At 45.5% G+C, this 576,716-nt stretch overlaps 1 protein-coding gene and 1 long non-coding RNA gene across 13 annotated transcripts; one reads left to right on the top strand and one right to left on the bottom strand.

Moving 5' to 3' along the window:
• Positions 1-25,889: 25,889 nt before the first annotated feature.
• On the bottom strand, positions 25,890-47,733 carry LOC119970169. Its single transcript, XR_005461551.1, has 3 exons — positions 47,704-47,733; positions 40,031-40,230; positions 25,890-26,140 (listed from the first exon to the last, which is right to left on the bottom strand). It is a non-coding gene; the product is annotated as an uncharacterized LOC119970169 (long non-coding RNA).
• Positions 47,734-124,683: 76,950 nt separating this feature from the next.
• LOC119970168 (multiple PDZ domain protein) lies at positions 124,684-541,237 on the top strand. Of its 12 annotated transcripts, none has more exons than XM_038804325.1 (51): positions 124,684-124,749; positions 147,239-147,301; positions 157,492-157,658; positions 186,486-186,710; positions 189,010-189,149; positions 193,430-193,643; positions 196,640-196,768; positions 210,395-210,601; positions 212,496-212,610; positions 230,379-230,467; positions 231,016-231,211; positions 231,600-231,713; positions 250,177-250,256; positions 255,351-255,497; positions 264,130-264,300; positions 270,389-270,472; positions 277,190-277,381; positions 277,589-277,798; positions 279,204-279,329; positions 292,268-292,429; positions 319,124-319,250; positions 340,382-340,580; positions 344,359-344,400; positions 350,609-350,713; positions 394,895-394,981; positions 403,668-403,845; positions 408,436-408,546; positions 425,440-425,529; positions 428,276-428,380; positions 431,603-431,689; positions 431,892-431,963; positions 444,323-444,500; positions 454,135-454,331; positions 456,630-456,721; positions 460,877-460,961; positions 463,351-463,431; positions 465,754-465,846; positions 470,594-470,668; positions 477,193-477,373; positions 486,989-487,134; positions 488,843-488,926; positions 493,164-493,357; positions 501,475-501,622; positions 507,879-507,965; positions 511,805-511,907; positions 524,634-524,674; positions 532,796-532,918; positions 534,035-534,139; positions 534,394-534,509; positions 537,416-537,539; positions 540,855-541,237. In XM_038804325.1, exons 2-51 carry the CDS (start codon positions 147,286-147,288, stop codon positions 540,999-541,001), a joined length of 6,387 nt encoding a protein of 2,128 aa, XP_038660253.1. In that variant the 5' UTR covers positions 124,684-124,749; positions 147,239-147,285; the 3' UTR covers positions 541,002-541,237. The 12 variants fall into 12 exon arrangements, with proteins under 12 accessions (XP_038660253.1, XP_038660252.1, XP_038660254.1 ...); XM_038804324.1 differs by having other exon boundaries at positions 279,201-279,329; XM_038804326.1 differs by lacking the exon at positions 344,359-344,400 and having other exon boundaries at positions 279,201-279,329.
• The last annotated feature ends 35,479 nt before the right edge of the window (positions 541,238-576,716 follow it).

Here is a 576,716-nt window from a genome sequence, read left to right as displayed (position 1 = left end):
ACTGCAGGGAAGACTGTAGTTTTAACTGGATTTAGGAGACCTGAGGTAAATACCGCTGTGGGAGCAGGTGTGAGGAATGAGGTAGATGAGAGACGTGCCAGGTTTTTGTCGAAGGGGAAGATCACTCCATTCTCATTAACTAATGTGTCCAAACCCATAACTATCTTAAGTGACTTAGATGCTACTCAAACTCTCTTACTGGAGAAGGATTTGGTTTTCCCTCCCAGAGAGCTCAATTAAAGCTGAGGTATTAGTGAATGGCATAGGTAGAGATTATATCCCAGATCCATTGGACAATTGAGGTGTGATTTAGTGTCAGATCCAGTAGTTGTCGGAGTGGTTAATAAATTCCCTATGGCTGGAGTATACCTACTTTTGGGGAATGATTTGCCAGTAGTGAAGGTGGTAGCTTCACCCATGATTACAGAGAGTCCAAGGGAAGTGCTGTGGATAGCACATGAGGTGCCAATGGCAAGACATGTGGGAATTCAGAAAACTCATTGGGCAGTAAATGATTCAAAGAAAGAACAAAATGTAGAAAGACATGAATCACATATCAAATGATAATGGTGGTGAATCTGATCCTGCTGATGCTGATAAAATTAGCTCGATGAGAATGATTCCTCACAGAAATTTGTAAAAGATAAAATCAAATAGAGAACCAGATTATGATGATTCCAAGACTGAAGGAAATCCTAAAAATTAGGGGTCTGAATCTAATTGTAATAACAGTGTTGATGATTCAGACAAGAGTACTGAATCCGATTTGGGTTCTGATTGTGAAAAAATTCTGAACAATTGCTACCGAATAGACCTGTCACTAACCGAGCCATTCACCTGAGGAAGGAGCTGCGCTCCGAAAGCTCGTGTTTGAATCAAACCTGTTGGACTTTAACCTGGTTTTGTAAGACTTCTTACTGTGCTCACCCCAGTCCAACGCCGGCATCTCCACATCATGGCAACCGATCTTGAACAGATGACAAGTAAATCTTCCAAAGCTAGGAAAAAGACAGCAAATCGGGAGAAGATAGTGAATTGGACTTTCCTGAAAGTAATTTGAGACAACCTCTTGCAGTAAACCCATTGCCATTCACTTCAGGTGCAAATATTTCCAAGAGCATAGCCGGTTGAGAATGAAAATATACATAATAGCATGGCATCAGTTATTCAACACAAGGCCAGCAATGACTGTGAAGTGACACCAAGCACACAGCTGGTTAGCCCACATCCTTGTAAAGGTCCACAGTGCTTCTTCAAGGTAAAGGAAGCAAATTGCAAGAGATGAAATAATCAGTAATCTATTCCTTTTGGAAATTAAGAGAAAGGTCAATGGAGAATCATGTAATGATTCTGCCACCGCATCTGTTAATAAAACCCCAAAAGTTCATAGAGCCAATTATGTGCCATCCTGTGAGTCTGAAAATAAAGACAAATTGTTGAAATCTGGAAAATACCAATTGTTTCATTCCGTGTTACTAAATGCAGATAAGGGCTGTTATTGCGAAGACTCCGATGAGGAGATTAAAAACTGTCAAACAAAGAATGGTGCTTATACAGTCAACCAACTCTGCGAAGATTGAACCCTCAGCTTTACTTGTCACTGAAAGTGATAATGTGAAGGAAAAGAGAGTATCCAAAACTGGAGGGATTGAAGAATGTTTATTGATTAAAAGTGAACAAAGTATTTCCCCCAGTTTGTGGTTTGTGGTTTGGCTGCAGAAGATCCTCGGAATTTGGATAAATATTCATTGGACAATCTGGAAATACTGGCTGCTTTATGCGGAGAGAGAAAGAGGCAGAAATGCAAAGGACACTCATTGAGGGGCTCTCTCTAATTTGGGCAGTCAGAAACCTGACAAAGGATTTGATTTTGAAGAGGAGAGTGAAAGCAAGGCACTGTTTGAAGATACCAGAGGACGTTCTAAAACCAAAGATGCAAACATTACAAACAAAGAACAGAGAGAAGATATGATAAATATACTGAAAGAGTGACAGAGTTGTAGGGAAACATTAGGTGGCACACCATTAGTTAATCATGATTTAGACTTAAGAATCTCTGAACCAATAAAGGCACATCTATCTTGGCTAAAACCAAAGAGACTGGCTCAGTTAGAGACTGAAATACAATGCATGTTGGACATGTTGCAGACACAAAGAAAAACACTGTGGTTCTTAGAACACCAAGAAGAATTTGAGAGATTGAAGGTCATCTTAATAAGCAAACCATTGCTGTCCGCCCCATTTCCAGGCCATTTAAAATGGCTACAAATGCCAGTGATCTCGAAATAAGGGTAGTGCAACTAGTCCTTCAACACTTTGAAGTATATGTCTGACATAACAGTATACACAGCTTAGTTTATACAGACCATAATCAATTTGCGGTTATAGAGAAGTTTAAAACCCGTAACACAATATTATTCTATGTGAGTTTATTATTACGAGTCAATGTCAAAATTGGACATATTTCCAAAAAGGATAATAGGATTGTGTTTGTTTTATCATGCGTTTAAGGGCCGAGTAGGGGGGGAAACGAATCCGCAGAGGGAACAAAATGGCAGCGGGCGTAAGGGATCCAGACTGGCTTCAGCAGGCCACACTCGGAAATGTGGAACAAGGTGGCACCGCAACTAGCCACTTTGGACAAAGGGAAACCCCGGAGTGCAGGGGAGCATCCACAAGGTAAGTATAGTTGATTTCACAGGAGGGGGGGGGGGGGGGGGGGGGGGGGGGTCAGAATAGTCACCTGGAACATCAGGGGACGTAATGGCCCAGTGAAAAGATCCAGAGTCTTCGCCCACCTGAAAAGTATGATAACCGATATAATCTTCCTCCAAGAGGCACACCTGAGGGAGAAGGATCAACTGCGTGTAAGAAAGGACTGGGTGGGACAGACCTACCACTCTTGCTACGGAGATGAGAGCCAGGGAAGTCACCATACTGATAAGTAAGAGGACGATATTCACTGCGACAAAGATGGTAACAAGGGGGACAGTACGTCATGGTCAACTGTGTCCTAGATGGGACACCAGTGGTCCTGGTGAACATGTACTCACCCAACTGGGACGATATGGAGTTTGTAAAGAAGACTATGGTGGAAATCCCCAACAGAGATACACACCGACTGATCACCGACTGTAACTGTATACAGGGCCCACTGACAGACAGGTCAAACCCCAGAACAGGAAAAACGGCAGGCATGGCGATTGAACTGGGAACATTTATGGAACTGTTGCTCGTTTTACTGGAGTGTGATTAACACGCCTCCGTTTAAAGGCCGTGTGCTTAACACTGCTATGGCTCTGTATATGTAATTATGCTCGGAGTCGCCAGGTGCCGTATTGAGACACCGTCACAAGTATATCAAGGTCAGGTTCAAAGTAATAAATCTGTACACCGATTAGTAAGTCCAAACGATTGGTGTTTATTATAACAAATATAATAAATACACATGCATACGCTAAAGAGACTAACTTACTCCTAATACTAAACAACTAAATGCTTATCTAGACAGGAACAGGCAAGGTCAGGGAACAAGGCCTTCGTCCCGTTGTTGGTCTGCAACTCTCTGAACCGTAAAGTTGTCAGGATCTAGCAAGGTCTGGATCACGTAGCGATCGTTGTATTGGCACTTACAGGTCGATGGCTGATGCTCAACGGCCGGTGATGAAACTGGAGTCAGGATGCGATGTAACAAGTCTGGGCCGGAGTCTGGAAGCAACAGTCCGAGTCATGTGCTTGACCTTCTCTTTATAGGTCCTAGAAGTCCGTGCCCCCTTGGGGCGGTTCTTTTACCTGCCCGGTATCGATTGGGCCTCTCCCAATCGATATCTTCCAAACCCCCCAATCTGAGGGTTGTTCCTCGATGGGTGGGGCGGTCCCTATGGTTCTTTGTGTTGGTTACTGTGGCGCCATTCTGTCTGGGCGTCTATGCAAAAGTATCCATTGATACTTAAATGTTTCTATTGTGCGGGGTCTGGATCTGGATCACCTCATTACTATGCAGATCTGTTTCCATTTGCACCTTTGGCTGAAACTCTGCACCTGGCCAAAAACTGGTTTCTGTACGTGCAGAATGCAAATTAGTCTTCTGCAAACTGCTTGTCCTCACTAAGACTGTTTTTCCCTGCAGCCTTAGCAGTTCTCCATTTTGTAGCCCAGTGTCCATCTTAGATGGCTACAGAACAGATGGGGGCTGTGGATCCCTGGCGGTTCATGCACCCAAATGAGAAGGAATTTTCTTTTTTCTCACAAGTACACAAGGTCGACACCCTTATCGACTTCTTTGTAGTGGGAAAATCAGTGCTTCCAGATATAGTAAGAGTACTTCGCGATTGTAATCTCCAACCACGTTCCACACTACATGGATGTGAGGTTGGAGACAGGCCATGCCCAACGCCCCACATGGAGGTTGGACACAACCTTTTGGCCGACAAGGTTTTCTGCCAGAAAATATCACAGGCCATAGAGAGTATATTACTAACAACCGGAATAGGGAAGTCTCCCCCTCCACGTTCTGGGAGGCTCTGAAGGCTGTGATTAGAGGAGAAATTATCGCCTATAAGGCACACAGAGACAGGGAAGTGAGGGTGGCTAGACAGCAACTGATCAATTCCATTCTGGAGGTTGACAGAAGATACTCTGAGGCCCCAACCACAGAGCTTCAAATGGAGAGGAAAAAGCTACAAATGGACTGTAATCTGCTATCCACCAGGAAGGCAGTGTACAAACTCCGACAGACATGGGGAACCTTCTACAAACACAGAGGCAATGCTAGCCACCAGCTGAGAAAGCAGGCAACCATGAGGTAAATAGCACAGGTGAAGGATAGCAGAGGCAGAGTGGTAGCCAAACCAAAAAAGGTCAACAAAGCGATCAAGATCTTCTACCGGGAACTGTACACCTTTGAGCCCTCCAATAAGGCCTCGGGGATGAAACAGTTCCTCGATGGACTGGACATGCCAGTTGTTAGGGATGAAAGGAGGAGGGGGTTGGAGGCATTGATAAGACTGGGAGAGGTCATGGAGAGCATCAGCTCCATGCAGGCAGGGGAGGCGCCGGGACACGACAGGTTCCCAGCAGACTTCTACAAAAGATTTGTCACGGCATTGGCCCCGTACTTGTGGGAGACGTTCACAGACTCCCTAGCGATGGGCACCCTGCCTCCAACGCTAACACAAGCCACCTATCGCTGACACCCAAAAAAAGGCAAAGACCCAATGGAATGCGGATCGTACAGACTCATTTCGCTGCTCAATGTGGATGTGAAAATATTCATAAAACTCCTGGCTAAGAAGCTGGAGAACTGCATACCAGAATTGGTCTCAGAGGACCAGGGCTTTGAGAAGGGTAGAGAGCTAACTGTGAACATCAGATGCCTTCTGAACGTGATAATGACCCCATCTGGGGAAAGAACACCAAAGGCGATCATCTCCTTGGATACAGAAAAGGCCTACGACAGAGTCGAATGGAAGTACCTTATTGAGGTACTAGAGCAGTGTGGGCTAGGGACAGGGCTGACCTCATGGGTGAAATTCCTGTATAACACCCCAAAGGCAAGCATATGGACCAGCACCACCAGTTCTGAATACTTCCAGCTGCACAGAGGAACAAGGCAAAGATGCCCACTGCCCCCGCTCCTATTCGTCCTGGCAATTGAACCATAGGTGATCACCCTAAGTACGGCGAGAAGCTGGAAGGGAATTCGAAGATGAAGACAGAGAGCACAGAGTCTTACTATATGCAAATGACCTTCTCCTCCACATCTCAGACCCTCAAAGCAGCATGGAAGGGATCATGAAGCTCCTGAGGGAGTTTGGAGCCTTCTCGGGTTACAAGCTCCAGCTGAGCAAGAGTGAAATCTTCCCTGTGAACCCGAGAGGGAGAGGGGCAGAGCTGGAGGGACTGCCATTCATCCCAGCCCAATGTAAATTCCGCTACCTGCCGATCCAGATTGCCCACAAGAGGAAGTAAAAAAGAATCTACAGGGATGGGATACATTCCCACTCTCCCAGGCATGGAGGGATCAAGATGAAACTTGGGAGGTCTGGCCCTCCCAAACTGGGTAGCCATGGCAGAAAGAGTGAGGGGATGGGTGAAATAACCAGACATGGAATGGCTAAGGATGAAGGAGAGCTCCTGTATAGGAATGCCATGGCAGCGCTCCCATCCCTGCCAGCAAAACATTCAGTAAACCCAGTGGCGGTAGCCACGCTCTGAACCTGGAACCAGATGAGATAGCACTTCAGCTTGACCAAAATGTCCACCATGGCCCTCATCTGCGGCAACCACAATTTCACACCAGCCATGCTAGACGCCACCTATAAGAGGTAGAGACAGGATGGGGAGACACTGTTCGGTATTTTCACACAGAGGACAGCCTAGCAACCATAGAGAAACTGACAGAGAGAGACTGCAGCTACCTAACGGGAATGAACTGTGACTCCTACAGGTTAAGAGCTCTCTCCACAAGGAGACAACAGCATACCCACAAGATACACTATGCTAGAGGAGCTACTGGATGCGGGTAATCTGAGAGAGGGAAACTGCGAGGACATGTATGGTGGAGAATTAGAAAGGACTCGCTCCCCACTGGATGAAACACGGGAAAAATGGGAGGAAGAGTTAGGGATGGAAATAGGGTGGGGAGTCTGGAGCGAAGCACTGAACAGGGCCTACTCCACTTCCTCAGGCTGAAAGTGCTGCACAGAGCGCACCTGACAGGAACCCAAATGATCAGGTTCTTTCCGGAGGTGGAGGACAACTGTGAATGGTGCCAGGGAGGTCCGGCCAACCACATCCACATGTTCTGGGCCTGCCCCAGACCTGTCGGGTTTTGGACAGCCTTCTTCAAGGCAATGTCCAAGGTTGTAGGGGTGAGGATGGACCCGTGCTCGAGAGTGGCAGTCTTCGGGGTATCGGACCAGCCAGAACTATTCATTGGGACAGGGGGCTGACGCCCTTGCCTTTGCTTCCCTAATCACCCGCCAGAGAATCCTGCTTGGCTGGCGATCAACAGCACCATCATAGCTGCAGATTGGCTGTCGGTAGATGTTCGAAGGAAACTGGACACCAAGTACGATTAAAAATCTTAGCTGAGAGCTGAGTTTGATCAGAGACAAGCAATCTTAAGATCCAATCCAGCCACCAGGCAGGGTGGGATGTTTGAAAACCTTTTTTTTAAACTGTCATGTGGAGAACGCTAGTCTTATCTCAGTGATGCTGATTGTTGGGGTATTATTTTACCCATTTCCCATCCTCTGCATGTGTATGTCTTGTGCTTGTTTGGTAGATAGTGGGACTGTAGCGGGGTGGTGTAATAGATTAGCTGGCCGATATTCTATTACAATTATTGCATGTCCTATCTCTATTGCGGTTATAAGTAAATGGATTTTATGTTTTACTTATAAATCTGGTGCCTGTAAGTCACTGGAACAGTCAAAGGTCAAAGATGACAGAAATTTGATACGGATTATTGGTTAATTCACTCGTGTTGGGACTCCAGGGCCTGTGGGACTGGAATTAACCGTGCACTTGTCCAGGGTTTCGGAACAAAAGCTATCTAGGAAAATATAAAAAACAGATAGAAAGAGTACATTAAAGGGAAAATAATAGCTAAAGTGAACATTGATCCCTTTGAGGGTGAGACAAGGGAATTAAAAATGGGAAACAAGGGAATGGCAGAAACGTTGAACAGGTATTTTGTGTCTGTCTTCACTGTAGAATAGACAAATAAACATCCCATGAATCCTTGAAAATTGATAAGTAAAAGAGAGAAGGAACCTAAAACGATCACAACCACAAAGGAAAATACACTCGGAAAACTGACAAGTTTGATGCCTCCGTCCTCATTTCGGAAAAGAGATGCAATGGTTGTGATCTTCCAAAATTTCCTAGATACTGGAAAGATTGCAGCAGACTGGAAAATTGCCAAAGTGTCATCTCTATTAAAGAAATGAGGGAAACAGAACAGGGCATTCGGAAAATCATAATACAATCTGCTTTGTGAAAGCAGAATTGTGTTTGACTATTTCATTCAAGTTTTTTGAGCAAATAACAAGCATGTTTGACAAAGGGGAACTTATAGATGTGGTGTAGTTGGGTTTCTAAAAGGCATTCAATAAGATGTTACATCAAGGGATACTGTACAAAATACGACATAATGGTGTTGGGGTAACATATTAGCATGGCCATAGGATTGGTTAGCTAACAGGAAGCAGAGAACTGTACAAACAGGTTATTTTTGTGTTGACATACTATTACTAGTGGAGTGGCACAGGGGTCAGTGCTGGAGTCTCAAATATTTACAATTGCTATCAATAAGTTGGATGAAGGGACGAATGTACGGTATCTCAATTTGTCGATGACACAAAGATAGGTAGGAAAGAAATTGTAAAGTGAACATTAGGAATCTGCAAAGAGAGAGAGATAGGTGAGTGGGGGAAAATTTGGCAGATGGAGCATAATTTGGGAAAATGTCAGCTTCTCCAATTTGGCAGGAAGGATTGGAACAAAGTAATATTATTTGAATGGAGAGTGATGGTAAAACTTCAAAATATGGAAAGACATGGGTGTTATGGTACATCAATCAAAACATTAGTTAGTAAACTGGTACAGCAAGTGATTAGGAAGGCAAATGGGAGGTTGGCCTTTTTTGCAAGGGGAATCGAGTATAGAAGTAGGGAAAAGATGCAACAGGTGTATAGGGCTCTAATTAGGTCTCATCTGGAGTACTATGCACAAATTTAGTCTCCTTATTTAAGAAAAGATATGGGGCGAAATTCTCCCCTACCCGGCGGGGCGGGGGGTCCCGGTGTCATGGAGTGGCGCCAACCACTCCGCACCTTTAGGGGCTAGGCCCGCACCGGAGTGGCTCCCGCTCCGCCAACTGGCGACAACGGTCTATGGCGCCCCGCCGACTGGCGTCAGGGCTGGTTGAAAGGCCTTCGCCGGTCGGCGTGAGTCCGCGCATGCGCCAGAGTGTCAGCGGCCGCTGACGTTACCACCGGCGCATGCGTGGTGGAGGGGTCTCTTCTGCCTCCGCCATGGTGGAGGCCATGGCGGCGGCGGAAGAAAAAGAGTGCCCCCACGGCACAGGCCCGCCCGCCGATCGGTGGGCCCCGATTGCGGGCCAGGCCACCGTGGGGGCACCCCCCGGGGTCCTATCGCCCCGCGCCACCCCCCAGGACCCCGGGGCCTGCTCCCGCCACCTGCTTCCGCCGGCACAGAAGTGGTTTAAACCACGTCGGCGAGAGACGCCTGACATCGACGGGGCTTCGGAGAATTTCGGCCACTACGGGGGTGGGATTTACGCCGGCCCCGGGCGATTCCCGACCCTGCGGGGGGTCGGAGAATTCCGCCCATGATTGTATTAGAAGGGATTCAGAGAAGGTTCAGTCAACTGACTCCTGTTATGAGGACAGGTTGGGCAGATTGGGCTAAACTCAATGGTGTCGCGAAGAATGAGAAGAAAATCAGCTCAGCAGATGGTTAAACTTTCCAGGAAATTTCAGTGCATGTACGCATGCCAGAATTTCCGCAGAGCCCGCGCGCTCAACACAGACAAATCCAGACTTTGCCTATCTGGGAAACAGAAAATTCAGGCCAAGGTTATTCTCTATTTCTTCTGTATGTTTGGAAATTAATACAAATGTTAAACCACCCCAAATTCTTATCTAACGGAGAAAGGAAATTAAAGTGCCCTGGGTTTTGGTAAATGTACAGAGAGAAAGTTAATTGATAACCCATTTCCATGACACTCCATTTTGACACTGCATTTGGTAAATATGGTGACACAGCACACAGTCATGGCAGGAAATGTGACTTAGCAGCATATCATAACAGTAAAAATTTGCCCTGTCGTACAATAAAAACATACCTCAGAGATATGTATATAAACGTTTATTCATTTACCAGTCTAACCTCTGAAACGAGTGAATTGATCTTAAAAGATTGCCATTTTTAAAAAAGAATTGTGACAGAGCTTGCAGGGAGAGGAGAGCGGCAATGAGTTCATTACACAGTGGGCAGAGGTCGCAGTAACTGCCAGGAAGATTTAGGAAGACACTTGGGTCTGTTTATTCAGCAATCAGCCTTGGAATATTTTGTTATTGGAAACTTGGGTTGGACAAAGTGGTTCCAGAAATCTTCAAGCTCCAAACACAATATTTGCATTACTTATTTTGATCAGTAAATGCACCTTAGGCATATTGGTTTTGTTCAAAAAAAGGTGCATTGTCTTGCTGCAAAGCATAAAGGTCTTTGCAAATCTGAGTGGTAATGATACCTTGTCCTCCTTCAAAATTACAAAGGGCTTCAATTAAGTTAAAAAGGTGCAACTGTTTCCACTGGCAGATGGGTCAGTGAGTAGACAAAGATTTAAGATTATCAAAAGAACTAGAGGGGAACTGAGCAGACCTTTTTTGAGGCAGCGTTCTGATTTGAGCAGGAACGAAAGGGTGATGGAACCAGATTCAATAGTAACCTTCAAAAGATTACGGGAAATATACTTGAAAAGGAAAATATTGGAAGGCTACAGGGTAGGAATAATTGAATAGGTCTTTGAAAAAGCAGGCACAGATTCAATTGGCCAAATGGTTCGAGGATTCTTTGCTTCGTGAAGCAGGCTAGAAATGAAAGGTCCAAGTTTCAGTTGCCGGAGGATCTGTCGAAAAAGACGAGAGACTGCAGCAGGATTAAAATATTTATGGGTACTGTACTCTTTTAGGTGTATTTGTGCCAGCACCAATCTAACAGGGATGGGTAATTCCTGAGTTTAGTGAAGTATGCACGGTAGAAATCTCTGAGTTGACTGTCTCATTCTCCAGCAGATGGAAGTAATCAAGATGCTGGAATTTCTGCCCCATGACATAGACGGTGAGCATGTGTAATTTATAGAGAAGACAAGAAGCACATTCACATTTAGAGTGCTCACTAATCCTAGTTGGTGAGTCATTCCACCTGTTCAGCTCAGCATTTATCCTGGATAATTGAGGAAGGAAGATTTCTTTCCAAAAAAGGGGGCATGAGTTTCAGCCTCTCTGCAGTGCCAAGATACTTAAAGCTTGCCTTTGTCAAGTAGAGGATCAGGCCTCTGGGCAGCTTAAGCAAAGGTCATTTCTTCTGTTTTGTAATGTTTCATCTGGCAGCCAGAAAGTGTGATGACATTTACGGCGATTAGGGCTATTAGTGGTGAGCAATAAATACCACCTACCAATATCAATAATACAAGAACGGAATGTACGAACAAAGTCAGATGGTCTGTAAGATACTGAGAGGTGAGCTAATGGAACTGGTTACAAAGAGCAGGCTCTGATTCCCATTGAGAAGTATTTTGGATTCTTCTCCGATTATTTGTACTCCTTGAGTACATTTTTATGGCTACACCAAGGAATCATTTGAAGAAAAAGAGGATTGAGAATTTGTCCCTGCTTTCTCGTTGGAGAGAAAATTGATGTGTAGCCATTTATTTGCAGTGAGGAAGAGGAGTGCCAGCATAGGTTTCAAAGCATTTTCAGAAGGAGGTCATTTGGCCCATTGAGTCTGCACCAACCCTCCGAAAGACCACCCTACCTAGCTCACTCCTCCACCCTATCCCTGTAACCCCACCTAACCTCCACATCTTTGGACACTACGGGGCAATTTAACACAGTCAATCCACCAACCTGCAGATCTTTGGACTGTGGGAGGAAACCGGAGCGCCCGGAGGAAACCCACGCAGACACTGGGAGAATGTGCAAACTCCACACCGACAGTCACCGAAGGCAGGAATTGAACCTGGCTTCCTGATGCTATGAGGCAGCTACTGTGCCACCATGCCACCCCTAGATGTCCTAAAATTGAGATGTTTGACCTCAAACCACTGATGTGTTGGGTGCTCTAGATCCGTGAAACACATACAGGCCACCAACACTTAAAATAGTACAACACTATTTGATCAAACTATAAACTGTTGAACATACTCTTACTGTGGGTTAACACAATGTTAGGTTAACTAAAGACCTGTGCCTGTCCTAACCAGTCTGATCACTCAGCACATGGTGAAGATCTGTGCTGTAAGCTGTAAGCTCTGTACTTCTGAAAGGCTGCATCCCGAATGAGCGGGAAAACTGATACCCTCTGTCTTTATAGTGAGTGTGCTCTAACTGGTGATTGGCTGCGGTGTTATGCATGTTGATTGGTCCTATTGTATGTCCATCAGTGTGTGTGTCTGCACCATGATATACTGGTGTATATTATTGATGTACCATCAATTGAATGCGAGACGAGTTGCTGAACAAAAGTATGGCTTTAATCTGCTAGATGTTAGCCCTGCGGTCGATTACAGTAGAAGGACGACACATGACTGGTCTCAACCAACCGGTCGAGAGGCACATGACCGACCAGGGTCAATGGTAAGCCAGTGTTCTGCACCAATGGCAGGCAGCTATGCTAATCATACCACCACAATTATGACAACCACCACAACCATCTTCCTCTGTGCCAGGTATGATTTCAACAAGTTGAGAGTTCCTACATCCACCCCACCCAACCCCTCCCCCAACCTTGATTTTAATTTACTTCAATTTTGTTAATTTTGTTAGTCCTCTGTTTGCCACATTCGGTCGAAAGCTGCCTTGATGTCAAGGACAAATACTCTCATCTCACCTCTTGAGTTGGTCCATGTATGGACCATGGCTGTAATGAAGTCAGGTGCCTTGGCAGGACCCCAACTTGGTATGAATGAGAACATTACTGGTGCTGTAGGCCTGAGCACGTTCCTGGTGCTGTAGGCCTGAGCACGTTACTAGTGCTGTAGGCCTGAGCACATTACTGGTGCTGTCAGCCTGAGCACATTACTGGTGCTGTCGGCCTGAGCACGTTACTGGTGCTGTAGGCCTGAGCACGTTACTGGTGCTGTAGGCCTGAGCACATTACTGGTGCTGTAGGCTGGAACACATTACTGGTGCTGTCGGCCTGAGCACGTTACTGGAGTTGTAGGCCTGAGCACATTACTGGTGCTGCCGGCCTGAGCACGTTACTGGAGTTGTAGGCCTGAGCACATTACTGGTGCTGTAAGGCCTGAGCACATTACTGATGCTGTAAGGCCTGAGCACATTACTGGTGCTGCCGGCCTGAGCACGTTACTGGAGTTGTAGGCCTGAGCACGTTACTAGTGCTGTAGGCCTGAGCACATTACTGGTGCTGTAGGCCTGAGCACATTACTGGAGTTGTAGGCCTGAGGCCTGTAGCCACTAATGCTTGCAATTTTATATTTTTGCATTTTATTTCTGCTTTGCTCTTGTTTTTGGGCCAAAGGCGAAAGAAACATAAAGGAGCATGCCTGGAAATAATAAACCGAGGGGGCGGTGAGACATGAGGAGTAAAAGCGATGGAAAGGGGTAGGAGCTACGGGCGCACAGCCAGGCAGTCCCACGAGGCGAGATGGACGTTCAGGCGAACTATGAAGGTAAAGTGCTGGTAAACCGAACAGCGGATCAGGAACAGTGTATGGCGAACACCCCCACCCCCACACAGGGCAAAGAATAGAGAAGCGTGCTGAAAAGGGAGCTAAACACCATGAAGGAGGCGATCAGGACGGAGCTCCACGCGATGATGAAGGCGGTGATGTCGGAGGCGACAAACAAAATGCAGCGAACCATTGAAGGCCTGGGAAGGAAGGTGGAGGCACAGGAGGAAACAATCCTGGAGGTGGAGAAAGCAGCCTAGGACCAGAGCGACAGGATTGTAGCGCTGGAAATCTAACTGAGAAGGTTGGTGATGACCCAGGGTAGCCTAAGAGGGAAAGTGGAGGACCAGGAAAACAGGTCCAAGCGGCAGAACGGCAGAATAGTGGATGAAAGCAAATTACTATGGATGCTGGAATCTGAAGCCAAAAAGAAAATGCTGGAAAATCTCAGCAGGTCTGGCAACATCTGTAGGATCAGAAAAGAGCTAACATTTTGAGTCCAATGACTCTTTGTCAAAGCTAGCAAACAGAGAAAGTGGGAAATATTTATACTGTGGACTGAGAATGAAAGATGAGTTGTAGCCACAGAAACCCAGGGAAACTGGGTGCTGATGGCCACAGAAACCAAGGGAAAAAAGTGCTAATGGCAGGCCCCAGAGGGAACAAAAGATGTGAAATGCCAAACAGCAGAGAAACTAAAATCAGAGTGTAAACTGTGACAGATGTAGAAGTGGGGGGAGGGGACAGGGGAAGCAAAGTGGAGAAACGGTAAGGAAAGGTCGATAAGATGAGGGGGGGGGTGTTAAATATATATTAAGAAAGACAAGAAAGAAAGAAATGCTAAAGACAATTAAAATGAAATGGGATGAAAACAAATGGGTCGAGGTGGACTGGAGCTAATCATTTGAAGTTGTTGAATTCGATGTTGAGACCGGAAGGTTGTAGCGTGCCTAACCAGAAGATAAGATGTTGTTCCTCCAGTTTGCATTGATAGGGTATAGGGTGGATACGTGGGTTTGAGTAGGGTGATCATTGCTCGGCACAACATCGAGGGCCGAAGGGCCTGTTCTGTGCTGTACTGTTGTATGTTCTAGATGGAGCAGAATTTGTAAGGAGCAGCCAGGAGGGTTTTCTAGAGCAGTATGTAAATAGTCCAACTCGGAAAGGGGCCATACTGGACCTGGTGTTTTTAGAATGAGGTTGAAGTTTCAGTTAGGGATTACTTTGGGAAAAGTGATCACAGTTCCGTAAATTTTAGAACACTCATGGACAAAGACGAGAGTGGTCCTAAAGGAAGAGTGCCCAATTGGGGGAAGGCCCCCAAACTATACCAAAATTCGGCAGGAGCTGGGGATTGTAGATTGGGAGCAGCTGTTTGAAGGTAAATCCACATATGATATGTGGGAGGCTTTTAAAGAGAGGTTGATTAGAGTGCAGGACAGACATGTCCCTGTGAAAATGAGGGATAGAAATGGCAAGATTTTGGAACCATGGATGACAGGTGAAATTGTGAGACTAGCTAAAAAGTAGCATACATAAGGTCTGGGCGACTGAAGGCAGACGAAGCTTTGGAAGAATATCGGGAATGTATGACCAATCTGAAATGAGGAAACAAGAGGGCTAAAAGGGATCATGAAATATCTTTAGCAAACAGGGTTAAGGAAAATCCAAAAGCTTTTTATCTATATTTAAGGAGCAAGAGGGTAACCAGAGAAAGGGTTGGCCCACGCAAGGACAAAGGAGGAAAGTTATGCATGGAGTCAGAAAAAATGGGCGAGATTCTTAACGAGTACTTTGCATTGTTATTCACTGAGGAGAGGGACATGACGGATGTTGAGGTTAGGGATAGATATTGATTACTCTAGGTCAAGTCGGCATAAGGAGGGATGAGGTGTTGGGTATTCTAAAAGGCATTAAGGTGGACAAGTCACCAGGTCCGGATGGAATCTATCCCAGGTTACTGAGGGAAGTGAGAGAGGAAATAGTTGGGGCCTTAACAGATGTCTTTGCAGCATCCTGGAACACGTGTGAGGTACCAGAGCACTGGAGGATTGCTAATATTGTCCCCTTGTTTAAGAAGGGGCAGCACGGTAGCAGCACAGTAGCATGGGGCAGCACGGTAGCATGGTGGTTAGCATAAATGCTTCACAGCTCCAGGGTCCCAGGTTCGATTCCCGGCTGGGTCACTGTCTGTGCGGAGTCTGCACGTCCTCCCCGTGTGTGCGTGGGTTTCCTCCGGGTGCTCCGGTTTCCTCCCACAGTCCAAAGATGTGCGGGTTAGGTGGATTGGCCATGCTAAATTGCCCTTAGTGTCCTAAAAAATAAGGTTAATGGGGGGGGTTGTTGGGTTACTGGTATAGGGTGGATACGTTGGCTTGAGTGGGGTGATCATTGCTCGGCACAACATCGAGGGCCGAAGGGTCTGTTCTGTGCTGTAGTGTTCTAAAAAAAAAAAAAGGGTAGCAGAGATAATTCAGATAATTATAGACCGGTGAGCCTGATGTCAGTGATAGGGAAGCTGCTGGAGAAGATACTGAGGGATAGGATCTATTCCCATTTGAAAGAAAATGGGCTTATAAGTGATAGGCAACATGGTTTTGTACAGGGAAGGTCATGTCTTACCAACTTCTTTGAGGAAGTGACCAAGTTGATTGATGAGGGAAGGGGTGTAGATGTCATATACATGGACTTCAGTAAGGCATTTGATATGGTTCCCCATGGTAGGCTGATGGAGAAAGTGAAGTCTTATGGGGTCCAGGGTGTACTAGCTAGATGGATAAAGAACTGGCTGGGCAACAGGAGACAGAGAGTAGTAGTGGAAGGGAGTTTCTCAAAATGGAGAACTGTGACCAGTGGTGTTCCACAGGGATGCGTGCTGGGACCACTGTTGTTTGTGATATACATAAATGATCTGGAGAAGGTATAGGTGGTCTGATTAGCAAGTTTGCAGATGACACTAAGATTGGTGGAGTAGCAGATAGTGAAGGGGACTGTCAGAGAATAGATAGATTGGAGAGTTGGGCGGAGAAATGGCAGATGGAGTTCAATCCGAGGTGATGCATTTTGGAAGATCCAATTCAAGAGCGAACTATACGGTAAATTGAAAAGCCCTGGGGAAAATTGATGTACAGAGAGATCTGGGTGTTCAGGTCCATTGTACCCTGAAGATGGTTGCGCAGGTCGATAGAGTGGTCAGGAAGGCATACAGCATGCTTTCCTTCATCGGAAGGGGTATTGAGTACAAGAGTTGGCAGGTCATGTTACAGTTGTATAAGACTTTGGTTCGGCCACATTTGGAATACTGCGTACAGTTCTGGCCGCCACATTCTCAAAAGGATGTGGATGCTTTGGAGAAGGTGCAGAGGAGGTTCACCAGGATGTTGCCTGGTATGGAGGGCACTAGCTATGAAGAGAAGTTGAGTAGATTAGGATTATTTTCATTAGAAAGACGGAGGTTGAGGGGGGAACCTCATTGAGGTCTACAAAATCATGAGAGGTATAGACAGGGTGGATAGCAAGAAGCTTTTTCCCAGAGTGGGGGACTTAATTACTAGGGGGTCACGAGTTCAAGGTGAGTGGGGAAAAGTTTAAGGGAGATATGCATAGAAAGTTTTTTACGCAGAGGGTGGTGGGTGCCTGGAATGCATTGCCGGCTGAGGTGGTTGAGGCGGGAACGATAGCGTCATTTAAGATGTATCTAAACAGATACATGAATGGGCAGGGAGCAGAGGGATACAGATCCTTAGAAAATAGGAGACAGTTTCAGATAGAGGATCTGGATCGACGCAGGCTTGGAAGGCCAAAGTGCCTGTTCCTGTGCTGTAATTTTTCTTTGTTCTTTGATCACCTCTGGTGTTCTCTACCAGGCGCAGAAAAGGCCTTCGCAGAGTCCAGAGGTACTGGAACGATTTGGGCTAGGAGCGGTGTTCACCGCCTTGGTGAGGCTCCTGTACATCGCTCCCAAAACGAGCATCCAAACCAACATCACCAGCTCTGAATACTTCCAGCTACAGAGAGGTACAAGACAGGGTTGCCTTCTGTCCCCATTCTTGTTCGCTCTAGCGATCGAACCCCTGCGGGATACAAAAGGCTGGAAGGGAATCCAGAGAGGAGACTGAGAGCACAAAGTTTCAGTCTATGCAGATGACCTGCTCCTCTATGTCTCAAAGCCACAGGAGGGACTACTGGAGGGACTGAACTGCAGATCCTGAAAGAACTTGGAAAATGTTTGGGCTACAAACTTAACCTGGGCAAAAGTGAGGCATTCCCAATGAACCCAATAGGGAAAGGCTCCCATTTAAAACAACCCAGAATTGATTCCTTTACCTGGGGATCCAAATAGCCAGAGACTGGACACAGATCCACAAATGGAAACCTGACCAGACTGATGGAGGAAGTAGAAAAGGAGCTACAAAGGCAAGGCTCACTCCCACGCTCCCTGGCGGGGAGAGTGCAGATGATCAAGATGAACGTACTGCCAAGGTTCCTCTTCCTGTTTAGATACATACCGATCTTCATCCCCAAGGCCTTTTCACAAAATGTAAACAGTCTAATCATTGCGTTTGTGTGTGTGTGTGTGTGTGGGGGGGGGGGGGGGGGGGGGGGGGGGGGGGGGGGGTTAGGAACCAGAGATTTCCCAAACCAGCACTGCAAAGAAGGAAAATCAAAGGTGGCTTGGCTTCACCAAACCTACAATACTACCACTGGGCAGCAACGGCAGAAAGAGTGAGGGATGGGTACAAGAACCCAGCACAGATTGGGTACAAATGGAGGATGCCTTCTGTAAAGAAATGACCCTCTGGGCCCTGGCTACAGAAGCACTCCAATCCCTCTCAACAAGATAGACAACGAGGCCAGTGGTAGCGGCCACGCTGATAACATGGACCCAGCTGAGACAATGTTTCGGGTGAACTAAAATGTCCCCTCTGGCCCCCGTCTGCGCCAATCTCAGCTTCCCCCCAGCCATGCTAGATACCACCTTCAAAAGATGGAGGTGGGACGGGGCACACTGACAGTCGGGGACTTTTATGTAGGGCACTGTTGCACGTTTTACTATGAGTGTAAAACGCGTTTATTGGGGTGTATTAACTTCCAAGTGCTTAACACCACTAGGCTCTGTCTTATGTATTTATTCAGCTTTAGGAGTCGCCAGTTGCCGTATAGACAACGTCACTAGTATTCCAAGGTCAAGTTCAAAGTAATAAAGACGATACACCGATTAGTAAGGTCCAAACGATAATATTTATTATACAGTAATAATAAATATTCATGCACACACTAAGAGACTAAGCTATGACTAAACTAAAGTAATCAGAATACTTATCTAACAGGAACAGGCAAGGTCAGGGAGCGAGGCCTTCGTCCTGGTCTTGGGCTGCAACCTTCAGCAAGCGTTCTGGTCACTGGGGGTTCTAGCGGGCTTAGTTCGCGTAGCGAGCGTCGTACTGGCACTTACGGTTCGGCGGCTGGTGCTCAACGGCTGGAGTCAGAGTGGATCTTCAAGGTCGTGGTCAGAGCCGGAGCACGGAAAAGCAGACCGGACAACACGAGGTCCCTATCTTTTATAGGGGTTCCATTGTCCTTCCCTCTTCTTGGGCGGGCTCTACCTATTGGGTCAATTCCTCATCGATACTGTTTTAATTCCCCAATGCGAGGGGGTCTCCGTGATGGGGGGGGGCGTTTCTTATGCCCTTTTGTTTGGAGGTTTCTGGTGCCTCGATGTCTGGGCCTTGATTAAAATGTGTCCATTCAGAATCAAATGTATCTATTGTGTGGGTGTTCAGGTCTGATTGCCTCATTAGCATGCAAAGCGTTTTGCCATTTGCACCTAGCTAAGGTCTTCTCACCTGAGCCCAAACTGGTTTCTGCTGCTGCAGAATGCAAAATGCTCTTTGCAGACTGCTGTTCTGGCTAAACTGTCTGTTTCCCAGCAGTCTTAGCGCTTGGCCTATTTTTGTAGCTCAGCATCCATTTTAGGTGGCTACAGCACAGACTGGCAAGACTGGACGAACTGACGAGGAAGTGGAAACCAGCAAAAGGACAGGAAATGAGACACCTCCAAATAAAATACTTCCTCCGCAAAGAGACAGTATTGTACCCCAGAGCCTCACAAAACACACTACTAGAGGCCTTGATAGGCACAGGCAGCAAGAGACGGGGCTTTGTGGGAAAATATACAGACAGTTACAGGACAGAGCTCGAACACCACTGGATGAGACCAGACAAAAATGGGAGGATGAACTGGGAACAGAGGTGGGCTGGGGACTCTGGAGCGAAGCACTGAGCAGCACTAACTCCACCTCCTCATGCGCAAGGCTCAGCCTAATGCAGCTCAAGATGGTGCACAGAGCGCACCTGACCAGAACCCAAATGAGCAGGTTCTTCCTGGAGGCGGAGGATAAATGTGAACGGTGCCAGAGGGGCCCGGCCAACCACACTCACATGTTCTGAGCTTGTCCCAAACTTGCTGGGTTCTGGACAGCCTTCTCCAAAGCAATGTCCAAGGTTGTGGGGGTGAGGGTGAAGCCATGTCCAATAGTGGCAATCTTCGGGGTATTGGAGCAACCAGAACTACACATAATATTCCAAATGAGGTCTGAACAACAATTTGTAGAGGTACAGAATCACATCCTTGCTTTCATACTCTATGCCTCTATTTATAAACCCAAACAAAATTTGGCGGGCCCCTACCACTCCTTACTGTATGCGGCCTCACGACCCTTAGGGTCGACCCGCCCCGGATTGCAAACCAGTCGCCACCAAGAGCAGATGGTACAGTGCCCAGGACAGGACCTTCATCAGGTCTGAGGTCCAGCGGCTGCTGAGGGAAGGTATTATCGAGGCCAGCAACAGCCACTGGAGAGCCCAAGTGGTAGTGGTGAAAATGGGGAGAAGAACAGGATGGTCGTTGACTACAGTCAGACCATCAATCGGTACACGCAGCTCAACGTGTACCCCCTCCCACGCATATTTGATATGGTCAATCAGATTGCACAGTACCGGGTCTTCTCGACAGTGGACCTGAAATCTGTCGACCACCAGCTCCCCATTCGCAAAGCGGACCGCCAGTACACCACGTTTGAGGCGAGCGGCCGCATTTACCACTTCCTTAGGGTTCCTTTCGGCATCACTAACGGGGGCTCGATCTTCCAATGGGAGATGGACCAAATGGTTGACCGGTACAGACTGCGGGCCACTTTCCAGTACCTGGATAACATCACCGTCTGCGGCCACGACCAGCAGGACCACGACGCTAACCTTTCCAAATTCCTCCACACCGCCAAACTCCTCAACCTAACCTACAACAAGGAGAAGTGCGTGTTCAGCACGGACCGATTGGCCATCCTCGGCTATGTGGTTCAGAACAAGGTTCTAGGGCTCGACCCCGATCATATGCGGCCCCTCATGGAACTCCCCCTCCCCCACTGCCCCAAGGCTCTTAAACGATGCCTGGGGTTCTTCTCGTACTACGCCAAGTGGTTCCCTAACTATGCGGACAAGGCCCGCCCACTCATCCACTCCACAGTTTTTACCCTGATGGCCGAGGCTCACCGGGCCTTCATCCGTAACAAGGCCGACATCGCCAAGGCAATGAGATGCTCCCCTTCCAAGTCGAGAGCGATGCATCAGACATCGCTCTTGCCGCCACCCTCAACCAGGCAGGCAGGCCCGTGGCATTCTTTTTCCCACATCATCCATGCCTCCGAAATTCGGCACTCCTCTGTCGAAAAGGAGGCCCAAGCTATCGTTGAAGCTGTGCGACATTGGAGGCATTACCAGGCCAGCAGGAGATTCACTCCCCTCACTGACCAATGGTCAGTTGCCTTCATGTTTAACAACACACAGCGGGGTAAGATCTTGAGGTGGAGGATCGAGCTCTCTACCTACAATTACGAGATTTTGTATCGCCCTGGGAAGCTCAACGAGCCCCCCCGATTCCCTATCCCGAGGTACATGTGCCAGCGCACAAGTGGACCGAATCCGCACCCTGCACGACGACCTGTCACCAAGGGGTCACCCGCTTTTGTCACTTCATAAAGGCCGGCAATCTGCCCTATTCCATCAAGGAAGTCAGGGCTATCGGCAGAGACTGCCAGGTCTGCGCAGAGTGTAAACCGCACTTTAACCGGCCAGATCGTGCGCGCCTGGTGAAGGCCTCCAGCCCCGTTAGAATGCCTCAGCGTGGACTTCAAAGGGCCCCTCCCCTGGACCGACCGCAACACGTACTTTCTTAATGTTTTCGACGAATGTTCAAGATTCCCCATTGCCATCCCATGCCCCGATATGACGTCTGCCACCATCATCAAAGCCCTCAACACCATCTTCGCTCTGTTCGGTTTCTCCGCCTATGTCCACAGCGACCGGGGATCCTCATTTATGAGCGATGAGCTGCACCAGTACCTGCTCAACAGGGGCATTGCCTCGAGCAGGACGACCAGCTACAACCCCCGGGGAAACGGGCAGGTGGAGCGGGAGAATGGGACAGTCTGAAAGGCCGTCCAGCTGGCCCTACGGTCCAGAAATCCCCCGGCCTCCCGCTGGCAGGAGGTCCTCCCCGACGCCCTTCACTCCATTCGGTCGCTCCTGTGCACTGCGACTAACGAAACTCCCCATGAACGTCTCTTTGCCTTCCCCAGGAAGTCCACCTCCGGGGTTTTGCTCCCAACATGGCTGGCAGCTCCGGGACCCATTCTCCTCCGCAAGCACGTGCAGCTCCACAAGGTGGATCCGTTGGTTGAGAGGATACAGCTACTCCATGTGAACCCGCAGTACACCTACATAGCATACCCCGACGGCTGCCAGGACATAGTCTCCCTCAGGAACATGGCACTAGCTGGGTCCCCACACCACCCCCCCCCCCCCCCCCCCCCCCCCCTGTCCGGGCGCCAACTCCCTCCCCCCAGCACACCCCACCACAGGACGATCCGCCCTCCCATTGGTCCCACCCGGGGATGAAGATGAGATTGATATGCTCCCAGAGTCACCGATGACCGAACTGACGCCTGAATCGCCACCAGAACTGCGGCGCACGTAAAGACGGATCAAGGCGCCCGATGGTCTAAATTTGTAATCTCTTTCTTAAATTTTAAACAACCTGTATATAAATACTTTCCACCACCCCCGCTGGACTCTTTTTTAACAGGGGGTGAATGTGGTAGCCACCACTGTTGTATTGTGTATACTGCATACGAGGGTATTACGGGAAGGCCCCTGTACTACAGGTTCGGGGTTAGATCCCTGCCTGCTGGCTCCGCCCAGTAGGCAGAGTATAAATGTGTGGGCTCTCCGAGCTGCAGCCATTTCGGCAGCAGCTGCGGGAGGCTCCACATCTCTGCGTAATAAAGCCTCGATTACTCTCTACTCTCGTCGCGTCGTAATTGATAGTGCATCACTCACGACAGAAAGTTTTCAAGTCAAAGTACCTTTTAATGATGTGATAAGTGTTAAACTGTTGGACAACTTTTTTTTTACAGAAAACTAACTATTGCAAGTGTGGAGTCACTTTCTTTCAAGTCATCAAGAATTTATTGGATAATATGCCTCCTTCTGCACCATTGAGGCCCAAGAACACACAAGAGGAAAATTCAAAATCCTTCACAGGCTGATCTCAGTTGCTGAGGTTAGCAGGCCTTAATTGTTGTTTGAGTTTAAAGAAACATTTTTAAAATCTTTTGCTTTTTGATCCCTTTTCCTTCAATTAATCCAATATTTATTTCCCTCTTTATTTCTTCATGTATTTGATTTGGCAGTGAATTCGCCATTCTTTTTAAAAATATATTTAGAGTATCCAATTATTTTTTCCAATTAAGGGGCAATTTAGCGTGGCCAATCCACCGACCCTGCACATCTTTGGGGTGTGGGGGTGAAACCCATGAACACACGAGGAGAATGTGCAAACTCCATATGGACAGTGACCCGGGCCCGGGATCGAATCTGGTACCTCGGTGCCGTGAGGCCACAGTGCTACCCAATGCGCCATCGTGATGCCCTGTGAATTCTCCATTCTAACTTATACTCCCTTCTTGGTCCTTGCGTTGTTGATTTCACAATGCTTCAATCTGATTGGTTAAGGAGACACATCACATCAGATACCTCGTTGCTCTGTAGAGGGCAGTGCCAATTTCATCAGCTATTGCCGCAACTTAATGTCAATATCCTTGACATTAAATAGGAACAGTTAGATCTAGCTAACAATAGTTGTCATTCATTGCCTAGCTAGAGGAGAATTTTGGACCTGACTGCCCTCTCAAGCGGATGTAAAAGCTAAAATCTGATTGATCTAAATGTGCCAGGTTGAATTTATGACATTAAAATGGACAACGGTCCAACTAAGCGGAATAATACTTCTGTATAATACAAGTTGCCAGAATTCCTGAGGAGCATAGGCTGCTCTTGCCTTTGAGAGAGAGAGAGAGCTGACTGGTGGTGATTGAACCTGAGGGGCAAGGTTGAGAAAAGGGGGCCTCCATGAATAACCTCAGCTGGTACAGGAATTGAACCCACACTGTTGGCACCACTCAACATCATTAAACCAGCCGTCCAGCCACCTGAGTTAACTGACCCAAAAGTATAACATCAGTCTGGTAAAAGCATGCCACACTCACAACTTTAAAAGATAAACTATACTCAGTGTGACATTGTCTGGAACTGGCCTTTCCTTTTAAAATGGACACTGATGGCAGCAGAGAGTCATGTAACTTGTTCTGTGGATTCAAAAACTGCCACACTATCTCAAAAGCGTGATCCCAGACTATCCCCTAACCATCCGCAAGAGGTCACCTATTCTAAAAGAGTCTTGCCAGAATGAAAGGCAGTGATTGTCTCAAACCCCCAGGGTGAATGACCATTCACAATAACCCACATTGTGGCTAATTAACTAAGCCCAACATGATATTTGGAAGGAACTATGAGAAACCACATGATAAGGCAGCCATAAGTCTCCCTGTTTAGAACTTCTTAAGTGCTGTCTGCACTTCAACGCCTGCAAAAAAAAAACAGCAGCCATAGGGCAACTTATGCCTTATGAGCTAGACCATCATAATATCTTCAAACCTGTACCTTGTCAAGTCCACCAATAACAGCAAATGCTCCTCCAAGGAACCAGGCTATAAGTAACTATCTCAATACTTGCAACAGTCCATCTCTTCGTAAGAATCCTGCACTGATTCTGACATACAGCTTTGGCTATTGAATTCACTCAACTACACTTGAGGAATGAAAAATCCTCTTCATCATCGGTATCGATTGTATTTTCCAAGTTGGGCCAATCACACGATTTACCAAGTATCTTTTGTTTATAACTTTTAAAAAAGCACTATTCTCTCAAATTGTATTTTCCTTATGTGAGCGTGTGAGTGGTAATTGACACAATCTGCCCCGTAACCTCCACCTAGTGGCAGGAAACTCCAGGCTACCGATTTTAAAAAGGGAAGAATGCACACTTACCTGCGCTTGGATTATACGATGAACCTTCCTCTCAGTCTGGCAGCCTGGGGCCTCTACCGTCCTGGTCTGTATGGGCGCCAGCACGACGCAGAAGTGCAGCCCTGCCACATTATGATGGGGCGAGCGTGGAAATGTCCATTGAGAGCAGGCATTTCAACAGAAGATTTATATTCAAGACAGCAGGCAACATATTTTAAAAGTGTTTTAAAGATATGTAGAAGTATTTTTTTAATAAATATTTTTAGGAGCATTTTCAAATTTTTTTTCCATAAGTTACATTACAGATATTTAACACATGGTAGCACAGTGGGTAGCACTGTTGCTTCACAACGTCAGGGTGCCAGATTCTATTCCCGGCTTGGCCCACTGTCTGTGTGGAGGCTGCACATTCTCCCCGTGTCTGCAAGGGTTTCCTCTAGGTGCTCAGGTTTCCTTCCACAGTCCAAAACGTGCAAGTTAGGTGGATGGGCCATGATCACTTGCCCCTTTGTGCCCAGGCATGTACATATTAGGTTCCAAGGTTAGGGTGGGGGGAGTGGGCCAAGGTAGGGTACTCTTTCAGAGGGTCAGTGCAGACTCAATGGGCCGAATGGCCTCCTTCTGCACTGTAGGAATTCTATGGTTCTATTTCATGGTTCTCTGAGACCCATGCAGACACGGGGAGAATGTGCAAACACCACACAGTCACCCAAGATCCAAATTTAACACGGGTCCCTGGTGCTGTGAGGCAGCACTGCTAACTAGTGCGCCATCATGTTCCCTGTGTTAAATATGTTTCTGCCTTGTTAACTTCAATTATCTTATTCATTTATAATTATCTAATAATTAAATGTTGCGTTTTGATGTTTCAGCAAGACATTTGTGGAAGCTTGTAAAGTTTAATGTAAAACATTTATTAACAAAAGTAGCTTATGAATACAAAACTTTGAAACCAGTTAAAATTTAACTGAACAATTAACTTTATCAGCTGAGAAATGACATTGAACTACCTCAACTTTTACAAATTTCGTGCAATAAAATAGATTTTCTCACTTAAACACAACAGTCAATAAAATATATTTCCCTGCATAAACACAACGGTTCTGTCTATTTATAAAGAGGGGGGAAGGGGAGGGTTTTGACATATCAATTCTTACTGTCACCAACTCAAAGTCCGAAAGCAGCAGCTGCTGAAGCGCAGTGTTCTGGCACACATCTCCTCCAACATTATTTTGGGATGTTCCTTACGGGTGGGTAACTGATTCGCTATACCTGTCAGAGAGATTGTTCACATTAGTTTACAGGAGGCATGCAAATGTCAACGAAGGCATTAAACTTTGGTAAAGCATTTGAAATAATCAGTGGGCATTGCAAGGATGAACATTATGCATCAGGGTGACTCTTAAACAACACATCTTAAAATACTTTGCAAAATCCAAATGTACTTTAGTTCTGAATCAGCTGGGAGGACAGGCTTGCTAACATTAGTTTTTTTTTTTTTTTTTTTTTTTTTTTTTAAATAATTTTTATTGAAAGAGTTTTTCCATACAGACATTTACCCCTACTAATTTTTAAATTATTTACAACACAATCCCTCTAGGCAAATGTCCCTCCTCGCCCGCCCTCTCGCGCGCACCATCCTCTCCCCCCCCCCCCCCCCCCCCCCCCAGGCAACCTTAACAACCAAGGCAGCCTACAGTTTCAGACATGAGCAGCGAGCAGGCTTGCCCGCGTTACAGTCGTGCGTGTCCCCCCACGACCCTTGCTGCCCCCCCCCTCCCCTCCCCCCCCCCCCCTCTCCCCCCCTCCCCCTCCCTCTCCCCCCCCCCCCCTCTCCCCCCCCCCCCCCCCCCCCCCCCCCGGGTTGCTGCTGCCACGACCCCGAACGTCTACCTCTGATCTAAAAAGTCAAGGAAAGGTTGCCACCGCCTGGCGAATCCCTGTACCGACCCTCTCAGGGCAAATTTGATCCTTTCTAGCTGAATATAGCTAGCCATATCGTTAATCCAAGTTTCAACGCTTGGAGGCCTCGCGTCCTTCCATTGAATTAATATCCTTCGTCGAGCCACTAGGGACGCAAAGGCCAGTATTCCGGCCTCCCTAGCCTCCTGTACCCCCGGTTCTACCCCGACCCCAAAGATCGCAAGCCCCCATCCTGGTTTGACCCTGGACCCCACCACCTTCGACACCGTCCTTGCCACCCCCTTCCAGAACCCTTCCAGCACCGGACATGCCCAGAACATATGCACATGGTTCGCTGGGCTTCCCAGACATCTGACACACCTGTCCTCACCCCCAAAGAACCGGCTCATCCTTGTCCCCGTCATGTGAGCTCTATGCAGCACCTTAAATTGAATGAGGCTCAGTCTCGCACACGAGGAGGAAGAGTTGACCTTCTCCAGTGCATCCGCCCACGTCCCGTCTTCTATCTGCTCTCCCAGCTCCCCTTCCCACTTGGCTTTCAGCTCCTCCCCCGATGCTGCTTCCGCCTCCTGCATTATCTTGTAGATGTCTGATATCTTCCCCCCTCCGACCCAGACCCCCGAGAGCACCCTATCACTCGCCCCCTTACTGGGGAGCAGGGGAAACCCCTCCACCTGCCGCCTAGCAAATGCCTTCACTTGTAAATATCTGAACATGTTTCCCGGGGGGAGCTCAAACTTCTCCTCCAGCCCTCCCAGGCTCGCAAACCTCCCCTCTATAAACAGGTCCTTCAGCTGCCGTATGCCCACCCTGTACCAGCTCTGAAATCCCCCGTCGATGTTCCCCGGGATGAATCTATGGTTCCCTCTTATTGGCGCCGCCAACAGACCTCCCATTTCACCCCTATGTCGCCTCCACTGCCCCCATATCTTGAGGGTGGCCGCCACCACCGGGCTCGTGGTGTACCTCGTGGGGGGGAGCGGCCATGGTGCCGTTACTAGGGCCCCCAGGCTTGTGTTGCCACAGGACGCCCTCTCCATTCGTTTCCAAGCTGCCCCCTCCCCTTCCATCATCCACTTGCGCACCATTGACACATTTGCCGCCCAGTAGTACCCCGAGAGATTGGGCAGTGCCAGCCCTCCACTGTCCCTACTCCGCTCCAAAAAGACCCTCCTCACCCTTGGGGTGCCATGCGCCCACACGTAGCTCATGATGCTACTCGTCACCTTTTTGAAGAAGGCCCTAGGGAGGAAGATGGGCAAGCACTGAAATAAAAACAAGAACCTTGGGAGGACCGTCATTTTGATTGACTGCACCCTCCCCGCCAGCGACAACGGTACCATGTCCCACCTCTTAAACTCCTCCTCCATCTGTTCCACCAGCCTGGAAAAGTTCAACTTGTGGAGGGTCCCCCAGTTCCTTGCCACCTGCACCCCTAAGTACCTAAAGCTCTTTCCTGCTCGCTTGAAGGGGAGTCTCCCAATACCCTCTCCCTGGTCCCCCGGGTGTATCACAAAAACCTCGCTTTTGCCCAAATTTAATTTGTACCCCGAAAAGTCCCCAAACTCTGCTAATAGTTCCATTATCTCCGGCATTCCCCCTTCTGGGTCTGCCACGTACAGCAGTAGATCATCCGCATACAGCGATACTCGATGTTCCTCCCCTCCCCTAGTCAGTCCTCTCCACCCCCCTGAACCCCTCAGTGCCATCGCCAACGGTTCAATCGCCAGTGCGAAAAGTAGGGGGGATAGGGGACATCCCTGCCTGGTCCCTCGGTGGAGCCCGAAATACTCCGACCTCCTCCCGTTTGTCACTACACTCGCCGTCGGGGCCGAGTAGAGCAACTTCACCCACTTAATAAACCCTTCCCCAAACCCAAACCGTTTCAACGTCTCCCACAGGTACTCCCACTCCACCCTATCGAATGCCTTCTCCGCGTCCAGCGCTACCACTATCTCAGCCTCCCCCTCCACTGCCGGCATCATAATTACATTCAGCAATCTCCGCACGTTCGTGTTGAGCTGCCGCCCCTTCACGAACCCCGTCTGGTCCTCATGGATTACCCCTGGCACACAATCCTCTATTCTAGCTGCCAGGATCTTTGCCAGCAACTTGGCATCCACGTTCAGAAGCGAGATAGGCCTGTAGGACCCGCACTGCACGGGGTCTTTATCCCGCTTCAATATCAGGGAGATCAGAGCCTGCGACATTGTCGGGGGCAGAACCCCCCCCTCTCGCGCCTCATTAAAGGCTCGTACCAGTACCGGTCCCACCAAGTCCACATTTTTCTTATAGAATTCCACCGGGAACCCATCTGGCCCCGGCGCCTTCCCCGCTTGCATCTGACCTATTCCCTTGACTAGCTCCTCTAGCCCTATTGGCGCCCCCAGCCCTTCTACCAGCCCCTCCTGGACCCTTGGGAACCTCAATTTGTTTAGGAAGTCCTCCATTCCCCCTCTCCTTGTCGGCGGCTCAGACCGATACAACTCCTTGTAAAAATCCCTGAAGACCCCGTTCACTTCTTGCCCCTTCTGCACTACCTTCCCGCCCCTCTCCTTCACTCCCCCAATCTCCCTAGCCGCATCTCGTTTGCGAAGCTGGTGTGCCAGCATCCTGCTCGCCTTTTCCCCATACTCATAGACCGCGCCCTGTGCCCTTCTCCACTGCGTCTCTGCCTTCCTGGTGGTCAGCAGGTCGAACTTGACCTGCAGGCTGCGCCGTTCTTCCAGCAGCCCCTCCTCTGGTGCCTCCGCATATCTCCTATCCACTTCCAATAGCTCCCCCACCAGCCTCTCCCTCTCCTGCCTCTCCTTTCTTTCTCTATGCGCCCTTATGGAGATCAGCTCTCCCCTGATCACTGCCTTCAGGGCCTCCCAGACCATCCCCACCTGCACCTCCCCCGTGTCATTCAAGTCCAGATAGCTCTCAATGCTCTTCCGGACCCTTTTACACACCTCGTCGTCCGCTAACAGCCCCACATCCAGCCGCCACAGCGGGCGCTGGTCCCGCGCCTCCCCCATTTCCACATCCACCCAATGCGGTGCATGATCAGAGATCGCAATGGCCGAGTACTCAGCTTCCCGTACCCTCGGGATCAGCCCCCTGCTCAACACGAAGAAATCGATTCTGGAGTACACTCTATGGACGTGGGAGAAAAAGGAATACTCCCTCGCCCTCGGCCTACCAAACCTCCATGGGTCTACTCCTCCCATCTGCTCCATGTACCCCCTCAGCACTTCTGCCGCTGCCGGCCTCCTATTGGTCCTTGCGCTCGATCTGTCTAGCCCGGGGTCCAGCACTGTGTTAAAGTCCCCCCCCATGATCAAGCCCCCTGCCTCCAGTCCCGGAATGAGGCCCAATAGGCGCCTCATAAAACCCGCGTCATCCCAGTTCGGGGCATATACGTTGACCATCACCACTTTCTCCCCCTGCAGCTTACCCTTCACCATCACATACCTACCCTCCTTATCCGCCACCACCTCCTCCGCCACGAACGACACCCTCTTTCCCACCAGAATCGCCACCCCCCGGTTCTTTGCGTCCAATCCAGAGTGGAACACCTGTCCCACCCACCCCCTTCTCAGGCGAACCTGGTCCACTACCTTCAAATGGGTCTCCTGTAACATTGCTACATCAGCCTTCAGTCCCTTCAGGTGTGAGAATACCCTTGATCTCTTGACCGGCCCATTCAACCCCCTCACGTTCCAAGTGATCAGCCGGGTCGCGGGACGACCCGCCCCCCTCCCCTGCCGATTAGCCATGTCCTGTTCCCTGCTCGCCCCGGGTCGACCCTCCCCTTCTGACCCGCTCCCCATGGCGATGTCCCCCCCCCCCCACCTCTCCAGTCCTCCACTTCCCGTTTCTGGTCTTTTCAGCAGCAACCCGGTGTCCCTCCCTAACCCCCCCTCCCCCCCCCCCCCAGGCTAGGACCCCTCCTAGCCGCGATGTACCCTCCATCGTACTCCCGTAAGTCAGCTGGTTCACGCTGACCCGGCTGCTCCTGCCCCACTCCGACTCCCCCCGGCTCGGGGAGGGGCCTCCCCCCCCCCCCTTGCCACTCCTCCCTGGCCCCGCTCCAGCGCGGGAAAGGTCGCCATTGCTAGCCACGCCCCGCACTCCTCCCCTCCCCCCTCCTCTGCCCCGCGCGCGGGAAAACAGAGGAAAGCCCGCGCTTTCGCCCTGCCACACCCCACCCCGCCATCTTCAGTTCCACCCCCGTCCCCGTCCATGCCTGTAAAAGAACCCCCCCCTAGGAGCCCATATCCCCGATCTGCTCTCCCCCCCGTCCCACCTCCCCAACTTAACATTATAAATAACAGATAAATAACAAATAACAATGTACTTAACAGTCGCCCTCTACCAAACAGCATAAATAACCATAAATAACCATGAATAACCACAATATCAATAACTAAGGGAAGTTGGCAAAGGGGGAAAAAACATCAGAAGAAAAACCACAGCAAGAGTTCAAAATCCAAACAAAGAATTCAGCTGAAAGTACCCGAGCGGCTACGGCCGCCAAGTATCCCCTGGGTCTAATTCGAGTCCAGTTTCTCTTCCTGTACAAAGGCCCACGCCTCCTCTGGGGACTCAAAATAGTGGTGTTGGTTCCTGTAGGTGACCCACAAGCGCGCTGGCTGCAGCATTCCGAACCTGATCCGTTTTGCATGTAGCACCGCCTTCGTCCGGTTGTACCGGGCCCGCCGCTTTGCCACCTCCGCACTCCAGTCCTGGTAGACCCTCACCGTCGAATTCTCCCACTTGCTGCTCCTTTCCCTCTTGGCCCACTCCAGCACTCTCTCACGGTCGCTGAGTCGCTGGAACCGCACCAGCACCGCCCTCGGGGGCTCATTTGCTCTTGGCCTCCTAGCCATGACCCTGTAGGCCTCTTCCAGCTCCAGGGGCGAAGGGACGGCCCCTGCCCCCATCAGGGAGCTCAGCATTTCTGCTACATATCCCGGGAGGTCTGACCCCTCCAGGCCTTCTGCCAGGCCCAAGATCCTCAGGTTCTTCCGCCTCATTCGGGTATCCAGCTCCTCAAAACGGCTCTGCCATTTCAGGTGGAGTGCCTCGTGCACCTCTACCTTTCCCACGAGGACCGTGGCCTCCTCCTCCCTCACAGTCATCTCCTGTTGCAGCTCCCGAATCGACGCCTCTTGGGTCGCCTGGGCTCCCATCAGCCTGGTGGTCGTCGCATTCATTGACTCCAAGAGCTCCATTTTCAGCTCCGTAAAGAAGCGCAGGAGAGCGGCCTGCTGCTCCTCCGCCCATTTCCTCCATTCCTCGGGTGCTCCACCGGCCGCCATTTTGGTCTTCTTCCCCCGCTTTTTTTTGGGAGCTGCTGTTGCTTTCTTTACCACCCCACTCCGGGTACCGACCATAAAGTTGGTCTGGTTCTCTTCAGGGAGCCTTCCCCCACCGGGATTTGTCCTTACAGCGCCGTTGGGGCCCTCCAATCGGCCCGAAAACACCTTTGTAGCAGGAGCAGCCAAACGTGCGACTTAGCTGGTCATAGCCGCAACCGGAAGTCCTTGCTAACATTAGTGTCCTTGAAGGCATAAATAGCACTAGGATCGAGCCCGTGATCATCCGAAACCAACTCCGCTGGGCCGCCCATATGCTTAGGATGTCAGAGTCCCGACTGCCAAAGCAAATCTTCTTAACTCAGCTCAAAGAAGGATCCCGAACAAGAAGAGGACAAAGGAAGCTCTTCAAAGAAACCTTGAAGGCTTACCTCAAGAAATGGAACATAGACATCAATGCCTGAGAGACCTCTGCTCAGAAGATACCTGCTAGGCGGAACACATTGATTGAAGGGTCACAATTCTTCGAGTCCACCGACAGCAAGAGCAGCCCTGGAAAAGGTGCCTGAGGAGGGAATACCCGTGACCAAGAGTCCACGAACTGATCCCGCCTATTAGAAACTCCTGCAAAATGAGTGATTGATGATGCAACTCTAGGATCGGGCTCATCAGCCATACAAGGACGCACCGAACCCGTGATCAGTAAGAGTATCTTAGGTGGACAATCATAGCCGTTAGAGAGTTATCACTGCATTATAGTTTTTTAATGGAGTTTACAACCTCACGACAAACCAAAGTTAAAAAATAATCTTCCGTTCACTTTATTTGTATTTTAAACATATTTAGAAATGCTAAACACTCATTAAATTACCACAAAAAATCCCGCGATGTCTACATGACCAAAAATAAAAGTGCAAGTAAAAAGTTGTTAAAAAATCACCTAATATCAGGGCAAGTGGGCCAAGTTAGCGCATTTGTCATTGAACAGCTCCAGCACAGCGCAGGGCTTCAAGCAGAGAAAGTAAAATGCCTGGGATGCCAAAACGTCTGCACTTTCGGGTTGTCACGCCACACATGGGCGGCGACCAGTGACTTTAGTCGATTACCGGAGAGGTAGTTACGGGCCATTGCCAGATTTTTGGGTTAAAGGTGTGAATAAATAATCCACTTTATTTAAATCCAGGAAAGGATCGCTGCTGGTTATTTGAATTGTCCACACACGCAGAGGTTAAGCCAAACACATCTTCCTTTTCAAAAACACATCAATTGTGGACTATAAGAGAAGGAGACATGATTTCAGTTCTCTCATCCCTGTCAGTAACAATCACGACATAAAATTTATGTCCTTATAAAGCAGCATATTATCAAACTATTAGATTGATGATCATTTCTCTATAGAGACAGGGATGGTGATTTCTATAAAGAGAAATAGAAGGTTATTCTGTATACCCTAACAGATTTATGTGGATTTATAATCGTTTATCCAGAATACTACCGTGATTAATGATCAAGAACATATTTTTTTCTTAAATAAAACAGATTAAAGAATGTGCCATTAAACATCGAAGCTATTAATCTGGCTGAGTGCAAAAGAGGAATTCAAGCTATCCCTTAAAGAAATCAAACAGTTATGTAAGCAAGGGAGAAGGGTGAAGTGCTCTTCACAGTTTGCAGTTGAATTCTTGATTTGCTCAGAAGTCACACGCCATTTCCATTTTCCGGCATGCAGATCAATGGGGGTTGGGATTGGTTTTGGGCTGAAGCGTTCCAGGTTGGGTTGAGGTGGTGGAAGGGTGAGGGGATTTTCAATCGTGAGGCCTTTGAGTCATCTTCAAATATTGTGGAGAGCCATAACAGGGGCATCTACAGCTGCTGCCTGTCGGTCCTACCAAACACTTCCAGAACAGAGCTCTCCTCTTGGTTATATGCTGAAGGTCACTTTAACTCCCTTTGACTGTGAGCAGCCTCCAGCTTCACAGCTGAAAGTCATTGCTAATAAGAAATTGGCCTTGTTATTGTGAGATCACTTCACAGCTGCAGTTTGTTTTCAGCTTGCTCCTTCTGGTGGCTGCAGATGCCTGGAGGCTGCTGTTGCTATTTCCTTTCTTTCCTGTAGCTGGAAAGAAGGACATTTTTTTCCAAGACACCTGAGTCCTGGAATATTGGGCTCAGGGGACTTATAAGTCCAGAAAATAATACGATTTAAAGCAAGAAGATTCCACAGGTCCTGGTGCTTGACGTTGATCCAACTGGGCCACCTGATGATGCTGTTGAAGAAATGCTTTTGCAGATTGCTGATGCTTTTGTTGCTGGTATGGTGAGAGCTGCATGTAACTGGCATGTTACCATGTGTTAAACACGCTGAAAATCAAGAATCTTCAACTGCACCATGGGCACTTGAGACAGGTCATCTGAGTGAGGGGGCAATGGATCCTCACCTCTACGGCACAGGCCAACCTCGCTCTCAGCGATTGCTCTCTCCTTGGACAAACCCACAATCTCCAGGGCCCGTTTCTTAGAGTGGGTGAGGATTTGGATCTCTGGTACTCCGCCCCAAGTCTTGGCCATTTCCCACTGATCATGGGCTATCTTCTCCTGCGGGGAGAGAGGACACTGAGAGCTTTTAAAAGCAATTCTCCCTCGTTAGTGGTGAGCTGTGAGTCTGGCGAATCAGATGGTGAGACAGCCATGGATGGCGAGACGCTTGTGGGGGCTCATTTTCGGCACTAAGTGCCATTAAATAAGGGCTGCAATCTCACCAATCCGGCCTTCGAGACTCACTCTGCCAATTGCACTCAAAACTTCACTTGAAATGTTTCCGTTAAATCGTGCCCTAAGTATCTCTTTCATTTTATTAAAAGAGGAAATTTGGCCCAAGTTTATTAAGAGCAATTGACAGCTCTGTTAATCTGTATCTGAAGTTTGTTTCACATTTCAGCTGATCTGTGCCTGCTGGTCACATCATTAAAGCAATGTCTGCAAAATGTAATGAAGCCCAGCCAGACAGTGTGAGGGTGCTCCATAAACATCAATTGGCACAAAAAGAACCCCAGGGTGCAGATGACCTCATCATTTTCACTGCAGAGTAACTTTAGTGGACTCACACTGTCTGGCCCAGAAACTTATCTCACCAATTTCCCACGATGGTGTCTGTGACACACAAACTTCAGCAAACCGTCAAGTCAAAGAATGTATAAAAAAACAAATGTCAAGAGATATTGAATTTACTTCCTAGTTAAATTTTTGGCAGATTATTTGTTACTGATACTTACAGTGTAGTTCCCCCTTGAAAGAGACTCCAGGCCAAACTGGTTTAAATATCTATCTATCTATATATATATATATATATATAAATAAATAAATGTCTGATGTGTGTACACTCTCACATCCACACACCTGCTGCATACAAAGCAGTCATTTATATAGTTGCCACAAAATATAAATGTTAGAACACACATGAGATACGTATTTCCCACACATGTTTGAAGATAAGAACCAGAGTTCTGTGTAATTTTCCTCCTATGAGTGAAAATTTACAGATAGCAGGTGGTGGCACGGTAGCACAGTGGTTAGCAATGTTGCTTCACAGCTCCAGGGTCCCAGGTTCGATTCCGGCTGGGTAACTGTCTGTGGAAACTCTGCACGTTTTCCCTGTGTCTACGTTCTGAATTCTCCCTGTGTATCCGAGTAGGCGCCGGAGTGTGGCAACTAGGGGCTTTTCACAGTAACTTCATTGCAGTGTTAATGTAAGTCTACTTGTGACAATAATAAAGATTATTATTATAATGCATGATTTGAAATAATGTATTGCAAATTTTGCCAAGCATGAAATAACACTGCTTGACAGAATTATCTTTGCAGCTTTCTGTTTATTTGCAATAGAAATAAGATGGATGGAAGGATGTCAAGGAATCCCCTCCAATATTTTGAATGCATGAATTGGTGGTACTCACAACAAGCTACTCGGATCAATTTTTAGTTTGCACTGCAACAATGACAGGTTGCTGGGATACCTGTTGGTCCTTAGGATTCAACTTTGCTGTGGGGCAGTGCAGGGGCTTCAGGTTTAAATTTTAAATGGAAAGTTAAAAGGGTTGACCGCAACAAATTGGCTGAGGCAAAGAGTTTTAAAATATGTGTATGTTTAACAAAGGTTAAACCTGTTTGAATAAGCTGTGGGCTGCTGAAGTCATATTTGCCCGCATTCTCTGGCAGGGGCTGCAGAGCCAACCAATATTATTCAAATCGGACTGGGGTCAAAAAAATTATCCAGTCCATTTTTGAACTGAGGTATTTCTTTCAGAAGATCCTTTTAGAGTCCCAGTATTCAAGTACTGTGAACATATTTTACAAAAGAGTGCTTCACTCTCTGTGGGTTTTGTGGTGCTCTTTGTGATTCTTATTATCAGGATGAATGTCGTAGTGTTCACAAAGACCACAGAAGCTAACTTCAATAACAAAGCTAACATTTATTACACTATTTATTAAAGCTCAACTACTTACTCCTATAGCAAGCAATAATCTAGTAATCTACAATCGACACTCTACTAACACTAGTCTTTACACTCTATAACTGTACTCTGCACTCTCTGGATCTTTCCTCTGCACTCTCTCCAGCTCTCTTCTAGAAGCCTGAGAGTCAGTGCTTTATGTCGGCCTGTTCCAAACTCCATCTGGTGGTCAGTTATGATATCACATTAACCCTTTATATATTAGACATTCTACATAATCATAGAATTTACAGTGCAGAAGGAGGCCATTTGGCCATTCGAGTCTGCACCGGTTCTTGGAAAGAGCACCCTACTTAAGTCCGCACCACAAGCCTATCCTCATAAACCGGTAACCCCACCTCACCTGTTTGGACACTAAGGGCAATTTATCATGGTCAATTCACCTAACCTGCATATCAGTGGACTGTGGGAGGAAACCGGAGCACCAGAGTGATGTGTTGGGTATGCTGGGTCTGCGAGCACTGCGTTTACCATAGCAGTGAGAGAGACAGGCTTCCAACACTTGAAGAAATGCAACTCTATTTTATTGAACTCTTAACTATTAAACATACTTTAACTGTGGGTTGACACTATGCTGAGTTGACTGGAGACCTGAGGGTAACCTGACCAGACTATCTTACTACCACATGGTGGATGTTCTAGTTGTTGCTCACAAGCTCTGACTGTCTCAGAGGCCGCATCCCAAGAGAGCGGGAAAACTAGTGCCCTCTGGCTTTATAGTGGCCATGTCCTGTCTGGTGATTGGCTGCTGTGTTCCGTGTGTTCATTGGTCATCCTGTGTGTCAATCAATGTCTGTCTGTGCACCATCGTATTCTTGTGTGTATATTATGACACGGAGGAAACCCACGCAGACATGGGTGAACGTGTAGACTCCGCACACACAGTGACCCAAACCGAAATCGAACCTGGGACCCTGGAGCTGTGAAGCAACTGTGCTAACCACTGTGCTATGATTGTGATCGATTTTATTTGAATCACTGATGGATCCTAAGTTTTGTTGACTTTTTTTTGGACTTAGAAGCCTTTAATCCTTCAGTATGTGTTTTGTTTTGTAATTTGTATCACAAATACTACATGTAGCTGTACGCGAATACATTTGTTTGTTTGAACCAAGCGGCAGTGGCACACACACTGTACATATGAGAAAGGTTTAGTCCTTGGTCCATGCCTTAATAATGTAGGTGAGCAGCTCACTGTTTCCAACTTGGGCCAGATGTCTCAATAGAACCAACCGGGTGACCAATCGTGGAGAAAAGGAGGGAAATGAAAAGGTTACTTGCAGTGGTGCTCTCCGTTTAAAGAAGTATAAACAAAATAGTTACCTTCTTGATGGTTGCGTCATGAGGTTCCTTTTAGGGATCACTGATTAGGCCGAAAGGAGACCAAGCAACCTCCTGTGGAGCAAAGTCTGCTCTTTTCAGCGTGCTTAATTCCTGGAATGAGATTGAAGCAGGTCTATTCCCTTCATGAACAGACACAAGAGGCCGAACGTTTACTTTAATATATGGGCTTGAACTTCTTCCAGGCTACTTCAGTGTAGGTAAATGTAAATGTCGCCACAGCTTCAGAGGACCATAGGCTGCTCTCCCCTTAGAGTGATTTAACCCAAAGGTCATTACAACTTAGGCAAGGGGCGAGGTTGAGAAGGTGGGGTCTTCATGGTAACCTCAGCCGGTACAGGATTTGAACTCACGCTGATGGTGTCACTCAGCATCACGAGCCAGGGGAAAGCTGGGAACAAGATTGAGTTTCTCCCCGATTGTCTTTAATTTCAGCATTCATGCTGGACAAATTCACTTTCCAGCCAATTTTCAATCTCAATGGATCAAATTCTCTTTTTTGCATCATATCTGCTCTCCTGGCGATGGGGAAAGACAACACCGAATCTTGGACTAAGATCTGTCATCTTGAACAGACGGTTCCTCTCAGAAACTAGTGCAATTGAATCTCAGGAGAAACATGCTTTGAACTTCAGTAACAGTTGATATTTGAGTGTTCCCGGAACAATTTTCTCACCATTGCTCAACTTGGGTTCTGCCAGGGTCACTTGGCACCAATCCATATTACAGCCTTGGTCCAAACATGAACAAAAGAGTTGAGATCCGGGATGAAGTAAGATTAACTACCTTTATCAACAAAGAAGCATTTGTTCATATTGATCATGGACCCCTCACAAAATTGAAGTCATTTAGAATTGGGGGAAACACGCCATTGATTGGAGTTATACCTAGAACATAGAACAGTACAGCACAGAACAGGCCCTTCGGCCCTCGATGTTGTGCCGAGCAATGATCACCCTACTTAAACCCACGTAACCCGAATACCCGTAACCCAACAATCCCCCCCATTAACCTTACACTACGGGCAATTTAGCATGGCCAATCCACCTAACCCGCACATCTTTGGACTGTGGGAGGAAACCGGAGCACCCGGAGGAAACCCACGCACACACGGGGAGGACGTGTAGACTCCACACAGACAGTGACCCAGCCGGGAATCGAACCTGGGACCCTGGAGCTGTGAAGCATTGATGCTAACCACCATGCTACCGTGAGGCCCCACCTAGCACAAAGGAAGATGGTTGTGGTTGTTGGAGGCCGATATCTAAGTGGCAGTACATTGATGCGGGAGCTCCTCAGAGCTGTTTCATCAATGATCTTCATCATGTGGGAATGGGAATGTTCGCTGATAGTTGTACAGTGTTCAGTATGATCTGAAACACCTCAGATATTAAAGTCCTGGACAACATTCATGCTTGGGCTGGTTAGTGCTAAGGAGCACTATTGATATTACACAACTGCCAAGTAATGACCATCTCCAACAAAAACCATCTCCCTTTGACATTCAGTGGCATTATCATCGCTGAATCCTGCACCACCAACATAATGGGGGTTACCATTGACCAGAAACTGAACTAGATTAGCCATATAAATACTGTGACTGCAAGGGCAGGCCTGGGAATTCTGTAATAAGTATCTGCTGACTCACCAAAGCCTGTTCACAGCTGTTAAACACAACCAGGAGTGTGTTGGAACAGTCTCCACTTGCCTGGATGGATACAGCTCCAAAATCTCTAAAGAAGCTCCACACCATCCAGTACAAAACACCCTGTTTGATCCACACCCCCTCCCCCACCTTAAACATTCATCCTCGCCGCCACTGGCATACAGTATTAGCAGTGTGTACTATCGACAAGATGCACTGCAGCAATTCTCTGCTTTCCAGTAGCATCTGCCACATCAGTGGCAGATGCTTCTTTAGCAGCGAATGGTCACTAAAGAGCAACATGTATCTGATTCTAGTTTTCTCTCATTGATCAGCATGATATTTGATCTTCATGATTCCATTTAAACAAAGGCGCACGACACTAATTAATACAATGTGAACATGAATAGAAGTTAAAATAAGTTCATAGAATGCTTACTGCACAGAAGGTGGCCATTTATCTTCTTGCATCCAATGTTGGCTCTCTGCAATTCAGCTAGTTCATCTCTGCTGCCCTTTCCCTGTAGCCCAGCATTTCCTTTCTTCTCAGATAATTATTCAACTCCTTTTTGAAAGACACAATTGCATCTGCCATCACCACACACGATGTGAGTGCAGTCCAGATCTGAACCATCCGCTCTGCAAAAAATGTTTTCATTAGATCTTCGATGTTTCTTATTCCAGTTACCTTCAATCACTATCCTCTGGTCCTCGAACCTCCAGCGCTTTGCCTCATTTCAGAGTCACTCAGCCGGCAGGCACGTGATTCCAGACATGGGTACAAAAGGCATTCAACTATTGAATCTGCCAAGTCCTTGGTATATGAAATGTCCAGCCAGAGTTGAATTTGTAAGGTATAATAATATTGATGCCAGCAGTCCCAGCGCCTCTTTGGGGTACATCCCCATTACAAAGCAGGGGAGCTAGGAGATTTTGGTTCATTGTTTCATTCAATTCTCAAACTTATTTTGAAGTTTTTAGATTGTTATAGTCATTTGTCATTTTTCAGGTAAAATGCTTAAATACATAACCGTTTCATCATAATTCCAGAAACAAGTACTGTAATATCAATGTTATCTCTGTTTTCTCCCTCCACAGATGCTGACCGACTGAGTGTTTCCAACTTCCTCGATTTTTATTTTAGATTTCCAGCGTTTGCAATACTTTGTTCTGCAATATTGGACAGGATTTTTCAGTCCCCCGACAGTGGGGAGCCAGACGGAGGGAGGAGAATTAAATGCCATGGGCATGATGCCCAACACCCACCTCAATTTTACCAACAGAGGGGGAGCTGTTGGGTGGTTGCTCAGCCATGGGTTAATTCAGGACCCAATCAATGGGATCAATCAGTGGTGGGAGAGGCTCATGCCACACATACAGTTTGGCAGCTTTTAAAACATGGGCTGATGGTGGGAAGGGGGGGGGGGGGGGGGAGTGCTTCAATTACTGACCCCCTGCTCGATCGGAGAGTCCCCTGGATCCCTCAGTGCGCAAAAGTCGTGGTGAATGTATAATATTAATTCACACTGTATATCGCTGTGTCCCTGCGGGCTCCATCTGTGACCCGTTGCACGGCTCTGCCCACAGGGGGAGATGAGGAGCATGTATAGGGCTCCGCCCCTGGCTCCACCCACATCCTGTGCTGAGGTCTTGCGACCCTGCCTTCAGTTCAGCTAGTCGCAGGCAGGCTCAGTTTTAAGTCAATTAAAGCCACAGTTTACTTCTACATGACCATTTCATCATAATTCCAGAAACAAGTACTGTAATATCAATGTTATCTCTGTTTTCTCCCTCCACAGATGCTGACCTACTGAGTGTTTCCAATTTCCTCGATTTTTATTTTAGATTTCCAGCATTTGCAATACTTTGTTCTGCAATATTGGACAGGATTTTTCAGTCCCCTGACAGTGGGGAGCCAGACGGAGGGAGGAGAATTAAATGCCATGGGCATGATGCCCATCACCCACCGTAATTTTACCAACAGAGGGGTGAGTGAATTGATGGTCGCATAAATTTAATCGACTTAAAAACTACCATGGAATCAGCCCTGAAACCTGATCGACTGGAACTCGATCCACAGGCCGCAGAAGTGAAGGAAATATTTCTGCATTGGCTTCGAGCTTCAAGGCCTACCTGGCTGCATCGACTACCTCTGCTGTTACTGAAGAACATGCACAGGTGAGCCATCGTATTTCAACTCAACTTGATAGTACCGACTCGTACACCGAGGCCCTCGCAATACTCGACCACCTGTACGTGTGGTCCGTAAATGAAGTTTACGTGCGGCATATTTTTACAACCCGCTGCCAGTGCCCTGCAGAGTTGCTAGAAGACTACCTGCGCGACCTGAAAGCCCTAGCACGAGAATGTAACTTCCAGGCTGTGACAGCCTCCCAGCACATGGAACTCGCCGTCTGAGACGTGTATGTTGCAGGGGTCCGGTTCAATTACGTGCGCCAGCGTCTCCTCGAAAAAGGGGCCCAGAACCTGGAGGACACGGTAACGCTAGTGACCGCGTTAGAGGTCGCTTTTCAAAGCTTAAACTAGTTCCCTGCCGACCACGCGACCCCATCGTGGACCCCCGACCAGAGACTACCCCAGGCCTGCGCCGTGCGACCACCCGCCTACCACGGAGGGCTACCGTGCCACATTTGCGGCCAGCCCCAGCAGCACGGCCCGGCCCGCAACACGACCTGCAGCAACTGCGGGCGGAAAGGACACTTTGCGAAGGTATGCCTGGCTAAAACTAAAAACTCCAACTCGAACGCTAACCAGAACACTTGCCCCTCCAACTCACAAGCCTGCAGACCCCGCAATGTAGCAGCGTGTCTGCCGACTCCGCCTCCGCACGACATGTACGACTCATGGGGGCCGCCATCTTGGCAATCCTCCCCCACGCGGCCGGCCATGTGCGATTCATGGGGGACGCCATCTTGGGCGCCATCTTCCTCGCCGCCCGCCACGTGCGATCAATGGGGCAGCCATCTTGGACTCCATCTTCTTCACCGCCCGCCACGTGCAATCCACCATCTTGGCCATCTCCCGAGAGGCCACTCGACGACTACGACCTCTGCGGACAGTCATCACGGGGCCGCTCCAGCACCGCTGACCACCCCACCGACTACCTCAGTGCAGTCACTTTGGACCAGTCGCGGCCAAAGCACCTCAGAAGCTCTATGATGTCCGTTCAAGTCAACGGATACAAGACACCGTGCCTCTTCGACTCCAGGAGCACCGAGAGCTTCGTTCACCCAGACCTGGTAAGACACTGCTCACTTCCGATATTTCCAACACAGCAAACTATCTCCCTCGCCTTGGGGTCACACTCTGTCCAGATACAAAGGCGGACTATTGCAACACTAACGATACAGGGCGCCAATTACTCCAACTTCCAATTGTATGTCCTCCCAGACATCTGCGCCCCTCTCCTACTCGGACTGGATTTCCAGTGTAACCTCAGGAGCCTAACACTCAGCTTTGGCGGACCCCTTCCCCCTCTCACTGTATGCAGTTTAGCAACACTAAAAATCGACCCCCCTCTACTCTTCGCTAATCTCACCACTAACTGCAAACCAGTGGCCACTCGCAGCAGGAGTTATAGCCTGCAGGACAGGGTATTCATTAGAGCTGATGTCCAGCGGCTCTTATGTGAGGCAGTCATAGAGGCCAGTAATAGCCCTTGGAGAGCTCAGATGGTGGTCGTCAAGACCGGGGAAAAGTTCCGGATGATGGTTGATAACAGTCAGACCATTAACCGGTTCACGCACCTCGATGCATAACCCCTCCCCCGGATTGCAGACATGGTAAATCAGATCGCCCAGTACCGCATCTTCTCCACGGTGGATCTGAAGTCTGCATACCACCAGCTCCCAATCCGCCCGGAGGACCACCACTACACGGCGTTCGAGGCAGACGGCCACCTCTTCCATTTCCTCCGGGTTCCCTTTAGCGTCACGAATGGGGTCTCGGTGTTCCAACGAGCAATGGACCGAATGGTGGACCAGTACGGGCTGCGGGCCATGTTTCCGTACTTGGATAACGTCACCATCTGCGGCCATGACCAGCAGGACCATGACGCTAACCTCCACCGATTTCTCCAAACCGCCCAAAAACTCAATCTCGCATACAATAAGGAGAAATGCGTTTTCCGCACAACCAGACTAGCCATCCTCGGCTACGTCGTGGAAAATGGGGTCCTAGGACCCGACGCTGACCATCTCCCTCTCCCTCACTGTTCCAGGGCCCTCAAGAGGTGCCTCGGACTCTTCTCCCACTACACCCAGTGGGTCCCCCAGTATGCGGACAAAGCCTGCCCACTATTTAAGACTATACTCTTCCCACTGTCAGCCAAGGCCCGCCAAGCCTTCAACTGCATTAAGGAGGACATCCCCAAAGCCGGCATGCAGGTGGTGGATGAATCCGTCCCATTTCAGGTGGAGAGCAACGCCTCAGAGGTCGCTCTTGCTGCCACTCTGAATCAGGCAGGTAGGCCAGTAGCGTTCTTTTCCTGAACCCTCTCCACTTCGGAACTTCGACATTCCTCAGTCGAAAAGGAAGCCCAAGCCATTGTGGAAGCCGTACGGCACTGGAGGCACTACCTCGCAGGTAGGAGGTTTACCCTCATCACCAACCAGAGATCGGTTGCCTTTATGTTTGATAACTCGCAGCGGGGCAAAATAAAAATGACAAAATCTTGAGGTGAAGGATCGAACTCTCCACCTAGAATTATGATATTGTATACCGTCCGGGGAAGCTCAATGAGACCTCAGATGCCCTGTCCTGCAGCACATGTGCCAGCGTGCAAAACATCGATTACAGGCTATCCACAATGACCTCTGCCACCCGGGGGTCACCCGGCTCGCCCACTATATCAAGGCCCGCAATCTGCCTTTCTCCACCAAGGAGGTTAAAGCTGTCACCAGGAATTGCCCGATCTGCGCGGAGTGTAAACCACACTTCTATAGACCAGACAAGGCCCACCTGGTAAAGGCATCCCGGCCCTTTGAATGACTGAGTATTGATTTCAAAGGGCCCCTCCCCTCGACCAACCATAATATTTATTTTCTTAACATCACAGATGAATTCTCTCACTTCCCGTTTACTGTCCCATGCCCCGATATGACCTCCCATACAATCATCAGAGCCCTGTACAGTGTCTTCACCCTGTTCGGTTTCCCCAGCTACGTCCACAGTGACAGGTGTTTGTCCTTCATGAGCGACGAGCTGCGTCAGAACCTGCTCGACAAGGGCATCACTTCGAGCAGGACTACCAGCTATAACCCCAGGGGGAACGGGCAGGTGGAGAGGGAGAACGCGACGGTCTGGAAGACCGTCCTACTGACCCTACGGTCCAGGAATCTCCCGACCTCCCACTGGCAGGAGGTCCTCTCTGACGCGCTCCATGCAATTAGGTCCCTCCTGTGTACGGCCACAAATCAGACTCCTCACGAGCGATTATTTGTTTTGCCGAGGGGCACTACCACAGGGGCCTCGCTTCCATCCTGGTTGAGGACACCTGGGCTTTGACAAAGGGTCATCGGACTCGAAACGTTAGCTCTTTTCTCTCCCTACAGATGCTGCCAGACTTCCTGAGATTTTCCAGCATTTTCCCTTTCGTCACCGGGTCCTGTCCACCTTCGGAAGCACACCGGACACATAAAACAGATCCGCTGGTAGAGAGGGTCCTACTCCTGCATTTAAACCCCCACTACGCATTTATCGAGCACCCCGACGGCCGACAGGACACCGTTTCCCTCAGGGACCTGGCACCTGCAGGATCTACCACTACTACTACCACTACCGCCGAGGTACCCCTCACACCACACCCCACCCGACCTCCCACGCCCAGCGGCCAGGCACCTACAGGTTTCCTGCGCCCCCTTTCACCCGTCACACCGGTCAGGAACGAAGCTCTGGAAGGACCACCCTGGAGTCCACCCTCAGATTCACACCGAGCATCTGCACACAGCCATCCGAAGCGGCTGCAACTCCGGTGCTCCGCCAGTCCCAGCGAACGATTCGAGCACCGGACCGACTAAACTTATAGACCCGTCACCCTACGCCGGACTTGATTTTTTAACAGGGGGTGAATGTGGTGAATGTATAATATTAATTCACACTGTATATCACTGTGTCCCTGTGGGCCCCATTTGTGAGCCGTTGCACGGCTCTGCCCATAGGGGGAGATGAGGAGCATGTACAGGGCTCCGCCCTTGGCTCCGCCCACATCCGGAAGTATAAAGTGCTGCGGCCTTGCGAGCCTGCCTTCAGTTCAGCTAGTCGCAGGCAGGCTCAGTTGTAAGTCGATTAAAGCCACAGTTTACTTCTACTCGTGTCTCTGAGTGAATTGATGGTCGCATCAAGGTTTCTGGGGCACAACCTGTGGAGCACCATACAGTTGCTGTTGCACATCAGGTGGAGGCAGGAAAGTCCAGGTGGCACAGCAGTCTGAGGTATGCTGGACCCCAGGAGCCAGCTGAATCCCAGTCAGACGTTGAGCCTTTGGACCAGAGCTGATGCAGATGCTAGGGTGCGGCCATGCGATTCAGAGGGGGACATCAGTTACATCCCAAAGCCTCCAAGCGCAGGAGATGGTGCAGGCAATGCGTGGTAGCGAGGGCAACACCGCTGGGTTGGTGACCACAGTGGAGAGCCTGGAGAACGACATCAGCACCATGAGTAGTGATGTCCATGGCATTGCTCAGTTAGCGACGACTACAGCTGAGGGCCTCGGCAGCAGCTCTTCCAGTCGCTGGGGGACGTGTTCCTGATGCAGATGGACCTTGCCAAGGCACTGTGGAGCATGATTCAATCTCAGGTGGGCATTGCTGAGGCGCTCCAAAGAATGTCCCAGTCATTCAGGACAATGTCACAGTCTCAGGTTGGCATTGCCGAGACGTTCTAATGGATGTCCCAATCACTGAGGACCATATCCCAGATGCAGGTGGACATTGATGAGGCACTGCAGAGCGTGGCTCAGTCACAGAGAGCCATCACTGAGGACATCGACACTACAGTGCGGAAAATGGGGAGCCGCCAGGGCTGGCAGAGCCACATGATGCAGGGGTCTCTGGAGCTCAATCCAGCTTCCCACTGTCCCATAGTGACTCCCAGGGCACCAACTGGAGGAGGGAGTGCTGGAGGCCAACCTGGAGCCTCCCGACAGGGGAGACAATGGTGGTCACCAGCTCCAGTGAGTCACCCCTCCTGACAAAGGAGCATCTTGGAGTTAGTGGGCAGAGCAGGTTGGCACAGTGAGATGTGTGCCACCAGCATGTCAGCCAGGGTCTTCCGGTACCAAGTTCACCAGAGGACGCCCGCCAGGGGCATCAAAGGCCAAATGGTAAGCAGAAGGCTGCCTCCACCTCTGATGTGCATCCTGGAGACACACCTGGACATGGCGGCAGAGTACGAAATGTTAAAGAGATTGAGGAACACTGGAGGGGCACTGTGGGAGAGGGAGGGGGCGGCACCATCTTTAGCTCGGGACAGTTAGGGTCACGATGGTACACCAATAAAACACTATACATGTGAGACATGTGAAGCCTCTGTTACATTATTCCACACTGTGGGCAGGCCTGCACGAACCTTCCCTGGCTTTCCTTCCACACTCCCCTGGCTCAAACCACCCGGGCACGATGGTCCTACTTTCATAATATACAGTCATTTATATCATGAGATGCTATGATGCTATCATTTATATCATGACAGGCTATGATTGACACACATGATAACCAATGAACACACACAACACAGAACAACCAATCACCAGACAGGACACCACAACTATAAAGCCCACAGGGCATTAAGGCTCTCTCTCTCTCACAGGACACAGCTTGGGAGATAGACACAGTGCACAGACCAATGAACATCATCACCATGTGGTAGAGAGCTAGTCTGGTCAAGCCAGTAGGAGGTTATCAGTTAGGTTAATAGAGTGTCAACCCACAGCAGATTATGTACAGCAAACAATAGGTTCAATAAAACAGTGTTGGACCATCTCCTGTGTCAGAAGCCTCTTTTTAGTTTTACTGCATTCAGTTGCAGTCGATGTTACAAAAGCACAGATAACACATCATGGTACCAGGGAGCTATTGACTCTAACGAACCTACCTCGAGTAAATCTGCAAAGACCAGCACGCAGCCATCCAGCGGCATGGAAAAGATCCAACCTCCTCCGCAACTCCGGATCTCCGGCAACCTCGGCGCCAACTGGAAAGTCTTCAAACAGAACTTCCTCCTGTATATCGAAGCCTCCGACCTCGAGGCAGCATTGGATGCTCGAAAGATCGCGCTGTTCCTGTCGACTGTGGGGGATCATGCCATCCACATCTGCAACTCGCTCACGTTTGCCGATGGCGAAGACAAGACGAAGTTCAAGACGGTTCTGCTGAAATTCAACAACCACTGTGACATTAGAACATAGAACATTACAGCGCAGTACAGGCCCTTCGGCCCTCGATGTTGCGCCGACCTGTGAAACCACTCTAAAGTCCCTCTACACTATTCCCTTATCATCCATATGTCTATCCAATGACCATTTGAATGCCCTTGGTGTTGGCGAGTCCACTACTGTTGCAGGCAGGGCATTCCACGCCCTTACTACTCTCTGAGTAAAGAACCACCTCTGACATCTGTCCTGTATCTATCTCCCCTCAATTTAAAGCTATGTCCCCTCGTGCTAGTCACCATCAGAGTAAAAAGGCTCTCACTGTCCACCCCATCTAATCCTCTGATCATCTTGTATGCCTCAATTAAGTCACCTCTTAACCTTCTTCTCTCTAACAAAAACAGCCTCAAGTCCCTCAGCCTTCCCTCCATACCAGGCAACATTCTGGTGAATCTCCTCTGCACCCTTTCCAATGCTTCCACATCCTACCTATAATGATGCAACCAGAATTGAACGCAATATTCCAAATGGGGCTGCACCAGAGCTTTTGTACAGCTGCAACATGACCTCATGGCTCCGAAACTCAATTCCTCTATCAATAAAAGCTAACACACCGTACGCCTTCTTAACAACCCTCTCAACCTGGGTGGCAACTTTCAGGGATCTATGTACATGGACACCAAGATCTCTCTGCTCATCCACACTACCAAGAATCTTACCATTAGCCCAGTACTCCGTCTTCCTGTTACTCCTTCCAAAATGAATCACCTCACACTTTTCTGCATTAAACTCCATTTGCCACCTCTCAGCCCAGCTCTGCAGCTTATCTATGTCCCTCTGTAACTTGTAACATCCTTCCGCATTATCCACAACTCCACCGACTTTAGTGGCATCTGCAAATTTACTCACCCATCCTTCTACGCCCTCCTCCAGATCATTAATAAAAATGACAAACAGCAGTGGCCCCAAAACTGATCCTTGTGGTATACCACTAGTAACTGGACATTGAGATGAATGAGAGCTTTGAATGGTATATCTTCCAATAGAGGCTTCAGGGTAAGGATGAACCTTTTCAGTCCTCCTTTTCAGTCCTTCTTGACCCATCTCCGCATCCTAGCGCAGTCATGTAATTATGACTCGACGGCTGATTCTATGATCCGGGATCAGATCATTTTCGGGGTCAAGTCCGACTCCCTGCGGGAGCAACTCCTCAAAATCAAACATTTGACCCTCTCCGTCGCCATCTAAACGTGTGTTGTCCATGAGCATGCCAGGAATCGATCCGTCACCAGGCTGTGTGAACAGGGCGACTTCATTTGCCACATTGAAGCACAGGTGCAGCTGTGTGCCAGCAACCTCCCAGCCACTGATGAACGAGTTATACAAATATGTGAAGAAACTGCCAAAGATCCCCTACTGCAGCGCGTGATGAAGCACCTCGCCCATGGCTGGCAAAAGGGTTACCTGAGGGTCGAGAAATGTCGACGCAGAGCTTGGCAGGCAGTTTACTGGCCTGGCATTAGCCAGGACATTGCCAACACAGTCCTCAACTGCACAACATGCCAGAAATTTCAACCAGCTCAGCGCAAGGAAACATTGCAATAGCACGTGATCGTGACCTCTCCGTGGTTCAAGGTGGGGACAGACCTCTTTCACACCAATGGGCATAATTACGTGCTCCTGGTCGACTACTTCTCCAGCTACCTGGAAGTGGTGGAACTGTCAGACCTCACGTCCAAGTCCGTCATGAAAGCCTGCAAAAAGATGTTTGCCAGGCATGGGATACCACTCACGGTAATGGGTGACAACGGTCCATGTTTCTACAGCCAAGAGTGGTCCGACTTTGCACGATCCTCCCTCTTTAGTCATGTTACATCCAGTCCCCATTATCCACAATCAAACGGGAAGGCCGAGAAAGGGTTCCATATTGTCAAGTGGTTGCTGTGCAAGGCTGCAGACTCAGCCTCGGATTTCAAACTGGCGCTATTGGCAAAGAGGGCAAGCCCTCTGTCGACTGGTTTGTCTCCGGCGCAGTTGCTCATGAACCGCAACCTGAGAACGACTGTTCCAGGCATCCATGTTCCCGACCTTGACCACCTCTGGTGCTGCAGAATGTGCAGCGTTCCAGGGACCAGCAAAAGATCACATATATATGATCATGCCACGGATCTGCCTGTGCTGGCTCCAGACGATGTTGTTCGCGTTCAGCTGCCTGAGGGAGGTTGGTCATCCCCAGCTGTTGTCGTCAGACAGGCTGCTCCCAGGTCTGTCGTTGCCCAAATGGCTGATGGCTCCATTTTACGGCGCAACAGGAGGGCGCTGCGTAAAGTTCCCTGCCCATCACCAGACCGCACCTTTCCGCATGTCATCAGCTTCCTCTGGACGTCTTGCACCACAAGGCCACCGATCTGGCAGCGATCCCACCTGTCCACAAGGCCACCGAGATGGCAGCCATCCCACCTGTCCAGGTGCCGGCGTTCCCCCCTCCACCTCTGCGGCGATCAACAAGAATTTGTCGCCCACCACAAAGACTGAATCTATAGACTTAAATCTTATAAATTTTGTTCAGTTTGCTCTGTATCTGCACGATAGACACCTTCCCATGTACATATGTTCATTCATTCCCCACTTGTACATAGTTATGCATGCATATACAGCCACGTCCCAAAATTTATTTTAAAAGGGGGAGATGTCATAACAACCAGTCATGCATATCATGAGATGCAGACAGGCAATGATTGACACACAGGATAACCAGTGAACACACACAACACAGAACAACCAATCACCAGACAGGACACCATAAAGCCCACAGGGCATTAAGGCTTTCTCTCTCTCACAGGACACAGCTAGGGAGATAGTCACAGTGCACAGGCCAATGAACATCATCACCATGTGGTAGAGAGCTCGTCTGGTCAAGCAAGTAGGAGGTTATCAGTTAGGTTTATAGAGTGTCAACCCACAGCAAATTATGTACAGCAATCAACAGGTTCAATAAAACAGTGTTGGACCATCTCCTGTGTCAGCAGCCTGTTTTTCATTTTACTGCATCCAGTTGCAGTCGATGTTAGACCAGCACAGATAACACATCACGGTACCAGAGAGAATTTAACTGTAACGAACCTACCTCGAGTGAATCTGCATACGACTTGCAGGTTATGGATGTGAGCACTGTGAGCCGACAGGAGACAGACTATAGCATAGATTGAGAGGCACCAGAGCGCAGCTCACAGAGGGTTATCATCACCCTCCTACCTTGTATAGTGACCCGCTGGCAGTGCCGACACAGGCCGATCACCCTGGAGGATGTAACACAGACCATTGGGGGTGGAACAGGGCGATTGGAAGGGCGGAGAGGTGGCGAGGAATGGCTGTGGGAATGGTGGGGGGAGGGCGGTCCGGGAGACAAGAAGGGAGTAACGGGTCGAGAGGGGCGGTGTATAGGAGGGGGGGAGGGGGGGGAGATGATGGATGAAGCCACATCCAATGAGAAGCAGGCAAGGATGAGGGCCTCCATGGCTCTCCAGGCATGCCGATTCCTCGTGGCCATTACCTGACCTCCATCCTCCCTGGCTTGTCCTCCAGCCACTCCTGATCTTGCTCCTCCTCATCCTCCTCTGACGTGGTTGCCCTGATGCTGTGTCAAGTTGTGGAAGGCACAACAGATCACCACAAATCCTCTGGGGGAGGGGAGGGGGGGGTGTACTGGAGTATACCACCAGAGTGGCCAAGGCATCGGAACCGTATTTTAGGCAGTCTGATACACCGCTCAATGACAACCTGGGTGACCACCTGGGCCTCATTATATCTGGTCTTCGCATTGGCCACCGGCCGCTGCACTGGGCTCATTAGCCAGGATCAAAGCCTTAACCCCCAAGAGCCAACCAGTCATTCTGGGGTGTCCGACTGCCCCGGGATGCAGCTGTCATGTACATTCCTGGGAAGCGTGCACACACGTGCATGATCTTGAGATGGTGGTCACAGAATAAAGGGGACTCCCAGACTTCCCAGTGCGCGCAAGAAGACATGCATGCCATCTGTTACCTCCTGGACCTGGGGCATCCCGGTGATGGCGGAGAATCCTGCTGGGCATCTTGTTGGGCTTGGTCAAGGTCAAAGTTTATACAGTCAGCTTCCCGGGCAAACAGGGCATTCCTAACTTCACAGATACACTTGTGGGCTGTTGACTGGTATACGCCCGGTACAACACGGATGTTATATAGAACATAGAACATAGAACATTACAGCGCAGTACAGGCCCTTCGGCCCACGATGTTGCACAGTCCTGTGAAACCCTTCTAAAGTCCCTCTACACTATTCCCTTATCGTCCATATGCCTATCCAATGACCATTTGAATGCGTTTAGTGTTGGCGAGTCCACTACTGTTGCAGGCAGGGCATTCCACGCCCTTACTACTCTCTGAGTAAAGAACCTACCTCTGACATCTGTCCTATATCTATCTCCCCTCAATTTAAAGCTATGTCCCCTCGTGTTGGACATCACCATCTGAGGGGAAAGGCTCTCGATGTCCACCCCCTCTAATCCTCTGATCATCTTGTATGCCTCAATTAAGTCCCCTCTTAACCTTCTTCTCTCTAACGAAAACAGCCCCAAGTCCTTCAGCCTTTCCCCATATGATCTTCCCTCCATACCAGGCAACATTCTTGTAAATCCCCTCTGTACCCTTTCCAATGCTTCCACATCCTACCTATAATGTGGCGACCAGAACTGCACACAATACTCCAAATGCGGCCGCACCAGAGTTTTGTACAACTGCAACATGACCTCATGGCTCCGAAACTCAATTCCTCTACCAATAAAAGCTAACACACCGTACGCCTTCTTAACAACCCTCTCAACCTGGGTGGCAACTTTCAGGGATCTATGGATATGGACACGGAGATCTCTCTGCTCGTCCACACTACCAAGAATCTTACCATTAGCCCAGTACTCTGCCTTCCTGTTATTCCTTCCAAAATGAATCACCTCACACTTTTCTGCATTAAATTCCATTTGCCACCTGTCAGCCCAGCTCTGCAGCTTATCTATGTCCCTCTGTAACTTGTAACATCCTTCTGCACTGTCCACAACTCCACCGACTTTAGTGTCATCTGCAAATTTACTCACCCATCCTTCTACGCCCTCCTCCAGGTCATTTATAAAAATGACAAACAGCAACGGCCCCAAAACAGATCCTTGTGGCACACCACTAGTAACTGGACACCAGTCAGAGCATTTCCCATCAACCACCACTCTTTGTCTTCTATCAGCTAGCCAATTTCTGATCCAAACCTCTAAATCACCCTGAATCCCATGCCTCTGTATTTTCTGCAATAGCCTACCGTGGGGAATCTTATCAAACGCTTTACTGAAATCCATATACACCACATCAACTGCTTTACCCTCATCCACCTGTTTGGTCACCTTCTTGAAGAACTCAATGAGGTTTGTGAGGCACGACCTACCCTTCACAAAACCATGTTGACTATATCATGCCCTGTATATAAAGACAACAGGAAAAAGAGAGTCCATCAAAACGTCAATTGGGTCCGGAGACCTCTGAGTTTACTGGATCTTCGTAGCCCGGGCGCTGGCTAATGTAGCACAGACCTAGAAGGTGGTGGCACAGTCACAGAGTGATGTGGCGCAATCTCAGAGAGAAGTGGTACACTCCCTGTGCTCCATGGTTGCGAGCATCAAAACCCTGGTGGGAATGGGAGCGGGCCTCCAGGCCTGCCATGCCAGCTGGTGGGTGGGGGGCCTCAGTGGTTAGCATTGCTCGCAGCCCATCCAATGGAGTAGCCCGGGCACCCCGAGGGAGGAGGAGGTGAAGGGACCCATGCGGGTGACTCCCGCAGGGGAGGTGTAGGAACTACCACTCAACCACACCCCTATTCGCTGTATGAGCATCATTGTAGCGATTCTCTGCGTCGGTTTGTGGCCTCTGGACCTGGGGTATCTCAGCGTTGATGGTGGACCCCAGGGCATCCTGGTTGGTTAGGTCCACATTGAAATAGATGTATTGTGCCAACTGGGCATATCGGGCCTCTGTGACGGAGTGGATGCACAAGTGCATCGAGCTCTGTTAGATCCCAGACAGGCCCCACTTGGCGCCTGGAAGGTCCTCGAGGCGTAAAGGTTTACGGCGCCCATCAACTTGAAAGTCACTGCGAGTGGATGTCTTCACCCCATATCCCCGCGGTGCCAGGTGTACCATGATCTGGCAGATATGTTGCACTGTCCCCCTGCTCAGTCGGAGTCTTCGACAGCATTTCCCATTTGACAGGTCCTTGAACGACAGACTCTACCGGTACACACAAGGCCTCATGCGGTGTGTCCTTAGCACCTCCTGCTCAGCCTGTTCCACAGCTGGCTCCCATCCTCACTGGCTGCCTCCTGTCCCTCTGGTGCAGGCCCTGCTGCTTCCGGGTCCTCCCTGAGCAGCTCCAGCGCGTACTGCCTCAGTGTATCCCTCAGGGCTGCGGCGATTAGGATGAAAGGCACCATTCTTGATTCAATTCTGAAGTTCATTGTCTGCAGGGGGTGAAAGTCAGTCATGTTATCATGGTGTGTACCCCTGTGCCCAACGACGTCTACACGGGCTACACGGTAGTGCAAGTCTGCACTGCAGCCCTTGCTCCTACATGTCTCCCTCTCCCCGCCCCTTCCTTCCCATCCCCACATCCATACCTGGCCGTTCTTCCTTGCACTGTGTGCTTCACGCCCCTGGCCCTGTCGGTGCAAGGCAATGTGGGGGCCTCTGGCACCCTTCTCTGCTGCCAGTGGTACCATTGGCTGTTGCTACCCATGCCAGAGTAACGCTCCACGGCCTCCATACAGTGTCCTCCTGCAGAGGCTACTGTGGCTGCTGCCCTTGGGTGGGCCGCATGCTGTCCCGCCATCGGGTGGCAACCGGTTGGGTGGGAAGAGTTGGTGGGGTGGAGGAGGAGGGTGAGGGCTGGGCATATACCGCAGGTGTCATTCTGCACAACCACAGGCCACAGTGGGCAGTGCGGTGAGCAGAAACCTGGCTGCCTTGCAGGCTGCGGTAATGGCAGTCCATGCCTGGGTGCCCCTGTCCCGTTTGGAGTCACCCCAACCCTCCAGCCCATATCCTGGTCACTCCCCACCAGTCTGTCACTCTCCGCTGCCCCCAGCCCCAGGGTCTGGCAGAAATTCCCCCCCCTCAGCCAGCCCTCTCAACGGCAGGACCAGCAGCCCACCGTCATGCCTGTGCATGTCCTACCTCCGCTCTCTCCCTCATCGGCCAAGGTTTCCTAATTTTTGAAAACACAGAGGAAACTCGCCATCAGTAATAATTCCCGGCCGAGGCTGAGCATTGCGGAAGCCCTGGAGAATACCAGGTCAGGCCGGTTAATGATATGCAGACAGTGTTTACTCTACTTGTGGGGTAGAACGCATTGACGCTGCTGTCGCGGCACCAGAGCATGGCATTCTGGCGTGCGCCAGCCACGATTTTGGCTTCACAACCGATTCTCCACCCAATTTCCCTTTCTTAACTTTGGTGTCGGCCGACAGAGAATCCCGCCCATGGAATACATTGGAAGACTGGTTCAGTATCAGGCTAAACTTCTGTATTCATCAACTATAGTTCATGTCATTTTGACAACAGCCTCTGGAATCCATAGACCACTTTGCAGATATAGAGAAAAGGTACAACCATCTTTTTCAAACACACAGTTCATCATCAGAATTGTTGACTTGATGATCGCAAAAGCTGAAAGATAAGCCCAATATATGGAGCGTCGAAGAAGTACTCAAGAATGGGTGCAAGTACAAAGTGATCCTTGCAGGTCGACAAAGCCTCCAGGTCCTAACTACCACACCTGATTGTTGATGTACTGACAAGAACACCCAAACTTAGCAAAAGTATTACCATTGCATACATCAAGTTAATACCCAGTTTTCCAGCAATTCGCAAGAGCAACGGCTGATGTAGCCACAAAAAGCTGTGCACTGATTCAAACATACAGTACACAATAGGTATTCTCAAACAATAGAAGCATGTACATAAGTGATTGACAAACACTTGAGAAATTGACCATATGCATGATGAGACGAAGAGTGGGGAACATATGTTTTACACCATCAATCTCATGAAATACATAGATGCCATCAAATCGTCTGAAGGGTTTGCCAAGATTTCGAATTATGTGCCCTAAGAAAGGTGCTAATTATTTGATATTAGCCAATATTGACACAGGTGCAAGTGCCAATATACTCTCTCTCTCTGCATTCTAAAATATATGTATCAGTTGATGTGAAAGCCCATGGCAAAACTTGCTGCTGGGCAAATTTCAACAGACAAAAATTCCATGTGCACGATCCATAGTTCAGCAGGGAAAATACAATAAATCCTCCTGGATGTCATAGATGTTCTACTAGTTGAAACTAAAGGCCCAGTGATTGTAGGTCTATTGACACATTCACAATAGTGACTATCTATAGAATCAGTCAGAGTTACATGGCAGATCATGTCAGTTCATGAACTAACAATGGAATATCCACAATATCTTGGCAGTTTAAAGTAAGCCACATCATTACAGGAGAATGCAAGTCCTTCAATTGATCCACCACGTAAGTGCAGCATTCATTTACAAAACATAATGAAACTCGAATTAGGCAAAATGGAGAAAGACTGAATCATTAGAAAAGTACAAGAACACACCACTTCGTGCTGTGCAATCACATGTCATAAAGAAAGATGGATCATTGAGAATATGCCTCAATCCACAACATTTAAGTGCAACTTTGAAATGTTGTCCTTGCAAAATACCCACATTAGAAGAGTTTAAAGGTGTAAAATTCTATTTGAAGCTCGATGCTAAGTATGACTGCTGGTCAGTATATCTCACAGTCAGTCCAAAGAGCTGACAAGAGCTTTTGTACCCCATTCGGATGATATTTTTTTCAATGAGTTTCTTCTGGGCTATTAGTCAAAATCTGTTTTCAGATCACATGGATCGCATTACATGCAATGTGTCTGAATGCATCTGTATTACTGAGGATATTGCTGTTGTGGGAAGAACAAACCAAGAACATGACCATGATCTGCATTTATTGATGCTGGTGGCGCATTAAGAAGGATTGGCGTTCAACAATCTGAAATGTGCCATCAATGTGCAACAGATCAATTTCTTTGGTTCCATTGATTCCCACACTAGCTTATGTTCCCATTAAATTAAAATAAAGAATATTGATGTCATGCCAATCCTCAAGATAGGGACAATTTTCAGAGATGTCTAGGGTCTTCAATTTCATGTTTCTATAGGTTGCACATTTTGCTCAAAAATTGTCATCACAAAGTTGAGAAAGAATGTGCTTTTCCAGTGGCACAAAGATGTCCAATACCTATTTGAAGCAATGAATTAGTGATCATCACAAGCATCAATATAGCAATTTTATGTTCCTTGGAGTTAGATGTCTCACTGAAAGATCTGGGAGCATGCAAACTGCAAAAGGGGAAACTGCATTTGTTTCAAAACTGCTGTCTGTACCGCAATCTAATGTCTCCAACATCGAATTGGAAACATAAATTTTTGGAATCATGTGTTTTCATACTTGTCTATTTGGCAAAGGATTTATGGCAGAGACCAACTATAATTCACTGGAGATGACTTGGTAAAAATCATTGACCAGTGCACCGCCAAGATTGTAATGTCTCTTGACAAAGATTCAGGGTTACAATTGTGAGAAGGTATATCCTTGAATCTATATGTTGAATGTATTGAAGATGTTCTACAAATTGATCTGGTACATTTTGTAGATCACAAATGCCCGCAGCTACAAGAAGAAACAGCGAAAGATTCAGCACTACAGGCAATGTTGAAAACTATTATCAAAGAATGGCCTGACTCAATTCAGCATGTGCACAAACAAGTGCTACCATTTTGGCCTTCATCGGACAAGCTAGCGATCCAACGGGAAGTCATTTTTAAAGTTAGGTGAGAGCACATACACAGAGCTCTGCAGCTGATGTCTTGAAGCTTTCTATCTATGTATATAGTCCAACTTGGGAACAGGCCATACTGGACCTGGTGTTGTGGACCAGGTGGTTGAAGTTTCAGTCGGGGATTACTTTGGGAATAGTGATCACAATTGCATACGTTTTAGAATACTCATGGACAAAGACGAGAGTGGTCGAAAGGAAGAGTGCTAAATTGGGGGAAGGCCAACTATACCAAAATTCGGCAGGAGCTGGGGAATGTGGATTGGAGCAGCTGTTTGCAGGTAAATCCACATTTGATATGTGGGAGGCTTTTAAAGAGAGGTTGATTAGAGTGCAGGGCAGACATGTCCCTGTGAAAATGAGGGATAGAAAACGGCAAGATTAGGGAACCATGGATGACAAGTGAAATTGTGAGACTAGCTCAGAGGAAAAAGGAAGCATACAGAAGGGGCGGAATTCTCCGCTCCCACGCAGGGTGGGAGAATCGTGGGAGGTCCGCTCTCGCACCTCCCGCGATTCTCCCCCCCCCCCCCCCCCCCGCAAAATGGTGTGTCGCGTTTTGCGGCACGCCGCTCGGAGAACCGGATGGGCCAAGCGGCCTGCCGTTCGCGACCGTTCCGTTTCATGACGCCGGCAACCACACCTGGTAGCTGCCGTCGTGAACACGGCGTGGAATGCCCGTTTGGGGCTTGTGGAGGGCATGGAGGGGACTGAGCACCACGACCGTGCTCGGGAGGGGACAGGCCCGCGATCGGTACCCACCGATCGTCGGGCCAGCGTCTCAATGGAACGCACTCTTTCCCCTCCGCTGCCCCGCAAGATCAAGCCGCCACGTCTTGCGGGGCGGCGGAGGGGAAGACGGCAACCGCACATGCGCGGGTTGGCGCTGGCCAACCCACGCATGTGCGGCTGACGTCATTAGGCGTGTCGGCCGCGTCATTCTCGGTGCGCCGGGCCTTGACGCCAGCGACAAGGTCCCGCGGCCGAGTTTCCCGACACTGCCCTCCTAGCCCCCTGGCGGTGCGAGAATAGGGGGCCAGGAGAGGCCTCCGGCGCCGTCGTGAACCTCTCCGGGTTTCACGACGGCGTTGGGCCTTTGGGAGAATTCCGCTCAAGGTCTAGGCGACTAAAGACAGACGAAGCTTTGGAAGAATATCAGGAATGTAGAACCAATCTGAAACGAGGAATCAAGTGGGTTAAAAGTGGTCATGAAATATCTTTAGCAAACAGGGTTAAGGAAAATACCAAAGCCGTTTATCCATATATAAGGAGCAAGAGGGTAACCAGAGAAAGGATTGGCCCACTCAAGGATGAAGGAGGAAATTTATGCGTGGAGTCATGCGTGGGCGAGATTCTTAACGAGTACTTTGCATCAGTGTTCACCGAGGAGAGGGACATAACGGATGTTGAGGTTAGGGATAGATGTTTAATTACTCTAGGTCAAGTCGACATAAGGAGGGAGGATGTGTTGGGTATTCTAAAAGGCATTGAGGTGGACAAGTCCCCAGGTCCGGATGGGATCTATCCCAGGTTACTGAGGGAAGTGAGAGAGGAAATAGCTGGGGCCTTAACAGATATCTTTGCAGCATCCTTGAACACGGGTGAGATACCGGAGGACTGGAGAATTGCTAATGTTGTCCCCTTGTTAAGAAGGGTAGCAAGGATAATTCAGATAATTATAGACCAGTGAGCCTGACATCAGTGGTAGGGAAGCTGTTGGAGAAGATACTGAGGGAGAGGATCTATTCACATTTGGACGAAAATGGGATTATCAGTGATAGGCAACATGGTTTTGTGCAGGGAAGGTCATGTCTTACTAACTTAATAGAATTCTTTGAGGAAGTGACAAAGTTGATTGATGAGGGAAGGGCTGTAGATGTCATATACATAGAACATAAAACATTACAGCGCAGTACGGGCCCTTCGGCCCTCGATGTTGCGCTGACCTGTGAAACCATCTGAAGCCTATCTGACCTACACTATTCCATTTTCATCCATATGTCTGTCCAGTGACCACTTAAATGCCCTTAAATTTGGCGAGTCTACTACTGTTGTAGGCAGGGCGTTCCACACCCCTACTACTCTCTGAGTAAAGAAATTGCCTCTGACATCTGTCCTATATCTACCACCCCTCAATTTAAAGCTATGTCCCCTCGAGTTGTTCATCACCATCCGAGGAAAGAGACTCTCACTGTCCACCCTATATAACCCTCTGACTATCTTATATGTCTCTATTAAGTCACCTCTCAGCCTTCTCCTCTCTAACGAAAAGAACCTCAAGTCCCTGAGCCTTTCCTCGTAAGACCTTCCCTCCATACCAGGCAACACCCTTGTAAATCTCCTCTGAACCCTTTCCAAAGCTTCCACATCCTTCCTATAATGTGGTGACCAGAACATGGACTTCAGTAAGGCATTCGATAAGGTTCCCCATGGTAGGCTGATGGAGAAAGTGAAGTCTCATGGGGTCCAGGGTGTACTAGCTAGATGGATAAAGAACTGGCTGGGCAACAGGAGACAGAGAGTAGTAGTGGAAGGGAGTTTCTCAAAATGGAGAACTGTGACCAGTGGTGTTCCACAGGGATCCGTGCTGCGACCACTGTTGTTTGTGATATACATAAATGATCTGGAGGAAGGTATACGTGGTCTGATTAGTCAGTTTGAAGATAACACTAAGATTGGTGGAGTAGCAGATAGTGAAGGGGACTGTCAGAGAATACAGCAGAATATAGATAGATTGGAGAGTTGGGTGGAGAAATGGCAGATGCAGTTCAGCCCGGGCAAATGCGAGGTGATGCATTTTGGAAGATCCAATTCAAGAGCGAACTATACGGTAAATGAAAAAGCCCAGGGGAAAATTGATGTACAGAGAGATCTGGGTGTTCATTTCCAGTGTACTCTGAAAGTGGCTGCGCAGGTCGATAGAGTGGTCAAAAAGGCATACGGCATGCTTTTCTTCATCGGAAGTGGTAGTGAGTACAAGAGTTGGCAGGTCATGTTACAGTTGTATAAGAGTATGGTTTGGCCACATTTGGAATACTGCGTACAGTTCTGGTCGCCACATTACCAAAAGGATGTGGATGCTTTGGAGAAAGTGCAGAGGAGGTTTACCAGGATGTTGCCTGGTATGGAGGGCGCTAGCTATGAAGAGAAGTTGAGTAGATTAGGATTATTTTCATTCGAAAGACGGAGGTTGAGGGGGCACCTCATTGAGGTCTACAAAACCATGAAAGGTATAGACAGGGTGGATAGCAAGAAGCTTTTTCCCAGAGTGGGGAACTCAATTACTGGGGGTCACGAGATCAAGGTGAGAGGAGAAACGTTTAAGCGAGATATGCATTGAAAGTTCTTTATGCAGAGGGTGGTGGGTGCCTGGAGCGCATTGCCGGCAGAGGTGGTAGAGGCGGGCACGATAGCGCATTTAAGATGTATCTAGACAGTTACATGAATGGGCTGGGAGCGGAGGGATACAGATCCTTAGAAAATAGGCGACAGTTTTTGATAGAGGATCTGGATCGGCGCAGGCTTGGAGGGCCGAAGGACCTGTTCCTGTGCTGTAATTTTTCTTTGTTCTTTATATCGGTTCTGATGTGCCTCGTCTCATAAATGAACCACCTCCATGTTTACCCAATCTCGTAGAATAATCGGTCCCTTTCCATCATTATAATGCCACAACATTCCTGACTCCCCAAAGCTTGTTCCATCATCTTTAAGGCACAAGTCAGGAGTGTGATGGAACACCCTCCACTTGCCTGGAAGAGTGCAACTCCAACAACACTGAAGAAGCTGTACATCATCGAGGACAAAGCAGCCTGCTTGACTGGCACCTCACCCACGTAATGGCAGCCGTGAGTACCACCTACAAGATGTACTGCAGCAACTTACCAAGGCTCCTTCAGCCACCCCTTCCAAACCCGCAACCTCTACCGCCAAGAACAGGACTGTCCAACCTTTTTTGCAGCAGTTCAGCCGAATTATGGAACCTTGAACAATGCAACGGTGCCTTAATTGTATTAAAGTGACAGCCATGAGTTTTGTGGGATTTGAATCTGGAACCTTGTAATTTAGAGGGAAGACAGCTACCAACTGAGCCATGGCTGACATATCTGATTTCCATGTGTGCATACTCGACACAATGAGTAGTACTAGAGGCAGAGGATCGTGGCTGCATGGATTCTGTATGGCAGCGGATAGAGATCAGACCCTGTTAACCTCCTAGCCCATTCTTCAGTTACTGAGTAGATTTCTTCCACTGACACAAACTTAAGATTTTTTTTTTTAACCTTATTTTATTGCAAGTGGACAGACATATGTGCGCCTTTTGAATGTCTTGCCTCTATCCAGGTCAAATTAACTTTTAAATACAATTCAGAGTATTAACGTTTGGATTTTCACATTCATTTCATTCAGCACCCTTTGTAAAACTGTTGGTTTTAATATTATAGTTTATTTCATGTTTACATTTTTAAATTTTCCAACGTGTTTACAATGTGATCCAAATGTAATCAGATCATATTTTATTGTTTGGTAATTATTGATTTATTTATTTTTAATTTAAAGTACCAAATTTTTTTTTTCCAATTAAGAGGCAATTTAGCGTGGCCAATCCACCTACGCTGCACATCTTTGAGTTGTGGGGATGAGACCACACATACACGGGGAGAATGTGCAAACTCCACACGGGCAGTGACCCGGGGCTGGGATCGAACCTGGGGCCTCAGTGCCGTGAGGCAACAGTGCTAACCACTGTGCTACCGTGCTGCCCCTGGTATTGTTTGGTAATTATTATAACCTCCCCCAAAGGATGGAGTCCACATCAGGTTGCAGGATAAACAGGAGGTTTATTTAAGTTTGTTACAGAGACTTCCATGCAAGCTACTCCTCCGAGCGGCACGGTAGCATTGTGGATAGCACAACCGCTTCACAGCTCCAGGGTCCCAGGTTCGATTCCGGCTTGGGTCACTGTCTGTGCGGAGTTTGCATGTTCTCCCCGTGTGTGCGTGGGTTTCCTCCGGGTGCTCCGGTTTCCTCCCACAGTCCAAAGACGTGCAGGTTAGGTGGATTGGCCATGCCAAATTGCCCTTAGGGTCCAAAAAGGTTAGGAGGGTTATTGGGTTACGGGGATAGGGTGGAAGTGAGGGCTTAAGCGGGTTGGTGCAGATTAGATGGGCTGAATGGCATCCTTCTGCACTGTATCTTCTATGAGTGTAGTTTATGTTAATAATTAATTGTGTATTATTGAGGAGTATGTGTCAAATCCAAATTAGTAGTGCTAATAAATTTATAGCTTTGTTCAAGTTCAAGCTATTTTTTGGTCTTGACACGACACAGATTTCATGGACATTTATGACATCAAAACAGGCAGCGCACCTGGACCACTTCTGATACTGTTAAGGCGCCACATGGAACACAATCGATTCTAATGAGAAATGATGCCAAATTCGCTGGTTTCGTGATTGACACTCAGGAGGCTGACAAGCTGCAGTCGCATATACACACTTCACTCCCCACACAAACCACCCCAGCCAACAAGATGTCAGCGGGGAGAGCGACACCGAGGTTTACCAATGCTGAACAGGAGATTCTCTTGGACGTGGTGGAGGAGAGGTGGATGTCCCTGTACCCAGGCCTGGGAAGGAGGCTGCCAGCCGCTGTCGTTCACTCTACCTGGGCAAAGGTGGCAGAGGCCATAGGCGCAATCGGCAACACCGTTGGACTGTAAAAATTGCCCTTAGTGTTGGGTGGGGTTACTGGGTTATGGGGATAGGGTGGAGTTGTTGACCTTGGGTAGGGTGCTCTTTCCAAGAGCCGGTGCAGACTCGATGGGCTGAATGGCCTCCTTCTGCACTGTAAATTCTATGAGTGAGTACCGGCCTGCTGTGGGCGAGCTGGCTTTATACAGGCAGTCCTCGGAGTCCACGCCCCATTTCAGCGAGGGAATGTGTATTCTCTGAGGGCTTCTGGGAAAACCAGATCCCCGACTCCAAAGGCATTTGTTGGGCCCACGATATATTCCTCCCTCCTCCAAAATCCAAAAACCCCTCCATGAACTGTTGACTAGAGGGTGGGGGAGAAGAGGGCCGAAAACCATCTTCGGTGCCAAAGGAATTTTTGAAAATCAGAGCAGTGGCACCCCTGGTGGAGTGTACCACGCTGGAGAACGTATCTTAAGATTGGAACATCATGGGAGGACAGAACGGGCAGAGCCTGATCCTTCGGTTTCCCCCTCCCTGGATGCCCCAGGGAGTTCGAACTTCTCCGCTGAATCCGAAGAGGAAACTAGCATCGGGAGGTCCAGGGGGTAAGTGGACGACATCACAAACTCGCGGGACCTTGGACCTGAATGCTCAGGAACATGACTTGCCATTGGTTGTGGACTCAAATGCAGTCAGCGCACCTGCAGGTAATCTAAATGCAGGTAATCAACATCTGGGCCTCTACCTGAACCCTAGAGGACACCAAACCAGTCTGTTGCAGCACAGTGTCAGATAGCAAATGATACCAAGGATGAAATGTTGGACAAAAAGCTTACCCGGGCCAAACTCTGACGGGACGAATGGAGTGGGACAGGGGCACAAACCTGCTGATCCTGGGCACATCGTACCTTCGCCCCATTGTCTGGCAGTAACAACCCTAAGTGGGTACAGAGGGGTCGGTCCATGAACAGTTCTGCTGGAGCTACCTCAGTCACGATATGTAGTGTGGTCCAGTACACGAACAAGAATTGGGCCAGACACGTGTCGAAGGATCTCGTCTGCTGTTTGCGGAGGCCCTGCTTAAAGGCCTGGATTACCCTCTCTGCCAACACGTTGGAGGCCGGATGATAGGGGTTGGCGTCACATGCCTGATGCCATTTGTCTGAAGAAAGTCCAGAAAGTCTGCACTTGTGTCTGCCCTGTTGTCCGTTACTAAGACCTCCGAGATGCATTGTGTGGAGAAAGAGAGGTGCATCTTCTCCATCGTTGCATGAGAGGTGATCACCACCATCTGATGGACCTCAAACCATTTAGAATGGGCGTCTACTAAGGAAGGAACATTGAGCCAATAAATGTCTGAGTAGACTTGGGTCCCTGGTGGAGGGCGCCACTGGTTTTCCTGGCAGATGGAGCATTGCTGTGGTAACCTCTCAATGTCAGTGTCAAGGCATCTTCACCCTGGTCACCCACAGGTGCCCATTCTGGAGGTCCCTTAAAACATGTGCCTGGCCCTTAGTCGGGATCACAAACCGTGTACCTCACAGTAGAATCTTGTCTTTGATATTTAGTTCTGATATCCGGGTAGAAAAAACCCGCAGCTCCCCATGAAATTGGTGATGCTGACCATGCCGAGGATTAGGTGTCACCCCGGGCAAGGATGGGATCAGTCCGGGTCCAGTCACGGATAAGAGATGCAGTAACCAGGAAGGAATCCATAAAGTTCAACATAGCCACTATCTCATCTTCCAGGGGCGAAAGGCGAGGCTGTGGTCGGCAGCGGCAGCTGGCTCAATGCATCAGCATGCACTACCTGAGTCCCCAGCCTATATCCCAGCGAATACTCATAAGCGGCGGGTAGCAGAGCCCACCGCTGGATGCACGCCAATGCTCTGGGCAGAATCGCCTTATCCTTATTAAGACCCAGGAGGAGTTTGTGGTCTGTAACTGGAGTAAAGCGGCAGCGATAGATGTCTTGGTGGAAACACTTAACTCCAAAGACCACCGCCAAACCCTCCTTCTCTATCTGTGCATATTGTGCTCGGCGGTGGTTAGTGTCCTGGATGCGAAGGCTATCAGTTGTTCACTATCGTCTGGCATCCGGTGGGCCATAACAGCCCCGATCCCATAGAGCGACGTATCATAAGTGATGTCTAGGGGTTTACCCTGGTCATAATGGGTTAACATGCCTGATGATATTTTGACCTGATGGAAAGCTGCCTCCTGGGCGGCGCCCCAGAGCCAGTCCTGGTGTTTTTTCAGCAGGAGGTGCAGAGGGGCCAGTATCATTGCCAGGTTCAGGGAAAACGTCCCGCAGTAATTCACCAGGCCGAGAAAGGAGCGAAGTCCCGTTGTGTCCAATAGTGCTGGGGCCAGCTGTATAGCGCGCACTTAATTCTCCATCGGGTGCAACCCAGCTTTGTCCATGTGATAGCCCAGGTAGACGTCCTCTTTAGAGTGAAATTCTGAAAACCACCGGAGAACGGCCTCCAGATTCCATAAATGTTCCTGGTCCGTTGTGCACGTGACCAGGACGTCATCCAGGTATACCATGACTCGCGGTAGGCCTCGCAAAATACCTTCCATCACACGTTGAAAATTCGTGTAAGCTGATGAAACCCCAAAAGGCAACCGCGTCTACTCATAGAAGCTGCGCTGCGTGGTGATGGTGACATATTTACGTGAGGATTGATCCAGCGGCAGCTGAGGTAGGCATTGCTCATATTAAGCTTGGTGAATGTACTATCTCCTACCAGTGTAGCATAGAGGATCTTGGCCATAGCCCTGTGGATTTTGTCCAAATCAGGTTGAAAAACCTTGGGGAATTTCCCAAGCACTTCACCCACTCCACCGGACTCAACCTGCAAAATGTGATGCCAGTCTAAGCGAAAGTGGTGTAGCCAATCGAGCTACAAGGGACTAGGGCCATCACCCCAAACCACAATATGGGAAACTGAACTACCTGCTGACCGTTGATGGTGGGGCTCTTCACGGTGCCTAGAATCAGCAACTATTACCCGGTATAATTCGTCAGATGAGTCGAGGTGGGAGCCATCATCAACGCCCTGACTCCTTGCTGGATATGGGTTGAAAGTCCTCTGGCTAATGACCGACACTGCCACCTGTGTCTAGATCTGTACACAGCCAATGTCCATTCACTTGCATGGGGATGCGGATGGGGGCTATGTGGGGCACTGTTATGCAATAGAGTTGCCCCACAGCCCCTTCTTGATCCCGAATATCCAAGCGATAATGCCAATCTCTGGGCTGGCACCGACCCCGACCTGGGCGACCGTTACTTGCTGTCCACGGACATGCAAACACCAGCAGCTGCAAGTTGCCCGCGGCGGACCAACAGATGTTTCTGGCTGTGGAGGGCAGAGCAATATCCACTGTCTGTGGCCCTACAGGCTGCTCAACCGGGTGAGAGGTCAACATCAAGTTGCAGGTTAAACAGGAGGTTGATTGATGTTTGTGACAGAGACTTTCGTGCAAGCTACTTCTCCCAGTGAGTACCGGCCGGCTGGCTTTATACCGCAAGTTCTCAGAGGCCCTTTCAGCGGGGGAGTGCGTATTTGCCTAGGCCTTCTGGGAAAACCAGATCCCCGACTCCATAGGCTTTTGTCGGGCCCATGATATTTTCAAGGGTTTTCACAGCTGCATTTTTTTGTTAGTTTCCACTATTATGTGGACCAACAAGAAAAACTATGCATATTAAGGGTAGTCTGTGGGAGCCAATAACGGAAGATCATACAGATCCATCAATATCCAGGGCCACTTACAACAATGGTTAGGAACCCAGGTCATAAGTAAACTAGGTTTTTAGCCCATGAGTTTGAATGAACTGAAGATGCAATGAACATCTAGATGCTTCAGCTAACTACAACCAGGTGTGACTCCTGCTCCCCAGCATGCAGTGGATGCCACAGGCCTTATAGCAAGAAGGGTGTGGGATCACACATAACATTGAGCTAATGAGATCTTTGGGGGGCAACACTGAATCCCAGAGTAGGGAAGAAGTTTATTCCCCCAAGCAATCAGCACCATAACACTACAGGAAGTAGTGAGAAAGAAGGGAGGCAGCAACAAAGCAAAGAACAAAGCAAAGACAGGCACTAAATAGAGATAGCTGTGGAATTAAAACCATGTGTAACATCTGCTGGCAGTGATGCTGTTAAAGGTGGCCACAGTTTCAACGAAATAATTAACTTTCTTAAATTTCTCTCATTATGTGTCACAGGTTAACATGGTGTTTGCTTCTAATTAATAGTTTCTCAATACATTTAAATTCATTGCACGAAGGAACTGGGTGCTATTGTAGGTCGGAATGTTATTCTTTCACCTCTGGATCCTTTGTTTGAAATGTAATCTAGAGAGAAGGGATAAAAGTATTTTTTTGCACACTGTGTGATACCTGTAAGGGGCCTCAGTCCATTTTCTAGTCAGTGGATATGCACAGCACAAACTAACTGATCCTAACTGAGCCTTGAAGTGCCAATCTCATTCCAAGGTTGATGCAGTATGTTGAAATATCATATTGGTGCAGTTTCTGAGGTTGGTGTGAAAGCACATTGAAAGCAGCGGGGAAAAAAACAATCTCTTGCTCAGCTTCTCTAGTTACATCCTTTGCTCTGAAGATGCTGTAGAAAGTGATTATTCATAAACTCGGAATTAAACATAATTTAATCAGATCTTATCATTAACTTCTCATGGGCAATTAGGGATGGCCAGCGACACCCAAATCCCATGAATGAATTTTTAAAAACCTGAAGTATGATTGCTGCATCTCTAAGCTTTTATATGTATAATAACTGTCCTGTAGCATGGCTGCTGGGTGAATCAGGGGTTGGATTCTTCATTATTGGGACTATGTCCACACGCCGGCGTCAAAACGGTGGTTTCACGCCAAAAGACCACTAATTCCAAGCCCTGCAGGGGGCTAGCAGGGACCCGGCGTGGATCTCGCAGCTTTTGGTGCAGATACGGGCCCCACACTTCCGGGTCGGAGGCCGCGCATGCGCACGGTAGCCACCTCCAGCGGCCGTGCCGTGCTCCATGGCAGACTCGGACCGCGGAGCCAGACCCAAAAAAGAGAAAAAAAGCGACCCCCCTCCCCCCCCGATCGGTCACGTGCCCGACCCTCAACCCCCTCACAGGCACTCCCCAGCCGCCTATAAGGCCTCCGATCAGCCTGCCCCCGATCAGAGCAGCCGTGGACTGAGTCCGCAGCCACCATACAAGTATCCCTTGGACCAGGTTAGATCCACGCCGTCGGGATTTCGGCCGGACGGGGAGTATGCCGCTTTTCGGGGCCCCGCAGAATCAGGGAACTGATGCCGGTCCAGGTTTCTTGTGGGAACATCGATTCTCCACCCCCGTGCTGGCCACGATTTCGGCGCGAGGATCCGGAGAATCCAGTTTCAGAGGTTTTATAAAATCAGGGATGCTCTGCAAAGTAGCATAATTCGGAACATTCATTCATTAACAGCGGGAAAACCTGGGTCTGTTAGTGCCAGGCTGGGATCTGACTTGACGAGTATTTTAAAAGAGAAAAGAAAGATTTGCATTCATCTATCATTTTTAATGATTGCAAGACATCTCAAAATGTTTTACAGCTAATTGAGGACTTTTGAGCACCGTTGCATTGTAGCTAATTTGTTGACAACATACTCCTGCATACAACAATATGATAATGATCAGAGAACTTTTTTGTGATGTTGACTGAGGGATAAATATTGACCAGGACACTGTGGATATCGCCCCTATTTTTAATAATAATAATAATCTTTATTAGTGTTGCTGTGATATGTATATTGACTGGGATGGAAAGGGTTAACAAGTTAATGATAATGATTCATACCACTAGAGGGAACCACAGAACAGTCATATATATCATGTGACTTTGGGGATTCTGGGATCAGATGATAAATAGATGAGATAGTCAAAGGATTAGATAGTGAGGTGTGAGAGAGAGCAGTTGTATACTTGAGAGTTCTGTAAGTTAGAGATAGCATAGTTTTAGATAATAACCTTCTACTTTAGGAATGTGAACAAATCTTAGTTAGTAGTGTAAATAAATTTATGGTTTTGTTTGTTAACAAAGCTTTGTGTTCTTTATTCAACAGTACACATCCAAGCCATCCAGGTAAAGCAGAATAAAGAACAGGACAATGGTCACAAGTAGACTTACATTAACACTACAATTAAGTTAGTGTGAAAATCGCCAAGTCACATCACTCCGGCGCCTGTTTAGGTACATTGAGGGAGAATTCAGAATGTCCAATTCATCTAACAAGCAGGTCTTTCTGGACTTGTGGGAGTAAACCAGAGAAGCTGGAGGAAACCCACGCAGACACGGGGAGAATGTGCAGGTGCCACACAGAGAGTGACCCAAGCCGGGAATCGAACCTGGGATCCTGGCGCTATTTCTTCAAAATAGCACAATGTGATGGATCTTTTATACCCTGTTGAGACGGGGGCTCAGTTTAACATCTCTGAAATGTGGCACCACCAACAGTACGATGCTGTACTGACACACTGGAAACCAGTTGTAATTTTTATTCTCAAGCACTGGAGTGGGGCTCCAGAGAGTTGAACCCAAAACATGGAGACTCAGAGGAAAGAATTCCACTTTTAAGAGGGATTGTGGAGCCTGAGAGTACAATAAATAGCCTTGTTGTCATAGTTTTAGGATAAGGGGTAGCAGATTTGAACAGAGATGAGGAGAAACTACGGGTGAAATTCTCCGTCCTGGTGCAGCGCACCCCATCAGTCGGCTAATGTGGTTTCCTATTGTGGGAAGCCCCAGGCCGTCGGGAAATCTACGGGCGTGGGGCCGCTGCCATTGTAATCGAGAATCGCGACAGCTGAGAATCCAGCCCTACTTCTCTCAAAGGGTCGTGAATCTGTGGAATTCACTATCCCAGAGCGGTAGATGCCGGGACATTGGGTACATTTAAGGAGGGTATAGACAGTTTTAATTAGTAATGATTTGAAGGGTTATGGAAAACATGCAGGAAAGTGGAGCTGAGGACTAGATGAGATCAGCCATGATTGTATAGAATGGTGAAGGCTCGAGAGGCTGAATTGCTGACTCCTGCTCCTAGTTCTTATGTTGTTAAATACTGTTAATTGGAGTTCTGGGAACACATGTGCAGGTTCCACATCCGGGATCAGTGGGGGAATTAGAGTGATCCTGCTATTTGGGAATATTATGTTGATTTTCCAAGAAAAGGGTGATCCTGTGGTTTGGAAGCATTGTGGGGTCAAGGGTCTAATGGACTTGTGGATAATGGTGGCCCAGACAAATGGGATCAAAGTGCTTTGAAACCTTTGGATCATCAAGTCCTCCTGCTCTCATCACCCCAATGCCCCCTTACCTGAAGTAAGCTGCCACCTGTCAGGATCCTTCCCAACCTACTGTTGTCTTCGGTGTTCGATGTCTAGCAAGGATTCCACAGAACTGCTTGTGACTTGTCCAAACCAAGATAATTATTAATGCATTAATGCACACGTAGTAAGGTGATGATCTGATACAGAGCAATTTATCAGAGTTTCTTTATACTCCCCTGGAACTACCCCTAGACACGACTGTCCTCTAAGATAGAGAAATACAGCACAGAACAGGCCCTTCGGCCCACGATGTTGCGCCGAACTTTTGTCCTAGGTTAATCATAGAATTTTGGATAATTTTTCAAGGCCAATCCAACCAACCTGCACATCTTTGGACTGTGGGAGGAAACCGGAGTACCCGGAGGAAACCCACGCAGTCACGGGGAGGATGTGCAGACTCCACACAGTGACCCAAGTCGAAATCGAACTTGGGACCCTGGAGCTGTGAAGCAATTGTGCTATCCACAATGCTACCGTGCTGCCCTTAAGAAGTTAAGCTACACTCCATTATTCTACCCTAATCCATGTACCTATCCAATAGCCGCTTGAAGGTCCCTAACGTTTCCGACTCAACTACTTCCACAGGCAGTGCATTCCATGCCCCCACTACTCTCTGGATAAAGAACCTACCTCTGACATCCCCTCTATATCTTCCACCATTTATCTTAAAATTATGTCCCCTTGTAATGGTGTGTTCCACCCGGGGAAAAAGTCTCTGACTGTCTACTCTATCTATTCCCCTAATCATCTTATAAACCTCTATCAAGTCGCCCCTCATCCTTCTCCGTTCTAATGAGAAAAGGACTAGCACCCTCAACCTTTCCTCGTATGACCTACTCTCCATTCCAGACAACATCCTGGTAAATCTCCTTTGCACCTTTTCCAAAGCTTCCACATCCTTCCTAAAATGAGGCGACCAGAACTGCACACAGTACTCCAAATGTGGCCTGACCAAGGTTTTGTACAGCTGCATCATCACCTCACGGCTCTTAAATTCAATCCCTCTGCTAATGAACGCTAGCACACCATAGGCCTTCTTCACAGCTCTATCCACTTGAGTGGCAACTTTCAAAGACCTATGAACATAGACCCCAAGATCTCTCTGCTCCTCCACATTGCCAAGAACCCTACCGTTAACCCTGTATTCCGCATTCATATTTGTCCTTCCAAAATGGATAACCTCACACTTGTCAGGGTTAAACTCCATCTGCCACTTCTCAGCCCAGCTCTGCATTCTATCTATGTCTCTTTGAAGCCGACAACAGCCCTCCTCACTATCCACAACTCCACCAATCTTCGTATCATCTGCAAATTTACTGACCCACCCTTCAACTCCCTCATCCAAGTCGTTAATGAAAATCACAAACAGCAGAGGACCCAGAACTGATCCCTGCGGTACGCCACTGATAACTGGGCTCCAGGCTGAATATTTGCCATCCACCACCACTCTCTGTCTTCTATCGGTTAGCCAGTTTGTTATCCAACTGGCCAAATTTCCCACTATCCCATGCCTCCTTACTTTCTGCACAAGCCTACAATGGGGAACCTTATCAAATGCCTTACTAAAATCCATGTACACTACATCCACTGCTTTACCTTCATCCACATGCTTGGTCACCTCCTCAAAGAAGTCAATAAGACTTGTAAGGCAAGACCTACCCCTCACAAATCCGTGCTGACTATCCCTAATCAAGCAGTGCCTTTCCAGATGCTCAGAAATCCTATCCCTCAGTACCCTTTCCATTACTTTGCCTACCACCGAAGTAAGACTAACTGGCCTGTAATTCCCAGGGTTATCCCTATTCCCTTTTTTGAACAGGGGCACGACATTTGCCACTCTCCAATCCTCTGGTACCACCCCTGTTGACAGCGAGGACGAAAAGATCATTGCCAACGGCTCTGCAATTTCATTTCTTGCTTCCCATAGAATCCTTGGATATATCCCGTCAGGCCCGGGGGACTTGTCTATCCTCAAGTTTTTCAAAACGCGCAACACATCTTCCTTCCTGACAAGTATCTCCTCGAGTTTACCAGTCTGCTTCACGCTGTCCTCTCCAACAATATGGCCCCTCTCATTTGTAAATACTGAAGAAAAATACTTGTTCAAGACCTCTCCTATCTCTTCAGACTCAATACACAATCTCCCGCTACTGTCCTTGATCGGACCTACCCTCGCTCTAGTCATTCTCATATTTCTCACATATGTTTAAAAGGCCTTGGGGTTTTCCTTGATCCTACCTGCCAAAGATTTTTCATGCCCTCTCTTAGCTCTCTTGTATGTCTTATAACCTTCTGAGGATCACCGGATCTGTTCTGGGTTATATCTGAGTGCCTTGTCACATGGCCACCGTCTCAAGACCGCATGGTGGGTCTGTACCGCCACCTGCTGGATGGAGGTTGCACCGCCAGCACATCACCACACCTACCTGTCTTGTATTCTCTGCCATATTCTTTATCATGAACCACCTCTTAAGTCATTTAGTGTATTTGTAGACTTATGCTGTCTTTGACAAACATAAATTTCCATAAACAAACAAAAGTTTCCAGATCATGAAGTTCCTCAAGTTTTGGACAACATGGCTGGTTTGTTTTGCTTTTCAGAACAAAAATATTTTAACTGAATGCTGGCAGTTTCAGCACTTGCTGTAATTCCAAAGCAAAATACCGTAGATGCTGGAGATCTGAAATAAAAATTGAAATCAGAACGTATAATCTGAAATTTCCAGCGTTTTCTGTTTTTATTTCAGGCGTTGCTGTGATTGACGTGACACAAAGAGCAGCTAAGCCAAATAAGGAAAATAACCTACAAAAGCAAACTAAATTGGTTTCCTAAATATCAATAGCTGGGAGGGGGGACCAAGAGTAAGTAAATCTGGCAATCAAAATAAGGGGAAGAACCCGTGCAAACTGCCAAACATTTTAAATCTGGAGCAGGTTGGCAAGATAGTTCATGTCTAAGGGGAGCCAGCTGAAGCAGCCGAGGGGCAGAAGTGGCAGAGTCGGCCAGTGGTATGATGGGGAGGACATGGGTCTTGCAGATATGCAGTTAAGAGTCTGGAGCTATTTTGCTGGAAAATGATGTGGGCTTGAGTCTGATGAAATTTTGGGATGCAGCAGGGTGTAAGATGAAATGAGCCTAACACAAATAGGCAAACTATTAAATGTGGGCCTCCTTACGAAGAAACCAAGTTACGTATAAGGGTAGCATATCTATTTTAATATGTAAAAAGGAGTAATGCATATAGAAAAGTGAGTTTGTTACAGTTTCTGGTGTCGTGATTTATGTGGCGTATACAGAAGAGCGAGAGAACCTAGATGTTACAGAGCGGAGCAATAGTGCCATCTAGTAGCTGCAGTAGAAGAAGACTTTTGAGCACATATTATCATGTTTTCATGTTAAAGAATACTGAACAAGGTTGACACCTTATCAATTCTGATTAAAAAAGCCACACTCACAAATTACAGGAAATAGTTGTCGAATCCAATGAAGAGATGCACGAACGCATGGTAGGATGTAAAACGAACACAGGTTTATTTGGTACACACAACTAACTCTCCTCACCCCGAAGAGTCACCCTCCTCAACCTGCACCCAGGTCAGCGTTTTTATACAATGAGGTTCCCTCTTGTTAAGGGAAGCCTGTCCAGTTTTATCAGGGGTTTTCGAACTCCCTGGTTGTCACGGAGGAAACGGGTCAAAACAACCCTTCCCCTGCTCCCCCCACCCCCAAAGTCCAGAGAGAGACGTCCAAATCCATCGGCAGGAGGTCCCTTCATCCGTTCGTAGAGGGGCAGCGTTCTGGTGTCGGCGGAGCAGAGCGGGAGGCAAGTATCACACTGGCAACCATCATTTGCAGTGGAGTGTCGAAGCTGGACTGGTAAAGTTGGCGCGGGCATCAGCGCGGTCGGCGGCACAACGTCTTCTGGCGGGCAAACATCCATGTCGAAATCTGAGTCTGAGTTCTCCACGTCGACGACAGTCATTTCAGCCTCCAGGACCTTGACAAATGGAGAAGGCGGCGTCCGGGATGACGATTGGGGCCACAGAGGGTCTGGGACTGGGGCGGCCTGCGCCAGATCCAGCAGTTCCAGAGTGCGGGTGCAGATGTGGTCCATGTGACAGCTAGCCTCCTTCCCCTGCACCCAGACAGCATAGGAGAGTGACTCTGTTGGCCGAATCGCATGCCTGGGATCAATGTGATGTCAACGCCAAAATTCCAGAAGTAGATGGCGACGCTGGGCTTGAAAAAGTGCAGCAGCGTGCATCGGCCAGCGCCGGTCTCCGAACTGTCCTGACTGCAGGAAACCCATTCTCTGATGTCCCGGATGTCAAGGCTGAGGCATGTCCTGAGGCACTGTCCCATTTGGAGTTCTGCTGACGCCACTCCTGTGGTGGTGTGAGACGTAGTCAGGTAGCCGAATAGAAACTGGCCCAACCGGGTGTGGATCTGGTGTAACTTCTTCATTCTGCGCTTGAAAGTTTGGACCGCCCGCTTGGCCAGAGGTTGGGTGGTACGGGGCACTCCGCATGTGGCAAATGCCGTTTGAAGCCATGAACTTCCCACTGGTGAAAGCAACACCATTGTTGAACACCATAAGTGTCATGAGTGAAATGAAATGAAATGAAAATCGCTTATTGTCACGAGTAGGCTTCAATGAAGTTACTGTGAAAAGCCCCTAGTCGCCACAATTCGGCGCCTGTCCGGGGAGGCTGGTACGGGAACCGTGCATCTGGGCTGCTTGGTCTGCTTTAAAAGCCAGCGATTTAGCCTGGTGAGCTAAACCAGCCCCTCTCAGTGCTGAAGGTGTTCCACAACCAGTCCACTGTCACCCACAGCACGGTAGCACAAGTGGATAGCACTGTGGTTCACAGCGCCAAGGTCCCAGGTTCGATTCACGGCTGGGTCACTGCCTGTGCGGAGTCTGTGTCTCCCTGTGTCGGCGTGGGTTTCCTCTGGGTGCTCCGGTTTCTTACCACAGTCCAAAGACGTGCAGGTTAGGTGAATTGGTCAGGCTAAATTGCCCTTCGTGTCCAAAAAAATATTAGGAGGGGTTATTGGGTTACGGGGATAGTGTGGAAGTGAGGGCTTAAGTGGGTCACTGCAGACTCGATGGGCCGAATGGCCTCCTTCTGCACTGTATGTTCTATGTTCATGGTTGTGGCCTGCATTTTGTTGACCTCGAGCTACTTGGAGTGGGTGTTCACGATTATCAGGAACATGGCCCCCCCGAAATGGGTTGGCAAAATGGCATGTATGCGAGACCACACTCACCCCAACCACTCCTGCGGGTGTATCGGAGCGGCCTTACGGCCTTCTGATGCTCCTGGCATGGGCCGCAGGGCTGGACCACCTTCTCAATGTCTGAGTTGATTCCGGGGTATCAGACGAACTCTGAGCGAGCATCTTCATCTTTAACACCCCTGGGGGTCCATTGTGGTGGTCCTGTAGTAGCGGCACGCGTCCATGATCCGGGACGGCTAACCACGTCCCCCACAATAAGATGCCATGCTCCAGGCTGAGCTCCAGGAGTTTTGTAGTATAGGTCGTCAGGTAAAGCCCCGTGTCGGGCTCCATATTGATCAATGTGGTGGACCCAGGATAAATGCGGGTCCGTTTGGGTCTACTCTTTAATTCGTGCTGCCTTGACCAGTAGAGAGTCCCTCAAATGGAGTGCGGCGATGACCTCCGCGACCAAGACGGGTGCTGGTGGCCTCGTGGAGAGAGGGAGCTGGCTTAATGCGTTGGCATATGCGATCCATGTGCCCGGGTTGGTGTTCTAGGGTGCATTCATACGCGGCTATTGGCAAAGCCGTCATCACTGGACCCAGGCCGATGCAATTGGGGGAATAACACAATCTTCCTTAAATAACCCAAGCAAGGGCTTGTGATTGGTGTAGACCATAAACACATAGACATAAACATACTGGTAGAATTTGTGAACCCCAAATACAACAGCCAGACGCACCTTCTCAATTTGAGCGTAATTGCGCTCTGCGTCGGCTAAAATGCAGGACGTGAACGTGCAGTTAGAACATAGAACAGTACAGCACAGAACAGGCCCTTCGGCCCTCAATGTTGTGCCGAGCCATGATCACCCCACTCAAACCCACATATCCACCCTATACCCAAACAAGCCCCCCCTTAACTTTACTTTTATTAGGACACTACGGGCAATTTAGCATGGCCAATCCACCTAACCCACACATCTTTGGACTGTGGGAGGAAACCAGAGCACCCGGAGGAAACCCACGCACACAGGGGGAGGACGTGCAGACTCCACACAGAGAGTGACCCAGCCGGGAATCGAACCTGGGACCCTGGAGCTGTGAAGCATTTATGCTAACCACCATGCTACCCTGCTGCCCTGTTGGCGTGTGAGAACAGCTTCCTCTCCAAAAAGAGAAACATCACATGTAAGTAGAAGCGGCTTGGCGGGGTCAAAATGGGTGAGAAGATTCTCAGGGGAGAATCTCTGTTTCACCTCCCACACGTGTCCCTTCTTCAATAGCTGGTGGAGTGGACTGAACAGTGTTGCCAAGTTGGGGATAAACTTCCCATAATCTCATACTTTTCAGGTTAAATTCCACCTGCCACTTTTCTGCCCATTTGACCATCTATAACTTCCTGTAACCCAAGACACTCAACCTCACTGTTAACCACCTGGCCAACCTTTGCGTCTTACTGATCCTACCCCCCACAGTCACCTATGTTGTTTATATTAATGACAAACAATAGGGACCCAGCATCCCTATGGTACGCAACTGGACGCTGGCACCCAGTCACTAAAGCAACCATCTGTCATCACCAAAAATGGTTATATACAATTGTACCTTATTTAGAACAAAAGGGAAATAAACAGTGAGGGGGAGGTGGGAAGAAAGCAAGAGAAGAGTGTGGCATTATCATAACTGTAAGAGCTGCAAGGGTTGATGCAATGTCTAGAGTAGCCACTAGCGGGAGCTCCAGCTACAAGTACATAAGGCATTATGCTGATCCTTGTGGGAGAGAGTAGTGCAGGAGTTAGCTAGAGACAGATAGTAGTAAAGAAAGTGTGAGTAAAGCAGATCGTAGTTTATAACAGTAGAAATATTAGTTGTAGATGACAACTGTAGAGAGCAGCACGGTAGCACAACTGGATAGCCCTGTGGCTTCACAGCGCAAGGGTCCCAGGTTCAATTCCTAGCTTAGGTCACTGTCTGTGCGGAGTTTGCATGTTCTCCCCGTGTCTGGTTGGGTTTCCTCCGGGTGCTCCGGTTTCCTCCCACAGTCCAAAGACGTGCAGGTTAGGTGGATTGGCCATGCCAAATTGCCCTTAGTGTCCAAAAAGGTTAGGAGGGTTATTGGGTTACAGGGATAGGGTGGAAGTGAGGGCTTAAGCGGGTTGGTGCAGACTCGATGGGCTGAATGGCCTCCTTCTGCACTGTATGTTCTATGAGTGTAGTTTATATGTTAATAATTAATTGTGTATTATTGAGGAGTATGTGTCGAATCCAAATTAGTAGTGCTAATAAATTTATAGCTTTGTTCAAGTTCAAGCGGGAGACCTCCGGACCTGCGGCTCATAACGTTGGCAGAGCAGAGGGCCCTAGACATGGTTGGCAGACCGCAGGAAATGGAGGTCGCGGAGGTGGAATTCAGGGGAGGGCGAGGAAGTGAGGCCCCGCTTAGAACATAGAACGATACAGCGCAGTACAGGCCCTTCGGCCCTCAATGTTGCACCGACATGGAAAAAAAACAAAAGGCCATCTAACCTACACTATGCCCTTATCATCCATATGCTTATCCAATAAACTTTTAAATGCCCTCAATGTTGGCGAGTTCACTACTGTTGCAGGTAGGGCATTCCACGGTCTCACCACTCTTTGCGTAAAAAACCCACCTCTGACCTCTGTCCTATATCTATTACCCCTCAGTTTAAGGCTATGTCCCCTCGTGCTAGTCACCTCCATCCGCGGGAGAAGGCTCTCGCTGTCCACCCTATCTAACCCTCTGATCATTTTGTATGCCTCTATTAGGTCACCTCTTAACCTTCTTCTCTCTAACGAAAACAACTTCAAGTCCATCAGCCTTTCCTCATAAGATTTTCCCTCCATACCAGGCAACATCCTGGTAAATCTCCTCTGTACCCGTTCCAAAGCATCCACGTCCTTCCTATAATGAGGCGACCAGAACTGTACGCAATACTCCAAATGCGGCCGTTCTAGAGTTTTGTACAACTGCAACATGACCTCATGGCTCCGGAACTCAATCCCTCTACCAATAAAGGCCATCACACCATAGGCCTTCTTCACAACCCTATCAACCTGGGTGGCAACTTTCAGGGATCTATGTACATGGACACCGAGATCCCTCTGCTCATCCACACTACCAAGAATTTTACCATTAGCCAAATATTCCGCATTCCTGTTATTCTTTCCAAAGTGAATCACCTCACACTTCTCCACATTAAACTCCATTTGCCACCTCTCAGCCCAGCTTTGCAGCTTATCTATGTCCCTCTGTAACCTGCAACATCCTTCCGCACTGTCTACAACTCCACCGACTTTAGTGTCGTCTGCAAATTTACTTACCCATCCTTCTGCGCCCTCCTCTAGGTCATTTATAAAAATGACAAACAGCAACGGCCCCAGAACAGATCCTTGTGGTACGCCACTCGTAACTGAACTCCATTCTGAACATTTCCCATCAACCACCACTCTCTGTCTTCTTTCAACTAGCCAATTTCTGATCCACATCTCTAAATCACCCTCAATCCCCAGCCTCCGTATTTTCTGCAATAGCCGACCGTGGGGAACCTTATCAAACGCTTTACTGAAATCCATATACACCACATCAACTGCTTTACCCTCGTCCACCTGTTCAGTCACCTTCTCAAAGAACTCGATAAGGTTTGTGAGGCATGACCTACCCTTCACAAAACCATGCTGACTATCCCTAATCATATTATTCCTATCTAGATGATTATAAATCGTATCTTTTATAATCCTCTCCAAGACTTTACCCACCACAGACGTTAGGCTCACCGGCCTATAGTTACCGGGGTTATCTCTACTCCCCTTCTTGAACAAAGGGACCACATTTGCTATCCTCCAGTCCTCTGGCACTATTCCTGTAGCCAATGATGACCTAAAAATCAAAGCCAAAGGCTCAGCAATCTCTTCCCTGGCTTCCCAGAGAATCCTAGGATAAATCCCATCAGGCCCCGGGGACTTATCTATTTTCACCTTGTCCAGAATTGCCAACACTTCTTCCCTACGCACCTCAATGCCATCTATTCTAATAGCCTGGGTCTCAGCATTCTCCTCCACAATATTATCTTTTTCCTGAGTGAATACTGACAAAAAGTATTCATTTAGTATCTTGCTTATCTCCTCAGCCTCCACACACAACTTCCCACCACTGTCCTTGACTGGCCCTACTCTTACCCTAGTCATTCTTTTATTCCTGACATACCTATAGAAAGCTTTTGGGTTTTCCTTGATCCTACCTGCCAAAGACTTCTCGTGTCCCCTCCTTGCTCGTCTTAGCTCTCTCTTTAGATCCTTCCTCGCTTCCCTGTAACTATTAAGCGCCCCAACTGAAACTTCACGCCTCATCTTCACATAGGCCTCCTTTTTCCTCTTAACAAGAGATTCCACTTCTTTGGTAAACCACGGTTCCCTCGCTCTACCCTTTCCTCCCTGTCTGACTGGTACGTACTGATCAAAAACACGCAATAGCTGTTCCTTGAACAAGCTCCACATATCCAGTGTGCCCAACCCTTGCAGCCTACTTCTCCAACCTACACATCCTAATTCATGTCTAATGGCATCATAATTGCCCTTCCCCCAGCTATAACTCTTGCCCTGCGGGGTATACTTATCCCTTTCCATCACTAATGTAAAGGTCACCGAATTGTGGTCACTGTCTCCAAAGTGTTCACCTACCTCCAGATCTAACACCTGGCCTGGTTCATTACCCAAAACCAAATCCAAAGTGGCCTCACCTCTTGTTGGCCTGTCAACATATTGTGTCAGAAAACCCTCCTGCACACATTGTACAAAGAACGACCCATCCAATGTACTCGAACTATATCTTTTCCAGTCAATATTAGGAAAGTTAAAGTCTCCCATAACAACTACCCTGTTACTTTCGCTCTTTTCCAGAATCATCTTCGCCATCCTTTCCTCTACATCTCTAGAACTATTAGGTGGCTTATAGAAAACTCCCAGCAGGGTGACCTCTCCTTTCCTGTTTCTAACCTCAGCCCATACTACCTCGGAAGAAGAGTCCCCATCTTGCATCCTTTCTGCCACCGTAATACTGTCCTTGACTAGCAGCGCCACACCTCCCCCTCTTTTGCCCCCTTCTCTGACTTTACTAAAACACCTAAACCCCGGAACCTGCAACAACCATTCCTGTCCCTGCTCTATCCATGTCTCTGAAATGGCCACAACATCGAAGTCCCAGGTACCAACCCATGCTGCCAATTCCCCTACCTTATTTCGTATACTCCTGGCATTGAAATAGACACACTTCAAACCACTGACCTGAACACTGGCACCCTCCTGCGAAGTCAAATCTGTGCTCCTGACCTCTCTACTCTCAATCTCTCGCACCCCAAAACTACAATCCAGGTTCCCATGCCCCTGCTGAATTAGTTTAAACCCCCCCAAAGAGTACTAACAAATCTCCCCCCCAGGATATTGGTGCCCCTTAGGTGCAGATGTAGACCATCCTGTCTATAGAGGTCCCACCTTCCCCAGAAAGAACCCCCGGATATCCAGAAATCTGAATCCCTCCCGCCTGCACCATCCCTGTAGCCACGTGTTTAATTGCTCTCTCTCCCTATTCCTTGTCTCACTATCACGTGGCACGGGCAACAACCCAGAGATAACAACTCTGTATGTTCTCGCTCTGAGCTTCCATCCTAGCTCCCTAAAGGCCTGCCTGACATCCTTGTCCCCTTTCCTACCTATGTCGTTAGTGCCAATGTGGACTACGACTTGGGGCTGCTCCCCCATGTTGCACGTTTTACTATGGGCGTAAAACGCGTTTATTGGAGTGTATTAACACGCCTCCGAGTTCGACGTGTGCTTAACACTGCTAGGCTCTGTCTTATGTAATTATTTAAGCTCTGGAGTCGCCAGCTGCCGTATAGGCAACGTCACAAGTATTCCAAGGTCAAATTCAAAGTAATAAAGACGATACACCGATTAGTCAAGTTCAAACGATCAATATTTATTATACAGTTAATAATAAATACTCATGCACACACACTAAGAGACTAAGCTACAACTAAACATAAGCAAACAGAATACTTATCTAACAGGAACAGGCAAGGTCAGAGAACGAGGCCTTCGTCCTGGTTTTGTCTGCAGCCTTCAGCAAGCGTTCTGGTACTTGGGAGTCTAGTGGGCTTGGATCGCGTAGCGAGCGTTGAACTTACGGTTTCGGCGGCTGGTGCTCAACGGCTGGAGTCAGGATACCAGGTGTCAGTCGGGGCCGGAGCACAGGTTTAACAGACCGGACAACACGAGGTCCCTATCTTTTATAGGGGTTCCGTTGTCCTTCCCTCTTCTCGGGCGGGCTCTACCTATTGGATCAATTTCTTATCGATACTGGATTAATTCCCCAATGCGAGGGGGTCTCCGTGATGGAGGGGGCGTTTCTTATGTCCTTTTGTTCGGAGGTTTCTGGTGCCTCGATGTCTGGGTCTTGATTGGAATGTGTCCATTCAGAACCAAATGTATCTATTGTGTGGGTGTTCAAGTCTGATGGCCTCATTAGCATGCAAAGCGTTTTGCCATTTGCACCTAGCTAAGGTCTCTTTACCTGAGCCCAAACTGGTTTCTGCTGCTGCAGAATGCAAACTGCTCTTTGCAGACTGCTGTTCTGGCTGAACTGTCTGTTTCCCAGCAGCCTTCCATTTTAGTTTGGCTCAGTGTCCATTTTGCGTGGCCAGCATGGCTACATTCCCTCCTTGTGATCCTCACAATCATACTATTGTGAAGGATCACCTATGTGCTTTGCCTCCTTGTGTTCTGACCTCTTGCCAGTTCCTGTTCTACTCTGTTCTAAACTATGGGAAGAAGAGAAAAAAATTTAACTAACATTTCTACTTGGCCCTATGTCAAAGGGACATGCATTACTACAATTGGGAACCTCTACCTATCACTATTAACCTTAACCTTAACTTAAACATTTAATCACTCTAAAATCTTAACCATTCACACCACAACATAACACTTCCCAACTCGGCAGTCGAGTATGGAACAATATAATACATGGCTGAATTTTATTTACAGAGTGTTGTAATCAGTGAGGGGTTGAGGGGTTTGGTGGAATCCGAAGATGGGGGATTGCACTCTATAGATGGGTGAGGTGCTGGAACGAGAGGCTCTCCTCTTCCATTTCCTCAACCTGAGGGTCTGCACTAGGATGGTGAGGATCGCAATCACCAACAGTGATTCGATTATGTAGGACATGGAGTACCACGTCATGAATTTAGTACACCAGGTCTGAACCTCGCTGATCAGAGCTGAGCACTGGGGGTTTGCTGTACTAACATTTACGATGGGGGTTGTGGGGGAAACGTGTCTTGTTTCCACACATATACATATGACATTAAATAGTAATAAGTGGGCTTCCATCATTTTGCTGTTCTTCCTCTTTCTCTTCCTTCTTCCTCCGGTATTGACAATCCTGGCTTCGACCTCTGTCTCGTCCTTTGAAACCTTTGGGATCAAGCACAGTATCTGTCAATACACAGTTTAAGACCTTTACTTGTTAGTGCATCTGTCTTTCAAAACCCAATTGACCCTTAAAAATGACTGGCTAAGTCACACCCTGTGACTCCCCTCATTTTTTTTTTCAAAAAGCGAATTTAAAGACCAGCATACACCTAACAATCCTTCCTTCTGCGAGCCGTCTCGCAGGCTTTGCTGATTTACCATCCGAATGTTTCCGGATGTAAATAGCATGTGGGATGGCGGCCGAAGGGCTACCTAACCTAAAATGAAAACAAATTTGGAAAGAAACATCCGAATGAGTTGCGTATGGGCCGCTACGGGTACGAGTTGGATGGGATCCCCGGGTAGGGCGTGCTGTGCCATACCCGAGCTTGGCTGACCAAGGGTTGGTTCTCAGACAGGGCGGGTCCTCAGTGCCGTTTGTCCACTGCCTGAGTAACCTGGAGAAAACGGGTACGAATGTGTTTACCGTGACTTGCAGCCTCTATTTCGCCGAATAGAGGGGCACCTAAAAACCAAGGGAGCCAAGATGCTCCAACTGAGGACATCCCTGAAGTTCTCAGAGATATCTGCGGACAAGCTATTTGGCGTGTGGCCTTACAACTTTGGAAAGGATCTCCAATCAAACCGAAGTTCTCAGAAGTATCTGCGGACAAACTAACGTGCATGTGAGGTGGTCACAATCTTTTCAGCTGAAAAGAAGATGTCCATCCTCCAACTGAAACATTGTACAATCCGGAGACAAACAAACATAAAACGAAGACAAACATACGTGCAGGTTCCATCAGAAAGGACATCGTTTCCCTCAAACGATTCCTATCTTACATCATCTGGACACCTCACTTTGATTCTGCCTCTGTGAACAGGGTCACAAAGGGGTTGCCGTGTCGGGAGTCAGACACCGTGTCGTCCTGCTCTCCCGGATCCCACACCCTTGTGTGGATCAGGCATGCTATTTTGGAGTTGTGTGACCGGGGGTCACTTTCGTCATTGCGGACAAGTCTGTAGGAATTGTCCCTGTGCCATTGTGTGGCGTCGAGTGTGTTGTCGGGGTAGTCGGGGTCGGGTGGTGGTTCGGGGTTTTTGAGGTAAGTGACTTCCATGGGGTCACTGGAGTCGGGGTCGTAGTTGGTGCAGTGTGGGCTGTATGGCTGTGTGCTGTCGCTGTCTTCAGAGTCAGTGTCTGTCCTACTGTCTCTGCTGTGGCAGCTTGTGGGCGTGTCGGGGCGTGGTCTGTAGTGGTCTGGGGGCGGAGTCGTGGGCGAGTCCGTGGATGAACTGGTCTGTGAGGGGGATGGTGGAAAAGTGTCTCTGGTGGGCGGGGTGAAGTGTTCTGCTGCATCCAGCAGGACATGGTGAGCATGGTTGGCCTGTGTTCCATATGCCTTTAACTGGTTTATATGGAACCACGCGGTCTTCCCATTAGGATACTTTATCCTGTAAACGGAGGGGCTAATTTTGTCCGAAATTGAGTAGGGGCCGGAATATTTTGGAGCCAAAAAACTGCTGGGGTTATAAACAGATAACATTACCTGTTGCCCAACCTGGAATTCTGTGGTGTGTACGGTCTTATTGAAACAGGCAGTCCGTTGCTGTCGGCGTTTCCCTAGCTGGACTGCGGCTGCGATCTGTGCAGACCTCACAGTCTCAACTAGATCTTTAACTGCCTTTTCATGTGTGAGGGCCGTCACTTCGGGGCTTGTCATGTCCAGTCCTAAAAGGAATTCTGTACCTTTCATAGGGCGTCCGGTCATGAGTGTGTGTGGTGTGTATCCTGTAGATGTGGAGACAGTGTTCCTTATGAACATGAGTGCAAATGGGAGCACTGAATCCCATGTGGAATTGTTCTCTTGAACCATTTTCCTGAGGGTAGTTTTTAGGGTCCGATTCATGCGCTCCACAATCCCGCTGGACTGTGGATGATACGCAATGTGGAAGTTCTGTTTGATTCCGAATATTGTCAGGACGTTCCTCATGACCCGTCCTGTAAAGTGAGATCCCTGGTCCGAATCGATACTTCGGGGTAAACCCCATCTCGTGAAGATGTGGTGGGTCAGGATCTTTGCAGCTGTCTTTGCTGTATTTGTTCGTGAGGGAAATGCCTCTACCCACTTGGTAAAGGTGTCTATCACCACCAGAACGTATTTATAGCCATTCCTACAAGGGGGCAATGGACCTATAAAATCGATCTGGAGGTTTGTCCAAGGGCCGTTAACTGGGCGAGTATGCCGAAGTTGTGCCTTCTTAGAATACCGCTCCGGGTTATTCTGAGCACAAATCAGGCAATTCTCTATGTAGTGCGTTGCATCATTCCTGAGATTAGGCCACCAACAGAGTTGCCTGAGGTGCCTCGTTGTTGCATCAATTCCCTGATGCCCGTGTCCGTCATGGAACAAGGCAATCATCTGATTCCTGTCTTGCTGTGGGACCACATAAAGTCGGTCCTTAATGATCACACCCTCATGTGTGGTCAGTGCGTGTTTAAAGTGCTCGTAAGCAGGCACAAAGTTTCCCTTGAAAACCTCCCTGAGGTCTCCGTCCTGTTTTTGTGCTGCCACGAGATCTTTAATATCAGTCTGTGAGACTTGGACTGCGCTCACAGGGGCGCTAGCTGGTGCGCTAGCTGGGGGGGTCCATAAGTGTCCTCTCCTGGAACCTGCCTTAGCCAACGCGTCGGCCTTTACATTCCCAGGGGGTGATGACCTATGGTGACTTCTTACTTTTATAATGCCGAAGGTCCTGTCCTTCGCTTTTGCTAAAATATGCTGGAGTAGAGGGGCTGATGGAAGGGGTTTTCCGTCTGCGGAGACAAAACCTCGTGTCCTCCACAGGGGCAGAAAATCGGTTAAACTGTTACAGACATATAAGCTGTCTGAATATATGTCTGCTGGGCTGGGGAAAGAATCGGGGTGGTCCACTATGTACGCTATGGCTGCTAGCTCTGCTGCCTGCGCGCCTAAGTGACCTGGTAACTTAAGAGCGATTTCTTCGAGAGCGCGCCCCTGCGCGTCCTCTACATAGATGCCGCATCCTGTGATACGCTCACCATTTAAAACTGTGGAGGAACCGTCTACATAAATCCTCAAGGGTCCACACGTGTCTGTGGGCTGGGGGCTTTGTTTCGGGTTCCCTATCTTCCTGGGGGGTGTTTTGGCTAAAAAGGGTCCTGTGTTATGCAGGGGAGCTACAATTTCACAGTCATGGGGCTGTCCGGGGTATTGGAGGTTGTCTGCTAAGTATGTGTGTGTGCGTGTCCGTTTCACTGTAATGTCCCGTCCTTGTAAAAGTAGGGTCCACCTAGCTGCCCTAATCTGGCTAACTGAACCGTCCTTCAGTCGACCGTCTAGTAGTAGCTGTGTGGGTGTGTGTTCGGTCAGAATAGTAATGGGGTTGAGTCCGGTGATGTATGAGAAATACTGCACTGCCCAGAAGACAGCAAGGAGGTGCCTCTCACAGGCCGAAAATCCTTGTTCTACTGGGTCTAACAGTCGGGAGGCATAAGCCACTGGTCTTAGCTGCTCGTGCCGTTCCTGAAGCAACACGGCCGAGAGGGTCAGATCTGTGCTCGCTACCTCTATTGCGTACGGTGAAAGTTGGTCGGGGACTAGCAGCGCGGGTGCTGCACTAAGGGCTCGTTTCAACTCTTCCACAGCGCCTGTATGCTGCGGAAGCCATTCCCAGGGGGCTCCTTTCTTAAGGAGGTCTGAAAGTGGGGCGGCTTTTGTCGCGAATCCGTCGATGTGGTTCCGACAATAGCCAACCAGTCCTAAAAACGACCGGAGGGCTGATACATTCTGGGGAAGGGGCAATTTGACGATCGAATCAATTCTTTTGAATTCGATCTCGCGTTTGCCGTGCGTGATGACTGATCCCAAATACATCACTTTACTTTCCAATATTTGGGCCTTTTTCGGGTTAACTTTACAGCCAATTTCAGTTAAGAGTTCTAGGAGTTCGGCCAGAAGCGAAATGTGCTCTGCCTTTGTGTCTGTCTGCAGTAGTAGGTCGTCTACATACTGTACCAGACAATCGGGTCGGGAAAATTTCTCTAATCCACTTGCCAGCTGTCGGTGGAAAATGGAGGGTGAATTGTGGAATCCCTGTGGGAGGCATGTCCACGTGTACTGCTGAGTTTTGAAAGTGAATGCGAATTTGTATTGGCACGCTTTTGCCAATGGTATTGACCAGAATCCATTACTGATGTCCAATACCGTGAAGTACTTGGCGTTGAGACCCTGCTTGAGCATGGTCTCGGGACTAGTAGCTACCGTTGGGGCTACTGCGGGGGTTACTTTGTTGAGTTCCCGATAATCGATGGTCAGACGCCATGATCCATCGGGCTTCCTCACTGGCCAAATAGGGGCATTGTTGGTGGAGGCTACCGTTCTCAGTACACCTTGGTCCAACAAGCTGCCTATAACCTTTTCTATTTCCACCTCTGCCTCGAGGGGAAATCTATACTGCTTTTGCGGTCGGGGGTCCTGTCCGGTAACATGAACTTGTCCAGTCATTCTGCCACAGTCATGACGGTGACTTGCAAATGCTGTCCTGTGTTTGTTTAGTAGGGCCTTAATTTGTCTGTCGGTGTGGAGTGTAGTCAGGTCGAATGAGTACTCTCCCACTGCGCTAATCCGATTAGCGTAGTCTCCTACTGTGAGGGTGGCTGGGGCTCTGTCTGATCTCGCCATTCGCCAGACACACTGGTTCACTGGGTCGAACGACAAGCTGTGTGTGTTCATAAAATCTATCCCCAGGATGTGTTCTGCTGTCCGGGGAAGATTTACTAAAACTACGGGGTGCCTTGTGCTAATGTTCCCTAGCTGGATCGCTACGGGTGCTGTGATATGTCCCTGCTGCGAGTGTCCGGTGAACCCGCTAAGTGTGATGGTGGAGGTGGTCGGCCACGTGTCTGAGTGTGCCGTGGTTGTGGAGTTAATGGTGGTGCGGGATCCTCCTGTGTCCCACAGTAACTCTATGGGCTTCCCTTTGACTTTTGCCGTGACTACGGGCCTCCCTGATGAGTCCCATAGTGTGTCACAGACCCAAGTGGGGGAGCCCGAACACCGTCAGTTCGTCTCGTCCACATTGGTGGGTCCTGACTGTACTGCTACATTGTGGATGGGTTTTGCCTTGTTGCGGTTCAGAGTGCCTGTCTGCTGGCCTCTCTGAGATCGCTGGGGTGCATTACACTCTTTTGCCCAATGCCCTAACTGTCCACAGTTATAGCATTCCTGGCCTTTCTGTTGAGGGCTGCTCTTGCCTTCATTTACCCATGCGGGCTTCTGGTGCTCTCTGACTGCTTGGATGTCTGCAGCAGCCTGAGCCTCTTCTGGGGATCTAACCTTTGCTTTTGCCTGAAGCGATTGCTCCCAAGCGCGGGACAATCTTTTCAGGACCCATTTTTCGTTATGGGCCTCTTCTGAGGGGTCGTAATTATTGCAAGCGCTCTGTCCTGCTTCTGTTGCGTGTGAGATAATTGTGCGCGTCCACTTAACCATGTTTTCGCGGGTTAAATGCGCTCTATCTAGCTGTCCGAAAACTGCGCTGAAGTGAATCCACAGCCTTCCGGCGAATGCTGTGGGGTGTTCGGACCTCTTCTGCCTGCACTTATTCAAGCCTTCTACGGGGTCACCTCTATTGTACCCGATGGCATCTAAAATAGCAGTGTGCATCTCCTCTAGGCTGCCTCCTGCCACGTTTTGTGGGTCGGGGAGGGCTGCCACTACACTCTGGTCTAAGCTCAACACGGTGAGCTTAACCTGCTCTCTCTCATCCAGGCCGTACATGGTAGCCTGCTGTTTAACTTTCGCGAAGAACTGGTGGGGGTCTGCGGTGGGGAGGAACGGAGTGATCTTTTCACAAGCGTCCCTTAGCTGGGTTACTGTTAAAGGGGTGGTGTAAGTTATGTCTGGGGCGCCTTCTGATTCGGCTTTCCTCTGTGTGGTTACGGGATTCATGGGTGCGGTTATGATCTGAGCTGTGGGGGGTTGGGGTGCCTGTCGTTTCTGCTGAGCTGCGGGCGCACATGTTCCCTGAACATAACGCTGCGCTGTCTCGCTTAATTCCTGCCAATCTGGGGCGTTTTCCCCATCTAACTGAGCTCCAAAGGTGCTTTGGAAGCCATTCTGCACCGAAAGCAGAGATTGCAGTTCCGCAATCTGTTTTCTGCATTTCGCGTGGTCAACTGTGCTTTGTCTGTGTTCGGTCGTTGCAGCATGGAGTGCTCTCAAAGCTGCTTTGAGATCGGAGCATTGCCTCTGCAATGCCTCCACCTGCTTCTCCGATTCCTGTCTTATCAGAACGGCACGTTGCACGTCCTGATAGGCTTTCTCATACTGGGTCTGGGAACTGTTCAGATGAGCTAGACAAGACTGGTGAGCCCTCTTGGCATCATCCACCTCTCTACCCTTCTCTGCCAACTTCCCTTTAAGATCCAGGTTTTCTTTCTCGATGTCCCTGACATCGACCTTACTCATTCGGTTCCTTTCCTCTAAATCTGCCCGGAGCGTCCTGATGACCTCCTCTGCGCCTCGCAACTGTGCCAAGCAGGACACAATCGCCATCGGCTTGCGTGCTTTACTTAAACTCTTTTTGTGTATCTGAGAGAGGTTCTCCCACCAAGTATGACCTATACTCCCGGGACCTGTCTCCTCATTTGCACAAAACTCTTTCCAAAGGGGCCATCCCTTTCCCTGCAGATATTTGCGGAGTTCCAGCTCCCACGTGGGACACTGGCCTACTCTGCTGCTGCTGCTGGTCGCTGCGACCACAAACTTTGCTGGATCCATCAGACGTTCCATTGCCTGCATGGCCATTTTCTCTGACTCTCTTTTTATAATTTGGAACAGGGGGTTGCTGGGGTGGTGTTTCGTGAAAAGGGTACGGCTTACGCTATTTTCCGATTACAAAACTACCGAAAGTTTGTCGCAACAAAAAGCTTTCAGTTTTACCTTACAGCCCTGTTAGTACGCATGCACTAAAACACACTTCCGAATTTCGCTTATTATTTTGAACACCTTGAATACTTGTGATCTCTTTCTTTCTCTGCAATTTGGAGTTCTAATTCAAATTTCAGGGTCCTGGACACTGTGGTGTTTCCACTTGCAACAGGGTCCCATCAGAGTCGCCACTAAATGTTGCACGTTTTACTATGGGCGTAAAACGCGTTTATTGGAGTGTATTAACACGCCTCCGAGTTCGACGTGTGCTTAACACTGCTAGGCTCTGTCTTATGTAATTATTTAAGCTCTGGAGTCGCCAGCTGCCGTATAGGCAACGTCACAAGTATTCCAAGGTCAAATTCAAAGTAATAAAGACGATACACCGATTAGTCAAGTTCAAACGATCAATATTTATTATACAGTTAATAATAAATACTCATGCACACACACTAAGAGACTAAGCTACAACTAAACATAAGCAAACAGAATACTTATCTAACAGGAACAGGCAAGGTCAGAGAACGAGGCCTTCGTCCTGGTTTTGTCTGCAGCCTTCAGCAAGCGTTCTGGTACTTGGGAGTCTAGTGGGCTTGGATCGCGTAGCGAGCGTTGAACTTACGGTTTCGGCGGCTGGTGCTCAACGGCTGGAGTCAGGATACCAGGTGTCAGTCGGGGCCGGAGCACAGGTTTAACAGACCGGACAACACGAGGTCCCTATCTTTTATAGGGGTTCCGTTGTCCTTCCCTCTTCTCGGGCGGGCTCTACCTATTGGATCAATTTCTTATCGATACTGGATTAATTCCCCAATGCGAGGGGGTCTCCGTGATGGAGGGGGCGTTTCTTATGTCCTTTTGTTCGGAGGTTTCTGGTGCCTCGATGTCTGGGTCTTGATTGGAATGTGTCCATTCAGAACCAAATGTATCTATTGTGTGGGTGTTCAAGTCTGATGGCCTCATTAGCATGCAAAGCGTTTTGCCATTTGCACCTAGCTAAGGTCTCTTTACCTGAGCCCAAACTGGTTTCTGCTGCTGCAGAATGCAAACTGCTCTTTGCAGACTGCTGTTCTGGCTGAACTGTCTGTTTCCCAGCAGCCTTCCATTTTAGTTTGGCTCAGTGTCCATTTTGCGTGGCCAGCATGGCTACACCCTCCTCCTTAAGGACCCGAAAAACACGATCCGAGACATCACTTACCCTTGCACCTGGGAGGCAACATACCAAACGTGAGTCTCTCTCGCTCCCACAAAATCTCCTATCTGTGCCCCTGACTATTGAGTCCCCAATTACTAATGCTCTGCTCCTCTCCCCCCTTCCCTTCTGAGCAACAGGGACAGACTCCGTGCTAGAGACCTGCACCCCATGGCTTACCCCTGGTAAGTCGTCCCCGCCACAAGTATCCAAAACGGTATACTTGTTACTCAGGGGAACGACCGCAGGGGGTCCCTGCACTGACTGCTTCTTCCCAGTCCCTCTTACAGTTACCCATCTATCTCCAGTCTTTGGTGTAACTACTTCCCTGAAGCTCCTATCTATGACCACCTCTGCCTCCCGAATGATCCGAAGTTCATCCAACTCCAGCTCCAGTACCATAACTCGGTCTTGTAGGAGCTGGAGCTGGCTGCACTTCCTGCAGGTAAAATCAGCAGGGACACTAACGGCATCCCTCACCTCAAACATCCTGCAGGAGGAACATTGCACTACCTTCCCTGCCATACCACTTAATTTCAACCAAGTTCTGGTAAACAAATATAAAACAAATTTAAAAAAAAATAAAAAAATAATATAATATAGCACTTACCTGCTCACACCAATGGGTCTTATTATTAGGTTAGAGGAGGAGGGCGGGTGGGAGACACTACACGTGTAGTGTCTCGGGTATCTTCTCCACCAGAATTTATTGGCTAGGAGAAAATCCTTCCCAGAAGTCCGCGGGTCGTACTTCCGGTTCCCGCCTTATATTATCTTTGCTCCCACTGGCACCCCGCCGCTCTTATCTTTTCAATGTCCCTGCTGTCTCTCCTCTCGCGCTCTTTTCAATGTCCCAGCTGTCTTACCTCTCTCGCTCTTTTCAATGTCCCTGCTGTCTCTCCTCTCGCACTCTTTTCAATGTCCCAGCTGTCTTACCTCTCGCGCTCTTTTCAATGTCTCTGCTGTCTCTCCTCTCGCGCTGTTTTCAATGTCCTGGCTGTCTTACCTCTCGCGCTCTTTTCAATGTCCCGACTGTCTTACCTCTCGCGCTGTTTTCAATGTCCCAGCTGTCTTACCTCTCGCGCTTAGTTGTGGTTCCCTGTGACACTTGTGTAAACACCCCCCAGACTACCCTCACCCCCACATCGCCCTCACCACCCCCACAACATCCCCTCACCCAACACCACTCCCACACCACCCTCACCTCCACACCACCCCCTCACCCAGCACTACTCCCACATCATCCTTACCCCTGTGCCACCCTCACCCCTACACCACCCTCACCCCTACAATACCCTCACCCTACACCACCCCAATCCCTCGATCCCTACCCACACACTCACCCCTACTCCCCTCCGGCCCTTGGTCTAATTATGCGCCTTGTCTTGTGTCTTACAGGACCTGCTGGTGATGGGGCGGGTCTATCTGGTGTTCCCTGCCCTCTGCCGGTGGCCTGGGTAGCAGGCGCAGACATGCATGATGCGTAGCTGATGGTCACAGATCAGCTGCACGTTCATCGAGTGGAACCCCTTTCGGTTGGTGTAGAGTGGCCTGTCATCTGCAGTTGTCCGTAGGGGAACATGCATCCCGGCGATCACCCCCTGGACCCGGGGCATCCCAGTGATGGCGGCAAAACCCGCCGCCCGGACAGACTGGTGGTCTTGGTCCATATTGAAGTGGATGTTTTGAGATGCCTGCGCATATAGAGTCTCCTTGATGGTGCGGATGCACCTATGCACTGAGGTCTGTGAGATACCAGACAGGTCCCCATTTGGCGCATGGAGGATCTCGTAAAGACGTTCAAGGCAGCCATCACTTTGACAGTCACCAGGAGCGGGTGTCCACCCCCATAACCCCACGGTGCCAGAGGTGCACCTGGCAGATATGTTGAACGATCTCTCTGCCCGGTCTCGAATGACAGGCGGTGCCGGTAAACATGAGGCCTCATGCGGCGCCTCCTTGGCACCTCCTCTTCCTCGGCTTGTTGGGCAGCTCACTCTCCATCTTGGATGGCCATCTTCTGTCCCTCTGCGACAGGATCCGCTGCTACAGATTCTTCCTCCTTGAGCAGTTCCAGCTCGTACAGCCGCAGGATATTCCAGTGCTGCAGCAACTAGGAGGAAGGTCACCATTGCTAGTTGAATTCCAATATCCATTGTCTGCAGGGGTAAAAGGCCGACATGTTAGCATGGTATGTACTCCGTGCCCAACCAGGTCCAACAAGCTACATGGTGGCCCCAGTTAGCACCGTGGGCTCTGCCCCACGTTTGTCCCCCCAATCACCGCACACCTGGCCCATTGCTGTCCAGCACAGTGGTGGCCTCTGGCGCTGGTGCCAGAACCTAATGCCAGGGATACTGTCGGCTGGCACTGCACACGCCAGGGATATACTCTGCGGCCCCCGTAGATGCTACTGTGGGTGATGTACTGTGGGTGGGCCACCGGTGGGTGGTGGCTGGGTGGGTGGTATGGTGGCCGAGTGGGGTGCGGGGGTGGGGGCGCCCATACAGCCGGTGTCACACTACAAAACCAGGGGCCAAGGTGGGTGGTCAGTGGGGTGCACAGCAAGATAGCCTGGGTAATGGCGGTCCATGCCTGGACATCGCCCCAGTCCCATGGGGGCCACCCCAGCTGCTTGCCCATCACCTCAGATTCAGCATTAATCTGACAGACAGGGTTCTGCAGTTCTTTTAGTTAAAGGACCTCTATTATTCTTCAAGCAGTCCTTTAAAATAATGTTTTATCTAGAGGCCGACAAGTAATCCAGTGTTTGCTAACTTTATTTAAAAAGTGTTTTTTGACCTGTGATGGGTTTTGCTTGATTGGAGATAAAGAAGGTATCGGCTAGGAGTTCCAGTGCTTCATTTTATTGTTGAGCATTTATAAGTAATTGTTAGCTATATTTCCCTGATGTTCAGGTCATTTAATACTCTGTTCTTAATAAAGTTTGTTTTAATATACTATGGCCGGGATTCTCCGAGCCTCCGCGCCGAATTGGCGCTCAGCGTGGGAGCGGAGAATGGAGCCTCAGACCTGTGATCAGGTCCGATGCTGGAATGTGATTCTCCGGTGACCGGAGAATCGGCGGCAGTCGTGCGCGCTTGGTTGATGCGGCGCTGGTCGGGGGCCATTGAAAGAGCCCCCCGCAGCGATTCTCGGCGGTCGACCGGCCGAGTTTCCACCGGCGTGGTTCACGTATGAATCCACATGGCAGAATCTCGGCATCGCGGCTGCAGTGTCCTGGTGGGTGGCGGGGGGCTCAGTTTCCAGGGGGGGGGGGGGAACCTTCATGACGGCCAGGCCCGCGATCGGGGGCCACCGATTGACAGGCGCGTGCGATCTGGGGGGGGGGCCTACCTTCTCCTGCACCGGCCCGCTGTGTGACTCCGCCATGTTGCGCAGTGCTGGCTTGGAAGCCGCCACAGCGTGCATGCGCGGACCCGCGTTGAGTAGTGCAGGGCCGTGTACAGCAGCTGGAGCAGCACAGAACACTCCGGCGCCGTGCTGGCCCTCTGTGGGCCACAGAATCGCAGGCCCAAGAGGGCCCTTGACGCCGGCGTGAAACACTCCGGTGTTTACGCCAGCGTCAACACTTAGCCACATTTTTAGAGAATGCGGCCTATATTCCTATTTGTGCGTGGAATCATTCCTGGAATGAAATATCCTTTCCTCACAGTTTAAAAATTTTTTAAAAAGTGATTAGGGTTCCTGTCCAGTATCCTAAAACTGTTGGGGTCTGGTCCTGGATCGCAATAATTGACTCTTAAAACCTATCCTGCTAGGTCAGTTCAGCGGTACATTGCCACTTTATTCTGACATGATAAAATCACATTGCCGTTTTAATGCGATCAATATTGATGTGTTAGGCAAGTTGGTTCGATGTGGACTCCACTTGATGCAGGGAAGTTAGAAATAGACGTTGAACACTGGAGAAGATACAACACTGTTTTATTCAATTATAGAACTACTGTACATATTCAGCTGTGGGTCGACACTATACTGATCTGACTGGTGACCTTGTAGTAGCCTGACCAGACTTACTAGCTACCGCATGTTGTTTGCACTGGCTAGCTCGTGGACTCTGACTGTCTCAGTAGCTGGGTCCCGAGAGAGCGGGAAACCTAGTCCCCTCTGGCTTTATAGTGGTAGTGTCCTGTCTGGTGACTGGCTGTACTGTGTTGTATGCTGACTGGTCATCCTATGTGTCAATCACTGCCTGTCTGCATCTCATTATATGAGTGGATATTATGACAAATATTATCTGCTTTCTGCAGATTAAACAAATGCGCAGTAAATATGACAACTGGGCAGTAAATCTCTTGATGAAATTTTAACCTCATATTTATTAATCCCCTCTTGATGGGGGGAGTTGAAATTTCCTTATTCATTTAACTGCTCAAAATAAGTATTTTTGACTTTGACCACCAGAGGTCAGACCCAAGTACTGACAAAATCACCAGTTTTCTTTGGAAACATTAGTTTTTCCAGTTCAACTGCTATGAATTCACAAACTCTATTGATTGTGTTTTCTATAACACTGTAAAAACATTCATAATGGTAATCACATTGTGTAATACCTGATTATTTGAAAAAGCTATGGTCCCAAGTGTGAGGAGTTTGCTCCATCTCTTTCAACCCCACTTGCATCCTCCCACTTTACTCAATGGTTCAATTATCACCTATCCTCTAACTCTAATTATCCTGAATACTGCATGTGGCCCTGATTCCTTTTCCTCCAGCCTCAAACAATCCGTGGCTCGAGTCCCACAGAGTGACAAGCTTGGCAACTTCAATGTCTTGAGTTGGAAAATGACACAAACCTCTGAGGAGGTTTAATCGGCAGAGTCGGAGTAGGGAAATCCTGCTCCTGAAAGGAATGCCGAGATGACCTAGTCATAACCAATACCATGCTCCGTCAGAGAGAGAAGTACACGGCCTCATGGTAACACCCTTTCTCCAAGCACTTGCACCGGCTCAACTACGTCATTGTCCAAGTGAAGGACTGGAAGGACATGCGTATCACCCGTGACATGACAGGAGCTGATGACTGCTGGGCACATCACCATATAATCTGTTCTATGATCAACATTAATGCAGCCCCAAAGCAGTGACGGCAATAAAAATAATGCCACAGGAAAATAAACGCTGAGGCACTCAAAGATCCTGATAAGAGAACTCTATTCAGCCATTGCCTCACTGCCAACCTGACAACACCTGGTGACAGAGATGCAGAGTGTTCACAATGCCCAGTCTGCCGACGAGGCCTCCATAATCAGCATCTGCAAACAAATGCTTGGTGACTCGACCAGAAAACACCAAGACTGGTCATTCTCATTGAGCCAGGATCTGGTAATGCACAAGCGCAAGGCCTTTCTGAACATAAGAACATAAGAATTATGAGCAGGAGTAGGACATCTGGCCCCTCGAGCCTGCTCCGCCATTCAATGAGATCATGGCTGATCTTTTGTGGACTCAGCTCCACTTTCCGGCCCGAACACCATAACCCTTAATCCCTTTATTCTTCAAAAAGCTATCTATCTTTACCTTAAAAACATTTAATGAAGGAGCCTCAACTGCTTCACTGGGCAAGGAATTCCATAGATTCACAACCCTTTGGGTGAAGACGTTCCTCCTAAACTCAGTCCTAAATCTACTTCCCCTTATTTTGAGGCTATGCCCCTGAGTTCTGCTTTCACCCACCAGTGGAAACAACCTGCCCGCATCTATCCTATCTATTCCCTTCATAATTTTACATGTTTCTATAAGATCCCCCCTCATCCTTCTAAATTCCAACGAGTACAGTCCCAGTCTACTCAACCTCTCCTCATAATCCAACCCCTTCAGCTCTGGGATTAACCTAGTGAATCTCCTCTGCACACCCTCCAGTGCCAGTACATCCTTTCTCAGGTAAGGAGACCAAAACTGAACACAATACTCCAGGTGTGGCCTCACTAACACCTTATACAGTTGCAGCATAACTTCCCTGGTCTTAAACTCCATCCCTCTAGCAATGAAGGACAAAATTCCATTTGCCTTCTTAATTACCTGTTGCACCTGTAAACCAACTTTTTGCAACTCATGCACTAGCACACCCAGGTCTCTCTGCACAGCAGCATGTTTTAATATTTTGCTATTTAAAAAATAATCCCTTTTGCTGTTATTCCTACCAAAATGGATAACCTCACATTGTATTCCATCTGCCAGACCCTAGCCCATTCACTTAACCTATCCAAATCCCTCTGCAGACTTCGAGTATCCTCTGCACTTTTTGCTGGAACTGGAAACCAATAAAAGAGCAAGAAAGCAGATCTACAGATAGTTGAAGACTGAGGTCCAGCAAAAACCCTGTGACCTAAAGAACAGAAGGTGTGTGGAGGAAGTGCAGGAGTTGTAGCAGTTAGCTGATAACCATGATGCAGAGGGGGGGGGGGGGGGGGGGGGGGGGGTTCTCTTTGTAACAGAAAAGACCACCCACGGCTCCTTAAGTACTCAAAGCCAATAGAGCGATTCTCATCAAGAACAGAGGCAGTTCACGCTGGAAGGAACACTTCAAAGACGTCCTTTACAGATTGTTTTCTGCAGCATGCTACCCACCACCATCTCAACACAACCCTAACCCAGCTTGAGGTAGAAAAGGACATCCAACAGCTAAAGAACAACAAGGCATCAGGGGCAGATGGAAGTCCCGGGGAAGAACTAAAACATGGTGGTGAAGCACTATTGGCACAAATACATAACCTCCGTAATCTCATCTTTGTTTGTACTCTAAAATCTTACCAACAACCGAAGTCAGGCTAACAGACCTATAATTTCCTCTATTCTGCCTCCCTTCGTTCTTAAACAGGTGTGTTACATTAGCCATTTTCCAGTCCTCTGGGATCCTCCCTGCCTCCAGTGATTCCTGAAAGATCACCACCAATGCCTCCACAATCTCCTCAGCTATCTCCTTCAAAACCCTGGGGTGTAGTCCATCCGTGCTGGGTGATTTATTCACCTTCGAACCTTTCTGTTTCCCCAGCCTCTTTTCCTTAGTGAATAAATAGTGATTTATTGACCTCTGCCCCATGATTCTCTTGACGTTCTGGTGTCTTTCACTATGAAGACTGATGCAAAGTACCTATTCAATTCCTCTGCCTTTTCTTTGTTCCCTATTACTACTTCAAACAAAATTCAAATTCTCAAGCTTCCTCTGAGGGATTTGGACTCACGTACTCTGGAGAATTAATCCAAGTCTCTGCATTACTTGTCCAGCAACGTAACCCTTCACACCATTGTCGGTAATAGATGGACCATCCTTCTCCATGTCAGCTGCCCCCCAAATGTTTGTTGCCATCCTCTGCCTGATCCACGATGACATGCAAGCAATAATCTTGACCAATGGATCCACCACAGACCCAATTCACGTTCAGACTGGAGTCCATTTAGGCAGTGTCATCGCACTTCTCGAACTGCCTTGCTGCAATGCCCAATCTCACCCTCAGCAAGCTCCCTACTAGAGTGGAACTGGGAATCTGTTCAACCTCTGCCACCTGCAGGCCAGTTCCAAAGTCGTTTCATCCTTTGTCGTTGAATGCAGGCAATGCTTGCATCTGTGCACACTCGGAAACCGAGTTCCAAGCAAGAAACCCAACGGCAGCTGCCTGAGCTCTGGTTTGACACAACATTAAATGTGGATTTCAAATAAAACTTAAAGTATGAAGGAACATAAACAAATTGCTGAGCCAAAAAATTAGTTGAAGCAATAAATTGGTAATTTAAAGAATAATTATTAAAAATGATCATTAAAATGTGCCAATCAGAAGAGCTGAAAAAACTTTTGACTTTTCGCTCAAGAAGCAGAGCTAGAGAAAGAGACAGGCTAAACCCCAGGTCCTGGTCACCAGGGAACTGGGAGAAGACAAAGGTTGAGGAGTTGTATTTAACTAACACCAACCTTGTGTTCACTTCTGATGATGCAGGCTTTAAGCTGGCCTTGGTGGAATTCGTATGAAAGTGGGGTTGGGAACAAGTTGTCTTTTTGCTTTTAATTTCTTCCTATTCCCACCCCGTGTGTGGCATTCGCGAAGGAGGAGAAGGAATGTCCCCATGGCAAGCAGCCTGTGTATATATGCATGTGTGTGTGTCTTGTTTACTCCTAATCTCAGGTGTCTCACACTCGCACTTACCGTTGAGGGTGGACTGATCGAGGTCAGGAGGAACATAGGGCCTTTAGAAGAACACATTCAGAACTAGAACCAGAGTCACGTGTGGAGGAAGTAAAACTTGAGCCTGTATTGGAGACAGATGAAAGTTGCTGAGGATCCGATGGTAAAACCTCCATCTTCTCCACCTGCTGATTCAGCACCCGTTCTGGCTGAGGATTCCAGGGCATTTTCCTCGGCTTCATTAACATGTAAGAATCTGCCCACTTGCAGAATTGTCTCCACCACTGGAATTCCACCTTATGTTGTCAAAATCCTGACAACACAACCCAAACAGAGACAAAACAAGAAATACAGATGTGTTTTAGGGAATGGCAGAGTGCTAGCACTCAGTCCCAAGCCTGGGCGCAGTGAAAAGAACCTGGGAATATGTAAACAATCCGACAGCAAGGCAGTCATGAATTATTTGTCTGGAACCTGCCTCATGATATTGATGAACAAAGTTTTCACAGGATATGATGTGGTGGAAAAAAAACCTCTGTATTAACACCAAGAGTAGTGGCTGGAGGAAACGGCAAGGGTCGCAGAGATGAGGCACTGGGCACTTCATCTGTAACCTAGTGCTTCCTCAGCCTCCAGCCAGGTCTGAAGAAAGAAGAGTGAGATTAAGGAAGCAATGATGATGAGGCCTAAACAGAAGTCCATAAACTAGGCAAGGAGGGGGTGGGGAATCTGGCGCATCCTATTCCTCGACCAATGACTGATGTTGGTCAGAACAGCAGCAATCATTGAATGATTAGCCTGTAAATCAGGATGGTCTTACACATCAGATTGGCTGCTTTGGACAATGGCATCCATATTTTAGGCCACTTGTCAAATGAGCCTGGACACACCTAAAGGCACAGGCCTCAATGATAAGCACTGTCTGCACCTCCCTCTCCTCATCTCTTTTTAACCAATGCCTAGTCCTGGTCCTCTCCATTCATGGGAAATTGCTTTTGGCTGTCCATGGAGTGTTATTGTGGCATATCATTGTGCAACAGCAAGGACCACAGTTTCCTCTAGGCTTTAAAGAAAATAATCTCAATAACCTAATTTCCAGCAGAGTTGCAAAGAGGCATGACTCACCACTGACCAACGACCCAGTTTGCAGTCAGTAATTTTGTTAATGGGAAGCTGGATATTAAATGCTTGGTTTTAGATTTTAAAAATTGTGTGTCAAGTGACAGCATTATTAACAGCAGTTTGTGGGTTGGTATTAATGGATTGCCAATTACGTTTCTAACTCTAGTACAAACTCCTAACCCCTGACTGGCACCTGATCCTCATGCATATTAATGTCAACAAATTGTCAATAACAAGGTATGCTTTCAAATACTAACCACAAGCCTCAAAAATCAAATCCTGACTCTTAAAGCACATGGTATCAACAGTCACACTCCAACATTAGTTCATATCCTAAAAATAAACATGACTCTTCAACACAAGAAAGCAATGAATACAAAACATGATTGGAGATTGATAGCAGATGGATGGTTAGGAACTAAATATGCCTGCATTAAGCAAAACACACGGTGCATACTGGAACAACATGCAGATGACAGAGGAGTGTGAAAAAGAAAGATCTTTGGGGCTACAAAGATTAATAACCCATTGAAACCAAGCAACGGCAATGCTAATGAGCTGGGGAATGGACAAGAGACATTGGAGGAAAATAGTTACAGCCAACTATGTCAACACTAAAAGTATACACCGACTGCAACACAGTTAAAAGAAAACATACACCAAACCTATGCTGTTTTAGGCTGTGAAAGAGTCTTGTTCTCGCTTCGCCCCCTGCGCCCACAGAATCAAAGAATTGTTATGGCACAGAAGGAGGTCTTTCAGCCCATCGTGTCTGCAACAGCTCTCCAAATGAGCATTACGACAGTGCTTTTCGCCATACCCTTGCACATTGTTACCATTCAAATAATCATCCAATGCCTTCTTGAATGCCTCAATTGCACCTAGCACCACCACACTTCAAGGCAGTGCATTCCATTCGAACCACTTGCTGTGCGAAACAGCTTTTTCTCAAATCACATTTGCAAATCACTTTAAATCTGTGCCCACTTATTCTCTATCTTTTGGGAGTAGTTTCTCCCCAACTACTCTGTCCAGCCCCCTCATGATCTTGAACACCTCCATCAAATTTCCACTGAGCCTTCTCCTCTCCAAGCTATTCTCATAACTGAGGTTTATCAGCCCTCGACCCATTCCTGTAAACCACTTCTACACTCTCTGTAATGTAGTCACATCCTTCCTGTAGTGTGGCATCCAGAACTGTATATAATGCTCCAGCTGAGGTTTAACTAGTGTTTGTATAAGTTCAGCATAACCTCCTTGCTCCTGCACTCTATGCCTCTAATAATAAAGCCCAGAGTACCATATGCTTTATTAACTGCTCTCTCCACCGCCAATGATCCATGCACATATATACCCAGGTTCCTCTGCTCCTGAACCCCCTTAAGAACACAAGAAAGCAATAAATTTTATATTGTCTCTCCATGTTCTTGTTACCAAAATGCATCACTTCACACATTTCCACATTGAGCTTCATCTGCCACCTATCTATCCACTCCACCAACTTGTTTGTCTTTTTGAAATTCTACACTGTTCTCATAGTTTACAATGCTTCCAAGTTTTGTATTGTCAGCAATTTGGGAAATGAATCAGGTAAACTGTGAAATTGAGTTGAAAACAAAATAACAAAGTAACAAGACTAGCAGGCGTCTAGAGATATTGAGTGTGAATGGCCGTTTAATAGAGATCAGTAGGGCTACACAAATAGGAACATAGGAATTAGGAGCAGAAGTCGGCAATTCAAGCCTGCTCCGCCATTCAATCAGATCATGGCTGATCTCTTCATGGCCTCAAATTCACCTTCCTGCGTATTCCCACATCCCTTGAACCCAATTTTAAAATCAAAAATATATCTATATCCTTCTTGAAACCATTTAAAGATTCAGACTATGGGGCAGTGATTTCCACAAATTCACCATCCTCTGAGCGAAGTAGTTCCTCCTCATCTGTTTTAAATCTACCGCCTATATCTGTGACCTCTCGTTCTAGAATTTGAGAGATGTAGACAACCGAATCCACAGGATGGGATATCAAAAAGACTGAACAGTATAACTGATTGCACTTTCTTTGGGAAGCAAGCTAATTCTCCATCCAACAATCAAGCAGATCAGTTCATATATGATCCGAGCCATGGAGGCCTGTTCCATTTTACATTTAGAGCCACAGCAGATTGTAGATATTCACCTCCTAAAAGACACAGGTTCATGCTTTCACTGAACCAGAAAGAGATGTTTCCCAGACTTGGTCACTGAAGCAGTACTGTCCAGTTCAGTTTCTGATTAATGTTCAATGTGGGGGATTCAGCAATGGTAATGCCATTGAATGTCAAGGAGCATGGTCAGATTCACTCTTGTAGGAAATGGTCATTGCCTGGCACTTGTGAGGCACGAATGTAACTTGCCCCTTGTCAGCCTAAGCATGGATATTGTCCATGTTTTGTTGCATTTGGACATGGACTGCTTCATTATCTGAGGAGTCACGAATGGTGCTGAACATTGTGCAGTCATCTGCGAAGAGCCCCACCTCTGAACTTATGATGGAAGGAAGGCCATTGACGAAGCAGCTGAAGATGGTTGGGCCGAGGACAGTACCCTGAGGAATTCCTGCAGTGATGTCAGGAGCTGAGATGATTGACCTCCAACCACCACAGCCATCTTCCTTTGTGACAGGTATGAATCCATCCAGTGGAGTTACCCCGATTCCTATTGACTCCAGTTTACAAAGAACAAAGAAACGTTCAGCACAGGTACAGGCCCTCCCAAGCCTGCACAGACTACGCTGCTTGTCTAAACTAAAATCTTCTCCGCCTGTGATGCCCCTTTCAGTGACCTGTGGACCTGTACACCTAGATCTCTCTGACTGTCAATACTCTTGAGGATTCTACCATTCACTGTATATTCCCTACCTCTATTAGACCTTCCAAAATGCATTATCTCACATTTGTCCGTATTAAACTCTTCCATCTCTCCGCCCAAGTCTCCAAACGATCTAAATCCTGCTGTATCCTCTGACAGTCCTCATCACTATCAGGCAATTCCACCAATCTTTGTGTCGTCCGCAAACTTACTAATCAGACCAGTTACATTTTCCTCCAAATTATTTGTATACACTACGAACAGCAAAGGTCCCAGCACTGAACCCTGTGGAACACCACTAGTCACAGCCCTCCAATTAGAAAAGCACCCTTCCATTGCAACTCTCTGCCTTCTATGACCTAGCCAGTTCTGTATCCATCTTGCCAGTTCACCTCTGATCCCGTGTGACTTCATCTTTTGTACCAGTCTGCCATGAGGGACCTTGTCAAAGACCTTACTGACGTCCATTTAGACAACATCCACTGCCCTACCTGCATCAATCATCTTTGAAAAACTCTATCAAGTTAGTGAGACATGACCTCCCATTCACAAAATCGTGCTGCCTCTCACTGATTTGACCACTTGCTTCCAAATGGGAGTAGATCCTGTCTCAAAGAATTTTCTCCAGTAATTTCCCTACCACTGACGTAAGGCTTAACGGCCTGTAGTTCCCTGTATTATCCTTGCTAACCTTCTTAAATGAAGGAACAACATTGGCTATTTTCCAGTCCTCCGGGACATCACCTGAAGACAGTGAGGATCCAAAAATTTCTGTCAAGGCCTCAGCAATTTCCTCTTTCCTCCTTCAGTGTTCTGGGGGCATCCCATCAGGCCCTGGGGACCTATCCACCTTAATATTTTTCAAGATGCCCAACATGTCTTTTTGGATCTCAATGTGACCCAGGTTATCTACACACCCTTCTCCAGACTCAACATCCACCAATTCCTTCTCTTTGGTGAATGCTGATGCAAAGTATTCCTTTAGTACCTCTCCCATTTCCTCTGGCTCCACACATAGATTCCCAGCCCTGTCCTTCAGTGGGCCAACCCTTTCCCTGACTACCCTCTTGCATTTTATGTACGTGCAAAAAGCCTTGGGATTTTCCTTAACCCTATTTGCCAATGACATTTCGTGACCCCTTTTATCCCTCCTGACTCCTTGCTTAAGTTCCTTCCTACTTTCCTTATACTCCACACAGGCTCCGTCTGTTCCCAGCCTTCTAGCCCTGACAAATGCCTCCTTTTTCTTTTTGTTGAGGCCTACAATATCTCTTGATATCCAAGGTCCCCAAAATTTGCCGTATTTATCCATCTTCCTCACAGGAACATGCCGGTCCTGAATTCCTTTCAACTGACATTTGAAAGCCTCCCAGATGTTGATTTACCCTCAAACATCCATCCCCAATCTAGGTTCTTCAGTTCTCGCCTAATATTGTTCTAATTAGCCTTCCCCCAATTTAGCACATTACCCGAGGACCACTCTTATCCTTGTCCACCAGCACTTTAAAACTTACTGAATTGTGGTCACTGTTCCCGAAGTGCTCCCCTACTGAAACATCTCCCACCTGGCCGGGCTCATTCCCCAATACCAGGTCCAGTACAGCCCCTTCCCTCGTTGGACTATCTACATATTGTTTTAAGAAGCCCTCCTGGATGCTCCTTACAAACTCTGTCCCATCCAAGCTCCTAGCACTAAGTTAGTCCCTGACAAGATTGGGGAAGTTAAAGCCTCCCATCACAACAACCCTGTTACTTTTACTCCTTTCCAAAATCTGTCTACCTATCTGTTCCTCTTATCTCCCGCTGGCTGTTGGGAGGCCTGTGGTAAACCCCCAACATTGTGACTGTATGCTTCTTATTCCTGATCTCTACCCATATAGCCTCGCTGCCCTCTGAGGTGTCCTGCCGCATTACAGCTGTGATATTCTTCCTAACCAGTCGCGCAACTCTTCCACCTCTTTTACATCCCCCTCTAACCCACCTGAAACATCTAAATCCTGGGATGTTTAGCTGCCAATCCTGTCCTTCCCTCAACCAGGTCTCTGTAATGGCAACAACATCAGAGTTCCAAGTACTAATCCAAGCTCTAAGTTAATCTTCCTTACCTGTTATACTTATTGCATTAAAACATATGCACTTCAGGCCATCAGTCTCGCTGCTTTCAGCAACATCTCCCTGTCTGCTCTTCCTCAGAGCCATACTGGCCCTATTCCTAGTTCTCCCTCAATCTTTTCACCTTCTGACCTATTGCTCCGGTACCTACCCGCCTGCCATACTAGTCTAAACCCGCCCATGTGACACTAGCAAACCTCGCGGCCAGGATATTTATGCCTCTCCAGATTAGATGCAACCCGTCCTTCTTATACAGGTCACACCTACCCCGGAAGAGCTCCCAGTTGTCCAAATAACTGAAACCCTCCCTCCTACACCAGCTATTTAGCCACATGTTTACCTGCTCGATCTTCCTATTTCTAGCCTCACTGGCACATGGCACAGGGAGTATTCCCGAGACTACAACCCTTGAGGTCCTGTCTTTTAATTTTCTGCCTCGCTCCCTGAACTCCTGCTGCTCCCTGATTCCCCCTTCCTCCTATGTCGTTAGTACCAATATGTACCACGACCTCTGCCTGTTTGCCCTCCCACTTCATAATGCCTGCAACCCGTTCTGAGACATCCTGGACCCTGGCACCAGGGAGGCAACATACCTTCCTGGAGTCTCTTTCACGTCCACAGAAGCACCTGTCTGTGCCCCTGACTATAGAGTCCCCTATGATTATTGCTCTTCTGTGCTTTGACCCTCCCTGCTGACCAACAGAGCCAGCAGTGGTGCCACTGCTCTGGCTGCTGCTGTTTTCCCCGATAGGCTATTCCCCCCAACATTATCCAAAGTGGTATACCTGTTCGAGAGGGAGACAACCACAGAGGATTCCTGGACTGACTGCCTGCCCCTTCTGGTGGTCACCCATCTCTCTGCCTGTACCTTGGGTGTGACCACATCTATATAACTGCTATCTATGATGCTTTCCGCCACCTGCATGCTTCTAAGTGCATCCAGCTGCTGCTCCAACCGAACCATGCGGTCTGTGAGGAGCCCCTGTTGGGTGCACTTTCTGCAGATGTAGCCATCCAGGATGCTGGAAGCCTCCCTGACCTGCCACATCTCACAGTCAGAGCACTGCACCCCTTTAATTGACATTGCGTTAACTAATTAATTAATTAAATGAAAAAATACATTTTTAAAAAGTTACAGCACGGTGGCCTAGTGGTTAGCATAGCTGCCTCACGGCGCTGAGGTCCCAGGTTCGATCCCGCCTCTGGGTCACTGTCTGTGTGGAGTTTTCACATTCTCCCCGTGTCTGCGTGGGTTTCGCCCCCACAACCCAAAAACATGCAGAGTAGGTGGATTGGCCACACTAAATTGCCCCCTTAATTGGAAAAAATAATTGGGTAATCTAAATTATAAAAAAACCCACCAAAAAACTATGTTTCCTCGGACTAGATTTCTACTATAAATGTAAATGCTAAATATAGTACTCTCCGGTCTCTGGCTTAGATACCCATCTAAATTATGATCAAGTAATTAATTAATTATGTTTAATTAGTTTAACAATGTTTAATTTTTAAATTTAATGTAGATTCCCTACCAGCCAATCAGGTAACAGCTTTCCTGTGACATCACTATTCAGTTTTTTTACCCCCCAGTCGGATCACTCAGAATAGCAGAATATCTATAACTTACCTATTCCCAAGCTGCTCCCTGGCTCTTTCTCTCTCTCCCGTTCCTGAAAATTAAGGCCGCTAGAATCTGGGGATAAGATTTTATGTCACCTACCTTCCCAGGGTGCTCCCTGGTTTTCTCCCTGCTTCCCGGAATGCACTTTGGATCTCTCCCTGCAGATTACCAGTTACAAAACCAAACGAAGAAAACAGAACAAAAAGGGAAACAGCACCTCCTCCCATGCCAGATCCTTGATGCCATACTCGGTCAAATGATACCTTGATATCAAGGACAATCACTCTCACCTCAATTGTTGCATTCAGCTCTTTTGTCTCTATTGGAATTAGAATTAACTCCAGGGGCTAAGAAAGCTGAAGTAATTGAAAGTGTAGCAACCCATTTAAGTATATTAGTGGTATCAGACAGCCTTAGTATTTCAAGAAGTGGCAAAACTGAATTAGCTAAAATTCAATTACAAAGTGAAAGAGAAATGAAAAAATTATAAATATTAGAAAGAGAGATATTCCCAAAGGGAAGTTGAAATGCAGAAGTTAGCAAATACAGAAAGAGAAAAGGATAATGAGAGAAAACATCAAATTAAAATGCAGTGAACTGCACCCAGGACAACAGAGCTGGATGAGGAAGAAAGTATTTCTCGACATGAAACTTGTGGGGAGATGTACAGGAACTTCCAAAATTTAATAAAAGTGATGCTGACTCATTCTTTAATGCCTTTGAGAAAATAACTAAACAGATTAAAATGGTCACAAGAAAGTTGGGCGCTGCTCTTACTACCAGAGGCTTATAGACAAAAGTTTTGAAATATAAGGAAACAATCTGGGCAGACTTATAATGAATTTGAAATGGTTAAAAAAAGTAATTTTGCTGAGTGGGTGAGAGCATTGTCTATAAGCCTCTGGTACTAACTCATAAGCAGTCAGTATACCTCGCTTCACGGTCTCATATTCCCCAGACCATTCCTCTGACAAAAACAAAATTCACTCGCCCTACCTACAATTTTACTTTGTGTCATTGCCCCCTCAATCACCTTTGACCAGTCATTCTTCTGCTGAATTGGTCCTTAATGAAACTCATCAACCGTTGCATTGGCAGCTTCCCTCTCTGCCATTTTTCCAATTGATGCTGTTCCGCGAGTCTCATCCAATTCTTCAACCAGGATTCGCACTGTCTTCTATCAAGTTTGATACCCCGTGGACATGCCCATCCAGGGCAGAACTGACCTCCCTCCACTCGCCATACAACTTTATGACCAAAATTCCCCAAAATGTGGGTAAAAGGGATGGAAATCAATGCCTCCAGGCAGGAGCCACCCTTTGTGCCAGGCCTCCACCGAAAGTCAGATATAAACATTTGTCCAAATCCGAACCTCCCAAGAATCTCAAAGTTATCCCCACTCTATCCTATCAAACACATTTTCAGCTTTTAGGGAAACAATCACCTCTTTAATAGATTATGTACTTTGGTCGGCAATTGCCGACCCTTGACGAAGTTTGTCTGGTCTTCAAAAACAGCTGCTTCCCCGCTGTTACCAGACTCCTGAATAACCCTCTTATGGACACATCTTCTCTACTGAGTAGTACTACACTCCTGTATGCTTCACCTGATGCCTGTGTCTATGTATTTACATTGTGCATTTTATGTTTGCCCTATTATGTGTTTTCTTTTCATGTTCGAATTATCTGTTTGAGCTGCACACAGAACAATACTTTTCACCGTACCTCTGTACACGTGACAATAAACCAATCCAATATAATCCAATCCAGAGATCACACCTGGAAGGCAGGGCTCCAACCGCAGTGCCAGGATTTTAACAAGTAACGTAGCGCCCAAATTTAAAAGCGAAATAGGTCGGTATGAACCACATCCTGTTGGGTCCTTGTCTTTCTTAAGGATCTGGGGAATAGAGATCTGCGCAAGTGTAATGGGTAACGAACACCAGGATAAGGAATCAAATATATCTAAAATTAGAGGGACCAATTGTTCCAAAAACTTCTTGTGAAACGCAATGGGGAAGCCATCAGGGCAAGGAGCTTTACCCGTCTGCATCAACTCAATGCATTTCCTAATTTCCTCTGGACCCTACAGGGATTGCAATTCTTTCCGCCTCTCCCTCTCCATCATTGGATGGATAACCCATCCAAAACATCTGACATGGCTGGACTCTCCACTGGGGATCCTGGCGATCCCGCTAAAATATTTAAAAAGCCGCACTGATTTGACGCGGGGCAGAAACCAGAAACCCGTACCTGCACAATTTTTGCTGGGAGCCATCTGCCGTCTCAGCTGGTGAGCAAAGAGGGGACAGGCCTTCTTCCCGTCTTCGTAAACTACACCCTTCAAACGTCACAGCTTGCCCACCACCTTATCCATTTTCAAATTGCGTCCGCAGCTTTTTCCTATTTGCCAACAACTCCAGGGTTGGGGCAAGTGAGTACTGATGGTCCAGCTCAAGAATGGAGTCCAGTAGCCTCTGCCACTCTGCCCTCATTTTGTCTTTTCCATGTGCACTTTGTAGGAAATTAGCTTCCCCTGACAACCATCTTAAGGGTTTCCCACAGCACAGAAGAACAAACAAACAAAGAAAAGTACAGTGCAAGTACAGACCCTTCGGCCTCCAAGCCTGCACCGACCATGCTGCCCATCTAAACTAAAGCCTTCTTTGAAAGTGGCAACACAAGAGGACAAGATAGTCAAGAAATCAAACAGAATGCTTGCCTTCATTGGATGGGGCATCAAGTATAGAAACTGACAAGTCATGCTACAGTTGTATAGAATCTTGGTAAGGCCCCACTTGGAATATTGCGCACAATTCTGGCCGCCACACTAACAGAAGGATGTGGAGGCTTTGGAGAGGGTGCAGAGGCGGTTTACCAGGATGTTGCCTGGTCTGGAGTGTGTTAGCTATATGGAGAGGCTGAATAGACTTGGACTGTTATCATTAGAACGACAGTGGTTGAGGGGTGACCTGATAGAAGTCTACAATATTATGAGGGGCACGGATGGAGTGGATAGACAGTCACTCTTGCCCAGGGTGGAGGGGTCATTCACCAGGGGGCATAGGATTAAGGTCCGTGGGGCAAAGTTAAGAGGAGATGTGCGAGGCAGGTTTTTTAAACAGAGGTTGGTGAATGCCTAGAACGCGTTGCCAGGGGAGGTTGTGGAAGCAGATACATTAACGGCATTCAAAAGGCATCTGTTCTTCCTGAAGTTTTTTGATGAACTGGCCTCGAATACTTGGGAATCCACTGCAGGAACTTTATCGTGGGCATAGGATAAATTATCGTACTTCTCTGGAGCCAGTTTCTCCAATATGGGGATTATTTTGTTACCAGTTGGCTGTTCGCAGTTGATTTGCTCTCAGCTAATTTTTCTGCTGTTTTAATTTAACTTTCAGCCTCTGCACACTCCATCTTAGAACTTTCACACTCATCGTTGCCCTGCACAGATTGTATGCTACTTGTTATCGCCTCGACACCAATGGTAAATAAACCACATAAACTTTCATAATCTTGCTCTTCTGGCTCATTATCTGATTCTTCACTTTCCTCATTGTAATCATCATCATCGTCTGCAATAGCTTCTACTGTGAAGTAAAACAAGAGATGACTAGTTTCAAAGTCAACAGCGAGTCTTGCTGCAGAACCTTCTTCCTCTGGAATGAATCTCCATGCTCTGGAACTTCAGGTGGACTAAAAAAGTTAAAGAAAGAGTCATTTGGCACAGTTTTCGCAACTGTTCTAACAGTGCCCCAACCCTTATGCTTCTGCCTCATTTTAATGGTTTTCAATGTGACGTTTTTTCATTTCTTCCAGTCCGTGATCCCATCCCATGATTTTTGGTTCAACAAAGAAGAAAAAGTCTGACTCATCAGGCTGTGACTCCATCTTTTGGCACTGCTTCATTTGTGAAATACTCATTTGGCTCAAACTTAAACTCCAGAGTAAAACTCATTGGCTGTCAGGGATCTGAAAATATTACTGTTACATCTTGTAGATGCTTTAAGATAGGCTCATCGTGCTCCTGTATCATGTCACTGAGCCCATCCACATTTTTGAAGACAGCCAGAATTCTTTTTTATCCTCCATCTCTTCATCTGGTTTATCTTCCTCCACCTTGGTTTGTTGCTTTAATCTCATTGGATAACTTCCGGTGGCGGCAATGCGGAGCTATGCCACACATTCGGCAGCTCCCGCTGAAAACGGACTATGGGGCTCTTTTCAGGGCCCCCAACGGAACTGTGTCGGCAAATCCCAACGTGGGAAGAGGACAGGAGTCGACCCCTATGGTCCTATGGTCCGGACCAGGAGTGGGGTAAGGAGAAAAACGGAGAAAGCACCCGTGAAAAAGCGGGGGAAGGAAGACAAAATGGCGGCTGGCAGAGACCCGGAGGAGTGGAGGCAGTGGGCTCAGGAGCAGCAGGTGACTCTGCTGCGCTGCTTCCAGGAGCTTAAGTTGGAGCTGCTGGAGTCGTTGAAGGTAACCACCAGGGAGCTGATGGAGACCCAGACAGCCCAGGGGGTTGCGATCCGGGAGCTGCAGAAGCAGGCCTCCGAAAGGGAGGATGAGGCCGTGGCCATCGCGGGGAAGGTGGAGATGCACGAGGCACTCCATAAAAGATGGCAGGAGCGGTTTGAGGATCTGGACAACCGGTCGAGGAGGAAGAATTTGCGGATCCTGGGCCTCACGGAGGGGCTGGAGGGGTCGGACCTGGCGGCCTATGTGGCGGTTATGTTAAACTCGCTGATGGGGGCTGGGTCCTTCCAGGGGCCCCTGGAGTTAGAGGGGGCCCATAGAATTCTGGCTAGGAGGCCCAAGCCGAACGAGCTGCTGCTGGCGGTGTTTGTGCGGTTTCATCGGTTCGTGGATCGTGAGTGTGTGCTCCGGTGGGCCAAGAAGGAGCGGAGCAGCAAGTGGGAGAACACGGAGGTGCGGATCTTCCAGGACTGGAGTGCGGAGGTGGCGAGGCGGTGGGCCGGGTTTAACCGGACGAAGGCGGTGCTCCATAGACGGAGTGTGAAGTTCGGCATGTTGCAGCCGGCGGTTCTGTGGGTCACCTATAAGGATCGGCACCATTATTTTGAGTCCCCGGAGGAGGCGTGGGCCTTTGTGCAGGCCGAGAAATTGGACTCAAACTGAGGGTCTAAGATGGGGGATGCTGTATAATACTGTATTTGCTTGGTTTAATGTAAGATGTGGGTTGGCTTTAGGGTGGTTGGAGTGATGTCGATTTGTCTTTTCTGTATGGGTTTTTCTGTAGGGGTCTGGTGGACGGGTTCGGGCAGGGGGGTAAACAGGGAGTTCGGGGAGCTGGTGGGGGGGACTGACAATGGGAGTTGCCCTAGAGGAGGCGGGGCTAGGCAGGGCGAAAGCGCGGGCTTTCTGCGGGTTTCCCGCGCTGGGAGATGGTGGGGGCTGGGTCGGGGCTGAGAAGCACGGGTCGTTGCTGGCTGTTTTCTTATCACGCGCAAGAGCGAGGGGGGGGGAGGAGCCATTGACGGGCACGATGGAGGAGGTAGGGCGGGAGTCGCCGGGGTCAGTAGAAGTTAGCTGGCTCACGGGAGTGCTATGGAGGGAGGGGCGCGGCTAGGAGGGGTCCTAGCCTGGAGGAGGGGGGTACCGGGTTGCTGCTGAAACGGTCAGAAGGAGCTAGAGGACGCAGGGGGTGCTGGAGGGGGGGGGGGAGGGGAGTTGCCGCCGTGGTGGTGGGCAAGGGATGGGGTATGGCTAATCGGCAGGGGAGGGGGGAAGGAAGCCCTCTGATCCGGCTGATAACCTGGAATGTGAGGGGGCTGAATGGGCCGGTCAAATGTGCCCGGGTATTTGTGCACCTGGAGGGGCTGAAGGCGGATGTGGCCATGCTCCAGGAGACACACCCGAGAGCGGTGGACCAGGTTCTGCTGAGGAAGGGATGGGTGGGCCAAGTATATCACTCAGGGCTGGATGAGAAGAGTAGGGGGGTGGCGATCCTGGTGGGGAAGAAGGTGTCGTTTGAGGCGTTAAATGTGGTGGCTGACAGTGGCGGGAGATATGTGATGGTGAGTGGTAAGCTGCTGGTGTTGGTGTATGTTTACGCCCCAAATTGGGACCATGCGGGGTTTATACCACGTTTGGTATGTTGCCTCCCAGGTGCAAGGGTAAGTGATGTCTCGGATCGTGTTTTTCGGGTCCTTAAGGGGGAGGGGGAGCAGCCCCAAGTCGTAGTCCACATTGGCACTAACGACATAGGCAGGAAAGGGGACAAGGATGTCAGGCAGGCCTTTAGGGAGCTAGGATGGAAGCTCAGAGCGAGAACAAACAGAGTTGTTATCTCTGGGTTGTTGCCCGTGCCACGTGATAGTGAGACGAGGAATAGGGAGAGAGAGCAATTAAACACGTGGCTACAGGGATGGTGCAGGCGGGAGGGATTCAGATTTCTGGATAACTGGGGCTCTTTCTGGGGAAGGTGGGACCTCTATAGACAGGATGGTCTACATCTGAACCTAAGGGGCACCAATATCCTGGGGGGGAGATTTGTTAGTACTCTTTGGGAGGGTTTAAACTAATTCAGCAGGGGCATGGGAACCTGGATTGTAGTTTTGGGGTGCGAGAAATTGAGAGTAGAGAGGTCAGGAGCACAGATTTGACTTCGCAGGAAGGCGGCAGTGTTCAGGTAGGTGGTTTGAAGTGTGTCTATTTCAATGCCAGGAGTATACGAAATAAGGTAGGGGAACTGGCAGCATGGGTTGGTACCTGGGACTTCGATGTTGTGGCCATTTCAGAGACATGGATAGAGCAGGGACAGGAATGGTTGTTGCAGGTTCCGGGGTTTAGGTGCTTTAGTAAAGTCAGAGAAGGGGGCAAAAGAGGGGGAGGTGTGGCGCTGCTAGTCAAGGACAGTATTACGGTGGCAGAAAGGGTGCAAGATGGGGACTCTTCTTCCGAGGTAGTATGGGCTGAGGTTAGAAACAGGAAAGGAGAGGTCACCCTGCTGGGAGTTTTCTATAGGCCACCTAATAGTTCTAGAGGTGTAGAGGAAAGGATGGCGAAGATGATTCTGGAAAAGAGCGAAAGTAACAGGGTAGTTGTTATGGGAGACTTTAACTTTCCTAATATTGACTGGAAAAGATATAGTTTGAGTACATTGGATGGGTCGTTCTTTGTACAATGTGTGCAGGAGGGTTTTCTGACACAATATGTTGACAGGCCAACAAGAGGTGAGGCCACTTTGGATTTGGTTTTGGGCAATGAACCAGGCCAGGTGTTAGATCTGGAGGTAAGTGAACACTTTGGAGACAGTGACCACAATTCGGTGACCTTTACATTAGTGATGGAAAGGGATAAGTATACCCCGCAGGGCAAGAGTTATAGCTGGGGGAAGGGCAATTATGATGCCATTAGACATGACTTAGGATGTGTAGGATGGAGAAGTAGGCTGCAAGGGTTGGGCACACTGGATATGTGGAGCTTGTTCAAGGAACAGCTATTGCGTGTTCTTGATCAGTACGTACCAGTCAGACAGGGAGGAAAGGGTAGAGCGAGGGAACCGTGGTTTACCAAAGAAGTGGAATCTCTTGTTAAGAGGAAAAAGGAGGCCTATGTGAAGATGAGGCGTGAAGTTTCAGTTGGGGCGCTTGATAGTTACAGGGAAGCGAGGAAGGATCTAAAGAGAGAGCTAAGACGAGCAAGGAGGGGACATGAGAAGTCTTTGGCAGGTAGGATCAAGGAAAACCCAAAAGCTTTCTATAGGTATGTCAGGAATAAAAGAATGACTAGGGTAAGAGTAGGGCCAGTCAAGGACAGTGGTGGGAAGTTGTGTGTGGAGGCTGAGGAGATAAGCGAGATACTAAATGAATACTTTTTGTCAGTATTCACTCAGGAAAAAGATAATATTGTGGAGGAGAATGCTGAGACCCAGGCTATTAGAATAGATGGCATTGAGGTGAGTAGGGAAGAAGTGTTGGCAATTCTGGACAAGGTGAAAATAGATAAGTCCCCGGGGCCTGATGGATTTATCCTAGGATTCTCTGGGAAGCCAGGGAAGAGATTGCTGAGCCTTTGGCTTTGATTTTTAGGTCATCATTGGCTACAGGAATAGTGCCAGAGGACTGGAGGATAGCAAATGTGGTCCCTTTGTTCAAGAAGGGGAGTAGAGATAACCCCGGTAACTATAGGCCGGTGAGCCTAACATCTGTGGTGGGTAAAGTCTTGGAGAGGATTATAAAAAATACGATTTATAATCATCTAGATAGGAATAATATGATTAGGGATAGTCAGCATGGTTTTGTGAAGGGTAGGTCATGCCTCACAAACCTTATCGAGTTCTTTGAGAAGGTGACTGAACAGGTGGACGAGGGTAAAGCAGTTGATGTGGTGTATATGGATTTCAGTAAAGCGTTTGATAAGGTTCCCCACGGTCGGCTATTGCAGAAAATACGGAGGCTGGGGATTGAGGGTGATTTAGAGATGTGGATCAGAAATTGGCTAGTTGAAAGAAGACAGAGAGTGGTGGTTGATGGGAAATGTTCAGAATGGAGTTCAGTTACGAGTGGCGTACCACAAGGATCTGTTCTGGGGCCGTTGCTGTTTGTCATTTTTATAAATGACCTAGAGGAGGGAGCAGAAGGATGGGTAAGTAAATTTGCAGACGACACTAAAGTCGGTGGAGTTGTAGACAGTGCGGAAGGATGTTGCAGGTTACAGAGGGACATAGATAAGCTGCAGAGCTGGGCTGAGAGGTGGCAAATGGAGTTTAATGTGGAGAAGTGTGAGGTGATTCACTTTGGAAAGAATAACAGGAATGCGGAATATTTGGCTAATGGTAAAATTCTTGGTAGTGTGGATGAGCAGAGGGATCTCGGTGTCCATGTACATAGATCCCTGAAAGTTGCCACCCAGGTTGATAGGGTTGTGAAGAAGGCCTATGGTGTGATGGCCTTTATTGGTAGAGGGATTGAGTTCCGGAGCCATGAGGTCATGTTGCAGTTGTACAAAACTCTAGTACGGCCGCATTTGGAGTATTGCGTACAGTTCTGGTCGCCCCATTATAGGAAGGACGTAGAAGCTTTGGAACGGGTGCAGAGGAGATTTACCAGGATGTTGCCTGGTATGGAGGGAAAATCTTATGAGGAAAGGCTGATGGACTTGAGGTTGTTTTCGTTAGAGAGAAGAAGGTTAAGAGGTGACCTAATAGAGGCATACGAAATGATCAGAGGGTTAGATAGGGTGGACAGCGAGAGCCTTCTCCCGCGGATGGAGGTGGCTATCACGAGGGGACATAGCCTTAAATTGAAGGGTAATAGATATAGGACAGAGGTCAGAGGTGGGTTTTTTACGCAAAGAGTGGTGAGGCCGTGGAATGCCCTACCTGCAACAGTAGTGAACTCGCCAACATTGAGGGCATTTAAAAGTTTATTGGATAAGCATATGGATGATAAGGGCATAGTGTAGGTTAGATGGCCTTTAGTTTTTTTTTCCATGTCGGTGCAACATTGAGGGCCGAAGGGCCTGTACTGCGCTGTATCGTTCTATGTTCTATATGCGGCGTATGTTGGGCCGTATTCCGGACCTGGAGGTGGGGGGCCTGTTCATGGGGGGGGGGGGGGGGGGGGGGGGGGGACTTCGACACGGTACTGGATCCCCCATTGGATCGATTGAAGTCCCGGACGGGTAGGAGGCCGGCGGCGGCTAAGGTGTTGAGGGGATTTATGGACCAGATGGGGGGGGTGGATCCCTGGAGGTTTGCGAGGCCAAGGGCCAGGGAGTACTCGTTTTTCTCCCACGTACATAAGGCCTACTCGAGGATTGATTTTTTTGTCCTGAGCAGGGGTTGGTTTCGAGGGTGGAGGATGTGGAATACTCCGACATTGCCATTTCAGATCATGCCCCGCACTGGGTGGACCTCGGGCTGGGGGAAGAGAGGGACCAACGTCCGCTCTGGCGCTTGGAGGTGGGGCTGCTGGGAGATGAGGAGGTGGCCGAGAGGGTTCGGGGGTGTATCGAGAGGTACCTTGAGGCCAATGACAACGGGGAGGTCCGAGTGGGGACGGTCTGGGAGCCATTGAAGGCAGTGATGAGGGGGGAATTGATATCCATCCGAACCCATAGGGAGAGGGGGGAGCAGAGGGAGAGGGAGAGACCGATAGGGGAGATGGTGCGGGTGGATAGGAGATATGCGGAGGCTCCAGAGGAGGGATTGCTGGGGGAGAGGCGTAGCCTTCAGGCCAGATTCGACCTATTGACTACCAGAAAGGCGGAAGCTCAGTGGAGGAAAGCACAGGGGGCGGTGTACGAGTATGGGGAGAAGGCGAGCAGGATGCTGGATAAGGCTGGGAAGGTGATGCGGAGGGGAGTAGATGTTAATGGGATCTTCAGAGACTTCTATGGGGAACTGTACCGATCGGAACACCCGGTGGAGGGGGGTGGAATGGGACACTTCTTGGACAAGCTGCGATTCCCGAGGGTGGAGGAGGAGCAGGTGGAGGGACTGGGGGCGCCGATCGAGCTGGAGGAGGTGGTCAAAGGGAAAGGGAGCATGCAGTCGGGGATTGCGCCGGGGCCGGAAGGGTTTCCGGCGGAATTTTATAAAAGGTATTTGGACCTGTTGGGCCCCCTGTTGGTCTGGACCTTTAACGAGGCAAGGGAGGGGGGGGCTTTGCCCCCAACTATGTCACGAGCGCTGATTTCCTTGATCCTGAAGCGGGACAAGGACCCTCTACAGTGCGGGTCATATAGGCTGATTTCGACGCTAAGCTGCTGGCAAAGATCCTGGCCACTAGAATAGAGGATTGTGTGCCCGGGGTCATTCATGAGGACCAGACGGGGTTTGTGAAGGGAAGGCAGTTGAATACGAACGTGCGAAGGCTCCTCAATGTCATTATGATGCCGGCCATGGAAGCGGAGGCGGAGATAGTGGTGGCATTGGATGCGGAGAAGGCCTTTGATAGGGTTGAGTGGGAGTATTGTGGGAGGTGTGGAGGGGTTTGGGTTGGGGAGGGGTTTATCCGGTGTGGGAGGCTGCTCTACGAGGCCCGATGGCGAGTGTAGCCACAAATAGGAGGAGGTCGGAGTACTTCGGCTGTACCGGGGACGAGACAGTGGTACCCCCTGTCTCCCTTGCTCTTCGTGTTGGCGATTGAGCCCCTGGCCATGGCATTGAGGGAGTCAGGGAACTGGAGGGGCCTGGTGCGGGGTGGGAAGGAGCATCGAGTGTCGCTGTATGCGGACGACCTGTTGCTGTATGTGGTGGACCCGGTGGGGGGGATGCCGGAGGTGATGAGGATTCTTAGTGAATTCGGGGGTTTCTCTGGGTATAAGTTGAACCTGGGCAAGAGTGAGTTGTTTGTGGTGCATCCGGGGGATCAAGAGGAGGGGATTGGTAGGCTCCCACTGAAGCAGGCAGGGAAGAGCTTCAGGTACCTAGGGGTCCAGGTGGCTGGGAGCTGGGGGGCCCTGCACAAGCTCAACTTCACAAGGTTGGTGGAGCAGATGGAGGAGGAGTTTAAGAGGTGGGATATGTTACTGCTGTCACTGGCGGGGAGGGTGCAGTCCATTAAGATGACGGTGCTCCCGAGGTTTTTGTTCCTGTTCCAGTGCCTCCCCATTCCCTTATCCAAAGGCCTTTTTCTAGGAGGGTCAACAGGAGTATCACGGGATTGTGTGGGCGCATTGGACTCGAGGTGAGAAGAGTGTTTCCTGGAACGGGGCAGGGATAGGGGGGGGGGGGGCTGGCGTTGCCCAACCTCTGTGGGTACTATTGGCTGCCAAACGCAGCGATGGTGCGTAAGTGGGTATATGGACGAGGAAGGGGCAGCATGGAAGAGGGTGGAGGCGGCGTCATGTGTGGGCACGAGCCTGGAGGCGCTGGTAATGGCGCCGTTGCCACTCCCTCCAATGAGGTATACCACGAGCCTGGTGGTTGGCGGCTACCCTCAAAATATGGGGGCAATGGAGACGGCATAGGGAAGAAGTGGGGGCTCGATGGAGGCCCCCGATACGGGGAAACCATCGGTTTGTCCCAGGGAGCATTGATGGCGGATTTCTGGACTGGCACAGGGCAGGGGTTAGGAGGTTGGAGTGGACCTGTTGTTGTTGAGGGGAGGTTCGCGAGCTTGGGGGAGTTAGAGGGGAAGTTTGGGCCCCCCCCCCCCCGGGGAACATGTTTAGGTACATGCAGGTGAGGGCGTTTGCCAGGCAGCAGGTGGGAGGGGTTCCCCTTGCTGCCCCCACGAGGGGTGCGGGATCGGTTGCTCTCAGGGGTGTGGGTTGGAGGAGGGAGGATTTCGGACATATACCGGGTGATGCAGGAGGTAGACGAGGCCTCGGTGGAGGAACTGAAGGGTAAATGGGAAGAGGAGCCGGGTGAGGAGATTGAGGAGGGGACGTGGGCGGATGCCCTGGAGAGAGTGAATTCCTCCTCTTCCTGTGGGAGGCTTAGCCTCATACAGTTCAAGGTGCTGCATAGGGCCCACATGACTAGGACGAGGATGAATAGGTTTTTCGGGGGCGAGGACAGGTGTGCTAGGTGCTCGGGGAGCCCAGCGAACCACGCCCATATGTTTGGGCGTGCCCAGCGCTGAGGGAGTTTTGGAAGGGGGTAGCAAGGACGGTGTTGAGGATGGTGGGATCCAGGGTCAAGCCAGGCTGGGGACTCGCAATTTTTGGGGTTGCTGTGGAGCCGGGAGTGGAGGAGGCGAAAGAGGCCGGTGTTCTGGCATTTGCGTCCCCAGTAGCCCGGCGGAGGATCTTGCTCCAATGGAAGGATGCGAGGCCCCCAAGCGTGGAGGCCTGGATCAATGATATGGCGGGGTTCATTAAATTGGAGAAGGTGAAATTTTCCCTGAGGGGATCCGTACAAGGGTTCTTTAGACGGTAGGGAAATAGGCCGGCGGCAGCATCAACCCCGGGGGGGGGGGGGGGGTTTGGATCGGTGGGAGGGAGAACTGTGTACATGGGTTTGTGGGATGTGGTGGGTGTTATCTCTTTCCCTTTTGTTGTTTGGATGTTCTTTTGTTTTTTTCTTTTGTTTGTAGTTGCTTTTGAAGTTGGGTGGGTATTGTTCTTGAGGCGTTACCGCGGTTGTTTGTTAAAAGAGTTGAGATGTTTATATTTTGTAAAAATTCCAATAAAAATTATTTTTAAAAAAAATAATCTCATTGGATAACTGCTCCACTTCATCTCGTTGCCAGGTGCAATGATTCTCTGTCACTGAGCTGGCTGGAATGTACAGCCGCTCAACTAGGTTCAGTGCATCACAAGCTTCCGCTTCGATGATGGACTTGCTTCCTTCCGTGTCCATAATGGAAAATGGTGTGATGTAACTTCTGCTGTGTCGCCATGCTTCGAGCTCACATGCTCCCAACATCGCAATCTCATTCCCATTGTAGCCTTTCAGTGGTCTTGTTTGATTGATGACTTGCGGTTTAACTCGCAGCCCGTTAAAATCAGACAAACTGATTTTGGCTCTCGCTCCCGTGTCAAGCTTGCATTTGATCAATGTGCCATTCAGCATCAATGGAATTGTACATCTGAGTTCGATGGAACCAGCATCACCATCACTATTGCTGCAACTGGTAAGTAAGACTTCTTCATTTGCATATTCAGACTCATTGGACTGCCTTGTCCGATTTTCAGGCTGTGTCCTGAGCCGGCGTGGGAATGGCACAAAATGGCCACCGATCCTGTTTAGTGGAGGGCGCGCAGGCAGGCAGCGTAGAGCATCCGGCTCTAGCTGCCAATACGGCTGGACAATTGCCGGGTCCGTGGCTGTGCATGCGCACATCAGCGGCCTGCTGCGAACCCGGTCTGCCAAATAGCCCCCTTTAGCCAGGCTCACGACCCCCGGACCACCCCCCAACATTCCCCTCTACCCGCGGATTGGCTCTCCCCTGACTATGGCTTCGCTGGACTGAGTCTGCAGCCGTCATGCCGAGTTCCTGACAACGAATAGCACACGTGACCGACGGCTTCGGGAACTCGGCCGGTCGAGAGCAGAGCATGGGGGGGGGGGGGGGGGGGGGGGGGGGGGGCTGGGCCTCAGGTAACCTACTAGAGTGCGCCGCTTTGGAGGGTGGGGAGCATCGCGAAAGCGGTGCCGCCCCCGATTTTGTCGCAAACGGGGGTTCTCAGGCTGATCGCCGAATGCGATTTTGGCATCGGAGACCAGAGAATCATGCCCACTGTGTCGTCAGTCAAAATCACATCAGCAAACAACAGTCTTCAATGGACATCTCATCAATCCCGTTGACTGATCTTGTTTCGTCCACTGTTTGACGTGAAAAACATTGCTTTGCAAAGTGATTTGTTCTGCCACACTTGGAGCACACCTTCCTAAATGCCGGACATTTCCGTGGCAAATGTCGGTTGCTGCATCGCTGGCATAAAATGGCGGACCCGGTCGACCACTTAAAATTGCCGCCACACTGAGACCAGGTTTCTTATTCGACTGCGTCACTAAATTTATGGCGCTGGTGTCTTCTTCCAGATTGGCTCCAAAATGTTTCAGGTTGAACACAGAACATACAGTGCAGAAGGAGGCCATTCGGCCCATTGAATCTGCTCTGACCCACTTAAGCCCTCACTTCCACCCTATCCCCGTAACCCAATAACCCCTCCTAACATTTTTGGTCACTAACAGCAATTTATCATGGCTAATCCACCTAACCTGCCAGTCTTTGGACTGTGGGAGGAAACCGGAGCATCCGGAGGAAACTCACACAGACAGGGGGAGAACGTGCAGACTCCGCACAGACAGTGACCCAGCGGGGAATCAAACCTGTGACCCTGGTGCTGTGAAGCCAGTTATATTCACTTGTGCTACTGTGCTGCAATTAGGTTGAGCGTACTAATCTGCTGTGCAGCTAGCTCGCTTGCATGACAAATCTTGATAGCGTTTTCTAATTGAAGCTCTTCTTCCCTCAGTAGCCTCTCACACACCTTATCGTTCTATATCCTGAACACTATCTGATCGTGGATCATCGACGACTTTAAAGTACTAAAATGGCATGACTGTCCTTTGAACCGCAAGTTGGTCAGAAAATTATCGAAAGATTTACCTGCTATCTGGGTATGCGTACGAAAGATATAACGTGCTGTATTGTTCGAAAGTTTATTTTTCTTCAGGGTGCAATGCTGATCAAAGTACGTTATTACTTTATCGAAGCTCTTGCTTTCTGCTTCACTGTCGAATGCAAAAGTATTATAAATTTCTATTGTTTGAGGACCTGGTACCGTGAACAGCAACGTAAAACGCCTCTCCTCAGGCTGTGCCTGCAGGCCAAGGGCAGCAACACAGAGTTTGAATTGCTTGTCTACATTACCGGGACTTGAAGCTGGTGAGGTGCCTTCAGACCTTCCATCTCTAACTTCACAGTCTTTCCGTGCATTGAGTTCCAGTTGCCCATAGTTTACCAGGTAGGTGGATTAATTTTATTTTTTCGGTCCGTTTCGTCCCGTCTTCTCCATTGTTATCTTCAATTGTTCTACACTCTTTCCATGTTTTGCCATGGTAAGATGCACACAGAACATCTAGTTCTTTGACTCGTAAGATAATTTAGTAACACAATGGACACATGGAAAGATAACTAACGAACAATGATACAAATCATAGAATTTACAGTGCAGAAGGAGACCATTCAGCCCATCGAGTCTGCACCGGCTCTTGGAAAGAGCACCCTACCCAAGGTCAACAACTCCACCCTATCCCCATAACCCAGTAACCCCACCCAACACGAAGGGCAATTTTGGACACTAAGGGCAATTTATAATGGCCAATCCACCTAACCTGCACATCTTTGGACAAATGGTGACGAATAAGTGAATTCTGTGAATTCTCCTGGAGCTACTTCTAATGCGACTGTCCTCTCGTACGACTTACCACTGCCGGATCTCTGAAGTCACATGGTGGATCTCTATCACCACCTGTTGGTCGGAGGCCGTGCACCCAACTATCTACATTGCTATGCACAGGCATATCACCACATCCGCCACTGATGTAATGCTCACCTGCTTGTAATTTCCTGGATTACCCTTGCTACCCTTCTTAAACAATGGGACAACATTAGCTATTCTCACTTTGACTCACTTTTACGAAACTTAATATATTCGGGGATTCCGCTCTAATGGGTAGAATTCCAATCTAATGTGCGGGGATGCCGAACTAATGGGCCAGGATTCCTATGATTACTCTACCGGTAACGGGCGGGGATTCCAATCTAACGGCTCAGGATTCCGCTCTAACTGGCGGCGATTCCGCTCTAATTGCCCAGAGTTTCGAATTACCAGTAACAAGCGGGGATTTGAATCCAACATCACAAGATTCCACACTAACGGATGGAGATTTCAAAATAACGGCTAGGAATCCACTCTAATGGGCATGGATTCCAATCTAACAGCCAAAGATTCTGATCTAACAAGCGGGGATTCCAATCTAATTGGTGGGAATTCCGAACTAACGGGCGGTGATTCTGCTCTAACTGGCAGGGGTTCCCTAATAATGGGCAGGGATTCTGCACTAACGGGTTGGCATTCCAATCTAACGAGCAGGGATTCCGCTCTAAATGGCAGGGATTCTGGTCTAACGGCAGGGAATCCACTCTAACGGGCAGGGATTCCAATCTAACGGGAGGGAATTCCAAACAAACGGGCGGGGATTCCGCTCTAATGGGCGGGGATTCCGATTTAATAGGAGGAGATTCCAACCTAACGGGCGGAATTCCGATCTTACAGGCGGGGATTCCGATCTAACGGGCGCAGATTCTGATTTAACGGGAGGAGATTCCAACCTAACGGTAGGAGCTTCCAATCTAACGGGCGCGAATTCCGATTTAACGTGTGGTGATTCCAATCTAACGGGCGGATATTCCGCTCCAACGTGCGGGGATTCCAACCTAACGGTTTTTCATTCCATCAGGCAACGCCCGGCCGACGAGCTCGCACGCATGCGCATGCCGGTGGTGGGTACTGCGCAGGCGCTGAGGGGAGGCCGGCTAAGTTGTTTCTGAGCGGAGCCGGGAGCGGGATGACGGGTAATTTGACCATCTTCACGGGCTCGGGTTGGGGGTGCGAAAATATTTTAAACTCTCCGGAAAAAAAACCAAAATGCTGTTCTCATTTAATCGGGCGGAGTTTACCTGAGGGAAGTGGGGTGGCGATTGAGGAGGGACAGATTTTCTTTAGGTTCGTCGCCACAGGAGGAGCCGAATGGGGAGAGTGCCCCCCCCCCCCATACCAGCGGCGGGGCTGGGGCGGCCAGGGTCTCCCGTCCCTCCAACTTGTCTGCGGTTAGGCCGGGGTTCTGAGCCCCTCTTCCCCCGTGCCTGCCCTCCGGCGTAGGCAGCCATGCAGTGCAGATGCTGCAGAGCCTCCCCACCCGCTGTTCATCCCTGAATTCGAGCTGGAGCTGCACCTCCCTCAGCTCTGCAGCCACCTCCTTCACATCCTTAAGCAGTGAAGTGTCTGTACCACAGCCCTCACCACCCCCAGTTCCAACCTCTCGACCAGCATCACTTGGGAGGCAAACCGAGTTCCATCCCCATCCCCTTCCAAACACCAATACAGCAGAGGAGGGGCATAAAGTGTCTGTGGCTGTTGGGCCATGACCTGGGGTGACTGTGGTGAGTTTGCATCATTTCCACCACCACCCCCCCCCCCCTCCCCCCCCCGGTCTGCGTGGGGGCTCCAGTTTCCTCGCACCGTCCAATGATGTGCAGTTTGGGTGGGATTCTGGGGATAGGGCAAGGGGTGGGTCGCGGTAGGGTGCTCTTTCGGAGGACTGGTGCAGACCCGATGGGCCAAATGGCCTCCTGCACTGCAGATTCTATGGACTTATTGGGTGTTTATTGAGATTTAAATTGGTAACTGGTCCTGCAAAACTGCAGGTGTCCTGATTCAGGCAGAGAATAAAGTAATTTGCACCACAACTATCTGGAAGACAAAAGTCATTGGCTGGTATTCCCTGCGTTTTGGGCACAGATCCTGCCAAAGTCTATGGCTTTTGCATAGCTTGCCCACTCTGCTGCGGGATCGAAGATGGGTTGACTTCTGTGGGATTGGATGATCCTAGGTCAGAAAATCCCCCCCATTTGTTTTGATCCTTGCTTGAAATTCTATTCCCTGGCTGCCAAGTACACCCCCCTCCCTGGCATCTGCCTAAAATAAACCAGATTGTTTGCAATCTTGGTATCTTATTTGAACTCGAGATAGGCTTTCAAAAACACATTCCTGTCTTCACTGCCTATTTCTGTCTTTGTGACATTTCCTGACTTAGCTTCTTATGTTTTCAACCTTTCTTGGAGTCCCAATTGAACGGAAGGTAATAGAAATTCATCTATTTTCAGATCAAAATAACAGTGGAATTATGAGTATTCCCAATGTTAGTTGTGTAAAATCTCAAGGGATACTGGATAAGAAATTTTATAACAAACCAGTTAGTAAATAATTCAGCACAAGAGTTGCAAGTGTACCCTTGTATTCTCATCCAAGTACTTGATATCATCAATGATACAGGCTTCATTGGGCTGCTTGTGTACTGAAGTTTTAACTTTATGTAATTTTCTCAGGAGACATAACACTAAATTGTAATAACTATGCTTTTCATAGTATATTCTCAGTGGTCCCTTTGAAATAAGATGATTCTTAAAGTAAGTGACTGGGCTATCGATTTTTGTGTAGTTCACGATGAGCACACGAGGATCAAGTAGCCTTCCATGTTTATTAATGTTTTCATCAGTAACACAGTGGATGTTCAATAAAAGTATGATCTACTTGCTGATTATAATATTTTGTATGGATTGCTTAATCATCTGTCAGAAGGATAAGAGCCAATTGAATTCATATGGGTAGACTGGACAGGGCACGAATGGTGTGTTGCTACAGAACTTGGAAAATACTAATTATTGATTTGAGCAGATCGGATAGTTGCTCCCCATTCAAAACTCTATCTTCTGAGTTCTGAATGTCTAGGTTTGTTAGCTTTGTTACTCCTATCTCTGTAATACTGGTAAGTAAGTGGTTAAATTGGTTGGGAAAGTTGGTGTGAAAGGGATCATCAAGAAAGCTTGATTGTATTTGTTAGCATTTTTGTACTCTATGAAGATCAGGTCCATCCAAAAAAGAATTGTTACCACTGCATTTGCTGACATAATGAGAAACCTTTGTTAAATGATATCTGTATAATTGTGACATTGGGCAGTGAAAATAACATATTATGTGCCAGAGCCCAATATCTACAATGTATGCAAAGGGTTCCTTTATCTCTACATAGTTCATGCCTGGAGGGGCATGTTAAGTTGTTGTAGCACAATTGTAACCTTCCACATTTATACATGAGTATAAGCTATAGCTGCTCTTCACCATTCCAACATCTGGAATATTTGCACAGGGTATCACTGTGAAACTTTGCACACATCTGTTGTTTGGTATAATCTCTCAAACTCAGTCCCTTATTTGCAGAAGTTCAGATGTGGGGGTCAGCTGACACTTGTTAGTTTGTTGGAACATGGATCATAGGAAAACTCTAATCCAAACTTTGTGTATAGATTTTTCTGTATGATAAATAGGCTTCAGTGTCAAGTTTGCAAGACATTTTTTCTTGGAAAAGGACATTATTGCAACTGTAGCCCTGTCAATCTATTGATGTTACATCAAGAAATTGATATTGACTGGGCCAAAGTGAAATGACTGAAGGAAGAGACATTTCCTGCAGTTCTGTGGCTGTCTAGTAATTTCCACATACCATACTCCCAGGACACAGCCCTTTCTAGTCATTTTCTTTCATTTGTTTATTGATCGCCTGAACTAATATTAAGTAGATTGCTTTAGTTTGAACAAACTACTTTTTACTCAAGTCAGTTTACTCGCCTTTGGAGCTCCTCCTCCGGGATGCTTGCTGGCTGTGATGTCATTTATTTTTCACAGGCTCATTCACTGTGTTGATGGTGTGACACTTTTGCAAGTTTGTTTTCCCTTCTCTGCTGCTGTAGTTTAAATGCTGCTTGAGGCTCCTCTTGTGGTGCTTATGCAGCCCTGATGCTCATTGGCAACTAAGACACCGACCGATAAAACTAACTACCTTTGAGAGACTGAGATACAAAATTTTGATACAAACTCCTGTGGCCCAGGAAGCACCCAGATGTTTCCCCTGGCACAGCAAGGAAACATTGGTCCTCGTCTATCCTCCTCAATCTCCTCTGTGTGTGGTCTGGATTCTCCACTGATATTTACTCAACTTGATGGGGGACTGTTTCCATTCTCACCCACTGGCCATAACTTAAAGCTGGAGCTGGTCTATTTGAATGAGTTTTGGAAGTTGAAATGGTCAGAATTTCATAGTGGGGACACTCTGAGCACCTTAGGGCTGTGGTCTCTGCTTTATTCACTAACTCTTCGCATGTGTTCCACAACTTTGTGTAGAAGGTTTCTCCAACTCTTCACCCTAATTTTTTTGCATTTCCTCTCATTGTTATATCCTCATATTGTATATCCTGCAACAACTGGAAAAGGTCTGTTTCTTTCTGCCCTGCTCCATCCTTAAGAAGCCCTGCTGTCAAATCAGTATTTTATCTTCTGTTTCTGATGAAAACAGATATCTTTCATACAAACACAAGGAGGATAAGGAACAAATGCAATAGATTATAGGTGCAAATTCAGTTAGGAGAGTATGATGTGGTAGTCATGGTTGCTTGCAATTTCTTCGAATGTGGGAACTTCAGGACGCTTTACATCTTTTTGGGAAGTGTCTCGGGCTGCTTGAGTTTGAGCACAAAAGTTTCTGAGTTTGATGAGCATCTGCAGTCACTGCAGAACATTAGCAGAATACTTACCCAGGAAATCTTATAAGGATTAAAACCAGTTCTGAGCAGCACGGTGGTGCACTGGTTAGCACTCCTGCCTCACAGCACTGAGGACCTGGGTCTGATCCCGGCCCCGGGTCACTGTCCGTGTGGAGCTTGCACATTATCTCCGTGTCTGCATGGGTCTCAACACCATAACCCAAAAGATGTACAGGGTAGGTGGATTGGCTATGCTAAATTGCTCCTCAATTGGGAAAAAAGAATTGGGTACTCTAAATTATGTTTGAAAAAAAAGATTAACACCACTTCTAACTCCGGGGTAATGACAATACTTTAATTTTCCCAACCGTCTCCCCCCCCCAATTTAATGCCCCCCCCCATTGAATGTCCCCCCCCATTGAATGTCCCCCCCCATTGAATGTCCCCCCCCATTGAATGTCCCCCCCCATTGAATGTCCCCCCCATTGAATGTCTCCCCCCCCATTGAATGCCCCCCCCATTGAATGTCCCCCCCCCATTGAATGTCCCCCCCCCATTGAATGTCCCCCCCCATTGAATGTCTCTCCCCCCCATTGAATGTCTCTCCCCCCCATTGAATGTCTCTCCCCCCCATTGAATGTCTCCCCCCCCCCATTGAATGTCTCTCCCCCCCATTGAATGTCTCTCCCCCCCATTGAATGTCTCTCCCCCCCATTGAATGTCTCTCCCCCCCATTGAATGTCTCTCCCCCCCATTGAATGTCTCTCCCCCCCATTGATGTCTCTCCCCCCATTGAATGTCTCTCCCCCCCATTGAATGTCTCTCCCCCCCATTGAATGTCTCTCCCCCCCATTGAATGTCTCTCCCCCCCATTGAATGTCTCTCCCCCCCATTGAATGTCTCCTCCCCCCATTGAATGTCTCCTCCCCCCCATTGAATGTCTCCTCCCCCCCATTGAATGTCTCCTCCCCCCCCATTGAATGTCTCCTCCCCCCCCATTGTATGTCTCCCCCCCCCCCCCCCCCCCCCCCCCAAAACGAATACCCTGCACACATCCCGACTACACTCCCTGACTATGTTCCCCCTCCTCATATCCCCTGCCCTACCTAACTAGTTGGCCCTGACCCAGGTTGGGGGGTGGGGTGTGGAGAACACTTGGTTGAGGGTGATCTAGCTAGGTGAACATAGAAGGAGGAGTAGGCCATTTGGCCTGTTGAACCTTATCTGCCATTCAAACAGATCACGGTTGATCACCTACCCCAATGCAGCTTCCCCCCACTATCCTCAATTCCCTTGATCACAGAAACACAGAATCTTTACAGTGCAGAAAGAATCATCGAATCATAGAATTTACCGTGCAGAAGGAGGCATTTTGGCCCATCAAGGCTGCACTGACTCTGAAAGAGCAATCTACCTAGTCAAACTCCTTATTCCCATAACCTTGCACATTAATTTCAGATAGCAATCCAATTCCCATATCAATACCTCAATCGAACCTGCCCCCACCACCCTCTCAGGAAGTTTGTTCCAAACTCCAACCACCTTCTGGGTAAAACTACTTTTCCTCACCTTGATTTTACATGTCCCACGAACAAAGAAATGATGGCATTAGTATCTAGAAATTTATTGATTTCTGTCGTGAACGTTTAATGATTTCAGCTTTTACAGCGTACTGAAGTAGTAAACCTCAAATATTTACCAACCTCAGTGAAGAAATTTCTCCTCATCTCAGTTTTAAATGGCTTGTCCCAATTTTGAGACTGTGTCTCCTTGTTCCAGGCTCACCAGCCAATGTAAATATCCAATCCACATCCACCCTGCCCTGCTGTAAGAATCTTGTTAATTTCAATGGATCACCCTCACTCTTTGAAATTCTAGAAAATGCAGGCCCAGTTTCTTCAAATTCTCCACATAAGACAATCCTCTCATCCCAGGGATTATTCTGGTGAACCTATGCTGCACTCCCTCTACGGCAAGTACATTATTTCTTCGATAAGGAAACCAAAACTGCACACAGCAGTCCAGGTGTAGCCTAACCAAGGTTTTATATAATTGCAGAAGACATTTTTATTGCTGTACTCTAATCCTCTTCCAATGAAGGTCAATATACCATTTGCCTTCCTGATTGCCTGCTGCATCTGCATGCTAGCTTTTAGTAACACGTGAAAAAGATACACATGTCCCTTCCCAATTGTCACCATTTTAGAAACAATCTGCTTTTTGTGCTTTTCTACCTAAGTGGATAACTTCACACTTCTTCACATATTTTCATCTGCCGTGTTCTTGCCCACTCACTTAGCTTATTCAAATCCCCATGAAGCCTTTTTACACCCTCCTCACAATTAACATTCCCACCTAATTTTGTGTCATCCACAAATGTTGAAATATTACATTTGGTTTTGACATCCAAATTGTTTATATGATTGTGAACAGCTGTGTTCCAGCATTGCTCCTTATGGTACCTCACTGGTACCAGCCTGCCATTCTGAAAAAGACCCATTCATTCACACACTCTTTATTTCAATCCTTACCAGTATATTACCCCAATCCAATGCGCTCTAATTTTGTTCACTAATCTGTGTAGGACCTTAGCCAAAGCTTCTGTACATCCAAGTACACCAGATCTACTGGTTCTCCTTTCTTTATCTCTCTTGGTCCTCCTTTGCTGGATTAGAACATAGAACATAGAACAGCACAGAACAGGCCCTTCGGCCCTCGATGTTGTGCCGAGCAATGATCACCCTACTCAAACCCACGTAGCCACCCTATACCCGTAACCCAACAACCCCCCCTTTAACCTTACTTTTTAGGACACTACGGGCAATTTAGCATGGCCAATCCACCTAACCCGCACATTTTTGGACTGTGGGAGGAAACCGGAGCACCCGGAGGAAACCCACGCACACACTGGGAGGACGTGCAGACTCCGCACAGACAGTGACCCAGCCGGGAATCGAACCTGGGACCCTGGAGCTGTGAAGCATTTATGCTAACCACCATGCTACCGTGCTGCCCCAAATTCTAAATTGCTCCCAGTCGTTGTACTTAACACTTTTATTTGGCAAGCTTAAAAGCCACTTTCCTTGATCTAATGCAATCTTTAACTTCTTTTGTTCGCCACAGTTGATTTGACTTTCCTGGTGGGTTCGTCTGCCTCAAGTGGAATTCAGATTTGTTGTAGACCACCTATTACTTAAATATTTGTCATTTTCCCCAATATACCACAGCAAAATTTCCCCACATACCTTCATGGCTAGCACTGCTGCCTCACAGATTCTGAACTTGGATGACTGTGTGGAATTTCTCCCTGTGCCTGCATGGGTTTCCTCCCAGTCCAAAGATTTGTGCAGGTTAGGTGGATTGGCCATGATCAATGCATGGGGTTATGGGAATAGGGTGGGGAGTGGGCCTGGGTCGAGTGCTCTGTCGGAGGATAGGTGCAGACTCGATGGGCCAAATGGCTTCCTTCTGCACTGTGGCGATTCTATGGATAGTTTCCATTGTTCAGATTTAAGACTCTAGTTTCATAATGAACTATATCACTTTAAAACTTATTGTAAAATTCTATCATTTATGGTCACTTTTCTAAAGTCTTCTTTACAAGGTTATTAATTGGCCCTTTCTCATTACATAATACTAAATCTAAAACAGACCAATCTCTAGTTGGTTCTTTAACTTACAGCTCCATCTCGGACAAACTCAGGAATTTATCCTCTACAGCATTAGTGCAAATTAGCCAGTTGACCTGTATTTGAAGACGTCCATTATTACTATATTACCCATGTTATATGTAGCTCTAATTTTCTGATTTATACAGGGCTCAACATTACCACTGCAATTTTATGGTCTATAAATAATTCCCACCAGTCTCTGTCGCCTCTTTCTGTTTCTTAGCTCCATCGAAGGTGTCTCTGTATCTTGCTTCTACTATCCACTTTCACAAATGCACTGATCTATTCACAATATATACTGATGAGGGAACAAAATGCCATATCTCCAAATTTGCAGATGACACCAGTTGGGTGAGAGGATGAGCTGTGAGGAGGATGCAGAGATCCTTCAGTGTGATTTGGACAAGAGAGTGGGCAAATGATAGTAATGCAGTATAATTTTGACGATTGTGAGGTTATCCATTTTGTTGGCAAAAACAAGGCAGCAGACTATTATCTGAATGGCCATAAATGGGGAACGTGCAACAAGACATGGGGGTCCTCGTACACCAGTCACTGAAGGTAAGCATGCAGGTACAGCAGGCGGTAAAGAAGACAAATGGTATGCTGGCCGTCATTGCCAGAGGATTCGAGTACAGGAGCAGGATGTCTTGCTGCAATTATACAGGGCCTTGATGAGGCCACACCTGGAATATTATGTACAGTTTTGGTCTCCTTATCTGAGGAAGGATGTTCTAGCTATAGAGGGAATGCAGCAAAGGTTTACCAGACTGATTCCTGGGATGGCAGGACTGGTGTATGAGGAGAGATTGAATCGGTTAAGATTGTATTTGCTGGAGTTTAGAAGAATTAGGGGAGACCTCATAGAAGCCTATAAAATTATAACAGAACTGGATAGGGTAGTTGCAGGAAGGATGTTCCCGATGGTGGGTGTGTCCAGAACCAGGGGTCACGGTCTGAGGATACAGGGTAGACCATTTAGGACAGAGAATGGTAAGCCTGTGGAATTTGTTACCACAGGAAGTAGTTGAGTCTGAAACATTGTATGGTTTCAAGAAGCAGTTAGATATAGCACTTGGGGTGAAGGGAATCAAAGGATATGGGGAAAGCGGGATTAGGCTATTGAGTTGGATGATCAGCCATGATAATGAATGATGAAGTGGGCTTGATGGGCCGAATGGCCTCCTATTTTTTCTATGTTTCTATCTCATTCCTTGCTAACAGCACTCCCCCACCTCCTGTCCTTTTTTACCGATCCTTCCTAAATTATGGCTATCTTTGAATATTCAGTTCCTAATTTGGTTACCCTGTAACCCAGAACCGGTCCCAATGCCTCAGAAATCTGATGCCCACCTTCAGTGTCAATAGTCTAGCCATGTGTTCAATCACCCAGTGAATAAATAATTTACGTCACTGAGAGTAATCCTGCGATGACTGCATTTGAGGTCCTGCTTTTTAATTTCTTTCCTAATTCTTTTAAATCCGACTTCAAGACCTCACCCTCCTCCTATCTATGTTGTTTGTACCAATGTGGATCCTGACTTGTGGCTGTTCAGACTACACCAGAAAAATGTCCTGCAACTGCTGTGACCCTGGCACCAAGGAGGCAACATGGCATCCTGGAGTAGGTCTACAGGCACATAAATGCCTGTCTATTCCCCTAAGTAACAAATCCCTGTCACTATTTCTCTTCTGTCTCTCCTCCTGTGCAGCTGAGCCACCTGTGGTGCCACAGGGGTGCTTGCTGCACCCCTCTGGAACCTTCTCTTTCACAGTATCCAAAGTGGAAAGCAGGTTAATGAGTGAGATTGACTTCTGCACTCTGTCTGGTGGTCACCCATTCTTTCTCTGCCTGCATGCTCCTAACCTGCAGTACGACCACCTCCTTAAATGTGCTATCCACGTTGTTCTCTGCCTTGAATGCACCAGTGACTCCAGCGTTTGAGTTCTCTAACCTTGAGCTCAAGCTGCTGTATCTGGTGACATTTGCTGCAGATGTGTTTGTCCAGGATACATTATGCATCCATGACTATTAAAGTTAGAACCAAATACTGGAAGCTGAAAAAGGTACATACAGATGCTGCTGGCTGCCTTGCGGCCCTTTTGCTGCTTCTGTTGGTCCTGCTGATGATCTTTGGGATCCTTTTTTGCCTGCTCCTCTAGATGTGGCTATTGCCTCCAGATACATTTTTGACAGCTCCTGAAGCAAAAATAGAACCAAAAACTGACAGAGAAAACTTTAATGGAAAAAGGGGGGCATTTAGCAGGAATGTTACAGATATGGGTGACGTTCATTCTGGCAAGAGGAACAGATAGAAGAATCAAAGCCAGGACTCCTTCGATAAAAAAGGAGATAGATGTTTAATTGAACTGATAGGGTAAATGGAGAGAGAGGTTTTTTTTCTGGTTTTAGAATCTAAGACTGGGGAAGCAGCCAAACAATTAGAAGGAGTAAAGCAATCAGGAGTAAAGTTCTAATTCTACATGAGCAGCCTGCACTCACAGCATGGTGGAAGTTTGGGATGCGAATCAGCTGTTGATAGTAGGTCAATTGTTAATTTTAAATCAGAGATTGATAGTTAACCAAAAAGCATTAAGGGATATAGGACAAAGGTGGATGTATGGGTTTAGTTTGCAGGTCAGTCAGTCATAATCTCAATGAATATGTCCGAGGGGCTAACTGACCAATTCCTGTTCCTATGCTTTTCGTTTTAAAAAGAACAATTCCAATTAAGAGGCAATTTAGTAATCAGCCTACCCTGCACATCTTTGGGTTGTGGGGGGGTGAGACCCATGCAGACATGGGAGAATGTGCAGACTCCACACGGAATGCTTCTCGGTTTAAAAATCTTTATTTTTGTGGCATCTTTTACAAGACGGAGTTCCAACAATCTATGCACATTCATCTCTACTAGTGCAACATTTTAAAAATGGTGATTCCCAAAACTGCATACAGTACTCCAATTGTGATCTTGTGATCTATCTCAGGTTTTGTGTAGATTCACCATTGATTAGATCTGGACTTTTATATTCTACAACTCTTGCCTTATAGCCCATTATCCCATTTAAACTACTTTTTACACAAATTATATTCCCCTCCCCATGTCTCAAGTAAAGCTGATTACAACTTCTGCCTTCTATTTGACCATGAGCTCAGTTTCTGATGTCCTCCTTTCTGTAACAGTGACTTCCATAACATTACCGGTGTCTGTTTTTATCCTGCCTTTGTCTCAGCTCATCGGCCGAATCAGGCGAATTTCTCAGTTAGGCAGGTATCACTTCCAGACCAGATTATTCCGATGCTCTTCTCAATGAGGAAAGGTTGGTTAGGTTGGCATTATTTTCCTTGGAACAAAGAAGGCTGAGGGGGACTTAATGAGCTGTCCAAAATTATGAGGGGATGAGATAGAATGGACAAGATAAAATTGCTTCCCTTCGTGGAGAATTCTAGTACCAGGGTTACAAGATAAGTGGCAGAAGGTGTAGAAGGGACATGAGGAAGAACGGGAGAGATGCTCTCAGCCCAGGGCCGAGCCGGAGAAATCCTGCGACCGGCGTGAATCGTGCCACTCGCCCCAACGCTGGGACGTGATTCTCCGCAGAGCGGAGAATCGGCGCCATTGGCGTCGGTGTGGTTGGCGCGGTGCTGGTCGGGGGCCGCTCTACGCGGGCCCCCTGCCGATTCGCGGCCTGGGATGGGCTGAGTGGCCGTCGCAGAAAACCCGAGTCCCACCAGCGCCATTCTAACCTGCTCCCAGCCAGCAGACCTCGGCATGGAAGGGTCCAGGCATGGCCTGTTGGGGGTGAGTGGGGGGATCGACCCCGGGGGGGCCTCTGTTGTGGTCTGGCCCACGATTGGGGCCTACCGATTGGTGGTTTGGCTTCTTGGGTTGGGGGCCTCCTTTCTTCCACGCCGGCCCCTTTAGCCCTATGCCATGTTGCGTCGGGGTCGGCGCGGAGAAGGAAACCACTGCGCATGCGCGCATTGGCGCCAGTGTCACTGTGCATGTGCGGACCTCGCGTTGCCCAGTTGACACAACGATCAGCAACTGGAGCGCGCAGGCTGCTCCAGTGCTGTGCTAGCCCCCTGTAGGGGCCAGAATTGCTGATCCTGAGGCCATGTTGACGCTATTGAGAAACGCAACAGCGTTTCCTCAGGATCAGAGAATCCCGCCCAACATTTTTACGCAGAGGGTAGAGGGAATCTGGAATTTGCTGCCCAAGTTGGTGGTGGAGGCAGAGACCCTAAACTTTTTAGAAGTACCTGGATCTGCACCTTAAGCAGTGATGGATACAGAGCTTATGGACCTCGTGCCGGAAAGGGGTTTTTGAAAGGGCACTTGGATGTCCTTGGGCTGGTATGGACAAGATGGGCCGAATGGCCTCCTTATGTGCTGTAACGTTTCTATGATTCTATGACCTCCTACTCTCCATGCTCTATAATACTGAGCTCATCAAAAATGTGGTCTTCATAATCTAACCTGCAGTCACATCCATCCACAGGAAAAATATTTGTACAGATTATTATAGAATTTACAGTGCAGAAGGAGGCCATTCGGCCCATCGAATCTGCACCGGTTCGTGGAAAGAGCACCCTACCCAAGGTCAACACCTCCACCCTATCCCCATAACCCAATAACCCCACCCAACACTAAGGGAAATTTTGGACACTAAGGGCAATTTATCATGGCCAATCCACCTAACCTGCACATCTTTGGACTGTGGGAGGAAACCGGAGCACCCGGAGGAAACCCATGCACACACGGGGAGAACGTGCAGACTCCACACAGACAGTGACCGAAGCCGGGAATCGAACCTGGTACCCTGGAGCTGTGAAGCAATTGTGCTAACCACAATGCTACCGTGCTGCCCCAAATGATGATGTGGGATTTGTTTGGGTCAAGTGAAAAAACATCAAGGGGCAAAAAAAACATTTGTTGGGTTGGTATACAGACCACCAAACTGCAGTGGTAATGTCAGGAATAGAATTAGACAGGAACGCATGTCTCTCTTGTGGACACCATGAATTGGATTCAATTTAAATTGGTTTTTGGTGCAGGCAAGGAGTTAGATTAGGAGCTGTCGACACTCTGAGCTCTGGCTTTGTAACTCTGATAAAGTAATGGATAAAAAAAAAATCAGAGATGCATGTGATAAAGGAACATCTGTGATTATGGGTGACTTTAATCTGTACATAGATTAGATGAGTCAAATTAGTCACAGTCCAATAAAGGAGGAATTTCTGGAGTGTCTATGGGATGGTTTTCTGGACCAATATGCTGAGGAACCAACAAGGGAACAGACTATCTTGGACTGGGTGTTGTGGAATGAGAATGGATTAGTTGGCAATCTAGTTGTGAGAGAACCCTTGGGGATGAGTGAACACAGTATGATGGAATTCTTTATCAAGGTGGATAGGGAGTTAGTTGATTTTGAGACCAAGATCCTGAACCTCAAAAAGGGTAACTGATGGTATGAGGCATGAGCTGGCTATGACAGACTGGGAAACATTACTGAAAGGAAGGACAGTGGAAAAACAATGGCAGGCATTCAAAGAACAAATAGGTGAACTCCAAAAGTTGATTATTCCTATTTTGCACAAGAGTAGAAAGGGAGCTATTGCGAAACCATGATTTACAAGGGAAATTAAAGATAGTATTAGATTCAAAAAAGAGGCTTACAAAGGCTCTTTTTTTTGGGCAGCACGGTAGCATGGTAGTTAGTATAAATGCTTCACAGCTCCAGGGTCCCAGGTTCGATTCCCGGCTGGGTCACTGTCTGTGTGGAGTCTGCACGTCCTCCCCGTGTGTGCGTGGGTTTCCTCCGGGTGCTCCGGTTTCCTCCCACAGTCCAAAGATGTGCGGGTTAGGTGGATTGGCCATGCTAAATTGCCCGTAGTGTCCTAAAAAGTAAGGTTAAGGGGGGGGGGTTGTTGGGTTACGGGTATAGGGTGGATACGTGGGTTTGAGTAGGGTGATCATGGCTCGGCACAACATCGAGGGCCGAAGGGCCTGTTCTGTGCTGTACTGTTCTATGTTCTATGTAAAGTAGCAAGAAAAAGCAATAGATCTTATATAAGACAAAAAAGAGTGGCTAAGGTAAATATTGGTCCTTTAGAGGATGAGAAGGGAGTTTTAATAATGGGAAATGAGGAAATGGCTGAGGAACTGAACAGGTTTTTTTGGGTCGGTCTTCACAGTGGAAGACACAAATAACATGCCAGCGACTGATAGAAATGAGGCTATGACAGGTGAGGACCTTGAGAGGATTGTTATCACTAAGGAGGGAGTGATGGGCAAGCTAATGGGGCTAAAGGTAGACAAGTCTCCTGGCCCTGATGGAATGCATCCCAGAGTGCTAAAAGAGATGGCTAGGGAAATTGCAGATGCACTAGTGATAATTTACTGAAATTCACTAGACTCTGGGGTGATCCCGGTGGATTGGAAATTAGCAAACGTGACGCCACTGTTTAAAAAAGGAGGTAGGCAGAAAGCAGGAAATTATAGGCCAGTGAGTTTAACTTCGGTAATAGGGAAGATGCTGGAATCTATCATCAAGGAAGAAATTGCGAGGCATCTGGATAGAAATTGTCCCATTGGGCAGACGCAGCATGGGTTCGTAAAAGGCAGGTCATGCCTAACTAATTTAGTTGAATTTTTTGAGGACATTACCAGTGCAGTAGATAACGGGGAGCCGATGGATGTGGTATATCTGGATTTCCAGAAAGCCTTTGACAAGGTGCCACACAAAAGGTTGCTGCATAAGATAAAGATGCATGGCATTAAGGGTAAAGTAGTAGCATGGATAGAGGATTGGTTAATTAATAGAAAGCAAAGAGTTGGGATAAATGGGTGTTTCTCTGGTTGGCAATCAGTAGCTAGTGGTGTCCCTCAGGGATCCGTGTTGGGCCCACAATTGTTCACAATTTACATTGATGATTTGGAGTTGGGGACCAAGGGCAATGTGTCCAAGTTTGCAGATGACACTAAGATGAGTGGTAAAGCGAAAAGTGCAGAGGATACTGGAAGTCAGCAGAGGGATTTGGATAGGTTAAGTGAATGGGCTCGGGTCTGGCAGATGGAATACAATGTTGACAAATGTGAGGTTATCCATTTTGGTAGGAATAACAGCAAACGGGATTATTATTTAAACGATAAAATATTAAAGCATGCTGCTGTTCAGAGAGACTTGGGTGTGCTAGTGCATGAGTCACAGAAGGTTGGTTTGCAAGTGCAACAGGTGATTAAGAAGGCAAATGGAATTTTGTCCTTCATTGCTAGAGGGATGGAGTTTAAGACTAGGGAGGTTATGTTGCAATTGTATAAGGTGTTAGTGCGGCCACACCTGGAGTATTGTGTTCAGTTTTGGTCTCCTTACTTGAGAAAGGACGTACTGGCGCTGGAGGGTGTGCAGAGGAGATTCACTAGGTTAATCCCAGAGCTGAAGGGGTTGGATTATGAGGAGAGGTTGAGTAGACTGGGACTGTACTCGTTGGAATTTAGAAGGATGAGGGGGGATCTTATAGAAACATTTAAAATTATGAAGGGAATAGATAGGATAGATGCGGGCAGGTTGTTTCCACTGGCGGGTGACAGCAGAACTAGGGGGCATAGCCTCAAAATAAGGGGAAGTAGATTTAGGACTGAGTTTAGGAGGAACTTCTTCACCCAAAGGGTTGTGAATCTATGGAATTCCTTGCCCAGTGAAGCAGTTGAGGCCCCTTCATTACATGTTTTTAAGGTAAAGATAGATAGTTTTTTGAAGAATAAAGGGATTAAGGGTTATGGTGTTCGGGCCGGAAAGTGGAGCTGAGTCCACAAAAGATCAGCCATGATCTAATTGAATGGCGGAGCAGGCTCGAGGGGCCAGATGGCCTACTTCTGCTCCTAGTTCTTATGTTCTTATCTGAGGATTGTGAACAATTTAAAATTCAGCAAAGGCAGATCAAGGGATTGATTAAGAAGTGGAAAATACAATGTGAAAGTAAGTTAGTGGGGAACATAAAAACTATTCCTGGGATGGCGGAACTGTCATCTGAGGAGAGACTAAATTTAGGATTAAATTCATTGGAGATTAGAAGAGTGAGAGGGGATCTCATAGAAATTTACGAAATTCTAACAGGATTAGACAAGGTAGGTTTAAATGAAGGTTGCCAATGGTGGGGGAGTCCAGAATGATGGGGTCATATTTTGAGGATAAGGGGTAAACCTTTTTAGGTCTGAGGTGAGGAGAAATTTCTTCACTCAGAGAATGGTGAATCTGTGGAATTCACTACCACAGAAAGTAGTTGAGGCCATTTTCAAGAAGGAATTAGATATAGCTCTTGGGGCTAAAGTGATCAAGACTATGGGGGGAAGGTGGAATGAGGGTGTTGAGCTTCATGATCATGAATGGCGGAGCAGACTTGACAGGCTGAATGGCCTCCTGCTTCTGTTTTCTATGTTTCTATGCATCATCTGTGTACTCATTGACCAACATTGTCTTTTGGACAGCAATGTCTCCAATTTGGAAGTGTCTCATCTTTGTTTTAGCATCCATTCATGCCTTTAATTTTCTTTCAGCCCCACAATCCTTTGGAAACTCAGCATTTCTCCAAGTCTGATGCCTTGTGCACCTCATGCTCCCTTTTTCCTGAAATGCAAAACGAACCACTCCGTTCTAGGGCATTCAAGGATGGTGAGCACCCACATCCCACGAAAGAAGAACTCCCCATAAGAAGTGATGCACTTTGGTCACTCCCTATTTTCTTTGTCTTTTTTTAACTGTTTTTCTCTTAGTGGTTCTTGCGACACGATATTGTTGATCACAGTAAAGCAACATTTATGTTGACAGGGCAAAAGCAAAATACTAGAACATAGAACAGTACAGCACAGAACAGGCCCTTCGGCCCTCAATGTTGTGCCGAGCCATGATCACCCTACTCAAACCCACGTATCCACCCAATACCCGTAACCCAACAACCCCCCCTAACCTTACTTTTATTAGGACACTACGGGCAATTTATCATGGCCAATCCACCTAACCCGCATATCTTTGGACTGTGGGAGGAAACCGGAGCACCCGGAGGAAACCCACGCACACAGGGGGAGGACGTGCAGACTCCACACAGACAGTGACCCAGCGGGAATCGAACCTGGGACCCTGGAGCTGTGAAGCATTTATGCTAACCACCATGCTACCCTGCTGCCCCAGGGTAGAAATCTAAAATAAAATCAGAAAACACTGGTAGTCACTGGTCAAGTAATCCTGAGACCTCGCCTAATGGTTTGGGGACAGGGTTCAAATCCCAACACAGAACTTGTGAAATTTGAATCTAGGTCATAGAAATCTGGAATATAACGCTAGTCTCAGTAATAGCGACCATGGCAACAAGCTTCAATTGTCATTGAAAAAAACATCTGGTTCACTAATGCCCTTTAGGGAAGGAAATCTGCCATCCTTAACTGGTCTGGCTTACACGTGACTCCAGACCCACAGATTAATGGTGTGTTTTTGATATTGCATGTACAAAGGTTTCAATGATTACTCTGGGAAAATAATGGTTACTCTCTGCAAACACCTCCCACAGAATATTGTGGTGTTTGTGGAGGAAACTTGCTTTACTTTCCATAGTTTTATTTTTCCAATAAAGTATTGACTGCTAAGTCATGATTGATTCAGGGTGCTTTCCACATTTTCGTATCAATAAATTATGTAATTTTGGATTCAATATAACAATAATTAACAGTACTTACTGAATAATATTCTAAACTGGGCAACTTCGGCAAGTTAATTTTGCTGACTGGGGGAGGTTTGCAAAACATATGTGTCGATATTGCTAGCTAGTTTTGAACAAAGTATGAAGAAGATTACATGTGCTTTCTTCTCCCTTGACCCTCAGTCACATTAGCACTGACGTACAGTGTTTTTTAGATTCATTAATCTGTTGATAAGTATTAACTCTAATGATCTTGCCTCAGTGGCTTTAAGCTAGAATCTGTTTGAGCTTGTTGTAACAACTGCAGCAGTTTTGTGATTAATATTTATATTAGAAATTGATGGCCAGTGTTCATTAGTTTACATACAGCATAATAGAAGCATGCATCTCTTTGAAAGCCTCTATACATAAAGCTTTACTTTGGCTTTGTATGCACTTACCTGATTTTCAGACCCCTTGTGTTGATAATGATAATTAAGTTTCTAGTCTAAATATATTTCTAGCAAACAATTGAACAGGTTGTCAGTGATAATATTAAATGTACTTGTAGTGCAGTATTGTATGCAAGTTAACAAGCTCAGCAAGAAGATAATGGATTTGTCAAATTATAGTTTTACCCATAAATGAAATACTTTATTTTTAACTATTTTAATTTTTGATCAGACTAACTGGATTTAATTTCATTATTGATACTGCATGGGGGAATTATTATAATGTTAAACCAACTTAATATCAGTTAATTGTCTATGGTGATATACATCGCTTGCAATGATAAACTTGTTTTAATGTTTTCTATTGGTTGGTCTGTTTTTTGTGCTTGTTAATATTCTAGCTTTTAATTTGCAATACAATGATTGATCAAATTTAAGGAAGATTTAAGTGACTGTCTTATGGCTGGCTGGATGGTACCATGACCGGAATTTGACCCCTTTTTAATGTGGCTGTAGACATTGATGTTTAATGTTTATTAATTCAGTATCTCTTCAGTTGGGATGGATAGCTTCGCAATATAGGTATTTTAAATACTGTTTGTGTTTGTTCATTTCTAAGTAGTTTTTCTCTGGCTATGTAAAAGGGTAGCATTCCATCTCAAAGGTGGAATGTTATGCAGGATGTCAATCCTCAAGGGCAATGGCGATTGGATTAATTAGCCACATGTTAGTCATGAAGGTGCGCTGAGATACCCTTTAAATAAATTTTTAAAAAACCAACTGATCAGGAAATTGTACCTTTCAGAAACTTGTAATGAAACAGATTTAGTCCACCAAATTGCTCTTTTTCTTACGTTCATTCATGGAATGTGGGCATCGCTGGCTGAGCCAGCATTCATTGCGCATATCTGAGGGTATTTAAGCATCAACCATATTGCTGTGGATTTGGAATCACATGAGGCCTCGAACAGGAAGGGCTGACCAATTTTCTTCCACAAAGGACATTTGTGAACCAGTTGTGTTTTTACAGGAATTGACAACGATTTCATGTTCATCATTAGACTTTTAATTCCAGATTTTTATTTAAATCAAATTTCACCATCTACCGTGGTGGGATTTGAACTGGGATCTCTGGGTTACTAGTTACAATACCACTACGCCACCAAAAGTCACCAATTCAAAATCAATAGTTGTCACAAAGGAATAAATCACAATTTTCAAAGACACTGACTCTTTGGAGTTGAAGTAACAGTTTTGAGTTAGGTTTTACCATTTTAGTGAGTTCTGCTTTCTTTAAGTTTATAGCTGTAATTCGATGGTATAGGGACATCTAAATTCGCATGAAACGGAAAAAAATCTTTCCTGTCTAAAACATAAATATATATTATTATTATAATCTGGAAAATAATGTTAAGGATTTTGCAGCAAGAGCAATGAAGGCACAATTATCATGGTGTAAGTCAAGCAGCAATTTCCGAAGTCTGCACATGTGCATTTTACCCTGCTTCTCCACAAGCTTTTTAAAAATTATTTCACTGAAAGACTTTGGATTGATGGACATGATGTAAGGGTGTGAAGTTGCAATGCTTACTCAATAGAGTACCACTGAGAACGCCAGAAAAAAAATAGGGCTGATGTACTTATGTGTGAGTGAATTTTTAACAGTGTTAATTCCTACCAAGCAACATCGCTGGCCCTGAAAATTTAAATTTACAACCATGAGTTCATTCTTTCAGAATTTACTTTCTGTTGGATTAAAAAAAACTTTTGTTTACTTTTTGAAGTATTTCTCTCAATCCTATCTTTCTGCACATGGCATGATAGGATAGGGCAGACAGTGCCTTCACTGAACATATTATCTGAAAGATAGTACATCCAATTGTGTGCCACTCTTCAGTACTATACTGGAGTGTCAGCTTAGATTTTTGAACTCCAGTTCTGGTGAGGAAATTGAACCCATAACCTTTGGGTCAAGAGCAAGAATGCTACCAACCGAGTCACAGCTGGCATTGAAATTGGAGAACCTGCAAGAGTAGAGGGTTGGAATCAGAAGTGAGGTATGGGGGTAGGGTGAGGGTGAGGTGAGACTGGAGGGAGCTCAAAATAATCAGGAGCAGTTGTACAAGATGGTTCCAGCAGGCCCCTCGACTTTAGGCACTGGATTTTCCAGAGGTCTGGGAAGCTTGTCCAGCCAGTGTTAAATTTGCATTTATGGAAACATGAGGTTGTTAACCTCACTGTAATGCTTAAATTACCAAGCCACCTCCATAAAGTGGCTATCTCCCAACAGTGCCAATTCCCCATGTTAAAAACTGGAAATGGGGAGGGTGGAGGTGGGTTTGGGTTGAATTTCAAACTTTCAACACATTAACCTCCCATTCAACTCAAACATCCTTGTTTATTTTGGGTTGGAGGGAGGGGGGGGGGGGTGTTAAGATTTTCCCTGCATGTCTCAGTAAGGTCTCCTCAATATGGTTGGAGCTATGCTTCAGCTTGAAATTCTCACATACTTCACAGGTCCTTTACAGAGAGCACCTCATGCTGAAAAGGATCTGTCGTTATTGTGAGTTGCCATTCAGAAGACCACAAAAATCCTGGGGGTTGTTATAACAAAAGAGGCCAGAACTAGAATAGCACAGCTATCTCTCAGGATTATGTGGCTGGAGGAGATTACAGAATTAGGGAGGGTGAGTCAATGGAAGGATTTCAAAACAAGGGGATGAGAATTTTAAAATCAAGACATTGTTTGACCAGGAGTCAATGTATATCAACGCACACAGGAGTGATAGGTCACCAGGACTAATACATGAACAGCAACTATTTGGCTGACCTATGGAAAGGAGAAAGTTAGAGACTAGTCAGGAATGCAATGGAATAGTCAAGTTTAGAAGTAGCAAAGGTTTGAATGATGGTTTCAACAGCATGTGACCTGAAGCAAAGTCAGGTGGAAATAGACAGTCTTAGACATGGCCTGAGCATCAAGTTAAAATTTCTTCTCAGGGTCAATTGTGAGACGAAGGCTGGACACACTAACTTAATCTCAGACAGTTGCTAGGGAGAGGGATAGAGTCGATAACTAGGGAATAGGTTTTGAGCAGGGACTGAAAACAATGGTTGCAATCTTCTAAATATTTAATTGGATGATGTTTTTGCTCATTTGAGCAAGAGCGGAGAAATTGAGAGAGGTATATTTCCAGATAGAGCTGAATGTTGTCAATGTGCACATAAAAACAAGCAATGTAAAAACAAACAATCAGGGCAGCACGGTAGCATGGTGGTTAGCATAAATGCTTCACAGCTCTAGGGTCCCAGGTTCGATTCCCGGCTGGGTCACTGCCTGTGTGGAGTCTGCACGTCCTCCCCGTGTGTGCGTGGGTTTCCTCCGGGTGCTCCGGTTTCCTCCCACAGTCCAAAGATGTGCGGGTTAGGTGGATTGGTCACGCTAAATTGCCCATAGTGTCCTAAAAAGTAAGGTTAAGGGGGGTTGTTGGGTTACGGGTATAGGGTGGATACGTGGGTTTGAGTAGGGTGATTATTGCTCGGCACAACATCGAGGGCCGAAGGGCCTGTTCTGTGCTGTACTGTTCTATGTTCTATGTGCTTTCTGATAGTTTTGCGAGAGACAGCATTTTGTTTAGAAATCGAAGGGGACCAAGGACAGGGGGACATCTACGGTAATGGCACTCAATGTATCAGCAATTGCAGATTTTTTGACTTTATTAACAACTCCATAATACAAAAGAACACAGCTGGAAACAAAACAACCAGCAGTACAATACGCTAAAAACATCCACAATACACCAAAAACAAAAAAACAATGAATCAACAAGAAAACAAAACACCACTTTCAAGCCAGCAGCCCCCCACCAAGCCCCAACAGTAGTCCACATTGGTGGAAAGGTGCTCAAAAGAGCAGCACAGACCACTGGAAAAGGACACAACGATGTGGGGCACGGTGGAACAGAGAGAGACAGGACATCCCTCCCCTTCACCTGAGGAAGGGGCAGTGCTCCGAAAGCTAGTGTTTGTAACAAACCTGTTGGACTTTAACCTGGTGTTGTAAGACTTCTTACTGTGCTCACCCCAGTCCAACACCGGCATCTCCACATCATGGCTTCCAAAAGGGGGCACAGTGACCACAAAATTTGTGATGGTGTATCAGGTGACTAATTTTGTGTGTGACCTTCTTGATGAGCAAACTTGCCAAATGGGAAACACTAAGATTGTGCCTATATTACTGAGCTGCACCAAATGTTGGGACATCAAAGCAGTACTGCTTTACTACTTGGGTTTCACAAGGCTATGTCATGCTTTTGTGAAGACCATTATATTCTTAAAGCAGATAAAAGTAAAGATGATGAGTAATAGGTAGTTAATGGCACTGCAGTGTTGATTGCAAATCCTAACGACATGAGTTCTTGTAGAAACTGTGCAATCATCAGAGGCTAAATCTAGCCTCATAATCAAGTAAAGGCAAATAATTACCGACCACTCAGCCGAAAAGAGGCCTTCAATGATTCCCTGCTTTTGTTCCATCATTAAAACATTTCGGAGCAGGAGATATGCCTTCCCCTAGTGAGTTAGAACTTTCATTTGAAACTATATCTATTTCATTTAAAATATTTATTTATTTTTACCTTTAAGATTGTGATCATTAAAGTATGTTCCATCTCAAAAGTAATGGTTGATATGGCATCCATTTTGGGTGCATTTATTCTCCAGGGGAATACCAGCTTCTCAACTGTATGTGTATGAAGAAGATAGCATGCACTTATATTTGGGGCTGACATCTGATTAATTATTAAATGAGTGCTTGGCAACTTTAAATTACATTAAATACAGATGAACTAAACGGTTCCAAGCACTACAGATTATCAGTAAATATAAATGGAATTCTTTGTACATTTATTTGAATTGCTAATACAATTCTGCGATTTTCCTTTCAGGACAATTTTGGCCCCAGTGAGAGTGACTGCACCTTGCAATTGGAAACATGTTGGAAGGCTTAGGTAAGAATTATGTTCAGTTGTCAAACGTTTTTATAACATAAATTAATTGGTTCTTTAAAAATTTGAATGATACATGCTTCTGTTCTATTTAATTGTGTTCATGGTCAGAAGAGTGTGTTGTGATTGAAAATCAAATGCAGTATGATGTTTAGCTTAACTGCAACTCCTGCAGTTTTTAACTTTTTTTAACTTTTTCAAATTATGAGAATCTAACTCGAATTGCACTGTCACCTAATGTTAAATACAAGCCAAACTGACTGTAATAACCCTTAGAAAAAGTAGTTGGAACCCAGCTCATAATGATGAATAAAAGCAAAATACTTCAGAAATTGCAATAATGGGCACGATTCAGCGAACCAGTGCAAAAGCGAATTGCTCGAGAGCCCCTGGACTCCGTGCCAGGCATCTGGCCGATCGCGAGTCACCTGAATCACTCTGCCTGGAGAGATCAGGATCTCGCCCTCACTGGTCCAGATCCAGATCTGCATATTTAAATGAGCCATTAGAATTGACCTGACATCCGCGAGACCTTGCCAGGGTGACATTTAATACTAGAGCAAACATGGACCAGATGTAACGGCACGTCAGGGGGTCCGGCAGGCGTTCAGAGGCCCCGGGGTGGTCAGGGACAGGGCAGGGTAGTACCCTGGCACCTAGACACCGTGGCACTGCCAGCCTGGCACCCTCTCAATATCAACCAGGCACACTGGTAGTGCCACCTTGGGTGGGTGACACCTAACACCTGGGTGACAATGCCAGGCTGGCGGCACCCAGATGCTAGGTTGGTACTGGCACTGGCCTCAACAAGGTTGGGATTGAAGGGGGGAGGTGTCAAGAAAGTGGGGGGACATGAAGGGTGGTGGAAAGGTAGGGTCAAATGGTACCCCAATCTAGCAGGAAATAAGTGTGGTCTTGGTGGGAAGAAACTCCACAGGGCCAAATAAACAGCACAGAGATGTTGGATGGGAGATGTTGCACCCTGCCAAACGTGCCAAAAGTGGATTTTAACATTTGTCTGCTGAATTGCGCCCAATATTGCCGGAAAGGACATTAAAATGATAAAGAATAAATGTATTTCAATTATGTTGATCTAATATGGTAATAATGTAAATTGTGGAGTGAGTTGGGTAATGATTGTAAAGGCATATCCATCAACAACGGATGGAATGCTATTTGACAGATAATAAACTCTTAGAGAAGTAACATTGATTTATTAGTAGAACTAAGCACCAGAAAGGAGTTTTGCTTATGGAGACAGAAAGCTGAGGTGCAAGCAAAGCATTTTGTATCTTTCTTCACTCATGAAGAGGGTGCTACCAATGTAGTAATAAAGGAGGGGGCAGTACCAATATTGCATAGAACGTAAGTAAAGAGGAAACACTTAAATAGTTGGTGGTCCTCAAATAGTTGGTGGTCCTCAAAGTTGAAAGGTCACTGGCTTGGATGTAATTTGTCCAGAATTATTTGAGGGAAATAAGAGAATGAAATTGTAGATCACCTGACCAAATCTTGCATTAACACCAGGATATGGTGGTGGTGCCACAGGATAGGAGAATTGAAAATGTTATTTCCTAGTTTAGGTGGGGTTCAGTCAGCTACTACATCATGAATGTTGGTAATGGAGTAATGTTTAGAGACAATAATCCAAGACAAAATTAATTGGCATTTGGAAAAACGTGGGTTAATTTAATTCATCAAAGATTTGTTATAGACAAATGTTATGACCCCAGCTGATGTTCCTACTGGTCAATCAGGTCCCAGGATAGAACCCAGGCTCAATAGAGTGTAACTTTTATTTTTTGTTTAGCGATGTGGATCAACAGTCACAACTGCCAATTAACTTTTAAAATTAAAACATTTATTAAACAAGAAAAAATGAACTATAACACACTACTCCTCTGCCCCACCTATATCTTCACTGATCTCCACGACTTTTAAGGATAACACAAGTTGACAAAGATATATTTTATAATGTTCTCAGTAAGTACACAATCCATGTAAAGCAGGCAAGATCTGGTCAGACACTCCATATAACTCCTGTAGATTGTTATGGTCCAGGGTTTAGAGAACCCCAAAGTGTTTCATAGAGTTCACCTGACCCACAACTTTGAATAGATTGTGGTTATCGGGAACACACGGGCCTACTTTATAGGTGTGATGCAACAGAAATCTACAGTACTTTTAAATTAAAACAATATTTATTTATGAAACAAGTTAACATTTTATAAACCCACAGTAAACATCTTAACAACTATCAACACCAATAAATCCCCCAAAGCTGTGTTCTTCAAACTTTTTTTCCAGGGACCCATTTTTCCCAACCAGGCCGACCTTTGCGACCCATGCCGGCCGACCTTTGCGACCCATGCCGGCCGACCTTTGCGACCCATGCCGGCCGACCTTTGCGACCCATGCCGGCCGACCTTTGCGACCCATGCCGGCCGACCTTTGCGACCCATGCCGGCCGACCTTTGCGACCCATGCCGGCCGACCTTGCGACCCATGCCGGCCGACCTTTGCGACCCATGCCGGCCGACCTTTGCGACCCATGCCGGCCGACCTTTGCGACCCATGCCGGCCGACCTTTGCGACCCATGCCGGCCGACCTTTGCGACCCATGCCGGCCGACCTTTGCGACCCATGCCGCCGACCTTTGCGACCCATGCCGGCCGACCTTTGCGACCCATGCCGGCCGACCTTTGCGACCCATGCCGGCCGACCTTTGCGACCCATGCCGGCCGACCTTTGCGACCCATGCCGGCCGACCTTTGCGACCATGCCGGCCGACCTTTGCGACCCATGCCGGCCGACCTTTGCGACCCATGCCGGCCGACCTTTGCGACCCATGCCGGCCGACCTTTGCGACCCATGCCGGCCGACCTTTGCGACCCATGCCGGCCGACCTTTGCGACCCATGCCGGCCGACCTTTGCGACCCATGCCGGCCGACCTTTGCGACCCATGCCGGCCGACCTTTGCGACCCATGCCGGCCGACCTTTGCGACCCATGCCGGCCGACCTTTGCGACCCATGCCGGCCGACCTTTGCGACCCATGCCGGCCGACCTTTGCGACCCATGCCGGCCGACCTTTGCGACCCATGCCGGCCGACCTTTGCGACCCATGCCGGCCGACCTTTGCGACCCATGCCGGCCGACCTTTGCGACCCATGCCGGCCGACCTTTGCGACCCATGCCGGCCGACCTTTGCGACCCATGCCGGCCGACCTTTGCGACCCATGCCGGCCGACCTTTGCGACCCATGCCGGCCGACCTTTGCGACCCATGCCGGCCGACCTTTGCGACCCATGCCGGCCGACCTTTGCGACCCATGCCGGCCGACCTTTGCGACCCATGCCGGCCGACCTTTGCGACCCATGCCGGCCGACCTTTGCGACCCATGCCGGCCGACCTTTGCGACCCATGCCGGCCGACCTTTGCGACCCATGCCGGCCGACCTTTGCGACCCATGCCGGCCGACCTTTGCGACCCATGCCGGCCGACCTTTGCGACCCATGCCGGCCGACCTTTGCGACCCATGCCGGCCGACCTTTGCGACCCATGCCGGCCGACCTTTGCGACCCATGCCGGCCGACCTTTGCGACCCATGCCGGCCGACCTTTGCGACCCATGCCGGCCGACCTTTGCGACCCATGCCGGCCGACCTTTGCGACCCATGCCGGCCGACCTTTGCGACCCATGCCGGCCGACCTTTGCGACCCATGCCGGCCGACCTTTGCGACCCATGCCGGCCGACCTTTGCGACCCATGCCGGCCGACCTTTGCGACCCATGCCGGCCGACCTTTGCGACCCATGCCGGCCGACCTTTGCGACCCATGCCGGCCGACCTTTGCGACCCATGCCGGCCGACCTTTGCGACCCATGCCGGCCGACCTTTGCGACCCATGCCGGCCGACCTTTGCGACCCATGCCGGCCGACCTTTGCGACCCATGCCGGCCGACCTTTGCGACCCATGCCGGCCGACCTTTGCGACCCATGCCGGCCGACCTTTGCGACCCATGCCGGCCGACCTTTGCGACCCATGCCGGCCGACCTTTGCGACCCATGCCGGCCGACCTTTGCGACCCATGCCGGCCGACCTTTGCGACCCATGCCGGCCGACCTTTGCGACCCATGCCGGCCGACCTTTGCGACCCATGCCGGCCGACCTTTGCGACCCATGCCGGCCGACCTTTGCGACCCATGCCGGCCGACCTTTGCGACCCATGCCGGCCGACCTTTGCGACCCATGCCGGCCGACCTTTGCGACCCATGCCGGCCGACCTTTGCGACCCATGCCGGCCGACCTTTGCGACCCATGCCGGCCGACCTTTGCGACCCATGCCGGCCGACCTTTGCGACCCATGCCGGCCGACCTTTGCGACCCATGCCGGCCGACCTTTGCGACCCATGCCGGCCGACCTTTGCGACCCATGCCGGCCGACCTTTGCGACCCATGCCGGCCGACCTTTGCGACCCATGCCGGCCGACCTTTGCGACCCATGCCGGCCGACCTTTGCGACCCATGCCGGCCGACCTTTGCGACCCATGCCGGCCGACCTTTGCGACCCATGCCGGCCGACCTTTGCGACCCATGCCGGCCGACCTTTGCGACCCATGCCGGCCGACCTTTGCGACCCATGCCGGCCGACCTTTGCGACCCATGCCGGCCGACCTTTGCGACCCATGCCGGCCGACCTTTGCGACCCATGCCGGCCGACCTTTGCGACCCATGCCGGCCGACCTTTGCGACCCATGCCGGCCGACCTTTGCGACCCATGCCGGCCGACCTTTGCGACCCATGCCGGCCGACCTTTGCGACCCATGCCGGCCGACCTTTGCGACCCATGCCGGCCGACCTTTGCGACCCATGCCGGCCGACCTTTGCGACCCATGCCGGCCGACCTTTGCGACCCATGCCGGCCGACCTTTGCGACCCATGCCGGCCGACCTTTGCGACCCATGCCGGCCGACCTTTGCGACCCATGCCGGCCGACCTTTGCGACCCATGCCGGCCGACCTTTGCGACCCATGCCGGCCGACCTTTGCGACCCATGCCGGCCGACCTTTGCGACCCATGCCGGCCGACCTTTGCGACCCATGCCGGCCGACCTTTGCGACCCATGCCGGCCGACCTTTGCGACCCATGCCGGCCGACCTTTGCGACCCATGCCGGCCGACCTTTGCGACCCATGCCGGCCGACCTTTGCGACCCATGCCGGCCGACCTTTGCGACCCATGCCGGCCGACCTTTGCGACCCATGCCGGCCGACCTTTGCGACCCATGCCGGCCGACCTTTGCGACCCATGCCGGCCGACCTTTGCGACCCATGCCGGCCGACCTTTGCGACCCATGCCGGCCGACCTTTGCGACCCATGCCGGCCGACCTTTGCGACCCATGCCGGCCGACCTTTGCGACCCATGCCGGCCGACCTTTGCGACCCATGCCGGCCGACCTTTGCGACCCATGCCGGCCGACCTTTGCGACCCATGCCGGCCGACCTTTGCGACCCATGCCGGCCGACCTTTGCGACCCATGCCGGCCGACCTTTGCGACCCATGCCGGCCGACCTTTGCGACCCATGCCGGCCGACCTTTGCGACCCATGCCGGCCGACCTTTGCGACCCATGCCGCCGACCTTTGCGACCCATGCCGGCCGACCTTTGCGACCCATGCCGGCCGACCTTTGCGACCCATGCCGGCCGACCTTTGCGACCCATGCCGGCCGACCTTTGCGACCCATGCCGGCCGACCTTTGCGACCCATGCCGGCCGACCTTTGCGACCCATGCCGGCCGACCTTTGCGACCCATGCCGGCCGACCTTTGCGACCCATGCCGGCCGACCTTTGCGACCCATGCCGGCCGACCTTTGCGACCCATGCCGGCCGACCTTTGCGACCCATGCCGGCCGACCTTTGCGACCCATGCCGGCCGACCTTTGCGACCCATGCCGGCCGACCTTTGCGACCCATGCCGGCCGACCTTTGCGACCCATGCCGGCCGACCTTTGCGACCCATGCCGGCCGACCTTTGCGACCCATGCCGGCCGACCTTTGCGACCCATGCCGGCCGACCTTTGCGACCCATGCCGGCCGACCTTTGCGACCCATGCCGGCCGACCTTTGCGACCCATGCCGGCCGACCTTTGCGACCCATGCCGGCCGACCTTTGCGACCCATGCCGGCCGACCTTCGCGACGCACGCCGGCCTACCTGCGCTACCCACCATTTTCTCTTACCTTGTTTGCTGCTGACAAAAATGGAGGAAATAGTTTTGGGTCCCTTTGGCCCTCGTACATGCTCCTCCAGTGAAACCTTCCCGTGTCGGAAAGTATGGAGTCTCCATCTGTCCAAAGTTCTGAATTTTTTTCCTGGAAAATTTTATCAAATAAACCCCCCCCTAACTTGTAAAAAAAAACTAAAATGAATAAAATAAATGGAAAAAAAAAATTAAATGAATAAAATAAATGAATGAAAACCACTACAGAACTTGTAAAACAAAAAGCTGCAACCGTTTAAAAAAAATAGCGGCCGCACTGCGCATGCGTGCCTGATGATCGGCGCGCATGCGCAATGTGGCTGAATTTTTAAAAAATGAGTTCGTGGAATCCGCATGTGTGCCGATCATCGTGCGTGCATGTGCAATTTGGCCAAATATTTTTAACATGTTCGTGGCCGCTTGCAGCCGGCGTTATGAAAATTCGGCTGCTGCGTGGGGATTTGCATGTTCGGGAGTGCCGCGGACACCGGCTCTGCGACCCTCCCGACATCTGCCTGCGACCCACCCGCGGGTCGCGCCCCCGACTTTGAAGAACGCTGCCCCAAAGAATACAATACTCTCTAAGTAACTCTTAATCTTTCCTTGCAACATCCATAAGACAACAGAAAGACATCAGGTTTAACTTCACTACTGAGAACAGTTACCACTTTGAAATCACCAAATGAACATTCATAAGCTTGCAGAGATTCATACACATCTTGTTGTGACTGCAGCTTCTCCAAATCTAAAACAAAACTAAAACACACCCTGTAGCTGCGAGTCCAAAGCAAAATTAAAAGCAGGCAGACAGCACAGCTCCCCACACTCTGACGTCACTGATAAACACCCATTTCTTAAAGGTACATCCACTACAGCTATTTTATAACCCCCCATTTCTTAAAGGTACTCCAACATGACAAAATTTTATATCAAATCCCCCAATGCTGGTCATAGTATGAACTAATTAGTCTCACTGAAACTCTGACTTCCACACAACTGTTTGCACACTCCACTCTTGGGGAAAAAAAACGCTCTTCAGAATCTTCTCCCAAACTCTCTTGGAGACCATCACTAAGGATCCACTTCCAGGATTTCAATCGTTCCTTTCAGTATTCCTCTGCCTTGGATTGCCAGGGTCATTCAAGCTTCCACACAAACTCTCTGGCACCCAGCGATGCCAACACAACGCTACTGATTCACAGGCTGTATTAAAATGTCACAAAACTTTTGATTCACCCGAGATATTTGGTTTTTCACTTAAACTCTGGTACTTGCAGCTGTGTCTTAAATTTAGAGCACTTTCTCTGCTTGTATACTTTAACTTCACATAACAGAACCATGTTCAACATTTTGTTCTTTGTTCCTTTAACTCTATTGTCTTCCTGAGACATTCTTTTTGTCCCAATTTCTGGACATTCTTTTGTTCTTTTGGGACATCTGGTCCGGGCAACTCCCTTGTCCTGTCTAACTTCTTCTGGTTCCAGCTTAAACTAGATGCAAAAATGGTTTCTAAACTAGGGAGGCTGCTGCGACAAACCACCGTGCTGCCCCCCTCATCGATGTTTTAAAGGATCGTCCCTTTAGTCTGAGATTGTGTCCTCTGGTTCTAGTTTCCCCTACCAGTGGAAACATCATTTCCACGTTCACTATATCTAGGCCTCTCAGTATTTTGTTCGTTTCAGTGAGATCCCCCCTCATCCTTCTGAACTCCATAGAGCACCAACCCAAAGTCTGCCACAAGATATCAAGAAACTGCTGAAGGACCTGCGTAGTGCAAAAGCTATGTGCCCTGATAATATTCTGGCAATCGTTTCAAAGACCTATCTTCCAGAACTTGCAGAGCCTCGAGTCAACTATTCGAAAACAGAAGTAACACTGACGTATATCGGGGCAGCACGGTGGCACAGTGGTTAGCATTGCTGCCTACGGCGCTGAGGACCCGGGTTCGAATCCCGGCCCTGGGTCACTGTCTGCGTGGAGTTTGCACATTCTCCCCGTGTCTGCGTGGGTTTCGCCCCCACAACCCAAAGATGTGCACGTTAGGTGGATTGGCCATGCTAAATTGGGTATAATTAAAAAATAATTGGGTACTCTAAATTTTTAGAAAAAAAACGAAAAAAAAAATCACTGGCGTATATCTGGCAATCTGGAAAGTTGTACAGGTATGACCTGTATACGGGAAGATGGAAAAATCCAGGCCAACCAATTACCACCCCATTAATCCACTCTGGATCATCTGTAAAACCTACGCTCCCCTTGTTCCCGGCATTCCCCTCCCCTTGTTCCCGGCAATCCCCCCCCCCCCCCCCCCCCCCCCCCCCCCCCCCCCCGTCCACCCCCCGTCCACCCCCCCCCTGTTCCCGTCAGTCGTCCTCCCTTGTTTTCCTGGCAGTCGTCTCCCCTTGTTCCCAGCAATTCCCCCCCCTCTTGTTCCCGGCAGTTCATCTCTCTCTCTCTCCCTCCCCCCCCCCCGTTCCCGGCAGTTCCCTCCCCCTGTTCCCGGCAGTCTCCCCCCCCCCCCCCCCCCTTGCTCTCGGCAGTCCCCCCCCTCCCCAACACCCTCTTCCCGGCAGGCCCACCCCGGTTCCCGGCAGTCCCCCCTTGTTCCCGGCAGTTTTCAGACCGGATGGTATAAATTCTTGGTGTAAATTGCCTGGAATTGAATATTCAAAGTTTGCAGAAGCCATCAAACTTCGAAATAAGCAACAAGATGCATAGTAACAGATTTCAGGAGGACATAATCAGACTGGTGAATTGTACATGCACATGGCCGATGAATTGATAGAGATGTGTCATATGTTTTGCTATGTGGAATGGGGAGAGGAATATAACCTAAATGGTATAGGTTTAATAGAAACAGGAACAGAGAGACCTGGGGACGTTTGTACACACATCTTGGAAGGTAGCAGAAGTATGTGTTCAGAAAACATATGGGATTTTTGTCTTTGAACAAAGGGATTCTGGCAAAAAATCAATGCAGAACTCCTTTGGCCTCAGCTGGAATATTGTGTTCAATTCTGGTTGGCACACTTAAATGGACTAGGCCTTGCAGAGGATGCAAAACAGAATTACTGGAATGATACCAGTGATGAGGCTCTTCCATTATTTGAGGGACTGGAGAAGCTCGGGTTGTTCTCTGAACAGCAGGGAACGGTAAGGGAAGATATGATAGATGTTGAAAACCATGAACCATTTGGAGAGAATAGATTAGGAGAAACTCATTCCAGTCAGGAGTGTCAGTAACCAATGGACACAGGTTTATGCTGACGGTCAGAAGAGCCAGAGGTGACATGAGGAACCTTTTATTTGCACAGGGAGTTGTTGTGAACTGAAATACATTGCTTTAAAGAGTGTTTGAAGCAAATTCAATAATAACATTTGAAAAAAGCATTGGATAAATGCTTGAAGGGAAATTACTGAGCTTATGGGGCATGAAGTGCTCTCCTTACCTTAAATAGCCGACACAGACAAAATGGGCCAAGTAGCCGCCTTCTGTGTTGAATTATTCTATGATTTAATCATTCCAGCTAACTGCTTATGTACAACTGCTTTATGTATAACTGCCAGATATGTAACATTCCATGTGGCGCATAAAAGTCCCACACTTGCCTCACATCACCAAATATGGATGACTTCTCTTTTTAAATTGGTGTTCATCTGTTTGTTCTTATTTTTGGGATAGTGACTCCATCAAGCCAGCTTGTCTATGTCAGCAATCCCTTTTAAATCAAATTTGCAGACAATCTAAACAAAGGAATAATATAATTTCCTCGAAATATGCAATTGAGCTTGTTGGAGGATTGGTGAGATACCAATCAGACTACATCTGTGGACCGTATTCCTCTGTGCTTGCTGTATGTATTTGCCATTGCATAATATAGATTCATATTGTTTTGATGAATTTTTCACCTGAATTAATTGTACTTGTAGATGCCCAGCGTGCTTTGCAGGCTGTAGAACGGTTACAAGCAAAGTTACGAGAAAGAGGGGATGTGACAAATGAAGAGAGACTGAGCTTGCTGAGATCTGTGCTACGGAGCCCACTCTTTAACCAGATCCTGAACCTGCAAAGCGCTGTTCAGCAGCTGAAAGATCAGGTAAAAGCCAACACAGCTGGTTTATTTTGAGCATTAAATTGGTTTTTCGTTTCAACTCTAATATTGGCCATCATTGAGTATGCAGAGTAAGTGCATCTTATTGGTATCACTGTTGAGCAAAAACCTAAAAAAAGACTTTTATCATAAAGAAGTGAATATGTTAAGACATTCTCCCATTGTATTTAATATTTCTTACTGAAATGAACAAGTCTTTGAACTGTGAACAAAACGTTTCTGTACCATTGCAATTTTATAAATTATCTGTTTAATTTGTTTGTCATCTTCTACACTTTAAAAAATTGCATTGTCAGGCGGTTGAACTGTAACTACTTCCTGTAAGGGTCCTTCTTGTTTATCCCCTTGTTTCCCCTTTCTTTTATTTTGCCGTTATCATTCTTGTTCCATGGGTGATTACTAGACATATAACTTAAGTGAGAATGAGGAATTCAGAAATTACAGGAGGGAACACACTGCTATTTTGAATAGGAGGTTCAGGCGTTTCGTTCAGAGATGGGGTGGGGCTTGGTTTGATTGATTGGCTGGTGGCTATCAAATTGTGCAAAAGGCTGCACTTTGCCTGGTAACAGGTGGTGATTGAATTCGATTCTATCCCAATGGGATGGTTCTCAGAGACCTGAGGGGGCAGGTGAGTCCCAGATAGAGAAAGACAAGGACCTGCTTTCTTTCCCCCTCCAGAACAAGATGTGTGAACAAAGAACAAAGAAAATTACAGCACAGGAACAGGCCCTTTGGCCCTCCCAGCCTGCGCCAATCCAGATCCTTTATCTAAACCTGTCGCCTATTTTCCAAGCATCTACTTCCCTCTGTTCCCCGCCCGTTCATATATCTGTCCAGATGCATCTTAAATGATGCTATCGTGCCCGCCTCTACCACCTCCGCTGGCAAAGCGTTCCAGGCACCCACCACCCTCTGCGTTAAAAACTTTCCACTCACATCTCCCTTAAACTTTCCCCCTCTCACCTTGAAATTGTGACCCCCTGTAATTGACACCCTCACTCTTGGAAAAAGCTTGTTGCTATCCACCCTGTCCATACCTCTCATAATTTTGTAGACATCAATCAGGTCCCCCCCTCAACCTCCGTCTTTCCAACGAAAACAATCCTAATCTACTCAACCTTTCTTCATAGCTAGCACCCTCCATACCAGGCAACATCCTGGTGAACCTCCTCTGCACCCTCTCTAAAGCATCCACATCCTTCTGGTAATGTGGCGACCAGAACTACACGCAGTATCCAAATGTGGCCTAATCAAAGTCCGATACAACTGTAACATGACATGCCGACTCTTGTACTCAATACCCCGTCCGATGAAGGCAAGCATGCTGTATGCCTTCTTGACCACTCTATCAACCTTCAGGGCTACAATGGACCTGAACTCCCAGATCTCTCTGTACATCAATTTTCACCAGGACTCTTCCATTGACCATATAGTCTGCTCTTGAATTTGATCTTCCAAAATGCATCACCTCGCATTTGTCTGGATTGAACTCCATCTGCCATTTCTCTGCCCAACTCTCCAATCTATCTAAATTTTGCTGTATTCTCTGACAGTCCTCCTCGCTATCTGCAACTACGCTAATCTTAGTATCATCTGCAAACTTGCTCATCAGACCACCTATACCTTCGTCCAGATCATTTATGTATATCACAAACAATACTGATCCAAGCACGGATCCCTGTGGAGCACCACGAGTCACCTTTCTCCATTTTGAGACACTCCCTTCCACCACTACTCTGTCTCCTGTTGCCCAGCCAGTTCTTTATCCATCTAGCTAGTACACCCTGAACCCCATGCGACTTCACTTTTTCCATCAACCTGCCATGGGAAACTTCATCAAACGGCTTACTGAAGTCCATGTATATGACATCTACAGCCCTTCCCTCATCAATTAACTTTGTCACTTCCTCAGAATTCTATTAGGTTTGTAAGACATGACCTTCCCTGCACAAAACCATGCTGCCTATCACTGATAAGTCTATTTTCTTCCAAATGTGAATAGATCTTATCCCTCAGCATCTTCTCCAACAGTTTGCCTACCACTGACATCAAGCTCACAGGTCTATAATTCCCTGGATTATCCCTGCTGCCCTTCTTAAACAAAGGGACAACATTAGCAATTCTCCAGTCCTCCAGGACCTCCCCCGTGCTCAAGGATGTTGCAAAGGTATATGTTAAGGCCCCAGCTATTTCGTCCCTCGTTTCCCTCAGTAACCTGGGATAGATCCCATCCGGTCCTGGGGACTTGTCCACCTTAATGCCTTTTAGAATACCCAAAACTTCCCCCTTCCTTCTGCCGACATGACCTTGAGTATTTAAACATCCATCCCTAGCCTCAACATCCGTCATGGCCCTCTCCTTGGTGAATACCGATGCAAAGTACTCATTAAGAATCTCACTCATTTCCTCTGACTCCACGCATAAAGTCCCTCTTTTATCTGAGTAGGTCAATCCTTTCTCTAGTTACCCTCTTGTGTGTGCTGGATTTCTGAAGCTGAAGAGAACCTGAATGAATGAATCTACTCTTTTTCTCTAGCTATTTCTCTTGCTCTCTCTCTCTCTCCAGAAGGGCTGTGAGGGCTGTGTTTTTGAAACTACTGAATCTACAGTAAATCTTCAAACTTAAAATAAAGTTTTAAGAGGAGTAGGCTGCTAAAAATACCACCTGAAACACACTTTCTTTTTTCTTTTACTTATAATTCTGTTGCCATCTGGGATGGCCACGTCCCGATTACAAAATGGACACATTGCAAAGAATGCAGGGAAAATGGACAATACTGAGAAAGCAAGCAGGTGCAAGGTTTGTCTGTTGATTCGAGCTGTAGCTCCCAAACAAGACCGATACTGCAAAGCCATTAGCATACTAATGAGCCATCTCCGGGGACAAAAGAGTAACCTTTAGGTAAACGATACTAAGGCAGACACCCTGGCGCCAGAGGAGACTAGAACAAAGCAGGCCAGCGGCCTCCTAGGACACGCCCAGCAATCAGGGCACCCACCCCTTTATTGGAGGAAATCGATACCAATGATCAAGAGACGGCCCAATTAATTGGGACCAAGTTCAAGGTCCGCCCAAAAGCGTGCTAAGCCCCGTTTGGGTTTAAGAAGAAGCCCCCAAGAGAGAATCGCTCTCTTGGCCTTGCCTCTCAGCGAGGGGAGACCTGCCTAGCAACTGCACCAGAACAAATAAGTCCAAAGTCAACGCACGCTACGAGACAGACGCTCCTAGCTACTATTCCGTACCAGCTCAACCCCAGCAGCCTCAGAACCGGACAATGCCCATTGTCCCTCTGACTGAGTGGGCACCCGAAGCTAAGTATAGGCTTTAGTAGTAGTGATTGTTTAGTTGGTGGAGTTTTGTGCACGAGTATATTTGACTGTGTGTGTAAATAAATGAGCATTGATTTCAAATTTACTAACTGGTGTATTTGGTGATCAGTAATTGTTCAGTATTTGTTTTTGAACCTTGTGGCGGTATCGAAAGATACCTGGCGACTCTTGAGCAAACGTAATTAGAATTAAGGAAAGCGACCATATTAACCGCCATAAACAGAGCCAACTACATGGTGCTTAGTTGTAATGTTACCTATTTGTATTGCTAAAGGGGCTGTGATGTGTCCCTGTTGTAAATGACCTGTAAAGCCACTGAGTGTGATGGCGTCTGTTGTGGGCCACGTGTCTCGTTGGAACATCGTGGAGGAATTGAGTGTGGTGCGGGACCCTCCTGTGTCCCAAAGAAATTCTAAGGGGTGTCTCCGGACTTTGCCTACTACTACTGGTCGACCGAACATGTCCCAAAGGGTGTTGCAGACCCAAGTTGGGGAGCCCGAACACCGTCAGTCGGTGCCGTTCATGTCTGCATTCTCTGAACGGGCGCTAACGCTATGGATCGGCTTTGCCCTATTCCTATTTAGGGTGCCTGTCTGTTGGACTCTCTGCTGCTTTTGTGGCGCATTGCACTCTCATGCAAAGTGTCCTAGCTGTCCACAATTGTAGCATTCTTGGGATTTGGGCTGGGGTGGGCTGTTCCTGCCCTCATTCACCCATGTGGGGTTCTGGTGCGCTTTAACTGGATTCGTGTCTGTCTGCTCTTCCTCAGGCTTTATAAATGCGGTTTTGCCTTGGACTGATTGCTCCCAAGCGCGGGGCAACCTTTTCAAAACCCATTTTTCATTGTGGGCCTCGTCTGAGGGGTCATAATTTGTGTAAGCTCTCTGTCCTGCCTCTGTTGCATGAGAGGCCAGGCTTCGAGTCCATTTGGATATATTATCTGCGGTCAAATGGGCACGGGCTAACTCTGAAAACTGCTGTGAATTGTGTCCACAAGCGTCCAGCAAACGCTGTGGGGTGCTCCTTTGCCGACACTTGTTTAGGCCTTCTACCGGGTCTCCTCTGTTATAGCCGATTTCATCTAGGATCGCTATGTACATTTCTTTGAGAGGGGCCTCCTCCTACATTCTGTGGGTCGGGAAGGGCTGCCACGACTGAAGGGTCGAGGCTTAAAACCATGAGCTTCACTTGCTCCTTCTCATCCAGGCCGTACATGGTGGCCTGCTGTTTAACTCTAGCGAAAAACTGGTGGGGGTCTGATGAGGGAAGGAATGGTGTAATTTTTCCACATGCGTCCCGTAATTGGGTTACGGTTAACGGGGTTGTATAAAGGAAATCTGCGTCTCCTTCTGCTGCAGCCCTGCGGTGTGTGGTGACAGGGGTCATGGGGGTATGTTCTGCCTGTTCAGTCGGGGGTTGGAGTGCTCTCCTTTTCTGGGGTTTTTCCTGCGTGCATGTCCCATGCACGTATCTATGGGCAGTTTCATTCAATTCCTGCCAATTGGGGCCGTTTTCCTGATCTAACTGGGGTCCAAATGTGCTTTGAAATCCGTTCTGAACGGAAAGCAGAGATTGCAATTCTGCAATTTGCTTCTGGCACTTTGCGTGGTCTACGGAGTTCTGCCTTTGTTCCGTCGTGGAAGTGTGGAGTGCTTGTAGGGCTGCTTTTAAATCATTACACTGTTTCTGCAATTTCTCAACTTGTTGCTCGATTTCTTGTCTTACCAAGACCGCACGTTGCGTGTCCTGGTTGGCCTTATCGTATTGGGTTTGGAAACTACTAAAATGTGTGAGACAAGACTGGTGTGCCTTCTTGGCATCATCCACCTCTCTGTCCCTCACTGCTAACTGCTCTCTTAACTCCTTATTCTCCTTCTCAACTTCACTCACATCTACCTCACTATTTCTCTCTCCCTCCTCGATCTCTCTACGGAGCGTCCTAAAGACCTCCTCTGTGCCTTGCAATTGTGCCAAGCAGGACACGATTGCCATCGGCTTGCGAGCTTTCCCTAAGCTCTTCTTGTGGATCTCTGACAGGTTCTCCCACCAAGTACGTCCTACACTCCCGGGACCTGTTTCGTCATTGGTGCAGAATTCACTCCAAATGGGCCATCCTTTCCCTTTGAGATATTTTCTGATCTCATCTTCCCATACGGGACACTGTCCTGCTCTACTGGTCGCTGTAACCTCGAATTCCTGGGGGTTCATAAGGCATTCCATTGCCTTCATTGCCATCTTCTCTATCTAGGTTCTCTACTGAATTTGGAACAGGGGGTGATAAAGTGGTGATGTAAACAAGGGTACAGCTTACGCTATTTTCCGGCCTACAAATCTCCCGACAGTTTTACGCAACAAAATCTCTCAGGTTTACCTGATATCTCTGTTAGTACGCATGCATTAACATACTTCCGAATCTCGGAGGCTTGATCCGTATTGTTCTTACGCTTGTGGTTTTTCTGTTTCTAATTGGATTATCGATTCCAATTTGGGTTCTCTCGGAGTGGTTAGGCCACTTTAAATCGAGTCCCGTCAGAGGTCACCAGTAAATGTTGCTCGTTGTGTTCTCTCTCTAATTAGCTCTGTTCATGGCGGTTAATATGATTGCCTTCCTTAATTCTAATTACGTTTGCTCAAGAGTCGCCAGGTATTTTTCGATACCGCCACAAGGTTCAAAACCGAATACTGATCAAAGACTCGAAACACCAGTTAGTAAGTTCGAAATCAATGCTCATTTATTTGCCCACGCAGTCAAATATACTCATGCACAAAACTCTACCAACTAATCTCACTGCTACTAAAGCCTACACTGAGCTGCGGGTGCCCACTCAGTCAGAGGAACTATGGCCGTTGTCCGGTTCTGAGGCTGCTGGGGTCGAGCTGGTACGGAATAGTAGCTAGGAGCGTCTGTCTCGTAGCGTGTGTTGACTTTGGACTTACTTGTTCTGGTGCAGCTGCTAGGCAGGTCTCTCCTCGCTGAGATCCAAGGCCAAGAGAGCGATTCTCTCTTGGGGGCTCCTTCTTATACCCAAAGGGGGCTTTGCGTGCTTTTGGCGGGCCTTGAACTTGGTCCCAATTAATTGGACCATATCTTGATCATCGGTATCGATTTCCTCCAATAAAGGGGTGGCTGTCCTGATTGCTGGGCGGGTCCGAGGTGGCCATTGGCCTGCTTTGTTCTAGTCTCCTCTTGTGCCGGGGTGTATGCCTCAGTATCGTTTACCTAAAACGAGGTAATACGAGGAAGTATTGTCCCCGGAGATGGCTCATTGGTATGGTAATGGTTTTGCAGTATCGGTCTTGTCTGGGAGCTACAGCTCCAATCAACAGACAAACCTTGCACCTGCTTGCTTTCTCAGTATTGTCCATTTTCCCTGCATTCTTTGCAAAGTGTCCATTTTGTTATCGGGATGTGGCCATCCCAGATGGCTACAATTCCTTACACCATTCTTCCTCTTTATATTTTTCTATCGTGTGTGTGTGTGTGTGTGTATGTATGTGTGTGTGTGTGTGTATATATATAGATGGTGTGGAGGGGGAGTTAAAGCAGGGAATGAGGAATTAGAGAATAGTTAACCAGTTGTTTTTGCTGCATATTTCATTACAGTCTTTTCTTAATAACAAAAACCCATTGTATTTACATTTACAAACCTGGTGACTAATTATTGGGCAACCAAAGGCCAAAGACTTTGGGTATTTTTCCAAGAATTATTGGTGAATTCACTTGTGTTGCTGGAATTGACTGCACACTAGCCCAAGGTATCGTAACGTTCCACTTAAAGAAAGAATGACTTGCATTGATATAGTGCCTTGCATAGCTTCATTTCATTCCAATACACTTTGCAGTCAGCAAAGTACTTTGGAATTGTAGTCGCTGTTGTGGTGTGGTGCTGTTTTTAATGTAACAACATGACCATAGTTGAAGGTTAGACTTGAGCAAGTTAAAACCTAATGGAGTTGGTGGGAAAAAAAAGGTGAAGAGTGATGGGAACCTGGTGAGACAGAGGATAGAGCTACAAGTGGATGAGTTGGAATTTTTATGAAATTAGCTCAGAAGGATTGCACAGATGGAATTGAGTTTGGAGAAGCTGGAAACAGGAATGAACGGTTTAGTTGTATTGGAGGTGAAATTGGAATTTTGATATCTCAGCAACAGTAACATTTGAATTTATAAAGTTGTTTTAACATACAATGCCCCAAGGGACATCACAGGCTTCTTGTAAAACCAAATTTGACACCAAGGTCATGATTTCTGTCATGATGCTCTCCGTTGTGGTGAAAATAGTGGAAATGCCTGAACATCCTAAGCACCAGCCCCGAACAAGGCAATTCCCAATTTTGTGGGCATGGAATTGGGGCCTTTTATGCACATTCTATGGAGGAAGCTCATTGGCTGCCACAACTGAAGTGGGATTTTGGTCGGCCAGGAATGTGAAACCCATAAGTGCGCAGATTGGACCCAGGTAAGAACTTTGTTGATTTGTTTGGATAGATAAGGTACTCCTTTTGATCGCCTCCCATCTTTGGTAGAGGCCAGTTGAGTTTTGTAATTGTTAAAAGTGGCAAATGTGCATAAAGAGTGAAGAACTGTCAATTGACCTGTCAAAATCAACTGTCAAAACTACCAGAAACACCTGACAAACTGATGCGGTTTTAAAAATTTCGGCCTTTAAATCTGAGAAAATACTGTCTGAAGTGTTAAAAAAAGTGATTGCTTGTTGTTTCACTCTGTTGACATAACCATTGTTAAATTACTAGTTTGTAATATGTCGTTGCTCTTTGTTTTACACTTCCAGAATGGTCTGATGGTTAGATTCAAAAGTAACTACCAATCTTCAACTTAAAGCAAATAGGTTTAATTTAATAACGAATTAAATGATGTTGAGTTGCATTTGTTCACTCTTAAAGAACTATAACTGGTGATAAAGTAATTCAGAATAAGTAGTAACTATATTTAACTACATGTGCTAACTATGCTATATCTCTCTAACACTCTACTGTCCAATCACTCCTGGTTCGAAGAGACCCAAGATCCTTTGAGTCCACATATATACATAGAACATAGAACATACAGTGCAGAAGGAGGCCATTCAGTCCATCGAGTCTGCACCGACCCACTTAAGCGCTCGCTTCCACCCTATCCCAATCTAGTGCTGCCATCTAGTGGTTGTCGTACACTATACTGTAGTCATTAACCCTACAGGTTGTTGCATAAGATAAAGATGCATGGCATTAAGGGTAAAGTAGTAGCATGGATAGAGGATTGGTTAATTAAGAGAAAGCAAAGAGTGGGGATTAATGGGTGTTTCTCTGGTTGGCAATCAGTAGCTAGTGGTGTCCCTCAGGGATTTGTGTTTGGCCCACAATTGTTCACAATTTACATAGATGATTTGGAGTTGGGGACCAAGAGCAATGTGTCCAAGTTTGCAGATGACACTAAGATGAGTGGTAAAGCGAAAAGTGCAGAGGATACTGGACGTCTGCAGAGGGATTTGGATAGGTTAAGTGAATGGGCTAGGGTCTGGCAGATGGAATACAATGTTGACAAATGTGAGGTTATCCATTTTGGTAGTAATAACAGCAAACGGGATTATTATTTAAACGATAAAATAGTAAAGCATGCCGCTGTGCAGAGAGACCTGGGTGTGCTAGTGCATGAGTCACAGAAAGTTGGTTCACAGGTGCAACAGGTGATTAAGAAGGCAAATGGAATTTTGTCCTTCATTGCTAGAGGGATGGAGTTTAAGACTAGGGAGGTTATGTTTCAATTGTATAAGGTGTTAGCGAGGCCACACCTGGAGTATTGTGTTCAGTTTTGGTCTCCTTACTTGAGAAAGGACGTACTGGCACTGGAGGGTGTGCAGAGGAGATTCACTATGTTAATCCCAGAGCTGAAGGGGTTGGATTACGAGGAGAGGTTGAGTAGACTGGGACTGTACTCGTTGGAATTTAGAAGGATGAGGGGGGGATCTTATAGAAACATTTAAAATTATGAAGGGAATAGATAGGATAGATGCGAGCAGGTTGTTTCCACTGACGGGTGAAAGCAGAACTAGGGGACATAGCCTCAAAATAAGGGGAAGTAGATTTAGGACTGAGTTTAGGAGGAACTTCTTCACCCAAAGGGTTGTGAATCTATGGAATTCCTTGCCCAGTGAAGCAGTTGAGGCTCCCTCATTAAATGTTTTTCAGGTAAAGATAGATAGTTTTTTGAAGAATAAAGGGATTAAGGGTTATGGTGTTCGGGCTGGAAAGTGGAGCTGAGTCCACAAAAGATCAGCCATGATCTGATTGAATGGCGGAGCAGGCTCGAGGGGCCAGATGGCCTACTCCTGCTCCTAGTTCTTATGTTCTTATGTAAATGCACATGTTCTAAATAAATGATACTAGGTAATTTCTCATGCTGGTGTCAGGGCAAAGGATGGTGGCCGGGAGAATGGGTTGACGCTTAAGCTGGCATAAAGGTTATAAAGAGCCATAGGTGGTGGAGACAGTGATTAGGTTGTCATAGAAAGTATGAGGGAAAATAGGATGTGGGTGCAGAGGCATAGGTTGGCAGGGAGAATCTGATGGTCCATGGGGCGAGAGTACAGGGCATGCAGTGGCATGATTCGTCAAGGAAAGTATGGGCCAAGTAGAGTGAGAACATGGTATAAATCGGCATGGTTTGGCATTAATGTAGTGGGGACGTTTTCATTTTTTATTTTTGGATACAGTGCTGGAGCCCCAAGGCTGGCCTTGCGCCCAGTCAGCCTCTGCTCCCAGCAACCTACTCAATTCTACTGAGGTTGCCTGCCTGACTCCTATTTAAGGCTGCCCCGCCTCCTGTCAGGGCCAGCCCCTTCTGCTCCTCGCGCTCTCTGCTCCTCGCGCTCTCTGCTCCTCGCGCTCTCTGCTACTCGCGCTCTCTGCTCCTCGCGCTCTCTGCTCCCCGCGCTCTCTGCTCCTCGCGCTCTCTGCTCCTCGCCTCCTCTGCTCCTCGCCCTCTCTGCTCCTCGCGCTCTCTGCTCCTCGCGCTCTCTGCTCCTCGCGCTCTCTGCTCCTCGCGCTCTCTGCTCCTCGCGCGCTCTGCTCCTCGCGCTCTCTGCTCCTCGCGCGCTCTGCTCCTCGCGCTCTCTGCTCCTCGCGCTCTCTGCTCCTCGCGCGCTCTGCTCCTCGCGCGCTCTGCTCCTCGCGCGCTCTGCTCCTCGCGCGCTCTGCTCCTCGCGCGCTCTGCTCCTCGCGCGCTCTGCTCCTCGCGCGCTCTGCTCCTCGCGCTCTCCTGCTCCTCGCGCTCTCTGCTCCTCGCGCTCTCTGCTCCTCGCGCTCTCTGCTCCTCGCGCTCTCTGCTCCTCGCGCTCTCTGCTCCTCGCGCTCCTCTCTCCTCGCGCTCTCTGCTCCTCGCGCTCTCTGCTCCTCGCGCTCTCTGCTCCTCGCGCTCTCTGCTCCTCGCGCTCTCTGCTCCTCGCGCTCTCTGCTCCTCGCGCTCTCTGCTCCTCGCGCTCTCTGCTCCTCGCGCTCTCTGCTCCTCGCGCTCTCTGCTCCTCGCGCTCTCTGCTCCTCGCGCTCTCTGCTCCTCGCGCTCTCTGCTCCTCGCGCTCTCTGCTCCTCGCGCTCTCTGCTCCTCGCGCTCATCTGCTCCTCGCGCTCTCTGCTCCTCGCGCTCTCTGCTCCTCGCGCTCCTCTGCTCCTCGCGCTCTCTGCTCCTCTCGCTCTCTGCTCCTCGCGCTCTCTGCTCCTCGCGCTCTCTGCTCCTCGCGCTCTCTGCTCCTCGCGCTCTCTGCTCCTCGCGCTCCTCTGCTCCTCGCGCTCTCTGCTCCTCGCGCTCTCTGCTCCTCTCGCTCTCTGCTCCTCGCGCTCTCTGCTCCTCCTCGCGCTCTCTGCTCCTCGCGCTCTCTGCTCCTCGCGCTCTCTGCTCCTCGCGCTCTCTGCTCCTCGCGCTCTCTGCTCCTCGCGCTCTCTGCCCCTCGCGCTCTCTGCTCCTCGCGCTCTCGCCCCTCGCGCTCTATGCCCCTCCGCTCTCTGCCCCTCGCTCTCTCTCCCTCGCGCTCTATGCCCCTCGCGCTCTATGCCCCTCGCGCTCTATGCCCCTCGCGCTCTCTGCCCCTCGCGCTCTCTGCCCCTCGCGCTCTCTGCCCCTCGCGCTCTCTGCCCCTCGCGCTCTCTGCCCCTCTCTCTCAGCTCTCTCTCTCAGCTCGCTCTCTCTCAGCTCTCTCTCTCCTCTCTCTCTCAGCTCTCTCTCTCTCAGCTCTCTCTCTCTCAGCTCTCTCTCTCTCAGTTCTCTCTCTCACTGCTCTCTCTCTCAGCGCTCTCTCTCTCAGCGCTCTCTCTCTCAGCGCTCTCTCTCAGCGCTCTCTCTCAGCGCTCTCTCTCTCAGCGCTCTCTCTCTCAGCTCTCTCTCTCTCTTTCAGATCTCTCTCTCTCTCTCTCTTTCAGATCTCTCTCTTTCAGATCTCTCTCTCTCTCTCTTTCAGATCTCTCTCTTTCAGATCTCTCTCTTTCAGATCTCTCTCTCTTTCAGATCTCTCTCTCTCTCTTCAGATTCTCTTCTCTCTTTCAGATCTCTCTCTCTCCGTCTTCAGATCTCTCTCTCTCCACTCTCTTCAGATCTCTCTCTGCTCTCCTTCAGATCTCTCTTCATCTCCTCTTTCAGATCTCTCTCTCATCTCTTTCAGATCTCTCTCTCTCTCTTTCAGAGCTCTCTCTCTCAGTATTCTTTCAGACTCTCTCTCTCTCTCTCTTTCAGAAGTCTCTCTCTCGTCTCTCTTTCAGATCTCTCTCCTCTCCTCTCTTCAGATCTCTCTCTCTCTCGAATCTCGTCCTCCTCTCTCTCTCAGATCTCTCTCTCTCTCTCTCTCTCTCTGATCTCTCTCTCCCTCTCTCAGATCTCTCTCTCCCTCTCTCTCTCTCTCTCTCAGATCTCTCTCGCTCTCAGCTCTCTTTCTCTCTCTCTCTCTCTCTTTCTCTCTCAGCTCTCTTTCTCTCTCTCTCTTAGTTCTCCATCTGCTCAACCCAGCTCCTCAATCAAAGATTCTCCCCTGATGATCTGACTTGAATCCATTTTCGTTATCTTGGCTGTTTGCCCACTCCTGTTAATACAAAAGAACAGAGGTATGCCATTCATATGCAATCAACCTGTCATTGACGGACAAATCGGTCATCAGATACTGGGATGGGATGAAGGCTGGTCAAATGAAGTTGTCCCGAAATTGGCACTAATGAGGTTAAATCGAAATGGGACAAGGTAACTCAGACTGTGGGCATATCCCTCTGAGCCTACTGGCAGCATTGTTTTCACCTGTTTAACCCTTAAATTGCCTGCCACAGTTTGGACTCCATTTCTGGAGCTAAGTTCCTAATAACTCCCTTTTTAAACAAAAGAACCATCAATATACACAGATGACTTCATTTTCTGAACCCTTTTCAATTCTCGACAGTAGTTTACATTCTATATGGTATTTATATATATTTTTCAGTTTAAACAAGCAAACATCCCATGAGTGCAGTCCGTTGTAGTCTTTTCCCATGTCACGGCCTTGGTAGGGCATCAGCGATCACCTTTTCTTTTGAAAATTTTTGCATTAGTTCTGTCCAAGTGGCCGTAGTATTATCAGACCTAAAATTGGGCTCGGTAACAGTTTCCATACTTTCACTCAACAAAACCTAATCAATAATTCAGTTATATGCAGTTGTCTGACTTTACCAGCAGAACTTTTGTTTACTTGATCGTATGACAGATTGGTGATTACATTTATCAGTGGTTTTGTGTCCTGCTTTTGCTGTCTGTTGAGGATAGTCAAAATAATTGGTAGCAGCTGATGTTTGGACAGTGTCAAACACCAGTCTTTGCATGTTGAAAAGTTTTCTGACTCTTTTGGCTAAATTTCTACTAACTCTTCAGCCTCCATATTCCGTTTTCCACCACGGACGATGCTTTCTTTGAAAAGGTGAGACAACTTAGGAGCAGCATGGTAGCTGGTGGTTAGCACTATGGCTTAACAGCGTCAGGGTCCCAGGTTTGATTCCCTGCTGGGTCACTGTCTGTGTGGAGTCTGCACGTTCTCCCCGTGTGTGCGTGGGTTTCCTCCGGGTGCTTCAGTTTCCTCCCACAGTCCAAAGACGTGCAGGTTAGGTGGATTGGCCATGCTAAATTGTCCTTAGTGTCCAAAAAGGTTGGGAGGAGTTATTGGGTTCGGGGAAGAGGGTGGAAGGGGAGGGCTTAAGTGGGTCGGTGCAACTCGATGGGCCGAATAGCCTCCTTCTGCACTGTATGTACTATGTCTATGTCTGTAACTTAAGTTCTTAGAATCATAGAATTTACAGTGCAGAAGGAGGCAATTCGGCCCATCGAGTCTGCACTGGCTCTTGGAAAGAGCACCCTACTTAAGCCCACACCTCCACCTTATTCCTGTAACCCAGTAACCCCACCTAACCTTTTGGGACACTAAGGGTAATTTATCATGGCCAATCCACCGAACCTGCGCATCTTTGGACTGTGGGAGGGAACCGGAGGAACTTAATATGGTTTTCTTCACCACATCATAATCCCCAGATACCTGCTCTAATAGTCAGGCAGATGCATCAATAGCTTTGCTTACCAGTTTTGTTTGAACCAATACCTCCCATGTGGCCTTCTGGCCAATTCAATTGTTAGCTATTTCCTCAGAAGATATAAAGTACGCTTCAATATTGTTCTCATCGAATCTTGGCAAGGATGTGTATATTGAAACATATCCCTACTAAACATTTGACTTGGTGGGGGGTGGGTGGGGGTGAAGGTGGTGGGGGGGGGGGGGGGGGGGGGGGGGGGGGTTGGGGGGGGGGGGGGGGGGGGGGGGGGGTTGGGGGGGGGGGGGGGGGGGTTGGGGGGGGGGGGGGGGGGGGGGCAAACACTTTTAAGTTGTTCTCCTTGCATTGCCAGTTTCTGAAGTTCAAATTCTCTCTCTCTGTCCTTTGTTTTTTCCATGGCCAATCTTCCTCTATCTTCCTTTGTTGGTCTTTCCCTTTCCATTTCCCTTTTTGTTTGGGTTCATTTGTCATCTCCATTTCTCTCAGTTTTAATTTTACTTAGATTCAAGCTAATTCTAATGGGTTAGAATGTCCAAAAGATGTGCTGGTTGGGTGGATTGGCCATGCTGAATTGCCTTTTAGTATCTAAAGGTTAGGTGGTGTTACGGGGCTAGGGAAGAAGATTGGGCCTAGTTAGGGTGCTCTTGCGGTAGGTCAGTGCACACTCGATGGGCTAAATGGGCTCCTTCTGCACTGTAGGGATTCTACGATTCTATGTTTGGTAAGAGTAAATATTCAGCTATAGCTTGTATTTTCTCTGCTTTCTTTGCTCCTTTTGGCAGGGCTAACTGCTGTGTCTCTGCCAAACTCAAGCTTTTCTTTAGATTACATTTTTAGATCCTCCTGACTGATTTCTTCCATCCGCAGGCCATCTTTCGCAACTGCAAGGGTTATTTGCAGTCACTCCCAATTCAATATTTCAAACTCTGAAAGAATGCAATTGATCCACATACACTCACTGTCTTTTAGTTCGATAACCCAAGCTATACAAGGAATTAAATGCAAGAATATCCCACCCATGAGCACCATATTTGATATGGATGCCTGGTCAGCCCTCAGCAATAGCTAAGAGATTGAACCAAACACATAACTTTTTAAAGTTTTAAGACAGTGCAGAAAGATCTATTTGTTCCGGGAATGATAATATAAGAAATAGGGCTTGGTTATTTTATAACCAAACTTTATCAAAACAAAAGAAAAGAAAACAATATTTAAACTCTTAAATTTAACTCTGCCACCAACAGATTACATGTAGTTTCTTGACCTTAACACACACTTTCCCGTTAGACAACATGTCCAGTAAACATACAGCTCTCATTCAACTGACAGAGACAGAGAACGATGATACTTGTATCTACAAAGCAATTCTCTGCTGTAAGCTCCCCTCAGCTTCTCAAACAAAGAGGTGGTCAGACTTGAATATATTCTTGTTATACAAAGGAACAGAGCTATCCCATTTATATATAATTAACCTTCCAATGACCGACAAAGAGGTCATCAGACTCTGGGATGGGATGATGGCTGGTCAACAAGGTTGTGCTGAATGACAACGGATTGTGAGTGGATCAACCTCTGTATTCCTACTAAGGACGTTAAGTCTGAATGGGACAAGGCAACCCGAGTTGTGGGCATATCCGTCTGAGTCTGCTGCCATCAGTCTTTTAGTTATTTAACCCCTAAATAGTCTGCTGCATTTTGGACCTCATCTGCAAGTTAAGGCCCAATGATTCTAGTGGATATTAAATAAGATAAGAACATAAGAACTAGGAGCAGGAGTAGGCCATCTGGCCCCTCGAGCCTGCTCCGCCATTCAATTAGATCATGGCTGATCTTTTGTGGACTCAGCTCCACTTTCCGGCCCGAACACCATAACCCTTAATCCCTTTATTCTTCAAAAAACTATCTATCTTTACCTTAAAAACATGTAATGAAGGAGCCTCAACTGCTTCACTGGGCAAGGAATTCCATAGATTCACAACCCTTTGGGTGAAGAAGTTCCTCCTAAACTCAGTTCTAAATCTACTTCCCCTTATTTTGAGGCTATGCCCCCTAGTTCTGCTGTCACCCGCCAGTGGAAACAACCTGCCCGCATCTATCCTATCTATTCCCTTCATAATTTTAAATGTTTCTATAAGATCCCCCCTCATCCTTCTAAATTCCAACGAGTACAGTCCCAGTCTACTCAACCTCTCCTCATAATCCAACCCCTTCAGCTCTGGGATGAACCTAGTGAATCTCCTCTGCACACCCTCCAGCGCCAGTACGTCCTTTCTCAAGTAAGGAGACCAAAACTGAACACAATACTCCAGGTGTGGCCTCTCTAACACCTTATACAATTGCAACATAACCTCCCTAGTCTTAAACTCCATCCCTCCAGCAATGAAGGACAAAATTCCATTTGCCTTCTTAATCACCTGTTGCACTTGTAAACCAACCTTCTGTGACTCATGCACTAGCACACCCAAGTCTCTCTGAACAGCGGCATGCTTTAATATTTTATCGTTTAAATAATAATCCCGTTTGCTGTTATTCCTACCAAAATGGATAACCTCACATTTGTCAACATTGTATTCCATCTGCCAGACCCGAGCCCATTCACTTAACCTATCCAAATCCCTCTGCAGACTTCCAGTATCCTCTGCACTTTTCGCTTTACCACTCATCTTAGTGTCATCTGCAAACTTGGACACATTGCCCTTGGTCCCCAACTCCAAATCATCTATGTAAATTGTGAACAATTGTGGGCCCAACACGGATCCCTGAGGGACACCACTAGCTACTGATTGCCAACCAGAGAAACACCCATTTATCCCAACTCTTTGCTTTCTATTAATTAACCAATCCTCTATCCATGCTACTACTTTACCCTTAATGCCATGCATCTTTATCTTATGCAGCAACCTTTTGTATGGCACCTTGTCAAAGGCTTTCTGGAAATCCAGATATACCACATCCATCGGCTCCCCGTTATCTACTGCACTGGTAATGTCCTCAAAAAATTTCACTAAATTAGTTAGGCACGACCTGCCTTTTACGAACCCATGCTGCGTCTGCCCAATGGGACAATTTCTATCCAGATGCCTCGCAATTCCTTCCTTGATGATAGATTCCAGCATCTTCCCTATTACCGAAGTTAAACTCACTGGCCTATAATTTCCTGCTTTCTGCCTACCTCCTTTTTTAAACAGTGGCGTCACGTTTGCTAATTTCCAATCCACCGGGACCACCCCAGAGTCTAGTGAATTTCGGTAAATTATCACTAGTGCATCTGCAATTTCCCTAGCTATCTCGTTTAGCACTCTGGGATGCATTCCATCAGGGCCAGGAGACTTGTCTACCTTTAGCCCCATTAGCTTGCCCATCACTCCCTCCTTAGTGATAACAATCCTCTCAAGGTCCTCACCTGTCACAGCCTCATTTCTATCAGTCGCTGGCATGTTATTTGTGTCTTCCACTGTGAAGACCGACCCAAAAAACCTGTTCAGTTCCTCAGCCATTTCCTCATTTCCCATTATTAAAACTCCCTTCTCATCCTCTAAAGGACCAATATTTACCTTAGCCACTCTTTTTTGTCTTATATATTTGTAAAAACTTTTACTGTCTGTTTTTATATTCTGAGCAAGTTTACTCTCATACTCTATCTTGCTCTTCTTTATAGCTTTTTAGTAGCTTTCTGTTTCCCCCTAAAGATTTCCCAGTCCTCTAATCTCCCAGCAATCTTTGCCACTTTATATGCTTTTTCCTTCAATTTGATACTCTCCCTTATTTCCTTAGATATCCACGGTCGATTTTCCCTCTTTCTTCCGTCCTTCCTTTTTGTTGGTATAAACCTTTGCTGAGCACTGTGAAAAATCGCTTGGAATGTTCTCCACTGTTCCTCAACTGTTCCACCATAAAGTCTTAGCTCCCAGTCTACCTTAGCTAGTTCTTCTCTCATCCCCTTGTAATCTCCTTTTCTTTAAACACAAAACACTAGTATTTGATTTTACTTTCTCACCCTCCATCTGTATTTTAAATTCCACCATATTGTGATCGCTCCTTCCGAGAGGATCCCTAACTATGAGATCATGAATCAATCCTGTCTCATTACACAGGACAAGATCTAGGACCGCTTGTTCCCTCGTAGGTTCCATTACATACTGTTCTAGGAAACTATCGCGGATACATTCTATAAACTCCTCCTCACGGTTGCCTTGACCGACCTGGTTAAAACCAATCGACATGTAGATTAAAATCCCCCATGATAACTGCTGTACCATTTCTACATGCATCAGTTATTTCTTTGTTTATTGCCTGCCCCACCATATCGTTACTATTTGGTGGCCGATAGACTACTCCTATCAGTGACTTTTTCGCCTTACTATTCCTGATTTCTACCCAAATAGATTCAACCTTATCCTCCATAGCACCGATGTCATCCCTTACTATTGCCCGGATGTCATCCTTAAATAACAGAGCAACACCACCTCCCTTACCATCCACTCTGTCCTTCCGAATAGTTTGATACCCTCGGATATTTAACTCCCAGTCGTGACCATCCTTTAACCATGTTTCAGTAGTGGCCACTAAATCATAGTCATTCACGATGATTTGTGCCACCAACTCATTTACTTTATTCCGAATACTACGAGCACTCAGGTAAAGTACACTTACGTTGGTTTTTTTACCTCTGTTTTGAATCTTAACATCTCCAGTTTTATTCCTTTTGTTATTACTGGGCCTATTCACTGTGCTCCCCTCAGTCACTGTACCTTGTACTGTCGCCCTTACGGATTTCTGACTATGTCTTCTCTGCCTTGCACTTTTCCCCTTACTTCCTTTTGTTTCTGTCCCTGTTTTGCTACCTTCCAACTTCCAGCATTGGTTCCCATCCCCCTGCCACATTAGTTTAAACCCTCCCCAACAGCTCTAGAAAACCCTAGGACATCGGTTCCAGTCCTGCCCAAGTGCAGACCGTCCGGTTTGTACTGGTCCCACCTCCCCCAGAACCGGTCCCAATGCCCCAGGAATTTGAATCCCTCCCTCTTGCACCATCTCTCGAGCCACGCATTCATCCTATCTATCCTGACATTCCTACTCTGACTAGCTCGTGGCACTGGTAGCAATCCTGAGATTACTACCTTTGAGGTCCTACTTTTTATTTTAACTCCTAACTCCCTGAATTCCGCTTGTAGGACCTCATCCCGTTTTTACCTATATCGTTGGTGCCTATGTGCACCACGACAGCTGGCTGTTCACCCTCCCCCCCCCCCCCCCCCCCCCCCCCCCCCCCCCCCCCAGAATGTCCTGCAGCCGCTCCGAGACATCCTTGACCCTTGCACCAGGGAGGCAACAAACCATCCTGGAGTCTCGATTGCGTCCACAGAACCGCCTGTCTATTCCCCTTACGATCGAGTCCCCTATCACTATCGCCCTGCCATTTTTCTTCCTGCCCTGCTGTGCAGCAGAGCCAGCCACGGTGCCATGAACCTGGCTGCTGCTGCCTTCCCCTGGTGAGCCATCGTCCTCAACAGTATCCAAAGCGGTATATCTGTTTTGCAGGGAGATGACCGCAGGGGACACCTGCACTGCCTTCCTACTCTTGCTCTTTCTTTTGGTCACCCATTTTCTATCTCCCTCAGTAACCTTCACCTGCGGTGTGACCAACTCGCTAAACGTGCTATCCACGACCTCCTCAGCATCGCGGATGCTCCAAAGTGAGTCCATCCGCAGCTCCAGAGCCGTCAAGCGGTCTAACAAGAGCTGCAACTGAACACACTTCTTGCACGTGAAGGAGCCAGGGACAGTGGACGTGTCCCTGAGCTCCCACATCGCACACGAGGAGCATGACACGGGTCTGGGATCTCCTGCCATGTCTTAAACCCTTGGTAAACTTAAACAACTACAATTTCAAAATAAAATAAATAAATTAGACAATGAAAAGAAAAATAGAGACTACCAGTCTCTTACCAGGGTTAAAGAGCACCTCCTCACACTCTGCACCGAATTACCTCACTGCACCAAATTACCAAGTTTCAATCCTCCACTCTGTATGAGTCTCACTCCGGATAGATTCAATCTTACCAGTATTAAGCTACAAAAAGCTCTATTTCATCATTATCTAAGTCTACACAAGTGCACAAAGAGGACGACAGTCAGAAGCGCACCCCTATGCATTTGTTCTGGCTGTGTCTCCCCTGCCCGCCATTATTTGATGGAGACCACAAAGACGGGCAGTCAGGCTAGAGAGAAACCAGCCCAGTGGGCTCTCTTGGGCAGCACGATAGCACAGGTGGCTAGCACTGTGGCTTCACAGCACCAGGGTCCCAGATTCGATTCCCCACTGGGTCACTGTCTGTGCGGAGTCTGCACGTTCTCCCCATGTCTGCGTGGGTTTCCTCCAGGTGCTCCGGTTTCCTCCCACAGTCCAATGACGTGCAGGTTAGGTGGATTGGCCATGATAAATTGCCCTCAGTGACCAAAAAAGGTTAGGAGGGGTTATTGGGTTATGGGGACAGGGTGGAAGTGAGGGCTTAAGTGGGTCGGTGCAGACCCGATGGGCCGATGGCCTACTTCTGCACTGTATGTTCTATGTTCAGTGCTGAGGAGAAAGCAGTCCTGTGAATATAGGCTGGCATATTTCCTGCAATGATTTGCCCAATTGCTGTATGGCAGATTGCAACTATCTTCACAAAAGGTTAAGTGGGACATACACTAACCTGCATGTGCAATATTTAGCTTCTACATTCGACATGGAACTGCCATCTGATTGCACCATCATCTGCTTCATTGCCTGAAAAGAAGAAGCCTACCTGTAGCTATTCATTCATGCCCAAGACAAAGCAGAGCTGGAGCTCAGTAAATTAGACTTCCTGTTGAACCAGTCACAGTTCCTGTCTCCTCAAAGGTTTATTGTGTCAGAAAACCTAACCTATTGTAGCTATAAGAAGATCACAAGCTGGTGATTCAAATTATTTGTTATCAGTTGACTGAACTGTGATCTATTCTGACTTGTTCAACAACAGGGCAAGTAAGCTTCCATTCTTTAACGTTGACCCCATTCTTGTATACTTTCTCAAATTTAATTAAGGATATGAGGAACTAAAAGACTCAATTTGCATAGATAAGAGCTTTTGATGACTCTGACCCATATAGCGGTCTAATTTAGCTCTAAATCTAGTCAATTTATCTGGGATCTGGGACAAAAAATTGTTTAGGAATGGGTTTCATCACGTCTCCGCACCTGTGTGGCTCCAGCTATTTCCTAGTGGGTGTGTGTGTTGCACAACCGGGAATCCACTGATTTGTATGCAAATATATGTAAAAAAAAATGTGAATGAGGGCAATACACTCCAACATTTTCAGTGTTTGCATATTTGAATCCTGGATGCAAATGTTGACAGGTTCAGACATCCAGCTTTCTGGGGTCAGATGAGGAGTTGAGGAAATTTTTGAAAGTGTTTGGGCAAAATGAGCATTATAATACCATACTATGGTATTATAAAAGGCACAGATAAATCAGCAAAATTAAAAAAGGCACCTTGTTGAGACCATGGGGATGGCCTGTGCGCTCCCATTATGGAAAGCCTCAAAAGATCTGCTTCAATATTTGCATTAATTTTGCCACGCCTCCCTGTTGGAATCTTTTTAAGTCTGAGTTAGAAAAAAGGGTTGAGAGAGTGGACAGGAAATTAGAGTTGAGGCTACATGCAGATCAGCCACGGTGTTATCAAATGCTGAAGCAGGCTCCAAGGGCCGAATAGCCTATTCCTCTCTATGTGCCTTGGACGACAGCTTCCAAACCCATAATCACTATCTAGAAGGACAATGGCAGTAGATACATGGGAACACCACCACCTCCAAGCCACTCACCACCTTGACTTGGAAATATATTATCATCCCTTCACTGCTTCTGGTTGAAAATACTGGAACTCCCTATCTAACAGCACTGTGGGTGTACCTACACCACATGAACTGTGACCATTCAAGAAGGCAGCTCTTGGCCACCTTCGTAAGGGCAATTAGGGATGGGCAATAAATGTTGGCCTAGCCAGTAACTCCCACATCCCTTGAATGATTTTTAAAAAATGTTCCCGATGTACATCAAAATGTAAATGATACCAAAGCTTGATCAGAGATGCACCAATGTGTAAAGCAGAATTCCAATCCCACTAGATACTCTAATCAAGAGGGAATGTACAATTCAAGCTGCAGTCTGCAGCCAATCAGCAGGAACCCGTTTAAAGTGAACATGATACTGATATAACTAAAATCCATCTGTGGAGAGGTAATCAAATCATAAAGTTTATAGCATGGAATGTTTATGGCAGAGAAGGAGGCCATTGACCCACGTTGAAATTTTGCCCTTGTAGTGTCTTTGAGAGTTTGTTTTATTTAATCTCAGATCTGTCGCTAACCCATTCTAACAGAAAAATCCCAGATGGGTAAAATGCAATGTATTTATTTATTTTCCCATATTTAATTTTATCCCATTTTTCTTTCCACTTGTGTTGGGATATTGTTCACTGATTTTCTATTGGTTCTTCGATAATTATTTTGTCATTGTTGAGTGATTCAGATAAGCAACCATTTTATCACTTTCTACGCCTTTTGTATGACTGAAAGGTCATGGCTTGTTTGCTTATGATCACTGTGTAAACCTCTTTGTATAACTCGAGATTGCGGCAACTCAAATTTCCACTTTTCTCTGTGCCAGCCACAATTGTTTCATTGGTTTATTCAAAATTGGTAATATTAAATCCTTTTGTTTACTAAATTTTTATATTGTGACAGTGTAAAAATGTTTCCATTGGTAACATTTTATCTGTTGCATAAATAATCAATACTTGGATCTGCATTGGACAGTGAAAAATAATGAATTAAAAAGTTCTGAATTTGAGAAAAAAATAATCTTGAAAGCGGTTTTCCCTCTTTATTTGCTTTGTTTTGTTTGTGCTTTATTTAATCTGCTGCGTTTTGACCTTTACTCTGACCTCACAGAAGGAGACCTTTCGGCCCATTGTATCTTTCCAGGCCCTTTGAAAGAGTTACCTAATTAGGTCCACTCATGTGATCCTTCTCCATTTAAAAAAAAAAGAAAATTGAATAACTACTGGAAGATTATCAAATCTGTTTCACTACCCCTTCAGGCAGTACATTCATATTATTTAAAAATATATATTTATTTATTCTCCTTTTTTTGCATTTTCTCCCAAATGTACACCCACCAACAATAAACAATAATCATTAATAAACAGTAATCAGTAACAAATATGTCAATCCCCATATCAATAACACCGATCCCACCCTCCCACCAAACCCAAAACATTCGCCCATATGTTCACATAAAGAACTGACAAAAAGGAATCAGGAATCACCCATGGCCACCATTAACACCCATCTCCCCCCCCCCCCCCCCCCTTACAAACCTCCTTCCAGTAATCCTTTAGCTTTGGACAGGGCCAAAACATGTGGACGTGATTAGTGCCACCACCCCCCCGCATCGTTCACACACATCTTCTACTCCTTCAAAGAATCGGCTCATCTTCGCCCTTGTGAGGTGTGCTCTGTATACCACCTTCAGCTGTATCAGCCCCAACCTTGCATACGAGGTGGAGGCATTCACTCTCCGGAGCACCTCACACCAGAACCCCTCCTCCCTCTCAACTCTTCCTCCCACTTTGCTTTGATCCCTTCCAGTGGTGCCTTCTCATCCTTCAAAATAGCTCCGTAGACCGCTGACACTAACCCCTTCTGCAGTCCCCCTGCCTTCCCCTCAGGAAGTTCTGCATCTCCTTTCTGGCGAAATCTGGAGCCTGCATGTATCTGAACATTTCCCCCTGCTCCAGCCATACTTCGCTTCCAGCTCCTTCAATCCTGCAAACCGACCCCATAGAAACAAATCTTTCAGTGTCTTAATCCCCTTCTCCTCCCATTTCAGAAAATTTCCATCCCACCTCCCTGGCTCAAATCTGTGGTTCCCCCGAATCGGCATTTCCCTTGACCCTGCCCCCAACCCGAAGTGTTGCCGAAACTGCCCCCAAATTCTCAATGAAGCTAATATTACTGGACTCCCTGAGTGCTTCCCCGGGGCTATCGGGAGCGGCGCTGTTGCTAGTGCTTTCAATCCCAACCCCCTGCACAAACTCTCCTCCATTCTGACCCACTGCGAATCAACCCCTCTGACGCAGCTCCGCACCTTCTCCACATTCGCCGCCCAGTAGTAATACATCAGGTTCGGAAGACTCTCTGCCGGTACCATAATGACGTTCAATACCCTTCTAATGTTTGAAAAGAGCTGCCTCCCTCTCACGAACCCCGTCTGATCTTCACCCATCAACTTTGGAGGTACTCCTCCAGCCTACCCGCCAGTACCTTCACCAATACTTTTGCGTCCACATTCAGAAGTGATCTGGGCCTATACGACCCACACTCCTTCAGATCCTTATCTTTTTTTAGCCACAGGGAAATCGATGCGTGCCCCAAGGTTTGTGGCAACACCCTCTTCCCTATCGCCTCTTCAAACATCCCCACCATCTGGGGTGCCAGCTTAGCCTTGATTTTTTTATAATATTCCACCGGAAACCCATCCTGCCCTGCCACCTTCCCCCACTGCATCCTCCCAATCGCATCCTTTATCTCCTTCTCCACTATCGCTCCTTCTAATGTAGCCCTGACCCCCTCCCCTAACCTCGGGTACTCCAACCCATCTAGAAATTCCTGCATCTCACGATCGCCCACGGGTGGCTCTGCCCTGTACAATCTCTCATAAAATTCCTAAAAAACCTTGTTAATCAGATCCAGCGCCACCACTAACTTCCCTGCCCTATCCCTCACCTGCACAATTTAGTACATTCATATTATAACTTGCTGCCTAATTGTTTTCCCCATCATGTTGACTCTGGCTGTTTTGCCATAAACCTATGTTGACTTCATCCATTCTAACATCAGTCATGATTTTGAACTCTTCTATGAAATACGCCTTTAAATCTCTCCATGAAAGGAGAATGAGCCCAGTTTCTCTAAGCTCTCCACACAACAGGAATCTTACACCCCTGATACGTACCAGAAACCTTCTCTAAGGCCTTGACATCTGTACTGAAGTGAGGTGCCTAAAATGGACACAATCCTCAACTGAGGCCGAACCAGTGATTGATGAAGTATCGACATCATTTCCTTTTGTGCTCTATGCTTCTATTTATATTGGACCATGTCTGCTTTCTGAATAGCCTTCTCAGTTTGTTCTGCCACCTTTGTGTATGCAAACTCTTGTTTGTGCATCTACTTTAAAATTGTACCATATAGGTTTTATTGCCCTTCTTCATTCATCCTTCCAAAATCCATCACTTCACTCTGCATTAAATTTCATCTACTATGTGACTACCCATTACACTAGCCCATCAATGTTCTCCTTGAAGTCTATTGCTATCCTTACTGTTTAATACATTTCCAAGTTATGTAGTAACTTAAAAAAATATATATTTGGCTTTTTGACTGACCGCAAAAAATGCAACAAAATATATTAAACACCAATTTCATGGACCAGTTAAGGTTTAAGTTTGACTGTTAAAATGCCTTGAGGGTTGCTGTTATTGCCAGCTTGATGGCAGATCATAAGAACAATAGCAGGCAGTAGGTTTAATTTGGGGGGGGGGGGGGGGGGGGGGGATATCCTTTGAGTTAAGAACAGTGAAGAGCAATCCAATTATGAGGACATAAACAGGAACCAGTGAAGGCCACATGATCCCTTGAGCTCACTTTGCCACTAGTTAAGATCATGGTTGGTCTTATGCCACTACTCTACTTTCTCACCCTATCCTCATATCTCTTATTATTCCTCCCAAAAATCTTCAAATTGATAAAGGGATGTGATAGTTTGCACACAGAGAAATTATTTCTTCTACTTGGAGAAGTAAAGGACATAACCTTAAAATGAGAGAAAAAGCACCTTAGCGTGACATAAAAATATTTTTGTCAAAGAATGAAGGAAATCTGGAACTCTTAGCTACGAGGTCAATTATCAGTTTCAAGACTAGTTACAGTAGATTTTTGTTAATTAAGGCTATCCAAGGGATATGGATCAAAGATAGGTCAATAAAGTTGAGGCACAGCTCGGGTTGATCCATTTGAATAGTGGAACAGGATCAAGGGGTTGAATGACCTCCGCCTGTTCCTATTTTTCCACATCAACCTGCAGGAGCTTAAGGTAATTCTTCTTTCACTTATGCTTTTGTACAGTCAATATTTGAAAGAGGAAGGAGGAACTAATGATATCCAGTTTGTTATGTTTAGACTTTGTTTCAATATTAAATCAGGAGGATAACAATGTAGTAGGAGTGTCTATATCGGTGAGGGAGGCAAGGGATTTAGTTTACAATCCAAATGGAATTCCTCTCAATTAAACTGTACAGGATGTTAAAAAGATAAGACACATTCCAGGCAGTACTTTGACAAATTGAATGCCACTTGTAATTTCTGTTCTTAGCATTGCTGCACTGTTCTGTGAAGTGTAACTTGGGAATTTTAAACAAAATGCCCAGAAAAAAGTTGGAACTATTAGAGGGAACTTACTATAACTCTTTATTATGATTTATGCACAAAATAAAATTACCAGCTGTTGATGGTTGTCCAGTTCTTTTGAACATCCTGAAGTTACTGTAAAATAGTATATACTATATTGTATATAAACCTGAAAGAGAGCAAGTAATCATAGCACACTGTTAAGTACAGCCTCATACACAATTTCTATTGCTTGTCCCCTCCTCCAACGTGCAATAGATAGATCTAAACGGTCGTATAATCAAGGGATCAGAACAAAGCAATGCAGGAGTTGTGAATGGTGGTGAAAATCTGATCAACTGATGCGTGGAAGAGGAGGATCCATGAATATCCTCATCCTCAATGTGACTGAGTAGTGCATGTAAGTGCAAAAGATGGGGCTGAATCATTTTCAGCCATCTTCAGTGCCAAATGAGGGGCATAGACAGAGTGGATAGTCAGAGACTTTTTCCCAGTGTAGAGGGCTCAATTACTAGGGGGGCATGGGTTTAAGGTACAAGGGGCAGGGTTTAGAGGAGATGTGCGAGGCAAGTTTTTTACACAGAGGGTAGTGGGTGCCTGGAACCAACTGCCGGAGGAGGTGGTGGAAGCAGGGACGATAGTGACGTTTAAGGGGCATCTTGACAAATACATAAATAGGTTGGGAATAGAGGGATACGGACCCTGGAAAGCCATCTGGTTTTGTCCTTATTTGGCTTTTCTGTGGCAGTTTGTTATGACTGCGTAGCTTGCTAATCCATTTTAAGAGCAGCTAAGAGTCAACCACATTTCTGTGGATCTGGAGTCACAAGCGGGTCAGACCCGAGAAGGACAGCAGTTTCCTTCTCTAAAGGATATTAGTGAATTAGATTTTTTTTCCTGCAGGAAAATGGTAATTTGTACTGAAAGTTTTATATTCCAGATCTGTTGAATGTAAATTCTGTTGGCCGCCTTGGTGGTATTTTTACTTGTGCCTCAAGAGCATTAATCCAAGTTTCAAGATTACTAGTCCAGTAACGTAATTGCCATGCTACTGTTCTCGCCTGGTATCTCATGTTCAGGTAGTCAAAAAGTGCAGTTCGCCAGGCAGTGGAAGAGCAGCAAGGTGAGATTGCTGATGAAGAGGCACTGTCATTTCATTTCACTCGTGCAGCAACTAGCTTAGTGACTGACACTGCATATCTCAGAGAACAGATCAATGGAGTGATCTGCACACATTAAACTCAAGTTGGCTGCACCTCCTGCAGTGCGCAAGGATAGAGCAGATGCCAGTTTGGAGGAGAGCAAGGTTGCTCATGACATCGGCTGCAGAAGACTCAAATGAGGACTTTGATGTTCAGGGACAGAAAGAAGAATGAAAACGATATATAGGTAAAGCTTGCTGCATTGAGAAGCTTATTGTGAAGCCTGCCCGGAAACACATGTTCATTATCAAGGAACAGACATGTGCCTGACATGAACTCGACTCCGGCCTTTGTGTAGAGCTTTGAACCCATCCTTTTCAGCATGGAGAAGATGGCCAGCCTGTGGACTCACCCATGATGCAGTGTCTGGTGGATGAACCCCAGTTTTCTTTGCAAAACAAGCCGTTTCCATCTCGGGTTTGAATGCTGCAGAAGAAGCTGGGAATGAAGTCGTGCAAGAATAGCTTGTTGCCATGCAATCTTAGAATGTTCTCAATTTGCTACTATGCAAACTGAGACTGCTGCTATTATGGCTGCAGATATCAGTGTTTAAAGAGCTTGCTAGAATTACTGAAGCGTTTGATGAGAGGAGTGTTTATAAACCAACCCAGGCTTTTAATCCCCATGTTGGGATGGTGAACTCTGAAGCTAGACCTTCTAAGATCAGAGCTGCTTGAAATAATACATTTATAGATATTTGAAATGAAATGAAATGAAAATCGCTTATTGTCACGAGTAGGCTTCAATGAAGTTACTGTGAAAAGCCCCTAGTCGCCACATTCCGGCGCCTGTCCGGGGAGGCTGGTACGGGAATCGAACCGTGCTGCTGGCCTGCTTGGTCTGCTTTAAAAGCCAGCAATTTAGCTCAGTGAGCTAAACCAGCCCCTGATATTTAACTGTTATCTTTGATTTTGGAGGTGAAAAGCAACACGCACGCACTCACACTCACACTCTCTAATACAATTTAACAAAGTATTAACTAATTTGCTTTGGATTAATGCACTAGTAGTAATAACTACGGCTATAATGGGCAGAAGAGCATTGTTTGCCATACAGATGAGCTGTGGAATTCCCACTTAGAAGTTTGCCCAGTGACGCGCACATTTGTGTGCTAAGTGTAAAAATATCAAGGAATTTCTCAACTATGTGTGTTCTTGGTTTTTGAATGTGTGTACAATGGCTGTTGCCATTTGTCCCGTTACTTTTGTGACATTTGTACTTTCTTTTTAAATAGGTGAACATCTTGCCATCTACCATACATCCAAGCATTGAAATTACTCAAGCATCTGGCTCGCCTGTTACTTCAGTTTCATCACCATTAAATGAATCATACATGATAGCTCAACAAAATGGAAATAAAGAAATCGAGCATGAAATTGCAGTGCAGCCTGGCTCACCCCATTTTAAAGACAAGCAGTCTAATGAAGAATTTGAGCTGGTTTTGAGTAAAATGGCCCATGTAAGAGGATTATTCAGTGTAATATTTCATGTAATTGTTTAACATTTATCGACATATTTAAGATGGTATTTCAATATTTTTCAAAATAACTTAATTTTCAAATGTTCATGCAATTACTGACCAAGTAGTTTTTCCCATTACTGAGTTTTTGATGTGTATTGAACTAACAATGCGTTATAGAATCATGGAATTTACAGTGCAGAAGGAGGCCATTTGGCCCATCGAGTCTGCACCGGCCCTTGGAAAATACGCGCCACTTAAACCCACGCTTCCACCCTATCCCCATAACCCGACCTAATCTTTCGGACACAAAGGGGCAATTTAGCATGGCCAGTCCACCTAACCTGCACATCTTTGGACTGTGGGAGAAAACCGGAGAACCCGGAGGAAACCCAAAGTGCAAACTCCACACAGTCACCCGAGGCCAGAATTGAACCCAGGTCCCTGCAGCTGTAAGGCAGTAGTGCTGACCACCGTGCCACAAAGATTGTCCTCAAAATCTTGAAATGTTGAGGGAAAAGAAGAGAATGTTGACAGCAATTTAATTATTAAATATTCTCTCATCTTTTTAAATGAAGGCTTTTGACAAAGTCCCACATAAGAGATTAGCATGTAATTTAAAACGCTTTGGATTAGGGGTAGCGTACTGAGATGGATAGAAAACTGGTTGGCAGATAGGAAACAAAGAGTCAGAATAAATGGTCTTTTTCCTAATGCCAGGCAGTGACTAGTGGAGTACTGCAGGGATCGGTGCTACTCCCCCAGCTATTAACAATATATATATTAATGATTTAGATGAGGCTGTAAAATGTAATATCTCCAGATTTGCAGATGACCCAAAGCTGAGTGGGCGGGTGAAATGTGAGGAGGATTCAGAGATGCTTCAGCGGGGTTTGGACAGGCTGAATGGGCATATGCATGGCAGATGCAGTATAATGTGGATAAATGTCAGGGCTGGTTTAGCACATGGCTAAACTGCTGGCTTTGAAAGCAGGCCAGCAGCACGGTTCAGTTCCTGTACCAGCCTCCCCGAACAGGCGCAGGAATGTGGCGACTAGGGGCTTTTCACAGTCACTTCATTTGAAGCCTACTTGTGACAATAAGCGATTTTCATTTTATTTTCATTTCATTTCAAGTTATCTACTTTGGTAGCAAAAACAGGAAGGCAGATTATTATCTGAATGGCCATAAATTAGGAGAGAGGGATTATGCAACAAGATCTGGGTGTCCTCGTACACTGGTCGCTGAAGGTAAGCATGCAGGTGCAGCAGGCGATAAAGAAGGCAAATGGTATGTTGGCCTTCACTACAAGAGGATTTGAGTACAGAAGCAGCGATGTCTTGCTCTAATTATACAAGGCCTTGGTGAGGTCACACCTGGAATATTGTGTGCAGTCCGGGTCTTCTTATCTGAGGAAGGATGTTCTTGGGGTATTGAGGTAGTGCAGAGAAGGTTTGATCTAGGGATCTCCTAGATATCTATAAAATTCTAACAGGACTAGACAGGGTAGATGCAAGTCGGATGTTCCTGATGGTGGAGGTGTCCAGAACCAGGGGTCACAGTCTGAGGATTCAGGGTAGACCATTTAGGACAGAGATGAGGAAAAATGTCTAGCGAGAGAGTAGTGGCCTGTGGAATTTACCAGCACAGAAAGCAGTTGAGGCCAAAACATTAAATGTTTGCAAGAAGCAGTTACATATTGCACTTGGGATGAAAGGGATCAAAGAATATGGGGGGAAGGCGGGATTAGGCTATTGAGTTGGATGATCAGCCATGATCAGAATGAATGGTAGAGCAGGCTCGAAGGGCCCCCTCCTGCTCCTATTTTCTATGTCTCTATATTTTACCTGTTGGGTGATTCTGCTCTTCTGCCATTTGAAATGTCAGTTCAAATCCTGACCCGTTGCACTAATAATTATCATCATCATAATAATCTTTATTAGTGTCACAAGTAGGCTTACATTAACACTGCAATGAACTTGCTGTGAAAAGCCCCGAGTCACCACACTCCGGTGCTTGTTCGGTACACTTTGGGAGAATTCAGAATGTTCAGTTCACCCAACAAGCACGTCTTTCGGGACGTGTGGAAGGAAGCCACTAATATGGCTTATTTGAAATATCTTCATGCATGAGGGTGATCTGAACATGCCTAAGCTGACATACTTTCCTACAGCTGAACACTGCTTTAACATTAACATATTTTAACTATCGGTGGATGTATCTCTTTCGATGAACTTTTCATTTGGATATAAATGGTAGAAAGGATGTTTCTGCTAATAATGAATCTCCATCCCACTAGGGCCGTTCTATTGAATACATAAATCTGATTAAACCTGTCAGTGATGGTTTGGGATTCAGTGTTGTAGGACTGAAGAGTGAACATAAGGGAGAATTGGGGATCTTTGTCCAGGAAATCCAAGAGGGCAGTGTGTCAGCAAGGTAAGAATTTTTAAGAGATTGCCTTCAACATTAGATCTGCTTTTTCCCAGATGTGTATCGTAACTACTCCTATGCTTGTCAAACTTGCAGAATAACCACTTGAATGATATAATTGGACTACCAGTGATTTTCTGTATTGGTATTTTAGAAGTTGGAAATACTTAAAGCTGTTTTCTGTAACTATTTTTCTATTCATAGAGTGAAATAGCTATTTCAATAATATCATCATCTTCCTTCAGATCTCTTCTAACCTTGCTATATGCTTCTAATCCTTTCACTGAAAAATTTACATAGGGCTCAGCTGCAAAATAAGAAAACAATCAATCACGAACCAAATTGATAGAGACTTAATGCAGTTAATAGTTTGTAGTCCGATGACAAAAATTACTGAAGACATGGAAAAGATCACTCATAACCAGGGTTTCAAATAGTGACCATGGAAACGGAAATGTGAGGTTGAACATGATAAATTCTAAAAGGACTGTAGCACTGAGTATTAAAATGAAGGTATACACTTTCACTCTCAATCGTCAACATACTATTGGAGTGATTTGGCTGTGATTAAAGTTATTTGACAAATTATCGGTGCTATTTTCGGTACCATATTTACTTGGCATTATACTTGGTCACTTCACTTTTATGAGGTATTCAAGATTTGTCATTGACTTGAAATATTAATTCAGTTTTCTGAACGCAAAGGAAATAGTTATTCTTGAACTGTTTTTAGTTTGATGGATTTTGATCAGTGTTTTTATTATTTTCGATATGGAGATGCTGACGTTGGGCTGGGTTGAGCACAGTAAGAACACCAGGTTAAAGTCCAACAGGTTTGTTTTGAATCACTAGCTTTCGGAGCACAGCTCCTTCCTCGGGTGAATGAAGAGGTGGGTTCCAGAAACATATAGACAAAGTCAAAGATGCAAGACGATACTTTGAATGCGAGCATTTGCAGGTAATTAAGTCTTTACAGATCCAGGTTAAAGAGGTGTGAATTGTCTCAAGCCAGGACAGTTGGTCGGATTTCGCAAGCCCAGGCCAGATGACAGGAGGTGAATGTAATGCGACATGAATCCAAGGTCCCGGTTGAGACTGTACTCATGTGTGCGGAACTTGGCTATAAGTTTCTGCTCGCCGACTTTGCGTTGTCGCGTGTCCTGAAGGCCGCCTTGGATAATGCTTACCCGGCGATCAGAGGCTGAATGCCCTTGACTGCTGAAGTGTTCCCTGACTGTAAGAGAACATTCCTGCCTGGTGACTCGCCAGATGTCCGTTCATCCGTTGTCGCAGCGTCTGCATAGTCTCGCCTATGTACCGTGCTTCGGGGCATCCTTTCCTGCAGCGTATTAGGTAGACAACGTTGGCCGAGTCGCGAGTATGTACCGCGTACCTGGTAGGTGGTGTACTCGCGTGTAATGGTGGTACCCATGTTGAAATCTGGCATGTCTTGCAGAGATTGCCGTGGCAGGGTTGTGTGGTGTCGTGGTTGCTGTTCTGAAGTCAGGTAGTTTCCTGCAAACAATTGTTTGTTTGAGGTTGTGCGGTTGTTTGAAAGCAAGTAGTGGGGGTGTGGGGATGACCTTGGCAAGGTGTTCATCTTCATTGATGATGTGTTGAAGGCTGCGAAGAAGATGTCGTAGTTCCTCCGCTCTGGGGAAGTACTGGACGACAAAGGGTACTCTGTCGGTTGTGTCCCGTGTTTGTCTTCTGAGGAGGTCGGAGCAGTTTTTTGCTGTGGCGCGTTGGAACTGTCAATCAATGAGTTGAGCACCATATCCCATTGGTACGAGGGCATCTTTCACGTCAAGTATTTCCCTGGACAACACAAAATCGTCGAGCAGAAACTTATAGCCACATTCCACACACGAGTACGGCCTCAACCAGGACCTTGGATTCATGTCGCATTACATTCACTCCCCACCATCAGGCCTGTGCTTGCAAAATCCTACCAACTGTCCTGGCTTGAGACAATTCATAACTCTTTAACCTGGGGTTACTCCTATCTCTGGATCTGTAAAGACTTAATTACCTGCAAATGTTCGCATTTGAAGTATCGCCTTACATCTTTGACTTTGTCTATATGTTTCTGGAACATAGCTCTTCATTCACCTGAGGAAGGAATTCCAAAGGCTGGTGATTTGAAACAAACCTGTTGCACTTTAACCTGGTGTTATAAGACTTCTTACTTTATTATTTTCAGCACTGCTGGGTCAACCATACAATGACGTGTTCTGGTTTAAAGCACTGCATTAGTACTTAAAGTGCATACTCTCCATGTGTGGCACTAGTTTTTGTGGTTTCTTCACTTATATTAGGCAAGAATGTTTTCCGAGGTTAAAGTCTCGATTTTGCTCAAAGCACTCGTTCTGAAAGTGTGCTTTCACCGTTTTGAAGGTGATTTCCAACTTCTTGGAAGTCATTTCACTTACCTTGCACTGCACTTTACTCATCTAGACCTGAACTTTCTTGGTGTCAGCCTTCACTTCAGTAAGGAGCAGATGAAGCAGCTCTACTTGGACCTCTGTTGAGGAACCTTAGCCATCAGTATCCACTCAGCTGTCTGTTGCTGCATAGGACAGAGGGATGAACACAGAGTTTCAGCGTGAAGTCCCAGGACTGGTATAGAGACAGAAGATCAACTTTCTTGACATAGTGGAGCACCAAAGCCTCAGGAGGTGCAGACTTTCATGGCATCTGACATCTGCTGTCTCCTGGAACAAATCTCTCTTCAGTGGACCAGATGGACATGCATTTCGAGTGGCATCAGAACTGCTGTCACCAGTCAATGACTCTTTGTCACAGCTAGCAGACAGAGAAAAGGGAAATATTTATTTATTTCCGCAGTATAAATATTTCCCACTTTCTCTGTCTGTTAGCTTTGCCAAAGAGTCATTGGACTCGCAACGTTAGCTCTTTTCTCTCCCTACAGATGCTGCCAGACCTGCTTAGATTTTCCAGCATTTTCTTTTTGGGAACTAAAGTAGTTGTTTGCTCTGCTATTTCCTTTTTCTTTATTATAAATTCTCCTGTTTTGCACTACATTTGTCTTTGCTAATCTTTTCATTTTATGTACTGATAGATGCTTTTACATTCTGCTTTTGTAACTTGCAAGTTTTCTCTTCTTTCCACTCTTGGTTCCCTTTTGCTGAATAGCCTTGAATATTCAGTTCAGTCTAGGTCACCTGCAGGAATGTCTCGAATCGTAATCGTATTGTACCCGTTTATATCAATTTGCATTGTTAATTCGTCTAATTTCAAGTGTTCCCTGCTTTCAGATATAGTGCCGTTAGACTTATCATTTTCACATTTTTACACATAATTTTTATAGTATGGCCCTATTTGCTGCTAGCCTTCGTTTCCTCTCCCTTCCAACTTTGCTTTCTAGTTTTCTAGCTTTCATTTCTATCTTTGTTTCCCTCTCTTATTTATCTCTGATCAGGTTCCCATACCACTGCCACTCCAGTTAACCCCCTCCTCCCTCATTCTGAGATTACTACCTTTGAGGTCCTGCTTTTAAATTTATTTCCTAGCTCCCTATATTCTGCTTTTAGGACGTCATCCCTCCTCTTACATACATTGCAGGTATCAATATGGACCAAACCCCTCTGGCTGTTCACTCTCCTCCTTCAGAATGCTCTGCAACCACTCCGTGACATCCTTGTTCCTGGCACCAGGGAGGCAACATACCATCCTGGTGTCAAGTCTGTGGCTATAGCAACGTCTAACTGTTCCTCTTACAATAGAATCCCCTACTACTATTGTGATTGAATTTTAGAAGTAGTTCCTTTGGTACTTCAAGAAACAACTGCCTATTTATATTTCAGTGCTGCTTTTGTCAATGAGGTGCTGTAATGCATTAGAATTGTTGAAAAATACATGTTATAAGGTTTATTGCAACACGTCAATTTGCTACATATATTTTTCCAGTCGATTTTTAATTTGGCTGTTTTTGATCCCTTGGATAGATATCGCGTAATAAAATGATCTGTAAGAAAGTGATTGAGTAAGTTTTCTTTTCGTAAGCAATGATGTTGGTCAGTACTTGGTTGTTGAAAGGTGTGAAGTTCACTATACACTGGGCAGGTTGATTTGTGTTTTCTTTTTTGCTGCCTTGCTTGTGAGGTTTTAGTTTACATTGGAATTTGGGTATTTGAGCCACAGCAGACACTGTCCGTTTTTGTTTCTGCTGTTGTTAAAAACTAATTATTGAAGTTAAATAAGTAAGACTGAAATCATTAAATCATGGTGTGGAATAAATAAAATAAGTTTTCCATCATTGATAGAGATGGCAAGCTGAAGGAATCAGACCAAATCCTAGCTATCAACAGACAGCCCCTAGACCAGACTGTCAGCCATCAACAAGCTATTGGCATCCTGCAGAAAGCCACCGAGCAGGTCCAGTTAGTGGTTGCCAGAGGATCCATTCCACATTTATCCAGTCCAGTAGTTTCACGTACACCATCGGATGCAAGTACACTCTCTGCCCATTCTTCTAGTGTAAGTACAGCATACTTCAGAGTCTGAATAGATGTCATTAGCATGTTTAAAGTTTAATTGAAAGCAAGAGTTTCTTTTAAGTTGCTTAAGGCACAAGAAATATGTATATATTGTATATGGTCTGATCTATTTCAGTGAACAGTACTTGTCAGAAATATATCATGTTCCTCATTTCTTCTCAATTTTTTTGTTGAAGTAATTTTAATATGTTTGGGGCCTCACGGTAGCATGGTGGTTAGCATCAATGCTTCACAGCTCCAGGGTCCCAGGTTCGATTCCCGGCTGGGTCACTGTCTGTGTGGAGTCTGCACGTCCTCCCCGTGTGCGCGTGGGTTTCCTCCGGGTGCTCCGGTTTCCTCCCACAGTCCAAAGATGTGCGGGTTAGGTGGATTGGCCATGCTAAATTGCCCGTAGTGTAAGGATAATGGGGGGATTGTTGGGTTACGGGTATACAGGTTACGTGGGTTTAAGTGGGGTGATCATTGTTCGGCACAACATCGAGGGCCGAAGGGCCTGTTCTGTGCTGTACTGTTCTATGTTCTATGTTCTATGTTTGTATATACTTTGAATGAATCAGCTTATTAGTTTTTTTCACACCAAATCTCCAAAACTAACTTTCTGCTAGATGGGCTGCGTTTTTATTAATTATTCTGATTACTTGAGTCCAGTCAGTCTAACTGTTATAATTCTAGTATGTTTGAATTGCTGGAAATGTTTTTCAATATAAGGCCCATAAAAGGAAACAAAGGATGAAAAAGTTGTGTTAACCACATTGCTAAAGAAATGTTGAAGCTGAGAAAATCAGTAGGGATAATGATCTGAGAGCAGGTTGCCTTTTATTCCAACTACTGCATCCCCCACCACTGACCACCACCCCGTCCTACCTCCGCACATGCGCGCACACACATGCACACACACATGCACATGGACACACATACGGACACAGGCCACACACTGCACCACACACACATACCCACACACACACACACACACACACAGCATGCGGCGCGGTAGCATTGTTGCTTCAGAGCGGCAGGGAGCAGGGTTTGATTCCTGGCTTGAGTCACTGTCTGTGCGGAGTCTGCATGTTCACCCCGTGACTGCGTGGGTTTCCTCCGGGTGCTCCAGTTTCCCCCCACAAAGTCTCAAAAGACATGGTTGTTAGGTGAATTGGACATTCTGAATTCTCGCTCAGTGTACCCGAACAGGCACCGGAGTGTGGAAAATAGGGGATTTTCACAGTATTGCAATGCAGAGTTAATGTAAGCCTACTTGTGACACTAATGAATATTATTATTATTATGCCACACACACATGCCACACAACCCCCCCCACACACACACGCACACGCACACACACACACACACACACATGCCACGCAACACTAAACCACAGACGCACACCACACACACACATGCCACACAACACAAAACCACACGTGCGCACATGCGCACACCACAGACGCACGCCCCGCACAAAGGCGCACCACACATAGAGGCGCACGTAGACACGTGCATGCACACAGACCCTCAGACCACGACCCCCTTTGCCGCCTTAATTGCAAGTGAGTATGGTGAAAGAACAACTGAAATTTAAAATGCAATTTGTATGCATAAAAAATCTTCTATGTTTTGGGCATAGTTTTATTCTGCATGCTCCTAAACCCACTAGCAATCTTTTGTGAGATGCTTAGTAATGGTATGCAATGGCTACCAGTCTGCCCACGCTTTCACAGGCTTTGATTGAGATTGGAACTCCCAGTATGAGTGGTCATGTCTGTTTTATGTTGCAGCTATTTTGTGTGCCAACGTGAGATACATAGCACCTTTATCAAGGCACCTTCATTCAGAAACCAGTTCTCTGTGTTTGCATCACAGTATATTTTTGCATACTGTTCCAACTTCATCCAACACCAGTTATCATCATCCTCTTTTTAAACTTAGTAATCCTTCTATTGAACTCTAACCTTTGCTTTCTTGTCAAAAGCACAATTATGCTTCTATTCAAAATCCTCTAGTTTTGTCCATAGCACTAAGACCACATTGGTCAATGTCACAAATGACATTCTGTTAGTGTGGCCTCTTTCTCTTTGACCTCTTTCTCATCTTTGACACTTTGATCATTGTGTTGTTCTCAGCGTTTCCTCCCTGTTGTGTACTTCTATAGCAGTACTATCTCCTGGTTCTGCTTGTACATCTTCTATACAGCAACCATTGTACCAAGGGTCCTCTTGGTCCTCTCTTGTTCACAGGGTGTATGTGGTTACCTTTTGCATGTATGCAAATAACATCCAATCATAGTAACATCACTTTTGTAAATTCAGAAGATGTTGGTATAATTGCAACTGCTCTTGTAGCAACAGGACATGAATGGGCCAGCATTCTCTCCAGCTTTATGTCGACAAAGCCAAAACCGCCCTCTTGAGCTTTTGCTAGATGAGATCTTGCAATCATCCCTCATTCCTGCTACCACCCGAGTTAGAAGATGCAGAATCTTGGTGTACTCTTTGATCTTACACGTCTCCTTGTCATTGACTGTTGCTAAGACCACTTTCTTTCACTTCTGCAACATTGCTCAGCTCTTTTTCTCTGCCTCCATGATTCACTTCCCGCTTCCTCCTCCAACAGGTGACTTGACTGCATTTTATTTTTAGATAGTATACTCTCAAAAATATCAATTCACATAGATATTTTATGAAGTTGTACAATTTGGTTGCATGGTACTGGCATCAGGGTTATTGCATCACTTAGGTTAGATGTTTTATATTTCTGCTGCTCTGCCTTACCATGTCTATGAGACTATAATGTCAACTATTTGCCCCAATGAACCTGAAGTGGTGCGTTCTATAAGTGTGTTTTTCAGAGAGGTATATTTGAATTCATTATGATAGGTAGGTGTCGTGTTATCTACTTTATATTCTTGCTTGTATATTTCGAGCAGTGGCATGGGGTTGTATTCAAAATGCAAGTATTGCAGATTATTTTTATCCCCAACAGGTCCATTGGCAGATTGTTGAAACTATTGAGCTGGTAAACGATGGCTCTGGTTTGGGATTTGGAATAGTAGGTGGAAGAACAACTGGTGTTGTTGTGAAGACTATTTTACCTGGAGGAGTCGCTGACCTGGTAAGGGGCTAGAAATACTGTTAGTTGTTTTACTCAAAATGACATTTCATCAGTGCTGTTCACTTTTGTGGTGTGGTCGGAGGGTAAAACGTCCACTGACACATAGGACAGAACTTTTAACTTCCAAGAGATGGAATTCGGTAGGAGAAGGAGAGATAAAGCCCCAAAATGGCACCTGTTTGGGAACCCTGCAAGTTTAAGCTGGATGGGTTTGCAGGCTACCAGTAGCTGTCGGGTATGCAATTTAATATATTCAAAGTGTCAGTGGACTGAGTATTAAATATGGCATTCTGGGTTTAACAGCCAATGTATGGGTTTCCAGAGCTGGCATGAATCAGCAAGGCAAGAATGCACAGTGCAGGCTCACTGAACAATGATACCGGTGCTGGAAAGCCTTGTGAAATTACATAGCTTGTAGCCATCCTTAGTGACTTGGTTTATGTCGATAGGATTTACACTGTTTGGAAGGTAATTTTCAATTTTTGGAAGCAGTCTTACCTACCTTGGAATTTACTTGCCTCTATCTAAGTTTTCCTGCTCCCAGTCTTCACTGCAGCATGAGAACAGCCTATACAGCTGTAGCATTGACCTCTGATAAGAAACAACAGGAGCAACAACGAACACCAGCAGCACCAAGAGCTCTACCAATAGCTGTATCCCAGCACCACTGGGAACAGCAACAACACCAACAAAAGGTTCCTACCTTGCAGCGACATGGCTCCGCACGGTGGCTCAGTGATCAGCGCTACTGCATCACAGCATCAGGGTTCATTTCTGGCCTAGTGTTACTGTCTGTGTGGAGTTTGTACATTCTACCCGTGTCTATGTGGGGTTCCTCCATGCTCCGGCCTCCTCCCACAATCCACAGATGTGTAGGTTAATTGGATTAGCCATGCTAAATTGCTCCCGAGTTTCCAGGGAAGTGCAGGTTAGGTTCTGGGGAAAGAGCGGGGTGGACGTAGGCAGAGTGTTCATTTGAAGGGTCAGTGCAGACTCGATGGACTGAATGGCTTCCTTCTGCACTGTAGGGTCCAGGAATGTGCAGGTTCGGTTATGGGGATAGGGCGGGTAGACATGGGTAGAGTACTCATTTGAAGGGTTGGTATAGACTCGATTGGGTTGAATGGCTTCCTTCTGCACTGTAGGGATTCTATGATTCTATGTCGCAGCACATCCAGATGGACACAGTATTCTAATTTGAAGGCAGTGATACCTCTAACAGAGGGTATACTGTTAGAGAACAAAATTCTTCAACATAATGGAACAATAGTGCCTTAGAGAGCGCAGGCTTTTACAGCAGTCCATTGCTAACTTCTTGGAAGTTCATCTCTGTTCCAACATTCCTGTGGACACCATCCAGGAAAGTAGCCCACTTGATTTGCATTCCATACCCCACCACCAACATCCACTCCCCCCACACTACAAGCGAGAAGTGTGTCATTTACAAGATGCATTGCAGAAATTCACCAAGCCTCCTTCGACAGCACCTTCCAAGCTCTACCACCAAGAAAGATAAGGGCAGCAGATGCATGGGAACACGACCAGCTGCAAGTTTCTCTCCATCCTGACTTGGAATTATATTAGCATTCCTTAACTGTTGTTGTGTAAAGATCCTGGAACTTCCTCCCTAATATCACTGTGTGTGAACTTGCACCACATGGGCTGCAATGGTTCAAGAGATGTTTCACCACTCCTTCCCAAGGACAATTAGGGATCAGCAATAAAAATGATGGCCTAGCTAGTGACACTCTGCATCCTGAACATCACACTCCTGCTACTGACATTCTACTTTCAGACACAGCAGTTTATTTTGGGTATTATTTCTGGCTCCCGCTGCCTCCTTGCACAGACATCATAGTTCATGGAATTTACAGTGCAGAAGGAGGCCATTCGGCCCATCGAGTCTGCACCGGCTCTTGGAAAGAGCACCCTAATTAAGCTCACACCCCCACTCTATCCCCGTAACCCCACCTAACCTAAGGACAATTTAGCATGGCCAATGCACCTAACCCTGCACATCTTTGGACTGTGGAAGGAAACCAGAGCACCCAGAGAAAACACACGCAGACACAGGGAGAACGTGCAGACTCCGCACAGACAGTGACCCAAGCCAGGAATAGAACCTAGGACCCTGGAGCTGTGAAGCAACTGATCGAGTTAGGGTTAGGGTTACCGTGCTGCCCATCCTTCATTCACGGAATGTGGTTTGTGATCAAGCCCAGAGTCTGTTATTTTGGGAAAGCCAGAAGAGAGATTCTAATAGCTGGAGTGTGAACGCGTGAACCGTGACAAAGCCCACTGATAGAATAAATGGTTTCTGACTTGCTACCTGCCTCCTCGCTCCCTGCAGGTCTGTTGACATTAAATTATGTTCTTGGTGCCTTTTCATAGGAGCACAGCTGAGGAGCATTTTTTAGTTATTGTTTTTCTGCAGAAGTGGGATGGAAGGCTTGAAATTTTAACAATGCTGACCCCACAATTAATTTGGATGGAGAGTGTGGTTGAAAAATATTTGGTAGGTGATGTTGGAATTCAGTATGATATAAACCCTGCTATTTAAAGGAGCAACAACTGTAATATGGAATCAAACACTCTGGAAAGAAAGGCTTCAGGTCTTCCCAAAAAAACTTTATAGCCAATGAAGAACTTTTGATGTAGTCACTGTTGTAAAAGCAGTGAGATGTTGATTGAGGGTTAAATATTAGCCAGGACAACGGAGATAGCTCTTTGTTGTTCTTCCGAATATAATGGAATCTGAGAGAGCAGACAGCGCTTCAGTTCTACATCACATCCGAAAGACAGCACCTTTATTAATTATATATTGTATTCCGTTGTCTATGTGGTGTGTATAAACTGGTAAAAGTTACAAACTGAAAAAAAACTTAAAATTCTCGTGGCCAATTGTGGAAAATAACAGAAAATAAGTGCAAAGTGTTGGGATATGGTTACCTTCTAATGTTCTTGGATTCTGAACCACATAACTATTGGAGGAAAAAATACATAAAGTCTTGCATTTATGTAGAAGTTTCCATGGCTACTGATTAAAATGGATCTACAGAGTAGGGTTTGTCTCAGTCAATGTATGGCCTTGACGTTGCCGCTTCCTTCAAGATGTAAAATCAGAATTCAAGTATTTTGTGAGATGGATTCCCATCATTTGGATAGTGATGAAGGTTTGCGCCCTCTATTTGAGTTCTTGGATGAAATATGCAAGAAAGATAATCTGTAACTTACCTATGAGATATCATCAGAATTTGATGGATTGTGGAAAATAGATGGTCAGTTCATAATAGAATATATCATAGATTTTAACGGATTGAATACAAGATTGAAGACATTTTGTATGAGGATCCCTGAATTGGTCTTAGCACTTAAGTTATTGGATTGTGCACATGCATCTGACGTGAACAGGCTACTGATTCTCAGGATATTTGGAGAAGGAGACCATGTTGGATCAGATGTCTGCTACCTTGGAAAAAATACCTGATGAACCAATAATTATTTTTGCCCTTTGTGGAGCAAATGTGAAATTCCATAGTGATACCAAGAATAGAAGTCTCAATAATTGTCAGATTTAAAAATGGTCCAGACACTACATCGACAGAAGTACTATGGTAGCATTAAAGATGGACAGAATGAGGTTAAAAGTACCTTTTGCAGATCTAGCTCGTGTAGAAAAAGACAAAATCAGAACAGCAAAAACAGGTCAGTGAATTCCAGGAATGCCCAAGGAACACATAATTGTTGACTCCGCATTTAACATTTTTAAGTGGTAAACTGTCCAAAGTGAAGAGGCAGGGTTCTTGAAATGATACATGACCAAGGGAATTCTGAGGAAGAGGATGAAGAGAATGATGAATGCAAACAAATTCTACTGGTCACAAATGTATTTTGCCGAGTGATGAATGCATTCGTTGCAGATTCCTTTAACTGTGCAGTCCTAGATTGTGCTTGTACTTCAACAGTGAATGAAACAGAATGTTGAAAATATTACCTTGTTCCATTGAAGATTAATGCAATGTTAAGGAGTAAAAAATTACTACTTATTTTAGGATTGGCAAATGTGGCACATTCAAAGTTGATATAAAATGTAATTCCATGTAAAATATCTTGAATAATCCATTTTATAATTACTGATGTAATCTCTAGTGAGATATCAAGCTGTTCAGTAAACCTGAGTGTGGCGTTTATTTTGGTTACCGATCAGCATCAAACATGTTTGTCACACAGATAGGTTTGTTTTGAAAAATCCTTGCCGAAGGAGCATACATAGAAACATACATAGAAAATAGAAGCAGGAGGAGGCCATTTGGCCCTTCGAGCCTGTTCAACAACTCATTATGATCATGGCTGATTATCAAGTTCAATAGTCTGATCCAACCTTCCACCCCAGATCCCTTTTGCCCCAAGAGCGATATCTAGCTCCTTCTTGAAATTGCAGAACGTTTTGGCCTCAACTACCTTTTGTGGTAGTGAATTCCACAGATTCACCATTCTCTGGGTGAAGAAATTTATCCTCACCTCAGTCCTAAATGGTTTACCCCTTATCCTCAATCTATTACCCCTATTTCTGGACTCCCCACCATCGGGAATATTCTTTCTGAATCTAACCTATCTAATCCTGTTAGAACTTTATACATTTCTATGCAATCTCTTCTCACTCTTCTAAAATCCAATGAATATAATCTTAACCGACTTAGTCTCTCCTCATATGAGAGTTCCGTCATCCCACCGTAAACTTTGCGCATGGTGAAGTCGAGACAGCCAGGGTGGGAATTGGAACTTGGTAATTTGATGCAGTGAGATAATCGAGAGGTAAGAGTTCAATTTAATTGTCCTGTTTTTCAGTTAAAAGTTCAGTGTCTAGCTTAATGTTGATTGGCTGAAGCTGCCCCCACTCCTAATTGCTGAGTGGCAGTAATCTGAGTCACCTGAAGCCTGATTAGTGGCAAAAAGTGTAAATTGCATTCTTCTGTTTGAAGCTCAAGTAGTGAGAGTCATCTTAGTTTAGCTGAGTTTTATAAAAGAGACAGGCAAAAAAGCAGACACTCATTAAGCTTTGCGCACGGTGAAGTAGAGACATTCTGAGTGAGAGACATTCTGAGTGAGAGACTGCCAGAGCGGGAATTGGAGCTTGGCAATTTGGAGCAGTGTGGTAATTCGGTGCAGAGTGGGAGGAGCTGCTTTTTCCCTTTTTGATTTGTTTTCTTCTTCTGGCTTTGTAACTGCTAATCTGCAGGGAGAGATCCTGAATGTATCATGGGAAGGTAAGTGATGCAAATACCCTTTCAAATTGTGGGGGGGATAAACTGAAGTGACATCACATTGGGTGGTAGGAATCAGTTAAGTTTGAAAAAAATAACATTGAAAAAAAACCGAATTAAAACTTAGCAATAAACTAGGTAGAGGAGTAGCTAAACCTGAGGGCAGAGATTAGTATTCAGCATTTAGTAAAAATGTAGCGTCAGGGCCATATAGGTAATTGTAACTCAATCTAACAATAATTCAAGTATTTATTAACTAGTGCTTAAATGTCACTCAGCAGGGTGCAGTGCTCCAATTGAGAGATGTGGCAGATCTGTGACGCTTCCAGCATTCCCGTTGACTACATCGACAGCAAGTGTAACCAATGGCAGCTCCTCACAGACCGCGGGGTTCAGTTGGAGCAGCAGTTGGATGCATTTGGGAGCATGCAGGTGACGGAAAGCGTCATAGATAGGAGTTATAGAGATGTGGTCACACCCAAGGTGCAGGCAGACAGATGGGTGACCGCTAGAAAGGGCAGGCAGTCAGCGCAGGAATCCTCTGTCGCTGTCCCCCTGTCTAACAGGTATACCGTTTTGGATACTGTTGAGGGGGATAACCTAACAGGGGAAAACAACAGCAACCAGAACAGTGGCACCACAACTAGCTCTGTTGCTCAGCAGTGGAGGGCAAAGTGCAGGTGAGCGGTGGTTAGCGGGGACTCTATAGTAAGGGGCACAGATGGACGCTTCTGTGGGCATGAAAGAGACTCCAGGATGGTATGTTGCCTCCCTGTTGCCAGGGTCAAGAATGAACACAGGACATCCTGAAGGGGGAGGGTGAACAGCCAGAGGTCCTGCAGAAGGAGTTCAGGGACTTCGGCAGTAAGCTAAAAAGCAGGACCTCTAGGGTTGTAATCTCAGGATTACTCCCCGTGCCACATGCCAGTGAGGCTAGAAATAGGAGGATAGTGCAGCTAAACATGTGGCTAAACTGGTGGTGTAGGAGGGGGGGGGTTTCAGATTTGTGGACCATTGGGATCTCTTATGGGGCAGGTGGGACCTGTACAAGAAGGACGGGTTGCATCTAAACTGGAGGGGCACTGATATCCTGGCTGGGAGGTTTGCTAAATTCACTCGAGAGGATTTAAACTAGTATGGCAGGGGGATGGGAACCAGAATGTGAACTTAGAAGGTATAATAACTCAAGGGAAAATAGAGAACCGAAATAAAAGAAAACATCATCCTCAAGTCGAGCAAAAAAGGTGACAAGGGAGGTGGTCAATGCAGGATTGAATGTGTTGTACCTAAATGCGTGCAGTATACGGAACAAGGTAAATGAGCTTGTTGCGCACATTGAAATTGGCTAGTACGATGTGAGCATCACAGAGATGTGGCTGCAAGGGGATCAGGGCTGGGATCTAAATATCCAAGGATATGTGTCCTATCGGAAGGACAGGCAAATGGGCAAAGGGGGCGGGGTTGCATTGTTTGTAAGGAATGAAGTTAAATCGATAAGCAAGGAGTGTTATAGGATCAGAAGGCATTGAATCTCTTGTGGGTAGAGTTGAGGAATCGCAAAGGTAAAAAGACCCTGATGGGAGTTATGTACAGGGCCCCGAGCAGTAGTGAGGATGTGGGGCACAAAATAAATCAGGAGATAGAAAAGGCATGTAAAAAAGGCAATATTACAATAATCATGGGAGATTTCAATACGCAGGTGGACTGGGAAAATTAGGTTGGTAGTGGATCCCAAGAAAAGGAATTTGTGGAATGTCTAAGAGATGGATTTTTGAAGCAGTTTGTGACAGAGCCTCCTAGGGAACAGTTAATTCTGGATTTGGTGATGTGTAATGAGGCAGATTTGATTAGGGAACTTAAGGTGAAGGAACCCTTAGGGAGCAGTGACCACAATATGATAAAATTTACCCTGCAGTTTGAGAGCGAGAAGCTGCATTCAGATGTAACGGTATTACAATTAAATAAGGGTAACTACAAAGACATGAGGGAGGAGCTGAGTTGAGGAACCTAGCAGGGAAGACAGTGGAACAGCAATGCCAGGAGTTTTTGGGGGTTATTCGGGAGGCACAACAGAAATTCATTCCAAGGAGGAAGAAAGATGCTAAGTGGAGGACAAGACATCCATGGCTGACGAGGGAAGTCAAGGACAGCATAAAAGAAAAAGCATACACAATGGCGAGGATTAGTGGGAAGCCAGAGGATTGGGAAGCCTTCAAAAGCGAGCAGAGGACAACTAAAAAAGCAATAGGGGGGAGAAGGTGAAGTATGTGTGCAAGCTAGCTAGTAATATAAAGGAAGATAGAAAGAGTGTTTTTCAATATATCAAAGGTACGGGAGAAGCAAAAATAGACATTGGACCACTGGAAAATGTGGCTGGAGAAGTAATAACAGGAAACAAATAAATGGCAGATGAACTGAATAGTTACTTTGCATCAGTCTTCACAGTGGAAGACACCAGTGGGATGCCAGAGCTGCAGGAGAACCAGGGACAAAGGTGAATGGGGCAGAGGTGAGTGCAGTGACTATTACTAAGGAGAAGGTTCTGGGGAAACTGAAAGGTCTGAAGGTGGATAAATCACCTGGACCGAATGGTCTACATGCCAGGGTTCTAAAAGAGATAGCTGAGGAGATTGTGGAGGCATTGGTGATGATCTTTTAGGAATCACTGGAGGCAGGAAGGGTCCCAGAGGACTGGAAAGTGACTAATGCAACACCCTTGTTTAAGAAGGGAGGGAGGCAGAAGACGGGAAATTATAGTCTGGTTAGCCGGTCTTCGGTCATCGGTAAGATTTTGGAGCCCGTTATTAAAGATGAGATCGCAGAGTATTTGGAAGTGCATGGTAAAATAGGACTGAGTAAGCACAGCTTCATCAAGGGGAGGTCATGTCTGACAAATCTGTTACAGTTCTTTAAGGAAGTAACAAGGATGTTAGGCAAAGGAAAACCAGTGGACCTGATTTATTTAGATTTCCATAAGGCCTTTGACAAGGTGCCGCATAGGAGACTTAAATAAGTTAAGGACCCATGGTGTTAAGGGTAAGATCCTTGCATGGATAGAGGATTGGCTTACTGACAGAAGGCAGAGAGTGTGGATAAAGGGATCTTTTTCAGGATGACAGCCGGTGACTAGTGGTGTACCTCGGGTCGGTGCTCGGACCACAACTTTTCACAATATACACGAATGATCTGGAAGAAGGAACTGAAGGCAATGTTGCTAAATTTGCAGATGATACAAAGATCTGTAGAGGAACAGATAGTATTGAGGAAGCAGGTGGGCTGCAGAAGAACTTGGACAGGCTAGGAGAGTGGGCAAAGAAGTGGCAGATGGAATACAATGTGGAAAAGTGTGAGCTCTTATGCACTTTGGAAGGAGAAATGGAGGCATAGACTATTTTCTAAATGGGGAAATGTTTAGGAAATCAGAAAGGGACTTGGGAGTCCTTGTTCACGATTCTCTTTGGAATCTCATCTTTAATAACGGGCTCTAAAATCTTACCGATGACCGAAGTCGGCTAACCAGACTATAATTTCCCGTCTTCTGCCTCCCTCCCTTAAACAAAGGCGTTACATTAGACACTTTCCTGTCCTCTGGGACCCTTCCTGCCTCCTGTAATTCCTGAAAGATCATCACCAATGTCTCTACAATTCTCTTTAGGTTAACCTGCAGGTTCAGTCAGCAGTTAGGAAGGCAAATGCAATGTTAACGTTAATGAGGCTCTATAAAGCTCTGATCAGACCCCATTTGGAGTACTGGAGTAAGGAAGGATGTGCTGGCCCTGGAAAGGGTCTCTGGAAAGGGTCCCGAGGAGGTTCACGAGAATAATCCCTGGAATAAAGAGCTTGTCGTGTGAGGAAGGAACGTTTTGAGGACTCTGAATCTGAACTCGTTGGTGTTTAGAAGGATGAGAGGGGATTTTATTGAAACTTGAAGGATACTGTATGGTCTGGATAGAGCGGACGTGGAGAGGATGTTTGCACTTATAGGAAAAGTTAGAAGCAGAGGATACAATCTCAGACAAATGGATGATCCTTTAAAACAGAGATGAGGAGGAATTTCTTCAGCCAGAGGGTGGTAAGTCCACGGAACTGTTTGTCGCAGAAGGCTGTGGAGGCCAAATCACTGAGTGTCTTTAAGACAGAGATAGATAGGTTCTTGATTAATAAGGGGATCAGGGGTTATGGGGAGAAGGCAGGAGAATGGGGATGAGAAAAATATCAGCCATCATTGAATGGCGGAGCAGACTCGAGTGGTCTAATTCTGCTCCTATGTTTTGTGTCTTATAGTCTTGTGGTGTTAAATGTACTCCTGATTATATGTTCCTATATTTGATCTTTAAATAAAATGAAGGTTCTTTGGCAGCTGCAGCACAGATCTACATAGTTTGGAAAACTTGGCCATCTGTCAAAACTATCAAGATCCTTGCTCATTAAGGTAGTTTTAGCTGAAAGAAATCACAATCTTCTCATAGGAAGTTAAAAACAAGCTGTTGTTCAGTTTTATCTGACTCCTGGTGTTTTATATTGTTTATCTGCCTCTTTTGGAGAGTAGGCAAATGGTATTGATGTTTGACAAATATTTATTAACATAAGTGTTTTATGTGCAAACATTTTCAAATGTGGAGTCGTGCAACTTGCCTCCCTCTGCACTGCGACATCTAGACAAAAAGAACCTCTGTCAGATTTTAAGACTTTCATTTTTGGCACCTTTGTTTGAAGGGGAAAGGAAGAGTGGCAGTATGGCATCTGAAGTCATGAAACTAACATGTAGATCATCAGGAAATGAAGAGCACTGATACACCAAAGAATTATTGAATATACCTTGGGACTGTGAAGCTGTGCTTGACAAATCTGGATTGATAAATTGGTACAGCACCCTAGTTTCTCATGTAACTGCAATCAGCATAATTCATTTTGCAACGAGGACTTCCCATGGAATTCAAAGATCAGAAAATTTGGTGGAACAACATGGTGAAAGTGATAACTGCCAAACATAACTGGAGCAAAGAGTACTGACTTATCATCAAGTTAACTTCATCCCTCAACAAGGTCTCTGACTTTTAACTTCAGACTCTTTCATATTTTCTTCTCCCTATTCTCCATTTGCAACCAAAATCTAGCTTTCCTAATCTTCGTCATGCATGTGTAACGAGTTTCCATGCCCATTTGCTTGTACATTTTGCCCACCACTCCAAGCCTATTATTTTTGTTTCTTTTTCTTCTCTCTTTACCACTCGTTGGGCCTTTCTCACCTATCTCCTTATCTTGCATTATCCAGTCAGGCCTTTTTTCACTTCTGCCTTTCACATATATTTCCCAACACCACACTGTCACCCCCGATCCTTATCCTAACCCTTTATAATCACTCTTCTTTCTACTCCTCTGCTGACATTCCAATCTTTACTCTCTCTTGGATAATCTTACAGTGTCCTTCATTGCCTCTTTCAACATTCTCCAAGGGACTATTGATGTGTTGTTGCTTTCTTATGAGCAGCAAGCTGGGCCTATCTATCTGTCCTCCCTACTGCCATGATATTTTTTCTCCTTTAAGCACTTCACCTAGTTGTCTCAGCCCTCCTTCAGAATCCTTGTTTTCTACTGCCACTGAGCCCCAAAGCAGGTTTTCCATAAAGATAACTGTACCGCTTTATATTCTTGGCACTCAGTATCTTTTCATCCTTTTTTTTTCTCCACCCTTTACTCATTTTGCCCTTTTTCCTCTGAGTTCTCTGCCTGCCTGTCCTCCCTTAACCTCTCTGCCCACATAAATTCTCCTACCCATATTTATACTCTCATCCTCAATCGTACCAGCTCCAGTGACCTCTCACCATCTCAATAGCAGACATATCTAATCAATTATTTTATCCCTCATGACTTGTATTTGCCATTCAGCCCTCATCTGTATCTGTTTGATTAAAAAAAGCTCTTCCCCCAAATGATTTACAAATGACACTTTCAGATTTCCAACTGTCTAGGCTTTGACCTTCTGTTCACAGCAAGACTTCTGTGGCTACCACTCAGTCACTCTGTTGCCTGCACTTTTGATGCCTTCATCTTCAGTAAAATCCTTCTTCTATCCTACCCTCGTTGTTCCTCTTTGCCTTCATCTTCGTTCCCTTAGATCAGAGGGATGCAATTTTGAACATTTATGGCATACACCTAATTAAACCATACATCACCATATCTGGCTGGACCTCCGCAAGCACTATTAGGCTCAGCTCTCCTCTGCCAAAACTGCTCATTATTCCTGGATCATCCTGGAATGAAAAATACCCACATCTTTTTTCCATTACCAGCCATCTCCTTAAATCTTTTTTCCCCGTTCCTTCTAACCACCAAAAACAAATGCGAGGAGCTCATAGATTTTTTTGGTCACTATAATTGAGACTACGTGTACAGGTAGTTACCTCTTGCTCACCAAACCAAGCCACCTCCAAGTTTCCTCTCCACCTTAGCCTTGAACACTGACCGTTACATAAATTCTCTTCTAAATCTTCTCATACCCTCTGTGTGCTCATCATGTCCATGAGACCCACCTTTTGCTCTTTAAGCCCTCTTTTCAGTAAATTGCAGTTTCCGCCCATGTTAACTGACATTGTTAATAATTTCCTATCCATGGGTACGCCCTTTCAAATCTGCCATCATCAGACCCCTCTTCAAAAACCCATCTTTGAACTAGCTACCCTTGCAAAACCTTGGTCAGTGTGACTCGATGGGCTGAATGGACTCCTGTTCTGAAGGAATTCTATGATTCTAGAGCTACAGATTCATCAAAATACCACTCCATTTCCAGCCTGCTTTTCTTTTCAAGTCCCTGAACATACTGTGGCCACCTAAATCTTAGTCCAATTTTCCCATGGAGGACTAATCAGCTATATTTCAATAGAACGGTGCAGCAGGCTTGACGGGGGCTGAATGGCCTACTTCAGTTCCTGTCTCTCTTTCACCACTGGCTTTTCTGATCTGTGCATTGTGAATTGTTCCGTGTGTCCTCAAATTTTCCTTTTGGATAATACTGGGCGGAGACACTATAAGTTGCTGACTGTTTTAGGACTCTGCCTGTGAAAGCAATCTGTTCTTTCTTGAGACAAAAACAAATGTTAAAACGTGGCCTCAAGGAGCTACCTTTAAGCACTGCGTTCCAGGTAAATCTGAGTGTGAGAAAAATACTCAATTGAATGACATGTGAATCTAATGTTACTACTTCAGCTTCATTAACTCTCTCTCAGTTGATGCTCTTACAGCCAATGATTGCAATGGGACTCCTCTTCATAGGAGTTTGTGACTGGAGCTACTTAGAACCTCTTCCTCCAGATTATTGCTGACTGAATATCTATCGATTTTGCAAAATGTTTATATTTAATAAATAGAACAGGGGCAATGTCATGCACATCATATTGTCTGCTACAATTCCAGGATGCATATTCCTTTTGTGAAGCATATTTAAAAATTGCTGCAGGCTGTCAGCTGTACCGTCTATTCGTTATTACGGTATATATCTAAAATGTTAACATTCAAAAAAATTATTTCATACTTTAGTTCTGTTACTGTCAATTTTTTTCTTCTTGAACTCTGCCCAAAGGCAGATCCTTTGCACTTATTCACTGAGCCACGGCAAGTGCCATGTTTTCTTTTTATGGATAGGGCGAAGGGTCAGGTTCCCAGTCTACCTCAATGAGAATGTGGATCGAATTCTCTGCTTTTGGTGTTCATCCGATCCACGCGCTAGTCATCTAGTCAACTCAGCTAACCGCGCCCCGCCCCCTCCAGTAAGAAAGTTTAAGCTGTTAGCAGAGAGGACCTTGTTTACATGTGTCTTCAAGGCCGGTACATGTCATGCGGAACGCGATTATTGGCATAATAGATTTCTCCTGATGTATTTTTCAGTTTTAGTGCATTTTTTTCTTGTGTCTGCCTTTATTGTCATTTCTCCTCATGTTTAGTGTTTAGTGTGCCCTTTTCTCCTGTCTCCCAGAGTTATATGGCTTTCATATTCATGAATTTTCATATTCTTATTTCTTAGCAAGATTTTGCAGCTAACATCTACCCTCGGCTTGCAGGTATTAATTCAGCTGTTTAAATGCCTCCTGGTTTCAGATCATAGATGATCATAGAATTATTGCTTTTGCCTTTCATTTTAATTATAGTAAACTCATATGAAGTGTTTATCTGTTCCTTGAATCCTTCCAGAAGGCACCCATTTCAAGGTGTTTATCTGGCTTTTAGTATATTTCATATCACCAATATTAATGTAGACAAAAAAACATTAAAGATCCTGAACAAGCTGGAAAAAAACAAAGCTTGTAATGGATTGTTTGGGAGAGTCTTCATCACACATAATATTATTCTCCATTTATGATTAAAGGATGGACGACTTCAAAGTGGTGACCATATTCTAAAGATAAGTGACACAGACCTCCATGGAATGGGTAGTGAGCAAGTGGCTCAGGTGCTGAGGCAGTGTGGGAATCGAGTCAAATTGGTGATTGCTAGAGGAGCCGTTGAAGACTCCCTGCCTGCTGCCCCTCAAGGACTTCCTGCTTTACCATCAGTACCTCCTGTGGCTGAAGAGGCAAGTACTGCATCTGGTTTTCTTCAGAACAAAGAGTGAGAAAAATATTTTCTAGTTAATGGTCTTCTGCGGGCAAAATACATTTTACCCAACAAGCTTTCAATCACAATAGAATGCATTGACTCTAAATTTGAGAGAAGTTTAACTTAAATTTGCCTAAACTCACAACAAAAGTACTATGAATGTTGGCAATCTGAAATAAGAACACAAAATGCTGGAAGTACTCAACAGGACTGGCGACAACCATGCAGAGAGAAATAGTTAATGTTTTGGGTCGGTTATCCTTTGTCAGAACTGGGAGTGCTCAGAGGTGTAGTAGATTTTAAACAATGTAGGGAAATGTGGGGGGGAGGTTCCTTGAGGTTGCATTGGGATTCAAAGGCAAACCGCACCTTATCTTTTGATTAGGCCTTCTGGACTCTTAATGTTGAGTTCAGACCATAACCTCTGCTCTTTTGTTCTTTGCACAATGTTGTTGATGCCAATTCTGCATTCCGATTTGCACTTTTTTTTTCTTGTCCTATTGTCATGTATATTTGCCTTGCCTGCTTTTCCCTTTAGGTATGTAATGTTTTACTGCCTTCCACCCTATCACAGACCTTCCCATTTGATCTTTCCTCCACTCCCACTTTTCACTGCCTTTTAAAAACTATTCTATCTCTAAGCACTCCCAATTCCAATGAAAGATCTCCGACGTGAGTCATCGACTCTGTCTTTCTGTCCACAGATGCTCCCAGACCTGCTGTGCTTCCAGCAATTTTGTTTTTATTTCCTTTGAGTACATTTGTTTAAAATCATTTTTGGCACATAATCTATTTTGTGCAAGGATGAAAGCCATAGGAGTTGATCTATTGTGGACACATTGATGTATATGTACTCTAATTGCTGAAGGCCCAAGGTTGTTCACTTTGAGTAAACTAATTACATAACTAATAAATGATTTGTAAGACCTTTATCCACACTTTGCTGAGAATAGTTGGAAGCTAATTTAAAAATGTACTAAAATTACTATGTTTGACAACTGTGATGAGTTCCTCGTCTCAGTCCTGCCATTGGAAGTGGTCCAGTTAGGGAGACCAGATGTTTCCCTGCTACAAAAACTGGACGACCAGTTACTCTGAGCGCATTCAATAACATGAAATTCTCTCACCCCTTTAATACAAGGCATTCCAAGTTGCTCCATAAGGGTATTATCAAACAGAATTTGGCACTGAACCATTAAAGGAAGGTATTAGAGCAGATGACTATCAGGTTGGCTAATGAGGTTGGTTTTAACTTTCATCTTAAATGAGGAGGAAAGCGAAATGAGGGGGGTAGAGAGATAGAGTTTTGAGAGAAAAGGCACGGCTGCCGATCATGGTGCGAATAAAATTCTGGCGAATAGCTAAATTGATACTGACAAATGAAACACGATATGCAGCCTAGAAGAATAAAACCAATGCAAGTAGCTATACTTCAAAAAAATAATTTGGAGGAGGGAGTTTGCTGTGTCCCACATTAGTATACACAGGACAATTTTTCTTGACACTGATCTAAATAAAAGTAGAAATTGTTAGAAATACTCAGCAGGTCTGCAGTATCTATAGACAGAGTAATAAAGTTCATATTTCAGGTCGGTGATCTTTCATTAGAACTCTTAAACCTACCATTCAGTAGTGCTCATTTTGTTCTGATGAAAGGTCACTGACCTGAAAGGCGGACTATTTCTCTCTCTCCGCAGGCGCTAATAGGTCTGCTGAGTATTTCTCGCAATTTTTATTTTAATATCAGATTTTTAGTGAATGCAGGGTTTTTCATCTGGTCTCCATAATTATTTTTATTTGGGAAAGGTGAAACTAGTTGGACTAGAGAATATAGCATAAATATTCTACTTAAGATGTTTTGTTTTAATTAGCCTGAACCAGTTGGCTCTCAGGATGTTGATGGTGAAGTATTCGATGTGGAGCTTACAAAAGATGTTCATGGACTAGGCATAACGATTGCTGGTTATGTTGGAGACAAAAATTTAGGTAATGTAACAATTTTATGACGCGTTGCTATATTGAACCTATTTCCTGCATTCTCCCAATCTTCTCACACAACCTCACCGAATATGGTTCTGTTTGGTGTAATTTTTCTGTCTTTATTTTGTGATGATGATTGTTTCACTAATGAGGTGTGTCCAAGCTGAAGGGGAACATTTTTTCTTTTGTTTTTATTGGTCATCACTTTTTTGCCCATAATATTTGGTATTTTTTGTTAATACATCTCCGCATCCAGGCAAGTGAGGAATAGTTCACCACACGCTGACCTGTGCCTTGTAAGTGTGGGAAGGTTTTGTGGAGTCGGAAGGCAAGTCACTCACCACAGAATTTCCAGCCTCTGACCTGCTCTAGTAGCCACACATATGTACAGACACACACATGCATGATTCAGAGGTGGTGGTTGCACACAATCTGAACATTCAGGGAATGGAACTTCTTCCTGTTAATACACGGTACTCACTGATTCCCTGGAGCTCGCAGGGCAACGTGTATGTCATCGATCATCCCCTAGATCTGGGCCATCCCAATATGGCGGCAGATTCTGATACCCAGGTATCTTAGTGGGACTGGTCCAGGTTGAAGACGACATAGTCTGATGCCCAGGTATGTAGAGCATCCGTCATCTCTCGGGTGAAATTAAATGATAATGAAATGAAAATCGCTTATTGTCACGAGTAGGCTTCAATTAAGTTACTGTGAAAAGCCCCTAGTCACCACATTCCGGCGCCTGTCCGGGGAGGCTGGTACGGGAATCGAACCGTGCTGCTGGCCTGCTTGGTCTGCTTTAAAAGCCAGCGATTTAGCCCAGTGAGCTAAACCAGCCCCAGAGTACACCTGTGGGCGAATGCCTGCGGGATAGAATTTACAGTTCAGTAGGAGGCCATTTGGCCCATCGAGTCTGCCCTTGCCCTTGGAATGAGCACCCTACTCACACCTAACCTTTTTTTTGGACATTAAGGGCAATTTAACATGGCAACTTCACCTAGCCTGCACAACTTTGGACTGTGGGAGGAAACCCACGCAGACACGGGGAGACCATGCAGACTCCGCACAGACAGTGACCCAAATCGGAAACGAACCTGGGATCCTGGAGCTGTGAAGCAACTGTGCTAACCAATGTGCTGCCGTGCTGCCACATAGGTCACGGCTTGAGTCCCGGATTGACCTGGTGGCATAAAGGTTTTGGGCCGCAGTGACCTTCAGAGCTAATGGGAGCAGCTATTGTCCTCCTTCATGGGTTGCCACGTCCATGAGGATGTGGCACAGATATCACACTATCTCTCTGTTGGGAAGCAGTTTTGTGCAGCATATGCTGTCTGTCATTTTGTGGCAGGACCAAGGATGCCTGTACACCTTGGGCCATTGCTGGCCTCCCCTTCTGGCTCCCTCCTCAGCCTAATGCCCGATTGGGTCTTCAGTGTGTGTGGCGACCGCCTGCACATGTAGTGCCACCTCCACCATGTGTCGGCGTTACTGCTGTCTCTGGCGTCTGCTCGCCTTGGTTGTCACTAGTATAGTGAGCGCAGCCTCCGCCGGATCCACACCAGCAAACATTTTGGAGGAGAGAGACCGACAATCGGTTAGGACTGTAGTGACCTGTATCAGTGTATATACACAAGGTGTTAATGTAAATACACTGCAACTAAGTCACCACTAGAGGGAGCACCAGAGATGTATATAATAAACAAACAGGAAGTCAAGGGGCACTCTTCACAGAGAACATAGAACAGTACAGCACAGAACAGGCCCTTCGGCCCTCAATGTTGTGCCGAGCCATGATCACCCTACTCAAACCCACGTATCCACCCTATACCCGTAACCCAACAACCCCCCCCTAACCTTACTTTTATTAGGACACTGCGGGCAATTTAGCATGGCCAATCCACCTAACCCGCACATCTTTGGACTGTGGGAGGAAACCGGAGCACCCGGAGGAAACCCACGCACACAGGGGGAGGACGTGCAGACTCCACACAGACAGTGACCCAGCCGGGAATCGAACCTGGGACCCTGGAGCTGTGAAGCATTTATGCTAACCACCATGCTACCCTGCTGCCCCTGCTACCCTGCTGCCGCAAGAACAGCAGCTGGTGAGCAGGACACAGACAGACAGCTCAGAAGTAACATACAAAAGTGCTGGAGGAACTCGCACAATAAAGCATCTACTTCAACTGTAAGACTACAAGTTTAATTCAGACACAAGGAATACTACATGGTACCAGGAGACTTCAGAACGCTTACTAGAAGATTACACAAGATGCAGACAAAGAAAGATTGAAAACAGAAGAAAACTCGTGCCGGACATTCGACGTGGGGAGACTTCGCTGAGTCAGTGAAACTCATTGGAACTCTACCGCAGTTGAAAACAACCGGTAATTTAAGTCACAGATGGAAAATGTTTCAACAAACTTTCAAACTATATATTGTAGCTAATGATTCGAGCACGGCCTCGGAAGAAACGAAAATAGCACTGTTGCTAGTAGGACATGAAGCTATAGAAATCCATAACTGCTTTAATTACTTGAAAGGTGAAGACAACACTAAATTAGAAGTAATACTCAAAAAATTTGATGATGACTGTAACACCAGTAACAATGCTGCTTTAAGACATTCAATGCTCGGAGACCAAATTGCATAGGGAACGAGTGATGCGAATCTCAAACAATCATTGTTAGAACAGAAAGGTTTAACGCTGGAAATCGCGTTTGAAAAGTGCAGATTGCAAGAAATCAATAACATTAAGTCTTTACCAAGAAAGAATGCCGAAAAGGTTCTTCTCCACGCCATTAAAATGGCGTCTGAGCACATTTTAAACGGCCCGTTAAACAAGACCCAAATCTGCTTCTGCGCATGCGCAGGAAACCGCACAGTTGAAAAAAGACGTTTTGATCGCAGATCATTCTGCACATGCGCAAGTTGGGCATGCGCAGTTGAACAAAAGAGCGCACAGTTCCAAGGTGGATATGCGCATGTGGAAGTTGCGCATGCACAGTTAAATGAAAAAGCACGCAGTAAAGGAAAATGATGTTAGAAGAGCGTTATGATGTCAGAAGACTCGGACCACACCCACTTAAAGGGGAAATGCCTGAAAATCACAAACAAGACTTTTACAGCTACCAAACACAATTTTTTTACCTCAAAATGCACAACATTGCCTGAGCTTGTACCAAAATAACTTTCGTAGCACCCTGGAACAAGCAGTTTGCCCCACCCAAAGTGAAGAGCACAATGACAAATCCGAAACCAAAGAAAATGATTTGTTCATTGAACATGATAAGCACAATATCAAATCCGAAACGGAAAAGATGATTTGTTTATCGAAAAATACACTCAGACATAGCTCAGTTATTCGGGTATGCTAATCATAGCATCAGCGACACGGTTGAAAAGCTCAACATGACTCTACTCATGGTAGATGAATCCAATACCATGATGCAATGGCAGATCGTCGATACATTGGATGACAACAACGTGTCAGATACCCAAGAAGAAAATGACGCCACACAGCGAGTACTGTTCGACTCCAGTGAGAGAGCCCAGATTGACTCCACAGAGAGAACCACTACATGACTCCACACACGGAGCGATGAAAAACTCCGCAGAGAGAGCGACGCAAGCCTCCACAGAGAGCTCGTTGACAGACTCCAAAATGGAAGCAACTCAAGACTCCCTAGCGAATTCCATGCATGAACAAGACCATGATAGTCTATCCACCTTATCTGAGCAACCAGAAACAGACTAGGAAAGTCTACCAAGCTAATGAGAAGAACAAAAGGACTATGCAAGTCTAACCAGCACACATGAACAAGAAGACGATGCATATCCAACCACTGAATGTATGAATAGTGACACAATGATCACAGTCAGCGAGATTGACAGATCTCAGCTCGTCTGTACAGAAGCACCCAACAATCAAGGTGAAACTACTCCTGAGTCCAGTGAGACTACATCAATTAAAACCTCATCCACTCTTGACAACCCACAAGAAACTGAAATCTTGATGACATTGACTTCAAAAGCACAGCACCAAGATACCAATGATGAAGCAAATCAAGCAGAAATGACTCCAGAAGACGAGCACCGAGGAATCACATCAACCACAAATGACTGATGTCATCAAGTTCAATGCAACATCAGATCATTCTCACGATCCTCAAGAAGAAACTCTTAATGAAACATCAGATACCACAAAGAACATTGATACCAATAACTTTGAGAATGACTCAAATTATCAATACGGAACAGTCATTGAGCGCAACAAGAACAACGACCAAAAAAACAAAAACAACAACAAGAAGCATAACAAAGACAACAACAGAAACAAAAAGCACTACAAAAATAACGAGCAACAACAAAAACAAACACCAAGCACGACAAATACAACAACAATGAAAACAACAAAGACAGAAACAACAACAATGAAACAATGACCTGTACAACATGGTGCAAGGCTGCACATGAAGGATAATGTAACAGCACAGTCCAAAACAATGTCAAGGGTACAAACATCACATGGCATAACAACAAATCTCACAAATTCATATCTGCTCCACAACAAACAAGCAAACCAGTTTTCAAGGTGGATGCCATACAGAAGCAATACCACAAGCACAGGAAAAATTCCAGGTTAGACAAGGAGGATGACATACAGAATCAATACCGCAAGCACAGTAAAAAAGTCAAGGTCAGCCAACAAAAGTGGTTCGACCATTCAAACACCTTGTGATGGCTTCGTTATTGATGACATTCACAAAGAAATACAATATCAACATCACTACGTCAACAATGGAAGAAGTAAAAATAAAACTCAACCGAATAAATTTATAAAATTGTACTCATAATGTTTTTAAATTAAGATTGGACTCATAAATATTAATTGGCTTTGTATAATCATCAATATCATAACAACTTGTACATATCATCATTTATCCAGCTGTTTTGTACAATTTTCTTCAACAAAGTACAGAAAATATATAAAAAGAAAGTAAGGGGGATGTAGTGATATGCATCACTATATACACAAGGGGTTAATATAAATACACTACAACTAAGTAACCTCAAGAGGGAGCACCAGAGATGTATATAATAGACAAGTCAGGAAGTCAGAGACACTCTTCACAGGAATGGCAGCTGGTGAGCAGGACACAGACAGCTCAGATGTATCATATAGTATAAGCGCTGGAAAGAGAACAAACTCGCACAATAAAGCATCTACTTCAACTGTAAGTCTACGAGCTTTATTCAGACACAAGGAATAATACATCACATAGTGCCACCTCCACCATGTGTCAGCGTTGCTGCTGTCTCTGGATTCTGCTCGCCTTGGCTGTCACTAGCACAGTGAGTGCAGCCTCCACAGGATCCACACCAGCAAACATTATTTTATCTGGAAGGAATTGGAGGAGAGAAACCGACTATCAGTTAGAACTTCCGCACCGGGATCCTAAAATTCCCCAAGCCGGCCCCACCCTTACCATGACTGTCATAAGAACATAAGAACTAGGAGCAGGAGTAGGCCATCTGGCCCCTCGAGCCTGCTCCGCCATTCAATTAGATCATGGCTGATCTTTTGTGGACTCAGCTCCACTTTCCGGCCCGAACACCATAACCCTTAATCCCTTTATTCTTCAAAAAACTATCTATCTTTACCTTAAAAACATGTAATGAAGGAGCCTCAACTGCTTCACTGGGCAAGGAATTCCATAGATTCACAACCCTTTGGGTGAAGAAGTTCCTCCTAAACTCAGTCCTAAATCTACTTCCCCTTATTTTGAGGCTATGCCCCCTAGTTCTGCTGTCACCCGCCAGTGGAAACAACCTGCCCGCATCTATCCTATCTATTCCCTTCATAATTTTAAATGTTTCTATAAGATCCCCCCTCATCCTTCTAAATTCCAACGAGTACAGTCCCAGTCTACTCAACCTCTCTTCATAATCCAACCCCTTCAACTCTGGGATTAACCTAGTGAATCTCCTCTGCACACCCTCCAGCGCCAGTACGTCCTTTCTCAAGTAAGGAGACCAAAACTGTTAAGCTCACTGGCCTATAATTTCCTGCTTTCTGCCTACCTCCTTTTTTAAACAGTGGCGTCACGTTTGCTAATTTCCAATCCACCGGGACCACCCCAAAGTCTCGTGAATTTCGGTAAATTATCACTAGTGCATCTGCAATTTCCCTAGCCATCTCTTTTAGCACTCTGGGATGCATTCCATCAGGGCCAGGAGACTTGTCTACCTTTAGCCCCATTAGCTTGCCCATCACTCCCTCCTTAGTGATAACAATCCTCTCAAGGTCCTCACCTGTCATAGCCTCATTTCTATCAGTCGCTGGCATGTTATTTGTGTCTTCCACTGTGAAGACCGACCCAAAAAACCTGTTCAGTTCCTCAGCCATTTCCTCATTTCCCATTATTAAAACTCCCTTCTCATCCTCTAAAGGACCAATATTTACGTTAGCCACTCTTTTTTGTCTTATATATTTGTAAAAACTTTTACTGTCTGTTTTTATATTCTGAGCAAGTTTACTCTCATACTCTATCTTACTCTTCTGTCCTGGCTTCTCTGAGTACCATCCAGCGAGCCAATTGTGCACGCAGACTCGCTCTACACACCAGGAGCTCCGAGACTCCAGACCTCTGCTGGGAACATTAGAGAGTCTGTGCTCGGCTGCCCTCCGCTCATCCAGACACTTTACTCTTTGGGCGCGACAAGAATCTCAGTTTTGAAGCCCTGCTCTTTAGTATTTGATTGTTGGCAGCTGCTTCTATGGTGCTGACACTCCTAGAGTACAGGCATGCTCTTCCGGCATCAAAGGGGTTGCTTGACATACAGTGCACTAATCATTCTCTGAGACATGGCACCTGTGCCTTCGAGGAGGCACTTGGGAGTTCAGGAGTTTGAACTGCTGACAAGGCAAATCCCTCATTTCAAATAGCCTTCAGCTGTCAAGCTAGAGGCTGCTCACTGTCGAAGGAGGTGAAATTGACTTTCAGGAGAGAAGTCGCAGCAGGGCGCTGTCCTGGGTGAATTTGATAAGTCAGACAGGCTGCAGCTGTGTTTGCCCCTGTTAGCAAAGTCCACAATATTTAAAAGTGGCTTGAAGGGCTCACCGGCGTGAAGCCCCTCACACATCCTCCTTACCCCCGGCCCAGGAGTGATCCCTGACCTGGAACGCTCAAGCCCCTTGAACAACTCCCCGGGTCTCCCCCCCCCCCCCCCCCCACCCTCGCTCTCAGCCCCCCACCTGAGCACTGGGGCAGCTGCTCCGGTGCCCTTGAGCTGCAAGCCACAAAATGGAAAGGGCTACTCACCTCGTCACTTCCCCTGAGTAGCCATTGTGTCAGCTTCAAGGAATACGAAACGGCACGCGTGTGACGTCCCACTGGGAAGTCTGTTGATTCATGGAAAGCCGCTGCCGCAGTATCATTAATGAGATTGAAATGAATGCAAATTATTGTTAATGATAGCCTCGCCATTTTGGGGGACATCTGGAACACTCCATTGAGACCGGGCAGAGTGAATCACAAAATGGTTCGTAAGCACGAACGTCGATTTTGCCCTCTCCTGCTATTCCTCTGTCACGCCTCATGCTGAATTGCGCTCATCGTGTGCAGTGAATAAATTGGCTGTAACCTGACATCTGTGGAATGAAATTTTGACTGTAAAGGATCATCACTTCCACCAGCACTGTCATAAGAACAGGGATAGGCCATTCAGCATATCAAGCCTGCTCTGCCATTTAATATGATCATGGCTAATTGGACACTTCAACATAGATTCTAGAAGGAGTTAGATGTAGCTTTGGGGAGCGAAAGGAATCTAGGGGTATGGGGTGGGGGGGAAGGCACGATCAAAATCTATGATCATAATGAATGGCGGAGCAGGCTCCAAGGCCCGAATGGCCTTCTCCTTCTATTTTCTATGTATGTTTCTATATATTCTAGTAGCTCTCCTAATAACTTGCTGCACCTACATGTTGGCTTGCAGTGACTTATGGTCCCTTTGTATATCCACACTTTCTCATTTCTTACCATTTTGGAAATACTTTGCACATCTTTCCTTCTACCAAAATGGATTAGCTCACATTTTTTCACATTATATTCCATCTGAGACTTTCTTGCTGTCTGTTCAGATCCTCCTGAGCAACTTTACATCTTCCTCACAATTCATCATTCCCACTTAGGTTTGTGTTATCCACAAACGTGGAAATATTACATTTAGTCCCCACTTACAAATCATATTTATATACATATTGTGAACAGCTGGGGCCCAAGTACTGACCCTTGTGGTACCCCATTGGCCAGCCTGCCAACATGGGAATGACCCATTTATTCCGATGCTTTGTTTTCTGCCTGTTAGCCAATCCTCAATTCATGACAGAATGTTGTCTCCTAATCCATGTGCTTTTATTTTGACAATTAACCTCCTCTTGCGGACTCGAATCAAAAGTCTTCTGAAGTTCACCTACTCTCCTTTATCAATTTTGTCAGTAGCACCTTCAAAAAGCTCCCAATAAATTCCTCAAACATGATTCCCCATTCCTAAATCCATGCTAACTATGCTCAAACAGATCATGATTGTCCAAATGTCTATTTATCACATCTTTTATAATACATTTCAGCATTTTCCCTACTACTGATGTACGGCAAACAGGTCTGTAGTTTTCTCTCTACCTCCCTTCTTAAATGGTGTGATATTTGCTACTTTCCAATCTTCAGGAACTATTCTGGAATCTATAGAGTTTTGGAAGATGATCACCAATGCATCCACTATGTCTATAGTAAGCTCTTTCCATAGTCTTGGGTGCATAATATAAGGTCTGCGGGCTGGGGACTTATCAGCTTTCAATATTGTTAATTTCTTCAGTGCAACTACACAGGAAACTGCTCCAATTTCTTGTGACCTATAGAAAATTAGTAAATGGGAGCAGAGTAGGCCATTCGGCCTTTTGAGCCTGCTCCGCCATTCATTATGATCATGCCTGATAACCAACTCAGTAGCCGAATCCTGCCTTTCCCCCCTTATCATTTGATCTCCTTTGTCCCAAGAGCTATATCTACGCAAAAACAAACAATGTTTTGGCCTCAACTACTTCCTATGGTAGCGAATTCCAAAGGCTCACCACTCTCTGGGTGAAATTTTTCCTCAGCCCCAAAAGGTTTACCTCGTATTCTTAGACTATGACCCCTGATTCTGGATACGTCAAGCAGCAGGAACATGCTTCCTGCATCTACCCTGTCTAGTCCTGTTAGAATTTTATAGGTTTAGAATATAGCATAGATTTAGAACATAGAACAGTACAGTCCAGCATTTTCCCTTTCGTTTCAGATTCCAGCATCCGCAGTAATTTGCTTTTATACAGCACTGTATAGGCCCTTTGGCCCATGATGTTGTGCCAACCATTTATCCTAATCTAACACTCCTGGAAGCTTGAGTTTCAGAGCTGGAGCGGCGGCTGGTAACACTGTGGAGCATCTGCTAGTCGGGGAGCATCGTGGATAGCACGTATAGAGAGATGGTCACACCTCAGACTCCGCAGGCAGGAAGGGAATGGGTCACCACCAGACAGAGCAAGAGAACGAGGCACGTAGTGCAGAACAGATGTATTATTTTTAATACTGTTGAGGGGAATGGCCTCTCCGAGGAAAACACGGTTGGTTCTGCTACAGCGGGGAGGGGTAATAAGTGTGACAATGAAATAGTTATAGGCGATTCAATTGTAAGGAGAATAAACAGGCGTTTCTGTGGCTGCAAATTTCACTCTGATATTCAAAAAAGGGAGGTAGTGAGAAATTATCCTTTATCTAAACCGGTCTCCTATTTTTCAAGGTCTACTTCCCTCTGTTGCCGCCCGTTCATATACCTGTCTAGATGCCTCTTAAATGATGCTAGTAAAAACGTTCCAGGCACCCACCACCCTCTGCGTAAAACACTTTACACGCACGTCTCCCTTAAACTTTCTGCCTCTCACCTTGAAATCGTGACCCCTTGTAACTGACACCCCCACTCTTGGAAAAAGTTTGTTGCTACCCACCCTGTCCATACCCCTCATAATTTTGTAGACCTCAATCAGGTCCCCCCTCAACCTCCGTCTTTCCAATGAAAACAATCCTAATCTACTCAACCTTTCTTCATAGCTAGCCCCCTCCATACCAGGCAACATCCTGGTGAACCCCTCTGCACCCTCTCCAAAGCATCCACATCCTTCTGGTAATGTGGCAACCAGAACTGCACGCAGTATTTTCTTGTATTCTCTGACAGTCCTCCTCGCTATCTGCAACTCCACCAATCTTAGTATCATCTGCAAACTTGCTAATCAGACCACCTGTACCTTCCTCCAGGTCATTTATGTAGATCACAAACAACAGTGGTCTGAGCACGGATCCCTGTGGAACACCACTAGTCACCCTTCTCCATTTTGAGACACTCCCTTCCACCACTATTCTCTGTCTCCTGTTGCCCAGCCAGTTTTTTTATCCATCTAGCTAGTACACCCTGAACCCCATACGACTTCACTTTTGCCATCAACCTGCCATGGGAAACCTTATCAAACGCCTTACTAAAGTCCATGTATATGACATCTACAGCCCTTCCCTCGTCAATTAACTTTGTCACTTCCTCAAAGAATTCTATTAGGTTTGTAAGACATGACCTTCCCTGCACAAAACCATGCTGCCTATCACTGATAAGTCTATTTTCTTCCAGATGTGAATAGATCCTATCCCTCAGTATCTTCTCCAACAGTTTGCCTGCCACTGACGTCAAGCTCACAGGTCTGTAATTCCCTGGATTTTCCCTGCTACCCTTCTTAAACAAAGGGACAACATTAGCAATTCTCCAGTCCTCTGGGACCTCACCCGTGCTCAAGGATGCTGCAAAGATATCTGTTAAGGCCCCAGCTATTTCGACCCTCGGTTCCCTCATAAACCTGGGATAGATCCCATCATGTCCTGGGGACTTGTCCACCTTAATCCCTTTTAGAATACCCAAAACTTCCCCTTTCCGTATGACAACTTGACCTTGAGTATTTAAACATCCATCCCTAGCCTCAACATCCGTCTTGACCCTCTCCTTTGTGAATACCGATGCAAAGTACTCGTTAAGAATCTCACCCATTTCCTCTGCGTCCACGCATAAATTCCCTCTCTTGTCTTTGAGTGGGCTTCCTATAATGTGGCGACCAGAACTGCACGCAATACTCCAAATGCGGCCATACCAGAGTTTTGTACAACTGCAACATGACCTCATGGATCCGAAACTCAATTCCTCTACCAATAAAAGCTAACACACCATACGCCTCCTTAACAACCCTCTCAACCTGGGTGGCAACTTTCAGGGATCTATGGACATGGACACTGAGATCTCTCTGCTCGTCCACACTACCAAGAATCTTCCCATTAGTCCAGTACTCTGTCTTCCTGTTATTCCTTCCAAAATGAATCACCTCACACTTTTCTGCATTAAACTCCATTTGCCACCTGTCAGCCCAGCTCTGCTGCTTATCTATGTCCCTCTGTAACTTGTAACATCCTTCTGCACTGTCCACAACTCCACCGACCTTAGTGTCATCTGCAAATTTACTCACCCATTCTTCTATCCCCTCCTCCAGGTTATTTATAAAAATGACAAACAGCAGCGGCCCCAAAACAGATCCTTGTGGTACACCACTAGTGACTGGACACCAGTCTGAACATTTCCCATCACCCACCACCCTTTGTCTTCCATCAGCTAGCCAATTTCTGATCCAAACTGCTAAATCACCCTGAATCCCATGTCTCCGTATTTTGTGCAATAGCCTACCATGGGGAAACTTATCAAACGCTTTACTGAAATCCATATGCACCACATCAACTGCTTTACCCTCATCCACCTGTTTGATCACCTTCTCAAAGAACTCAATGAGGTTTGTGAGGCACGACCTACCCTTCACAAAACCATGTTGATTATATCTAATCATATTATTCCTTTCCAGATGATTATACATCCTATCTCTTCTAAACCTTTCCAAGACCTTTCCCACAACAGAAGTAAGGCTCACTGGTCTATAGTTACCGGGGTTATCTCTACTCCCCTTCTTGAACAAGGGGACAACATTTGCTATCCTCCAGTCTTCTGGCACTATTCCTGTAGACAAAGATGACTTAATGATCAAAGCCAAAGGCTCAGCAATCTCCTCCCTAGCTTCCCAGAGAATCCTAGAGGGCAGCACGGTAGCATTGTAGATAGCATAATTGCTTCACAGCTCCAGGGTCCCAGGTTCGATTCCGGCTTGGGTCACTGTCTGTGCGGAGTCTGCACACCCTCCCTGTGTCTGTGTGGGTTTCCTCCGGGTGCTCCAGTTTCCTCCCACTGTCCAAAGATGTGCAGGTTAGGTGGATTGGCCATGGTATATTGCCCTCAGTGTCCAAAATTGCCCTTAGTGTTGGGTGGGGTTACTGGGTTATGGGGGTAGGGTGGAGGTATTGACCTTGGGTAGGGTGCTCTTTCCAAGAGCCGGTGCAGACTCGAAGGGCCGAATGGCCTCCTTCAGCACTGTAAATTCTATGTAAAAATTCTATGTAACTCCCATCCGGCCCAGGGGACTTATCTATTTTCACACTTTCCAGAATCGCTAACACCGCCTCCTCGACAACTTTTTCTTTTTCCTGTGTGAATACAGACGAAAAATGCTCATTTAGCACCTCTCCTATCTCCTCGGACTCCACGCACAACTTCCCACTACTGTCCTTGACTGGCCCTACGCTTACCTTAGTCATTCTTTTATTCCTGACATATCTATAGAAAGCTTTAGGGTTATCCTTGATCCTACCTGCCAAAGACTTCTCATGTCCTCGCCTGGCTCTTCTTAGCTCTCTCTTTAGAGCCTTCCTAGCTTACTTGTAACTCTCAAGTGCCCTAACTGAACCATCACGTCTCATCTTTACATATGCCTCCTCCTTCCTCTTGACAAGTGTTTCAACTGCTTTAGTAACCCATGGTTCCCTCGCTCGACCACTTCCTCCCTGCCTAACAGGTACAAACTTATCAAGGACATGCAGTAACTGTTCCTTGAACATGCTCCACATTTCCATTGTGCCCATCCCCTGCAGTTTTCCTCTCCAGCTGATGCATCCTAAGTCTTGCCTCATCGCATCATAATTGCCTATCCCCCAGCTATAACTCTTGCCCTGCGGTATATACCTATCCCTTTCCATCGCTAAAGTAAACATAACTGAATTGTGGTCACTGTCACCAAAGTGCTCACCTACCTCCAAATCTAACACCTGTCCTGGTTCATTACCCAGTACCAAATCCAAGATGGCCTCGCCTCTCGTTGGCCTATCTACATACTGCATCAGGAAACCCTCCTGCACACATTGGACAAAAACGGACCCATCTAAAGTACTCATGATAGAACATGATAGAATTTTTTATCAAGATGGAGAGTGAAGTAGTTAATTTGGAAACTACGGTGCTGAATCTTAATAAAGGGAACTATGAGGATCTGAGGCGTGAGTTGGCCTTGATAGATTGGGGAGAGTTACTTAAAGGGATGACAATGGATAGACAATGGCAAACATTAAAGGAGCACATGGGGCAACTACAGCAACTGTTCATTCCTGTCTGGCACAAAAGCAAAGGAGGAAAGAGGGCCAATCCATGGCTTACAAAGGAAATTAGAAATAGTATCCGATACAAGGTGGAAGCATGCAGATTGGACAAGAAAAATAATAGGTCTGAGGATTGGGAGCAGTTTAGAATTCAGCAAAGAAGGACGAAGGGATTGATTAAGGAGGTTAAAGTACAGTACGAAAGGAAGCTTGCAGGGAACATAAAGACTGACACTTATAATTTATATAGATATGTGAAAAGGAAGAGATTGGTAAAGAGAACTGTAGGCCCCCTACAGACAGAAACAGGGGAATGCATAATACGGGACAAAGAAACGGCTGAGAAATTGAAAACATAAATTGGTTTTGTCTTCTCAAATGAGGACACAAATCAGATCCCAGAAATGTTGGAGAATGAAAGGTTTAGTGAGAGGGAAGAACTGAGGGAGATCAACATTAGAAGAGAAATGGTGCTGGGAAAATTGATGGGATTGAAAGCAGATAAATCCCCAGGGCCTGAGAATCTGCATTCCAGAGTACTTAAGGAGGTGGCTCTGGAAATAGTGGATGCATTGGTGGTCATCTTCCGGGATTCTATAGACACTGGAACTGTCCCTGAAGATTGGAGGGTAGCTCACGTCACACCAATATTCAAAAAGGGAGGTAGAGATAAATCAGTGAATTATTGACCAGTAAGCCTAACATCGGTAGTCGGGAAAATGCTTGAATCCATTATCAAGGACTTTATCGCGGAACATTTAGAAAGCAGTGGCAGGATCAGTTGGAGTCGGCATGGATTTATGAAGGGAAAATCATGCTTGACAAATCTGTTGGAATTCTTTGAAGAGGTATCCAGTAGAATTGACAAGGGGGAGCCAGTCGATGTGGTATATTTGGACTTTCAGAAGGCGTTTGACAAAGTCCCGCATAAGAGATTATTGTGCAAAATTAAACCGCATGGAATTGGGGCAAATGTATTGAGGTGGATGGAAAACTGGTTGGCAGAGAGGAAACAAAGAGTTGGGATTAATGGGTCCTTTTCAAATTGACAGGCAGTAACTAGTGGGGAACCACTGGGATCGGTGCTGGGACCCCAGCTATTCACAATATATATTAATGATTTGGATAAGGGAACAAATGTAACATCTCAAAGTTTGCAGTTGATACCAAATTAGGTGGGAGGGTGAATTGTGACGAGGATGCAGGGATCCAACAGCAAGATCTGGACAGTTTGGGCGAGTGGGCAAATCAATGGCAGATGCAGTATAATTTGGGTAAGTGTGAGGTTATTCACTTTGGAAGCAAAAACAGGAAGGCAGATTGCTACCTGAATGGTTGTAAATTGGGAGAGGGTAGTGTGCAGCGGGACCTGGGTGTCCTTGTGCACCATTCGCTGAAGGTAAGCATGCGGGTGCAGCAGGCGGTAAAGAAGGCTAATGGTATGTTGGCCTTCATTGTGAGAGGTTTTGAGTATAGAAGCAGGGATGTGTTGCTGCAATTGTACAGGGCCTTGGCGAGGCCACACTTGGAATATTGTGTGCAGTTTGCGTCTCTTTCGCTGAGGGTGGTTTAGCTCTCAAGGGAGTGCAGCAAAGGTTTACCAGACTGATTCCAGGGATGACGGGACTCTCATATGAGGAGAGATTGACTAAGTTGGGATTGTTCTCGCTGGAGTTCAGAAGAATGAAGGGAGGATCTCATAGAGACTTATAAAATTCTAACAGGACTAGACAGGGTAGATGCAGGGAAGATGTTACCAGTGATGGGTCTGTCCAGAACCAGAGGTCACAGTCTGAAGATTCAGGGTAAACCACTTTGGACAGAGATAAGGAGACATTTCTTCACACAAAGAGTGGTGAGCCTGTGGAATTCATTACCACAGGAAGTAGTTGATGCTAAAACTTTGAATATATTCAAGAGGCAGCTGGATATAGCACTTGGGGAGAATGGGATCAAAGGTTGTGGGGAGAAATCAGGATTAGGCTATTGAGTTGGATGATCAGCCATGATCGTAATGAATGGCGGAGCAGACTTGAAGCGCCAAAAGGCCTCCCTCTGTTCCTATCTCCTGTCTATCAACCTGACCTGTACCCTTCAATTTACTGCTGTCCATGTGCCTGTCCAGGAGTTGCTTAAATGTCCCTAATGACTCTGACTCCTCCACCTCTGCTAGTCATGCATTCCACGCAGCCACCACTCTCTTTGTAAATAACTACTTCTGATATCTCCCCTATAACATCCTTAAAATGAAGGGACTTAAAATACAAAACCCTTCTGACAGCCATTTCCGCCTGGGGGAAAAGTCTCTGGCTATCCACTCGATCCATGCCTCTCATCACCTTGTATACCTCTATCAAGTTCCTTCTTCGCTCCAGTGAGAAAAGCCCTAGCTCCCTCAACCTTTCTTCATAAGACATGCCCTCCAGTCTAGGCAGCATCCTGGTAAATCTCCTCTGCATCCTCTCCAAAGCATCCACATCCTTCCTATAATGAGGCAACCATAACTGGACACAGTATTCCAAGTGTGGTCTAACCAGGGTTTTATAAAGCTGCAGCAAAACCTCACGGCTCTTAAACTCAATCCCCCTGTTAATGAAAGTCAACGCACCATACGCCTTCTTAACAACCCTATCAACCTGGATGGCAACTTTGAGGGATCTATGTACGTGAACCCTAAGATCCCTCTGTTCCTCCACACTTTCAAGAATCCTGCCTTTAACCCTGTATTCAGCATTCAAATTCGACCTTCCAAAATGAATCACTACACATTTATCTAGGTTGAACTCCATCTGCCACTTCTCAGCCCAGCTCTGCATCCTGTCAATGTCCTGTTGTAACCTGCAACAGCCCTCAACACTATCTACAACTCCACCAACCTTCATGTCATTGGAAAACTTTCTAACCCACCCTTCCACTTCTTCATCCAAGTCATTTATAAAAACCACAAAGAGCAAAGGTCCCAGAACAGACCTATGCGGGACACCACTGATCACTGACCTCCAGGCGGAATACTTTCCATCCACTAGCATTCGCTGTCTTCTTTCGGCCAGCTAATTCTGTATCCAGACAGCCAAATTTCCCAGTATCCCATGCCCCCTAACTTTCTGAATGAGCCTACCGTGGGGAACCTTATCAATTACTGTACTGAAATCCCTATACGCTACATCTACTGCCCCACCTTCATCAATGAGTCTCATAGCATCCTCAAAGAATGCAATGAAGCTTGTGAGGCATGATCTGCCCCTCACAAAGCCATGCTGACTATCTTTAATCAAACTATGTTTTTCTAAATAATCATAAATCCTATCTCTCAGAATCCTTTCCAATATTTTGCTCACCGCAGACGTAAGGACTGGTCTGTAATTCCCAGGGATTTCCTTATTCCCTTTCTTGAACAGGAGAACAACATTCGCCTCCCTCCAATCACCCCGTACTACTCCACTGGAGAGTGAGGACACAAAGATCATCCATCGCCAGCGGCGCAGCAATCTCCTCCCTTGCTTCCTGTAGTAACCTTGGGTATAACTCGTCAGGCCCAGGGCACTTATCTATCCTGATGCTTTTCAAAATTTCCAGCACATCCTGCTTCTTAATATCAACCTGTTTGAGTCTATTCACTTGGTTTGTGCTGTTCTCATGAGCAACAAGGCCCCTCTCTTTAGTGAATACTGAAACAAAATATTAATTTAGGAACTCCCCAATCTCCTCAGACTCTAGGCACAAGTTACCTCCACTATCCCTGATTGTCCCTACTCACTCTGATGGGATTCCCCTCAATTCTATGGGATTCCCCTCATTCTTATCTCAGCGAATATAATCCTAAGCGACACAATCTTTCCTGGTACGTCAGTGCCGCCATCCCAAGAATTAGTTCAGTAAAACTTTTCTGCACTCCCTCAATAGCAAGAACATCCTTCCTCAGATAAGGAGACCAAAACTGCACACAATATTCCAGGTGTGGCCTAACCAATGCCCTACACAATTGTAGTAAACCATCCCTATACCTATACTCAAACCCTCTTGGGTTGTGGGGATGAGACACATGCATACATGGGGAGAAAGTGTAAACTCCACACGGACAGTGACTTGGGGCCAGGATCGAACCTGGGTCCTCGGCGCCGTGAGACAGCAGTGCTAACCACATGGATATGTTTATACCTCCAGAGCCTTCTGGTATATTTGTGAAAAGCATCACTCAAGGAAGTGCAGTTGAGCAGGATGGAAGAATACATGTTGGTGACCAGATAATAGCTGTACGTATTATCTTAAATAACTTGCTTGGAACAAAATTGTTTGCCTTCCTTGAGATGTAACGTACCCTGCATAAAATATGATAATTGAAAAGTGATCATCTTGTTCCTTTACCTAATGCTTACAATCCAAGGGAAGAATATAACATCTCTCGTGTCTTAATCTAAAACTAACATTTTTCTCGTTTTTAAGAAAAACACCTTTTTGAAAATTTCGATTAACGTTATTTTATTTGCTTCTTTTTCTAATATATTTAAATGTTCCTTTCATATTTAAAAATTCGACTGTCATCTAAAAAATTCGACTCATCGAATGTGTGTTGTGAAAATTTACCGTAAGGGTACTTTTAGCAAAGCACTCATGTCCTGAAAATCGATGTTATTAAAATCTTGATAATTCTGTTACGATTTGAACACCTATAAACCAGAAAACAGAATTGCTTGTCATATCAGCCAGCTAACCAAGCCTCCTTAGCGGGACTACCGTTTTATAATGGTCATCTATTTAATCTTAATTTGGACAATATAATCTGAATTTGTTTCCATTCCAGGTGGATGGAACAAATATTCAGGGTTTCACTAACCAGCAAGCAGTGGAAATGTTGCGTCATACAGGCCAAATTGTGCGTCTTATTTTAATGAGGAGAGGACTCAAGCCAGAAGCCCTGTCACAGTCTGAGGGTAAAGATGAAGTAAAACCTGGCAACGGTGGAGATGTCCTCACAATAGATGACAAACCTGCTTCAGGTACTTCGCTGGCCTCCGTGTGCACCATGTATTTCACTTGCACTGGTGCTTCAGTTCATGTTTTGTGTTGCATTTGAAAAGTGTTTAAAAGCCCAGTTATGCTGAGGAGCCTGAAGCTGTTTGATATTTTTGATTAAAATATGCAGAGAACTAGGGATTTTGGAGCAGATGAAACAACTAAAATGCAAGCACATGTCAATAATACTTCCAGCGATACTGTGCTTTGCATTCATCTGAATTAAAAAATATTGTTTTGAAGTGTGACTGTTGATTGTTGCCACTATTATGGCTGGTTGGATTGTTGAATTTGGGTTTTATATATCATGTATAATATCTTAGATTACCATAACTTGATTGTTGTTTCCCTTCATGTTAATTATCTTGGTAGCAACATCAGCAATGGTTGAAGAATCATCTGTACTAGTGAATAGGATTTCAAATGCTGCCCCTACTGGTGAGCAAGAACTCGAAGCAGAAACTGAAGCCAAGTTCACAATAGCAGGTACATATTATCCTGCTCAAAGATGTTTTAAAAAGAAAATGTCACAATTATCAGGCTTTTGTGCAAAATATTGGGCGCGATGTTGTGGCCACATTGCGCTCAAGCGCGAGCAGAACGTATCTGGTAGAACCCGGGTGAGGCTTCTTGTGGGCTTCCTTATGACTTCCACAGCTCACGGGATCAACCCAAGTCCCGTGAGGTATCGGAATCTGAATCCCTCCCAAAAGAGGCATGACTAAATGGCGTGCGCCTAAGTAGGGTTTGTACCTACTTAGGCACACATGCAATATCTACCAGCTCCTGGGACCTATCAGCCTCCCCAGGGATCCTGTAGCTGGCTAAACCGGTGAGAAACTCTCTAGGGCCCAAATATGTGACTTAGTGTCATTTTATTGCAGTGGGGAACCCGTTGGCAAAGCTGGTGGGAAACTCCCTGAAAAACCCGCCACAAATGAGTTTAGAAATTTTTCCATTACATTCCACTCTTCCTCTAGATTTTGCATCACTAAACCTATGTGAATCTTGTGTCCCTTGGCAGTAGAGTTTTCCTGTCAGACTTTTAATTAAACCATAGAAGACCTGGGAATTGAAGCTAAAAATTCTCTTGGTTATGCCAGCAACTATAATACGGCAGGTACAACTTCTCTTTACAGAAGGCAAACAAGTGGAGCTTTAAACCCACAGGTATTATATTTTATATAAAATACATGACCGGACAGTTGAGAGCGTGGGGGGGAAAATATATACTAACAAATGATGGACGATGCACCTTACTATCTCCATCACTGTAGACTTGCTTCTTTGGCTAAGCTCTTCAAAGTATAAATGTGTTCTAATGTTTTAATATACAACTTTCTGCTGCCTTGTAATCTGGGTGGGGATGGTTGGGAGAGAAAAGAGAGAAAAAAGCTTGCCACTTGACCTTGAATTCTGCGCACAAACAGGGGGTGGATATATTGGCCCGCATTGCTCCTTTCATAGAATCCCGACAGTGTCGAAGGAGGCCATTCGGCCTATCGAGCCTGCACCAGCCTTCCAAAAGAGCACCCTACCTAGACCCACTCCCTATCCCGTAGCCCCACCTAACCTTTGGACACCAAGGAGCAATTTAACATGATGTGGAGATGCCGGCGTTGGACTGGGGTGAGCACAGTAAGAAGTCTTACAACACCAGGTTAAAGTCCAACAGGTTTGTTTTAAACACGAGCTTTCGGAGCACGGCTCCTTCACCTGAAGAAGGAGCCGTGCTCCGAAAGCTCGTGTTTGAAACAAACCTGTTGGACTTTAACCTGGTGTTGTAAGACTTCTTACAATTTAACATGGCCAATCCACCTGACTTGCGCATCTTGGATTGGATTTGTTTATTGTCACGTGTACCGAGGCACGGTGAAAAGTATTTTTCTGCGTGCAGCTCAAACAGACCATTTAATACATGAAAAGAAAATAGATACTAGGGTAACACAAGGTACACAATTTACGTACATCGACACCAACATTGGGTGAAGCATACAGGAGTGTAGTATTAATCCGATCAGTCCATAAGCGGGTCGTTTAGGAGTCTGTAACAGTGGGGAAGAAGCTGTTTTTGAATCTGTTTGTGTGTGTTCTCAGACTTTTGTATCTCCTGCCTGATGGAAGAAGTTGCAAGAGTCAGTAAGTCGGGTTTGGGGGGGTCTTTGATTATGCTGCCCGCTTTCCCAAGGCAGCGGGAGGTGTAGATTGAGTCAGTGGATGGGAGGCGAGTTTGTGTGATGGACTATGCGGTGCACATGTATACAACTCTCTGAAGTTTCTTGTGGTCTTAGGCTGAGCAGTTGCCATATCAGGCAGTGATGCAGCCAGATAGGATGCTTTCTATGCTGCACCTGTAAAGGTTGGTAAGAGTCAATGTGGACATGCCGAATTTACCTTAGTTTCTTGAGGAAGTAGAGGCGCTGTAGTTCTTTCTTGTTCATAGTGTCGACGTGGGTGGACCAGGACAGATTGTTGGTGATGTGCACCCCTAGGAATTAGAAGCTGTGAACCACCTCCACCTCGGCCCCGTTGATGCAGACAGGAGTGTGTACAGTACTTTGGTTCCTGAAGCCAATGACCAGCTTTAGTTTTGCTGGCATTGAGGGAGATATTGTTGTCGTTACACCACTCCACTAGGTTCTCTATCTCCCTCTTGTATTCTGACTCGTCGTTGTTCGAGAACCGACCCACTATGGTCGTGTTGTCAGCAAATTTAGAAATGGGGTTGGAGCTATGTTATGCCACGCAGTCGTGTACGCAGTCTTGCGGGGCCCCGGTATTGAGGACGATCGTGGAGGAGGTGTTATTTATTCTTACTGATTGTGGTCTATGGGTCAGAAAGTCAAGGATCCAGTTGCAGAGTGAGGAGCCAAGTCTGAGGTTTTGGAGCTTTGATATGAGCTTGGCTGGGATTATGATGTTGAAGGTCTGTGGGAGGAAACTGGAGCACCTGGAGGAAACTAACGCAGACATTGGGAGAACGTGCATACTCCACACTCACTCAAAGTCAGAAACAAACCTGGGTCCCTGGCACTGTGTGGCAGAAGTGCTAACCACTATACCATCAGGTAAGGCAAAAGTTAAAAGCCCTAAGGTTAAAGTGCACTGTCAACCATATTGGAGCACAAGGCATCTTTTACCCACTGATGAAGGAGGTGCAGAACTATTTGCACATGTAAATAAATGGCCTAATGCCTAGTTCAGGTCTCTGCAGCAATTTTGGACCCTGTGGGACCCAACAACAGCACTTGTTGTGACAAACCGGGAGTCCCAACATGAATGAATTAACCAATAATTTGTCTGTTTTCCTGAGATCTTTAACCCTTGATTGCTCCAATGATGTTACAGGCACCAGATTTATAAAGTGAAAAATTAACCAACTTTTATTTATAACAAGAGTAAAGGATGAACATAATAAGGAAATAATGGAACGATGGTCTACTTGTCTACCTATTCCCAAAAAACAAGACAGGCACATGGTAAGAGGTAGGGGAAGAATTAACATAACGGGAATTGAAGGAGAAGATGAATCATCTTTGAGATGAATCATCACTGCTCTGTTTGTGGCCTCTGTAGGTGCTGGTGTTCTACGAATGCGACCTTCTGGGGAATTGATTTATACAAGAGATTCATGTTTTTGCAATTCTATCCTTTGACCACCAGATAGAGCCTTAGACAGGAGATTCAGGTTGGTGCAATTCTACTCTTTGCCCACCAGATGGAGCCTCTGTCTCCCTGAGATATTACTGGAACTCCATACCCGAGAGATTTTCCTGACCACGGCAGAGATACCAGCTGTATTATGAAGAGTGTTCTCAGTTTGGATTTCCCCCAGCTATTCAGACAGAGGATTAAATTATTATAGACCTGGTGAGAAGCTGCTTGCAGCCTGTTATCCCAGAAATTTTCTTCACAGATCTAATTGCTGCCTGCAGTCTTCAAAATAAGAGTGCCTTCACAGGCCTGACTGGGAGCTTTTTAAATCGCCTGGTAGAGAGAGAGCAGAGGGAATGTGACTTCCAGTGGCTTCCTGCCTGTGTCTTTTCAATAGGAATGCCTTCACAGGTCTTTCTAGGAGCTTTTCAAATCGGTTTGCAGAGGGAAAATGTCTTCTCACAGGACTCAGGCCAAAATGGAGCTCTTCCCATGACCTGCCTTTCTTCCGGAAGATTCTGAATGGTTCCACCAGTCGCAAGCAACAACAAGGGATGGCTAGAATTCCAGATGCACTGATTGGCTGCTTGCCAAATCTTTCAAAATGACATCAGGGGCTCTGCCACAGAACCTAAAGCGGAAGTTATAGAAACATAGAAGGTAGGAGCAGGAGGAGACCATTTGGGTGTTTGAGCCTGCTCCGCCAGTCATTTTGATCATGACTGATAATCCGGCTAAATAGCCGAATCCTGCTTTCCCCCATATCCTTTAATCCCATTCGCCCCAAGTGCTATTGGCTAGCCCAGTGGACTATTCATTAGACCAGGGGTGTTTTGGTTTGCCTAAAGTGTGTAGCAAGAAGACTAGGTTAAAGGCAGTGAGCATGGCAGGAATTAAAAGGAAACACAGAACAGCCAAAGTTTTTACAATCATATCCTAGTAAGAATAATCCATCATACCCCTGACCAGTGCTCAAGAGATTGTGGACGTGCTGTGGTGTTCCAATCCCTGTAGAATCTGTAAATGAAAAATTTACCAAACAACACACCTTCAAATTTCACTTCTATAGTACCTTTTACTTCAACACAAGTCAGAGTCAACAAATGTGTTGCGGACCTGGTCAGCCCTCAACAATGGCTAAGTTCCAGGTTGGATTTTTGGTATGTCAGGGTGGGGGAGAGATTTCATTCCAATTCTCTTCCTGCACCTCATGGTGCACTAAGGCAGACATTTGTCTGTTTCCATAGCTAGTATGAATCTGAATTCTCCCTCTACCCGAACAGGTGCCGGAATGTGGCAACTAGGGGCTTTTCACAGTAACTTCATTGAAGTATTGATGTAAGCCTACTTGTGACAATAAAGATGATAAAGATAGTAACTCCAGAACAGATCTTGCCGGAAGCTTATAGCTTGAGGGGCGCCACTCGAAATCAAGCGTAGCTGACCAGGAGTCTCTCCCGCTCTTACCGCCAGCCATTGGTGTGTTGAAAGGATTTGCAGGTTGACACACACAACCTGATCGACCGTGTTATGAGCATCTCACTTGACCATCAAGTCCTAGGGTGGGAACAGAACCTGGAGCTTCTGGCTCAAGAGGCAGGGATGCTACCTACTGTTCCACAAGACCTCCGGGGGTGGGGGGTAGCTATGTTAGAAATCAGAAGACTGAGGAGGCTGCCAGGTGAGAAGCTACACTAGGTGGCAGGTTGACCTCGGAACTCCAGCACTATCTCCAAATTTTTTTTTAAAGAGTAAAATATGAAACATCCGTCCAGCCCTCACTCCTCACCCCCTACACAGTTCCCATGCTCCATCCGTGCTGCCTCATGTCCTGCACCCACCTCCATGGCCCCTCGTATTCCCACATCCTCCATACCAACCTCTGCCGCTACATCCACCACATGACCCCTCATATCGTCCATGTCTACATTTTCTCCTGTACCCACTGCCCATGTCCTTTCAGACCTCCCATGCCAGTCTGTGCGCTTTTGCCCTCCCTGAGACCCTTTATAGTACCTATGCCAACTTAGTACCAACACAGGCTCCACCCCATCCATCACTCTTTGTCCTTACACCTACAATGCCAACTCACCCAGTATCTACCATGGACAGACTTCAGGACCCATATAGAGATGAGACAAAATAAAGTTCTATAAAATAAAGTTTGAAGTGTCTATTTAATTCTCATTTATTAAAAAGAAAATTATTACATTTGTGTTCCTTTAACTATATAAAACCTTAACATCAAACAATTCAATCAAGTGCACATTACTGTATAACAACAAGCATTGGAATTCATGGTGGCACTTCAATGAGTCTGCAACTCATGCCGCTCTCAGTCAAACTGTGAAGTGGCAGGCACCCTACTGTGATAATTAATGGTTGTGAAATCAGTCATGCAGCAGTTACACCTTAATAGAAATAAACAAACAGTGAAATAGAACGCAAAGATTTTTTTTAACACTCGAGACATGTTTTTCAATGATTTAAAGGCACTACTTTTAAATGCCTTGCAGCTTGACAGCAGCTCCGTTTTGCACATTCTTTTTGACAGTTTCTCGTGGCGCTTTTGACAAGTTCTTTTGACACTTGAGAATTCATTTTACAATGAGCTTTTATACACATATATGCCTATTTTTAACAATTGCCAAGGGCAACTTACCTTCTCCCAAAGGGCACCTGATCTCCTCAAAAGGGTGCCTAAACTCCCGCATGGTGTCCTGGAACTCCCGCATGGTGTCCCGGGGCCATATCTAAAAGGGAACATTACCTTTCCAAAGAGGTACCCTGGCTTTCCAAACAAATCCATAAAGTTAAGACCTGCATTTGTTAATGTCTTGTAAATTACATTAAGGTGAGAAGAAACAGGTGATGCGTAGTAGTTGCCTTTGAACTAGGGATACTGGGGCACAGGAAGGAATGGGAGAAGAGCAGTGAGAATGAACAAGCCAATAAACTTAACTTGATAAAGAAAAGCTCTTATTTTTTACTTCACCAATTGGCTTGGATCCTATTAACACTCTTACCAGCTCTATTTTGCAAACTTCAGGTTCCACATGACTTAAATGTCCAGCGGCCTACATAAACGATACATGCCTAAAACATGAACAGCCATCATTCCTGCTGTGAAAATGGGAAGTGCCATGGTGGGATTTACGATTTTCCGGAACTTGCGCCATTTTCACCAAGGTGAATGGACTGTCCATTGTAGCAAAAATCTGGGACTTTATGCCTGTTTTTGCACAAGACATTGCAATTAGGGAGGAGGAATGAGAAACATTAGATGTAATTGACACAAAACTAGTATTACAGGTTTAGCACCTTTCAAAGTGTATAAATTCCCATGTCCAGATGAAATATATCCTAGGCTTTAAAGGAAATGAGTAGTAGAGATCTGACCATGGTTTTACAATTTCCTACGGCTACAGGCTAGCTAATGTACCATTGTTTAAAAGAAAGAAAGAGATGGGCCAAGACATGCCAATACGCCTCACCTCGGTGGTGGGAAAATATTCAGAAAAAAGTTTGAGGAACAGAAAAAAATCTTCATTTCGGAGGATATGGATTAAGGCAGTCAGAACGGATTTGTTAAGGGAAGGTCGTGTCTGACTATGAAGATTTAATTTTTTTGAAGAGCTAATTAGGAGGACTGCTAAAAGTGGGGCATTTGATATGGTCAGTATGGATTTTTGCAAGGCTTTTGATATGGTTCCACATGGCAGGCTATTATGAAAGTAAAAACTCATGATATGCAAGGCTAAGTGATACGTGGGATACAAATTTGGCTTAGAGGCAGGAAGCAAAGGATGTTTTGGTGAGAGGAAAGCTATTTCCAATGGGGTTCAACAGGCCCCTTTTTGTGGTATATACCAATGATTTGGACTTGAATGTGAGAGTTGAATTAAGAGGATTGATGACATACAGCAATTGGTTGTTTCATCGAGAAACGAGAAAGCTGTAAACTGTAGGAAGGTATCAATGGGCTAGTCAAGTGGGTGGAATAGTGGCAAATGGAATTAAGTCTGGGGAAATGAAGTAATAAGGGATACAAGACATTATAGTGTACCGAGTGGAACAGAAGACCTTAGAATGCAGGTCCACAGTGCTTTACTGATTTTAACAAAGCGATTAGAGGCATATTGCTGAAAAAAGAGACATGCTATCAAAGCTTTTTGTCATGCCCTCATCAGGAAGTCACGAACGTCAAATTTCAAAAAAAAAAATTTATATTGCATGAGAAAATGTTGCTGTTTGGTTGGCATTTCGATTATGAGTGGCCCAGATGTTGCCATGGAGAGCACGTGCTGTCCAATCACGGAATTACATCTAAGGTTAGACGTTATGTTCTGAGCTTTGCATATACAGGCTGGTGAGTACAGCTGATTGTATCAAACTAAATGACCGTTTCGGGAGTACTTTTTAAAAAAAGGGCTGAATCAATTTACAACCAAATAAAATGCCAAAATACACAGTGTATTAATAACGTGTTCATTTTTAGTCACTGCACTATAAGAATATGTGATTGCACTGGAGAAGGTCAGATGAGATTTATGAGAATGTTGCCATGTATAAAAGGAAAGGAGTAACAGTTTTACAAATTGCAAAGAGGTGGGTTCTCTTCCGGGATCCTAACACAGTTTGGAGTTGACATATAGCATCTGCCAAGCAATGTGTGTGTAGTCAGTAGCACCCTGCGCTTCAAAGTAGTTTATAATCCTCACCATCCAGTGCATTTGTTCTGCCTGCTGCTCTTTGGACGGAGACAATAAATCGTAGTCAATAAATTGTAGAATACAGAAGCTCTGTGACTCCACTCTTGCGCAACAGTGGACTGCAAACTAGGCGATGTTGGAAATATTGCCCGCTTGAGCTGAGGAAAAGTCTGACAACTAAAAGTTCATAACCAAGGTTACCATCACAACCTCTGGCAATACTATTGTTTTATTTTAATTTACTGGATATGGGCATCACTGGCTTGGCCAGCATTTATTACCTATTCCTAGTTACCCTTCAGAAGGTGGTAGTGACCTTTTTGAACTTTGCAGTCCTTGAGGTGTAGGTACACCCACAGTGCTGTTGTGGAGGGTGTTCCAGAATTTTGACCCAGCGACAGTGAAGGAACGGCGATATATTTCCAAGTCGGGGTTGTGAGTGACTTGGAGGGCATCCTCCAGGTGGTGGGCTTCCCAGGTATCTGCTGCTCTTGTCCTTCTAGATGGTAGTGGTCGTGGGTTTGGAAGTTGCTGTCTAAAGAACCCTGGGAGTTCCTGCAGTATCTTGTAAATGGTGCACATGAATGCCACCGTTCATCGGTGGTGGAGGGATTGAATGTTTGTGAAATGGGTAGCAATCGAGCAGGTTGTTCTGTCCTGGTTGCTGTTGAGCTTCTTGAGTGTTGCCCAGGTCTTGCTGCATTAGGAAATGGACTGCTTCATTATCTGAGGAGTCACGAATGGTGCTGAACATTGTGCAGTCATTCTGCAAACATCCCCACTTTTGATCTTATGATGGAAGGGAGGGAATTGATGAATCAGCTGAAGATGGTTGGGCCGAGGACATTACCCTGAGGAACACCTGCAGCGTTGTCCTGGAACCGAGATGATTGACCTCCAGCCATCGCAACTACATTTCTTTGTGCCATGTATGACTCCAACCAGCGGAGAGTTTTCTCCCTGATTTCCATTAACTCCAGTTTTGCTAAGACTCTTTGATTCCATATTTGGTTTAATGCAGTCTTGATGTCAAGGCTAGTCACTCTGACCTCACCTCTGGCATTCAGCTGTTTTGTCCATGTTTGAACCAAGGCTAAAATTAGACCAGGAGCTAAGTGACCTAGGCGGAACTCAAACTGAGCAGGTTATTGCTGAATACGTGCCACTTGATGTCTCTGCTGTTGATGACTCATTCCATCATTTGCTGATGATGGAGAGTAGACTGATTGGGCGGTAATTGGCTGTGTCGGATTTGTCCTATTTCTGGATGCCAGTGGTCTAGCTGTATTGGAATAGTTTGGCTCGGGTGCAGCAAGTCTTTCATTACTATTGCTGGAATATTGTCAGGTCCCATAGCCTTTGCGGTATCCAGTGGCTAAAGGTGTTTCCTTTTGGCAGAAGACTAGCATCAGTGATGCTGGGGAACACTGGAAGACATTGAGATGGATCATCAAATCGGCACTTCTAGCGATTGTTGTGAATGCTTCAGCTTGTGTTTTGCACAGATGTGTTGGGCTCCTCCATTTTTGAAGATAGGGATATATGTGGAGTCTCCTCCAGTGAGTTTAGAACAGTACAGCACAGAACAGGCCCTTCGGCCCTCGATGTTGTGCCGAGCAATGATCACCCCACTCAAACCCACATATTCACCCCATATCCTTAACCCAACAACCCCCCCATTAACCTTATTCTTTAGGACACTAAGGGCAATTTATCATGGCCAATCCACCTCACCCGCACATCTTTGGACTGTGGGAGGAAACTGGAGCACCCGGAGGAAACCCACGCACACACGGGGAGGATGTGCAGACTCCACACAGACAGTGACCCAGCCGGGAATCGAACCTGGGACCCTGGAGCTGTGAAGCATTTATGCTAACCACCATGCTACCGTGCTGTCTACCACTATTCACGGCTGGATGTGGCAGGACTGCAGAGCTTGGATCTGAAACGTTTGTTGTGGAATCGCTTAGCTCTGTCTATTACTTGCTGCTTATGCTTTTTGGCACACAAGTAGTCCTGTGTTGTAGATTCACCAGTTTGACTCATTTTAAGATCTGCCTGGTGTTGATCCTGCTCTCCCGCACTCTTCATTGAACCAGGATGATCCCCGGCTTGGTGGTAATGATAGTTTGGGGAATATGTTGGGCTATTAGTTTGCAAATTGTGGTTCAAAACAATTCTGCTGCTGATTTCCCACAACAATACATGGGTGGCCAATCTTCAGTTACTAGCTCTGTTCGAAGTCTATCCCATTTTGCACGGTGCTGGGGCCACACAACACGATGGAAGGTATCGTCAATGGGAAGACGAAACTTTGTCTCTACAAGGGTTGTGTGCTGGTCATTTATACCGATACTGTCATAGACAGATGCCTCTACAGCAGGCAGTTTAGTGACGATGAGTCAAGTATGTTTTTACATCTTCTTGGTTCCTTAATCACCTGCTGCAGTCCCAAACTAGCAGCTTTGTCCTTTAGGATGTAGCCAGCTCGGTCTGTGGTGGTACTACTGAGCCGTTCTTGGTGGTGATGGACATTGAAGTCCTCACCCAGAGTATATTCTGTGCCATTGCCACCCTCCGTGTTTCCTCCAAGTGGTGTTCAACATGGAGGAGCACTGATTCATCAGTTTATGGTGGCCGGTAAGTGACAATTAGCAGACGTTTCTTTGCCCATGTTTAATCTGAAGCCATGAGACTCCATGGGTTCCAGAATTGATGTTGAGGAGTCCTACGGCAGCTCCCTCTCGGCTGTATACCACTGCCACCTCCTTGGCTGGTTCTTTCCTGCCGGGGAGACAGGACATATTTAGGAATGATGATGGTGGTGTCTGGGACATTGTCTGTAAGGTATGATTGTGTGACTAAGACTATGTCAGACTGTTGCCTGACTAGTCTTTGAGACAGCTCTGCCAACCTCCCCTGATGTTAGTAAGGAAACCTTTGCAGGGTTGACATGAGAACATAAGAACTAGGAGCAGGAGAAGGTCATTTGGCCCCCCGAGTTTGCTCCGCCATTCAATGAGATCATGGCTGATCTTTTGTGGACTCAGCTCCACTTTCAGGCCCGAACACCATAATCCTTAATCCCTTTATTCTTCAAAAAACTATCTATCTTTATCTTAAAAACACTTAATGAAGGAGCCTCTACTGCTTCACTGGGCAAGGAATTCAATAGATTCACAACCCTTTGAGTGAAGAAGTTCCTCCTAAACTCAGTCCTAAATCTACTTCCCCTTATTTTGAGGCTATGCCCCCTAGTTCTGCTTTCACCCGCCAGTGGAAACAACCTGCCTGCATCTATCCTATATATTCCCTTCATAATTTTATATGTTTCTAAAAGATCCCCCCCTCATCCTTCTAAATTCCAACGAATACAGTCCCAGTCTACTCAACCTCTTCTCGTAATCCAACCCCTTCAGATCTGGGATTAACCTAGTGAATCTCCTCTGCACACCTCGAACGCCAGTACGTCCTTTCTCAGGTAAGGAGACCAAAACTGAGCATACTACTCCAGGTGTGGCCTCACTAACGCCTTATACAATTGCAGCCTAACCTCCCTAGTCTTGAACTCCATCCCTCTAGCAATGAAGGACAAAATTCCATTCGCTTTCTTAATCACCTGTAAACCAACTTTTTGCGACTCATGCACGAGCACACCCAGGTCTCTCCGCACAGCAGCATGTTTTAATATTTTATCATTTAAATAATAATCCCTTTTGCTGTTATTTCTACCAAAATGGATAACCTCACATTTGTCAACATTGTATTCCATCTGCCAGACCGTAGCCCATTCACTTAACCTATCCAAATCCCTCTGCAGACTTCCGGTATCCTCTGCACTTTTTGCTTTGCCACTCATCTTAGTGTCATCTGCAAACGTGGACACATTGCCCTTGGTCCCCAACTCCAAATCATCTATGTAAATTGTGAACAATTGTGGGCCCAAGACTGATCCCTGAGGAATACCACTAGCTACTGATTGTCAACCAGAGAAACACCCAATAATCCCCACTCTTTGCTTTCTAATAATTAATCAATCCTTTATCCATGCTACTACTTTACTCTTAATGCGATGCATCTTTATCCTATGCAGCAAGCTTTTGTATGGCACCTTGTCAAAGGCTTTCTGTAAATCCCGATATACCACATCCATTGGCTCCCCATTATCTACCTCTCTGGTAATGTCCTCAAAAAATTCTTCTAAATTAGTTAGGCACGACCTGCCCTTTATGAACCCATGCTGCGTCTGCCCAATGGGACAATTTCCATCCAGATGCCTCGCTATTTCTTCTTTGATGATAGATTCCAGCATCTTCCCTACTAGCGAAGTTAAGCTCACTGGCCTATAATTACCTGCTTTCTGCCTACCTCTTTTTTTAAACAGTGGTGTCACATTTGCTAATTTCCAATCCACCGGGACCACCCCAGAGTCCAGTGAATTTTGGTAAATTATCTCTAGTGCATTTGCAATTTCCCTAGCCATCTCTTTTAGCACTCTGGGATGCATTCCATCAGGGCCAGGAGATTTGTCTACCCTTAGCCCCATTAGCTTGCCCATCACTACCTTCTTAGTGATAAGAATCATCTCAAGGTCCTCTCCTGTCATAGCCTAATTTCTATTAGTCACTGGCATGTTATTTGTGTCTTCCACCGTGAAGACCGACCCAAAAAAACCTGTTCAGTTCCTCAGCCATTTCCTCATCTCCCATTATTAAATCTCCCTTCTCATCCTCTAAAGGACCAATATTTACCTGAGCCACTCTTTTTTGTTTTATATGCAGAAACTTTTACTATCTGTTTTTATATTCTGAGCAAGTTTACTCTCATAATCTATCTTACTTTTCTTTATAGCTTTTTTAGTAGCTTTCTGTTTCCCCCTAAAGATTTCCCAGTCCTCTGGTCTCCCAGTAATCTTTGCCATTTTGTATGCTTTTTCCTTCAATTTGATACTCTCCCTTAGTTCCTTAGATATCCACGGTCGATTTTCCCTCTTCCTACCGTCCTTCCTTTTTGTTGGTATAAACCTTTGCTGAGCACTGTGAAAAATCGCTTGGAAGGTTCTCCTCTGTTCCTCAACTGTTTCACCATAAAGTCTTTGCTCCCAGTCTACCTTAGCTAGCTCTTCTCTCATCCCATTGTAATCTCCTTTGTTTAAGCACAAAACACGAGTATTTGATTTTACCTTCTCACCCTCCATCTGTATTTTAAATTCCACCATATTGTGATCGCTCCTTCTGAGAGGATCCTTAACTATGAGATCATTAATTAATCTTGTCTCATTACACAGGACCAGATCTAGGACCGCTTGTTCCCTCGTAGGTTCCATTACATACTGTTCAAGGAAACTATCGCGGATACATTCTACGCACTCCTCCTCAAGGCTGCCTTGACCGACCTGATTAAACCAATCGACATGTAGATTTAAATCCCCCATAGATTTAAATCCCCCATGATAACTGCTGTATCATTTCTACATGCATCAGTTATTTATTTCTTTATTGCCTGCCCCACCATAATGTTACTATTTGGTGGCCTATAGACCACTCCTATCAGTGACTTTTTCGTCTTGCTATTCCTGATTTCCACCCAAATTTGTTCAACCTTGTCCTCCATAGCACCGATGTCATCCCTTAGTATTGCCCAGATGTCATCCTTAAATAACAGAGCTACACCACCTCCCTTACCATCCACTCTGTCCTTCCGAATAGTTTGACACCCATAGATATTTAACTCCCAGTCATGACCATCCTTTAACCATGTTTCAGTAATGGCCACTAAATCAAAGTCATTCACGATGATTTGCACCATCAACTCATTTACCTTATTCCGAATACTACGAGCATTCAGGTAAAGTACACTTACGTTGGCTTTTTTTACCTCTGTTTTGAATCTTAACACCTCGATCAGTAACCTTTCCTAAGTTATATTTCCTCTTAACTTTTCTCCTAATTTTCCTTGTCGTTGAACCCATATCTTCATGTAACAACCTGCCGTGTCGCTTACCATTTATGTTTTTACTTCCCATTTTATTCCTTTTAGTATTACTGGGCTGATTCACTGAGCTTCCCTCAGTCAATGTGCCTTGTATTGTCGCCCTTTTTGATTTTTGACTATGGCTCCTCTGCCTTACACTTTCCCCTTACTGCCTTTCGTTTCTGTCCCTGTTTTACTACCTTCCAACTTCCAGCATTGGTTCCCATCCCCCTGCCACATTAGTTTAACCCCTCCCCAACAGCTCTAGCAAACACCCCCCCAGGACATCGGTTCCAGTCCTGCCCAGGTGCAGACCGTCCTGTTTGTATTGGTCCCACCTCCCCCAGAACCGGTTCCAATGCCTCAGGAATTTGAATTCCTCCCTCTTGCACCATCTCTCGAGCCACGCATTCATCCTATCTATCCTGACATTCATACGCTGACTAGCTTGTGGCACAGGTAGCAATCCTGAGATTACTACCTTTTGAGGTCCTACTTTTTAGTTTAACTCCTAACTCCCTGAATTCAGCTTGCAGGACCTCGTCCGGGTTTTACCTATATCGTTGGTGCCTATGTGCACCACGACAGCTGGCTGTTCGCCTACCCCCCCTGCCAGAATGTCCTGCAGCCGCTCCGAGACATCCTTGACCCTTGCTGGGTTTGCCATTGTCGTTTCCACTGCCTATGTCAATGCCGGGTGGTCAGTCCGGTTTTATTCCTTTTTTTTTGGTTTTGTCGTGGTTGAATGCAACTAAATGGATTTGCTGGGCTATTTCAGAGAGCATTTTAGAGTCAACCACATTGCTGTGTGCCTGGAGTCACATGTCGGCCAGACCAGGTTAAGATGGCAGATTTCCTTCCCAGAAGGACATTCATGAGCTAGGTGGGTTTTTACAACAATCAACAATGGTTTCATGGTCATCATTAGACTTTTAGTTCCAGATATTTTATTGAGTTTAAATCTGCCAAGGTGGAATTCTGATCCGGGTACTCGGATTATTACTCTGGGTCTCTGGATTACAAGTCCAGCCATGATACCATTATGTCACCGCCTCCCCTATGAACCAGGAGCAATTTCCAGTAAGGACACTCTTAATAGCACATCAATATCTAATCTACTGTATCTGAGGTTCAGTTAGGAGAAGTAATTCCACCATGGCTGCTGGTGAAATTTAAATTCAATAAATAAAATCTGGGAATTGAAAGCTAATCTCAGTAATGGTGACCATGAAGTTATTGTCAATTGTCATATCAGGTTCACGATGTCCTTTATTTGCCATCCATACCTATTTTGGCCTCCATGTGACTTTGAATCCACAGTCATGCAGATGCCACTCAATTCCCTCTGAAATGGGAAAGCACTCAGTTGAAGAGTAGTTACGGATGGGTAACAAATAGTGGCTTTGCTGGTACTGCCCATATCCCATGAAAGAATACATAAAACTGCTTCCTGAATGCTCCACAGGAAAAGAGTACTTTTCCTGTTTGGCATCTCTCTTCCAGCTGCTTGGAATGCTGTGCATCATATCTGCTTTTCCAGGTGTTATGGAAGGTAGGGGGCTAATTTAAACTGAATTGGTCTTTCCTCTTCGCCTGTCCATAAACAGAAGGGTGCTTGGATTAGCTTCCTCCTTTATAAGCATTGGCATGTTTCCCAACTCCTCAGTTTTGGTGTGATCCAATTTTCTAATAAGAACCACACAACAAACTTGTGATAGGATGAACTCATAGGGTTGATTTATTTTAGATGGTTAGTTTATGACTCTTTATGTGGGGGAGGGGGTCACTATGTAGCCTCCTACACATCCAAGCAGTAAAAGAGGGATCAAGAAAAATAAATTTGCAGGGCAAAGCCCATAGAGAAAATAATTATTGTTTCTTATGTGTCCAAAACTCAGAATCAAAACCCAATAGTGTATTCTTTCTCAAGTGTCAGCAAGTTGAACTGATGCTGGATAATGCACTCTTCGAATAGACTTAACATTCCAGGTGAGATAGGCACGCAAAGATGAATCAGGCTTGTTGACGAGGACAGAAGTTCCAGTTGAGACAGTGTACATGGGGTCAGGCATTCAGAACCTAGGCAGAACCCCTTTTCCGTGTTGCGACTTGTAAATCATGAAAATGGCAGACTGAGGATTCTTAGTAGCACAAGGCAATATTGCTGGTTCAACAAGCTAGGGGTTCTTGCCACATGACTCCCACCTCTCCGCTCCAACTTTAACAAAGGGTGTGTATCTCTTTGTCTGGGTCCCTGTGATTGTTAATGTTCCAATCATTAAGCCTGAAATAAAGGATGTGGGATCCTTTGTCCTAGCAGACAAAGTAACTCTGGTTGTCGAGTTCTGGATTATGAACTGTAGATGGTCTTTGTGAGTTTTGGAAGCCCACAGTAGATTATTAGATTATCATGGTGTCAGTATATACAAAACTGTCATATTGGTTGGTATTGTTTGAGGGTCACGGATCGACATAGCTTCAGCCGTTTAAAAAATATTTTGGTCCTTTTTTTAAATCTTCAAAATTAGGCATGTGGACATCTCCATATATATATAATAAAAACAGAGAACATGAGATCTTAGCTCCCTGCCATCTGCCATAATGTTCTCAAAGAGGAATTCCTACTGATATACCCATGTTTGGCAGCAATGGGTTGTGCAGAATCTTATAAGTCAGGACAAGGTCCTTCAGTACCGCAGCACCATGTGTAGGCATTTGCTTTGTTAAACAACTCAAAAACTAGGAAAAACTACAACCAAGACGCTGTGGAAATACGGATCAACTGGTCTGTAATTATTTCATAGTCCCTTTAAATAGCGCTTGTGAGTAGGAGGTGTGTGTGCGCATGAGATGAGGTGGATCCATCATCCCATTGCACGTCTTTCACTGAGTATTTTACTAGGCAGAGTTCTTATGTTGGGTTTCATCATAGAAGGTAGGGAATTCTTAAATTCCTCGAAGTGAATGACCTCTCTCAGAATCTCCTAGGTAGTTGAAACTCCCAATGCTCGTATCCATTTGTCAAAATTGTTCTGGTTAACTCATTCGAATACGGCAAACGTCTGTTCTGGCTGTCTCCTTGGATTCTGAAACTTTTGCTTATATCCTTCAGAAACCAATTCATATGCACCATGGGTAACCTTTTTTACCTCGTCATATTTCTTAGACAGCCCTCTGACAGGGAAGCAGAAACCTCCTGTGCCCACCCATCAATTTACTTTGCATGGGTAGTGCCTACTTTTGACCACACCATTTGTGTTGCTATTTGCTCGAAAGCTCTAAAAAATTTTCTCCCTCTTTTCGAATTTTGGGAGGGCTTGTATAAATTTAAATATGTCGCCACTTGTTCCATTTTGAGATTAATCTCACCTCTCATTCCTGGCAGCTTCCCTCTAATTTCTAGTGCTTTATCTGGAACTCTTTCTCTTTTGCTTTTTCCTCTCTCTTTAATTCCAGCCTCCTCATTTTAATCTCCATTTCTTTTCCTTTTTGCTGCAACTCTAGTTGTTTCTTTGTAATTGTATTTTAGCTAATTCTACTGATCATTGCCATGGTCCAGGCTGTTTCTGGCATATCTTTCAGATTTAAATGTTGAGCAGCTAGAATATAATTTGAATAAGTGTGAAGTTATCCAGTTAGGTAGCAGGAACAGAAAGGCAGAGTATTTCTTAAATAGTGAAAGTTTGGGAAGTGTTGATGTCCAAAGGGACCTTGGCGTCCTTGTTCATGAGTCACTAAAGGCTAGCATGTGGTGCAGCAAGCAATTGGGAAGGCAAATTGTGTGTTGGCCTTCATCGCAAAAGGATTTGAGTACAGGAACAAATGTGCCTTGCTAAAATTGTGTAGAGCCTTGGTAAGACTGCACCTGGTGTATTGTGTACATTTTTGGTCTCCTTATCTAAATAAGGATATTCCTTCCATAGAGGGAGTGCAATGGAGATTCACCAGACTAATCCCAGGGATGGTGGGATTATTTATGAGGTAGAATAAATAAAACTGGGCCTATATTCTCTGAAATTTCAAAGAATGAGAGATTATCTCATTGAAACTTGCAGGGCATGACAAGGTAAATGCGGATGAGTTGTTTCCCCTGACTGATAGGCCTAGAACCAGGAGATACAGTCTCAGAATAAGGGGCAGGCCATTTAAGATTGAGATGAGAAATTCTCTAACCCAGAAAGCTGCAAAAGTTCAAGCATTGAACATGTTCAGCACAGGTATCAATAGGTATCATAGAATCCCTACAGTGCAGAAGAAGACCATTTGGCCCATCGAATCTGCACCTACCTCTGAAAGAGGAACCTAACTAGGCCTACACTACCCGTGCAAGTCCACCTAACCTGCACACCTTGGACACAAAAGGCCAATTTAGCACGGACAATCCATCTAACCTGCACAACTTGCGATACTAATGACATCACAGGATAGTAGGGCAAAATGACATTGAGGTGGATGATCAGCCGTGGTTGGCTTGAATGGCGTGGACTAGCCTCAACAGGCTGAATGGCTTACTTTGGTTCCTATGAAGGTTTTCTTTAATAATTGTGTTAATAGAAAGCATAAGTGAAATAAGCCTGATTTGCTTTGTTAATCCTTCATCATTCCAGGATTTCAGCTCAGCTCATCAGAAGAGGAAAATCTTTGTGTTAAATGGCAGGAGATTCTTGGAGCTAACTATAAAATTGTGGTATGTAAATTAAAAATGTTAATTGTTAGTTAATTATTGTTGGATACAGTAAGCTTACATAATAGCATTCTGTCAAATTATTTTAGGTACACAATAACCTTGATCCATCTACTTCTAGATGGAACCATTGTGGGTGAAATCGGTCTACATCAGCAACATGAAACAAGTTATTAGTGAATTAGTAGGTGGATTTTCACCGTGCAAGTTTTTATTTTCCATGGATTTGAAAAAATATTCCCAAGGTTTTTAATTTCAAACCAAGTGGGATTAAGGAACACGTGTCTTGCCCATGTGGAAAGGTGACCAGGTAAAATGAAAAATCAGTTGCCAATGCACTACAAGTCTGTTTCATGCTGCTGAAATAGTTCCATTTCACCACCATTGTGTTTGATCCCCACTACATATTCCATTCTTCAGTCTCCAACTCCATCCTGTCCTTGTTACTGTCCAGAGTGTCCTATTTGATTCTAGATGAGCTTCTGATCATATAGTGCGGCAGGGTAGCACAGTGGTTAGTACTGTGTTGCTTCACAGTGTCAGGGACCCAGGTTCGATTCCTGGCTTGGGTCACTGTCTATGAGGAATCTGCATGTTTTCCCCATGTCTGCGTAGGTTTCCTCTGTGTGCTCCCACAAGTCCCGAAAGACATACTTGTTTAGGTGAATTGGACATTCTGAATTCTCGCTCAGTGTATCCGAGCAGGCGCTGTAGTGTGGCGACTAGGGGATTTGCACAGTAACTGATTGCAGTGTTAATGTAAGCCTATTTGTTACACTAATAAAGACTATTATTATTACCTGCTTCGTCACCTACATTCACCTCTATTGCATTACTTGTCACCACCTCTGCCTTAGCTTATCAGCTGCTGAAACATTCATCAGCGTTTTCGTTATCTCTAGGTTTAATTATTCCAGCACTCTCCTGGCTGGCCTCTTGTCTTTCACACTTTGTAAATTTAAACTAATCCAAAATGTTGTTGTATCGTACCATGTCCCGTTTACCCATCACCACTATGCTCTTGACCCACATTGACTGTCCACCAGATAGGCAACATCTCTATTTTAAAGCACTCTAACGTTTCAGATCTTTGCATTTCCTTGCCCCTTCCCCATCTCTTTATCCTCCTCCAGACTTAAAACCCTTCGAGATCGCCAATTCTGGCCACTTGAGCATCTCATTTTTTAATCACTCCACCACTGACAGTCATGCCTTCAGGTGCCTGAATCCTGGGTCTGGAAGGTCCTCCCTCATTTCTCTACCTTGACCTCTCCTTTAAACTGCTCCTTAAAACATACCTCTTCAAACACACTTTTGGTTACCTGCCTTAATACCTCTTTATGTTGTTCGTTTGTTTGTAAATGACCCTGTCAAGTGCCTTGAGATGGATGCCTCCTTCTACATTTAGGTTACTATGTGAATGCATGTTGTTGGAGATGGTATGTAGCTAATGCCAACTGCATTTTCCAAGCCTTCCATTGTATAATTTATTAATCAGAGGCATTCTTTAAAAGAACAGGGTATTTTCAAATATATGTATGGGATGGGGGTGGGAGGAGGAGAAAATTATAAACAAGTTTGCAGATGACACGAAGATTTGCTGGGTGGTTGACAGAAGAAGATTAGTGGTAGATTGAATTTAACTCTGAAAAGTGTGAGGTGATGCACTATGGAAGGAGTAACGCGACAAGGAAATACTCAGTGAATGGCAGGACAGTAGGAAGCTCAAAGGAACAGAGGGAACTTGGGGTACTTGTTCACATATGCCTGAAGCTGGCAGGATAGGTTGATAGGATAGTTAAGAAGGCATACTGGACAACTTCCTTTATCAGTCATGGCATAGTTATAAGAGCACGGAGTTTATGTTGCAGCTGTACAGGACTCTGGTTAGGCCACAACTGGAGAACTATGTTTGGTTCTGGTGACTGCACTATGGGAAGGGTGTGATTGCACTAGAGAGGGTGCAGAGGAGATTCAACAGGATGTTGCCTGGAGTGGAGCATTTTAACTATGATGAAAGGTTGGATAAGTTTGGGTTGTTTTCTTTGGAGCAGTGAAAGCTGAGAGGGGACCTGATTGAGCTGTATAGGATTATGAGCGGCGTGGATAGAAAGCAGCTCTTTGGTTTAGTTGAATTGTCAATAACAAGTGGGCATAATTTTAAAGTGAAAGACAGGAGGTATGGAGGGGATTTGAGGGCAATTCTTTTCAGCCAGATGGTGGTGGGAATCTGAAATACCTGGGAGGATAATTGAGGCAGGAAACCTCACAATCTTCACAAAGTACAGGGATCAATACAGGGATGATCATTGAGATCCAAAAAGACGAGGCGTTTGGTGTCTTGAAAAATATTACGGTGGATAAGCCCCCAGGGCCGGATGGGATCTACCCCAGAATACTGAAGGAGGCTAGAGAGGAAATTGCTGAGGCCTTGACAGAAATCTTTGGATTCTCACTGTCTTCAGGTGATGTCCCGGAGGACTGAAGAATAGCCAAAGCTGTTCCTTTGTTTAAGAAGGGTAGCAAGGATAATCCAGGGAACTACAGGCCAGTGAGCCTTACGTCAGTGGTAGGAAAATTACTGGAGAGAATTCTTCGAGACAGTATCTACTCCCATTTGGAAGCAAATGGACGTATTAGTGAGAGGCAGCACGGTTTTGTGAAGGGGAGGTCGTGTCTCACTAACTTGATATAATTTTTCAAAGAGGTCACAAAGATGATTGATGCAGGTAGGGCAGTGGATGTTGTCTATTTGGACTTCAGTAAGGCCTTTGACAAGGTCCCTCATGGTAGACTGGTACAAAAGGTGAAGTCACACGGGATCGGGGTGAGCTAGCAAGGTGGATACAGAACTGGCTAGGTCATAGAAGGCAGAGAGTAGCAAAGGAAGGGTGCTTTTCTGATTGGAGGGCTGTAACTAGTGGTGTTCCGCAGGGATCAGTGCTGGGACCTTTGCTGTTCGTAGTATAATACATGATTTGGAGGAAAATGTAACTGGTCTGATTAGTAAGTTTGCAGATGACACAGAGGTTGGTGGAATTGTGGATAGCGATGAGGACTGTCAGAGGAAACAACAGGATTTAGATCGTTTGGAGACTTGGGCGGAGAGGTGGCAGATGGAGTTTAATCTGGACTAATCAAGAGCAGACTATATGGTCAATGGAAGAGTCCTGGGGAAAATTGATGTCCAGAGAGATCTGGGAGTTCAGGTCCATTGTACCCTGAAGGTGGCAACGTAGGTTGATGAGAGTGGTCAAGAAGGCATACAACATGCTTGCCTTCATCGGACGGAGTATTGAGTACAAGAGTCAGCAGGTCATGTTACAGTTGTATCGGACTTTGGTTAGGCTACATTTGGAATACTGCGTGCAGTTCTGGTCGCTACATTACCAGAAGGATGTGGATACTTTAGAGAGGGTGCAGAGGAGGTTCACCAGGATGTTACCTAGTATGGAGGGTGCTAGCTATGAAGAAAGGTTGAGTAGATTAGGATTGTTTTCGTTGGAAAGACGGAGGTTGAGGGGAGACCTGATTGAGGTCTACAAAATTATGAGAGGTATGGACAGGGTGGATAGCAACAAGCTTTTTCCAAGAGTGGGGGTGTCAGTTACAAGGGGTCACGATTTCAAGGTGAGAGGTGAAAAGTTTAAGGGAGATGTGCGTGGAAAGTTTTTTACGCAGAGGGTGGTGGGTGCCTGGAATGCTTTGCCAGCGGAGGTGGTAGAGGCGGGTACGATAGCATCATTTAAGATGCATCTGGACAGATATATGAACGGGTGGGGAACAGAGAGAAGTAGACCTTGGTAAATAGGCAACATGTTTAGATAAAGGATTTGGATCGGCGCAGGCCGGGAGGGCCAAAGGGCCTGTTCCTGTGCTGTAATTTCTTAGTTCTTTGTTGTTCCAATGTGAGGTAATGCATTTTGGAAGGTCTAATGCAGGTAGGGAATATACAGTGAATGGTAGAACCCTCAAGTGTATTGACAGTCAGAGAGATCTAGGTGTACAGGTCCACAGGTCACTGAAAGGGGCAACACAGGTGGAGAAGGTAGTCAAGAAGGCATACGGCATGCTTGCCTTCATTGGCCAGGGCATTGAGTATAAGAATTGGCAAGTCATGTTGCAGCTGTATAGAACCTTAGTTAGGACACACTTGGAGTATAGTGTTCAATTCTGGTCACCACACTACCAGAAGGATGTGGAGGCTTTAGAGAGGGTGCAGAAGAGAGTTACCAGGATGTTGCCTGGTGTGGAGGGCATTAGCTATGAAGAGCGGTTGAATAAACTTGGTTTGTTCTCACTCGAACGACGGAGGTTGAGGGGCGACCTGATAGAGGTCTACAAAATTATGAGGGGGTATAGACAGAGTGGATAGTCAGAAGCTTTTTCCCACGGTAGAGGGGTTAATTACTAGGGAGCATAGGTTTAAGGTGCGAGGGGCAAGGTTTAGAGGAGATGCACGGGGCAAGTTTTTTTTTTTGCACAGAGGGTAGTGGGTGCTTGGAACTCGCTGCCGGAGGAGGTGGTGAGAGCAGGGACGATAGTGACATTTAAGGGGCATCTTGACAAATACATGAATAGGATGGGAATAGAGGGATACGGACCCAGGAAGTGTAGAAGATTTTAGTTTAGACGGGCAGCATGATCGGCATGGGCTTGGAGGGCCGAAGGGCCTGTTCCTGTGCTGTACTTTTCTTTGTTCTTTGAATACTTGAAATGTCATAACATTGAAATGTCATAACATTAAAGTCTACGGGTCAAGTGCTGGGAAGTGGGATTAGTCTAGATCAGAATCATGTTTTTTGTCAGTGCAGCCTTGATGCGCTGAAGGACCTCTTCTGGTACTGTATAATTCTATGATTCAAAAAAAGATGATAAAAATAACACTTGAATGAAAGAAAAATATATTAATCAGATATTAGAGAAGTGAAGAAATGTCTAAATTTTGGGTTGCATACCCAGACAATTAATTGTGCCAATGTTCTAAACCTCTGCAACTTTTATGGCATTAGTTCGATCCAATTGTTCATTTTTCACTTGGAAGTTCTTACAGATAATAGTCAAGAATTATGGTTTGTTTTGTACCTTCACTTACAGGTGACTCAAGTAACGAAGTTCAGTGAAAGTAGTGGCCTGGGCATAAGTTTGGAAGCCACCATTGGACATCATTATATTCGGTCCATCCTCCCTGAGGGACCTGTAGGACGTAATGGAAAACTGTATAGTGGAGATGAGCTACTGGAGGTAAGTTCAAATTTGGCCTGCATTGTTCAGACAATCTTCCTCTCGAAAGTACATCATCTCTTCACCACCTTATTCCCATATTTCTTGATTTAATTTGTGCTCAAAGAAATCTGTTGATCTCGGTCTTTACATATTATCACAAACTGAATATCCACAACGACTGATGAAAGTATTTCTCCTCACCTTGGTGCTAAATGGCCAAGTTCTTATTCTTAAACTGTGACCCCTTGTTAAAGAAAATAGCCTATCAGAGCCGATCCTGTCAAAACTATTCAGAATTTTAGACATTTCAGTGAGTTTATCTCTGCTTATGAACTCTAAACTCTAACTCTATTTTACACACAATTCCCTCCATCCAGGGAATCATTCTAGTGAACCTTTATGGCATTCCCTCTAATAAGCATATCCTTCCTCATGTAAGGAGACCAAAACTGTGCACAGTATTCCAGTTGTCATTCCACCTAAGCCCCATACAACTGCAGCAAAGCTTTCTTAATCAGCTAGTTCAAAAGCCTTGCAATATAGCTAACCTAGCTTTTGCCTTCCTAATTACTTCTTCTTACATGCTAATTCTCATGTGATTCATGCACAATGGACGTCCCCCAAGTTTGTCTGAATATCAACATTTACCAGCCTCTGGAAAAAAAAAAAAAATCTGCTTTACCACTCCTATCAAAGTGGATAATGTCACCCTTCCCCAAATATAACAATCTATCATATTTTGCGCAATCACTTCACTGATCTGTATCCTTTTGAAGTTGCTTTTTCTTCATAGTTTATATTCCCACGTACCTTTGTATCATCAGCAAACTTAGATTTATTGAGCACGGTCCCCTTGCCGAATTCGTAGCTGAGGCCCCAAACAGTGATCTTTGTACTAATAATTGCTGTAAATTCCTCATTCTTATTAGATCCTGGATTCCTCACAATTTCCAGTATATTCTTTGTGTCTTTACTGTGAAAACGGACGCACAGTATTTCTTTAACACCTCTGCTATTTCCAAATTCTGCACTACCATTTCTCCTGTTCTACTTGACCTCTGGTTGGTTCCTTGTATTGTTCTAGAAAACTTCTCCAATGCATTCCATTAACTTCCCCTCCAAGCTATTTTTGCTAAATTAGATTTGTCCAGTTTATACGAAGATTAAAGTTCCTCACAAATGCCTGAGATATTACCCTTATTACATACAGTCTAATTTCTTGATTTATATTCTTTTATCATCAAGGCTACTTCAACGTTTTTACATTTTGCCTGTCTTTTGTAAATGTCAAGAATTCATCAACATTAGTTCCCAACTCATAGTACATGCCAATAAAGGCTGCTAGGTTCAACCCACTTATTTGTACTTGTTTTATTAATTTCTATATCTTGATACAACTACTTATACATTTAAAAATAGCACCTTTAGTTTGAACCTTTCACTAATTTCCCCTGATGTGAACTTAGTTGTTAAAGCCCTATTAATGGTTATAAACTCCCTGTTCTTGCGTGATGTATTGGTCCATAACGTCCTGACTCTGCCGTGTTGGATTGGGGGGGGGGTTCCCTAAAGATGTGATGGAGTATCCCTCTGGGAAGTTCCCAGGTCAGGGTTTATTCTGGAATTGTCCAAAAGCGCTAACTTCCCCTGGACAATTGCACTGCGCTGGTAGCCATCTGACAAAGAGATTTAAATTGCTAACTTCTAATAGTTCTGCCAGTTTACACCAATAGTTACTCAGAAAGAGTTAGAAGAAATTAAACCACTTATAACTTAACTGTAACTAATTTAAACACCCAGGCTGGGCTCTGCACAGGTCACTCCCCACCCCCTGACAAATCATCCTGCAGGAACCCACCTCTCCAATTCCTTCCTCCCATGGGATTCCCTCCAACCCCTACTGCCACATGCATGGGACTGCCCTCTTCAAACCGTTGACCCCTCCCGATCTGACCCCTATTGGCCCCTGGACCCCAGGAATTTTATTCACAATTATCACATTCATACACATATGACTGACTAGGTATTACTCCAGGTAAATAGGTATTACCAGCACTTAGTGAAGGAGGCTAGCCAGACTACGATCAATCATGCAATGTGGATTAGTTCTCTGGGCTTGGAAGCCAGGGTCCTTCCTTCTTGTGATGGTTGTATCTGGGGTACTCCCAGGTTATTGCTGAAGATCTCTTTCCATGTTCCTCCTTTTATGCCAATTCTGCTAGCACTGAGTCGTAGTTATACGCCCACACCTAGTTCTATTGTCCCATCCAGACTTAAACTTGTTAATGGGAATAAGCAGGATACTCCTATTTAGCCAGGGTGATTCACTGAAGATCTATTGTCCTCTGATACACTCTTGTCTGACCAATTATTAGCCCATTATAGAGCCTGATGGCCTCTTTGTTTGTCCTGCTACAAAGTTAATCACCTGTGTCTGGAAGTTAGTTACATGTTCAGAGGATGGTCTTGTTCTTTTGTGTAAACATGAGTCGGTAATCACAAAGTCCATATAGCAATAATGCGTTTACGTGTTGATTTGAGTGCTCTTGCAGACAGCCAGTATCGATTCCAGCCAGGTCCTCATTTGGCAGTTGTGTTCTGGGCCTATGACCCTTGTCAGGCTGTCCAGTACCACACGTCCCAATTTAACCCCCATCTGACACCCCCGCCCCTCCCCCAAACCAACACAACACATCCCCAAGCGACTCAACCACCAACCCCCACACCCAACACAACTTCACTCTTTCCCCAATTCCAAACCAACCAAAACACATCCACTTACCTTCTCCTGGGCCTGTCAATGGGCCCTTCGCTTTCCGTATGCCAGTGCAGAAAAAAGGTTGCATGGCCTCCCTGAGCTCGTTGGGGTTGCATTATGCTAGGGCCTTCGGAGGTGGCACAGTGGTTAGCGCTGCTGCCTCAATACTGACCTTATGTTCCTGTCTGTGTGGAGTTTGCACATTCTCCCTGTCTATGTGGGTTTCCTCCGGATGTTCCGGTTTCCTCGCACTGTCTAAAGATGTGCAGGTTAGGTGGGGTTACAGGGATCAGACAGGAGAGTGGGCTGAGATTGGTGCTGTTTCTGAGGGTTGGTACAGCCACGATGGGCCAAATGTCCACCTTCTGCATGGGATTCTGTGGAGACTCTTTTGATGCAGACTCCAAGCAGCTCCAGCCAACGGAGGTTTCAACAAAGTTTGCCAGAGCAAGTTGATGCACTTTAAGCCTGTGTAATTCCAGTGGGCCACCACTGCTGGATGGAAGTTATGGCCCAATCTGTTTGATTTTACCCGAATTGTGACTTCGCCTTTTCTCTTTTAAGTTTATGTATATTTCCTTACCTGAATCCTCCCTCCCCCTTATTAGTTGAAACTCTTATCCACCACCCTAGATACTTGATGCGCTGCAACACTGGTCCCAAGAAACAGTTCCATCTTTCCATACAACAATTACTGTGCACCCTGAGCAGAACTTTTCATACCACTCTTTCAGCCTCCCATTTAATTCTCAAATCTGCTTTTCACTTTACAAATTTGTGTGGCTCAGATGGTAATCCAAATACTTTGAGATATTGATTTTTAATTTTTACCATACAACTCTGTTACCCCTCAGCTGAATCTCACTCCTACTTCTACCTTTGTTACTGATTCGTACATGGACCATGACAACTGGATAACCTAGATGTCCCCAACTGGCTCTGGGCAGTTTTGGGATTTCCCAGTCACAACTGCGGACCCCCAAGATCTCATGTTAGATGTTATAATTGTATTTTGGCCAGGGAGAATCCTTTATCCAATTATGCTTTTTCTTTTCATGTCGAGGCCTCCTCAAGCTTGCATTGCTATGATAATGGCAATCTTTGGATGTCATGTTGAGCAAGGCAAATTGTTTCTCAGAACTGTTAAACAGAACCAACCAATACAAATCTCTTTAATTTGATTTGCAAATAACGCTGAGATTTATTTTTCAAATTAAATTTAAATCTAAATCTAAATTTAGTTATCAAATTTTCCGTTTTATACTGTAAACATGTATTAAAGAACTTGGAGCAGGAGTAATTTCATCAACAACATCGGCATTTCTCTAATATCTAGATTAACGGGAGTCTCTCAAGTATTTTTTAAAATGTATGGGTCTTAGGTATTGAGACGCTTCTGGGGTCCTATATTCGTCACCGCCTTGTAAACTTCATTAGTCAGATTATTGAGATCGGCGGTGATGGAAATCAAGAGGGACTAGATTTATATCTCAGCTGATAGTCACAAGAGGTTTTTTCCCCCATACTAGATCTCAGAATCCCAAGTCGACCCTGAAACAGGATGATTGGTTTGGGAATCACAGGTTAGCCAGGAACTGTGCACAAGTGACTGTTATAATCTGATATAAGCATATTTCAGTCTGAAATTCAGAAGTGTCCCTGATTCAGTTTCAAGGGTAAAGTTACCAGTAAGGTATTTCCCAGTTCAGGGATATGAATAAATTATTTGTCAATGGATTTTGTGCAAAACTGAATCATTGGGGACCCATGTCTGAGGGTGACCTCATCAAAGCCACAGCTTAGTAAATACAGTCTAAGGGGTGTGATTACAAGACGTTTCAGTTGCATTCTATTGAGGAGCTAATCCTTTGGCTATTTGGTCAGCTCAGTTGCAAACCTTTATGCCTGCTCTAGAATCTGATATTCCCTTTACAGGAGCACCAACGCTTTTAATAAAAGACTAAGAATGTTTATCCTAATGGTAATTGCCACCTTGGTAGTTTTAAATACCTGAATTTTTGTGCACTTTACTCACTGTTTGGTCATTACATTTCATGACCTCTATTACTGACTCTCGCTTTATATTCCAGATTTATTTATTTAACTGAATTTAAATTCCCAAACGTGGTGCGATTTGAACTTAAGTCTCCTTCAAGATCTTTGCCTAATTTGAGTGACAGAGTCACTACGCTACCATACATTTCAGACCATTGGCCACAGTGTCTTCACTGTTCCATTATTTTCCACCCAGGAAGGATGACGAAAAAACTGCTAATGTCATTCACCATTCGAGCAGTTTTTCAGTTTTTACTGAGCTTTACAATCTTGTATTACCTACTGAAATGAAAAGCAGTTATTTCAGGTTGTCCTTGGTTTTATGTTGTTGAGCTACCCAGTTCCATTTACGTCATCACTGAGGCATTATTTTTCATGGTCTGGAGGTCCTAAATACATTAGATAATAGTTATATCGGAATGAACATCTACCTATTCAAAAAAAACTGATGTCTTGAAACATATGGCATGGTAAATATATCAATCTCCAGAAATGACTTCTTGATCGCACTTTTGCATTATTAATTGAATTTATTGCATTACTTTTGCTGAACCCGTAATAGTTTCATAAGTTGATTGCTTGAATGTAAGTGACAGGTAAAGTAAAAGTAATTACGCATTGTAATTTTGCTGAACTTGAAAGCTTATGAGAGAAATATAATTTTGCAATGCTTTTCGAATGCAATTTCCTGTTATCAAAGAATCATGAATGGTTACAATACAGAAGGTGACCATTTGGCCCATTTTGTCTGTACTGACTCACTCAAAGAACAGTTCACCAAGATCCATTCTGCTGTTTTCTCGCTGTAGCCCTGAACCACCTTCGTTTTCAGATAATAATCCAATTCTCTCTAGAATTCCTCGATTGAACCTGGCTTCACCTCACTGTCAGGCTGTGCATTCTAGATCCTAATCACTCACAGCAAGAAAAAGCTTTTCCTCATGTCAACATTGTTTTTTTTGTCAATAACCTTAACGTGTGGGCAGCACGGTAGCATGGTGCACTAGTGATAATTTACCAAAATTCACTAGACTCTGGGGTGGTCCCAGTGGATTGGGAATTAGCAAACGTGACGCCACTGTTTAAAAAAGGAGGTAGGCAGAAAGCAGGAAATTATAGGCCAGTGAGTTTAACTTTGGTAATAGGGAAGATGCTGGAATCTATCATCAAGGAAGAAATTGCGAGGCATCTGGATAGAAATTGTCCCATTGGGCAGACGCAGCATGGGTTCGTAAAAGGCAGGTCATGCCTAACTAATTTAGTGGAATTTTTTGAGGACATTACCAGTGCAGTAGATAACGGGGAGCCGATGGATGTGGTATATCTGGATTTCCAGAAAGCCTTTGACAAGGTGCCACACAAAAGGTTGCTGCATAAGATAAAGATGCATGGCATTAAGGGTAAAGTAGTAGCATGGATAGAGGATTGGTTAATTAATAGAAAGCAAAGAGTTGGGATAAATGGGTGTTTCTCTGGTTGGCAATCAGTAGCTAGTGGTGTCCCTCAGGGATCCGTGTTGGGCCCACAATTGTTCACAATTTACATTGATGATTTGGAGTTGGGGACCAAGGGCAATGTGTCCAAGTTTGCAGATGACACTAAGATGAGTGGTAAAGCGAAAAGTGCAGAGGATACTGGAAGTCTGCAGAGGGATTTGGATAGGTTAAGTGAATGGGCTCGGGTCTGGCAGATGGAATACAATGTTGACAAATGTGAGGTTTTCCATTTTGGTAGGAATAACAGCAAATGGGATTATTATTTAAACGATAAAATATTAAAGCATGCCGCTGTTCAGAGAGACTTGGGTGTGCTAGTGCATGAGTCACAGAAGGTTGGTTTACAAGTGCAACAGGTGATTAAGAAGGCAAATGGAATTTTGTCCTTCATTGCTAGAGGGATGGAGTTTAAGACTAGGGAGGTTATGTTGCAATTGTATAAGGTGTTAGTGCGGCCACACCTGGAGTATTGTGTTCAGTTTTGGTCTCCTTACTTGAGAAAGGACGTACTGGCGCTGGAGGGTGTGCAGAGGAGATTCACTAGGTTAATCCCAGAGCTGAAGGGGTGGGATTATGAGGAGAGGTTGAGTAGACTAGGACTGTACTCGTTGGAATTTAGAAGGATGAGGGGGGATCTTATAGAAACATTTAAAATTGTGAAGGGAATAGATAGGATAGATGCGGGCAGGTTGTTTCCACTGGCGGGTGACAGCAGAATTAGGGGACATAGCCTCAAAATAAGGGGAAGTAGATTTAGGACTGAGTTTAGGAGGAACTTCTTCACCCAAAGGGTTGTGAATCTATGGAATTCCTTGCACAGTGAAGCAGTTGAGGCTCCTTCATTACATGTTTTTAAGGTAAAGATAGATAGTTTTTTGAAGAATAAAGGGATTAAGGGTTATGATGTTCGGGCCGGAAAGTGGAGCTGAGTCCACAAAAGATCAGCCATGATCTAATTGAATGGCGGAGCAGGCTCGAGGGGCCAGATGGCCTACTCCTGCTCCTAGTTCTTATGTTCTTATGTTCTTATGGTGGTTAGCATCAATGCTTCACAGCTCCAGGGTCCCAGGTTCGATTCCCGGCTGGGTCACTGTCTGTGTGGAGTCTGCACGTCCTCCCCGTGTGTGCGTGGGTTTCCTCCGGGTGCTCCGGTTTCCTCCCACAGTCCAAAGATGTGCGGGTTAGGTGGATTGGCCAGGCTAAATTGCCCTTAGTGTCCTAAAAAATAAGGTTAATGGGGGTTGTTGGGTTACTGGTATAGGGTGGATACGTGGGCTTGAGTAGGGTGATCATTGCTCGGCACAGCATCGAGGGCCGAAGGGCCTGTTCTGTGCTGTACTGTTCTTAAAAAAATAAAAAAAAATCTGTGCTCTCTGGTTCTTGATATTTCCAGCAGTGGGAACAGTTTCTCCCTGTGCTTTGTACAGACCTCTCATGATTTTGAATACCGCCATCAAATCTCTCAACTTTCTCTTCCAATGAAAACAATCCCAACTTCAATTGATGTGTAACTTCAGTTCCTTATCCTTAGAACCATTCCCATAAATCTTCTAAACCCGCTTGAATGTCTTAACATCCCTCCTAAAATGTGCACAAAACTGGATGCAGTTCTCAAGTTGAGGCCAAACCAGTGTTTAATAGAAGCTTAACATAACTTCCTTGCTTTTGTACTCTGTGCCCCTAGTGATAAAGCTTGGATGTTGTCAGCTCTTGTTACCGTTCCCTCAATTTGTTCTGCCACCTTCAATGATTTTTGCATGTACACCCAGGTCTCTGCTCCTGCACTGCTTTTAGAATTGTACCTTCATTTAGAACGGAATTTCGTAGATTCAGTCTTCATATGTACAGTTGTAGTTCATTTGAAAATACATTTGTTTTCTAATTAAGCAGTGTACCTTCCAATTTATTTCAAAAAGGAATAGCTGTTAACATTTTGGTATATTTTCAGTCAATTTTTTTCTCTTATCTACGCTTGATGGTTTTTCATTAAATATTTAAAGATTAACATTGATATTATTGAACTAAGTGCATAGCGATGATGATGCAACTTAAAAAGTGTAGAATAATTTCAGATGACTAATAATAATTTCTTATTGTCACAAGTAGACTTCAATGAAGTTACTGTGAAAAGCCCCTAGTCGCCACATTTCGGCGCGTGTTCGGGGAGGCTGGTACGGGAATAGAACCCGCGCTGCTGGTCTTGTTCTGCATGACAAGGCAGCTGTTTAGCTCATTGTGCTAAGCCATCCCCTAGCGAATAGGAGGAATGTATTGCATTTAAGATGGGGAATAGATGCTGCTTTTAATTGGGTTTTACTGACGAATTTGTATTGTGTTTTAGGTGAATGGAATACCACTCCTAGGTCAGAATCACCAAGATGTTGTCAGTATTCTAAAAGACTTGCCCATCAGCGTCACTATGATCTGCTGCCGCTCGAACTTGAAGGCCAACAAGGAAACTGATGTAGATAGCATGATTCCCATCGAGGAGCCCATTCAGTTAACAGAGGAGGTATTGTAGTTACAACATCTAATACACAATATGTTTACTGTTAAGATGCCTTTGCAAGCTCTTCCCCAAAATAACTATTTACTATATACTTGTTTGGGTTTAACAGACATCATGCTGGATCACTCAGAATTAAATTGTATAAACTGTAACTTCAAAACATGTAATGAGCTGTGAAAGTAAAGTGTATATGAATAATTTTATAAGTTTATAATGAATAATCACATTCTATGGAATCTGAATGCAGAAATGCATTAGAACTCTTACTGGTTACTATTTCTAATAATTTCAAGCTGTGTTTTTGTTCTATTTTTCTGCCTCTGGTACAAGGACCAGACTTAAAAATGTTTTGCTCAAGTTCACAGAGTAAGATTAAGTGCAGTGATGTAGTTAATGCATTTTCAAAAAACTATGGATCAAATTGCCTACTTTTGCATTGAGGTGTTTGGACTGCAAACTTTGTGTTCACGTATTTACAAAAAGACTAAGCTCGTGTGATCCTCTGGGAATAGGCTCATTTATTTTTTGCTTAGACTAGGTCTAGTACTGGGAGCTCATTTTATGTAGAATGCGTTCCCTGCACCATGACAACTCATAGAGCTGCCACTGACATCAAAGTGGAGAGAGGTTTTGTCGCACACAAATTTGGAGTGTCAAAAACACTTGTGACAAAACAGTGCTGTTAATAACAGAGACGTACTGATGCAGCTGTCAAGCTATTCTTTGCAAGAAACAGGTAAACGGTGATTTTCTCCGTTTGGATAAAATTATGGGGTATTTTGCAAGGTGGAACCAAACAAAGTATCTGATGTGCAGAGATAATGCAAGTAAATGAGGAAGAAATTTGCCTACTTGAGGAAATCTAACAAAGTAAGACCAGTTTTAATTTCTATAGGCAGAATATGTGGGCACACAGCAGTTTCCATCAACTTGCTACTGCGCCTACACGCACAGCACCTTTGGATTGGATTTGTTTATTGTCACACGTACCGAGGTACAGTGAAAAGTATTGTTTTGCCTGCAGCTCAGACAAATCACTCTGTATATTGAAAGAAAATACATAATAGGGCAAATATAAAATACACAATGCAAATACATAGACAGGAGCATCGAGTGAAGCATACAGGAGTGTAGTATACGGTGGAGAAGATGTGTGAAAAGATCAAATCAGTCCATAAGAGGGTCGTTTAGGAGTCTGGTAACAACGGGGAAGACGCTGTTTTTGTATTTGTTAGTGCGTGTTCTCAGACTTTTATCTCCTGCCTGAGTAAATAAGTACGAGTGAGTAAGCTGGGTGGGAGAGGTCTTTGATTATGCTGCCTGCTTTCCCAAGGCAGCGGGAAGTGTAGATAGTCAATGGATGGAATACGGGTTCATGTGATGGACTGGGCAGTGTTCACGATTCTCTACAGTTTCTTACGACCTTGGGCCAGGCAGTTGCCATACCAGGCTGTGATGCAGCTAGATAGGAAGTTTTCTATGGTGGCACTGTATAAGTTAGCAAGAGTCAATGTCGACATGCCAAATTTCCTTAGTTTCCTAAGAAGGTATAGGCGCTGTTGTGCTTTCTGGGTTGTAGGGTCGACGTGATTGCACCAGGACAGATTTTTGGTGATGTGCACATCTAGGATTTTGAAGCTGTCAGTCATCTCCACCTCGGCCCCGTTGATGCAGACAAGGGTGTGTACAATACTTTGCTTCCTGAAGTCAATGACCAGCTCTTTAATTTTGCTGAAATTGAGGGGGAGATTGTGGTCGTTGCACCACTCCAATAGGTTCGCTACCTCCTTCTCCTGTATTCTGATTCATGGTTGGTCGAGATCCAACGCACTATGGTCGGGCCATCAGCAAACTTGTACATGGAGTAGGAGCCAAATTTTGCCACGCAGTCGTGTGTTATAGGGAGTACATTAGGGGGCTAAGCACGCAGCCTTGCGGGGCCTCGGTATTGAGGACTATCATGGAGGAGGTGTTGTTGTTTATTCTTACCAATTATGGTTCATGGGCCAGAAAGTCGAGAATCCAGTTGCAGAGTGAGGAGCCAAATCCTAGGTTTTGGAGCTTTGAGAGGAGCCTGGCTGGGATCATGATGTTGAAGGCGGAGCTGTAGTCAATAAATAGGAGTCTGATGTCGGAGTCCTTGTTGTCAAGATGCTCCTAGAATGAGTGTAGGGCCAGGGAAATGGTGTCTGCTGTGGACAGGTTGTGGTGGTATGTGAATTGCAGTGGGTTTAAGCATTCTGGGAGCATGGAGTTGATGTGCCTCATGACTTTCTGCACTGCCATAAATTTACATATATGCCGATGTAGTTTAAGGGCATACTTACCAGCTGCTATAAGATCTGTAAATATTGTCACATTTGCATGTTCAAATTATGCTTAAAAAGAATGTTTCTTGCTCAATCCTGTGTGCGACATATGTTCATGTTCTGCCGCGTATGTTGTGCTACGTGATGGACACTGTGCTTTCATTGGGATCCACCAATCTTGTGAATACACAGTGTTACTGAGGTCTTGAGCTGTAACCTTCAAGCTTGTCTTGTTGAGCTTCAACATGTGGGCTATTTGATAGGGAGGACTTTAAGTTCTGGAATTTTATTGCTACTTTGAAGTCTGCGCATTACTGAACTCGCTGCAACAAGAACATGACTGAAGAAGAAATTGAATTATCTGCTATCTCTCGAGACAAGGCTGGATTTGGTTCTTTTAGATGTTTACCAAATTAATGCAAATTGAGCTAGGGAATGGGCAGGACCAGTTACTCACTGGGGCATTTGATGTGGCACAAGCAATTGAAGAGTCTTTTAAAACTCAATACAAGAATGGGCCACCGCCATTCAAGGAGTTATACATTGATGCTCAGCAGACAACTAGTTTATGTAATACTGCTATTGGGGAGCGCCAGAAGGAGCAAAAGGATTTAAGAAGACAAGCACCCAAACACTCACCAGGTAATGATGCATATGCTGTGCCTAAAAGAAAGAAATTGATTGAGCTTCATGTGAACTTTGTTTCAAGAACTGGGACAATAAGTTATGGGGAAGAATTCACAGCTGTTAAGATTATGCAGAGAGCAGTTTTAGTAATGGGTTATATTGGGTAGATTTGGAAGGACTGTTCTTTGTATTTGAGGATTGTTCTGGCACCGGACTGAGTATACAACTGTTAGAGCCTGTTCTAAGTTGTAATTAGGAAAGGAAGGTTCCCTCTGGTTTATTCTTCCATTTTGCCATTAGTTGTGATTGGTTCTTTCTATCCACCCTACCCTATGGAATGCCTCTCTACGGTAAATATGCGTATATTGTAACAAACAATTATCTTCAAACCATGGGAGGTCAGTGCATTACAAATAAGAACACAAGAAATCTCACCATAAACCACTTTTAGTAATATTTACAAAATATTAATGAAATGTGCTCTATCATACCAGCATTCAGTTGTGGTGGAAGATTATACTGAGGATAACTGGGCTAAAAGGAGATATACACCCAACCTGTGAACTAGAAATTAGAAGATTAGGTGTATTTTTCAGTTAAAGCAAAGCGAGAGTTGGGTTATAATTGAATTGGACAAGATGGGAGTGGGTGAGGAGCAGAGAAATGTTGAGGCAGTGGAAGAGGAGAGAGGAAGAAAAAGAGGGGATATTTGAGGACAGCATTGCAGGGACAAAAAGAAGAGGGTGATGGGAGATGAAGACAATCACAAAGGATCTTGGATTTGTTACGGTGCAGAAGGAAGCCATTTGGTTTATCGTGTTTGCACCGGCTCTTCAAATGAGTATCATAACTTAGTGCAATTCCTCTGCCTTTTCTTCGTACCCATGCGCATTATTTCTATTGAAATAGTAACCTATTGCCCTTGTGAATAACACAAGTGAATCTGCCTCCACTACACTTCCGAGAGCATTCCAGACCTGAACCACTCACTATGTGAAAAGGTTTTTATCTCGCATCACATTTGCTTCTTTTGGAAATCACTATAGATCTGTGCCCTCTGGTTCTTTATCTTTTAATGAATAAGTGAGAACAGTTTCTACTTCTCGACTCTGTCCAATTCCCTCATTATTTTGAACACTTCTATCAAATCTCCTCTTCGCAAGTAGAACAGTCCCAACCTCTCCCATCTAGCCTCATAACTGAAGATGGACAAATGAGGATAGGGAGGTCGGCTCCAATCGGTTAAGTGATATTCAGAGGAAGAGGAGAGGGCCGAATTCTAGTACCAAGATGATGGTACGCTGATGAGTATTGGAGAGAGATTTAATTGGCTGAGGTGGGTCACAGGAGACCTACATGGCTCATGTTGTGGACCATCGCTATATTTCTTACGCTTGTGGATGTACAGGCAGGACAATTCATAATGCATATCTGTGCTCTTTGAAGGACAGCATAAATCTCCCACCCACCAGAGCTGTATGCTGGTAGAAGAGGGCAGGGAGACGAAGTACATTATTCTGAGTTCAGTGTTTGCACAAAGGTGCACTCAGCACATTAGCAGCTGTGATGTACCAGGATGGCATTTTATAAGAACATAAGAACATACAAACTGGGAGCAGGAGTAGGCCATCTGGCCCCTCGAGCCTGCTCCGCCATTCAATGAGATCACGGCTGATCTTTTGTGGACTCGGCTCCACTTTCCAGCTCTAACACCATAACCCTTGATCCCTTTATTCTTCAAAAAACGATCTATCGTTATCTACTCAACCTCTGCTCGTAATCCAACCCTTTCAGCTCTGGAATTAACCTAGTGAATCTCCTCTGCACACCCTCCAGCGCCAGTACGTCCTTTCTCAGGTAAGGAGACCAAAACTGAACACAATACTCCAGGTGTGGCCTCACTAACACCTTATACAATTGCAGCATAACCTCCCTAGTCTTAAACTCCATCCCTCTAGCAATGAAGGACAAAATTCCATTCGCCTTCTTAATCACCTGTTGCACTTGTAAACCAACGTTTTGCGACTCATGCACTAGTACACCCAGGTCTCTCTGCACAGCAGCATGTTTTCAATATTTTATCATTTAAATAATAATCCCTTTTGCTGTTATTCCTACCAAAATATATAACCTCACATTTTTCCACATTGTATTCCATCTGCAAGACCCCAGCCCATTCACTTAACCTATCCAAATCCCTCTGCAGACTTCCGGTATCCTCTGCACTTATTGCTTTACCACTCATCTTAGTGTTGTCTGCAAACTTGGACACATTGCCCTTGGTCCCCAACTCCTCATCTATGTAAATTGTGAAAAGTTGTGGGCCCCTGAGGGACACCACTAGCTTTGTATGCTTGTTTTATGATCTATATTGATAGTGATGAGGTGTGACGTTAACTGGGCAGCAGCTAAATTCTGTTTTTTAAAAAGGTTTTTTGTGAATAAACAAGGAACTTCTCAAGTATACCTAAGCATTTCTTACCTTGAATGCTTAATATTTACCGTGGTGCTCAATTGATTTATAAACTGCCTGAATAAGTTAATGAAATGAAATGAAAATCGCTTATTGTCATGAGTAGGCTTCAAATTAAGTTACTGTGAAAAGCCCCTAGTCACCACATTCCGGCGCCTATTCGGGGAGGCTGTTATGGGAATTGTGCATTGTATGAAACTAAATATTTACTACTGTGATGAGTAGTTTTGTCCATAAACATACTTGAGTATCAAAAGTGTTGTAAATTGTTTTTTCCATCTTTCTTGCACCATATTCCAATACAGTTCATTAATCTATAAGCCAGAAACTAAACTTCATAAATGTCTCATGAGCAAAATAATGTGGATGCTGGAAATCTGAAATGAAATCTGAAAATGTTGAATAAAAGCTCAACATCTCAACTGGTTTTGATTTCATAACCTCCTCTTACTAGATAACAGCTCATTTTATAAGATACCTGCAAATATAGATCAATCTGCGTAATTGCAAAGGAGTGTGTCACCCAGAAATCTTGAGTGCTGTTTAACTTAGCTTTCAGTAACCAATATTTTCTAAAACACTGGTAAAATTGCAAGATTTTTTCCATTTAGTGGATTGCATGTTGTGCACGGTTTTATGGTGAAATTTTAATTACAATAATCATGTTGTAATCATTCTCTAGCCATTGGAGTTTCTTCCTCCACCAGTGCCTTTGGCTTGGATTGATGATCAAGAGGAATCCGTTGTTACACAAGATTATTTACAGGTATCGAGTTTTCTTTGAGTTTGATATAAGTTTGATACACGTTGCTTTTGAGTACATCTTGGTCAGAATTTTTTTTTGCATTTGTATCCATGAAAAGTTCAGGGATATATCCGCACATAATTGATAACGCAGCCCTGTACCTGAATCCTTGTTTGCCTGCTGAAGTGATGCTACATGATGTTCTTTTGAGGAAGCTTGCTATCTGTGCCATTGTATGATCCACATTGCAGCATGCCTGGCTCAGGCTACGACTGACCATTGTTGTATCTGTACAGAAGGAACCATTCAACCACAGTATCTGAGCCCAGAACAAGCTCTGCATGTAGATTTGTCAGGTTCAATCCTATTTGGCTGACCTTTCTCTACATCTTTAGAAAGCTGCTCTATTCAAATGCTTATTAGGTTCCCTTTCAAGTTATTTGTAGACCTTGTCTCAATAGTTGATTATGCTAAAGCATTCTGTGCTTTGAAAAATACCTGTACTAAATTAATTTTTCTAGCTTTCATTTTTATTTTTAGATTGATTATTCATGTACTTAATGATTCACCAGCTATTGGAGTGGCAGGGTGTAAGGTTAGGAAATTTGCAAGTATAGGTTCCTGAGCGTTATTTTACTCTAGGTTGCATTTTAAATCTTTTCCCCTTGGGTTTCAGATCCTTCTATTGAGGGGGTTGCTAGGAAGAAAGAGTGGGTGAGGAAGAGATGGTGGTCAGGGATTGGGGGTCTGGTCATGGAGCGGCAACGTACATTGGTCAAAGGGGAGCTTGTGGCATTGGGTGGGAGGGGGGCAAATCGGGGGAGTCATATCTTGGTGACATTCCAATATCAATCTTGTTCAGCAGCAGAAAATACACATGTTGTAAAGGTGCGTATCATTATGGACTCATCATTTCTTGCCTCCTTACCGTGGTGGCAGGTTGCACAGAGGTTAGCCCAGTTGCTTCTCAGCTCCAGGGTCCCAGGTTCGATTCCCGGCTTGGATCACTGTCTGTGGAGTCTGCATGTTCTCCCCGTGTCTGTGTGGGTTTTTTCCGGGTGCTCCGGTTTCCTCCCACAATCCAAAGATGCGCAGGTTAGGTGGATTGGTCACGCTACATTGCCCTTACTGTCGAAAAAGGTGAGGTAGTGTTACTGGGCTATGGGGTGAGGTGTGGGCTTAGGTAGGGTGTTCTTTCCAAGGGCCGGTGATGACTCGATGGGCCAAATGGCCTCCTTCTGCACTGTAAATTCTATGTCTATTCTTTGCAGCTTTTCAGAAACCCTGGAAACACAAACAGCATGAGTTAAAAGTAGAAATTTTCTTTTAAAAAAAAAGTATTTTATTCAAATTTTAACGTTTTTACATTCAACACACCTAACATTACAAAACAAAGTAAACCCAACACCGACCCCCCCCACTCCCCCCAGCAGTTGATGATGACCAGCTCCTCAAAATGTAGTATAAACAAACCCCATCTATATGGAACCCCTCACTCACCCCACTTAAAGTGAATTTCACCTGTTCTAAGGGCAAGGACTCCATTCAATCCCACAATCACACTGATGCACAGAGTGGAGAAACTGACCTCCACCTCATCAGAACCCACCTGCGAGCAATGAACGAGGCGAAGGCTAAAATATCTGCTGCCATTCCCGCCAACAACACGGGCAGGTCCGACACCCCGAATATGGCTCCCAGGGGACTGGGCTCTAAATCCACATGCGTGATTGCCGACAGGCTGCAGGACATCCTTGATGGACCTGAACTTTTCGTTAATATATTTCTGTGCCGCCGCGCATATATTAATTGAACAGAACTTGAGACTGACCTTTAATTGGGTTTTAGTATCAATTTGCAACTTCAGTGTGTCTACTGAAGATTTGTTTTCCTGTACAGAATTTTAAGACGTTTCCAACTTAGCCCTGCAGGAAGCTTAGTCGAAATGATTGTCTCTCGCAATTACAGATAGGTTGAATTGAAGATACATTAACAGTTCAAATCAAATATGCACAATACATAGACAACTGCGCAGTTTAAATTAGTAACGATTTCACAGCTTAAGCAGATAACATAGCATGATAGAATTATAGGCCAGTGTGCTTAACTTCGGTAGTTGGGAAGATGCTGGAATCTATCATCAAGGAAGAAATTGCGAGGCATTTGGATAGAAATTGTCCCATTGGGCAGACGCAGCATGGGTTCGTAAAGGGCAGGTCATGCCTAACTAATTTAGTGGAATTTTTTGAGGACATTACCAGTGCAGTAGATAACGGGGAGCCGATGGATGTGGTATATCTGGATTTCCAGAAAGCCTTTGACAAGGTGCCACACAAAAGGTTGCTGCATAAGATAAAGATGCATGGCATTAAGGGTAAAGTAGTAGCATGGATAGAGGATTGGTTAATTAATAGAAAGCAAAGAGTTGGGATAAATGGGTGTTTCTCTGGTTGGCAATCAGTAGCTAGTGGTGTCCCTCAGGGATCCGTGTTGGGCCCACAATTGTTCACAATTTACATAGATGATTTGGAGTTGGGGACCAAGGGCAATGTGTCCAAGTTTGCGGATGACACGAAGATGAGTGGTAAAGCGAAAAGTGCAGAGGATACTGGAAGTCTGCAGAGGGATTTGGATAGGTTAAGTGAATGGGCTAGGGTCTGGCAGATGGAATACAATGTTGACAAATGTGAGGTTATCCATTTTGGTAGGAATAACAGCAAACGGGATTATTATTTAAACGATAAAATATTAAAGCATGCCGCTGTTCAGAGAGACTTGGGTGTGCTAGTGCATGAGTCACAGAAGGTTGGTTTACAAGTGCAACAGGTGATTAAGAAGGCAAATGGAATTTTGTCCTTCATTGCTAGAGGGATGGAGTTTAAGACTCGGGAGGTTATGTTGCAATTGTATAAGGTGTTAGTGCGGCCACACCTGGAGTATTGTGTTCAGTTTTGGTCTCCTTACTTGAGAAAGGACGTACTGGCGCTGGAGGGTGTGCAGAGGAGATTCACTAGGTTAATCCCAGAGCTGAAGGGGTTGGATTATGAAGAGAGGTTGAGTAGACTGGGACTGTACTCGTTGGAATTTAGAAGGATGAGGGGGGATCTTATAGAAGCATTTAAAATTATGAAGGGAATAGATAGGATAGATGCGGGCAGGTTGTTTCCGCTGGCGGGTGACAGCAGAACTAGGGGACATAGCCTCAAAATAAGGGGAAGTAGATTTAGGACTGAGTTTAGGAGGAACTTCTTCACCCAAAGGGTTGTGAATCTATGGAATTCCTTGCCCAGTGAAGCAGTTGAGGCTCCTTCATTACATGTTTTTAAGGTAAAGATAGATAGTTTTTTGAAGAATAAAGGGATTAAGGGTTATGGTGTTCGGGCCGGAAAGTGGAGCTGAGTCCACAAAAGATCAGCCATGATCTAATTGAATGGCGGAGCAGGCTCGAGGGGCCAGATGGCCTACTACTGCTCCTAGTTCTTATGTTCTTATGATAGCATAGCAAAAAGCACCGTTCTTTCATCCCGATACCTAACTTTTTAAAGGAATTATTATCTGTTATTATCTATGAAGTCTCAGCCTCTTCAAAGCTTTGGTTGGCCTGAAATCATCTATAATCTTTCTGATTTGTTTCAGTGTCCTTTCGTGGGGTGTCTTCTCTAGTTATCATAGAATGATATGCAGTTTATCCTGGACACGTAGCTGGAAGTCATCAATTCTTTCTAAGACAAAAAACTACTCATTGTCAACCTGACCTTGCCAGCTATAGCATTCTTATATCTGATTCCATTTCAAACAGTCAGCAGTCAGCCATTTTATGCATGTCAAATATGAAATGCAGTGGCTGTAAGTCAGCCATTATGATCTCTTTGAATCATTTTTAAAAATTGAACCCTTTTTACCTGTTTACCTGTACAAAAAGGTTAGTTGACTAGTTTATTGGACCTCCAAAATATCTACAATTTTGGACAGGGCCAGAACATGTGTACGTGATTGGCTGGGCCCCTCCCACACCGTTCACAAATATCCTCCACCCGCTCAAACAGCCGACTTATCCTTGACTTTGTCAGGTGCGTTCTGTGTACTACCTTTAGCTGTATCAGCGCCAGTCTCCACACAGTGTTGAGGCATTCACCCTCTGCAACATGTCACACCACAGCCCCTCCAGCATCATTCCCAGCTCCACCTCCCAGCCAGCGCAAACAGAAAAAGGGGGACGTAGGGCACCCCGATAGAAATATTTTTAACATGGATGCACACAGTCTCCATGAAAGATTTCAATGACCTGTCCCCTGGGAGTAGGTTAGTCACCCATTCCTTTCCGACCTCCATTCAAATGGGAAATGGGCAGGTTCAAGATGGGGTGGGTTCATGTTTTTTTTTTAACACTTCCTACGTGACTTAAAGCACTCATTTTTAAAGCGTTAAAATTAACCCCAGTGTTTCACTGTTCACCCTTCCTAAATCTTCTATGATTTGAAAATTTCTCACCCCGTTCTTAACTTTACCTTTTACCACTCTTGCTATCATGCACTCGATACTAATTATAATCTTACTGTTCTAGTATCAGTCCTATAAGGGGGTGATAAGTACACAATACTCCAACCATGTGCTAACTGTTAGATTGTGCAAATTCAGCATAACGTCCTTTTGTATATTAGATGTCCCATTTTCTTCTCATAATTTTTAATCTGCCCCCCTTTTTTGAGGATCTTTGGAAAGAATCTTGATAAATAAGATATGGGGGGAGTTTTGTTGGGAAACCCAGCAATTTGGATTTTGCTTTGATAGGTTCCCAAACTTTTACGGAGGTCAGCCTAATTTATAAGCTTGGGCCTCATGAATATGGAATAAGCCGCAGATAAATGGCCGGCTGCTTTCAGTGAAATGTTTGGGAAGAGTGGCGTCAGAGCTCTGACCCTGTGATGGGTGGGGGTCCTGATTTCCGACCATATGGCCTTGGATATTGTTACAAAACCCTGGGCTAGTGAGTGGTCTACTCCAGCACAACTTGACCCGGTGTTCAGTGAAATTAGATTTATTTAAATACCCAAGATCTTTGGTTGAGTCCAATAAACTGCAGTCAACAGGATTGTAACTTTAAAAGAAAAGTAACCTTTTTATTATTAACAGCATCTTTAATTAGACGGACAGAAAATGTAGCTGGGTGTAGCTGGTAATTTGTGTATGGAGCTGGAGGACAGAGGTACGGTTCTAACTTCATACTTTGCGTTGGTGTTCACTAGTGCAAGGGCCGATGTGGGTATAGAAATCAGGGGGAAGGACTGTGATGAAATTAAATAAATTAACATGACAGAGAGGAAGTTCTGAGTTGTCTGGCAGGCATAAAAGTCGATAAATCTCTCGGGTGAATTCAGGCCCCTTAACAGGCCACCCCATCCAGGAGCCCCAGCCATCACCACCCTAACCTCCCAGAGGCCCCTGTTTACCTGCCATGCACACCCTCCACCTTCCATTCATGGGAAAGGCCTCCTCAGCCTGTGGCCCTTGGCAGTGCCATCCTGGCACACGGACATGTTTGTGTGGTTTGCAGTGCTGAATGGCGCCTGGCTGCGGCCTAGCTGGGAACGCTGGTAAATAGAGGGTAAGCTCGCTGACTTGGGTGGATCCCGCGAGGTGTGAAGGCTGCCTATAAACCTGCGGGAGGCCTCTCCCGGCATCCACGAACCCCACCACGCGAGAGCGAGAACGTAATGCGTCTGGTGGATCGCATACATATAGTTTGAGTAGGGAGGTTCTTCTGGAACTGTATGAAATATTGGTCGGCTACAGCTAGAGAATTGTGTGAAGATCTGAAATTCACATTAAAGGTGGCATGTGACAGCACTGGAAAAGGTGCAGAGGAGATTTATCAGGATGGAGAGTTTTCGCTATAGAACATAGAACAGTACAGCACAGAACATGAAGAGGGGTTGGGTAGACTGGGTTGTTTTCCTTGTGTTATGGGCCAGGGATTCGAAAACTCCAAAGAATATCATGGAGTTCACCTGACCCACGACTTTTAATAGATTTTGGTTATGGCCCATGATGTTGTGCTGAACTAGTCTGAAACTAAGATCAAATCAACCTACTCCCAATTATTCTAGTACACACCATATGCCTATCTAATAACCGCTTGAAAGTTCCTAAAGTGTTTGACTCCACTACCATAGCTGGGAGTGCGTTCCACGCCCCAACCACTCTCTGAGTAAAGAAACCACCTCTGACATCCCTCCTATATCTTCCATCATGTTGAAAGACATCTTCCTCCTGGATCCACGGATCCTCACTTCCCTTTAGCTGTCAGGTTTCCTGAGGCCTGGAAATGTTGCAGGCAATGGATAAATTTAAATGGTTGTGCCTCTATTCAACAGAAGTGGGCAAGTTGGACTGGGATTTAGATCTTTTACATACCGCCTAATCTAAACATGCTTGTTGTCGGGGTTTAAAATCCCTCCCCTCCACCAATCCCTTCAAAAAACTTAATTAATCTGCCATATACAAATCCTTCCTGACGACCCCTATTTGACCCACCTTACTAGGTGTTTACTCATTTTGTTCCATCGTAGATAAGATACAAGTCAAATGATTTCCACATAGGGGTTTGTCGTGGTTAGTAATTCCATTTATCATGTGTCCAATGGACCAAATGGCATTTCTTGCTTAGTACTTTGTTGTTTCAATACAACAATGTATGCTTTTTAATGAAAACTTTTGTTTTAAATGTGATTTTTCCAGAGGCACATTGATCAAAATGAGATTACTGCAACATCTGCCACAGATGATGATGCTGTTGTGGTTGAGATAGAAGGAAGACAGAGTGGTGTGGAGGCACAAGGTTCTCACCTGGCGATGTGGGAATCTGAAATTCAAAGCATAGAATTAGAGAAAGGTAGCTCAGGCCTCGGGTTCAGCATTCTGGATTATCAGGTATTTAATTCTAGTTTGTCTCCTTACAAGCTGAATCGCAGAACTGTCATATTCTTAAGTTCTTTGTTTAAACATATGTTTATTTCCAGAGGAAACATAACATTTACAGTTCTGTACTTTCAAATGAGATCTACTGTACTTTAAAATAAAAAGTTAATTATTTTTGTCTTTTCAGCTTTAAATTATTAATATTATTTTTACACTTAGGATCCGGTTGACCCAATACGAACAGTTATTGTGATTCGTTCATTAGTGCCCAGTGGTGTGGCAGAACAAGATGGCCGACTTCTTCCAGGAGACCGACTCATGTTTGTCAACAGCACCAACTTGGAGAATGCTACTCTTGAGGAAGCTGTTCAGGCACTCAAAGGTGCATCAGGAGGCAGAGTTAGAATTGGGGTAGCAAAGCCTTTGCCAGTAAGTCTTCTTTCAATGTTACATAGTGGGCTGATCCAAAATTCTGGTATTAATTTGTGTGACATTAACCCCAACTATTTGGGCACACAGGGATAGAATTTTGTATGCTTTCAAACTATTTTTGTTATGCGCACAGAGTCTTGTCCCTATTCAGCACCTAATTTAATGGTGGTTCCTATTTTTAGGCCTGCTGAATGATTGGCTAAATATGCAAAGGAGGGTCATGTCGCTGTTTTAGGGTACTTTGTAAAATGTGTAAAAATATAAGTGGAACATATGCTGTGCAATCTCTGACTAGTTTTTCTAGTTCTTGTGTCCTTTAAAGGGACTGCTGGCGGCTGCTGAAGAAATCGTAGGAAACTTTTGTTTTAATCTTCTGCAGTGTATGGAGGGGTATAACAGCTGTACTACGGATAGCTGCTTCCCCCTACTCAGCCCACTTGCATCTCCCCATAGTGAGAATCAAGTGAGAAAGGGTAGGATGGCTCAACTCTTCCCATTCCTCATTTGATTGCAACAGATTTTAAAAAAAATATACTTGCCAATTAAGTGAGTCCTTTAACTGATGGCATGCAATGATTGTGAAACGTGCAAACAGGCAAGTTTTCTTGCGTTTTTGAACATAAATTGGTATTTATTGTACTTAACCCGGTCTAAGTAAAATAATTAAAAAATGCTCCAATCTACACATTCCGAGTCACACAAATGCAAATAGGTTGCAAAGTAGAAGGTAGCTTAATTATATTTGAAATTCCAATAAAGATTCAAGTTTTATAGATCTTGGGGGTTGATGACCCGGATGGACCCAGGCTGAACTCCTTGGTCTTTCAGGACTCGGTGACAATGTGGGTTAAAGATGTTGGTGGTCATGGAATCCCTACAGTGCAGAAGAAGGCCATTCAATCCATTGAATACACCTTCCCTACAAAGGAGCACCCAATCTCTGTAACCCCACCCAACTTTTGGACACTTGGGGCAACTTATCATGGCCAATGCACCTAACCAGCACATTTTTGGATTGTAAGAGGAAACCCCTGCAGAATGTGCAACCTCCATACAGACAGTCACTCAAAGTCGGAATTGAACCCAGGTCCCTGGCACTGTGATGCAGCAGTGCTGACCACTGTGTCACCATGCTGCCCTTTTCGCAAACAATTTTATCTGCAACGTGCCCATTTATGGGAGAGGATCCCAAGATACTCATTTAATTAAGAACTTCCGGGATATTTGAGGTCAGTTTATCTTTTCTTCCAGAGATGGCAACAAAATAATCTCTGCCGGTGACAATTGAAAATTGCCTCTTTGCGACTAACATGGAATCTTCCAAATAACTATTGTATTTTACGTGTATTCATTTTGCATGTCAGCTTCTTGTGCTACACTCAAAACTCCACTCTCTCAGCAGTTTTCTCCAGAAGAGGGGTGTGTGCCTGCTAAAGAGGATTCTTTGCTCTGCTTGGGTCAGTCTTGTGACGGTGATGCGGAGGAGGCGTCAGGTGATGCTGCTGTCTTTCGTGCAGAGTTAGCACTGGTTAGTTATCCTCTTGTTCTGAACTGTGCATCTGTCGGAATTTTAATCTGTGCTTTTCTGTTTAATTACATAATAAATCAGTGCTGTGTTGTACATTTGGTCTAACCTGTGCAAAGTATGAGTTAGACTTCAACTGATTATGTTGCACATGGGGTGGCAATTATCAAAGATTCTGAATCAAAAATGTGCTCCTTGAGGCCAAGGAAACATCTAAGCAACAGTAGCAAACACCAGGAACAGCAGTATCGAAAACACTGACCGTCCCAATTATAAATGATCAGAGCTAGGAGGCTCACACACAGGGTTAAATGTATGGATGATAGGAAGCTAATGAAGGTGACAGACTCCAAATGAGAACAGGATAGGTTACAGGCGGATTTGAGTATACTTCGGACTTTGATAGATCGCATTGGAAGTCCAAAAACGATGGAAAGAATGGAACAAATTTGAACTGTCCTTTGTAGAAAAGAGAGGTTGAGTGGTGATTTGATTGCTATTTTTGAAATTTGAAAAGAAGTGGATACTGCAGACCTTGACAAGCACTGTCAGGAACAGTAGAACCAAAGGATGTGGACTGCAGTTCAAGGGGAACATTCAAAATGAATCTCCAGAAATATTTTTAAAGATGGTGTAAAATCTATCGAACCTGATCCCCAGGGGGATGGTGGACGCTGATAGTATTGCTTCATTCAGTAAAAATTAGCTACATTTATTTCAGATGATATTATCTGGGGATATGGTAAATGAGTAATTTTGGTCATAATACATGCTGGATGTAATAGGATTGTGAGAAATAAGTTACCTTGGACAAAATGGTCCCAAAGCATTGAACAAACTATGGGTTTTCATTGCCTCATGTCTTGGTCCGTTGTGATAGAGTTATGGAATCATAACGCCATAGAATGACGTCTGCTAGCTCTATGTAGAGCAAACCACCCTCACCCAAGTGTCGCATAGCCCTGAAAAGTCTACTTCCTTCAGGTGCCTATCCAAATTCATTTTGAAATCATCACTGTCTCCACTTCCACCACCTTTGTATGCAGCAAGTGCTGTGTCATTACTCTTGTTGCATAAAGAAGTTAATCCTCACATCCTGCCTGTATCTCTTGCCCAAAACCTTAAATCTGTATTCCCAGTCTTTATCCTATTAGCTAATGGGATTAACATCACTTTGTTTAGTGGCTGGTTTAACACACTGGGCTAAATAGCTGGCTTTGAAAGCAGACCAAGGCAGGCCAGCAGCCCGATTCAATTCCCGTACCAGCCTCCCTGAACAGGCGCTGGAATGTGACGACTAGGGGCTTTTCACAGTAACTTCATTTAAAGCCTACTTGTGACAATAAGCAATTTTTATTTCATTTCATTTAATTTTCATTTCATTTCATTATTTACCTTATCTAAACTTTTCACAATCCTGTGCACTTCTTTCAGATGTCCCCTAAACTACCTTTGCGTCAGCATCTCAAAACATAGTCTTGACGCCAAAAGTTCTTAACTCTCGAAGTATTCTGGTAAATTTTCTCAGTATCCTCTCAGGGACCTTCACGTTTGTCCTGAAATATGGTGATTAGACCTGGATACAATGCTCTAGTTGTAGACTAACCAAAGCTTTATAAATATTCAGTGCAATGTCCCTGCTTTTGGATTCAGTACCTCTATTAACGAAGTTCAATGCCTCTATTTACAAAGAACAAAGAAAATTACAGCACAGGAACAGGCCCTTCGGCCCTCCCAGCCTGCGCCGATCCAGATCCTTTATCTAAACCTGTCTCCTATTTTCCAAGGTCTACTTCCCTCTATTTCTGCCCGTTCATATACCCGTCTAGATGCCTCTTAAATTATGCTATCGTGCCCGCCTCTACCACCTCCGCTGGTAAAGCGTTCCAGGCACCCACCACCCTCTGCGTAAAAAACTTTCCACACACATCTCCCTTAAACTTTTCCCCTCTCACCTTGAAATCGTGACCCCTTGTAACTGACACCCCCGCTCTTGGAAAAAACTTGTTGATATCCACCCTGTCCATACCTCTCATAATTTTGTAGACCTCAATCAGGTCCCCCCTCAACCTCCGTCTTTTCAATGAAATCAATCCTAATCTACTCGACCTTTCTTCATAGCTAGCCCCCTCCATACCAGGCAACATCCTGGTGAACCTCCTCTGTACCCTCTCCAAAGCATCCACATCCTTCTGGTAATGTGGCGACCAGAACTGAACGCAATATTCCAAATGTGGCCTAACCAAAGTCCTATACAACTGTAACATGACCTGCCGACTCTTGTACTCAATACCCCGTCCGATGAAGGCAAGCATGCTGTATGCCTTCTTGACCACTCTATCAACCTGCGTTGCCACCTTCAGGGTACAATGCACCTGAATTCCCAGATCTCTCTGTACATCAATTTTCCCCAGGACCCTTCCATTGACCACATAGTCCGCTCTTGAATTTGATCTTCCAAAAAGCATCACCTCGCATTTGCCTGGATTGAACTCCATCTGCCATTTCTCTGCCCAACTCTCCAATCTATCTATATTTTGTTGTATTCTCTGACAGTCCTCCTCGCTATCTGCAACTCCACCAATCTTTGTATCATCTGCAAACTTGCTAATCAGACCACCTATATCTTCCTCCAGGTCATTTATGTAGATCACAAACAACAGTGGTCCGAGCATGGATCCCTGTGGAACACCACTAGTCACACTTCTCCATTTTGAGACACTCCCTTCTACCACTACTCTGTCTCCTGTTGCCCAGTCAGTTCTTTATCCATCTAGCTAGTACACCCTGAACCCCATACAACTTCACTTTTTCCATCAACCTGCCATAGGAAACCTTATCAAACGCCTTACTAAAGTCCATTTATATGACATCTACAGCCGTTCCCTCATCAATTAACTTTGTCACTTCCTCAAAAAATTCTATTAGGTTTGTAAGGCATGACCTTCCCTGCACAAAACCTTGCTGCCTATCACTGATAAGTCTATTTTCTTCCATATGTGAATAGATCCTATCCCTCAGTATCTTCTCCAACAGTTTGCCTACCACTGACGTCAAGATCACAGGTCTATAATTCCCTGGATTTTCCCTGGACATTAGCAATTCTCCAGTCCTCCGGGACCTCACCCATGCTCAAGGATGCTGTAAAGATATCTGTTAAGGCACCAGCTATTTCGACCCTCGCTTTCCTCAGGAACCTGGGATAGATCCCATCCGGTCCTGGGGACTTGTCCACCTTAATGTCTTTTAGAATATCCAAAATTTCCCCCTTCCGTATGACAACTTGACCTAGAGTATTTAAACATCCATCCCTAGCCTCAACATCCGTCTTGTCCCTCTCCTTGGTAAATACCGATGCAAAGTACTCATTAAGAATCTCACCCATTTCCTCTGAGTCCACGCATAAATTCCCTCTTTTGTCTTTGAGTGGGCCAATCCTTTCTCTAGTTACCCTCTTGCTCCTTACATACGAATAAAAGGCTTTGGGATTTTCCTTAACCCTGTTAGCCGAAGATATTTCATGACCCCTTTTAGCCCTCTTTATTGCGCGTTTGAGATTCGTCCTACTTTCCCGATATTCCTCCAAAGCTTCATCAGTTTTGAGTTGCCTCGATCTTATGAATGCTTCCTTTTTCATCTTAGCTAGTCTCACAATTTCACCCATCATCCATGGTTCCCTAATCTTGCCATTTCTATCTCTCATTTTCACAGGGACATGTCTGTCCTGCACTCTAATCAACCTTTCCTTAAAAGACTCCCACATTTCAAATGTGGATTTACCCGTAAACAACTGCTCCCAATCCACATTCCCTAGTTCCTGCCGAATTTTGTTATACTCTGCCTTTCCCCAATTTAGTACTCTTCCTTTCGGACCACTCTTGTCCTTGTCCATGAGTATGCTAAAACTTACGGAATTGTGATCGCTATTCCCAAAGTACTCACCGACTGAAACTTCAACCACCTGGCCGGGATCATTCCCCAATACCAGGTCCAGTATGGCCCCCTCCTGAGTTGGACTATTTACATACTGCTCCAGAAAAACTCTCCTGGATGCTCCTTACAAACTCTGCTCCATCTACACCTCCAACACTACACGAATCCCATTCAATGTTGGGGAAGTTAAAATCTCCCATCACAACCACCCTATTGCTCCGACATTTTTCTATAATCTGTCTGCATGTTTGTACCTCTACTTCACCTTTCTGCCTTTGTCCCATATCTCTTGCTCCCTTACCTATAACAATTTGTCGATCTGATCCTGAACACTTCAGTTGACCCAGTTTTCATTGTCCTTTAGAATTCCACTTTTTAAAAAAAATAATTTTTATTCAAGTTTTTTAATAACAATCACAAATTTTCTCCCCGCAATTTAAAACAAACAAGGCGTGTTTCCACACCAAAACAAGAAAAGAACCCCCCCCCCAAAATAAATGATAATAAATAACAATACAAGAAAGAAGAAAATAACATAACAAACCGACCGCCGCAAAAACAATCGCGAAAGGGCTGCCACCGCCGAAAGAACCCCTGTACCGACCCCCTCAGGACAAATTTCATCCTCTCCAACTTGATGAACCCAGCCATGTCGTTGACCCAGGTTTCCGAACTCGGGGGCCGCGTATCCCTCCACTGTAACTGAATCCTGCGCCGGGCTACTAGAGACGCAAAGGCCAGAATGCCGGCCTCTCTCGCCTCCTGCGCTCCAGGCTCCGAAGCTACCCCAAAGATCGCGAGCCCGCAGCCCGGCCTGACCCTAGACCCAACCACTTCCGACAAAACCCCCGCCACCCCCTTCCAAAACCCCTCCAGGGCCGGACATGCCCAAAACAGGGGCTGTTTAGCTCACAGGGCTAATCGCTGGCTTTGAAAGCAGACCAAGGCAAGCCAGCAGCACGGATCGATTCCCGTAACAGCCTCCCGAACAGACGCCGGAATGAGGCGACTAGGAGCTTTTCACAGTAACTTCATTTGAAGCCTACTCGTGACAATAAGCGATTTTCATTTTTCAAACATATGGGTTTGCCGGGCCACCCGAACACCTCCCACACCTGTCTTCCCTTCGGAAAAACCGGCTCATCCTTGCCCCCGTCATGTGAGCCCTGTGCAGCACCTTCAGCTGAATTAGGCTGAGCCGTGCGCAAGAGGAGGAAGAATTCACCCTCTCCAGGGCGTCCGACCACGTCCCATCCTCAATCTCTTCCCCTAGCTCTTCCTCCCATTTCACTTTGAGCTCATCTACTGAGGCCTCCTCCTCCTCCTGCTTCAGCTGGTAGATAGCCGAGATCTTCCCTTCCCCTACCCACGTCCCCGAAAGCACCCTGTCCTGCACCCCCCTTGGCGGCAGCCGTGGATACTCCGCCACCTGCCTCTTAACAAAGTCCCTGACCTGTATAAAAGCGTTCCCGGGGGGAGGTTCCACTTCCCCACCAGCTCCTCCAGAGTCGCGAACTTCCCATCCAGGAAGAGGTCCCCAAACTGTCTGATGCCTGCCCTGTGCCAACTCCCAAATCCACCACCCGTTCTCCCTGGTGCAAAACGGTGATTGCTCCGTATCGGGGCCCAAACTGAGGCCTTCCCCCCCCCCATATGCCGCCTCCACTGTCTCCAGATTTTGTGGGACGCAACCACCACCGGACTCGTGGAGTACTTTGCCGGGGGGAGTGGAAGTGGGGCCGTCACCAAAGACTCCACACACACAGGACGCCACCTCCAATCTCTTCCATGCGTCACCCTCCCCTTCCGTCACCCACCTGCGAATCATCGGCATGTTCGCCGCCCAATAATATACGCCCAATATTATCCACACAGGTTGGCCAGCGCCAGGCCCCCTACCTCCCTTCTTCGCTCCAAAAATACCCTCCTTACTCTCGGGGCCTTCCGCGCCCACACAAACTCCAGAATCGACTTATTCACACTTCTGAAAAAAGCCTTCGGGATCAATATGGGGAGGCACTGGAAAAGGAACAAAAACCTTGGGAGCACCGTCATTTTAACTGACTGGACCCTGCCCGCCAACGAGAGCGGCAGCGCATCCCACCTCCTGAACTCCTCCTCCATCTGCCCCACCAGCCGCGAAAAGTTAAGCCTATGCATAGCCCCCAGGTCCTAGCCACGTGAACCCCAAGATACCTAAAGCTCCTCCCAGCCCTCTTCAACGGGAGTTCCCCTATCTCCCTCTCCTGACCCCCCGGATGCAGGACAAACAGTTCGCTTTTCCCCACATTGAGCTTATATCCCGAAAAGTCCTCAAGTATCCTCAGCACCTCTGGCATCCCCTCAGCCAGGTCCACGACATACAGCAGCAGATCATCTGCATACAACGACAACCGGTGTCCCCCCCCCCCTCCCCCCAAAACCACAATCCCCCTCCAACTCTTCGAGTCCCTCAGCGCCATGTCCAGGGGCTCAATTGCTAACACGAAGAGCAGGGGAGACGAGGGGCACCCCTTTCTTGTCCCTCTGGAAAGCCGAAAGTCCACCGACCTCCCATGCGTCACCATTCGGGGAGCTGTACAGCAACCTCACCCAGCTGATGAACCCCTCACCAAACCCAAACCTCCGCAACACCTCCCACAGGTAACTCCACTCCACCCTATCAAAAGCTTTCTCCGCATCCATGGACACCACTATTTCTGACTCCCCAGCCACCGGCACCATCATCATGACATTCAGGAGCCTCCGCACGTTGGCATTCAATTGTCTCCCCTTCACAAACCCCGTTTTGTCCTCATGAATCACCGTCGGGACCACATCCTCCACCCTCCTGGACAGCACCTTTGCCAACAACTTAACATCTACGTTAAGGAGCGAGATCGACCTATATGACCCACACTGAAGGGGGTCCTTGTCTTGCTTCAGGAGTAAAGAGATAATTGCCCTGGACATCGTCGGGGGCAGAGTCCCCCCCTCCCTGGCTTCATTCAGGGTCCTCACCAGCAGCGGGCCCAGCAAATCTGAAAATTTCTTGTAAAATTCCACCGGGAACCCATCAGGCCCTGGCGCTTTCCCTGTCTGCATGCTCCCCAATGCCTCCACCAGCTCCTCCAACTCAATTGGGGCCCCCCAAACCCTCCACCCGCTCGTCCCCTACTCTTGGGAACTCCAGCTTATCCAAAAAGCGGTCCATCCCGCCTGCTTCCCCGGGGGGTACCGCCCGGTACAGCCCCTCATAAAAGGATCTGAACACCCCATTGATGTCCTTTCCACCCCGCACTTAGTTCCCACCTACATCCGTGCCTCCCCCAATTTCTCTAGCTGCCTCCCGCTTCTGGAGCTGGTGAGCCAACATCCGACTTGCCTTCTCCCCGTGCTCATACACCGCCCCCTGTGCCCTCCTCCACTGCGCCTCCGCCTTATGGGTGGTTAGAATGTCGAACTCCGCCTGGAGACTGCGCCGCTTCCTCAGAAGCCCCTCCTCTGGGGTGTCTGCATATCTCCTATCCACCTTGACCATCTCCTCCACCAGCCTTTCCCTCTCGACCCTCTACCCCCTCTCCCTGTGCGCCCGAATAGATATCAGCTCCCCTCTAACTACCGCCTTTAGCGCTTCCCAAACCATCCCAACCTGCACCTCCCCGTTGTCATTGGTTTCCAGATACCCCTCTATACCCCTACGGATCCGCCCGCACACTTCCTCCTCTGCCAAAAGCCCCACATCCAACCTCCACAGCGGGCGCTGATCCTTCCCCTCCCCCAGCTCCAGGTCCACCAAATGTGGAGCATGATCAGAAATGGCTATCGCCGAATACTCTGCCCCCACCACTCTCGGGATCAGCGCCCTGCTAAGCACAAAAAAGTCAATTCGGGAATACGCCTTATGAACATGGGAGAAAAAGGAGAACTCCCTATCCCCCGGCTCCAAAAACCTCCAAGGGTCCACCCCTCCCATCTGATCCATGAACCCCCTCAGCACCGAGGCCGCATCCGGCCTCCTGCCCATCCTAGACTTCGAGCGATCCAGAGTCGGATCCAGCACCCTGTTAAAGTCCCCACCCAGAATCAATCCCCCTGTCTCCAGGTCCGGGATCAGGCCCAGCAGACGCTGCATGAAGCCCGCATCATCCCAGTTGGGGACATAAACATTAACCAAGACCACCCGCTCCCATGAAGTCTCCCACTCACCATCACATATCGACCTGCACTATCCGCCACCACTTTGGACGCGACGAACGGCAGGCTCTTACCCACCAGAATTGCCACCCCACGGTTCTTTGCATCAAGCCCCGAGTGAAACACCTGTCCCACCCAACTTTTTCTTAGCCTCACCTGACCCGTAACCCTGAGGTGCGTCTCCTGGAGCATAGCCACATCCGCCTCCAACCCCCTCAAGTGAGCTAAGACCCGGGATCGCTTCACCGGACCATTCAGCCCCCTCACGTTCCATGTGACCAACCGAACCCGAGGGGCCATCCCCTTCCCTCTGCGCCGATCAGCCATACTGGGAACCCCCCAAGCCCGCTCCCCACGGTGGCAGACCCCCGTACCAACGCCCCCCCTTCACCATCCATTCCCTCACAGTCCCTGCAGCAACAACCTGGCACCCCCCCCCCCCAAAGCTAGGGCCCCCCTAGCTGCGTTACCCCCAACATTATGCTTCCGTGAGTCAGCTGACTTCTGCTGACCCCGACGACTCCCGCCATAACCACGACCCCCCCCCCCCCCCCGTGCTACACAGCCACCAATCCCTCCCTACCAGCACCGGCCCCGCCCCCAATTCCTCCGGCGCGGGAAGAAAGCCCGCGCTTCCAACCCGAGCCTCGCCCCGCGACCCAACACGTGGGAAAAAGACGGACACATGACCCATCGGGGCCCCAACCTTCTCCCCAACCCACCAGTGGAAAAAACAAAACCAAGCACCACAATAAATAACCAACAGCCCCAAAAAACCCCGAAAGAACCCAAATAACCATAACCAAAACAGCGAAAACAAACAGGAAACAACCATCAGCAAACACAGCCAATATAGGCAAAAGGATACCTAAGAGGGCAAAGCCTCCAAACAAAGTACATTTCCCCCCAGTCCTCAGTTCGTGTCCAAGTTCTCAGCCTGGACAAAAGCCCAGGCTGCCACCGGAGAGTCAAAATAGAGCTGGCGGTCCTTGTACGTGACCCAGAGGCGAGCCGGCTTTAGAAGGCCAAACTTTACCCTTTTCCTGTGGAGCACTCCCTTCGCTCGATTGAAGCCAGCCCTTCTCCTCGCCACCTCCGCACTCCAGTCCTGAAAAATCCGAACGTCCGTGTTCTCCCACCTGCTGCTCCTCTCCTTCGCCCACCTCAACAACACGCACTCCCGGTCAACCAAGTGGTGAAAACGGACCAGCACCGCCCTGGGCGGTTCGTTTGGCCTGGGCTTCCGCTGCAGCACTCGATGGGCGCCTTCCAGCGCCGGGGGACCACGCAACGAGCCCGCACCCATCAGCGAGTTTAACATTAGGACCACATAGGCCGCCAAATCCGAATCCGAGAGGCCCAAAATCCGTAGATTCTTCCAGCGGGAGCGGTTCTCCATCTTCTCCATCCTCGCCTGCCATTTCTTATGCAGTGCCTCGTGCAACTCCACTTTCACTTCCAGGCCCAAAAGCTCATCCTCATTCTCCGAAGCCTTGTGCCGCAGCTCCCGAAGTCGCCCCCAGCTTGTCCAGCGAGGCATTAAACGGCTCCAAAATCTCGGCTTTGAGCTCCTTGAAGGAGCGCTTAAGCAGCTCCTGCTGCTGCTGCTTCCCCGCCCGCCGCCATCTTGCCTTTTCTGCCTCTCGCCGTTCTCTGACGTAAAACCAATTTTTGGACCGCTCCACTGCGAGTCCAGTCCATCCACCGGCCGCTGGGCACACTGGCTGTGTTTCCCCCCCGGTGAAAAGTCGAAACAGCGCCGTTGTCGGCTCTTAAAAGAGCCCAAAAGTCCAAAAAAAATCGGGAGCTGCCGAACGTGCGGCTTAGCTCCCCACTGACGCCATCGTAAGTCAGAATTCCACTTTTGACTACCTTCTGTGAACATTTGACTCCTGATTTCACTCATGAGTATCGAGCACTAGTGCACTCTTGTTCTAAATTCCACCACCAGAGGAACTGGCATCTGTGATTGAGAAATATGGTGTATCTGCTTTTGAGGCCGTGGGGGGACACAGACTTCGGCCCTTAGGCTGAATATTGAGGCCTTTGAAATCTTGCCTAGCTGGTGAGAAATCATGAAGGTGAGTGGCTGGGTGGGGGATGGGAAGGCGGGCTTGGAAATTGGGGAAGTGATTCGTGGTCTGATTTTTAAAAAATATTTCTTCCGTTCTTACAAGGCCAATGCACAGAGTGGATAGGACAGACCCTTAATCCATATCATTGCTTGCTCAAAACAAAATTCAAATTTTAATTGAATCCAGTTCATGAAAATGAAAATTGCTTATTGTCACAAGTAGGCTTCAAATGAAGTTACTGTGAAAAGCCCCAAGTTGCCAAATTCCGGCGCCTGTTCGGGGAGGAAGGTACGGGAATTGAACCATGCTGCTGGCCTGCTTTCAAAGCCAGTGATTTAGCCCTGTGCTAAACCTATGGTCTTCACAAGTGAGACATAAAAGATTCAAGCTGACGTGAAAAGGCCTTGCACCTCACCTTGGACTTGATCTGATGCATGATCTTAGCCAGAAGGTCTGATCTGTGGGAGTTCAGTTGCATTCTGTGGGAGCAATGTTTTAACATAGGGTTGGGGGAAACAGTCCTACTCCCCTTGGTTCCATATTCAACTAAGTACTCCGGAGCCTTCATGTCATTTAGTTCCATATTGCACTTGCAAGTTCAACATGTAGCAAATGAAGTGCTGGAGAATTCAGAAAATGAAAATGGGTCCTGCAAAATGTACAAGATCCATATTTGAATAAATTATTTTGCCTTTTAACAGTTCCCAGTTGTGCACTTTGAGAATGATCTGCTTATGGATCAGGCAGGTGGCGCACTTCATCAGGAAACAAAATGTGTTGCTGCTTTCCTGTATTATGAAGATTAGGAGGTTGTTTAGCACCTAGGCCAAATTTCAAGGTCTCCATATCTACTTTGTTAAATTATTTTATCATTACAAAATTCTTAATTAGATCCCCTCAAACATTTAAATTTAGGAGATTACAACCAGATTAATGCAACCTGACTTTACAGTTTCGCTCTTTAAGCCCTAGCATCCTGGCAAACTTGATCTGTATGTCTCCAAAGCTAATACGGAGTAGATACAGAGAAATTATGACCTGTGGTGTGGGAATCCAGAAGGTGGGAGTACAACTGTACTCCTGGATGACCTAGTTCTAGCAGCAATATCAGGGTTCAGTTTTTCGCACAAAAGATTGTGGAAGAATGAAATTCTCCCTCAGAGGCTGTGGATACCAGGTCATTTCAATTTTTTAAGATTGAGATTGTCCTGTTTTACTTAAGGGTATCATGGGATACGGATCAATAGTAGATGAATTGAGTTGAGGTGCTGATCAGCTATGATTGAGGGACTGAATAGCCTAGTCCTTAAATTTCCTATATTCCATTAAACAATAATTTCTAGTTTGCTGATTTATTTCTTAAACTATTTGTTAACTGCTTTAACTATGAAGGTAACACATATATGTATGTTGATTGTATTGTACATCAGTGTTCCCATGCCATGCATGGCAGTGCTGGTAGTGAAGACCTGGACGTTAACCTTTCATTTCCATCATTGATTTACAAGATAATTAACCTGCAGCCATGCAACAATCCAGAATGTCAAGCTGCATGCAACCAACTTTCCTTTTAAGATGTGTATGTGTCCAACCGCTCATCAATCTTAAGTGGATCATGCAGTTGAACACAAAATGCTGTACACAACGAAGAGAAATTAGATGGAACATTTGCTATCCATCATTAATTTTTTGAGTTGTGTGATTGAAAATGTAACTGCTTGCAAATACAGAACAGTATCGTTTTTGAAGAGATGGTGAAACTGGAAATTAGCAGCTATCCCATCATCTTGCACAAGGAAGGAAAGGAAACCAGAGAGGACAACATGCTTAGTCTAATAGCCAATCTGGTTTACACGTGTGTAATTTTAAACATGTTAAATTGTGTTTTTCTAATACATATATTATCAGTCAGGAAATACTTTAGTTTTTGAGTTTGATCAGAATTGGTAACAATCTCAGCACGGTAGCATGGTGGTTAGCATAAATGCTTCACAGCTCCAGGGTCCCAAGTTCGATTCCTGGCTGGGTCACTGTCTGTGTGGAGTCTGCACGTCCTCCCCGTGTGTGCGTGGGTTTCCTCCGGGTGCTCCGGTTTCCTCCCACAGCCCAAAGATGTGCGGGTTAGGTGGATTGGCCATGCTAAATTGCCCGTAGTGTCCTAAAAAGTAAGGTTAAGGGGGGGGGTTGTTGGGTTACGGGTATAGGGTGGATACGTGGGTTTGAGTAGGGTGATCATTGCTCGGCACAACATCGAGGGCCGAAGGGCCTGTTCTGTGCTGTACTGTTCTATGTTCTATGTAATGTCAGGCCGACATAAGCATTGAGCATCTTCTCATACGATCTCATAGAATCCCGACAGTACAGTAGGAGGCCATTCAGCCCATTGTGACTGCACCGATCCACTCCACCCTGTACCTGTAATCATGTAATTTACCCTGTACATCCCTGGACACTAAGGGGAATTTATCATGGCCAATCCACCTAACCTACGCATCTTTGGACTGTGGTAGGACACCCACACTGACACGGGGAGAATGTGCAAACTCCACACAGTCACCCAAGGCCATGAGACGGTAGTGCTAACCATTGTGCCATCCCTGCCGCCGTTCTGTTGTCTATTGTTTTTCGGCTCTGTGGTAACCATAACTAGATTTGATAGCTTGTTTTGATAATGTAAAACACTGAAATAAAATTCAGTAATCACCTTTTCCTCCTAGATTCATGTAGAGCGTAATTAATCTCTGTGTTGATTTCTAGGTAGAAGCAACTGAAACCAGCTTTGCCAGTGGACAGACATTTGACAGGGAGATATCTTTTGACAGCGAAGACTTCCATCAGGCCTCCATCATAGCCATGCATGGCAGTGCTGGTAGTGAAGACCTGGATGTTAACCTTTCATTTCCATCATTGATTTACAAGGTAATTAACCTGCAGTTTAAATTAAACTAATTGTAAATTGCCAGTTGGTTGTCATTTTTAATTTGGAAAATGATATAGCTATCTTCCTGAAAGCATTGTGCGACTTGCAGTCTAGAATAAGCTATTTTATATCAAAGTGGGTTGTTTGGGAAGGGAATTTAGAAGAGGAGGATTATACTAACCGATGGCTCTGCCATTAATTATGGGATGTAAAAAGGTACACAGAAGGTAAGAGTTAGGAAGAGTGCTGAGGAAATAATAATAACATAAGAAATAGGAACAGAAGAGCCTGTTGATTGTACTCTGCCACTCATTATGATTGTGACTAATCTTGGTCTTAATCAAACCCGCTCCCAAATCCCTTGATTCCCAGAGACACGAAAAATCCGACTATCTTAGCTTAGAGATACTCAGTGATGGCGCATTCACAATCATCTGGGGTACAGAATTCCAAGGATTCAGAACTCTTTGAGTAAAGAAATTCTAGATTCGGCAGCTCGGGGAAACAATGACTCAGTATCTACCATGTCAAGCACCTTCATCATCTTGAACGTTTCAATTAGATCACCTCTCCTTCTTGTAAATTCCAGAGAATATAGACCTAGTTTATTCAGGTTCTCATCATAGGACAACTCTGTCATCCCAGGGACTAATCTGGTCAACCTCACCATACTATCTCCGATGCAAGTATACCCTTCCTTAAGTATGAAGGCCAAAATTACACACAGTATTTTCGGTGTAGTTTCACCAAAGCTGTGTGTCATTATAGGAAGACCACATGTAATTTGCTTTATTGATTGATTGTTATGTCTGCATGCTGACTCTTTGTGTTCCTTGTACAAATACACTCTTGAATATCAACATTTACAAGTTTCACACCGATTAAATATTCTGCTTTTCTAAGGACCAAAGTGAATAAGCTCACACTTCCTCACATTCTCCATCTGCCACCTTGTTGTTTATCCACTTAACCTGCCTATATCTCTTTGCAGCCTCTTTTAGGAACATACGAACAGGAGTAGGCCATGCGGTCCGTTGAGCCTGCTCCGCTATTCAATACGATCTTGGTTGATTGGGCACTTCAATCCCTTTTACACCCATTATCCCCATAACCCTTTACCTTCCCGCAGCTTGCATTCCCACCTAGCTTTGTATTGTCAGAAAACTAAAATACCTTACTCTCTATCTCTCTGTCCAAGTCATTAATATAGATTGTAAATAGCTGAGGCCCCAGTACTGATGGAACTCCCCTACTTGCAACCTGCAAACTTGAAAATGCCCCATTTATCCCTACTTTCTGCTTCCTGTCAGTTAACCAATCCTCTGTCTTTTACAATATATCATCCCTGACTCTATGAACTCTTGTCTTGTGTATTGACCTCATGTATGCCAATTTTTGAATGCCTTTTGGAAATCCAAGCCTGCTACAGATTCCCATTTAACTAGCTTACTAATTACATCCTCTGAGAAAACTCCAATAAATTTGTCAAACAGAAGCTGTCTTTTATAAAATCATACTGGGCAGAAGTTTGAGTCCGAGTTAGCCGTCAGTGTAAATTGCAATGCGGGCCCACAATCTCCTGAAAATTAGGAAACTAGATTCTCGATGGCAAATTCTCATTTCCTGATTTTCCACTCCTCCCTCGCCTATGACTTAACACGATCCCTGCCCAGGAAAGTCGGCAATCTCAATCTAATACATTATCATATCATTAGCCAGCCCTCCCGCCTGGACTTCCTCCCTCTTTGACTAAGCAGTCCATGCCGGCGGGCGGTTTGCAACAGCTCCATATAAATGTGAGCCTGGCAACCTGAAATGAAATGAAACGAAAATCGCTTATTGTCACAAGTAGGCTTCAAATGAAGTTACTGTGAAAAGCCCCTAGTCACCACATTCCGGCGCGTGTTCGGGGAGGCTGGTACGGGAATTGAACCGTGCTGCTGGCCTGCCTTGGTCTGCTTTCAAAGCCAGCGATTTAGCCCTGTGCTAAACCAGCCCCTTTGTTCTTCACAAGTGAGACATAAAAGATTCAAGCTGAAGTCATTAACATAGATTGTAAATAGGAGATGCTACAATTCAGAGAGCGCTTACTAACAAGTTCCTGAAGTAGGTGTACCTCTAAATAGCAATGCAAGATATTTGAAACTTAAATGTTCTAAAAGGCTGTAATAGTGACAAGGTATCACCTACCCTCAGATTAACAGGGATGGAATTAGTGGGAAAGGTACAAAGGAAATAGAGTTCTTAAAATGTATTCCGGAAAACTTTTTTAACTAGTACAAAGCCAGGCCAATAAGAAGCGAGGCAGTTCTGGACTTATTTTTTGGGCAACTGGAAAAGTATCAGTTGGAGGGCGCTTTGGATGGAAATGATCATAATTCAGTTATAATTAGGGTAGGAATGGAAGGGGATAAAATAGACCAGGAATAAATGTTCTTAATTGAGGAGAAAACATTTTTAATAAGCTGTGATGTGATAGAGCTCAAGTGGACTGGAAGCAGCTCCTTGAAGGTAAGTGCCAGATAAGTGGGAGGCATTCAAGGGAGAGATAATAAGGGTTCTGAGCAAGTATTTTGCCCTTGAATAAAAAAGGTGGGGGGGTGGATAAATAAATTCAGAGCTCCCTGGATGTCAAGGCAATTAAAAGAGACGATAAAGAATAATGGGAAGTTTATGACGCATACTGGGGGCTAATACTCCAGAAAAACCTAAAAGAGTATAAAATGTCTTAGAGTGACATTAAAAAGGAAATTAGGAAAGCATTGAGGGGCATAGAAAAATATTAACAAGTAAAAATATGGAGCACCTAAAGATTTTTTTATCATTATATAAATAACATGATGACCATAAATATAACTTTAATGAATACAGTAGTCCCCCGTTATACCGCGCTCCGCAATACCGCGGTTCGCGATATACCGCGGGGGGGCTTATGGACCCCATCTGTCAGTTGTGTCAATTTCAGCGGCCGGCTGATTGTTTCAGTGAGAGAGCAGCTTCCCTCTCCGGATCAAAATGAGCCGGCCGCTGAAATTGACACTGCCGGCTGCTCTCTCCCTCCAATCCAACTTTTAAGTTTTAATGTTTCTGATTGGAGGGAGAGAGCAGCCGGCAGTGTCAATTTCAGCAGCCGGCTGATTGTTTCAGTGAGAGAGCAGCTTCCCCCTCCGGATCAAAGTGAGCCGGCCGCTGAAATTGACACTGTTTTAATTAGATCCACGATGGGGGTTTTAAATTTATTTAAAAATTTATGCTAGCGCTTCCCATTGTGAGTCTACGGGGGTCTGACCTCTCCCCCCGCCCCCCCGTAGACTCACAAGGGGAAGCGCTAGCATAGATTTTTAAATAAATTTAAAACCCCCATCGTGGATATCCGCGGCTCGGATGCAACGCGGGTGGCTGTCTTGGACCCCAACACCCGCGTTATAAAGGGGGACTACTGTACTAATGTAAATTTTCACAAATGAGACAGATGAGAAAGACATTGCAATAAGCTAGGTGTGAAATACTAGATGTAATTAACAAAGAGAGAGGACCTATTCAGGGACTTAATATCTTTTAAAAGTGAAAGAATCCCCAAATAGCATAAAATGTATTCTCAATTCTTCAGGGGTATGAGAGAATAAATAGGAAAGGCTCTGGCGATCATTTTCCAATCATCTCTGGCTTCAGGCAAGGTGTCAAGGGACTGGAGGATAACCTAACCTTCGGAATAGGAACGTTATTGGAAGATAAAATGAGGAACTGAATGAATCTATCCATAGAAAGACATTGATTAATCAAAGACAGTTAGCATGGATGTGTTAAGGGAAGGTCATGTCTGAGTAAACAGAGTAAATGTTTGAGGTAATAAGGAGGGTCAGTGAGGGTAGTGTATTTGATCTCTTGTGTTTGAATTTCAGCAATGATTTAAATGAGGTCCCACATGGCAGACTGCTCACAAAAGTAAAAGTCCATGGGACCCAAGCAAAGTGGCAAGTTGGATCCAAAAATGACTCGAAGCAGAAAGCAAAAGACAATGATTGATGTAATTTTTACGACTAGAAATCTCTGCAGTAGGGTTCTGCAGTTTTCAATATTGGATCCCTTATTTTTTGCGGTTATATACGATTTAGCCTTGAATGTTGATAGTATGTTTGCGTGGTTTGCAAACAATACAGAAATTACATTAGGTTGAAAATGAAGAGGAAAGTCGTAGACTGGCACGATACCACAATGGTTAGCATTGTTGCTTCACAGCTTAAAGGTCCCAGATTCGATTCCCGGCTTGGGCCACTGTCAGTGTGGAGTCTGTACGTTCTCCTCGTGTCTGCTTGGATTTCCTCTGGGTGTTCCGGTTTCCTCCCACATTCCAAAAATGTGCAGGTTAGGTGGATTGGCCTTGTTTAATTGCCCTCAGTGTTAAAAAAAAAATGATTAGGTGGGGTTACTGGGTTACGGGAATAGGGTTAAGTGGGGCTTAAGTAGGGTGCTCTTTCCAAGGGTCGGTGCAGAGTCGATGGGCTGAATGGCCTCCTACACCGTAAATCCTATGATTCTATGATAGTCAGATGGGCAGGCAGTGGCAAATGTAATTCAGTCTGGAGAAGGCCATCAAGGCAAGCAAACACAATAATTCGAAGGATATTAAAAAGTGCAGGGGAACAGAGGAACCTTGGAGTGTTGTATCCACAAATCTGTGAAAGTGACTGGGCAGATAGATAAGGTGGTCAAGAAGGCATATGACATACTTCCCTTTAATAGCAGAGAGATTTTTGTTGTTTCACAGGATGTGGGTGTTGCAGTCAAGACCAGCATTTGTTGCTCATCCCTAACTGTCCTTGAGAAGATAGAACAATAGAACATTACAGCATAGTACAGGCCCTTCAGCCCTCAATGTTGCGCCGACCTGTGAAACCAATCTAAAGCCCATCTACACTATTCCATTATCATCCATATGTTTATCCAATGACCATTTAAATGCCCTTAATGTTTGCGATTCCACTACTGTTGCAGGCAGAGCATTCCATGCCCTTACTACTCGGAGTAAAGAACCTACCTCTGACATAGAACAGTACAGCACAGAACAGGCCCTTCGGCCCTCAATGTTGTGCCGAGCCATGATCACCCTACTCAAACCCACGTATCCACCCTATACCCGTAACCCAACAACCCCCCCCCCCTTAACCATACTTTTAGTAGGACACTACGGGCAATTTAGCATGGCCAATCCACCTAACCCGCACATCTTTGGACTGTGGGAGGAAACCGGAGCACCCGGAGGAAACCCACGCACACAGGGGGAGGACGTGCAAACTCCACACAGACAGTGACCCAGCCGGGAATCGAACCTGGGACCCTGGAGCTGTGAAGCATTTATGCTAACCACCACGCTACCCTGCTGCCTGTCATCTGTCCTATATCTATCTCCCCTCAATTTAAAGCTATGTCCCCTCGTGCTAGCCATCACCATCCGAGGAAAAAGGCCACTGCCTACCCTATCTAATCCTCTGATCATCTTGTATGCCTCTATTAAGTCACCTCTTAACCTTCTTCACTCTAACGAAAACAGCCTCAAGTCCCTGAGCCTTTCCTCATAAGATCTTCCCTCCATACCAGGCAACATCCTGGTAAATCTCCTCTGCACCATTTCCAATGCTTCCACATCCTTCCTATAATGCGGCGACCAGAACTGCAGGCAATACTCCAAATGCGGCCGCACCAGAGTTTTGTACAGCTGCAACATGACCTCATGGCTCCGAAACTCAATCCCTCTACCAATAAAAGCTAACACATTGTACGCCTTCTTAACAATCCTATCAACCTGGGTGGCAACTTTCAGGGATCTATGTACATGGACACCGAGATCTCTCTGCTCATCCACATTACCAAGAATCTTACCATCAGCCCAGTACTCTGTCTTACTGTTACTCCTTCCAAAATGAATCACCTCATACTTTTTAAAACTCCATTTGCCACTTCTCAACCCAGCTCTGCAGCTTATGTATGTCCCTCTATAACGTGCAACATCCTTCTGCACTGTTCACAACTCCGCCGACTTTAGTGTCATCCTCAAATTTAAGCACCCATCCTTCTACTCCCTCCTCCAGGTCATTTATAAAAATAACAAAGCGTAGTAGCCCCAAAACAGATCCTTGTGGTACAACACTAATAACTGAACTCTAGGCTGAACATTTCCCATCAACCACCGCCCTCTGTCTTCTTCCAGCTAGCCAATTTATGATCGAAACAGCTAAATCACCCTCAATCCCATGCCTCCGTATTTGTTTCAATAGCCTACCGTGGGAAACTTATCAAACGCTTTACTGAAATCCATATACACCACATCAACTGTTTCCCCCTCATCCACCTATTTGGTCACCTTCTCAAAGAACTCAATAAGGTTTGTGAGGCACGACCTACCCTTCACAAAACCATGTTGACTATTCCTAATCAAATTATTCCTTTGTAGATGATTATAAATCCTATCTCTTATAATCCTTTCCAAGATGGAAGCAGCAGGGTAGCATGGTGGTTAGCATAAATGCTTCACAGCTCCAGGGTCCCAGGTTCGATTCCCGGCTGGGTCACTGTCCGTGTGGAGTCTGCACGTCCTCCCCCTGTGTGCGTGGGTTTCCTCCGGGTGCTCCGGTTTCCTCCCACAGTCCAAAGATGTGTGGATTAGGTGGATTGGTCATGTTAAATTGCCCGTAGTGTCCTAATAAAAAAAAAAAGTAAGGTTAAGGGGGGGGTTATGGGTATAGGGTGGATACGTGGGTTTGAGTGGGGTGATCATGGCTCGGCACAACATTGAGGGCCGAAGGGCCTGTTCTGTGCTGTACTGTTCTATATTCTATGTTCTAAGACTTGGCCCACAACAGAAGTAAGGCTCACTGGTCTATAGTTACCGGGGTTGCCTCTTCCCTTGAACAAGGGGACAACATTAGCTATCCTCCAGTCTTCTGGCACTATTTCTGTAGACAATGACGACATAAAGATCAAAGACAAAGTCTCTGCAATCTCCTCCCTAGCTTCCCAGAGAATCCTAGGATAAATCCCATCCCGCCCAGGGGATTTATCTATTTTCACACTTTCCAGAATCACTAACACCTCCTCCTTGTGAACCTCAATCCTGTTTAGTCTAGTAGCCTGTATCTCAGTATTCTCCTCGACAACATTCTTTTTCCTGTATGAATACTGACGAAAGATATTCATTTAGCATCTCTCTTATCTCCTCGGACTCCACATACAACTTCCCAGTACTGTCCTTGACTGGTCCTACTCTTACCCTAGTCATTCTTTTATTCCTGACATACCTATAGAAAGCTTTAGGGTTTTCCTTGATCCTACCTGCCAAGGACTTCTCATGTCCCCCTCCTGGCTCTTCTTAGCTCTCTCTTTAGGCCCTTCCTGGCTAACTTGCATCTCTCAAGAGCTCTAACTGAACCTTCATGTCTTATCTTTACATCAGCCTCATTGTTCCTCTTGACAAGTGTTTCAACTACTTTAGTAAACCACAGTTCCCTTGCTTGACCACTCCCTTCCTGCCTGACAGGTACATACTTATCAAGGACACGCAGTAGCTTTTCCTTGAACAAGCTCCACATTCCAATTGTGCCCATCCCCTGCAGTTTCCTTCCCCATCCTATGCATCCTAAGTCTTGCCTAATCACATTATAATTGCCTTTCCCCCAGCTATCACTCTTGCCCTGCGGTATATACTTATCCCTTTCCATTGCTAAAGTAAACGTAACCAAATTGTGGTCACTATCACCAAAGTGCTCACCTACCTCCAAATCTAACACCTGGCCTGGTTCATTACCCAGTACCAAATCCAATGTGGCCTCGCCTCTTGTTGGCCTATCTACATACTGTGTCAGAAAACCCTCCTGCACACACTGCACAAAAACTGACCCATCTAAAGTACTCGAACTATAGCGTTTCCAGTCAATATTTGGAAAGTTAAAGTCCCCCATAACAACTACCCTGTTACTTTTGCTCCTATCCAGAATCATCTTTACAATCCTTTCCTCTACATCTCTGGAATTTTTCGGAGGCTGATAGAAAACTCCCAACAGGGTGACCTCCTTTCGTGTTTCTAACCTCAGCCCATACTACCTCAGTAGATGAGTCCTCATCAAACGTCCTTTCTGCCATCATAATACTGTCCTTGACTAATAATGCCATACCGCCCCCTCTTTTACCAGCTTCCCTGAGCTTACTGAAACATCTAAACCCCAGAACCTGCAACAACCATTCCTGTCCCTGCTCTATCCATGTCTCCGAAATGGCCATAATATCGAAGTCCAGGGTACCAACCCATGCTGCAAGTTCACCCACCTTATTTCGGATGCTCCTTGCGTTGAAGTAGACACACTTCAAACCACCTTCCTTCCTGCCTGTACACTCCTGCTACCTTGAAACCTTACTCGTGACCTCACTGCCCTCAACCTCCTGTACACTGGAGCTACAATTCAGGTTCATATCCCCCTGCTGAATTAGTTTAAACCCTCCCGAAGAGCATTAGCAAATTTCCCCCCCCCAGGATATTGGTACCCCTCTGGTTCAGTTGTACACCATCCCATTTGTAGAGGTCCCACCTACCCCAGAATGAGCCCCAATTATCCAAGGTATCTGAATCCCTCGCTCCTGCACCATCCCTATAGCCACGTGTTCAACTGTTCTCTCTCCCTATTCCTCGCCTCGCTGGCACGGGTAACAACCCAGAAATAATAACTCTGTTTCTTCTAGCTCTAAGATTCCACTCTAGCTCCCTTTTCCTACCTATGTCGTTGGTGCCTATGTGGACCACGACTTGAGGCTGCTCCCCCCTCCCCTTAAGGATCCCGAAAACACGATCTGAGACATCAGGGACCCTGGCACCTGGGAGGCAACACACCAACCGTGAGTCTCTCTTATTCCCACAGAATCTCCTATCTGTCCCCCTAACTATGGGGTCCCCAATGACTAATGCTCTACTCCTCCCCCCCCCCCCCCCCCCCCTTCTTTTCTGAGCAACATGGACAGGCTCTGTGCCAGAGACCTGTACTCCATGGCCTACCCCTGGTACGTTTCTCCCCCCCCCCCCCCCCCCCCCCCCACACACCAGTATCCAAGGCGGTATACTTGTTACTAAGGGGAACGGCCACAGGGGATCCCTGTATTGACTACTTCCTCCCAGCTCCTCTCACCATCACCCATCTATCTTCATTCTTCGGAGTAACTACATCCCTGAAGCTTCTATCTATGACCACCTCTGCCTCCCGAATGACCCAAAGTTCATCCTGCTCCAGCTCCAGTTCCCTAACATGGTTTTTGAGGAGCTGAAGATGGGTGCACTTCCCACAGATGAAAAGCAGGGACACTGACAGTGTCCCTCACCTCAAACATTCTGCAGGAGGAACATTTCACTGCCTTCCCTGCCATCCCCTCCAGATAACATGCGGATAAAACAAGAAAAAGAAAGAGCTTACCTGATATTCACTCATAGAACATAGAACAGTACAGCACAGAACAGGCCCTTCGGCCCTCAATGTTGTGCCGAGCCATGATCACTCTACTCAAACCCACGTATCCACCCTATACCCGTAACCCAACAACCCCCCCCCCCTTAACCTTACTTTTTATTAGGACACTACGGGCAATTTAGCATGGCCAATCCACCTAACCCGCACATCTTTGGACTGTGGGAGGAAACCGGAGCACCCGGAGGAAACCCACGCACACAGGGGGAGGACGTGCAGACTCCACACAGACAGTGACCCAGCCGGGAATCGGACCTGGGACCCTGGAGCTGTGAAGCATTTATGCTAACCACCATGCTACCCTGCTGCCCCTAAGGTTAGAGGACCCCTTAGGTTAGAGGAGGTGGCTTCTCTCCCGCGCTTTTAAATCTCCGGCTCTTCTCCCACTTTTCAATGTCCCGACTGTCTGTCCTCTCTCTGTTTTCAATGTCCCGACTGTCTGTCCTCTCTCTGTCTTCAATGTCCCGACTGTCACTCCCCTCTCTGTTTTCAATGTCCCGACTGTCTGTCCTCTCTCTGTTTTCAATGTCCCGACTGTCTGTCCTCTCTCTGTTTTCAATGTCCCGACTGTCTCTCCTCTCTCTGTTTTCAATGTCCCGACTGTCTGTCCTCGCTCTGTTTTCAATGTCCCGACTGTCTGTCCTCTCTCTGTCTTCAATGTCCCGACTGTCACTCCCCTCTCTGTTTTCAATGGCCCGACTGCCTGTCCCCTCTCTGTTTTCAATGTCCCGACTGTCTCTCCTCGCTCTGTTTTCAATGTCCCGACTGTCTCTCCTCTCTCTGTTTTCAATGTCCCGACTGTCTCTCCTCTCTCTGTTTTCAATGTCCCGACTGTCTCTCCTCTCTCTGTTTTCAATGTCCCGACTGTCTGTCCTCTCTCTGTCTTCAATGTCCCGACTGTCACTCCCCTCTCTGTTTTCAATTTCCCGACTGTCTGTCCTCTCTCTGTTTTCAATGTCCCGACTGTCTCTCCTCTCTCTGTTTTCAATGTCCCGACTGTCTGTCCTCGCTCTGTTTTCAATGTCCCGACTGTCTGTCCTCTCTCTGTTTTCAATGTCCCGACTGTCTGTCCTCTCTCTGTTTTCAATGTCCCGACTGTCTGTCCTCGCTCTGTTTTCAATGTCCCGACTGTCTGTCCTCTCTCTGTCTTCAATGTCCCGACTGTCACTCCCCTCTCTGTTTTCAATGGCCCGACTGTCTGTCCCCTCTCTGTTTTCAATGTCCCGACTGTCTCTCCTCGCTCTGTTTTCAATGTCCCGACTGTCTGTCCTCTCTCTGTTTTCAATGTCCCGACTGTCTCTCCTCTCTCTGTTTTCAATGTCCCGACTGTCTCTCCTCTCTCTGTTTTCAATGTCCCGACTGTCTCTCCTCTCTCTGTTTTCAATGTCCCGACAGTCTCTCCTCTCTCTGTTTTCAATGTCCCGACTGTCTGTCCTCTCTCTGTTTTCAATGTCCCGACTGTCTCTCCTCTCTCTGTTTTCAATGTCCCGACTGTCTCTCCTCTCTCTGTTTTCAATGTCCCGACTGTCTCTCCTCTCTCTGTTTTCAATGTCCCGACTGTCTCTCCTCTCTCTGTTTTCAATGTCCCGACAGTCTCTCCTCTCTCTGTTTTCAATGTCCCGACTGTCTGTCCTCTCTCTGTCTTCAATGTCCCGACTGTCACTCCCCTCTCTGTTTTCAATTTCCCGACTGTCTGTCCTCTCTCTGTTTTCAATGTCCCGACTGTCTCTCCTCTCTCTGTTTTCAATGTCCCGACTGTCTGTCCTCTCTCTGTTTTCAATGTCCTGACTGTCTGTCCTCTCTCTGTTTTTAATGTCCCAACAGTCTCTCCTCTCTCTGTTTTCAATGTCCCGACTGTCTCTCCTCTCTCTGTTTTCAATGTCCCGTCTGTCTGTCCTCGCTCTGTTTTCAATGTCCCGACTGCCTCTCCTCTCTCTGTTTTCAATGTCCCGACTGTCTCTCCTCTCTCTGTTTTCAATGTCCCGACTGTCTGTCCTCGCTCTGTTTTCAATGTCCCGACTGTCTGTCCTCGCTTTGTTTTCAATGTCCCGACTGTCTGTCCTCTCTCTGTCTTCAATGTCCCGACTGTCACTCCCCTCTCTGTTTTCAATGGCCCGACTGTCTGTCCCCTCTCTGTTTTCAATGTCCCGACTGTCTGTCCTCTCTCTGTTTTCAATGTCCCGACTGTCTCTCCTCTCTCTGTTTTCAATGTCCCGACTGTCTGTCCTCGCTCTGTTTTCAATGTCCCGACTGTCTGTCCTCTCTCTGTCTTCAATGTCCCGACTGTCACTCCCCTCTCTGTTTTCAATGGCCCGATTGCCTGTCCCCTCTCTGTTTTCAATGTCCCGACTGTCTCTCCTCGCTCTGTTTTCAATGTCCCGACTGTCTGTCCTCTCTCTGTTTTCAATGTCCCGACTGTCTCTCCTCTCTCTGTTTTCAATGTCCCGACTGTCTCTCCTCTCTCTGTTTTCAATGTCCCGACTGTCTGTCCTCTCTCTGTCTTCAATGTCCCGACTGTCACTCTCTTCTCTGTTTTCAATTTCCCGACTGTCTGTCCTCTCTCTGTTTTCAATGTCCTGACTGTCTGTCCTCGCTCTGTTTTCAATGTCCCGACTGTCTGTCCTCTCTCTGTTTTCAATGTCCCGACTGTCTGTCCTCTCTCTGTTTTCAATGTCCCGACTGTCTCTCCTCTCTCTGTTTTCAATGTCCCGACTGTCTGTCCTCGCTCTGTTTTCAATGTCCCGACTGTCTGTCCTCTCTCTGTCTTCAATGTCCCGACTGTCACTCCCCTCTCTGTTTTCAATGTCCCGACTGTCTGTCCCCTCTCTGTTTTCAATGTCCCGACTGTCTCTCCTCGCTCTGTTTTCAATGTCCCGACTGTCTGTCCTCTCTCTGTTTTCAATGTCCCGACTGTCTCTCCTCTCTCTGTTTTCAATGTCCCGACTGTCTCTCCTCTCTCTGTTTTCAATGTCCCGACTGTCTGTCCTCTCTCTGTCTTCAATGTCCCGACTGTCACTCCCCTCTCTGTTTTCAATTTCCCGACTGTCTGTCCTCTCTCTGTTTTCAATGTCCCGACAGTCTCTCCTCTCTCTGTTTTCAATGTCCCGACTGTCTGTCCTCGCTCTGTTTTCAATGTCCCGACTGTCTGTCCTCTCTCTGTCTTCAATGTCCCGACTGTCACTCCCCTCTCTGTTTTCAATGGCCCGACTGTCTGTCCCCTCTCTGTTTTCAATGTCCCGACTGTCTCTCCTCGCTCTGTTTTCAATGTCCCGACTGTCTGTCCTCTCTCTGTTTTCAATGTCCCGACTGTCTCTCCTCTCTCTGTTTTCAATGTCCCGACTGTCTCTCCTCTCTCTGTTTTCAATGTCCCGACTGTCTGTCCTCTCTCTGTCTTCAATGTCCCGACTGTCACTCCCCTCTCTGTTTTCAATTTCCCGACTGTCTGTCCTCTCTCTGTTTTCAATGTCCCGACAGTCTCTGCTCTCTCTGTTTTCAATGTCCCGACTGTCTGTCCTCTCTCTGTTTTCAATGTCCCGACTGTCTCTCCTCTCTCTGTTTTCAATGTCCCGACTGTCTGTCCTCGCTCTGTTTTCAATGTCCCGACAGTCTCTCCTCTCTCTGTTTTCAATGTCCCGACTGTCTGTCCTCTCTCTGTTTTCAATGTCCCGACTGTCTCTCCTCTCTCTGTTTTCAATGTCCCGACTGTCTGTCCTCTCTCTGTTTTCAATGTCCCGACTGTCTGTCCTCTCTCTGTTTTCAATGTCCCGACAGTCTCTCCTCTCTCTGTTTTCAATGTCCCGACTGTCTCTCCTCTCTCTGTTTTCAATGTCCCGTCTGTCTGTCCTCGCTCTGTTTTCAATGTCCCGACTGCCTCTCCTCTCTCTGTTTTCAATGGCCCGACTGCCTCTCCTCTCTCTGTTTTCAATGTCCCGACTGTCTCTCCTCTCTCTGTTTTCAATGTCCCGACTGTCTGTCCTCGCTCTGTTTTCAATGTCCCGACTGTCTGTCCTCGCTCTGTTTTCAATGTCCCGACTGTCTGTCCTCTCTCTGTCTTCAATGTCCCGACTGTCACTCCCCTCTCTGTTTTCAATGGCCCGACTGTCTGTCCCCTCTCTGTTTTCAATGTCCCGACTGTCTGTCCTCTCTCTGTTTTCAATGTCCCGACTGTCTCTCCTCTCTCTGTTTTCAATGTCCCGACTGTCTGTCCTCGCTCTGTTTTCAATGTCCCGACTGTCTGTCCTCTCTCTGTCTTCAATGTCCCGACTGTCACTCCCCTCTCTGTTTTCAATGGCCCGACTGCCTGTCCCCTCTCTGTTTTCAATGTCCCGACTGTCTCTCCTCGCTCTGTTTTCAATGTCCCGACTGTCTGTCCTCTCTCTGTTTTCAATGTCCCGACTGTCTCTCCTCTCTCTGTTTTCAATGTCCCGACTGTCTCTCCTCTCTCTGTTTTCAATGTCCCGACTGTCTGTCCTCTCTCTGTCTTCAGTGTCCCGACTGTCACTCCCTTCTCTGTTTTCAATTTCCCGACTGTCTGTCCTCTCTCTGTTTTCAATGTCCCGACTGTCTCTCCTCTCTCTGTTTTCAATGTCCCGACTGTCTGTCCTCTCTCTGTTTTCAATGTCCCGACTGTCTCTCCTCTCTCTGTTTTCTATGTCCCGACTGTCTCTCCTCTCTCTGTTTTCAATGTCCCGACTGTCTGTCCTCTCTCTGTCTTCAATGTCCCGACTGTCACTCCCCTCTCTGTTTTCAATTTCCCGACTGTCTGTCCTCTCTCTGTTTTCAATGTCCCGACAGTCTCTCCTCTCTCTGTTTTCAATGTCCCGACTGTCTGTCCTCTCTCTGTTTTCAATGTCCCGACTGTCTGTCCTCTCTCTGTTTTCAATGTCCCGACTGTCTGTCCTCTCTCTGTTTTCAATGTCCCGACTGTCTCTCCTCTCTCTGTTTTCAATGTCCCGACTGTCTGTCCTCGCTCTGTTTTCAATGTCCCGACTGTCTGTCCTCTCTCTGTCTTCAATGTCCCGACTGTCACTCCCCTCTCTGTTTTCAATGGCCCGACTGTCTGTCCCCTCTCTGTTTTCAATGTCCCGACTGTCTCTCCTCGCTCTGTTTTCAATGTCCCGACTGTCTGTCCTCTCTCTGTTTTCAATGTCCCGACTGTCTCTCCTCTCTCTGTTTTCAATGTCCCGACTGTCTCTCCTCTCTCTGTTTTCAATGTCCCGACTGTCTGTCCTCTCTCTGTCTTCAATGTCCCGACTGTCACTCCCCTCTCTGTTTTCAATTTCCCGACTGTCTGTCCTCTCTCTGTTTTCAATGTCCCGACAGTCTCTCCTCTCTCTGTTTTCAATGTCCCGACTGTCTGTCCTCGCTCTGTTTTCAATGTCCCGACTGTCTGTCCTCTCTCTGTCTTCAATGTCCCGACTGTCACTCCCCTCTCTGTTTTCAATGGCCCGACTGTCTGTCCCCTCTCTGTTTTCAATGTCCCGACTGTCTCTCCTCGCTCTGTTTTCAATGTCCCGACTGTCTGTCCTCTCTCTGTTTTCAATGTCCCGACTGTCTCTCCTCTCTCTGTTTTCAATGTCCCGACTGTCTCTCCTCTCTCTGTTTTCAATGTCCCGACTGTCTGTCCTCTCTCTGTCTTCAATGTCCCGACTGTCACTCCCCTCTCTGTTTTCAATTTCCCGACTGTCTGTCCTCTCTCTGTTTTCAATGTCCCGACAGTCTCTCCTCTCTCTGTTTTCAATGTCCCGACTGTCTGTCCTCTCTCTGTTTTCAATGTCCCGACTGTCTCTCCTCTCTCTGTTTTCAATGTCCCGACTGTCTGTCCTCGCTCTGTTTTCAATGTCCCGACAGTCTCTCCTCTCTCTGTTTTCAATGTCCCGACTGTCTGTCCTCTCTCTGTTTTCAATGTCCCGACTGTCTCTCCTCTCTCTGTTTTCAATGTCCCGACTGTCTGTCCTCTCTCTGTTTTCAATGTCCTGACTGTCTGTCCTCTCTCTGTTTTCAATGTCCCGACAGTCTCTCCTCTCTCTGTTTTCAATGTCCCGACTGTCTCTCCTCTCTCTGTTTTCAATGTCCCGTCTGTCTGTCCTCGCTCTGTTTTCAATGTCCCGACTGCCTCTCCTCTCTCTGTTTTCAATGGCCCGACTGCCTCTCCTCTCTCTGTTTTCAATGTCCCGACTGTCTCTCCTCTCTCTGTTTTCAATGTCCCGACTGTCTGTCCTCGCTCTGTTTTCAATGTCCCGACTGTCTGTCCTCGCTCTGTTTTCAATGTCCCGACTGTCTGTCCTCTCTCTGTCTTCAATGTCCCGACTGTCACTCCCCTCTCTGTTTTCAATGGCCCGACTGTCTGTCCCCTCTCTGTTTTCAATGTCCCGACTGTCTGTCCTCTCTCTGTTTTCAATGTCCCGACTGTCTCTCCTCTCTCTGTTTTTAATGTTCCGACTGTCTGTCCTCGCTCTGTTTTCAATGTCCCGACTGTCTGTCCTCTCTCTGTCTTCAATGTCCCGACTGTCACTCCCCTCTCTGTTTTCAATGGCCCGACTGCCTGTCCCCTCTCTGTTTTCAATGTCCCGACTGTCTCTCCTCGCTCTGTTTTCAATGTCCCGACTGTCTGTCCTCTCTCTGTTTTCAATGTCCCGACTGTCTCTCCTCTCTCTGTTTTCAATGTCCCGACTGTCTCTCCTCTCTCTGTTTTCAATGTCCCGACTGTCTCTCCTCTCTCTGTTTTCAATGTCCCGACTGTCTGTCCTCGCTCTGTTTTCAATGTCCCGACTGTCTGTCCTCTCTCTGTTTTCAATGTCCCGACTGTCTGTCCTCTCTCTGTTTTCAATGTCCCGACTGTCTCTCCTCTCTCTGTTTTCAATGTCCCGACTGTCTGTCCTCGCTCTGTTTTCAATGTTCGACTGTCTGTCCTCTCTCTGTCTTCAATGTCCCGACTGTCACTCCCCTCTCTGTTTTCAATGGCCCGACTGTCTGTCCCCTCTCTGTTTTCAATGTCCCGACTGTCTCTCCTCGCTCTGTTTTCAATGTCCCGACTGTCTGTCCTCTCTCTGTTTTCAATGTCCCGACTGTCTCTCCTCTCTCTGTTTTCTATGTCCCGACTGTCTCTCCTCTCTCTGTTTTCAATGTCCCGACTGTCTGTCCTCTCTCTGTCTTCAATGTCCCGACTGTCACTCCCCTCTCTGTTTTCAATTTCCCGACTGTCTGTCCTCTCTCTGTTTTCAATGTCCCGACAGTCTCTCCTCTCTCTGTTTTCAATGTCCCGACTGTCTGTCCTCTCTCTGTTTTCAATGTCCCGACTGTCTGTCCTCTCTCTGTTTTCAATGTCCCGACTGTCTGTCCTCTCTCTGTTTTCAATGTCCCGACTGTCTCTCCTCTCTCTGTTTTCAATGTCCCGACTGTCTGTCCTCGCTCTGTTTTCAATGTCCCGACTGTCTGTCCTCTCTCTGTCTTCAATGTCCCGACTGTCACTCCCCTCTCTGTTTTCAATGGCCCGACTGTCTGTCCCCTCTCTGTTTTCAATGTCCCGACTGTCTCTCCTCGCTCTGTTTTCAATGTCCCGACTGTCTGTCCTCTCTCTGTTTTCAATGTCCCGACTGTCTCTCCTCTCTCTGTTTTCAATGTCCCGACTGTCTCTCCTCTCTCTGTTTTCAATGTCCCGACTGTCTGTCCTCTCTCTGTCTTCAATGTCCCGACTGTCACTCCCCTCTCTGTTTTCAATTTCCCGACTGTCTGTCCTCTCTCTGTTTTCAATGTCCCGACAGTCTCTCCTCTCTCTGTTTTCAATGTCCCGACTGTCTGTCCTCGCTCTGTTTTCAATGTCCCGACTGTCTGTCCTCTCTCTGTCTTCAATGTCCCGACTGTCACTCCCCTCTCTGTTTTCAATGGCCCGACTGTCTGTCCCCTCTCTGTTTTCAATGTCCCGACTGTCTGTCCTCGCTCTGTTTTCAATGTCCCGACAGTCTCTCCTCTCTCTGTTTTCAATGTCCCGACTGTCTGTCCTCTCTCTGTTTTCAATGTCCCGACTGTCTCTCCTCTCTCTGTTTTCAATGTCCCGACTGTCTGTCCTCTCTCTGTTTTCAATGTCCTGACTGTCTGTCCTCTCTCTGTTTTCAATGTCCCGACAGTCTCTCCTCTCTCTGTTTTCAATGTCCCGACTGTCTCTCCTCTCTCTGTTTTCAATGTCCCGTCTGTCTGTCCTCGCTCTGTTTTCAATGTCCCGACTGCCTCTCCTCTCTCTGTTTTCAATGGCCCGACTGCCTCTCCTCTCTCTGTTTTCAATGTCCCGACTGTCTCTCCTCTCTCTGTTTTCAATGTCCCGACTGTCTGTCCTCGCTCTGTTTTCAATGTCCCGACTGTCTGTCCTCGCTCTGTTTTCAATGTCCCGACTGTCTGTCCTCTCTCTGTCTTCAATGTCCCGACTGTCACTCCCCTCTCTGTTTTCAATGGCCCGACTGTCTGTCCCCTCTCTGTTTTCAATGTCCCGACTGTCTGTCCTCTCTCTGTTTTCAATGTCCCGACTGTCTCTCCTCTCTCTGTTTTTAATGTCCCGACTGTCTGTCCTCGCTCTGTTTTCAATGTCCCGACTGTCTGTCCTCTCTCTGTCTTCAATGTCCCGACTGTCACTCCCCTCTCTGTTTTCAATGGCCCGACTGCCTGTCCCCTCTCTGTTTTCAATGTCCCGACTGTCTCTCCTCGCTCTGTTTTCAATGTCCCGACTGTCTGTCCTCTCTCTGTTTTCAATGTCCCGACTGTCTCTCCTCTCTCTGTTTTCAATGTCCCGACTGTCTCTCCTCTCTCTGTTTTCAATGTCCCGACTGTCTGTCCTCTCTCTGTCTTCAATGTCCCGACTGTCACTCCCTTCTCTGTTTTCAATTTCCCGACTGTCTGTCCTCTCTCTGTTTTCAATGTCCCGACTGTCTCTCCTCTCTCTGTTTTCAATGTCCCGACTGTCTGTCCTCGCTCTGTTTTCAATGTACCGACTGTCTGTCCTCTCTCTGTTTTCAATGTCCCGACTGTCTGTCCTCTCTCTGTTTTCAATGTCCCGACTGTCTCTCCTCTCTCTGTTTTCAATGTCCCGACTGTCTGTCCTCGCTCTGTTTTCAATGTCCCGACTGTCTGTCCTCTCTCTGTCTTCAATGTCCCGACTGTCACTCCCCTCTCTGTTTTCAATGGCCCGACTGTCTGTCCCCTCTCTGTTTTCAATGTCCCGACTGTCTCTCCTCGCTCTGTTTTCAATGTCCCGACTGTCTGTCCTCTCTCTGTTTTCAATGTCCCGACTGTCTCTCCTCTCTCTGTTTTCTATGTCCCGACTGTCTCTCCTCTCTCTGTTTTCAATGTCCCGACTGTCTGTCCTCTCTCTGTCTTCAATGTCCCGACTGTCACTCCCCTCTCTGTTTTCAATTTCCCGACTGTCTGTCCTCTCTCTGTTTTCAATGTCCCGACAGTCTCTCCTCTCTCTGTTTTCAATGTCCCGACTGTCTGTCCTCTCTCTGTTTTCAATGTCCCGACTGTCTGTCCTCTCTCTGTTTTCAATGTCCCGACTGTCTGTCCTCTCTCTGTTTTCAATGTCCCGACTGTCTCTCCTCTCTCTGTTTTCAATGTCCCGACTGTCTGTCCTCGCTCTGTTTTCAATGTCCCGACTGTCTGTGCTCTCTCTGTCTTCAATGTCCCGACTGTCACTCCCCTCTCTGTTTTCAATGGCCCGACTGTCTGTCCTCTCTCTGTTTTCAATGTCCCGACTGTCTCTCCTCGCTCTGTTTTCAATGTCCCGACTGTCTGTCCTCTCTCTGTTTTCAATGTCCCGACTGTCTCTCCTCTCTCTGTTTTCAATGTCCCGACTGTCTCTCCTCTCTCTGTTTTCAATGTCCCGACTGTCTGTCCTCTCTCTGTCTTCAATGTCCCGACTGTCACTCCCCTCTCTGTTTTCAATTTCCCGACTGTCTGTCCTCTCTCTGTTTTCAATGTCCCGACAGTCTCTCCTCTCTCTGTTTTCAATGTCCCGACTGTCTGTCCTCGCTCTGTTTTCAATGTCCCGACTGTCTGTCCTCTCTCTGTCTTCAATGTCCCGACTGTCACTCCCCTCTCTGTTTTCAATGGCCCGACTGTCTGTCCCCTCTCTGTTTTCAATGTCCCGACTGTCTCTCCTCGCTCTGTTTTCAATGTCCCGACTGTCTGTCCTCTCTCTGTTTTCAATGTCCCGACTGTCTCTCCTCTCTCTGTTTTCAATGTCCCGACTGTCTGTCCTCGCTCTGTTTTCAATGTCCCGACAGTCTCTCCTCTCTCTGTTTTCAATGTCCCGACTGTCTGTCCTCTCTCTGTTTTCAATGTCCCGACAGTCTCTCCTCTCTCTGTTTTCAATGTCCCGACTGTCTGTCCTCTCTCTGTTTTCAATGTCCTGACTGTCTGTCCTCTCTCTGTTTTCAATGTCCTGACTGTCTTTCCTCTCTCTGTTTTCAATGTCCCGTCTGTCTGTCCTCGCTCTGTTTTCAATGTCCCGACTGCCTCTCCTCTCTCTGTTTTCAATGGCCCGACTGCCTCTCCTCTCTCTGTTTTCAATGTCCCGACTGTCTCTCCTCTCTCTGTTTTCAATGTCCCGACTGTCTGTCCTCGCTCTGTTTTCAATGTCCCGACTGTCTGTCCTCGCTCTCTTTTCAATGTCCCGACTGTCTGTCCTCTCTCTGTCTTCAATGTCCCGACTGTCACTCCCCTCTCTGTTTTCAATGGCCCGACTGTCTGTCCCCTCTCTGTTTTCAATGTCCCGACTGTCTGTCCTCTCTCTGTTTTCAATGTCCCGACTGTCTCTCCTCTCTCTGTTTTCAATGTCCCGACTGTCTGTCCTCGCTCTGTTTTCAATGTCCCGACTGTCTGTCCTCTCTCTGTCTTCAATGTCCCGACTGTCACTCCCCTCTCTGTTTTCAATGGCCCGACTGCCTGTCCCCTCTCTGTTTTCAATGTCCCGACTGTCTCTCCTCGCTCTGTTTTCAATGTCCCGACTGTCTGTCCTCTCTCTGTTTTCAATGTCCCGACTGTCTCTCCTCTCTCTGTTTTCAATGTCCCGACTGTCTCTCCTCTCTCTGTTTTCAATGTCCCGACTGTCTGTCCTCTCTCTGTCTTCAATGTCCCGACTGTCTCTCCTCTCTCTGTTTTCAATGTCCCGACTGTCTGTCCTCGCTCTGTTTTCAATGTCCCGACTGTCTGTCCTCTCTCTGTTTTCAATGTCCCGACTGTCTGTCCTCTCTCTGTTTTCAATGTCCCGACTGTCTCTCCTCTCTCTGTTTTCAATGTCCCGACTGTCTGTCCTCGCTCTGTTTTCAATGTCCCGACTGTCTGTCCTCTCTCTGTCTTCAATGTCCCGACTGTCACTCCCCTCTCTGTTTTCAATGGCCCGACTGTCTGTCCCCTCTCTGTTTTCAATGTCCCGACTGTCTCTCCTCGCTCTGTTTTCAATGTCCCGACTGTCTGTCCTCTCTCTGTTTTCAATGTCCCGACTGTCTCTCCTCTCTCTGTTTTCTATGTCCCGACTGTCTCTCCTCTCTCTGTTTTCAATGTCCCGACTGTCTGTCCTCTCTCTGTCTTCAATGTCCCGACTGTCACTCCCCTCTTTGTTTTCAATTTCCCGATTGTCTGTCCTCTCTCTGTTTTCAATGTCCCGACAGTCTCTCCTCTCTCTGTTTTCAATGTCCCGACTGTCTGTCCTCTCTCTGTTTTCAATGTCCCGACTGTCTCTCCTCTCTCTGTTTTCAATGTCCCGACTGTCTGTCCTCGCTCTGTTTTCAATGTCCCGACAGTCTCTCCTCTCTCTGTTTTCAATGTTCCGACTGTCTGTCCTCTCTCTGTTTTCAATGTCCCGACTGTCTCTCCTCTCTCTGTTTTCAATGTCCCGACTGTCTGTCCTCTCTCTGTTTTCAATGTCCTGACTGTCTGTCCTCTCTCTGTTTTCAATGTCCCGACAGTCTCTCCTCTCTCTGTTTTCAATGTCCCGACTGTCTCTCCTCTCTGTTTTCAATGTTCCGTCTGTCTGTCCTCGCTCTGTTTTCAATGTCCCGACTGCCTCTCCTCTCTCTGTTTTCAATGGCCCGACTGCCTCTCCTCTCTCTGTTTTCAATGTCCCGACTGTCTCTCCTCTCTCTGTTTTCAATGTCCCGACTGTCTGTCCTCGCTCTGTTTTCAATGTCCCGACTGTCTGTCCTCGCTCTGTTTTCAATGTCCCGACTGTCTGTCCTCTCTCTGTCTTCAATGTCCCGACTGTCACTCCCCTCTCTGTTTTCAATGTCCCGACTGTCTCTCCTCTCTGTTTTCAATGTCCCGTCTGTCTGTCCTCGCTCTGTTTTCAATGTCCCGACTGCCTCTCCTCTCTCTCTTTTCAATGTCCCGACTGTCTCTCCTCGCTCTGTTTTCAATGTCCCGACTGTCTGTCCTCTCTCTGTTTTCAATGTCCCGACTGTCTCTCCTCTCTCTGTTTTCAATGTCCCGACTGTCTGTCCTCTCTCTGTCTTCAATGTCCCGACTGTCACTCCCCTCTCTGTTTTCAATGTCCCGACTGTCTGTCCTCTCTCTGTTTTCAAATGTCCCGACAGTCTCTCCTCTCTCTGTTTTCAATGTCCCGACTGTCTGCCCTCTCTCTGTTTTCAATGTCCCGACTGTCTCTCCTCTCTCTGTTTTCAATGTCCCGACTGTCTGTCCTCGCTCTGTTTTCAATGTCCCGACAGTCTCTCCTCTCTCTGTTTTCAATGTCCCGACTGTCTGTCCTCTCTCTGTTTTCAATGTCCCGACTGTCTCTCCTCTCTCTGTTTTCAATGTCCCGACTGTCTGTCCTCTCTCTGTTTTCAATGTCCTGACTGTCTCTCCTCTCTCTGTTTTCAATGTCTCGACTGTCTCTCCTCTCTCTGTTTTCAATGTCCCGTCTGTCTGTCCTCGCTCTGTTTTCAATGTCCCGACTGCCTCTCCTCTCTCTGTTTTCAATGGCCCGACTGTCTGTCCTCTCTCTGTTTTCAATGTCCCGACTGTCTCTTCTCTCTCTGTTTTCAATGTCCCGTCTGTCTGTCCTCTCTCTGTTTTCAATGGCCCGACTGTCTCTCCTCTCTCTGTTTTCAATTCTGGCCTTGAGTCACTGTCTGTGTGGAGTTTGCATCTCTGTTGTCTGTGGGTTTCCTCCAGGTGCTCCAGTTTCTTTCCACAGTCCAAAGATGTGCAGGTTAGGTGGATTGGCCATGCAAAAATACCCTTCAGTATCCAAATGGATGTGTAGGTTAGATTAAGGTGTTAATGGGATAGGGCAGGGGAGTGAGCTTGGGTGAAATACTCTTTCAGAGGGTTGGTACAGACTTCATGGGCCAAATGGCCTCCTTCTGCATTGTAGGGATTTAATGATTCTCAAGATAATGGCCTTTGGTTGCCCAGTTTTGAGTTCAGTAAGAAGTCTTAAAACACCAGGTTAAAGTCCAACACGTTTGTTTCAAATCACTAGCTTTCAGAGCACTGCTACTTCCTCAGGTGAATGAAGAGGTAGATACCATAAACATATATATAGACAAGATCAAAGATGTAAGACGATACTTTGAATGGAGCATTTGCAGGTAATTAAATATTTACAGAGAGAGGGGTAACCCCAGGTTAAGGAGGTGTGAATTGTCTCAAGCCAGGACAATTGGTAGGATTTCGCAAGCCTAGGCCAGATGGTGGGGGTGGATGTATTGCGACATGAATCCAAGATCCCGGTTGAGGCTGTACTCGTGTGCGGAACTTGACTGTACGTTTCTGCTCGCCGATTCTGCGTTGTCGCGCATCCTGAAAGCCGCCTTGGAGAATGCTTACCCGGAGATCAGAGGCTGAATGCCCTTGACTGCTGAAATGTTCCCCGACTGGAAGGGAACATTCCTGCCTGGCGATTGTTGCACGATGTCCGTTCATCTGTTGTCGCAGCATCTGCATGGTCTCGCCAATGTACCACGCTTCAGGACATCCTTTCCTGCAGCGTATGAGGTAAACAACGTTGGCCGAGTCGCTCGAGTATGTACCGCGTACCTGGTGGGTGGTGTTCTCACATGTAATGGTTGTACCCATGTCGATAATCTGGCACATCTTGCAGAGATTGCCATGGCAGGGTTGTGTGGTTTTCTGCAAACAATGGTTTGTTTGAGGTTCCGCGGTTGTTTGAAACTTGTGCATGAAGATGTTGGCATATTGAGGTGCGAGTTTGGTCCCCATGGCTGTTCCGTGTGTCTGGATGAAAGACTTATTGTCGAAGGTGAAGAGGTGATCCAGAATGAAGCGGATGAGTTGCAGAATTGCGACTGGAGATTGCCAATTGTCAGTGCTGAGTACTGAGGCTGTTGCAGCAATGCCGTCGTCATGGGGAATGCTGGTGTAGAGTGCGGAGACGTCCATTGTGACGAGGAATGTTCCTGGTTCAACTGGTTCATGGATCCTGAGTTTCTGTATGAAGTCTGTCGTGTCGAGACAGAAGCTGGGCGTACCTTGTACGATGGGTTTCAAGATGCCCCCGATGTAGCCAGAGAGGTTCTCACACAGGTTCCCATTGCCTGGGACGATAGGACGGCCTGGTGTGTTGGCCTTGTGTATTTTCGGGAGGCCGTAGAGATCTCCAATGTGGGGAGTACTTAGGATGAGAGCACATAAGGTGCTCTGAAGGTCTGGATCCAAGGTCTTGATCAGTCTGTTGAGTTCGCGAATGTGTTCCTTGATCGGATCTGCGGGTAACTGTCTGTAGTGTTCCTGGTTGTTGAGTTGTCGGTACACGTCTTTGCAGTAGTCCGTTCTGTGCCGAAGCATAGTGCATTGGCAAGACCATGCAGGTGCTGCGACAACGGATGAACGGACATTGCGCGACAATCGCCAGGCATGAATGTGCCCTTCCAGTCGGGGAACGCTTCAGCAGTCAAGGTCATTTAGCTTCTGATCTTTGGGTAAGCGTTCTCTAAGGCGGCCTTAAGGATGTGTGACAAGCAGAATTGCCGAGCAGAAACTGATCGCCAGATTCTGCAGTCATGAGTACGGCCTTGGATTCATGTCACATTACATTCACACCCCACCATCTGGCCTGGGCTTGCAAAATCCTACCAACTGTCCTGGCTTGAGATAATTCACACCTCTTTAACCTGGGATTCCCCCTGTCTCTGGATCTGTAAAGACTTAATTACCTCCAAATGCTTTCATTCAAAGTATCGTCTTGCATCTTTGACTTTGTCTATATATATATATATATATATATATATATATATATACATATATATATGTTTCTGGAACCTACCTCTTCATTTCATTTCATTTCATTCACCCGAGGAAGGAGCAGTGCTCCGAAAGCTACTGATTTAAAACAAACCTGTTGGAATTCAACTTGGTGTTGTAAGACTTCTTACTGTGCTCACCCCAGTCCAACACCGGTATCTCCACATCATAGGTTTGAGTTGTTAGATCAGTTTTGGATCTTTCCCATTTCGCAATGTGATATTGCCTCACAACATGATGCAGGGGATCCTCTTGTGTAAAGAAGGGACTTTGTCTCCAAAAGGACTTTTCTGCGGTCACCCCATCACCCCAGTAATACTGCCATCTGTGACATGTAGATGGTTGAGGACTAGATTTTTCTCTTTTGTTGGTACCTCATCACCTGCTGCAGGCCCGGTCTGTCAGATATATCCTTTGGGGCTTTGCCAGGTCGGTTACTAGTTACAACACCACACCACTTTTCTAATGTACACTGAAAGGCCCCCTGAGAACACTCTGTATCGTTGCCACCCTCATTCCATTGGTTGTCAACATGGAGGAGTACTGATTCATCATCTTAGAGAGGATGGTAGGTGATAATTAGCAGGACGTTTCCTTGCCCTTGTTTGATCTGATTTCCATGAGACTTCATTGGGTCCTTTGTCCATGTTGAGGACTCCCATATACCATCACCCTGGTCAACCGGTAGGACACACCCAGGGCTGATGATGGTGATGTCTGGGACATTGTAATGTATGATTCTTGGAGTTTGACTGTCAGGCTGTCACATGACTAGACTGTGGAATAATTGTCCCAATTTTGGCACAAACCCCCAGATGTTAGTGAGATGTTTTCAGGGTTGATAGAGCTGCGTGTGCCATCATTATTTCCGGCACAGAGGTCAATTCCAAGTAGTTTGTCTGGTTGTATTCCTTTACAACATTTCTGTAGTGGCTTTGTATAACTGAGTGGCTTCCTGGTCCATTTCAGAGATAATTCAAATGACAGCCAGATTGCTGTGGGCCTGGGTCCCTGTTGTCCAGACCAAGTGAAGACAGTCGATTTTCTTGTTTTCTACAATAACCAATGATAGTTTCATGGTCACCATTTCTGAGATGAGCTTTTAATTCCAGAGTCATTAATCAATTGAATTTAACTTTGACCAGCTGCCGTGGTTTCATTTGAACCCGTGTCGTATTAGCCTGGACATCTGGGTTATGAATGCAGTGACACCTTTTCCCTTAGAATATGAATCAGGGAGGTTATATTAAATACTAGTTCGGCCAGGTATGGAGTATTGCATGAGGTTCTAAGTGACCACATTATAGGAAAGGTGTGATTGCACTCGAGCAGATTCACAAGGATGCTACCTGGACTGGAAAATTTTAGTTATGAGGAAGGATTTGATGCGCTAAGGTTACTTTCTTTGGAACAGATTAAGCCAAGGGTAGATGTAATTTAAGTGCAAAGAATTGAGGGATCTAAATACATTGGTAGTACAACTTCCTTTGGTTAAGGGTCTTTAACCACAGGGCGCAGATGTAAGGTAAGAGGTAGGGGATTTAGAAAGTGACCTGGAAATCACTGCCTGAAAGGATGGTAAAGGCAGTAACCTCGATAATTGGTTATGTACTTGCAAGTGCCCAATCTACAAGGCTATGGCCCAAAATCTGGAACAGCTGGATAGCTCCTGATCAGCTTGAGTTGACATCTTTTGTCTGTTTCTATGCTGTAAATTTCTGTGATTCAGTGGAAAAAATGTAATTAAGTATATTCACCAGCAAAGAATGATAGTGGTTCTCCAGCTCCTTGCAGGAATACAAAATATTGTCGTTCATGCTTTGACAGGGAACAGAGTGAAACTGTGTTGGAGTGCTTCACCTTTCTCCTTCCATCATGCAAGTTAAATTATTTTGGAAGTATATGCTTTACAATGTTTTAAAACAAATTTACTCTTTTAAGGATGCACAGGAAAGTTCATTGGCTGATGGCAGCCTAACCTCCACTGATGAGAGTGATTGGAAACAGATGTCCTTAGCTAGAGGATTTGAGAAAACGATTTCCATCGCAAAAGGCAATACTAGCCTTGGTATGTGTTCAATATAGGCTTGTTAAACTACTGTTAAAAATAATTTTTTTCATGATTACATTTTTAAGTATTTCTTTTTAATGTTGTACAACGTTGCTATCTAATATTTATGGGGTTGGTTTATAGACAAACAAGGCCAGCAGCGCGGGTTCAATTCCTGTATCGGCTTCCTTGAACAGGTGCCGGAATATGGTGACGAGGGGCTTTTAGGGGCAGCACAGTAGCTTAGTGGTTAGCACATTTGTTTCACAGCTCCAGGGTCCCAGGTTCGATTCCTGGGTTGGGTCACTGTCTGTGTGGAATCTACATGTACTCCCCGTATGTGCATGGGTTCCTCCGGGTGCTCCGGTTTCCTCCCACATTCCAAAAATGTGCAGGTTAAGTAGATTGGCCTTGTTTAATTGCCCTTGGTGTTGGAAAACAATGATTAAGTGGGGTTACTGGGTTACGGGGATCGGGTGGAAGTGTGGACTTAAGTAGGGCGCTCTTTCCAAGGGCCGGTGCAGACTCGATGGCCGAATGGCCTCCTTCTGCACTGTCAATTCTCTGATACAATGATCTCTTCTATGAATAATGCGGTAAACATTTTGAAAAACTCATGGATTTTATAGTTTTAGCTGTTTCTCAGCATTTTGTCACTGCAAATTCAGGAATAGCAATATCTCATAGGTGTCAAGTGATAGCAGATCCAGTGTGGCAAGATATAGACCCACATTTATATGTGAATCATCAGCCCACAATGTGGGCTTCCTGCTCTCACTGTACAGCTATTGGTTTACTAACACATGTTTTGGCTCTTGAGTCATTTATCAATGCTCTTCTATTACTTGCACTTCTAGTTTTACAGTGGTTGTATAAAATTGCAAAATATTTACTTTAAAAACATTTTTTTTGAGAAAACACATTTAAAAATTTTTTGAATCCTTTACGGAACTTTGTAGAAATTCATTTGTGGGATGTGGGTGTCGCTGGCCAGCATTTATTGCCTATCTGTAATTGTCCTTGAACAGGTGGTGGTGTACCACCTTCCTGCTCTGTGTGAGCATCCATACAGATTTACATTTATTGTCACGTGCTTATGCTGCCCACTTTCCCACGGTAGTGGTGGGTGTAGACAGAGTCACTGGATGGGAGGCTGGTTCGCTGATGTACTGGGCTCTGTTCACGACTCTGTGGTTTCTTCGGGCCGAACAGTTGCCATACCAGGCTGCGATGCAGCCAGATAGGATGCTTTCTATGGTGCATCTGTAAAGGTTGGTGAGAGTTAATGTGGGCATGCTGAATTTCCTTAGTTTCCTGAGGAAGTATAGGCGCTGTTGTGCTTTCGTGGTCGTAGCACCGACAAGGGTGGACCAGGACAAATTGTTGGTGATGTGTACAGCTAGGAATTAGAAGCTGTGAACCATCTCCACCTCAGCACCATTGATGCAGATAGGAGTGCGTACAATACTTTGCTTCCTGAAGTCAATGACCAGCATTTTAGATTTGAAGTGAACAAAGTTGTGTGCCCTTGTGAAGATTGTGTCTGTCAGCTCCTGCATATTACTTGTGTGCGGCGACTTGCGAGGTGCTGCAAAGGTCACCTGTAGAACCCTGGAAGGAGCCACTCACGTAAAAGTTGAGCGCAGTTGTGACTTTCAGTGTCACTGGCAGTAGATGCCCTCCAAGTCCTTGTGGCACCAAATTCTGCAGAAGGTGGAAGATGTGAACAACCAGTTCGCTTGACATGCAAAGCGGCAACACTAGTTCTCAGTTATGTGCAGGAATGTCAGGCGCCATCTGCACACCATGCGTTTCACAAAATATCTCTGAGCGACTGCTCTCTGGGGTTCCCCCTCAACCTGTACTTGTGGAGCAGGCTGTGCCGCCCCTTCTTACTCAGGATTTTACTCTTGGCTCGGGAAAGCCAGGGCTTCCGTTGATATCTTCTTCTGTCCTATCTACCCACCAGAAAAAATGATTGCCAGTTCAACAGGCTCCATCGCTCCTGCAAATCAAAGAGGCTTGACGGTTAGCATTTGACTCCTAGGGTGCACCATTTTCCCAATCATAGTCAGGAGTCGCCTCTCAAAGGCAAGTGATTCATGTCCTGACTACAACAATGTTGCCCAGTACTTTACGCACTTGCTGAATGGACATGACCCCACACCACACTTGCCCCGCACAACGTGACCGAGTGGACACCGGTTTGGCCATTCTGTTGCATCCTTTGCTCTCATCTCAGGCACAGGCATTGTCCCAAACTATACTCCCAAGCTCTTGCATGCAACCCAGTCTATGAGGGGGGGGGGGGGGGGGGGGGGGGACTTGTCAAAATGCACCTCAGCTCACAGCCAAGGATTCAGAGCTCTGTCCTCCCAAATTGTGCCATTGGCAACTGTGCAACAGAATGGGTTTGTTTGCCCAGTTGGCTAACGGTGCAAAGAATTTTGTCCGTCTGTGCGCCAACCGTTAAATATGGAGTGGCAATCGTAGACAATCACACACAAGTGGTCCTTGAGTGGGCATAATTGAGATGGACTCCGGGTTTGAACAATCTCAGCTGCAATGGGATGATCATTACTGACATGTCTCTCTATTACATTTGCCCTGGTCAGCAATGAGCCCCCAAAGCCAGTCTTCAACCCAACAATTGAGTGTTTCTGTCAGTCCGTGATGACTTGCCATCTATACATCGCACTGGCCCAGTTTTCCCTCCCCTCTAGGAGGGCCTTCCAAGAAGTCCATGGCCCAGCAGCAAAAGGCAGCCTCAGGAATGGAGGTTTTTACACTTGGTTGTCCTCCCCTGGAGCCCCTTCCCCTGCCAGCCTGGATTCCACACACCCCCCACCCCAACCCAACCCCACCCCAACCCCACAGCCAGCCTGGTGTCACTTCCTTCCCACCACGCGCCAGCCTGGAGTATTTCTCTCACCCGCACCCTGCCCCCCTCGCCAGATTGGGGCCATTCCCAGCCCGCCCAACCCTTCTCTCACCATCCTGGAGTCTCTTTCCCCTGTCTTCCCAGGGTCTCCCCTCTGTCAGCCTTCCAGGTTTACCCTGAATGGAGTCTTCCCTCTGCCAGCCTTCCAGGTTTGTCCGAGCCTTCCTCCACTCGCCCCTGTACTCCCTTGAATATGGACAGATGCCCCGCGAACGCAGCACTCGCCTCCAAATGCCCTTCAGAGATATGCTCACCAGGTACACATCTTTTGAAACCAGTCTGATTTGTGGCATCGTAACATCAAGGAGTCATGTATAAACATTTTGTTCAGGGGAATGAGTCCTATGTAGAGACCAATAATGAGATACAAAAATATTGAAAAAAGGTTCCTGACGTTGCACGATGGGAAATGCAGTCTCCCATTGACTGAGGAAGTAGGCGATTGTGGCAAGCTTTCCTGTCGACGTGAAACCTGATTTTGGCCTTTTCAAAAGGTCTTTTCAAAATGACCTTCCAAAGGCATTTGAGGAGGTGGCTCACAAAAGCATAATATACTGGATCAGAGTTCATGTATATGGGGGTGATATATTATCATGGATTTGGTTACCTTACAAGAAGCAGAGATTAGACATAAATGAGACATTTTCAAGTTGGCAGTCTGTGCCTAGTTGACTGTTGTAGGGATCAATGTTGGGCCTCAACTATTTGCACTCTATAGTAATGATTTAGACCAGGAGTTCTCAACCTTTTTTAACCCATGGACCCCTTTTCCTCTTAATTTTTTTTTGTGGACCCCCATAGCCATTCCACAGAAAAAAAAGCTTCTAATATGCGTGATAAACTAATCCTAAAGTCCATCTACCTTACCGTGAGGGTTGGAAACGGATTAGCGGTATTTTTGTACGTTGCCAAACTTATTCTAATATGAAAAGTAATGAAAAAAACTTTTTACTGTCTAAATTGAATTAAATTACTCTAACAATAACCAATTCATATCAAATATACACAGTTTCTAGTGATTACTGTGTTAAATCATTTATTAAACTTGTCAAGGAGAAACGTGGCATAAGCGTCAGGTCAACCGTGGGTATTTAATAAGCTGCTTCTGTCATTAAAGGTCCTCCGGGCTGTTCCTAGGGGACAATAGCCCAGGAAATCTTCAACAACAACTGTCATTAAAGTACAATAAACCCATTTGTCATCAACCCCTTCAGCCCTCAAGGTAAATTAGATAGATTATAATCTCTCTTTGACCTTTGTCAGTGCGAGAGAGAGAGAGAGAGTTTTCATCATGAAAACAAACATTTTTTTCTTCTTCTTGATTCTCAGTAATAACAATTGTTCTGAAGTAGAATTGCACTATGGACCACTAAAATATCACCGTGGACCCCCAATTCGGTATTTTTTTTGTGTGGACCCCCAGTAATGTTACATGGACCCCCAGGGTCCATGTGGACCCCGGTTGAGAACCACTGATTTAGACAGAGACACAAAGTAATGTATCAAGTTTGGTGACAGATATAAAGATAGGTGAGAATGCAAGCTGTGAGGAGGACACAAAAATGCTGCAAAGTCAATTGAGTGGGCCATAATGTGACTGATGGAGTATAATGTGGGGAACTGTCAGGTTATTCATTTGGTTGGAAGAATAGAAAAACAATGTTTTTTTTAAAAGGCGTGAAACTTATATATCTAGTATAATGTTTTTTTGTCCTCCTCACAACTGCTCCCCATCAAATGTGCTGTCAGTGGTGGATGACAAGGCAGAAGCATGAATAACATTTACATTGGCAAGATACCAGAGGATAACTGAAGGATGAAAGGATTTGTTGAGAAATAGAGAGAACTATTTCCTTTTAGCTGATAGCAGACAGAAAGTGCACTGAGTGCATATCTTTGAATGTTAATATACATGAATAAAGTTTATACTATAGTGCCAAAACAGCATCAAATCTCTTAAATAAAATCAAAATGCTGTAGATACTGAAAGTCAGCTATAAAAACAAAGTGCTGGAAATACTCCCTTTGATAGAGTAATATTCCAGTTCCAATGTTCCATTTGATATTCCAGTAATTGATTTCACTGAGCATTGACTTTTTCCATTGAAAATCCACATCAATACATGAATCTAGTTTATAACCTGTGATTTGCTGCCATCTACTGCCTTCAACTAAAACTCAGTTATTATTGATGTATTAATTCAATTGCCAATACAGAAAATTAGTTTGAAGATGGTGGCAAAAGCAGCATTTTCTTCTGTAGATGTTACAGCAACTGTAGTTTGGAGGGATATTTAAGCTTTAATATGATTTTGCACTTATATTAACTTGCATATAATTGGGAATATAAAAAAAACAACTGTCAAGGTTGAAATAAAAACAGAAAATGCTGGAAGAACTCAGGCCTGGCTATATGTGTGAGAGACAGAGTTAATGAATCGAGTAGGAACCAACAACACAGTTCTTATGGAGATGACATTTCGTCTTCACATTGAGTATACGTTTCATCGTGTTGTGTGGCAATACCATCTTGCTAAATGGGATAGATTTCAAACAGTTCTAGTAACTCAGAATTGGGCATCCATGAGTCATTTTGGGCCATCAGCAGCAGAATTGTATACAACCACAATCTGTAATCTCATGGTCTGGCACATCCGCCTCCCTAACATGACCATCAAGCCAGGGAATCAACCCTGCTTTAATGAAGAGTGCTGGAGGGCATTCCATGAACAGTAGAATCCCTACAGTGCAGGAGGTGGCCATTTGGGCATCCAACCTACACTGACCCTCCGAAAGAGTTCCCTAAACTAAGCCCAGTCCTGTGCACTATCCCTGTAAATCCTGTAACCTCACCTAATCTTTGGCATTAAGGGGCAATTTAGCATTGCCAATCCATCTAACCCGCACATCTTTGGACTGTGGGGGGGGGGGGGGGGGGGGGGGGGGGGGGGGGGGGGGGGGACTGGACCTCCCGGAGTAAACTCACGCAGACACAGGGAGAATGGGCAAACTCCACACGGACAAGTGATCCGAGGTTGAAATGAAACCCGGTCCCTCGCACTGAGATGCAACAGTGCTAACCACTTTGCCAACATACCTAAATCTAAATACCTAAAAATATGGTGTCAACCTGGTGAAGCTACAACATGAGACTACTTGCTTGCCAAACAACGAAAGACCAGATTAAGTGATCCCCCACCCAACGGATCAGATCTAAACTCGGCAGTCCTGCAGATTCCAATTAATAATAATAATAATATTTAATATTGTCATGAGTAGGCTTACATTAACACTGCAATGAAGTCACTGTGAAATGCCCCTAGTCGCCACAGTCCTGCACCTGTTTGTGTAGTTAAGGAACTAACTCGTATAAATACCTAAGGCAAGGCTGAAACATTTACAACCACCTTCAACCAAAAGTGCCGGGTGGATCATTGATCCCGTCCTCCTGTTAGGTCCCAAGCTTCAAAAATGCTAGTCTTTAGCCAATTAGATTTGTTCCATGTGAACTAAAGAAATGGCTGCAGGCACTGGATACTGCAAAGGCTATGACAACACACCAGCAATAGTACTGAAGGCTTGTGTTCCACAGCTAGTTGTGCCCCTGGCCAAGCTCTGCCAGTACAACTAAAACACTAGAATCTACCTGCCCAGGTATGTCCTGTACACAGGACAAATCAAACCTGACCAATTATTGCCCCATCAATTTACTCTTGGTCATCAGCAAAGTGATGGAAGGGGTTGTCAACAGTGCTAAGAGGCACTCTCTCATCAATAATCTGCTCACTGACTCTTGTTTTGGGTTCCGCCAGGGCCACTCGGTTCCTGCCTCATTACAACCTTGGTCCAAGAGAGTGATTGCCCTTGACGTCGAAACAACATTTTACCGAGTGTGGTATCAAGGAGCCCACTGGTTGGAGCCATACCTAGTACAAAGGAAAGAGGGCTGTAGTGATTGGAGATTAATCATCTCAGCCCCAGGACATCACTGCAGGAGTTCCTCAGACGAGTGCTCTAGTCCCAACCACCCTCAGCAGCTGCATGAATGACCTTCCCTCCATCATAAGATACAAACATTTGAAATAGGAGCAGAAAGTAGACAATTCAGCCCTTCCAACCTGCACCACCAATCAATAAGATCATGGTTCATCTGTTTGTGTTTGCAATTCTGCATTTCATTCACCCCTAATAACTTTGATTCCCTTGCATAACAAAGAATCTATCAACCTTTGCCGTAAAAAAATATTCAATGATCCCACCTCCACTGCCTACGTAGAGCTCTCTGAGCGAAGAAATATCTTCCTGTGACCTGAATTTTGCGCTTATTGGACACAAATCGAGCCTGGAAGCGGATGCCAAATGTGCTTCTGACCACGATCAGCCCAGAATGCAATTTCATGTTGGCTGGCCAATTAATGAGCAGCCAGCACAAATCACCAGCTGAGAAAAACACAGTGCTGCCATAGGGAGGTGGGAAGAAGGTGGGTGCCAGGAAGTGGGAAAGTGTGGGCCGGCGCTTCTAATGGGGTCCCCCAAGGCAGACATAGACATAGTCATAGAATTTACAGTGCAGGAGGAGGCCATTCAGCCCATTGAGTCTTCACCGGCCCTTGGAAAGAACACCCTACCTAAGCCCACACCTTCACCGCATAGCCCAGTAACGCTACCTAACCTTTTAGGACAGTAAGGGCAATGTAGCGTGGCCAATCCACCTAACCTTTGGACTGTGGGAGGAAACCGGAGCACCCAGAGAAAACCCAGTTGCTGAGAATCTGTCTCATCGAGCTGAAAACTTATAAAGATTAAATATGATGAAAAAATGCAGCAAGCTGTGTCTGTGTAGCCCATTCAAACACCTGACCGCAGAACTTTGAAAACGTATGTCCCCAAACATTTTTCAAGATTTTATTTCAGCCTGGACATTTCATCTCGCCCTGGACCAAGGTTGTAGCAAAAAGTGAGGGCCACCTAGCCAATTGGTACACCTGTTAACAGTTAAAATGGACAGGCCATGTGAAATTACTTTTAATTGACTCCTTAATGGACTTAATTTATCACTTAATTGTCATTACTCGCACTTTCGATTCCTCCACATGCCCTCCAACTGAAATATAATGCGAGAGCGCGATGACACCGGGATGTATTCTCGCACAATTCCAGGTCGGGTGCACACTTGTCCGAGCATCCTGGCCCATCTCTGTTCTAATAGAGCGACCCCTAATTTTAAAACAGTGCCCCCTAGTGCTGGCCTCAGCCAAAAGAGGAAGCCGCCATTTCACATCCACCTTCTCGAAACTGTTCATGATCTTCTATACTTCAATCAAGTCACCTTTCACTCTTCGAAACTCGAGCAGAAACAAGTCCAGTCTGTCCAATATTCCTCCAAGAACAACCCTGCTCATTCCAGGGATTAATCTAGTAAACAAGTGGCTGTCTGCTGATGATTGTTTAAAGTTCAGCAGCATTTGTGACTCCTCAGATACTGAAGCATTTTGTGGTCAGATGCAGCAAGATCTGGGCAATATTCAGGCTTGGGCTGCACTTTGTGCCTCACAAATGCCAGGCAATAACCGTCTCCAGCAATAGAGAATCTAACCACCTCCCTTTGACATTCAATGGCATTGCCATCTCTGAATCTCCCACTGTCAACATCCTGAAGGTGATCATGACCAGAAGCTGAACTGGAGCAGCTATATGAATACTGTGGCTACAAGATCAGTCAGAGTCTCGGTATTCTGTGGAGAGTAACTCCTTCTTGATTCTCCAAAATATGTCCACCATCGACAAGAACCAAGTCAGGAGTGTGATTAAATGCATTGCAATAGCTCACCAAGACACCTTTGACAAAAGCTTCCTAACCGGCAACTTCTATCAACTAGCAAGCAGCAGAAGTGTGTGATCACTAGCACCCGCAAGTTCATCTCCAAACCACACCCCATCCTGGCTTGGAACTGGCGTACTTTCACTGTCGCTGGATCAAAATCCTGGAATTCCTTCCCTAATAGCACTGTGAGTGTACCTACATCCCTCCCATCTGCAGTGGTTCAAGAAGACTGATCACCACCACCTTCGAGGGCAATTAGAACATAGAACATTACAGCGCAATACAGGCCCTTCGGCCCTCGATGTTGCGCCGACCTGTGAAACCACTCGAAAGCCCATCTACACTATTCCCTTATCATCCATATGTTTACCCAATGACCATTTAAATGCCCTTAATGTTGGCGAGTCCACTACTGTTGCAGGCAGGGCATTCCACACCCTTACTATTCTCTGAGTAAAGAACCTACCTCTGACATCTGTCCTACATCTATCTCCCCTCAATTTAAAGCTATGTCCCCTCGTGCTAGCCATCACCACCCGAGGAAAAAGGCTCTCACTGTTCACCCTATCTAATCCTCTGATCATCTTGTATGCCTCTATTAAGTCACCTCTTAACCTTCTCTCCAATGAAAACAGCCTCAAGTCCTTGAGCCTTTCCTCATAAGATCTTCCCTCCATACCAGGCAACATTCTGGTAAAACTCCTCTGAGCCCTTTCCAATGCTTCCACATTCTTCCTATAATGCGGCGACCAGAACTGCATGCAATACTCCAAATGCGGCTGTACCAGAGTTTTGTACAGCTGTAACATGACCTCATGGCTCCGAAACTCAATCCCTCTACCAATAAAAGTTAACACACTGTACGCCTTCTTAACAAACCTATCAACCTGAGTGGCAACTTTCAGGTATCTATGTACATGGACATGGAGATCTCTCTGCTCATCCACACTACCAAGAATCTTACCATTAGCCCAGTACTCTGTCTTCCTGTTACTCCTTCCACAATAAATCACCTCACAATTTTCTGCATTAAAGTCCATTTGCCACCTCTCAGCCCAGCTCTGCAGCTTATCTATGTCCCTCTGTAACCTGCAACATCCTTCTGCACTGTCCACAACTTCACCGACTTTAGTGTCATCTGCAAATTTACTCACCCATCCTTCTACGCCATCCTTCAGGTCATTTATAAAAATGACAAACAGCAGTGGCCCCAAAACTGATCCTTGTGGTACACGACTAGTAACTGAACTCCAGGCTGAACATTTCCCATCAACCACCACCCTCTGTCTTCTTACAGCTAGCCAATTTCTGATCCACACTGCTAAATCACCCCGAATCCCATGCCTTCGTATTTTCTGCAATAGCCTACCGTGGGGAAACTTATGAAACACTTTACTGAAATCCACATACACCACATCAACTGCTTTACCCTCGTCCACCTGTTTGGTCACCTTCTCAAAGAACTCAATAAGGTTTGTGAGGCACGACCTACCCTTCACAAAACCGTGTTGACTATCCCTAATTAAATTATTCCTTTCTAGATTATTATAAATCCTATCTCTTATAAACCTTTCCAAGACTTTGCCCACAATAGAAGTAAGGCTCACTGGTCTATAGTTACCGGGGTTGTCTCTACTCCCCTTCTTGAACAAGGGACAACATTTGCTATCCTCCAGTTTTCTGGCACTATTCCTGTAGACAATGACGGCATAAAGATCAAAGACAAAGGCTCAGCAATCTCCTCCCTAGCTTCTGAGAGAATCCTAGGATAAATCTCATCCGGCCCAGGCTACTTATTTATTTTCACACTTTCCAGAATTGCTAACACCTCTTCCTTTTGAACCTCAAGCCCTTCTAGTCTAGTAGCCTGTATCTCAGTATTCTCCTTGACAATATTGTCTTTTTCCTGTGTGAATACTGACGAAAAATATTCTTTTAGCACCTCTCCTATCTCCTCGAACTCCATGCACTACTGTCCTTGACTGGCCTTACTCTTACCCTAGTCATTCTTTTATTCCTGACATACCTATAGAAAGCTTTAGGTTATCCTTGATCCTACCTGCCAAAGACTTCTCATGTCCCCTCCTGGCTCTTCTTAGCTCTCTCTCCAGCTCCTTCCTAGCTAACTTATAACTCTCGAGCACCCTAACTGAATCTTCACATCTCATCTTTACGTAAGCCTCCTTCTTCCTCTTGACAAGTGATTCAACTATCCTTCCTGAAGCATCTATACCCTGGGATATTTAGTTGCCAGACTTGCCCATCCCTCAACCAAGTCTCAGTAATACCAGTAACATCATATTCCCAGGTACTAATCCAAGCCCTAAATTCATCTGCCTTACCTGCTACACTTCTCGCATTAAAAAAAATGCACCTCAGACCACCTGTCCCTTTGTGTTCATCATCTCTTCCCTGTCTACTCTTCCCCTTAGTCACAATGAGTTTATTATCTAGTACCTTACTGGCTTTAGTTGTTGCCTCTTTACTGACCTCTACCTTCCTAATCTGGTCCCATCCCCCTGCCACATTAGTTTAATACCTCACCAACCGTGTTAGCAAAAGCACCCCCAAGGACATTGGTTCCAGTCCTTCCCAGGTGTAGATCATCCGATTTGTAATGGTCCCACCGCCCTCAGAACCGGTTCCAATGTCCAAAAATCTGAACCCCTCCCTCCTGCACCATCCCTCAAGCCACGTATTCATTCTGACTATTCTTGAATTTCTACTCTGACTGTCTCGGGCACTGGTAGCAATCCTGAGATTACTACCTTTTGAGGCCGACTTTTTAACTTTTCTCCTAACTCCCTAAATTCTGATTGTCGGACCTCATTCCGTTGTTTTACCTATATCATTGGTGCCTTTATGCCCCATGACAATTGGCTGTTCAGCCTCCCCCTTCAGTATGTCCTGCTGCCGATCTGAGACATCTGTGCCCGTGCACCCGGGAGGCAACATACCATTCAGGAGTCTTGTTTTCGACCACCTCTCTACTCCCCTTATGATTGAATCCCCTATGACTATAGCCCTGCCAGTCTTTTTCCCGCCCTTCTGTGCGGCAGAGCCACCCACGGTGCCATGAACCTGGCTACTACTGCCTTCCCCTGGTGAGTCATCTCCCCCAACGGTATCCAAAACGGTATACCTGTTTTGGAGGGAGATGACCGCAGGGGACACCTGCACTGCCTTCCTGCTCTTTCTCTGCCTTTTATAGAATAGAATAGAACAGTACAGCACAGAACACCCATTTTGGTCACCCATTCCCTGTCTCCCTCACCAATCCTAATCTGCGGTGTGACCAACTCACTGAACGTGCTATCCACGACGCCATCAGCATCGCGGATGCTCCAAAGTGAGTCAATCCGCAGCTCCAGAGCCGTCATGTGGTCTAACAGGAGCTGCAGCTGCCACTTCCCGCACATGAAGGAGTCCAGCAGGGGGCAGCGGAGCAGAGCTTCTGATTGGCTGTTCCGGGGAGATTTGCATACGTGCAGTGCGGTCAGCGTAAGTTGAAGGTGGTTTGTGAAGGGGCTGTTCTCGAGTGACAGCTTTACCCGAAACACTACTTACGTAGTGTCTCCCACCCATTCTCCTCCTCTAACCAAAAAAAAAGTTCTGTCCGTTGGATTGCTAAACTAACAAGTTTTTTATTTTTATTTTTCAGTAGTTGGGAAGTTAGTTCAGTGGGAATGGAGGCTAGGGCAGTTGAATGTTCCTCCTGCAGAATGTGGGAGGAAAGGGTCACCTCTAGTGTCTCTTCTGACTACATTTGCGGGAAGTGCACCCAACTCCAGCTCCTTGAGAGCCGCGTTAGGGACCTGGAGCTGGATGAACTTCGGATCATTCGGGAGGCGGAGGAGGTTATTGAGAGGAGTTATAGGGAGGTAGTCACACCTCAGGTAAAAGAAGAAGGTAGATGGGTTACCGTCAGGGGAGGGAGAGGGAACCGGCAGGCAGTGCAGGGATCCCCTGTGGTCGTTCCCCTCTATAACAAGTATACCATTTTGGATACTGTTGCGGGGGACGACTTACCAGGGGTAAGCAATGGGGCACAGGTCTCTGGCACAGAGTCTGTCCCTGTTGCTCAGAAGGGAAGGGAGAAGAGGAACAGAGCACTTGTCATTGGGGACTCCATAGTTAGAGGAACAGACAGGAGGTTCTGTGGGAACGAAAGAGACTCACGGTTGGTGTGTTGTCTCCCAGGTGCCAGGGTTTGTGATGTCTCTGATCGTGTTTTTGGGATCTTTAAGGGGGAGGGGGAGCAGCCCCAAGTCGTGGTCCACATAGGTACCAACGACATAGGTAGGAAGAGAGATGGCGATTTGAGACAGGAATTCAGGGAGCTAGGATGGAAGCTGAGAGCTAGAACAAACAGAGTTGTTATCTCTGGGTTGTTACACGTGCCACGTGCTAGTGAAGTGAGAAATAAGGAGAGAGAGGAGTTGAACACGTGGCTACAGGGATGGTGCAGGAGGGAGGGTTTTGGTTTCCTGGATAATTGGGGCTCATTCTGGGGTAGGTGGGACCTCTACAAACAGGATGGTCTTCACCTGAACCAGAGGGGTACCAATATCCTGGGGGGGGAGATTTGCTAGTGCTCTTCGGGGGGGGGGGGGGGGGGGTTTAAACTAATTCAGCAGGGGGATGGGAACCTAAATTGTAGTCCCAGTGTACAGGATGTTGAGAGTAGTGAGGTCAGGGATAGGGTTAAAAGTTCGAAAGAGGGCACCGGCAAGCAGGACGCGGGTTTGAAGTGTGTCGACTTCAACGCCAGGAGCATCCGGAATAAGGTGGGTGAGCTTGCAGCATGGGTTGGTACCTGGGATCTCGATGTTGTGGCAATTTCGGAGACATGGGTAGAGCAGGGACAGGAATGGTTGTTGCAGGTTCCAGGATTTAGATGTTTCTGTAAGAACAGAGAAGATGGTAAAAGAGGGGGGGGTGTGGCATTGTTAATCAAGGAAAGTATTACGGCGGTAGAAAGGATGCTTGAGGACTCGTCTACTGAGGTAGTATGGGCCGAGGTTAGGAACAGTAGAGGAGAGGTCACCCTGTTGGGAGTTGTCTATAGACCTCTGAATAGTTCCAGAGATGTAGAGGAAAGGATTGCAAAGATGATTCTCGACAGGAGCGAAAGTAACAGGATAGTTGTTATGGGGGACTTTAACTTTCCAAATATTGACTGGAAATACTATAGTTCGAGTACTATAGATGGGTCAGTTTTTGTGCAGTGTGTGCAGGAGGGTTTTCTGACACAGTATGTAGACAGGCCAACAAGGGGCGAGGCCACATTGGATTTGGTACTGGGTAATGAACCCGGCCAGGTGTTAGATTTAGATGTAGGTGAGCACTTTGGTGATAGTGATTACAACTCAGTTATGTTTACTTTAGCAATGGGCAGGGATAGGTATATACCGCAAGGCAAGAATTATAGCTGGGGGAAAGGCAATTATGATGCTATTCGGCAAGATTTAGGATGTATAGGATGGGGAAGGAAACTGGAGGGGATGGGTACAATCGAAATGTGGAGCTTTTTCAAGGAACAGCTACTGCGTGTCCTTGATAAGTATGTACCTGTCAGGCAGGGAGGAAGTTGTCGAGCAAGGGAACCGTGGTTTACTAAGGAGGTTGAAGCACTTGTCAAGAGGAAGAAGAAGGCTTATGTTAGGATGAGACATGTAGGCTCAGTTAGGGCACTTGAGAGTTACAAGTTAGCCAGGAAGGACCTAAAGGGAGAGTTAAGAAGAGCGAGGAGAGGACACGAAAAGTCGTTGGCGGATAGGATCAAGGAAAACCCTAAGGCTTTCTATAGGTATATCAGGAACAAAAGAATGACTAGAGTAAGATTAGGGCCAATCAAGGGTAGTAGTGGAAAGTTGTGTATGGAATCAGAGGAGATAGGGGAAGCGTTAAATGGATATTTTTCGTCAGTGTTTACACTGGAGAAAGACAATGTTGTCGAGGAGAACACTCAGGTTCAGTCGACCAGGCTAGATGGAATTGAGGTTCAAAAGGAGGAGGTGTTAGCAATTTTGGAAAATGTCAACATAGATAAGTCCCCTGGGCCAGATGGGATTTATCCTAGGATTCTCTGGGAAGCCAGGGAGGAGATTGCAGAGCCTTTGTCCTTGATCTTTATGTCGTCTTTGTCGACAGGAATAGTGCCGGAAGACTGGAGGATAGCAAATGTTGTCCCCTTGTTCAAGAAGGGGAGTTGAGACAACCCTGGTAATTATAGATCTGTGAGCCTTACTTCGGTTGTGGGTAAAATGTTGGAAAAGGTTATAAGAGATAGGGTTTATAATCATCTTGAAAAGAACAAGTTGATTAGCGATAGTCAACACGGTTTTGTGAAGGGTAGGTCATGCCTCACAAACCTTATTGAGTTTTTTGAGAAGGTGACCAAACAGGTGGATCAAGGTAAAGCTGTTGATGTGGTGTATATGGATTTCAGTAAGGCGTTTGATAAGGTTCCCCACGGTAGGCTATTGCAGAAAATAAGGAAGTATGGAATTGAAGGTGATTTACCGGTTTGGATCAGTAATTGGCTAGCTGAAAGAAGACAGAGGGTGGTGGTTGATGGCAAATGTTCATCCTGGAGTTCAGTTACTAGTGGTGTATCGCAAGGATCTGTTTTGGGGCCACTGCTGTTTGTCATTTTTATAAATGACCTGGAAGAGGGTGTAGAAGGATGGGTTAGTAAATTTGCAGATGACACGAAGGTCGGTGGAGTTGTGGATAGTGCTGAAGGATGTTATAGGATACAGAGGGACATAGATAAGCTGCAGAGCTGGGCTGAGAGGTGGCAGATGGAGTTTAATGTGGAAAAGTGTGAGGTGGTTCACTTTGGAAGGAGTAACAGGAATGCAGAGTACTGGGCTAATGGCAAGATTCTTGGTAGTGTAGATGAACAGAGAGATCTCGGCATCCAGGTACATAAATCCCTGAAAGTTGCCACCCAGGTTAATAGGGCTGTTAAGAAGGCATATGGTGTGCTAGCCTTTATAAGCAGGGGGATTGAGTTTCGGAACCACAAGGTGATGCTGCAGCTGTACATAACTCTGGTGCGGCCGCACCTGGAGTACTGCGTGCAGTTCTGGTCACCACATTATAGGAAGGATGTGGAAGCTTTGGAAAGGGTTCAGAGGAGATTTACTAGGATGTTTCCTGGTATGGAGGGAAGGTCTTACGAGGAAAGGCTCAGGGAATTAAGGTTGTTTTCGTTAGAGAGGAGAAGGCTGAGAGGTGACTTAATAGAGACATATAAGATAGTCAGAGGGTTAGATAGGGTGGACAGTGAGAGTCTTTTTCCTCGGATGGTGATGACCAACACGAGGGGACATAGCTTTAAATTGAGGGGTGATAGATATAGGACAGATATCAGAGGCAGTTTCTTTACTCAGAGAGTAGTAGGGGTGTGGAACGCCCTGCCTGCAACAGTAGTAGACTCGCCAACTTTAAGGGCATTTAAGTGGTCACTGGATAGACATATGGATGAAAATGGAATAGTATAGGTCAGATAGGCTTCAGATGGTTTCACAGGTCGGCGCAACATCTAGGGCCGAAGGGCCCGTACTGCGCTGTAGTGTTCTATGTTCTATGAGTCGGGGGCATCGGCCACATCCCTGAACTCCCACATTGAGCATGAGGAGCATTACACGGGTCTGGGATCTCCTGCCAATTTTATACTTTACCTTAACTGATTACCAATATAATATCAAATAATGAATAAGTGAAAGGAATAAAGATTTTAATTACCAATCACAATACTTACCAACACACGAAGAGTTAAATTTCTCCCAGCTACTGCTAATTGGAGCACTTTCCTTAACAGCCAATCAGGTCACTGCTTTGCTGTGATGTCACTCTTCAAATTTATCCCCAAAGACCCTGTGGCCGCTGTTCAAGCAGCGAAGCAGTGAGTTTAAATACTCACCGCTCGACTCTGTCGCTCCACCCACTCCAACAGCTGAATTCCCGCCGAAAAGACTTGAATGGAAGAACCCTCACCAGTATTGACAGTCAGAGAGATCTTGGTGTACAGGTCCACAGGTCACTGAAAGGGACAGCACAGGTGGAGAAGGTCGTCAAGAAGGCATACGGCATGCTTGCCTTCATTGGCCGGGGCATTGAGTATAAAATTGACAAGTCATGTTGTAGCTGTATAGAAATTTAGTTAGGCCACACTTGCAGGACGGTGCTCAATTCTGGTCGCAATGCTACCAGAAGGATGTGGAGGCTTTAGAGAAGTTGCAGAAGAGATTTGCCAAGATGTTGCCTGGTATGGAGGGCATTAGCTTTGAGGAGAGGTTGAATAACCTTGGTTTGTTCTCACTGGAATGAAGGAGGTTGAGAGGTGACCTGATAGAGGTCGACAAAACTATGAGGGGCATAGACAGAGTGGATAGTCAGAGACTTTTTCCGAGGGTAAAGGGGTCAATTACTAGGGGGCATAGGTTTTCGGTGCGAGGGGCAAGGTTTAGAGGAGATGTACAAGGCAAGTATTTTTACACCGAGGGTAGTGGGTGCCTGGAACTCGCTGCCGGAGAAGGTGGTGGAAGCAGGAATGATAGTGACATTTAAGGGGCATCTTGACAAATACATGAGTGGGATGGGAATAGAGGGATACGGACTCCGGAAGTGTAGAAGATGTTCGTTCAGACTGGCAGCATGGCCGGCGCAGACTTGGAGGGCCGAAGGGCCTGTTCCTGTGCTGTACTTTTCTTTGTTCTTTGTTCTCTTTGTTTTAGTTACCTGCCTTTTGTCTACCTACTTTTTAAAACCGTGGCAACACATTTACTGTCTTCCAATCTGCTGGCACCACCCCAGAGTCCAGAAAATTTTGTTAAATTACCACAAGTGCATTTGCTATTTCCCCTGCCGTCTCTTTTAGTACCCTGAGAAGCATTCCGTCTGGGTCAGGAGACTTGTCTACCTTTAGCACCATTAGCTTGCCCAACACTCCCTCGCCCAACACTACCTCCTCAGTGATCATGATTGTTTCTTGGTCGTCACCTGCCATTGCCTTGCCATTAATATTGGCATGTTATTTGTACCTTCCACTGTGAAGACCAACACAAAACACCGGTTCAATGCCTCGACCATTTCTTCATTTCCTGTTATTAAATCCCCCTTCTCATCCTCCAAAGGACTAATGTTTACCTTCGCCACTCTTTTTCATTTTCTATATTTGTAGAAACATTTTATTATGTTTTTATAGGCTGAGCTCCTTCTCTTTCATAACTTATCTTATTTTTCTTTATAGCTTTTTTGTGGCTTTCTGTTGACCTTTAAAGATTTCCCAATCCTCTAGTTTCCCACTAATCTTTGCCACTTGGTATACATTTTCGTTCAATTTGATACCCTCCTTTATTTCCTTAGATATCCATGGCTGATCATCCCTTTTCCTACAGTCCTTCCTTTTCACTGATATGCGTTGGAAGTCCCCTACTGTTGCTCGAATGACCCACCATTAAGTCTTTGCTCTCACTCTACCTTAGCCAACTCCTCCCTCATCCCATTGTAGTCTACTTTGTTTAAGCACAAGACACTGGTATTAGATTTTACCTTCTCGCCCTCCATCTGTATTTTAAATGCAACCATACTGTGGTCGCTCCTTCCGAGAGAATCCCTAACTATGAGATCATTAATTATTCCTGTCTCATTACAGAGGACCAGATATTGGATAGCTTGCTCCCTCGTAGGTTCCATTACATACTGTTCAAGGAAACTGTCACAGATACATTCTGTAAACTCCTCCTCAAGGTTGCCTTGACCAACCTGGTTTGACCAATCGACATGTAGATTAAAATCCCTCATGGTAATTGCCATGGGTCACTGTCTGATGCGGAGTCTGCATGTTTTCCCCGTGTGTGCGTGGGGTTCCCCCGGGTGCTCCAGTTTCCTCCCACAGTCCAAAGATGTGCAGGTTAGGTGGATTGGCCATGCTAAATTGCCCTTGGTGTCCAAAATTGCCCTTAGTATTGGGTGGGGTTACTGAGTTATGGGGATAGGGTGGAGGTGTGGGCTTGGGTAGGGTGCTCTTTCCAAGAGCCGGTGCAGATTCGATGGGCCGAATGGCCTCCTGCACTTTAAATTCTATGATTCTATGATACCATTTTTACATGCATCAGTTATTTCTTTGTTTATTGTCCGCCCTGCCATGATATCATTTGGTGGTCTCTAGATTATGCTTGTCAGTGACCTTTTTCTCCTTACTATTTCTAATTTCCACCCAGCTGGGTTGAACCTTTTCATCCACAGAACCTATATCATCTGTCACCTCCGCTCTGATGTCACCCTTAAATATCAGAGCTGCACCAACTCCCTTACTTTCCTGTTTGTCCTTCTGAATAGTCTGATACCCCTGGATATTTATCTCTGTCGTGACCACCCTGCAAACATGTCTGGTAAATCGTACTCATTTGCGATGATTTGTGCGGTCAACTCATTTACCTAGTTTCTAATGTTACGAGCATTTAGGTAAAGTGCCCTTATGCTTTTTATACCTTATTTTTGAATCCATTAATAACATCTCCTGAGTTGTTCTTCCTTTTAACATTTTTCATAATTTTCCATGCAGTTGAACCCCCTCCTCTGTGCTAACCTGCTGTTTTGCTTCCCATTAACCTGCAGTTTTACCTTTCCCTCCCCTCCTTGCCCACCCCCATTTGCTAGAAGTCCTTGTGACCACCCTATTTATCCTTTCTGCGAGAACACTGGTCCTGCATCCTCCTAATTATAGAACCCCCAACAACTACCACTTGTCTTTTGCTCTCCCCGCTTGAATGGCCTCCTCTACTACGGTACAGTGGTTGACTACCTCATTCCCCCAACAACTCTTTTCCTCATCCATACAGGGAGCAACTGCCATGTACCTATTGGACAAGGTCAATTGCTGAAGCTCCTGCATTCCTGAATTCAGGATCCCTCTACCTGCGTCACTTGCAATCACACCCTGTTGTCCTTGACCACTGATTGAATTTGAGGGATTTAATCTATGGAATATGACCGCCTTTTGAGACAAAGTGTCCAAGTAACTCTCCTCTTCCCAGATGTGCCGCAGTGTCTGAAGCTCTGAGCCGAAGTTCTTCAGCAACCAACACTTGCTGCAGGTATGCTCCCTGCAGCTTTTGATGTGATCTGCCAGCTCCCACATCATGCAGCTACAGCACATCACCTGCCCAGCCATCGCTAATTAGTTAATTAAGTGAATTAATTTGTTTGCAATGTGTTTTTCAAATTTAGCACAGATTTCCTATCAGCCAATCACTTTTTCAGTTATATTTTCAGCTTCAGTAGAATCCCCGAGGTAAGTTACTTTATATTCTCAGAGTTCAATGCTCCGCCCATCGAGGCTTCTCCCTGGAGACTAGGCCGTGAATCCCCGAGATAAGTTACTTCATACTCACAGAGTTCTATGCTCCGCCATCCGAGACTGCTCCCTGGATCCTTTATTAAAAATGTTTATTTTCGAGATAAATCAATTTTTCACCAGGCTACTACTAAATGCATCAAATATTTTTTTTTTTTAACATACAAAATTAAAAATTACATTGTAAACAATGCCTAATTGCACTGGTTCATGTTTTTACATGTGTGATTATAGGAATAAATTTGACTGGAAACTTGAACTGTAAAATATCTCAATTTGCAGCCACTTTGTTGACTGCAGAAACTCTACCCAGGATGCTCAGTTAACTGCTGTACCCAATAAAATGTCTGAAACAAGGCCCTAAACTTGCAACACCACCGAGAAAAAAATACTGGAGAAAAAAAGCCTGTGAAGGAATTATGAAGGAAATTTGGAACAAGCAGTATCCTGTTTCTCATTAGATATTTTTGTAAATCATCCGGAAGGTTGAATTGTTACTTATTACATCATTGGTTACTTTTCCAGCAAGCATACTGTAAAATTGAACTTTCAGATTTGGACTGACTGATAGATGCTGTTCTGGATAGAAAACCGAACTAAATTCCTATCAAATATTGTTTTACTTTTGTTCCTTTTCTTCAATGTGCAACATTTTTATTTGCTTAACTTTAAAAAGGAGCTACATAATTAAGAAAGGCATTGAAAATTCCAGGTTTTTCTGTTAACGAACACTGGTTCCAGCTCTTTTGAGACTAATGGAATGTTGGCAAAGGAAGCCAACAATTAGTAATCAATGTCAGTTTGGTTCCTTAAGATTGTCATTTACCTTTTTCGAGACTGATAAATTTCAGTTTTTCTCTTGAAATGTGCTTTGTGGTTTTGCTGAGGAAATTAATTCCATTGTCTAAAGTACAAATTATACAAGTCTATTGGAAGAAATGACTTTTAGTGTTTTCAATGGTTCATTTTTGTTTTGCAATATGTTTTCAAAAAAAACATTTCTAATCTTGTAGGAATGACTGTGAGTGGCAGTAAGGATGGCTCAGGAATGATGGTGCGTAATATTATTCATGGCGGATCCATCGGTCTAGATGGCCGAATTGGGGTAGGTGACTGCATCTTAGCAATCAATGGGGAACCAACTACAGATCTTTCCAATGCACAGTCCCGTGCAATGCTTCGAAGGCATTCTCTCATTGGACCAGACATAATGTAAGTGACAAAAATAAAGGTCAGACAGTTAGTAAGTACTTGGTTGGCGTGTGATATGTGAGAAAGCAAAAAGCTATTAACAGTTAAATCCTTCTAGGACAAGGGATATCAAGAAGTTGGGACCAGGTACTTAATGTTAAAACCAAGTATGTAGGCTGCCTGATTACACAGAAATGTGAGCCCCTGTCGAAGAAAATTCAAATGCACAAGAGTGAGATATATACAAAATATGTGATTCAGCACCTTTTTTCCACTGTTCTTGCCGTAGGGTTCTCCATCTCATACTGGTTCTTACTGTAGTATTGAGACTTCCTTAGCGGTACTTGTATGCCTGGATTTCACGGTTAGCGGCAGAGTGGTGTTTGTCACTAACCTTGCCAGCTACCCAAAAATCGTTGGTGATCAAGTGGCGTGGATTTACCATTTAATAAAGTCACTTTGAATCTGGTGTCCAGTCAGTGGGATCTCTGAGGGTCCATTGTGATGTCATCAGACAGAGTAAGCAGCCAATCACATTGAATTATTTTCACAGACAGCAAACCAGAAAGTAAAATGCACTGAGTTTTTAACTAGTAATTAACATTTCAGAGAGTTTAATAAATGATAAAGGACATATATCTGGGATTAAGTTAGATGCTGAAATATAAACAAACTTTTTTTTAGAAAGTGTTTTTTCATAATGGAGAAATTTAACATCCCATAAATATAACTAATTTTTCAGTGCCAGTGAATTAGTTCAGAAATAATAATACGCTCTTAAAATCGCAGTTACACCTCGTTCAGCAACATGTAATTTTTTTCAAGGGTTTTTACAGCAAAACTAATCATGTAAAAGTACATATTTTTGTCTGGTCACAGACTTCTACTTAATTGAAGCTTGGGGGACCTTTAACACACATCCTATGGGGAAGCCCAGAATCACTGACCGGAACTTTGAGTTTTTAACTTCTCTTGTATGTACATACACTCCAGATGTTGATGCCTGTGTCAGAAGAGTCATGATGGTGAACATAGGACAGTTTCACTGTCATTATTACTGCAAAACCTTGGCCATAGATTAAAGTGGCTTTTTTGTTTAAATATTTTTGAAAATCGATTGAAAAATAATGGCAATTCTGATTCTAGCTTATTTTGAAAAACATTTGGAAAGCAAAATGAAATCTAGTAGTCTATTCAAATATTATTTTGAAGGAACTTAGATACAATTAGAGAAGTTGAAATGTTGGATCACTAAGGCTTTTATTTGATGTATTTCTCTACATTTCTCCAAGCCAGTGAACTTTGGCTATCAGCTTTGCTCCAGAGCATTTTAAGTTGGTTCCTGGGATTCCATCTCCAGAGCCATGCCAAATGTTAAACTGGCTGTCTAGGTCACTCTGACTTTGTGTTACGCTTGTCTTAAAGCCACATTCTTAATCAAAAATAAAAAGTCTGATGTAACAGTTCCTTCTGCATAAAAAGAACCCTGATCCAAGGATAACTTGGCAAATTAATTATGTCTTTACCCCTTCGACAATTTATATCCTGAACTATTTTACTTAGAAAAATGAAACACAATTTTAGGATTAAGAAAAGCAAATTTTACACCGCAACTAAAAAATATTGAAAAGTGAAAATCTAAAATTTCTTGTTTTTGGTTTGAATGTTTGAAATGTTATTTCCACAGTAGATTTTGTTTCTTTTCAATGTACAGCTTTTTTTTATATACTTGTTCTTGATGAATGTTCCCAGAAGAAGAATTTTATGATTTTCATCTCTCCACATTTGACATAAATTGTATTCACCAGTTTGTGAATTAAAAGTCAATGAATAGTACCCATAAAATTATATCTTTCATCTTCGTTTTTGAAAATACGATAATTCTTGCTAATGGATTGGAAATTAATTCATCCTTTGTTAGTTTGTTGCATCTTATAAATAATTGATATTTTTAAAATTTACATAGTGTCAATGGACATATTTTCTATTTTCATATTTTATGTAATAATGAATTATCCATCTTGTGTGTGTATATATTGTGTAACCGCCAGTAAATATAATGTTATTTCTAACTGAGGTTTCATCTCACATTTCTGATAATGAGGAGCTGCAGTCTTGGCATTAATAATCAGTATGTCCATGTTTTTCTTCCTGTGGTGATTATTTGAAAGAGTTACTGGGAGAAGCAAAAAACAGCAACTGAATTTTTGAGAAAATAAATTCTGGTAACGTGCAGTATTTAGGAAAAAAGACTATTGAAAGTTTAGGAACAAAAGGCAGTAGATGGAGTTAAATAGAGATCAGTCATAATCTAATCATTCTATGTATGTAATCAAATGGTGGAACAGATCTGAGGGACTGAATGGTGTACTTTCATAAAACATTGTAAAGGGATAACTTTCTTACATGGAGCAACGTATTCCACTTGCTAGAGGGTCGATAACCAGGAGATACAGATTTAACAAGGGAAGACAGTAATTGATAGAGCACATACCTCTACCACACTATAATACCTCAACACCACATTATGTTACCTCAACATTATTACAATTATGCAGCTCTTCCGTGAGGCTTTTCTCTCCCTGGTTGATGCTCTGTAATTATAAACGTTACAAAAGAAATTGTTTTGTTAAAGAGCTTCCATCTCACCAAGGAGGCTTTATGCCTCTCCACATCCAGCAACCTGCACTGAAAACTCTGCTGACATTTTGACAACTGTCACAAATTCCACCACAGCAGGTTAGACAACCCACAACATTCTAAAACAAAGAACAATATTTTTAATCCAATAACCCACGTGTTCTTGACAAAAGCATCAATTCTCCCTAATTCCCAATGTGTTGGATGAATCCTTTAAAGAAAATTTAAGATCTGGACCTGCATCTTTGTCAAAAACTAATTCATTCTTTTTGGGTGCATACACTGCTGTGTGCCCATCAATTCATTTTTGAAATGTATTGTTTCCTCACAAACAAACAGTAAAAACATGAGGTAATAAGGTGAGCAACAAAGGGCCAGAGATAGAAGAGGAAATGTTTTTTTACTCAGTAAGTTATGATCTGGAATGCATTGCCTGAAAGGGTGGTGAAAGCAGATGCAGCAATATAGATACACTGTTTCAATGTAGGAAACCTCAGGAATGTGTGTGTCAGGTTTTGAATCCCACTGGTTTTTGGACTGGTTCAGGTCAGGTGGTTTAGGCTAGCTCGGGTCAGGCCGATTGGGTCAAGATTTTATTTGGCCAATCTGAGAATGAAAAGATTAACACACAAAGCCAATCATCATTCAGGTATGCTACCATGCCAATGTGGTCGTACCTGCTAAGTTATTTTACTCATCTAAAAAGAATATTTAATATGCCATTTTCAGCTTATGAAATGTCCAGTTTGCAGACATCTCCAGTTTTTGGACAGCTTGATTTGACACACTTTACCTGTAATTTTCAGAAGAGAAAAGGATATATATTTAAAAAGAAAAAGAATTGTAAGACTGGGATATAATGGAGGGGTATGGCACCAATTGGATAGCTATTTCCAGTACAAGCACATTGACAGAATGGATGCATCCTGTGCTGTATGATTCTATGTACAAAACTATGAAATGATTTAGTTTTAGTATATATGGCATTAACCAGGCTAAATAAATTTCAAGTGCAGACAAAGCATTCCATTATTTTCATGTATGTATTAATAGTTCATATCTAGACTTTATTTAATGTGTGTGCATCTTTCATGAAATTAGCGCAAGGTATGTGGCTCTAGTGTAAAAGATGCTGCGTCATATGCTTTTCACATTCTAGATCTCCTTGTGCACCTGATGATGATCAATCCCCTTTTTATGTGTGAGTATTAGTGTGTTTCAAGACACTGCTGTGAGCATGTAGATCATGAAAGTTGATACAATGATAAATTATGTCTTATTAATAAACACGGCATGCTTTAATCACGTTTGTTTCACTTGAGATTTATCCAGATGTAATTTCAATCTTACAGTTCTAATTATATTCCTTCACATTCAAAATTAGATTATTCAATACAGATTTCAAAGGTGGTGTATAATTGAGTCAGATGAGGGTAATATGTCTATCTACTTCATAGCTACTAAGGTTCAGGACCCCAAAACTTTGCAAAAAGGAATATTTTGGCATATATCCTGCTATGCACCTGCTGGTGTTCTGCACAGATGACCTGGTAGATTTTCCCAGTTGATTGGGGGTTTCTTGATTCCCAAGACGGGGCGACATTGCTTTTTAAAACATGTATTTTAATTGCATCCTCTTCAGGGGTTCAAGCCATCTTATGTCTTGTAAGGTACATCCAATGTCATCAGATGTACAAATGAAAATACTGTTGGTGCTGAAAATATCTTACCTCTGCCTACCATCTGTTAGGTGTCACTGAATTTCAAAGTTCTAAAACTCAGAACTCAGGGAGTCCCCAATTTAGGAAGTTTCCAAAATAGGGTCTGGCCATAAGTCATCCTACGCTGAAAGTCTTGTGAAGGGAATCAGCGGCTCCACACTTACAATCTCATCAAGAAAGCTTTGCATTAGTGTCTGCTGGGAATATTTGGAATTACATTGCTTTGGGGTTCAAATGTTCAACCATATATCCACTTAATACCTTTCCTATAAAGGCTCCACAATTTTAGGAAACAAATAAGTTAGTGCTGTAATGTGGTTATTTTGCAGGACTAATCCAGATCATGTTAGTTGAAATCCCACCATGAGAATTTGAATTCAGTTTATAAAAATCCGGAAATCGAGGAACAATACAAGTGACTATAAAGCTGGGCAATGATGTTGGCCATCCTGATACTAAAAAATCCTGAGAATGAATGCAAACAATGCATAAACCTTTGCAGACACAGACACATCCTTGAAAACACAAAATCCTGCAGTAGATACTGTTATGGGCCAGGGCTTAGAAACTTCAAAGTGTATTATGAAGCACACCTGATCTATAACGTTTATGTTGAATTTGGCTAGGATGAGTACAAGAACCTTCACTTCGGGTGTGATTCATTCGACTTCCTAGGTGCTTTTATCTAAACAAAGTTTATAATAAGAATGTAGTTAACATATATAAAACACAGCAAGAATATGTTATCAATTACAGACAGAAAGAAAAAACAACAGCTCCAGTAATCTATGTATATAACTCTTAATGAATCCCCCTGAATAACTGTTCCAATTCAATACAACATCTAATAAACCAAAACCCCTTTAACGGCGTGGCCTAGCACACTGTAATCTCACTTGAATGGGACTGGTCCTTTCTCTGAGATCCAGCCTCCAACCTGCAGATTCAAAACTCCTTCCGGAAAGCAACTCTATCTTTGCAGTTACCGAGGCAGTTTGCTGTACCCAATGTGCTTTCGGTTCCCTGGGACAGCTTTAAAATGAAAACAGGGAAACACTGCACTTCTTCGGCAGTCCAAAGCAACAAACCAAAACTGAAACCCAAACGCTAAACTCCCTCTCACTTGACAGCCACAACCCAGCTCCACTCACAAATTATATCACTCAAGCTGTGCTACAATCATGTGGTAAGACCAAACATTTCTTAAAGGGACACTCACATATTTCCTGTGTCAGAAAACGATTTAATGCTTGAAATTACTTTTCTGTATGTCAAAAGTAAAGGGTATGTTCATCCACTCCCTTAATTTGCCTTTATTTAACATGGGGAGGGCAGAAAGTGGTAGATTTTGTTACTCTTCTGCAGTGCCAATTTATTTTTTTCCATGCACTGAATGGAGCATCAATAACAGTTTCCTGCCTTTAAAATGTCTAATACATTGGTACCAGTCATTTGATATCACTTGCAGTTCCAAATCACTATCTCTTCTCATATTTTGTTTGTATTAAATTACACCCTCACATCCATGTGCCAATCTATGATTTTCCTCTCACCCAACTCCAATCGAAAAGCTCCAGGTAATAGCAGACATCAATCAACATCCTGTAGCTTAAACTTGCTATCTTACCTTTATGTCAGTTGGAGTCCTTAACTATTTCAGTTTTTCTACCAATCTTTTAGGGTGGCACAGTGGTTAGCACTGCTTCTTCACACCGCCAGGGACCCGAGTTTAAATCCGATCTCCGGTGACTGTGCGCGGTTTGCACTATGTGTGGGTTTCCTCCGGGTGCTCTGGTTTCCTCCCAAAGTCCAAAGATGTGCAGTTAGGTGGATTGGCCATGCTAAATTGCCCCTTAGGCTGAGGTTACAGGGAGGGGGATTGGGCTGAGGTAGGGTGGTCTTTTGAAAGGGTCGGTGCAGACTCTTTCTGCACTGTCGGGATTCTATGATTGCTCTACTTTCCATCTTCATCCTGACTTGTGCAACTTATTTTAAATTTTCTCCTTGTGTAGCAATGCAGGTGGGCTAATTTTCAATTGCACTGGAAGCATAGGTTGAAGTTAGAATTTGAAAAGCTTATTTCTAATTAAATCTCTCGATGCTGAATTAGCAGAGCAATAGCCACTAAGCGTGTACTGATATTACGTAATGTTAATCCAAAACTTTTAGCAAAATTGTTTCACTGGAATGGAAATGAAACTGGGGCGAATGCTGAGGGAAGTTGTTTAATCAAACTTCCTTTTCTCCTCACTTTCAGTCTAATTTGGTCTTCGTTTTTGGCATAGATTTAAGGTTAAAAACAAATCAACCAGGTTATTTATGCCAATGAACAAAGGGCCACTAGGTATGTGACTTGACATCGTTTTCTCCACTAAATCTGAAAAGTTTTAGCTATCATCTCACATTTCCTCCAATACTTAGAACATAGAACAGCACAGAACAGGCCCTTCGGCCCTCGATGTTGTGCCGAGCAATGATCACCCTACTCAATCCCACGTATCCACCCTATACCCGTAACCCAACAACCCCCCCCTTAACCTTACACTTTAGGACACTACGGGCAATTTAGCATGGCCAATCCACCTAACCCGCACGTCTTTGGGCTAAGTAACATTTCATTTTAATTTCTTTGTGCAAATTATTTATTTATTTTTAAACAAATAGGTTGATCACAACTAACCTAGGTAATCTAGTATTCCATTGTGAGCCTTGGCAGTTGAGGCCCAATTTTTCACTCCCAAGTTGGAATTCTTGACTCTCCAAACCTGACATGGGAGAAACTTCTCTGAATGACTGAATTTTCATTTGGGGAAGGGGAGGGGTGTGGGGTTGCTAACTGGAACCTGGCCTACTGCACCCTGGCGGAGCGGCACAGTGGCGCAGTGGTTAGCACTGCTGCCTCACAGTGCCAGGGACTCTGGCCCGATTCCCAGCTTGGGTCACTGTGTGGAGTCTGCCCATTTTTCCCATGTCTGCGTGGGTTTGCTCCGGGTGCTCCGATTTCCTCCCACATGTCCAGAAAGATATGCTGTTAGGTGAGTTGGACCTACAAGCCCCTCACTCTGTTAGTGATAGGTTGTTGAAGAATTATAACATATTGGTGCTTTTGAAATTGCATGCACTGATTTTCTTTTCAACTGTGGGTTTAATTTCCACTAAAATCTAAAGAGCAGGGGATTTAATTTACTTGACAGCTTGTCAGTGTAACAGACCTTATCCACTTATACACACTATCATGTCTACACTCAACAATCCCAATGGTGTAACTGGCCAGTTCGATAGGATATCTGACCCGTCCAAAGAACAGCAGGTTTAGACCTTTCCTTCAAAATACATAAATCACATGAATTGTGACCTTGGTGACAAAAATTGCTTCTGAATAAACACAGCTGCACTTCTAATTGTACAGTTGCCTCCTATGAACTGTTGATCTGTGAAATATATTCCCCCATCTGACCACAGTGAAAATGGTAGGTGCTGGATACTGGCACTTGGCTTCGGATCTGGTGATCCGTCGGCAGTTTAGTTAGGACGTGGAACCCTTCCACCTTTGCAATATTCAGGCCTATTTATCGAAGTTTTTGCGGTACAGTTGTCATAGTTGAACACAAAGGTGCTCTCTTCTGAAATCTACACATGCACTTCCAGCTGAGGTCACAAAACAGCAATTAAGAAGAAACTTGCTGGAAATACAGAGAAACTTTCTCCGCATTGTAAAGGGAAAATACAGGTTGATATTTTGGTACTGCTCTTTTACCTCATCACAAAATAAAACTATTCACAACCAGTCTATGCTGGTTTTCCTGTCACTGCTACTCAGTTTCTGTGTGGTGCGACTGTCCTGGGGGTTTGAAACCATATAAAATGCTTTGGTGGCATGAGGAGCAAGTTGGGGAATGAATCTGATTTTCATTAGCTTTGTAAATCTTGCAATAAAAATTGCTGTCAATGTTTTTTGCCATACCCACACTGTATTAGTGTGACATTGAAATAAGCAAACCTTTTACATTATTTTTAGATTTTAGTATCCAGTGATTTTGTACCAGGAAGAGGTGTGATTTGAGTAAAACTGAAATTAACAAAGCTGGAATTAGTCAATACTGGTTTTGGAGAGCAAGGTTTAAAGGCTAGAAACAAATTGAAAAAGTGGGAAGAGGAGGGTAATAAAATATTTATGGGGGACCTGATAAAGATAAGTTCGACTTTTTCTTATTAGTACATAATTGAGTGCATTAGGTAGGATTTCAGGATCAAAGTGATAAAAATCCGAATTTGACTTCTGCACCAATTTAGTCGAAGTGCATGTAGGAGAAAAAGAAAAAACATTTCAGTGTATGTTCAGTTATAGCCATTGTGACATATAAGATCTTTAATTCATAAAATTAAGTTTGGCAAAGATGAAATGAAGAAGAAACATATTTGTTTACTTTGAAATGCAGCTTCAAAATATTGCATCTTTGTAGTTGGCCATACATTTCAGAATGGATATTGTCAAGAATTAAATGCAGTACCCGAGCCCCGAGCTTGATTCCGGCCTTGCCTGTGTGGAGTTTGCACATTATCTCTGGCTGCGTAGGTTTCCTCCAGATGCTCTGATTTCCTCGCACAGTCCAGAGGTGTGCAGATTCGGTGGATTGGCCATGCTACATTTCCCCTTAATGAAAGTTGAAAGATGTACAGATTAGGTTACAGGGATAGGGTGGGGTGGTGAGGGAGTGAACCTAGGTAGGGTGCTTTTCCGGAGCATCAGTGCAAACTCAATAAGTCAAATGGCCTCCTCTGCACTGTAGGGATTTTATTACATTGCCGATGTATTGATTGACGTGTATCTGGATATAATCTCGAGTTTTATTTTGTATTCTTAAAACTAACCATGTTTCCAATTATTACTAATTTAACAAAGCCATAATCAGAGTTTTGTGTTTTTAAATCCAAATTATAGTCTGCGAAACACAGTTAATGAAAATGCGTCTTGAAAATGAGTTCTAGTCATTTGGATTGATTCAAAGTCAATGGAATGCAGAAAAGTTAGAAAATGACCCCATCTTCATGTGGGGGAGAAACACAAAACATTCAAATTACTGGTCAGCTGATTAAACCTTTTTTATTCCTTTGATATTCTGCAACTAAACAGATAAAAGATATAAAAGGTCTAGATGAAAGAAAATATTCTGATCTGTTGCTTTTTAGTAATTTTAATAATTTTTCGAAAATATCATCTGGGAATTCATTGCAGATTTGTAATTGGAAAGGAATGTTATGCGTTTTGTTCTTATCTAACTTATTTAAAAGCCTCAATTTGATCAAAGAACTCAAGGAATACAAAATAAAAACCACTGCATGAATGGGAACTATGAGCCAATTTATCTTTGGTACAAAAATATGGTCATTTTTGTGTTTGTTTCTGATATCGTTATAAGTCTTAGAACCCATAGCTTGTTGATATGAAAACTATACTGAACAGTAATGTGGCACAAATGTTTATTTTATACATCAAAACAAAATCAGAATTTCCAAATCATTTTTTTTTTTTAAGAGCCTTAAACTATTTCCGATATCCAAGTGGTCTTATTGAAGCAGTCAGTTCTTGATGGTCCTCATGTTGCTTCGTAACTTCATGAAAGCATGTGATTCTTTTATGGGTTTTTACATTTTTTTACACTTTTTTTCTGCCTTATTCTGTTCTAGTGTCACATATGTACCTGCAGAGAATCTAGAAAAGTACAGGGCTATCATGAGTCGAAAACGTGAAGGAATTACTACAACTAATGTCTCATCAGTGCTGCCTACCAGGTAACTTTGCGTTAATCTGTCGACTTTTGTGAATTTTTTTAAATTAGTGTAAGTATGCCTTTTTAGTAGTTCTCTTATGGTGTTGCTCATTTTGAACCAACAGAAATACACTTTTCAAGAATGCATGTTTTACTGACAATATATCACATCTAATTTTGCTGCTAAAGTGGGACACAGCAGAGTTTTCCACTCCCAAACAACGGGAACTGTGACGGGCAGGGGGCACAAAACGTTTTGCCAGTGGGAAATTTATTTTGAATTATTTTCTCCCTGCTTTGATGGTGAGTTGAGTTTCCCACATGTTGAGAATCAGTTTTATTCATTTGCATCTCATGAAAGTCATTAAAAGATCAACTCGCCGGAATTGCATTGCCCCTCCAAATTCTGTGCTCTGGGAGTAGATAATTAGAACAGACTGTTTGCCGACTGTATATAAGTGATGTGCACCTGAACTTCATCCACGACTTTGAGGTCTGTAGTGTTGCATTCTCCTGCTCAGGGTCCTCACATAACTTTACTCGAGGGCCATTCAAAAATTCCGCACCAAGGCTGGGCAAGTGAGAAAGACAGAGGGTGGGAATGGTGGAGTGAAGGCAGGCTTATGGAGTAAGGGAAGGGAGAGTGTCTGGGCAAAGTGGGGGAGGTGCAAGGGGGGGGCGGTGTGGTCTGGTGGTGGGGTGTCAGGTCCAGGGTGAGAGTCTGGTATGGAGGCATCATTGGGTTGGTTACAAAGGGAGACAAGGCAGGGTCATGGTGGGCATGGGGACAGGAACAGGTATTGGATCTGAGGGGAGGGTGGTGCATGGAAGAGGATTGTGATTACGGTCAGGGAGGTTCAAGCATAATAGAGGAGAGGTGATATTGGGCGGGTCTATATTGATGTGCAGAAGGTGGTAGTGGGTGTCAGGGGGAGTGTAATATGACAGTCAAACTCGCGGCACCACGGTTCGTTCTGCTGCAAAGGGGAGGGCTAATAAGTGTAATAGTGCAATAGCTATAGGGGATTCAATTGTAAGATGAAAAGACAGGCATTTCTGTGGCTGCAAACGAGACTCCAGGGTGGTACGTTTCCTCAAAGGTAGTAATCTCAGGATTGCTAACAGTGCCATGGGACAGTCAGAGTAGAAACTCAAGAATAGTCAGAATGAATATGTGGCTTGAGAGATGGTGCAGGAGGGAGGGGTTCAGATTTTTGGGACATTGGAACCGGTTCTGGGGCGGTGGGACCATTACAAACCGGATGGTCTACATCTGGGCAGGACTGGAACCAATGTCCTAGGGGGTGCTTTTGCTAACACTGTTGGGGAGGTTTTAAACTATTGTGGCAGGGGGATGGGAACCAGATTAGGAAGGTAGAGGTCAGTAAAGAAGCAGCAACTAACGGTAGTAAGGTACGAGATAATAAACTCAATGTGACTAGGGGGAAGAGTAGACAGGGAAGAGTTGATGAACGCAAAGGGACAGATGGTCTGAGGTGCATTTGTTTTAATGCGAGAAGTGTAGCAGGTAAGGCAGATGAACTTAGGGCTTGGATCAGTACCTGGGAATATGATGTTATTGGTATTACTGAGACTTGGTTGAGGGAAGGGCAGGATTGGCAACTGAATATCCCAGGGTATAGATGCTTCAGGAGGGATAGAGAGGGAGGTAGAAGGGGGGGAGGAGTTGCATTACTCGTCAGAGATGATATTACAGCTGTGAGTAAGGAGGGCACGATGGAGGATTCGAGCACTGAGGCAATATGGGTGGAGCTAAGAAATAGGAAGGGTGCAGTAACATTGTTGGGACTTTACTACAGGCCTCCCAAAAGCGAGCATGAAGTAGAGGTACAAACATGTAGACAGATTATAGAAAAATGTCGGAGCAATAGGGTGGTTGTGATGGGAGATTTTAACTTCCCCAACATTGAATGGGATTCGTGTAGTGTTGGAGGTGTAGATGGAGCAGAGTTTGTAAGGAGCATCCAGGAGAGTTTTTTTTTTAGAGCAGTATGTAAATAGTCCAACTCGGGAGGGGGCCATACTGGACCTGGTATTGGGGAATGATCCAGGCCAGGTGGTTGATGTTTCAGTCGGTGATTACTTTGGGAATAGTGATCACAATTCCGTAAGTTTTAGAGTACTCATGGACAAGGACAAGAGTGGTCTGAAAGGAAGAGTGCTAAATTGGGGAAAGGCAGAGTATAACAAAATTCGGCAGGAGCTAGGGAATGTGGATTGGGAGCAGCTGTTTAAGGGTAAATCCACATTTGAAATGTGGGAGTCTTTTAAGGAAAGGCTGGTTAGAGTGCAGGACAGACATGTCCCTGTGAAAATGAGAGATAGAAATGGCAAGATTAGGGAACCATGGATGATGGGTGAAATTGTGAGACTAGCTAAGATGAAAAAGGAAGCATTCATAAGATCGAGGCAACTCAAAACTGATGAAGCTTTGGAGGAGTATCGGGAAACTAGGACGAATGTCAAACCCGCAATAAAGAGGGCTAAAAGGGGTCATGAAATATCTTTGGCTAACAGAGTTAAGGAAAATCCCAAAGCCTTTTATTCGTATGTGAGGAGCAAGAGGGTAATTAGAGAAAGGATTGGCCCACTCAAAGACAAAAGAGGGAATTTATGCGTGGACTCTGGAAATGGGTGAGATTCTTAATGAGTACTTTCCATCAGTATTCACAAAGGAGAAGGACAAGACAGATGTTGAGGCTAGGGATGGATGTTTAAATACTCTAGGTCAAGTTGTCATACGGAAGGGGGAAATTTTGGATATTCTAAAAGACATTAAGGTGGACAAGTACCCAAGACCGGATGGGATCTATCCCAGGCTACTGAGGGAATCGAGGGGCGAAATAGCTGGGGCCTTAACAGATATCTTTACAGCATCCTTGAGGATGGGTGAGGTCCCGGAGGACAGGAGAATTGCTAATGTTGTCCCTTTGTTTAAGAAGGGTAGCAGAGAAAATCAAGGGAATTATAGACCTGTGAGCTTGACGTCAGTGGTAGGCAAACTGTTGGAGAAGATACTGAAGAATAAGATCTATTCACATCTGGAAGAAAATAGACTTACCAGTAATAGGCAGCATGGTTTTGTGCAGGGAAGGTCATGTCTTACAAACCTAATAGAATTCCTTGAGGAAGTGACAAAGTTAATTGATGAGGGAAGGGCTGTAGATGTCGTATACATGGACTTTAGTAAGGCATTTGATAAGGTTTCCCACGGCAGGTTGATGGAAAAAGTGAAGTTGTATGGGGTTCAGGGTGTACTAGCTAGATGGATAAAGAACTGGCTGGGTAACAGGAGACAGAGAGTAGTGGTGGAAAGGAGTGTATCAAAATGGAGAAGGGTGACTAGTGGTGTTCCACAGGGATCCGTGCTCGGACCACTGTTGTTTGTGATCTACATAAATGACCTGGAGGAAGGTATAGGTGGTCTGATTAGCAAGTTTGCAGATGATACTAAGATTGGTGGAGTTGCAGATAGCGAGGAGGAATGTCAGAGAATACAACAAGATATAGATAGATTGGAGAGTTGGGCAGAGAAATGGCAGATGGAGTTCAATCCAGGCAAATGTGAGGTGCTGCATTTTGAAAGATCAAATTCAAGAGCAGACTATATGGTCAATGGAAGGGTCCTGGGGAAAATTGATGTCCAGAGAGATCTGGGAGTTCAGGTCCATTGTACCCTGAAGGTGGCAACGCAGGTTGATAGAGAGGTCAAGAAGGCATACAGCATGCTTGCCTTCATCGGACGGGGTATTGAGTACAAGAGTCGGCAGGTCATGTTACAGTTGTATAGGACTTTGGTTAGGCCACATTTGGAATACTGCGTGCAGTTCTGGTCGCCAAATCACCAGAAGGATGTGGCTGCTTTGGAGAGGGTGCAGAGGAGGTTCACCGAGATGTTGCCTGGTATGGAGGGGGCTAGCTATGAAGAAAGGTTGAGTAGATTAGGATTGTTTTCATTAGAAAGACGGAGGTTGAGGGGGGACCTGATTGAGGTCTACAAAATTATAAGAGGTATGGACAGGGTGGATAGCAACAAGCTTTTTCCAAGAGTGGGGGTGTCAGTTACAAGGGGTCACGATTTCAAAGCGAGAGGGGGAAAGTTTAAGGGAGATGTGCGTGGAAAGTTTTTTACGCAGAGGGTGGTGGGTGCCTGGAACGCTTTACCAGGGGAGGTGGTAGAGGCGGCCACGATTATTTAAGAGGCATCTAGACGGGTATATGAACGGGCGGGAACAGAGGGAAGTAGACCTTGGAAAATAGGAGACAGGTTTAGATAAAGGATCTGGAATGGCGCAGGCTGGGAGGGCCGAAGGGCCTGTTCCTGTGCTGTAATTTTCTTTGTTCCTTGGTGCTGGAGTCAAGGATGTCTCGGGGCGGGTACAGGACATTCTGGAGGGGGAGGGTGAACAGCCAGTGGTCGTGGTACAAATGGCAAGGGATGAGGTCCTAAAAGCAGAATACAGAGAGCTAGGAAGGAAGTTAAGAAAATCGACCTCAAAGGTAGTGATCGCAGGATTACTACCGGTGCCACATGCTAGTCAGAGTAGAAATCACGGTATATATAGGGTGAATACGTGTCTGAGGAGATGGTGTCAAAGGGAGGGTTTCAGATTCCTGGGGCATTGGGACTGGTTCTGGGGGAGGTGGACCTGTACAAACTGACGTGTTACTCTTGGGCAGGACTAGAACTGGTGTCCTCGGGGGGGGTGGGGGGGGGGGGGGGGGGATTTGCAAGAGCAGTTGGGGAGGTTTTAAACTAATATGCCCGGGGGGTGGGAATCTGGGCAAGAGAAAGAGGGAGCAAGGACAAAAACAAAAGGTAGAAAAGTGAATTAAAAAAGTAATAGGTGGAGAAACCAAGGGCAAATTCAACAGGGCGGTAGAGAAAAATATTGGGAGCAAGACAACCAATGTTAAAAAGACAAACTTAATGCACAGAGCATTTGCAATAAAGTGGATAAACTAATCGCACAGATAGATATGATGTAGGTATGATATAATTCGGATTACGGAGACATGGCTGCAGGCGACCAGGAATGGGAACTGAATGTCCCAGGGTTTTCAATATTTAAGAAGGCTAGGCATAAAAGAAAATGTAGTGGTGTGGCACTGTTAGTTAAAGAGGAAATTAACACAGTAGTGAGAAAGGATATTAGCTCTGACAATGTGGAATCTGTATGGGTAGAGTTGAGAAATACCAAAGGGCAAGAAACATTAGTGGGTGTCATATATAGACCTCCAAACTGCAGTAGAGAGGTTGGAAATGGCGTTAAACATGAAATTAGAGTTGCATGTAATAAGGGAATATCGGTGATCATCGCTGATTTTAATCTTCACATAGATTGGGCAAATCAAATTAGCCACAATGCTGTAGAGGAGGAAATCCTGGAGTGTATTCGAGATGGTTTTCTTGACCAATATGTGGAGGAACCAACCAAAGAGCAGGCCACCGTAGACTGGGTACTGTGTAATGAGAAGGGAATCATTATCAATCTGGTTGTGTGAGACCCTTTGGGGATGAGCGACCATAACATGATAGAATTTTTTTATCAAGATGGTAAAAAAGTGAGTACGAGTGCAATAGTTGATTCGGAGACTAGGGTGCTGAATCTTAATAAAGGGAAGTATGAAGATATGAGGACTGAGTTGGCTGCGATAGATTGGGGAGAGTTACTTAAAGGGATGACAGTTGATAGACAATGGCAAACATTCAAGAAACGCATGGGGGAACTACAGTAACTGTTCATTCCTATTTGGCACAAAATAAAAGGGGGTAAGAGGGCCAATCCATGGCTTACAAAGGAGATTAGAAATAGTATCCAATACAAGGAAGAAGCATCCAGATTGGCCAAGAAAAATAATAGGGCTGAGGATTGGTAGCAGTTTAGAATTCATCAAAGAAGGATGAAGGGATTGATTAAGAAGGGGAAAGGACAGTACAAAGGAACCTTGCAGGGAACATAAAGACTGACACTAAGAGTTTCTACAGGTATGTGAAGAGAAAGAGATTGGTAAAGAGAACTGTAGGCCCTCTACAGACAGAAACATGGGAATACATAATAAGGGACAAAGAAGTGGCTGAGCAATTGAATACATACTTTGTATGTCTTTACAAAAGAGGACACAAATCAGATACCAGAACTGCTGCATAATGAAAGGTTTAGTGAGAGGGAGATAAACATTAGTACAGAAGTGGTGCTGGGAAAAGTGATGGGATTGATAGCAGATAAATCCCCAGGGCCTGAGCATCTGCATTCCAGAGTGCTTAAGGAGGTGGTTCTGGAAATAGTAGACGCATTGGTGATCATCTTCCAGGATTCTATAGACACTGGAACTGTCCCTGCAGTCACTCCGCTCGCGTCACTCCGCTATTCAAAAAGTGAGGTAGAGAGAAAGCAGGGAATTATAGACCAGTAAGCCTAACATCGGTAGTGGGAAAAATGCTTGAATCCATTATTAAGGACTTTACAGCAAAACGTTTAGAAAGCAGTGGCAAAAATGCTTGAATCCATTATTAAGGACTTTACAGCAAAACGTTTAGAAAGCAGTGGCAGGATCAGTCAAAGTCAGTATGAATTTATGAAGGGAAAATCATGCTTGACAAATCTGTTGGAATTCTTTGAAGATGTAACCAGTACAGTTGACAAAGGGGAGCCAGTCGATGTGGTATATTTGGACTTTCAGAAGGCGTTTGACAACGTCCTGCATAAGAGATTATTGTGCAAAATGAAATTGCATGGGATTGGGGGAATTGAATTGAGGTGGATAGAAAACTGGTTGGCAGAGAGGAAACAAAGAGTAGGGATTAATGGGTCCTTTTCAAATTGGCAGGCAGTAACTAGTGGGGTACCACAGGGATCGGTGCTGGGACCCCAGCTATTCACAATATATATTAATGATTTGGATGAGGGAACAAAATGTAACATCTCAAAATTTGCAGATTGGTTAGGTGGGCGGGTGAATTGTGACGAGAATGCAGGAATCTTACAGCATGATCTGGACAGGTTGGGCGAATGGGCAAATCAATGGCAGATGCAGTATAATTTGGGTAAGTGTGAGGTTATTCACTTTGGAAGCAAAAACAGGAAGGCAGATTACTACCTGAATGGTTGTAAATTGGGAGAGGGGAGTGTGCAGCGGGACCTGGGTGTCCTTGTGCACCAGTCGCTCAAGGTAAGCATGCAGGTTCAGCAGGTGGTAAAGAAGGCTAATGGTATGGTGGCCTTCATTGGTTTACTAGACTGATTCCAGGGATGGTGGGACTGTCATATGAGGCGAGATTGATTAAGGTGGGATTGTTCTCGTTGCAGTTAAGAAGAATAAGGAGACCTCATAGAGACTTATAAAATTTTAACGGGACTAGACAGGGTAGATGCAGGGAAGATGTTACCAATGATGGGAAACTATTTCGGACAGATATAAGGAGACATTTCTTAAAGAGTGTGGAATTCATTACCACAAGAAGTAGTTGATGCTAAAACTTTGAATATATTCAAGAGGCGACTCGATATAGCATTGGGGAGGATTGGATCAAAGACTATGGGGAGAAAGCAGGATTAGACTATTGGGTTGGGTGATCAGCCATGATTGTGATGAATGGCAGACTAGGCTCAAAGGGCCAAAAGGCCTCCTCCAGCTCCTATCTTTTATGTATGTATCTATGTATGACGTGCACCATTTTTTCAAATTGTGTTGACCATGCAGTCAGTGAGGTCCCTTGAGGTGGCAACAAGGTATTTTCCCGTTCAAGGCCAGCGCTAGTGGTCAATTAAAGGAACACCCTAATAATTAAGAGGCAATTGGATGTGTTAAAGAATGTTACTTTTCTTCTCTTTTCTCTGGCGGAACCACATTTTAGCAGATTTGTTCCTTCATCATGAATTTCATAACATCGAGAACCCAGCAGGGTGTGACATTGCCATTCATTCTGTGCTATTTGTTATCAGCTGTAGCCAGAGGCAGATGTGAAGGGAGACAGGAAGGTGGAATGCCTCCAAGGGGCATGGCTGGTGGAAGGCAGTCAACTCATGACTCCAAACGTTCATTCTCCTGGGTGCATGGTCATGGCTGACAGTGAATATTTTGATTAGTCTTTCTGTGCTGCCATGGCAATGGTCTCTCTGTATAGAGCCTTGAGTATAGTAGAGACGAGCAGAAAAGTATCCTTGTAAGGTTTCCTGTAGACTGTAATATCCACATTAGAATTTGTATGGATCCCAAAGATCAAAATATAAACATACTGAGGGAACATTATCCTATTTCCAAAAGAGAAGAAATTATGTCTGAAATGTCGAATGCGTGAATTTTCACAAAGTTGGACGCATTTGAAGCTCGAGAAGTCCAGCAAGCAACTCTGTACATTCAAGGCGCCTTTTGGAAGGTACTGCTTTAATAAAATGCCCTTCGGGATAATCTGCGTCTCAGATTTTTCACCGAATTATGGAGAAAATGACTGAAAACATAGATGGTGTTCGAGTCTATGTGGACGACATCGTTATATGGTCAACCACTGAGGAAGATATATGCAAGGCTAAGGAAAGTATTTCACCAAAAACATCAATATGGTTTAAAATTGAACCAGTCCAAAAGCACATTTGCCATCTCTTCATTCAAATTTTTAGGTGACACCATCTCAGCTAAAGGTGTCAGACCGGATGAAGAAAAGATAGAAGCAATACAACAAATGCTGCAACCAAAAGACAAGAAAACTGTACTCGAGTTTCTTGGATTTGTAAATTTCCTCGGGAAATTCATCTCCAACTTACCTTCAAGAACTGTTGCTCTACGAAACTTAATCAGAAAAAATACTGATTGAGTGAACTCCACGTCATCATGCAGAATGGCTGGCCCTCAAACAACAATAAATCAAAGCTCCTAGTTTCAATTTCTTCGATCCAACTAAACCCACAAAAATCTTGACAGATGCAAGTGCAGTTTTACTTCAGCAAGATGACCAGACCAATCGGATTCCAATGGCATACGCATCTAGAGCGATGACCGCCACAGTGTAGGTACGCACAAATAGAAAAAGAATGTCCAAGACTAGTAACAGGCATCACTATGTTTCATAATTATGGTCCACCTAAGTTCATAGTTAGACTGATCATCGACCTCTAGTAAATATAATCAAGAAAAGCCTCAATGATATGACTACAGAGAATGATGATGAAGTTGAGAAGGTATGATTTTACATCAATCTATACTCCTTGTTCGGGGTGAAAATATTCACACAAAGACCTGAGTATAAGTAAAAAAAAACAGTTTATTATGTCAGAATTCTGGGATAAGGTGCTGTCATGGGCTGCGGAGTCCCCAGACCTTGTCTCCCAGAATTCTGACATAGTAAACTGCTTTTTTACTTATACTCAGTCCTTTGTGTGAATATTTTCACCTCTTGGACTTTTTGGACTCCGCAGCCCCTGACAGCACCTTATCCCACTTGAGCTAAAGCTCACACGGGTTAATATACAGATTCAAGGGGCGGAATTAGTAGTTTTCTCATTGACATACAATCAAGCAACTATATTCGCTTCACACTTATTACATGCAGTCAATCAATTTTTCCTAGCATCCCACTTATCACATATATGGTTAAAGTGGGTGTTGTCTTACCCACCCCTAACTTCATACAGAAGTCATTCAAAAATAACAATGATGTGTCCTGTCTACAGCCGTAGACCTTGAGCTTATCAAGGATATATTGCATGTCTTGTTCTGTGAAGCTGTTATCAGCGGCTGTTGGGACACTCCCTATGCATACCCACGCTTGGGTCTCATGAGACAGTTTACAGGGAATGTGGCTTGTTCAGCCATTTTGTGTCTTTAATATCACAAAATGGCTAACAGCCATTTTCTGTCTTTTCTGATATTAACAGCATTGTGTATATACTATCTATTTCGACAAATTGCCTCTTCTAAACAGGCATCTAAGCCAATGAGTACCTTTTGTTTCATCAGAACTATTCAAAAGTAGGATAGGAGCACAAATGTAGTTACACGGCCACCTATAATGTATATCATAGTCCAGTATCACAAAATGCCCTCCAACACTCCTCGTAAAGATCTCGTAATTGCAGATACACTTTCAAGATCTATAAATACTGAGAGTCTACCAATGACGTAGAAGCTCAGCTGCAGTTATATAGAGAAACACTTGGTGCAACAGATGAAAAGCTGAAACGGACATGTGAAGAAACACAAAAAAGACGTGTTTAGAGTTACCAATCATCGACAGCATGGGTGGCCAAAAGGACACTGTCCTCAGTATCAAAGTATTCAAGCAGAATTTACTGTAGTAGATAGTATACGATTAAGAAATGACAGGATTTTTATTCCATCAAATCTCGGGTCAGAAATGCTAAGCAAATTTCATGAAGGATATCTCGGCATTGAGAAGTGCAAACGAAGAGCTAGACAAACTGTGTATTGGCCGTGTAGAAACAAAGACATCGCAGAAATAATAATGTTATGTTCAACATGTTAAAAGCATCAACCAGCACAATGCAAAGAAACACTACAACAGCATGACATTGTTACGTCACTGTGGGTGAAAGTAGGCATTGACTTGTTCCATGCAAGTGGAAAAGATGATAGAACATTACAGCGCAGTACGGGCCCTTCAGCCCTCGATGTTGCACCGACCTGTGAAACCATCTGAAGCCTATCTGACCTACACTATTCCATTTTCATCCATATGTCTATCCAGTGACCACTTAAATGCCCTTAAAGTTGGCGAGTCTGCTACTGTTGCAGGCAGGGCGTTCCATACCCCTACTACTCTCTATGAGTAAAGAAACTGCCTCTGACATCTGTCCTATATCTACCACCCCTCAATTTAAAGCTATGTCCCCTCGTGTTGGTCATCACCATCCGAGGAAAAAGACTCTCACTGTCCACCCTATCTAACCCTCTGACTATCTTATATGTCTCTATTAAGTCACCTCTCAGCCTTCTCCTCTCTAACGAAAACAACCTCAAGTCCCTGAGCCTTTCCTCATAAGACCTTCCCTCCATACCAGGCAACATCCTAGTAAATCTCCTCTGAACCCTTTCCAAAGCTTCCACATCCTTCCTAAATGTGGTGACCAGAACTGCATGCAGTACTCCAGGAGCGGCCGCACCAGAGTTATGTACAGCTGCAGCATGACCTTGTGGCTCCGAAACTCAATCCCCCTACTGATAAAGGTTAGCACACCATATGCCTTCTTAACAACCCTATTAACCTGGGTGGCAACTTTCAGGGATTTATGTACCTGGAAGCCGAGATATCTCTGTTCATCTACACTACCAAGAATCTTGCCATTAGCCCAGTACTCTGCATTCCTGTTACTCCTTCCAAAGTGAACCACCTCACACTTTTCCACATTAAACTCCATCTGCCACCTCTCAGCCCAGCTCTGCAGCTTATCTATGTCCCTCTGTATCCTATAACATCCTTCAGCATTATCCACAACTCCACCGACTTTCGTGTCATCTGCAAATTTACTAACCCACCCTTCTACACCCTCTTCCAGGTCATTTATAAAAATGACAAACAGCCGTGGCCTGAAAACAGATCCTTGCGGTACACCACTAGTAACTGAACTCCAGGATGAACATTTGCCATCAACCACCACCCTCTGTCTTCTTTCAGCTAGCCAATTACTGATCCAAACCGCTAAATCACCTTCAATCCCATACTTCCTTGTCTTTGATTATTATCCCAACTTTCTGGAAGTAATGAGACTACCTGATCTCACCTCTGTAGCAGTGATCAAAGCGTGTAAAGACATTTTTGCTAGAAATGGCATTCCGCAAACTGTTATATAGAACATAGAAAAGTGTAGCACTTCAGCCCACGATGTTGGGCCGGCCATTTATCCTAATCTAAGATCAACCTAACCTACACCCCTTCAATTTACTGCTGTCCATGTGTCTGTCTAAGAGTCGCTTAAATGTCCCTAATGACTCTGACTCCACCACCTCTGCTATTCTATGAATTCTATGACATTGTTACGTCACTGTGGGTGAAAGTAGGCATTGACTTGTTCCATGCAAGTGGAAAAGATGATATTCTTGTCTTTGATCATTAACCCAACTTTCTGGAAGTAATGAGACTACCTAATCTCACCTCTTTAGCAGTGATCAAAGCGTGTAAAGACATTTTTGCGAGAAATGGCATTCCGCAAACTGTTACATAGAAAACTACAGCACTTCAGCCCACAATGTTGTGCCGACCATTTATCCTAATCTAAAATCAACCTAACCTACACCCCTTCAATTTACTGCTGTCCATGTGTCTGTCTAAGAGTCGCTTAAATGTCCCTAATGACTCTGACTCCACCACCTCTGCTGGCAGTGCATTCCACACACCCACCATTCTCTGTGTAAAGAACCTACCTCTGACATCTCCTCTATACCTTCCTCTAATCACCTTAAAATTATGTCCCCTCGTGACAGCCATTTCCACCCTGGGAAAAAGTCTCTGGCTAGCCACTCTTTCCATGCCTCTCATCACCTTGTACACCTCTATCAAGTCACCTCTCTGCCTTCTTAGCTCCAGTGAGAAAAGCCCCAGCTCCCTCAACCTTTCTTCATAAGACATGCCCTCCAGTCCAGGCAGTATCCTGGTAAATCTCCTCTGTACCCTCACCAAAACATCCTCATCCTTCCTATAATGAGGCAACCAGAACTGGACGCAATGTTCCAAGTGTGGTCTCACTAGAGTTTTCTAAAGCTGCAGCAAAACCTCGCAGCTCTTAAACTCAATCCCCCTGTTAATGAAAGCCAACACACCATAGCCTTCTTAACAACCCTATCAACCTGGGTGGCAACTTTGAGGGATCTATGTACGTGGACCCTAAGATCTCTCTGTTCCTCCACACTTTCAAGAATCCTGCCTTTAACCCTGTATTCAGCATTCAAATTCAACCTTCCAAAATGTATCACTTCACGTTTATCAAGACCTCCACTTCTCAGCCCAGCTCTGCATCCTGTCAATGTTCTGCTGTCACCTACAACAACTCTCAACACTATCTACAACTCCCCCAACCTTCGTGTCACCGGCAATTTTACTAACCCGCCCTTCCACTTCCTCATCCAAGTCATTTATAAAAACCACAAAGAGCAGAGGTCCCAGAACAGATCCCTGTGGGACACCACTGGTCACCGATCTCCAGGCGGAATACTTGCCATCCACTACCACTCAGTCTTCTTTCGGCCAGGCAATTCTGTATCCAAACAGCCAAATTTCCCTGTATCCCATGCCCCCTAACATTCTGAATGAGCCTACCATGGGGAACCTTACCAAATGCCTTACTTAAATCCATATACACTACATCCACTGCCTGACCTTCATCAGTGTGTCCCGTAACATCCTCAAAGAATTCAATGAGGCTTGTGAGGCATGACCTGCCCCTCACAAAGCCATGCTGACTATCTTTAATCAAACTATGTTTTTCTATATAATCATAAATCCTATCTCTCAGAATCCTTTCCAGTATTTTGCTCACCACAGACGCAAGACTGATGGGTCTGTAATTCCCAGGGATTTCCCTATTCCCTTGAACAGGGGTACAACATTCGCCTCCCTCCAATCATCCGGTACTACTAGAGTGGAGAGTGAGGACACAAAGATTATCGCCAACGGCGCAGTAATCTCCTCCCTTGCTTCCTGTAGTAACCTTGGGTATATCCCGTCAGGCCCAGGTGTCTTATCTATCCTGATGCTTTTCAGAATTTCCAGCACATCCTGCTTCTTAGTATCAACCTGTTTGAGTCTATTAACCTGATTCACACGGTTCTCATGAGCAACAAGGTCCCTCTCTCTCATGAATACTGAAGCAAAGTATTCATTTAGGGCCTACCCCATCTCCTCAGACTCTAGGCACGTTCCCTCCACTATCCCTGATCGGCCCTACTCTCACTCTGATCATCCTCTTATTTCTCATGTAAGTGTAGAATGCCTTGGGGTTTTCCCTAATCCTTCCCGCCAGTGCTTTTTATTGCCCCCTTCTATCTGTCCATTTTTGAGTTCTTTATGGCTACTTTGTAACCCTCTGGAGCCTAGTCAGATCCTTGCTTCCTCAACCTTACGTAAGCTTCCTTCTTCCTCTTGACTAGAAGCTCCACTTCTCTTGTCATCCAAGGCTCCTTCACCTTACCATTCCTTCCTCGTCTCAGTGGGACAAAACTATCCAGCACTCGCAGCAAGTGCTCCTTAAACAACTCCACATTACTGTTGTGCATTTATCCAAGAACAAATGTTCCCACTTTATGCTCCTCAGCTCCTGTCTAATAACAGTATAATTTCCCCTCCCCCAATTAAATACCTTCCCATACTGTGTGTTCCTATCTTTCTACATGACTGTGGTAAAGGTCAAGGGGGTGTGGTCACCGTCACCGATATGCTCTCCCACCAAGACATCTGACACCTGGCCTAGTTCGTTGCCGAGCAACACGTCCAATATGGCCTCTCCCCTAGTCGGCCTATCTACATATTGAGTCAGGAATCCGTCCTGTACACCTGACAAAATCTGCTCCATCCAAACTATTTGCAGTAAGGATGTTCAGGTCAATATTAGGAAAGTTGAAGTCACCCATGACAACAACTCTGTTACTTCTGCACTTTTCCAAGATCTGCCGCCCAATCTGTTCCTCCATGCTGCTATTGGGGGGGTCTATAGAAAACTCCCAATAAAGTGACTGCTCCTTTCTTGTTTCTAACTTCCACCCATACTGACTCAGTAGACAAACCCTCCTCAACTTCCTCCTTTTCTGCAGCTGTGGTGCACTCAATAATTAACAATGCCACTCCCCCTCCTCTTTTACCACCCTCCCTATTCTTCTGAAAACATCTAAACCCCGGAACATCTAACAACCATTCCAGCCCCTGTAAAATCCAGGTCTCCGTAATGGGCACAACATCGTAGTACCAAGTACTGATCCATGCTCTAAGTTCATCTCCCTTATTCACGACACTCCTTGCATTGAAACAGACACACATTAACCCATTCCACTGAGTGCAACTTTGCCCTGTCAACTGTCTATCCTTCCTTGCAGACTTGCTGCATGCTAATTCTGCCTGTTTAACAGCTCCCCTGACAGTTATGTCAGATAGTGGTCGGTGCTTTGCAAGCTGGGAGTGGACAGAATTTTCTAGCGCATATAACTTCAATCACAATACTTCAAGACCCAATTTTTCACAATCAAATGGAAGAGTGGAAAAAGGTGTACATATTGTGAAGGAATTGTTAAGCAAAGCACGAGATTCTCAAACGGATTTTTACTTGGCTTTACTATCATACAGAGCCTCTCCAGCTCAAATGTTGTACAATCGTGAAATTAGAACAACATTACCAAATATTCATGTTGGTGATCCAGATCAACTGCGTTTGCTGTAACAAATTCAACAGTAACATGAAAAACAACAACGTTACTATGACAGGCCACAAAACCACTAAAACCTCTCACAGCAGATCACACTGTTAGAATCAGATGTCCTGATGGAGGATGGTCTGATACTGCTATGGTTATTAGGCAAAAATCACCACGCTCCTACATAATCAAAACTGCAGAAGGTGGACTGATTAGAAGGAACAGGTATGACATTTTAAAAATGCACATTTGTCAACCTATCTTTCCAAATTTGAATCTAAACCAATCTTTAAATCAGCCTGTGAATAGCAAACAACCGTTGAAAATGGACAGCAGAAAATTCAAGTGTTGACTTCGCCAATCAAATTGAGAAGATCTACTAGACGTAGAAGGAAACCAAATTGTTTGCATTGATGAATATTTGACTGATTCATAAAAAATGTACACTGCATTATAGAATGAGATAGAGAATCTGGTGAACTGGTGCAATGACAATAATCTCTCCCTCCCAACGTCAACAAAACAAAGGAACATAGAACATACAGTGCAGAAGGAGGCCATTCAGCCCATCGAGTCTGCACCGACCCACTTAAGCCCTCACTTCCACCCTATCACCGTAACCCAATAACCCCTTCTAACCTTTTTGGACACTAAGGGCAATTTATCATGGCCAATCCACCTAAACTGCACATCTTTGGACTGTGGAGGAAACCGGGGCACCTGGAGGAAACCCCCACAGACACGGGGAGAACGTGCAGACTCCGCACAGACAGTGACATAGCGGGGAATCAAACCTGGGACCCTGGTGCTATGAAACCACAGTGCTATCCACTTGTGCTACTGTGCTGCCCAAGTTGGCATCGACTTCAGGAATCATAGAGGAGAACATGCCCGTCTACATCAATGCAAACGAAGTAGAAAGAGTCGATTGTTTGAAATTTTTAGGTGTCCAGATTACTAATAACCTGTCCTGGTCTCCCCATGACGACACAATAGTTAAGAAACCCCACCAACGACTGTATTTTCTCAGAGGACGAAGGAAATTTGCCATTTCAGCTGCGACTCTCCCCAACTTTTACAGATGTACCATTGAAAGCATTCTTTCTGGTTGTATCACAGCTTGGTATGGTTCCTGCTCTGCCCAAGACCGCAGGAAACTACAAAAGGTTGTGAATGTAACCCAGTCCATCACGCAAACCAGCCTCACATCCATTGACTTTGCCTATCATTCCCGCTGCCTTGGAAAGGCAGCCAGCATAATTAAGGACCCCACGCACCCCGGACATACTCTCTTCCACCTTCTTCTGTCAGGAAAAAGATACAAATGTTTGAGGTCATGTATGAACCGATTCAAGAACAACTTCTTCCCTGCTTCCATCAGACTTTTGAATGGACCAAGCTCCTATTAAGTTTATCTTTTTTCTACATCCTAGTTATGACTGTAATATTACATTCTGTAGTCTCTCCTTCCTTCTCTGTGTATGGTATGTGTTGTCTGTGGAGCATGCAAGAAACAATACTTTTCACTGTATACATGTAACAAAAATAAATCAAATCATATCATTTCTTGTTTGCAGTTTTCTTCTTCATGTATATACAGAAAAGTGTAACACAAAAACGGGGATGTAGTGATCTCTGTATATGTTAATACATGATTAGTTAATGTGCAGTCAGTCCAGACAGATGACCACTAGGTGGCAACACTAACAGGACCTATATAAGGAGTTTCCGCTCTTTCTGCAGGTTAGTGTGTGTGTAGTGCAGCTAGAATAAAGACGCGACAGGTCAGAGTGTAGTGTATTATCATAATTGTTAGTTTAATTAAATCTTAGTTAATTATATTACTAGTCAAAGTATTAAAGTGAAAGAACTCGAGCATATTATTTTATTACTCAATAAATAATTTGTCATCAACTGAAAGACATTGACTGTTTATCATCAAGTTAAATACAACTCGGCAGGACAAATGAGTAATATAAATATTACATTTCTATAATATAACAAAGGGCATGTTCACGTAATGTATCACTTCAATCAATTCACACATCCATGAGGCATCGATGATGCAGGCTTCAGGCAAACCTACCTTGATAATGGTTCTCGTCCAGATGCAAAGAAGGGCCCATCGCAATTTGATGTAGGGCGATGAGGAACAAGGATCTGAATAGCAAGAGGCAGCAGAACCTCGAGAAGGTCAAGGTGCTTTAGAAGATAGACCACTTCAAGGGAGATCAACTAGGGTTGTATCACCAGCGGTGCTCTTATATAGAGATGAACGGAAGTAAATGCCCTTGTTTCTCCATGATCCGGGTGTCCTTGTGTAGCACCAGCTTAGACTATCAATTTAATTCTCACACAGAGCTTGTGTAAGGTCTCTCACCACTCTGTGAATTGTTCCAGGATGGGGTTGCTCATATCTGCAAGCTTCTACAGTGTGAGCTGTGTCCACAAGGACTTGGAGGTGCAATACAGAGCTCCTGGCCACAATAAATTAAAGTGTGTGCAGGTGAGTTTTAAATATGGTACCAGACATGTCACTCAAGAGGTAACAGCGATTAGTGTGGCTTCCTGTCCGTCCCGCCACATGATTCGCTGAGCTTCTCGCTGATGCGTAATTACTGAGCTGAAACATTAAACATCATGTATGTTCATTGGCTCCCCTCGCTGCCCCCCCCCCCCCCCCCCCCCACACACACACACACACACACACACACACACACACTCACTCACACACATTGCTCAGAAGGAATGATGCCAACTTTCCCATGTGTCACCAACCAGAATGGAAAATTCAGACCTCTGTTTTTGTTGGGAATTCAGCAGTTTTATTTTGCTTTTATTTACAGATTGACTTAAGCGTGTCTCAATTTGCAGCTCAGAAACATCCAATTATTCTATTTTATTGTCCCTTTTCTGTCATTCAGATATTCCTATAAATTTCGGGATAGATGCATACTATGGGCAGGATTTTCTGTGCAGGCTTCAACACCTCGACACCAGGTTCAAAGGGGTCAGAAGCTGGCCCCTGTAGCGAGTGGTCACCCTGCTGCGATTTTCCCTAATTAGCCATTCGATGATCAGAGGGCAAAATCGCTATTCAGTTGATGCCAGACAGGCTGTCAAAGCTGGAGAGCTTACAGGAGACTGTCCTCTCCTTAATCTTTTAAAATGTTAAAAAATAGAAAAAAGGAGCTGAACCACCATTATTCTAGTTCAAGTCAGATGGGAGGAGAAGGTCTCAAAGCCTGCCTGAAGCACAGACCCCCAGTCTGTCGCAACAATATATAGGCAGGCACCTGGGCTGTTCCCAATGCCTCCGGCTACCTGGAATTCAATAGAAAATTTCCAGTCAACCTTTGACAATAGGCGCTAATAAACCTTTAAATGCCTTTAATTGGCTGTCTGCAACTTTTGGGCACTGGTCCTTGATGGGCGACAGCAACATTCCACACCTCCATGCTTGCTTCCTGTGGGGTCTAGAAGATTTTTCTTATGTCTGGTTTCAAATGTTATTATGTCTTGAGAACATACACACTTCATAATTAATATGTTCTTCCATTTGTATCTTTGCAACACTGGGTGCAAAAGATGCCTGTATCTCCAATGCCTTGTGTTGTTGATGTGGAGATGCCAGCGTTGGACTGGGGTGAGCACAGTAAGAAGTCTTACAAAACCAGCTTGCTGTGAAATCTCATCCCATCTTAGATGAGATGAGAATCCCAGTTGGACCATTCCTTGTGCAGGAATTGGTGAAAGTTGTGCCCAAAAGCCTCCTGGGAGCACTCTCCGGACTGCTGGCTCTAAAATTTTATGACATAAATTTTTCTCCCCTGATTCCCTCCTTCCTTTAGAACAAAGAACAGGAACAAAGAAAATTACAGCACAGGAACAGGCCTTTCGGCCCTCCCAGCCTGTGCCGATCCAGATCCTTTATCTAAACCTGTCTCCTATTTTCCAAGGTCTACTTCCCTCTGTTCCCGCCCATTCATATATCTGTCTAGATGCTTCTTAAATGATGCTATCGTGCCTGCCTCTACCACCTCCGCTGGTAAAGCGTTCCAGGCACCCACCACCCTCTGCGTAAAAAAACTTTCCACGGACATCTCCCTTAAACTTTCCCCCTCTCACTTTGAAATCGTGTCCCCCTTGTAACTGACACCCCCACTCTTGGGAAAAGCTTGTTGCTGTCCACACCTCTCATAATTTTGTAGACCTCAATCAGGTCCCCCCTCAACCTCCGTCTTTCCAACGAAAACAATCCTAACCTACTCAACCTTTCTTCATAGCTAGCACCCTCCATACCAGGCAACATCCTGGTGAACCTCCTCTGCACCCTCTCCAAGGCATCCACATCCTTCTGGTAATGTGGCGACCAGAACTGCACGCAGTATTCCAAATGTGGCCAAACCAAAGTCCTATACAACTGTAACATGACCTGCCAACTCTTATACTCAATACCCCGTCCGATGAAGGCAAGCATGCTGATTGCCTTCTTGACCACTCTATCAACCTGCGTTGCCACCTTCAGGGTACAATGGACCTGAACTCCCAGATCTCTCTGCACATCAATTTTCCCCAAGACCCTTCCATTGACCATATAGTCCGCTCTTGAATTTGATCTTCCAAAATGCATCACCTCACATTTGCCTGGATTGAACTCCATCTGCCATTTCTCAGCCCAACTCTCCAATCTATCTGTATTTTGGTGTATTCTCTGACAGTCCTCCTCGCTATCTGCAACTCCACCAATCTTAGTATCATCTGCAAACTTGCTAATCAGACCACCTATACCTTCCTCCAGGTCATTTATGTAGATCACAAACAACAGTGGTCCGAGCACGGATCCCTGTGGAACACCACTAGTCACCCTTCTCCATTTTGAGACACTCCCTTCCACCACTACTCTCTATCTCCTGTTGCCCAGCCAGTTCTTTATCCATCTAGCTAGTACACCCTGAATCCCATACGACTTCACTTTTTCCATCAACCTGCCGTGGGAAACCTTATTAAACGCCTTACTAAAGTCCATGTATACGACATCTACAGCCCTTCCCTCATCAATTAACTTTGTCACTTCCTCAAAGAATTCTATTAGGTTTGTAAGACATGACCTTCCCTGCACAAAACCATGCTGCCTATCACTGATAAGTCTATTTTCTTCCAGATGTGAATAGATCCTACCCTCAGTATCTTCTCCCAACAGTTTGCCTGCCACTGACGTCAAGCTCACAGGTCTATAATCCCCTGGATTATCCCTGCTACCCTTCTTAAACAAAGGGACAACATTAGCAATTCTCCAGTCCTCCGGGACCTCACCCTGCTCAAGGATGCTGCAAAGATATCTGTTAAGGCCCCAGCTATTTCGACCCTCGCTTCCCTCATAAACCTGGGATAGATCCCATCCAGTCCTGGGGACCTGTCCACCTTAATGTCTTTTAGAATACCCAAAACTTCCCCCTTCCGTATGACAACTTGACCGAGAGTATTTAAACATCCATCCCTAGCCTCAACATCCGTCTTGTCCCTCTCCTTTGTGAATACCGATGCAAAGTACTCATTAAGAATCTCACCCATTTCCTCTGAGTCCACGCATAAATTGCCTCTTTTGTCTTTAAGTGGGCCAATCCTTTCTCTAGTTACCCTCTTGCTCCTTACATACGAATAAAATGCTTTTATCTTGATCTCTCAACTCCAACTTGGCCCCCAAGGGAACTGGCACTGTTAATAGTTCCCTTTTTTCTAGCTTTGTCCTTCTAAACCAGTGTTATTATCCATCCCTCCTACCCCATACTCAAAAGATCCACGCTTGGTTTATACACCCTTTCAAATTATTGCTCTCCCTCTAATTTTAAAGACTCTTTAAGGCTCTTGAAGATATGGTTCTGAGCTACATAGTATCTCCACTGAATCTCAATATTCAAATCAATCAGTTTGATCTCTGCCCTTCTCGCCCTGAAATTGTTGGAACCATAGTATGTGGCTGATAAAGATGCATTTTCCTCCTTTGTCCTGCTCCAGTTGTTGAGCCGCCCTGTGCAAATGCACGGTTAATTCCAGCCCCACGTGCCCTGGAGTCACAACACAGGTGAATTGACCGATAATTCTTATTAAAAATCCCAAGGCCTTTGACCCTTGGCTGCCGTTTAATTGCAGTCACCAGGTATGCAAGTTGAAATACAATTACTGTTTATTTATACTGAGAACTATCATGAAATAAGCAGTAAATACAGTCGGAAATGGGGGAATTCATAACAGGGAACAAAGAAATGCCTGAGGAACTAAATTCGTACTTTGCTTCAGTCTTCACAAAGGAAGACATGAATAATGTACCGGAAGTTCTGCGAAACACAAGTTTCATTGAGGAGCTGAAGGAAGGGGAAGTCCAGAACTGGGGGTCATAGTTTAAGGATAAGGGGTAAAGTGTTAGGTCTGAGATGAGGAGAAATTTCTTCACCCAGAGAGTCGTGAATCTTTGGGATTCGCTACCACAGAAAGTAGTTGACGCCAAAACATTGTGTAATTTCAAGAATGAATTAGACTTGGCTCTTGTGGTTAAAGGGATCAAGGGGGAAGGCAGGATGAGGGTATTGAATTTGATGATTAGCCACAATGATAATCAATGGCGGAGCAGGCTCAAAGGACCGAATGGCCTCCTACTTCCATTTTCTATGTTTCTGTGGTCAACAACAAGCTAATATCTACTACCCCCTTTAACTGTCCAACCCTCTGCCCACACACATAAGACAAGCAAACACAGAGGGATGGAAAGGATAAAAATAATAAGGATGAAGGTTAAAAGCTGAGTCTTTGCTTGAAATGGTGGTTCTTTAACACTTTTCCTCAGCATGCTGGTTGATCAAAGTCTCTGATTTACAGCTGGTGATGGTCATCTTTGCAGAGCCATTCATTCAGGGTCCTCATAGGTTAGAAAATGCAGTACTCAGTTTGCAGGCTTTCTGAAGAAACACCTTATTTCAAATCAAACTGGGCATTCAGCTCGAGATTCACTTTCAAGCCTCTGTCTTTCAGTAGAAAGACTTTGCTTTCAGCTCGTAGTTTGATTTCAGGCCTCTGCAGTCTAAAGAGAACTGCACCCAAACTTGCTGGAGAGAGAGTCAGCCATCACTCTGGCATTCTGGAAAGGTTTAGTTAGATCTTTTTTAGCGAGAGTTAGATACATCCTTCTTGGGCAGCACGGTAGCATGGTGGTTAGCATAAATGCTTCACAGCTCCAGGGTCCCAGGTTCGATTCCCGGCTGGGTCACTGTCTGTGCGGAGTCTGCACGTCCTCCCCGTGTGTGCGTGGGTTTCCTCCGGGTGCTCCGGTTTCCTCCCACAGTCCAAAGATGTGCGGGTTAGGTGGATTGGCCATGATAAATTGCCCATAGTGTCCTAAGAAAAGTAAGGTTAAGTGGGGGATGTTGGTTTACGGGTATAGGGTGGATACGTGGGTTTGAGTAGGGTGATCATTGCTCGGCACAACATCGAGGGCCGAAGGGCCTGTTCTGTGCTGTACTGTTCTATGTTCTATGCAGGCTGCCAGGATCAAAAGTGAAACTGGAAGCTCGTGACTCAAAAAACATTCCAGTGGGATCAGATCCAATCACCACCCATTACCAGGCAGAACACAGCCTTTTAGGTCAATTCATTGGTCACCAGCTAAGTCAATCAAATTGAGTAATCACTGACACTGGCCAGCCTGCAATCACAAGTCTAAAGCAGCACAGCCCTCTGGAATCTTCTGTTTGAATTAAAGGCACACGCCACTGCTTCCTTCTGCTTGAATTAAAGATACAGGCTGCCTTGAAGACACATGTCCATTAATCATCCATGGATCAAAAACGTAACGGCAAAAATAAAAGAAAGGGGAAGGGAATAAACAAGAAGGACTCTTACACAATCTTCTGTAGAATTTATTTCATTTACCATGCATCCTGCTCCACTACATCTGTCTATTTGTATGGTTTGACTTCTCACGATTCGAAAAGTGGAAATAGCTCATCTCCACTAATGGTTTCACTTCCTTCATGTGTGCAGTCACTCCCAGGTCGGCGAAGGTTCTGGTCTGCTTCCTTTCCTTCCATTTCTCTTTTTTAATTACTTTGGCACGAACCCCTCGACTCTTTCTATACTACCGAATTTCCATCTGATGTAGAGAAATTGAAGCTATTGCTTACAATGCCTGGTTACTCTCCATTACTAATGTCAGCCCCATCCAGCGGCGTGCAGAGGGGGGGGCCGACGGTGCGCTGGCCCCGGGCAGCCGTTGGATGGGGGCAGCAGCGTGAGAGAATGGAGCGCGCCTGCGCACCGCGGTCGGCCGGAGCGCGCCTGCGCACCGCGGTCGGCCGGAGCGCGCCTGCGCACCGCGGTCGGCCGGAGCGCGCCTGCGCACCGCGGTCGGCCGGAGCGCGCCTGCGCACCGTGGTCAGGTGGAGCGCGCCTGCGCACCGCAGTCGGGTGGAGCTTTGGACTCGGCGGCTGGAGAAGGAGCAGAAAGGGCGCGAATTTTCCAGAATCGATGGCAATGCCACCATGGGTGAGTTTTATTTATTCTTTATCTTTATATTTTGATCTATTTTAAAACTCTTCTCTGCACCCTCTCTGTAGCTGTCAACTTACTAAACTGTCGTGCCCAGAATTTGACATTTGGGCCAGGGGGCACCCATTTGGGACAGAACCAGTATTTTATAAAGATTCATCATGGCCTCTTAACTTTTGCCCTCTTACCCTTTATACTTAAAGCCCAGGGTCCTATAAATGGGAGATTCTCAGAGACTTGACTGCAAGCTGCTGGAGCTCGGATCTTGAACAGAGCTTTTATATCTGGATTTGGGGACCCTTTATGCACTGGCATAGTGCAAAAACAGGCCCCACATGACCAGGGTTTTGTGAAGAAGAAGGGATCTGGAAATGTGTTGACTGTGAAAATTATATTTGTGGAAATTGGGTGAAGTAGTTTGATGAGACTTGGTGCTAAAGCTTTAGAGAAATGAAGATGGAATTTGATTTGAAGTTCGACGTTTTGAAGGATATTGTGGCTGAACTGAAAGCGATACGTGCTGAATGAGCTGACCGAAATGTGTGAGTTATGTCTTTGTATCTGCTATGTGTAATTTATCGGTCATATTATTGCAATTTTCCTGTTAATTCATGTTTAATTTACTTTGATTTTGGTGTGATTGCTAATATAAAAGTGAAGTCTTGTATATTGGTCTTAGTTGGGTTGTTTGTAGTTTGTTTCCACAAGGGTCATAACAGTATTTCCATGATGTTCCTGCTCTTATCCTTCTCCATGGGGGTTGCAGAGGAGGGAGGCACAACTTTCGAGACATAACATCTCACCCATTGCTGCAAAGCAAAATGACTGAAGAAGAGAACAATATCCCTAGAATCCCAGCGCTAAGGGGAAATTGACTAACTCTTACAGCGCAATTTAACCTCAGGCAGCCGTCCTATACCTTAGAGATGACCTAGAGGCAGCTTGGGGCCTGTCGTGAAGGTGAGTGAGTGCCTTTAAATTTGCTTACCTTTCACCGGGAGCAGGGTTTGAGGGAATATCAGGTAAGCTCTTCGTTTCTTTTTCTTCTTCTTGTTTTTTTTTAAATCTAGAGGTGATGTCAGGGAAGGCAGTACAATGCTCCTCCTGCAGAATGTTTGAGGTGAGGGACGCCGTCAGTGTCCCTGCTGATTTCATCTGTGAGAAGTGCACCCAACTCCAGCTCCTCAAAAACCGTGTTAGGGACCTGGAGCTTGAGCTGGATGAACTTTGGATCATTCGGGAGGCAGAGGGGGTCATAGATAGGAGCTTCAGGGAAGTAGTTACACCAAAGACTGGAGATAGATGGGTAACTGTAAGAGGGACTGGGAAGAAGCAGTCAGTGCAGGGACCCCCTCCGGTCGTTCCCCTGAGTAACAAGTATACCGTTTTGGATACTTGTGGGGGGGACGACTTACCAGGGATAAGCCATGGGGTACGGGCCTCTGGCACGGAGTCTGTCCATGTTGCTCAGAAGGGAAGGGGGGAAAGGAGTAGGACATTAGTAATTGGGGATTCAATAGTCAGGGGCACAGATAGGAGATTTTGTGGGAGCGAGAGAGACTCACGTTTGGTATGTTGCCTCCCAGGTGCAAGGGTACGTGATGTCTCGGATCGTGTTTTCCGGGTCCTTAAGGGGGAGGGGGAGCAGCCCCAAGTCGTAGTCCACATTGGCACTAACGACATAGGTAGGAAAGGGGACAAGGATGTCAGGCAGGCCTTTAGGGAGCTAGGATGGAAGCTCAGAGCGAGAACAAACAGAGTTGTTATCTCTGGGTTGTTGCCCGTGCCACGTGATAGTGAGATGAGGAATAGGGAGAGAGAACAATTAAACACGTGGCTACAGGGATGGTGCAGGCGGGAGGGATTCAGATTTCTGGATAACTGGGGCTCTTTCTGGGGAAGGTGGGACCTCTATAGACAGGATGGTCTACATCTGAACCTGAGGGGCACCAATATCCTGGGGGGAGATTTGTTAGTGCTCTTTGGGGGGGTTTAAACTAATTCAGCAGGGGCATGGGAACCTGCATTGTAGTTTTGGGGTACGGGAGATTGAGAGTATAGAGGTCAGGAGCACAGATTTGACTTCGCAGGAGGGTGCCAGTGTTCAGGTAGGTGGTTTGAAGTGTGTCTACTTCAATGCCAGGAGTATACGAAATAAGGTAGGGGAACTGGCAGCATGGGTTGGTACCTGGGACTTCGATGTTGTGGCCATTTCAGAGACATGGATAGAGCAGGGACAGGAATGGTTGTTGCAGGTTCCGGGGTTTAGGTGTTTTAGTAAGGTCAGAGAAGGGGGCAAAAGAGGGGGAGGTGTGGCGCTGCTTGTCAAGGACAGTATTACAGTGGCGGAAAGGATGCTAGATGGGGACTCTTCTTCCGAGGTAATATGGGCTGAGGTTAGAAACAGGAAAGGAGAGGTCACCCTGTTGGGAGTTTTCTATAGGCCACCTAATAGTTCTAGGGATGTAGAGGAAAGGATGGCGAAGATGATTCTGGAAAAGAGCGAAAGTAACAGGGTAGTTGTTATGGGAGACTTTAACTTTCCAAATATTGACTGGAAAAGATATAGTTCGAGTACATTAGATGGGTCGTTCTTTGTACAATGTGTGCAGGAGGGTTTCCTGACACAATATGCTGACAGGCCAACAAGAGGCGAGGCCATATTGGATTTGGTTTTGGGTAATGAACCAGGCCAAGTGTTAGATCTGGAGGTAGGTGAGCACTTTGGAAACAATGACCACAATTCGGTGACCTTTACGTTAGTGATGGAAAGGGATAAGTATACCCCGCAGGGCAAGAGGTATAGCTGGGGGAAGGGCAATTATGATGCCATTAGACATGACTTAGAATGTGTAGGTTGGAGAAGTTGGCTGCAAGGGTTGGGCACACTGGATATGTGGAGCTTGTTCAAGGAACAGCTATTGCATGTTCTTGATAAGTACGTACCAGTCAGGCAGGGAGAAAGGGGTCGAGCGAGGGAACCGTGGTTTACCAAATAAGTGGAATCTCTTGTTAAGAGGAAGAAGGAGGCCTTTGTGAAGATGAGGCGTTTAGTTTCCGTTGGGGCGCTTGATAGTTACAAGGAAGCGAGGAAGGATCTAAAGAGAGAGCTAAGACAAGCAAGGAGGGGACATGAGAAGTCTTTGGCAGGTAGGATCAAGGAAAACCCAAAAGCTTTCTATAGGTATGTCAGGAATAAAAGAATGACTAGGGTAAGAGTAGGGCCAGTCAAGGACAGTGGTGGGAAGTTGTGTGTGGAGGCTGAGGAGATAAGCGAGATACTAAATGAATACTTTTCGTCAGTATTCACTCAGGAAAAAGATAATATTGTGGAGGAGAATGCTGAGACCCAGGCTATTAGAATAGATGGCATTGAGGTGCGTAGGGAAGAAGTGTTGGCAATTCTGGACAAGGTGAAAATAGATAAGTCCCCGGGGCCTGATGGGATTTATCTTAGGATTCTCTGGGAAGCCAGGGAAGAGATTGCTGAGCCTTTGGCTTTGATTTTTAGGTCATCATTGGCTACAGGAATAGTGCCAGAGGACTGGAGGATAGCAAATGTGGTCCCTTTGTTCAAGAAGGGGAGTAGAGATAACCCCGGTAACTATAGGCCGGTGAGCCTAACGTCTGTGGTGGGTAAAGTCTTGGAGAGGATTATAACAGATACAATTTATAATCATCTGGATAGGAATAATATGATTAGGGATAGTCAGCATGGTTTGTGAAGGGTAGGTCATGCCTCACAAACCTTATCGAGTTCTTTGAGAAGGTGACTGAACAGGTAGACGAGGGTAGAGCAGTTGATGTGGTGTATATGGCTTTCAGTAAAGCGTTTGATAAGGTTCCCCACGGTCGGCTATTACAGAAAATACGGAGGCTGGGGATTGAGGGTGATTTAGAGATGTGGATCAGAAATTGGCTAGTTGAAAGAAGACAGAGAGTGGTAGTTGATGGGAAATGTTCAGAATGGAGTTCAGTTACGAGTGGCGTACCACAAGGATCTGTTCTGGGGCCGTTGCTGTTTGTCATTTTTATAAATGACCTAGAGGAGGGCGCAGAAGGATGGGTGAGTAAATTTGCAGACGACACTAAAGTCGGTGGAGTTGTAGACAGTGCGGAAGGATGTTGCAGGTTACAGAGGGACATAGATAAGCTGCAGAGCTGGGCTGAGAGGTGGCAAATGGAGTTTAATGTGGAGAAGTGTGAGGTGATTCACTTTGGAAAGAATAACAGGAATGCGGAATATTTGGCTAATGGTAAAATTCTTGGTAGTGTGGATGAGCAGAGGGATCTCGGTGTCCATGTACATAGATCCCTGAAAGTTGCCACCCAGGTTGATAGGGTTGTGAAGAAGGCCTATGGTGTGTTGGCCTTTATTGGTAGAGGGATTGAGTTCCGGAGCCATGAGGTCATGTTGCAGTTGTACAAAACTCTAGTACGGCCGCATTTGGAGTATTGCGTACAGTTCTGGTCGCCTCATTATAGGAAGGACGTGGAAGCTTTGGAACGGGTGCAGAGGAGATTTACCAGGATGTTGCCTGGTATGGAGGGAAAATCTTATGAGGAAAGGCTGATGGACTTGAGGTTGTTTTCGTTAGAGAGAAGAAGGTTAAGAGGTGACTTAATAGAGGCATACAAAATGATCAGAGGGTTAGATAGGGTGGACAGCGAGAGCCTTCTCCCGCGGGTGGAGGTGGCTAGCACGAGGAGACATAGCCTTAAATTGAGGGGTAATAGATATAGGACAGAGGTCAGAGGTGGGTTTTTTACGCAAAGAGTGGTGAGGCCGTGGAATGCCCTACCTGCAACAGTAGTGAACTCGCCAACATTGAGGGCATTTAAAAGTTTATTGGATAAGCATATGGATGATAAGGGCATAGTGTAGGTTAGATGGCCTTTAGTTTTTTTCCATGTCGGTGCAACATCGAGGGCCGAAGGGCCTGTACTGCGCTGTATTGTTCTATGTTCTAAAGATAAAGAGGTCAGTGAATAGCTCTAGAACGGGTGCAACTACGTTTTCTATAGGTTTTTTGGTGATATTTAATGAAATATTTACGTGGGGCTTTGGGGCATACAATCAAGATTTGCCCCGGGCATCACCAGACCTCTGCACGCCACTGGCCCCATCAGGCTCATTAAAGCCATGTGTTGGGTTCAACCCAAAGCTGAGCACCCTGTCACATCCATTCCATTACCAAGGTTACTTATTCCAGCTCTTGAATATTGCATGCCACTACCTATCTCAGTTACTGAATACCTTGTCCACTTTTTTTTCCACTTGAATTATTCCAATGGTCTTGTTGCTGCCCTCCCAATGACTTCCCGCCATAACGTATCAGGATGTCTGTAGCTGCACTCAGGTCTATTATGATCAGAAACTTTATGGCTACTATTTTAAACCAGTAGCTTGATGTTCCAAATACTTTCAATCTTCCTCTGAAGAGTCCTTCTGCCAGTTCTCAACAGGCACTACTTTCCTAGTGTGCCCTGCAGACAGAGTTGGAAGAGGTTGAGGCTGGAGGATGGAAATATATCCTGCTATCTCATAGGAATCCTACCACTGTTCCATATGGACTGATCTGATCGCTTCACATTTTCTTTACTGAGTATACTACACTCCTGTATGCTTCACCCGATGTCTGTGTCTATGTATTTACATTGTGTATTTATGTTTGCCTGATGTATTTTTTTTCATGTATGGAATGATCTGTCTGGACTGTACGCAGAACAATACTTTTCACTGTACCTCGGTACACATTTCAATAAACAAATCAATACAATCCATTGTAACCAAGCCCCCAGAAATCCAGAACACTATAGCATCACCCTTGCAATGCGTAGTACAAATGAAAATCTACCCCTATGAGCTGTGGAAAATTGCAATTTATCTGTTAAACGTTTTTTATTCTTTAACGGAATGTGGGTCATTAGTTCGTTGAGGGAAGTATTTCGGGAACAGTGACCACAATTCAGTAAGTTTTAAAGTGCTGGTGGACAAGGATAAGAGTGGTTCTAAGGTGAATGTGCTAAATTGGGGAAGGCTAATTATAACAATATTAGGCGGGAACTGAAGAACCTAGATTGGGGGCGGATGTTTGAGGATAAATCAACATCTGACATGTGAGAGGCTTTCAAATGTCAATTGAAAGGAATTCAGGACCGGCATGTTCCTCTGCAGAAGAAGGATAAATACGGCAAATTTCGGGAACTTTGGATAACGAGAGATGTTGCAGGCCTCGTCAAAAAGAAAAAGGAGGCATTTGTCAGGGCTAGAAGGCTCGGAACCGACGAAGCCTGCGTGGAATATAAGCAAAGTAGGAAGGAACTTAAGCAAGGAGTCAGGAGGGCTAAAAGGGGTCACAAAAAGTCATTGGCAAATAGGGTTAAGGAAAATCCCAAGGCTTTTTACACGTACATAAAAAGCAAGAGGGTAGCCAGAGAAAGGGTTGGCCCACTGAAGGACAGGCGAGGGAATCTATGTGTGGAGCCAGAGGAAATGGGTGAGGTACTAAATGAATACTTAGCATCAGTATTCACCCAAAGAGAAGGAATTGGTGGATGTTCAGTCTGGAGAAGGATGTGTAGATAGCATGGGGTAAAATTGAGATCCAAAAAGATGGTGTGTTGGGCATCTTGAAAAATATTAAGGTAGATAAGTCCCCAGGGCCTGATGGGATCTGCCCCAGAATACTGAAGGAGGCTAGAGAGGAAATTGCTGAGGCCTTGACAGAAATCTTTGGATCCTCACTGTCTTCAGGTGATGTCCCGGAGGACTGGAGAATACCCAATGTTGTTCCTTTGTTTAAGAAGGGTAGCAAGTATAATCCAGGGGACTACAGGCCGATAAGCCTTACATCAGTGGTAGGGAAATTACTGGAGAGAATTCTTCGAGACAGGATCTACTCCCATTTGGAAGCGAATGGACTTTTTAGCGAGAGGCAGCATGGTTTTGTGAAGGGGAGGTCGTGTCTCATTAACTTGATAGAGTTTTCCAAAGAGGTCACAAAGATAATTGATGCAGGTAGGGCAGTGGATGTTGTCTATATGGAGTTCAGTAAGGCCTTTGACAAGGTCCCTCATGGCAGATTGGTACAAAAGGTGAAGTCACACGGGATCAGAGGTGAGCGGGCAAGATGGATACAGAACTGGCTAGGTTATAGAAGGCAGAGAGTAGCAATGGAAGGGTGCTTTTCTGATTGGAGGGCTGTAACTCGTGGTGTTCCGCAGGGATCAGTGCTGGGACCTTTGCAGTTCGTAGTATATATAAATGATTTGGAGGAAAATGTGACTGGTCTGATTAGTAAGTTTGCAGACGACACAAAGGTTGGTGGAATTGCCGTTAGCGATGAGGACACAGCAGGATTTAGATCGTTTGGAGACTTGGGCGGAGAGATGGCAGATGGAGTTTAATCTGGACAAATGTGAGGTCATGCGTTTTGGAATGTCTAATGCACGTAGGGAATATACAGTGAATGGTAGAACCCTCAAGAGTATTGACAGTCAGAGAGATCTAGGTGTACAAGTCCACAGGTCACTGAAAGGGGCATCACAGGTGGAGAAGGTAGTCAAGAAGGCATACGGCATGCTTGCCTTCATTGGCCGGGGCATTGAGTATAAGAATTGGCAAGTCATGTTGCAGCTGTATAGAACCTTAGTTAGGCCACAGTTGGAGTATAGTGTTCAATTCTGGTCGCCACACTACCAGAAGGATGTGGAGGCTTCAGAGAGGCTGCAGAAGAGATTTACCAGGATGTTGCCTGGTATGGAGGGCATTAGCTATGAGGAGCAGTTGAATAAACTCGGTTTGTTCTCACTGGAACGACGGAGATTGATGGGTGGCCTGATAGATATCTACAAAATTATAGGGGCATAGACACAGTGGATAGTCAAATGCTTTTTCCAAGGGTAGAGGGGTCAATTACTAGGGGGCAGAGGTTTCAGGTGCGAGGGGCAAGGTTCAGAGGAGATGTACGGGGCAAGTTTTTTTACACAGAGGGTAGTGGGTGCCTGGAACTCGCTGCCGGAAGAGGTGGTGGAAGCAGGGACGATGGTGACATTTAAGGGGCATCTTGACAAAAACATGAATAGGATGGGAATAGAGGGATATGGACCCAGGAAGTGTAGAAGATTTTAGTTTAGATGGGCAGCATGGTCGGCATGGGCTTGGAGGGCCGAAGGGCCTGTTCCTGTGCTGTACTTTTCTTTGTTCTTTGAATACTTGATATGTCATAACATTGAAATGTCATAACATTAAAGTCTATGGGTCAAGTGCTGGGAAGTGGGATTAGTCTAGATCAGAATCGCGTTTTTTGTCAGTGCAGCCTTGATGTGCTGAAGGACCCCTTCTGTACTGTATATTTCCCAGGGCAGAGGGGTCAATTATTAGGGGGCATAGGTTTAAGGTGCGAAGGACGAGGTTTAGAGGAGATGTACAAGGCACGCTTTTTACACAGAGGGTAGTGGGTGCCAGGAACTCTCTGCCGGAGGATGTGGTGGAAGTAGGGACGATATTGACATTTAAGGGGCAGCATGGTCGGCACAGGCTTGGAGGGCCGAAGGGCCTGTTCCTGTGCTGTACTTTTCTTTGTTCTTCGTTCTTTGAACGACCTACAGTGCTGTTGGGGAGGAACTTCCAGCCAGTGAAAGTCAGCTTTTGCTAATTGACATGCAGGTAGTCTTGCATTGAAGCTTTACCAGGTTGATTTCTCATTTTTAGGTATGCTTGGTACTGCTCCAGGCATGTCCTCCTCCAGTCTTCATTGAATCAGGTGTTATGGGCCAGGGGTTAGAGAACCCACAACTTTGAACATTTCTTAAAGTGACATTCCCACGACACAGGGTTGATTCCTTGGCATGCTGCTAATGGTAGAGTGGGAGATATGCCATCATGGGATTATAGCACATGCTGATGGCCATGTGCACAGTGCATCAAGGATGCCCAGTTTTTAGTTGCTGGAACATTTTCGGGATCTATTTTGAGTGGTGCCACCGCACAATGGAGGAATCCTCAAAATGGAGATGGGACTTCGTCTCCTGAAGGACTGTGTCGTGGCTACTACTACCAGTGCTGTCATGAACACATAGCAACAGGTTCATTGGTGAGGATGAGGTCAAGTAGGTTTTTACTTATTGGTTCCCTCACCACCCTCCACAGACAGACCCAGTCTAGCAGCTATGCACTTGAGGACTCAGCTAGCTTGGTCAGTAATAGTGTTACAGAGGCACTCTTGGATATTTAAGTATCCCATCCAGATGTCATAGGGTCCAGTGCCGATGTTGAGAATGCCGACTATATTCCACTTGCCGCCATCCTGGCGGGTCTGTCCTGTCAGTGGGTCAAAACATAGCCAGGAATGTGGATTTTGGTGTCTGGGACATTGTCCGTAAGATATGATTCCGTGAGTATTATTATGTTAGGCTGTTGCTTGAACGGTCTGTGGAACAGCTCTCCCAATTTTGGTACAATTCGCCAGCTGTTAGTCAGGAGGAATTTTCAGGGTTCACCGGTCTGGGTTTGTCATTTCCAGTGCCAAGATCGATGCTGGGTGATCCGTCCACTTTCATTCCTGTTTGCAAACTTTGCAGCATGTTTTGATATAACTGAATGGATTGCTCGACCATTTCAGAGGGCGTTGAAAAGTTAGCTACCTTGCTGCTAATCATGTTTGGAACTAACAAGTATGAACAATCAAAGATACCGGTGACAGCCAGTTAGCAATAAGTCACAATGATGAAACTGAGCAATTAGATTCCTCATATACTTTTGAGCAATGGATAACAAAAGCTGATCAGTCAAGTTCTTCAAATATTTTTTACGCTGTGTATGTTAATTTCCTCTGTCACTCAGTCGCACCAGAATTTTCAAAATCATAGAATTTACAGTGCAGAAGGAGGCCACTCGGCCCATCGAGTTTTCACTGGCCCTTTGAAAGAACACCCCACTAATGTCCACACCTCCACCCACTCTTTTTGGACATGAAGGGCAATTTAGCATGCCAATCCACCTAACCTGCACATCTTTGGATAGTGGGAGAAAACCCATGCAGACACGGGGAGAACGTGCAGACTCTGCACAGATAGTGACCAAGCCGGAAATCGAGCCTGGGACCCTGGAGCTGTGAAGCAACTGTGCTACTATGCCCCCCATCAAAATACGACACAAAGACACAACATAACACAGTTCTGTTGGTCTGCTACAAGGGAATAAGGTAGGTGGAAAATGCAACCAATTAGACACCCCATGAATCTTTTAATGTTAAAAATATCTGTGAGAAGATTCCTGATCGTAGGTCTGCCTACTGGCTAGATCGAAGGAAATGTCACCTGGGCCTTGGGTTGTCACAGATTCCCAGCTGCAGTGGAGAAATGCCGTTTCTGTGCAGGAGTGATATGGAACTGTAACCCTGAATGTACCGTGACAACCAAGCATTACATTTGCAAATAATTGCGAATGTCAGGGGAATACATATTTTAGCGGTTTAAATGAAAATTACACCATTAAATTAAAAAGTCTTACCTTATGGCTTTATTTGTGATGAGATATGGTACAATTTCCTTAGTAAACTTGACCAGTATGGTTTTCTGTAAAGTAAAATCTATCTGTGCCAGCTGCAACAGAAAAAAAAATAGTGGTTTAACTTAAAAGGAAACTGAGTAACAGAATAAAAACACGTGGTTATTTTTGTAACCATCTGCCACATAATGATTATTTAAGTTCCAGTGACAGATGTGTTGTTGTATTGATTTAGTGCAATGCTGTAAGCTTGGCTTGTAATAACTACAAAATTTCAGCTAAGTGGAATGAATAGAGGACTAATCACATCACATATGCTTAACCAGCCTGCTTCACCCGTCCGAAGCTTACAATTTCATAGACCTCATAAACATGCGGTTCCATGGATTGCAGAAAGTAAGCAAAGGTAATCTTTAAACGCAAGTCTGCATTGTTATGGCCAAGAGACTGAAAGTTTAACTTTGTGGAGTAATTTATTTTCATAGTTAAAATAATTTGGCATGTGCTGCTGGCTAAGTTGTTGTCCATGTTTTCCATTTGTTTTTCTAGGACTAATTGATAATTGTCTTCACGTTGTAGTACTTAGTGGAACATATGTACAACAAATAAACATTTTAAGAACTGTATATTTATGAACTTTTCCATATTTACATTCATGTCTTTATTTGTGCTTTCTTAAAAACTTTAATTATTTTAGTTGTTAAGAGCCTTGAGAGTTTAGATTTATGCTGACAGGCATTCTTGATGGCACTGAAAACTCAGTAAAAATAGATGTTTGGATTGATACTCTGGGTTTAGTGATTGCATCGTCCTTGCCAGAACAGATTCTATAAAATTAAACAAAATAGTTTCAAACATGAGCCTATAAAATTTATGTTTGCGCCTATAAAATTTATTTGAATACCTCTTTCTCTTTTCCTTCAACAATAAAGGCATACAGCATAAAGGCCATTTGGCCCATTATGCCTGTGCTAACTCTTTTTGGTATATCTGTCCAATTAGTGCCCTGCCTGTACCATTTCCTGTCTATACCCAGTTTCCTTCTGAAAGTTACTGTTGAATCTCCATCCACCCCACCTTTTCAGGCAGTGAATTCTAGATTGCAACAACTCTACATATATTTTGCCAAATATCTTAAACCTGTGTCCTCTGATAACTTTATCAAGGCACTTCATAATTTTGAACTTCTCTGTGTCGTCTTCTCTTCGCCTTCTCTGCTCTAGGGAGAATAATTCCAATTTCCCTAATCTCTGACACCATCCATTATTTGATGAATTAATAATTGTAACTCCGAGGTCAATAGATTATTATTAGATGTATACATTGTTGGAGTTAAAATATAGATTAGCCATGGGATCATTAAACAGATTTGGGGGCTGATTGCATTGCATAAGTTGATCTTTGGAGACTGAAAAATTCCTTCCAAAAATGGGAATTGAGTAAAAATGTGGGGTTAGATTCTCCGCACCTTGACGCCGAAATCGCTTCCGGCGCCGGGGCGGAGAATCCACTTTCGTGCATGGAATCAGGATTGGCGTTGGTTCCACGATTTTTCAGCCCCCAAAAAGTGGCGTATCCAGGAAGTATGCCGCACCGTGTATCCCCTACGTGCAGCCATTGCTGAAGGCCCGCCCCGCCATTCTCCGCCCTTGATTGGCCAAAGTCCCAACAGTGTGGATCTAATATCCTTCCATTCGGGATACTCGCATGGCGGCTGCGGATTCCGTCTGCGACCGCCATGGTTGGGGGTGGGCCGATCGGAGGGCAGGGGGTGCCTCATCCAGGGCTGGGGTATTTTCGAGCGGGTGGTCCGGGACGGATGCACGGCCGATCGGGGGCACTATTTAGGAGGTCCAGCTCCGCGGTCTGAGTCCGTCACGGAGCACGGCGCAGCCACTGGTGGCTGCCACCGTGCGCATTCGCGGCCTCTGACCCAGAAGTGCGGTATCTGCAGTTAAAGCTGCTAGAATCACGACGGGTGCAGGCTAGCCCCCTTCAGAGCTATGAATATGGGGCCTTTTCACACCAGTTTTTCTGGCGTGAAAGGCCACAGTTTTTACGACGGTGTGGGGGTCATAGACCCTGAAACGGAGAATCCAGCCCGTGAACCATCAGTGTTGGTGTAGCTGTTTTAAATGTGAAAACAATTACACCAGTATTTCAAATTAAATCAGTGTGACATATTTTATTGTATGAATTAATTCTACAAGGATACCTTTCACCACAATCAAAATTCTCCAAAATGAGTTAAATTCATTCCCTTTGGCAAATAGTTCATCTAATTCATTCTGAGCCACTGAGCTATGGCATTGTAAGGATTCCACCCCAGATCAGATTTAGCACTTTCAGTTTCAGACTGATCCCACACAATAAATCACCCTCCTCTCCATCCATCCAATTGGATGTTCCACATGTTTTGAACAATCAGTTGACAGTTTGTTCATTAATAACACCTCATGATATGCCAAAACCACTCAAAACATCAAGCGGGGGAGCATGCACATTTTCATTTTGTGATGGTTGTCAACATAGACTTCAGTAAGCCCTCTGCTGAGGTTCCTCATGGTAGACTGGTACAGAAGGTGAAGCCGCATGGGATCAGAGGTAAGCTGGCAAGATGGATACAGAACTGGCTCGGTCATAGAAGACAGAGGGTAGCAGTCGAATGGTGCGTTTCTTGGTGGAGTACTGTGCCTAGTGCGTTCCTCAGGGATCAGTGCTGGGACATTTGCTATTTGTAATATACATATAAATGATTTATAGGAAAATGTAACTGGTTTGATTCTTACGTTTGCGGACGACACAGAGGTTGGTGGAATTGCGGATTGCGATGAGGATTGTCAGAGGATACAGCAGGATATAGATTGGTTAGCGACTTGGGCGGAGAGATGGCAGATGGAGTTTAATCTGGACAAATGTGAGGTAATACATTTTGGAAGGTCTTATACAGATGGGAAATATTCAGTAAATGGCAGAACCCTTCAGAGTATTGATAGGCAGAGGGATCTGGGTGTACAGGTACACAGGTCATTGAAAGTGGCATCGCAGGTTGAGAAGGTAGTCAAGAAGGCATACGGCATGCTTGCCTTCATCAGACGGGGCAGTGAGTTTAAAAATTGGCAAGTCATGTTGCAGCTGTATAGAACTTAGTTCGGCCACACTTGGAACACAGCGTCCCATTCTGGTTACCACTCTACCAGCAAAAGGATGTGGATGCTTTGGAGAGGGTACAGAAAAGACTTACCAGGATGTTGCCTGGATGGAGAGCATTAGCTATGAGGAGAGGTTGGAGAAACGTGGTTTGTTCTCACTGGAGCAACAGAGGTTGAGGGGCGACATGATAGAAGTCTACAAGATTATGAGGGGCATGGACAGAGTGGATAGTCAGAAGCTTTTTCCCAGGGTGGAAGAGTCAATTACTAGTGGCATAGGTTTAAGGTGCGAGGGGCAAGGTTTAAAGGAGATATACGAGGCAGGATTTTTACATTGAGGGTAGTGGGTGCCTGGAACTCGCTGCCAGGTGAGGTAGTGGAAGCAGATACGATAGTGATTTTAAGGGGCATCACAAATACATGAATAGGAAGGGAATAGAGGGATTTGGTCCCCGGAAGAGTATGGGTTTTTAATTCAGACGGACAGCATAGTCAGTGCAGACGTGGAGGCCGATGGCCTGTTCCTGTGCTAAAATTTTCTTTGTTCTCGTTTTCATTTGGTGCTAACATGGTCCTTAAATATCTTGCTGCGGCACACATCCACAGGATGTACTATAGATATCGTACCCCCTGGTGTTACTGAAATTTGCATGTTATTTGTTCATATCTAATCTGATCTCATCGGCTATATGGGATCTGAACATGTCCTACATTAATAGTTGTATTTCTGCTTAGGCCCAGGCACACCTATTTCACACATTATTAGTCCATAACTGCACTCCATCCTCATCCATCAACCATTGTCACGGAAATGCACAAATACTCCGCTGATGTTAAACTTAATGTTTGGCATAGTTTTACTTTTAAAATAACCTTTGACTTTAACTTAAATCTGTTAGAAATGCAGTGTAAGTACGATGCCTTCAGAGTGATGCTTTTTCACCTCCCCACTCTTCCTTCCCATCCGAGATAGAGAAAAATGCGAATGCCACTTGCCCAGCCTACCCACACCTGCTCCTGCCAACCTAAAAATTGGGCAGGATAAGGCCATGAAGTGGCCATTGAGTGCCCACTTCTGGACCTTAATAGGTGAACAAGCGGGTTTTCCCGTCCAAGGCCCTGCTTGCCCAAGCGTGAAATGGCGTCTGGATTTGGGAGGGGGGTTTCCGGAAAGAATCTTGTCCAGTCAAGTTTATCTCTTCTCCCCCCCCCCCCCCCCCCCCCCCCATACAGTTAGGGGAGGGGGTGGGAGGAGTTCAAATTCTGCCCTTATTAAATTTTAAATGTAGTTGAGGAGCTCCACTAACTGGTTGGAGCGAAGTCCATGAGATCTACAAACAAAACAAAACTCTGGTGTCAGACTGTCACAGAAAAGGAACATCAACAGAATTTAGCAGTTTTCAATTTTTTAACTCTGCAAAAATGTTTATAATCTTTGAAAAGTTACAGATTTCACTTGCAGATTGTTTGTGTTTAGTTTTGCTACAGTTAGTATTTTTAGAATTATGGCCCTGTGACAAACACTACAAATAAACTAAAAGCAAAATACTGTGGATGCTGAAAATCTGAAATATAAACAGAAAATGCTGGAAAAACTCAGCAGACTGGCAGCATCTGTGGAGAGAGGAACAGAGTTAACATTTGGAGTCCTTATCAGTTCTTCAGAGCCTGAAAATAAACCTTTCAGTTTAATATTATTTCTTTAACAGTATGTCACTTTTGGGTAGATTTTCCACGGACACAACCTGATATTGGGAGAAAATACCTGCAGATTGCACAGACATGTTGGGCGCGATTTAAGGAAACGTTTCTAAGTGTGGTAGCGAGCGGAAAATGCCACTAGCTCCCCGATGCTCGGCTTGGGAGGCCGTCACCGCGATAAAACGTTAATTGGTGCACTTAACAAGGCCCCACGGGATTCACAACGCAAATCATGGTTCGCCGGCTGATTTGCCTGAGACTGTGCTTGCCAGACCCCGTTAACAGGGAGAGCACCACTTAAACTGCTCCTGCACAGCCAAACCCACTCCGCTCACAGTAATGTCGCCACAGAGACGAGCCCCACGTTTTAGCCACGCTGACCTGGGATCATTGTTGGGCGTAGTGGAGGCCAGACGAGATTCCCTGTTCCCCCTGCGGTCCAGGAGGGACAGCCACCGCCACCTGGGAGGAAGTGGCAGCGGCCGTCAACTCGGGGAGCGCGACCAGGAGGTCCGTCACCCAATGCTGCAAGAAGGTGAACAACCTCCACTGGGGCGGCTTTTGTGAATTTGCACCAGACCCCACCGTTCCACGGTGAACGACGCGTGCGGCTAATGATGCCCTCTCTGTGTCACCGCAGGAGAAGTTAGCCCACAACTGACGGGTGACAGGGTGCCGGACATTAGAGACCTCACCCCTTATGAGGAATGGGCCATGGAGATTGTGGGGGTGGCCGAGGACAGTGCGGTGACCACTGTGGAGGTCGGCGCATGGCACAGAGGTGAGGATCCCCCGGCCCCCTCCCAGATGACTTGTTGAACACAAGCTGTTACTGCCATACAGACTGACACATCCCTTCCACTGACCACGTGTCCATTTTCCCGCAGGATCTGCAGCCAATGGCATCCGCCTATCTGGGGTTCCCCCGCCTCCCAAGAGAGGGCACCGTGGTTATCACAGTTCCTTCACAGCTCCAAGGTCCCAGGTTCGATTCCCGGCTTGGGTCACTGTCTGTGCGGAGTCTGCATATTCTCCACGTGTCTGCGTGGGTTTCCTCCCGATGCTCTAGCTTCCTCCCACAGTTCATAGACGTGCAGGTTAGGTAGATTGGCAATGCTAAATTGCCCTTCGTGTCCAAAAACAGTTTAGATGGGGTTACTGGGATAGGGTGGAGGTGTGGGTGATTTTTCCATGGGCCGGTGCAGACACGCTAGGCCAAATGGCCTCCTTTTGCACTGTAAATTCTATGTATGTAAGAATATCATGGAGGAGAGTTCTGAGGAAGCCACTATATTAGTTGCGGCACAGCTGTCATCCCTACCATCCCACCAGCGCAGAGACGTACACCTCGGTTGGCAAAAGTAGTGGACAGGCTTCTGGGGCATAATCTGGTCAGTGCAAGACAGCTGCTGATGCACATCAGGTGGAGGCAGGAATGCCCAGGTGAGGCAGCTGCCGGAATTCTGCTGGATCCCAGTACCCAGCTGGGCTCAGTCAGATGCTGAGCCTCTGGAACATGTTTACCTGAGTCGATGCACTCGGGTGCAGCCGTGAAATTCAGAGGGGTTGGCGACTCTCCAGGTATTTAGCCAGGAGATGGTGCTGACAATGCCTGGCACCGAGGCTAACACTGCTAGGGTTGCAACTACAGTACGACAATCGGGAAAGGGGGAGGGGCACTGGGTGTCGACCACATCCTACAGAATGGCGATGGCGGCTGCCAGCTCCACCAAGTTCCTGAAGTGTTGGCCAGTGTAGACTTGAGAGATGAACAGACATTTCCAACACTGATGAAGGTTCAACTCAATTTTATTAAGTAACTTCTAACTAACTAACACACGATGACTGTGGGTCTAAACGATGCTAATTTAAACTAGAGACCTAAACCTTGTCCGAACCAGTTGATTCTCTCAGCACGTGGTGTGAGTCTGTCCTGGGCTGGATGAGTTCTTGTTATGCTGAGAGGCAGCACCCAGAATGAGCGGGAACCGTGGTGCCCTCTGCCTTTATAGTGTGTGTATTCTAACTGGTGATTGACTGCGGTGTTTGTACATGTTGATTGGTCCCTGTGTGTGTCCATCAGTGTGTGTCTGCACCATGATATACTGGTGTATATTATGACAGTTCCAACTCCTGACAACGGCGTGGCTCGCAGTCAGCACCTGGAACAAGTTGGCATGGTGGAGCACATGACACCGGCATGTGCGCCTGCCCCTGGAGCCACCAGAGGATGCCCTCCAGGGGCATTGAAGGACACGGGATTCGGTAGGCAGCAGGATGCCCCACCTCCGATGTGCAGCCTGGAACACACCTTGAAATAGCGGTAGAGCACGGAAGGCTAAGCACATTGGGGATCACTGAGAGAGCATTGGGGGGTATGGTGTTGTAAGGGGTAATATGGGGGTAAGGGGAGTGTGGGGAGAATTGGTGGACGCATCTGGGAGGGGTGGGGAGAATCGGGCAGATGGGGACACTTTTGTTCACTATTCAAGTCTGTTCGCCTCGATCAGTATGATGCCTCTGGTACTTTGTTCAGCAACGCGTGCTGAGCACCAATCCCATGTCCATCTCCCTGGCCATGTAGGTCCTGGGCTCCTCTCCCCAACCCCAATTCCCCTCCTCCACTCCGGTCTCCTCCACTCTGGTACACCAGGTGATGGGTGTGAGCAAGCACTCAGTAGACAGACAGGGGTCAGGCTGTGGCACTGAACGAGGAACTCCAGCGCTCAGCTCTCTGTGGTTTAGCTGTCTACCCTCGACCGTGACCCACTGACAGTGCCATCACAGACACTGGAGTGATGTTACAGAATGGTAGGATGGGGGGCAAGGCAGTTGCAGAGGGATGGGGGTTGGGGAGAGATTCACAGAATAATATAGCACAGAAGAGGCTCTTCGGCCCATCGGGTCTGCATGCCTACCTAATCCCATTTGCCAGCACTTGGCCCATGGCCTTGAATGTTATGATGTGCGATGTGCTCATCCAGGTACTTTTTAAAGGATGTGAGGCAACCAGTATCTACCACTGTCCCAGGCAGTGCATTCCAGACCATCACCACCCTTTGGGTAAAAAAATTCTTCCTCAAGTTCCCCACCCCACCGCTCCCATCCTCCGGCTGGTCCTCAAGCCCTTCCTGGTCCGGTGCCTACTCCTCCTCCTCGTAGGTGGCTCCACCTCCAGGATTGTGCCAGATTGTGGAGGAAACAGCAGAGCTTGAGAAAGCGCCCCCCCTCCCCCGCCCCGGTGTACTGCAGTGACCACCATAGCCAGCGAGGCATCAGAACTGCATTTTGAGGAGTCCGATGCACCACTCAATGACAGCCCGGGTGGTCACATGGGCCTCGTTGCATCGGGTCTCCGCATCGGTCACCGGCCTCTGCACTGGCAGCGTTAGCCAGGTCCTCAGGCCCTTATCCCCCAAGAGCCAACCAGACATCCTGGGGTGGTCCTCAAAGAGGTTGGGGATGTTCAACTGCCTCAGGATGTAGCTGTTGTGATCACTCCCTGGGAAGCGTGCACACACACATGCATGATCTTCATGTGGTGGCCACATGAGCTCGATGTTCAGGGAGTGGAACCCCTTCTGGTTGATGTCGGGCACTCCCACACACCTCGGTGAGCATAAGGTGACATGCATGCCATCCAGTACCATTTGGACCTGGGGCAACCTGGTGATGGCAGAGAATCCTGCTGCCTGGCTATCTGGTTGGGCTTGGTCCATGTCAAAGTTTATATAGTTCTATGCCCGGGCAAACAGGTCATTCATTACTTCACGGATGCATTTGTGGGCTGTAGATTGAGAGATGCCGCACGAGTTTTGGAATGATCCTGAGGTGTAGAAGCTGAGGGATGCGGCGGCCTTGACGGCACCAGGAGCGGGTATCCTCCTCCTCGACGTGGTGCCAAGACCGTAAGATGCAGCCCCTTGCCGTTCGGATGTTGGTCGCTGCGTCCTAGGTGTTGCCTCCCACAGTGTTTGGGCACAGTATCTCTGAAGCACGGCCTGATTGGGATGCTGGGCAATAGCTCCCACATGCTACACGGCATACCTACCCATGTGGATCCACTTTGGACGTGCGATTGTTAATTCCATATTAGCCGCAGCCTTCAGATGCGCAGCCAGAGACATCCGCGGGCATTGGGTGTCATGGGTGGTTGATGGGGCAGGGTCTGGGTTCCCCCCAGAACGGGACCACACAGTCCAGGGATTGGCATGGTGGACCCGAGGGCGCTGAGGCCACCAATCTCCCCTCCCCGAACCCAGTCCATGGCATGGGCAGGCAACGACCCTGCCCCGCAACACTCCAGTCACCCCGATGGTGGCCCACCTTGGCCGAGGCTGAGGTGCACCCCCCCCCCCAGCCTGCTCCCACTCAGGCAACATCTTCAGTGCCCCCGGGCTCTTTGCCTGTGAGCGACGATGGCAATTCATCTCCTCGGGTTGTCGCAGGAATCCTTCTGCCAGGCTTATGTTTTTAAAATGGAGTAATAGTTGGTCCCTGTATGACCACTTGCTGGGGAGGCCGTTAGATAACGGGAGACCGTTAGATAGGGGGTCTCTCCCATTTAATTGCAGATAGGCGCCCAGTTTGGTTCCTGATTCTGGCCTTTCCTGCGATCTAACGGCCTCGCCGCGCTGTCGAGGAACGCGGCCATCAAAATGCTGGCCTGTGCCCACGTGATTTCACAATCATGCAGCCCTGGCAAGCAAGGCCAAATGTTTGAAAGTAGAAAATTCAGTAGTTTGACTGTCAATGAGGCTTGACTTCAATAGGAAGGTATGCTTAATTTCTTGAGAAGTGACTTGGTACAGTCACCATTTTTCAGTACGGTGCTCATTCAAAAAAACAAATATTTGTATGGCATTTTCTCACTGATTCCAAGTTGTTTAATATGAAAAATAATTGATGTTTCTCTTTCAGTACTGAGTTGCCAGAGAGGGAGGAAGGTGAAGGAGAAGAGAGTGAACTGCAGAATTCATCTTACAATAATTGGAGACATGCTCGGCGGTATGTGAATATGTTATCAGTTTGTAATAAAGGTATAAGAGAAATAATTTAGTCTTTTTTTTCACCTGTGGCTCCGTTGATATTGTTTTACTGGCCAGAAAATGTCTCCAGCTTGATCCACTTTTATCGAAGTAGCAGTTTTGGCAAGTAGCAGTTTTATTAGTTTGTTTAAATACTACTGGAAAAGAGGAAAGAAAAATTAAATTGGTGCCGAGTGACCCCTGTAAAAATTGTAGACATAATTTTGGATGAAGACCGAATCAGTTTCTTCTGTGATGATGAAATGTCCTGTTTTTGTTTTACTCTTACTGGCATGAAAATTAATTTTAAAAATCTGGGCTGCCAGCTCTAAAGAATGTACCCTCTCTCCGTTCTCCTTCCCTCCCACAGCTGCAATAAGATTGCTTTATTGTCACCTTCCATCCCACCAGCTTCCAGTATGATGGCGCCATGATACATATGTGGTCCCCTCCCCTGTCACCATTCCAAATGGGCCATTTAATTTCTGACACCTAGGCCCACTCCTCAACCACCTCCAACACCCTATCCCCATCCCATGCAAATGCAAGAGATGTAACACCTGCCTTTGTACCTCTCTCCTGATCGCTTGAGGCCCCAGAAGCTCATTCCAAGAGAAGCAGCTGTTTATAGAATAGAACAGTACAGCACAGAACAGGCCCTTCGGCCCTCAATGTTGTGCCGAGCCATGATCGCCCTACTCAAACCCACGTATTTTAGCATGGCCAATCCACCTAACCCGCACATCTTTGGACTGTGGGAGGAAACCGGAGCACCCGGAGGAAACCCACGCACACAGGGGGAGGACGTGCAGACTCCACACAGACAGTGACCCAGCCGGGAATCGAACCTGGGACCCTGGAGCTGTGAAGCATTTATGCTAACCACCATGCTACCCTGCTGCCTTTTTGATATTCTGCTCTCACTGCTCACAACATGGTTTCCTCTACAATGAAAAGACCAAATATTAGCTGACCTCTTTTCCGATCAATCTCACTCAGCTGCAAGCATAACACAAATGTCCGGGTGCCTACTATCCTAATTCTCCACCTTGTTCCTCCTTTAACATCTGTATCCTCTGGCTGCTGCAATATTCTAGTCGAGCTCAAGCAACAGCACCTAATTTTTCGATTAGGCATTTTATTGCCTTTTACACTCAGCACCGAGATTTCAGTTAGGAAGCTCTGATCCCCCCCCACCCCTCCCATTTTGTTTCTGATAATTCTTTGCACGTATAACCCTTAAATTTCCTTTTCAAAGATTTGCTTTCCGTTGCCTATTTTCTACCATTTGCTGCCACTCTGGACAAATATTTTGTTTCTTTACTACTATGATTACCACTCCCTTTGCGTCTTGTGTACCATTGAGTCTCAAAGCTTATTATATCTCTATCTTCCTTCAGTACTGCAGAAGGTCCTTGACCTGAAATGTTAACTTGGTCTGTCTCCCTCCACAGTTGTTGCCACACCTGCTGATTACTTCCAGCATTTTCCGTTTGTGGTATTAAAGGATTGCTTTAAAGGAATATATCAAATGAGGATTAGTTCTGACCCTACTACAAGGTATTCCTAACTCTTTTTCTGAATAGAGTTTCGACCTTTGCAGTCTTCTCCACCACTGCGTTATCTGACAAGAATTGAAAGATTGTGGTCAGAGCTTCTACTTTCTCCACCATAGCTTCTACTTGCAATTTGGATACATCCTGTATTGATCAGCTGACTTCTTGGTCTCGATTCTCTGTTCTGGAGACTAAGTGCTGACGCCAGCGTAGAATGTGACGACTTTCACAACAGGAAATTCGCCGACCCCTCACCAATTCTGGTACCGAGTGAAAGTCCCGCGGATCGCAACGAAATGTCCGGGTCCTGGGCCGCACATGCACGCAGCTGACGACCGCCACCAGTATGACGACCATACCAACATGGCACTGGCCGTGCGCGAAACGTAATTGCCCACCCCCCACCAGTCCTTCCGGATCTAGCAGAAGCCACCCCTCTCCCCCTAGTCAGCAGCACGGATCCCGGCGAAGAATGGCACCACTAGAAACAGTCCGCAGCCGATAGGCTGTTTGAGACCACACGCATCCTCCGCCATCGAGAACTCGTCCCATCGGGGCGAAGCATCGTGGGTGGGCCGGCCAATGACGTGGAAACGGTCACTGTGATGCCATTTTGGAGTGGTCGGACTGGCGTCAAACCAGCGCCAGCCCCGTATTCAGCGTTAGAGTCTATTCTCCGCCCGATCGCCAATCACGATTTTGCCATCAGGCTGCTGAGAAGCCAGCCCCTTGTCTTTAATCGATACTAATCAATTTTGCTGCTTCGATCTATTTATATCATATCCAGTTTCTCTCCTACCCCCTCTACTGTGACATTTACATTGATCCTTTTGGGAGACTGTTGGCACATACCTAGTTCATAACTCAGCCATTTAGAAATACAACTTTTAATTTTATCTGTCGTTAAATGCTGAGGAAGTTCAAAATATAGAGACATTAAAGGAACTAGGTTATGGATTATTCAATTAAAGAACTTGAAGTTCAAAATCACTTTGAACAGCTTGAAGACCAAGGAAACCATTCAACATGGCACTTATTCAAAACATCAGTGTTTGAATCATCAAAATTCACCATTCCAATTAAAGAAAAGAGAAAGAAAGAAAAATGGATGACAGATGAAATATGGGACCTGATGGAGCACAGCAGGAAGATTAAACAATCCGACTAATGGAAATATCAGGAATTAGATAAAAGAATGTATTGAAGAGAATGGAAAGTGGTGGAATAAAAACTGAAGGAATAGAAAAATGTAATAAAACAGACTCAAGAACAAATCACAGGAAAAGTTGGGTGTACATCTGGCCAAGTGCCTGCAAGATGGACCAAATGAATACAAGAGGACAATATTTGAGGACAACAGATGAGAAGAAAAGTCAACAATTAAGAAAAACGTGGATGGTCCAAAGATCATCTTGAAAATGAGCTTCCACTGTTTCGACCGGTTGGGTGTTGACCTCCTGTATGAATCAGCCAAGGTGCCTCACATGACTATATAAAGAGGACTGGAGCTGGGTGAAAAGGAGGACCTAGGATGCTACTCTCAGTTGAGGAGCAAGAAGATTAAGGGGGAGCTGCTAAAGAACTGGTGCTTTGGAGGATGAGCATCGAGACCATCGCACCCCACAGCATTTGACTGACTGACATGGACGTCAGGATCACATTGGTTCAGCAAGGCTTCACCTGAATGGATCTCAGCCCTCAGCATTACAAATGACATTGTAATACAACTTTCTTCAGAGAAAGATATTATCCAGCAAGCACATCCGGTTAACCCCACTGCCAACCAATTGCATTGAGAATGTTGTCACTGCCGCCACCAATTGCCCCACCTCACAAACATGTAACCTATAAGCAGTGGTTCAAGAAGGTGGCTTGTCCAGAACAATTAGATGAGCAACAATTTCTGACCTTGCCAGCAGCGCACTCGTCTCATAAAGGAAGTGTTTAAAAAGCCCAATGAGACCCCTGCTCCCTTTATCCTTGATTCTCACTTTTGACATCACATTTCAAAAGCAGGCAGTCTGGTTTATTTCAGAATTAATCATTACAACAGGAGATATGAATGACCAGACAAATAAGAGAAAATTTAACCCAGATGACCAATCAAGTGTAACTAGCATATGTCTCCTTTCACTCAGTCCCACTCCTTCCCCTGTCGCTAAGGGCAAGTTTGGGAAAAGCCTGCAGCTTTCTATCTGTTTCCAGCTGAGATGCAGGTGGCTTCCATCCTCTGCTGGCTGGTGCCGAGGGGCTCCAGCACAGGCTGCTGCAATGGCATCATTTCAGAACAGCCTCTGTCACAGGGTCCAGTGACATTGTTCTGAATCAGAGCGGCTGAGGATTCAAGGTATGTCATCGGTGCCCCCTGACCCCTCATAAACCTCGATGACTGCTTCAGCCTTTTCATGATGCCCTCAATTTTTAGTGAGGGCAGTGGCTGGTCACAGCTGGCAGCCACTCTGGTCATCTTTCTGCTATCAGTAACTCTGGTCAATGATGCAGAATCTCACACTTACTATGCATATGGTGCTCCCAAGAGGATGAAGCACTCTGTCAATGGGGGTGTTCATGCGCTCAAATCCCTGAGTTTTCACAGGGCCCATCATTACTTGGCCTACTCTATTGTCAGTGTCCATTGCTCCGCAGTTCCTTAGAGATCTCATTCAGAAACCTATCTGCCTCTAATATTTCCAAGAAGATCCACCTTGTTTGTGACACCTGGGGCGGGATTTTCTGACCCACCCCCCCTCCGCAGGATCGGAGAATCGGCAGGGGGTGGAATTCTCCGGCGCCAATTTTTTGGCAGGGGCAGGGATCGCACCGCGTCGGTCGGGGGCTGTTGGCAGCGGCCCCCCTGGCGATTTTCCGCTCAACGATGGGTGTAGCGGCCGCCTGTTTTTGGCCTGTCCCGCCGGCATAAATTACAGAAGGTTCTTAGCGGTTGGACCTGGCTCTGTGGGCGGCCTGTGGAGTCCTCCGGGGGAGGGGGGGGGGGGGGGGGGGGGGGGGATCTGGCCCGGAGGGGGGGGGATCTGGCCCGCGATTGGAGCCCACCGATCCGCGGGCGAGCCTGTGCCGTGGAGGCACTCTTTCCCTCTGCGCCGGCCGCTATAAAGCTCTGCTATGGCCGGCGCGGGGAAGAAACCCCCTGCGCATGGGCTGGGATCACGCTGGATCCTCCTGGCGCTCCCGTGCATGCGCCAACCCCGCCGACGCTGGCCTAGCCCTCGAAAGTGCGGAGGATTCACACCTTCCGAGCGGCCCGACGTCGGAGTGGTTCACGCCACTCATCGGCGCCGGTACGGCCCACCCGCCTGATATCAGAGAATTTCGGCCCTGATGTCCAGCTCTTTGCTCACCTGAACATGAGTGGATCTGTCGTCCATCCTCTGAAGCATCCATAGCTGGCTCTGCTTCACGCTCCTTCACTTGCTTACACCTGGTACAATGCTTACACAATGCTTCCCAGTCTAAGCAATATTTACATCCAACCAAGGTAAATATTTCTGTGCTGGGAGATGGTGCAGAGGAATGATTTTACAGTGCATCTCTGGAGTTTCCATCAACTGTTGTAGCAAGCATTTGATGGCTGTGATGGGATTCTGAGCTTCAACCCTGCTGGAGGCCCAATGGGAAACACAAGAAGGTAGTGATGAAAACTTGGGTTGCTCAGCAGGTTTTTCCGCACAATCATCTCCAAAATGATAGTGGTTGAAAACCTTCAGTGAGCATGAGATGCGAGTTTCATTAATGCTCTGCACCTAAAGATAGAATTATCAAAAGACCCTGCTCTTTCGGGCCTCCCACCTCGCCATCAGCAACTCCAACCGTAATGGCACCCATTGTCCAGCGCCACTGTCTCCATCGGTGTCAGGTTGTTCAGGTCTGCCACACCACCACCAGTTCGAGGCATCTCACATTTGTTTGACCTCTCATTTCCTGCAGGATGTGGAGCTAATGCTCTATGGGTAAGTTGCCCTCCCTCAGCTATTCCAGCATGACATTCAAATGAGCAGCTGCACCCCCCTTCTCAACTACAATTAAGGGTGGCTAACTTCTCAGGGATTCAACTGTCCACAGTGTGAGAGGTAACTGTGGTCTGCTCAGGTAGTGTGCATATGACTGCTTATATAGAATTAGAGGCCTGCTACCTGATTGTCGTTTGCATTTCACCTTTTCAGATCTCATCTCGTTATTGAATTTTTTATGACATTGAACCCACTTCCTCCTAATCTCTCTGCTGCTGACTTTTGTAGCCACCTCCATCCAGACTCTTTTCGTGTCTCAGACCACATTTATTTTACCTGATGCACAACACAATAACTCTCGCTTCACTGCAGTTGCCTTGGTCAGTCCCTCAAGAGAGGCCTTGTAGAGGTTAGGGGGCACCATTGGGCACCTGCCCACATCAATATTTGGCCTCTGGAAACCCTGCTGCACGGGCCCTCGGCAACAGCAGGCCTAGTCATAGTTGTGGCTCATCATTTCAAAGTACCCTCAGTTCCTATATCCTTGCTCTAAGTTTCTGGAGCCAAACCTGCTCTCAGGCCAATTAGGCACCTTACATTTCAAAACTGGGTCAAGCACTGATTGTTTAAAAATTTTAATGAAGCTATTGGTGATACAGTGCCATTGGTAAAAGTCAATGAACGTTGGACGTCTGCAGTTATCATCAATTGATACATTTTTAATCTGCTATTTTTATTTTAAAATCTTTGTCCGATTGTGCAAATCTCGCCAATGGCTTGGCTGTACAAACTCCTTCAGCCTTGGGTGCTTCCGTGGTACCTCCACTCTTATGCTATTTGCTTTCTTTGCATCGCCTTCCATTCCATTCCTCCAAGATGGCAGGGCCTTCAGTTGTCCAGCCTTGTTCTTGGCGCTTTCTCTGTACAGTAATCAGCCTTCTTGGTGCTCAATATCCTTCAAAAGCTTCCTCAAACTTTGTTGAGCGCAAAATTTGTCAGATGCTGAAAATCTGAATTAAAGACAGAAAATGCTGGAGCTTCTATGGAGATAGAACTAGAGTTAGCATTTCAGATCAATATTCTTCCATCAGACTGCTCAAATTTTCTATTTGACAATATATTTGGGGCCTCACGGTAGCATGGTGGTTAGCATCAATGCTTCACAGCTCCAGGGTCCCAGGTTCGATTCCCGGCTGGGTCACTGTCTGTGTGGAGTCTGCACGTCCTCCCTGTGTGTGCGTGGGTTTCCTCCGGGTGCTCCGGTTTCCTCCCACAGTCCAAAGATGTGCGGGTTAGGTGGATTGGCCATGCTAAATTGCCCGTAGTGTAAGGTTAATGGGGGGATTGTCGGGTTACGGGTATACGGGTTACATGGGTTTAAGTAGGGTGATCATTGCTCGGCACAACATCGAGGGCCGAAGGGCCTGTTCTGTGCTGTACTGTTCTATGTTCTATATTTGGGAACCATCCCTATTTCTTCCATTTAGAATGTTCTATATCTGAAACACCTTGAGATAATTAGCACATTAAAGAAATCATAGAAACTTCTCCAGGTAGAAAATTCCGATAGATCTGCCAGCCAGTTTGCAGTTGGTGGCGTTGCTGATCGCCAGCCGAACAAGATTCTCCGGCGGGCAATTAGAGAAGCAAAGGCTAGGGCATTGGGCCTCTTCCCCTGAATAGTTCTAGCTGGTCAATTACCCTGAACACTCACTTTTGGGCATGGCTCCACCCTCACCCCCATAACCTTGGAACATTTCCTCGAATAAGGCTGTCCAGAACCCAACGAGTCTGGTGTATTCCCAGAACATGTGGGCATGGTTGGCTGGGCCTCCCTGGCACCATTCATATTTGCCCTCCACCTCCGGGGGAAACCTGTTCATTCTGGTTCTTGTCAGATGCACTTTGTGCACCACTTTCAGCTTGTTGCATGAGGAGGTGGAGTTGGCCATACACAGTGCTTCGCTCCAAAGTCCCCACCCTATTTCTGTCCCTAGCTCTTCCTCCCATTTTTCCCTGAATTTCGACCAATGGGGAGCACGTCATTTCTAAAAGTCGTCTGTAAAGGTCCTCACAGTTCCCCCCCCCAGATTATCCACATTCAGTAACTCCTCTAGCATTGTGCTTTTCAGGATTCATGGGTATGTTGTTGTCTCCTTGTGAAGAAGGCTTTTGAACTGTAAATGTCATAGTTTGTTCCCGTTTGATAGGTCCAGTCTCTCCTTCAGCTCCTCTAAGATCACAAGTCTGTCACCCGTGTAAAAATCCTTAGCCGTCAGTGTCCCTCAGTTCTGTCTCCACCCTTGAAGGTAGCGTCTAGCAAGACTAGTGCAAACCTATAGTTACTGCAGACGAGAGCCATGATGGACATATTGGTCAGACTGAAATGTTGCCTCATTTGGTTTCAAGTTCTCAGAGTCGCTACCACCAATGAGCTTGTTGAGTGTTTTGCTGGCAGGATGGGAGTGCTGCTGTGGCGAGAGCCCAGGAGGGTCGTCCCTGTACAAGAGAATGGGTTTCAGCTTCCACCCTCACCCATTCAGTGTTTGGGTCCTTTATCCATCCACCTGGAGAACATCAAGTTCACCATCCGAGGGTCAGAGGATGGCCTCCACAAAGTGTGCAGGCCATTCACCAACTTGTTCCAGGACCTGTTTAAAGCCAACAGCCGATAGAACGAGGGATGGGGGGATTCCTGGGAGCCACAGGGAGCAGACAGGAAATTGCCGGGGGCGGGGGGAGGCCAGAAAACATCTGACACAGAGGTCAGAGGGGCCTAGAATAGAACACAGGAAAAGGAACCCCCAAGGGAAGGCCAAAATCATTGGAGTGGGTGGAGGAGGGAAAGACCCAACAACAAAAAGGATGGGGCGGGGGGGGGAGGCACCGCCCACTTGTAAACATAACTTCCCACTGTATAGCAAAGGACTTGAAACGAAGAGTGGGGGTGGAATAGAATCAAAGGAAATTGATATCTACATTGTAATTGGCGCAGTTACCCTTACTGCTTGTATAGTGTGTAATATGTTTAAAAAAAACTTAAATAAAAACAGTGTTGCAAATTATTCCTCCTTTTTAGTGAGTCTATATTGTCCGGTTCTGAATAACATAAGGAAATGCATTATTTTATCCTTTATTTCAGAGTGGAGTTATGGCGAGAACCTGCAAAGTCCTTAGGAATTAGTATTGTTGGAGGAAAAGGAATGGGAAGTCGACTGAGTAATGGAGAGGTAATGAGAGGAATATTCATCAAGCATATTCTGGATGACAGTCCAGCTGGAAGAAATGGAACATTAAAAACTGGCGACAGAATTGTTGAGGTATGCATTTGACAACTGTGAGTTAAAATATCTACTTACAGATTTTTTTTTCAATTGAAAAAAATGTTCTTTCAAAATAGATTGCCATATTATTGAAGTTTAAAGAGACTTAGTGGCAGTGAAAAATGGTGATACAGTTGAATAGAGGTAGAATTTTATGCATTTAATAAACTGAAGTTCACATCACTGTTTCCCATCGTCTCTTGTCATTGTTGATGCATCAAAGGAGAGAACTTCTCATTTATTCATAAACAAATTAATCAAGGGAGAATTATATTCTGGAACATGAACTGTGACCATGCTGACCTTTAAAACATTATTTGGTTTGTTCTTTGATAATAATGGTATTTTATTCAAGAAACACTTTCGCTGCCCAATTGCAGTGCAACTTTTATCGGAAAATTCATACACAGATTAAAATTAAAAACATTTAACAGTCATGCAGTAAGAAAAATAGACATTCAACGGTGACAAGGAGGTGGTGGATGGAATGAAAGGCAGGTAATCTTGAATTAAAATTCTATTAAATGGTAAACAAAATATGCTTCCTATTCTCAGGCACTGAAGTGCAGATACATTAATCATTTAAGTTTTTCATAGGGTAACATTGGTATCTTTCCATCTCCAGCTTGCAGAGTTGAATTGTGTCAAATGCCTGAGTGGCCTTGATTGCTCTGGGCCTGGTAAACCTACCAGAACAGTTTGACATTTTTGTATTCAAAAGCGCAAAAAACAGTTAACAATCATTTGACACTGAATGTTTTAATTCGGAATGCGTTTTTCATGCAGTCAACAGCATTTTGCCATCTTTAACATCAAATGCAGCCTGCTTTTTCTAAAGTTAGTTCAGTTTTACAGTGTTTGAAGCCATAAAATGGACATTTTTGATGTCTGAATGAATATAGAACATACAGTGCAGAAGGAGGCCATTCGGCCCATCGAGTCTGCACCAACCCACTTAAGCACTCACTTACCCTATCCCCATAACCTAATAACCCATCTTAACCTTTTTGGTCACGAAGGGCAATTTATCATGGCCAATCCATCTAACCTGCACATCTTTGGACTGTGGGAGGAAACCGGAGCACCCGGAGGAAACCCACACAGACACAGGGAGAACGTGCAGACTCCACACAGACAGTGACCCTGCGGGGAATCAAACCTGGTACCCTGGCGCTGTGAAGCCACAGTGCTATCCACTTGTGCTACCGTGCTGCCCGGAATGCTTAGGGCAAGAGTTAATCACAAATATTTGAGTGCTGTTCTTTGAGACAATTGATGACGATGATGTCAGTTACGTAACTTGCCATGTTAAATGATAGCTAAACGATTGCTCTTGAGTTCAAGTGATATCAAATGAGGGTAAATTATTTTTTTGAGCGCAATTTGTGTCAAATAAGTGTAAATGAATGCTACTGAAAGCAAATGATGTCAAACACTTCTGGCCTGCGTATAACCATTTCTCACATGGGTCGTTTGCATAAGAACAAAGAATATTATAGCACAGGACCGGGCCCTTTGGCCCCTTTAGATTTCGTATTAGACCTACTATTTATTGCCCAAATGATCTATATCCCTCCATTTCCCACCCCTCGTGTCTATCAAGATACATCTTAAATGTTGCTATTATGCCTGCCTCCACCACCTTCACTGGCAACGTGTTCCTGGCACCCACCGCCCTCTACGTGAAAAGCTTTCTCTGCACATCTCCCCTAAACTTTCCCCCTCTCACTTTGAACCTGTGCCCCCTGGTAATTGAGTCTTCCACCTTGGGACAAAGTTTCTGACTAGTCACCCTGTCTATACCTCTTGTAATTTTGTAGACCTCAATCAGGTCTCCCCTCAAACTCCGTCTTTCCAATCAAAACAATCTGAGTTTATTCAGCCTCTCCTCATAGCTAACACCCTCCAGACCAGCCAAAATCCTGGTAAACCTTCTTTGCACTCTCTCCAAAACATCCAAGTCCTTCTGGTAGTGTGGCAACCAGAACTGCACACAATATTGCAAATGTAACGTAACTAAATTTTCATACAACTGTAACATGACCTGCCAACTATTGTACTCCATTTCCCGGCCACTGAAGGCAAGCATGCTGTATGCTTTCTCAACCACCTTATCCACCTGCATTGCCACTTTCATGGAAGTATGGTCCTGAACACCCAGATCACTCTGTATGTCAATGCTCCAACGGGTTCTACCATTTACTGCATAATTCACACCTGAATCTAATGTTCCAAAATGCATCACCTCGCATTTGTCGACATTGAACTCCATCTGCCATTTCTCTGCCCAACTCTGCAATCTATCTATGTTCTGCTATACTCTCTGAAAGTCCTCTTCACTCTCTTCAACTTCACCTATCTTAGTGTCACCTGCATACTTGCTAATTAAACCATCTACATTTTCCTCCAGATAATTTATATATGTATTACAAACAATAATGATCCCAGCACTTATTCCTGTGGAAAACCACTCGTTACAGATCTACATTCTGAAAAACACCATTCCACTCTCTCTCTCCTGTTGCCGAGCCATTTCTTTATCTATATAGCTAGCACATCCCGAATCCCATGCGATTTTATCTTTTGTACCAGTCTGCCATGAGGGACCTTGTTAAACTGTTTACTAAAATCCATGTTGACGACATCCACAACCTTTACCTCATCAATTAATTTTGTCACCTCCTCGAACACTCTTATCAAGTTGGTAATACATGATCTTCCCTGCACAAAACCATGTTGCCTATCACTAGCAAGTCCATTTGATTTTAAATGTGAATAAATCCTGTCCCTCAGTATCTGCCCCAACAGCTTCTCCTCCACTGACATCAGACTCACCGGCCAATAATTACCTGGATTATCCCTGCTTCCCTTCTTAAACAAAGGGACAACATTGGCTTTCTCCTCTGGAACTTTGCCTGTGGTCAACGATGATGCAACGGTATCTCTTAAGGCCCCAGTTATTTCCTGTCTTGGTCCCACAGAAACCTAGGATGTATCCCATCTGGCCCAGTGGACTTGTCTCCCTTAATGCGTTTTAAGTTATCCAACACTTCCCCCTTCATTATGCTGACATGTCACACACCCATCCCTCACCTCAACGTCCCTCTCCTTGGTGAATACCGTTGTGGATAGTACAATCGCATCACAGCTCCAAGATCCCAGGTTCGATTCCGGCTTGGGTCACTGTCTGTGTGGAGTCTGCACATCCTCCCCATGTGTGCGTGGGTTTCCTCCGGGTGCTCCGGTTTCCTCCCAGAGTCCAAAGATGTGCAGGTTAGGTGGATTGGCCATGATAAATTGCCCTTAGTGTCCAAAATTGCCCTTGGTGGTGGGTGGGGTTACTGGGTTATGGTGATAGGGTGGAGGTGTTAACCTTGGGCAGGGTGCTCTTTCCAGGAGCCGGTGCAGACTCGATGGGCCGAATGGCCTCCTTCTGCACTGTAAATTCTATGAAATTAAGGATCTCACCTACTTGCTCTGACTCCATGCATAACTTCTCTCCTTTGTCCTTGCTCTTTCCCGAGCTGCCTTCTTGCTCCTTGTATAAAAGGCATTGGGATTTTCCTTGACCCTGCTTGCGAATGATATTTTATGGCCTCTTTTAGCCCTCCTAACTCCCCGTTTGAGTTTGTTCCTACTTTTCCTATATTCTTCAAAAGCTTTGTCTGTTTTTTAGTTGCCTTGGCCTTATGTATGCCTTTTCCTTTTCCACTAGTCTCTCAATTTCTCCCCGTATTCCATGGTTCCCTAATCTTGCCATTTCTGTCCTTCACAGGAACATGCCTGTCCTGCACTCCAAACAACTGGTCTTTAAAAGACTCCCACATATCAAATGTGGATTTACCCTCAAACAGCCGCTCCCAATCCACATTCTGTTGTCGTTAGCTTTCCCCCAATTTAGCACCCTCACTCGAGGGCCACTCGTCTCTATATCCATGAGTATTCAAAAACGTATGAAATTATGATCACTATTCCCAAAATGTTCCACTGCTGAAACTTTTGTCACCTGGCCAGGTTCATTCCCCGAATTTAGTACAGATATTAACTCTATTGTTTTTAGTGCTTTGTCACATGAAGGCATTGTTGTATGACTGGTACTGATTGCAATATTTCCCTCCTTGAGTACTTGTATAGTTTCACATTACATTGCTTTTATATAGTTAACCTCTGACAAACAGAAATCAAACAAATGTTGAATGGCATGAAAGATCAGAAGCATGGTTTACTGTTCGTGACTGCTGATCAATGACTGGGAAATTTCACATGGGATCGGAGTCAAGTTCAGTTGCAGGTTCATTCTTTTCAATCCATGGTTGCATAGCCTGCCATAGTCATTTTTTAAGCTTACACCTGAAGAGCGGCTGCTTGAATAGAGGTGCTAGAAGCTACTCATGTTATGTAATTTTAGCCCACCATAAGTCAGTTTCTGGAAGAGAGAACATTCTAGGTGGGGGAAGACAGAATGGAGATTTATCCCAAGTTGTTAACATAACCCGGTCAACATTTTTCACTGGGATTTGGTATATGATGTCCGGTAAGTTACATAACAGACTTTTTGTAAAAACTTAATTTAATGTTGTTTTGCAGGTAGATGGGGTTGACTTGCGAGATGCCAGCCATGAGCAGGCAGTTGAAGCTATTCGAAAAGCAGGCAATCCTGTAGTGTTTTTAGTCCAGAGTTTAATAACCAGACCACGGGTATGTAAACTGAAAAGCACAGGAGGAATAAACGCGACTTAATATAAAATGAGTTAAATAAATCCGTATATATCTAACATAGCATAGGTATCTCAAAGCAATTAATGTAGTTTGTTACATTTACAACTGTTGACCTGTACAATCAATTGATTTTTTAAATGTTATTGCTGTAGTACTGTGCAGTATTGCTGATTAGCCCTTGTTCCATATATGATATTGTTGATGAAACGACCCCCCCAGAACTCTAAAGACTTTCTTTAGTTTTGAATTTCTAACGTTTTAAGTCATTTCTGTTCTTCCACCAATTCCCCCCCAAGACCTCAAACCACATAACCTTCTCAGTCTCGAAGCATGAATGAACCTAGCATCTTTCTCTACAAGTTAAAAGGCATCTTCCATGAGCTCAGAAGGGCAACAATCCTCCTTGTCACTGCTGTCTGGATCATGGTTTCTGGAAGCGAGGCTAGAGCGACAGCATTCATGCAACTAACATGTTCTCTCATCCTGAAATGCAACTGCTTTTAAACAAAGTAATGATTACTTTTCACATTTCACACATGTAATATGCCTACATAGATCCATAGAATTTTTACAGTGCGGAAGGAGGCCATTTGGCCCATCTAGTCGGCACCAACCCTCCGAAAGAGCACCCCACCCAGGCCCACTTCCCCACCCTACCCCCATAATCCCACTTAACCCACTTAATCTTTGGATACTAAGGAGCAATTTAGCATGGCCACTTAACTAACCTGCACATCTTTAGACTGTGGGAGGAAACCGAAGAGCCCGGAGGAAACCCACTCAGACATGGAGTGAAAGTGCAAACTCCACACAGACAGTCACCCAAGGCAGGAATTGAACCCAGATCCCTGGCGCTGTGAGGCAGCAGTGCTAACCACTTTGATAAAAGTACTTTAATAGAATTTGAACCATGGTTTTGGAAATTAGTTGGCACAATGGCTGCTTCTGCAGCTGGGTGGTTGTAATGAACTTAGTTGAAAATCACTGTTATTCCCTCTCTAAATGGTTATAGAATAATTTACAGCAAAGAAGGATGCTGTTCACACCATCGGTTCTGCGGTGGCCCTCTCTGTAACAATGCACTCAGAATCATTCCGTCACTTTATTTTTGTAATCCTACAAGTTTATTTCCTGCAAGTACCCAACAAATTCCTGTTAAAATTGTTGATGGTCCCTGCTTACATTACCTTCATTGGCAGTGTGTTTCTGGTCAGTATCGCTCGCTGTGTAAATATTTCTTCCTCCCGTTTCCCCCTTCATCTCTTGCCCAAAAATGTAATCAACGTTATCTAGTCCTTATGGCATCAACTAATAGGAACAGTTTTTTACTTGTCTACATTATCCAAAACTGTCATAGTCATATACACCTCTATTAAATCTCCCTCAATTTCCATTGTTACAAGGAAGGCATCCCCAGCTTTCCAACCAAACTTGTAGTTAAAATCCCCCATCCTTGGAACTATTTGCATCCGAAGTGAATGGCAATGGGTTTACTGCAAGACGCTGTCACAAATTACTTTTAGAAAAGTCAAATTCACCTTCATCCACTTTGCTACCTTCTTTCCTAACTTTAGAAGATTTACTTGTCATCTGTAGCTGTTCAAGATCAGTTAGCAACATGTCTATTCGATAGCAGTTGTTTATTATTTCTTCAAAATCAGAACTGAACTTGGATTCAGAACTCTCGTCTGACTGTTATTACTATTATATTTGAACTCTTCTTTCTTAGGATCCCATTCAGTCTTGGAGTTCTCAAGAGTCTGGTTCTACTAGATTTTATCTTTGACAAACGTCTGTCAGGAATCATTCTCATAGAGATTTCACCAGTATCGGCAGAATCAAATTCGCTACCATTGTCATTTGCTGTGTAATTAATTTATTTCAACATTTCTTTATTTGAGTCATTTAAGGCCCAAGAAGGTTTCCAAATTCCCACCAGGTCCTGCCATTGGCATCTCATGTGCTATTCACAATGCTTCCCTCGGACTTTGTGTAATCATGGATGAAAGTACAACCTTCATTCCTGCCAAATCATTCCCCAAAAGTAAGTCTTCTCCATTGACTAGGAATTTCTTAACCAACCCAACAACTACTGGACTTGATGCTAAATCCCACTCCAATTGTACTTTATACAATTAAACTGGGATATAATCCCCACCTATTCCATTCACTAACACCTTAGCTTTAATTTACTCTCTGGAGGGAAAATCAAATCCTTCTCTGATAAGAGAGTTTGAGTCACACCTCTGTCCCTTAAGATAGTTTTTTTAAAAATTTAGATTACCCAATTATTTTTTCCAATTAAGGGGCAATTTAGCGTGGCCAATCCACCTACTCTGCACATTTTTGGGTTGTGGGGGTGAACCCCACGCAGACACGGGGAGAATGTGCAAACTCCACACGGACAGTGACCCAGAGCCGGGATCGAACCTGGGACCTCAGCGCCGTGAGGCGGTTGTGCTAACCACTAGGCCACCGTGCTGCCCTCCCTTAAGATAGTTAAAGGTTTGGCTACATCAGTTGAGGAAAATGTGGTGACCTTCTCTGCAGATAAAAACCTGTAAATCTCTTCTGTATCTCAGCCATCACACCTGCTCCCACAGCTCTGTTTACCTCCAGTCCCTTAGGTCCAGTTAATTCAGCGGTATTCTCCATCTTCAAAATCCTCCATATGAAATCCAAAAAGTCCCATGGGCCATCCTCACAACTTCCAACATGCTGAACAAATTGTGTCCCAACTTCTTGCAATGGTAACACTGAGCGTGTAATCCAGCGGCCATGAAAAGCAGTTCGCTACCTGCCTTCATTTCACACTCCCACTTCCTATCCTTTTCAAAATTATGGGGATGATAGAACAAAGATTTACATTGATAGATTTGCTCATAATCGTCTGCCACAATTGCTGCTTGAACCTACGAGGGAACAAGCGGTCGTAGATCTGGTCATGTGTAATGAGACAGGATTGATTAATGATCTCATAGTTAGGGATCCTCTCAGAAGGAGCGATCACAATATGGTGGAATTTAAAATACAGATGGAGGGTGAGAAGGTAAAATCAAACACTAGTGTTTTGTGCTTAAACAAAGAAGATTACAATGGGATGAGAGAAGAACTAGCTAAGGTAGACTGGGAGCAAAGACTTTATAGTGGAACAGTGGAGAACCTTCCAAGCGATTTTTTACAGTGCTCAGCAAAGATATCTACCAACAAAAAGGAAGGACGGTAGAAAGAGGGAAAATCAACCATGGATATCTAAGGAAATAAGGGAGAGTATCAAATTGAAGGAAAAAGCATACAAAGTGGCAAAGATTAGTGGGAGACTAGAAGACAGGGAAATCTTTAGGGGGCAACAGAAAGCTACTAAAAAAGCTATAAAGAAGAGTAAGATAGATTATGAGAGTAAACTTGCTCAGAATATAAAAACAGATAGTAAAAGTTTCTACAAGTATATAAAACAAAAAAGAGTGGCTAAGGTAAATATTGCTCCTTTAGAGGATGAGAAGGGAGATTTAATAATGGGAGATGAGGAAATGGCTGAGGAACTGAATAGGTTTTTTGGGTCAGTCTTCACAGTGGAAGACACAAATAACATGCCAGTGACTGATAGAAATGAGGCAATGACAGGTGAGGACCTTGAGATGATTATTATCACTAAGGAGGTAGCGATGGGCAAGCTAATAGGGCTAAAGGTAGACAAGTCTCCTGGCCCTGATGGAATGCATCCCAGAGTGCTAAAGGAGATGGCTAGGGAAATTGCAAATGCACCTGTGATAATTTACCAAAATTGACTAGACTATGGGGTGGTCCCGGCGGATTGGAAGTTAGCAAACGTGACACTTTAAAAATGGAGATAGGCAGAAAGCGGGTAATTATAGGCCAGTGAGCTTAGCTTCGGTAGACGGGAAGATGCTGGAATCTATCATCAAAGAAGAAATCGCGAGGCATCTGGATGGAAATTGTCCAACTGGGCAGACGCAGCATGGGTTCATAAAGGGCAGGTCGTGCCTAACTAATTTAGTAGAATATTTTGAGGACATTACCAGAGCGGTAGATAATGGGGAGCCAATGGATGTGGTATATCTGGATTTCCAGAAAGCCTTTGACAAGGTGCCACACAAAAGTTTGCTGCATGAGATAAAGATGCATGGCATTAAGGGTAAAGTAGTAGCATGGATAGAAGATTGGTTAATTAATAGAAAGCAAAGAGTGGGTATTAATGGGTGTTTCTCTGGTTGACAATCAGTAGCTAGTGGTGTCCCTCAGGGATCCGTGTTGGGCCCACAATTGTTCACAATTTGCATAGATGATTTGGAGTTGGGGACCAAGTGCAATGTGTCCAAGTTTGCAGACGACAATAAGATGAGTGGTAAAGCAAAAAGTGCAGAGGATACCGGAAGTCTGCAGAGGGATTTGGATAGGTTAAGTGAATGGGCTTGGGTCTGGCAGATGGAATACAATGTTGACAAATGTGAGATCATCGATTTTGGTCGGAATAACAGCAAAAGGGATTATTATTTAAATTGTAAAATATTAAAACATGCTGCTGTGCAGAGAGACCTGGGTGTGCTCGTGCATGAGTCGCAAAAAGTCGGTTTACAGGTGCAACAGGTGATTAAGAAGGCAAATGGAGTTTTGTCCTTCATTGCTCGAGGGATGGAGTTTAAGACTAGGGAGGTTATGCTGCAATTGTATAAAGTGTTAGTGAGGCCACACCTGGAGTATTGTGTTCAGTTTTGGTCTCCTTGTCTGAGAAAGGACTTACTGGCGCTGGAGGCTGTGCAGAGGAGATTCACTAGGTTAATCCCAGATCTGAAGGTGTTGGATTACGAGGAGAGGTTGAGTAGACTGGGACTGTACTCGTTGGAATTTAGAAGGATGAGGGGGGATCTTATAGAAACATATAAAATTATGAAGGGAATAGATAGGATAGAAACGGGCAGGTTGCTTCCACTGGCGGGTGACAGCAGAACTAGGGGGCATAGCCTCAAAATATGGGGAAGTAGATTTAGGACTGAGTTTAGGAAGAACTTCTTCACCCAAAGGGTTGTGAATCTGTGGAATTCCTTGCCCAGTGAAGCAGTTGAGGCTCCTTCATTAAATGTTTTTAAGGTAAGGATAGATAGTTTTTTGAAGAATAAAGGGATTAAGGGTTCTGGTGTTCAGGCCGGAAAGTGAAGCCGTGTCCACAAAAGATCAACCGTGACCTCATTGAATGGCGGAGCAGGCTTGAGGGGCCATATGGCCTACTCCTGCTCCTAGTTATTATGTTCTAGCAGTTATCATCCTTTGGTCTTCAACATGGGTTCTTATCATAGAAGTTAGGGAAATTGCTCGAAGAGAATGACCTCTCTCTCGGAGTCTCATAGGTAGATTCAATTCCCAATGCTCCTACCCATCTATCAAAATTGTTCTGCGTAACCCTTTTGAATTTGGCATATGTCTGTCCCGGTTGTCTCCTCAAATTCCCTATATACTTTGGGAACCAATTTATGTGCTCCAGAATAGTCTTTTTTTTAACCTTGCCATAATTCTTAGACATCCCATCTGACAGGGAAGCATAAACTTTCAGTGCCGCTCCATGAATTTGCTTTGCATGGGTCTCATGAATCCCGACAGTGCGGTCGGAGACCATTTGGATCATCGGGTATGCATTGACCCTCTGAAAGAGAACCCCACCTAGTCCCACTCCTCCACCCTGTAACCTTTGGACGCTTAAGGGACAATTTAGCATGGCCAATCCACCTGGCCTGCACATCTTTGGACAGTGGGAGGAAAGTAGAGCACCCCAAGAAACCCACGATCAGTGCAAACCTGTGGTCTCTTTTTAATATTGCCGTCTACCGTTCCAAAGGTCCCAGACCCAAGCCCCCAAATTATGTTATGACACCCTGGGCTAGGACGCGGTCAATTTCACTCCCTTTGACACCGAAGTCACAACACAATTTAATTAACCAATAATTCTTGGAAAAATACCCAAAATCTTTGACCCTTGGCTGCTCAAAAATCACAGTTGCCCGGTTTGTAAACTTAAACTCTTTATTAATAACAAGAACTACAATGCAATATGCAGCAAATGCAGCTGGTTAACTATTAACTACTTCCTAATCCCCCACTTACTTAGGCCAACCTCTATAGATACACGCACACACAAGATAGACAAACATAGAGGGGAGGAGAGAAGTGAAAATAATTTTTGTTTTTTAAATTTAGAGTACCCAATTCATTTTTTCCAATTAAGGGGCAATTTAGCATGGCCAATTGGCCTACCCTGCACATCTTCAGGTTGTGGGTGCGAAACCCACGCAAACACAGGGAGAATGTGCAAACTCCATATGGACAGTGACCCAGAGCCGGGATCGAACCTGGGACCTTGGCGCTGTGAGGCAACAGTGCTAACCACTGCATCACCGTGCTGCCCGCGGGAAGTGAAAATAATAAGGAAAAGGAGTCTTTGTTCCAAATGGTTGTCTTTAAGCAGAAGTAAGCTCTCATATCCGGATCTCTGTTTGCAGCACTGTAGCTCTGTTCATTCAGGTTCTCTGTAGGTTCAGAAATACATGACATTTCAGCCTTTCTGGAGAGAGAGAGAGAGAAGAGAGAGAGCAGGTAGGTCCTTGTCCATGTCTATCCAGGTTTCAACTCTGCTTTCCTTAGATCTCTGGAAATCATCCCACTCAGGCAGGGTCCAATCATTGTTACTGAGCAGAATAGGGCCTTTTGGCAAATTCATTGCCTACCAGCCAACCAATCGAACTGAGTCTCACCCCATCTCTCGGACGCCGCAAAGTCTGTGTTCTGCTGTCCAAAGCTAGCAGCACCATTTACTAAGTTGCAACTTCTTGAGTTTCTCATTCTCTCTGCTCCCTGACTTAAAGATTCATGCCCATTAAGCATCCATAGATCAAAACTAAAGAGGAGAAATAAAGGAATCAGCAGGAAGGACCCTTACAATGTATAATATAAGCAGAGGGCCCAGCACTGACCTTAAACAACATGGCCTACCATCTGTTATGGGCCAGGGTTTAGAGAACCCCAAAGTGTATCATGGCATTCACCTGACCCACAACTTTGAATAGATTGTGGTATGGGGACCACACAGCCCATTCTACAGGTGTGGTGCAGCAGAAATTTAAAAGTAATTTTTAAAGCAAAACAATGTTTATTCTATGAACTCAGTTAACTTTTTAAAAACACACAGTGACCATCTTCGCAACCATCAATTCAAATACAACCCCCAAAGAATACAGAATTCTAAGTAATACTTAAACTTTCCTTTTAACATCCATTAGTCAAAAATCCTTTGTACAGAAAGACATCAGGCTTAACTTCACTATTGAGAACAGTTACCACGTTGAAATCGCCAAATTATATAGAGATAGTCTTTAGATGGCAGCGAGATCAAAATTACACCTTCTTTGACTGGCTTCAGCTCCAACACTAAAACAAAAACAGACACACCCAAGCTTTTCCTCAAAGCGAAACACAAAATCAGAGCCACAGCTCAGCTCCACTCACACTCTGACATCACTGCAGACACTTGAGCAGACAAACATTTCTTAAAGTGACATTCCCATGACACATCCTGCAGTATGAAAAATAGTGATTTACAATGACATGCTCTTTCTGTCCGTGAGTCAATTTTTTTCAAATCCAAGGTGACATTGCTTTCTTCCACGAGCCACAATTTTGTGAGCCAGCCTTCCATGTTATGAAATCTTTATCAAAGAACAATACAGCACAGGAACAGCCCTTCGGCCCTCCAAGCCTGTACCGATCATGATGCCATCCTTGGCCAAAACCCTCAGCAATTCTTCATGTTGTATCCCTCTGTACCCATCCCATCCATGTATTTTGTCAAGGTGCTTTTTGAACACTGTTAATGTATCTGCTTCCACAACCTCCCCTAGCAGCGCGTTCCAGGCACTCGCCACTCTCTGCGTAAAAAACCTGCCTCGCACATCTCCTCTAAACTGTGCCCCACGGACCTTAAACCTATGCCCCCTTGTGACTGACCCCTGCACCCTGGGAAATAATGCCTTCCCATTCATTCTATCCATGCCTCTCATAATCTCTTAATCATGTCGTCCCCCAACCTCCTTCGTTTTAATGAGCCTATTCAGCCTCTCCACACAGCTAATACCCTCCAGACCCGGCAACATCCTGGCAAACCTCCTCTGCACCCTCTCCAAAGTCTCCACATTCTTCTGGCCGTGTGGCGACCAAAATTGTGCGAGATATTCCAAATGCGGCCTTACCAAGATTCTATGCAACTGCAGCATGACTTGCCAATTTTTGTACTTGATGCCACATCCAATGAAGGCAAGCATTTCATCTGCTTTCTTGACTACCTTGTCCACTTGTGTTGCCACTTTCAAAGATCTGTGCACCCAGATCTCCCTGACTTTCTATATTCCTGAGAGTTTTGCATTTACTATATATTTCCCCTCTATGTCAGATCTACCAAAATGAATTACCTCACATTTGTCCGGATTAAACTCCATTTGCCATTTCTCTGTCCAGGTCTCTAACCTATCCATGTCCTACTGTATCCTCTGATAATCCTCAACTCTATCTGCCACTCCACCAACATTGGTATCATTACAAACTTACTAATCAGACCAGCTACATTTTCCTCCAAAACGTCTTATAAAATACCGAATATCTCCTTTTTGATGTCAACATGACCCAGACTATCCACACACCCTACCCGAGAATCACTTTCCACAAATACCTCTTCTTTGGGGAATACTGATGCAAAGTATTCATTTAATACCTCATCCATTTCCACTGGCTCAACACATAGATTCCCCCCACTGTCCTTAAGTAGTCCAATCCTTTCCCTGGCCACCCTCTTGCATTTTACATATGAATAAAAAGCTTTGGGATTCACCTTTATCCTACTTGCCAAGGACTTTTCATGACCCCTCCGAGCTCTCCTAATTTCCCGCTGATGCACCTTCCTACTTTCTTTATACTCCTCAAGGGTTTCGACTGCCCCCTCCTTTCTGGAACATACAAAAGCCTCATTTTCTTTTTGACAAGGTTCACAATATCCTTCGTTATCCAAGGCTCCCTAAACTTCCCATACTTATCCTTTGTTCTCTCAGGAACGTGACTTTCCTGAATCCTAATCAACTGTCGCTTGAAAGACTCCCACATGTCCGATGTTGATTTACCCTCCAACATCCACACCCAATCCAAATTCTTCAATTCCTGTCTAATGGTATGGTAACTCCATAACCCGCGGGTTACCCTCATCCCAAAAGTATCCTAAAACTTACGGAATTGTGGTCACTACTCACAAAATGTTCACCGACTGAAACCTCAACCACCAATCCTAGCTCATTCCCCAATACCCGGTCCAGTACTGCCCCTTCCCTTGTTGAACTATTTACATATTGCATCAATTATTGTTATGGGGATTGACATACTTATTGCTGATTATTGTTTATTGTTGGTGGGTGTAAATTTGGGAGAAAATGTGAAAAAGGAGAATAAAAATATTTTTTTTTAAAAAGAATCCCTTGTGGATACACCTTACAAACTGTGCCCATCCAAACCCTTAGCACTAAGTGAGTCCCAGTCAATGTAGGAGCAGTTAAAATCCCAACCCCAACTTCCCTGTTTATTTTCCACCTATCCAAAATCTCTCGACATATCTGTTCGCTATCTCTCGCTGGCAGTTGGGGGGCACTGTAGTAAACCCCCAACATTGTGATTGCTCCCTTCCTGTTCCTGAGCTCTACCCACATTGCCTCATTGTATGAGCCTTCCGAGGTGTCCTCCCGCCGTACGGCTATAATATTCTCCTTAACCAGTAATGCTACTCCCCCTCGCGTTTTACATCCTGCTCTATCTCTCCTGAAGCATCTGTATCCTCCAACATTCAGCTGCCAATCCTACCCTTCCTTTAACCACGTTTCTGTGATAGCTACAACATCATAATTCCAAGTACTAATCAATGCTCTAAATTCATCTGCCTTGCCTGCTGTACTTCTGGCATTGAAACAAATACGCTTCAGACCATTGCTTTGTGGCGGGATTCTTCCGTACCCGGCGGGACTGAGTGGCATGAACCACTCCAGCGTCGGGCCGCCTCAAAGGTGCGGAATCCTCCGCACCTTCAGGGGCTAGGCGGCGCCGGAGTGGTTTGTGCCCCGCCGGCCAGCGTGGTAGGCCTTTGGCACGGGAGTGTCAGCGGCTGTTGACGTCATCCCCGCGCATGCACAGGAGGGGGTTTCACCTTTGCGCCGGCCATTGCGGAGGCCAACACGGCCGACGCGTAGGAATAGAAAACCCCCACAAAACAGGCCCTCTCGCGGATCGGTGGGCCCCGATCGCGGGCCAGGCCACCGGGGGGCACCCCCCTGGGCCAGATTGCCCCCCCCCCCAGGACCCCGGAGCCGCCAGGTCCCGCCGGTAAGGGACCTAGTCGAATTTACGCCAGTGGGATCTGCATAGAACGAGCGGGATTTTGGCCCATCACGGGGGGGAGCCCGCTGACCGGCGCCAGAGAATTCGGCAGCTGGCGGGGGTGGGAATCACCCCCCCACCCCCCCCCCCGCCGATTCTCCGACCCGGCGGGTGGTCGGAGAATCCCGCCCTTTGAACAGACAGGGTGGTGTTGTGCTGTTATTTTTGTTCTCTATTTCCCCTTCAGGTATTACACCTTTTAAGCTAACGCTCTGGTTCCCATCCCGCTGCCATACTAGTTTAAATCCTCCCGATTGACTCCAGCAATCCTCCAGCCAGGACATCGGTGTACCTCCAGTTTAGATGCAACCCCTCCTCCTTGTACAGGTTCCACCTGCTCTGGAAGAGATCCTAATGGCCAGAAATCTGAAACCCTCCCTCCTACACCATTAGTTTAGTCACTTGTTTAGCTGCACTATCCTTCTATTTCTAGCCTCACTGGCATGTGGCACAGGGAGTAATCCTGAGATTACAACCCCAATGGTCCTTCTTTTTAGCTTACTGCCTAACTCCCTGAACTCTTTCTGCAGGACCTCTGGCTGTTCACCCTCCCCCTTCAGGATGTTCTATGTTCGTTCTTGACCCTGGCACCAGGGAGGCAACATATCATCCTGGAGTCTCTTTCACGTCCACAGAAGCACTTATCTGTGCCCCTTAATATAGAGTCCCCTATAACTATCGTTCTCCTGCACTTTGCCCTTCCTTGCTGAGCAACTGAGCCAGTTGTGGTGCCACTTTGCTGCCTGCTATTGTTTTCCCCTGATAGGCTATCTCCCCAAACAGTATCCAAAATGGTATACCTATTAGAGAGGGGGGAAGCCACAGAGGATTCCTGCACTGACTGCCTGTCCGCCGCTTCTAGTGGTCACCCATCTATCTGCCTGCTCTTTGGGTGTGACATCCTTGACCCTGGCACCAGGTCTCTAAAACTCCTATCTGTGATTCTTTCCGCCACCTGCATGCTTCTCCATGCATTCAACTGCTGCTCCCTGAGCTTTATGTCTCACCTCCCTTACCCAGACTGCTCTCGGCTTGCTCCGCTCAGCTCCACTCCTGAAAGGAAGGCTGGCATAATATACACACAAGTATATGATGGTGCACGGACAGGCATTGATTGACACACAAGATGACCAATGAACACGCAGAACACAGCAGCCAATCACCAAACAGGACACGACCACTATAAAGCCAGAGGGCATTCGTTTTCCCGCTCTCTTGGGATCCAGCCTCTGAAACAGTCAGAGCCCGTGAGCAACAACTAGAACACACACCATGTGGTAGTAAGATAGTCTGGTCAGGTTAGCCTCAGGTCTCCAGTCAACTCAGCATAGTATCAAGCCACAGTTAAAGTATGTATGATAGTTAAGAGTTCAATAAAATAGAGTTATAGAGTTGCATTTCTTCAAGTGTTGGAAGCCTGTCTCTCTCTCTCTGCTGCAGTAAGCGCAGCCCTCGCAGACGCAGCTTACCGAACACATCATGGTACCAGTGAGTCATGTTCAAGTTTGACGGACCTATCTTGTGATAGTCTGCCTTTGACCAACGATCTGCTATCCGGTAACATGGACAGCATCCGCCCTCCCCCGCCGCTCCACATCGCCGGCAACCTCGGTGCAAACTGGAAGATTTTTAAGCAGAAGTTTCAGCTGTATCTTGAAGCCACCGACCTCGAAGCCGCATCGGATGCCAGGAAGATTGCTCTCTTCCTCTCTACAGAGACCACGCTATCCACATCTTTAACTCCCTCACTTTTGCTGAAGGCGAGGACAAGACAAAGTTTAAAACAGTTATGATGAAGTTCTACAGCCGTTGTGACATCAAAGTCAACGAGAGCTTTGAACGCTATGTGTTCCAGTAGAGGCTTCAGGGTGAGGATTAACCTTTTTATTCCTTCTTAACCCATCTCCGTATTCTCACGCAGTCCTGCAACTACGGCTCCACTTCCGACTCCATGATCCGCGACCAGATCGTTTTCGGGGTCCACTCAGATCCCCTTCACCAGCAGCTCCTTAAAGTTAAGCAGCTCACCCTTACCATCGCCATCGAGACCTGCATCCTACATGAGCACGCTAATAACCGATACTCCCATATCAGGGTGGCAGAGACTGCGCGGCAAGGCCACCACGATGCGGAACGGGTGCAGGCCATATAACAGCTCCAGGGCCTGAGTCTGGATGAGGCCAGCCATTTCGCGCGCTTTTCCCGGGCTCCTGCACATGCGCGCAACGACCAAGGGGACGGCGAGGCCAACGACCGAACTGCGCAGGTGCGCACATCGTTCGACAGCACCGCGGTGGCGCACGGAGCATCCTGACGTCGGCGCTATGACGTGCAACAACTGTGGCTCCGCCCACTTAAAGTGGCAATGTCCCGCGAAATCTCGACGCTGTCTCCAGTGTGGCAAACGTGGCCACTACGAAGCCCTATGCAAATCTCCTCAACTGCCCAACACACAGCGATCCCAGCCACAGCGCAGGAACGTCCGGTCAGTACAGCAACCCGTTGCTGACTCCGACTCCAACATGGTTCCAGATCCCGACACCGAGGGCCTCACATCCACATTTTGGGTGGGCATCATTACCAAGCATACGATGGTTTCCGCCAAAAAGGTGAAACAACTCCCAGTGATGAGCATTGATCCGGACGACGTGTGATGTGCCACCCTTACCGTCAACAAGGCTCGCATACACTTCAGGCTGGACACCGGCGCTTCAGAGATCCTCATTTCAAAGTCTGACCTTGATACAATCCACGTCAAGCCGAGCATTCTTCCACCGGCCTGCCAGCTTCTCGACTACAATGGCAATGCCATTGCTGCCAGTGGCTCATGCCAGCTTGCGGTATCCCATCATTCTTCAAAAGCAACTCTGCGTTTTGAAATTGTAGGAACCAACAGAGCTTCCTTGCTCGGTGCTCAGGCCTGAAAAATCTTGAATCTTGTCCACCGGGTTCACGCCATGTCGTCCGCTGAGGCAACGGCCACGCCAGATGTCAACTTCCAAACCAAATTAGATGACATCATAGCACAATACCACAGCATCTTCAAAGATATGGGCACACTCCCCTACCGATACAAGATACTTCTGAAACCGGATGCCACACCTGTGGTTCATGAACCGCGTCGGGTGCCGGCACCCCTTAAGGACTGCCTCAAGCAGCAGCTGCAAGACCTCCAAGACCAGGGCGTCATTTCTAAGATCACGGAACCCACGGACTGGGTTAGCTCCATGGTTTGTGTCAAAAAAACGTCTGGGGAACTTTGCATTTGTATCGACCCCAAAGACTTGAACCGTAACATCATGAGGGAACACAACCCTATTCCTAAAAGAGAAGAGCTCACCTGCGAAATGGCTCACGCCAAGTTTTTCACGAAGCTGGATGCCTCCAAGGGGTTTTGGCAAATACAGCTGGACGCGTCCAGTCGAAAGCTGTGCACATTTAACACCCCGTTTGGTCGTTACTGTTACAACCGGATGCCCTTTGGCATGATCTCCGCCTCGGAGGTGTTTCACCGAATAATGGAGCAAATGATGGAGGGCATCGAAGGGGTGCGGGTGTACGTCGATGACATCATTGTCTGGTCCACAGCTCCTCAGGAGCACATCGATCGCCTCAAACGAGTGTTCCAAAGGATCCATGAGCATGGCCTCCGACCTTACAAAGCCAAATGCTCGTTCGGTCAAGCAGGAATAAAGTTCCTAGGCTACCATATTTCGCAGTTCTGTATGCAGCCAGATGCAGACAAGGTGTCGGCGATCAACGCTTTGAAAACCCCAGAGGACAGGAAGGCAGTCCTCCACTTCCTAGGGATGGTCAACTTCCTTGGGAAGTTTATCCCCAAACTTGCATCGCACACCACAGCACTCCACCATCTTGTTGCTCGTTCGGTAAACCAGAATTTGTCGCCCGTCACAGAGACGGAATTTATAGACTGAATGTTGTATTACCTTGTGATCCGTTTACACATCTGTACATATTGTTTCTTAGTAATTTGTTGTATGCCCTCTATCTGCACTAGACACCTTCCCATATAAATATGTTCACGTACTTTGTATATAGTCAGGCTCCTACACACGTAAATACATTCACATACTTTATAGATAGTCAGGCTCCTACACACACTCACTATTTATTGACCTATACACATAGGGGGGGGAGATGTCATAATATACACACAAGTATATGATGATACACAGACAGGCATTGATTGACACACAGGATGACCAATGAACACAGAACACAGCAGCCAATCACCAGACAGGACACGACCACTATAAAGCCAGAGGGCACTAGTTTTCCCGCTCTCTTGGGATCCAGCCTCTGAGACAGTCAGAGCCCGTGAGCAACAACTAGAACATACACCGTGTGGTAGTAAGATAGTCTGGGTAGGTTAGCTTCAAGTCTCCAGTCAACTCAGCATAGTGTCAACCCACAGTTAAAGTATGTATGATAGTTAAGAGTTCAATAAAATAGAGTTGCATTTCTTTAAGTGTTGGAAGCCTGTCTCTCTCACTGCTACAGTAAACGTAGTCCTCGCAGACCCAGCTTACCCAACGCATCAGGCACCACCTGATCCCCATCAGTCTTAATTAATTTTAGTCTCGGCATCTATATTTTCCAACCATCGACTCCCCGAATCTCTGGATCGAAACTCTTCCCCCCCCCCCCCACCCCCCCACTCCCTCCAATCTCCACATACTCGCTCCTCCCTCCATCTCCTCTCTCCACCCCCACCCTCCCTCCATACCCTTTCTCCCGTACATCTCTCCCTCCAAACATTCCCCCTCCACCCACACACTTCCTCTTTCTTCCAAACACTTCCACCTCTTTCCAAACATTTATATTTTTTGGACCCTTGTTCTCCCTCCAAACACTGCCCCATCCCCTTGCTTCTCCCCTTCGCACAGACTCTGGCTCCATCCCTTTCCCCAGTCTCTCGCTTACTCCCTCCAGGCATTTCGACCTCACTGACCTCACCTCACTCCCTGGCTGGACTCTGGAAAGCCTCACTTTGCTTCTGAGTTGAATCTCTGCCTGACCCCGCCTCGCTCCCACGTTGACTTTACATCTTGACAGGGCGTTCCGAAAAATGTCACTTACAGTTTATAGCTGGCCTTGTAAGTGTATCTCTTAAGTTGGTGGTGTTGGGGGGAGGAGAAAGAGAATGGAGCAGAAGGGTGGGGAGTGAGGGAAGGGGCAAAGAGAGAAGGGAAGGGGCAAAGAGGGGGGGGGAAAGGGGACGGCGTGAAAGGAGGGAGGGATTTGGGGGGGGCACAAGGGGTGTGGTGGGGAGAGAGAGGTTGGATGGGGTGCAAGGTGAAGATAATGTGACCTTATTCACTACATACTTAATCAGCTTGGCCTTAGGAACATTTTGGCTGTATTTTTGTCACATTTTGTAGATGACAATCAACTATATTTTTGTAAAACTAAATTTAGGGGACCCAATTCTTTTTTTTCAAATTAAGGGGCAATTTTGTATGGCTAATCCACCTACCCTGCACATCTTTTTGGGTTGTGGGGGTGAGACCCACGCAGACATGGGGAGAATGTGCAAACTTCACATGGTCAGTGACCCGGGCCCAGGATCAAACCCAGGTCCTTGATGCCGTGAGGCAGCAGTACTAACCACTATGCCACCATGCTGGCCCTTGATATCATTTTACATCTCAAGTATGGTTTCTTTGTGAAATGATAGCTAGATGGTCAATTCTGGGTGAAAATGAAATAGAATGATAGCCAAACGATTGCTTTTGAGTGCAAGTGTTTTCTAATGGTGACAAAATGATAGCACTTGAGAACAATTGACTTGACGAAATGGCAAAAGGATTGCAATTGAGTGTAGTTGATGTCAAATGAACACTGTTGAAAGCAAATTATGTCAAATGATATGAAACATTTCGGGTAAGGACACTTTAGCGAATCTTGACAGCATATATGGGAGAAAATCGTTAATTGTGCCTGTCAGCGTGTCAAGTAATTTTATTACTAGCACACTTTGGTTGAGTTTCAAAGCTCTTTGGGCTAGGAATCTTTGTAAATTGTCAAAACAACATTTGAATGGTCGATGAAATGTTTTACCTAAGTACAAAAGTTGTTTGCCTTTAATTCTGAACAGTAGAAGTCATAGTAATACAATTGAAAACTGCAATGTTGCAGTTTTCTTTTTAACATTTTATCTGAAAAGTGATTTGTGGTAAAAAAAAAATTAAGTTGTGGACTTGGATATTTAGTTATCGCATATCTATTTTAATAATAGAATTGTGAATGGTACACAAAGCATCCTTATTCTTGTACATATTAATATGGTTGTCTCCTTTAGTGCTAACTCTTCATTTTGTTTTCATCTTTTTCTAATTTCATTTACATTTCCCTCCATTTCATCCATTTTGTTCCCAGCCAGAATCTCTCTCTAGTCGTTCATCAACATTTGTTCTTAGTGGACAGAAAAATTCCTCTACTAACCCATTCTCCCTTGATCCATCCAAGGTAAATGTATCATTTTACATGTGATAGTAAACCCCTTTGAAAGCTATTGGTTCATTCTTTGTTTATTGGCAGTATTTGTTCAGTGTGCTGAGTTTTGAGTGTCACTGCTCTAAAACTAAACAAGTAACATACTCATTAACAATTAAATTTCAGAATTTCTGGGAAACATTTTGTGTTTCTGTGGAATTTTCAATGATCAACAATTTTTAGGCAGACATGTGCCTTATTTGTCAAATGTTTTGTCATATGCTTCGCTCTAGGAAGCTATTTTCTTTGGAAATATCTATATCCTGTTACATTTAGATGATCATACAGAAACTTCATATATTAGCAATTGTTTATTTTATGAGTTTAGGTTTGTTTCCGAGAGCAAGTGGTGTAAATCGATGCAAATTGCTTTAGTAGGTCCTGATAGGATATAATATTTTAATCTGTATTAATCTACAGTGGTTTACGTGCTTAAGCAGTAGTCTGTATGCTTTAATATTAAAATGTTTTGGCGTAAAATCAGGGATCCACTTTCTGCTGTTGTAAGAAGAAATGAAGATGTTATGTTACACAAGTCACAAAATTCAGCTCTATAGAACCTTTTCAGTGATACATTGTGTGCCATCTATGAAAAAACGTTTAGTAGATTAAGATTGTTTTTGTTGGAAAGACGGAGGTTGAGGGGGGACCTGATTGAGGTCTACAAAATTATGAGAGGTATGGACAGGGTGGATAGCAACAAGCTTTTTCCAAGAGTGGGGGTGTCAATTACAAGGGGTCACGATTTCAAGGTGAGAGGGGGAAAGTTTAAGGGAGATGTGCTTGGAAAGTTTTTTACGCAGTGGGTGGTGGGTGTCTGGAATGCTTTGCCAGCGGAGGTGGTAGAGGCGGGCACGATAGCATCATTTAAGATGTATCTAGACAGATATATGAACGGGCGGGGAACAGAGGGAAGTAGATCCTTGGAAAATAGGCGACAGGTTTAGACAAAGAATCTGGATCGGCGCAGGCTGGGAGGGCCGAAGGGCCTGTTCCTGTGCTGTAATTTTATTTGTTCTTTGTTCTTGTTCTATGTACCATTATGCTTATAAAATCTCATCCATTGCATACATGCTATCTGGTACGAAGCACAGTAGATGTCACGTGCGAGGGTATTAGTGCACCGAGGTAAATAAGTATAATAGGAAAATTATGATGTCAGACAATGTGTAAGGCTGATTTGGCACCAGTGCACATATGTTGGCTGTTCTGGCTGAATGCCTGGAAGTATGTGCATGCTATGAGGCATGGGTGTGAGGTTAATCACAGTGGTCAGTGTGTGACGATGAGATGAAGCAATGCACATTAGGCAGGAGTCGTAATTAATAGAGATTGCTGGCAGGTGAGTGCTTGTAATGTGTGCATTAAGCAGTGTGTGAAGGCTAATGGTGCAGTTCGTGGGACATGGAATTTCACAGTATTTTCACCATTCAAGTTATTGAACTTGGGGCAGCACTGCATCCAGATCCATGGACAAGACTTCTGGCATGGCTTGACTGCCATGACTGTCTGACTGAACTCCCTTTTTAAAGCTTGTGTAGAATAGCGCTGGAATCTTGAAGCGCTGTCTTTGTCGTGTTGTACCATACTCTTTCCTCGGTCAACCTCATTTTTGTAATTTTTGCAGCTCCTGCATTCAAAATGCATTCCACCTTTAAAGGGCGCAAAGTGATTTGAAGTGATGCGGGTTGGCTTGAATTCTTTCTAGCCTTTCATGGTTTTGCGTCTCCTGCTCAGGCATGCAGCCACTCAACAGTGTGCAGCGCTGACTGCACACTACTGCAATCATTTAAATGAGCAGATAGCCCCATTTTGGGGGGGTTATGGTATTTTACACAGGCTGGGCATCTCCATGACACTGAAAATTGAAAGCAAGCAACTGCACCTGATTGCCTAAATATACTTGACTATCCTTTACAAAATAGTTGCGCACTTCCCCAAAATGGCAATTGAAGGTGCGTGCATGAAGTCTGCTCCAGACTTCACCTTTTGACAAAGAATTTACTTTGCAGAGCGTATATCTATATCTACATTCAGTTCATTCTTACAACTTGATCACATTACTATCTTCTAAATGTAGCATTTTATTTTCATTCTAATATCCATATTCTGTGAAGGAAGCAAGTTAGAGACAGTACTGCATGTACTTCATATAATTGGGTACCATATTCAAATTGGGTTTGGAATAGAATTTAAAGTTGGTCAGCTATGTCATACAATAGAAAACTATGATGATAAATGCAAGAGAGCCTCACATCAACAAATGTAGGTCAAAACATGCAGACATTTAGCTCCTCTCTATTAAGTGAGGGAATTTTTTGTGATTCTCAGTACATATTCCTGACATTAATTAAACCCGATTTTGAAGAATCGATTCGTAATTCAAAAGGAAATATTGGTTGTGGATTTGGATTGGGAGAGAGATTAAATTGATTAATGCGATCCTAAATGAAGATAAAATGCAGGGACTATCTGTCCTCTAATTTCTAATCCGATTCTATGTGGCCAGTCGGAAAGTCTGTACAAAAGGGTTATGGGTCGGAGCAGCATTATGATATCATAGCACAGATTATCTGATCCACATTCCTTTGAGTGTGTTATCCTTTAGAATTGCTGAATTTACCCTTGTCTCTATTTGAACCCTGTGATGATAGGGATTAGCAATTTTTGTGAGAACATTTTGTTGCAGATTATGACTTTACTTTTGTCTTGGTTTCAGAAACAACCTTTGTCTTTCCTGCAATCTAACCCCTTGCCTGAATCGAGCAGTGGCAGCAGCAGTACTAACCCATTTGCTGACTCTTTTCAGACCCGCAATAGCCAGGTTGGATGATGCTAGCATGTTCTTTTTTCAGTCTAAGAACCCTTTTTATGAGTGTTTGCTTTTATTGTCATTGTACTTTACAATTTTCATAATACTTGTTAAAACTAAAAAGTTAACTGCAGTATTTTGATATATATTGCTGTTAAGAAATATAATTTATCATTAAGATAAAGCTGTTCAGCCTGAACCATACCAATTTCATGTTCTACATAATCCTAACATCTGTTAAAAATATATTGTTATCTGACCAACTTTACGTTTATTTTGATGACAACGATAGGATAACTGAATTAGAACCGGTCCTTTCATTGTTAGATAGGGTCTTGTATTCAATATCAGCCCAAACTGAAGGACTGGACATACCTGTCTCTGGTGGCTGTGACGATGCTGAGCTTGGGTAGTTTTAACTCGGTTCCTAGTGGGAATAAGTTCGCAACTGTAAATTGTACTTAACTTGGCACTGAATTCATTATCATAGTTAGAGGAGATATATTTTCCTCTATTCATTGATTTTAGTAAAGAGTGGTTGTAAGTTAAAGAGGACCCTCTACTTAATCTATTTTTATGTAATAGTGAGTGGAAGAAATTATTACATGCAAAGAGAATGAAAATTTGGATACTTTAGAAATGCAAATAATCCCATACATAGCATTGTTTTGTGGTTCAAGTTAACGCAGATTGTTGGGTGCAGAGAAATTTAAATTTAATCTGACTCATTGATCTCAGATTGCTTGTTGGTGCTATTAACAAAAAGCAGGAAAATTAATTTTGTCTAACACAAATAATGCAGTCAATTCCCCTATTAGTATTGTAAATGGTCAAGATGATGCAGACCACGATGAGTTGTTTCTCCTTGCCCAGAAGAGTTGAAGAAAAATACAGAACACTTGAATGAGAATTAATTCAAAACTAATCTGCAGAAACAATACTTTGGAGTATTAATCCATGGAACAGAACCCCTAGGGAGATGGTAGATATGGATGGTATTGAGTCATTCAGATGAAATTTAGATTGATTTTTAAGAATATAATATTTTGGGATGCATTATATGCGTAATTTGAGACGTAGTGAGCGTGGCAGGCTTGGGACGAACAGCTCATGTTGGGCCTATGATTCCCAAAGCTTGGGGCATGCTCCGACAAAATGCTTTCTGGTTTTACTCTTAACTGGCCTTGCACCGGTTTTAATATTGTGGCCCCTTGCTCTAGATTCCCAGCGGAAATAGTTTTGCTTTAACTGTCTCATCTATCACTTTAAGCACCTTAATACCATCACCCCTCAATCTTATAATTTTAGGAGAATACAAACCAGGTTTATGCACTTTCCTCTGAAATTAAACCCTCATATCATTCTAGTGAATCATGTTGAACTATCTTGACCAATATATATTTACATATGTTTGGTTTCCAAAACTAAATGCAGACTCCAGATGGGAACTAACCAATGCTTTGAGCAACTCAACATTTTTGAACTCCAGTTCAAGTCTTCTTGAACTTGTGCACTAACCTTTAGTGATTGTGTGGATAGACTCTTACATCCCTTTGCTACTCCACAGATCCGATAAAATGTGTTGTTTTTTACCTTCTTAGATCCACAGTTTACCTTATTTTTAACTTACACTTTTCCACATTGAAGTCCATTTGTTTTACCAGGTCACTCGTTTGTCCCTTTGCACTTTTGCTCCAAACTACATTACTTAATGACCTTCTTAATTTACTGTCATCTGTAAATGTGGATATACCACTCTATTCTTACATTCAAGTTTTTGTTGGAAATGGTTGAGGCTTCAGTCCAGATGTTCAGAGAACATTTGTCACAGTCCGCTAACCAGAGAACGTTCCCTTTATCTGTACTTTCCCGTTTCAAACCACTTATACCAAAAAAATGTTACTTTCAATTTCATCAGCTATTTTTTGCTAATTATTTCACAGCTGGACCATCTGGTCCTCTAAGTGGAGGACAGATGTTTCCCCACCGAAGAGGAAGGGAAACCGAGGTGTGAAGCACTTGCCACTCAGTATCGTGCCTTGACATAAGTGTTGGCAATAGTAGGGGAAATTATTGCCTTAGCATCGGGGTGGGGAATCTAAAGAAGGAGATGAAATTGAAAGGAGAGAAAGGGTGAAAACACCAACAGTAAACTGATTTTTAAATTGTAAATATTACTTTATATTGTCAATTAAATTAAAGAACGCGAGGAATCTTAAAGTTACTGCATTCCTTATGATAAAAGCAGTTTGGGATAGGTTGGAATTGTATATTTGCCTCCCCATAAATTTTGGCTTCAAAATCTCGACTGCAATCTTGGCTGAAATCCATAAACTCGGAACATCTATTGAGATTTAAATTTTGGAACTGCTTGATTAGTGTGGTTTAGCCTTACATTGGGTAAGCTCCCTGGCCCATAGAAGAAACTTATTTTTCTGGACTCTTTTTACTTAATTATTTATGGTCCCCAGAGCCTTAAATAGTTACTTATGATATAATTTCCATATTATGCTGTCAACAATAGTATCTGTGTATCAGTGATGAAAGCATATACTTCTCAACTACAAAGAAGCGCGGCACGGTGGCACAGTGGTTAGCACTGCTGCCTCACAGCTTCAGGGGCCCGGGTTCAATTCCGTCCTCGCTGACTGTGTGGAGTTTGCACTTTCTCCCCGTGTCTGCGTGGATTTCCTCCGGGTACTCTGGTTTCCTCCCAAAGTCCAAAGATGTGCAAGTCAGGTGGATTGGCCATGCTAAATTGCCCCTTATTGTCCAATAGGTTAGGTGGTATTACTGGGTTAGGGGAATAGGGTGGCGGCGTGGGCTTAAGTAGGGTGCAGACTCGATGGGCTGAATGGCCTCCTTCTGCGCTGTAAATTCTATGAACATTTTTTTCTCAATTTTTCTTGACTCTTCCACTGACTGTACATTGTCATATTGCTTGAACAACCTCTGGTACTAAATGAGTCAAAATTTCCTCCAGTTAGATACTGCAAAGTCTGAAGTTATTACCAGCTGTTTTTACTACAAAACGGTTCCTGAGCCACTGATTCCTTGGACAATGTGACTTAAATATTTGGATGAGAAAACATTTAAACAAATAACCTGAAGATCCAAATGTTTTATTTTCAGTCATACTAAATTATAGCCTGACCTGCTGTTTTATGAAATGTTATCTTTAATTGGCTGGTTATGGATATTCCTTTATCTGATAGCATTTATGCATTTTAATAGACCTCTTCAACTTCAAATGATGAGAAGGCCTTCTGTCAAGCCCCTTATTTTATGACCAAAAATCCATTTTCTGAAAATAAATTCAAGGTTAGTGAATCACCCTGATCTTAATTCGTACTTACAAGAGAGATGATGTAGTAATAACAGGGATATGTACTGGATTGACTTAATAAACTAAAAAATGTTTAATCGAATTACAGATTTAAATTAATTTTCAGAAATCACCAATAATATCTGAAGATGAGGATATTTGCCTCGTTTCAACCATTTGTTTGTTTTGTTGTCATAGGTTTCTGCATATCGAGCTAGGACTTTTCTGCGCCCTTTCCCAACTAACCCATTTGCAATCAATCCATTTAAGGTTTGTCTCATCACACTGGGTTTTTGGATCAGACGTAACTGTGCTGTAATTTACATGTAAATGTGATTCTTCGTGGTGATGTGGAAAGTGAATCAAAATGGCTAAAGGCATTCTGTTTTAGGTGGAAATCTTGAGTGTAGGTTCATCATTAAATGCTCAGATTCCTGCTTTAATTTTTGGAAAGTTAGCTGCAGGTCTTGAAATTGATATAAAACAATGAAAGTTTTTCAGTTGTATGTTTTAACTTTTTCACCCAGTGGTTTAACAACTTTGTGAACAACTGAGATGTATAATGTAGGGAGGTGCCAGTTTTGATACCTGGCTGTGCCATGCAAGTTAAACTCAGTTGTAGTGCCATCAGGGGCACAAGTGCCACAAGGACAGGATGGGACTGCCTTTCAGTGACTTATATTGTACCAGGTTTCACTATCTGGGCTCAATAAACAATAACCACATCGATGCTGTATTGTAAAGTATCTCGTGCCGCTGGAATCATGTCCAATAAGATGTTGATGTTCCGAGGTGGGGAGGACAGAAAAGCCGGGGGGGGGAAATGTTTTTAAATTACTTTTAATACATTCCTTTCTACTTGCATTACATTTTTTAAATCTCCAAAGGTCTAGTAAGCATAAGAAGCATCGAGATTCAAACAAAAATATTACTCCAAAAAGCAGGTAATTTAGAAAGTGAGTTTTAAAATAGTTTTTCCTCGTTTAATTTCAAGACATAAATAAAGAGCTGCTCTCCAAACGAGTACTAAAATAAATTTGACCATGTTCCTTCTCACTGCTATTACAGTGCAAAAAATAAATTTAATTTATAGGTACCAGTCGAGTGTGCCTCAAATCAAATGGGGTTTGCCAGAGTTTGTTGAGTCGGGATCAAACCTTATTAAGTGATAAGCAAGAGGCACAATTAAATGGAGTAGTGGTTCAGAATTCTGTCCTTTTCAAGACAGGTCTTTTCGCTAACATGGTACCAACCATAAAGCCCTTGCAACCATGTGTGTGTTGTGTCTTTGATAGAATTGTAAAATGTTTAGAGCACAAATAGAGGTCATTCAGCCTGTTGACAACATGATAGCACTTGGCAAGAGCAATTTACTGGGTCCAGCTTCCCTGCCCTTTCCATTTTGAAAGCCATGACAGAATGTATTGTGGAAAAATGTGTGGTTATCCACTTTGGTAGGAGGAACAGATGTGCAAAGTATTTCTTAAGTGGTAAAAAATTAGAAAGTGTAAATGTATAAATGGACCTGGGTGGGCAGCACGGTGGCGCAGTGGGTTAGTCCTGCAGCCTCACGGCGCCGAGGTCCCTCGTTCGATCCCGGCTCTGGGTAACCGTCCGTGTGGAGTTTGCACATTCTCCCTGTGTTTGCATGGGTTTCGTCCCAACAACCCAAAGATGTGCAGAGTAGGTGGATTGGCCACGCTAAATTGCCCCTTAATTGGAAAAAATGAATTGGGTACTCTAAATTTATAATTAAAAAAAAGACAAAGAAATGGACCTGGGTGCCCTCTTCAGTAAGTCACTGAAGGCTAATATGGGCGTGCAGCAAGTAATTGCGTCTTTATCGCAAAAGGATTTGAGTACATGAGTAGCAAAAACTAGCTTCAATTGTATAGAATCTTGGTTATACCTGGATTACTGTGTGGAGTTTTGACCCCCTACCGTAGGAAAGATGTAATTGTCATACATGAAGCGCCACAAAGGTTCACCAGACTTGTTGTTGGAATTGTGGCACTGTCCACAAGAGAGATTGGTGAAACTAGGAATGTATTCTCCAGAGCAGGGTTTTTTAAACTTAGAGACGTGAGTGGGTTGCGGGCGGGTGGCAGACGGTTCGCGGAGCGATCGGTCCGCTCTTCCTGCGGTGGCCTCCATCGCAGAAGAAGCGCTGAACAGCTGCTAACGGCTTTTACATGGAGAACTGTGGCCATTGCAGCCTTTTAAATAGAGATACAGGTTATGGTGTGTGGAGTCTTCCGGCTAGAAGCAGCAACAGAGAGTAAGTCACATGCCTAACGCGTAGAACTGACATGAAGCACCGTCCAGGGACTTGCTTGTGGCGACTAAGCCGGGAGTCGTTTTTTCGATTTTGCAGCTGCTGGAAAGCAAGACAAGTGAACTGTGAAGATTAATTGTTTTTTTAAAGTAATATATGACCAGAGACTCAACAGAATCTACTGGAGAGAGCTGCATAGGAGAGTCCAGGGCAGGACAGAGTAGTGGTAATGTTAAGAGCTCCAGGGCTTCTGGTTATGAATGAAATGAAATGAAAATTGCTTAATGTCACAAGTAGGCTTCAATGAAGTTGCTGTGAAAGCCCCTAGTTGCCACATTTCGGCATCTGTTCAAGGAGTCTGGTACGGGAATTGAATCCGTGCTGCTGGTCTTGTTCTGCTTTCAAGCCAACTGTTTAGCCCACTGGTTAACGGTCCTGAACAAAGAATCTTAATTCGGAACAAAGAAGTATAAAGATGATTTCTTGTATGATTTTATCAATTGTGACAATGCAAATAAGGAGGCAAAGCCCATGTGTGTTATATACAGGGAAGTAATGGCAAATGAGAGAAGCTTCAGAATTTGAAGGTGAAGTGGTGTGTGAAGAATTCCTTTTGAGGTTGACACCCCAGAGTCAGTCATTAACTTACAACTGACTCCAAATTAAAAGACTACGTTGCTGCAGCTTACCTGGAATACTACATTAATAACGTGCCAAAACCCCATGAGGCTGTCAGCATTCTGATCTTGCATCTCTCGGGAGTATCCAGTGCTGAGTAAAACACTCATTTTATTGCAATTGCGATGGCCTACATGTATGAGTTTGGGGAAGCTATCTACCTGAGCACTGAGAAACACCCTGCTATCTAATGCCCATCTGGGTCGATCAGGGGCCTCAGTAGGGATCTCCACGACAAGGCCGAACTTAGTCCTGTTTTCTGCACTGAGGAGCTCCTGGTGCAACTGGTAAATCCTGCCCTGGATTTTCCGTTTTCATAAAAATGAAGACAGCACAAAGAAACTTGCTGAAGTCTGCACCTGATATGCGCAGTGCTCTCTGCTCCTTTGAACCGGATTCAAGTGAGATTGTGAGGACAAAGCAGGGTTCCCTTTGGCATTAAAAGGTAAGTGAACATGGCGTGTGTCGCGAAGGTCAGTCGGCACGTTTCGTGAAGATCGGTAGTCGTGCTCAAGCGCAGTGCGGCTGCTAGATCCCGAGAGAGGACTCCCGTAGCCGTCCCACATCAGCCTTAACACCTCATGGGATATACCCAAGTCCCGTGAGGTGTTGAATCGGAATCTGGACCAAAAGGGCCATGACGAAATGGCGTACGCCTAAGTTGGTTTTAAACCTACTTGGACGAGCTTACCCGGGATCTATCGACCTCCTGGGATGTACCAGCCTCGCCAGCGAGACTGCAGCTGGGCGCCATTCAGTACTGGTCCACACAAACATGGGCTAGGCGGAACGGCACCGGGGAGGGGGGTCTCCTGGGCCATCGGAGGCCCCTGGGTGGTTAGGGAGAGTTCCCCTGGAATGTGGGCACCTTGGCATTGCACAGCTGACACCTTGGCACTGCCACCCTAGTGCTGCCGAGGCTTTCCCACCACCTGTGAAAAGCCCCTAGTCGCCACATTCCGGCGCCTGTTTGGGGAGGCCGGTACGGGAATTAAACCCGCGCTGCTGGCATTGTGCTGCATTACAAGTCAGCTGTTTAGCCCACTGTGCTAAACCAGCCCCATATACTCCTCCAGCACAGTCAAAATATGTGTGCCTGCGAACATTATAGAGCCATTTGCACATCAAAGACAAGGAAAGCAGCCATAGGAATTCTGCTGCAAGTGGACACAAGCAAGCAGGCTGATTCCTCTTCATTCCCAGCTAAAGTAGAAGCACCTGTAGAAGGAATCTTGAACGAAGGCTGCAGTGTTGGTAATTTCACATTGAGGTTCACTTCGGTAACGGGTTGTCTTTGAGAATAGTGCAGAGAACTCAATATAATGGATATATTGCTTGAACAAAGACCTCTGTTTCCAGTATTTGGTGAAATCGATGTATAAGAAGGAAGATTTCGGGGAGCGGAGCAAAGGTTTAGGCTGGGCTAAATGAGTAATCGATGGTGACATTGCTTCATTCATTGCTGGAGCAGTGACTTCTGCATTATGTGCTCTCTTATTTAGATTAAGATGAGTATTAGATGAAGGTGCTTTCCAGGATGAGGTCCCCTCAGGTGAAATGTTCCTGGACAAGAGATGCCAGTTTTCCCTGCCATTCTGTGCAATGCCTTGGCTTCTGAACTGGCACTGCGGAAGGTCTTGCTAAAGGGCACCCTCCTGCACTACCTCTTCCTCCTCTGAGAAAATATGCTATTTCACAAGGTCCACACCTCTATGGAAAATTGTATTATAGAGATCATAGCAGAGAACCGCAATGATCAGAATAGCAGGGAAAACTGGCAGAATGTCTGCATCGACTCTCTCAAACTTCTACAGATGTGCCATAGAGAGCATCCTATCGGGCTGTATCACAGCTTGGTATGGAAACTGCTCGGCCCAACGCATCACACAAGCTTGCCATCTGCACATTGATTCTGTCTATACTGCCTCAGGAAGGCAGACAGCATTATCAGCCACCCCTCCCACCAGACTTTGCCTTCTTCCAGACCCTTCCATTAGGCAGAAGATACAGAAGTCTGAAGACCCGCATAAGAACATAAACATAAGAACCTAAGAACTAGGAGCAGGAGTAGGCCACCTGGCCCCTCGAGCCTGCTCCGCCATTCAATGAGATCATGGCTGATCTTTTGTGGACTCAGCTCCACTTTCCTGCCCGAACACCATAACCCTTTATTCTTCAAAAAACTATCTATCTTTACCTTAAAAACATTTAATGAAGGAGCCTCAACTGCTTCACTGGGCAAGGAATTCCATAGATTCACAACCCTTTGGGTGAAGAAGTTCCTTCTAAACTCAGTTCTAAATCTACTTCCCCTTATTTTGAGGCCATGTCCCCTAGTTCTGCTTTCACCCGCCAGTGGAAACAACCTGCCCGCATCTAATCTATCTATTCCCTTCATAATTTTAAATGTTTTTATAAGATCCCCCCCTCATCCTTCTAAATTCCAACGAGTACAGTCCCAGTCTACTCAACCTCTCCTCATAATCCAACCCCTTCAGCTCTGGGATTAACCTAGTGAATCTCCTCTGCACACCCTCCAGTGCCAGTATGTCCTTTCTCAAGTAAGGAGACCAAAACTGAACACAATACTCCAGGTGTGGCCTCACTAACACCTTATACAATTGCAACATAACCTCCCTAGTCTTAAACTCCATCCCTCTAGCAATGAAGGACAAAATTCCATTTGCCTTCTTAATCACCTGTTGCACCTGTAAACATCCAGACATAGGAACAGCTTCTTCCCCACAGCTACTAGACTCCTCAACGACTCTTCCTCGGACTGATCTGTTCCCTGTAAGAACGTTGTTCACGACATCCTATGCTGCTCTTGCTCATGTATTTGCTTTCTTTGGCCCCTTGTTCCGCATTGTAACCAATCACTGTTTGTCGATGTACCAATTGTCAATGTACGCTGTCAATTATTCTTTTTTGTCTACTCTGTACATACTGTGTCCGTTCCATTGGCCGCGGAAAGATACTTTTCATTTTACTTCAGTACATGTGACAATAAATCAAATCAAATAAAATGAAGAGACACGTGAGGAAGGATACTAGGGCATTGGAACCATATCTTTAGAAGTCCACTAGCTTGCTCAATAGTTGTCCTCCTAATATATAGCACCTAGATTCCTCTGTTGCAAGATCCCGCATCAGTGTCAGGGTATATTCATTGTCCGCGAATAACCATCCAGAAAATTCTGCTTTTAATCTTGGAACAGATGGCTGAGCCCTTTCAATGACTTCAAATATGTTAACGTATTTGGCTCCAGAGTTTAGTTTACACAGCTGTGAAATGGAATTCCAATTATGAATGCTTGGTTGAGTGCCATACCCCACTAATGGATCCACCACTGTCAATGGGACTGAGCTTATTTTTCTTGACAGTTTTATGACCACTTAACATGATTATTTTTAAAGTTGTTTTTGTATGGCTTTGTCCATCATTACAGCTGTATGACCATTTAACAGGATTATGTTTATTGAATGACTTTGTATATTTGGGCAGTTCACGTCAGACATTCACATTCACAACCTCCTCAATTTGGACCAAAGGATGACTGCAATCTTTCGGTTTAATTGGAGTCAGGATTCCTTTTGCCTTTGGAGCCACTGATGTCAGGTTAATTAACTGACACAATCTTTGTCAAAACCATTGTGTTAAGACTGCTAATGCTTCAGCCATGAGCACCATTATCAGAGATTCAGACCTGAAAAGGTTTTCCTTTGTTTGAAGTTAGATGGAACAAGCTCGCTGTCCCCTTGGCTGTTGTTACTTTGAAACTGCTGTAAGGCATCGGGTGACCAGTTGGAGCCATGTTGTTAGTTCAACAATTTTCTATTTTTAACCGTACAAAATAAAAGTTGAAGCCGATGAATATATATGTATATATTTTTTCTTCACGCCTCAACCGTGATATGGGTCATACAGAGCAGTTAAGAGGGTGAGAGGTATGGCAAGGGTATGGTTTATAGAGTGTTATGTGGCTCATGGAGTGAGGACACACTTCTCCTGAGCTAGGCCAATGTTCCAGGGAGCTGAAGTGGGTTTCTAACCTGCCTGCCTTGGCATCCACCTTCCTCAGTTCTCGTTTGCCCCCGACGAGTTTGGGAGATCAGGAAATGTATGACGATATCCAGCATCATGTAGATATCATAGAATTTACAGTGCAGAAGGCAATGTAATAAGACAGATAAATAATCAGGAAGGAAGAGTTTATTTTAGACTCCTGTCCCTTGATTCTATGCAAATAAGAAATGATTTTACTCAGGTGGACGCACTGATTTCACATCTTGAGGTCTAGCACGGAAGGCTGTCGGGAACCCGTTCACTGACCAATCACATGCAATTTAGGAAAATAACTGGATAGCTATCACTTGTGTTAATGCTATGTGATTATTTGGCATGATTTTGTCAGATCCTTTTGAATTTTTTTTATATCTTGAAGATTGTCGCGTTGTCTGTTCTTGTCCTGAAATGTAGAGTACGAAATCTCAACCTTATGTCACTTACCTTCCTGATAGAGTAGTCCGAGGAGTATATCTGTAGTTTATTCCTCTGTCTCAGGGAATCTTGTTTCCACAATTTTATTCAGGCCAACATGTCTCAATGTTTGGGCAATTACTCAATTTGTTTGGTCTGAAAACCTAAGCATTTCCCTACCTTTTTTAGTTCTTCATGATCCAACAGGAAACGTTCAAACTTATTCCATTTATTTGCCCTTAATGCAGTTTATTTTGGGCTTATTAGCCAAACAATACTAGAGCGTATTTAACAAATATTGTTTTCTTTATTTGCTTCAGGCACTTATCCAAATCCCTTTAAAAGCAGTTCTGCCTGTTTTGAGTCTGCCTGTACCAACCTTTCAAGCAGGGCATTCCAGATCGCAATCACTCATTCCATAAAAACAAGTTTTTCCTCAAATCACCCTTCACTCTTTTTCCAATCTAACCCTAACCCTGTCTTTTTTGTAGAAATGTATGGAAAATGTTTGTCATGTTATCTACTGTAGTTATAGTCCTACTCATTGTTTAATATACAGTAACTTTCCCATAAATCCCTGTCTTTCCTCCTCATTCACTTCTTTCTCTGACCATGGCAGAACTCCAAGATTAACTTGGCCTTCGTATTACTGCTGCCACCATTCAAAGATGTGGGGCTGGGTTCTCCGCACCCCGATGTCGAAATCGCGTTCGGTGACGGGGTGAGAACCCGTTTTCGTGCACGAAATCGGGACTTTTGCCGGTTTCTCTATTCTCCGCCCCCAAAAATCGGCGTACTTGGGGAGTATCCACCGCCTCAGGCCATTGCCTCAAGCCTGCCCCGCTATTCTCCGTCCCCGACCGGCCAAATTTCCGATGGCTTGGTTCTCACAATGTCCTGCTGTTCGGGAGCCTCGTGTGGCGGCTGCAGACTCAGTCCGTGACCACCACATTGGTCGGAGGGTGGGCCGATGTAGGAGCAGCAGGGGCTTCATTTGGGACGGGGGGGGGGGGGGGGGGGGGGGGGGGGTGTGTATGTGTGTGGGCGGTCCAGGGGCGAGCAGCGGGGCTGAGTCCACCATGGAGCACGGCGCGGCTGCTGGAGGCTGTTGTCGTGCTCATGCGCGGCCTCTGACCCGGATGTGCGGGAGCCATATTGGCGGCTGGAGCTGTGAACTCTACGACAGCAGCCTGCTAGCCCCCTACAAGACGGTGAATCTGTGGCCTTTTGACACCAGTTTTCCTGGCGTAAAAGAGCACAATTTTCACAACGGCATGGGGACATAGTCTCAAAAACGTAGAATCCAGCACGTGGTGTTCTTCTGAAATCCGACATATATCTGTAGCAGCATTAGAATATATAAGAATATCTTTATTAGTGTCACGGGTAGGCTTACACTGCAATGAAGTTACTGTGAAAATCCCCTAGTCGCCACACTGTGGCGCCTGTTTAGGTACACCGAGGGAGAATTCAGAATGTCGAATTTACCTAACAAGCATGTATTTCGGGACTTGTGAGAGGAAACTGGAGCACCGGGAGGAAACCCACGCAGACACGGGTGAACATGCAGGCTCCGCACAGACAGTGACCAAAGTTGGGTATCGAACCCGGATCCCTGGTGCTGTGAAGCAACAGTACTAACCATTGTGCTACCGTGTCGCCTATGAAGGACAATACCTGACCATTTTAGTTTGAGCATGATACCAAATTCTTAGAGATTGTAGGAATAATTCCACTGTTATGTCCTCCCAGCTGAGAATGCAGGTTGGGAATTTAATGCTTTGTTAGCCGTAATGACTCATTCTTCCTGCAAGCATGGTTTTTGCATTAAGGTTACAGCCTATTCATTTATATCGAGGGATTGTACTATGTTGAAATAATATTACTGTTTCAAGGGGAGAGTGGATACTTCAGAATTACAAGTGCTAATTTTGATGAGAAAAGATAATTGTTTGGATCATGAACAGGTTGAAATAAATACCTGTTGTTGATCCTCAATGATAAAGGGTCAGTTGAACTTTTATTACTTTGATCCTGTTCCCCCTGATCCTTCAGGCGTGATTTAACTTGCAAGCAGTCCTCGATTGCAAATTGGCAATCTCCAGTGGATTGCCACTTTCTACAGATTTATCCTTGCTGATGTTCCGGAGCAGTGAAGTGTGCTCCTGTTAGCATCAGCGTGGAGTAACTAGGGCACAGGGAAGAAAGTCCAGGGGTGTTGGGCATGAAACTACTCTGGGGGGGTGGGGGTGGCACGACGTGGACTAGGAAGAGGCGAGGGTCGAACTGTAAGGGGAGGGGGGTGTGGGTTGGACTGGGAGGGGAGTGGGCCGGACTGGAAAGGAGTGAGGCTGGGTCTGGGTGTTTAAATAGTTATTGTGGAGTTGGAAGTGATTTTGTTTTCCCGTCTAACTCTTTCAAAGAGTCAAATAATATCAGGGTAAAACTGGCAGAACCATCCGAAGTTAGTTGTTTAAGTCACTTATTTTAAGGGTGGTATCATGACCGATGCAGGCGTGGAGGGCTGAAGGGTCTGTTCCTGTGCTGTATTGTTCTTTGTTCTGTCAGATGCTTCCCAGCCCAGTACATTTGTCCAGAGAAAGTTGCTGCTTCTGGATAATTTCTGCTGTCAACCCTTGTGGGAACTTCCTCATGGGAACCCCCCAGTGCACCATTGGGGAACCCCCAGTGCACCATTGGGGTACCCCCTAAATGCCACGCTGAGGAACCAGGAAGTTACGGGCCTATTCAATTTGCAGCCTGATTAGATGTCTAACAGCTTTAGTATGATACCTTCCATCTTAATTTGATTTTGTGTTACTTTCATTATTGCTCTCCAGTGACTGGATGTGGGTTCAATTTTGTTATAATTCTCAGACCTCTTTCAACCTCCTGCCGTAGCTGGATTAAGCATACGTGTCCCCAATCTTTTTTTTCCCCAGTGTCTGTACCTTTGCTGTTACAGTTGAATTTCATCTGCCATAGTTCAGGCCACTGTTGAATATTGTGTGAGTCCTTCTGTAATCTCTTATGTTTCATGAGATTCCATGACCATTTCCATCCTGTAAAGTTTGCTTTTGACAATTGAGATACTTTTATATTGAATGCTATTTGTTAACTATCATTCTAGCAACACACATTAATTTAAGTAAACATAGTACTGATAAATGCTGCTTTAGTTTTTCTCACTCTTTCCACATCACCAGTGATGATCACTTGCCTATCTGTTTCATTGCATTGGATCATCATGAAGTTGGTGACACAGTATGCTGTAATGTAGTGGTGTTGCTGCACAGAGATCTTTCCTGTCAGTGTTGCAACGGTAATTGATTGCAATGATCAGTTGTTGTCATTGAAGTAATCTAACCTTGTTCATTGTATGACTGTGCTGCCTTTTGCTACAATTTTGTTTTATCAAACGTTTTTCTTTTAAAAAACGCACCACCTTTAGCTCATATGTGCTTGCTGAATCTAATAGCTGACAACTTTGTATTTCAATAAAATAATAATTTTAATAAATAGTGCTATTTGGAGATATGAGTGGTGGGAATAACTTCTTTATATCACCCAATCACCCCATCACCTCTATACGTGTTATTGGTCCATCAGAGTTAACATTATTCTTGTCAAGCTAAAATTCTTTACAAATCAAACTCAAAGTTTCAGCTGTGTCAAATAAAGTGATCTGAGTGGATGCCCATTGCAGGCCCGCAAAGTGTAAAAATCAAAGAGAGAGCTTTTCCAGCCTCCTCTTTTATGTCTTGGTTTCAGATAGCTGTTGGTAAAAGAGCATGAGTAGGTTGTTTCCATAGTTGGGGTTCTTGAATATTATGGGAGACCATTGTGGCAGAAAATATTTTTATTAACCTCTCTCTGGCGAGAAGATTTGTGATTTATAATCACAATGCTGCAAAACCAGACATTGTAAATACAGAATTTATCTATGTATTGCTTTATTAATACCAGGTTCTACAAAAATAAGAACTGGGACCCCCAGCTGCCCAGGTGCAACACACCCAAATTGTGCAGTGTTGTCTAGATTTCAGTGCATCCAGATTCGATGGTCTGAACCTGTTCTATGCCCGAGCAGCACCCCTGGCAATGCCTACTACATGAAAGGGAGCAGAAAAGTAAATTGTCATTGTACGCCTGAAGGTTTGTAGAGGTTGCTTAGGGCAGCATTTTTGCACTGTTCAAAAGCAACCTCTGAGCAAATATCCCTGAAAAGAAGAGGAGGGACTTGGGTGAAAACACACTGCCCGCCTCTATCCAATCACTGACAGGCTATGCGCAAGACATTAAGACTGCTGATGTCGGAGTCCTTCCAGCAAAAGTACACATGAGAAAGGAGGGTAATGCCTTTCCACCTCTTTTCCTTGATGCTGTTGGATCTTCCTTTAATGCTGGTACATGCCCAACTCTGTCTGTTGGGAAGACCTAGATCTCCTTGGATCCCTGTCCTTGTTGCTGAACAGTGAGCCCTGGAAATGGGTGTCCCTCATCACTGACCCCAAAAGCATCATCTGGGATTTTCTGCCTGTTTTCCGGCAGCAGAGGCGGTTTGCCAGTAGCCACTGGCAGGATCCTCAGGCCCCGTTGAACTCAATAGGCAGTTGCGTTGCTTGCCGGCCACACCGGCGGATAACCGGAAGATCCCGCTGATGGGAAGGGCCGTAAAATGTAGCCCTTCGTCACCCATTATTCACAATGTTAGTTTTGTAATCCATTCATTCCTTACATAGCTGAATCATTTATGTGCCTGTTTATACTCAAGACTTCTAAGCAAGGTTGACCTAACAGCAGTTGGTGGAGAGGAACTGAAGTTAAATTTAACAATTGAGGGCCACATAAGGATACACTAAGTGTATAGTTTTGGTAGCAGAAGGCAAATTTTTACAAGTCCATCTCATGTATAAATCAAATTCCTGTACAATTGCACCTTTAATATTCCATTCCATCAGTGAAAATTGGTCTTCCATTTATGTTTGCTGTTTCTTTTCCATAATTTTTATATGCTCAAACTAATATGCCTTGTTTGAGTATTGTGTAATGTTTTCTTTTATTTAGATATTTGACTAAAAAAGTATGCTTTTCAACATAAATGTTAGTATCTTTATTTAGAAATACAATATAATTATAATTGTTCTTAATTTCTTGTTTGCTTTGTGCCTTGCTGTGCTGTATGTGCTTATATAGACTGCCAGCCTGCCAGATATGGAAACTGAAATTATGTCAGCACTCCCAGATCAACAGCTATTACCACCTGAATCTGTCGAAAAAGAGGAAATGTGCAATGTTGTGACATCACTGGGGACCATGGGCATTAAATCAGAAGATGGATTGGAGGAAGAGGACGAATTTGGTTACAGCTGGAGTACGTAATATCTGAAATAATTGAAACATTACTGTATGGCACATCACATTAAATTAGAGGCAGTATTATCAATGTGAATTCTTCCAATATCGATACTCCAACCAACTCATTCAAAAGATTAATGTTGTTTAATTCTTGTCCACTTGGAAACATCTTCATTTTTAACTTCTGTGCAATAGTGTGGAAGCCTAATGCTCCAGAATCTAAAAACTGACAAAGAACCCCTGTGTCAGTGAGAGTTAGAGGACTGAATTAGTGAGCGTCAGTCAGCATTCTGAATACTAATGAGAGATCAGCAATTTTTAGTGAATGCTCCTGTGTAAACAGCCACTACTGAATTTCAAAGTGACTAGCTCTGCATTCGTATCCAGAATGAAGAAAGAAACATTTCCTCACTGATTCAGCATGACTTTTTTTGTCGGTAAGAGCTAGTCAGCTCTATAGCCTCCGATTCTGTTGCCCCATGAGGCTGCATTGAGAATTAGAAGATTTTCTTTACCAAACAGATTTAAATATTGTTAAAAAGTTTGGAAGGAGTGCTTTGCATTGTAAGTGCTTTCCTCTGTCAATGAGTAGATAAGTTAATAACAGTAGAATTATCCATATATACTGCTATTTACCATTTCTTCGCACTATTCTGTAATACTTGACTGAAGAGAATAGAATTTATAGTTCACAACATAGAGAATTGCAAGAGGTCTGAAGCAGAACTTCTATTCGGCTACTGGGTTGTCTAATCCATTTACCCTCAATTCTTACATCTATCCATGCTCTCTGCAGTCTACCAAACAAAATTGGTTTATTATGGGCAGCACGGTTCCACAGTGGTTGCATTGTGGCTTCATAGCGCCAGAGTCAGACTGTCTGGTTAATACTTGCCCAGGAATTGCTGCTTAACAGTCTGAAGTGATAGCCCTGCTTCTATTCTTATTCTCTCCCTCCTCCATAAATTTAGCAACTGATGCTAGCTGAATGAATACTGGAATAGCTCTAACTCCATTTTATACAAATATAAATACAAATATTTACTAGCAACCCTTCTTCCAACTCGAATTACTTGGCAGAACAACTGTAACATACAAAAAATTCAGAAAGGCACCAAATTTGATCCTTGCTCTCTGCTGTTTAGTGGTCTCAGCTTGCAGTTAAAGTGGGAGAAATTGGAATAATTTATGAAGATGTTAGGTGAAATCAGATTAACTCGCTTTTATTGTCAAGTAAATATGCAGTGCTTTGTCCAGGTCCAGTCATGAAGAATATAGAAAAGCCCTTTATTTTTTCATGGGATGTGGGCATCGCAGGCAAGGCCAGCGATTTCTAATTGCGCTCAAACTGACTGGCATTTTAAGAATCAACCCTTAATTGCTCATGGATCTGATCTGGAGTCACAAATCGGGCAGACCAGCTAAGGATGATAAATTTCCTTCCCTTAAGAACATTGGCGAAGCAGATAGGCTTTTATGACGTTCAACAATGGCTTCATGGTCATCATTACATTTTTAATTCCAGATTTTTATTGAATTCAAATTTCACCACCTGCAATAGCAGGATTTGAACTCTGGTCCCCTAGGTTACTAATCCAGTGACAATACCACTATGGTACTTAACCAGGAATCATAATTAGTAGAGAGAATAAAAACAATAACAAAAAGTCAAGTAGAGAAGGTAAAAGCAGGTGAGGTTAATATACAAATTAACAAAGATGTGACAAAAAAGGATAGTATGCAGAGGAATCAGTGATGTGGAAGAGTTCATCTAATTATCAACCAGTTGTAAATAGGTGGAAAATGATATAAAGGAATAGAGAGCGCATTCTACCGGCTGCGTTGCTTCTGAAAGGAGGCGCCATGCGGCTGGTAGATGCCGGGAGATACCTCTTCGAAGATTACCCAGCTCGCCACACCTCGTGAGATCGGATTAGATCTCGCGAGACATTGCGATCTGAATTCCTCTCCCACTACTCCCCCCAACCCTGGCAGAAGCCCTCAGCCAGCGGCACAACTGTCAGAATACTATGGCCATGTTGGACACTTTCTGTACCCCTTTTCCCTCCCTCAGCAACCGCCACGCCGGTTTCACGATTTTTAAAAGCACAAGTGAACCACGCCGTCAGGAACTCAGCCCATCGGAGGCGGAGAATCGCGGAGGCCTTGAAGAGTACTGGGTCTGGCCTGCTCATGATATGCGAACGGTGCCTACTGTACGTGCGGAGTGAAACGCATTGACGCTGTTTTCAAGGTGACGGAGAATCGTGATTTGCCGTTAAATCGGCGCCTGCCGCAATTTTGGAGTCGGAAGCTATTCTCCGCCAAATCAAATTTTCTGATTTGTGTGTTGGCTAACGGAGAATCCTGCCCAATGGCTTTTATCTTCCCGATATTTAGTTGGATGAAATTTCTCTACATCCAGTCCTGAGTGTTGAACATAGATAAGTTAGTAATAAACTAAAATTTAAGGCGAGCACGCAAGTATGAAAAAAATTAGAGTATATGTCACAGTGAGGAAACAGGTTTACAGATGAATAAGGAAAGCAAAGTAGGGGTATGACAATTTCAAAATAATTTAATAATCATAAAATAATCCACAAAAAATAAAATTGTCACAAGTTGAGTTGCAATTTATGGAGGTAAAGACAATAAATTATTCAGGATGGAGATAAATTGGTGGGGATAGGGGGATACATAACAAGTCATTCTCACCAGTATTTGCAAAACCAGGGGCTGGTTTAGCACAGGGCTAAATAGCTGGCTTTGAAAGCAGACCAAGGCAGGCCAGCAGCACGGTTCAATTCCCATACCAGCCTCCCCGAATAGGCGCCAGAATGTGGTGACTAGGGGCTTTTCACAGTAACTTCATTGAAGCCTACTTGTGACAATAAGCGATTTTCATTTCATTTTCAAAAGAGAAAAATAGTAAAAGGATAGTCAGAGAAAGGATGGGGCCAATTCAGAACCCCAAAAAATATCTTTGTGTGGTGGCTGAGGTAATGAATAAGTAATGTACACCTGACTTCACTAAGAGATCCTGCCAATGTTTCATGGAAGGACAAGGTAGTAAAGAAATTAAATACGATAGAAATAAGGATGACGTGCTTCAAATATTGAGCTCAGGTTGCGGAGCAAAGTTGAGGGTTAAAATTGTGGAGGTTCTGGTCATAACTTCCAACCCTATTTAGATATAAGAGTGATACAAAATGTAAACCCGTACTCAAAAAAAGGAGAGAGCAATAAACACATCAACTGCAGGCCAATCAGCCTAAATTTGGAGGTGGAAAAACTCAGAGATAACGGGTGGGGTTCTCCCAGAAGATTTCGAAGTGTAGTCTCCAGCAGAAATAAATTGCGATTCCCGCTGGGTGGATCAGGTCGCAATCCACTCACGCTTTGAATAATCTTTGGAGCCGGGGTGATTTGCCCCGGTATGGCCAGATCCTCACACGGTGTCCCGATCTCAGAATAACTCTACAGTATTTCTCTTCTCTCTCTCTCTCTCTCTCTCTCTCTCTCTCTCTCTCTCTCTCTCTCTCTCTCTCTCTCTCTCTCTCCCCTCCCCCCCCCCCCCAGTTGCCACTGTCGGTGTGCGAGCGGCAGTGCCAGTGTACTGTCCAGCCATGTCCCTGACCACCCGGGCTATAAAGGCCTCCGCACTCCCCGGGGTGGCCATCACGTCTATCCAGAGAATTCAACAGTAGTCTTCATTGAGGAGCCCCTACATTTTAATGTCTGAGTGGTGCCGGCTGCTTCTGTGGTGGAAAAGTACATCCAGTGCAGGCATGCTGTTCAGGCATCAGAGGTTGAAAATGATCCAGTCCAAATACAAAAGCTGCCAGACAGAGCGACTGCTCTTTCTAGGAAGCCTTTGTTATCAGTGGAACTGATGAGACCTGCCCATAGCCTTATGCCCAAGTTTTGTTCCATTTTGTGGTAAGATGGTAGCCCCAGCTTTTAGCTTGAGTCCACCTCTTTTCCATGTCCACCACCACTAATTGGGCAGTGAACATGACTTCTGGCCAATAAAGGAAATTACAAAAGGTCGTCAATGTAGCCCAATCCATCGCGCAAACCAGCCGCCCATCCATCGACTCTGTCTACAATTGCCGCTGCCTCAGAAAGGCAGCCAGCATAATTAAGGACTCCATGCACCCCGGGCATACGCTCTTCCACCTTCTTTTGGGTAATGAACCAGGCCAGGTTTTAGATCTGGAGGTAGGTGAACACTTTGGAGACAGTGACCACAATTCGGTGACCTTTACATTAGTGATGGAAAGGGATAAGTATACCCCGCAGGGCAAGAGTTATAGCTGGGGGAAGGGCAATTATGATGCCATTGGACATGACTTAGGATGTGTAGGTTGGAGAAGTAGGCTGCAAGGGTTGGGCACACTGGATATGTGGAGCTTGTTCAAGGAACAGCTATTGCGTGCTCTTGATCAGTACGTACCAGTCAGACAGGGAGGAAAGGGTAGAGCGAGGGAACCGTGGTTTACCAAAGAAGTGGAATCTCTTGTTAAGAGGAAAAAGGAGGCCTGTGTGAAGATGAGGCGTGAAGTTTCAGTTGGGGCACTTGATAGTTACAGGGAAGCGAGGAAGGATCTAAAGAGAGGGCTAAGACGAGCAAGGAGGGGACATGAGAAGTCTTTGGCAGGTAGGATCAAGGAAAACCCAAAAGCTTTCTATAGGTATGTCAGGAATAAAAGAATGACTAGGGTAAGAGTAGGGCCAGTCAAGGACAGTGGTGGGAAGTTGTGTGTGGAGGCTGAGGAGATAAGCGAGATACTAAATGAATACTTTTCGTCAGTATTCACTCAGGAAAAAGATAATATTGTGGAGGAGAATGCTGAGATCCAGGCTATTAGAATAGATGGCATTGAGGTGCGTAGGGAAGAAGTGTTGGCAATTCTGGACAAGGTGAAAATAGATAAGTCCCCGGGGCCTGATGGGATTTATCCTAGGATTCTCTGGGAAGCCAGGGAAGAGATTGCTGAGCCTTTGGCTTTGATTTTTAGGTCATCATTGGCTACAGGAATAGTGCCAGAGGACTGGAGGATAGCAAATGTGGTCCCTTTGTTCAAGAAGGGGAGTAGAGATAACCCCGGTAACTATAGACCGGTGAGCCTAACGTCTGTGGTGGGTAAAGTCTTGGAGAGGATTATAAAAGATACGATTTATAATCATCTAGATAGGAATAATATGATTAGGAATAGTCAGCATGGTTTTGTGAAGGGTAGGTCATGCCTCACAAACCTTATCGAGTTCTTTGAGAAGGTGACTGAACAGGTGGACGAGGGTAGAGCAGTTGATGTGGTGTATATGGATTTCAGTAAAGCGTTTGATAAGGTTCCCCAAGGTCGGCTATTGCAGAAAATACGGAGGCTGGGGATTGAGGGTGATTTAGAGATGTGGATCAGAAATTGGCTAGTTGAAAGAAGACAGAGAGTGGTGGTTGATGGGAAATGTTCAAAATGGAGTTCAGTTACAAGTGGCGTACCACAAGGATCTGTTCTGGGGCCGTTGCTGTTTGTCATTTTTATAAATGACCTAGAGGAGGGCGCAGAAGGATGGGTGAGTAAATTTGCAGACAACACTAAAGTCGGTGGAGTTCACAACCGCCTCACGGCGCTGAGGTCCCAGGTTCGATCCCGGCTCTGGGTCACTGTCCGTGTGGAGTTTGCACATTCTCCCCGTGTCTGCGTGGGGTTCGCCCCCACAACCCAAAAATGTGCAGAGTAGGTGGATTGGCCACGCTAAATTGCCCCTTAATTGGAAAAAATAATTGGGTAATCTAAATTTATAAAAAAAAAGTCGGTGGAGTTGTAGACAGTGCGGAAGGATGTTGCAGGTAACAGAGGGACATAGATAAGCTGCAGAGCTGGGCTGAGAGGTGGCAAATGGAGTTTAATGTGGAGAAGTGTAAGGTGATTCACTTTGGAAAGAATAACAGGAATGAGGAATATTTGGCTAATGGTAAAATTCTTGGTAGTGTGGATGAGCAGAGGGATCTCGATGTCCATGTACATAGATCCCTGAAAGTTGCCACCCAGGTTGATAGGGTTGTGAAGAAGGCCTATGTGTGATGGCCTTTATTGGTAGAGGGATTGAGTTCCGGAGCCATGAGGTCATGTTGCAGGTGTACAAAACTCTAGTACGGCCGCATTTGGAGTATTGCGTACAGTTCTGGTCGCCTCATTATAGGAAGGACGTGGAAGCTTTGGAACGGGTGCAGAGGAGATTTACCAGGATGTTGCCTGGTATGGAGGGAAAATCTTATGACGAAAGGCTGATGGACTTGATGTTGTTTTCGTTAGAGAGAAGAAGGTTAAGAGGTGACCTAATAGAGGCATACAAAATGATCAGAGGGTTAGATAGGGTGGACAGCGAGAGCCTTCTCCCGCGGATGGAGGTGGCTAGCACGAGGGGACATAGCCGTAAATTGAGGGGTAATAGATATAGGACAGAGGTCAGAGGTGGATTTTTTACGCAAAGAGTGGTGAGGCCGTGGAATGCCCTACCTGCAACAGTAGTGAACTCGCCAACATTGAGGGCATTTAAAAGTTTATTGGATAAGCATATGGATGATAAGGGCATAGTGTAGGTTAGATGGCCTTTAGTTTTTGTTTTCCATGTCGGTGCAACATCGTGGGCCAAAGGGCCTGTACTGCGCTGTATCGTTCCATGTTCTATGTTCTTTCATCAGGAAAAAGATACCAAAGTTTGAGGTCACGTACCAACCGACTCAAGAACAGCTTCTTCCCTACTGCCATCAGACATTTGAATGGACCGACCTCGTATTAGAACATAGAACAGTACAGCACAGAACAGGCCCTTCGGCCCTCAATGTTGTGCCGAGCAATGATCACCCTACTCAAACCCACGTATCCACCCGTAACCCAACAACCCCCCCTTAACCTTACTTTTTGGGACACTACGGGCAATTTAGCATGGCCAATCCACCTAACCCGCACATCTTTGGACTGTGGGAGGAAACCGGAGCACCCGGAGGAAACCCACGCACACACGGGTAGGACGTGCAGACTCCGCACACACAGTGACCCAGCCGGAAATCGAACCTGGAACCCTGGAGCTGTGAAGCATTTATGCTAACCACCGTGCTGCCCATTACTACCGTGCTGCCCACTAAGTTGATCTTTTCTCTACACCTTGCTATAACTGTAATATATTCTGCAGTCTCTCCTTCTTTCCTCATGTACGGTATGCATTGTTTGTACAGCATGCAAGAAACAATACTTTTCACTGTATACTAATACATGTGACAATATTAAGTCAAATGCAAAGAAAACAACTTGTATTAACAAAAACTTGCACGTCTGCATTTCCACATCATTTGGCTTGGGACCTGTAAAAGTCTCAAATGTTGGCATTCCACACTGAGGATTATACTCCTACACAGACAGACTGGCAACATGGGCAGACACATAACAGATGACACATCACTCACTGAGCACCTGTATTTTATGTTGCTCGGGTGGATGCGTGCCCCTGACCCAGAAACATGCAAAATTGCACAAGGTGACGTCAGGCGCACTTCCCAACATCATCTCACACTTCTGTGTGCACGCGAGAATTGGAAGCCCACCCACTGACAATCAAGCAACCAATGTAGCCCATTAAGGGGCTAATTGAAAGCTATTTTACGTGATCCATCTACTCTAACTGTGGCAGGCAGGCAGATTTGCCAGGCGGCATTTACATTTTAGCTGCAACCCCCAATCGAGGGTGGGGTGAATTTCCAGGGCTGAAATAAGATTTTGAAAGGTATCTGGAGACTGCGGTCTGTGTTTGAATGTGCTGCCAGGACACTGCAGCATTTTTCCTTCGGAATTCATTTTTTTGCAAGTCTGCAGCTCCTTGAGACAGCCCCTTGAGGGAGCCCAGTAAAAGCACCAGCACGTACCCTCCCTTTTGTCGGTGCTCGCCCTCTTCCTGCCCTCTCGGCAGTGTTGAGCCTTTCCCAGCATGCCAATTAATGCCGTTAATTGGCCTGCCAACGTGAAATTGCATTCCGGGCCAATCACAGTGGGAGTGTGCTTCGTGCCTGCCACCGGACCTGCCAAGTGCACACGGCCAGCACGCGCATAATTCAGCCCATTGAGTGACTCATTTTGGTGGGAAGCAACCAACAGCAGAGGTAATATAAACTAAAGGATATGACTTGAAACTCAATGTAGGAACAAGGAAACTTTGGGATATATAAATACAAATCTTCGAGGGTGACAGCATAAGTTGTGAAGGCTTGTATGAAGCCATATGGCATCTTTGGCTTTCTAAAAAATGTACCACAGAAGCAGGGAAGTTATGCTAAATATTTATAAAACACTGGTTAGGCCCAGGTGGAGTACTGTGACCAGTTCTTGGCACCACATTTTGCTAAGAATATCAAAGGCCTAGAAGGTAGATTAGTTAAAATGGTCTAAGGGATGCAAAACTCAGTTGAAAATCATGAAGGATTTTGATCGAGTAAGTAGAAACAGCTTCCAGTGGTCAGTAACCAAAGGGCACAGGAAAAAGGCCAAGAGATGCCAGGAAGGAAAATAATTACTATACAGCAAGTTACAATCATCTGGATGTACAACCTGAAATGGTGGTGGCAAAGGATTCAATCGTAATTTTCAAAAGGGAAATGGATAAATACTTGAAGAAAAGGAATTTGCAAGACTATGGGAAAAGAGCACGAAAGCGCAAACAATGACAAAAATATTTCAAAGAACTGGCGTAGGTGCTGTGGTTAAATGGCCTGCTTCACTGTTCCATGATACTATGATAGTTATTTTCGAGGAAGTAATTTTGAGTTGGAAGTAAAAGTGAAAAGTAATTAGTGTCAAATCTAGTTTTAGAAATTGGGCTGAAAATTATTCTCGGGTGGTGACACATTATTCTAGCAGCCACTCATTCTGCATAGTGCCGGGTTTTTAATTGCAGTTGCAATGCAACTGACTATCGGGCAATGTATATTACAGTCAGTCAGTCTGGGACAAGTTTCTTTCCTTAAATGTTTTCAGTAGGAAGTACAGTTTTATGCATTCATGTTGTTATACTTGCAGAGATGAGTCTCAGACAAAAAAAGAGAAGTATTATTAACGGAAATCGTTATTTAAGTTTGCATTCAAGACTGGTAGCTGTAATCGAAATGCATCATCAAAGCACCAGTCATTGCATTTAATATGAACCTTCTTGTATCTTTTTATTTGGGAAGGCTTGGATTTTTTTTTTCACTGTAATGAGAAATATTAGTTAACTGTTTTGAATTTCAAGGCTATTTCATACAATCAAAATTCTTTGTTAAGGTAAAATAAAGTGGCATTTAACTTACTTTTCAAGAGAGTAACTATATTTGTTATGGTAAGGAATTCTGAAGCAAATAAAATGATTCACATGTTTATGTATTAAGTATTGATAGATATGTATGTTTATGGCAATAAATTTATATTTTTATTAAATATATAGTTTCTACATACTCAAACTACAAAATTAATTTTCTTATTAAATGAACGGTTATATTTATAAAACAGTAATACCTGTTCTATTGTTGAAAAACTGGGAGTGGTATAAAGAATCAACTGAAGTGATTCTTGGTAAATATTTTACTCAATCATTTATGTTCTGTCTAATTCTTGAAGAAAAGATCAAACAACGGTATGGAAGCTTGATGGGGGAACTGCATATGATTGAGCTGGAGAAGGGGAAGAGTGGACTGGGCCTCAGCCTTGCTGGCAACAAGGATCGTTCCAGAATGAGTGTTTTTGTGGTTGGCATTGATGCAAATGGAGCAGCTGGCAAAGATGGCAGGATACAGATTGCAGATGAGTTATTAGAGGCAAGTATCTCTCGAGGGGCTGGTTTAGCTCACTGAGCTAAATCGCTGGCTTGTAAAGCAGACCAAGGCAGGCCAGAAGCACGGTTCGATTCCCGTACCAGCCTCCCCGGACAGGCGCCGGAATGTGGCGACTAGGGGCTTTTCACAGTAACTTCATTGAAGCCTACTCGTGACAATAAGTGATTTTCATTTCATTCATTTCATTTCATTTCATTTTCATTTCATTTCATTTCATTTTCAGGTGAATGCTGTACACGACACTGGTGTTACAAAAGAAGTGCACCAGCTATCGATAAAAGCAAATTACTGAGGATACTGGAATCTGGAAAAAAAAAAAGTGCTGGAAAATCTCAGCAGGTGTGACAGCATTTGTGAAGAGGGGAAAGAGCTAACTTTTTGAGTCTGGATTACTCTTTGTCAAAACTTTGACAAAGACTCATTCAGACTCCAAATGGTGGGGGCAATTCTCCAATATGGAGCCCAAGTGTGAACGCCGTCACTTTCACGACATCGCGAACCGGCCCGGGCACGACCGATTCTGGCCCCCACAGGAGCCAGAATGTAGACCGGGGGGGAGGAAGACGACCCGCCGATTGGTGGGTCCCAATCGTGGGCCAGACCCCATTAGAGGCCCCCCCGGTGAAGGTGCCACCCCCACAGGCCGCCCCCCGACCGTTCGGGCAGTGTTCCGGTCGGCAGCGACCAGGGGTGAACGGCACCGGCGGGATTCTGTCGTATTGGCGCAATCGCTTGGCCCATCCGGGCCGGAGAATCTGCGGCCGGCAACGTGCCAAACGCGTCAGCGCAAATGGCGCCGATTCTCCGCACCTCAGAGAATCACGCACCGGGGCGTCGTGGCGTGGTTACGGCGTTTTTCCGGCCCGGCGCAGGGTTCGGAAATCGCCCCCGGTATATCTATTCTCTCTTCACAGATGCTGCCAGACCTACTGGATTCTCCAGCATTTTCTGTTTTTGCACCAGCTGTTGATATTGATTGATTAATTGTGTTCGAATAGACCCATTCATGTGTACCCTCATCTGATCTCCCCGAGTCCAAGGAAATATAATTAAGTATTTGTTTTTATTTTACTATTTTGTGTTGAATTTTATCTTTCCTTTATTAACGGGTAAAGAAATTCAGCAATTTTATCATCTGTAACCAAATGCCATCATACAGTAAAGGGTACTGAAACATTAAAACGTTGTCCATGAGAAATGTTTGTGTGTTGTCCTCATCAATGTAGTTGCCAAGCTATTCTTTCACAAATATTATTCTTGCAAAAGGTTTGATTTATTCTCCCATTTGAAATTTACTCTTAATTCAAAAAATATGATTATTTCACTGACCTGAAGTTCACAATTAGGAGCTAAGGGATTCAACAAATCAATACTGGTGTGTTTTTTCCTTTGTCTGTGATGCAAACTCTAGTTCTCAGTGAAGTTTGTTCTGCTATGCTATGATTAAAAGGCAAAGCAAGCATTATGTTCCCAGCCCGCTGCTGCTTTATTTGCAATATAACGCTTTGCTTTCAATATATCTCTAGTTGTCTCTAGTTGGCAGCCTCCCTTGTAAGCTGGGTTGTGATTATGGAAGCATTATGTTTACGGAATGTGAGTGCACAGCCACATCCTGCCACTTTATCACAAAGTTCAGTTGCATACCAACAGAATGAGAGGTCTCCTGCTATTAAAATCAAATTATCAAAAATATTTTTCTCTAAACCTCCTCATACACGACTATTACTTTTGCACCAAAGAACAGCACTTTAAAAAACTGACATCATGTCCCTCATAGAGCATAGAACATACAGTGCAGAAGGAGGCCATTCGGCTCATCGAGCCTGCACTGACCCACTTAAGCCCTCATTTCCACCTTCTCCCCGTAACCCAGTAACCCCTCCTAACCTTTTTGGTCACTAAGGGCAATTTATCATGGCCAACCCACCTAACCTGCATGTATTTGGACTGAGAGAGGAAACCGGAACACCTGGAGGAAACCCACGCAGACACTGGTAGACGTGCAAACTCCGCACAGTGACCCAGCAGGGAATCAAACCTGGGACCCTGGTGCTGTGAAGCCACAGTGCTATACACTTGTGCTGCCCAAAATATTTAATTTTGAAAAACTGTTCCATATAACACAAAGACTGATTTAAAAATCTTAATAGAAATTAATCTCTAGCATCATGGCATAATGGATTTTTGGTAGTTTAACAATTTCTGCACAATATTTTCAACGTAATCCTTTGTCGAGATTGGATATTTTGAATCCTAAAGTTCCTTATTTTTAATTTGCAGATAAATGGGCAGTTGCTGTATGGACGTAGTCATCAGAATGCTTCATCAATAATCAAAAGTGCACCATCGAAAGTCAAAATTATCTTTATCAGGTGCGTTCAGTTTTTGCTAAATAAACATATGATATGTGTTATACACAGGAGGAACATAAAAATTTTAATTACTAATAATATTTTTTAGAACACTTGTACAGTTCTGCTTTGCTCATCATATAATGCCACGTCATTTGAAACTGAAACTTGCTATTGATTGGGTACTCCCAACTCCTTGATATGCTGCAGAGTGATTTAATCACTTTTTAGTCAACAATATAAGGGAATTGGATGCATTCTGAAACTAGTCAAAAAACATAGCAAGATAGAAAATAGGAGGAGGAGTTAGGCCAAGAATGAATTGACAGAAAATTGTATGGAGGAACCTTGCACCAACTTAGCAGAGGTCTTTTGGGCAGAGCTTGGAGTCATCCTTTCCAACTCCAATAACACATTTGATGGCTGATGTCTTAGCTTCCATTGCAACAGAAACTACTGCAACTAGACATCGGAGTTATGCAGTTTAAGCTCAGATTGAATTCATGCGAGCTCAAAGTGCTGCCATCATGATTATCAATTCTAGTGTTCAGCAGCTCAAACAATTCTTTCTCCAACAGGTTGCTGAGGTACCACACTGGAGGAATGGCACTGGCTTTGTAAAGTTTGAACCTGCTGTCCATCTCAGATTGCTAGCATTTGTGTTCCAATGCTCTGATGGTGCTCTTGCTGTTGCCCATCAGTCTGCCAGCCCAGGCTACCATCACCCAAATAGTTCAATTTGAAGCCAGGTTTTCTTGGGCCAGAACTGTTTGACGTCCTTATTCATGGTTATTTGCTTGCAATGCTCTCCATTGGAAGTTAGCATCCTTCCACCACACATGGGTAGAACTGAGTAGATTCACTAGGACAGATAAAGGTAAACGGAAGAGGGGCAACAATGGAATGTAAAATGATGGTTATTTTATGGTTGTGTGCATTGTGCCATGATCACTATCACAGCATCATCCCGGAGTGCATGTAACCCCTGACTTCTTTTCATTACTGCAAGCCATCTGATTAAACTCCTCTTCTTGTATCCTCCAACAAGTGGAGAAGCTCATAGATTTTCTGCCACTAGAATTGAGGCCATCTGATCTTCCTCGACTTTTCTCATCTCTTCTCCTTGTCCACCAGGTCAAAATTTCTCCAAGGCTCCAGCCGACCCTAACTCTGAACTTGCCATTTCTAGTTTGTCTTCTATCTTCCCTCATGCCCTCTCTGAACTCATCTTGACCATGAAACCAACCTATTCCAACCAAACCACCGAGCACCCAACTTTCTTCCTTGGTTCCAATATTAAGCTGAGATTGTTAACTGATGTATCTCTCCTCATGTACTGTTTACCTATTTTTCAAACCTGCCCTTATTTCTTCCTTCTGCAAAAACCAACCTTTGACCCCTTCTTCATTACAAGATCTGCCTCGTGTCCAACATCCCGTTGCTCTCCAGGTTCAAGAACACTTTCAGTAGAACTGGATGCCTTTAGGATTGTATTTCTAATCAGAGTTTCTGATTTGAATGCTGAAATTATTGACTTTGCTTGATAGACATCTTTAAATAATAAAAAAAGTTCTGCGATCTCTTGTCAATGTCTCTGTTTATTTGCAAAAGATTAAGAGGTGCAAAGTTTCTGAAGCCTCTGTTCTTGATACTTTGATGATACGTTTGATTGACACTTTTTTTGGATGGAGGAACAACAGTTCTTTTTCAAAAGAATTGTAAATTAGCATTTTCACAGATGCCATTTTTACTATATAGTACATTGGTTTTGTACATAGTATATACTGGGTGAATGGGCATGGAAGGGCAATGAGTGGCATGGTGGACATGAGTTGGTGTGAAGGTGGAGAGGCTGTGGTTGGGGGTTAGTGAGGGCTAGAAGGCCTAAGAGCCTTTAATACATCTGGGGCCAACTCCTAGAGAATGAAGGTGAGCCTTCTAACGCGCCTGCCTTGGCACTCAGGGCTGCTTACGCCCTGATTTCAAGGTCGGCATAACCAACTTCATCCTGCAGTTTACCCCCAACCCCAAATGAAGATTGTGGCATCCAGGGGCCTTTCTAATGAGGTAGCCCAGAGAGTCAGGGAATTTCTTGACTTGAGCTGCCAGTTTAAGTAGTGAAAATGTAGCCCCCAATGTCTATAGTTAATCCATGTTGGTTGATGGCTAGATTCCAAACAAAATACATATTGATTGCTGACTTTCTGGCAGACTTCTCAAGCATTTTATCGCGTATACCCATCAATCCTCTTCTGTAACCTGCCTTATGGAGTCTCCCATCTGAGTCCTCTAAAGTAAAACACATCATCAGCTTTACCCTCAGTGAACTGGCACCTTCACTTTCCCTTTCCCTGCCCTGTGTGTAGCCCACTATCATACCACATGCAGGTCCCGCCTCTAAAGTATGCAGCATGTCAGTATCTGAGCTACTGGCTGCTAATGTGAAATGAAGTGATTGTTTGACATTGTCCTCGCTCTACTTGATGTTCCTCCACTGCTGAGCCAGGTTGCAGTTTTTGGATACCTGAAAGAAGACGCAAGGTTAGAGGTTGCAGTTAATGGAATGTCGGCATGCATGCTTGTACCATCTGCAGCTTAGAAGTCAGAAAATATTGTGGAATGAGCAGGAAGTGGGATGTGAGACAGAGAATTGTTTATGAGGAAACCATGATGTTCAGTTGATTCAGTCGAACCACTGACTAAGCCATCAGCAATAGTTGTTCCAATATTGACCAGTGCCATCTCCTGCACAAGGTTCAGAACTTACAGTCCCAGCTGTCTCTTTCTAATTACTCCCATCACCTTCATTTATGCATGAGAGGGAGGATATGTAATGTATGTCATGCAATCTATTTGGGTGCTGTGGCTATCATGGTTAAATTGCTGGTATTGTGTGCAAGCTGTGAGATGCAGATGTGAGACTTGCAGTAGTGCTAAATATGTGAGGGTGAAGTCAATCTTATGAATGTTAGGTATGGGTCTGTTGACAGAAGTGATTGAATGATCAGGTTGTGATGAATTGTGCATTGTCTGAGGCTAATGGTGCAGTTGGCAGGTTATATAATTGAAGATGCATTCATTGACCTTGACCACTTGTGTGAGGTCATTGAAGTTCTTGTGGACACTGCATCCATATCCGAGGGGGCTTGCCTCCTGGCATTGAACTCCACAGCGTTCTGCTCCTACTACCTTCTGAGAGTGCGCCTGGAGGATCTGGCGCCTGCATATCATGCTTCCCAGATCAGATTTACTTCCCGGTTCTCTATAACATCTGCTGTAGTCACAACACCTCCCCCCAAGCTGTGAAGGCTGGCTTTAAATGGTGCTCGGAAGTTACAATTTTGGGATGGTGCTGATTCATCAAGCCAATAAACAGTGTGGTTGGGGGGTGGCTACATACAGCTATTATGCTAATTAGCAGCCAGCTTGAAAATAGCATGGTGCCTGCATTTCATCAACTGGTGCAAATTAATTGCATACTGTGATCCATTCCTATGTCTGTTTTTTGGGCTATCGGGATACCAAGTTTAGCCGCCTTGTCTCCTAACCTGAATAATATGTAATTTTATCATTAAACATATGTAATGCAATCTGGTTGGGTGCTGTGGCTGTTATGCTGGGCCACAAGATCACAGCGATAATAAATTGTGCAGATCATTTGATTCCCTCCTTTCTGTCCATGGTGTTGTGATCTCAAGTTATGAGTACTATGTTACATGCTGTTTCTGCACATGCTGAAAGATCTTTGTCTTTTACTTTCCCTAAATCCATCTTTCCTTTAATTATAAAAATTTCATGAAGTAAGGAACTCTAATGAGCTTTTGTAAATATGTGCATTCCAAGCAATAGCTTTGGTGTTTCCATTGATCCTCAATCATCAATGTCTCCATCCCTATAAATTTATATCTCTTATCTTTATTTTTGTCTCCTGTGTTTACACATATGTAAAATATTTAGGAATTTTATGTCTCACTCACTGTCTTGCTCTGCTAAAGACAGTGAAACTATTCTTCAAACCCTTAGAATAAATCCTTTCCCTGAATAAATTTCACACAGTCTACAATTTCACATCAGTGAAAGCTTGCACAATACATTATGCAAAGTACTTTGGTTGCTGAGGACAAAAATAAATGTGATTTCTCTTTTTCAGCAGATGTGTTTGCTTTTCTTTTCCAGAAGCACGGATGCAGTCAGTCAAATGGCAGTAAGTCCTGTAAAATCAGCTGACATAATCACAACTACATCAGGAGACCAGCAGGAGGTATAAATTATTACGTTCATTGCAATAATCTTTCTCTTTTGTCTTTTAATAAATACTTATCCATTTCCATATTTTTGAAGATGAGTGCTTTTATAACCATCAAAAAGATGCAGCCCAGTTATCTGATGATTCAGAATTTGTAGATTGATATAAAAACCATAGTATATAGGCAATTTAAGTAGTTACTATGTCGATACTTGTGGCTCAAGATGTTACTGGGAAAGCATTGTCTTTACTTTGGGTACCAGATTATGAGAACTGTATATTCGTTCATAGAATAGATAGAACAGTACAGCACAGAACAGGCCCTTCGGCCCTCAATGTTGTGCCGAGCCATGATCACCCTACTCAAACCCACGTATCCACCCTATACCCGTAACCCAACAACCCCCCCCCTTAACCTTACTTTTTATTAGGACACTACGGGCAATTTAGCATGGCCAATCCACCTAACCCGCACATCTTTGGACTGTGGGAGGAAACCGGAGCACCCGGAGGAAACCCACGCACACAGGGGGAGGACGTGCAGACTCCACACAGAACATTCACCTGAACATTAGCATTTTTCAAGCAGCTCTCTTTTCTTTCATTCCTTTTAAAGGTTTTAAATTTGATTTTGGCTAAAAGCAAGTCATTGAAATGAAAATCGCCGTAGTCCTAGAGGACCATAGGCTGCTCTCCCCTTGAGAGAGAGCTGACTAGTGGTGATTTAACCTGGGGGTCACCACACCTAATTTTATAATTATTCAAGATTAAATTATTTATTATTGTTTTTTCTGTCAAAAATTGGTGCACATTTAAACTGATACCACAATTTTATAACTATATTTTCTTCACTCCTTTTACATTTCCTGCAGCACATATCCCGATAAAACAAGACCACAGGATCACAGATTTACATGGCAGAAGGTGGCCTTTTCTTCACATCACTATTATTCCTTTTGCCAATTATATTGAATCTGTGCCCTCTAGTTCTTGTGGGAACAGTTTCTCACTATTTACCCTGTCCCCTCAAGATTTTGAATACCTCTTTCAAATCTCCTCTCAGCTGCCTTTTCTCCAATACTCTCTCCGATGCCTTCATATCCTTCCTCAAGTAACTGGACACGTGCTCCTGGGTGAGGTCTCTCTTGTGTCTAATGCAAGTTCAACATAATCTCCTCACTCTTGTACTCAATGCACCTATGAATAAAGCCTAAGATATTATATGCTTTATTAATTGCTTGGACAGCACAGTAGCACAGTGGTTAGCACAGTTGCTGCACAGCTCCAGGGTCCCAAGTTTGATTTCCGGCTTGGGTCACTGTCTGTGCGGAGTCCGCATGTTCTCCTTGTGTCTGCATGGGTTTCCTCCGGGTGCTCCGGTTTCCTCCCACAGTCTAAAGGTGTGCAGGTTAGGTGGATTGGCCATGTTAAATTGCCAAAAAAGGGTTAGGTGGGGCTGCTAGGTTACAAGGATAGGGCGGAGGCATGGGCTTGAGTCGGGAGCCGAATGGCCGCCTTCTGCACTGTAAATCCTATGATAAATGTCCTGCCATCTCAATGACCTGTGTACATATAAACCTAGGTTTCTTAGTTCCTGCACATTCTTTAGAGTTTCTCCATATATTCTCTATATTCTTCCTGCCAAAACATATTACCTCACACGTCTCTGCATTGAGCTTTATCTGCCACTTGTCTATCCAATCCACCCACATGCCGATGTCTTTTTGAAGTTCAAGCTATCTTCATCACAATTGACGATGCTTCCAATCTTCATATCATCTGCAAATTTTTAAATCTTACCCTGAACACCACAATTCATCAGTCATTTATATATATTATGTATATATATAAATAAATTTAATATATCAGGATTCCATCACTGAACCCGGGGAACTGCACCTCAAAACTCCATTCTGAAAAACAACCATGTATCACTATTCTATTTCCTGTTTGTATTTCATATCCAAGTTCCTGCTTTCCATTTGGATGGTTGCATACCACCTTCTAGTTGGCTGACAGGATCAACCTAGCAGAGACTTTGGACTTATGTGAATTTTTATAATCACCTATTAGAAGATTTAAAGTCAGGATGTTATAATAATAACACAAACATTTATTTTGTAAATTTCTCATGATTGAAGAAAAGTTGACTTAAATAGTGTTGTTAATGTCACTGGCAGAATAGGTCTGGACTATTGAGGCTGAAGGAGCCAAACCAGCAGAATTGAAATGATTTAATCCTGAGGGCAGCTAAAACAAAATATTTTTTTGTCTATTCAAAGCAGCAACTACCGCTTTGAGAAGTGGGGTTTGGTGGAATATTAAAGGTGCTGTTACTAGCTTTTATTCTTATTAATGGTAATTGTTATTGGCTAAAAGTATGTTTTGTAATTTTATTTTTAAGAAAGAGACAGGTACATCATTATTCCAAAGTGGAAAGGATCTGACTTCATTTAAAAATATTCAGCATGTGCTACTTACGAAGGTAAGTTTATTGAGAAACATTTATTTTGTCTTCGGAACTGATCATTTATCAGAAAAATATTGTAGAACCACATTATTGGATATACAAGAAATATATGGAAATGTTTAATCAAAGAGTATTTTATTCATATAAAAGGGCCATTTGAAACTTGCTGTTTACTTCTGTCCATTTTCAAGGGAAACTGCTGCCCAGCAGACCTATGCAGCAATGATTAAACATTTATATTTTAGCTGTTATTGTAAGGCACATGGTAATGTTTCCGGCTAATTGGTACAAAGCATTGCTTTGAAATGTACAACTGGCTCACCGCAGTCTGGGCTGGGGCTGATTGTGAGTAGGGTATGGAGATTGTCCAGAAAACACAGGAGGATGGGTTGCTGTGAATGTTTACTCAATATCTCTTGTTGCAAGCATGTTGCTGTCCTGAAGGCAGTCTGATGATTAGTTTTGATCTCTATCGAGCAGGAAATGAGGCCAACTGATGTGTTTGTGGGAACGTGCTTGGGTTAGGTCCAGATTTTTCAGAGGGATGATCGCCGATACCTTCCTGGTCCCATGTTGGTGGGAGGGATCCAATGTTGGGCAGGGAAGGAGGTAAGCCAGGTGAGTCAAGAGGACGCACATCTGCCTTGGCCCACAAGCAGTACTGGAAAAGCACTTAGTCATCACTGCCTTTATCTACCCGGCTTCCCAAGGTCTGAGAAATCTCAAGTGGGCTGGTTGGGATCTGGTTTGAGAATTTTAATAATTTAACATCCCACCAAAATCCACCCTACATTTTGTTTTGTCATTGAAAGTACTTATTTTATGGGTGGCACAATGGTTAGCCCTGCTGCCTCACAGCACCAGGGCCCCAGGTTCAATTCCGGCCTTGGTTGACTGTGTGGGGCTTGCACGTTGGAACATAGAACATACAGTGCTGAAGGAGGCCATTCGGCCGATCGAGTCTGTATCGACCCACTTAAGCCGTCACTTCCACCCTATCCCCGCAACCCAATAGCCCCTCCTAATCTTTTTGGTCACTAAGGGCAGTTTATCATGACCAATCCACCTAACCTGCATGTCTTTGGACTGTGGGAGGAAACCAGAGCACCCGGAGGAAACCCACGCAGACACGGGGAGAATGTGCAGACTCCGCACAGAAAGTGACCCAGCGGGGTTTGGATTAGAACAGTACAGCACAGAACAGGCCCTCCGGCCCTCGATGTTGTGCCGAACAATGATCACCCCACTCAAACCCACATATCCACCCTATACCCGTAACCCAACAATCCCCCCTTAACCTTACATTTTTTTAGGACACTACGGGCAATTTAGCATGGCCAATCCACCTAACCCGCACATCTTTGGACTGTGGGAGGAAACCGGAGCACCCGGAGGAAACCCACGCACACACGGGGAGGACGTGCAGACTCCACACAGACAGTGACCCAGCCGGGAATCGAACCTGGGACCCTGGAGCTGTGAAGCATTTATGCTAACCACCATGCTACCATGCTGCCCTGTTCGAACCTGCGAGCCGGGCACTGTGAAGCCACAGTGCTATCCACTTGTGCTGCCCGTGTACCATTCTCCTCATGTCTGCATGGGTTTCCTCCAGGAGCTCCAGTTTCCTCCCACAATCCAAAGATGTGCGGGTTAAGTGGATTGGCCATGTTCAATTGTCTCTCAATATCCAATGGGTTAGGTGGGGCTACTGGGTTATCATGATAGGGTGTGAGATTGGATCCCAAGTCGGGTGCTTTTTCCAAGGGTCGGTGCAGACTCGATAGGCCATATGGCTTCCTTCTGCACGATAAGGATTCTATGATAAACAGAACTGATCTTGGGTCCCAAGATGTGACATGTTGGTCTTGTAACATCTGCAGCTGCCACACTGTTTTCTTATTCAGGTAATTATTTTGCCAGTTGGCTATTTGAGCCTTGCTGTCAAATCCGTTTATGCTGAACATCCTTTTAAATGCAAGGTCACGTTGAAAAAACTTACACTTGTTGCTCTGAGAAATATGCAAGATGTATTGAATTTCCAATTTGTATCTATTGTTGCTAACAGATGAGAATTTTTCCAGGATGTTTTGCTTCATTTTCGAGTCCTTTTCAGCTGGTTAATGAATTGTCTGCCCCGTATTACTATTCAAAAAATTTCCCACTCACCATTCCCATTACTTTGCGGTGTCCTTCCTGGATTAATTAATCTCAGTCCTTTTGTACCGATTTATCATGAAATTAATAGTCGTCTTTAATAGTACTACTGATGTGTGTGTATATTTGTCTAGATATATAAATCAGAAAACGAAGCATGATTATTCTTTATTTGTTTAGGATCAAGGTGGACTTGGAATTGCAATTAGTGAAGAGAGTACACATGATGGTGTGGTTATTAAGAGTCTAACAGAAAATGGCACAGCATCAAAGGTAAGTTAGAAGAAGATAAGATTTAACATTTGTATAGATCCCTTCATGATTTCAGGAGGGCCCAAAGCACTTTGCAGATAATTAAGTACTTTTGAAATATACCCAGTTTTGATGTATGAAATGGTACAACCAAGTTCAGAATAGCAAGATGCTGATGCCTTCAGTGATGCTGATTAAGGGAGAAACATTGGCAAGCTCCCCTGGCCTCATTCAAAATATTACCATGGAAACATTTATCGACTCCAACAGCACTTTCTGTGTAGGACACATAGATGTCAGCTCAGGTTTTGTGCTCAAAGTCTCTGGATTGGGTATTGAACCCACAACTTCCTAACTCAGTTGAAAATACATTTTGTTTGTCTTAAAAAATATATAACTATTGACTTACTGATGGATATATATATATTTTTTTTTAATTTCGAGTATCCAATTATTTTTTCCAATTAAGGGGCAATTTAGCGTGGCCAATCCACCTACCCTGCACATTGAAATTGAAAATTGAAAATCGCTTATTGTCACGAGTAGGCTTCAATGAAGTTACTGTGAAAAGCCCCTAGTCGCCACATTCCGGCGCCTGTCCAGGGAAGCTGGTACGGGAATCGAACCATGCTGCTGGCCTGCTTGGTCTGCTTTAAAAGCCAGCGATTTAGCTCAGTGAACTAAACCAGCCCCTTTGGGTTGTGGGGGTGAAACCTACGCAGACACGGGGAGAATGTGCAAATTCCACACGTACAGTGACCCAGGGCCGGGATTCCAACCCAGGTCCTCAGCGCCGTAGGCAGCAATGCTAACCACTGTGCCACCGTGCTGCCCCTGATGGATATATTAATGTATATTGCAATACTGCATAGACAAACTTCTCAGGTAGTTGTGACTGAAAGGCGACTTATAAACAAGCATTCTGTACACATAGTTTCTTCAGTGTGGGCTATTTATTTTGAAATATTGCTGCTTGCAGTATTCTGTAACAATATACATGTGCATATTTATGTATACGACATATCTATATGTAGTTGTAAACTAATTTGATTTTTAAATAAAGGATATATTATTTTTTGTAAACACCAATGAGACTCCATGGTTATATAAAGGCATAAAGGAATAATTGAGAGTAAGGAAGAGACATGAATGAAGTTCATAGACCTAAGAACTAGGAGCAGGAGTCGGCCATCGGTCCCTCAAGCCTGCTCCACCATTCAATAAGATCATGGCTGTTCTTTTTGTGGACTTAGTCTCTCCTCAAAAGCTAATCCCCTCAACTCCGGAATCAATCTAGTGAATCTCCTCTGCACACCCTCTAGTGCCAGTACTTCCTTTCTCAAGTAAGGAGACCAAAACTGTACACTGTACTCGAGGTATAGCTTCACCAGCACCCTATACAGCTGCAACATAACTTCCCTGCCTTGAAACTCCATCCCTCTAGCAATGAAGGACAAAATTCAATTTTTCTTACTACTTGCTGCATCTGCAATTAGAACATAGAACAGTACAGCACAGAACAGGCCCTTCGGCCCTCGATGTTGTGCCGAGCAATGATCACCCTACTCAAACCCACGTATCCACCCTATACCCGTAACCCAACAACCCCCCCCCTTAACCTTACTTTTTAGGACACTACGGGCAATTTAGCATGGCCAATCCACCTAACCTGCACATCTTTGGACTGTGGGAGGAAACCGGAGCACCCGGAGGAAAACCCATGCACACACGGGGAGGTCGTGCAGACTCCGCACAGACAGTGACCCAGCCGGGAGTCGAACCTGGGACCCTGGAGCTGTGAAGCATTTATGCTAACCACCATGCTACCGTGCTGCCTTCATGCACAAGGACACCCAAGTCCCTCTGCACAGCAGCATGCTGCAATTTTTTATCATTTAAATAATAGTCCATTTTGTTGTTATTCCTACCAAAATGGATGACCTCTCATTTATCAGCATTGAACTCATCTGCCACACCCGTGCCCACTCACTTAAACTGTCTATAATCCCTTTGCAGACTTTCAGTGTAATCTGCGAATTTTGACACATTACACTTGGCCCCCAACTCCAGATAATCTATGTAAATTGTGGACAATTGCGAACCCAACACTGATCCCTGAGGCACACCACTAGCCACTGACCACCCACCAGAAAAACACCCATTTATCCCCACTCTTTGCTTTCTGTCAGTTAATCAATCCTCTATCCATGCTAATGCATTACCTGTAAAGCCATGCACCTTTATGTTATACAGCAGCCTATTGTGCAGCACCTTGTCGTATGTCTTCTGGAAATCCAGATGCCCCACATCCACAAGATTCTCCGTTGTCCACCGCATTCGTAATATCCTCAAAGAATTCCACTAAATTAGTCAAACATGACCTGCCTCCATGAACCCATGCTGCGTCTGCCCAGTAGGATAATTTCTATCCAGATGTCTCACTATTTCTTCCTTAACAACAAATTCAAGCATTTTCCCCACTACTGAAGTTAAGCTAACTGGCCTATAGTTACAGCCTTTTGTCTGCCTCCTTTTGAAACAGTGGTGTCATATTTGCTTTTTCCCAATCTGCCAGAACTGCCCTAGAGTCCAGCGAGTTTTAGTAAATTACCACAAGTGCATTTGCTATTTCCCCATCACCTCTTTTAGTACCCTGGGATACATTCCATCAGGGCCAGGAGACTTGTCTACCTTTAGCCCCATTAACTTGCCCAACACTACTCCTTAGTGATACTGATCGTTTCAAGGTCCTCACCTGTCATAGCCTCTTTGCCAACAATTATTGGCATGTTATTTGTGTCTTCCACTGTGAAGACTGACACAGAATGCCTGTTCAGTGCCTCAGCCATTTCCTAATTTTCCATTATTAAATTCCCCTTCTCATCCTCTAAAGGACCAATGTTTACCTTAGTTACCATAAAGTCTTTGCTCCCAATCTACCATAGCTAATTTCTCCCTCATCCCATTGTACAAGGCACTGGTATTAGATTTTACCTTCTCACGCTCCATCTGTATTTTAAATTCAACCATACTCTGATCACTCCTTCCGAGAGGATCCCTAACTATGAGATCATTCATTATTCCTGTCTCATGACACAGGACCGGATCTAGGACCGCTTGTTCCCTCGTAGGTTCCTTTACATACTATTCGAGAAAATATCGTGGATATATTCTATGAACCCCTCATCAAGGCTGCCCTGACCGACGTGGTTTGACCAATACTATTACCAATTTATGCAGAGGAATGCATGATAAGAGAGAATATGAAGGGATTAGGAGAGAAGAAAAAAAAACTAGTACGGCAAAGAAGAACTATAAAATTAAATTATCAAGGAACGTGAAAGAAAACAGCAAATAATTTGTAGGCACATTCATTAAAAAAGAGAAGGTTAGGACGGATATAGGGCCATTTAGGGATAAGTATAATAGAGAGAAGGCAGAAATATTGAATATTTACTTTGCTTTAATATTTAACAAGGAAATGTAAATATCAATTAGGTCGCCTGTTATCGCATCTCATTAAGTGGCTTGCTGTCTTACTTTGTTTTACATAATTCCTGTGAAGCACCTTTAGATGTTTCATTATGCTATAGGCACTATAGAAATATAAGTTGTTAGGGCAGCACGGTGGCGAGGTCCCAGGTTCGATCCTGGCTCTGGGTTGCTGTCCATGTGGAGATTGCACATTAGAACATAGAACAGTACAGCACAGAACAGGCCCTTCGGCCCTCAATGTTGTGCCGAGCCATGATCACCCCACTCAAACCCACGTATCCACCCTATACCCGTAACCCAACAACCCCCCCTTAACCTTACTTTTATTAGGACACTACGGGCAATTTAGCATGGCCAATCCACCTAACACGCACATCTTTGGACTGTGGGAGGAAACCGGAACACCCGGAGGAAACCCACGCACACAGGGGGAGGACGTGCAGACTCCACACAGACAGTGACCCAGCCGGGAATCGAACCTGGGACCCTGGAGCTGTGAAGCATTTATGCTAACCACCATGCTACCCTGCTGCCCAAATTCTCCCTGTGTTTGCGTGAGTTTCGCCCCCACAACCCAAAGATGTGCAGGGTAGGTGGATTGGCCATGCTAAATTGCCCCTTAATTAGAAAAAATGAATTGGGTACTCTAAATTTATATATTTTTAAAAAGAAATACAAGGTGTTGTTGAGATCGAACAGGCAAACATGACATTGGATGATGAGCTGAGTAATGAGAAACCAAAAGTGCTTTTTTAAAAAAGGATCCATTAAATAACTAGTCAAATTCAAAGAAGTTAAAACCCCTGAACAAGATGGATTTTATCCACACATTTTAAATAATTCTAGATAAGAGATAGCAGATAAATTATTACACATATTTAATAATTTGTTAGAAACATGTATTGCCAGAGGACTGGTGAATAGCTACCATAACATTGATCTTCAAGGGAGAATAGAACCTGTCCAGGGAATTATAGGCTAGTCATCATTGGTGATGGGAAGAATAATGGAATCCCTACTACAGGTGAGAAATTAAAAATATAATAACGAATGATGTACTTTAGGAAACTGTAGGCAAGCAGATGAAAAAGATGGGAAATAGAGGATTATATCGATGGATTAATATACAGATAGATGGTGGAAGGTTGAGCAGAATATGAACAGTGGCTTGAAATGGTTGGGTCAGTTTCTTTGTAATTTCCTATGTAATCCTATTTTTAAGACACAGCATTTGTTCTATTAGTCAATGTCTAATAGATCTTTGTTTCCACAGGATGGAAAGGTTAAGGTTGGAGATCGTATCTTGGCAGTGGATGATGAACCTGTTGTGGGTCACCCTGTTGAAAAGGTTTAGTATCTGTTTAATATTGCATTTTATCTGTTATTTAATGCAGTTATTTCTATACATCACATTAATAGGTCACCTCCTAATATAAATATTTGTTGAAAGAAGGCCTTGCTTGGGTACCAATTAATTTTGTATCCATATTCAATTCTTGATAAATTGTTGGTAAAAATAAATTTCTGTCGCTTGAGGGGCTTCAGTTGGAAAAATTACTTCCACGGGCAAAGGTTTTTCCTCAAGATTTCCCCCAGTTTAAAATCATTTCAGCTCATCTCTTGAATTGGGTTCTTTTCAGTGTTGGTTTGCAGAATTGATGTACGCATGATCACATTGAATATAGTTGTGGTCATTGGTACCCAAGAGAGCTACTAATTCCATATTCATGTGCTGCTTGGGTTATTTACTGTTTGCAAGTTGAATTGCGAGCTCCCTGTCATGGCATTCCTGAACAGGCTGCTTCGAAAGCAGTTGCGTTTCACAACTGCTTTCTAATGCACTTGTACAATTACACCTTATTGTTAATTGTACATTCACAGCTTATAGCCAATTGTACATTCACAGTTTATAGCCAATTGTACATTCACATTTTATAGCCAATTGTACATTCACAGCTTATAGCCAATTGTACATTCACAGCTTATAGCCAATTGTACAGTCACAATTTATAGCCAATTGTACATTCACATTTTATAGCCAATTGTACATTCACAGCTTATAGCCAATTGTACATTCACAGCTTATAGCCAATTGTACATTCACAGTTTATAGCCAATTGCACAGTTTATAGCCAATTGTACATTCACAGTTTATAGCCAATTGTACATTCACAGTTTATAGCCAATTGTACATTCACAGTTTATAGCCAATTGTACAGTCACAATTTATAGCCAATTGTACATTCACAGCTTATAGCCAATTGTACATTCACAGCTTATAGCCAATTGTACAGTCACAGTTTATAGCCAATTGTACATTCACAGCTTATAGCCAATTGTACATTCACAGCTTATAGCCAATTGTACATTCACAGCTTATAGCCAATTGTACATTCACAGCTTACAGCCAATTGTACATTCACAGCTTATAGCCAATTGTACATTCACAGTTTATAGCCAATTGTACATTCACAGCTTATAGCCAATTGGTACATTCACAGCTTATAATCAGTATGTATGAATCCCAGATAGCATGCATATCATTAAAGCTATGAATCTCGATAATATGTGAAATAATAGACAAATATTGAACATCATAAATTATAGAATGTTACGGCACTCATTCAGCCTGCCATATCTATGTCTAATTCCTTAGTTCTTTTTTTCGCCCTGCAAATGTTTTCTCTTCATGTACTTATTCAATTCCCTTATGGAAACCATGATTGAATATACCTCCACCACACCCTCTGTGGCAGTGAATCCAGATCATAGCCACTGACTGAAGAAAGCAATAGGAAATCACATTGATCCCTCCATTTGGATAGTGGACAGTTAGTTGAATTATGCAGTGCAGTATCTGGTTTGTGATGAATATAGAACATACCAGTTCTATTTGTGCATTGTTCCAATATCTGAGACCTTGCAAAGCCTCGCTCGTGCATGAATCTACTCTTCTCTTCATATTCAGTATAACGTTTCCTGTGATATGGTCCACTAGCAGTGCATTTGCTTTTCTTTCATTTTCAATGCACATCAAGTTGCTTTTCTGTTATGTAAATTTTTTTCTTTAACTCTGCAATTCCCACCCCAAACCTCTCCACCACTCTTGACACCTTTAAGATGCTGCTTAAAACGTACCCATTTTACCAAACTTTTGGCTTTTTTTGTTGGTGTGGTTAAACACCGTCGATTCTCCGAACCCCCAGCTGGGCTGGAGAATTGCCGGGGGCAGCGTGGATCCCGCCCTGGCGCTGGCTGCCGGATTCTCCGGCGCCAGTTTTTGGTGTGGGCGGGAACCACGTCGCGCCAGTCGGGGGCCGTTGGCGGAGAATCGCAGGGGGGGCGGCCATTGGCAGAAGCCCCCCCCCCCCCCCATCGATTCTCCACCCCGCGATGGGCCAAGTGGCCGCCCGTTTTCAGCCGTCCCGCCGGTGTATATTACACCTGGGCCATACCGGTGGGACCTGGCTCTGTGGGCAGCCTGCGGAGTCCTCGGCGGGGCGCGGAGTGATCTGGCCCGCGATTGGGGCCCACCGATCCGCGGGCGGGCCTGTGCCGTGGGGGCACTCTTTCCCTCCGCGCCGGCCACTGTAATGGTCCGCCATGGCCAGCACGGAGAAGAACCCCACTGCGCATGCGCTGGGATGACGCCAGTACATGCTGGCGCTCCCACACGTGCGCCAACCTGCGCTGACCGGCGGGGGCCCTTCGGCGCCGGATAGCGTGGCGCCAACCCGCCGGCACCGGCCTAGCCCCTGAAGGTGCGGAGTATTCCACATCTTCCGGGCGGCCCGAGGCCGGAGTGGTTCACGCCCCTCCTCGGCACCGGTACGGCCCATCCCGCCGGATAGCAGAGAATCCCGCCCCAGATTTCCAAAGGTTCTTTACACCCTATCCATTTTTGATGGTTAGAATTCTCCCCAATGACTGAGTTTTTTTAGAGTTTTGCTAGGTGATTGATGTTCACAAGTCCTATGTATACTTAACAATGACAATGTGGCAATGATGGCAAAACAATGATATCATCAAATAAATTTGGATTTTAAAGAGAAAGTTCAGCTGGATAAAAGCAAATTTCTGCAGATGCTGGAATCTGAAACCAGAAGATAAAATGCTGGAAAATCTCAGCAGGTCTGGCAGCATCTGTAGGGACTAATTTTAGCTACTTTGGTTAAGAGCCCATCTAAACATTTGTCTGCCTTTTTCTTTCAGATGCAGACTGAAATAACTTGTTACACTTTTCTATGGTTCCTGTCATTTTATTTCAGAGAAAGCAGGCTAGCTTATTACCACAATTTAACCTCAGAGATCAAATTGTAACCTTTAAATTCCTGTTCATTTTGTTTGACTGTATATGTTATGACTATTCTGAGCTGATGTAGGTGTGTGATGTCATCAAAATGGCACTAATGGCACAGATCATCGTGAATGATTATGATGTGGTAGGCATCACAGAGACATGGCTGCAGGGGGTTCAGGACTGGCAGTTAAACATCCAAGGATATACAACCTATCGAAAAGACAGGGAGGTGGGCCGAGGGGGTGGGGTTGCCTTGTTAGTTAAGAACAAAATTAAATCTATGGCACTAAACGACATAGGGTCGGATGATTTGGAGTCTGTGTGGGTAGAATTGAGGAACCACAAAGGCAAAAAAACCAACAGTGGTCAGGACCAGGGGCGCAACATGTACCGGGAAATAGAAAAGGCATGTCAGAAAGGCAAGGTCACGGTGATCATGGGGGACTTCAATATGCAGGTGGATTGGGTAAATAACGTAGCCAGTGGATCCAAAGAAAAGGAATTCATGGAATGCTTACAAGATGGCTTTTTGGAACAGCTTGTCATGGAGCCCACAAGGGAGCAGGCTATTCTGGACCTAGTGCTATGTAATGAACCAGACTTTATAAAAGATCTTAAAGTAAGGGAACACTTAGGAAGCAGCGATCATAATATGGTTGAGTTCAGTCTGCAGTTTGAAAGAGAGAAGGCAAAATCGGATGTAATGGTGTTACAGTTAAATAAAGGTAATTACGAGGGCATGAGAGAGGAACTGGCAAAAATCGACTGGAAGCAGACCCTAGTGGGGAAGACAGCAGAGCAAAAATGGCAGGAGTTTGTATGTATAATTGAGGACACTGTACAGAGGTTCATCCCCAAGAAAAGAAAGATTATCCGGGGAGGGATTAGACAGCCATGGCTGACAAAGGAGGTCAGGAAATGTATCAAAGAAAAGAGAGATCCTATAAAGTGGCCAAAAGCACTGGGAAATCAGAAGATTGGGAAGGCTACAAAAACAAACAGAGGTTAACAAAGAGACAAATAAGGAAGGAGAGGATCAAATATGAAGGCAGGCTAGCCAGTAATATAAGAAATGATAGTAAAAGTTTCTTTCAATACATAAGAAACAAACGACAGGCCAAAGTAGACATTGGGCCAATTCAAACTGATTCCGGAAGGCTAGTGATGGGAGACGAGGAAATGGCTGGAGAACTTAATAAGTACTTTGCGTCTGTCTTCACAGTGGAAGACATGAGTAATATCCCAAAAATTATAGAGGGTCAGGGGGCTGAGTTGAGTATGGTTGCCATTACAAAAGAGATGGTGCTAAAAAAGCTAAAAGGTCTTAAAATTGACAAATCTCCTGGCCCCGATGGGCTACACCCTAGAGTTCTGAGGGAGGTGGCTGAAGAAATAGCGGAAGCGTTGGTTGAGATCTTTCAAAAATCACTGGAGTCAGGGAAAGTCCCGGACGATTGGAAGATCGCTGTTGTAACCCCCTTGTTCAAGAAAGGATCAAGACAAAAGATGGAAAATTATAGGCCAATTAGCCTAACCTCGGTTGTTGGTAAAATTCTAGAATCGATCGTTAAGGATGAGATTTCTAAATTCTTGGAAGAGCAGGGTCGGATTAGAACAAGTCAACATGGATTTAGTAAGGGGAGGTCGTGCCTGACGAACCTGTTAGAATTCTTTGAGGAGGTGACAAGTAGGTTAGACCAGGGAAACCCAGTGGATGTGGTCTATCTGGATTTCCAAAAGGCCTTTGATAAGGTGCCACACAGGAGGCTGCTGAGTAAGGTGAGGGCCCATGGTGTTCGAGGTGAGCTACTGGCATGGGTTGAGGATTGGCTGTCTGACAGAAGGCAGAGAGTTGGGATAAAAGCTTCTTTTTCGGAATGGCAGCCGGTGACCAGCGGTGTCCCACAGGGTTCAGTGTTGGGGCCGCAGCTGTTCATCATGTATATTAATGATCTGGATGAAGGGACTGGGGGCATTCTAGCGAAGTTTGCCGATGATACAAAGTTAGGTGGTCAGGTAGGTAGTGCTGAGGAAGTGGGGAGGCTGCAGAAGGATCTAGACAGTTTGGGAGAGTGGTGCAGGAAATGGCTGATGCAATTCAACGTGAGAAAATGTGAGGTCTTGCACTTTGGAAAAAAGAATCCAAGCATAGACTACTTTCTAAACGGTGAGAAAATTCATAATGCCAAAGTACAAAGGGATCTGGGAGTGCTAGTCGAGGATTCCCTAAAGGTAAACATGCAGGTTGAATCTGTGATTAAGAAAGCGAATGCAATATTGTCATTTATCTCAAGAGGGTTGGAATATAAAAGCAGCGATGTGCTACTGAGCCTTTATAAGGCTCTGGTTAGGCCCCATTTGGAGTACTGTGTCCAGTTTTGGGCCCCACATCTCAGGAAGGACATACTGGCACTGGAGCGTGTCCAGCGGAGATTCACACGGATGATCCCTGGAATGGCGGGTCTAACATATGGTGAACGGCTGAGGATCCTGGGATTGTATTCATTGGAGTTTAGAAGGTTAAGGGGAGATCTAATAGAAACTTACAAGATAATACATGGCTTAGAAAGGGTGGACGCAAAGAAACTGTTTCCGTTAGGCGAGGAGACGAGGACCCGTGGGCACAGCCTTAGAATTAGAGGGGGTAAATTCAGAACAGAAATGCGGATACATTTCTTCAGCCAGAGAGTGGTGGGCCTGTGGAATTCATTGCCGCGGAGTGCAGTGGAGGCCGGGACGCTAAGTGGCTTCAAGGCAGAGATAGATAAATTCTTGATGTCGCGAGGAATTAAGGGCTACGGGGAGAATGCTGGTAGGTGGAGTTGAAATGCCCATCAGCCATGATTGAATGGCGGAGTGGACTCGATGGGCCGAATGGCCTTACTTCCACTCCTGTGTCTTATGGTCTTAAAATTAAAGATTGAATGCTGCTTTAAGCTTGTTATATGATATTCCGTAACCATGAAGTAACTCCATACTTTTGTTTAGAACTGTGTAATCACATTTCATTTTCAATGCACATCAATTAGCCACTTGGTGGGACAGAGCTTAAGTGTTGCTAAAAGAAGAGACGTGCTGTCAAAACCTTTTGTCAGACAGACACAAGAATGCCAAATTTCAAAGGGATCAACACTTTATACTGCATAAGAAAAGGGCTGCTGGTTGTTTGGCAGGTCAGCTCAGATGGTTAAGGAGTTGCTGTGGCAAATGCAGTATGGACCTATTGTCCTCCATGCTTTAGAGCATTCAAAAAAGGTGCAATATCTGGTCATGTTCCTTTTTGTTTGCAGAGGACTGGCCCCTGCATAGGAATATATCTAGTATCTGACAAGTGTAAGTGAGCCACATTTCGAACCACCGTCAATTGATTATTCATCTAATTAGCACAATCAGGATTGCACACCAAATGCTGCGCAATCATGGAATTGCATCTAACATTAGACATTATGGTCTTTTTGCCAGCATGGTTTGATTGAGTACAGTCAAATTTTCTCTTCTATCTTTATTTCTACATGTCAAATTTTTAAAAATTTGTTACATTAAAAATTAATACATTGATGGGATTTTCTTAGGTTATAAACTTGCTGAAGAAAGCAAAGAACATTGTGAAACTAACTATCAGTTTGGATGATGTGAATGTACAGCTACCTCAGACACCACCTACTGTCATTCCTTCATCAGATTCTAAAAGCATTCAGCCTTCTTCAGTACACAATATTGCTGTCTCACCTGATACTGATTCCATCAATAAGGGTAAGTAATAATCTTAGATATATTTTTTGTTCAAGTATAATCTGGTCTTTTGTTCCTTTGCCTCTCGATTGGTAGCCGTGCCTTCGAATGTCTGGACTCTTAAGCGCTGGAATTCCCACCCTAACTCTCTCTACCTCTCTCTTCTACTTGGGATGCCTCTTAAAACCTATCCCGTTTCCCAGACCTTTGTTCACTTGTCCTAATATCTCCTTATTTGGCTCAGTGCCAGATATCTTTTAATATGCACCTATGAAACTCCTGCGGACAGTTTACATTTATTTTTAAAATAAATTTAGCGTACCCAATTCATTTTTCCAATTAAGGGGCAATTTAGCGTGGCCAATCCACCTACCCTGCACATCTTCGAGTTGTGGGGGCAAAACCCACACAAACACGGAAAGAATGTGCAAACTCCACACGGACAGTGACCCAGAGCCGGAATTTGGGACCTCGGCGCCGTGATATTGTGTCTTAAATGTATTAAGTCCTCATTTGAAGTTGTGGTTGCCTTCATCAAAATCTCAACTTCAACTGAAATGACTTTAAATGGATCACGGATTCCCATAGTAATTAATGACGATAGGTTCCTTCTGACATTGTCGTTTGGCGGGGGGCAAAATATACAAATGATATCAAATAAATGCAATACATGATATCATTTTTTAAAAGTACACTCAGCATACTCATTTTAGACTGACCAGGCACATCTAGGGCGGGATTCTCCGTCCCCCCCCCGCCGGGCTCAAGAATCACCGGGGCACGGCGTGAATCCCACCCCCGCCGGCTGCCGAATTCTCCAGCGCAGGGGATTTGGCAGTGCCCACCGCCGCCCCCCCCCCCCCCCCCCCCCCCCCCGCCCCCCGGCGATTCTCCAGCCCACGATGGCCCGAGTGGTCGCCCGTTTTCGGCCAGTCCCGCCGGCGTACATTAGAGTAGGTACTTACCGGTGGGACCTGGCTGCGTGGGCGGCCTCGGTGGGGGGGGGGGGGGGAATCTGGCCCCGGGAGGTCCCCCCACGGTGGCCCAGCCCGCGATTGGGGCCCACCGATCCGTGGGCGGGTCTGTGCCGTGGGGGCACTCTATTCCTCTGCACCGGCGGCTGTATTGGTCCATCATTGCTGGTGCGGAGACGAACCCCTCTGCACATGCGCTGGGATGACACCAGCACATGCTGTCGCTCCCGCGCATGCGCCAACTCGCGCCAGCCGGCAGAGGCCCTTCGGCGCCGGTTGGCGTGGCACCAAGCCCCTTCCCAGCCGGAGTGGTTTGCGCCGCCCCGGCCTAGCCCCTGAAGGCGCGGAGGATTCTGCACCTTCGGGGCGGGCCGACGCCGGAGTGGTTCACGCCACTCCTTCGCGCTGGAGATGCCCGCCCTGACGATTCCCATTAAATCCCTCCCCTAGTGGCAGATGTTGGTCAGTTCAGAAAGCTGCTGAAATTCTGGTGCTGCCTGCACTGACTAACGTTTGCCACTAGATGGATGCCAGGAGCTACAGTGAAGAGCCAAAGCCAAGAGGGAAGTGACCAGCAAAGCCTGGACCGAGCAACCGAGAACAAACCTTCGTAAGAAGAGGGCACAAACTGAGGTGGGGTGGAGAGGAAAGAGAGAGAGACAGAGAGGTCGGCCAAAGAGCAACCTCCAAGGGTGCTGGAGATCAAATATCAGTGGGGTGGTGTAGTCAGGTCAGAGAGTAATCTCAAGGGTGGCAGCAGCGAGTGGAGGGAAGAGGGACCTGAGGGTGAGAGCGGAACGTTGCAGGGAAGGCTTTATGTGTAGCCAAGCGCAGAAGAGGAAGTCTGTGGCAAATAACTTTAAAGTGAAATTGGTAACATCAAAAAGATATACTGACGCTAGGAACGTTAAGTGAGTACCGTATATACTCGCGTAACATGCGACTTTTGAGCACCTAATTTGAAGCCTAAATTTCGGGGGTTGTATGATACGCGAGGTACAAAAATCGCGGGTGTGAAATGCTGGCCAAGATAAGTCACATAGCATCCAGCTGGCTTTACTCGCGTCGTTCAGCCACTTGCCGTTTCCATTCATAAAAACATGAATGGAAACGCCAAGTGGCTGAACATCTTCCCATCAGAATGCTGTGGTCAAAATCTGAAGAGTAGTATTCTGATGGGAAGAGTGGATTCTGCTGTGAATCAGAATACTACTCTTCAGATTTTGACCACAGCATTCTGATGGGAAGATGTTCAGCCACTTGACGTTTCCATTCATGTTTTTATGAATGGAAACGGCAAGTGGCTGAACAACGCGAGTAAAGCCAGCTGGAAAGCTGTTCGAATCGCGAACAGCTTTCACAGCAGAATCAACTCTGCAGAAACCACACACAATGATACCATTTGGAAGTTTTAGTTTCCAAAATTAATTTCCAAAAAAATCACTCGCATGATACATGAGGTATACCATAAAATCATGTTTTGGGGACGAAAATTTAGGGGTCGCATGATACGCGAGATTGAAGGATACGCGAGTATATACGGTAAATGTTAACCGAAGACTTACTGTAGGTAAGAAGGTGGCAACATCATTAAGAGGTGTGGATGACTAATTAGTCACAATATTTGAATGATTTGTTGTACCAATCTTGAGATTGCGCTATAGTTTCAGTGCACTTCCAAAACTTTTTTATAAATTTAGAGGACCCAATTCTTTTTTTTTCCAATTAAGCGCTAATTTAGTGTGGCCAATTCACCTACCCTGCACATATTTTTTGGGTTCTGGGGGTGAGACCCATGCAGACATGGGGAGAATGTGCAAACTCCACACAGACAGTGACACAAGACCTGGATCGATCCCAGACCCAGGGCACAGTGAAGCAGCAGTGCTAACTACTGCACCACCCCGTATCTAAAACTCTTTTTACCTGCCCAGAGTTCTCCTGTTTTACTGATGGCTATTTTCTGTAACCATTAAGTCCTGTAATATGAAGAGCGGATGGGAAATTCTCTGCAGTAGCTGTCTATTGACCAATTGGAGACTTTTAAAGTACCAATATGGAAAGCGACACATCCGCATATTTCTGACATATTTGTGAAGGAGTTAGCACATGCATAGCTAACAACTATGCAGAGCAAATAGATAGAAGTTCATAGAATTTACAGTGCAGAAGGAGGCCATTCGGCCCATCGAGTCTGCACCGGCTCTTGGAAAGAGCACCCTACCCAAGCCCACACCTCCACCCTATCCCCATAACCCAGTAACCCCACCTAACACTAAGGGCAATTTGGACCCTAAGGGCAATTTATCATGGCCAATCCACCTAACCTGCACATCTTTGGACTGTGGGAGGAAACCGGAGCACCCAGAGTAAACCCACGCACACACGGGGAGAACGTGCAGACTCCACACAGACAGTGACCCAAGCTGGGATTCGAACCTGGGACCCTGGAGCTGTGAAGCATTTTTGCTATCCACAATGCTACTGTGCTGCCCCTATAGATCATGATATCAGTCACTGTGTAACGCAGAATTGTTGCCATTTTGGGGCTTTACGCTTCAGCCTACTCACTGTCTTAGCTGTGTTCAGGCAGACAGACATTTAACAGAATGAATGGCCACCCACCAGTGTGATTCAAAAGAATCGCAAACTACTTACAGGTTTAATCCCTAACACAAAATGCATATGCTGGAGATCTGAAATAAATGCAGAAAGTGTGGGAAGAACTCAGAAAGTCTGGCAGAATCATTGGCGAGAGGAACAGAGTTAATGTTTCAAGTCCAAGTTCCCAAGAAGAGTCATATTGGACTCAAAACATTAGCTGTTTCTCTCCACAGATGCTGCCTGACCTGTTGAGTATTTCCAACATTTTATCTTCACTCCCAGGCTTGTTGCTTTAAAAACATTTCTGGCTATTGCTGCAATTCAATAAAATTTGGAAGCTGTTGGGTGGCGCAGTGGTTAGAACTGCTGCCTCAAGATGCCGAGGACCTGGATTCGATCCTGGCCCTGGGTTACTATCCATGTGGAGTTTGCAGATTCTCCCCATGTCTGCGTGGGTCTCACCCCCACAACCCAAAGATGTGTTGGGTAGGTGGATTAGCCATGCTAAAAATTGCCCCTTAATTAGGATTTTAAAAATAATTTTCAAAAACTTTGGAAGCTGGGCTAGCTTCAGCAAGGATGAGGAGAACCTGAGGCTATCAATGAGTGTCATGTAGTTTATTTGGATGGTGCGAGTGTCATGGTCGAACAGCTGCCAATGTGTGCAGGCTTTAAAATATGTAACAGCATGAAGTGTGTGATGGTCAGCTAAGTAAGTGGAAAAAGGAGTGAATTGAGCAATGGTAGTGCGGTTGGTTGGAATTGTCCCTCCATCCCACTTAGAGCCCTGTTCCTAGTTGCCCTTTCACACACTGCTCACCTTTGTTCTGCCATTAACACATTCTAATCTCTTTTTGTGCCACTATCAGCTCCTTTTTTAGCCTTAATCACCGTCATTCACATTCCGTCTGTCTTTCTGTCCACAAATTCTTTGTCAATCTTAATCTTTGTCAATTTAAATGAGTATGCCACCACCATCACAGACTTCATCAGCAAATGTGTGGACGACTGCGTGCCAAAGAAAGCAGTCCGTACGTTCCCCAACCAGAAACCATGGCTCAGTCACGAGATTGACTCCCTACTGAAGGACAGATCTGAGGCGTTCAAGTCAGACGACCCTGACCTATACAAGAAATCCAGGTATGACTTCCGCAAAGGCTTCTGAGATGCCAAGAGAGAATATCAAACCAGGCTAGAGTCACAGACAGACCCTCGGCGATTGTGGCAAGGACTAAACAACATAATGGGCTACAAAACGAAGCCGAGCAGTATCTCTGGCAGTAGTGCACCCCTCCTGATGAACTCAATGCATTCGATGCTCGGTTCGAGCAGGTAGCCAACAATCCGCTGTCGAGTGCCCCAGCAGCCCATAACTCACCATCACAGCTTCCGCGGTCAGATTGGCCTTCCCGAAAGTGAACCCTCGGAAGGCGGCGGGCCCGAATGTGAGCTCTAGTCATGCACTCAGAGCCTGCGCGGACCAGCTGGCAGAGGTATTCGCGGACCTGTCCCTACTCCACTCCGAGGTCCCCACCTGCTTCATGAAGACCACCATTATACTGGTGCCAAAGAAAAACCAGGCAACGTGCCTCAATGACTACCGTTCGGTAGCCCTGACTTCAGTCATAATGAAGTGCTTCGAGAGGTTGATCTTGAAGCGCATCACCTCCATACTCCCAGAACACCTTGCTCCACTGCAATTTCGCATACCGCCGTAACTGGTCCACAGCAGACGCTATTTCCCTGGCCCTAAACTCATCCCGAGAGCATCGCGACAACAAGGACTCCTACATTAGACTCCTATTCATTGACTACAGCTGCGCCTTCAACACCATAATCCCAGCCAAGCTCATATCAAAGCTCCAAAACCTAGGACTTGGCTCCCCACTCTGCAACTGGATCCTTGACTTTCTGACCAACAGACCACAATCAGTAAGAATGAAGAACAACACCTCCTTCACAATAGTCCTCAATACCAGGGCCCCGCAAGGCTGCGTACTTAGCCCCGTATTCTACTCCCTGTACACACACGACTGCATGGCAAAATTTGGTTCCAACTCCATCTACAAGTTTGCTGACGATACGACCATAGTGGGCCAGACCTCAAATAACGACAAGTCAGAATACAGGAGGGAGATAGAGAACCTAGTGGAGTGGTGCAGCGACAACAATCCCTCCCTCAATGCCAGCAAAACTAAAAAGCTGATCATTGACTTCAGGAAACAAAGTACTGGACACACCCCTGTCAGCATCAAAGTGGCCAAGGTGGAGATGGTTAGCAGTTTCAAATTCCTAGGGGTACACATCTCCAAAAATCTGTCCTGCTCCACCCACGCGACGCTATCACCAAGAAAGCACAACAGCGCCTATACTTACTCAGGAAACTAAGGAAATTCAGGATATCCACATTAACCCTTACCAACTTTTACAGATGCACCATAGAAAGCATCCTGTCTGGCTACATCACAGCCTGGTATGGCAACTGCTCGGCCCAGAACTGCAAGAAACTTCAGAGAGTCGTGAGCACCACCTGGTCCATCACACAAACCTGCCTCCCATCCATTGGCTCTATTTACACCTCCCTCTGCCTGGGGAAAGCGGGCTGCATGATCAAAGACCCCTCCCACCCGGCTTACTCATTCTTCCAACTTCTTCCATCGGGCAGGAGATACAGAAGTCTGAGAACACGCACAAACAGACTCAAAAACAGCTTCTTCTCTGCTGTTATCAGACTCCTAAATGACCCTCTTATGGACTGACCTCATTAACACTACACCCTGTATGCTTCGTCCGATGCCGGTGCTTATGTAGTTACATTGTGTACCTTGTGTTGCCCTATTATGCATTTTCTTTTATTCCCTCTTCTTCCCATGTACTTAATGATCTGTTGAGCTGCTCGCAGAAAAATACTTTTCACTGTACCTCGGTACACATGACAATAAACAAACCCAATCCAATCCAATCTCCACCTATCACTGGCCCTCTGTCCAGCCCTACTCTTCCACGACCCCCAAAATAATATAAAACTGACCCTATCTCCAGTTCTCTCCAGCTTGGACAAAGGGTCATCGAGACTCAAAATATCAGCTCGCTGCACAGATGCTGTCAGACCTTTCTGTTTTTGTTGGTAGGATATGGCATTTGACGGTGCATGCACTGATTTCGGCAACTTATGAGATAATTAAAATTACGCTGCACTGTATTTTGGGACTCACTCCAGAAATTGACCTTGACTGTTAATATTGCTGAGTACCTCAAAGACCTCTAATTCCCCCCTTCCCACCCCGCCCCTCCACTGTCCGTGTATGGTTCATCTCTTTTTGTGCACTAAGGCGTTCAATGTATTTTACGGGCTGCATGATAGCTCATGGTCTGCACTGCTGCCTCACAGCGCCAGCGGCCAGGGTTCGATTCCAACCTTGGGAGAATGTGGAGTTTCTACATTCTTCAGTGTTTGCGTGTTTCTGAGTGCTCCGGTTTCATCCCACAGTCCAAAGTGGATTGGCCATGTTAAATTGCCCTTAGTGTCCAAAGGTTAGGTGAGTTATGGGAATAGGGCGGGGATGAGGGAGCGGGAGTGGGGGCCTAGGTAGGGTGCTCTTTCAGAGGGTTGGTGCAGACACGATGGGCCAAATTGCCTCCTCCCCCCAATCTCTTGCGATCTCACCTTCTGGATTAGTCTTTTTTGTGGCATCTTGTCCATCACCCTCTGGAAATCTAGATATGCCACATCCACAGGTTCCCCATTATCCACTTCGCTGGTTACATCCTCAAAGAACTTGAGCAAGTTTGTCAAGAATGACTTACCTTCATAAATCCATGCTGATAATGGTGGATTGAGCTTTGTCTTTCCAAATCTTCAGTCATCTCTTCCTTTAATGATTGATCCCAGCAACTTCCCCATCATAGAGGTCAAGCTAACAGGTCTATAGTTTCCTACTTTTTGCCCCTCTCCCTTTTTGAATATGGGCGTCACATTAGCGTGTTTCCAATCCACCGGGACCCTTCCAGAATCCATGTTCTTCTGAAAGATTAGAATAAACATGCATTGCTTTCCCCACCAAAACACTCCACAGAATAAGAGTCCCTGTGTCCTTTGGCCACTCAAACTTTATAGACACTTTTTCGAAGGAGATAAAACAGCTCTCAACTCTGTCCTCAGTAAATTTAGGTACTAGGCAAAGAGTCTCTTTCAAGTTTGAAATGGGATTTGGCTCATCACCTGAACAGCTAGCATCTATTTCACCTTGTAACCTCTTTAGCCAGCTCACATTGTCTGAGTTTTTTTCCCTTTCTTTGAAACTTACTTCCCTTATCTATTTTTCTCTTGCTAGCTGCTCTCCCTGGAGTTCAATTTCAAAGATCTGCATTTCCCTTTCTATTTCACGATGCTTCATCTGCAACTGAATTCTAGCCAACTCGTGCTGTAATATACCTTAGTCAGACTTTTCTCCTTCCAATCCCAGAGTCGTAGCAGTTGAGAAAGTCATAACTGCTTTTCAATAATTATAGTGAAGTTCACCATAAAATCTGGTTAACCTTAACTTTAGCAAGTCCCAACAATCTGTGGATTTGGATCCACAAATCCCCATTTGTTACAATCCCAGACCAGATCCCCAAATTTTGTTATCTGTTTAGTGACCAGTAACTTTTATTGTTAAATAGATTAAATTTGAAATCGTAGTTACTTATTAAGGTAATAAAGCCAGAAAGGTTCACTGTTTTAAATAACAGAAATTGTATTGTACTAAAGTCAGCAAAGCAAATAATCAACACCCAGAATTAACATGAGATGAATTAACAGACCATCTGTGGTCGAACACATCGCAAACTGAATGGCAGACAGCATTAAAATAGAACTCTCAAAGTTTTCAGCAACCCGTCCAAGATGTCAGCAATCACTACAAGTCACAAAATCCTTTTTTAAAAACTCTGTCTTTCTCACATAGACGTTGAGCTCCTCTTTCAAGGATATAGCTTCTGATTTCCTTCAGTAGCCATTCAAACACAGACTTCCCCAACAAGTGCTTGCCTCTCAGTTTCTCCATTTATTCTCCCCAGATTGCCCTACTGGACTGCCAAAGCTGCATCCCAGCACCTAATGACCAGCATGATTCCGGTTCTCCAGCTGTGCTGAGCAGAACGCTGCTGTTCCTGGGATTGCCTTTGCCCCCACCTTCCTGGGTTTCTCTTAGCTACAAACTCCCAAGCTGCACTGAACAAATGCTATTGCTGAGACTCCCTGAGCCCAGCTCTTAGCAGCACAGAGCTACCGAAAAAACTTTCAGCTGCATGCATTGAACTCGCCACCGTGTCTGTTCCCGATTGGCCTGTCAAGTGAGCGCAACGTTCGTGCCTTAAAACCCCGTCCTCTGGTTATTGACTTGCACCATTTCACATGTGCGCAATGTACCTCCCTGTCCCTCTCTGTGCTTGTGCAGGCTTGCCAGGAATTGTAGTTCACGGTCTACCTGAAAATCCATGAACCCAACAAGACCGATCCCCCTCACAACACGTCTAAATATACTGTTGTAATGATTTACTTGTACATATATTAGTTTAAATAAAAAACAAACCTGTGTAAGAAATCTGGAAAGAAAGATGGAGTAAAAATCGTCAGTTGGTTTGAGACCAATCTTTGTGTTGAGGGAAATGTCAGTATTTGTGCCAACCTTTGTGAGTGCTTACTGCTTGACTTCAGTATTTCCTGCTTATAAATGCTCGAAATTTGACGACAACTAAATACAGTATGTCCATCTGGCAGAACGTGATGTCCTGGGTGAAATTCCTGCTAAATGTCAGAGAAATGTTATCTTTGATGAATCAATCGCCTGTTGTGCGTTATATAAGTGATATCACTTATATAAGTGAGATGTCGAAGAGTGTGCCCTTTACCAGCGTGCTTTTAATTATAATTCATTTCTTAAAGAAAATATTATTTTAAAGTTTCTCCAAATTGACAGATATTTATTAATAAACACATTTTTGCTTCAAATTGTTTTGTGTTCTTGTCATTTTATGCAATGAGAATAGAATTTTGCCTTAATTATAATTAAAGGTTTAAGCAGAGCTTCAACATCTAGTTCATCAACATTAGACATGTCATCTTGTCCGATTATCCCTGGACGAGAAACAACCATTGAAATTTCCAAAGGACGCACAGGACTTGGGCTGAGCATTGTTGGAGGGGCAGATACGTTATTGGTGAGTATATTTGTTGGGTTGTCCCCTTCATTTTCTTACCCACAATTTTCAAAATGTTTCTTATTGTCCTTTTTGTTAAGCAGTTCCAACATACATCAACTATATTGTTTGTGAAGAATGCGATGTGCAATGCATTGCATTGTTTACTGTATTTGGGAAGAAAGCATGTTATCTATTGCGATTACTCTGAAATTTCCTTATGCCAGTACATTTTCTTCTGCAAGATTTCTATTTTGGCCAGAATTAAACCTGCAAAGTGGGGTGGTGATTAGCACTGCAACTTCACAGCGCCAGGGACATTGGTTCAATTTTGACTTTGGTTGACTGTCTGTGTGTGGTTATACTTTCTCCCGTGTCTGGGTTTCCTCCGGGTGCTCTGGTTTCCCCCTACAGTCCAAAGCTGTGCAGGTTAGTTGGATTGGCCATGATGAAAATTGCCCCTTCATGTGCAGGTTGGGTGGGGTTGCAGGGGTGGAGTGGGATGGGGCAGTCGCCTAGGTGGAGTGCTCTTTAGCTGAGTTGGTGCAGACGCAATGCGCCGAATGGCCGTCTCCTGTGCTGTAGGGTTTCTGTGGTTATTTCAGAGGCTCTCTGCCTCGTAATATTTAGATGGATTAAGTGCCTCCTGTGAATAGGTTTGCTGTCTGCTCTCCATTAAACCTGGAAGTGGGTGAGTTGGGATCAAATTTGAAATTTTAAAAGTTTTAACATCTCATTTGACCAAAACCAGGCTTAAAATAGGTCAATAGTCTGTGAATCTCGGGGTTAAATCCTGCCCCTTTTTTCTTTAGAAGTATATACCAGGGCCACATTTCCAACGCTGTGCTTTAATTGAAAATTCTTATTCAAAAAGCACTGCAGTCAGGGAACAAGCGAGATCTGTGAATCATGCAAATGGTCTGAAAACCAGAGTGACACAAGATAATAAGCATTCTAAATTATTATTTTCTCTAAGTATTCACAAGGAGAGATAAAATAAATTGCCCAGGTAAACTTGGATATAATCATGTTGGAATCTTAAACAGGTTATAGAGCTCAAAACTAATTCATCCAGCACCAGGTGGAGTTCATCCCAAAATGTTGAAGAAGACTAGAGAGGAGATCAGTCTGGCACTGATTATTATGAGGCAGTTATCAGTAGACTGGAAACAGGCTTATGTAACGCCTAAATTCAAAATAAGTTAAGTAATCCTTTGTGATTTTGGAAAGAAATAAGTTGGGAAAATGAAACATTTGGAATTAAATAAGCTTGGTGTAACTCAAGAGAGATTATTGTGGTCACTGGATGAACTCCGTAGAGAGATTTGTTATGACCACTCAATTTTCTTAGCGACACGACTTCACGGAAAAATGTCATGAGTGTCATTTTGGACGGGTTTGGCAGAGCGTTTCCCACCCGTTTTTATGGTGAGATCCACACCGGACTTGACGGTCTCCCCCCCACCCACGGGCAATGTCACCCCCACACACATACACACACACGGGCATTACTCCACACCTAACGAGGTCCAGATCACGCTGTCTCAAGAGATCTCAAAAGTCCTTCCAAGCCTAGACGCGGGTCCCTGGCCCTGTGAAGTACTGTGCTACCTCTGCGTCCACGTTTAATGAGCGAAGAGACAAAGAGAAGACTTTGACAGCTGCCGATCAAATATATCTGAATTATTCAATTTATGTTGAATGCTGTTTATTCGAATTTTATTTACAGGGTGCCATAATTATTCATGAAGTCTATGAAGAAGGAGCTGCAGCCAAAGATGGCAGACTATGGGCTGGAGATCAGATATTGGAGGTAAAGGAAGGGGTCTTGGAACCTAAGTTACTGATCTTAGAGCGTGACTGAGAAAAGTTTTCAGATTCATACAGACACATATAATATACATTTTCGTTAAATTTGTAAAATCAGTGTAAAATTCCAACAAAGCTTTATATTCGCAAGAAGCGTCAAAAGTATTGGAATGTTAGTTCCTGTTCAAAAAATTAGATTTCCTTGTAGTGAGGAATTTGTACCCAGAGTCTGTCAATAAATGCCACAAAGGATGTATCGTAGAATGATAGAGCACGTATGGAGATTATTTGGCCCATCCTGCTCATCTCACTCCCCTGTTCTTTCTCCATAGCCCTGTAATTTTCTCCCTTGCAAGTACTTGCCCAATTCCCTTTTGAAAGTTACTGTTGAATTAACCCTCAACACCCTTTCAGCCAACGCATCCAACTAACAACAAGACGCTGAATATGAAGAATAAAATATATAAATAAATTGCTTGATTTATTTAAATAAACATACATAATGCTATTAACATGGTTATGCACACCCAAGTGTGTTTTTCAATATATTAAAGGTAAAAGAAAGGCAAAAATAGACATTGGATCACTGGAAAATGTGGCTGCAGTAGTAATAATAGGAAACATAGAAATGGCAGAGGAACTGAATACTGTAGTTACTTTGCATCAGTCTTCATGGTGGAAGTTACCAGTGGGATGCCAGAGTTTCAGGAGAACCAGGGGGCAGAGGTGAGTGCAGTGACCATTACTAATGAGAAGATTCTGGGGGAACTGAAAGTGGATAAATCACCTGGACCGGATGGACTGCACCCAGGGTTCTAAAAGAGGTAGATGAGGAGATTGTGGAGGCATTGGTGGTGATCTTTCAGGAATCACTGGAGGCAGGAAGGGTCCCAGAGGACTGGAACGTGGCTAATGCAACATCACTGTTTAAGAAGGTAGGGAGGCAGAAGACGGGAAATTATAGTCTGGTTAACTGGACTTCGGTCATCAGTAAGATTTTAGAGTCCATTATTGAAGATAAGATTGCAGAGTACTTGAAAGTACTTGATAAAATAGGACTGAGTCAGCCCGGCTTCGTCAAGGGGAGGTCATGTCTGACAAATCTGTTAGAGTTCTTTGAGGAAATAACAGGGAAGTTAGACAAAGGAGAACCAGTGGACGTGATTTATTTAGATTTCCAGAAGGCCTTTGACAAGGTGCCGTATAGGAGACTGTTAAATAAGTTAAGCACCCATGGTGTTAAGGGCAAGATCCTTGCATGGATAGAGGATTGGCTGACTGACAGAAGGCAGAGAGTGGGGATGAAGGGGTCTTTTTCAGGATGGCAGCCGGTGACTAGTGGTGTGCCTCAGGGGTCGATGCTGGGACCACAACTTTTCACGATATACATTAATGATCTGTGTAGAGATCTACCATGCGGTTCAAGTGCAGTCCCGCAAATACTATAGAACTCGGTAGAAATTTGAGTTACACTTCTCGGATGCAAGTAAGAATCTTTTATTGCCTCTAATAATTACAATTGAGAGAAACTTAAATCTATTCTCAATAAAGTCTTGCCAGCAAAAGACTTAAAGAGAAGTAATTTATAAAACAATTTTAACTTTCAAAAATAATACAGAAATGGTTTCATGATTAAAGCAAAACAGCTTGCGCAAACTTCAAGAGTAGAGTGGAAAAGTGAAAATATGAAAATAAGGATAGCAAGTAGTTGGATCAAAGTATAGAGTGATCCTGGATAGAAAATGGCTGTCTGAACTCTCATGTTTAAGGAATATGTTATCAGTCTGAGGCCATCTGTCCATACCTCTATGTCGTCCTAATTGGTTTGGGTGAGTTTCAAATACATTTGATTCGATGGTTAACTGTCAATCCTCAATGTGCAACATAAGTTTTAAATGTTTCATGTTTGAATATTTATGTGTGTTATAGAATGTGATTTTGTGCTATAATCAAGTCTGGTTTTTACTGGTTTTCTGCTGACTTTCACTTTATCCATATTCTGAACAATGGTGGCTTCATATTGCTATGCTGCTTATCTTGACCTTGATCTTGATTACTGGTACAGCTCATTTCTTAATATGAAACTTACTTTGAAATCTGTTCATTAGAACAATAGCCCGTTCATATTGTCAGTAAAAATTTTGTTTTTATCTTCAATTAGTTTGTGAATGTGTCAGACTTTGTACCTCTGTTTAAGTTATGTGTTTTGTCATGACCTAACGTTATGATTACTGAAATCCTTATTTTAAAATGGGTATTAAAGACTGGGCTTTAATATATACATTAAAATGGCCTTTAACCTATCAGAAATAGCAGATTTCCTTCAATCTGGAAGAAGGAATCTAAGGCACTATTGCTAAGTTTGCAGATGATACAAAGATCTGTAGAGGGGCAGATAGTATTGAGGAAGCAGGCGGGCTGCAGAAGGACTTGGACAAGCTAGGAGAGTGGGCAATGAAGTGGCAGATCGAATACAATGTGGGAGAGTGTGAGGTTATGCACTTTGGAAGGAGAAATGGAGGCACAAACTATTTTCTAAATGGGGAATTGGTTAGGAAATCAGAAGCACAAAGGGACTTGGGAGTCCTTGTTCACGATTCTCTCAAGGTTCAGGTTCAATTGGCAGTGAGGAAGGCAAATGCAATGTTAGCATTCATGTCGAGAGGGCTAGAATACAAGACCAGGGATGTTTTCTGAGGCTATATAAGGCTCTGGTCAGAACCTATTTGGAGTATTGTGAGCAGTTTTGGGCGCCGTATCTAAGGATGTGCTGGCCTTGGAAAGAGTCCATAAGATGTTCACAAGAATGATCCCTGGAATGAAGGGCTTGTCGTATGAGGAACGGTTGAGGACTCTGGGTCTGTATTCATTGGAGTTTGGAAGGATGAGGGGAGGATCTTATTGTAACTTACAGGATACTGCGAGGCCAGGATAGAGTGGACTTGAAGAGGATGTTTCCACTTGTAGGAAAAACTAAAAACAGAGGACACAATCTCAGACCAAAGGGACTATCCTTTAAAACAGAGATGAGGAGGAATTTCTTCAGCCAGAGGGTGGTGAATCTGTGGAACTCTTTGCCACAAAAGGCTGTGGAGGCAAAATCACTGAGTGTCTTTAAGACAGAGATACGTAGGTTCTTGATCAATAAGGGGATCAGGGGTTATGGGGAGAAGGCAGGAGGATGGGGATGAGAAAAATATCAGCCATGATTGAATGGCGGAGCAGACTCAATGGGCCAAGTGGCCTAATTCTGCTCCTATGTCTTATAATCTAAATGAGTCCCCTGTATGTAAATGATAGATGTTTCTCCTCGTTTCCTATTATTCCGACATGGTGCCACCCCTATGGCTTCAGCAGAGGTAGAGCCAGGTTTCTCATAGCCCACCTGTGACAGATAAGTTCACCTGTGCGGGATGGGATCAGTACTCAATCAGTCATATTCATAACCTCACACCAAAGACAGCTAATCCTCTAATAACCGCTTTGAGCTGTCAGACTATGAATTTGGAACTTGCTTCTGCGATAATGATAGATTGTGTTAAGCAGCCAAGTGTTAATAATGACTAAAAGCAAAATACTGGAAATCTGAAACAAAATCAGAAAATGCTGGAAAAACGCAGCAGATATGGCAGCAACTGTGGAGATAGAAATAGAGTTAACATTTCAAACTAAAATAATGGTACAATGCTATCCCTTAGGATAATGTCAACAGACACCAATTGTAACTGCTGGAACAGTTTTTTTCTACTCTCACCGACATAGGCAGCATATGTACTTTTCTAAAGGGTAACGGATTTAAATTGCATCCTGGCATAAGCTTTTTTTCTTCTCACTGACATTGGCAGGTATTTTTTAAGGGCTGGAGATTTAAATAACTTTGCAGTTCGACAGTTCTACAGACTTTGGCTGGATTCTTCTGCCCAGCCCGCCACAAGATAATCGCAGGCGGGATGCGGATCATGTACAGGTCTGTTGGCCTCGGGCAGGAATTTCCAGCCGCCAGGTGGCCCCATCCAGAGAATCCCGCCCCTTATCGCCTTTCAAGAGCATTTGTGACTACTCATTACTCCCACACAGCAGATTAAGACATTTGCTGCAACAACAACTCAGCACTGTTTGAACTCAGCACCAACTTCACCTCAGCACAATCGCTGTCCGGTTTATAGATTGTTCCACATCAGACATTCCAAGTCATAGAATTTATTGACCATACAATTTGAAATGTCATTATGTTTCCATAGGTTAATGGAATCGAATTGAGAGTTGCCACTCATGATGAGGCAATAAATGTTCTGAGACAAACCCCACAAAAAGTACAGCTGACAGTCTACAGGGATGAAGGCCATTATAAAGAGGAAGACATGTATGACTTGCTAATTGTTGAACTGCAAAAGAAACCAGGGAAAGGGCTTGGACTGAGTATTGTTGGAAAAAGGTAACAATAAAATTCCATTCACTAGATACAAATTTAATTGCACAAAATGGTAATTTGTTCAATTTCTTAGAATTATGATTTCTATTAAGACCGATAATGTTTAAGAGAAATCAAACTCCCAGTTGTTAACTAAAGAACTACTGCACAAGATTTCACATTTTAAACAAAGACGTTTTACTGAACAAGAGTAATCACAAAGCAATTGCTGCTAACAACATTGTAGTTTTTAAATATTTATACTATAGGTTTTAAAATTTCAACTAAACATGATCACTGACACTTTAACCCTTTTCTACTCTTTTATTCCACCTGAAGGATTCTCATGGTTTCTATATATGTTAGATGATCTTGAAGGTTCATTTATTTCTCCTAGACCAAAGCAAGGTTTTCCAATGCTCTCTGGAATATACTTGGCTTACTCCTCAGTTTTCCAGTTATTCTCCAAGGCATGAGATCTCTTGGGATCCTTTCACTAGCATTCACCTAAGCAACCCTTAGGCTCTCCTTATAGACCACACAATTGTGGATTCCCTCAGCTCGAGCATGGGTCTCATTCATATTGTTGACAGGGTGTGGTGGCTCGAGATATACACTGGAGGCTTCCTGTAGTAAACAAAGAGGTTTATTATTGAAAGGCAAAGGCAGTTGGATAACAGGCACAGAACACTATACAACAGGTCTTTACACTCCAGCTTGCCCAGGGTCCTGCTGCCAGGGCCCCCCAGAAACTCCCCATTAGTCAGGGTTCCCGCGTTCCCATGCGATTGGCCGAGAGCCAGTCAGGGGCTGCATTACCACATCTTTCTCTCTTGAATCCCTGAATACATTATCCCAAAAACTATGTACAAAAGTTCCAATTGTTCACAGGGACAACCAAGGAAAGGGAGTTTATCAAAAAGTCAATCAGTCCAGGGACCTCCTGGTCTTCCGGGACCTCTGTAGCTCAGTCCACGGGCTTTGCACTCTTTTGGGCAATCGAGTGGTCCACAGTTGCCACCTTCGGAGGGACCACTTCAACGACGGCGAACTAGCTTCACTGGCCTCGAAGGACACAGCAGATTGAACAGAAATGAGAGTCCCTGTCTTCCCTTGCATGGACCGAGTTACAAGAATATCCACAGTGGTCACCAGATTTGTTGCATCTACATTGGGGGTCGCCACCCCTCAACCCCTTGGGTGGTCGACGTGCTTTTTGACGGTATTCCCATTAACATCAATCAAATAAGACACCTGTGCCGACTAGGCCACAAGCCGTCCTTCGACCCAAGGTGAATCTGCAGCAAAATTGCAGACTGAGACCAGGGTTCCCACCCTGAATGACCTGTCACCTCTCAGCTCTGATGGTTGGCTCTTCTGGGAGGCCTGACGTGCGTCCACTCTCCCACTACATTTGGAAATACAAGATACAATTGGGTTCTCATGGGCAGCTCAGCTGAGTCCCTTGGTTGAATGAGGGTTTGAGTTATACAAGAATAAAACGTCTGCCAACTTTCAACAAAGTGGTTTCTCGGATTGCTTTTTCATGGCATGCTTGAAAGTTTGGTTGTTTAATGCTGGGTGGTAGGGGGCTGTCCTCATGTGTCACATTATTTCCTCTCACCAAACACTGGAAACCATCACCAGTGAAGAGGATGCCATTTGCCAAAACAATTGACTCGGGAAGCCCATGGAATGGCAAACACTCGACGCAAGGCATCTACCGTGGCCGAGATAGTGGCCCCCATCCCTTGAACTGATCACGACTTCAAGTGGGCATCTACCAGCACCAAAAATATCTTGCCCATAAACAGCCCCACAATATCAACCTGGACCCTGGTGATCTGACCATGGAGTGGCAGAAGGTTGCAAAGATTGCATTTGTAAGGGTGGAACTGTTGTACTAATTTTTCAATGGCTTTGTCAATGCCTCGTCACCAGACATAACTGTGCGGCAACATCTTCATTACACTGGGTGAGCTCGATATAATTCTTGAAGGAGGAGCCCCCCTGGCTTGAGGCAGGATGACCAGCCGTGATCCTCACAGAATCACGCTGTTTTGGCATGCTAACTTGTCTTGATGAGTTAAGTAGAGCCTCAACTGTTCAGAATTCTCTAACGGCAGTCAGACTGTATCACTCATTTAACCTTTGAAAGATTAGGATCTCTTTGAGTCCAGCTGTCCATCTGCTCTGTGAACACAAGCAGTGTGTCAAGGAAGTTTCAGAATAGAATGATCTTCTGGGGCACCGGTGATGTCAAAATGTTCTTGGGTAGGGACAAGCAACCTAATCCACTTTAGCAATTTTGGTCCCAGGGCAGTGCTAAAAAGCACAGTTGTAAGCCGCCAACAACGGGTCCCAACTCTGCACCCTTGCGGAGGCTACAGCAGTATAGGCTTGTCTTGCCTTCACAATCCCAAAAAATGGCTTGTGATCAGTCACATGTCAGACCATCGACCGTACATTTACTGGTGGAATTTCTTCATACCGAATAAAACCGCTCAGCCCTCCTTCGCAACCTGGGCATAGTTTTGTTCTGCTTAAGAATGGATCTTTGAGGCAAAGGCGATGGGGCATTCTGAACCATCTACCGTTCCGTGGGATAAAACAGCCCCTGTACCATACCGGATGCGTCACATGTCAGCACAATTGATTTTTCAAGAGGACTGGAGACAAACTGTCTCCTCCACAGAAATCCAGAGTGGCTACTACAATCCTCAATGTGAATCCTTCTCACCACCATCCCAGCAACACAATAAGACTTACCCGTTGAACCGAAATTACCCAGGCTTGTTTGATGAACTCCTCAGTCCAGGTGTTTCCATTTATGTTACATTTATAAATGTCAGTCCCCAGTAGAAAAGTTATACTTCTAACATCAAGTATAATGTTATACTTGATATTTGTACCACTACAAATGCTGTTATAATAATCTTTATTGTCACAAGTAGGCTTACGTTAACACTGCAGTGAAGTTACTGTGAAAAGCCCCTGGCGCCACATTCTGGCGTCTGTTCGGGTACACAGAGGGAGAATTCAGAATGTCCAAATTACCTAATGTTTGTTATCTATACCTGTTATTACCTACCTATACAATTTACATTTTAGATGTTCGTACTTGGTGTGAAGATTAATACGAACAACTTGCATTTAAATAGCATCTTCAATGTATATAAAAAACCCTGAGCTTCTACATAAAGGAATGACTAATAAAAGGGAATGCTGAACCAAAGATGGAAATATTAGAAGCTGTGACCAAAAACTTGATCAAATAAATGAGCTTAAAGGAAGTGCTCAGAGGATGAGATAGAGAGCGTGAAGTGAAGCCAAAGAGAGACGGAATTTACAAAGCAAGGGATCCAGGCAAAAGGTGAAGGGGGCAAGATGCAGAAGAAGCCAGAATCAGTCAAAGAGCTCAGGGGGAATTGTGGGACTGAAGAAAGAATCAGTGATAGGGAAGTGCAAGTCCATGAAAGATTTAAAACATGATATGTTCTATGAGGTTGAGATTTTATATTGAAATTTTAGGGGGAATGGAATCTGAAGCCAACGTAGTTTAGCGAGAATAGGGTGAGACTTGGTACGAATTAGAATGTGGGAAACAGAATTTTGCAACAGCTCGGTTTTATGGAGGCTAGCCAGCAGAACTTTAGGATAGTCAAGTCTGGAGGTAGCAAAGCATGACTGTCAGTTTCAGCAACAGATGCGCTGGGATAAGAGTGAAGGTAGATGATGTTATGGTGATGGAAGAGAATTTTCTGATGGAGAGGATGTGCATTCGAGGGCGAGACCAGTAAAAGTTTTTGAATGTAATACCCATATAAGATTTATTGCAGAAGTAAAAATGTGACAAAACCAAGGGTAGATTTTCAGGTCTTGCCCTCGACAGGAATCAGAGGTGGGACAGAAAATTTGGGTCTGTTGACCACAGGCGGGATTTCCGGCCTCAGGGCGGGCACGACTGGAAGATCCTGCCCCAACTGTTGAAAATACAAATGATACGGTTGTAAAAGGATACATTTGCCTCAGACAAGAGTACGGTATTTGCAAACAGGAGAAATGAGGCAAAACATGCTTCACAGCTCCAGGGTCCCAGGTTCGATTCCCGCCTTGAGTCACTGTCTGTGCGGAGTCTGCCGTTCTCCCCGTGTGTACGTAGGTTTCCTCCGGGTGACACCAGATATTAGGATGTCTATATTGGCCTTGAAAGTAATGTAGCATAGGGCTATCAGACTGACAACTGTCCTCCAAGAATTAAATTACGAGGAGATTTTGCACAAACTAGGATTGTATCCCCTGAAATTTGGAAGCTATAGGGTGATTTGATTGTTTTCAGGATGTTAAAGATAGCAGATAGAGTAATAGAAAGTTAGAAACTATTTCTGTTGATTGGGGATTCTAGGGATTGGGGGTGCGGTGGTAATAGCGTCCTTTAAAATATAGTGCCAGATCTGGGGCAGCACAGTGGTGCAGGGGTTAGCAATGTTGCCTCACGGCACTGAGAGCCCGGGTTCGATCCCAGCCCCAGGTCACTGTCCATGTGGAGTTTGGGCTTTCTCCCCGTGTCTGTATGGATCTCACCCCCACAACCCAAAAAGATATGCAGTGTAGGTGGATTGGTCATGCTAAATTGCCCCTTAATTGGGGAAAAAGAAAATTGGGTACTCTAAATTTATTTCTAAAAATATAGGGCCAGATCTTTCAGAATAAGTTAGAAACATTTCTACATGCAAAGGGGGGTGGTAGTTTGGAACTCTCAACAAATGACAGCTGATCCTGGATCAATTGTAAATTTTAATCTGAAATTTATAGATTTTTGCTACCTGTGGGTATTAAGGATATAGTGGAAGTTTTAATGGTTTGTGGTATGAAACTGTTTTCATTCAAGTATCTAGCTTCCAAATTTGTGACAATGGGGTCCTCTGTTGTGCATGATCTGACCAGGTACAAATGACCAGTATTTACAAATCAAATAGAATTTATGAAGAATAATGTTTGAAGTAAAAAAAACTCACCACTATTCTTAGAATTCCCCCTATACCAAAAAGGGTCAATAAGACATTCTAAATGGTGAACAGCGATTCTCACTCCCCAATTCCTGTGCAGGCTTTTCGGGTCAGTCTATATTTTCAAGTTATCCCCCGTATAACCCATATCTTGATAGAAGATTTCATCTACTTACCACTTAGTAGCATCGATCCTGGGTCCCCATTGCAAAGTAAATAAAGTAAACTTTGTAATAACCACTGTTTCAGGTTAAAACTTTGTTATTTTTCTTTTAAAATATAAAATCACTGTTTTTACAGAAAGGTAAAAATATATTTTCTTTGGATACACCTGGTCAGTTGTTTGACCTTCAGGTCTGCCTTAACAATCTTTCTTCTTTAACTTTTGGTCTTCCTCAGATGGATTTGCTGTTCTGCTCGGTTTCTGTGTTCTATCCTTCCCATGACCGAGGGCATCTATGAGAGCTGACTCTGCTGGCTGTTACCGATTTAGGGTTTATATTTCCCTTCTAGCAGTTATTACGTTTATATGACATTATCGTAAAGTAACTTTGTTTTTCCCTTGATTGTTCAATGTACCTTTAATCTTAATTATTTCTAACACACCTATGTATTCATGTTGAGCATGACTTTAGTTCATCGAACTCTGATTACATTTTTCCCTTGTAATGTTCAAAAGTGCTTTGATCCTAAAGGGGTGTTACATCTGGTTCCTGTCACTTCTAAAGTTGCTTTATTACCAAATAGTATCCTCAGCTTGTCAGAACTTTGACCCCAATTTGGGGTTAACTCGTGCTCTCGTGGACACGTCGTCTTCGGCTTCCCATATTCAACTGGTGTCAGCAGGATTTTACACCTCAACATTTGTCACCAAATTCAACTGAAGATCCTGGCAATTCTTTAATAACTGCTTACTAAAATAATTAACTTCAAAGAAGGTGCAAAATATTATTTCTCTCCATGTAACTAAAAGTTCAATCTGCTTTAACTTGAAAGACAAGCATCAGTTTTGCAGCTTGAGCTATTGCAAGCTGTTTTCTTAACGCCTGTTTGATAAAGGCTATGTGCATTTCAAACTTCTTTTGCTGAATACTGTTAACCCTATGTGGGATTTTTTGCAAGTTCTTATCCCTCAAGACCCAGGCTTCCTTGAGAGCTGACTGCACAAATGATGTATTTTTCTTCTGTCTCCGAAATATGTTACTATGTTTCTGTGGTATCATTATTCTATGACAATGGTGGCACTATAACAAGGAAGGCTCTGAGGTTTATCCCAAATTCTGTTCTTCGTCCGTTAATAGGAAATAGTCTGAATGAATCCTTTCATTGGATAATGGTCACCTGTGTCACCCACCTCTGTACCTAGAGTCATGTCTTGAAAAATGAAAATCGCTTATTGTCACAAGTAGGCTTCAATGAAGTTACTGTGAAAAGCCCCTAGCCGCCCCATTTGTCTTCTGAGACAAATGTCCATCTCTTATTTCTTTTTCGGTCCCAGAAATTATAATCCATTGCGAACAAATGATACATCCTCTTATCAGTAATGCAAACTGTTGTAGACAGTTCATGTAGACATGTTAACCTCTTCTCATGGATAGTAAACATTAAGAACAGACATGAGCAGCAATTTCTAGGAATATATCTTCATGGAACACTGGTTGTTCTTGTGCTGTAGACGTGGTTGAAAGCCTAAGTTTTAATTCAAAGACAGGATTTTGTGTAACAATTTTCAGGAAAAGGAAGCTATGTTGAGTTCAAACTGTTGCCCAAAACTTGCTGATCTCTTTAAATCTTTTAAGTTTCTGAGACATTTTGGCACCTTTCAGCTGATTAGGTGATCAAGAAGAGCAGCAATCCTCACAGACACAACTGCTTTCCTGCTTTGAACTATAAATTGTCTCTCTCACCAGTCATATTCAACTAGATTACTTAAAAATGGATACGGTACAATACTAAAATGTTACTTCAAACCAACATAGAACCTTAAAAATTACAGAATTTTGCAGTGCTGTAAAAGCAAGCATGTGGCGTTAGGTGCTCTCGTTGAATAGCAGAACAGGGTTACGGTGTTAAATGCCTGCCCCTATTACTATGTTCAAAGGCCTGGCATGGCTGCATCTCCTGAACTCATGAGAGGCAACAGTGCTCCACACTATTGGCACAGCAGTCATTGAGGGTATTACAGCTGCTGTCACTGAACCATCCAGGATGATGATATATTCCTGCCTTATGATCTGGTCAAATCTCACTTCATCCTTATCCCATTTTCTGGTGTGAAGCACAAGCTGGAGATGGTGCAACCATGGACCACTTGTTTTCCACACACCCTAGTTCCATTACCCCAACCCCATCATTCTCCACTTAAGCTTTCAGGAATCCAGGATTTGCCTGTATGAGAACAAGAGCAGAAATCCAAAGAAGCGCCATCACTTGATCTGACATTCACAGCCACCAACTCAGATGCTGGCACTGCGTGTACTTTTGAGGGTAGAATAGAGGGAGGATCAACATGTGCCTTGTCATTTATTTTATACAGAGTACTTAGAAGCAGATACTTCTGAAGATCAAGTGAACATGATGAGTTTTGGAAGCTGAAATGGTGTGTAATAGATATTTGAATCCCTGTCATAATTCAGGTATAACCAATTCCAACTCAAGTGCAACAGAAACTTGAATAGTTTTCAATAATTCTTGTTTCTAAATCTCTTGCTGTTAGCATATTTAATGATCATCCATATTTTGTACATAAGACGTGATTCTCCTAGACCCGTATCCAGACAGACTAGATTTTGAGGGTGCAACGAAAATTAAATCGATCAGATTGCATGCTTGTAAAACAAAAACCCCACTTGATTTTCCTTCCAATTAAATTGAGGAAAACATAGATTGCTTTACAGGGTAACAGTTTAAAATGCCTGGTTTTGCACTGTACAGAGATAATTCAGTGTTCCTGGTACAAACCAAAACTCTCGCCCAAGACGTTATGGAATATTTGTCACAAAGTCCAGATCATTAAAATCTTTAACAGTTTGTGAATATAATGTTAACTGAAGCTTTTTTGCCCCCCTTCGGAGCAAAGCATCTGCCCAGTATTTGTAGAATCTGAAGAAAGTCTGTATTTCTTTTCCACAGAAATGACATTGGGGTCTTTGTGTCAGACATTGTAAAAGGAGGTATAGTAGATCTGGATCGAAGACTTGTTCAAGGAGACCAGATACTATCTGTGAATGGGGAAGATGTTCGAAATGCAACCCAAGAGACTGTTGCTGCTATGCTAAAGGTATGACTAATGCACAAATTATGACTTGACAAAGATTTGTGAATAGCAAGTTTGACCAAGACCTGTAACTTTAGCAGTAAAAAAAAACATATTTTGACGATGATGTACTCATTATGTGCATTCAGTCATTTTGGCCAGAATTTTCTACCCCCACCACCACCACCCCAACCCCTTTCACAGGGGATCTTTGAGGAAGTGGGGAGGTGGTGGGGGAGAATGAAATTACAGGGACGAGATTCTGTCCCGGTTCCCACCTGCAGCGATCTGGTTGCCATTTTATGCTGGAGCAGTAGGATCTCGATTGGGAAGACTATTTAAGGGCCTTTCCTGCCCAGCCTCAATTTTTAGGAAGGTGGGTGGATGACAGTTCGTGGGGGGGGGAAGGAAAAAAAAAAATTCTACCTTGAGCGGCAGTGTGACCACTTCTGATTGGGGACATCCTCCCCTTAAGGTGTGGTGACCTCAGGATCCCCCTCACAACTCCTCCAGACTTCCCTACTCTCTCCTCCCTGGGTCCCGGAACTTATCAGGCAACTCCCTGCAATGCCTCTTTTAGCCACTTTAGAACTGTACCCGGAGAGACTGGAGACGATGCTCTGAACTCATCAGTAAAAGCAACGCAAGAACATGGTGATAAAACCGTGACAGCAAAAAATGCCAATAAGTGTTCTTACTGACAGGTGAACTCTAACCTGCCACTGGGACAGGGCTTGTTTAAACACCAGTGTCTAAATAGCCTCATAGTTTTCAATCAGGTGGCATGAGTCTGCTTGAAGAAAACTTACTGCCAACTGGACCAAGTGCTCCTACTTTACCAATGGCTGTCAAATTTACTACCCCCCCCCCCCCCCCCCCCCCCTCTATGGTTATGCCCCTCTTCTTCCAGGGACCTGCCAAATAAATTTTATAAATCTCACAAAGAGTGACCAACAAATGTATAAGTTAGGTGATTGATGGCTTGTTTTCCAGAACCACCAATGATGTGAACTATGCCCACAATTATGCAAGGCTGACTGAGCAAACATTTATTTCATGGCACAGCTGGGATTACTCCCAGATGTGATGTAAATCCAACCCTGGTATAATTATGTTGAGGTAGAGGAGGAGCATAAGGAGCTGGAAACTGATGTGGGCAAGCATTGCTATCTGAGGTGTGAGGTACACTTATCTAACTACCACATACAGAGGCCACCTTCGCACTCTCAAATCCCCAGCCAATGTTATCAGCACAAAGAAGTCCTGCAAACAGCCAAGTCTTCCTTTCACAAGCCTCCATTGCTCCACATCAGTTCACGTCTTGCCATTTTTCGTCACATTTCCAGTTATCAATCAAAAAAAGGCAAACTGGTAAAGTGATACAAAAGAATAATATTAATATGGTTAAATGGGCAAACCTAACTATTCAAAAAAGTATAAACAGATCCATCTGCATGCCCTTATGCAACTACAATTTTTTACTCTTCCACATAGTGCAGCCAACTCCTGTGCCTTCACGTAAAAGCAGGCTGCCCAGATCGCTGTTCTGATTATCAAGGTGCTCCTGGCAATCTCAGTTTTGCAAGCCCTGAAAAAGACTATTCCACCTGCACTGGGATATTAGCTATGCGGCTCTGACTGGGAGGAAGGAGCAATGGGTGAGAAATGAAAACGCTCTGTGCAGTGTTACAACTTCCATTTCCAGTTTCACCTTCATTACTCTTGTGGCCCAGTTGCACTTACCTGCAAGCAATGTGGCTGGAGCACACTCTGCTACAGATTAGTGAGGCAATGAGAGACCAATGCCAGGTTATCATTTATCCTATTTGAGGTGGCACTGAGAGTTTTGGATAATAATGCCTTCAAGCACTGGTGTGGTTGCTTTGATGTTTCATGCTGTTGGCCATGTTTTCATAGTAGAAGATATCATCAAAAATGCCTTCAACATTGTAGCACTTCTGCTTGAAATGGATTCCTCTAATCTCTCCACAATTGCACCTGCCAGTACACTGCACATTCTCTGCTGCTGCTCAACAAATATATCTGATGTTGATAGCCCCCAGGGTACATCATCTGCATTTAGTCGAGCAAAGCTTGGAAAATCCTGTTCCAACTCGAGATTTCCATTCCTGCCCCTGACTCCGCTATTGCTAACTTGTGAAATGAAAATTACTGTGTGAAAGCCCAATAATCACGGAAGTGTGAGTATCTGAGCTGGTATACGGTCTGCATGAGTCCTCTGACAGATCACCCTCAGAGAATTGAGCTCCTCTCTGGATTCATCATCATCGTGGCGACAATAGTGATCTTATTGTAACAGAGGATCCTGAGTGGACTTTACAGGGTGGATGCTGAAGGACCTTTCTCCTTGTGGGAGAGATTAGAACAAGGGGACACAATTTAAAAATAAAGGATCTCCCGAAGACCGATATGGAGAAATGTTTTTTTGAGAGGGTTGAGTGACTTTGGAACTCTCTTGTCTGGAAAGTAGGGGAGGCAGGGTTACTAAATATTTTCATGAGAAGTAGATAGATTCTTGATTTAGAAGAGAGTCAAAGGTTGCTGGGAATAGAGAGTGTGGATTTCAGGCTATAATGAGATCAGCCATTATCTTATCAAATAATGAAACAGGCTTGAGAGACTAAATGACCTCGCCCTGCTCCTAATTTGTAATTCATGCATCATGGGCCATCTCTTGCTGAGCACATGTAGGGTCTGTGGGACATGACTGTTTAATGTGAAAGTAAGAATGCTTAAAATTATCATTTTGCACATAAACATATGGTTGTTGACATGTAGCTACCTGATATTTAATTCTGTCAGCTCGGAGAACCTCAATTCCAAAGGCCAGGTATGCTGAGGCTCCACTAACGTTTAGATCTCTTTTGACTCCATCTCCAGTTCTCTGCCGCTCCTTGGTGTTCTGTAATAAGTAACAGGAAATCTCTGAGTGGAAGGAATGAGCTTTGTTCACCTAATGCTCTCAACATTATTGAATTACTTCTTGCATTGGATCCAAAGGAATGGCACATAGTTATATTGCTGGCCTCCTCCCTTATCTTGGTTGCATACATTTCTTCTCCACTAATAAAGAGCATCTCCCTCACAACCATATAGCCCCAAACCGCACATACAGGGAGATGTTGTTGGAGCAGTGTGCAGCCAGCCTTTGTCCATCTCAACCCATAGTAGGAGGTCTGTAGCTCTTCATGATAACTCCAAACTCCTCCAACTCTCATTTCATGAGAGCGCCTTCAAATCATTGCATTGAAATTGCATCATGCACATCATCATTAAATCCGCTGATGCTAATTGAATAGGTAGCCTTGAAATAAAACCATAACAAAGTGACTCTTAAAAAGCCGCTGACAGCTGCACTAATTCCAGATTTCTCTCATACTATTATTCTCTCATGCTATCTGCACTTTGTATCACCACAATAAAGTCCAGCCCCATATGAATTCTGTAAATATAAACTTATTGACATTTCGATCCTCCTGATTGTTTTGCACCATTTTCTTATTCCTTCCCAGTCAATGCATCGAGATTTCTTTAAAAGTAGGATACACCGATAAAATCATTTATCTTCGAGGTTGACTCCCCAATGAGAGCTCAGACTGCGTGAATGTGCTCCATTCTGCATTTTTGCTTTGATCTGAGTTATGGATTCAAGTACCATACGATTCATTGCATTATTTAGTCAACAGACAGCAGCAGATAAAAATCTTCACTCTTTCCATCACTTCCATGATGTATATGAATGTTTGCCCATAACTTCCAATGCTTATACCGTCTTTGCTCCTGTTGACAGTCTTCCTGTGGCATAGAATTCCAGTTGGAGAATTCCCGGTGGGGTGGGGGAGTGGCGTGAATCCCGCGCCGGCTGCTCTCTGGCGCCGGTTTTTAGGCGGGGTCAGAGATCATGCCGCGCCGGTCGGGGGCTGTTGACAGCGGCCCCCCGGCAATTCTCTGGGCCCCAATGGGCTGAGTGGCCGTCGGTTTCTGGCCAGTCCAGCTGGCGTGGATTGGACATGGTCCCACATAGCAGGACCTGGCAGGTAAGTTGGCTGGTGCAGTCTTCCTGGGGGGGGGGGGGGGGTCGGGATCGGGGTCCACCGATCTGCGGGCGGGCCTGTGCCATGGGGGCACTCCTTCCTTCCGTGCCGGTCCCTGTAGGGCTCCGCCATGGCCGGCATGAAGAAGGCACGCCCCCCTGCGTATGCACTAGAATACACCGGCCAGTCTGCACATGCGCTGAACCACGCCGGCAGTTCTGCGTATGTGCTAACTCGCACAGTCCCTTCGGCGCCGCCAACCCCTCCGCAAGAATTTCGCAACTTCCAGTTGGCCCGACGCCGGAGTGGTTTGCGTCGTTTTTTATGCCGGCGTCGGGCCATCGCGCAGATTCGGGAGAATCTCGCCTCTGGTCTAAGTTAAGTCAGCAGAAAAGTTTGCAAAACAGATGACTGAACAGCAGAAAGTCTGAAAATCTGAGATGAAGTATATCATAGACATATTCTATAAAGCATGGGTAGATCAAAGAGCAGAATTCTTTGGATAATTGAAAAACTTGAAACTAAACTAGAACTAAAAGGGGGAGTAAGAATCAAGTGCTAAAAATGCCGAAGAAAGTTTTGAATAATATAGAAAGAAGATAATTGGGTCCTTTATTAACATGGAAAAGAATAATTAAAGCAAAGATAAACTGCTCAAGTATGAAGGAGAATTTTTCTTTATTTTAATAATGTTTTTATTGAATTTTCCTATTTTTTATCCAACAATTCATAAATGACAAATTACAAAATTGTGCCAAAAAGCAACACTTGTATTTTTAAGCAAGTGTCTTCACATAGGTAGCTCTGTCTGGATGCTGAGCATCTGAAGTACGCTGCACCTTCTAACTCTGGAATTCCCCCCACATTTAGTGCCCTGAGCCATTTAAGCGGCTTCAGGCAATCTCCATATATCTCTACTAAACTCTCAATTTCTGTGCCGATATACTTGCAGATCTTTAACCTGCCTGTGTACCTTCCAGTCAGCTAGGGCGTAGTGACAGGCCACGTTGCAGGGTTTTTCAGAAGGAGTGCCAGGGTACTGCATTTTTTAAAAAGATTTTTAGGAGGTGGCATTGGAATTCCACTGCAGCATTAAAGGAACAAAAGCCCAATGTTCCAGGTCTCTCTAACCCATTCTCCTAATTCGTTCGACCCAGAAATGTTCAGTTCCCAGCAGGCATAAGTAGTCCTCTATACCTTCAGCTCTGGCACATGTAAGAAACTGGTTCCCCAAAAGTCTCATACCTTGTTAGCACATTGCAAAGAATAATTAAAACAATGATAAACTCCTCAAGAAGGAAGGAGTTCTTTTTTGACGGCACAATGGCAAAGTGGTTAGCAGTGCTTCCTCACAGCACCAAAGACCCGGGTTTGATTCCAGCCTCGACTGACTGTGTGGAGTCTGCACGTTCTCTCCGGGTCTGTGTGGATTTCCCCCGGGTGCTCCGGTTTCCTCCCACAGCCCAAAGAAGTGCAAGTTAGATGGATTGGCCATGCTAAATTGCCCCTAGTGTCCAAAAGGTTAGGTGGGGTTACTGGGTTATGGGGATGGGGTGCGGACATGGGGTTTCTTTCAGAGGGTTGGTGATGACTTGATGGGCCGATGGCCTCCTGCACATTTAGGGCAGCACGGTAGCCTTGTGGATAGCACAATTGCTTCACAGCTCCAGGGTCCCAGGTTCGATTCCAGCTTGGGTCACTGTCTGTGTGGAGTCTGCACATCCTCCCCGTGTGTGCGTGGGTTTCCTCCGGGTGCTTCAGTTTCCTCCCACAGTCCAAAGATGTGCAGGTTAGGTGGATTGGCCATGATAAATTGCCCTTAGTGTCCAAAATTTCCCTTAGCTTTGGGTGGGGTTACTGGGTTATGGGGATAAGGCGGAGGTGTTGACCTTGGGTAGGGTGCTCATTCCAAGAGCCGGTGCAGACTCGATGGGCCGAATGGCCTCCTTCTGCACTGCAAATTCTATGATATCTATGATTAGGAATTCTATAATCCTATTCTGTGATTCTATAATACATGCCTGGGTTTTTTCTGTATAAATTAGTTAAAATTAAGTAACCTTTAAGGAATTTGCTGGAAGATTGATAAGTTTTTGTAATGTTATGTGATGTAATGCACTGCATAAAGTTCCTAACAAATTATCTCATTGTACTTGCGACTTGTACATGTTGAAATATTCTCAAACGTTCAATAAATAAAGTAACCTTTATGTTCTGATTTTTAGTGTGCGCAAGGTACAGTAAGATTAGAGGTTGGCAGGTTGAAGGCTGGATCATTCTCACCTGATAGAAGAGGTTCCCAAGGCAGTCAGGTTTGTACCCCTCAGTTCATATTTGAACTCTTCCACAAGAAAATAAAACAAGTTTGTTTTTAGGTGCAGGAGTTAATTTGTGTATCGTTCAGATTTTGACAACATAAACAATCAAAGTGATCATTTAGCTCAAGTACAATTCAATGATGCTGGAAGTTCTAGTGTATAAAATCAAATAATGGATCGAATGTTGCCATTATGTATTGTTGCATCTGCCCAATTCAGATACTTCAAACAGCTCCTTAATTAAAGTTTACCCAGATGTCTTTATTTATGAATAGAACAAAGTACATATACGGATATAGTGCAACACACTTTATTAAATATAGTTAACCCAGACATTACCCACTATGCATACAAGAAATACCCAGGATTTGAATATATTACCCGCAAAGGTGGTCTGGTAAGTTGTAGATCTGATCCCCGAGTCCCTCTGGTTCCTCTTTGCAAAGGTGATTCTCGCTGGCTGTTTCTTGCTTGCTTGCTTCCCTCTCGTCGGATCAAGGTCACTTCACACACCGAGTCTTTGCTGCGAGTCTTCTGCTCTGAGATGCCTACTTTTATCCTCCTCCACCCGCTTTTTCCAGAAACTTCTCTGGCTTCCGGTCAATGTGGTCTTGGGAGGGGGTCCCAGCAGCCAATGGTCCTGTTGATGACTGTTTGACAGGCCACCTGAGCCTGCCCCTGCTGTCCCACCTCTGGTGGTGTGGGCTGCACATGAACTGTTCCTATATAAGATAAAAGTAGATACTCTCGGTGACGGAAAGTCAGGCTCGATCTGTGCTACGAACAACAGACTTCCTGAGGTTTGACTGCAGTATGATTTTAAAACTACCACAGTATCCCAGAACTGTTTTGTTGATACTAATAACTTCTTTGGAGAAAAATTCTCTTTCAAAAAGGAGTGCTACATGCAAAGTTTACTGGGCTGAATTTAGTACGTTGATTATTACTAAATCTTGGATTTGTCATATTGATGGAGTAGAGATCTGACCTAACCTCCATTTTATTTTATTTTTTAAATTTAAGAGTACCCAATTCATTTTTTTTTCCAATTAAGAGGCAATTTAACATGGCCAACCACATAGCCTGCACATCTTTGGGCTGTGGGGCGAAACCCATGCAAACATGGGGAGAATGTGCAAACTCCACACGGACAGGGATCCAGAGCCGGGATCAAACCTGGGACCTCGGCACAGTGAGGCAGCAGAGCTAACCCATTGTGCCACCGTGCTGCCCCATTTTATTTCTAACTAATGAAGGTAATGGTAGGAAACCTCGGGCAGCGTCTGCTGTTAATTTTCCAATCTACACAGGGTGGATTCTCCATGGGTGGGATGCTCCATTGTGCCGACAGCGCACCCAGGTCCGGGGATTTCCTGACAGTGTGGGGCTGCCCACAGTGGGAAATCCCATAGGCCGGCTGGCAGGATGGAGAATCCCGCTACCAGCGGGGGGGGCATTGCACCGGAAAACTGGTGGGACGGAGAATCCTGCCCACTGGTCATATCACATATTTTTATTAAAATGGTTTCTGTATGTATTCACTAATTTAATCTGAAGCGGGGCTAATCAGCTTTGATGAGCCTTTGTGAGTGCTGCTTCAGATTGCCTTCTAACAATTTTTTTCAGCTAACTTCATTATTAAAAATGACATTTTATAAGTTGCCATTTTTTAAACATATGTTTTTTTAATGTTTTATAAATTTTTTAGAAAAATGAATGGTGGAGTAATACTTCTTCATAATAATACTTAATGCCCCCATCCACCACCACCACCACCACCTCCCACACAGGGACTGGTTTCCACCTCCCACACAGGGACTGGTTTCCACCTCCCACACAGGGACTGGTTTCCAAGCTAAAACACAGGCCTTGTCTGGAACTGGATTCTCACAATGAGTGATGGGGGGTGGGGGAGATGGTTGTTGTTAAGGGTAAAGACATAAATAAACAATGGATAGTATGAAAATGGAAAGCTCCAGGGAGCTTGTTTTATGTTACTTCAAGATGGATGCGTTTTATTCTTTCATGTGGTGCAAATATCATTGGCAAGATCAGCATTTGTTGGCCATTCTTAATTTCCTTGAGAAGATGGTGATGGTACTATTATTTTTTGTTTCGGTTGTCAGCAAGCACAACCTGTTTAAAGGGAGAGTATTGCATCACACTCCTTTTTTTTTTAAATTTAGATTACCCAATTATTTTTTCCAATTAAGGGGCAATTTAGCGTGGCCAATCCACCTACTCTGCACATTTTTGGGTTGTGGGGGCGAAACCCATGCAGACACGGGGAGAATGTGCAAACTCCACACAGACAGTGACCCAGAGCCGGGATCGAACCTGGGACCTCAGCGCCATGAGGCGGCTGTGCTAACCACTAGGCCACCATGCTGCCCTAGCACAACCTGTTTAAACTGATAATAAGCTGCGTCAGCATTAGAGAGAGTCTGCCGACTTAAGTGGCATCTAACAGCAGGTCTGCAGTGTTCTGTAATTTTAAATGAAGGAAGAACATGCAACAAGTTTTTATCATGTTCATTGTGCTGTAGTTGTAAGTGATATGCATAAGCAATTGTACATGTAAAAATCTTTGACCTCCAACCACTAGGTGGCAGGCAAGTTAGACCATGTGACACTGCAATCCAGGGAAAATCTGTAGGAGAAGTCGCCTTGGTTAGTTATGTTTGTGATTGTTCAAGTTTGTTCGTATTAGTTTCCAACCCATAGTTTGTTATACAATAATAAATTCCACTAGTCTAGATGTTCTTTGGTACGCTGACTCAATCATGGTCCATTAGAACATAACAGTAGCTTCAATTTAATAGGATTGATGTTTACAAAATGTGAATGGGGAAGATACCAGAACAATCTTTCTGATCTGTGGATTTCACCCTTTTGCTCATTTTCCTGCTATTCCTCAAAATGTTACACTTGTATCTCAGGTATTGATTGTCACTGTAATTTGCATTAGGGCTCAATACTAATCATCAGTGATATGATATTGTCATATGCTAGTGACAAACATTTTTTGCAAGGCACTGAGGATTCAAAAGGATTAATTTTTATACTTCTGCATTGAAATTAGTTGAATTGTTATTGATTATTTTACAGCATTAATCGAGTTGGGGGATTAATTACATCATAAAGCCACAAGCATGAAGCCAAGACCTTTATGATTATCTGAATATTTTAATTGTGTTACTGTTTAAAAGTGTAAAAGAGCTTTAGTTTATTTTAAAAATCTGATCCAAAAAAATCTCTATTTTGATGATGCTTCTAGCTCAGGGTAAGTAACGCAGGGATTTTTATTGCCTGAAGGAAGCTTTTTTGGAAACTAATTGCAAGAAAATTTGTTTTATTTTCTGCCTTTCACAAACTAAACAACATGGAACTCTTATTTCTCTATATTTTGTAGTTAATGGCTATGGGTTTATGGGTTGTACATTTATGAAAGCTAAGTGGCTTAGTACTCAAAAGAATCAAGGACAGCACGGTGGTGCAATGGTTAGCACTGCTGTCTGACGGCGCCGAGGTTCCAGGTTCGATCCCGGCCCTGGGTCACTGTCCATGTGGAGTTTGCACATTCTGTGTTTGTGTGGGTTTCGCCCCCACAACCCAAAGATGTGCAAGGTAGGTGGATTGGCCACAATAAATTGCCCCTTAATTGGAAAAAATGAATTGGGCGCTCTAAATTTATTTTAAAAAAAGAATATGACCAATAGTACTGTGAATTTAATACCTGGCAAATTTACATAATGGATATGAAAAGGAAAGTTTAGACCATAATTATATGAAGTGTACAATTGCAGTCATGTTAATTGTGACTATCCTTACAGGTCAGTGAAGGGAGTAGCGGTGGTGGGCTGACCACATTCTGTTCTTCAGCTTCTGGATCCACCCAACCTGATCAATATGAAACTGGATACAGAAAACATGCCTGTAAGATTTATTCAATCCTGATGGTTAATCCGCAGCACAATTCTTGATGGTACTATTATTTGTCATGTGAGAGTACCTTTAAGAAATGGGTGTTTTGAAAAACATCTAGTGGATGTAACTTGAAAAAATGGATGTGTATCAATGATGTCAGAATGTGGGTGGAGCTGGTCTGTCTGTCTGCTTTTACTTTCGCTTTGGGCTCGCAGCTACAGGGTGTGTTTAGTTTTGTTTTAGATTTGGAAAAGCTGCAATCAGAGCAAGATGTGTCTGAATCTCTGCAAGCTTATGAATGTTCATTTGGTGATTTCAAAGTGGTAACTGTTCTCAATAGTGAAGTTAAACCTGATGTCTTTCTGTTCAAAGGGTTCTTTTTGTCTTATGGATGTTTCAAGGAAAGATTAAGAGTTACTTAGAGAGTACCGTATTCTTTGGGGGATTTATTGGTGTTGATAGTTGTTAAGATGTTTACTGTGGGTTTATAAAGTGTAAACTTGTTTCATAAATAAACAGTGTTTTAAATTAAAAGTACTGTAGATTTCTGTTGCATCAGACCTGCAGAGTAGGCCCGTGTGTTTTCCCATAACCAGAATCTATTCAAACTTGGTGAACTCCATGATACACTTTGGGGGTCGCTAAACCCTGGCCCATAACAAATTTGAGTGTGACCAAAGCCTGTATTCCTAAAGGGCAGGAATCCATAAAATGCCAAGAAAGTGTTGCAATGTACCACATACAGGTTTTAGTCAGCCTTAAAAAGCTAAGACGGTTCTGTCTCCATAATATGGCTGTAATAGCTCACCTTACTGTTGTATTTAATTAATTTTCTTTTTAAACCTTTAACACATGAATTCTAATTTAAGAAGTCATATACATTGTATTTTTAAAATAAAGTATGTCTTTGTTATTGATTTATTCCATTGTAGTGAAAGCCAATGGTTTACTAACAAATTGGGTATGCAAGTGGCTTAGTAAAAGGACATAGCTTCAACTGGCAGTCACCAGATTATCAATTTTACTTTGATTTGCATCCAGATATCATCATTTATGTGAACTAGCCTCAAAATATTTTGGCGTGTCTCCATTCATTTTTGCTATGGAGCAGCTAATGTCAGAGAGTGTGAATTGTAGAGGCATTATTTTTCCTCTGCATTGTATTGTGGAGTAATGCGAGGTCACTAGCTGGGCAAACCACAACAGTGTTTTTGCCACGTCAGTGAAATGAGAATCTCATCCTGTGACTGCCCACTCCATCTAAAATTATACAACCAAAAGAAAAATTCTGTAAATACACAACAGGATTGTTAGCTTCTCTAAACATTTGGGTTAACAGTTCAGTTTTAGCCCTTCCTTCAGAACAGGAATCTGAAGGACAGACTGTTTGTTTATTTATTCAGGAGGTAAGATTCCTGTTCAAGGAATTAGCTTGATGCCTTTTATCTTATGAAAGTCATCATTGCTTATTTTCTCAGAACTCACTATCTATACTTCTGGATCAAACCCATAAAAGCCATTATCTCCTGTACCAGCAGAGGTAGAATAATATCTAGAAATGAGCTATATTTTAAATTTTTCATTGTGTGCCATCACTGAATCCTTTGTAATCTTTCAAGTCAAGATAACTCCCCTGGTGGGAATTATGCCATTTCCACACAGTGCACTTTTGAAATTTTGTTTGTGGGATGTGCAAAAGGAGACCATTTGACCCATCAAGTCTGCATCGGCCCTTGGAAAGAGCACCCGACTAAAACCCACGACTCTACCCTATCCCCGTAATCCAGTAACCCCACCTAACCTTTTGGATACGATGGGGCAATTTAGCATGGCCAGCCCACCTGACCTGCACAGCTTTGGACTATGGGAGGAAACCGGAGCACCCGGAGGAAACCTATGCAGATGCAGTGAGAAAGTGCAAACTCCACAGTCACCCGAGGCCGGAATTGAACCCACCCGGGTCACTGTCTGTGCGGAGTCTGCACGTTCTCCCCGTGTCTGCGTGTGTTTCCTCCGGTTGCTCCAGTTTCCTCCCACAGTCCAAAGACATGCAGGTTAGGTGAACAGTGCTAACCACTGTGCCGCCATGCCGCACGTTCAACTGCTCCAATTTTTGTGATTCTATGATTTTGATCCAGTAACTCTGAAAGAACAGTAATAAGCGTCCAGGTCACTACGGTATGTGACTTGGAGGTCGAGGTGTTCCCACAACATTGGGCAGCATAGTAGCACAAGTAGGTAGCACTGTGGCTTCACAGCGCCAGGGTCCCAGGTTCAATTCCCTGCTGGGTCACTGTCTGTGCGGAGTCTGCATGTTCTCCCCGTGTCTGCGTGTGTTTCCTCCGGTTGCTCCAGTTTCCTCCCACAGTCCAAAGACATGCAGGTTAGGTGAATTGGCCATGATAAATTGCCCTGAGTGACCAAAAAGGTTAGGAGGAGTTATTGGGTTACGGGGATAAGGTGGAAGTGAGGGCTTAAGTGGGTCGGTGCAGACTAGATGGGCCGAATGGCCTCCTTCTGCACCGTGTTCTATGTTCTATTACTGCTCTCATTTTTCTCCATGGTAGAGGTGGTGGGAAAGGAGGGTGCTGTCATGATGTTGAGCTTCTTCAGTTATTGTGTGGACAAAACATACTGTGGCATAAAACGCCAATGGTGGGGTGGGGAAGGTAGATATTGGTTCCAGTGGCAGGGCAAAACTGCTCTGAGGATGTTGTTAAACTTATTGGTATTGTGAATATCACATCCTTGTGACTTTTAACACACTTGTGAAGGAGCTGTTCTCCGGAGGTAAATTTTTGCAATAAAGTAATCTTTCATGAGTGTAAATTTAAGAGATAAGAATCAGAGCTTTACCTATGCTGAGACAGTTGATTTGGTACAGTGGGTAGCACTGTAGCTTCACAGATCTAGGGTCCCAGGTTCAATTCCCGTCTTGGATCACTGTCTGCGTGGAGTGTACACGTTCTCCCTGTGTCTGTGTGGGTTTCCTCCAGGTGCTCCGATTTCCTCCCAAAGTCCTGAAAGACGTGCTGTTAGGTGAATTGGACATACTGAATTTTACCCGAACAGGCGCCAGAATGTGGTGACCAGGGGCTTTTCACAGTAATTTCATCACAGTGTTAATGTAAGCCTACTTATGACAATAAAGATTATTAAATTAAGTCCTTTGAAACCATAAAGACCACCATTGAAACGTTAATCACCATATAATAAGAGTATCATGATAGAACAAAATCCCTATCGGAACCAGAGTTGGACCTATAATTTAAAAGTTGGTTGCTTTCAACTACTCGTATAATATTTTCTCTGCATCAGACTTACCGCTAGAATTACAGTTGGAAATATAATCGTTATATTTCTGTCAAGAAGTTTCAAGAAGCTCTTTGCATATTACAGGCATCAATGTGACCATTGCTATGTTGAACTCCTCATTAACTCTGACTTTTGATTTCATTTGATTTCCAATTTAGTATCTGATATTCTTACCAGAGTCACCTATCACGGTATGTTTTTACAGGCCTCAAGCAATACTAACATACCTTGTTTTTGTTGACTGAAGCATCCTTGATAGGAGGATTGCAATTTATAGTGACTGAACTTTAGGCTTGTTATGACCAGCTCCAGGTGGCGGTCCATAAATGTTGTTGATCCAAGCAAGACCCCTCAATTTATTGGGATACCGCCTAAGTTTAAAAAAAATTAATGTATGGGATGTGGGTGTCGCTGGCTAGTGCCTATCTGTAGTTGCCCTTCTGAAGGTGATAGTGAGCTGCTACCTTGAAAGCTGCTGTCCCTGACGTGTAGGTGCCACAAACCAGGGTGAGGAGGGATGACTGGCTTCGTGTCTTTATTCAACCCACCCTCGGTGGCAGCAACAAAGGTTAATCTAACAAGGATTCCTTTCCCGTGGATACCTTTTCCAAACTCAAAACTGTTTATTAAGGAACCAATTCAACCAGGCTTTCTTGAGTTACGATGGAGCAAGTTTATTAATTACTGAGGGTATAGGGGAATGATAAAATACATGCATCTACATTCATGCAGATTAGAAGTAAGAATTGAGTATAATAGTAATAGCCCCTAAAGATGTGCTTGTTACGTGAATTGGACGTTCTGAATTCTCCCTCACTGTACCCGAACAGGCAACGAAGTGTGGCGACTAGGGGATTTTCTCAGTAACTTCATTAACTTGCGGTGTTAATGTAAGCCTACTTGTGACTCTAATAAAGATTATTATTGAATAAATATAAATAAGATGTTATGCAGAACAGTCCTTGAGTTGCGAGGAGTAGATGTCTTGTTGCAGCCGTTAACGATTGCTTTCAGTATAGTTGGCTTCTGCTGGTGAATAGTTAATTCTTCAGTTTGGATGTGATGCAGTTCAGTAGAGATTTCAGTTCTTTATCCAGCTGCAACCCTTCTGCTGGCTGATTGACTTCCACAGTCAGAGATACTTTTAGTTATTTCTGTTAAAACTGGCTGCTTTGCAGAGTTCCTGCCCTGCTCACACCTTCAGTGTGGTAACTTTGAACTGCTTTTCTCACACTCTCCTCTAGGCAATTATACCCAGGGTTCTTGAGAAGGGAGAGTCATTAATTTATTTTGTCTTTTGTCATGTGAGAGTACCTTTAAGAAATGGGTCTGTAAGAAATGGGTGTTTATCAGTGATGTCAGAGTGTGGGTAGATTTGGGCTGTCTGTCTGCTTTACTTTCGTTTTTGAGCAGGCTGCTACAGAGTGAGTTTTTAGTTTGATTTGCAGAGAGAAGAGCTGCAGTGAAAGCCAGCCGATGTGCATAGATCTCTCTACAAGCTAAAGAGTGTTCATTTGGGTGATATAAAAGGGATAACTGCCCTCATTAGAGAATTTAAATCTGATCTGTGTGTTAAAAGGGTCTTTTGCCTTCTGGATGTTGTTTGGGAATTTATCAAGGGTTATCTGTTGACTACTGTATTCTTTGGGGATTTATTGGTGTTGATAGTTGTTAAGATGTTTACTGTGGGTTTATAAAGTGTTAACTGGTTTCATAAATAAACTCTGTTGAATAACACCTGAAAGGCAGACCCATGTGCCACAATAAATTCAAAGTTAAGGGCCAGGTGAACTCCATAATACACTTTGAGGTTGTTTAAACCCTGGACCTTAACAAATTGGGGGCTCAAGGCGGATAAAATTCTATCTATTGGATTGGCTGAGTGAACTTAAAAACAGTGAGGGGTGAGCATATTGTGGTTGCTTTTCCGGTGTGGTATTTCAGTTTAAGTATGGAGTGTGTTGTGGACAATGGCTCTTTCAAAGGCTCTGAAGTTTTTTGGGGTGAAGATGGTCACAAGCAGTACCTTACGGGCAGAGACTAAAAACACCCTTTTAGAGTTGGCAAAAACATTGCAGTTAACATTACATGACAAAGGGCAGCACGGTGGCCTAGTGGTTAGCACAGCTGCCTCACGGCGCTGAGGTCCCAGGTTCGATCCCGGCTCTGGGTCACAGTCCGTGTGGAGTTTGCACATTCTCCCCGTGTCTGCGTGGGTTTCGCCCCCACAACCCAAAAATGTGCAGAGTAGGTGGATTGGCCACGCTAAATTGCCCCTTAATTGGAAAAAATAATTGGGTAATCTAAATTTATTAAAAAAAAATTACATGACAAAATGCGTAAAGGTGAGGTAATTGTGGCGGTGGCTAAGCATTTAAAATTGCCTGAGATACAATCTGACTCATTGGAAATGGCAAAAATTCAGTTACAAATTAAACAAATGGACCATGAGAAAGAATTAAAGCAGCTTGAATACGAAAGAAAGAGCGAGGACAAAGAAAGAGAGAAAGATAGAGAGGAAAAAGAAAAGGAGAGAGAAGAAAGGAGAAAAGAAGGAATAGCCCGAGCAGATCAAAAAGAACGAGAAAGGGAGGTACAGATCAGGGATAAAGAGAGAGAGTTTGAACTTGAGAAAATGGCCATGAAACATGACAGTCAGTTAGAATTGGTGGAAGTAAAGGGAAACGTACAGTTGGATGATAGTGATGAGGGTAGTGAGAAAGAGCATCATCACCGAAGGCTTGGTGGAGATCAATTTAAATATGTCCAAGCATTGCCAAGGTCAGACAAGAAGGAAGTAGAAGTCTTTTTCATTTCATTTGAGAAGGTGGCTAAACAAATGAAATGGCCACTGGACATGTGGGTATCACTGATTCAAACAAAGCTGGTAGGTAGGGCTATTGAAGTGTCTGCATCACTACCGGAGGAGGTATCTGGGTCATATGAGGAGGTGAAAAAATCTATCTTAGGTGCATATGAACTAGTGCCTGAAGCCAACAAAGGTTTAGAAATGTAAGGAAAGAACCTGGTCAAACATACATGCATTTTGAAAGGATCAAACAGAATAATTTTGATAGATGAATAAGGGCTTTGAAAATGGAACAAACGTATGAAGCTCTCAGATAAATTATACTTTTGGAGAAGTTAAAAACTTCAATTCCTGATGAAGTGAGAACCTGTGGAAGAGCAGAGGGTTAAAACTGCAAGGTTAGCATCAGAAATGGCAGATGATTATGAATTAGTTCATCAATCAAAGTTTGGTTTCCGACATCAGTTTCAGTCTGTGAGGGATAGAAACTGGGGACATGAGAAATACTCAAGTGGTTCAGGAAAGGTGATCTGATGAGAGATAATAAGGAGAGTGTACCTCAGACTAAAAAAGAAATCCAGGAGGGTGGAAGAGACATGGAAAGTTTCAAATGTTTTCACTGTAATAAACTAGGCTATGTAAAGTCACAGTGTTGGTGGTTGAAGAAAAGCACTTGGAAGGCTGATGTGGTAAAACAGGATAAGACATGGGGTTTGTTTAAGTGTTGAAGGAAAGCCCAAATGAAGCGAAGGAGGTGCAAAAGATTGGGCAACCTGATCAAGAGGTGATTGATAAGAAGGTGCCAGATCTCTTTAAAGAATTTACTTGGGTGGGTAAAGTTTACTCATGTGTACGAGGAGGAGCAGGTAAAGAAGTCACAATTTTAAGAGATACGGGAGCTGAGCTAGTCAATCTTTAATGGTAAGAGATGAGGAGTTATGTAGTTTGGGAAGAATGTTGCCAGAAAAGGTGGTAATATGTGGAATTCAGGGTGAGAAGAGTAGTGTTCCATTATGTAAGGTAAGGTTGGAAAGTCCAGTGAATGGTGGTGAAGTTATAGAGAAACTATCTTGTCCAGGAATACAGTTTATCTTAGGTAATGATACAGCTGGATCGCAGGTGGGAGTGATGCCTACTGTGCTTGATAAACCGGTGGAAAAATCAGACAACTGAAGTGTAAGGAAGAATATCCTGTGATTTTTCCGGATTGTGAAGTAACAAGGTCGCAAAACAACAGTTGAAGACAAGAGGAGAAATCAAAGAATGAAGATAAAGTGCAGTTATCAGAAATGATTTTTGATCAGATGGTTGAAGAAGAACAAGAACAGATGGGGGATGAGGCGGATATTTTTAGTTCAGGAAAATTGGCGGAGTTACAACAGAAAGATATAGAAATAAGATGGATGTATCAGAAAGCATACACGGAGGAGGAATCTGAGTGTATACCAGTGTGCTATTACCTTAAAAATGATGTCTTGATGAGAAAATGGAGATTTTTACATATGCAGGCGGATGAAAAGTGGGCAGAAGTTCATCAAGTAGTATTGCCGGTAGGGTATAGAAAGGAGGTGTTGCGAGTTGCACATGAGGTACCAGTGGGAGGTCATTTGGGAATAAGGAAAATTCAAGCTAAAATCTAAAAACATTTGTATTGGCCTGGACTACATAAAGATGTAGTTAAATTATGTCGATCATGTCACACATGTCAAGTGATAGGGAAACCTTAAGCAATGATAAAACCAGCGCCCTTAATACTCATTCCAGCATTTGAGGAACCTTTTACAAGGGTCTTAATTGATTGCGTACTATCGTTTCCGAAAATGAAAAGTGGGAATCAATATCTTTTGACTATAATGGATGTGCCTACTAGGTTTCCAGAGGCCATTCCAGTATGCAATATTACAGCTAAAATGATTGTGGAGGAGTTACTTAAATTCTTTACACGATATGGATGACCCACAGAAATACAATCAGATCAAGGCTCAAATTTTATCTCGAGGTTATTCAAAGCAGTTATGGATAGCTCAGGAATAAATTGGTGAGTGAGAAATCGGAACATACATTATTGGATTACATGTCAAATTTTAGGGAACGATTAAATAGAGCAAGTGAATTGGCTAGACAACATTTAAAAATTGCACAACGTGTTGAAACGGGTAGCAGACAAGAAATCCAAAGTTCGTAGTTTAGCCAGTGGAGATAAAATTTTAGTATTGTTATCAATGGTAGGTGAACTTTTAAAAGCAAGGTTTTGTGGACCTTATCAGATTGAAAGGAAATTAAGTGAGGTGAATTATGTGGTAAGAGCGCCAGATAGAAGGAAAAGTCACCGAGTGTATCATGTGAATATGCTTAAACGGTACTTTGAAAGGGAAGGAGAGCAAATGGGTGAGGTTTTAATGATTCTCACTCAAAGTGACGAACCAAATCCAGATGACTTTGAATTTGACATACCTCAAATTAAATTGGAAAACGAGGATGTTCTTAAAAATTGGGATGAATTGTTGAGTTACCTTTCAGAGGAAAAACGAACTGACGTGAAAGAGTTAAAGGCAGCACGGTAGCATTGTGGATAGCACAATCGCTTCACAGCTCCAGGGTCCCAGGTTCGATTCCCGGCTTGGGTCACTGTCTGTGCGGAGTCTGCACATCCTCCCCGTGTGTGCGTGGGTTTCCTCCGGGTGCTCCGGTTTCCTCCCACAGTCCAAAGATGTGCAGGTTAGGTGGATTGGCCATGATAAATTGCCCTTAGTGTCCAAAATTGCCCTTAGTGTTGGGTGGGGTTACTGGGTTATGGGGATGGGGTGAAGGTGTTGACCTTGGGTAGGATGCTCTTTCCAAGAGCCAGTGCAGACTCGATGGGCCGAATGGCCTCCTTCTGCACTGTAAATTCTATGTCTATGTATATCACATGGGCAAGTTTGTGGAGATAAATTGGGAAGTACTAAAATGGCTCTTCATGATGTAGATGTGGGAAATGCTGTTCCAATCAAACAACATCCATATAGACTTAACCCTTTAATATTAGAACATAGAACAGTACAGCACAGAACAGGCCCTTCGGCCCTCGATGTTGTGCCGAGCAATGATCACCCTACTTAAACCCACGTAACCTGTATACCCGTAACCCAACAATCCCCCCATTAACCTTACACTACGGGCAATTTAGCATGGCCAATCCACCTAACCCGCACATCTTTGGACTGTGGGAGGAAACCGGAGCACCCGGAGGAAACCCACGCACACACAGGGAGGACGTGCAGACTCCACACAGACAGTGACCCAGCCGGGAATCGAACCTGGGACCCTGGAGCTGTGAAGCATTGATGCTAACCACCATGCTACCGTGAGGCCCCTAATATTGGCACAGGTTAACAAAGAGATTGAAAGTATACTTAGAAATGGCATAATTGAAGTGGGTTGCAGCCAATGGAGCTCACCCATAGTGATGGTACCAAAACCGCACGGTACCCAACGGTTGTGTGTGGCCTATAGAAAGGTTAATGCAGTTACCTTTGCAGTTATCCTATCCCACGTTTAGAGGATTGCATTGAGAAAGTGGGACAATCAGCTTTTATTTCCAAACTGGATTTACTTAAAGGTTACTGGCAGGTACATTTATCAGGGCGAAGGAGATTTCTGCTTTTGTGACTCCAGATGGTATATATCAATTCAAAGCAATGCCATTTGGCATGAAAAATGCCCCAGCCACATTTCAACGGTTAACGAAGAAAGTCGTTTCAGGATTACCCAATTGTGTAGTATACATCGATGATCTGGTAATTTTCAGCCAGAAATGGAAAGAACATTTAAAACATCTGATGGAGTTATTCGATCAACTTCAGGAGGCGGGTTTGGTGGTAAACCTAACTAAAAGTGAATTTGGAAAAGCCCAAGTCACTTTCCTTGGCCAAACAATCGGACAGGGTCGAATGGTCCCACGGGATGTGAAAACAAAAGTTATTGGGGAGTTTCCAATACCCTCGACACAAAGGGAAATAATGCAATTTCTTGGCATTAGTGGATTCTACTGGAAATTTGTGCCAAATTTTAGCAGTGTGATTGCTCCACTGACGGACTTGCTAAAGAAGCATAGCAAATTTAAGTGGACAGTGGAGTGTCAACAGGCATTTGACTGCCTGAAGGCTGTGTTGACCACTGCTCCTGTGTTAGCCATCCCAAATTATACCAAACCATTCAAAGTGGCTGTTGATGCGAGTGATGTGGGCGTAGGTGCAGTGCTTCTACAAGACGGTGATGAAGGATTAGAGAGGCCTATTGGCTATTTTTCAAAGAAATTGAATTCTCACCAGAAAAAGTATTCAACGATTGAGAAGGAGACTTTGAGTTTGGTGCTGGCTTTGCAACATTTTGACATTTATGTGACCAGCCATCCATCTGACACCATTATATATACAGATCATAATCTGTTTTTGGAGCGATTCCGGAATAACAATGCAAGACTGTTTCGATTGAGTTTATTGTTACAGCCATATCATTTAAAAATAGTACATGCGGCATGACGAGAAAACACGATAGCCGATGCTTTATCACGAATGTGATGAACAGAAGCAGGTTCGGTGGAGGAAAAAAAAGAAAAACGACTGTTATAAATGTTTGCATGTTTTGATTTGTTAAAATAGAAATGTATATTCACTGTCCATATTTCTTAAAGGAAAGTGAAAAATGAAACCATCTTGAAGTTGATGGTTTATTCTTTTTTTCTTGGGGGAGGTGTCATGTGAGAGTACCTTTAAGAAATGGGTGTTTATCAGTGATGTTAGAGTGTGGGTGGAACTGGGCTGTCTGTCTGCTTTACTTTTGTTTTTGGGCAGGCTGCTACAGAGGAGTTTTTAGTTTGGTTTTCAGAGAGAAGAGCTGCAGTGAGAGCCAGCAGATGTGCATGGATCTCTATACAAGCTGAAAAGTGTTCATTTCATAGAATCATAGAACAGTACAGCACAGAACAGGCCCTTCGGCCCTCAATGTTGTGCCGAGCCATGATCACCCTACTCAACCCACGTATCCACCCTATACCCGTAACCCAACAACCCCCCCCTTAACCTTACTTTTTTTATTAGGACACTACGGACAATTTAGCATGGCCAATCCACCTAACCCGCACATCTTTGGACTGTGGGAGGAAACCGGAGCACCCGGAGGAAACCCACGCACACGGGGAGGACGTGCAGACTCCACACAGACAGTGACCCAGCCGGGAATCGAACCTGGGACCCTGGAGCTGTGAAGCATTTATGCAAACCACCATGCTACCCTGCTGGGTGATTTCAAAGGGATGACTGCTCTCATTAGAGAATTTAAACCTGATCTCTGTGTTAAAAGGGTCTCCATGATACACTTTGGGGTTCTCTAAACCCTGGACCTTAACACTTTACCGGAGATAGTAATTAGTCTTTGGATGGTTTTACAAGTACCTTGTCTGGAAGCACAGGGAAGGATTCCATTGTGATAGGCTTCTGCACTCCAGTAAATCCAGCTGGTACATAAAGGCACCAGAAATGCAAAGGTGGTGTAATTAGCTCTTCCATACTGTCAAAAACTAGTTTGCAAGCAATATTACACCTTTGCCAGAACTCCAGTAGCCTTTAAATTGCTATTCGACAGAGCAGGAATTTTTCCTGTATCCAATGGTTGGTAAATGCAACACATATTGGGTATCAGAACTTTGGGTCCACTCTATTATAAGTAGACAATATATTAGCTAAATTCTTTAATCAGTTACTGGTTCATGATCAGAAACTAATAACTTATTCAGAGATTTATTTTCTATACATTGGGGTATTAAGAAATGTGTTTGTTTAACTGTTGTCTCCCAGAAGAACCCAATATTTGTTCAAATGTCTAGAGATCGAACAATCTAATGGTTTTTGTTGAGCAATAATTTGTGTATTTTTAGTTATTCCCAGGATTCTAATTAGGAGTGATGATGATCCTAATTCTATTTGTTTTTTTGTCCAGATGCAATTTTAAATCTTGACTTTGATTCTCCGTTTGTCACACCGGCGGGATTCTCCGTACCCGCTGCAGTGAATGGAGATTTGGCTGCCTGCTAAATTCTCTGTCTTTGCTGGCAATGGTGCCGAGGTGGACTCACAATGTTTTCCGTTTGCAGAAATAGCATGCACTTGGTTAACTTTTCGGCACAGTTGAATAGAACCAGATTGCATCATAACTTTTCCACAAGACATTGCTTTGGCCAAAACATTGGCACTGTCCAGTGCTAATCATTCCAGATTTGGCGTTAATTGCAATCTCATACCTCAGAGTAGATTATCGTGCCTTCCTCTTTACTGTTTGATTCTGTTCGATTTTCCAAGTGGGTCAGGCAGACCAATCATTGCGCAGGAGTTAGGAAGTGGAGAACCTGTAAGTGTTCATATTTGCACACTTTCCTTAGTCTGGAAGGGCCACTGCATTTGTAACCTTCAGTGTAGTTATCAAACAATTTAATAATCTAATCCTTGAAATATAGAAGCATGTAAATTGAATAATCCTGCATCTGTTCTACTGATGAATTAGTCATAATTAAAACTTATGATTTCAAAACAAAGTTTGTTCACAATCTGCTTTCTTTTTATTATTTCATAAAGGGACAGAGATTCAAGGGCTCAGAACAGTAGAGTTTAATAAGGTGAGTAGTAATTTGGTGTCTTCACAGTAAACTGCAGTTAAGAGTTCAAGATCTCACTTTAAAAAAGTGCTTAACTATTGTTTCTGATGGGGGTGAATAGGTGTGCCAAAATTGAGAATTGACTTGAAAATGTACTGCACTGTAATTGACCAATATAAATTTGATAGTCAATTAGTTTTTATTTAGGAAGGCATAAAGTTGTGAATTTACAGAATGGCTATCACAGCTTCAAAATATCCCAAAGTGACTTGCAGCCATTGACATTTTCGAAATGTAGTCACTTCAGGAAACCCAGAAACAATTTGCACACATCAAAGAAGCACGAGATAATGACCAGATAATCTGTTTAGTGACTAAAAGCAGAAAGTGTTATAAACACTGAGCATCAGTAGCATCCGTGGAAAATAAAGCAGAAATCACCTTTCAAGTCTGTGAACTTTAACCAGCACAGCTACAGATCTGAAACAATGGGCGGAATTCTTCACCCCTGCGATGAATCGGGAAGGCCATTGTGTACTCGGCCGAGTTTTACGACGGCCTCGGAGGCCGCTCCTCGTACCTTATTCACCCCCACCCGGGGGGCTAGGAGCGGCGCTCCGTAACTCTCGGCCACCGGGCCTTGACGCTTGCATCAAGGCTGAGCGCCGAGAATGACGCCGCGGCGGCGCCTAAGTGACGTCAGCCGCGCATGCGGTGATCCAGTTTCTTTTTTGAAACTGTTGTCCCTGTTTCCATCACCCTCACAGGTTGCAGGTTTCAGGTCATTTCCACTCACTGAGTAAGATGTCCTTCATCACATCTCACTTATATCCCTAACCCAATACCATAAGTCTGTGTCCCCTAGTCTTCATGCTATCTGCTAATGGTAACAGTGCTTCTTTCACTTCCTTATCCAAATCTGTCATATTGTTGTACACCTCTAAAACATCACCCTCAATCTCCTTTGCTCCAAGGAGAACAACTCCAGCTTCTCTAACCTAACCTTGTAGCAAAAATCCCTCATTCCTGGAACAGGTCTGCTAACTCACTTCTGCAACCTCCTGAAGGAACCTTGCATCATTCCTAAAGTGCAGTGACTAGAACTGGTCACAGTACTCTAGTTATGGCCGACCCAGAGCTTTAGAAAGTGTCAGTATGAGTTACCTGCCTGCATACTCAATATCTTTACTTATGAAGCCCAAGATCCCATATGTTTTGCAAACGATTCTCTCAATGAACCCTGCTACCTTCAGCGATCTATCCATTCTTCGGAAATGTGTCTATAAGCCTATGTTGTCTCTGACTTACTTCTGCCAATTCTGCCAAAATATATCACCTCACACTTAGGTTTATTAAATTCTACTGCCACTTGACTGCCCACTCTATGAGCCCATCTGTGTCCTGTTGCAGTTCATTCGTATCATCCTTCTTGTTTGCCAAACATCCAAGTTTTGTATTGTTGAAAAGTTTTAGAATTCTACTCTGTATTACAATATCCAGGTCATACTGGGGTGGCATGGTGGCACAGTGGTTTTCACTCTGTGTCTCAGTGCGAGGAACCTGGGTTCAATTTTAGCCTTGGGTCACTGTCTGAAGTTTGTACGTTCTCTCCATGCCTGTGTGTGTTTCCTCCGGGTGCTTGGGTTTCGTCCTATAGTCCAAAGATGTAGTGTAGGTGGATTGGCCATGATAAATTGCCCCATGCTGTCTAGGGATGTGTGGGTTGGGTAATGGGGTTGCAGCGATTGGGTGGAGTGTGAAGTAAAAAACTCATCACTATTCTTAGAATTTCCCCTAAACCAATAAGACATTTGAAATGATGAACAGGGATTCTCACTCCCTGACTCCTATGCAGACTTAGGTGGGTGCTATTCGGGTCAATCTATGTTTTCAAGCTATCCCCCGGTACAACCCATATCTTCATCAAAGATTTCATCTACTTACCACTTAGTAGTCTGGGTCCCACGTTGCTAAGTAAGTAAAGTAGACTTTGTAATAACCACTGTTTCAGGTTAAAAAATTTAAGTTATTTTATTAAATTTTGTTCTTTTAAAAGATAAAATCACTGTCTTTACAAAAAAGTAAAAAGATCTTCCGGTTTCTCCTGGTTGGTTGAAAAGACCTTCAGGTCTACCTTGACAATCTCTCTTCTTTATCTTTTGGTTTTCTCCTGATGGATTTGCTGTTCTGCTCAGTTTCTGTGTTCTATCCTTCCCATGACCGAGGGCATCTATGAGAGCTGATTCTGCTGGCTGTTACCGATTTAGGGTTTATATTTCCCTTCTAGCAGTTATTACCTTTATATGACATTATCATAAAGTAACTTTGTTTTGCTCTTGATTGTTCAATGTACCTTTAATCTTAATTACTTCTAATATGACTATGTATTCATGTTGAGCATGACTTTAGTTCATCGAACTCTGATTACATTTTTTCCCTTATAATGTTCAAAAGTGCTTTGATCTTAGAGGGGTGTTACATCTGGTTCCTGTCACTTCTAAAGTTGCTTTATTACCAAATAGTGCCCTTAGATTGTCAGAACTCTGACCCGGATTTGGTGTTAGCCTGTGCTCTCGTGGACACGTCGTCTCCGGCTTCCCATATTCAACTGGTGTCAGCAAGATTTCACACCTAAAGATTTGTCACCCAGTTCAACTGAAGATCTTGGCAATTCTTTAATAACTGCTTACTAAAATAATTAACTTCAAAGAAGGTGCAAAATATTATTTCTCTCCATGTAACTAAAAGTTAGCTTGAAAGACAGGCATCAGTTTTACAGCTTGAGCAGTCTCACGCTGTTTTCTTAACGCCTGTTTGATAAAGGCTATCTGCATTTCAAAACCTTCTTTTGCTGCTGCTGTTAACCCTTTGTGGGATTTTTGCCTGTATTTTCTCATGTACCCTCGGGTCAGGTTTTGCCAGACTTCCATGTTTCGAATGACCTATTTTCCCATTTTTACTTTCCAGGTTACGTGGGTGGAGTGCTCATTAGAGGGGTCAGTGCAGACCCGATGGGCTGAATGTCCTCCTTCTGCACTATAGGGATTCTAACAAAAAGCAATAATCCTGACAGTGACACTTGGGGAACACTGCCGTCTACTGGCCTGAAAAAATAGCCAGCCATCACAACTCACTGTTTTCTGTCCTTAAGCCAATTGTTTCTTTGGCACCAACCCTCTACATCCATGAGTCTAAGCTCTGTTAACCAGAGTTTTATGTGGTACTTTGTCAAATGCTTTCTTAAAATCCATACAGACAGCATCTACTATTTTCCCTTCATCATCGTCTTCAATTACTTCATCAAAAAATCAGCTAGATTTGTCAAAGACAATCTTTTATATTGAAATCTGTACAGGCTCTACTTAATTAACTGAAACCTTTCAAAGTGCCTTTGATTTTCTTTTTGTGTGATTATTATTTCTAAAACCTGACCTGCCACTGATATTAAACTGACTGGTCTATAGCTACTTGGAATATTCTTAAACGCTTTCTTGAACAAGCATGTCACATTTGTCACTTATCCACCCTCTGGTATCTCCTTCCTATCTAGGATAGACTGGGAAAATTGAGCCAAGTGCCACCCTTGTATTTAATACCTTGGACATGATGTCGGTAAACCCCTGCCAAAATCCTCTCCGCTTTAGACATTCCCAGAGCATGTGGACATGGTTCGCTCCCCCCACCCCCGCACATTTTGCACACCTGTCTTCCACCCCAAAGAATCTACTCATCCAGCCCACTGTCATGTGAGCCCGGTAAACCATCTTAAATTGGATCAGGCTGAGCCTGGCACATGTTGCAGTCGCCCAAAGGCCCTCCTTTATCTCTCTTTCCCTTCCCCACCCACCCCCCAGCTCCTCCTCCCACTTTTGCTTCGGCTCCTCGCTCTGCATTTCCTCCGATCCAATAAGCTCCCTATATATGTCCAAAATGCTCCCCTCTCCTATCCATCCTCTAGAAACCACCCTATCCTGAATCCCCCTTAGCGGCAGGAGTGGGAAGGTTGCTACCTGCCTCCGCAGAAGTCCCGTACCTGTAGATATCAAAATTAATTTCCCCAGCCAGTGTAAATGTTTCCTCTAGCCCTCGAACATTCCAGGTGATCAGCCTAGTTGGGGGGGAAAAGTGCCCCCCCTCCCCTGCCGATCAGCCATCCCCTTTCTTGGGCCCGTCTCCAGCCCCTCTGCCGCACCTCCTCCGGCCCGCCCTATGGTGGCTCCCACCCCCGACTTCATCACTATCACTCCACCGAAGTCCCTCCCTCATCAGCAGAACCAATCTCCCCCCCCCCCCCCCCCCCCCCCAGCAACACTACTCTAAAATGCTAACCCATCCAGTAAACTAAACATATGCACACCCCCCCACTGTGCTTCTGTGAGCTAGCTCACCCAGCTAGCTTGATAGCCCCCGGCGCCAAGATGTCTCCCACCTATTGTTCCCTCGATCCCCTCCCCTGCTTATACAAACAAATTCCCTCATCTAACAATCCCCAGACAAACACCCAACAGCAAGAAAAAAAAAGCACCAGCCGCCGAAACTCCACCAAAAAAACCCAAAAACGGAAAATCAACTTTTCCCCCTCCCCTCTTAAACAGAACTCCAAAACCCAAAACAAAACGGTAAGAGGAGGCAAAACCAATTTAAAATAGAAAAAAAGCGCCCATTTTTGGCCAACCAGTTGCCTCAAAGTTCGAGAGTTCTCAGACCCCCACCAGTCTTTTTCTTTTCGCAAAGTCCAGCGCATCTTCGGGCGACTTAAAATAATGATGCTGGTCTTCATGTGTGACCCAAAGACGAGCCGGATACAACAGTCGGAACTTCACCTGTTTCTTGAAGAAGATTGACTTGACTTGGTTAAAGCCTGCCATCCTCCTCGCCACCACCATGCTCAGGTCCTGGTACACCAGCAGGAACTTCTTCACCCAAAGGGTTGTGAATCTATGGAATTCCTTGCCCAGTGAAGCAGTTGAGGCTCCTTCATTACATGTTTTTAAGGTAAAGATAGATAGCTTTTTGAAGAATAAAGGGATTAAGGGTTATGGTGTTCGGGCCAGAAAGTGGAGCTGAGTCCACAAAAGATCAGCCATGATCTCATTGAATGGCGGAGCAGGCTCGAGGGGCCAGATGGCCTACTCCTGCTCCAAGTTCTTATGTTCTTATGTCCCACTTACAGCTCCGCGTTCGTCCAAGAACCTATGAAATCTCACCACCATTGCCCTTGTAGGGTTCCCTGCTCACGGCTTCCTTGTAAGCGCTCCATACACCCTGTCCACCTCCAACAGTCGGGGGAATGCCCCCCCCCCCCCCACCCCAGCAGTTTTTCGAACATACCTGCTACGTATGCCCCAGTTTCCACCCCCTCAGCCACTCCAGAAGCCCAACAATTCTTAAGTTCTGCCGGCGGGACCGATTCTCAAGGTCCTCCACCTTTTCCAGAAGCATTTTCTGCTGGTCCAGAAGCATCCCCACCTCCAGCTCCACCGCTGTTTGATGCTCCTCCTGCTCAGCCAGCGCCTTCTCAAGCTTCCGGATCGCCCGATCCTGGGCATCCAATCTGTGCTCCAGCCGATCTATCGATTCTTTAGTCGGGTCCAAACATTCCCGCTTCTTCTTGGCAAAGCCGTCCTGGATGGCCTGCATCAACTGCTCCATTGGTCGCTGCGCCGCCACCCCAGGAGTCCGGTCCTCGGCCATGCTATCTCCTGCTGCAGCTTAAACACAGCTCTTGGCTAACTTTTTATTTCTGTCTTTTCGTGCACTTCTGATTCTTCGCTCCATAAACTAATACGTGGAAATGGTGCCCAATTGACTCAGCCTTCGAATTCACCGTCTAAAACCAAAAAAAGATCCGGGGAAAGGTCCAAAAGTCCGACCAGAGTGGGAGCCACCAAATGTGCGACTTACTCCTTCATAGCCGCCACCAGACGTTCCTCATTCACTATTCTAACCTTCCGTTGAACCTCTACATATGTAATCACCCCCTTTGACGCTCTCCCCCGCTGCCCCAGGCCAGGTACCACCTAGCCACTTTCTACCTGCTTACTGTTTGAATTCCAGCTGCATGAAGATTTTTGGGTTCCCTTTAATGTTAACTGCTATTCCAATCTCATATTCCTTCTTTGCTAGTCTTATTTACCTCTTCGCCTCTCCTTTCAAATTATTGCATTTGACCTGGTTCACCCCTGAAGAATTTACCTGACATACATCATGCACTTTAAAAAAAATTTAATCAGAATCTCTACTTCCTTCACCTACTTTACCTTCTTGTGGGAATGCACTTAGCCGTAACTGAAGCGTTTCTTCTTATCCATTGTTCCGTTGAAGGTTTTGCTGTTGATCTTTGTGTCTATTTTCCCTGGCTCACCCTCTCTTATCCTACTGAAGTTAGATCTCTTCCAATTTTAGAGTTCTACTTTAGATTGCCCCCATTAATAAGCTCAACCAAGTGGTACTTGCAAGTAGAATGGTAGCATCAGCAGGGTGAACACTTTATTTGATAAATTACAAAAATGTACCAATAACTATTTAGGTGTGATAGAATGTAAGATTGTTTCTACCATGAAGGGGATCACAGGAAAGTGACTGGATTAATTGTGCCGTCTCTGTATCTTCCCTTTTAAGGCTTCCCTTAAAATTTAGCTCTGACATTTGGACGCCACTCTTGATCTCCTTTCGCTTAATATGTTTTCCTTGTGCCTCATTGCAGAAGTAATTATAGTGTTACAGAGAGGATTTGTGTGTTCTCTTCCAGTCCTTAATCAGGATATTGTACACAAGCTGTGTATTACCTTACCCTCAGGGTGATTTTTTCCGAATTTAAAATAAATTCCAGCAGCAGGCCTTTTTAAAAATGAGGAGGTTACTAATTTTTCATATTTGCCTGGGATGTTTGAATGCAATGTCTCAATCACTAGTTTTTCACACTATCTCACACACAAAATTTAGATCAAGATGAAGTTAAAGTTTTAATTGTAAAAATGGAATTCATAACAATCTTTATAGTAATGCAGACCTTTTGCCTTCCCAGTTGATTGATACTTTAACTGAATTAAAGGTCTTTTAGAAACAAAGGGTGGAATTTTCTAGCCCCCCCCCCCCTCCCCCCTGGCCCCAAACCCGGCAGCATGTTTGGAGACAGCTTGCCATTGATCACTGGCGGGAAGGGCTGGTGAATTCCACCCAAAGGCATCTCACAAAGCTGCAAAGCCTTTTGTAGATCAATAGTCAGACGGTTGGTTCACAGGTGGACTTGGAAGCTAGAGAGAGTACAGCAGTACTTTGGTTTCATTAGAAGACTTTTCAGCTCTGATGGTTCAGCTGTTTCAGACGCTTACTTATGTATTTCAGTTGTTTATCTCACGCACGCACACACGCACACAGGTTTGCTTTGTTAAAGTTGTATTATACTGCAGTCCCTAACAAGTAGTTTCAGTCACATGACTGCAGGGTTACCTCTTCTGGAGATGAGTGTACCATGATATAATAGCAATTGACAATGGTCATTCACTCTTTTCTCTGTCCCAACTTGAGCTCAAATAAAGAAATAAAACCAGAAAATGCTGGAAAAGCTCAACAGGTGTGGCAACATCTGTGGAGAGACAGAGTTAACATTTTGACTCTATGACTTCTGTTTTTATTTCAGATTTCCAGCATATGCAGTATTTTTGCTCTTCTTTGAGCTCAAATAGTCTCCTTTGTTCAATTTGGTACTCTGAGGCCAGCAATCTGTAGATTACATATTTATCAAACGCTGGTTGATCTTTACACTGTGGGATGTTTAATCTTCACAGGTAGCTGCAATGTTCCATATTTAGGACCATGTTTAACCAAATAATGGCCACAGAATTTCACAGTTTAATGTCCATTGTCGCATGTTAAGTTTCAGCCGCTTTCAGAGGCCATTTTCAAAGTATGATATATCCAATTCAATATCCAATGTCACACTTGTACTGAGCTTGACAATAGTCATAGTAGAAGTAGAAATTAAAGCAGGTGAGTGTGGCACAAGGGATCAAGAGAGAAAAAGTGATTGTTGGCAAACGGTCCAATGTGATAATATTGTGAAGACCCCTTTTAAACATATAAAAGGTGTAAATCTTTTTATTTCCTCCAAATTAATTTGTCGGGCGTTGTTGATAATAGGGGCCAATTGATTCACTGGGAATCAGCATTGCAGGAGGTGTAGGTAGTCCCCTTGGAGATGTCCCCATCTTCATTGCAATGATGCAGCCAAATGGAGTAGCTGCCCAGACCCAGAAGCTGCGGGTAAGTCTGCGTGTTCAATTTTTGACTGTTCAATTATTAAAAACTATTTCAGAAAATTCCATTTCATGCATATTGTTTTTCTTATTTTCACATCAACATCGATCATAAATACTTAATATAAAGAAATACCTAAGGGTCATTCTCAATAATGTAGAATTATATAAATATTAGGATAAGGTCTTATTAAAGCGTCACAATACCACAGTATTAAATGTAGATTTTTTTTCCATCTGAGTTTACTTCTGATCTCTCCTCTTGTTTTCCCATTAATTACTTATCTTGTCTTCAGGAATGACACCACCACATACAAATTCTGTGTGTTTTTTCCATGCTCTATGCTGAACATTATTCATTGTGCAAATGGGTGTATTTAAAGCCTTTTTCTGTAATTTGAAGTTTGTTTTGTTTTGTTTTTGTTATGTTATCCAGCTGGATTAAAGTATCAAAGCATGGTGGTTAGCATAAATGCTTCACAGCTCCAGGGTCCCAGGTTCGGTTCCCGGCTGGGTCGCTGTCTGTGTGGAGTCTGCACGTCCTCCCTGTGTGTGCGTGGGTTTCCTCCGGGTGCTCCGGTTTCCTCCCACAGTCCAAAGATGTGCGGGTTAGGTAGATTGGCCATGCTAAATTGCCCGTAGTGTAAGGTTAATGGGGGGATTGTTGGGTTACGGGTATACGGGTTACGTGGGTTTAAGTAGGGTGATCATTGCTCGGCACAACATCGAGGGCCGAAGGGCCTGTTCTGTGCTGTACTGTTCTATGTTCTATGAATGGTCTGTCCATAATCTTTGAACATTAAAAAATAATATCTTGTAAGACCATAGGACTTTGGAGCAGAAATAGGCCATTTGGCCTATTAAGTCTGCTCCGCCATTCAATACCTGATCTGAACTTCCTCAACTCCACTTCCCCACCTTATCCCCATAGCCCTTGATTCCATTACCTATCCATCCAAATATGTACGTACAGAGTTGTGTTGTTGCTAAACTTAGTCTGTGGGCAATTGATTATGTAATTCACGTCAGCTGTCTGTAACCTTACGCTCATCAGATACCAGCAAAAGGTATGTTAACAAGCTGATAGAGCAACTAATTTTTAATCATGTTTTATTAATTATAGGTTGGAGACAGGATTGTAAGTATTTGTGGAAAACCTACAGAGGATTTAACTCATTCCCAGGCTGTCAGCATACTGAAGGGTGCTTCAGGTCATATAGAATTACAGGTATGACAAAGCATAGAGTTTTTACAACACAGAAAGAGGCCTTCCCGCCTAACATGTCCACGTCGGCATTATGTCCTTCAGTGGGTATTTGCCAACAATCTTTTTTTTCTTTTCGATCTTGATTAGTGGATTGATCTACTTAATTTCTGACTCAATTATATCTGTCAAAATCTTCTTGCATTATTTGGCTTTTACACTGCTAAACATCTCTGACGCCCTATGCTTTCTAAATCCACTGTAATGTTTGTTTATAGGTGGTCGCAGGTGGTGATGTTAGTGTGATAACTAGTCAGCAACAGGAACATACTGCTGCAACTACACTTTCTCTCTCAGGACTGACAGCAAGCAGCATCCTTCATGATGACCTAGGGTAAGTATTTTGTATTTACTGCACACAATATATGGCAGAAGCGTTGTTAGAAAACTAAAGTATTGAGCTGGTGTAGATCACATTGTCCTTTCAACATTAAGTAATATGATTTTTAATAGAGACTGCATTGAACAGTATGTGCCTCATTCCATTCCTATATTTGCAGTTGTAAGCGCAAATCACCTGTTCTGGCATTTATTCCTGCTCCCACGCCATTGCCTCTGGAACCTTCCGAGAATTTCCGACAACTTGCATTTCTCTGGCACCTTTAACATAATGGAATGCCCAAAAGTACATCTCAGAGGCATTCTAAAGCAAAATAAGTTCCTGAGCCATATAGAGAGATAGTGGAGCAGATGACGGAAGTATTAGTCAAAGAGCTGCCAAGTTTAAGGAGTGCCTTCAAGGGGAAATGGAAATGGAGAAGTTTAGAGAGGGTATTCTGGAGCTTTGGGCTTAGACATCTGGGGCGGGATTCAACCATACCTGGTGTGGCGGGGGTCCGGCGGGATGGAGTGGCGTGAACCACTCCAGCATCGGGCCTTCCCAAAGGTGCAGAATCCTCCGCACCTTCAGGGGCAAGGCCGGCGCCGGAGTGGTTTGCCCCCCGCCGGCCGGCGTGGAAGGCCTTTGGCGCTGCGCCAGCCAGAGCCGAAGGGACTCGACCGGTCTGCGCGGGTCTGCACATGCGCAGGAGCGTCACGGCTGCTGACGTCATCCCCGCACATGCACGGTGGGGAGGGGGGGGGGGGGGTTCACCTTCGCACCGGCCATCGCGGAGGCTTACACGGCCGCCGCGTAGGAATAGAGTGCCCCCACGGCACAGGCCTGCCCGCAGATCGGTGGGCCCCGATCGCGGGCCAGGCCACCGTGGGGGCACCCCCCGGGGCCACATTGCCCTGCGCCCCCCCAGGACCCCGGAGTCCACCCCGCGCTGCCAGGTCCCGCCAGTAAGGGACCTAGTCCAATTTACGCCGGCAGGACCTGCATAGAACGAGTGTGACTTTGGCCCATCGCGGGTCGGAGAATCGCCGGGGAGGGGGGCCACTGCGAGCGGCCGCCGACCGGCGGGGCGCGATTCCCGCCCGCACCGGATCTCCGGCGCCGGAGAATTCGGCAGCTGGCGGGGTCGGGATTCACGCCGCCCCCACCCGCCGATTCTCCGACCCGGCCGGGGGGGGGGGGGGGGGGGGGGAGAATCCCGCCCCTGAAGTCACAGCCACCAACGATTAAAATTGTGCTAGCTTAGGCCAGACTTAGAGGAATGCAGATATCTTTGAGGATTGTAAAACTGGTGGAGATTACAGAGAAAGAGTTGAAAATTTTAAAATGAAGGCATTGCTTAACCACGAGCCAGTGTTGGTCAGCGAGCAATGGGTGAATGGGATTTGGTGCGAATTAGGACACTGGATGCAGAGTTTTTGGTGACCAAGTTTACAGAGGGTAAGTTTGGGAGGCCGATCAGGAGTGCATTTAAATAGTCAAGTCTGGAGGTAGCAAAGGTGTAGATGATAGTTTCGGTAGCAGAGAGTTGATGTTGATGCTCAGTGGGGAGATGTTATGGAGGTGTACATAGACAGTCTGATGTGGATAAGTGTTTGAAAGCTTGTTTTGTGTCAGCTCTGACACACAGTTGCAAACAGTCTGGTTCAGCCTCGCAGTTTCTGAAATCTCTTCCCACTGTGAGCGCGTTTTAATGCATGAAAATTGGTACCACCCCAGAGTGGGAGCAGGGGGTGGGATGAAAGAGTTGTTGAGCAATGGGGCAGATAAATTGAATACATTTAAAGCTGGGATAGATAGATTTTTGGTGTCTCAGGAACTGGCAGGAAAATGGACTTGAAATAGAAATGTGGAGCATGTTCAAGGAACAGCTACTGCGTTAAATTGAGGGGAGATAGATATAGGACAGATGTCAGAAGTAGATTCTTTACTCAGAGAGTAGTAGGAGCATGGAATGCCCTGCCTGCAACAGTAGTGGACTCGCCAACACTAAACGCATTCAAATGGTCATTGGATAGACATATGGACGATAAGGGAATTGTGTAGATGGGCTTTAGAGTGGTTTTACAGGACCTGTACTGCGCTGTTATGTTCAGTGTTCTATGAAGCCCAAGATCAACCATAATTGAATGTCAGAGGAGGCTTGATATGCCGTGTAGTCTACTCCTTCTATCTCTTATGTTTGTAGGAGAGGGGGAGAATTGTTGAGCAGCTGCAGGGGGAGTCGATGAGCAGGTGCACGGGAAGTCAGTGAGCAGGAGCCAATGGTTTTTTTGGCCTATGTTTTTTTTTCTCCACAACTGTTCTGAAGGTTTTAGGACCTCAGAGCTAGGAATTGTATGTAATCATTCTGCCTACGCTTGTAATGGAGCTTCAACCCATAGTTTGTAAACCCCTGTCCTAGTGAGAGGATGGAGACGGTGGCCTAGGTTTGTGCCAGGAACCAAAGATGATAGCTTCAGCCTTGACAATGTGTATTTTGCACGGTAGCACAGTGGTTAACACTGTTGCGTCACAGTGTCAGGGTCCCAGGTTTGAATCCCGGCTTGGGTCATTATCTGTGCTGAACCTGTACGTTCTCCCCGTGACTGCATGGGTTTCCTTCGGGTGCTCCGGTTTCTTCCCACGAGTCCCGAAAGACATGCTGTTAGGTGAATTGGACATTCTGAATTCTCGCTCGGTGATTCTCACAGTAATTTCATTGCAGTGTTAATGTAAGCCAACTTGTGACAATAATAAAGATTATTAGTTGTCTAATTTGGATTATAGCATGGAGCTTTCCCACCAAGCCCAGAAAATCCTGATATTTAAGAAACTGAACACAAGGTTGCAAGGTTGGGATGCGGAGCAGGCTGAGGGAATGATGTGCAATACTTAACATCATTGTTTCTATTATTCTTCAGTCCTCCACAATATAAAACAATTACTTTGGACAGAGGTGCTGATGGCCTGGGTTTTAGCATTGTTGGTGGATATGGCAGCCCTCATGGAGACCTGCCTATTTATGTCAAGACTGTATTTGCAAAGGTAAGCAGACGGTGAAGATATTCTGAATTTTGAAGCTCTATTACTACAAATGCCTCTCTTTGTACAGTGTCAGAGGCATGTTAATGCACTTTAGCTTATCATTAAACTAACCTGAGGACCTGAGGCATAGGTCAAGATTTCAACTGCCAACGAGAGGTAGGTTTGGGGGGGGTGGGGGTTAACCTCTTAAAAGTGACATCAGGCCAGAAATTCAACATGATCTCATCCACTCCTGTGTTTGGCCTGAGCGGGTTTGCAGGCAAGCAGGAAATCCCAGTGGAGCTGTCAGCCAAATAATTTCAATTGCCAATTAACTGAGAATTTAACCTAGCATTCTGACTTTAACAACCAGCAACAGGTTTTCCAAGTATGTGTAATTCGCCAGACTCAACCTGGCAAGTGATTCTTCAGTGGAGCTAACATGCTTGGGAGACTTCAGACAGTGATTCTGAAGAGCTGCAGCAGCCATGCCTATGTGAGATGCTGGCGCTCATAGCACTTTTGAGAAAGTGCTTTCAGTAGTTGACAGGTGACTTTGACTTCTTGGAAGTCACTTCACTCCCCTTGATTCAAACGTTCCTGCTGTCAGTCTTTACTGCAGCATTGAAGCAGCTTTTGCGTCGCTACTTGGACCTCTGAGGAACAAAAGGAGCAACACACTAGCACCCACCAGGAGCAGCATCAGCAGTTCGTTCTCCTCAGCTCCATGCCATTCGACAGGACAAAGGGGAAGATAACTGAGTTCCAGCCCAAAGGAACCAGAGTTGCAACACAGGCACTACAGGCAGAGGATCATCACTCTTGACATATGTGAGCACCAGTGCTGCATGAGGCTCGGGCATTCAACTAGATCATTGCCAACATCTGCAGCTTCCTGGAGCAATGCCTCCTTCTCTGTGGACCAACTAGGGACACATTAACAGGGGCCACAAAGCTTGTTATCATGGGACGGCCCCCCATCCCTCCCAGTTTTCTTTCACTCCCAGGAGGTGCGCACTACAATAAGTATGAGAACTTCATTGTTCGGAGAAGAGTGATATAGACAACATTTGTGGAAGGTGACGGAGGCATGGTTGTGAGAGGGCACAAAGATATGGGTGAATGTCAGTGTTGGCTGTTCAGATGGGGATGTGAGGAGGTACCTTGTTGCTACCACAGTATGTCTTAACCCGTATACGGTGGACGAACGTTTGCAAGTCTACTTGTTTAAATTCGTTTTTATTCGCATTCATGCAATGTTATGGTTATACAATCACACCATCAACATAAGTTATACTACAGAGTACTACAGGTTCATACAAGACCTTGTCTTAACTATTTCATTACCAACCTTTATCTGTGTGCTGCATCCTGTAGTCCTCAGTCTCCAGTCCTTGATCTGGTCTGTTCCTGGCTCTGGTCTTCCTTTGGTTGGTAGGTGATGGCCTTCCTCATGTTGGCGGGTCAAAGTCACCGTTGTTCCGTTGCTGCTGCGGAGAGCGATTCTAAGGTGGTGCAGCACCGTTTAACCTGCTTGTATTTCGCGTCCCTTTTGGCGGACTCTGGGTCATTGCCAATCAGTTGATCAGGGTTCGATCACCTGATCGATCAAGACCAATCAGGGGCTGCCACATTGATTTTGGAGTGGACAGTGGCCACGTCTGCAAGTGTTGGGGGCAGTTAGGCCGTTCCAAATAAGGAGTTTAGGTGCCACTGTGTCTGGTAAACAAGTGTGATTGACAGGATAGTTCAGTTGTTCTTGGGATGGCCTAGAAGTGGCCTTTTTCCTGTGTATTTGGAGAGTCTGGGCTGAAGTTTATTCATTAGTGTTTATTTGAGCTGCAGCCTGCTTGTCCTTAAACATGGCCAATCCTATCTTAGGTGGCCGTTCGGCCACAACCTGGAGCGAGGAATAAGTGGAGCTGCAGAGTAGTGCAAGAAAATGCTGAGAAAGTGACACTTGGGCACCTGAATAAATGATGCCATGCACCTTTCCTGACCACCTGAGCTTTTTGAATCTCTTGGGGCACTGTCTCCAGTTTCAAGGGACCACACTCCTGCTGCTCACTTGATTGGCCACTATTATCCATGCCTGCCTGTTTGGGAGGCTGACCTTTATACCTCATCCTTGGAAAACATGTTCTCAACTTCAATCACTCCGATCCCGCAGCATGACGTCCAGATCAGAGTCCGGTCTCCTTTCATTCCTGTGGTTGCTGAAGCGTCAGGAATGAATGTACAGTTTAGCCATTCTGACCCCTGTCAAAGTCCCATTAATTAGAAAGCCTTCCTTTGACAGCATTAACATGTCATCCTACCTGTCTTTGCTAATTGATCAAAAATCCAGAAGCAGGATGCGACTGTCATGGTCTCTGACCCACAGCCAACAATACCCCCACTATGTGCTGGTGTGTTAAGATAAATTACTGCCCATAATGCCAGAAGTATTAATTTTAAAAATAAATAAATTTAGAGTACCCAATTCATTTTTTCCAATTAAGGGGCAATTTACCATGGCCAATCCACCTACCCTGCACATCTTTGAGTTGTGGGAGCAAAACCCACGCAAACACGCGGAGAATTTGCAAACTCCACACAGACAGGGACCCAGAGCTGGGATCTAACCTGGGACCTCGGCGCCGTTAGGCAGCAATGCTAACCACTGCTCCACGTGCTGCCCAAGAAGTATTCATATTTCACACTTGATTAAGTTCCATTGGCTGGGTTACTATATCTCAACGGGGTGGTGTTTAATACTACACTTGATCTCAAAGTTCCTGCACTATGCAGGGAAAGGTGGGTGGGAAGGTAAATCAGCCAGGCGATCCAGTTAACCATCGTGGAAGCTATAGCCTTGGAGAGCAACTGAAGATAGAATGTGACAGTGCAATCATGTCAACGTTCACTGCCAAGCTCAGGTATGATGAATAATTATTTGGTGGATGGTACTGATGAGCACCCATGAAACCCACAACAGGATTCTCTGGCCTCCCCGCAGCTTGTTTCTCGGCCCGGAAGCAACCCGTTGTTGCCAGCAGCGAGATTGTCTGGTCCCGCCACTGGGATTTCCCACTGAAACAAACAAAAGTTTGTTTCTTAATTACATGTGGCAACAAGCTGTATTCCAGAAATTTAATTTTGAAAGACATTGTGGGAACTGCACAAGTTACTGTGGCATTTCCATCAATTACAGTAACCAAAAAAATTAAGTTCAATGCAGCATTGATCTCTCTCATCTGCTAGATTATTACACTTCAGTTCGGAGATTCGTGAGTTACAAAATTAGTTTCATGTCAGTGTAAACCTGTTCTGATCTAAAGGTATTCTAACTTTTAGGGGGCAGCTGCTGAAGATGGACATTTGAAACGTGGAGATCAAATAATTGCTGTCAATGGGCAAAGCCTCGAGGGTGTAACACATGAAGAAGCTGTTGGTATTCTGAAGCGCACTAAGGGGACAGTTACACTAACAGTACTTTCCTAATGTATTTTGCTCCAGATGAAGACTCAAATGTTTATTATGTTTACTTTATGAACATGATTAAATAGATGTTGTGTTTGGTGGATAACTCTAATAATTTTATAGACTGCAATTTGTAATACCATGGCTTTCTTCCGCTGAGGACTATTATGTAATATTCAGAAGGATTCTACAAAACGGAAAAACAATAATGCAAATGTGCCCTGTGAGCTAACTAATAAATGCTTAGTTAGTGTCAATTCAATGTTTCTATTTTTAATTTGGAAGGGGGAGATAGTTGGTAGTGATACTGTCACTGGATTAGTAATCCACAGACCCAGGATAATGCTCTGGGGATTCGAGCTCAAATCCCACCAAGGCAGGTGGTGAAATTTGAATTAAAGGTCGATGATGACCATGATGGGGCAGCACAGTACGGTGGCGCAGTGGTTAGCTCTGCTGCCTCATGGCACTGAGGACCCGGGTTCGATCCCGGCCCAGGGTCCCTGTTCGTGTGAAGTTTGCACATTCTCCCTGTGTTTACGTGGGTCTCATCCCCACAACCCAAATATCTGCAGGCTAGGTGGATTGGCCATATTAAATTGTCCCTTAATTGGAAAAAGAAGAATTGGGTCCTTTAAATTTATTTTAAAAATAATGACCAAGAAACCATGTTGATTATCAGGGAAATCCATCTGGTTCACTATTGTCGTTTAGGGAAGGTAGTCTGCCATCTTTACCTACTCTGAGCTACATGTGACTTCAGAACCACAGCAATGTGGTTGACTCTTAAATGCCCTCTGAAATGGCCTAGCAAACCACTCAGTTCAAAGGCAATTCGGGACAGGCAATAAATGTTCATCTGAAAGAAAGAAAAAATATCAAATAATCAGTGAGTTGCAAAATTGAAGAAGTTTAGAAACATAGCAAACAGACTGCCATAGTATTTATGGACATCCTGTTCAGGAGTTTTATTGTGGGATGTACATTACAGCTTGATACATCATGCTGTTTTAGTACCTTTTCAGATGCAACATAATTTTTAATTGTGCTCCCAAATTTACTTATTTGGCTATTTTAGGTATTAACATGGTTCAACAATTACTGTGTAACCACTGTTGTTTTCTGCTCTAAAACTGTCATCAAAAATGTTATAGCTCATTAAAAATGTGTTTGTGTGAAATGTCGAGTTATCTTGAAATAGCTGATTATGATGGATCATCTCACTAGTACTTGAAAACTGTCAAAGACTGATTAATATCTGGAATGGCAGTGATTGAGGCAATACTCTGCAATCGTTGAACAGCCAGATGTCATGATGGGGCGATAGGTATCTTTGGAACACTGAGCTGGATTAACCAACTTGTCTCCCTCTGCTGTGGTTAACTTTGTAAATGTGTTTTTGCTTTGCTCCTAGTTACGTACCGTGCAAGAGCTGTAACAGAGAATGGAAATAAAACACCATTCAATCCCTGCAGATATCAAGCTCGTTCCCAAAACTAGATTTTGCCAAAATTAAAATTGGTTTGCTTGAGGAGAAATATTTGTTTTAAGTCCAAAGATAGAGTGCCAATTTTATTTTTGGCTTAGCTTCAAGTTGTAACTCCTGTGTGTTGTGCAGAAAGGAAAATCAGAAAACAAAATAATTGAAGGGTGAAAGAAAATCAAGAAACGCGTCACCCAGTGCTTTATAGAGTGTGGAGGAAAACAGCTGAAATGCTTCATAAAAGATTGAGTTATTTTGCAAAAAGTGAGGTAAAGATTGAAGCCTGATGTGTCCATTTTTCAGGTGTAAAATGAGTGTAACAGTGATCAAATTCAGCATCTAACTTAGGTTGTGAGATTTTTTTTTCAGTGGCGCTGAAGCCCCATTATGGAGCTTTGGTGATATTCAATATCACAAAGCAGGAGTTGTAAGATGTTTTTAAAATTAAAAATCCCTGCTGTGGGACTATTAGGATGTGCAGTAACTCTCCTGTATCCCAGTTGCCTTTTGTCCTCTTTTCCCCATTCGTTTAACACTCTGCAATCTACGTCCCAGGACAGAACTTTAGGTAAAGCAAGTGACCAAAAAGATTTTTTTCAAATGGTTAGTTGCAGGGAGTGTCTGCAACTCGAATAATGGGGCCCAAACTCAATTTCAGGCCTGTCTTAAACCTCCCAGTTCAGGTGCGTATTGGATCTGTATCCTCTCTGTCACGCCTAAAGCCGAGGGCCGACAATTTTAAATTCCAGTGACTGTTATGTAAATAATCACAGCAGCCGTTGTCCACACAACAGCCATTATTCACATAGCAATGAATTAAGTGACCAGTTAATTTGCTTTATTTTTGAAGAAAGGGGGGGAAATAAACTGATAAACTATGGACAGTAAGATTTGCAGTTCTAAATAATGCATTTTGGCTAAATATTTTAGCTACGATCAGTTGACTGTGCCTGCTTCTGAATTTTTGGAAACGTGTGGGGTAATGATGTTTTCACCCAAGTATTCTGCCTCCCAAGCAAATTTAATAGCTGTGACAGTGTTTTTAAGACTAATCAGCTCAGTATAGAAAATAAATTCTCCTCTATGGTAAGGATATTCTGTCTTCATAAATTGGCAGGTAATCTGGCAGAGAGTGGTGAATCACCCACCATACATAAAGTCCATAGTTATCATTCTTTTCACATCAATGGAATGAGAATCCAGTCGATTCCATCAGAGCCAGGTAATTCATGTTTGCCAATTTACGGTCAACAGGTTAAGGTGAAAATCTATCCCTATGAATTTAACAGTATTATAAAGCAATTTAAACTATTGTGTATTTTAATAAATATTGCATTTTCACACTAGTGTATTTTACTATATATTTATATAAACTTAAAAGGTAAATGTTGTGGTTGTCTGCCTCACAGTTATTTGATCAAAGTTCCTGGATTTACTGCTTCAACAGTGCCTTTAGAAACTGAGTGTTGGTGATTGTGTCCTGTCCATTATTTGCAACGGTGCCAATGGATTACTGCTTACTGTATGTTCTGAGGTTTGTGGCTTGAGCCATCATGATGCGTTTGCAGTGGCATACATTGAAACATTTTTTTAAAAATATTTGTATTAAAGTTTTTACATTTTTTACACTGTACACTCGTTAAAGGTAATGCGACGGTTACAATTTACAAGTTCTTTTTCTGTGTTGCCCCCATCTCTACCCACCTTCTATTGCTATTTCAGGGTCCTTTCCTTGGCCCTTTACTTTACCATGGGTAGCTGTCTGGTGTTTATATGTGGGTGGTGCCTCCCTTCCCCCACTCTTTATTGATCATTCCCCTCCCTCTTCTCCCCTCTTTCGATTCTGTTATCGGCCAGCCTTTGGGACTTCTCTTTTTTGTGATCTTGTGCTAGGCTCTCTGGCCTCTGTTCAGCCGTTTTCTGGCCTGCCTTTTTTGTTACCTCTGGCCTCCCTGCACCCCCCAACCCCACCCCGTTTTTGTCTGCTCCCTGCGGTGCCGTTGGCTCCTGTGAGACCCGCCTCCCCCATTCAATTGGTTGTTGGCTTCAAAGAGGTAATGGGACAAGTTAGTGAATGGAAGTGTGGAAGCCCTCCTCTGACCCTTGGACGGTGAACTTAATCTTCTCCAGGTGGAGAAATTCCGAAAGATCTGCCACCCAGTCTGCAGCTGTGGGTGGTACTGCTGATCGCCAGCCGAGCAGGATTCTCTGACCAGCGAGTAGGGAAGCAAAGGCAAGGCGTCAGCCCCCTTTCCCTATGAAGATTTCTGGCTGGTCCGATACCCCAAAGACTGCCACTATCCCAATGAATTCAACAGTATTATAAAGCAATTTAAACTATTGTGTATTTTAATAAATCTTGCCTTTTCACACTAGTGTATTTTACAATATATATATAAACTTAAAAGGTAAATGTTGTAGCCATCGCCAAGGACAAAATCGCTAGCGCGAACAACGGCGACAGCAGACATCCCTGTCTCATACCTCTGTGCAGCCCAAAACTCCGTGTACTCATCCCATTTGTAACTACACATGCCACCAAAGCTGCATACAACAAGCACATCCACACTACGAACTTTGGTCCAAACCCAAACCTACCCAAGATCTCCAATAGATACCTCCAGTCCACCCGGTCAAAAGTCTTCTCTGCATCCATAGAGATGACAACCTCCGGCACCTGCCCCACCAAAGATGTCATTACTACATTCACTATCCTCCTGATATTACTGGAGAGCTACCTGCCCTTTACATAACCCATTTGGTCCTCCGCCACCACCCCTGGTGCACATCCCTCCATCCTTCCTGGTACTAACGTAGTCAGCACCTTCACATCAGTGTTCAACAACAAAATGATCCTAAATGACCCACACTCCAGCGGATCCTTCCCTTCTTCGAGATTAGCGTAATCGACGCCTGCATCAGTGTCTCTGGCAGCTCCCCTTCTCCAGTGCCTCATTAAATATCCCCAAAAAGTGCTCATAACCCCAACGGCTCCTCCAATGCCTGCCTCCTTCCTTCCTCACTTAGAAACTCTAATCCATACAGGAACCGTCCCAGATCCCCTCCCTCTACACCTGTCTCCACCCTATATAACTTCTCATAGTGCCCCTGGAACGCCTAACATTACCTCCCCCCTTTCCATTCTTACCTTTAAAATTTCCCTGGCCTCCTCAACTGATGGGCCAGCATGTGACTCGCCTTCTCCCCATATTCATATTACACCCCCCCTCACCCTCCTTAACTGTCTCACTGCCTTCCCCGTCATCAACCTAAAACTGCCCCTGCAACACCTTCCTCTTCACCAGCAACTCTTTAGTGGGGGCCTCCACGCATCTCCTTTCCACGTCAACTGTCTCATCCAACAGCCGTCCATATCCCTCCCTCAGCGTCCTGACCCTGCGTTCGTTGAACAAGATGATCTCCCCTCAGACCACCGCCTTCAACGCCTCCCAGAATGTGGCTGCCGCCACCTCCCCATTCTGATTGATTTCCACATACACCCGAATCGTCGACCTCACCTTTTCACAGAACCCCTTATCCACCAACAAACCCAACTCTCGTCTCTATCCTGTCTTCTTCACCTTCCCCTCGCTGAGCCACACCTCCAGCCAATATGCATGATCGGATATTGCAAATCCCGCATACTCCGTCCCCGACAACACCGCTCGGCTCATCACAAAGAAATCACTCATGAGTACACCTTACACACGTGTGAGAAGAAGTACTCACTCGCCCCCTCCCCACTGGGGTTTTAAACCTCCACAGGTCAACCATTCCAATCCACTCCATAAACCCTCCCAACTCCTTTGCCATCTTGGGGATGCAATGGCGTAGTGATATTATCAGCGGACTAGTAATCCAGAGACCCAAAGTCATACTATGGGGACCCGGGTTCGAATCCTGCCATGGCAGATGGGGAAATTTGAATTCAATAAAAGTCTAGAATTAAATGTCTAAAAGGTGACCATGGAACTATTGTCGTAAAACCCCATCTGGTTCACTTTTGGTAAGGAAATCCTGCATGTGACGCCAGATCGACAGCAATGTGGTTGACTCTTAAATGCCCTGAGGGATGGGCATTAAATGCTGGCCCAGCCAGCGATGCCCACATCCGATGGACAATTTTTTTTAAAACTCCCCATTGACTTGGGGCTTGATCTGTCCACCCTCTGTTTTGTCACAAAATTAATATCTCCACCCATAATCAATTTTTGAGTATCCAGATCCAGGACCACTCTCAGCAAACCCCACACCATCAAATTCGGTGCATCCACTTTGATTAGCACCACCAGTGTCTCTTCCAACGCCCCACTTACTGTCACATAACTTCCCCCTGGCTCCCATACTTTCTAGGCCCCCACAAACCCCATTCACTTGTTCAACAAAATGACCAACCGAGTGGAATATCTGTCCCACCCATCCCTTCCTCAGCCTTAACTGGTCCTTCACTCGGAGGTGCATGCCCCGCAAGACCCGGGACATCTTAACCGGCACGTTTAACCCCCGAACGTTCCATGTTACAATTCTTACCGGAGGGTTATGTCTCCATTCCCCTATGTGTCGGCCATGATCCCCCTCCGGCTCTGTCTCCTCTAATACCACCCGATATCGGGCTCATCCTAGATGGCCCCCCCATCTTCATCCATGACCACGCTCAGTCTCTAACTCTAGCACGTCACAATTACCTGCCAGTGTGGCAGTTCCCACTCCGGCAGCATCCATCAACTGTACCCTCCAACCTTTACAGATGCAGCTCCTTTATCTCACACCAACTCTCAGTTCTCCAACAGTTTATAATCCCTTATAAAGTCATTCACTTCCTCTGGCATTTCAAAACAATACTCCTAGCCTTCGAATGTGATCTACAGTTTCGGGTACAGCGCCCCAAACTGAATCTTCCTTCAATAAAACACAGTCTTGGCCCTGTTAAATCCTGCATGCCTCTTCGTCAGCGCCGCACCGATATGTTGATATATTCGGACATGGTTCCACACCCAGTCACAGTCTCACTTCTCATTGGTCCATCGCAAGATCTTTTCCTTCTCCGTGAATTTGTTTATCCGCACAATCACCGCCTGCGGTGGCTCCCCCGCTCTTGGCTTCTGCTTTAAAGACCTATGGGTCCTGTCCACCTCTGGGGCCTTATCCAGAACTCCTTGCTCCACCATCCTGGCCAACATTTTGACACATACTTTGTGGAGCTCATTCCTTCTGGTAGCCCCACAATCCATAGGTTCTGCTGCCGAGACCTGTTTTCCTGCTCCTTCACCTTCACCCTCTATGACTTGCGTAAGTCCCCCCAGGACCTCCGCCTCCAGGGACACGATCCAGTTGCTCTGTTCATACAACAGCGTTTCCAGCTCTCGTATCTTCGCCTCTTGTGCCTTGAGGCACTTCTCCACTCGGTCCATCGACCCTTGCAGTGTTGCTACTGCACCCTCGGTGGCCTTCGACCAGTTCCATGCGTCTCCTTCCTCTGCTGCCAAAATTTGTCTTTGCTTAAAGCCAGCAGCTGCTCCATCTGCCGCTGACCCTTTCCCTGCTGCCATTTTCACAATTGTTGCTGTGCCACAGGTCCCCTCCAATTCCTTAGCCAGGTCTTTGACTGTGTTTTGCCGGATGTGGTAACCAGTAGTCATACCAGTCTTGGGGAGAATCTCTCCCTCAACATCTGCCCATTTTCCTGCCAGAGCTTATGGGTCGAAAGTGCCCAAACCAACACCTTCAAGCCAGAGCTGCCCTGTGTGCGGCCACACACTCCATGGCCACCATCGGAAGCCTGCAGGGAGTTGATGCTCTCCATGACCTCTCCCAGTCCGAGCGGTGCTTCCAGCTCCCTCCGTCTGTTGTCCCCCACAACTGGCATGTCCAGTCCATTGAGGAATCATTTTGATCCCGTCGGGGGACTCAGAGGTGTAGAGTCCCCAGTCGAAGACCTCGAATGCTTTGTTGACCTTTTTTGGTTCGGTTCCAGTCTGCTTCTGCTGTCCTTTACCTGAGCTATTTCCCTCGTGGCTGCTTGCTTTCTCAGCTGGTGAGCCAGCAGGTGGCTATCCTTGTCTCCATGCTCATAAAAGGTCCCCCATATCTGGCGGAATTGCTACACTCCTTTCCTGGTGGAAAGCAGGTTAAAGTCCATCTGTGGCTTTTTATCTCTCCGTCAGAAGCTCTATGGCTAGGGCTACGGAGTACCGTCTGTCGATCTCCAGTATGCAGTCGATCAGTTGCTGCCTAGCTACCACTGCTTCCTTATCTCGGAGGTCCTTGTAGGCAATAATTTCTCCCCTGATTCTTGCCTTCAGTGCCTCCCAGAATGTGGCAGGTGAGACTTCAATGTTACGGTTGTTCGTAATGTACTCACCGATAGCCTGTGATGTTTTCTGGCAGAAGACCTTGTCGGCCATGAGGGTCGGGTGCAACCTCCACGGGGGACTGTTGGGCACGGCCGGTCTCCAACCTCACATCCACGTAGTGCGGAGCGTGGCCGGAGATTACAGTCGTGGAGTATTCCACTCTGACTATTTCTGGAAGCACGGATTTCCCCATTACAAAAAAGTCAATGCGGGTGTAGACCTTGTCTACTGGTGAGAAAGACGGGAATTCCGTCTCACCTGGGTGAAATCGGAAAAGATGCAATTCTCGGCATGGGTCTACTGTCCCCATCTGCTCCATAAGCGTTCCCAGTTCCCTCGCCATACCTATTGTTTTCCTCTTTCTGGGGGTTGATCTGTCTGGCAGCAAGTCCTGAACACAGTTGAAGGTCCCCGCCCATGACCAGTCGGTCCATGTCGGGGATTTCTGCCAGGGTTTTCTTTATTCAGTGCCGTCCTAGTTGGGCGCACACAGGTTCACCAGGATTACCGGTCTTGGACACCGCTGACCATGACGTACCATGCCCCTGGGCCCGTGACTGTCTTTGTTGTCGTTAACACTGTCCTCTTGCTTAGCAAAATAGCTACCTCCCTAGCCCTGGACCCGTAGCTGTAATGGTACGTCTGTCCCACCCAGCCCTTACCCACAGTCGGTCCTTCTCCTTCAGGTCTGTCTCTTGGAGGAAGACTATGTCAGCTTTCATCCCTTTCAGGTGGACTAAGACCCTGGATGTTTTCACCGGGCCATTAAGACCCCTAATATTTAGGTGTTGATCGTGGTGGGGGGTTTCCATACTTACCTTGAGGCTATGCTCCTGCACTCCAGGCTTTCCCTTTTGTTGGGGGGCCATCCAAAATGGCTGTGGTCACCGTTCTCACCATGAGGCCGGGCCCCTGCACTCCGAGGTTTCCCTTGGTCCATGGGACACCCAACGTGGCCGCCAACTGTGTGTACGCCTCGTGAGACTCCGGAGTTTCCCTTTGTTTAGGGACCCTCCAAAGTGGCTGTTTATGGTGCCATCACGTTCCACATTTCCAAAATTGACTTCCTGAAGCCTGTCTGGAGCCCATTCCCAACCCCCACCTCATCGCTACCTTCTCCCCTGGGTCTTGATTCTCTCTTCTATCCCCCTCTCTGTCCTTCCCTGCCTGCCCGTGCCCCCCTTATCTATCTACCCCCCTACCTACCTTCCACGCCCCGTCACTGTGTCTCCACCCCCTCACCCGGACAGATGGTTTCTCCCCGTTGGCAGATGCGCCGTGGCCCCACTCTCTCCCATGCTTCCTGGTGCTAGCTTTCCCCGCGGGTGTGGTGGCCCCCTCCTCAGGTCGATCTGGCCTCTTCCTATGGCCATCCTATTGGTATCCTGTCTGTCTCCTCCTCACCCTACCCTGCATTCTGCTGCTCTCGCCCCTTCCTTGAGCTGGTTCCCTTCCACATACCAAGCAGTGCAGTTCCGTGCAAAATTGTCTATTTCAGTCACTTTCTTTGTGTCTTCCTCACCACTGCCTCGCTTGTCGATTGTCTAGTCTGTTTTTATGGACAAATCCGTCCGCTTCTGCCAAGGCAGTAAAATAATGCTCTCTGTTCTGGTACTTTACCCAGTGCCTGGCTGGGAATAGCATCCCAAATCTAACATTGTTTTTGTACAGGGCTGACTTTGCGTGGTTGAATTCAGTCCTACACTTCGCCAGGTCCTCCCCAATGTCTTGGTATACTCTATCTTGCTGGGGCTGTTTAGCACACTGGGCTAAATCGCTGGCTTTGAAAGCAGACCAAGGTAGGCCAGCAGCACGATTCGATTCACGTAACAGCCTTCCCGAACAGGAGCCGGAATGTGGCGACTAGGGGCTTTTCACAGTAACTTCATTGAAGCCTACTCGTGACAATAAGCGATTTTCATTCATTTCATTTCTTGTGTCCCTCCCAGCTGCTTGCCTTCGTCTGCCGAGCCCAGCGCAGGATCCTCTCCCGATCCTAATATCTGTGCAGCTTGGCTGTTATCGTACTCGGCTGCTCCCCGGCCTTGGGTTTGGTTGGAACAACCTGTGGACCCTATTGATTACCGTCAGTTTTGGGAAGCTGGTCCTTTCAACCAGGTTGCCCAGCATCTGGGCCATGTAATCGATTGGGTCCTTGCCCTCAATTCCCTCTGGCAGGCCCACTATTTGGAGGTGTTGTTGCCTGGATCGGTTCTCCTGGTCCTTAACGCTCCCTTTCAGGCTTCCCTGGGTCGCCACCAACCTCTTGATCTCCGACCCCCATGTGACAATTCGGTCGCTCTGGTCTGTCGGTGCCTTTTCCAGCTCCTCTAACGTGTTCCCTTGGGCTTGCAGCCTCTTTCCCACACAGTTGAGCGCCGTTTGCATGGCAGCCAGCGCCTCTGCCACCACCACCTTGACTGCCGTTTGAATCTCTGCCTTAATCTCGTCCATCATCATGGTTAGTTCCTTAGTTAGGAACGTCTTCCAACCATCGCCTGGTGGAGGGGGCAAGCCTGCTGTCTGGGTCGCTGGACTCCCTCTCTCAGGAGACACCGGGGACCTTTTGTCTCGTAAGCCCGCTGACCCGCTTACTCACTACTCCTGTCCTGCCACAGTTTCTGGTTTCCCTGCGGCCTCTCGAGCTATTGCGTCCTGGCATTATTTTTCCTCTCTTTAGTCTTTGTGGGTGAGGGGATGAATGAGTTATAAGTGCCTATTTTGCTGTTTTCTGGAGGACAGCCACCCTATGTGCGACTGCTGAGCACATCCCCCTCACAGGAAGTCCAAAAGTTTGTTGAATTAAGTGTTTTTATTTCAGTATGTGTATTAATTGACTAGTTTCCTTTTCAAGCAGGTGGATTGGCTGGTGTATTAATTTGAATTCTGAAACGTGTCTCTTTACCTCGTGTTGTGAAGTTTCTAACTGTACGAATTGTTAGTGAATTTTTAAGACTTTGCCAATCCTGAAGTAGAAATATGGTTCGGAGCACAGGGATAAGTTTGAAGAACAATTTTATTGGAAAGGCTAGGAGAATTATCTGTAATAATCTTTTCTCTTGCACGTGTATCTGTAGAATGCTGAGTATTCAAAATTTCACATTCAGGGACCGTAAAGAATCATCCAAGTTTTGACTGGTGCTTCTGCTGCAAGTGTATGTAGATTGTTGATGTATTGAAGCAGTATGTACTCATGTCTCCTCAAGACGTGGCTCTGTACGATTAGACCGTAGATGCATTCCTTAGTTTTGTCGATTGTTTCAAATCTAAATCTTCCCCTAAATTTCTTTTTATTCCATTGTGTTGCTTTTGAAAAAGCTTCCTGCAGTCTATGTATGTTACCAATTTCCTGTAATTCATCGTAGAATATTAAAACATTTGGTAATGTTCAATTAGTTTGGTGTTGTTGACCCATTTATGTGCATTATAGTTAATCTCCTGGCTGTTTCTTCTGTTCTGCCTGCAGGCTTTCCTGACCTGGTTAATGTTTCAGATAATTTTCGGATTCCTCGAGTTGTTTTTTCGGTCCTCCTCCAGCATTGCTAAGTGATGCATTGTTCTCATAATTTTGTCTATGGTTCTGTCTGCTGTGGTGCATACATCCCGCTGGACAGAAGAGAAATGGAATACACTGTGATTCGTTTTGGAAGAAAGGAAAAATATGTATCGTATTAATGCCCATAGCTGCTAGTGTGAAAAAAATGAATGAAAATGCGAGAAGTTGCAATATGAAGAGAAAGGGGATGAGAGGTTAGGAATGAAAAGGTAAACTGAAGGAAGAGAATGGCGATGAAGGTTTATTTTCTGTTTTTTAAGGAGACCCGACTTGGCAAAAATAAAGAGCTTGAGGTTAATTTGTGAAATATGAAATTTAATAAAATTCTCCAAAACCATGTTTTTTGTGTGGATTCATTAAAAGAAACCAATCAAAGATGTTAATTGATATGAAATTAAAACATATCTGATGGGAGATGCCATTTAAAGTGAAACCGGATGATTTACTTGCGGTCGACTGTCTTGCGTTTGGACATCTAGTATCTTGGTCTTTGGCGTTTGAATTTTTCACTTTGCCGGGAAAAAATTGAAAATGTGTACTCCCATTGTTCCTTTAGATTCGCAACTTTTGTGGACAAGAATTTGAAGTTAACCTCTGTAATACACAATCATTTTAGGGTTTTTTTTGTTTTATATGTTGCCATCTATCAGACTTCAGTATATAAAATCTACTGTCAGATATCTATTTTCGACTTTAAAGTAATTTGCAGACATGTTTCTGTTTATCTGTAACTAGCCTTGGTAATTGTAAAGGCTTAGTTTTAAAGTGGTACAAAGTGCATTTTGTCATTGGTATTCCAATAAAAACAAATGTTCTACAGCAGAACTACTGTTCACAGGTCTGTACTTCACATTCGGTCCAGCTTTAGGGTGCTGGAATGTAAATTCTCCTGCTATATAAAGAAATGCAACAGCCAGTTTTCACACAAGAAGATTGCAAAAACAGCAATCAAATAAACAAGAAGTAAGTCTTGTAATGCTGAAGCGAAAGGATTGCCACATAACCAAAATTTGTTTTGGCATCATCGTGCCATCCAACATGAGTACAGAAACTGAAGAAATTCTGAAGAGTGTTGGCAGAATAAACACAATTCTTCAAGCACGCAATTAAAAATAAAATACTGCGAATGCTGGAAATCTGAAATAAAAACAAAATCTCCACAGAAAATCTGTGGAGAGAGAAACGAAGTTGACATTTTGAGTTCACATGCCTCTTCACAGGTGAAGAGGGGTAGAAATATGATGGATTATATAGTTGGAGAGGCGGTTGGAGAAGGTGGAACAGAATGGAAGGTGGGAGCTAAGGAATGATTAACAAAAGTATTACAATTCTTAAAGTGTTAAAGTTTTCCAATGAGTTATTTTTTGACTTCAAAATTTTTTTCTAAAGGTCCTTGCTGGATTTAGCCTTCTCCGTCTGTGCATTGCTTTCCCTTTCTACTGCCTGTGCTCCCTGTCTCACTGCAGTGCAAGAGTGACTGCAAATATACCACCCATGAGTGAGAGCATGTCTTCCATCCTTTGTGAATCCACACAGTTTCCACAACCCTCCAATAACAACATAATACTTCATTCATAAAAACATAGAAAATAGCAGCAGGAGGAGGCCATTTGGCCCTTCAAGCCTGCTCTGCCATTCGTTATGATCATGGCTGATTATCCAACTCAATAGCCTGACGCTGCCTTTCTTCCCCACTCCCACTCCCTCATCCTTTCAGCCACTTCACCCCAAGAGCTTCTAACTCTTTGAAAACATACAATGTTTTGGCCTCAACTGCTTCCTGTGGTAGCGAATTCCAAAGGCTCACCACTCTGTGTGAAGAAACTTCAACTTATCTCAGTCCTAAAAGGTTTAACCTGTATCCTTTGTCTATGACCCCTGGTTCCCACCATCGGGAATATCCTCAACCCTGTCTAGTCCTGTTAAAGGTTTCGATGAGAACCCTCCCCTTCATTCTTTTGAACTCCAGTGAATATAATCCGAACCAACTTAATCTCTCCTCATATCAGTCTGATAAACCTCTGCACTCCCTCTGTAGCAAGAACTTCCTTTCTCAGATAAGGAGACCAAGACTGCACACAAAATTCCAGATGTGGCATCACCAAGGCCCTGTATAATTGCAGTAAGACCCCTTGACCCGGACAATACAATTGAATTAACAGATAATTCTTCGAAAGATATCTGAAGTCTTTGCCCTTGGCTGCTAATTTCAGATACCAGGTTGGTGAATTTAAACACAATTACTTTTTATTAATGACAAGAACTATAATGAAATAGGCAGCAAATATAACTGGTTAACTCATCTAATTCCTAATCCTCCACTTTAACCTGCCCCCAACCTCTATATTTACAGAAACAAGACAATCGAACCTAGAGGGGAAGAGAGGGGTGAAAATAGTAAGTAAAAGGATAGGGTGCAAGTCAATGAGAAAGTTTCTAAGTGTGGTAGTGAGCGGGAATTGGCACTAGCTCCCCGCCACTCGGCCCAGCGAGGCCGCCACCACAATCCAACATTAATTGGTCCACTTACTGAGGCCTCACGGGCTTCATGCAAATCCTGGCTCCAGCCGATTTGAAGGGACTGTGCTCACCAGACCCCCCCTCCCCCCTTGCTTCCCACAAACAAGGTAGCGCATCAGTTAAACTTTCTGCACACCCAACCCTACTCAGCTCGCAAGCATGACGCCAAGATAACCGGCCCCATGATTCGGGGTTGCAGATATGGGAGGTTCCTACAGGCGATCGAGGCCAAGAGGGATGTCCTGTTCCCGAGGGTCAGCCACGGCTTCCTGGGATGAAGTGGCAGCAGCCGTCAGCTCGGAGAGTGTGACCAGGAAGACCAGCACCTAGGGCCGCAAGAAGGTCAACGATCTCCACCGGGCCGCAAGGTGAGTTGGCACTGGAACCCTCTTCCCCCCCATGGGAATGCACTGGGCACCTCCCAAGCCAGCACCGTGCATTGCCTTGGCCCCAACATGGTGAACCACACATGCACTAACGATAGTCTTCTCTGCGTCCCCGCAGGAGAACATCCCACAACCATCGGAAGAGGGCTGGTGGCGGGGAGCCGGATATAACAATCCTCACCACCTTCGAAGAACGGGCTCTGGAGGTTACAGGGATGGCCAACATTGAGGCTGCCATGTGGCGCAGAGGTGAGGATCCACCGGGCCTCACCCCTGGACTGTCAGATGTGAGTTGTCAGTGCTATACAGAATGACCTATCCCTTCCACTGTCGATGTGTCCATTCTCCTGCAGGACCTCCAGCCAACGGCATTGACCCATCCAGGGTGCCTCCCCCCACCCCGTCTTCCAAGAGATCAGCTTGGAGGAGAGCTGCGACAATGCCACATAATAGTTACGGCACACCTGTCATCACCACCCTCCACAGCGCAAAGAGGCATCTCGGTGGACAACAGTAATGGTCAGGCTTCTGGGCCACATTCTTGTGAGCACAAACCTGCTGGTGTATATCAGGTAGAGGCAGGAACGCCCAAGTGAGACAGCAGTCGGAGGTCTGCTGGAACCTAGGACCCAGCTAGATCCCAGTCAGGTGCTGAGCCTCTGAACCAGGTTTACCCGGAGCTGATGCAGATGATAGGGTGCAACCATGATATACAGAGGGGGTGTCAGCAAACCACTAGGTCCATAGCCAATTGGAGGAGTCCCAGAGGATACAGGTGCAGGAGATGGCTCCGGCAATACGTGGCACCAGGGCCAACACTGCTAGGATGGCGACCGCAGTGGAGAGCCTGGTGCACGACACCGGCAGCATGAGTGGAGGTATCTAAGGCATGACCCAGTGACAGCCGTAGCTGAGGGTATTGGCAGAATGTCCGACTCGCTGGGAGTGTGACGTTGATGAGGTGCTGCGGGACATGTCCCAGTCTCAGATGGGAATTGCCGAGGCACTGCAGAGCATGCCCCAGTCACTGAGGAGCATCAATGAGGGTGTCAACACCATGCTGCAGACATTGGGTAGCCTCCAGGACTGGCAGAACCAGATGACACAGGGGCAGCTGATACTCCCGTATCCACCAAGAGCCAGCCGGCTATCGTAGGCTGGTCCTCGAGGAGACCGGGGATGTCTGACTGCCCCAGGGTGAAGCTGTCATGCACACACCCTGGGAAGCGTGCACACACGTGCATGATTCTCACCTGGTGGTTGCACACGAGCAGGATGTTCAGGGAGTGGAACCCCTTCCTGTTGGTGTAGGGCACTCCGGGCATACCGGCCATGGAGGAGAATCCTGTTGCTGGGCATCCTGTTGGACCTGGTCCATGTCAAAGTTTATATATTTCGCGGCCCGGGCATACAGGGCATCCGTCAGTTTTTGGATGCACCTGTGGGCTGAAGATTGTGAGATCCCCGCTCGAGCCCTGGAATGATCCGGATGCATAGGGATTCAGGGCTGCAATGATCCTGACGGCCACCAGGAGTGGGTATCCTCCTCCACGTGGTGCCAAGTCCACAAAGACATGACACAGGTGCTGCACCGTCTCCTTGTTGAGGCAGAGCCTCCTGCGGTACATGCTGTCCATCTGTTTGAAAGACCAGCGTTGCCTGTACAGCTTGGGCCATCGCAGGCCTCCCCCTCTGGATCTCACCCTGGTCTGATGGTCAGCCGGATCCTTAGGGGGTGAAGCGAGGCACTGCAAACCACCTCCAGAGTCTGGCAGTTTCAGAGGACAATTTCAGCGGGGTCCATTATACCATCCATACCGTTCAATATCTGACAGGAACAGGGAGAGGGTGTAAGACTGACAAACAGCGATGTCTTGCACCCTCCAGTTCCCCAATTGTAACCCCCCCCCCCCCCTCTGGGACCCTCTGGGCATGCTCTGCCCATTCAGCAGGGCCCCTGCTCACTGGACCCTGGCCCCTGAAGCACAGACATCTGCACATAATGTTACTTGGGATGCATGCTGGTCCCGCCTCGTTACACTCATCCCACCTCTGGGGCCCTTAGCCCTGGGTGTTCGGATGTTGGCCACTGTGTCCCTGGTGTTGCTTCCTGCAGTGTTCAGGCAGAGTGTTCAGGCATCACAGTCTGATTGGGATGCTCGGCAATAACCCCCACATGCTACATGGCACACCCACCCACAGGGATTCATTTGGGGTGTGTGAAATGCTCACTTAACTACAATTGCCAATTCCCCACAAGGCTACTGATTTACCCCCTACTATACTCCCTATGCACGCACAATGGTGTGGCAAAATTCAATCCATCTCCATCTGCAAGTTTGCTGATGACCCGACCGTAGTGGGTCGGATCTCAAACAACCATGAGTCAGAGTACATTTTTTTTTTTTTATAAATGTTTTTATTCAGTTTTCATATTTTATATTGAACAAATTACAAATTGTTAGGAGAAAAAAAACAACAAACAAACACGCAAAAATTAACATACATATTTACAGGTAAGCATCTTCGTAGTAGTAACTGTGCCCGCCCCCCCCCCCCCCCCCCCCCCCCCCCCAACATGTTTATTTAGTTTGGTTTTGGGCCTTAGCTAGCCATCGAACCCCCGTACCGAACCTGTAGCCCCTCCCGCTACCTTCCCCCGACTATTCTTCCTCTTGTACATTGGCCACAAATAGGTCCCGGAACAGTTGCATGAATGGCTCCCACGTTCTGTGGAAGCCGTCGTCCGACCCTCGGATGGCAAATTTGATTTTCTCCATTTGGAGAGATTCCGAGAGGTCGGACAGCCAGTCCGCAGCTCTGGGCGGTGCTGCTGACCGCCAGCCAAACAGGATTCTACGGCGGGCGATCAGGGAGGCAAAGGCAAGGGCGTCCGCCCTCCTCCCCAGGAATAGATCTGGCTGTTCTGAAACCCCGAAGACCGCCACTATCGGGCATGGCTCCACCCTCACTCCCACCACTTTGGACATAACCTCGAAGAAGGCTGTCCAGTACTCCACGAGTCTGGGGCAAGACCAGAACATGTGGGCGTGGTTGGCCGGGCCTCTTTGGCACCGTTCACATCTGTCTTCCACCTCCGGGAAGAACCTACTCATACGGGTTCTTGTTAAGTGGGCTCTATGTACCACTTTTAGTTGCGTCAGGCTGAGCCTTGCGCACGTGGAGGTGGAGTTGACCCTATGCAGTGCTTCGCTCCAGAGTCCCCACCCTATCTCCATCCCCAGGTCGTCCTCCCATTTCCTTCTTGTTGCGTCCAGTACGGTGTCGTCCCTATCTACCAGTCGGTCATACATGTCACTACAGTTCCCTTTCTCTAGGATACTTGCGTCCAGTAGGTCTTCCAGTAGTGTCTGTCGTGGCGGTTGTGGGTACGTCCTTGTCTCCTTTCGTAGGAAGTTTTTGAGCTGCAGGTACCGTAGCTCGTTCCCCCCAGCTAGCTGAAACTTCTCTGTCAGTTCGTCCAGTGTTGCGATCCTGTCGTCCGTGTATAGGTCCCTGACTGTCAGTGTCCCCCCGTCCTGCCTCCACCTTTTGAAGGTGGCGTCAGTCAGTGCTGGTGTGAACCTATGGTTGTTGCAGATGGGAGCCCTGTTCGACATTTTGGTCAGGCCAAGTTGCTGCCGCAGTTGGTTCCAGGATTGGAGGGTGGCTGTCACCACTGGGCTGCTGGAGTGTTTTTTGGGTGGGGATGGGAGTGCTGCCGTGGCGAGGGCCCGGAGGGAGGTTCCCATGCAGGAGGCCTCCTCCGCACGCACCCACTCAGCCTCTGGCTCCTGGATCCATCCCCTTACTCGCTCGGCTGTTGCTGCCCAGTGGTAGAATTGTAGATTCGGGAGGGCTAGCCCTCCCCTGGTTTTTGTTTTTTGTAAGACCTTCTTTGGGATCCTAGCATTTTTACCCCCCCATACGAACGCCATGATGAGTTTGTCCAGCGCTTTGAAAAAGGCCTTGGGGATGTAGATCGGAATGGATCTAAACAGGAAGAGGAACCTGGGCAGTACGTTCATTTTGATCGTCTGAACTCTCCCCGCGAGGGAGAGCGGGAGTGTGTTCCATCTTTGCAGGTCCTTTTTAACTTCCTCCGTCAGGCTGGTGAGGTTCCATTTGTGGATCCCTTTCCAGTCATGGGCTATTTGGATCCCCAGGTAGCGGAATTTATGTCGGGCTTGATTGAACGGCAGCCCCTTTAGTGCTGCCCCCCCCCCCCCTTGCGGGTGTACTGGGAAGATCTCACTTTTGCTCATGTTGAGTTTGTAGCCCGAGAAGGCTCCAAACTCTTTCAGGAGCGCGATGATTCCGTCCATGCTGCTTTGTGGGTCCGAGATATAGAGGAGCAGATCATCCGCATAGAGTGAGACTCTGTGCTCTCTACCTCCCCTTCGGATCCCCCTCCAATTTTTTGCTGCCCTGAGCGCGATTGCTAGCGGTTCAATTGCTAGTGCGAACAGCAGCGGGGACAGTGGGCATCCTTGTCTGGTGCCCCTGTGCAGCTGGAAGTATTGGGAGTTGGTATTGTTGGTCTGTACACTCGCCATGGGTGCGTTGTACAGGAGCTTTACCCAAGCGGTGAACCCTGTTCCAAGCCCGAACCGCTCCAGTACCTCTATGAGGTATTTCCACTCGACTCTGTCGAAGGCCTTTTCTGCGTCCAGGGAGACGATCACCTCTTGTGTTCTCTCCCCGGAGGGGGTCATTATCACGTTCAGCAGGCGCCTGATGTTCGCGGTAAGCTGTCTACCTTTGACAAAGCCCGTCTGGTCCTCTGTGACCACCTCAGGTACACAGTCTTCTAGCCTCTTGGCTAGGATTTTGGCCAGTATTTTGGCGTCTGCATTCAGCAGAGATATGGGTCTGTATGACCCACATTCCGTTGGGTCTTTGTCTTTCTTAGGTATCAGCGAGATTGAGGCCTGTGCTAACGTGGGTGGCAATGTGCCCCTAGCTAGCGAGTCTGTGAACATCTCCCGCAGGTGCGGGGCCAGCGCTGTCGCAAATTTTTTGTAGAAGTCCGCCGGGAATCCGTCCGGTCCCGGCGCCTTCCCCGCCTGCATGGAGCTAATGCTGTCCATGATCTCTCCCAGTGCTAGTGGTGCTTCCAGATGAGTCAGAGTACATGAGGGAGATAAGAGAACCTCGTGGCATGGTACAACAACAGCAATCTCCCCCTCAATGTCAGCAAAACTAAGGAGCTGGTCATCGACTTCAGGTAGTGAAGTGTCGTGCATGCCCCTGTCTGCATCAATGATGCTGGGGTGGAGATGGTTGACAGCTTCAAATCCCTAGGTGCGCACATCACCAACAATCTGCCTTGGTCCACCCACACTGATGCTACGACCAAGAAAGCGCAACAGCACCCATACTTCCTCAGGAAATGAAGGAAATTCGGCATGTCCACATTTACTCTTAATAATTTTTACAGATGCACCATAGAAAGTATCCTATCTGGCTGCATCACAGCCTGGAATGGCAACGGTTCGGCGCAAGACCATAAGAAACTAGACAGCCGTGAACACGGTCCAGTCCATCACATGAAACCACCTCCCATCCATTGACTCTGTCCACACGTCCTGCTGACTTGGGAAAGCATAATCAAAGATCCCTCCCAACCAGGTTATTCCCTCTTCCAACCTTTTCCATTGGGAGGAAGATATAAAAGTCTGAGAACACTGACTAACAGATTCAAAAACAGCTTCTTCCCCGCTGTAACCAGACTCCTGAATGACCTTATTATGGACTGAAATGATCTCTCCACATCTTCTCTACTGTGTAGCACTACACTCCATATGCTTCACCGCTATGTATATCTATGTATTTACTTTGGGCTTCATCGTATGTCCTATATTTTACATGTCTGGAACGATCTGCCTGGGTCTTTTTGCAGAACAACACCTTTCACTGTACCTTGGTACACGTGACAATAAGTCTAAATCCAAATATCAGTCAGCAATAGGCTTTAGCCGCACGGCCAGCAGCCTCCGCGGTTAATTGGAATTATGCGTGGCAAGTGGGACAGACAGGCAGGGGTGGTCTGCCCCAGAATGGGTACACAAGATCCAGTGGTTGGCATGGTGGACCTGCACACGGTTGACCCCTGCCCCCATATAGCCCCCTGCTCCGGAGCCCCCCTCCCCACCATACACAGGGGCAATAACCCTAGTGTCCCAGGCTCTTTACCTGTGAGCAAAGATGGCTACTCACCTCATCAGGTTCATTTTTCAAAAGGAGTATGAATCGGCGCCCGCATGACTATTTGCTGGGAGGCCGTTGGATCACAGGCGGACTTTGTAAAGGTGGGGTCTCTCGTTAATTGCATGGGAATTAGGCTTAAGAGGTGACTATTGGTTTCTCACAACGCTACGGCGTGATCCAGATTTCACCTAAGGAAGCGGGATGGTTGTATTGCAATCGGATTGACGCCCGCACGGTCCTCGTTTGTGCCCTCCCGCTATTCAAAGGCCTCGTCATTCGAATGCAACACGGCCACTGAATCGCACCCAAATAGTCTTTGTTTGAGATGGTTGTCTTGAAGCACACTTTCCTCCATCTAGACTTTCAGGCTGAGGTCTCTGTTTTCAGACACTGCAGATTCGTTCATTCTGGTTCTCTGTAGGCCCAGAAATACAGCAGCTCACAGTAGCTCTGGAAGTGAAGAAAGGGAGTCCAGGCACTCAGCTCCCTCTTCATTGAGCGTCTTGGACCCAACTTGGCTTTCCCTGTGTCTCTGAAAATCATCTCATTCAGATAGGACCCAGTCACAAACTGTTACAGGGCAAAATAAAGCCTTTTGGGCAATTAATTGGCCACCAGCTAACCAATCGACCCACCGCACCTCGTGAGTGCCACAAAGCCTGCATTCTGCTGTCTGAAGGCTATACACTATGTTGCAACTATTTGAATTCTTCATTGTCTCTGCTGCTTGACTTACAGATAAATGTTCATTAAGCATCCATGAATCAAAATGATAACAACAAAAAATAAAGAGGAATAAAAGAATCAACAGGAAGAACCTGCATGTGTATCTTCAGCGAATGGTGAACCAGGACACCCAAGTACCATTGCACATTCCCCTCTCCTAATTTCTAGCCATTCAGATAATCTGCCTTCCCGTTTTTGCTACTTAAAAGATCTACCATGCGGAATTAGTGAAGTCTTGCGACACTAATACTCAGCACGGTAGCATTGTAGATAGCACAATTGCGTCACAGCTCCAGGGTCCCAGGTTCGATTCCGGCTTGGGTCACTGTGCGAAGTCTGCACATCCTCCCCGTGTGTGCGTGGGTTTTCTCCGGGTGCTCTGGTTTCCTGCCACTGTCCAAAGATGTGGTTAGGTGGATTGGCCATGATAAATTGCCCTTAGTGTCCAAAATTGCCCTTAGTGTTGGGTGGGGTTACTGGATTATGGGGATAGGGTGGAGGTGTTAACCTTGGGTATGGTGCTCTTTCCAAGAGCCGGTGCAGACTCGATGGGCCGGATGTCCTCCTGCACTGTAAATTCTATGATTATCTATGATAAAACGCAGTAGAAATTTGAGTTAAACTTCTCAGATGCGAACCATAATCTTTATTGCCTCTGTTCGATTACAATTAGGAGAATCTTAAATCTATTCTTAAGGACTTAAGAGGACTCAAAAAGACTTAAAGAGAAGTAACTTATAAATAATTTAATTTTCAAAATAATACAGAAATGGTTTCTTGCGCCCGGCAAAACAGCTTGCATTTACTTCATGAGTTAGAGTGGAAAGTGAAAATATGAAAAATAGAGATAGTGAATAGTTACATCAAAGTATAGGATGATCCCGGAATAAAGATGGCCCTACAGACCATCATGTTTAAAGGAAATCTTATCAGTCTTGAGCCATCTATCTACACCTCTATGCCGTCCTAATTGGTTTGGGTTAGAATCAAATACATTTGATTCGATGGTTAACTGGCAATCCTTAATGAGCAACATAAGTTCTGAATATTGCATGTTTGAATATTTGTGCGTGTTATGGAATGCGATTCTGTGTTTTTATCATGACTGGTTTCTACTGGTTTTCTGCTGACTTTGCTTTTATCCACATTCTGGACAATGGTGCCTTCATGTTGCTATGGTGCTTACTGGGCCTTGATCTGATTACTGGTACAGCGCACTTCTTAATGTCAGACTGCCTTTGAAAATATGTTTATTTGAACAATAGCTTTTTCATCTTGCTTAGTGAAAATGTTGTTTTTATCTCCAATTAGTTTATGCATTTGTCAGGCTTTCTATGTCTCTGTTGAAGCTTTGTATTTTGTCATGACCTGAGGTTATGAGTGCTGAAATCCTCATTTTAAAATGCGTATTAAAACTGGGGCTTAATATTGACATTAAAATAGCCTTTTTACCTATCAGGTCATTCAGAAAATAGTTGATTACTATCAGCTACTAAAAAGGATAACCTCACATTTATCCACATTATACCAATCATAAATATATATATATGTTGTGAATATCTGGGGTCCCAGCACTGATCCCTGCGGTACCCCACTAGCCTCTGCCTGCCAATTGGAAAAGGGCCCATATATTCCCACTCTTTGTTTCCTGTCTGTCCACCAGTTTTCTATTCATCTCAGTGCACTATCCCCAGTGCCATGTGCTTTAATTTTACACTGTTATCTCTTATGTGGGACCTTGCCCAAAGCCTTCTGAAAATCACATTAAACCACATAAACCACATTCACTGGCTCCCCATCATCAACTCTACCAGTTACAATCTCAAAGAATTCCAGTAGATATGTTGAGCATAATTTCTCATTCGTAAATGACTCTGTCCAATTCTACCAGTTTTCAAAATGCTCTGCTATTTAATCTTTTATAATGGACTCTAGCATTTTTCCCACTACTGACATCAGGCTGACTGGTCTATAATTCCCTGTTTTCTCTTTACCTCCCTTTTGAAATAGTGGGGTTACATTAGCTACCCTCCAATCTGTAGGAACTGGTTCACAGTCTTTAGAATCTTGAAAGTTGACCATCAATGTATATATTATTTCTCGGGCCACCTCCTTAAGTACTCTGGGATGGAGATTATCAGGCCCTTGGGATTTATCAGCCTTCAATCCCATCAATCCTTCCAACACCATTTCTCTACTAATACTGATTTACTTCAGTTCCTCCCTCTCACTAAACCCTGTGTTCCCAATATTTTGGTTATTGGTGTCCTCCTTTGTGAAGCCAGGTCAGCCGTTTATTTGTTCCCATTACAAATCCCCTTATTTCTCATTAAGGGACCGACAATTATTTTTGCCAATCTTTTTCTCTTCAAGTACCTCGAGACACCGTTTCAGTCAGCTTTTATGTTCACCGCAAGCTTACTCTCATACTCTATTTTCCCCTTTGTTCTCTTCTGCTGCATTCTAACATGTTCCTAATCCTCAGGTCTGTTTTTTTATCCTGTCCAATTTGTATGCCTTTCTAATGAACTCCAATTGGCTTTATTGGTTGGCCAATTGGAGTATGAGCTCCCTCAATGATAGCTCATTGAGGGGGCCCATATAATCACCTGTGTAGGCTTTGTGAGCCAGTCTTAAGTTGACTGGACTGCTAGCAGCACTGTTTGTAGCTGCTCCTGTAATATCGTTATTGTAAATAAATATTGGTTTGGTGACGGAACTCCTGCCTCCCGTGGATTACTACAGCCTTGTACCTGGACCTAATACAATCTCAAATCTCCCTTGGAAGCCATGATTTGACTACTTTTCCTCTTTTATTTTTGCACCAGTCAGGAGTAAACAGTTCATCATCCTCTCTTTCAATGTTTGCCATTTCCTATTCACTGTCATCTAAGTAACGGTTCGCAATCCATCATAGCCAACTGGATCCTCATACCATCGTAATTTCCTTTATTAAGATTCAGAACCCTCGCCTCAGAATGAACTACATCACTCATCACCTTCATGAAAAATTCTATCATATTATGATTGCTCATTCCAACTAGATTGACAATTATTCCTTAATAAAAGCAAATTACTGCGGATGCAGGAATCTGAAACCAAAGAAAAAATGCTGGAAAATCTCAGCCCGGGGCTGGGGTGTTGTCCAGATGACCCTTTGTCAAAGCTCAAAGCCAATTATTCCTTTCTCGTTACACAATACCTAGTCTAGGATAGCCATTTTTCTAGTTGGTTCTTTAACGTATTGGTCCAGCAAATCATCCTGTTCACTCCAGGAATTCTTCCTCTACGGTATTGTGACTAATTTGATTTGCCCAATCTATATGCAAGTTAAAATTACCCATTATTACAGATGTTCCTTTATTGCATGCACCTCATTTTCCTGTTTAATGCCATTTCCAACATCACAACTACAGTTTGGGTGTCTATACACAACTCCCACTAATGTTTTTTGCCCCGTAGTGTTTTTCAGCTCTGCCCGTACAGATTCCACATCAAGAGAGCTAATGGGTGGGATTCTCCATCCAGGGACTCCAGAATCGGGAAACGCGACTGGGTAGAGAATTGTGCATGAGCCAGAAATCGTGGCAATGCTGGGCAACGATGGAATACCATTCTCTGGTGCCTTAACAACAGCGTCAATACATTTTATTCCATATGTACATTAAGCGCCATTGACATAAATTTAACAGGCAGGACCCAGTACTCTCCGGGACCTCTGCGATGCTGCGCCTCCATCAGGAGGAATTACCGATGGAGAGTTTCACTTGTGGTTTCAAAAATCGGAAACAGGCGCCATGGTTGCTGTGGGAGAGTGAGGAGGTGTGACATGGTCCAACAGGTGGGACCGTGGGTTGCTAGCATGGCTGGCCGAGGGGTGGGGGGGTGGGTGTAACTGCCAGGGCTGGAGGGTTGTAACAGTGGAGGTGACCAGGGGATTAGCCATGGTGTCGAGATGATCCCCCGGGACTGGGGTGTTGTTCAGGCATGGATGCCATTGCCACAGCTTGCAAGGCAGCCATTTTGCTGCTCACCCCACTGACCACCCATTGTGGCCTGTAGTTGCCCAGAGTGATAGCAGCTGTGTGAATGCATCCACCAGCCCACAGCTGGACCACAGCCCACCATTGGCATGGCATCACAAGGCTCAACCAAGGGGGACACCCATGGTAGCCCCTATAGGAGGGTGCCAGTAGGGGCTGTGGAGCATTCCGCTGGCATGGGTCGCGCCAGCCACTGATACGGCTGGGGCTAGAGGCCCTTACGGTGCCCGGAACCGATGGGGACAGGGTTGTTGTATGGAGGGTAGAGTGCCAAGGGAAGCAGCTGTGGGTGGTTGGGTGGATGGGAGAGGAGAGAGGGGCAGAGGAACATGGGAGGACAGGCCTGGCTGGGTACGGGAATATGAACCATTCTAACATGTCCGTCTTTCAACCCCTGCAGATAATGGATTTCGGAATCCAGCCAGGAATTGGTTGCCTTCATCCAAGCCGTGGCAGCCCTGGGGGATGCACTGAGGCTGTACGAGCTGGAGCTGCTCGGGAAGGAGCCTGCCCCAGGGGAACAGGAGCAAGCCGGTGAGGATGGAGAGCTGGCCACCAGCAGGCCTTGGTGTTGGGGGTAAGGGTGCACCGTATCAGGCCTAATCTGTACCGGCAACGGCTGTCGTTCGAAGACCTACCAGCGAAGACTCCAGCGGAGCAGGGCGACCATACGGCAAATCTGCCGCATCATGGCGCACCTGGAACTATGGGGTATTGGGGAGGACACCCGCTCTAGGTGGCCGTCATGGTGATGGTCGCACCCCACTTTCTTGCCACGGGTTCCTTCTAGGCACTGAATGTGGATGTGTCTGGGATCTCGAAGACTTCAGTGCACAGGTGCAGCCGTGCCATAATGGAGGCACTGTATATCCCCACTTGACAACATATATCAGGTTCTATGTGAGCTGAGCCCGCCAGGTTGCCCGGGCAGCAGGGTTTTGGCGCCATCGCCGTATGCCCCAAGCCCATGAGATGATCGAGGGGGGCGCATGTCTCCCTATGAGCACCGGCACATGAACTGAAAGTGGTTACGATACCCGGGCAGTGTGCATGACGCCTTCATCCTGGCACACTCAACGGTTCCTGACACCTTCAAGGTGAAGTGGTTGGCTCCTGGACGACAGATTACCCGCTGCAGTCATGGTTCATGACACCTATCTGAAGGCCACAGACCGAAGCAGAGACCTGCAACGACACCCATGCAGCGACCATGGGCGTGATGAAATGGTGCATCGTCGTCCTGAAGATGCAGAAGGGCTCTCCAGAATAGCGCTAGAAGAGTCTCCCAGATCGTGGTGGCCTGCTGCGTCCTCCACTACATTGTGGAGCAGAGGGAGTGATCTGCTGGAGGAGGAGGTTGTGTGGGGTGGGGGGGGGGGGGGGGGGGGGGGATGGGCAGGACATGGGGCCCGGGCAGGCACAGGACGTCACACGACATGTGGGCCTGGGCCAACAGCACCTGGGATGATCTAATCGACGACGGGTTTGCCAACTAGGGTGTATTGCCAACTGCATCAACATCCCACCCCCCCCACCCCTCAGCACCCCTTCTGCAACCAGACCAGCCCATCCCTCACAACCTTCTGATAGAGCACCGAGGAACATCGAAACATTTGTGCACAGATATTTATTATGAAAAGGTGAGCAATTATGTACCTGTCTTTGCCTATGTGCTGCACCTGTGCCAACCTAACTGGTGTCTAACTTTCTGGCCTTGCGGACCCTAAAGCGACATCTAGCAGGGTCCCCAGGCGGTACATGAGGGATGGAGGTGGCCTGCTGTGAATTACACCCTGTGACATACGACCCCTTTGGCGGCCGTGCTCTGCAGCAACCGGGACCTAGATGGGCCCAGCAGTCGCTGGGTGTCCCAAGTGGCGTGCTGCTCAGGGCCGGCTCAAGGCACCGGCAACTCGGGCAGTCGCCCGGGGCGCCATGTGCTAGGGGGCGCCAGACTCGGGTCCCGAGCATGCGCAGTTGGGCCGGTGCCAACTAGCGCATGCGCGGTGGCCGCCCTCCCCCGCTGTGGCCGCCCTCCCCCGCTGTGGCCGCCCTCCCCCGCTGTGGCCGCCCTCCCCCAGGGGAATGGGACAGTTCAGCGCCGACGTTTCAGCGCTGCCGTTTCAGCGCCTGGACGTTTCAGCGTCAAAAATTTCAGAGCTGCCGTTTCAGCGCCAAAAATTTCAGCTGGCCAGCGCTCATTCATTCACAGGTCACTTTACAAGCGCAACGAGATTAACAGGGGAGCCAAAAAGCTGCAGTGCAAAGGTGGTGACACAGGTATACTTAGTTATAACACTTAGTTATTTGGCCTTTTTTTGGAATTTTATTACTGTGTGCTAAGTGGTGTGCAGAACCCAGATACAGAAGCCTCACCCCCAAGGTCTGCTTAAATGTCATGTCTGAAGCTTTTAAAATTTGCTTATCTTTAAACATGGGGATAAAAATCCCATGCTCTTTAAACATAGGGGAGAAAAAGCTGAAACTGTCAGTGAGAGTTTTGAAAAACCCTCCGTTGAACTACATGTCATCTGGTGTAGGTTAGAAAACAATTTACCATCTGCTCATGCGGTTTCAATAATCAATAATCAATTATCACTCCCCCCAAGGACTATTATTATGACTGCATCCCGCTCCTTTCATTCTTTTCGTCTCTCTTGAGGGTGTTATTTCTAATCATGGTGCACTCTGTTGGTCGGGTTAGTTTCCCGGGGTCCCCCTGGCTGGGGCTGGAGTGATTATCCTTTTCCTCTTAATATGAATGGGGACAGTACATTTTCCCTGCTGGGACGGGAGAGGTTTGGATTTGGATGGGGTGCAGGTCCAATGATATGGCCAGTATCCTGTTGTCCCTGGGTACTTGGGATGTTCCTTCTGGAGGATGCTTATGAGGGGCAGTTCCCCAAGGTCTTGTTTTTCCTGCTGTATGATTTTTTTTTTCTGGTGCTGAAATGTCCTGTCGCTGAAAAGTCCTGGCGCTGAAACGGCGGCGCTGAAGCGGCGGCACTGAAACGTACCGCACCCCCCCCCCCCGTCCGCCCCCCCCCCCCCTCCGCGGGTCTCCCCCCCCTCCCCCGCGGGTCCGCCCGCGCCCAGGCCCCGCCCCCCCTCCCAGGCCCCGCCCCCTCCCAGGCCCCCCCCCCCTCCCCAAGGGCGCCAAAGTTCAGCTTGCCCGGGGCGCCAGCAACCCTAGGGCCGGCGCTGGTGCTGCTGCCCTGTTCTGCCACTGCTCATCGTATGCGCCAGGGACAGGAGGAAGGGACTCTGAGGCGCTGTGGTAAGCCACTCATTCATCTGTGCTAGTCTCCTATTCCTGTACTCGCTACCACGTGGCACTGGGAGTAATCCAGAGATTACAACCAGAGAGGTCCTGTTTTTCAGTCTACTACCTAACTCCCTGAATTCTTGGTGCAAGACCCCATCCAATTCTGGAGGCACTTTGGCAGCCACAGTCATGCCTACCTGTTCCCCTGACTGTAAAATCCCCTATTACGGGGCAGCAGGGTGGTCGCACTGCAGTCTCACGGTGCCGAGGTCCCAGGTTCGATCCTGGCTCTGGGTCACTGTCTGTGTGGGGTTTGCACATTCTCCCCATGTTTGCGTGGGTTTCGCCCCCACAACCCAAAGATGTGCAGGCTAGGTGGATTGAACACACTAAATTGCCCCTTAATTGGAAAAAATGAATTGGGTACTCTAATTGTTTTTTAAAAAGAATCCCCTATTACTATTCTTCCTCTTTTTCCCTCCCCCTATGTAGACAACCCTTGCAGAAAATAATATTAATGGTTGGTTTTTTCCTTAAATCCTCTCCACTTTTTAAATATATATATATATATTTAAGGCAGCACGGTAGCATGGTGGTTAGCATAAATGCTTCACAGCTCCAGGGTCCCAGGTTCGAATCCGGCTTGGGTCACTGTCTGTGCGGAGTCTGCACATCCTCCCCGTGTGTGCGTGGGTTTCCTCTGGGTGCTCCGGTTTCCTCCTACAGTCCAAAGATGTGTGGGTTAGGTGGATTGGCCATGCTAAAATTGCCCGTAGTGTCCTAAAAAGTAAGGTTAAGGGGGGGTTGTTGGGTTACGGGTAAAGGGTGGATACGTGGGTTTGAGTAGGGTGATCATGGCTCGGCACAACATCGAGGGCCGAAGGGCCTGTTCTGTGCTGTACTGTTCTATGTTCTATGTTCTATATATATATATATATATATATATATATATATATATATATAGAATATAGAACATAGAACATAGGGCCTCACGGTAGCATGGTGGTTAGCATCAATGCTTCACAGCTCCAGGGTCCCAGGTTCGATTCTCGGCTGGGTCACTGTCTGTGTGGAGTCTGCACGTCCTCCCCGTGTGCGCGTGGGTTTCCTCCGGGTGCTCCGGTTTCCTCCCACAGTCCAAAGATGTGCGGGTTAGGTGGATTGGCCATGCTAAATTGCCCATAGTGTAAGGTTAATGGGGGGATTGTTGGGATACGGGTTACGTGGGTTTAAGTGGGGTGATCATTGTTCGGCACAACATCGAGGGCCGAAGGGCCTGTTCTGTGCTGTACTGTTCTATGTTCTATGTTCTAACCATGTATATTGACTGGGGTCAGATGGTGCCTGGGGAGGCACCCATATGACTCGTGGCGCTAAATTCACAGAGGCTTGGCTCTGTCTGCATTCCCTGGAGGAAGCAGCCTCGTCATTCCCCAAAATGCAACAACGATTTGCGAGCGGGCCCCCAGGGGTCCACAAGACAACGACAAAGATTTCAGAAGAACCGGTTGTTATTTCTCCAGAATACTAAAATAATTATTCGACCATCGAGAAGGGGACATTTACTTTGATATTAGTGTTGCAACATTTCAGACATTTTTATTGCTCTAATCATTCATCAAAGACAATTGTTCATACAGACCATAATCCATTGAATTTTCTGGAGATGTTTAATGATCGCAATGTAAGTCTATTTAGAAGGAGGATATTGCTACAACCATTTAGTTTTTAAATTATACATGTAGCAAGAAGAGAAAACGGGATTGCAGATATTTCACCATGACTTTGAGGTGTAAGAAGAATGGAATGTTCAATAATAATAATCTTTATTATTGTCACAAGTTGGCTTACATTAACACTGCAATGAAGTTACTGTGAAAAGTTGGGAATGAAAGACTGAAATGTTTAAATTGGCATGCATAAATATGACGACATATGTACCATACAGTGCATTAGTAATGAATACTGTTTAAGGTTGAAAAGGTTTTGGAAAATGAAGTCACCGGTTCATATTGCTGGTTCATTTTTTTTTTAAGAGGGGAGATGTGGGCCAGAATTCTCCGTTTCAGGGACTTGGCGCTGACGCCGGGACTGAATTGCATGAATTCTACGGCCCCGATAGCAGCGCTTGTTCCGGACCGATTTAGGACATCCTAATGGGCCAGCACAGAGGCCACGTGGAACCAGTGCAATTGTAACAAACACTGGGATTTCATTCACTGGGGTTGTGATTGGCATCGGAGAGCCTGAAAAGCAGGAGCTGCACGTAGGGACCCCAGTCCCCACACATCCTCATCCCAACTTAGAAGGTGGCACTGGTTGGGTGGTGGAGTATGCCCATCCAGTTGATGGGTTGACTGAGGTCAGAGGGTACCTGGGGGTGGCCTGGGGAGGCATTCATATGACTCATGGCGCTAAGTTCACAGTGGGTAGTCAGCAGCGTGCACAGTCACATGGTTGCCTCACAGGCTGCGGCAATGGTGGTCTGTGCCCATCCACCCTGACCCCATGACTCACCTGGCCACCCCCCGCTACTCCCCCGGCCCTGTCAGAAGTCCCCAGCCAGCAGCACTACGGTTAGCACACTATAGCGATGTTGGACATTTTCCACACCCCCTTTCTCTCCGTCTGCAGCCTGTTTCTCGATTTTAAATACCACAAGTTAACCTCTCCTTCAGTAATTCCTCCTGGCGAAGGCGGAGCATCACGGGGGGCCCGGAAATTGCCGGATAATGCCCATCAATGATACGGCAAAGGCGTTTACTGTACAATTTGCATGCCCACACCGGTATGCGGCGTGGAACACATTCTCGTCGCTGTCGAGATATCGGAACATGGGATTCCGTTGAGCATTCGAAGGCAGCCTCGATTTTCGGGCCGATCACGTTTCCCAATTCAGGCATCACTAGATGGAGAATACCGCCCGGGATGTATGTAAATAGTGATATGTATAATGGGGTCAATTCTCCGGGAAGCTCAAAGAGCGTTTCCCGAAGGAATGGAGAATCGAAAAATTGGGATCCCGGTGCTGATCCGAAGGTGATGCCCCGCTGACGGCGGGATTGGGGTTCATGCTCACGCATCAGCGCGAGGATGTAGTTGAATGCAAAAATAGTCTTAATGACCCATTTGCATCCATTTAGCGGGCCCGGTACCCTAATCTCTGGCCCTCGGTGATTCTCCGGCCTCCTGCGCTGGGAAGCACATGGGCAGGGATTACTACACATCTCAGCAAGCAAAGGCTTGACATGGTGGAACAAGGGGGGAGACCCCATCCCCCCAATGCATTACCCGCCCACCCCTGCTCTACTAGACTCACCTATGTGCCCCCCAAGTTCTTCAAAATGAGAGAATCCCCCAAGAGACCCCTTTAATAGGGAGACCACCCCCCCCCCCCGGACCTCCTTAAAGATACTGCCCCCCAAGGACCACCTTAACAGGGAGACTCCCAGGGACCCCATGAATATGGAGACCCCCAGGACCCTCACGAATATGGGCAGCACGGTAGCATAGTGGTTAGCACAATAGCTTCACAGTTCCAGGGTCCCAGTTTGATTCCCGGCTTGGGTCACTGTCTGTGCGGAGTCTGCACGTTCTCCCCATGTCTACGTAGGTTTCCTTCGGGTGCTCCGGTTTCCTCCCACAGTCCAAAGATGTGCAGGTTGGGTAGATCGGCCATGATAAATTGCCCTTAATGTCCAGAAGAAAGGTTGGGTTGAGTTACGGGGATAGGGTGAAGGCGTGGGCTTAAGTGGGGTGCTCTTCCCAAGGGCTGGTGCAGACACGATGGGCTGAATAGCCTCCTTCTGCACTGTAAATTCTATGATTCTAAACCTCTGGGGACCCCGTGAATAGGGAGACCCCCCCAGGGACCCCGTGAATAGGGAGACCCCCCCCCCCCCCCCCCAAGGACCCCGTGAATAGGTAGAACCCCCCAGGGACCCCGTGAACATAGAACATAGAACATACAGTGCAGAAGGAGGCCATTCGGCCCATCGAGTCTGCACTGACCCACTTAAGCCCTATCCCCGTAACCCAATAACCCCTCCTAACCTTTTTTGGACACTGAGGGCAATTTATCATGGCCAATCCACCGAACCTGCACGTCTTTGGACTGTGGGAGGAAACCGGAGCACCCGGAGGAAACCACGCAGACACTGGGAGAACGTGTAGCCTCCGCACAGACAGTGACCCAGTGGGGAATCGAACCTGGGACACTGGCGCTGTAAAGCCACAGTGCTAATCACTTGTGCTACCTTGCTGCCCGTGAATAGAGAGACCCCCCCAGGGACACCATGAATAGAGAGACCCCCCCCAGGGAACTTGCGAATAGGGAGCCCCCCCCGCCCCAGGAACCCCGTGAATAGAGAGACCCCACAGTGACCCCCATGAACAGGGAGACTCCCCTCCAGGGACCTGATGAATATGGAGACTCCCCCAGGGACCCCATGAATGTGGAGACCCTCATGAATCATGTGATTAGGGAGACCCCCCCACCTCCCCCCAGGACCCCGCAAATAAGGAGACTCCCCAGGAACCCCATGAATAAGGAGACCACCCTGGGGACGCCATGAATAGGGATCCCCCTCCTTGGGACCCCCTAATTTAGTAACCCCAGAGACACCTAACTAGAGGCACGACCACAGAGACCCGCTAACTAAAGGACCCCACTACTGAGAACCCCTAACTAAAGGGACCCCCTCCACAGAGAGCCCCTTGCTAAAGGAACCTCCATAGGGGCCACATGACTGAAGAGTCACCCCCACACACATAGACCCCCCTCCCTCAAACCCCCCCCCCCCACCCCCATGGTTCCAAACATCAACCACATCAAAGAGCGGTAAGTGCATTGCGATCACATTCTTGATTAGATTGCACTTAGTGATTGGAATATACTTGCCTCTCTTTGATGTGGTTGATATTTGTAAACATCAGGGTTTCAGCACTTTGGGCCACTCACCCATGAAGGGAGATGAAGGCTGCAGCTGTTTTGTGGAAGCTGTCAATCACAGCCCATTTAGAAATGAATTAATAGCTAATGGATCTGAGGGGTTGTAGCACAGCTTACAGTTGTTCTTCTTCCAATAATGGACCAGGAATGGACATGTGGAGCTTCCAGGTAAGTCTATTTTCTATGGGTGTGGGGGTGCTGTATGCACCCCAGTCTTTTTAGTCTGGGGGGCCCTTTAGTTAGGGGATCCCTGTGGGAGGTGCCTTTATTTAGGGGGTCTCTGTGGGAGGGTCCCTTTATTTAGGGGGTCTCTGTGGGAGGGTCCCTTTAGTTAGGGGGTCTCTGTGGGAGGGTCCCTTTAGTTAGGGGATCCCTGTGGGAGGTGCCTTTATTTAGGGGGTCTCTGTGGGAGGGTCCCTTTAGTTAGGGGATGTCTGTGGGAGGTCCCTTTCATCAGGGGGTCTCTGTGCAGGGTCCCTTTAGTTAGGGGATTACCGTGGGGGTCCCTTTAGTTAGGGGTCTCTGTGGGAGGGTCTCTTTAGTTAGGGGATGACTGTGGGGAGTCCCTTTAGTTAGGGGATGACTGTGGGGGGTCCTCTTTAGTTAGGGCATCTCTGTGGGTAATTTCTTTAGTTAGGGGGGCTCTGTGGGTAATTCCTTTAGTTAGGGGGTCTCTGTGGGTAATTCCTTTAGTTAGGGGGTCTCTGTGGGTAATTCTTTTAGTTAGGGGGTCTCTGTGGGTAATTCCTTTAGTTAGAGGGTCTCTGTGGGAAATTCCTTTAGTTAGAGGGTCTCTGTGGGAAATTCCTTTAGTTAGAGGGTCTCTGTGGGTAATTCCTTTAGTTAGAGGGTCTCTGTGGGTAATTCCTTTAGTTAGAGGGTCACTGTGGGTAATTCCTTTAGTTAGGGGGTCTCTGTGGGTAATTCCTTTAGTTAGGGGGTCTCTGTGGGTAATTCCTTTAGTTAGGGGGTCTCTGTGGGTAATTCCTTTAGTTAGGGGGTCTCTGTGGGTAATTCCTTTAGTTAGGGAGTCTCTGTGGGTAATTCCTTTAGTTAGAGGGTCTCTGTGGGTAATTCCTTTAGTTAGGGGGTCTCTGTGGGTAATTCCTTTAGTTAGGGGGTCTCTGTGGGTAATTTCTTTAGTTAGGGGGTCTCTGTGGGTAATTCCTTTAGTTAGAGGGTCTCTGTGGGAAATTCCTTTAGTTAGAGGGTCTCTGTGGGAAATTCCTTTAGTTAGGGGGTCTCTGTGGGTAATTCCTTTAGTTAGAGGGTCTCTGTGGGAAATTCCTTTAGTTAGAGGGTCTCTGTGGGTAATTCCTTTAGTTAGAGGGTCTCTGTGGGAAATTCCTTTAGTTAGGGGGTCTCTGTGGGTAATTCCTTTAGTTAGAGGGTCTCTGTGGGAAATTCCTTTAGTTAGAGGGTCTCTGTGGGAAATTCCTTTAGTTAGAGGGTCTCTGTGGGTAATTCCTTTAGTTAGAGGGTCTCTGTGGGAAATTCCTTTAGTTAGGGGGTCTCTGTGGGTAATTCCTTTAGTTAGAGGGTCTCTGTGGGAAATTCCTTTAGTTAGAGGGTCTCTGTGGGTAATTCCTTTAGTTAGAGGGTCTCTGTGGGTAATTCCTTTAGTTAGAGGGTCTCTGTGGGTAATTCCTTTAGTTAGGGAGTCTCTGTGGGTAATTCCTTTAGTTAGAGGGTCTCTGTGGGTAATTCCTTTAGTTAGGGGGTCTCTGTGGGTAATTCCTTTAGTTAGGGGGTCTCTGTGGGTAATTCCTTCAGTTATGGGGTCCCTGAGGGATCTCCCTAGTCATGGGGTCCCTGGGGGGTCTCCCTATTAAGGGGTCCCTCGAGGGGTCTCTTCCTACCAAAGTGATCCTTGGGGGAGGTCTCGCTAATGACGGGTCCCTGAGGGGGTCACCCTATTAAGGGGTCCCTGGGGGCGGGAGGGGGGTCACCCTATTAAGAGAGTCTCTGGGTATGCGGCGAGAATCACGTCACTCCCGTACTTGGGGGAAGGGGAGGGTCACCTGGTCAGTCTGGGGGTGGAGGGTGGGGGGCTGCCTTGCGATGGGGGAGGAGGCATCCTCCGTGAATAGGGAGATCCCCCTCCTTGGGACCCCCTAACCGAAGGAACCCCAGAGACACCTAACTAGAGGCACGACCACAGAGACCCGCTAACTAAAGGATCCCACCTCTGAGAACCCCTAACTAAAGGGACCCCCTCCACAGAGAGCCCCTTGCTAAAGGGA

This window comes from Scyliorhinus canicula, chromosome 8, assembly GCF_902713615.1.
Source record: "Scyliorhinus canicula chromosome 8, sScyCan1.1, whole genome shotgun sequence".
Taxonomy (NCBI): domain Eukaryota; kingdom Metazoa; phylum Chordata; class Chondrichthyes; order Carcharhiniformes; family Scyliorhinidae; genus Scyliorhinus; species Scyliorhinus canicula.
Note: the sequence above shows the minus strand (reverse complement) of the source record. Positions and strands in the feature narration are given on the sequence as shown.

What these genes read in the sequence shown, in the direction of transcription:
- LOC119970168 (XM_038804324.1), top strand. An exon ending in CCATTCAGTTAACAGAGGAG is followed by an intron (nt 264,301 to 270,388) that starts GTATTGTAGTTA and finishes ATCATTCTCTAG; the next exon opens with CCATTGGAGTTTCTTCCTCC. An exon ending in CTGAGTATTGTTGGAAAAAG is followed by an intron (nt 493,358 to 501,474) that starts GTAACAATAAAA and finishes TCTTTTCCACAG; the next exon opens with AAATGACATTGGGGTCTTTG.